The following is a 576,716-nucleotide window of genomic DNA, read 5'->3' as shown; positions in this document are numbered from 1 at the left end:
GGGCTGCGGCAACAGGCCAACGCCCAGGCAGCAGGAAACATTGAAGGGAGTTACCGGATTTACTGGGAGGATGGACTCCTCTACAGTGAGCCCAAGGCACCTGGCCATGGTTCAGCCAGAGCCTTGGTGGTCCCTCAATGCTTTAGAGCCTTTCTACTGGAACTGGCTCATGAGATACCATTGGCAGGGCATCTAGGACAGGACAAGACCTTTGCCCGGCTTGTCCCCCACTTCTATTGGCCTCGAATGAAAGTGGCGTCTGACACATACTGTCGGACGTGTGTGTCCTGCCAAGCTAGTGGGAAAACAGGAGTGAAGCTTAAAGCTCCCCTGGAACCACTACCGGTCGTTAGCACCCCCTTTGAGAGGGTGGGCATCGACATTGTGGGGCCATTGGATCCACCAACTTCAGCTGGTCACCGGTTCATACTGGTTTTGGTGGATCATGCCACACGGTACCCAGAGGCCATACCTCTGAGGACCATCACTGCACCTGTGGTGGCAAGGGCCCTGATGGGGATCTTTACCCGAGTGGGTTTCCCCAAGGAGGTTGTGTCCGACAGGGGGACTAACTTCCTTTCAGCGTACATGCGGGCTATGTGGAAGGAGTGCGGAGTTACCTATCGGTTTACCACTCCTTATCACCCACAAACCAATGGTCTTGTGGAAAGGTTTAACAAAACCTTGAAAGGTATGATACGGAGTCTACCTGAGAGCCTGCGGAGGAAATGGGACATCCTCCTACCCTGTCTCTTGTTTTCTTACAGGGAAGTGCCACAAAAGGGAGTGGGCTTCAGCCCCTTCGAACTTTTGTACGGGCACCCTGTACGGGGACCTCTCAGCCTGGTGAAAGACGGATGGGAACGGACTCCCAGAAAGCTTCCCCAGGACGTGGTGAGCTACATGCTGGCCTTCCGGAGCCAAATGGCTAAGTTGTGGAAGCAAGCTTCAGACAACTTGGAGGCCAGCCAAGCAGTGATGAAAGAGTGGTATGACCACAACGCTCACCCAGTGGAACTGGAGCCTGGACAGAAGGTGTGGGTGATGGAACCTGGAGAGCTAAATGCCCTACAGGACCGTTGGACAGGCCCCTTTGAGGTGTTGGAGAAGAAGGGGAAGTCCACCTACTTGGTGGATCTTAAGGCCCCGAGGCAGCCCCACAGGGTGCTGCATGCCAATCGCCTCAAGCCACATCATGAGAGGCCCGCGGTTGTCTTGATGATGGTAACCGATGGAGCAGAGGAAGAAGAAAGCGAACCTCTCCCTGATCTTCTCTCGTCCCAAGAAAAGGATGGGTCGGTGGAGGGAGTAATTCTCTCGCCATCCCTAACTCCTGAACAGCAGAGTGATTGCCGCCAGATACTGGAGCAATTCTCTTCTCTGTTCTCCCTTGTCCCGGGTAGGACCCACTTGTGTACCCATGACGTGGACACAGGAGACAGCCCACCTGTGAAGTCTAAAATCTACCGGCTGTCGGAGAAGGTGAAGGCTAGCATCAAGAGTGAAGTCGCCAAGATGCTGGAGCTGGGAGTGATTGAACCTTCTGGAAGCCCTTGGTCTAGCCCGGTGGTTTTGGTACCAAAGGCTGCCCCACCAGGCACCACACCTGAATTGAGATTCTGTGTGGACTACCGAGGCTTGAACTCAGTGACCAAAACTGATGCACATCCTATCCCACGGGCGGATGAGCTTATTGACCGGCTGGGAGCTGCTCAATACTTAAGTACCTTTGACCTAACTTCAGGGTACTGGCAGATTTCCCTTACCGAGGAGGCGAAGGAAAGGTCAGCCTTCTCTACACCTGAGGGACACTACCAATTTCGTGTGATGCCCTTTGGGCTCAAGAATGCCCCTGCCACTTTTCAGCGGCTGGTGAACAGGGTCCTTTCTGGAATGGAAGCTTTTTCTGCTGCATACCTGGACGACATTGCTGTCTTCAGTAGCAGCTGGGAGGACCATTTGCAGCATCTGCAAGCTGTTCTTCATGCCCTGCAACAGGCTGGATTGACAATCAAGGCCAGCAAGTGTCAGATCGGACAGGGGTCGGTGGTGTACCTAGGTCACTTGGTGGGCAGAGGGACGGTGCAGCCCCTCCAGGCAAAGATTGAGGCTATCATCGCCTGGGAGCCCCCCAAGACTCAAACAGAGGTCCGAGCCTTCCTGGGCCTCACTGGATACTACCGTCGCTTCGTGAAGGGGTATGGCACTATCGTGGCCCCCCTCACTGAGCTTACTTCCAAGAAGCAACCCCGACGGGTAGTCTGGACGGAGGCTTGCCAGCGAGCCTTCATGACCTTGAAACAAGCATTGTGTTCCGCTCCCATTCTCAAGGCCCCTGATTTTGCTAGACAATTCATTGTCCAAACAGATGCGTCAGAACATGGCATTGGGGCAGTGTTATCGCAGCTAAATGAAGAGGGCTTGGATCAACCCGTGGTCTTCCTGTCCAGGAGACTACTCCCCAGGGAAAGGAGGTGGAGTACAATTGAGAGAGAAGCCTTTGCGGTGGTCTGGGCTCTGAAGAAGCTGCGACCATACCTGTTTGGTTCGCACTTCCTAGTTCAGACTGACCATCGCCCCCTTCGTTGGCTGATGCAAATGAAGGGGGAGAATCCCAAGTTGCTAAGGTGGTCCATCTCCCTACAGGGAATGGACTTTAGGGTGGAACACCGACCTGGGGCAGACCATGCCAACGCAGACGGTCTATCCAGGTATTTCCGCCTTAGTGATGAGGACTCCCAAGGGGTTGGGTAGTTCTCCCCACTTTCAGCTGGGGGGGACGCGTGTTAGACCTGTCTGCTTCTGGGAAGACTCTAACCACCATGATTTATTTTTGTCCCCCTTAGCCTCCCTGAGTTTCTATTTTTATTTTTACATATGTCCATCAGGAATCTTTTTTTAATGCTGTCAGGGGGCTAGGTGTTCCTTGGCGATGACGCCATTTTTCCCTCATAACTTGTGAGGCCTAGTCACCCCCCTTGAAAATCTAGGGATCTCCAGAGATCTAAAATGGTGTCCACCAACTGCCATAACGGACACTACTGGAGGACAGGTCCATAGGATAACATTAGGGAACTTTCTGGAATTAACTAGAGACTTCTGCAGGTCTCAGGCCACCCTATATAAGGCCAGTGACCAGCAGCCATTTTGTGCTGACCCCAGAGTAGAGGAGTGAGGCAGTGGTGAGAGGAGGTGGACACACTGAGAGCAGCTAGTTTGTCACTGAGGCTGACAGTTACTTCAGAGGATTGTTCCCCCTTCAGCCTTTGACCGATCCCTCTCTCAAGACAACAACTATTGATAAAGAAATCGAGCTACGTGAGAAGGAAGACCCTTCTTAATCAGCATTCCCGTAAAAACTGACAGGACCTTCCTTCTGAAACTTATTCCCACATCCCCTGCCCAGCGCTGCACCTACCAGGGTGTCGAATCAGTTGTGGACCCCTTGAGGCGCCTTGGTGAGATTGGGGGACTGTGGAGCCTGTAGCAATCGGAGGAGCGAGCGCCCGATCAGGAGGATACCCTCCCTGGAGCCAAGTGAGGGAAGTGACAGCGTGTGGAGAGCGGCGCTGTGTGAACTGTCTGTGGGACCCCGGGGGCACCGGACGCGTCAGTGGAAGCCAGGAAAGGCTTCCGCGCATGACAGAAGCGCGACCGCTATTTGGAGCAGGAGGGGCCTAGGGTCGAGCAGGCCCGGAGGTGCAGCGTTTCCGGTGAGGCGAGGTCCGGCGAGGAACGCGCAGGCGCCGAGGAGCAGCGCGACTCGAGAGGCGGAGCCGTCGAGGAGCGACGCGCATGCTCAAGAGATCAGCGCGTCCATCGGGTTGCCTGAGGTGACGCCGGAAGATTCCCCTGAGCGCCGCGTCAGCGGTGGTAATTCCCCCCTCACGAGCACTATCGGGAGGAACCAGCGTTAAAGCAGAAGACTGCCCAGCCAGCCCCTAGTGACCCACGGCAGCGGGGAATCATCGCGCTGAGTCTGAAACGAGGCCCCCTAGCCCAGCGCTGACAGGTGGGAGCGCGCTTGGGCTGAGGAAGTCGGCAAGGTTTCCCCCACGCCAGCAACAGGAAAGCAGCTGGTCGGGGAAGCCCAAGAGGCAGGTGCCAACTGAAGGCCTGTGGACTGTGGCATATCTGCCACCAAGACAGTAAGGAGAGTGGGGGTGTGGAAAGGAAGTGTTGGGCACCTAAGGGGTAAAATTTAACAGATACCATAACAGTTCTATAAACAAACAAGGTGCCTTGACCATTTTAGTCTCCTTGGAATTCATTCTGTGCCATAGAAGATAAGGGGTTAGAGAGCATAACCCTGAATGTGATAGCATAACCCGTGAATTGGCAGGTTTTATTAGTGAAGTATTGGTGTCATTGTGCATTAATGTAAAGTAACCCTGCATAGTGTGAAACTAAGAAGATTCACTTAATTATCCAAAGAGTTACCTTGATGTATTATTGAATCCTTGACAATAGTATGTGATTTACTGCCCTTTTTCCACAGCTGGAAGAGTGAAAAGTAATTTCCCTAGTAAAAGTGTAATATTTATTCCTAAAAGAAATTGATGTTATAACCTGTATGATTTAAAATCCAAAGAGCCATATTATTTTTATAAAAGGTAACGGTATTTTTCCAAACAGAGGTGTTGTGTCTTTATTTTAGTGGTTCATCACTGTGTTACTGTGGGTGAGACTTGTAAGTACTTAGCCAACGCCTTGAGTTAGCTGTAGACCACTACTGTGCCAAGCTACCATATGTAGGCTTGGGTAATCTAGGTCCAACACAGGTGGTTTACATGGATAACCCTTTTCTTTCTAGGATAGGGTAGGGACCTGTCCCGCAGGGCGCTTGGTGCCACCGGCTCCAAAAACCATACCTTCTGCCCTAGCTGAAACTCAGCTGGTACAGCTTTTTGATCCAACCATTGCTTCTGTAGATCTTGGCTGGCCTCAAGATTTTTATTTGCTTTCTAGGTGTTCTCAGTCATCCTGGAACGTAACCCAAGCACATAACCCACAATGTCAAGCGTGGGCTGTTTGAGAGTCTTCTCCAAGCCTTCCCTCACTAGACGCAATGGTCCCCTAACAGGATGGCCAAACAGAAGCTCAAAGGGAGACTAAGGCCCACTCCTTTCTGTTGCATCTCTCTGTAGGAAAAAAGCAGGCATGACAAAAGGACATCCGATCTCCTTCGGAGTTTGTCAGATAGTCTCATGATCATACCTTTCATGGTCTTGTTGAATTTCTTAACCAGACCATTAGGTTTGTGGATGATATGGGGTAGCGAATTTATAGGTCACACCACATTCATTCAACATTGCTTTAAGGTAAGCAGACATTAACTTTCTACCTCTGTCTGAAACCACCTCCTTAGGGAAACCCACTCTAGTAAAATACTTAAGAGGGTCCTGGCAACTGGAAGAGCAGTGACGGTCCTAAGGGGGAATTGCTTCAGGATACCTGGTTGCATGATCCATGACCACAAGTATAAATCTGCTTCCTGATGTTGTTTGAGGATCAAGGGGGTCAACCATGTCAATCCATACCCATTAAATTTGAACCCCAACCATTGTTAGTGGAATTAAAGGGGGCCTTTGATTTGCTACCTGTCTTGCCACTGGCTTGACAAGTAACAAAGGAGATGCAAAACTCTTTCACTTTCTGGGACATACCTAGAAAGTAGAGGTTGGCGATTAACCTACTCCAAGTTTTAGTCAGGCCAAGATGCCCAGCTAGGTGGATGTCATGTGCTAAGGTGAGTAAGAACTCTCTGTAATACCGAGGCACTACCACTGTCTCAGTGGCAGCAGGTTTGGGGTCTCTGGCATCAGTATACAGGAGTCCCTTCTCCCAATAGGTTCGGTAGGAGCCACTGACATCTCCCTTCTCCTGATCAGCAGCTTGCTGTATCAGGGTCTACAAAGTGAGACATGTCCTTCGTCCCTGGCAAAGCTCTTCCCTAGAGGGTCCCCTGGGTCCAGGAGCTCTACCATGTAAGGCCTAAGTTCCTGGTACTCAGTTCCCGCAAGGCTGGCAGGTCTTCACCATGGGGAGAGGAGACCTGAGCTTGTGTCTCACTAGACGTTGGTTTCCCAGCCTTCTTCCCTTTTTTCTTGGAGAATTGGCACATTATTCCAGGCTCCAATACCTCTTTTTCACCCTGGGCTTTGCTTTGTGCTCTTGTTTCTACACACACCCATTCAGGTATTCCCAGCATGGCTGCACGGGTTCTCGTCTCTACCTCAGCCCATCCTGAGGTACCTAGCTGACTTCAACTGGCATTGCAGCGAATACGACCAATACTTTTGGCCAGTATCCACTCTCCATCCCAAGGTCACGATAGCCATGGGATGAATCTTGGCAATGGTATCAGCATTGATAACTGAATATATGTCTGTCCAGTTATGTACTAGGATACAGTGGGCATCTCTACGATACCCTCTGTGTGCAAGTCAAAATAAATCTAGCACTGGCATCAGTACTGATTTATTAAGATGAGGTGTTTTATACTAGTAGATAAAACAGGAGTGAGGTACCCTTCAACTGTGTTGGGATTGGGGCGCAATAGTATAAAAAACAACATTGTCCCAACTGGTATTAGTTAAAGACAATTAATGAAGTTATGCAAATACATTATCTGAAAGGAAAACAAGGAGTCTCTATGTAATTCTAACAGGTGCTAAAAGCATCATTTTATGTATAAAAGATATTTTGAAAAAGGACAAAAAATTATAATTAACAGTTATAGCAGCACTGCAGTATATAAATGACAACAATTGGAGAAACAACTCAAATTGTATGAGGTGCTCTAGGTGTGACAGTGAAAACCAAAATAGCAACACAGGTGACAATGTGCAACAGCGTGAGTGGCGCAAGGTGACTGGTGAATAAATATACAATGTATTCTTGAGCATACGGCGGTTCCAGATGGATTTGAAATTCATTTTACAGATACTCAAATGTTCAACCGCTTCGTATTTCGCGCCAATATTCGCGCTGAAAGGTCGATGGCGTTTCGATCCAGATGACTATAGGATCTTCATCAGGACTGGGTCGTGGGCAGTGCTGGTTGTCGATTTACGGTGATCAATCGCCGGATTACATTGACAGCAGGTTCTTTAGATCCGAGCTGTACTTGGACTGCTTGGCCCGGGTGAAAATGATTGAGTCCCGTGGCAATCCCAGGGGTAGGATTGGCAGTAATGTCGCCCAGACACGTATTAAATTAGTGGTGAAGACCGGGGTCCGAAGTTTTGAAGTGACTCCCGATCGTGGTGCCAGATGGTTACCAGGGCGCCGATCCCTAACGTGGACGGCTAGTTGAGAATTAATCTCTATCAAAGACAGCCTCACGGTCTATCCGGGGGAAGAGCAATACTAAACATCTTTATTTACAGTGAAGCCTTTATGTAGCTGGGCATCTCGTAATGACCAGTTCCCAGTACATATGATCACTTCCAATGTCATGGCAAAGTGACCAGACATCACAGGGGCATATCTGCTCATGCAGATATGTCCTCACATATAATATAATGCACCCTGCCATAGGGCTCGAAGGCCTGCTGTAGGGAGGAATTATATATAGTATATGCAGTGCACAGTGCATGGCACCCAGTGAGTGTGCCATATTATATTTTTAAAAATGGTTAGCACCAATTCACATATCCTGCAATGGCAGGCTGTATGTCATTTTTGTGTGGGTCCCTTTGGGTGGCAGAATATATGCTGCAGCCAATAGAGACCCTCTTTATTACCAATGCCATGGGTACTAGAGGTACCATTTACTAGAGGCTTACAGTTCATGACAATTGGATTGCAATTAGACATTTACCTGTTTTAAGGGAAAGGGCACTGGCACTGGGGGCCTGGGTAGCAGGGGCCCACTGCACTTTCAGTCAAAAAGCATCAGTACTAGAGCAAAGAGTGGGGGTGACCATGTTATAAAGGGGCACTTTCCCATGCAACCTCTCCCCAATGAAAGGGAAGCAGACTAACTGTTTCCTGTGTAAGTGGAAGACCTTGGAAAGGCCATCTACACTGGCATGGTCATTCCCCTGTCTTTGCTCCATTGTAAAGTCCTTTCTCTGTTTGCATCAGCCATCTGAGAGGCCTGTAGTCAGTTTTTACAAGGAATTGAGTACCAAAGAGGTATGGTCTCAGCTTCTCCAGGGACCAAACCACAGCAAAGGCAATGGCACTCCAATTTGGTTCTCTGGGGAGTAACCTCTCGCACATAAAAGCAACAGGCTGGTCCTGGCTATCATCTTTGTTCTGTGATAGGACTGCTACTATCCCATGCTAGGAGGCATCTGTCTACACAGTAAACTGCTTTGTATAATCTGGAGGTTTTAGAATGGATGCTGAACACATTTACTCCTTCAGAGTGTAAAAAGCCTTGTAACAGGTTTACTTTCTTGGGTGGTTTCTTGGAGCTCAGTTCTGTGAGGAGTGCTACAATAGTGACATACCCCTTCAAATACTTCCTGTAGTAACCCGTCAAGCCAAGGAATGCCCTGACTTGGGTCTGGGTTGATAGAGTCTCCCAGTCCAGAATAGTCTGGATCTTGGGTTGTAAAGGTTGAACTTGGCCTCCACCTACAAGGTGGCCCAAGGATACAACGGGGCCATGTCCAATCTGACACATTCTTTTTAAATTTTTATTAAAGCCTTTAATGGTACTTAAATCAGTTACAGTCACAAGCCAACCAACCATCACGGTCGGCCATCAAGACAGGGGCGGTCAAATCAAATCAATTAAGCCATAAAGATGTAGAAATCCGCCTCCCAAACACTCTGTTGTAACTCAGGAGAACACTTATACCATATTGGTAACAGGAATAAAGAAGGTTTCTTTTTCTTTTTTTTGTAAATTAAAGAAAGAACAGGATCTGATGCCGTACAATTAAGTCATAACAAACCAAGGGATATACATAGAACAGGATAATCACAGTCAGGACCACTGTAGGCAAGATATTAGCGCTAGTGTACATAATCAGGATAAACAATAAACATTACATTCCTCCCACCGAAACAGTGTCTGCCCCCTGTAAAGTACAGCATTGAAAGACATCCACCCTTGTTATTTGAACAAGCAAAATGCACGGAGAGTTACCTCTAATCAGCTCCCGGAAAAAGAAGAAGAGAAAGAAGAAAGTTAAGGAAAGCCAAGTATGACAAAAATAGAAAAAAGGCCATAGGAACAGAAAAGGAGAAGAAAAAACAATAACACCCCTCCCCCATCCCCCCACCCTGCACCCCTGCATACGGCTACGGCCTACCCCCCTAGCAGCGTGCCTGTCGCCCAGTATCTAAACCCGAAATATAGAAGGAAGAGAAATAGAAAGGAGAAAGACACAATAAACTACACGAAAGTAAAAGGAAGGGAAAAAGTAAATCAATTACTACTACTAATATAATAAGGAACTTTGAGGGGATCCCAGGACAGGCCCCCGGCTCACCTCCACCCACCGCTAAATAACTCCCCAATTACGTTCAAAAGGTTACATGAAATTTCAAAGTCTTTAAATTGGGAAGATGGTGTTTTGCCCTGTCTGCCACTCGCATCCATATGAAAAGTGAGAAACCCAAGCAGCCACCGATTAATACTTAAATGTCCGGATACTCAAAGAATGGGAACGTCATTGTTCAGCAGTCCAGCCATCCACACCCAAATAATATAAGTGGCAATCATACCCAACCACCTAACGAGACAGCAGCTCGCTATTCAGCCCAGACCCACCCGATCTAGTGGGTGAATGTGTCCCAGCTCCTCCGTCTTGATCACAGGCAAGTCAAAGTACCACCCCTGTTTGTAGACAGCGATCCGGGAGCCGGGAGGAGACGTCAAGTCACCCCAGCACCCGCTGACTCCAAAACGTCGAGAAACCAACCGGAAACACAGCCGCTGCGGTGCGGTCATTGGTATAGAATACGTTAGGGAAATGAGAGTCACTTCGGCACACAACGGCAACATCTTGCAAGAGGCTGCTGCAGGGTATACACAGGAGGAGGTTCCCAACAGCATTACCGGTCGTGGCCTCTCTGCCCACTCCATGCTTCCCGGGCTCCGATCGTTATCAAAGCGTGTCTGTCCATCATGAGCTACTGAATCAGTTCCCCTTAACACACTCTCTTTCAGCTCAATGGGAAGTGCGCCTACCATCAGCCGATCTTCAGCACGCACCACAGCCGCATTATCCACCTCCAATATGGTGAGGTCCGCGTCTCTCGACCCCACCCCCAGAACTACAGCATCCAAGGTAGACCCCATGGCCGTCATTCTCTGGGTTAAGGAGGAGTGGAGTCCCTCAATTAAAGCCAAAATGTCACTTAGGGTAGGGTCCGTTTCTTCTTCCGCATCAGAAGCCACACATACGCCTGCCGGGGTCATTTCAGTCCCTTCATAGGAGCGAGCCGTGAGGGTACCTGAGTACCGTCGAGGCACAGTAGCTTGCATTATGCGCAGCCCTCGGTTGCAACTCGGTAAAGCAGAAGCCACTCCGACACTATTTTCCGGTCGGCCACTGAACTCGCAGAGGTCCGGAAGAAAGTCGGCAGATTTCTGGCCGTCTCCACCGCAGTCGGGAAGATCAGAGCAGCTTCCCGGACCTCCACACGGCCAGCAGTAAGCAAAGATGCGCTGGAACAGGTCAGCGATAGCTGCTATTAAGCTGTGCGGTTCATCCTTGAAATCGGGTGAATCGAGGTCCGCGTCTCAGGTGACCGGCACTTCTGGAGTCCACTCGGCCAGTGTTGTTCACTTTACAGCCGGCCATATTAACACTCCAGGTCCCGGCTCCAGAGACAGCAAGGCCACAATCTTCAAGACAACATATCTCTCGTCTCGACACTCGGAGAGCCCTCGGGGTCACTCATACCGGAACAGTGCCATCTCAGACGTGCGGAGGCAGAGCTAAGGCGCAGGATCAATAACAGGATCTTTTAGTAGGAGGAGGCGATCGACTGAGTCGGGAGCCTAGGCGACCATCTTGGTCTCCAGCCTGGCTCCTCCCTCAATCTGACACATTCTTGCCTTGATAGTGAGTCCTCCTTTCTGAAGCGCCTCAAGGACCTTTCCAAGGTAGATCCGCTGATCCTGCCAAGTGGAGCTGCAGACAGCAATATCATCAAGATATGCTGTACTAAAAGACGCCAACCCAGCCAGGACTTTGTTCACAGCCTTTAGAAGGTGGCAGGGGCATTCTTTAAAGCAAAGGGCATCACAGTAAATTGGTAATGTCTGCCTAAGGTCGAGAGTGCTGAATTTTCGTTGACTGCTGGGTGAGACAAATCTGCCAGTACCCTGATGTCAAATAAAAAATGCTGACAATCTTGGCTGCACCCAACCTGTCAATAAGTTAATCTGCCCTTGGAAAAGGGTGGGCATATGTCTTAGTGACAGCATTGAGACCTCTATAGTCCACACAGAACCTCAACTCTGGATTACCTCCCTTGGAATGAGGTTTAGGGACAAGGGGCCAGATGTACGGACTCACGAATTGCAAAGAATTGTGAGTCGCAATTTGCGAGTCACAAAAGCCAATGTACAGCAGTGTCAGAGACACTGTTAGCGACTCCCATTGGGGTTGCAAAATGCAAGGCTCATGAATATTAATGAGCCAATTCCAATTTGTAACCCCATTGGGAAAGGCTAGCCCTCCCAGGGATGATGGCCTGCTGTAACTGCTTTTCAATAAAGCAGTTTTTTTTTAATGCAGCCCGATTTCCTTAAAGAAAAATGGGATGCATTTAAAAAAGAAGAAAAGAAATGTTTTTGTTTCATTTTTTAAATGCATGTAGTGTTCCCTGGGGCCACTGCCTGCCCTTAAAAAATATTTTCAGAGACAGTCACAAAGGGGCATGGGTCCCATGGGGACCCCTTCCCATTTGCAACTCTATTACCACCCTCTTGAAGAGGGCAGTACATTTCGAGTGTTTTACAACTGCAATTGCGGTTGCAAAACATTCATACATGGCTTGTGAGTCACTATTAGGAAGGGAACACTATTTTGCGAGTTGCAATTTGTTGTGACTCGCAAAATAGTGTTAGTCTATTGGCCATATAGGTTTTTGCATGCACAAGCGGGTCGCAAACCCATTTGTGCATGCAAAAACTGGTCGTACACCTGGCCCTAAGACCACTGGGTTGGCCTAGGTTCTTTAAGAAGGAGAAATCACCTCTAACTCCAGCATCTTGCTGAATTCAACGCTGATGCTTTCTTTGACTTGCTCATACTGCCTGCACATTTTATTTTTGACAGGATGGCTGTTCCTAGTGTCCACATCATAAGAACACTAGGTTGTCTGACCAGGGACTATAGAAAATAACTCAGCACTCTGCCCCAGGACTTGCATGCAGTCAGTTTGCTGTTGGGCAGTGAGGGTGTCTGAAAAGACAACTCCATCAACTGACCCATCTTTAGGGTTGTTTGAGAGGAGGTCAAGGAGAGATTCACTCTCTTTTTCCTGAGCCTCATCAGTGACTATCAGCATGGTCACATCAGCCCTGTCATGAAAAGGTTTCAGGGACACACATCTGAATAACTGCATTTCAAGAACAATGACAAGGAAAGGATTCCCCCAAAATTAAAAAGATGGACTGATGCCCTTTTTGAATGTATTTTTATAAGACAAATTGACTAATGTCTCAGATGTGTTTTTTGTTTTGTGTTGTTTTGTTTAGTTTTGTGAACATATTTGCACAGTATGAGAGCCAGTATGTCTGAGAGGAATGAATGGTAAGAAAGGCTGTATGAGAGAATGAGTTAGATCACATTTTTGCTATGTTCTTTATTTGTGGGGGCTATTAACTTATTCAAACATTTAGGATTGGAGAAATAATCGAATGAGCTTTCTCTTTTTTGTATGACATAGTAAACAATTGTATGTTTTGTATTCTGTGAGAAAAAAATATGTTTATATACTAAAGAAGAAATATATATATACAAAAAAGGAGAAAAATAATGTTTTTTGATAACTAAAATAAAGTTCAAAAAGAAAAAGTTAATTCCTCTTTTTCTCGTGCATCTGTGCTGTATACCATATTATCATAAGCAGAGCTATAGCCAATAGTTAAACTAGATAGGTTTGACAAGAGATTGTCTCAGTTTGTATTTTCCTTATTCCCCCTCCTCTTGGACCTCATATAATCAAGGAGGCACCTTAGCTTCATAGCAAGGTTTGAGGTGGTTTACATGGATACCCCTTTTCTTTCTAGGATAGGGTAGGGACCTGTCCCGCAGGGCGCTTGGTGCCACCGGCTCCAAAAACCATACCTTCTGCCCTAGCTGAAACTCAGCTGGTACAGCTTTTTGATCCAACCATTGCTTCTGTAGATCTTGGCTGGCCTCAAGATTTTTATTTGCTTTCTAGGTGTTTTCAGTCATCCTGGAACGTAACCCAAGCACATAACCCACAATGTCAAGCGTGGGCTGTTTGAGAGTCTTCTCCAAGCCTTCCCTCACTAGACGCAATGGTCCCCTAACAGGATGGCCAAACAGAAGCTCAAAGGGAGACTAAGGCTCACTCCTTTCTGTTGCATCTCTCTGTAGGAAAAAAGCAGGCATGACAAAAGGACATCCGATCTCCTTCGGAGTTTGTCAGATAGTCTCATGATCATACCTTTCATGGTCTTGTTGAATTTCTTAACCAGACCATTAGGTTTGTGGATGATATGGGGTAGCGAATTTATAGGTCACACCACATTCATTCAACATTGCTTTAAGGTAAGCAGACATTAACTTTCTACCTCTGTCTGAAACCACCTCCTTAGGGAAACCCACTCTAGTAAAATACTTAAGAGGGTCCTGGCAACTGGAAGAGCAGTGACGGTCCTAAGGGGGAATTGCTTCAGGATACCTGGTTGCATGATCCATGACCACAAGTATAAATCTGCTTCCTGATGTTGTTTGAGGATCAAGGGGGTCAACCATGTCAATCCATACCCATTAAATTTGAACCCCAACCATTGTTAGTGGAATTAAAGGGGGCCTTTGATTTGCTACCTGTCTTGCCACTGGCTTGACAAGTAACAAAGGAGATGCAAAACTCTTTCACTTTCTGGGACATACCTAGAAAGTAGAGGTTGGCGATTAACCTACTCCAAGTTTTAGTCAGGCCAAGATGCCCAGCTAGGTGGATGTCATGTGCTAAGGTGAGTAAGAACTCTCTGTAATACCGAGGCACTACCACTGTCTCAGTGGCAGCAGGTTTGGGGTCTCTGGCATCAGTATACAGGAGTCCCTTCTCCCAATAGGTTCGGTAGGAGCCACTGACATCTCCCTTCTCCTGATCAGCAGCTTGCTGTATCAGGGTCTACAGAGTGAGACATGTCCTTTGTCCCTGGCAAAGCTCTTCCCTAGAGGGTCCCCTGGGTCCAGGAGCTCTACCATGTAAGGCCTAAGTTCCTGGTACTCAGTTCCCGCAAGGCTGGCAGGTCTTCACCATGGGGGGAGGGGACCTGAGCTTGTGTCTCACTAGACGTTGGTTTCCCAGCCTTCTTCCCTTTTTTCTTGGAGAATTGGCACATTATTCCAGGCTCCAATACCTCTTTCTTTTTCACCCTGGGCTTTGCTTTGTGCTCTTGTTTCTACACACACACATTCAGGTATTCCCAGCATGGCTGCACGGGTTCTCGTCTCTACCTCAGCCCATCCTGAGGTCTCCAGATCATTACCTAGCAGACTTCAACTGGCATTGCAGCGAATACGACCAATACTTTTGGCCAGTATCCACTCTCCATCCCAAGGTCACGATAGCCATGGGATGAATCTTGGCAATGGTATCAGCATTGATAACTGAATATATGTCTGTCCAGTTATGTACTGTTCTTTTTTTTTTGTCAAATCTGTTTATTGGCATTTTTGAATAAAGACATCATGTTTCATGAGACATTTCAACATCGAATGTACAGTAAGCGGGCATAACAGGCCGTTTTCACATGTCTATACGCCTTACACGTAGGCAGTCTAGCCATTGGTTTGAACAAGAGAGAAATTGTCCCACACATTACTGGCAGATCAACAATTGTCAGGCATCCGTCTCAGGTCCAGTCTGCGCCTGTCCTCAGGCTAAGCTGGTGTATCTTTAGTACAATAGAAGGGGGATCTTCCCTACACCAGGGCTAAGTACATAATTGACAGTTATATAACAGCTTTAACTCAACAAGAAAGAGAGCACAATTGAAACAACAGCGGCATGTGTAATGGCATCGATGCCACGTAGTACAGTTCAACCTCCCCACCAATAGCCCCCCGCGCAAGTGCACCCACCACAGCCGCTGCTAAACCCACTCTCTGAGCCAGTGTATCCATGGTGAAGAGTGACAAAGGTCATTGGAATGGCTAAATAGGAGTTTACTGCGCTGCACACCCCATCCTCAGAGGTCGCCAATTAGACATCCACCCCTTCCGCGCCCTCAACCTCGCCCGCTGGCCTCTAAGCATGCCTTCCCATTGCTCCGCCATGGGCTCCAAGCGAAGCCCCACCGTTTCCTCCCTGCGCAAGGCTGTCCACTCCGCCCGGGCCCACACCTGAAAGGAGGAGGTCCACGCCTGCATACTTGGCGGATCGCTCGCCTTCCAGCGCTTCGTGAGTAGTCGCGTAGCCACCACCATCCCTAGGTCCAGAAATCTGAACGTCACCTTATCTTTAGGCGGCCTCTGAAATAAATGTAGAATGTACTCTGACCAGTCGAGGGGTATAGCGCGCCCCGTACACTCACAGAGCCGCGCACCGATTACGCTCCAGTAGGAGCCCAGCTTGGGGCAGCTCCACAAAATATGAAGGATCCCCGCATCTAGCTCCCCGCATCTAGGGCAGGACGCATCCGCACGGTGGAAATATCTGTTTATGAGCGCAGGTGTGAGGTAGGCTCTGTGGACAACATAGAGTTGTATCTGGCGGAAGCGCAGGTTTCTGGGGATGCCTGTCGGGTTCTTAAGAACGCGCTCCCACTCCTTATCTGACAGTTGCCTGCCCAGGTCACGCTCCCATTTATCCCGTAACGGGGCTAAGCTAATCTCCGTGTGCACCCTTAGCGACACCGCAAACCAGCGCACCAGATGCCTACCCCTGCCCATGATGTATAAGTATTGCATTGTTAAATGCTGCGCAGGTTCCGAAGATATGTCTCCCCAGCGGTCCATCATCTTTGCCACCATGGCTCGGTGTACCCGGAACCCCCTGGGTGGGAGCCCATCGTCCGCAACCAGTGTCTCATGCTCCACCAACTTCCCATCCCTAAAGAGGTCTCCCACTGTCTGAATGTCTGCCTCTTTCCAGTGCTCCAGCATCGGCCTCGTGAGGACTCCCTATCCGCCCATAAAAGCCTCCAGAGGCACCGCGGGTGCATATGTGGGAACCCGTCGGGTGAGAAAGAGGGTCCTACGGTAACATTTGTACGCCACTGCCAGCAGCAGCGGGGTGGGTCTTACGGGCGTCTCCAAGGGGTGAAAGAGCCTAGTGACTCTCTCCAGTGAATACGGCGGCTCCGCTGTAGCGGTGTCCTCCCTACCCCTGTCAGCTAACCAGCGAACGATCCATTGTAGTTGCGCGGCGAGGTAATAGTGCTCAAAGCATGGAGCGACCAGCCCACCACTGTCCGTTGGCAGGTACAGTTTTGCAAGTGCCAACCTGTGCCGTGACCCGCCCCAGATAAAATCTCACAAAATTGCGTGGAGCGGCGAGAAGAATGAGGGAGGCACATAAAGAGGTAGGTTAGCAAAATAGTACAGTAGGCGGGGAAGCATGATCATTTTGGCAAGGGCAACCCAACCCGTTGTGGTCAGAGGGAGAGAGGTCCAAAAACGTTCCTGGGACCTAAGCGCTGTCACTTCTTTGCCCAGATTGCCGTCAAGGAGATCCGCCGGCTGCCTATAGATCTGGATACCCAGATACCTGAAGCTATCAACCTTCCATTGGACCCTCGTGCCGCCCAGACAATACCCCGGGTCTTCGACTTCTGCACTGAAGGCATAGAGGCAGGACTTACTCGCATTCACCTGTAGCCCCAAGACAACTGCGAATTGCTCCAGCAACTGGGCTAAGCGCTCCGGAATGCCCGCCACGTCTTTAACAACACCAGCAGGTCATCCGCGTAAAGCGAGACCTGATGGGTCGCATCTCCCAGGGGCATACCTGCCCCGAGAGTCTGCCGCATGGCCGCCGCCAATGGTTCCACAGCCAGCATGAACAACAGCAGGGACAAGGGACAACCCTGGCGAGTGCCCGGCCCACCGCCACCGACTCGGAAATGTAGGGACCCAGCCGCACCCTGACCACAGGGTTCCTGTAGAGGAGTTGGACCATCTGTAGGAAACCTTCGCCGAGGTCATATCGCGAGGGCACCGCAGCCAAGTACCCCCACTCCAGGCAATCAAAGGCCATTTCCAAGTCTATTATTAGGCACCCTGCCCGGGGCCACTTCGCTGCTGCTTCAGCCGCCACCCTGAAGAACCTTCTAAGGTTTATAGACGTGGATCGCGCCGGCATGAACCCGTTCTGGTCAGGTTGCACGAGATGAGGGACCACCTGCGCAAGGCGCTCCGCGAGTATTTTCGCGAAGATTTTATAGTCCGTATTGAGCATCGCCAGCGGCCGGTAGGAGCCCAGAGCGGTGTGGTCTCTGTCTGGTTTAGGCAGGGAGACCAGGAACGCTTCCCGCATGGATGGGGGAAATGAGCCTGCATCAATGGCGGTGTTGTACAGCTGAAGGAGTTGGGGCGCCAGTATGTCTCGATTCGCTTTGTAGAATTCGGCGGGTAGGTCATCCGGCCCCGGGGTTTTCCCAGTCGCCATGTCTCTAATTGCATCACCCACCTCCTCCAATGTGAGCGAGAAGTTCAATGCATCTCCATGCTCTGCCGACACCACAGACAGGTTAACTGCATCTAGGAACTCCTCTAGCGCTTGCCGCGAGCCAGTGCCTCGAGACTTGTACAGTTGCCTATAATGGTCTGTCAGGGCTCGATGGATCTCCAGTTGCGTGTACACCATTTCCCCACCCATTGTCTGCAGCGCGCCTATGGGGAGCCCGCGCCCCTCCCTCTGTATCAGCCAGACAAGTAGCCGGCCTGCCCTATCCGCCTTGGCGTGGGTCCTGGCCGTTTGCGCCACATAGTTGTGACATCGCAGCTGTTCCATAAGTGTTGCATGTTTATCGCGCAGGGTACTGAGTGTACGTGCATGCTCACCCACCCCTTCACCGTACAGTTCATAGTGGAGGAGTTCCAGCTCCAGCCCTTTCAAGGAGGCCTCCAACCTCCTGCGTATGTTCCATGTGGCCCCCATGCAATGCCCGCGGATGGCTGCCTTATGCGCCTCCCACTCCACCAGTGTGTTGCTCGCCGAATCTGCATTAATTTCAAAATAGTCTAGTATGGCCGTGCCCAGCGAGGATCTAAACTCAGCATCTTCGAGCGCAGCAGGCTGCAGCCTCCACGTGTGCACTGGCGGCCGATCCGCCCCCCAGCTGAGTTGAAACCATAGGGAATTGTGATCTGAGTGCGTCCGCCCGAGGTATTCTGTCTGGCTAGGAGTGGAAGCAGCGACTGGGTGCCTATTATGCGGTCCAAGCGCACATGCAAATCGTGAACTGGGGAATAGTAGGAGTAAATTCTATCCGCGGGGTGCTGCACACGCCAGAGGTCGCAGACCCCCCCAGTGCGCAAGCCAATTTCTGAACGCTTGCGCTGTGGACGCTACTGTAGCGGCTCGAAGAGGTGGGAAAGACCTATTGAGATGGGGGTCTAGCACCATGTTAAAGTCCCCACCAACTAGCCAAGGGAGTCCGCGTATGGGTGCAATAGTTGATTCAAGCTCTCTAAATAGGCCGGTTGATCTGTGTTCGGGGCGTAAAGGAAGTCCAGCAGGAGTTCTTGCCCATTCAATTGCCCCCGCACCAGGGTATACCTGCCCGCAGGGTCTACCAGCGTTTCCATACACTTGAAGGGGACCCGCCCTCACCCAAATCAGTATGCTGCACGCGTGGGCTGAGAAGGGGGTTCCAAATAGCTGTCCCCTCCAATGCCTGCGCAGTTTGTCCAGCTCGAACAATGTCATGTGCGTCTCCTGGAGAAGGGCAACCCCCACCCCATGTCGCTGGAGGTAGGCGAACCCTGAATAACGACGGGACGGGGTGTGCATGCCTCGAATATTCCATGTCACTATGTAAGTGTGCATCGTGAGTCTGTTTTGTGCGCGCAAGGGAGCGCCCCATGTGGGGCCCCAGGGACAGCAATGCAGGGGGGAAAGTCAGTGTGCCGCATTAGAAACATTTGAACTAACTCAACTGATAGAACCAGAAGGGCGCATCCTAAACAAGGCATACGTCCAAACTTTAACTAGATCCACCCCACTTAAATGGGTTAACTCAGCGTGTGTGCTGTTTGGGTATGCGCGCTGCTAAGTAGGCCATTACTCTGCCCCCCTAATGAGGTGCGCCTGACTGCGCAAGAGGCGCTGCTGAGTAGCTAAAGCCCCATGACTGTGCTATGCCGAAGCGGGACGTCTGCGGGGGAGCCTGCTCGGGAGATAATCGCGCAGCGCCTGCCCAGTGCACCCCAGAAGCCGCTTTCCTCATCCGAGCGCCACCCGACACCCCACATCCAGGCCTTTAGAGATGGATTGGAGGCAGCGCAGCGCAGCAGCCCGGGCATCAGTGAAGGAAGCAGCACCCCCCCACCCGGTGCCAAGACCCATGTGCATTTCTTAGCGCGCTCACAGCAGTTCGCGCTACATAAGGAAGTCAGCAGTTTCTGGTGTCACTACAGGCATGCCACATCTTCAGAGTTCACAGTTGCTGGAGACGACGGGTTGCTCTTGTCTGGTTCACTGTGCGTCCGCAAGACCGGTCGGCCAGCTTCCTGTGGTGACCCCAAGTTCATCACTGCGTCAAGAGCTTCTTGTCGCTCACGACGCATGTTCTCCAGGCTGGGTGCCGCTGGGCCCGTGCTCCGAGCTCGACGGGCACCTCGTTTCCTGCGCCTTCTCGACCTCTGCAGGTGCCATTCGCAGTCTCCCTCCACAGTTTCAGGTCGGGTGCCCGTCCATTGTCCTGTTTTCTCCAGCCAGTCCCACACATCCGACGGCGTGTCAAAGAAGCGGGCCCCGTCCTTTGAGATCACTCGGAGCCTGGAGGGGAACAGCAAGGAGTATGGCAGTCCCAGCTCCCGTAGCTGTCTCTTCCCCGCTAGGTACGCGCTCCTCCGCCGCTGCACCGTTGCTGTGTAATCTGGAAAGAACATCACCTTGCTATTCCCCACCGTCAGATTGTCCAGCTTCCTAGTTTCGCGCAGCACCACGACCCGATCTCGATAGTTGAGGAGTTTGAAGAGGAACAGGCGGTGCTGGGCTCCTGGTAGAGGCTTCTGTGCCGGCACCCTGTGTGCTCTTTCTACGACAAAGTGGGAGTACAGCACCTCTCGGGCAGGAGGCTTCGCAGCCAGGATTCGGTGTACCTGTCCGGGTCCTTCCCTTCCTCGCCTTCTGGCAATCCAACCACCCGGACATTGTTGCGCCGAGAGCGCCCTTCCACATTGTCCACGCGGTCCTCCAGCACCTGGACTCTATCTAGGACATCCTGGAGCTCCGCAGTGTGTTGGTACTATAATATATAAACAAATGATGCCTAGGGAAAACAATTAACCTAAAATATTTTCAAAGGACGTGAGAAATTAATTATCCTTTCCTATGTGAAATGTATCACTTCAAAAATAAATTCTTCTTCATTTATAAATCTCCATAGTCCATCTGAACAACACAACACAGATTTCTAATTGATTTTAAATTTTTTCATCAACTAGAGAAATTCAACTAAGGGTTATTTTAATTTTCATACCCTTTAATACAAGAAACAAAGAACAAACAAGTATATGTACATAACTTTACACACACATATATATACACACAATATACATACATTAATACATATTAGACGTGTTATTTAAACTTTTTCAAATATTGTAGCCCAAATTTTTGAAGAAAAGGATGCTTTGTACACAATTAATCAAGCATTTCTATAAACACAAGATCTACCAGAAACTGAAAAAAGGAGCAAAGTGCGGTCTATCTTATGTCAACCTTTTAAATTGTTGTACTCCTTGTGAATTTTATTTATACCACGTATACTTTTTTGAGTGGTGTCTTCTTGTAAATGTACACCACTGGCTGTAGCTTCTTGAATGACTGGCGTTGCTCAGCTACTGACTCCGCCAGCTTGCGATGGTCGGCGTGGAGCAAAGTGAAGTCCGAAGTTACTTTGTCGATGCGAGCCTCAAGGGAGGTTCTTGTCAGCTCCAGCGTGCTACCGATGCGCTCCACCGCCGCCAACATCGTGTCCATCTTAGAAGCAAGGGCCGCCGTCAGGCCTTGACTATCGCCGCTGGACCCATGTGGCGAGCCCAGGCCCTCTGCTAGCTGCTGCTTCTGTTGGGATTTATCCCGAAGTCTGCCCATCGCGAGCTGTTGTGCAGAAGGCATCCACTCCTGTTTATGTCTGCCTGTCACCTGGCGGCAGACCCCCACCAAAGTCCCAACGGACCGGGCACCTCACCAGCTCAATGCCTCCCACTGTAGCCAGGGGGCTCCCAAGTCAGGGCAAATATCAGGGCAGTCCAGGCCCCAGAGCGCGTCAGACCGCGCTCCTCCAGCTCCTTGCAGTCCTGTAGGGTGCACCCGTCAGACCCCCAAAGGCCGTCCCCCTCTGCCTAGGTGTTTCCAGGGGTCCAAGATCCCTACCGGCGGCGGGGCCACAACCACCTGACAGGGTCGTCTGTTTCCCCCTTGACTGCTCCGGGTTCTCAGCGGCGTCCCCTATCAGGCGTCTGGCGTTCTCTAGGTGTGGCTGCCCAGGTAGCACCCCCGGTGAAGATGGTGCCCACGTCAACAACAAAATGGCGCCAGAGTCTCACCGCGCCAGGGTGCGTAGATACAGGCTTGCTTCAGCGGCCGCAACCCAGGGTCCTGATGGGGGCCACCCAGTCTACCACAAGCTCCTCACAGCTCCGCAGTGTGCTCGGGCCAGTGTCTCTCCAGCGCACTGGACCAAGTGTTTCTTAGCCCCTGACTGTCCCTCGCATTCACTGTGCAGGCCCCAGCTCGCCTGACGGGCCTCTAGGCCCCGGATCCGCCTCTAGTCTCCTCCGACCACCCCCGATTCTTCTCTCACCTTGGCGGGGGTGTGTGTCCCGTAGTCGCTCCAGCAGGCACTAGCTCCAGAATGCCACCCTGTGCCCGGCTGCCACCTCTGACCCAGAGGGGAGGAGGAATCTCTCTCTCAGCGCTCAGTGGACGCCACCAAACCCCATCCTGCGCCGACCGCGGCAACCACCGCAGCCCTAAGCCAGTCAACACAGGCCACCTGCCATCTCAGTCTGCTCCAATTAGAACACCTCTGGCAGCGCCTGCCACATTCACTGTCCTCCGGCTTGGTTACTGGCACACACAAAGCGTTTGGCACCCAGAAAGCGCCCAATCAAAGAGGGATGTAAGGGGGAAGAAAAGGCTATATAGGGCAGCCCCCCACTCAACGGATATGAAACAGAAAGCCCTATTCAGCCTGCATGGTTTGGATCTCAAACTCTGTAACTAATGGGGCCACACCTCATATTGGCTCACCAAAGAAAAAAGTTAATTAATTTTAGCCAGTGCTGCGTTACAGGTCCGGGCATGCCTTGGAATATAAAAATATAGATGTGCACAGGATCACCCACATAAAGAAAAAGTGTAAGAAAGCAAGGAAAGTACCTCATGGACGTAACACCCGAGGGGGTTCCCGGTTTGTTTAATCACCGGTATACCCACTTCTCATCATCGGTTACTTTCCTTGCTGGGAGGATGAAACAAGTGCAGAAAGAATGTGCACCGGACAGAATAGAGAAAGAAACAGATAAGGAGTGTACAAATACACTGCCTAGTAGGACAGAGAAAAGTGCTCAAAACAATGACACATACCTCCACCCAACAACCAACAAATAAAAAATGTGAGGTTTGGCTGGCTGAATCGGTTTTATTCTGGTGCTGCCAAACTTCACCATTAAAAAATGGTTAAATTGTTACCATTTATTTCGTGACTGGACCGACATGTTTCATTGCCTTGTCATTGACAATTTCGTCAGGGCAAATGGTTGGGTCTCTATTCATAATCCTCCATTTATCATATAAGGACCTTATGCTCGAGAATGGTAATCGTACCGTCGAGCATCAAAAGACGGCGTGTCAAAGATCACGAACCGTCACGGAAACTCCTAGGTGTGAGTAACCGCTGCCGAGTCCCTCCGGCGCTTCCGACGTCTTTGACACGCCGTCTTTTGATGCTCGACGGTACGATTACCATTCTTTACATTTATAATTTGCCCAAGGAAATGTATCCAAATTGATCATACACTGAAAAGGGAGATAACGAAGTTAACTAAAAGACATTTTGTGTTCTTTTCAGTGTAAAGGGGAAAACTAATTGGCCCCTATTATTCTCATTGGTGGGACAGACACCTAGCCTCACATCGAGATGTGAGTTCCAACTGGTAACAGATGGGTTTAAATACTTAGGGATAAATATTACAAGGGACCCCTAACAGATCTATGAGAGAAAGCTTCTGCCACAATTAGATAGATTTAAAAGGGATGTCAAAAGGTGGAAGACATTGTTGTTATTGTTATTGGTGTTATTGTTAATTGGTATTTATATAGCGCCAAATCACCGTCAGGTCTCTTAGCGCTCAGGGGGGAGTGGGCATAGCTGCTAGACGAAATCAAGAACAATGCGTGAAATGGAATTTAGACCGTATTTAGGGCCTCTCTGAACAGGAGCGTTTTGAGCTGTTTCCTGAACAGGATTAGAGTGGATTCCTTTCGGAGGTGTTCAGGTAACTGGTTCCGAAGCTGGGGGACCAGGACGGATAAGGCTCTGTCCTCTTTTGAGACAGTATCGTACCGTGGGCAGGACAGATGGCAGGCCTCGGAGGACCGCAGTGTACGGCCGGGAAAATAGGTCTCAAGGCGTTCTTTAATATAGGTTGGAGCTTGGCCATAGATCACTTTCTGGGCAATACAGAGGCCCTTGAATTTTGCTCTTTGCCTAATAGGGAGCCAGTGCAACTTGCACAACAACGGAGAGGCATGAGACTTTCTTGGGAGCCTGAAGATCAGCCTGGCTGCATCATTCGATTCAGAAAAGGGGGTGGTGATGAACAGAGTGTCTGAATTAAGCAGACCACTCTTACCCAGTCCAAAGATCAGGGCTTGGTCCATCACCGTTATTTATCTCACTGCACCATCCCAGCTCAGAACCTGGCTATATGCAAATCAGTCTGTCCCTGGCCCAGTGCATCATGGGAACAGGGCAGACTAAACTACCAAGCCAATTCTTCACCAGAAAGGAGACAAGCTGCCGGGAACCGGTTTCTGGCATTTCAGCCGTCTTCGGCCCGGCTTGCTTGAATCCTGATGGTGCAGTGAGAAAGGGACTCATTTCTGAGTATACCCTGCCACACCTATAGTGGCCAAAAACGATTCAGAAAAGGGGGTGGTGATGAACAGAGTGTCTGAATTAAGCAGACCACTCTTACCCAGTCCAAAGATCAGGGCTTGATCCATCACCGTTATTTATCTCACTGCACCATCCCAGCTCAGAACCTGGCTATATGCAAATCAGTCTGTCCCTGGCCCAGTGCATCATGGGAACAGGGCAGACTAAACTACCAAGCCAATTCTTCACCAGAAAGGAGACAAGCTACCGGGGACCGGTTTCTGGCATTTCAGCCGTCTTCGGCCCCGCTTGCTTGAATCCTGATGGTGCAGTGAGAAAGGGACTCATGTCTGAGTATACCCTGCCACACCTATAGTGGTCAAAAACGATTCGGAAAAAGGGGTGGTGATGAACAGAGTGTCTGAATTAAGCAGACCACTCTTACCCAGTCCAAAGATCAGGGCTTGATCCATCACCGTTATTTATCTCACTGCACCATCCCAGCTCAGAACCTGGCTATATGCAAATCAGTCTGTCCCTGGCCCAGTGCATGATGGTAACAGGGCAGACTAAACTACCAAGCCAATTCTTCACCAGAAAGGAGACAAGCTACCGGGGACCGGTTTCTGGCATTTCAGCCGTCTTCGGCCCGGCTTGCTTGAATCCTGATGGTGCAGTGAGAAAAGGACTCATGTCTGAGTATACCCTGCCACACCTATAGTGGCCAAAAACGATTCAGAAAAGGGGTTGGTGATGAACAGAGTGTCTGAATTAAGCAGACCACTCTTACCCAGTCCAAAGATCAGGGCTTGATCCATCACCGTTATTTATCTCACTGCACCATCCCAGCTCAGAACCTGGCTATATGCAAATAAGTCTGTCCCTGGCCCAGTGCATCATGGGAACAGGGCAGATTAAACTACCAAGCCAATTCTTCACCAGAAAGGAGACAAGCTACCGGGGACCGGTTTCTGGCATTTCAGCCATCTTCGGCCCGGCTTGCTTGAATCCTGATGGTGCAGTGAGAAAGGGACTCATGTCTGAGTATACCCTGCCACACCTATAGTGGCCAAAAACGATTCAGAAAAGGGGGTGGTGATGAACAGAGTGTCTGAATTAAGCAGACCACTCTTACCCAGTACAAAGATCAGGGCTTGATCCATCACCGTTATTTATCTCACTACACCATCCCAGCTCAGTACCTGGCTATATGCAAATCAGTCTGTCCCTGGCCCAGTGCATCATGGGAACAGGGCAGACTAAACTACCAAGCCAATTCTTCACCAGACAGGAGACAAGCTACCGGGGACCGGTTTCTGGCATTTCAGCCGTCTTCGGCCCGGCTTGCTTGAATCCTTATGGTGCAGTGAGAAAGGGACTCATGTCTGAGTATACCCTGCCACACCTATAGTGCCCAAAAACGATTCAGAAAAGGGGGTGGTGATGAACAGAGTGTCTGAATTAAGCAGACCACTCTTACCCAGTCCAAAGATCAGGGCTTGATCTATCACCGTTATTTATCTCACTGCACCATCCCAGCTCAGAACCTGGCTATATGCAAATCAGTCTGTCCCTGGCCCAGTGCATCATGGGAACAGGGCAGACTAAACTACCAAGCCAATTCTTCACCAGAAAGGAGACAAGCTACCGGGGACTGGTTTCTGGCATTTCAGCCGTCTTCGGCCCGGCTTGCTTGAATCCTGATGGTGCAGTGAGAAAGGGACTCATGTCTGAGTATACCCTGCCACACCTATAGTGGCCAAAAACGATTCAGAAAAGGGGGTGGTGATGAACAGAGTATCTGAATTAAGCAGACCACTCTTACCCAGTCCAAAGATCAGGGCTTGATCCATCACCGTTATTTATCTCACTGCACCATCCCAGCTCAGAACCTGGCTATATGCAAATCAGTCTGTCCCTGGCCCAGTGCATCATGGGAACAGGGCAGACTAAACTACCAAGCCAATTCTTCACCAGAAAGGAGACAAGCTACCGGGGACCGGTTTCTGGCATTTCAGCCGTCTTCGGCCCGGCTTGCTTGAATCCTGATGGTGCAGTGAGAAAGGGACTCATGTCTGAGTATACCCTGCCACACCTATAGTGGCCAAAAACGATTCAGAAAAGGGGGTGGTGATGAACAGAGTATCTGAATTAAGCAGACCACTCTTACCCAGTCCAAAGATCAGGGCTTGATCCATCACCGTTATTTATCTCACTGCACCATCCCAGCTCAGAACCTGGCTATATGCAAATCAGTCTGTCCATGGCCCAGTGCATCATGGGAACAGGGCAGACTAAACTACCAAGCCAATTCTTCACCAGAAAGGAGACAAGCTACCGGGGACCGGTTTCTGGCAATTCAGTCGTCTTCGGCCCGGCTTGCTTGAATCCTGATGGTGCAGTGAGAAAGGGACTCATGTCTGAGTATACCCTGCCACACCTATAGTGGCCAAAAACGATTCAGAAAAGGGGGTGGTGATGAACAGAGTGTCTGAATTAAGCAGACCACTCTTACCCAGTCCAAACATCAGGGCTTGATCCATCACCGTTATTTATCTCACTGCACCATCCCAGCTCAGAACCTGGCTATATGCAAATCAGTCTGTCCCTAGCCCAGTGCATCATGGGAACAGGGCAGACTAAACTGCCAAGCCAATTCTTCACCAGAAAGGAGACAAGCTACCGGGGACCGGTTTCTGGCATTTCAGCCGTCTTCGGCCCAGCTTGCTTGAATCCTGATGGTGCAGTGAGAAAGGGACTCATGTCTGAGTATACCCTGCCACACCTATAGTGGCCAAAAACGATTCAGAAAAGGGGTTGGTGATGAACAGAGTGTGTGAATTAAGCAGACCACTCTGACCCAGTCCAAAGATCAGGGCTTGATCCATCACCGTTATTTATCTCACTGCACCATCCCAGCTCAGAACCTGGCTATCTGCAAATCAGTCTGTCCCTGGCCCATTGCATCATGGGAACAGGGTAGATTAAACTACCAAGCCAATTCTTCACCAGAAAGGAGACAAGCTACCGGGGACCGGTTTCTGGCATTTCAGCCGTCTTCGGCCCGGCTTTCTTGAATCCTGATGGTGCAGTGAGAAAGGGACTCATGTCTGAGTATACCCTGCCACACCTATAGTGGCCAAAACGATTCAGAAAAGGGGGTGGTGATGAACAGAGTGTCTGAATTAAGCAGACCACTCTTACCCAGTCCAAAGATAAGGGCTTGATCCATCACCGTTATTTATCTCACTGCACCATCCCAGCTCAGAACCTGGCTATATGCAAATCAGTCTGTCCCTGGCCCAGTGCATCATGGGAACAGGGCAGACTAAACTACCAAGCCAATTCTTCACCAGAAAGGAGACAAGCTACCGGGGACCGGTTTCTGGCATTTCAGCCGTCTTCGGCCCGGCTTGCTTGAATCCTTATGGTGCAGTGAGAAAGGGACTCATGTCTGAGTATACCCTGCCACACCTATAGTGGCCAAAAACGATTCAGAAAAGGGGTGGTGATGAACAGAGTGTCTGAATTAAGCAGACCACTCTTACCCAGTCCAAAGATCAGGGCTAGATCCATCACCGTTATTTATCTCACTGCACCATCCCAGCTCAGAACCTGGCTATATGCAAATTAGTCTGTCCCTGGCCCAGTGCATCATGGGAACAGGGCAGACTAAACTACCAAGCCAATTCTTCACCAGAAAGGAGACAAGCTACCGGGGACCGGTTTCTGGCATTTCAGCCGTCTTCGGCCCGGCTTGCTTGAATCCTGATGGTGCAGTGAGAAAGGGACTCATGTCTGAGTATACCCTGCCACACCTATAGTGGCCAAAAACGATTCAGAAAAGGGGGTGGTGATGAACAGAGTGTCTGAATTAAGCAGACCACTCTTACCCAGTCCAAAGATCAGGGCTTGATCCATCACCGTTATTTATCTCACTGCACCATCCCAGCTCAGAACCTGGCTATATCATTCAGCACCACCTGCAGTCTTCTAGCCAGTTTCTGCGGAAGGCCAATGTATAAGTCATTACCATAGTCCAACCTCGAGATGATAGTGGCTGACACTATCATCTGAAGTGAGGTGGTGGAAAGGAGAGGGACAAGTTTCCGCAGCTGCCGTATCAGGCCTGAGCAAGTGCCAACCACAGAGGAGACCTGGTTGGCCATGAAGAGCTCAGAATCTAATTTTATACCAAGGCTCTTCACGACCGGCACAGGTAGAGGGATGGAGCCTAGCTCTTGGGGCCAAAAATGATCGTTCCAAGGGGAGCTTTTCGTGGGGATAACAAGGAATTCTGTCTTGTCCGGGTTGATTTTCGGGAGTTTGCTGTCATCCAACTCACTGTAAATCTGAGAATGTTTTGTGCATGGGGGGGAATTATCGATACTGAGGATGATTTGGGTATCATCCGCATAGTTAAAGATTCTACAATCCAAGTTGGCTAAAGTCGCTACCAGTGGCTGCAAATATATATTAAAAGGGAGTGGGGACAGGGCCGAGCCTTGAGGGACTCCACAGCTAAGCATACCCTTGCCACTAACGCTAATGGGCAGAGCTGCTCTATTTAAAATGATGACGCTACCCTGTTTACTCTATATTGTGCAAAACACCCCATACCTATTACTGCCCATGTTCTTCGGAGCGGTGGAGGTTGAACTCTGATCCCTTCTTTGGACAGGAGGGGAGGCACAGATCGCCCTACACAAATTACAAAGAGGCATCTATGAGGGGGGACTGGCGATACCAGCGATGAAGTTGTGTTTCTGGGCCGCTCAGCTGACCAAAGTGAATGACTGGATGTTTGGGGACAGGACAGAGCCTGCCAATAGAGTGGACAGAGTTTATATGGGGTCCAGAGAATGTGCACATTTGCTATACAGTAAACAAGTGTATAGGGAGATACAGACACACACACACATGGTGGTTAAAGCCTGGTGAGAGGCTGTCAGGGGCTAGTGGTGTACAGAGTATGAGACCAGAGCAATATTAGTCTTCTGTTTAGTTTTATTAAAGGTTCACACTATAAGTAAGGATGATTTTGGAAGTTCCTTCCTCCTCTGGGGTTTGGGGTTTTCTTAGTTCAGGGAGCTTCAGGGAATGGTCCGATGTCCCGGTTCTTGTGGCCTCAGGGAAAAGAAAAACAATCGGGGTTTACTGTTTGGCTCACAGCTACAATTGTTGTGCTACCTTCACCAAAAGAAAGGGGTGTGTCTTGGTGCAAGGGTCACCGCGGGGCCTCCCGCCTCCCTAAACGTGCTACCTCCCTCCTCCCCATACACCCCACCAAAATGCCCCTTTTAGCAACACTTTCCTTGGGCTGTGGCCCGACTCTCGGACCACAGCAGCAGGACCCGTGGCTTCTTCTCCCTTCAGCCCACCGGGTATGGAAGCAGTGTCTGGAGCGCTGCTCTGTGTTGCTCTCAGCACGCTCTCCTCTCTTCGGTTAGCCTCCGCTCTCCCGCTCTCCTCTCTTCGGATCTCCTCCGCTGCCGGGTGCTCCGCAGCCGCCTCCGCTCTCACGCTCTCCACTCTTCGGATCTCCTCCGCTGCCAGGTGGTCCGCAGCCGCCTCCGCTCTCACGCTCTCCACTCTTCGGATCTCCTCCGCTGCCAGGTACTCCGCAGCCGCCTCCGTTCTCACGCTCTCCACTCTTCGGATCTCCTCCGCTGCCAGGTGCTCCGCTACCTCCTCTCCGTCCTTGCACACCGTCCATTCGAAACCACCTCCTCTTATCCTTCCTGTTTCCGCCTGCTGATGGGACTCCTCCCCCTTCCGCTGCTCAACCGCTAGACCGCGGCTGTAGACTTCCTGGTTCTGTAGTCTTGGCAACCAGGAAGCGGGGCTTAGTCCTTCCTCCTCGTCAGCGTCGGAGTGCTCCAGCCGCTCCTGCTCCCCAGACATCCTCCCCCTCAAGAACGGATGGGGTGGCCACTTTGGGTAAGGATGACGAGATAGGTAGTCTGCGCAGACCTGTTTGGAACCAGGAATATGCAGGGTCTGAAACGAAAAAGGTTGCAATGACAGGAACCACCGAAGTATACGTTGGTTGGTGTCTTTGTTCCGAGCCAGCCAAGTGAGGGGTGCATGATCAGTTAGCAAAGTGAATAAACGACCCAAAAGATAATACTGCAGGGCCTCCACCGCCCATTTTATAGCCAGACGCTCTTTTTCAACAGTGGAGTAATGTACTTCCCTAGGAAACAGCTTCCTGCTTATGAATAACACAGGTATCAGTTCACCATTCTGATCGGGTTGTTGAAGAACCGCCCCTAGGCCGACTCCTGAGGCATCTGTCTGTAACACAAAATGTTTCTGGAAATTTGGACACCGGAGGATTGGCGTGGAGCATATTGCTGACTTAAGATTTTGGAAGCTGGTTTCGTGTTTTGGTTCCCATGTCCTGATATGTGTAGGTCGGTTGTTTGCTAACAGGTCAGTAAGAGGTTCTGCGAGAGTGGAAAAGTGCGGTATGAATCGTCTGTAATAGCCGATAAATCCTAGGAACGATCTAGCATCCTTTTTCGTCTTGGGGCTAGGTATCGCTTTTATGGCTTCTACTTTGCTCATCTGTGGTTTTAGATGGCCACCTTGAATGGTATACCCCAAGTAATGAATGGAATCAGTGGCCAACAAGGATTTTTTTTTATTAATTTTCAGGCCGGCGTTCTGGATGGCTGAGAATACCTCGAAGAGGTGTCGTAAGTGTTCCTCCCAGGATGTGCTAAATATGACAATGTCATCGAGATATGCGGCTGCATAATCTCGGTGGGGTTGGAGGAGGCGATCCATAAGCCTTTGAAATGTAGCTGGGGCCCCATGGAGGCCGAAGGGCAATACACGGAAATGGTAGAGACCTGAGGGGGTTGAAAAGGCAGTTTTTTCTTTGGCTAGTGGGGATAAGGGTATCTGCCAATAGCCCTTTGTTAAATCAAGTGTAGTCATGTACGTTGCAGCTTCTAACTTTTCTAGCAACTCATCGACCCTTGGCATTGGGTATGTATCGAACTTGGTGACATTATTAACCTGCCTAAAGTCGATACAAATGTGAGAAAAGAGTAGAACATTTGATAATACAACCAGGGAAGAGACCAATATGTAAAGCACACAAATCAATTAGAAATATAACAATTCAGATTTATTAATAAAATTACATTCTCAAAAGTTTATACAAGAACATATTCATCACAATGTTAAAAAATACACAAAAATCTGTATAGCTAAAATATTTGTAACACAAAATCACAAGAAATTACTTAAAACATAGGTGGCAAACAATACAATTTGTCGACGCGCGTTTCGGCGTTGTCAAAACGCCTTCATCAGGAGCCACATACAATCTGTAAAACATGTTTTTTTTAAAAAGAGACAGTTAGAAACATTTCTTAATAAAAAACTCTTAACCAACAAACAATTGTTAAAAATAACTCTTTGTGCTTACATATCATGGACAGCCCTACACAAGACAGTTACCATATGTAACTGCAACTGATACAAACTAGTTCATTTATATTTATATTTGAGCAGTAATCATCCCCAAACTCTGTTTTATAAACCTACGGGGGGAAAAAAAAGGGGGGGGGGGTTTTGGAATGGGGGGTGAAAAGCGAATGATAAAGTTGAACCTTATATACAAGTTCTCACTTACATTTGGTATTTATGTCGTTTATTCACTAACAAGTAGACAATGCGTACAATTTATCTTTATAGTGATTATTCTAATCGTTAAATGGAGATAGTCTACATATAGCTTCTCCATTTATTCTTTGTATTTGATTCTGGGATCATCTTACCTAGTAAACACGGTATAGGTGATTTCTAATAAATCTGGATACGGTCCAACATCTGATTTCTTGGCCGTAACTGACACTTTGGTTAGTCTTATTCGACTATTATCGTCTGCAAAAAATATACTAATTAATCATGTGTTGTCCTTCTATTTAAACGATAGTTTTATTCATACACCTTAATTTGCAAACTTATTTTTGTGGGTAAGAGATCTATTAAGGATAGTTCCTCTTTTACATTTACCACTAGGTATAATTGCTAGTGAATTTCCGCAAATGGGAGAGCACTCCTTTATTACATTATCAAGGAGGAAGAGGGTGTTCAGATTTACTAAAGGATTCGATATGCTTTCAGCGATAGCACTTAACAAACTAGTTTTGGCGTATATTTAAGAATTCGATATGTTGTTTTTAATTGCACCTAACTATCTACATTTGACATCTACTCACCATATATATTAAAAGGTATTGCTGACGACGCGATCGAAGCCCCAGATGTCGCTGTAGTATCGATATGTTTACAGCATGCTACAAAATAATAATAAGGGGCGTGTATCATTACTGTCGAACGATTCAAGGTTGCTTTCTCATATCAGTGCAACATCACATCATGCTTACCTAAAAAGTAGGGGAGGATGGCCGCTGCGTCAACCTGTCAAGAGCCGATTAGGTCACAGAATGTGCTAGTTTCCGAACGTCTTGCAGCCGTTGGTATTATTTATATTTATCCTACGAGGGTTTAAAAGTATAGATAAATATTGCGCTGCAGGATGTTGAAACGAATCTTGCCTCTAGTCTATCCGCTACATTGTGTCTCGCCCATTTATTCACTTACCTGAGCTAAGAAGAATTATAAGCCGACAATGCAGCCTGTTGGGTTCCGGAAAGGAATCCGTTTCTTGGGGTCTACAGCAGCGTATCGCGGCCGTTGATTTGGGCGTGTTACGTCCTAAGATAGGTACAAGGCGGCACTCGGTTACAAGATGGTACGCCAGTACATCTAATTCAAAGATATTCAAGCGGCAAACCCTATCTACACTGATAACTTACCGAAAAGGATAGAAATCGGTCCGTATCTTCAACCTGCGGGCGCGGCGCACATGTCCTCAGCCAGCGTCCCGCAGCCGTTGGAAAAGAGTAATCGACCGGCCTAATGGGCGGTACCTATTTAAATACCCGGATGTATACGTGAATCTAAATTCTTAAAGGGCAAGAGGCCGATGGCTTGCTCAGGACTACTGATAGCATAACATCTATCTAGGCGGTAATTATTTGGTGATCTTGTCTCATCCGAGGATGCAGGTTACAAATGATGAAATTCTGTAATTATCGATCGACCGGATCAACAATTGTTGGATAGTGTACTGGCTCACAGTACAATTCAGGCAACGTACTTATTGGATACTCATGTTTGCTTATACAGAGTCTAAAGGCTGAATTTAAAGGAGGCGAGTGGGGCATTCAAAAAATGGCATTCTCCCACGGCATCTCATTATTCAGACCCTTCTTAAAAGTATCCAAGACAAATATCCAAAAAACCTCACGTTTTTTGCGAATAGCACACCCACCTTTGCTATCTGCAAGTTTGATTTTTTCTAGCACTCTCCATTGGATATCATCTGGTTTGTGTTGAGCCTCTACGAAATGTTTCACTAGAGGGGCATTAAGCTTCTTAGTGTGGATGGCAGATCTGTGCTCTGTAAGGCGTGTCTGAATTGCTCTACATGTTTCTCCTACATAGCCCATACCGCAGGGGCACTTAATGAAATAGACCACATTCGCGGTCTTGCATTTCCATAAATCATTTGCTGTAAAGGCGGAACCATTATGTGTAAATGATTCCCCTGATATGATGGTTTTGCACAATTTGCAGGTAGAGCAAGGCACTGTGCCCCTAACGGGCAGGTTCGTCAGTATTGCTCTCTGGACACAAGGGGTATTAGATAATTTGTGGGTGAATTTAGAGTGGACGATTTTGTCCTTTAAATTCCGGTTTCTTCTGTGGGCAAACATGGGCTTCGCCAAGGCAGATGTGGAGGAAGGATTACAATTGAGATCTCAATTGTAATCCTTCCTCCACATCTGCCTTGGCGAAGCCCATGTTTGCCCACAGAAGAAACCGGAATTTAAAGGACAAAATCGTCCACTCTAAATTCACCCACAAATTATCTAATACCCCTTGTGTCCATAGAGCAATACTGACGAACCTGCCCGTTAGGGGCACAGTGCCTTGCTCTACCTGCAAATCGTGCAAAACCATCATATCAGGGGAATCATTTACACATAATGGTTCCGCCTTTACAGCAAATGATTTATGGAATTGCAAGACCGCGAATGTGGTCTATTTCATTAAGTGCCCCTGCGGTATGGGCTATGTAGGAGAAACATGTAGAGCAATTCAGACACGCCTTACAGAGCACAGATCTGCCATCCACACTAAGAAGCTTAATGCCCCTCTAGTGAAACATTTCGTAGAGGCTCAACACAAACCAGATGATATCCAATGGAGAGTGCTAGAAAAAATCAAACTTGCATATAGCAAAGGTGGGTGTGCTATTCGCAAAAAACGTGAGGTTTTTTGGATATTTGTCTTGGATACTTTTAAGAAGGGTCTGAATAATGAGATGCCGTGGGAGAATGCCATTTTTTGAATGCCCCACTCGCCTCCTTTAAATTCAGCCTTTAGACTCTGTATAAGCAAACATGAGTATCCAATAAGTACGTTGCCTGAATTGTACTGTGAGCCAGTACACTATCCAACAATTGTTGATCCGGTCGATCGATAATTACAGAATTTCATCATTTGTAACCTGCATCCTCGGATGAGACAAGATCACCAAATAATTACCGCCTAGATAGATGTTATGCTATCAGTAGTCCTGAGCAAGCCATCGGCCTCTTGCCCTTTAAGAATTTAGATTCACGTATACATCCGGGTATTTAAATAGGTACCGCCCATTAGGCCGGTCGATTACTCTTTTCCAACGGCTGCGGGACGCTGGCTGAGGACATGTGCGCCGCGCCCGCAGGTTGAAGATACGGACCGATTTCTATCCTTTTCGGTAAGTTATCAGTGTAGATAGGGTTTGCCGCTTGAATATCTTTGAATTAGATGTACTGGCGTACCATCTTGTAACCGAGTGCCGCCTTGTACCTATCTTAGGACGTAACACGCCCAAATCAACGGCCGCGATACGCTGCTGTAGACCCCAAGAAACGGATTCCTTTCCGGAACCCAACAGGCTGCATTGTCGGCTTATAATTCTTCTTAGCTCAGGTAAGTGAATAAATGGGCGAGACACAATGTAGCGGATAGACTAGAGGCAAGATTCGTTTCAACATCCTGCAGCGCAATATTTATCTATACTTTTAAACCCTCGTAGGATAAATATAAATAATACCAACGGCTGCAAGACGTTCGGAAACTAGCACATTCTGTGACCTAATCGGCTCTTGACAGGTTGACGCAGCGGCCATCCTCCCCTACTTTTTAGGTAAGCATGATGTGATGTTGCACTGATATGAGAAAGCAACCTTGAATCGTTCGACAGTAATGATACACGCCCCTTATTATTATTTTGTAGCATGCTGTAAACATATCGATACTACAGCGACATCTGGGGCTTCGATCGCGTCGTCAGCAATACCTTTTAATATATATGGTGAGTAGATGTCAAATGTAGATAGTTAGGTGCAATTAAAAACAACATATCGAATTCTTAAATATACGCCAAAACTAGTTTGTTAAGTGCTATCGCTGAAAGCATATCGAATCCTTTAGTAAATCTGAACACCCTCTTCCTCCTTGATAATGTAATAAAGGAGTGCTCTCCCATTTGCGGAAATTCACTAGCAATTATACCTAGTGGTAAATGTAAAAGAGGAACTATCCTTAATAGATCTCTTACCCACAAAAATAAGTTTGCAAATTAAGGTGTATGAATAAAACTATCGTTTAAATAGAAGGACAACACATGATTAATTAGTATATTTTTTGCAGACGATAATAGTCGAATAAGACTAACCAAAGTGTCAGTTACGGCCAAGAAATCAGATGTTGGACCGTATCCAGATTTATTAGAAATCACCTATACCGTGTTTACTAGGTAAGATGATCCCAGAATCAAATACAAAGAATAAATGGAGAAGCTATATGTAGACTATCTCCATTTAACGATTAGAATAATCACTATAAAGATAAATTGTACGCATTGTCTACTTGTTAGTGAATAAACGACATAAATACCAAATGTAAGTGAGAACTTGTATATAAGGTTCAACTTTATCATTCGCTTTTCACCCCCCATTCCAAACCCCCCCCCCCCCCTTTTTTTCCCCCCGTAGGTTTATAAAACAGAGTTTGGGGATGATTACTGCTCAAATATAAATATAAATGAACTAGTTTGTATCAGTTGCAGTTACATATGGTAACTGTCTTGTGTAGGGCTGTCCATGATATGTAAGCACAAAGAGTTATTTTTAACAATTGTTTGTTGGTTAAGAGTTTTTTATTAAGAAATGTTTCTAACTGTCTCTTTTTAAAAAAAACATGTTTTACAGATTGTATGTGGCTCCTGATGAAGGCGTTTTGACAACGCCGAAACGCGCGTCGACAAATTGTATTGTTTGCCACCTATGTTTTAAGTAATTTCTTGTGATTTTGTGTTACAAATATTTTAGCTATATAGATTTTTGTGTATTTTTTAACATTGTGATGAATATGTTCTTGTATAAACTTTTGAGAATGTAATTTTATTAATAAATCTGAATTGTTATATTTCTAATTGATTTGTGTGCTTTACATATTGGTCTCTTCCCTGGTTGTATTATCAAATGTTCTACTCTTTTCTCACATTGTTATTTCCCTGCATTACGTACCCAGTAGTTGAACAGGGGGTCCTTGTTGTTCACATTAAAGTCGATACAAAAACGTAGACTTCCATCGGACTTTGGCACTATCACGATGGGAGAGCACCAGTTGCTAGGGGAGGGTTCTATGATATTGGCCTCTAGCATGGCAGTGACTTCCTTTTCTACGGCCTCCCTCCTAGCTTCGGGTATTCTATACGGCTTCTGTTTGACAATGGTGTCGTTTAAGACAACGATGTCATGTTGTACCATTGAAGTTAAACCGGGTCTGGAGGAAAAGAGACCAGGGAACTGTGCGAGAGTGGCCTCGAGTTGGGTTCTTTGGGTTGAGTTTATCACCTCTCCTGTGGGGATTTTCTCCGGGGAGGGGATGTCAGTGGGGATTACAGGTATGCCCAGGGGTGTCTGTGTGATTACCAGCAAGGAAGACTGACCCTTTCCTACCTCTTCAGGGGGTTTTACCCATCTGTTTAGCAAATTAACATGGTATATTTGTTTCCCACCTGGATGTAAGGGTTGAAGTACGCTATACGTGACAGGGGTTATCTGTTTCTCTATAGAGTATGGTCCTTGCCATTTGGACAGCAGTTTATTGTCGGACGAGGGAAGGAGTAGTAACACCTTGTCCCCTGGTTGGAAGGACCTTAACTGGCTATTGAGGTCATATAGGTGTTTCTGGGACAATTGGGCGTCCTCCAAATGGTCATGGACCATACCCCATATATGAGTAACAGAACTTCTCAAATCGGCTGCGTATTGGGGTAGAGGTTTACCCTCCTCTTCTTCCTCCTCCCACTGTTCTGCGGCCATATCAAGCAGGGTTCGGGGTCTCCGGCCGAACAAAATCTCAAAGGGGGAAAACCCTGTAGACTTTTGTTCGTGAGTCCGTATGGCAAACAGTATAAGGGGTAATTGATGGTCCCAGTTCCTTCCTGTGTCTGAGATGACCTTGCGGAGCATGTTCTTTATGGTCTTGTTGTACCGCTCCACAAGGCCATCTGTCTGAGGATGATAGGCTGAAGTCCGTATCTGCCTAATGCCCAGGATCTCACATATGTGTGCCATTAAGCGGGACATAAAGGGGGTCCCTTGATCCGTGAGGATTTCCTCAGGGAAACCCACTCGGGAGAAGAGAGTAATCATAGCTCTGGCTATTACGGGAGTAGACACGGAAGACAAAGGAAAGGCTTCAGGATATCTACTGGCGTAATCAACAATCACCAGCAGATACTTATGGCCTCTTGCTGAGGGAGTTAGGGGTCCAACAATATCCATACCCACCCGTTTGAATGGTACGTCAATAATGGGGAGAGGATATAAGGGAGCCTTTTTGATAGCAGCGGGATTGGAGTACTGGCACCGAGGGCATGCAGCACAATGCTTAGCCACATCTCTATAAACACCGGGCCAATAGAATTTGGTTAGAAGATAAGAAAGAGTCTGTTCTTTGCCATAATGTCCTCTCCCAGTATAATTATGGGCGAGCTCCAACACATGTCTACGGAAGGACAGCGGCACAAGGAGCTGGGTTGTTACCGTGTCACCCTTTCTTGTGGCCCTATACAACAAACCCCGTTGTACAAAAAAATAGGGTCCTACCTGGTTGTTGTCCTGTTCTTGTACATGTTCCCAGGTATGCAATAAGGTATTGTCATCCATCTTGTCATGATTCCACTGTCATGATTCCACCCCCCTCATCTGAACATACATGCACACACATGCAAATGTAGACTTCCCATTCTTGAAACCCACCCCTGTCCCGTGCAGCCAGCACGCCAATATGTAAATGTGTGATTGTGCAAGAACTTAGAAACTGATTATACTTTTATTCAGGTCTTTCTTTCATGTATTTAACTGTAATGTTATTTGTCTTTACCAAAGGTTGTTGGATTCATGGCACGAGTTTTTGTTGTGAGCCTAATACTCGTACTGAAGCGTTATTGCCAGGGTATGTTAGATATCTTTGCAGGAAGGGTTTTGGACTCGCCTCGCAGGAGGAACAGAGAGCTGAGAGTGGAGATGCCGTTTTCAGCGCGCACGCTGAAAAACGGCACGCATGGATTTGGCGCGCGATGCGTCAACCTTCCTTGGGTGTGGCTGGGTGTGGTTCCCCTATAAAAGGCCACACCCAGCGCAAACTGACGCTTTGCCTTCAGTCTCCGTGCATCACAGAAGGATGTTCCTTGGCTCCCTCCACGACGGCCTGCATTCCGGATAGGACAGCGTTCAGCTTGAAGGTCTGCTGTCTTTTTGAAGGTCTTCTTTCACCGTGCACAGCACCTGGAAGAAAGAAGACAACATTTAAAGCTAAGTTACCGTTTTTTCTTTCTGTTTGGATTATTGGCGCCCCACGCAAGCAAGCATCCAGAAAAAGCTAGAGACTTACCTGGAAAGATTTAGAACTTCCAAATCTATAGAAATCTCGAGGATAAGAACAATTACCAGGACTTTGGAAAAGAAATAGAGACTTTGAGAATTATCAAAGAGAGAATGTTGATGATATTTTATACTTAAGTTTGCTTTGCCATTTTCTTGTCTTTTGTTTTAATTTGATTCTTATTAGTGAAGTGAAGGTGAAGAACAGCATGGTGTTAAGTCAGAGTAAGTTAAAGAGAGTTTGAAGGGACGTATGAAGAATGCAAACATTATAGTAAAGCAGTAACTCATCATTCCCTTTTGAATATTCTCCTTACAGAGAACTAACGCAGAACAAGCCATCTTCTACACAACTCGACATCTTGCCCAACCCTCCCTTCACGACGACAACACGGACGCGACGCCAAATCTTAACCAGTCGCAGGTAGGACTCGTTAAAGCCCAAAGTCACTCATAGAAACCAGTTAGGACAAGACAGATTGAGTAATAATCAGTAATTACAAAAGTTCTCCTTATTGCTTCGCAGGTCGACAATCAAGGAAGCAGGTAGCGTCCACGATCCGGCCTACCTCCCTGATTTCTATTTAACTACCTTTGTGTGAATTTACAGTCACTAGGTATTGCCTAGAATTTGGGGAAGTTGGTCCATAACGTCTCTGCGAAATCATCTACAGGCATCCTACAGGTAAGGCTGCTTGTAACCTTGTCAGAAGGCAAAAGCCCACGACGATATTTTCGCCCAGACGTTATGGATCCTTCTATCACAAGTTCTTTGCAAGATATTGCAAACGTGTTAACGGCTATTCAAGCCGAAAACGCTGCCCTCCGTAGAGATATCACAGATATTCAGAGCAATATGCAAGCTGCTTCTAGTCAGTGGGGGTATCCCTCAACTCAAAAACCGGTTCTGAAACCAGCCTCGTTTCAGCCAGGACTTCAGACCTTACATTCAGGCCCCAGTTCTTCCTCTGCTCCAACTCAGATTCAGGTAGTTACTCCTATTACAGTGCCCTTAGCACCTCCTGAACGATTTTTGGGAGATAGTAATAAGTTTTCGATCTTTTTAAATCAATGTCATTTGCATTTCATCGCTAAGCCCGCTGCCTTCCCAGATGATTCCTCTAAGGTAGCCTTTATTTTGTCATATCTAGGGGGGGATGCAGCCCTTTGGTCTGTGCCGATTGTAGAACGCGATGACCCGATTTTATATAACCTTAGACTCTTTAAGAATACTATGAAAAAGTTATTTGCTAAACACGTTTTTGTCCAGTCCGCAGACCATGAATTATTGCATCTTAAACAAGGGTCTTCGGACTTGTTACATTACATTTCCCAGTTCAATAGACTAGTCATTGAAGCTCGCTGGCCAGAGGAAAAAAGAGTTTCCCTTTTTTACAAAGGGCTTAGAGATGAGTTAAAGGATATGGTTACTCAGATCCTAGATCCACCAGACGCCATCGAAGACTTTATAGATTTAGTAGTAAAGCTTAATCATAGACTTTTAGAACGCAGAGGAGAAAAAGGTAAAACAGAAGTCAAGGTCTTCACTTTTAAGGAAAGGTTCAACTCAGTAAGATCTGAAGGTTCATCAAAGGGTGATTCAGGAGTCGAACCAATGCAAATAGGTACTATTAAAGGGCCCTTGAGCAAGGAAGAGAAGGACAAAAGAAGAAAATTGAATCAGTGTTTATATTGTGGCAAACCTGGTCATTTCGTTAAGGAATGTCCAGTACGCCCAAATAAACCTAAAAGCAAGAATTCGGAGGTGGCTTTAGTACAACAGTCGGAAAACTAACCGGCTCGACTAATCAAGAGGTCAGATTGTCGAGTGAGGTATCTAGCTTGGCCTCCACAACTCCTGAGTTAACTTCCCATCATTTTAGTATTACAGTAACCCTACAATCTGAAACTGATAAAGGGAAGGAATGGACAGTTGATGCTTTGATTGATTCTGGAGCTACAGGCAACTTCATAGATACTAAGTTTCTGCAGAAGTTAGAGTTCAAAACTAAAGCCAAACAACATCCTGAAGTGGTTAAGGCTGTAGATGGTAAGGAATTATCATCAGGACTAATTCAATTTCACACAGAAGTACTATCAATGACTTGTTTACAAAAACATAAGGAAAACATCACATTTGACGTCATAGATGCTCCTCAGTTTCGCCTGATTTTAGGGATACCTTGGTTAGTCAAACATAATCCTAAAATAGATTGGGTAGAAAGAACTTTGTTATTTGACTCGGAACATTGTGTATCTTCTTGTCTAACCGCATCAGACTCCCAAGTGATAATTCTGGGAAATAATTTTCCTTTGACTACAAAGAGTATACTCTTATTGGAAGGGATCCCAGAAGAATATTCTGATCTCCATGACGTATTCGACAAGAAGAAGGCTAACACTCTACCCCCTCACCGGGATTTCGATTGCCGGATAGATTTGGTACCGGGGGCTACATTGCCGTGTAGTAGAATTTATGCACTAACCGAAAAAGAGAACGAGCACTTGAGAGAATATTTGGACGAATATCTGGCCAATGGGTTTATCCGACATTCGAAATCTCCTGTATCCTCCCCCCTCTTTTTTATTCCGAAAAAGGGGGGAGAGTTGAGAACATGCATCGACTATAGAGCCCTAAACAATGTCACCATCAAAAACAGATACCCTCTCCCTCTGATTCCGACACTTCTGGATCAATTAAAAGATGCTAAAATATACACTAAGTTAGATTTGCGGGGAGCTTATCATTTGGTTAGAGTCCGCAGTGGCGACGAATGGAAGACAGCATTTCGTACTAAATTTGGTTTATACGAGTACCAGGTCATGCCATTCGGACTGTGTAATGCTCCCGCAGCTTTTCAGTTTTTCATAAATGAGGTTTTGAGGGAATTTTTGGACATCTGTTGCATTGTGTACATAGATGACATACTCATCTATTCTAAAAACACCATAGAACATGTACAACAAGTAAGAGCCATTCTCCGAAAACTACTTGATAACTCCTTGTACATAAAACTGGAAAAAAGCGTCTTCCACACCACCAAAGTGGATTTCTTGGGATATGTCCTGAGCCCTGATGGTATTGAAATGGATCCTAAGAAGATTCAGGCAGTTCTAGATTGGACCAGCCCTTCTTCAGTTAAACAGGTACAAAGTTTCTTGGGGTTTGCAAATTTTTATAGGCGTTTCATACGTAATTTTTCACAATTGGTGACCCCAATTACTAAGTTACTGAGGAAGAACACAAAATTTGATTGGAATACTGATGCTGAAGAAGCTTTTCAAAATCTAAAAAATCAGTTCACTTCAGCACCTGTGTTAATGCACCCTGATCCCTCAAATCCATTTATTGTCGAGGCTGATGCTTCACAGTTTGCTATAGGGGGCATTTTATCTCAAAGGCACAAAGACACTGGTCAAATGCACCCGATCGCATACTACTCTAGAAAGCTAACCCTCACCGAACAAAATTACGCCATAGCTGACAAGGAATTGTTAGCCATAAAAGCAGTCTTCGAAGAATGGCGCCATTACTTGTTAGGGGCGAGACATCCAATAACCATTTACACTGACCACAGGAATTTACAATTTTTACGCTCTGTGAAAGCTCTCACGGCTAGACAGCTTAGATGGACAATGTTTTTTAATGATTACAATTTTGTAATTACTTATCGTCCGGGAAGAGAGAACTTAAAAGCAGATGCATTGTCACGACTGGGAACTATTGAAGAGAAGGAGAGTTCTCTCCAAGAAATTCAACCAGTATTACCTGAGACTTGCTTCAAGGTAGGAGTGGTGGTCACTGATGTTGTAGAAGACATTAAACTAGAAATCCAGGATAAAACCCTTCAAGAATGGAAAACTTTGTATCCTTTAATGCAAAATAGAGAAGGATTATTGTATTTGAATGAGCAAATTGTTGTACCAACGCAAGAATTGCAAAGAAAAGTAATACAATTGCATCATGATCCTCTTATGTGTGCACATCCAGGAGTTGTTAAAACTAGTCAGTTAATCAAAAGAAGGTTTTGGTGGCCAACCTTGTTGAATGATGTAAAGAACTATGTAGAAACTTGTGTGATTTGTATCCAACAAAAACCACAACACCAAGCACCTAGTGGATTCTTGCTACCACTCCCAATCTCGCCTCAACCTTGGCACACGATATCGCTGGACTTTATCGTGGAGCTTCCAGAGACCAAAGAGGGTTTCAACACCATTTTGACTGTGGTGGATCATTTCTCTCGCATGGCTCATTTCATACCATTAAAAGGCATCCCTACCGCTAGAGAATTGACTCACACCTTCTCTAAGGAAATCATTAGGTTACATGGAATCCCCTCTGTAATTATTTCTGATAGAGGTCCACAGTTTATTTCCCATTTCTGGCAAGAATTAGGAAAGACTTTGAACATGGACATTCGCATGTCCTCAGGTTATCATCCTCAGACTGATGGTTTAACCGAAAGGACGAATCAAACTATAGAACAGTTTCTTAGGTGTGCTTTAGCAGAGAACGAAAAAGAGTGGTCAGACATCTTGTGGGTTTTAGAATTCGCTTTCAATAATTTAGACAATTCTTCCACTAGTCTATCACCTTTCTTTTGCATTTATGGTTTCCACCCTAAGAATGTCCCAGAAAACACAAGCATCCCATCAGCCATACCATCACTAGAGGAACACATTACTAAATTGGTCCATGTTCAGAAACAAGCTCAATTTCATTTAGCTCAAGCAAAAGAGAGTCAAAAAGAGTCAGCAGATCTACGTAGAAAACCATCACCAGAATACTCAATCGGAGATAGAGTTTGGTTATCTACAAAAAATTTGAGAATGACTATTTGCAAAAAACTACGTCCCAAATATATCGGGCCTTTTGTAATAGAAAAAATCATAAATCCTGTCAGTGTCAAACTCACCCTGCCTGGTAGGTATAAGTTCCACCCGGTATTTCACGTATCATTGATCAAACCCTGTAATTCTAAGACTAGGTTTCTTAAAAATCCACCACCCATCCTTGTTGATGGTGTTCCTGAATTTGAGGTTCACAAGATCTTAGATGCAAAGAGAATCCGAGGTAAACTATTTTATTTAATACATTGGAAAGGTTATGGCCCCGAAGAGCGGACGTGGGAACCTCTTTCCAACGTTCAAAATTCTGCTCGATTGATCAAGAACTTTCATCTACGTTATCCCAATAAACCAAAACCTGTACCACAAGTTTTGGGAGGGATCTTGAGAGGGGAGTACTGTCATGATTCCACCCCCCTCATCTGAACATACATGCACACACATGCAAATGTAGACTTCCCATTCTTGAAACCCACCCCTGTCCCGTGCAGCCAGCACGCCAATATGTAAATGTGTGATTGTGCAAGAACTTAGAAACTGATTATACTTTTATTCAGGTCTTTCTTTCATGTATTTAACTGTAATGTTATTTGTCTTTACCAAAGGTTGTTGGATTCATGGCACGAGTTTTTGTTGTGAGCCTAATACTCGTACTGAAGCGTTATTGCCAGGGTATGTTAGATATCTTTGCAGGAAGGGTTTTGGACTCGCCTCGCAGGAGGAACAGAGAGCTGAGAGTGGAGATGCCGTTTTCAGCGCGCACGCTGAAAAACGGCACGCATGGATTTGGCGCGCGATGCGTCAACCTTCCTTGGGTGTGGCTGGGTGTGGTTCCCCTATAAAAGGCCACACCCAGCGCAAACTGACGCTTTGCCTTCAGTCTCCGTGCATCACCGAAGGATGTTCCTTGGCTCCCTCCACGACGGCCTGCATTCCGGATAGGACAGCGTTCAGCTTGAAGGTCTGCTGTCTTTTTGAAGGTCTTCTTTCACCGCGCACAGCACCTGGAAGAAAGAAGACAACATTTAAAGCTAAGTTACCGTTTTTTCTTTCTGTTTGGATTATTGGCGCCCCACGCAAGCAAGCATCCAGAAAAAGCTAGAGACTTACCTGGAAAGATTTAGAACTTCCAAATCTATAGAAATCTCGAGGATAAGAACAATTACCAGGACTTTGGAAAAGAAATAGAGACTTTGAGAATTATCAAAGAGAGAATGTTGATGATATTTTATACTTAAGTTTGCTTTGCCATTTTCTTGTCTTTTGTTTTAATTTGATTCTTATTAGTGAAGTGAAGGTGAAGAACAGCATGGTGTTAAGTCAGAGTAAGTTAAAGAGAGTTTGAAGGGACGTATGAAGAATGCAAACATTATAGTAAAGCAGTAACTCATCATTCCCTTTTGAATATTCTCCTTACAGAGAACTAACGCAGAACAAGCCATCTTCTACACAACTCGACATCTTGCCCAACCCTCCCTTCACGACGACAACACGGACGCGACGCCAAATCTTAACCAGTCGCAGGTAGGACTCGTTAAAGCCCAAAGTCACTCATAGAAACCAGTTAGGACAAGACAGATTGAGTAATAATCAGTAATTACAAAAGTTCTCCTTATTGCTTCGCAGGTCGACAATCAAGGAAGCAGGTAGCGTCCACGATCCGGCCTACCTCCCTGATTTCTATTTAACTACCTTTGTGTGAATTTACAGTCACTAGGTATTGCCTAGAATTTGGGGAAGTTGGTCCATAACGTCTCTGCGAAATCATCTACAGGCATCCTACAGGTAAGGCTGCTTGTAACCTTGTCACATCTGGGCTGACCGGAAACTACGAGCAGGTCCCACCGTATCTGCAGGGGTCACAGAAAAAACAGGTGACCGTCCTTTCATCTGAGAAAACTCAATTTTATCCTTTCTCTTTTCCTTTCAGCTTTTACGGTCCCTCCCTGCTGTCCCTTCTACATCACTATTTCCGAAAGGGGCCTCCCTCCACCAATTTGTGGGATCTCTCTTGACTTCATCAATGTAGTGATCGAACTTGGGGTGATCTGTTCCTATAATGACGGCCTTTGGCAGAGAGGGTATAACGCCCACTCGGCGCAACTGGGGATCATTGGAAACCTCAAGCAAGACCTCCGCTACTGGATATCCTTTGGTGTTTCCATGAACACAGGTCACATATACAGTCTCGTCTTTTTGTAGCTGCTGGGGATGTACCAGTGAGGTGTCAACCACAGATACACGACAACCGGTATCCAGTAGGGCTTGTTGTTTTTTTCCATTGAGGAGCACTTCTCTTTTATACTGACAAGGCCCCTTGCCTATGACGTATACACGCCCTTTGGAATACCCTATCTCCATGGGTTCTGCTGGTGGTGCTCTATGGGGGCAGTGTCGGGCTATATGTCCCCACTCAGAACAATGATAACACTGGGGCCCCTGTGGACTGGGCCCAGGTCCGGGGTTGGCCAGCCTAAATGGAACGCGGGGAAGGAGGGGAACTCTGGGTTCTGGTCTGTTTTGGGGTCTGGTGATTAGGGGTCGAGGGTTGGGAACTGGAGCTTTACTAGGGCTTGTGCGGAATTCCGGTGATCTGTGATAAGCACAAGCTAAGTCCACCGCTACAGTTGGGTTAAGATTGGGATGTTGCCTAATCCAGGATCGAGTGGAAGGGGGTAAGGCATCCAGGAATTGTTCTAAGAAGACCTTTGCCATCAGATCTTCCACTGTTGTGTTAAGGGGAGTCAGCCACCGTATGCCTAAATCTTGAATCCGATAGTACAAGGCCCGGGGATTGTCTCCGGGGTTCCATCTTTCTTTCCTGAATTTGGCCCTGTAGTACTCTTGGTCGCACTCAAGTCTCTCGAGGATAGCTTTCTTTACGTCCTCGTATTATGTCCTGCCTGCTGGATTCGCAGCTTGGTACGCCGCCTGTAACTCGCCTGCAAGAAGGGGGGCTACATACTGGCTCCATCTTTCCTTGGGCCAGGACGCAGTTGTCGCTACACGTTCAAAGCTTGTAAAAAAATAGTCTGGATCCTCACCATCCTGGAATTTTTGTAATACAGAACTGGGCACATTGGGATGGATGCGAGCAGTGGCTATAGCATCAGTAAGGCGCAGGATAGCCGTATCCTGTACCTGTTGGTTGGTAGTAAGAAGGGTGGCTTGTTCTTTTAATGCTTCTTGAAGGGTATCCCTTTCTGTTTTGGCTGTTTGAAGCTGCTGTTGGAATACCAGTTGAAGGTGTCTCTGTCCCTCGGCTAACTGAGTGATGATGTTTTCCACCGGGATAGGCACGGGCTGTGTCATGGCGTCACCTGTATAATCCCACTTCTGACACCAATTTGTCTGGGGCTAGTGGTGTACAGAGTATGAGACCAGAGCAATATTAGTCTTCTGTTTAGTTTTATTAAAGGACCACACTATAAGTAAGGATGATTTTGGAAGTTCCTTCCTCCTCTGGGGTTTTCTTAGTTCAGGGAGCTTCAGGGAATGGTCCGATGTCCCGGTTCTTGTGGCCTCAGGGAAAAGAAAAACAATCGGGGTTTACTGTTTGGCTCACAGCTACAATTGTTGTGCTACCTTCACCAAAAGAAAGGGGTGTGTCTTGGTGCAAGGGTCACCGCGGGGAAACCCGCCTCCCTAAACGTGCTACCTCCCTCCTCCCCATACACCCCACCAAAATGCCCCTTTTAGCAACACTTGCCTTGGGCTGTGGCCCGACTCTCGGACCACAGCAGCAGGACCCGTGGCTTCTTCTCCCTTCAGCCCACCGGGTATGGAAGCAGTGTCTGGAGCGCCGCTCTGTGTTGCTCTCAGCACGCTCTCCTCTCTTCGGTTAGCCTCCGCTCTCCCGCTCTCCTCTCTTCGGATCTCCTCCGCTGCCGGGTGCTCCGCAGCCGCCTCCGCTCTCAAGCTCTCCACTCTTCGGATCTCCTCCGCTGCCAGGTGCTCCGCAGCCGCCTCCGCTCTCACGCTCTCCACTCTTCGGATCTCCTCCGCTGCCAGGTACTCCGCAGCCGCCTCCGTTCTCACGCTCTCCACTCTTCGGATCTCCTCCGCTGCCAGGTGCTCCGCTACCTCCTCTCCGTCCTTGCACACCGTCCGTTCGAAACCACCTCCTCTTATCCTTCCTGTTTCCGCCTGCTGACGGGACTCCTCCCCCTTCCGCTGCTCAACCGCTAGACCGCGGCTGTAGACTTCCTGGTTCTGTAGTCTTGGCAACCAGGAAGCGGGGCTTAGTCCTTCCTCCTCGTCAGCGTCGGAGTGCTCCAGCTGCTCCTCTTTCCCACAGAGGCACTGAAATATTTGGGTTGGGGAAACAAGCTGACGGTGATGCATCCACTGTGGGGGAACAACCAACTAGAGGAAGTAGGCAGACTAAAGGGCTTCGGGAATTGTTGGGACTAGAAAAACTCAGCGATATATGGAGGCACCAAGCGTTTGTGCAGTTTATTACCCTCCAAGAAGTGTATGAACTAGGACAGGGGGAATGGCTATGATACCTGCAGTTGGGCCATGCTATATGAGTAGGCTGTCCTGTTTTCAGTTTCTATTTTTGGTAAATTCTGGTGGGGTTTTTTCAGTGTTTTCAATATCTTAAAAAACAGTTGTTATCAGTGGTTACACATTTTCACACCACTAAAAACAACAGAAAAGGTGTTTTTCCGGTGTTTATGGAACGTTTTGCTTTCATCATAGCTTGCTTTCTGCACTGAAAGAACATGGTATATAGACAGTGTACGTATAGTGTATATGAGGTCCAAAGAGATTTTTGCAAATTAATCTTATTGTAGCACACCATACAATACTTCTTCAATGAGTCTTTGGTCATGTGCGCTTGCGCTTTCCTTCCCATGTAAACTTCTGAGAAAAGACCCTCTCAGCATTCATAGCCACTTGGGCTGAGAACCGTCAGCTAAGGGGCACATTTGCGATGACTCTTTCTTTGATGCCACATAAAGCACGAAATGATAAATATTTGCATTTTAGTTCCTGGTCATAAGAAAACAGTGCACCAGAATGGACTAAAAAGTCAATAGCATCCCTCATTAACTCTGAAGATTGTAAAGATGCTTTCAGCATACCATCTAAGAAGTGGCAAGGATCTCCTACAGAGAATCACTTCCGCTCGGGTATCAATTTTGACAAGTCCTCACACACATTTTTTATTTACGTAGCTGAATCACTACAAATACAAACAATATCACTCTAATCTTTGTTGAACTTGGAAAGAACCTTTTTTGCAGAGCATAACAAGTGACACTGCGTTCCATATTTTCCAAACGTCTGGTGTCAGGTTTTCACCACTATCCCAGATGCTTGGTGATATATATACTTGTCACTATACCTTGCATTTAATGTTTAAAGCCTGAGGTGTTGGTAATTACCCTACTATCAATACTGACCCACTAGAAACTATGGTCTGATATATTAAGGATTTTTACCCATTCTCTGTGGGCAAATGTGATGACACATATTAGGAAAGATTTTTACGAAACTAGCCATTTTACCTATTAGTGAAAGAATGAAATGCAGCCAAAATATCAAATGTGAGTTTGATATGTCCTGATTCTCTACAGTTTATATAATATTTAAACTAAACCTAAAACGTGAAACTAAACCCTGCATCTTTAGTCCAAAGGCCATAAAACTGAAAAAAGTAAAAGGAAGAAAAAACAATATTTTTGTGGCATCATTAAAGAACAAAACTCAAGCAGAATAATGTTAGCCAGTCTTTCTTACTGCTAGTTTGTAAAACAAAGTTACATTTTATTGACTCCTTCAGTAAGAACAAAATGACTCTTTCGCTTCCTTTTTCCTTTCTTTGAATGGCATTTAGTTTGTGGTTGTGCAGGTGTTTTTTCAGTGTTTATATGTTTTCACCAGTGAGGGCTATTTTTCCTTCAGTGGGGTTTTATCAGTTAAAATAGGTTTAAACCTAAAACCCCACAGCCTATATATGAGGTTATATCCGGGAGGGTGACGTACTAGCAGAAGCCTCCCCCCTGGAGGATAGACTCTTGACAGAGCCCTTAGAGAAGAAAGCGATTTTTTTGGTATATAAATAACGAGTGAATAATGCGCCGGACCCTTGGTAGCACTGAGAGCCGCGTGGGCGGGAGATGTCAGACTAATAGAAGATGAGAATTGGAGGGCGGCAATGCAAGGGCGGAGAGAAGTGGCAATTAGTTCCCGTTTCAGATTAATCCAGATGAAGGTCTTTCAGCACACTTACTGCTCCAGGGACTCTTGCAGCGATTGGGTAGGCAGAATCATCCCTAGGCCACAGGGGCTGTGGTCAGGAGGGAACGTTCTACCATCTGATATGGGAGTGCCCACAGACACAGATATACTGGGATAAAATATTAAGAATCATGGCACAGGTTGCAGAGGTGGAGGTCCCCCTGGAACCGAAATGGTTCCTGTTACAGAGCCCAGTGGAGGTGGCATGCCCGAGAAATACCGGGATCTGGCTGGCGTTAGCGGCAGTGGTAGCCAATCGTAACTTATCTAGGAGTTGGGTGCCTGCACCCTATCAAAGGTTGCTGACTGGAAGATGGATCTAGACTGGTGCTGGTTAGCTGAACAAACCTTCTACCAAAACTGAGGCTGTCCGAAGAAATGGGAAAAGATTTGGGGACACTGGCAATTCCACTGAGGGTTGTGATAGGATCTTAGACTTACTGTGAGGTCGGTGTCACATAGGGGGGATACTTGCTTCAATAATAGTAAGAGACAGATAAATCGATGGTCGAAATATATGTACAATGGTATCTAACTGATGTACTGCTAATTAAAAAAAAAACTCCCGCAGCACGCTCTGTTGCCTCTGTCAATACCGCAGGGCGAGCCAGCGCCCGAGGCGTTTTCGCTTACGGGGTACGTGTCTGCTTTAAAATGCTATTGCTTACATTTTGAGAATTACCCTTTTCGGGAAGGTGGGGGATCCAGCTGTCTATTGTCTTCACTTATGACCACCCGTCTTTACAACCACATATTCTTCTTTTGTAATAAGTTTTGTTTTGGCTTTGTCAGGAATCATGCAATTACATCTCTGTGATTCAAATAGATAAAAATTCCTGGAAAACGCACTGGTCCCTCTATCACTACTGTGGCGCGAGTAAATGCCTGAGGCAGCCACTTTTATGAGGGACCTATCTGCTTGTAAGTGCCTACATTTGAGCATTATTCCTATAGGAAGTTGGGGAATCGATTCATGACACAGTCCTCGTTTATGACACCTCGCCTTCACAGATAAACATGTACGCTACCTTTGATTTAACTCCTTTTGAGAACTATGGTTTTAGACTATTTTGACAGGACACAAATGTGTCCTCATGCTCTGTTTGACTTTATGCCACGGTCTTTATAAATGCATGCTCCACACTTTAGACACTGTGAATACCATATACCTGGCCATTTTTTAGGTCTCGTAGAGAGAGACCTAATGCCGTCCATCCACAAAGCTGACTTTTACGATCCGGATTTGGCCTCAGGCATTCACCCCAGCAGCATTTCCCCTCCCCTTACCATTTGCTCCTGCCTCCGAGAGCTTCAAAGGGATCTGCTTCACATTTCACGGCCGCCGTGACTCACATTTCTCCTTCCTTCGTGCCTCAGCCCCCCTCCCAGCGCTGCCTTGTTTTCCATAAAGAATGCTTGTTGTTCTTTGCTCGGTATCCTTTTCATCTTTATTTACCCATCCCTTTGAACTCTTGCAGTGCTTGAAGACAGCTCAGAGAAATTGACAGAGAAATTACAGCGATTGACAGGCCCAGTTGAGTCCTCTCTTTAGTGTGGAATGCAGTCCGGTTTCGTTTTTGCCACTCCCAGTGTCGCATGTCCATCTATCTATTCTGTGTACGTAGTTATTTTGACTTCCCTCGTTGCCTTTGATTTCACTCGTTGTGTTAGTGTTTGATGAGCAGTGAAGTGGGGACACCTTAAAAGTGTCTTCCATCAGCGGACCAGGCATTCGGATCGTGGGGCCGAGGTCGGGATCCTTTCTTCCTAATGAAGCCAGGAGGGCCGCCTCTGCGGGACTTGTCAACTACGTTGTTAGGCTTGTTGTTCTAGCCCCCCAGGCGCTCTAGAGTCATTCGGCAAACACAGCTTTCATCAACAGACTTATCTTGTCTTGTGTATCGTATCCAAACATTTGTACCCCGGCGAATTCACGAGAGAGTGATGTGTCCAGCAAAGGACTGTGCACCATTGTTTCGCCCGAAAACCATCTCTTGCAGTTAAACAAATGATTGGGTGGCTGGCTGGCTCCAACCTCAAGTTTGTGCTTTTCAGATAGTAGTTGTCCATTATTTTCTATCCTTGTGCAGTTCTTTAATTATATGTACAATGTAAATTCATTTTATGATTGTGTATGTTTTTTATGTCCGCGCAGTTTGGTAGATTTTACTTTCTCTTATATATTTTAAATTAACCGCTGGACTGCGTTACCGAGACGTTATCTAGGCATCTGACTGGACCGTTTGCCTGACATGGGGTCATACACGTTTCCCTAAACTCAAGAGGGAAATAGCTAAGTAACTTCTCCCAGGGTGCAGATACATCCAGCAATACATTTGCATAGTGACATTTCAGTGGGTAGCCTTCTCCCCCAGTCAGTACGTCCCAGACAACACAGTCACACACTCACATACACACACACTCTCTTTCTCTCAATTTCTACGTTCATCAGCTAACGATTTAGCTGTAAATAGTATGAATACTTTTGTGTTTCCAAAGTGGAATAAACTTTATTGTTCACCTGATGTGACCGTTGTGTTTGTGTCTACTGTACTACTTACCGACTGTAGCATTTGTTTCTGTTTCTTCTAGTAGTTAGTATTTTGGATACAGTGAAATAAAAATAGGCTGTGAAAGCAGAGGATGGATTTGGTGTCTGCCCTGGCGGTTCTGAACCTCACTGGTCAATTGCCCTTTTGTTGTACATCCCATGAGCTCAGAAACCTTTAAGCATTTTTCGAGCAAAAGCTTTGGATACATGCTTTGAACCTTGCATTCCTGTTTAGAATTGCTAATAACGAGCCTACCTCGAGGTGTGAAAGCCTTTACCCATTTTGCTAACCCTGCAATTCACAGAACGGACACCCTTTGAACATAGATCAGGCCTTCCACATCACTGAACCACTGTCATTCTGTGAGGTGTTATAATTTCACATGTTTTTAATGCTGCCCCCCGCCATGTAGGTGTTTGCAGAGATGCTTTTGCTTTCTCCATTTAAAAATAAAAATGGTTGCCATATTCAGTTGCTGTAAATTCCTTATTCGTGTATGCTTCAACTCTGACCCTATTCTCCTCACAACAATCGTGTATAGTTGTTACATACTAGCTAACTGTACCAAAGACCTATGAAATCTAGCCCCAAAAGAGAGAGACAATAACCCCCATATTGAAAGAGTTTGGTTTATAAAGATCCGCTTGCTTGGCTTCGTAACCTACCCACACACCAGTTTTGCCTGTCCCTCTGAACCCTTTTCTCCCACGATATTATAGCGCAACCCTTTACAGTCAATTGCATTGCAAATGCTGTTCAGATTATATTTACAAATGCTGCTTCTATTTCAAACCAGTTATTCTGTTGCATGTTGAAGATGCCAGGTTCTAAATGTTCTATAATCCAGTGCATGCATAAATCAATTCTTCTACGTTTTGTTGCCTTTTAGTATCAAAGTTGGTAGGGCAGTTTCAGATTCCACTGAATTAGTTTTACAGTTTGTGGTGAAACTGGGAACCATGCAGTCTGTTTCATAATTAGTTTCGCACTTATATGTAATGTGTATCATAATCTGTGTGTCAGATTCATTCAGTTTATGTTCAGTTATGTTTACGACCAAGGGGCATCTGTCTCTAGTATGGGTTCTCAAACTGATGCCGCATAGACTTGCCCATTACAACGAAGCTAGTTGGAGTTGCCTTTTCCAGTCCACTCTTATAGTTGTCTCTGCATAGACTGCAGCTCCATCGCAGTAGGCACAATCAAATCTGAGTTGTAGATAAAGGCTTAGGTCAATCGTATTCCGAAAGGGCCATTGAGAACTATAAAGCTGAATATCCAGGCTTTACTTAAAAAGGTTTGGCCACAGATACAAACATAGAGATCAATAATTCCACTGAGGGACATCTCATGCCTAAATAATTGAACACCAACCCTGTTTAAGACCGGGAAATTGAAGCATAGTGATAAAATGCCATTGATATTTTAAAGGGGTACAAAAGGGGGTGGTGATGGACGGAGCATCTGAATCAATCAAACACTCACACCCAGTCAAAAGATCTGGGTTAAATCCATCACCGTTCTTTAGCCCACTTTGCCACCCCAGTTCAGACATGGCTATATGCAAATCAGTCTGAACCTGTGCCTCATGGGAACAGTCCAGCCCGAACTGCCAAGCCATGTCTTCCCTGGACCAGAAACAAGCTTCCGAGGACCGGTTTCTGGCATTCCAGCCGCCTTCAGCCCGGCTTGCTTGAATCCAATGGCAAAGTGAGCAAGGGACTCACGTCTGAGCATACCCTGCCACACTTATGGCGGCCAAAAGCGGTACAAAAGGGGGTGGTGATGGACGGAGCATCAGACTCAATCAAACACTCACACCCAGTCAAAAGATCTGGGTTAAATCCATCACCGTTCTTTAGCCCACTCTGCCACCCCAGTTCAGACATGCCTATATGCAAATCAGTCTGATCCTGTGCCTCATGGGAACAGTCCAGCCCGAACTGCCAAGCCATGTCTTTCCTGGACCGGAAACAAGCTTCCGAGGACCGGTTTCTGGCATTCCAGCCGTCTTCAGCCCGGCTTGCTTGAATCAAGTGGCAAAGTGAGCAAGCGACTCACGTCTGAGCATACCCTGCCACACTTATGCCGGCCAAAAGCGGTACAAAAGGGGGTGGTGATGGACGGAGCATCTGAATCAATCAAACACTCACACCCAGTCCAAAGATCTGGGTTTAATCCATCACCGTTCTTTAGCCCATTCTGCCACCCCAGTTAGGCCCAGATCTTTGTACTGGGGTGAATGTAAGACATTGTTCTGCATTCTGTCCATCAACTGTGTTTTTTTGCAATTTTCACCCCGAGTGGGCTGGGTATGCTCAGACGTGAGTCCCAGGCTCTCCACATCACTGGAGTCAAGCTATCCAGCCTGAAGAAGGCTGATAGCCAGAAACCGGTCCTTGGATGCTTGATTCCGGTCTAGGAAAGACATGGCTTGGTAGTTCGGGCTGGACTGTTCTCATGAGGCACAGGGTCAAGGCTGATTTGCATATAGCCATTGTATGACCTACGGTGGTCTGGAGTGTAAAAAAACGATGGATTTAGGCCCAGATCTTTGTACTGGGGTGAATGTAAGACATTGTTCTGCATCCTGTCCATCAACTGTGTTTTTTGCAGTTTTCACCCCGAGTGGGCTGGGTATGCTCAGACGTGAGTCCCAGGCTCTCCACATCACTGGAGTCAAGCTATCCAGGCTGAAGAAGGCTGATAGCCAGAAACCGGTTCTTGGATGCTTGATTCCAGTCTAGGAAAGACATAGCTTGGCTTAACAAAACATAACAAACATATAATAGCATAGCAAAACACAGCATAGCATACCAACACAACAAAACATAGCATAGCATAACAAAACATAGCATAGCAAAACAAAACATAGCATAATAAAACACAACAAAACATAGCATAGCATAATAAAACATAGCATAACAAAGCATAGCAGAGCAAAACATAGCATAGCATAACAAAACATAGCATAGCATAACAAAACATAGCATAGCATAACAAAACATAGCATAGCATAACATAGCATAGCAAAACATAGCATAACAAAACATAGCATAGCATAGCATAACAAATCAAAGCATAGGACAGCATAGCATAACAAAACATAGCATAGCATTGTCGCGTTCTAATCTAGGACCCCGATCAATACCGTGACCTTATGCCCCTATACGGCTATAATCCATTTATACCCCTATAATGGCATAAACGATCAAGAGTGATATTTCAGAAACTCGTCTCTGGCCTAACACGATCGGAGCCACATTTCAGAATCTCTTCCTCTGCAGCTCATTAGAGCAAATGACAAAGCAGAAGCCACTATCTAAGATTCCTAGATTACACTCCGAGTTCTTCAACAAGATAAAACTCAGCAACCTGGGAAAACCCCGCTTGCTATGTTTTGATTAGCAATAGAACTCTAATGAGCACTGAGAGACGATCACTTCCTAGTGACATCTTTATTGACGTCTTCTGTCCAAAAACTTACGTCAAACAAGGCACCTTTCAGGTATAAATATTACGAACGTTGCCTTAAGCAAACGCTGCCTCAACGACATCGATGATAGCGATGGTGTGGTGAACACAGGAGCAGAACAGCTGTCCCTTGCAGAGCCCAGCAGATGCAAGCTGCCCACGGACGCTGCCCCTCCTCCTCCTCGACGCGCTGAGAGAGACGCTGTCTTTTCTCTTGCCGAGAAAATCCAGCTCCGGCGTTTCCAGCCTACTCTTGCGAGTTACTGGGATATCGAGTCCTGGAAGGAGATACAAGACCTCCAACATTCTATTCCAGAGGTATGGTGTTGACTAAACCCTTAGAGAGAATTCTTGAAGCAAACCTTGGCAAAACCAACTTAACTAAAACTGCTACTTACATACTCCCTCCCAAGTATTAGGCTTAGGTCAGGTACACTGGGGTAGGCGTAGTTAGAAGCACCAGTTGAGTACGTTAGCCTAATGTATATATGAATGTATATATTTTATTCATTTTAACCATTGTATGGCTAAGAAACCATATCAATGCTTTTACAGTATTATTTCGCAATCCTCATTTTACTGTACGCACTTTTTATAATAACTAGTCTTGCAATTGTGGCAATTCATTTCTCTTGTACGAGAAGAAAGACTGTTCAATAAATAATACCTTTTATTGAAAACGCCCGTCTCTCTATTTCTCTGCATCTTGGTGAAAGTAATCTGCACAACTGACTGAGTAAAATAACTGTCTATTGTTTCACACGACTCTAGAGATTGACTCTTATTTTAAGGAGCAAAGTTGTCATGTTTATGCGGTTGTTGGAAAACTGAATCCCTTCTTGTCTGTACCAGGGAAGCTGATCACTTCCTATTCAGTCAAGAAAGTTTCCAGTGACCTCTGAGCTAGTTGGTAACAAACCCAATTAAGTTTAGCATAGTCAGTAGAGACCTGGAAGACCGCACTTCTACGTCCATACTATTGTTTATGTTATTCCAATGCGCAGGGCCTATAGGGAAAATAGGAACTACACTACATGGCGCCCAACATTTGGTAAGGCGATAAAACTAACGCAAGACGTTAGAGTAACTCAGTCGTGCATTTTTCACACAGACCCCTTTCTACCGTAAATACTCCAATAGACGTCTGGAGTGGGTGAAAGGTTAAAATCCGCCCGAACTTAGTAGGAAGAGATTCCTATGTAAAGCTCTGGTTTATTCAACGTTGAAGGATACAGTGTTCCAAAATATTGTGCACCTAATCTTTGTCTTCTTGGAGACCTGCTCTGCAAAACCTTCCTGACAATAAAATGTCAGACGATGATGCCGCAGTAAATGCGACTCAACAGGGTCCCGATAGTACAGGGACTACTGAACCGGGTGCAAATATCATTCCGGTACATTTAAGAAAATCTATAACGTCAAAACTTATAGAAAACGGACTGACCACACAAGGTGGCACAGTCGTCTTCGTGATAGAGGCACACGAATATCGGCAGACAGAGGTATTCTATTCATGGATAAAATTTCCAGCGGCAAACACCGCAACACACGAGTTCCACTATTACAAAATAGGGGATCCACCGGAAGAGTACGCTCCTTTCGAGGAGATTGAAATTCCATTAAAATTCCAAGAGCATCTGCTCTGGTTTAAAGGCGTCCTAAAACATAATGATCATATAACCAGGCTCGGTCCACTAGGTAGACCAGGAGCAACGTGGCCGGTTCTAGCCAGCTACACACCACATCCAGACATTGATAAAATGTCAAGTGAAGAACTCTTAGTGAAAATAAGAGAATTAACAAAGGCATATAGAGAGTTAGTTCAATTGACAATGGAGGATAAAACGATCCGCCAGAAGTTGAAGGAAACAGATATAACAGATCAACCAATTGAGCTTGCCAGAATCATAGAAAAATGCTATGAAGAATTAGGTAGAGACAGCTTGGGTGGAAAACCAGTAAAGCCCCAACTGCTCGAAAATCCTGAAAAATGATTTATTAAAAATAATTCAAACACTCCTAAAAAGAGCTGGGATGGAAATAAACAATCCACTCCCAAGGAAAAAGTTTTCCAGTCCAGAGGAAGGTCTCCTCGACGGAGGGAAAGAACTCCGACTCGAGAACACCAGTCTCCCCAGAGGGAGCCCTCTGAGAAAAGATATAACCTTAAAAATAGGGATAATTTGAAGAAGCCTGATAGATATCAAAGTATTGATACACGTCCCTCTCGATCTTTTTCGCAGAAATCGGAAAGAAGAGGACGGTCAGACCCAGGAGAGCACACCAAGTCCAAAGACAAGGAACCTGCTCAAAGTAAAAAGTTACAATTTCCAAGAAAGAAGGTAGCCAGTATTAGAGTAATCGAACATGCCGAGAATACTGAGGACACAGTTGAAAAACGGGGAGTGGGCACAGACAATGTTAGACAGTGCAGCAGAAATCAGTATAGCTCGCAAGATCCTGATGAGTCATCTGGAGACAGTGGACACGAATGAATACATTCAAGTAGAAACTGCCGACACCAGAGTTAGCGAGCCCCATAAGATATACAAAATACACTGCGTATAGAGGGTGATAAGACTAGGAAAATAAGGGGTCTATTTTGGGATAAATCTCAAACGGCTATGACATCCTGTTAGCAGAAAAAGACTGGCCCCCAGAGTTTGTCAGGGAGTGCCCTCGCGGCGAAGAAATGATTATGCCAGCCTTCTCGAATCACATTCCGATTCACAAAAAATATACTTATGCAAGGAAATGGGCAGTAGCCCAGGCACCAGCATTATACAAAAATCATGTAGGATGGGATGAGGACTCTCCTCCTCACAAAATCCAGTTGAAAAGTCAACCGCTGCACAAAGGCAGTATCCCATTAAGCAAGAAGCTAAAAAACAAGTCAGGGAGATTTTAGACAAACTTGAATACCAGGGGGTGATTGAAACATGCACCTCTCAAATAAACAATCCTTTGTTTCCTGTCTCCAAACCAGACAATTCATATCGTCTAGTTTTGGATTACAGACACCTTAACGCATGTTGCTAAACATTTGCAGTACAAAATTCGCATAGTGCTGCACTAATGAATAACATAGTTAGGAAAAAATATAAAACAACATTAGACATATCAAATGGTTTCTTTTGTCAAAACATTGCACCAGAAAGCAGATACTTGACCGCTTTCTCAGTAATGGGGTCTCAGAAAAATTTCTGTAGGCTCCCACAGGGATTCAAGAACAGCCCAGGACTATTCTCAGCTAGAGTAACAGAGTTACTACAAATGTATGATGATGAGGCATTATCTTACGTAGATGATATCTATCTCACAGACGACGACTTGGAGACTCACTTGAAAAGAGTGAACACCATTATACTTGGGTTCGCAGCAGAGGGTTACAAATTCAACTTTAAAAAGTCTCGAATTGCTCATCTGACAGTATTATTTTTAGGATACGAATTATCAAGTGAGGGAAAAAGCCTAGCGGACAACTTCTTAGAGAAGTGCGCTGTACTCCAAGCACCGAAAATGCTGAAGAACTTACAATTGATTCTAGGCTTCCTGAATTTCGGTAGAACTTACATTCTAAATTACGCAGAGAGGGTTAAACCTCTCTACGAACTAATTAAACCTGATTTTAAACCAATCAACTGGACTCAAAAACACACAGAAATTTTGAGATCACTGCAAACAAACATGTTAGCAAAAACAAAATTAGATACACGTGACAACACACGAAATCTTGTAATCCGAGTCATCCCAGGAAGATGCGGATTCACGTACCTGACCTCTAATGAGGGAGAAAAGGTACCAATAGCTTACAAATCACACTTGTACACACAAGCAGAAGAAACATTCAGTCCAACAGAAAATACTGTGAAAGCAGTAGAAACTACATTAGCGAATGAACAAGAACTAGCACATGGCAAAAGGATCAATATCCTCACAGCGGAATCCGCCTTCGAGGCGCTATTCAGCCCAGTAAACCTGCCTACAGTGTCACTGGATCCGAAATGGATACAGTGTGTAAATTCTCTTGGAGCGGAAGATGTGAAATACTATTTCGCCCCGCAACTCGAAAAACTGAATGATTTGACTTATGAAGAAGAATATCCTCTGCCAATCGAACTTCTGCCTCTCCCACAGTACGCCTGAATAATCTATACAGATAGTTTTGTACAGCATTTCAACGTAGAGAACAAATCCTACGATGCAGCCTGTGCGATTGTTAAAGGTCGTTGGCTGTGCGGTAAATTCAGACTGAAAATAGCAAAAACTGAATCAGTAAGAAACTGTTCGGCTCAGAGAGCTGAAATCAGATCTTTAAAGATGGCGCTTGAAAATGCAGAACGTGAATTCCCGACACTAATCGTGTGCGATTCGCATTTTTGCGTCAACTCTTACAATAATAAGTTGCAGAGCTGGATTGAAAATGATTACAAAGATGACACAGGTGCCACAATCAAGCATAAAATGCTTTGGGAACAAGTAGTTCTTTTACAGAAGGAACTACAAAAGACTCACGTGATACACACTCTGAGTCATCAACGTGATGGCGTTCACGTTGCAGGGAATTCATTGGCTAATACAGCCACAGCGGAAGCAACTAAACCGGCTTCCGTAGCCACAAAAAAGCGTTCAGAAAAATACATTGACGGGGAAACCATGCTGGCAGTAAAAACGTCCTTAAAAGGCGACTGTGCAGCACTACCCGTGAACTATCCACTCAATTATGCATACGTAATTGATGCAAACTCCGTTCCTTTTGCTCCAATCCCTGGAGTGGGGGATAGGGTAATTCCAAACATGAGCAGGAGAGGTTTCCTATTACAGGAAGCACATATGGGGTTAGGTCTGAGACACCAAACAATCAGGGACTCTCTGAAAGAATTACAATCAGAGTACTGGTGGCCGGGAATGAGCGTAGATATTCATGATTTTGCAAAAAATTGTGAAGACTGCAACAGAGATCGCAGTGGAGAACCGGCCAGCGGAGTGTCAGGAACCCTAATAGAAAGCATAAGGCGATCTATTCGCATAATCAAAAAAGAGAAATGCGTCCCATTGTATATTATTCAAGACTAAAAACTCACTTAGAAAATGAGGCCCCAGAGCTCGGCTGACGCCAGAACAGTTATAAAAGATCTGCGAGTCTTTATCGACACATACGCAATTGCCATGTTCCATTCTGACCAGGGTCCTGCTTTCAGCTCTCGAGCTTATAAGGAGGCCATGGCCAGCATGGGCGTTGGCTTGCGGTATTCTTGTCCGTCACACCCCGAAGGGAACAGTGTGGTAAAAAGAAAAAACCGGGACATAAAGCAATTTATAACAGCGAAGTTATTAATTTCGGGTGATGGGTGGGTCAAACATTTAATAAGTGTCCAGTTAAGTCTTAACAATTTGCCAAGAAATTCTCTAAAAGATTTCAGCCCATACGAACTATTGTTCGGAACTAGAATGTACATTCAGGACTTAGGTAGTCAGGTATCAGTGGTAAAAGATAAGAATACAGACTTTGACATGAAAGACCGTTTGGCTGTTTTACAGGACTTGAATGAAACAAGAAAATTCTTAAGCAACATAAAGTTAAAGCAACAGCCAGCTACCACTGACGAGGCACCACCAGCCCCAGCAAGGCCTGTCTGGATTCCAAAGATTGGGGATCTAGTCAGAGAAAAAATAGAGGTGAAGAAGGAATTTGGGCCTTCTTACAGAAAAGCAGTACCTGTCTTAGTAATCAACGGAACAAGATCAGTAGTACTACCGCCCCTTGCTGGTAAAAAGGAGAACAGAGTTGTATCAATCGACCTGGTAAAACCACAAGCATGTGGCCTATAATCAACAGTAGGCCCAGTGGACTCCCGAGAAACAACAGAATACCCAAACTTGCAACAATCCAAGAGGTTCAAACTGAAAGACTAATCACATTTGATAAACCTGCAGTGCACAGAGAGGGACTATGCAATAATGCCATGGAAATCGTGCCTCTTGAAACACAGATTGAAACAGTTCGTCAAGGAATACCAGTCTACAATGATGTGGCATCAGAATGTGCTACCGAAAGACAAATTGAGAGAACAATCCCAGCAATTGACAGAACTGCCTCTGGCTACTTCATCAATTTCGATAACTTTTCTGAAGATCAAAACGACCCTGAAGTGATGCCAAAAACAAAGACTTTTAAAGAAAACGCAACAGAATTCTTTCATCAACTCAAGGAAATGTACCTTATTTCTCCATGGTTAGAGTTCTGGTTTGGTCTAGGTGTATTTTTCCTCCTGCTTTGGCTCATCATGGTACTTTGTTTGGGAAAATTCATTGAGGGAAAATACAGTTCAATGGACACAGCAAGTCAGAACATCAACTTAGTCCTCAAACCACCCAGATCATCCCACGTGAAGAAAAGAGAACTGTCAACAGTAAATGTCACAGCCATTCCAATACCCGGCGGGGTAGTATGGGACAAAACTGACTATGAAGTATATGGCCCGGTTGAAATCCTTAAATATCCTCACCAGTTCAAGGTTTCCTTAAGTGACTTTGTAAAACCAAGTACATTTTCTGATGATTGGGATTTTGAAAGTATTAATAATATGATGTCTGATTTAGTGTTGTTAGCAAGATTTACAGATCATGATTATTTACAAGGTTCGTCTAGTTATGAACAGATGTATTGCTTCTCACATTACAGAGATCATTACTTGCATAAATCTGCACAACCTAGAAATGTTTTTAAATATAACCAATGGGTACATTGTGCTACTCCACCTAAAAGCAGTTCTAAAACATTCTATGAGAAATTTCAGTACTTATCAGGGTTTAACACCAGTGATGCAGAAACGTTTTATTATACACTGTTGGATAAAACAGGGTTGAAAACAATGCTGACAAATACTAAATTGATATATTCAGAAGCATTTTATAAAAAAATGATGAAATTTGGTTTTGATTATTGGAAAAATAACATTGAAACAAAAACCATCTGGGGTACAAAAGATTGGCAGGTACAAGGCATAGAAGCATTATTTCGAGCCTGCATGATCCCAGAACAATTAATGTTCTTAAATGACACAATTCACCAAACAACCTGTCTTGGCCTAGCTAAGATTAAAGACCTTAACAAACCGTCTATTCCAAAGCCAATACCTGATAATGCAACAACAGATATTGAAATAGACGTATCTAAAATTTTACATCTAAACAGAACACATCCTGATTGGAAAACGTGGTTAATCTGGCCTACTGACACAAACAACTGTCAAGATAGATTCCTGAATAAAACACAGGGGTTAGCAATGACCAGACCAGACCCTACATACTCCCAGAGACAACATCCAGAGATAGTAACAACATACAGTGTAGGGAAGCTGTGCCTTGAATGGCACTGGCTGAAATTAAGCAACACTTATCTTTACTTAAAGATGGTGCTGATTTGCGCAATTTCATTCTGGGACCTCGCAAACAGCGTCAAAAACGTTTATAGCGACCAGTATATATGCGGCTTACAACGAGGCTTGGAAAGTCACACAAATTGAAACAGCTGAAAAAATACGAGAAATTGATCGTATTAATTTGGAAAAATCACTTTCTGTTGTGGACAATGGATTAATGACTCTGTCCTCCAGAATATATTCACTGGACAGTATTGTATCATCTGCCATAGATATAATAGACAAAGACTTGCTAATGTTACAGCATGGCCAGTTACAATTGCGTTCTATTGTACAGTTAGGCTGGACGCTGCAAAATCTTCGTTCAGGCTATGTGCCTTGGCGTTTAATCAACACAACGTCATTGTTTTCCATCTTTAACCTTACTGATCAACAAATCAGCTTGGCACAGAAAGGAGCAGACTATACAATCCTGAGCATCGAAAAACTTGAGAGATTACCTTTGACAATGTCAGAAAGTCCTGTCATTGAATGGATAATACACGGGATTATCACAATTCCGATAACAACTTTCCGATTTAAAAATTGCCTTGAATACATACCGACTGGCCAGTATGAACGTTTGGGTAAAGGGTACATTAACACCTTGGCTGCTAGGCGTTTTTCCCCCTCCTGTGCTGAAAATTGCTATTCTTCTTTATTCATGACGAGGTCAGCTCGTCATCAGCACAGCTCAACTGTGCATCATGACGAGCTGAGCTCGTCATGAGCATCGAAAGGGTTAAGTCAGCATGGAAATTACCATACACACACACATGCTATAGTGACAGCAACAAAAATGTATTTCTTAGTGGTGAAAACTGCAAACATTCACTAAGCGATATACTATTGTGCCAAGGTATTAATTTACACGGAGCCTGTGAAGGAAATTCTAACAACCTTTCATGCCACCAATATGTCACACCTGTGACGCAGATAGAGCCTTTCTTTAAGCAACTCTCGAACTGGAGTTACATTCTAATAACGGATCACAGCTGTTGTGGCCTTTTGCCAGGGAAAGCATATCTCGTAAGCGTAACTTCCATGGTCAAATGCTGTATGCAAGCATTGTTTCCAAACGGCCCTGGAGACACGGAGACTCCCATATGGCCTCGTTTGAATGTCTCTTCTATACGAATTGATACTTTAAGCAGAATGAAGTCTGTGCTTTGCAGACAACAGTGCCCATCACGTCATCAAAAGAGACGTATGAACTCCAAGTTGCAAGGACAACATCAGAGATTCATGACCTTTTATCAACAAATTGCCCCGTGCATTTCACAGAAATGCTTAGCCAAATTGTCGAGTGCCATAGGCATCCCAGGTGTATTGAAGACCATTTTTACGGGACTGTTAACACCATTCAAAGCAATTCTGGGAATCATTCCCAATTTTGTCTATTCAGTCTTTGGCGGCATACCCCTACTTTTGGGACTTGTAGCAGGCATTTTATTTTTGACCCTCCTGCTCCGATATGGCAAGTCAAAACTCAGACATGACTCCGGCAGGAATGGAAGAAACGATCCTAGAAATACGCTACCGGGACCGAATAACTAGAGTCCTTGGATTGGCCAGGCTGAGAGATCTGAACATGACCTGGTTTCTTTCATTCAGACCTATATGACAGACCTGCATATTACCTGTGCTTCGATGTATGCTATGCGGAGATGAGTGCGTGTTAGACACCTGTCTTGCGCTTCCATCAGCAGTACCAATGGATATCGATACTTTGCTAAGTCCTGTAACGGCTCACGCATTGTGTTGTCCCCAGCGGCTACCAATCCTGATGACGGCATTCGTTGAGACTCCTGTGCTACGACTAGGTGGTGACAGTGGAGCGAGAAATAAAAGCAACATCACCCAGGTACGACCTTCTGTGAGCATTGCTGATCCAGACTTTGATGATAGCAATCATTCTCACACCTGCCAAGTTACAGCACTATCGAACTTGGTCGAACTATCACCTGATTTTGTAGACCAATTTTTTGAGAGCCTGTCTGATATGATGTTCTCCCCTGAACAGAAACAATAATTTTTGAAAAGCATTCCGACGCACAGCGTTCCCATGAACTCTGAATTCGGCCTTCAGTTTTGATCAACAAAAACTACTGAAAAGCGTTGGAACTCTATTCCCCCGTTCACCAAGATTTTTTTTTTTTTAATTGAACATTTTTTCAAAATATTTACTTTTTTTTCCTGGCACGAAATTCTTTGCTTAAAGTAGACCTATTCATAAAGAACAGAACTTCTATTTTTAGGTACTTCTAGAGACATAATAACTTTACATCAGCCTCTCACACATCTTACAGCAATGCATTTATATGTGATGAAATTATCTCGCACTTCTTTTCTGTATTAAGAGATATTTCATGTGTAATGTTTTCGCAAAATCGTTCATTGATTACATATGCTATAATTTTGAATGATTTCTATGCTTAAAGACGTACAGTACCAATATTACCATGTATTTCAAATACGTCATTTCAAATGCGAATATGTATTTTGGGGTGGGTAATGTTACACATGCATCTTATTGCTATAGTTTTTAGCAATTTGATGGACATAAATTCGTGGAGTGGGTGTCGCGTTCTAATCTAGGACCCCGATCAATACCGTGACCTTATGCCCCTATACGGCTATAATCCATTTATACCCCTATAATGGCATAAACGATCAAGAGTGATATTTCAGAAACTCGTCTCTGGCCTAACACGATCAGAGCCACATTTCAGAATCTCTTCCTCTGCAGTTCATTAGAGCAAATGACACAGCAGAAGCCACTATCTAAGATTCCTAGATTACACTCCGAGTTCTTCAACAAGATAAAACTCAGCAACCTGGGAAAACCCCGCTTGCTATGTTTTGATTAGTAATAGAACTCTAATGAGCACTGAGAGACGATCACTTCCTAGTGACATCTTTATTGACGTCTTCTGTCCAAAAACTTACGTCAAACAAGGCACCTTTCAGGTATAAATATTACCAACGTTGCCTTAAGCAAACGCTGCCTCAACGACATCGATGATAGCGATGGTGTGGTGAACACAGGAGCAGAACAGCTGTCCCTTGCAGAGCCCAGCAGATGCAAGCTGGCCACGGACGCTGCCCCTCCTCCTCCTCGACACGCTGAGAGAGACGCTGTCTTTTCTCTTGCCGAGAAAATCCAGCTCCGGCGTTTCCAGCCTACTCTTGCGAGTGACTGGGATATCGAGTCCTGGAAGTAGATACAAGACCTCCAACATTCTATTCCAGAGATATGGTGTTGACTAAACCCTTAGAGAGAATTCTTTTTTTTTTTTCAAATAATTTTTATTGCAGACGCTCAAATGGGAAGAAATCCACATTAACTTACATGTTTCAAAGTACACATAAGTACACTGCAGAGTAAACCCACAGAGTCCTCCGCTCTGTCCTAGGATGGTCAGCAAAAACAGTCCGGCGATATCAATGTCCAATTCTCCACATACCAATCGCTTAATGAGGGAGGCACTCATGCGAACCATTCAAGCGACTGCTTTTTATTTTTGTTAATACCCCCTCCCCCCTTCCCTTGAACAAACAACATAGTGTGTATGCAGAAATCATCTTAACATCTCTTGTTCAGAACTTAACTGGGCAGTCATAACATTGGCACCATACAGTTCCTTCAGTTTCCAACCTCCCATCCCGCCCGGCAGGCCTTTGTGTAAGAATGCTGAACTCTCAGTGCGGTCCTGTTGCATCAGGTTCAATTCAAGACAAGTACCCCGGTCCCCTTCGCACCCCCTTTCCATCTCTCCAGTCATGAGTCATATGCCCCCCAATCCCAACCCCCCATCCAACCCGTGATAGTGTCTCCATTTCGACCAGACCCTCTTAAACTTGTTTGGGCAGCCCCTGGCCTTGTATGTCACACGCTCTGCTGCCATGTAAGGATCCAACCCTCTCCTCCACAGTAGGGACTGTCTCCGCCCCCCAGTACTTTGCAATATCCCGTTTTGCCACCACTAGCGCCAAGGTCAGGAACACCAGCAAAGGACGTGGGAGATCAACATCGTTTGTCATGCCCAGGATGGCTAGCTTGGGCTCTTGCTCCAGTGGTACTGACAGGACATCTTTAAGTTCTGCAAAGATTAGGGTCCAGTAGGACTGTATTCTATCACATGTCCACAATGTATGGAAAAAAATCCGCTCTCTCGCACTGGCATCGTAGGCATTTGGCGTCCATGGTTCTCCCCATTTTAAACAGTCTCACCCTATCATAGTATGTTCTATGTAGTACATTATATTGAATTAGACGAAGCTGGGATTTAATGGCCACCTCCCTGGGGTGCATTAAAACTGTGTCCCAGTCTATGTCCTCAAGTGTACCCACATCATTCTCCCATGTCGTTCTAAGGCTCGCAAGGTCCCCCAGCATATTATTGGTAAGTGTTTTATATGTAAGCGATACAGCCTTGCTCGGTATCCGTTCTTGTAGCAGTCTACCTTCCAGCGGGGCATACTCGGGGAGGCCTTCTAAAGTCAGGGACTGTGCTCTCCACGCATGCTGCAGTTGGGTGTATTTATAGAACTGTGTTCGGTGTAAACCATATTCTGCCTGTAAGGTCGCAAAGGGTTTCAGGTCACCTCTAGCGATTACGTCGCCTATCGTGGATATCCCTATATCATCCCATCTCCTAAACCCGGTAAGTTTATACAACTCAGGTAGCCACTTGCAATGCCAAAGCGGGGTCTGCCTTGTAGGCCGCTTATCCCAGCCTGTGCGTCTGGTGGCCATTCTCCAGGCTCGGAGTGTGATGTTTGTGGCCGGGAGCAGTGACTTCGTCGCTGTTCTGCCATATAGGTACGTTAGCAAAGCATGGGGGGATAGTTTGGCCCGTTCCAGTGCATACGTGGGGTGATCTGCCGGGGCGTGCAACCAGTCATTAATGGGGGCTACATGTTCTGCCCAATAATAGGCTTCAAGGTTGGGGAGCGAGATTCCACCACTATATTGATGTCGTTGGAAGGTGGTCAACGCTACTCTCGGCTGTCTGTCTAACCATATATAGGCTCGGAGGTCTGCATGGGCTTTACGTATTACGCTGTCTGGGAGCAGATAGTACTCGTTTTGGAGGGCGTAGAGGTACTTAGGTAGTATGATCATCTTGTACATCGCTGCCCTGCCCAGGAGTGCCAAGGGGAGTCGTCGCCAGCGGTCCATGTCCAAGGCAGAGTTCAAGAGTATTCTGTCTACATTTTTGCGACGCGACAGTTGCCTGTCAAGCGTGACGTAGATCCCTAAATATTGAAAGCTCTCCTCAAAGTCTACCAGTCGATCCGGAAGCACCTCCATGCGAGCACCTCCACTAGGGTCGTAGAGGACAGATTTGTGCCAGTTGATGGCATAGCCGGAGTGGCTGCCATAGCGCTCCAACTCTCTGAATAATTCGGGCACTGTAGTCCGCGGGTTGGTGATGTACAGAAGGATATCGTCCGCATATAACGATATTTTTTCCTGCGTGGCGTCCGCGGCAGCGACCCGGAAGCCTGAGATCCTATGGTTTTGCCTAATCTTGGCCGCCAACACTTCAATAGTAAGTGTAAACAGGAGCGGTGATAGGGGACAACCCTGACGGGTGCCCCTTTGGATAGTAATGATGCGGGAGAGCCTCCCATTGACTCTCACTCTGGCACGTGGGCTGGTATATAGAAGTCGTATCCACGCACAGAATTTTGGGCCAAGGCCAAATTTTTGCAACACGGCCTCAAGGAACGGCCAATGCACCGAGTCAAAGGCCTTCTCGGCATCTAGGGAGAGGAACCAATGCGGCAGCTCCCTATCCCGCACCTCCTGCAGCCAGTTATGTGTGCGCCGGAGATTGAATTTTGTAGCTCGGTCCGGCAGGAAACCAGTTTGGTCCAGGTGTATCAGGTCAGGCAGTACCGCCTTTAACCGTCGCGCCAAGACCGTGGCGAGGACCTTCACCTCCGTGTTCAATAGGGAGATAGGCCGGTACGAGGCGCAGTCCTCTCGAGGTTTGCCCTCCTTATGTATAGGTACAATGATTGCCATGGTGAGGTCAGCCGGCAGGCCTCCTTCACGGTAGGCCTCAGTAAAGAGATTTCGCATGTGGGGGGCTAGTATGTCCACTGTACCCTTAAAGAATTCCGGGGGAAATCCATTCGTCCAGGGACCTTACCCGGTTTCAGCTCCAAGATGGCGGTCTTCACCTCCTCCAGGGAGATGTCAGCCTCTAATGCTGGAAGGGCCGCAGCGTCCACCACGGGCAGGGTGACCTGTGTCAGGTAGAGTAGGGCGTTGTCGCATGTGCCCAGTGGTCTGGCTTCATAGAAGCGTTCATAGTAAGCCGCGTATGTGTCTGCAATATGAGGGTCCGTGCACACCATCCTTCCCCTGTCGTCCCTGACTCCCTCCACCCATCTCGCCGCTCGCTCTTTACGGCTAAGCCACGCTAGAAGTTTGCCCGACTTATCCCCTACATCATATAATCTATGGAGTGTTGCCAAGTTTTGTGTTCTTGCCTCTTCTAAGACCAATTCCCGGTATCGCCTCTGAGTGTCTAGAAGTTTACGCAGCACTGTAATGCTTTTAGTACGGAGGTGTTCCCTCTCGAGCTCCACTATTTCTCTCTCGACGTTTCCCACCTCCTCCTGCTGCCTCCTCTTCTCCTCCCCCATTCTCCCATTTATTCTGTCCCTCATTACCGGCTTCAGCGCTTCCCAGAGGGTCACAGCTGAGTCTACCGAGCCGTCATTGTCAGCTAAGTAGACCCGGGCGTCGGCTCTAATGCCTTTAAGTATAGTTTTATTCGTGAGGTCCCAGGCGGCCAGGCGCCACGAGGTCTCTCCTCTATGTCTAGAGCGGCCTAGCGATACTAGTAGAAGCGAGTGATCAGAGAGACCCCTCGCCAGGTATTCTGCTGTGTCCTCCATGGTTAGTTCCTGTCTGTGCATAAATACATAGTCCAGCCTAGAGAATACCTTCTGTGCAGCTGAGTAGAAGGAATATGCAGTGGTGTCCGGGTGTAGCAGTCGCCAGACATCAGTTAAGCCTATGTCAGACATGTTTGAGCGAGGGGGGTCCGCAAGCCATGGGTACTGGGCGTTCCTGACCTATCTACGGTCTTATCCATTACGTCATTAAAATCTCCACCCACCAACTGAATAGAGTCTGAGGTGTCCAGGAGTATGGTCGCTAGCTTCTTCAAAGCCGTAGCCTGCAGCTTCGGGGGTGCATATACTGAGATGAGAGTGTAGGTGCGCCTATGCCACGTTCCCTGTACTCTTACACACATGCCTAGTGGGTTATCCCAGGTACGTGTGACACGGAATGGGAAAGCAGTCTTGACAATAACCGCCACCCCCCTGGAGTCAGTCGTATAGCCCGCGTGTCCCAGCACTTTATATCTACCTCTAGCTATAAATGCACAAGCCGAACCCCTGAGGTGAGTCTCCTGTAGGAAAACTATGTCTGGGCCTACTCTCTTCAGATATTTATTCACCAGACCCCGTTTGATTTTGTTACCCAAACCATTCACGTTCCATGTCAGAACCCGTATTTTCTCTAAGGCCATATCTGATGTCAGCATTGCATTAGCCATCCGGGCGTTAAGGTCGGGAGACCTCCGGTGTGGAAGTACAGCACATAGTACCAATCCATTTGACTGCAAAAAACCAACTTACCCCCCCCAATCCCTCAACCAGAACCCTTCCCCGCAAAAAACTGTAGCAACTGTTCCCCTCCTACCACCCCCCTCCCCACCTTTTCCCCCCATCCAGTCCTTCCAAGAAACCATGCGCTCCTAGGACTTTCAGGCAGTAAAAGGTCTGTCGCCCACCCAATAGGACAGATATCAAACTAGCCCCAGGGCTCAAAACGTGAGTTCCACAAGTGCTGCCAGCTTCGTGGGTGCGTCGTGTTCCGAGTCCTGTCGTATCTGGAGCAAATCAGACCACATGTCCCACAACCGCATCCCAGAAGCACCCAACTGAGTCCATATAGTGAAAAGAAGAGAAAGAATGTATAACTTGCGTGGTGTCAGCAGCGAACCGCCGCCAACACGAATGTAGGTCCCAAACCACTTCACGACTGCGAGTCTTGCGTGTCAATGTCCTGTTCCTGTGTTCCACCTGTCGCCCCCTGCTCCATCTCCCGTATCAGCACCTCCAGAGGGTGTGTTGAGCGGTCCGTCGCTTCCTCCACCTCCGATAATGTCCCGTTGTCCAGTTCTCCCTGGATCCGGTCTCCCGTTGGTTGGTGACAGCAGAGGACGCGTCACAGTCCAGCAATCCTCTGCTATTCAGGCGGGGGTTCACATATGGTGACGGGTGTGAGCCTCTCCACATTCGCGGAATTTGGGATCTCTGGGGTTTCGGTGAGTTCCTCCGAAAGTTGGCTGCCGCGATCTCCGTCCGGATTCTGCGACTCTCTTCCTCAGCCTCTCGAAACAGGGGTCTCTCTTCCAGCCATTGCCAGGCCTCCTCCGGGCGGCTGAAGAAGTGCAATTTCCCTTTAAACATCACCTTCAATTTTGCCGGGAAGAGCAGTATATACGATATATTCAAAGTCCGGAGTTTCGCCTTGACCGAGTCGTACGACCTTCGCAGCTTCTGAACGTCTTGGCTGTAGTCCGGGAAGATCATGATGTGCGTGTTTTCGAAGTCCAGCTCACCCGCCTTCTGGCTTCACGGAGGATGAGATCTCTATCCGCGTAGTTTAGAAAGCGCGCGATGATCGGCCGCGGCCTCGCCCCCTCCGGCGGCCTCGCCAGCAACGCCCGGTGTGCTCTTTCGATCACAAAGCAGGTAGAGAACTGGGCATGCGGGAAGGTGGTACGCAGCCAGTCCTGGAGGAAGGCTGCTGTGTCAGTCCGCTCAATTCCCTCTTTAAAGCCCACGAAGCGGAGGTTATTCCTTCGTGCCCTATTTTCGGCGTCATCTACCCTCCACAGCAGCTGCCTGTGGGACGCCTGTAGCTCCGCCATTTCTTTGCGAAGTGTGGCGACGGAGTCCTCCGTCTCCCCGATTCTGATTTCCGCTGTGGTTACCCTCTCAGTGAGGTTGCGAAAGTCCTGACGCAATAGCAGCACTTCGGATCCTACTTCGCCTATTTAAGTTTCCAACGCCATCCTGGAGTCTTTAATGTTGATTCTAGAGGCCTGGATCGCCTCCAGGAGCGCAGCCATGTCTGTGTGCTTTTCTGGGGGATTCTGGGGTTGCTCCTTCTGCGATTTTGCCATTGTGTAAGTCTCAATGGATTCTTGTCGGGCAGCTCGGGCAGGCGGGTCTCTCTTCCCCATTGTTCCCCACAGGTCAGGTACAAATGCCCAGGAAGTGCAATGCACGGCGGGTGAGGGGGGTCAATCTCAATGGCTTCCCCGCAGCTCGCCCGGTCTCACACAATGTTCACACAAACGGGCACCCCCTTGGTGGCGCACAATGAAAATCAGGGGTGAGATCTCCAAGCAATATACGTTGTCCTCTACCACCCAGGTGACGTGCTGTGGGCCTTAGAGAGAATTCTTGAAGCAAACCTTGGCAAAACCAACTTAACTAAAACTGCTACTTACTTACTCCCTCCCAAGTATTAGGCTTAGGTCAGGTACACTGGGGTAGGCGTAGTTAGAAGCACCAGTTGAGTACGTTAGCCTAATGTATATATGAATGTATATATTTTATTCATTTTAACCATTGTATGGCTAAGAAACTATATCAATGCATTTACAGTATTATTTCGCAATCCTCATTTTACTGTACGCACTTTTTATAATAACTAGTCTTGCAATTGTGGCAATTCATTTCTCTTGTACGAGAAGAAAGACTGTTCAATAAATAATACCTTTTATTGAAAACGCCCGTCTCTCTATTTCTCTGCATCTTGGTGAAAGTAATCTGCACAACTGACTGAGTAAAATAACTGTCTATTGTTTCACACGACTCTAGAGATTGACTCTTATTCTAAGGAGCAAAGTTGTCATGTTTATGCGGTTGTTGGAAAACTGAATCCCTTCTTGTCTGTACCAGGGAAGCTGATCACTTCCTATTCAGTCAAGAAAGTTTCCAGGGACCTCTGAGCTAGTTGGTAACAAACCCAATTAAGTTTAGCATAGTCAGTAGAGACCTGGAAGACCGCACTTCTACGTCCATACTATTGTTTATGTTATTCCAATGCGCAGGGCCTATAGGGAAAATAGGAACTACACTACAGCGTAACAAAAAAAACATAGGATACACACCCCCTCACCCTCACAACCCTCTTGCCCTCACCCTCACTCACCCACCCTCACTCACCCACCCTCATTCACCCACCCTCATGCACCCTCACTCATTCACCCTCACCAGCATAGCATAACAAAACATAGCATAGCATAACAAAACAAAGCATAGCATAACTAAACAAACCCTAGCATAGCAAAATACAACAAAGCATAGCATAACAAAACACAACAAAACATACCATAGCATAACAAAACATAGCATAACAAAACAAAACATAGCATAGTATAACAAAGCATAGCATAACAAAACATAGCATAACAAAACATAGCAAAACACAACAAACCATAGCATAACAAAACATAGCATAACACAACATAGCAAAACACAACAAACCATAGCACACCAAAACATAGCATACATAACAAAACATAACATAGCAAAGCATAGCAAAACATAGCATAGCATAACAAAACACAACAAAGCATAGCATAGCATAACAAAACACAACATAGTATAGCATAACAAAACAAAGCTTGGCATAGCATAACAAAGCATATCATAACAAAACATAGCATAACAAAACAAAGCATAGCATAATAAAACGCAACAAAACAGCATAGAAAAACAAAACATAGTATAGCATAATAAAACACAACAAAACATAGCATAGCATAACAAAGCATAGCAAAACATAGCATAGCATAACAAAACATCGCATAACAAAGCATAGCCTAGCAAAACACAACAAAACAATGCATAACAAAACACAACAAAACATAGCATAGCATAACAAAACAAAGCATAGCATAGCATAACAAAACAAAGCATAGGATAGCAAAACAAAACATAGCATAGCATATCAAAACATAGCATAACATAACAAAACATAGCATAACAAAAAAAACAAAAACACATAGCATAACAAAACACAACAAAACAGCATAGCTTAACAAAACACAACTACACATAGCATGGCTTAACAAAACATATAATAGCATAGCAAAACACAGCATAGCATACCAAACACAGCAAAACATAGCATAACATAGCATAATAAAACACAACAAAACATAGCATAGCATAACAAAACATAGCATAGCATAACAAAACATAGCATAATAAAGCATAGGACAGCATAACAAGGCATAGCAGAGCAAAACATAGCATAGCATAACATAGCATAGCATAACAAAACACAACAAAACATAGCATGGCATAACAAAACAAAGCATAGGATAGCGAAACTAAACATAGCATAGCAAAACTAAACATAGGATAGCATAACAAAACATAGCATAGCAAAACATAGCATAACATAACAAAACATAGCATAACAAAACACAACAACACATAGCATAACAAAACACAACAAAACAGCATAGCTTGACACAACAAAACATAGCTTGGCTTAACAAAACATAACAAAACATATAATAGCATAGCAAAACACAGCATAGCATCCCAACACAACAAAACATAGCATAGCATAACAAAACATAGCATAGCAAAACAAAACATAGCATAACAAAGCATAGCAGAGCAAAACATACCATAGCATAACAAAACATAACAAAACATATAATAGCATAGCAAAACACAGCATAGCATCCCAACACAACAAAACATAGCATAGCATAACAAAACATAGCATAGCAAAACAAAACATAGCATAACAAAGCATAGCAGAGCAAAACATAGCATAGCATAGCATAACAAAGCATAGCATAACAAAACATAGCATAGCATAACATAGCATAGCATAGTATAACAAAAAAACAAAAACACATAGCATAACAAAACACAACAACACATAGCATGGCTTAACAAAACATATAATAACATAGCAAAACACAGCATAGCATACCAAACACAGCAAAACATAGCATAACATAGCATAATAAAACACAACAAAACATAGCATAACAAAACATAGCATAACAAAGCATAGGACAGCATAACAAAGCATAGCAGAGCAAAACATAGCATAGCATAACATAGCATAGCATAACAAAGCATAGCCTAGCAAAACACAACATAGCATAGCATAGCATAACAAAACACAACAAAACATAGCATGGCATAACAAAACAAAGCATAGGATAGCAAAACTAAACATAGCATAGCAAAACTAAACATAGGATAGCATAACAAAACATAGCATAGCAAAACATAGCATAACATAACAAAACATAGCATAACAAAACACAACAACACATAGCATAACAAAACACAACAAAACAGCATACCTTAACACAACAAAACATAGCTTGGCTTAACAAAACATAACAAAACATATAATAGCATAGCAAAACACAGCATAGCATCCCAACACAACAAAACATAGCATAGCATAACAAAACATAGCATAGCAAAACAAAACATAGCATAACAAAGCATAGCAGAGCAAAACATACCATAGCATAACAAAACATAGCATAACATAGCATAGCATAACATAGCATAGCAAAACATAGGATAACAAAACATAGCATAGAATAACAAATCAAAGCATAGGACAGCATAGCATAGCATAACAAAACATCGGATAGCAAAACAAAACATAGCATACAGCATCACTCAGCACCACCTCAGCATCACTCAGTGGCACCACAACATCACTGAGCTCCACCACAGCATCAATCTGTGCAACCATTCAACAACAACTGGTTCAAATATGTTATCTCAATGTTTCAAGCTTTATTACAAATGTAACAAAAAGATGTTATTATTTCACTTCTGTTCTTTGATTTTCGTCACAATAAAATACACTGAACATAATCTTCACAAATGTTATTTACAAAAGTTTAAGCTATTGCCATTATAAATTGCAATAACTTTTATTCAAGTATAAATTATTTAAAAAAATAAAAACCATTGTTATTTGTAATATCAATACATGTAAGTCACGTAAATACAACACATATTGCATTACAAATGCTATAGGTGTTACATTTGCGAAAGTTATAACTTTTGGCATTGTAAATGACAAAGCTATTAATTTCGCTATTATTAAAAACAAAACATAAATAAAAAAATTGTCATTTACAATACCAATAGCTCAAACTTTCCTAATACGAGACCTATTGCATTGCAAATGCTTTCTTTAACCTTTTAAACCATGTCCGGTATTGAGACACTATTCTATTCAATTTTGTCACATTGCTCGTTCCCACCTCTCACGATTATGGAGTCTACTCGTTTTGCACCTTGCATGATTGTCCATTATTTTTGAGTGCTAACTTTAAATGAAGACTACATTTTCAGTTTCACAATTTACTAATGGTTACATTTTGACCTACTCATATGTCCCTTCATTTCTAGGACATTTTGGCTCCCTTGAGTTTGTGCCAAGGTAGAGTTGACATAGACTACCTGACTAAGCGGGTAAGCATTATAATATACATTTCTAATGGTTGAAAATGACCATGAGAGTTTGGATTTTGATACATGTGCTCTTTCAATATTCCTTTGCAGGTTAATCACAACCACCAGTGAAACCCTGTCTGGGCGAAGACTACTTCAAGCCACTGGTGCACTATTGTATGTTCAAACCCTGAGAATTGTGATACGGCATTTGCATCACTACCGTTTTCTCTTTTGTTTTTCACATCATTCACCTACTTTCCTTTTTGGTCCTGATGAAAGCTGCTGCACCTTTACGGAGTGCACTTGGCAGAAAAATGTCGACCAACACTTATCTATGACAGGTTAAATCCCCTCCTTTCAAAGTACTTGTTTTTCAGTCCTGACCTATGGAGGCCCTAATAAAATTATTTGGCCTACTATAGAGTTAGTTTTAGCTCACAGGGCCGGCGACAGGCACCTTTAAGAAGCTCGACTATTGAGGCCCAGGGGGCCCCCAAATGAGTTTATATATTTTTTTTGTTTGAACAATCTTCCCTGCAGGCCTGTCTCTGTGGGCCTAATGGCTGCATCTCCTTGTTGATGGCAGCAATTAGGCCGTTTATTAAAGTGCCCTTGCTGTGAAGGGTGACCTGCCCCTGTATCAATGAAAAGCAGAATATCCTGCTGGGCGCAGAGCAAAAGATTGAATGGCGATGTTTGCGCATCACAATGGAAATGGCTCAGCTAGGACCATTTTTACCCTCACATCAGAGTGAAAAAACAAATCTTAAATCTGCAGCAGTGCCTCCCTTCATTACCTTCAATGAAACTTCAAAGAGACTTGTTATAATTCTTTCACAGTCTCATCATGTCAGATCTGGAGCATTTTCAATGTTATATACAAGGAAGCGGTAGTTGTTGCTTATTCATCTTATGCAACTAATAACCACGACAAAGCCAATAGTACTGGCTTGTTGTAGGTGTAATTTTACTTGTTGTAATATTTATCTGGATGTAATGACAGAGGCAGCAAAATAGCAGTCAGGCGGCAGACTATGCTAAGCACAGATTTATATAGCTTACATGTTTTTAAGCCACACCCTTAATTACATCAACAAATCCCCTTTGAAAGACACCCCAAGTTTTTTTTCATCCTACTAAAAGCCCTGCTGTCAGGTCAATATGTAGGTTGTTTTTTTGGCTGGTTGTTGGCCTGCTGTATGGTCAGGTGATCTGGTTTTTACTATTGATTTTTATAATATTAAAGCAAACATTGCCTGCACCAAACTCAATTCAGTGCAGTCTTCCATACCTTACTACAAACTTTACACAGCATATCATTACAAGTTAAAACTGCCCCGGTTTACAAACATGGGACACTTTTCTAGCTAATTAACTCACTAATGGGGGCCCCTTCTATTTTGGTACTGGGCCAATTTTCTTTCCCAGTCTGATGCTGCATGTTTGGCAGGGCCACTGGCATTATGCGATTGTGCAGCAGTGGTGATTTCTGCAGAATTATGCATTTGACGCATTTGCCACATAATCGATCATCTGCTGCATAAGCTACAGATTTTAACAACAAAATTGTTTTCTATCTCAAACGGTTCAAAAGTTACTAAAAATGCATGTGGGAAGATCCTTTGAAAAGCTGGAATAGTCAACCTTCTGTTTCCCACTGCTAAATTTGGGTGTTACATTGGTACTAATGGGGTGTAACCAGTGCTTAAACAGTATTACCAAGTTTAAAAATGGCAAACAAATGAAGTAATGCTATTTCAAAATGTGCCACATTATGCCGCATAATTTGCCTTTTCTTGCCACATAATTTACTCACCCTTCCACATAATTTAGCCCTCTCCTGCAGCATAATTGCAGTGGTCCTGATGTGAGGGTAATCAATGGCAGTCATTTTGTTCTGTTTATATTTCACATGCTTTACTTAATCTTGCATTCCCCAAGAGTGATAGCTATTTCCAGCATGTGTGTTTCTGTATTTCATTTCACAGCATATTACGCTTGGATGATGAACACTTTGTACTGAGTCCCCTTTAGGTGTTCACAACAGGCTACAATTGAGCACCTTGGAGTTGAGGCTGCAGGCAGTACAACTTTCACACTGTGCCTGTCTGAGGGTCAAAAGGGTGTTCAGATTACATGATCATTCAAGTCAAGTCAAGTTTATTGTATTTGATTTGGTTCTCCACTGAGAACCACAAATATTAAATGTACAAAATTCAATTTTAAAAAGTTTTGTATAAAAGTTTCATTCTAATACAAAGTTAACAAGCATTTACAATGCAATGGTTTCGCCTTTTGAAAAGTTTGAGCTATTGGCATTGTAAATGACAAAATTTGTATTTATGTGTTGGTTTTGAAAACAGATAAATAAATGGTATTGTCATTTACAATGCCAATAGTTTAATCTCTGGCAAATGCCACACACACAGAGACCCACACACACAGACCCACACACACAGAGAGAGCCACACACACACAGAGAGCCACACACACAGAGAGAGCCACACACACAGAGAGAGCCACACACAGAGCCACACACACACACCCAGAGCCACACACACACACACACCCACCTAGAGCCACATACACCCACCCAGAGCCACACACACCCACCCAGAGCCACACACACCCACCCAGAGCCACACACACACTCAGGAGAGCAAGCACAGCCAGGGGGAAGGGAATCAAGCACAGCGAGGGGGCAGGGAAGCAAGTACAGCGAGGGGGCAGGGAAGCAGGTGGCAGGGGAGCAAGCACAGCCAGGGGAAGGGGAACCAGGGGGCGGGGGAGCAAGCACAGCCAGGGGGCAGGGAAGCAAGCACGGGCAGGGAAGCAAGCAATGCCAGGGGGCAGGGAAGCAAGCACAGCCAGGGGGCAGGGAAACAAGCACAGCCAGGGGGCAGGGAAGCAAGCACAGCCAGGGGGCAGGGAAAACGAAAACAACTCCCAGAATACCTTCTATGAGCATTGGTACCCAGGAACCTGCACTAGCCTAACTGACTTGATAAAGTAACAGTGACCAAGTGGTCTCACTAGTGGTGCGACACCTTGAGCCAGTTCGGACCTTTTATACAATCGCACTTTTGACTCTGGAAATAGTGAGTCGTTGACTTGTGACTGCAGTATGCGGCTACTGATCCCTACGCACATCGCAACAGCTGGTAAACGTCAGACAGTATAGTGCTACCTATTGTGTGTGGGAAGAGGGGGTGCACACTGGTTCCAAAATGCTTGGGCATATCTTCAGCCCTTGGATCACTCGCCCTCAGCCGGGAAAGGGGGGTGGGGGGCGGAGGACCTTGTTAGTTCTTCTGCTCCGATCACAAGACCAACAATGTCTGCATGAGCGTTGCATTGTGCTGACCGACAGTCGCAGGAACTGTGGTACGTTGTTCTGCCCAGTCCAGAGAGTATTGTCGTAACTTCACCGCTTAGCGGGGGCATGGTCTCTGAACGCCACCAACGCTATCAAGGACTAATTTTTAATCAGCGTGCTTACATCGGATCCATCATATTGTCAAGCGTTCCGAGTAGATCTCCAGACCACTCTTACAGCATGTTCGACCCCCCTCAGAAAGGCCACTGTCACAATGTGATCGCGACTAGGGCTCTAGCTAGGCTCGAAGGAGCTTTGTCCAATGTCCTCAACCACTTCAAATGGGCATGAACTGCCGCGGGCTCTACACTTCTCAAAGAGGCGCCGCTTGCGTGTTCCCCTGCAGAGCTCGGCTCTCCCATACTTGGGGGGCGGGGCGAGGGCAGAGCACAACAGCTAGATCAACAAAATGGCAGCAGCCGGAGCTGGACGGAGTCATGTTCCAGAGCCAGGCGCGTCCCCCACGGACAGAATGCACCTTTAGGTAAAGCAGAGAGCCTAGGAAGACTTGCTCCCTGGTCCTGTGGTACGGCTCGCGCGCCCTGACGTCTGTTTACCAGCGAACACCGAGTAGAAAATGCCAGCTCCTTTTGGGTGATGCCAGTTGCTGTGACACACCAGAGGCTCGTAGATGCCCATCATCACCCAGTCCACCAGGCGGAAGAGGCCACAGCTGGCAAAACCTGAAGGGAGCGCAGCTTCTTGTACGTAACTGTCTCCTCGGATTGTTTTAGGAACTGGACTATTGCCACCAGATCGCAAGCAGGAGCCTCCCCTCCTTTGGCACGGGGTGTCTGTCCGGGCTCACGGACAGCGGGAGGGGGGACGGGCTCACGGACAGCAGGAGGGGGGTACGGGCACACGGACAGCGGGAGGGGGGTACGGGCACACGGACAGCGGGAGGGGGGTACGGGCACACGAACAATTAAACCAACATGCCGATACGAAAAAAAAAAACAACCACCCACCGCCGCATGACGCACGGAAATGGGCGGATGAGTAAAAATCGCTGGAACGCCCACGAATCTGCTCCGGCAATGACGGACAGATCTCTCTTCCAATGGCTAGCCTCCATTTATGGAGCTAGCCAATGGAAGAGAAGGCGGGACAAAGCCAGTACTGTTCGAACATTAGATTTCGCCTGCGCGAACGCTGCTGCGCAGCGGACGCCAGGCGAAACCTAAAAATAGTACACATTAGAAAAAGCGCTAAGCAGTATGAAAAACACACTTTTGCATTTAAAAAAGACTAACTGTGAATAGATCTTGCTTTATATAATGTGTATCTGCTTTGCATGGTAAACACCTAATGGCAGAACCTCCCTTAAAGGCACTAGTACTATCCATACCGCAATGTCCAAAAGGGAGTTCCATGAGATCAAAGTGAGGAATACCCCAATCAGGACAGGGGCGTGCGTGCCGTGCACTTCCCAGCTGCAGGAGCATTAACCCTTACCCGCTGAGTTATTTTATGCTATTTGTTCGCAACCCTGCCGACGGGGTTCGAAAATGTTACCAACAGGTAACATTTTCGCTGAAGCTCTCTATTTCTAATTGACACCCTCCCCCCCAACTCAACCACCTACCTAATAGATCTTGCACACGAATATGAAGTCTGTGACCACAAATTCTGCACAGATCAGCATAAGCGATCATAAAAACAGAAGGCAAATTTGAGGCGACGAGTAGATAAAAAAGATTCTTTCAATGGAGGCATACCAAAGTAAGCACGGAATTCTACATAGGCGCCGGTCAAAAGGGTATCCTGCAGGTTACATACCAACGTTCAACCGAATATGCGAATTTATCTACGGCCTTTAAAGTAAAACCAGACAATCTCTACATGCTTTCACAATAAAAACAAATGTTACTTCCATGCTCGAGAGGTGGAATAATCTGTAACAATGTTACCCGCACAGGCGTAATTGAAACGTTTGTGTTCCCAAGAGGAGCCCATTTTAGGTATTTTGATGCATTATGGACCTAGCTCCAAGAAGGAGCCGCGGATAGCTACTTAGTGAACGTATATCGCAACAGAAGCGCGCCAAATATGAGCTGTGTGCACAGAATAGCATGGTGTGTGTGTCGTGAGATCAGCCTGCACACTCCAGCATGCAACAGGGATGAGCATGTAATTGTCACAGTAGAATGCACACTGCTGTTTTTGAAAGGACATACATTTACAATTTCAGGCAAAACAAGATACTGACTTCATTTTTGGTGATTTTTCAACCTCCTGGTCCTGATGTCTAAATTCTGCAGATTGGTCCCTAAACCGCAGTTATGACATATTTTATATGTTCCCCAACAAATCAACTGAAAAGCAGACTCGTTATGGGGAAAGCAAGCCGAGGATCTGTCGTGGCTAGAGTAACATATAGTACATCGCTGGCACTTTGTATTCGGAGGGGACCATGGGAATGCGTTAACAGTGTTACGTTTTTAGAGACACCAGTGCTGTTGTCAAGACATCATATGCCAGGGTATTGCATTATGCAGTCCTGTCAATATTTATGTTCCAAGAAACGGTCTTGTGATAAGTATTTCATGTAGTGCCAACATGCCACCCGAAGACCTTCGCAGCGCTCAAGGCAACACAGTGCTGTAAAACCCGACAGAAAGATCAGCGTATGTAAACAGCAGCAGTAAACTCACTGTGTGCTGAAAAGGGAACTGTCACCTTCAGTACTGCGCTACCATGCAAAGCAACAATACCATAGGTAACAATGTCACATATAGAGCCTCCAAATCGAAAATACGTCTTGAGTGACATGGAGTAACTGTAGTTAAGCCAATGTTTTTATCAACGTTGGAAGGGTGATTTTAATCAACCTAGGAAGGTTGAAAGCTGAGGCAGTTCTTCAGGCAACACAAATCTCAGCAGTAGGCGATCGTCCCTCTGAGGTATGTTAAGAATTACAACCTCAAGTGCATTCTCGCCGTGGGACACCACCAGCACTTACAGGCATTTTATGATGCTTCTAAATCCGAAGCAAAGATTAAGAGACGGGAAATGAGAATCGCTCGTTACCCTTTAATCCTTGGCTGCCAGGGGGCTTCCGGCTGCATGGGTCACCCTCCGATGTTCGACGCCCCCCGTTAATCCTCACATTCTGGCGATTAGTATGTGGAGCGATCCCTGCAGACACTGCGCAGCCATAACTGGGACTCCATACTCAGTGCGCGAGCCTGCCTGCTGTCAACACAGTGCAACCCTGGCGAACCGGACTCCGCGGGGTCCTAACGCCGGCGCCTTCCTACCCAGCCAGCCATTAATTGTTTTAATTATGCGGTAACTCAGCGACCCGATGAACTGCTGTAGAGAACATTTTATTTGTTTTATGGTTTCAAGCGCGCAGCTATCATTAGTTGGCAGTGGCACCAGTGCTTTAAATGGGTGGACGGGCACAAGGACAGCGGGAGGGGGGACGGGCACACGGACAGCGGGAGGGGGGACGGGCACACGGACAGCGGGAGGGGGGACGGGCACACGGACAGCGCGAGGGGGAACAGGCTCACGGACAGCGGGAGGGGGATGGGCACATGGACAGCGGGGGGGGACGGGCACACGGACAGCGGGAGGGGGGACGGGCACACGGACAGCGGGAGGGGGGACGGGCTCACGGACAATGAAACCAACATGCCGATACGAAAAAAAAAGAAAAAAAAACAACCGCCCACCGCCGCATGACGCACGAAAATGGGCGGGATGAGTAAAAAAAAAAATCGCCGGAACGCCCATGAATCTGCTCCGGCAATGACTGACAGATCTCTCTTCCAATGGCTAGCCTCCATTTATGGAGCTAGCCAATGGAAGAGAAGGCGGGACAAAGCCAGCACTGTTCTAACATTAGATTTCGCCTGCGCGAACGCTGCTGCGCAGCTGACGCCAGGCGAAACCTAAAAATGGTTTTAAAAATTTGTAAAAATTGTAACATACAAATTCATTTGGCAGAGCTTTACATAAGATAATCAGTTCCTGTACTGAGTTAATTTTACATTTGGAATAAATTGGTTGTAAAAACCTTTTCCTTGCTTTTACCACTATCGCATTTGGGCAGGTAAACAATAAATGCTCCAAGTCCTGCTCTCCACCATTACATAAATTACATACAAGACTTTCTTTTAGGTACCACCTAAATGTAGTGGTTTTTACAAGAAGTATACCGAATCGGAGCAGAACAACCAATCTCCTGACCCCATGGTTTAGGTTAAAATTAAGATACTGTTGGGGTTTCTTATACTCTATAGATTCAGTAATGTTTTTATATAAAGACAATTTAAAACAATGCTGAGAGTCAAGGTCAAAACTGAGTCTTGAAGTAAAGTGCTTTAGAAAAAGTTTCAGCTGGGCAGGAGTCCAAGAAACTAACAGCTTGATGTTAACCTCTGATAACTTAAAAGCAGATAGGACATTTCTTTAAAATACATGCTTCTATGATTCACAATCAAATGTTTCTATTTTTAGTAGGGATCGGAGCGTTCCTTCTTCAGCATGGAGGAGATTATACGCCCACCTGATGATATTGGCGATTCCTCGGGCATAGAAGCTGGTTAATGAAAACTCAAGGCGGAGAGCTTGCACTGGTACCGCCTGGGACAACTTCGTTTGTTTCCGTAGGATCTTTCCTTCTTTTAAGTCTAAAAAGCTCCATTGGGTTATTGGTATATATTCAAGAGCATATGACAGTACTGGTGGAACCTTGGCACTGTATACCTTAAGCATCGCAGAAAAATGTATTTGTCCAGATGCAGCGTATAACCGTGAAAGAGCTCCCACATGCACATCAGATTTCCGGGTCAAATTCAAAGTATGGGGCCTATTTTTCAAAGTCTTGGTGAAGATTCTTCCTAAGTAGGTATATTCATCTACCACTTCCACCATTTTTCGCCCTAGGGACCAGATGAATTGAGTGCTCCTTTTCCTTCCAGAGAATGGTAGTATTTTTGTTTTCGAGATGCTCTGTATTAGATAATTTTCCTCTGTATAGTTGTGAGGTGCCTGAAGGCTTCTTTGCAGACCAAATGGAGTTAGATCTAAAATAATAACATCATCTGCGTACAGCAAAGTATGTATTTTGTGGGAAGCAATTTTTGGTGGAAAGTTGCATATCTGCTGAAAACATTGAGGCAAGTCACTGAGATAAAGAGAAAACAATAGAGGAGCGAGAAGGCATCCCTGCCTAAGGCCGTTTGGGGTCGGGATAGGACTAGTAAGACCCTTTTCCCTCCCCATTTGGACCTGGTATCAGTATGTAATGATGATAATATATGTAGTAGTTTGTCCTGGATACCCATTTTACTGAGTTTTCTCCAAAGTGTTGCTCTGTCGACTCTATCGAATGCGGTGGTAAAGTCGCTAAAAGCTGCATATACAACCTGAGATTTTATTGTAACGTATTTATCTAAGATGGTTTGCAGGACAGCGATATTGTCTGAGACTGAATGCTTTGGTCTAAATCCAGCCTGTAAAGGGGTATTAGTCGAGATGAGAAGGCCCAGTCCTTAAAATGATCTAATACTGTTGCTGTGAAGATCTTTCCTGTAGCGTCCAAAAGGGCTATCTGTCTATAATTGCCAGGATGCAGCCTTGCCCCTTTTTTATGTATGGGTATTATAATGCTCCCCTTCCAAGACTTGGGGATGTCCCCAGTAGTAAGAATATAGTTAAAGGGGGGATAACAACTTTCTCCATTCTTTGGGGTTGCATTGAAGGACCTTAATCGGAATTTGGTCCGGACCTATTGCTCTTGTTGTTCTCGCCTTTCTTATATGTAATTCAATAGAAAACGGACTGAAAACTCCACTGTCTAAAGGTTTTATTTCTGGGTTCCTAGCAAAGTGATGACTCATTTCTGCGATCATTCAAAATATGGCCTCTCTGAGGAGCACAAAGAGCAATGGTAATGTATTCCAGTTGTGATTCTATGCAAATGTGTGTGAAGGAGCTACTTATTGGTCAAAACAAGGGACAAAGGAAAATCATTTATTGTTGTTACTCATTTAGCTTAAACAGCTAACAACCATTGACAAAACCCAGTCGCGGCCCGCATGAGTCACAGGTGTGTGGGTCGAGGGCGGGGTTGGTTTAATTGTAATTATTTAAAAAAAACGTAGTTGCTGCTTAGGGGCCTCACATGTTCCTATTTTGCCCGGGTCCCACATATCCTAGGACCGGCCCTGTTGGCTCACATACCACTTTTTTGTCCCTTCTCACCACACTCTGCCTCCATCATTAGTTTTAAGAAACCTATAGCAGAAACACAGAGAGGGGGTTGTAGCCCACATTGCCACTAGGCTTGCGAGTCGAGGTTTACCTACGATGAAGCATACCACCTATGTGTGCATGGGGGGAAACGTCCTGTAAAAGGGATATCCTATACCTTACATTTCTTAACTCTCCAGGTAGACCCAGGCGGCCTCAGTGTGTTTTGTGGTATTTCTGACCTTCCCCACAACACAAAAGGGTGGAACTTCTGTTATGTTCCTCCCTACTTTGAAATAGCTGCATTTTCTGCTTGCAAAAAAAGTGTTACTCAAAGTGGCACATACAAGGCTTGGAAATGTCACACATAGCAAAATGAAAACGTGTAAATGTCACACATGAGTACACCAAAAACTTAGCAACTCTGCATTACCTGGCTTAACTGTCCTTTAAATGTTTATGATTGTGTAATAAAAAAAAAAAAAAAAAAAAATCGAAAACAGCAATTCTTCCACTAAAACCAGCAAGCTGAAAACCGACAGTGAGAAATATTCCGACACTCCTGTCCAGTAACGTGGCACCCATCACTGGCATATTGTGTAAATAAATTCAGCGCTCTTGTTCATTACCGGAAGCAGTGCTTTTGACACAAGCTGCTGTCCATGGTCTTCATTCCCTCTTCAATATCCGCTTAAAACACTAGACCGCGCGACCGAATAAAGCCCAGTGGCAATTTTAGATTTGGTTATATTTCGCGCTTCCGTAGCAACTTGCATGGGTTTCTATGCTTAAAACACTAGACCGCGTGTTTGTATTTGCCTAGTGGCCATTTTAGGTGTGAGTACGAATCGCGCTTTCCGTACGACTTGCATGTATTTATCTACACTTCCTGACTACAGAGCAGTCTAGTGTTGGACGAGTTCATGCCATGGCAGGCTAGCCAGCTTGCGAACATTGACGACGTCTGGAGTGCCAAGTGCATCTGTCAGATCTTGGTCAGGCGGTCTCCAATCTGAGGTCCAGTCCAGTGTGGGAGTGGCAGCAGGTAATGAATGGTGCGTGGGGTCTAGAACAATGTGCCTGATTTGGAGTTTTTTTTTACTGAACAGGATTTTATGAGCTATTTACAGTATGGGGTTACTATTCGCAGTTCTCTCACCAATGCCTAGCACTGTGGCACAGCCTTCCCTTCTGGTCGCAATGCCAACCGCGGAAGTCAAGTGTTGTCACTGATGCATCTATAGAGTGTTTTATGTAGTCTGTAAACAAAGCTCCTTCCTCCATCAGGACGTCGGGGGCAAGTTGCACGAGTACTATTGACATGCACAGCACAATCTGGGAAGGGATAAATGTCAAGAAGGTTCAGTAGGGAGTGTTGAAATTGGTAGAGAGTGGGTCGGTACGAGTGCAGAGAAAAGCCAGATTTTAAGGTTGTTATGGGGCCCCATGACACAAATGACTCAGGGGTACACGGTAAACTTTTGTAGGAATTTGGAACTATCAAGCCTGTGGAGGAAGTTTCGGGATAAAGGACACTGCTTGGTAGGACAACGTCTGCGGTTCGGGATGGTCATGACCTGAGGGTGAGGGTGGAAGGGAAGTCCCCCTGCAGCTACATGCTCGTGGTAGACAGATTTACTGAGTTTGAGGTTTTCCTAGTTGTAGGCCATTCAGTTCAGGTTGTTTTCTTTGCATTCTGAATTTTGTTTACTCACTTACAAAACCAGAACTACAAGTCACAAAATGCAAACTAAAAACTTAGACTTGAAGAACTGGGCACGCATGGCCTCAGGAAACTCGAGCTGTCTGTATGATTACTTGTTGGAGAGATCGAGATGGGATACATCTTGAGAATTGATTAAGATTAAATCTCTTGAAACTTCGACTCTACATGTTCACTAACACTGAACTTGTGCAATTTATAAAAGACGATTAACCTAGGCCCTTTGATCCACTAACCCCATGAGAGCAACTGAAAGGTCATCATCCTTTGCAGAGGCTTTGCCATTGTGGCCAGGCATGTTCTGGCGCTTTCTTTTCAGTAGCTTTTGATCTGTTGTGCTCAAAATAGGATGAAATCTGCAAATTGTGAGACAGATGGTGGATTATGTTGGTAGGCGGCTCATCCCCATGTCAAAAAGGAAGATCATCCTGGAGTCATTCTGGACTCATCTGATGATTACAGTCAGGCTATTCCTGCAATTATCTGGGGAAGTCATCCCAAGCCATCCTGAAGTATGCCTGTAGGACGAAAAATGTAAATGTGATGACAAACCTAGACTCATCACAAAAACTACAGTAGGATGGTGTTCTGATGACTTCTACTGGCAGGGAGTGATTACCTTTTACAACTCCACGAATACTAATTGACAACTTCAGGATGAGTGAGAATTACTCCAGGATGGGTTCTCGCTAATGTTAATGTTAGGTGGTGTTTTATATAGCGCTCGGCTACTCCGGGGAGGGTCCCGGCGCTTTAAGACCTACAACAGAAGCAACAGGGGCAGGCAAAAAAAGGGAGCATGGCCTACTGAATAAATAGCCAGGATTTCAGGTCCTTTCTGAAAGCCAACAAGTTGGAATTCCTGCGAAGAACAATTGGCAGGGTATTCCAGAGCTGAGGCGCCAGGCGCTTGAAAGACCGGCCCCCAATCCGTGCTCGTCTTATGGCTGGGACCACAGCAAGAGACTGCGACGCTGACCTCAGAGATTTGGCAGGAAGATAGAGAGCCAGACGTTTTTGAATATATTTGGCCCCGGAGACATGAAAGACCTTGTGGGCCAGAGTAAGTGCCTTAAAAACTATCCATTTACGGATAGGCAGCGAATGTAGAGACTGCAAGAGGTCAGATGCTTTGGCTCGGCTATGTAGACCAAAGATGGCCCGTGCAGCAGAGTTTTAGACCACCTGCAGCCGTTGAAGAAGGTACTCCGGCAGACCCAGGTACAGAACATTGGCATAGTCAAGCCGTGACCGAATGAGGGCTTGCACCGTGATTTTCCTATGCGCCAACGGGAGCAGAGGAAGAAACTTACGGAGCATTTTAAGGAGGCCAAAACATATTCCTGCTAAGCCCAGAATCTGGGGCTTCAGTGTCAAGCCGTTATCGACTTTAACACCGAGGTTCTTGGCTATCGTGGTTGCGGCCGATGGAGGGAACATATTTACAGGCCACCAGTCCTGCCAGCTCGGATCAGACCGACAGCCGAAGAAGAGCACCTCAGATTTATCAGAGTTGCACTTTTTTTTTTTTTTTAAATTTGTTTTTATTGCAGAATTAGAAACCATAGCTTACAATTGCTCAACCAGTCCACTCATGGTGTCCCCCCGCATCAATCGTAAGAGCGTATATCATACACAGCCATTCAGCCCGCATCCCGGAGGCCGGGCGGCATAGTGTCTCAAGTAGTAGTAAGACATCATGGTGAGCGTCCCTGTGGGACAATGGTCGAAAAACTTTTTACGTATCCGCATTTTACCCCCCCAACCACAACCTATCCCCAACATCAGCCATCCTACGTGTACAGTTCAGTGCTACAGAGCCGCTGCCGTTCCTCCCCCGTGCCCTGTGAGGCCTTATCATGTCCGTCCCGTGCCCCCCTGCCGCTTCCCGCTATCCACCTACGCCCCACAGGCCCAGTCTCAGTCCCAGAATCGCTACTGCAGCCAATCTGCCTCCCGGCTCCTAGCCCACCCCGAACAACCTCTAAACAACCCCCTAGTGCCCCCTCCCCAGCAACCGCTAATGGCGTGTGCCATGTTCCTGACTATTGTATGGGTTCCGCTACAGTGTCAATGATATCTCCGCACTAGTATGCCTCGCGGCGTCCTCAAGTCCCAACCATTCAGTCCTCATCCTCCACTAATGAATCACGCAAGGCCTGCACTACCAATTCCCACGCACGCGCTGAGTCCAAGGCCTTCTCATTATCAAGCTTGACAGCCTGCTTCATTCGAAGCACACTCTCGCACTCGGACAACCTCAGCAAGTCATTCATCCACCTCCTTACAGACGGTCCTCCCTTAGATTTCCAATGCCATGTAATCTCTCTCTGTGCTAGTATCAAACCCAGGTCAATGAACTTGCTTGTCACCTTAGTGTGTTTGGTGTGTGGGAACCAGAGCAACAGACACGCCGCCATATCAAACTCCACCTACTGCATTGAGAAGTTCCCCTACCTCTGCCCAGTAGGCCTCCAAATTCGGGCATCCCCAGAACAGGTGATCCATATCCGCCTCCGGCGTCAAGCACCTCGGGCACCGTGCGTCCTGCACCTGGAAGTACCGTCTGATCTTTTCCGGAGTCAAGTAGGCCCTATGTAACACAAAGAAGTGCACCTGCAGGAAGCGCTCGTTCCTCGTGCCCTTCCACGTACACTGCAGTATATGGCTCCATGCCGTGTCCGGAATGGGCCTACCTATGCTCTCCTCCCATTTCGCCTTGAGCCCCAGGAGCGGTTCCAGTCCCTCGTTCAGCATCCTATTATGGAGGCAGGTCACCGCCTTAAAGGTGCCTGCTGCCATCACTACGTACTGGCATGCCATAGTCGTGTCCGGTTCGATGAGCCCTCCCCTCCAATGTTTCTGAATGGCCGCCACCATCGCCGCGTGCAAGAGGAAGCCCCCTTCTGGTAACCCGAACTGTTCCTGTAGTACTCCGAGGGGCACCAAGGTCCCATCGACATATAGGTCCCCTACCACTTGCAGTCCCGCCTCCTCCCATTCCGACAACGGGGACCAATCGCCCCCATGTGGTAGGGCTGTCAGCATGCCGATCGGTATCTCCGGCGCATACGGTCGAGTCGCCTTCGCCCTCCTGAGACTCCTCTGCCAGCATAACCTGAGCGTCCGCTCCTCCATAGTGAGGCCTCGCAACTCCAGTTTCTGCTGCATAACGATATAGGCCAGTACATGGCGCTGTATCCCCAACTCTCGATCGCACTCCGGTCCCCTGAACACCCTAGCCACATGCTGTGTAAGAACCTGAAGCTGCGCCGCCAAGTAGTACAGCTCAAAGTCGGGGACGGCCATCCCCCCCTCAATCTTAGGGCGTAGCAACGTGTTCAGTGCCACTCTACGGCGGCCATGCCCCCACAGGAAACCGATAACCATCGTCCTCAGGTCCCTAAAGATCCTCTGAGGAATCCAAATGGGCAGCGTCCGGAAATAATACAGGAGCCGGGGAAGCGCCACCATTTTCAAAAGAGCAATCCTACCCAGCACCGTCAGTGGAAGGGTTGCCCAAAATGACATACTACCTCTCAGCGCCCGTACGCACCGTCCAATATTGCCCTCTAATAGGTCCGCGGTCACGTGGTAGATGCGGACTCCCAGATAAGTAAAGCAAGATGGCTCCCAAACCACCCCCAAGTCACGTGCGGGGCAGGGTGACTCCGCTCGAAGCGGAAAAACACAGGTCTTCGTCCGGTTAACCCTGAGGCCCGATAACCGGCCAAACTCCGACAACAGTTCCATCGCCCCTTCCAACGCCCGCTCCGTGTCTTCCAGATAAAGCAGCAGATCATCCGCATACCGCTTACAATCCCCGCGTATCTGTCTCCCGACCTAGCATGCACCGCCAAGGGTTCCATCGCCAGGGCGAACAGAAGGGGGGGAAAGGGAGCACCCCTGCCGCGTGCCCCTACCGACCGGATAAGCCGCGGACACCAAACCGCCCAGGCGTACTCGCGCCGTTGCCGAAGAATACAGCACCTTCGTCCACCTGCGGAACCCTTCGCCAATACCAAACCTCGCTAGCACTCCATCCAGAAAGACCCATTCCAAACTATCGAAAGCTTTCTCAATGTCTACTGACAGCACCGCCTGGGCACCGTTCTCATCCATTGCAGCATCCATTATCCCAACCAGGCGACGAATATTTAACGCCGTGCTCCTCGTGGGGATAAACCCCGCCTGATCCCTATGTACCAGGCCAGTCATATGTGGGGCCAATCTGGTGGCCAAGATCCGGCTCAATATCTTGTAGTCCGCCGTCAGCATGGACAACGGTCGATAGGACCTCACATCCGTCGCATCCCTGCCGGGTTTTAGCAGCGGCACTATCAATGCTTCCCTCATGGATCCGGGCAAACCCCCTGACCTGTAAGCCTCCGTGTACACCACCAGCAGTCTGGGTGCCAAACTATCTACAAACTTCTGGTAGAACTCTATCGGCAATCCATCCACCCCGGGCGTTTTATTCCGCGCCATGTGCTTAATGGCCGTCCTGATTTCAGCAAGCGTGATCGGCCCGCCTAAATCTTTCGCGTCACCATCATCAAGGACCGGAAGCTGCCTCGCCTCCAGGTACGCTGCGATTTCGTGGGCTTCCACTCCCAACTGACTCTGGTACAGTTCCTCATAATACGCTCGAAAGCACTCCAGCACCGCCGATTGGGAATACACCGTTTCCCCCAGTGCGTTGTTGATGCTAAGGACCGGGCAGCCCCTAAGTTCAGGATTAGCAAGTCTGGCCAGGAGCGTGCCCACCTTATCCCCGTCAGCATGCGCCCTAATGGCGTATTGTCTATAGTCATAGCTCCGTAACCGTTCCGTTTCGGTGGCTACCACCTCCTTTGCCTCCAGCAACCGGGCCTGCAAGTCCGGTCGGGCCGGCCTGCGCCGCTCCAGGTCCCTCAGTTTCTCCTCCGCACTGGCAAGTGCATTCAACACAGACGTACGAGCATTCGAAAACCTACCCAGGCATACCCCTCTCACCACTACTTTCATCGCATCCCACTCAGTGGACCTACATGTAGCTGTACCCTCATTCTCACTGAAATACTGATCGATGCCCTGCTGGACCGCTTCACTGAACACTGAGTACTCCAACGTGTCGGGCCGGAGCCGCCATGTTGGAATCGCGGAACGCTCCCGCTGCCATTGGACATGTACCAACAGAGGATTATGGTCCGATATGGTTCTGGCCAAATACTCCGTATGAGAGATCAGTGGGGCCAGGGACCCGCCACACAGCACCGAGTCAATTCTCACATGTAGGGCATGGAGGGCTGAGAAAAAGGAATAATCCCTAACATCCCTGTGTTGTTCCCGCCATACATCCAGCAGCCCCCACCTATCCTGCCAATCCTTCCTATGCATGGCTAACTTGCGTACCGGGGAGTCAACAAGGGGAGGGTGAGACCTGTCTAAGACCACATCCGTAATCGAATTAAAGTCCCCCCCCCAGTATCACCGGGCCCGCTAGGAACGAGGCCAAAGACCCGGATAAACCATCGAAAAATCGGGCCTGATCAACATTTGGAGCATACACACAGCAGAGAACCACATCCCGACCATATAACCTCCCCTCCACTGCCACAAATCTGCCCTCAGGATCCACCACTTGATTCAGTACCTGAAACGGTATCCCCGCCCTCACCCATATCAGTACCCCCCTGGCAAACGCTGAGTAAGTGGTGCCAAACACCTGACCCCGCCACCTCTTTTGCAGTGCGGTACATTCCTTTTTCGTCAAATGAGTCTCCTGCAACATGGCAACCTGAACCCCCCTCCTTACCAGATACGCATGTACTTTGTGGCGCTTGACCATAGTTCGCAGGCCTCGGACATTCCACGTCAGGCATTTTAAATTAGGCAACGTCCCCATACCAGCAGTGAACAATCCAATTCAAACGTAGCCAGCCAGTGCCCACACCATAGCAGTTGCCCCCCCCCAAAACAAACTTTAGAAAAGAAAACACCCCGAACCCCACTCCCCAGGACAGAGCCCACAAACCCAGTGTCAGCCCCAATCCAAACCTCAAACCAAACACACATCCGACTAACCTGTGGTCGCCACCACAGGAGGCCTTAAGGGCCCTGGGGGGGGGGTGAGTTATCGCCGACCCCAGCAAGCGGAGCCCGCGCCCCGCGCTCTCCATCCTGTCATGCCAATGCGGCACCCTACCGGGCGACCCACCCAGCTCCAACAGGATACCACCCTACCAAGAGCAGTGTCCAAGTCCCAGTCAAGCATCAGCCATGAAAAATCCCGTCGGATGTCTGGGGGGTGACCACCGGCCCCTTCGAACTCTCCGCCTCCGAAAGTTCCTCTCAGGTCCTGCCGCCTTCGTCACCAGAGTCCGTCTCTGCCAGTTCACTCTCCGGCTGCGATCTCGTAATGGCCGCCGTCGCTGCAAGCGCCTCTCTCTTGTTCGCAGCCATTTGGGCCTCCCGTTTCTCCCGCTGGCGCCTATTGCGGGATCGGATCCGTTGTGATTTTCTGACCTGAGGTGGTTTAGGCCGATCTCGCCTACTTTTGTGAGACCTATCCGTCCCAGCTCTGTACGATTCCAGCCACTGCCATGCTTCATCCGGGGTCTGAAAAAAGTGCGTGGTCTCATCCAGGATTACCCGCAGCTTGGCCGAGAAGAGCAAGGAGTACTGGATGCCCTCCTCCCTCAGTTCTTTTTTCACCGCCAGAAACGATGCCCTATTCTTCTGGACCGCCTGAGTGTAGTCCGGAAAGATCGTAACCCTGCTGTTCTCCACCTCATACGGGCCCGAAGCCCGAGCTCTCTGGATTAGGAGGTCCCGGTCCTTATAATGGAGGAGCTGCATCACCATCGGTCGGGGAGGGCGGCCAAGCGCTGGTGCGCGAGCCGGCACCCTGTGGGCCCGTTCCAGAGTAAAGAAAGGAGTAAGTCCCTCCGGTGCTACCACAGTTCGGAACCAGTCCTCCATGTAGGCCACCGCATCCTCCCCCTCAATTCGTTCCGGCAGGCCTACGACCCGCACGCTGTTCCGCCTGTTGCGACTTTCGGCATCCTCCGCTCGCCGTTCCAACGTATCCAACCGGGTCAGGATGTCCGTTATCTTATGCTCCGCGGTCACCACCGCCGGTTTCAGGTCCAATAGGAGCTGTTCATGGTCCTTGACCTTATCCGCCAGCTTTGCATGATCCGCTCGCAAGAGCCCCAGCCCCGTGGCGACCTGCGCAATATCCTGCTGCAATGCCTCCTTGGTCGAGGTGATAGCGTCCAGTATGGCATCCAAGCGCCGATGCAGTCTCTGCTCCTGGTCCAACATCGGCGGGGGGGCCTCGCCCACCTGGGACAGTGCAGCCAAGTCCTCCTGCCCCTGCTCCATGGCCGCCGCTCCCCCTGCACCCGCCATCTTAGGTTACTGCGTCACAGGCAAAGGGTCTCGCCAAGTCCCGGCAGCCGCCGTGTGACGGGGCGTGCGTCTCAGTAATGTACAGGATCAAGTGCCACCACTATGCCCGCAACTCCAAGGATCAAATGGGCCAGCACCGTCCACCTTGTCCCCTCCAGGTCCGGGGGGAGGGGGAGAGGGAGGAGGAATAGAGGCGAGCAATCGTCCCCAATGTCCGATCAGCGCCGGGTTCCAAGCCCCCCAGCCATCAGGACCGTAGCCACAGCTCCCACAACGCCGATCTCACAGCAGCGGGCCCCCCCGCCAGTCGGTGCCAAGTCCGCTCAGTGTCGCTGTCCGGAGCCGTCGGCCCGCTCCGCCGCCATTTTCTTCGCACTCTCAGCAACACCTCGGCCGTCTTTTGTCGAGGTCTCCACGGGGCCAGCGGACCTCCAGTCGCTTTCCACCGCTGCCCAGTGGTTCCCCAACACTTCGTAGGCCAGGGGTACCGACCAGGGGTCGCTCCGGGTGCAGGAATCAGGAGAATTAGCGGGACTCCGCGCGGAGCTGCAAGCTCACGCCGCCATCCCGATCGGCGTCCAAGCCACGCCCCCTATCAGAGTTGCACTTGAGGCTGTTTTGCTGGAACCATTTATAAAAACAACAAGTGATGGACCGAATGTGGATCAATGTCACACATTCCCCCAGTCAAAAGATCTGGGCCCAAATCCATCGTTTTTTTGCACTCTACACCACCCTGGGTTAGACAATGGCGATATGCAAATCAGCTCTGACCCTGTAGCCCCATGGGAACAGTCCAGTCCGAACTACAAAAGCCATGTCCTTCCCAGAACGGAATCAAGCATCCGAGGACCGGACCGGTTTCGAGGTAACACCTCTCATCAGCCCGGCTAGCTTGACTCCAAGTGGTGTGGAGTGCCTGGGACCCACGTCTGTTTATAAACAGCCCCAAGGCACCCTCGGATGCTCTCTCCGTCAAACTCCGACCCCTTCCCACAAGTGAAGAGGAGCTGGGTATCGTCAGCATATGAAACGATCTGGGCCCCATACGACTCCGCCAGTGTCGCCAGAGGGGTCATAAAGATGTTAAAAAGAGTCGGGCTCAAAACAGAGCCCTGAGAAACTCCGACCTCCAATGGCGGCACTACAGCGGAAAAAGGGGGGGCCCAGACCATTTGGCAGCCGCCCGCTAGAAAAGATCTAAACCAGCTGAGCACCGTTCCCCTCAGACCCACCTCACTGAGTCTGGTGAGGAGACCCTCATGGGGGACGGTGTCAAAGGCCGCCGTCAGATCGAGCATCACCAGCATGGCCTTGCCTCCTACATCCAGTACCTCCTTGATTGCCTCCGTCACTTCCAATAGCGCCGTCTCGGTGCTCAAGTTGGTACGGAAGCCAGATTGCGTAGAATGTAACAGGTTGTGGGTTTCAAGGAAGATGGAGAGGGATGTGTGAACATGTTTCTCCACAATTTTGGCCAAGGCAGGCAGGAGGGAGATAGGCCTGTAGTTGGCATGAACCTCAGGATCCAGTTTTGGCTTTTTTAGTAAAGGAATAACCATCGCCTGCTTCCAGACTGAAGGGACCACTCCGGTGCGGAGAGAAAGGTTCAGCAAGGGATTGACAAAGGGATTTATTACCTCCGCCATTCTAGACAAAAACTTGGCTGGGCAGGGATCAAGAGGGGAACCCGACTTTAATTTAGCTAAGAGCTTCAAAGATGTACCTACGGGTAAAGATGGGAATTCCGAGAAAGAGGGCTCAAAGCTAACTCCAGACCCTGCCAGGACACTAGCGCCTACGACTGCCACTGCCCCAGCCAATACAAAAGAGTCTTGAATGGTCTTAATTTTTAGTGGTAAAAAAATTAGCCAATGAGGTCACCCAAGGTTCCGAGTGCTCACGTAACGGCGTACTCATTTTAGGGGCAGTAAATTCCCTCACAACAGTAGATATCTCCTTGCAGGAATTGGTGGCCGCCTCAATTGTCTTAGAGAAATAGATTTTCTTTGCAAGCAGAATATCTTGATGGTAAGCTTTGATAGAGGCTCTGTACGCCAGCTTGGCCGAGGCATCATACTGATGACACCAGGCCCTCTCCGCAACCTTACACTGCCGCCGTTTAAGGATGACCGTCAATTATTCCAGGATGAACCTATAACCGCTCCAGGATGGAAGTGGATTACTCTGGAATGATCCCGTGACAATTTCTGGATGAGTGTGGATTATTCCTGGATGATCCTAATACAGCTTCAGGATGGATATTGATTACATCAGAATGGCCCCATTATATTTTCAGAATGAGTGTTGATTACTCTAGGATGACGGTGAAAGGGAGGCATGTTTTTGTCCTTGGTTTTTTGATTTAAGCAGGGACTCCAAGACAAGTTCATTTTCACGGTCTGATGCGTCATTTTTAGTTGTGGATTTTTGATGAAGGACACTAGCCATCCCTGCTAAAAGGGCCAGGTTTTCAAGTTACTGCAAACTCATCCGCGAATTTGCATCACCAGGCTGAGAAGTTGTGCTTTCAGCATGAGCTTTGTTACCAATTCTTATATAATCCAGTCCACTCTGCTTGGCTTTATTGTCCTTGCATCTTTTCTCTGCAATTTCTTCCTCTTGTAGTTCGCGTAACCCCCTCTTAAGTCTACCAGCGCTTCCCCGATTGCCATAGTCCATTAACATCTGCTTTTCCTCCAGTGCCCTTTGAAGTAACACCTGTTTTAGACCCTCTGTTGTGCCAGAATAGCTTGCAATTATCTCTTGGAAAATATCCTGAATCATTAGACACTGTTTCTTCACTAAAAAAAGCAAGAGAAAAAAATATATATATTTACATATAAACTTCAAAACAGATAAGAACACATTGACCACTTGCAATATATCTTCACGCTCTAGCCATAATATATAAATAGAGAGGCATTGATAATAAAGGGCAAATGTACAGTCTTTCCATAACCAAGTAAGTACGTTTTCCTTAATAGACAGTACACATTGTAAGCCTGAACTTGAACCTCCTGAAAAAAATTGCCTAAATAAAATAGTTTATCCAAAAATGGCTGCCTTACAGTAGTGACACAAGCTAAACGTTTCAGTCCTTTTCATAAGTGTTACATTTGTCTCTGGAGAGCAATCCAAGGCATATGTGGGGACATGCATGTTCATTTTTACTGTCCATTATTGGATTAATTAATCAGAAATGTAGGTTTTTAGCGAAACAGGTTGGTAATTTGTACCGTTATCCTGCATTTGCAAACTTATTATAAAGGTTTACTTATTGTGCTTACCAGATGATTGGAACAGAATCATAGCTTTAAAATCTTTCTCTTCGGTGATTGGCCGACCAGCTTCATCTAGATTTTCGACCAGACATTTACAAAGAACTTCCCCGGGATTGTCCAAAAGCACGAAGTCACCATCTTTTGGAACACACACAGAATGATAGCAAGTGAAAAACAGGACGTTGAATGAAACCATGATTATGTCCTGCTAGATATAAAAATCAGGAATTAGTTTGTGTGTGGTTTAAGTTTCAGAGGTAAAATACAAAGCATATCAAACTGATTAAGAACTGAGAAGGAGAGAGAGAGAGAGAGAGAGAGGGAGGGAGGGAGAAAAGGAGAGAGAAGGGAGAAAAGGAGAGAGAAGGGAGAAAAGGAGAGAGGAGGGAGAAAAGGAGAGAGGAGAGAGAAGGGAGAAGGGAGAAAAGGAGAGAGGAGAGAGAAGGGAGAAAAGGAGAGAGAAGGGAGAAAAGGAGAGAGAAGAGAGAAAAGGAGAGAGCAGAGGGAAGAGAGAAAAGGAGAGAGAGGAGAGAGAGGAGAGAGAGGAGAGAAGAGAGAGAAGAGAGAAGAGAGAGAGGAGAGAAGAGAGAGAAGAGAGAAGAGAGAGAAGAGAGAGAGGAGAGAGAGAAGAGAGAGAGAAGAGAGAGAGGAGAGAGAGAAGAGAGAAGAGAGAGAAGAGAGAGAGGAGAGAGAAGAGAGGAGAGAGAAGAGAGAGAAGAGAGAGAGGAGAGAGAAGAGAGAGAGAGGAGAGAGAAGAGAGAGAAGAGAGGGAAGAGAGAGAAGAGAGAGAAGAGAGAGAAGAGAGAGAAGAGAGAGGAGAGGAGAGAGAGGAGAGAGAGAAGAGAGAGAGAAAAGGGAGAGAGAAAAGGGAGAGAGAAAAGGGAGTGAGAGAAAATGAGAGAGAAGAGAGAGAGAGGAGAGAGAGAGAGGAGAGAGAGAGAGGAGAGAGAGAGAAGAGAGAAGAGAGAAGAGAGAGAGAGAGAGAGGAGAGAGAGAGAGAGGAGAGAGAGAGAGAGGAGAGAGAGAGGAGAGAGAGAGAGAGAGAAGAGAGGAGAGAGAGAGAGAGAGGAGAGAGAGAGAGAGGAGAGAGAGAGAGAAGAGAGAAGAGAGAAGAGAGAAGAGAGAGAGAGAGAGAGAGAGAGAGAGAGAGAAGGAGAGAGAGAGAGAGAGAGAGAGAGAGAGAGAGAACCTCATTATGACTAATGAACCTGACATTATCATCCTGACGGAAACTTGGCTAAACGAATCATCCTCACCCATCTTAGACATTTTAGTTCCCCCAAACTATTACATTACAAGACTTGATCGACCTAGGGGTTGGCATTGCCTGCATTCATAGGAACAACCTCTCTGTGAACCACTCCAACACCCCGGTATTCTCTTCATGTGAATACCTCTGCCTAGTCATCTCCAGCAATAACAAACCAATATGCTCACTCCACTCTTTCTACCACCCTCCCGGTAACAACCTGACCTTCATCGAGCACATCATGGATATTTTAGCAACAAATGTCGGTCATCAGATTACCCAGATCTTCCTGGGGGACTTCAACTTCCATTGGATCGATCTAAACGACCCAGAGGTCAATAGCCTCAAAGCTTTTCTGTCTGACCTCACCCTGTCCCAAATTTGTGATAGTTCCACCCACGATAAGGGCTCAACCCTTGATCTAGTGATCTCTAAAGCAGACTTTATTCAGCTTGAATCAATTCTTCCTTGCGACTGGTCTAACCACCACATAATCACTTTCCATATCAAGGAAGTAGTGAAATTACTCTATCCAACCTAGGAGAACAAAAATCGGGAGGAGGAACCTAGATAACCTCAATCCTTCCACACTCGCAACCACCAGCCACATCTTCACGCCACCACTGGACGGATTAAATAATGTACAGGACTTGACCGATCACTACTTCATCTCTATGAACATGGTACTCTACAAAATAGCACCCCTACAATTGAAAAGAGTCAGCACAAAAGACTCAAACCCTTGGTACGACGGTAGGCTAAATGAAGACAGAAGATCACTGAGAGCAATTGCAAGACAATGGAGATCCGCTCCATCAGCTGCCCACCTCAAACTACTAAGGAGCACCAGCAACTCCTATTACAGAAAGATTAGACGCTCAAAAGCTGACTTCATATGTAAACAATTAGACCAAGCTAAGAATCGCTCCAGAAAACTATTTAAAATAATCAAAACTCAAAGGGTGTCTCCCACGTCCCCAAGCTAGTCCGGAAACACTCCCCAATTGCGAGGAGCTTGCCGCCTTTTTCACTACAAAGACCGAGAATTTAAAGACAGACCTATGTAACGACCCACTATCCCACACACACACACACACTATTACCACGCTGACTACACCAGTGACCCCGCCTAACTGTTCTTCAAAGCTCGACCTCAAGAACAACTCTTCCTGGACCACCTTCAACTTCTACAGTGAAGAAGTGATCTTAAATACGCTCATGGCTTTGAATCCCTCTAACCATTTCACAGATCCACTCCCAGCAACCCACTTAAAATCCTTCATGCCACAACTAGTTCCTCTATGGACTAGGATTATAAATACCTCTCTTTTGCAAGGAACCATCCCCAACATCCTCAAAGCGGGTCAGGTAACCCCCATTCTAAAGAAAGTTTCAGCTGACCAGTCAGACCTGAACAATTATCGCCCTATATCCAACATTTCGACCCTGGCGAAACTGCTCGAAAAGTGTGTCCACATGCAGCTTAGTAATCATATCGACCACTTCAATCTGCTGGATCAATTCCAATCAGGCTTTCGATCTGGGCATAGTACTGAATCAGCCATGACCCACATCATAGATGACGCCCTACAAATACTGGATCAAAATAAAGCCTGTTTGTTAATCCTCCTTTACTTATCCTCAGCCTTGGACACAGTCAAACACAGCAACCTACTAGAACTCCTAAAACATAGAATGGGTTTATCTGGAACTATGTTAAACTGGTTCACTTCCTTCCTCCAAGACAGAACGCAAAGATTCAAGATCAACCAATCTTTATCTAACCCCACCCCAGTCACCTTGGGAGTACCCCAGGGATCTTCCCTCTCCCCGACACTCTTTAATCTGTTTATGGAACCACTCACTGAGCTTCTCAGCTCCTCAAACACCCAATATCACATGTACGCTGACGACACACAGCTCTACATTAAGGTAGACTCTCTTGAAGACATCAAGTCCCTTAACTCAACGCTACAAAAAACACAGATCTGGCTGGCAAACAACCTTCTAAAACTTAACACACTAAAAACAGAATTTCATCGCTCCCCCCAAACAGACACGATCCGTGAATGGATGTAGCACCTAACTGCACTCGATGGTCAACCTCGCATTATTGATTCTGCGAAATCCCTAGGAATAACTCTGGACAATAATCTAAACATGCAGAAACACATAGGCGCTGCAACTAAAGGAGCCAATCTTCAGATGAACACCCCGAGAAGACTGAAACCATTCTTACCCGCATGACCTTAAATGGGCAGTCCAAGCCCTAGTAATTCCCAGAGTGGATTATGGGAGTGTCGCTCTCTGCGGCCTTCCCAAATCAACAACCGCTCCGCTAAGAGCCTCAATCAATACAGCCGCCAGACTCATCACAGGCTCCAGAAGGAACTGCCACATTTCCCCGACCTTCGTGCCCTTGTGGAGAAGTGTGGCTCACTGGTTAGAGCAGGCAGACCCTGAAGCAGAGGTCAGACCCGGGACCAGGGTTCAATTCCCGACGCGGCAGGATCTTGAGCTCAAAATGTCCATGGACTCGATAATTCTCGCTTCGGTGCCTGACCTAATCATGGGTTCACACTCTGCAACTCTGGGCATTAAGCTTGCTTAATCTCCACAATGGCCCCCCGCGGCGGAATGCCTGGCTTTCATCTTGGGGATGCCCTGTAGGGGCTATCTCACAGGGAAAAACCAGGACGGGTTCCCGAGGCAAGCGCGGAGATACCCCTTCGGGGGTCGATTCTGGCGCTATATAAGAAATATAATAATAATAATAATAATAATAACTTGTTACCTTTTGAGGCCAGAATCCATTTGAAAATCGCCTGTATGACTCATAAGGCATTGCACCAAAAAACACTGAGATACCTTGCGGATAAACTAGTACTATCGGGTGGTAGCAGAACAACTAGGAGTTCTGACAATCTTCTTCTTAAACCACAACGTTTCTCGAAGAAAGAAACGTATAATCGTACATTCTCAGGAATGGCCCCCAGAATTTGGAACGCCTTACCCACAGAAACAAGACTGAATCAGTCTGCTGCTCTCTTCAAAAAAGAAGTCAAAGCGATCCTCTTCACCTGAACTTTCATATATACTTGTGGATATGTACTATTTGCTAACTTTTACCAGGAATGCATTTGCTTAATTCTTTATATTCTTATGTATTTGTCAATCACCTTTATGTGCCTGTAAAGCGCTCTGATACCTGCAAGGGTCTTTTTCGCGCTATACAAAACTGTAAAAAAAATAAATGAAAAAGGAGCGGGAGAGAGAGAAAAGGAGAGAGAGAGAGAGAGAGAATGAAAAGGAGAGAGAGAGAGAGAGAGAGAAAAGGAGAGAGAGAAGGAGAGAGAGAGAGAGAGAAAGAAAGAGAGGGAGAGAGAGAGGGGAGAGAGGGAGAGAGAGAGAAGAGAGGGGAGAGAGAGAGAGGAGAGGGAAAGGAGAGAGAGAAAAAAGGAGAGAGACAGAAGGAGAGAGAGGAAAGGAGAGAGAGAGGAGAGAGAGAGAGAGAGAAAGAGAAGGAGAGAGAGGAGAGAGAGGGAAAGAGAGAGAGGGAATGAGAGAGAGAGGGAAAGAGAGAGAGGGAAAGAGAGAGAGGGGAGAGAGTGTGAGAGGGAGAGAGAGAAGGAGAGAGCGAGAGAGGGAGAGAGAAGGAGAGAGAGAGGGAGAGAGAAGGATAGAGAGAGGGAGAGAGAGAAAAGGAGAGAGAGAGAGAGAGAGAGAAAAGGAGAGAGGGAGAGAGAGGGAGAGAGAGGGGAGAGAGAAGAGAGAGAAAAGGAGAGAGAGAGAGGAGAGAGAGAGGAGAGAGAGAGAAGGAGAGAGAGGGAGAGGAGAGAGAAGGAGAGAGAGGGGGGGAGAGAAGGGGAGAGAGGAGGAGAAAGAAGAGAGAGGAGAAAGAAAGAAGAGAGAGGAGAAATAAGAGAGAGGAGAAAGAAAGAAGAGAGAGGAGAAAAAAGAGAGAAAAGGAGAGAGAGAAAAGGAGAGAGAGAGGAGAGAGGGAGAGAGAGAAGAGAGAAAGAAGAGAGAGAAGAGAGAAAGAAGAGAGAAAGAAGAGAGAGGAGAAAGAAGAGAGAGGAGAGAGAAAAGGAGAGAGGAGAGACAGAAAAGGAGAGAGAGAGATTAGAGAGAGAGAGAAAAGGAGAGAGAGAGAGAAGAGGAGAGAAAATGAGAGAGAGAAAAGGAGAGGGAGAGAGAGAAAAGGAGAGAGAGAGAGAAAAGGAGAGAGGGAGAGAGAGGGGAGAGAGAGGGGAGAGAGGGGAGAGAGAGAGAGGAGAGAGAGAGGAGAGAAGGAGGAGAGAAGGAGAGAGAGGGGGAGAGAAGGAGAGAGGGAGGGAGAGAGAGGAGAAAGAAAGAAGAGAGAGGAGAAAGAAGAGAGAGGAGAAAGAAAGAAGAGAGAGGAGAAAGAAGAGAGAAAATGAGAGAGAGGAAAAAAGAGAGAGAGAAGGAGAGAGGGAGAGAGAGAGGAGAGAAAGAAGAGAGAAAGAGAGAAAGAAGAGAGAGGAGAAAGAAGAGAGGAGAAAGAAGAGAGAGGAGAAAGAAGAGAGAGGAGAGAGAGAGAGAAGGAGAGAGAGGGAGAAGGAGAGAGAGGGAGAGAGAGAAGGAGAGAGAGGGAGAGAGAGAAGGAGAGAGAGGGAGAGAGAGAAGGAGAGAGGGAGAGAGAGAAGGAGAGAGGGAGAGGGAGAAGGAGAGAGGGAGAGAGAGAGAGAAGGAGAGTGAAAGAGAGAGAGGAGAGTGAAAGAGAGAGGAGAGAGAGGGAGGGGGAGGGAGGGGGAGAGAGAGGGAGAGAGAGAGAGAGAGAAAATGAGAGAGGGAGAGAGGGGAGAGAGAAGAGAAAAGGAGAGAGATGGAGGAGAGAGAGAGTAGAGAAAAGGAGAGAGAGAAAAGGAGAGAGAGAGAGAAGGAGAGAGGGGAGAGAGAGAGGAGAGGGGGAGAGAGAGGAGAGAGAGAGAAAGAAGAGAGAGGAGAAAGAAGAGAGGAGAAAGAAAGAAGAGAGGAGAAAGAAGAGAGGAGAAAGAAGAGAGAGAGAGAGAAGGAGAGAGAGAGAGAGGAGGGAGGGAGAGAGGAGAGAGAAAAGGAGAAAGAGAGAGAGAAGGAGAGAGAGAAAAGGAGAGAGAGAGAGAAGGAGAGGAGAGAGAGAAAGAGAAGGAGAGAGAGGGAGAGGAGAGAGAAAGAGAGGAGAGAGAACGAGGGAGAGATCGAGGAGAGAGAGAAGGAGAGCGAGAGAAAAGGAGAGAGAGAGAGAAAAGGAGAAAGAGAAGGAGATAGAAAAGGAGAGAGAGAAGAGAGAGAAAAGGAGAGAGAGAGAAAGAGAAGGAGAGAGAAAGAGAGGAGAGAGAGCGAGGGAGAGAGCGAGGAGGAGAGAGAGAAGGAGAACGAGAGGAGAGAGAGAAGGAGAGAGAGAAAAGGAGAGAGGGAGAGAGAAAAGACAGAAAAGGAGAGAGAGAGGAGAGAGCGAGGGAGAGAGAAAAGGAGAGAGGAGAAAGAAAGAAGAGAGATGAGAAAGAAGAGAAAGAAAGAAGAGAGAGGAGAAAGGAGAGAAAGAAAGAAGAGAGGAGAGAGAAAGAAGAGAGGAGAGAGAAAGAAGAGAGGAGAAAGAAGAGAGAGAAAAGGAGAGAGAAAAGGAGAGAGAGAAAAGGAGAGGAGAGAGAGAAAGAGAAGGAGAAAGAGAAGGAGAGAGAGGGAGAGGAGAGAGAAAGAGAGGAGAGAGAGCGAGGGAGAGAGAGAGCGAGGAGGAGAGAGAGAAGGAGAGCGAGAGGAGAGAGAGAAGGAGAGCGAGAGGAGAGAAAGAAGGAGAGAGAGAAGAGAGACAAGCATTGGAAATGCAATAGGTCTCGCATCATTAGAGTTAGTGCTTTTAGAATTGTTTATGGGTTTTTTTTGTAACTCTTTAGCATTTTTGTTTCCTGTAGCCAATGCTAAAGAATTACAAATAAAAAAAGCCATAAACATTTCTAAAAGCTCTAACTCATACTGCAAAGGTGGGAAATAAGAGTTGGCACTTAAATATCACTTTAAAAAAACATTCCTTGCATGCAAAGTTGTGAAACGCGCCGATGGAAACAACGATTTTACTCATCAGAAGCAGCTAATAAATATTCACTGCTACTCAGTCTCCAGGGCACAAAAGCAAACCTCAGTCACCAAGAAAACTCATTTCTGCCCAAAGATGAACGATATGGCTGCTCCTCAATGTTCACAATCTCCCACTACAATACACAAAGAAAGCTGCAGTTTTTGCTCTGTGCGTTTTGATCACAATTAAAATGTAATTCTAACAAAATCTACTACATTTTTTTTAAATAACGTAACAGACTTAAAATAAGTTTACAGTGTGCCTCGATGTGCAGTGTGCCTCGAGGAGTGTAGAGCGGCCTCAAGGAGTGTAGAGTGCCTCAATGTACACAGCGCCTCAGTTTTCCCGTAGTGCTCACTTCGATTGGCCGAAGTCCCTCTCTGAAGCTACTACTATTATTACTGCTCAGGCAGCATGCACCCCTTCAAGAGAAAGGAGGGTTGTCCTAGAAAATGCGACCACCAAGTAGCAACGGTTTCTTTTACTCGTTTTTAAAGGCGGAACAGATCATCGGTTCCTGTAGATCGGTTGCACGGGTGTTCCTTGGGGGGATAGAAATACTCGACACACCCAGACAGCAACTGCGTATGAGTCACAAACATGCTTCAGCGAACTCAGGACGAGCCGAACAGCCTTGTGGATTTTCAAAGCTGCATCTCGGTTTACACAGAGCGGCTTACAAGTTTCCATTCACTCTGCGAGTCTATGGAGTGTTTAATGATACAGAGAAAACGAAAACATTCTCTACTTAACAATCACGTGAAATTCAAATACTCTACATTAGTTTGTAATTTGTCCGTGAAGTTGTTCAAATCACAGGTCAGGGAGTATGCAAAGAGGCTAAATGCTTCTTAGTCGGGCTCGCCAAAAAGACACAGAAAAGCGTGCGAGAGTTCACGGATGTGAGCGTTTGTGTGTACACAGATAGCAGTGACTTCCACACACAGCTGCTAACTATCAAGGTGCTGCCAACCCTTCCGAAACTCACCCAACTGATAACGTGCCACTTGCCAACTCAAGTAGCCTCTAAGGGTGTTCAGGGTCAAACATTCTCTACCTCCACTGTGGGGCGTGTCTTTTCGGATACATTACGACAGGCCAAAGTAACAAGGACTCAAGTTAGTAACAAGGAGGAGGCAGCGAGTCAAAATGGAGGGCATTGCTGTGGGGAGGGGGGAGGAGAAATGCGACGCGACATGGCAGGCAGGGGAGGGGGCGGAGCGGGGGTGTGGGAGGAGTGCGGGAACAGACGGCGAGGGGAGGAGAGTAGGAGGAGGAGAGTAGGGGAGCTGTGGGGAGGGGGGAGGAGAAATGCGACGCGACATGGCAGGCAGGGGAGGGGGCGGAGCGGGGGTGTGGGAGGAGTGCGGGAACAGACGGCGAAGGGAGGAGAGTAGGAGGAGGAGAGTAGGGGAGGCACGGCCTAGCGGCCGTGCAATCAAGAAGTGAGGGGGCGGGAGAATAGGCAAGGCAGGCGGCTGGGGGCATGTGCACGCGCTTTTAAGCTCAATGCGCATGCGCATTGAGCTTAAAAGTCACGGGCACTGCAAGGAATCGCCACGATTCCTTGCAAGTTGGATAAAGAGTGGATAAGCCCCCATAGTCTCGCTTGCTCGATGCGCATGCGCATCGACAGGCGAGACCTAAAAAGGAGAGAGAGAGGGGAGAGAGAGAGGGGAGAAAGAGAGCGAGAGAGAGAGAGAGGAGAGAGAAGGAGGGAGAGAAGGAGGGAGAGAAGGAGAGAGAGGAGAGAGGGAGAAGAAAGAAGAGAGAGGAGAAAGAAGAGAGGAGAGAGAAAGAAGAGAGGAGAGAGAAAGAAGTGAGAGGAGAAAGAAGATAGAGAAGAGAGAGAAGGAGAGAGAGAGAAGGAGAGAGAGAAAAGGAGAGAGAGAGAAGGAGAGAGAGAAAAGGAGAGAGAGGAGAGAGAGCGAGAGAAAAGGAGAGAGAAACGGAGAGGAGAGAGAGCGAGAGAAAAGGAGAGAGAGAGAGAGAAAAGGAGAGGAGAGAGAGAAAGAGAAGGAGAGAGAGAGGGAGAGGAGAGAGAAAGAGGAGAGAGAGAGAGAGCGAGGAGGAGAGAGAGGGAGAGGGCGAGGAGCGAGAGAGAAGAGAAAGAAGAGAAGAGAAAGAGAGGAGAAAGAAGAGAGAAAAGGAGAGAGAAAAGGAGAGCGAGAGAAAAGGAGAGAGAGAGAAAAGGAGAGAGAGAGAAAAGGAGAGAGAGAGAAAAGGAGAGGAGAGAGAGAAAAGGAGAGGAGAGAGAGAAAAGGAGAGGAGAGAGAAAAGAGAAGAAGGAGAGAGAGAGCGAGCGAGGAGGAGAGAGAGAGGAGAGGAGAGAGGGAGAGAGAAGGAGAGAAGGGGAGAGAGAGAGAGAGAAAGAGAGAGAAAAAAAAGCTTGGGGGAACGTGACCAGGATTCAACACTAGAGCACACATTCATTTAGTAATGAAAGAGTAATGAAAGCTCACTACAAGTTGCATGGACACAAGTAATGCTCAACAATATACAGTATTCACATAAATAAATGTGTTTAGCCTTCTTTGATTGACAACTTTTCAGTAGATCGAAAACTGTTCCATTTGGTCGAGAATCTTGAATACACGCAGGTGCACTTGGAAGAAACATGGGACCTACAATACAGGGGCAGTACTTTATTTTTCCTTACGGCGAAGAACTTGCTGTAAAACACATTTTTTAGGCTTTTTGCAATTTTCCACAATTTACACAGGCACGCACTACGTCACACATATACAAAAATACACATGCTCAAAAACAAAAGGTGCATATTAAACAAGCAGGTAGGCTGATACAGACAAATATCAAACACACATAATGCACACACATTGCAACGCAGGCATTCATTAAAACACGTACGAAGCACACACATGCAGGGAGCTGCGTCTGAATTTGGCCCCTTAATGAAAACTCGTTCTTTCCGAAAAATGAGGAAGCTGGTCTGGGACGGAAATTGAGGAGCTGGGACCGAGAGCGGAGGATCGATACGCTGGAATCGATAAAGGAAGTGGAGTTGGAAAAATAAACAGACCGATGCCAATCCATCTGTCCATTTTATGGCCATTGCACTCACGGCGGTCTTCGTTCTTGCCGCAGAACAATGACGTCACTTTCGGCGCTCCCGGAAGTGCGTATGCTTTTGCAAGAGGAATCCTCTGGCTTCAGGTATATGCAAAGGTGAGAGAGCTGCAGTTCGAGTCCCAGCCAGCCGGCAGACTGATGGTTTACAGTAGGTGATTTTGGCATTGTGTTCGAGGCAGATGTGCTTTTTAAAAATGTATTTTAGTATTGTGATGGAGTGAATTCTGCAGTCACCATGACGACAAAGCTTGTTTTCCTTTGCAAGACCTATTCCTCGGGCCATGAGCAGGTCTGTCCGCCACTGTTTAATGAGTCTAACAATAAAATGACCTAGCAAGCTCTTGCTTTACTTGATGCACGAAACATGTGCGCTGTGTATATATTGTGTTACCTTAAAGGGCAATTCTAGCATATGCACTTTATTTTTTTGATAATGCCAAAGAAAAAGACATGAATTGGAGGATCCGGATAATATTGACACCTTGCACTTTTATGCGGTTACCGTTTTAATAAGGAAATATTCAGCAATAGTACCTCATGTTAATGTGATTTTTCTTTTATCTTGACCATGTATGTAACTATGTGTGTACTTTTATGGATAATGTAATATCCGAATAAAGTTTATTGACTTGACTATTGACTTGATCCTAACAATCGGATTCCACTAAACTATGTGTTTATGGAAATACTCTATGAAGGAAGTGCAGCCTGGGGGTACAGAAAGTATAATTTGCAATCACAGCAGCGCCTCCCGCATTCATAAACAGTTTGGGGGTTTGTAGGGCTTTTTGATTTTAGGGCGTGCATGGTCATTTTAGGGTTGAGGGTGGGTTTGTGTTGTGGGGGGGGCCAGGTGTAATTTAAGGGTTTAGAGCATGTTTGGGTTTGGGGTGCGAGGGTTAATTTTAGGGTTTAGGGTGTGTTTGGGATTTAGGGTACAAGGGTTAATATTAGGGTTTAGGGTGTGTTTGTGTTTGGTGTGCAAGGGTTAATTTGGGGGTGCAAGGGTTAATTTGGGGTACAGGTTGTGTTTGGATTTTGAGGTGCCAGGGTTAATTTTAGGGTTTAGGGTGTGTTTGGGATTTAGGGTACAAGGGTTAATATTAGGGTTTAGGGTGTGTTTGGGTTTGGTGTGCAAGGGTTAATTTGGGGGTTCAGGGTGTGTTTGGGTTTTGGGGTGCCAGGGTTAATTTTCGGGTTTAGGGTGTGTTTAGGTTTGGGGTGCAAGGGTTAATTTGGGGGTTCAGGGTGTGTTTGGGTTTTGGGGTGCCAGGGTTAATTTTAGGGTTTATGGTGTGTTTGGGTTTGGGGTGCAAGGGTTAATTTGGGGGTTCAGGGTGTGTTTGGGTTTTGGGGTGCCAGGGTTAATTTTATATTGGGGATCAGGGTGTGTTTGGGTTTTGGGGCGCAAGGGTTAATTTGGGGGCTCAGGGTGTGTTTGGGTTTTGGGGTGCAAGGGTTAATTTGGGGGTTCAGGGTGTGTTTGTGTTTTGGGGTGCCAGGGTTAATTTTAGGGTTTAGGTGTGTGTTTGGGTTTGGAGTGCAAGGGTTAATTTGGAGGTTCAGGGTGTGTTTGGGTTTTGGGGTGCAAGGGTTAATTTGGGGGTTCAGGGTGTGTTTGGGTTTTGGGGTGCCAGGGTTAATTTTAGGGTTTAGGGTGTGTTTGGGTTTGGGGTGCAAGGGTTAATTTGGGGGTTCAGGGTGTGTTTGGGTTTTGGGGTGCAAGGGGTAATTTGGGGGTTCAGGGTGTGTTTGGGTTTTGGGGTGCCATGGTTAATTTTAGGGTTTAGGTGTGTTTGGGGTGCAAGGGTTAATTTGGGGGTTCAGGGTGTGTTTTGGTTTTGGGGTGTTAGGGTTACTTTTAGGGTTTAGGGTGTGTTTGGGTTTTGGGATGCCAGGGTTAATTTTAGGGTTTAGGGTGTGTTTGGGTTTTGGGGTGCAAGGGTTAATTTGGGGGTTCAGGGTGTGTTTGGGTTTTGGGGTGCCAGGGTTAATTTTAGGGTTTAGGGTGAGTTTTGGTTTTGGGGTGCAAGGGTTAATATTGGGGTTCAGGGTGTGTTTGGGTTTTGGGGTGCAAGGGTTAATTTGGGGGTTCAGGGTGTGTTTGGGTTTTGGGGTGCCAGGGTTAATTTTAGGGTTTAGGCTGTGTTTGGATTTTGGGGTGCAAGGGTTAATATTGAGGTTCAGGGTGTGTTTGGGTTTTTCGGTGCAAGGGTTAATTTGGGAGTTCAGGGTGTGTTTGGGTTTCGGGGCTCCCAGCTGCAGGAGGTCAGACGTTTATCTGCAATTCATTGTGCAATTATCCAACAGTTTGCATTTTTCTGGAAAACTGAAACCAAAGTGGTGGACGTGCTCTTTAAATAGACAAGCAATTCCTGTTAAAATCACCAGACGCAAAAACATCTTATTGAAAACACAATAGTACCTTTGAAGTATTCAGATGCTTATTTTCAAATCACCCCAAAGTCATCAGGAACAATGTCATCTTGTAAAGTTATCGGAGAGTCATTTACAAGTCAGCCTCAGATCATCAGGAATAATGACAAGGTAGTTGGATGATCATCCAATGACTCTGGGATGGCTTCTAAAGTAATCTTGTTTAACCTGGGTCCATACTTTTGAAGAAAACAACGTGACAGACAAAATCACGTAATTTCAGTGGTCCTATCTTATAAGCAGCAGTTCCAAAGAGTGGGCCTACACCTGAAGACAGGGAGGCACTTCTAATTTTTAGGAAGGGCTTGTGGAGTAGTGAGTTTAAAAACCAATTAAGTATCCCAGATTACATTTATTCGTCTAACACATTACTTAATATTAAAAGTTTGAAATGTGGGGATTAGGGGAACTTTTACCCCATCACCACTGTTACCGTCATCAACATGTTTCTGCCTATGTCTCTACTGAGTCCGCAGCATTCTTCAGGACGAACAAATGGGCTCCTGGTGAGGCAATGTTGTGCTAAGAATTGCCTTGCTGTTCGGGTGACCTGTGTCTACCTGTAACCTAACAATTGGTTCATAGATACCCGTGGATACATAAATGATTGTTTAAGGTGCCTTAATTGAAAGATTCTTCCAAAGAAATATCACTCTAGACCAATAAAAGGCCATTATTGCTTTAAGAAAGGATAGCACTGTGGTGATCAAACAGGCAGATAAAGCGGGAGCCTTTGTGAACTGGCCTAGAGAAATGTACATGAAAGAAGGAACATCTCAAGTGGAAAATAAAGAGTGCTATAGAGTGATCAATGAAGATCCCACTAAAGCCATACAAGAACAAATGTTGGTACTTTTGAAAGAAGGTTTGGAAAAAGGGATGCTGGACCCGAAGGAATTTGAATTTCTATCTAAAAAGTTTCCTAGGGTCCCAGTCATATACTTCCTCCCTAAAATCCACAAGAGGCTGAATGACCCGCCGAGGCGTCCAATAGTCTCCGGCTGCGATTCGGTGTTAGGAACAATATCAAAATATGTGGATGTATTTTTAAAACCTTGTCTCGCTGATGTACAATCTTATCTTAGAGATACAACTGATTTTATCCCAAAAATTGAGGGTGTGGAATTTGATAATCAGGAGCAATGGATGGTGACATTTGATGTCACCTCCTTATATACACAAATATCACAGGATGAGGCCCTGGAGGTCATCGAGCTTTCCTTAGAGAAAAGAGAAAGACCGCACAGGGTCACTACCAAATTCATTCTCTGTGTGTCCACAATCCCAAGTAGTCCCTTTTTAGGGCTCGCCTGGCGTTGCAGCGCCTGAATGAATCAAGGCGGCCGGCGCTGCCCCTCCTAACCTACCCTCGGCTGCGCCAAATCATTTGCAGACTGTTTATCCGCTGCCTCCGCCCTGGGACCCAGGAACCACGCGATTTTGCAGCGTGTGCACAACACTGCCTGAACCCGACAACCCTGTCCTGAAGACGATCCCGACTCACGGGGATCGAAACGCCGGCGACATCACAGCGCAACTTTATGGCGCATTTAACGTTTTTGGGTCTTTTAAAATTGTTTGATACCATGATTTAAGTGACTAAAACTTAATCCTGCAGAGCCATCACTGTATATTTCCTTTCTCACCTTGCGCCGTTCACGCTGTTCACGTTCAGCACTTGCATCATCACCTTTCACCAATTGTATATATCACCACTCACCAAGTGCCTTCGGGTTGTCACATGATTTCCTCTGTACAGTGCTGCCTAACTGTATTCCCATGTGAAACACCCTCCTCTGAATTGGTGAATAACAAGCTCTTAAACCATATGAGCCTCCTTGTTTCTTTTTTATGTAATGCTGACTGCATACATCATTTAACTGCCTTAAATTGATACCTGTTGGGAATTGTTGTTTTATATATACTCTACACCCATCCCAACGTGTTTTATGGGTTTTACTCCTGTTGTTCTTGCACAGGGGTACAATGAAAGCAGGACAAATCACGAGAGGAACAAGAGGCCCGCCCCGCGAGGGGAGCCATGCTCATTCTCACCACGATTATATCATCCCCGTGACTTACCACATTGCTTTTGTACGTCTGGCACGGAGTGAATGAACTTGAACTGAATGCAAAAAGTGTTCTTTCACTATTGTTCACGATTGCATATCTTCTAAATGCTTGACATGACAATATGGGCTATTTGTACATACAGTAAGTAGCTAACGTACATAAATTAGTTACTTCTGTCATTGTACTGAAAAATAGTACCAAAGTTAAACCTTTGATTATCTAATTGACCTGGCCTCAATTGAGCCATTTTTTGTACACTTACCATTATCTTTCCTTGCCGTTTTCATGCGTTTTACACATTTTCTTTTATTTAAGGCAAAAGATAAAACCTGCCCTAAGTCACGTTTCTATTGATGCTATTCATGATGTTTCTTTTTGGAAAACAATCTTTTACTGGAGGAGAAACTTATTTCACTGCAAATTTTATTAATAATCTTTTACATTTTGGTATGGGTTATTAGGGTCAATAAAGGTAAACTAATGACGTCAACTTGTAGCTACTATGCTTTGACAATTTCTCCTACTTTAAATGGCTCATCGGATTAAACTAAGATCAGGGCACAAGTCCTAAAAATAAGAAGCGGGGTATGCTGTCACCCGAAGCGACGTCACAACAGGAAGTGACGTCACGAAAGGTGGCTTGCACCATCCGGCTCATTGCCTCCCCTTGCTCACCCCTTAGATGCGATTGCATCTGAGAAGCCAGCGAGTGAGCAGCGTGCTGAGTGAGCTCCGATCTTGTCCCAGAGAGGCCAAAGAGTGAAGTCCAGCTGTTTGGCAGGGGGGACGCGTCCATCTGGTAAAAACCCGGTAAAATAAGTGGGAGGACGCCTTCCACCCGCGTGGTACCCCGACTCGAGCCCTGACTAAGATGCTAGGCCATGGGTCGAAGAGGCGAGTGCAACAGGATCGACCAGGCTTCTAAGGAAGCTGATTAACAGCATTTGAAGATGCCAGCCCTGCCAAGTTCCATGCATCAAGCGTTAGGCTACCGCATTTCAGTGTGATGGGGTTTAAGTTGCTCATTTAACATCCTGACTAGGGCCCGGGCGGGGCCACGTTTGCAGCTAGCACATCCAGGAGCCTGCAGCTGTAGCTGAGCTCATACCGTGTGGCCGTCGGCTGGTGCATAAAAGATTTGGTACGAGTGGACCTGCGTGGCTGCTGCGGGAGAGTGGTGGTGCAGCCATGAGTGGAATCGCAGCCCTGTGCCGCGGAGCTACTCGTACCAGCGGACAGGACGTAGCGGTGCGCACTAAAAGTAAGTGTCATAGCATTATAGTAACCAGGCTGAGATGCCAGTGTCTCGGCTTTTCCCTGCGCAGAATGTCAAGCGTGTGGTGCGAGTGCAAAGATTTGAAGGCAGTGAGTTAAACTGTATCCACGGTGCCTGAAAAACAGGGAGCATGGTTGCATGGTCTGAACATGGAAATTTCCAGAATTAGCAAATAGTGGCTTCATTAACCTTTGGATGAGTGTGAGGCAGACAAACTGTGTGCTGAGCTTTGTAATTCAATTTTGATTTTTGAATGGAGCAGGTTGAAACCAGTAAGGGCTGAGGTAAGGTGGTCAAATTTTCAGGTGCCTGCTAGAAGGTAAAAGTGCATGAGCAGTACCGCTCTTTTTTTACCTAGGTTTTTTTAACCAAAATCATACATCACATGCAGACAAATACAATAGTTATTAAAGAAAATCCAAATTTGTTCAAGTGGGGCCTGTTTCAGCTTTCATTCTCTCTAGCTCCGGGGTCTCCAACCTTTTCTGTAGTGAGAGCTAATTCTGCTAAAGGAAAGTCCTGCCGAGCTACTAGCCTATTTTAGCACTGTAAAATGCTGATGATATGTATTAACATTACACTATGACCACCCTAAGAACGATTTATCAGTAGTCACCACCCACACATTCCAGATGAAGTTATCAGCACAATGCTAGGAAAACGTTTTTCAATATTAAATGCTTGTAATCAAGTAAAATTCAAATCATCACATGCTGTGTGCCACAAGGGGTACTACCACAGCAGTAAGTCTCCCCAACTCAAATTGAACTATCATCAGCTTACAACTTTAAATGTGTTTTAGAATTGTTATATTTTGACTTCATTAGCATATTCGTTTTTAAAAATATACATATTTTTCTATCAAATCCACTTTCCAATTTGAGCAATCAAACTCAATTTTCCAAAAGAAAAACCTTTTCAGAAAAAGCATAATTTTTTTCTTTAAAAATCAAATTAGTTTTCATGGTTAGAAAGTACACAGTCCCTAAACATCAGCTTTTCGTTTTCATTGAGTACCACCATGTAAAAATGCCTCTGATGGACAAATTCTGTTTCAAATACCCAGGAATTGGAATCATAGGCCATGCTTGCTCACCATAACAGTATTAATGCATCTGTTATGCTAATAATGCCCACCGTTAAACCGGGGCTACCACTGTGCCACAGCTGTATGCCCAACATATATCAGTTATGGACATTATTATGGAAGAAGCGGTTGCCACTCTGTCAGGAATGGCTAAAAGCAGGCCATTTATGTTCTTAATATGTCAGTAATGGCAGCATGTATGTAATTACTAGGCTTGCATGCCCAAAATAGTCAATGATGAAAATATTATGGCAATGGCACAATAATACCATGAACTGGCACAATTGCATCAGAGATAATACTCTTATGATGGGGACCATCATACATATTTGGCAGCCCTTGACAGTAGGAGTAGTATGTGATGCTTCTAATTTTCTCTGCCCTGGATGCACACTCTCTTCCCTAAGCTCTTTGGTTGATCATGATCCCAACCAACACATTTTCACTTTAGTTCTTGCAGTCACACACTTTGGTGGGACGGCCCTGGTTACTGCTGCCACTATTCTTTGATGTCACAAACGGTGTGACTGATAGAGCAGGGCATAGAACATGGCCAATCTCCTTCTTAGGTAGATTTAAAGTGGATAAAGATGGTTCATGTGGCAGACCCATAGGCCAACGCTGCAGCTTCCACATGCTTCAACACCCTCCGCATACTTCACAAGACCTTTAAGTGGATCCCACGTGAATCTAGGAAGACCCTCACCCATGCACTCCTCACCAGCAGGCTGGACTACCCGAATGCCCTCTATGCTGGAATCAACAAATCTCTGCTCCACAAACTCCAGACCGTCCAGAACGCCACAGCTAGACTCGTCCTCAGCATCCCACGTCAAGACCACATCACCCAGAACCAACAAGACCTCCACTGGCTCTCCATGGAACAAAAGAGTAACCTTCAAGCTTCTCACACACACCTACAAAGCCCTCCACAACACCGGACCCCAATACCTCAACAAAAGAATCTCCTTCTACGTCTCCAAGAGAAACTTCCGCTCTGCTGGCCAGGCCTTGGCCGAAATCACCTGCATCCACAGAGCCAGAACAGGAGTCAGATCCTTCTTCTACATCGCGGTCAAGACCTAGAACAAACTCCCCCTCAGCATCAGACGAAGCCCCACACTGAAAGCATTCAGGAAGAACCTCAAGACCTGGCTTTTCGAATGAAAGGAGCTACCCAAATGGGGCCCCAGCGCTTTCAGACCCTCATGGGCGAGTAGTGCACTCTATAAATCCCTGATTGATTGATAGGCCAACAGAGTGTGTGTTTGGCTGTCTGTAACTCTTACGGATAAGAAACGAGAAGTGCTGCCTTCTTTAATATACACAGAATCCCTGCGATCAGATTGGTTTGGCTTCACCTCTGAGAGCTACTTTGAGGGTGCTGGTGAGCTACCAGTAGCTCCCGAGCTACTGGTTGGAGATGCCTGCACTAGCTAATAGTGTCTTAACGGGTCCCATCATTAGGTCTGGCTATAATCTGTTGCACTATTGCGTGTGTTGGTATATCACTGCAAGTGGTTGCATGTCTCAGCCATTCTTGAACTTTTTGGGGGAGAACCCTATATCTATATTTTATCTGGCATACGCTACACTAATAAAATTAGCTGCACAACACATCCACCACATACCCGAGCTGTCTTGTCTGTTTCCGCAGAAACTCTCTCTCCTCTTTTCTGAGCAATTGTTGTCCAGTGTCATGATCGGGACAGTTATAAACTACGTAAATGAAACTGGCTTCATCGTGCATACTCTGTACACAGCCCTACCAAGTGCTACGTGTTGGTTTTTGAAAAATAACACCTTAGAGCTCTGGCTGCCTGCTATGACCTGTGTGGGACTGTGTTCTCTTCAGCCTAAGGCTTGCCCGATGCCCGTAGCTTGTCCGATAGTCAGCTGACTGTGTTGATTCTTAATTAGGTGGCTGAGAAGAGATGTTAATGTTGGGGCCTGACATCTTTCTGTTGTGAGCCGGGTCCCACTTGTGACAGAAAGGCCCTGGAGCCCACACTGATGCTCTGCATCCTGATCTGCTTGTTTGACTGCCGGCATAAGGGAGGATCCAGGGGACCCAGCGTGGGAAAAGGCTGGCTAAGGCATCTGTGTTTTAGTAGTTCAGCTAACTTACTATGTCTGTTATTAACCAATAAAATGAATGCTTCAATCATTCTGAGCTGCCTTCACCCTCAGCCAGTAGTATACGGAGTCTGAGAACTGTGCAGTCATGTCGTCTGACTCTGCCCTGTTTTCAGCTGCCTGCTGTTACCGCACTTTAGTTCAATGACAAAGAGTGCCTCGTTGCTCAAATGGGTGTATTTTCCGATATTTATATGTTTTCCTCATCTTCATCACTTGATTTTGCTCACGAGAAAATGTCACTCATAGTTTTTAAAATTCACTCATAATTACACTGAAATTATGAAAATGTGACACATAGCATTCTGAAACCTTTGGAGGTATGAGATGCTGTCAGAGGCGCAACTAGAGCCAAATTTCGGTGGGTGGGACTAATACAAATTTCGGGGGGGGCTACTTCTTACATCAATAGGCAGAGTGGAGCCGCAGGGGCTCTAAGAAGGGGTGAAAACACAACAAAGCCTCCTTAGCAAGTAAATGGTCTTTTAAAGACCTGTGAAGTACTCTGGTGAGGCTGGGTGTGTGCCCGGGAAGCTGTCTCAGCCCGGGCTGGCACCCACCACAGTGGTGGGGGGTAGGCTGAAGCCCTTTGAGCCAAATGGGCGTTGCGCGCCTGGATGCCATGCCAAGATGGATGCTCTTGAATCTTCGAAAGTCGGACCAAGCCACATTGCCTCCTTCTGCCTCCCAGTCGATGAGAGAATGAAATTCAGGATACTGAGCACTATCCGTAGGCATACTGGAGCAAAGGGCAGATATATCTACAAAACTGGACCACATTGTATTCCTATCAGGAGCCTTTGTTCTGCCTCCTAACATCCGATCCCGGGACATCAATACAAGCATCTGAAACATGAGTGCCAGTGCCTGGGAGGGCCGGGCCCTAAACCTAAACCAGTAAAACACCTGCACCCCCCAGATAGGGCAGAACAGAACTACCTTTGATTCTGAAAACTTCTTGAAACTGAACTCTTCAAATAATCTTTTGCCGACTTTTCTGTATTGTGACTGGAGGAAAACTGGCAGCTTTACCTCATATTGCTGCTGGACTCTAACCACCAACATACAGTCCTTAGCCCTCACCTTGATAGGCTGGTCTTAACTTCCGTTTTGTACAAAACTGTGGTAGGCAGCAGGCAGACTGTGCAAAACACCTTGATAAATAACAATAACTAAATACATAAAAAAGATGTTTCTTGTGCACTGCCAGTGAGACCTTACAGAGATCTGCAGTAAGGTGGTGTTATGTGAGTACGTGTGCATGCATGCGTTCTTTCATGCGTGTTATGTACGAGCAAGAAAACGAAACAAATGCCAGTACTGAGACTCACTTAATAATCTCTATAAAGTAGTTTCATGAAAGAAAACATGAAAAAATGCTTTAGGAATTGCAATAACAGTTATCACACCACACAATTGACCAACTCGGTCCCCACACACAAGAAAAAAAGCATTGTGTACTTTGTTAATATTTTTTCTCAAAAACTTGAATTTAAAAAAAAGCAGTTTATTAGTAACACTTTGATTGTTCAACCATATTTGTCATTGTGTTAATGGGACCCTGTTTTACAATTTTTTCCTTTAGGGTGAATGTTCGTATGAATGTGATATGTATGTTGGACTGGCCAATTGTGTGGTGTGATAACTGTTATAGCGTGTCATCGCATTTCATTTTCCTTTCAAATATGTGTTCTTTGTATTGTATATGTACGGTAATGCACAACTAAAAATGTTGCTCTTTGACTAAACTATTGAATAATTAAACGTTTGATGATTAATATACTTTGAAGTCATATTGCAATTCCTAAAGCATTTTTTCATGTTTTCTTTCATGAAACTACTTTATAGAGATTATTAAGTGAGTCTCAGTACTGGCATTTGTTTCGTTTTCTTACTATATTGGCTCAGCCGTGCTGAGTGTGAGCCAGGACCCAGTATTGGTTTGATGTTATGTACGAGCAGCCCTAGAAGTGCAGCAATGCGCCGTTCGCTTTGAAGTAGGCATCTGCCACAATGACAAACCTGTAACAACTGGCTCTGAAGTGGGAGGATGTCACTTGTTACACACGTCACGGCAGGTCTCACTATGGCATTATGTGTATGCACTAGCACAAGCTCATGCTTTTTCTGCAGATGAACTTCCGCTCTTCATGCCACACAGTTTGCCATGTTGTTCTGCCATTTGTACTCACATGTGCCGATCATATGCTCAGCACCGATGCTCCACTGCAGGCAGTACTGCAGGAATGCTTGGAAGGTCACACCGGGTAAGGCTAAAGTGTCTCCTTCCTGGCCCATGGGAGAACTCTTCTCTTTCCACACAACTTCTTCCTCTCCATGGAGGCCCACCCATTCCGCTCTGCCAGGAGGGATGCTTTCTTAGGAACTTACCTTCAACACTGGGCTGCACTTGGGTACAGTGATGCTATAACAAAGCTCCCCCCCCCTCTTTTACTATCTTCCCCAACCAATTTCGAGTCGATACAAGGAAGACCTTCTAGCGATAGTACTGGAGAGTTCGGCTTAAGTCGTCGTTCTCTTACCACATACATCTTGTTTTAATTGCCAAAGATCTCTTATAATACGTTGTGATTCTAAGCCCAGGGTTCTCAGTTCACAAAGCCATTTGTGCACCAAAGTCGGATTAGATGCGCAATTCGAGGATTCTACGATTTAAAATTCATCTTTTGTATTAATAAAACATTTTGTCCTTGATAAACCATTTGGTTTTATAATACTGCACCTATATGGTGTAATAATATATGTTATGTATTATGTGTTTGCAAATCTGCTCACAGAGAGGAGTGAGCATTCTGGGGACTGGAAGCCAATGCCACAGTTTCCAAGAATCACTCCTGGAATCCTCCGGTATTTCCCAAAAAGTAAAAAATGCATTGCAAATGTACGAATAAGCCAGGAGGAGTAAAGGTCTGACCTTTTTTGGCCCCTTAAGTCATGTCTGTTTCCATTTTCACCCACCTTGTGTTTTCTAAAGTTTGAGCCTTTAATGGCTTTTGTGCGATGGCATTTGTTTCAAATTTCAAGCTTTATTCGACTTTTAGTCATAAAAGCAAACCTCCTAACCATAATACAATAAATACTAAGCAGCAAAATAATTCAGTAAAAACATATTAAACAACAGAAGTCGAATGCTGATAAATACTAAGAAGTATATACATACATTTTAAAATTCATTAAGATAAGTTTAAAAACGAGAAAGTTTAGACAGGCAGTTCATAGTTCATATTAACCGATAGACTTTAAAGTGCGTGATCTTATTACCCAGGCCCAGGCCAAGAATTTTGCTACGCCTATTACTAATGGTGTTGAGCAATCAGATACTAAAATTCTTATGGCTTGTGCACAACAGCGAGTACCCATATTTTTGCAAACTGGTTTTAGCCACTTTCTACGGGGAATAATATACAAGGGGCAGGAAAAAAGCAGGTGCGCAATGTCTTCAATTTGATTTTTACAACGGCTGCAGTAAGCATCCTGCGATGTGGACCAGTGTTGTCTAAAAGCGTTCACTGGGAGTGTTCCCACACGGAATTGAAAGTATAGTTTCCTGTCAAATGGACGTTCAATTACATCCCAATATTTTTCATAAAGTGGAAGTTGTTTACTGTCCAAGAAGCATGATGACAGGGTTGATTGCAAGCCTTTACGATACACTGATACATGTACCGACTCCCAATAGATATCCTTCAGTTGCTTTTTCGATGGGAATGAGGCAACATCCTTGTTACCCCACAAGTGGTCAAGGCCCAACTCCACCAATGTTCCCCGAAGTTCCTTTACCATGTAATGCAATGAAAACGGTCACAATTTACAACATCAAGAAGAGCTGATACATAATGGCTTAACTCTGGGGTTACCATTAAACGCCTCCAATAAAGCACAGGACGTAGGCGGGCAATGTCTTCGATATTTTTCCTACCTAGGTCCATCTTTAGTGGGATTATGGGTGTACTTTGTGGGGCCCTTATGAGCCCTCGCAGAAATTTATTTTCCGCCCGCCCCAAGTCTCCTAAATTTGAAAAGCCCCAGAGCTCAGACCCATATAAACATGCGCTCAATACCTTCATACTATAAACTTCGAGTGCACAATTTATAGGTCTTGTCAGAGATGTGTTATGTTTGATGGTGACTGCGCCTGCTAGCTGACTACATTTTAAGGATGCCATGTTAATGTGTGATTTCCATTTCATATCATGTTGTAGGATAATTCCTAAATAGGAAAAGGCATCTACTTTTTCCAGTGGTTCACCCTTGTATTTTATCACCCCCTTGAAAGCTGAATGGGAACCCAGGCACATGAATTTGGTTTTGCTGGTGTTTAGTTCCAGACCCCGGCTATCACAAAAATCCCCAAAGGCGTCAACCGCTTTCTGCAGTCCACTAGGCGTACGCGATAGTAAAAGCGTGTCGTCCGCGAACATTAGTACGGGGACGTGTACACCTGCTATAATTGGAGCATCATTTGGGGATTTTTTCAAATACTCTACGATTCCATTTATATAGATTGAAAAAAGCGTTGGGGCCAGGACACACCCTTGCCTCACCCCTCGTTCCACTGGGAAAGGGGCCGTCACTACCCCCTGTTTGCCCCACCTTATTTTTGCAAAATTGTCTTCATGGAGGCGCACCAGCAAGGTAAGGAGTTCATGGCTTATTCCCACATCAGCTAGGGTTTCCCATAGTTTTTCTCTTGGGACCAGATCAAATGCGGCTTTTAAGTCCACAAAAACTGCATACAATGTGCCATTTCACAGCGTAACATTTCTCCAATAAATGGCTAAGAAGTAAAACACTTGGTCAACACTACTAGTCAAGGGGCGAAAACCCGCTTGATATGGCTACAATATATTTTGATCTTCAATCCACTGCTGTAGCTTGTTCTGGACTAATCGACCCATTATTTTCTGCGCAGTGTCAATTAAACTAATGGGTCTATAATTTTTTGCCTGGGTTTTATCACCCTTTTGAAATATAGGGATGATTTCTGCCCCTTTCCACGAGGCTGGGACTTCTCCACCCATAGCTATTGCATTTGCCAACCATGTGAAATATGTGCACCAGGAAATCCGGTCTGATAGAAAAACATCTGCTGGAATGCCATCCATTCCCGGCGCTTTTCCCCCTGACACACAATCCAGTGCCAAACTGACATCTTTTTCAGTAAATATTTGGTCATTATAAAAGACAGTTTTGGGGGGAGAAATGGATGCATAAATCGGACATCTGGCATACTGGGGTTGGAAAAAATCATTCCAGCCGTCTTTTGACACATGGTTTTGTGGTTGGGCGGCTGCCCCACCCCTGTTCCATTTAACTAAGGCCCAAAACCGCTTGGAATCTTTGTTGGTACAAGCCTGTTTTAGCTCACTCCAGCCCTCTTCATGCCAACGCCTCTTTGATTGCTTTTGTGTCAACCTATAGATATCTCTTGCCCTTTTAACAGCTAATGGGTTTCCTGTTTTCAATTCTACACTTAGATTTTGTCTTGCCAATCTGCAGCTTTTATCATACCAGCCTTTAACGGCTTGGTGTTTTTTGGCTGTGGTTGAATCTACTGTTTTCATAAAAAAGCTTTGCAGTTTACTAAATAAACTTTTATGGGCCTCCATCATATATTCCTGGAAATTAGGGTTCCCCTGGTGGGCCTTGATAATACTCACTTCCTCCTTTACTATTTTTTTCAGATATTCTAGTTTCCTTTCATCCCCTAGCAACCTTCCCCATTTCAGATGTCTTTCATTATTAGAGCACACAACATCTTGTGTTACCATCTGATTATTATTTAAAAGTGCTCTAGGTTCTTGATAAGGGTGAAATGTCATATATAGGGGATGGTGGTCACTCTCTAATCGTGATACAACTGCCATGTCTAATAACTTAGACCATGCTCTTACATCAATTAAGAAATAGTCAATCCTGCTTGTTGCTCGACCATTGTCAAAGGTAAAATTTCCGTTTAAGTCTGATGGGGTCCTCCCATTCGTGGCTCTCAACCCTCTAGAGAGGCAGAGACTCTTTATCTTAATGGCCGTAGCACTCCATCTTTTTATGGGAGGAATCTCCAATTGCGGTATTCCCCGTTTGCTATCTTCCTCTTCCGTTAGACTCCTATCCTCTTCTCCTAGGGGCTCAAAAGTTGAATTAAAATCGCCTCCCACAATGATATGAGGAATGGGTGGAAGGGTATCAAGATCTTGTTCTAGAGTGGTAAATACTTCAGATGGGGTACCTGTACCAACCACCCTAGCGTAGATATTGTACAAAGTTACTTCTTGGCCATTAGGCCATCTGATGTTCAGTGCTAGAATGTCATTAGATATTATTTGCCTTTGTGATATAGTGCAAGTCATTGCTTGGCGAACCCATATCAAAAGTCCTCCAGAGGGGCGTCCTTTTTCACCTCTGGATGCCGGTTTATAATAGTTCAGATACCCCATGCGGAATACTGGATTGATTGACCATGTTTCTTGCATCATAACTATATCATGCCTGTCAATATAATCAGCCCATTCTGGAGTGTCTAACTTACTCGCTATGCCTGCTATATTCCAAGATATAAAAGTCAATGATTGTTCTCCTCGAGTTGGGCCTAATGTGCATGACACCTCCAAATTTTTCCTAGAGTCCACACTTAACCTTCCCTCCGGGACAGCTCTTAACTCACCCCCAACTATTATTCTAGGATTAGAGGAGCCATCTGACCCTATTATAGGTGCATTGCAGTTTATACTTGGAGGGACCTTATAGTGTGGTGCTAATTTTTTTGTGTGTTGGTCTAATAGATAGTCTATTTTGCATGTGGGATGACTCGACTGTTGTTCCATTAATAGTCCTTTATCTATTGTAAGTCAATCGCACTCGTTTAAATTAGACAATGGTGTAAATCTATTTTCTAGGTCTAGCCCCCAGGCATTAGATGGACCCTCCCTTGCACTTCTACTAGCCACTGTAGACCATTTGGTTCTCAGAACACTCACATTTGACACTGGGCCCTTCCTTTTATAGAAGAAGTCCAGGGTAAGTGGGATTAGTTCTGCCGTTCTACGTTGGGGAGGGAAAAGATTGTCCAGGATTTCTGGCAAAACTTCAGGACTTTTAAGGTTCAGAACCACACAGTCCCCAGGGAATTTCTTGATCCTGTTCCCTATCCATTTTACCCGTCTTGCCGTTAGCAAATCTTCTGCCAGCTTATATTTACCCCCAGGACACATATGCATATTATTACTTAACCATTGGAGTGCCTTATTTAGTAGAGATTCAGGGTGTTCTATCTGGCCTATTTTTAAAGGGGGAACATTGGCAAGTACCAGAATAAGAGGTGAAGCTTCTACAATTAACTCCACAGGGTTATTGTCTATATTAGATCTCTGTGGTGTACAATTCCCTTCACGATCTATAGGAAGAGCACCAGCAAGGTTAGTTCGCTCTGGACCAAGATCGAGTCCAGCCTGCTGGTTATGTAATAGCTCTACTACCCCTGGATCTACACTTTCAGATGAGGTTTTTTCAGCCAGTTTTTCTACAACCGTATTCGGCAATTCCTCCACTCTATCATTAGTTATTTTTATGTGGGCCTCCAGTTTGTTTATTTTTGCCGTGAGGTGATCAATTTTTGACAGTAGGGGTTTTACTATCTGATTTAACTTGATGTCCAACATACCCATGAGTCTTTGTAATATGTCATCATCCCAGCCTTGGCTCACATCACCTTCACCCGTGTTCCCAACTGCAATTTTCTTATTGGGCGGGGTGGCGGGCCTTTTCCTGCTAGACCTTAACCCTCCCCTTTTAGCAAGAATCTTTGTGGTCACTTTTTTGGCTCTTGGGGCAGGGACAGGGGGTGAGGGAGAGCCGGGATCTACTACCTCTAAGTCTGGGTCTAGGTTATGCAAGGAGCCATCTAAATCCCCCAATAACATTTCAGCATTAGTGGCTAGATTTGCCGAGGACGGAACATTTTGAGTCGGCCCCTTATCCAGCTCATGTGGGGCAGGGGATAAGTCAATTGGAACAGACGGAGAAATTGGGTCAGTACTTAAGTTCTCGTATTCGGGCAATGTCAATGGGCTACCAAGACCCAGCGAAGACCTCCGCTCGTGATTAATTTGTTCCACAATGTGTACCATGTAATTGTCCATGGTATTACCAGGGGCAATCTGATTTCTTTTCTTAGACATTTCAGTAACTCACAAAATTCTTAATAAACCTTTGCCCCAATACAGCCGATATAGTCAATAGAATTCACAGAGGCCTCATTACCTTCCGGCGTAGGTTCCTCAATGTTTCAAGATCCGGAGCAGGCTAGAGTAGATAGACATGGGAGAGGAAAACCTTTGTGGGCTGTAAGTAGAAGAAAATCCAGGATGTTCAGGTGATGGAGAATCTATGATATGAACGAAAGAGCGGTGGCCCGTCCCGTCACCTTAGGTCCCCGGAGGGCCACAGAGGGCCCGCCCTTTGCCCGGGCTTAGCCCGGTGCCGACCCGCGTGCGATCCTGCGACGCGGTGGCTGTGTTGTTTTTGAAGCGCCTTCGGGCGCGAAGCAGGGTGAGTCACTTCCGATGTTTGCGCGCTGGGGAGCCTGGGAATTGTAGTCTCCCTCCGCTCGGCGGCCACAAGATGACAAGCTGCGGCGGCGGGAGGGAGACTCTGCAGGAACAGACCGGGTTCGTAGATTCAGGCACCAGCACAGCAGGCAAGGACTGAATGGCCCCAAACAGGATGTCAGCAACACCCGCTCACCGTGGCTGTGTTGTTTTTGAAGCGCCTTCGGGCGCAAAGCAGGGTGAGTCACTTCCGATGTTTGCGCGCTGGGGAGCCTGGGAATTGTAGTCTCCCTCCGCTCGGCAGCCACAAGATGACAAGCTGCGGCGGCGGGAGGGAGACTCCGCAGGAACAGACCGGGTTCGTAGATTCAGGCACCAGCACAGCAGGCAAGGACTGAATGGCCCCAAACAGGATGTCAGCAACGCCCGCTCACCGTGGCTGTGTTGTTTTTGAAGCGCCTTCGGGCGCGAAGCAGGGTGAGTCACTTCCGATGTTTGCGCACTGGGGAGCCTGGGAATTGTAGTCTCCCTCCGCTCGGCGGCCACAAGATGACAAGCTGCGGCGGCGGGAGGGAGACTCTGCAGGAACAGTCCGGGTTCGTAGATTCAGGCACCAGCACAGCAGGCAAGGACTGAATGGCCCCAAACAGGATGTCAGCAACGCCCGCTCACCGTGGCTGTGTTGTTTTTGAAGCGCCTTCGGGCGCGAAGCAGGGTGAGTCACTTCCGATGTTTGCGCGCTGGGGAGCCTGGGAATTGTAGTCTCCCTCCGCTCGGCGGCCACAAGATGACAAGCAACGGCGGCGGGAGGGAGACTCTGCAGGAACAGACCGGGTTCGTAGATTCAGGCACCAGCACAGCAGGCAAGGACTGAATGGCCCCAAACAGGATGTCAGCAACGCCCGCTCACCGTGGCTGTGTTGTTTTTGAAGCGCCTTCGGGCGCGAAGCAGGGTGAGTCACTTCCGATGTTTGCGCGCTGGGGAGCCTGGGAATTGTAGTCTCCCTCCGCTCGGCGGCCACAAGATGACAAGCTGCGGCGGCGGGAGGGAGACTCTGCAGGAACAGACCGGGCTCGTAGATTCAGGCACCAGCACAGCAGGCAAGGACTGAATGGCCCCAAACAGGATGTCAGCAATTGTGGCATTTGTGCAACTCTTTATTATATGCAACAAATAACTACTTTTTTCCTCGTCGGTCTCACCTTAAAGTATGTTTAGCTAATTTAGTGAACTCATGCAGTTGAGTTTCCTCCTGTTATATATCCTAAATTACTGAGGCAAACATATAGGTTATTATTATGGCTCCCAGTTTTCCGTTGTTACTGATTTTTACAGATATATACAGACAGAAAACAATCTGTTCTCTTGTCTGTATTTATTTTTAAAGATGGAAAAATACTGAAAATAGGTTTTGTTTTGGATGATTCTCACTACTGTTAATCATGCGTGCTTTGTCAATAGCTGTGTGGACTGACCGGCAGTGGAGTTTAAAAAAGAAAAATGGTTTCCTAGTGAAGTTTAAATAATGACAGTAGTTCAGCTGTTTAAGCTGTTCTAAAATGCAAATGACTTCAGGTGGCTGTATTGTACTGTAAATGGCTGTAACTCATTGGACATTAAACAAGCATTTGCAATGCAATAGGTCTTGCGTTTGCAAGAGTTTAAGCTACTAGCATTTTAAATAACAATGCCTTTTATTTGTTTTAAAAACCAAAACATAAAAAAAAGACATTGTAACTTACAATGCGAATAGCTCAAACTCACGTAAATGTGAGACCTATTGCATTGCAAATGCTTGTTATGTGTGGCATCTTTAGCAAGTCTACTTTTAAGGCGGCAGAAATTTGGATTTGGATTTTTGCTCTTTCCATTACAGTATTTTCTCCCAGGATGCTTGGTTCTGTTGCCACTAGGACTAGCTGAGAATTCAACACAGGACAGGTAGCCCATGACTGCGATTGTCCGCTGCAGCACATTATGAAATAATGTGTCCAAAAACACCTCTGATTTCAGGCAAACTTTGTCAAGACTTTTTATTTCTCAGCAAACAATATTACGTCCTAAGATGTAGGGCTCTGGGTAACTTGTATGCCTTTGTCAATGTCCTGTCTTGGGATGGAGTTTAGGGAATCTGGTCTCACTCTATCCCACGTACCCTGTGCTCAGTACATGTTGCACATGGCCCTGATGACCGGATCGGCACTGCCATTTTGTTCACTTAACGTTCCAAGATGGCACACACCATTTGGAGCAGCAAACAATAATAATAATAATATTAAAACATAAACATACTTGAGCAAATGTCAGTGGCTCTCCAAAACCTAAAAAATGATGTACTTGTAGAAGACTGCGAGGGCAGCAGTGGGAGTGAAAGTAACACAGGAGAGCAACCAAGGAGCTGGAGGCATGTGTAAATAAATAAAAGAAAAAAAGTTGCCCTGGTGGAAGCACTGGATGCAGAGCGCATGGGGTAGAGGTAGTATGAAGCAATGCAGGGCATGCGGAGGAGGGGTAGTATTTGAGGGGGAAGCAGCACTCAAGGGAGAGAGTAAGAAAATGCTTGTGCTCAAGGAGAGCTAAAGAAATAAGCATTGGAAATGCAATAGGTCTCGCATTAGGAAAGTTTGAGCTATTGGTATTGTAAATGACACTTTTTTTATTTATGTGTTGGTTTTGAAAGTAGCAAAATTAATAGCTTTGTCAGTTACAATGTCAATAGTTTTAACTTTTGCAAATGTGACACCTATAGCATTTGTAATGCAATGTGTGTTGTATTTACGTGACTTAGATGTATTGATATTACAAATAACAATGGCTTTTAATTTTGTAAATAATTAATACTTAAATAAAAGTTATTGTAATTTATAATGGCAATAGCTTAAACGTTTGTAAATAACTTTTGTGAAGATTATGTTCAATGTATTTTATTGTGACGACAATCCAAGAACATTGCATTTGCACCTACACACACAGAGCCACACACATGTGGATGTGGTGGTGGTGGTGGGGGTGGATGTGGTGGTGGATGTGGGGGTGGTGGTGGTGGTGGAGGTGGTGGAGGTGGTGGATGTGGTGGTGGTGGATGTGGTGGTTGTGGATGTGGTGAAAGTGGTGGTGGAAGTGATGGTGGTGGGTGTGGTGGATGCGGTGGTGGATGTGGTGGTGGTGGATGCGGTGGTGGTGGATGCGGTGGTGGATGAGGTGGTGGTGGATGCGGTGATGGAAGTGGTGGTGGTGGTGGTGGATGTGGTGGTGGTGGTGGTGGTGGATGTGGTGGTGGTGGTGGATGCAGTGGAAGTGGTGTATGTGGTGGTGGATGTGGTGGTGGATGTCATGGTGGATGTGAAGGTGATGGATGTGGTGGTGGATGTGATGGTGGATGTGGTGGTGGATGTGATGGTGGATGTGGTGGTGTTGTGGATGTGGTGGTGGTGGATGTGGTGGTTGTGGATGTGGTGGTTGTGGTGGATGCGTTGGTGGATGAGGTGGTGGATGAGGTGGTGGATGCGGTGGTGGATGTGGTGGTGGTGGATGTGGTGGTGGTGGATGTGGTGGTGGTGGATGTGGTGGTGGATGTGGTGGTGGTGGTGGTGGTGGATGCGGTGGTGAAGTGGTGGTGGATGTGGTGGTGGTGGTGGATTTGGTGGTGGTGGATGTGGTGGTGGATGTGGCGGTGGATGTCATGGTGGATGTGATGGTGGATGTGATGGTGGTGGTGGTGGATGTGGTGGTGGATGTGATGGTGGTGGATGTGGTGGATGCGGCGGTGGTGGATGCGGTGGTGGCTGTGGATGTCATGGTGGATGTGGAGGTGATGGTGGATGTATTGGTGGATGTGTTGGTGGATGTGGTGGTGGATGTGGTGGTGGTGGATGCGGTGGTGGTGGTGGATGCGGTGGTGGTGGTGGATGCGGTGGTGGTGGTGGTGGATGCGGTGGTGGTGGTGGTGGTGGATGTGGTGGATGTGGTGGTGGTGGATGTGGTGGTGGTGGTGGTGGTGGTGGTGGTGGTGGATGTGGTGGTGGTGGATGTGATGGTGGATGTGGTGGCTGATGTCTGATGGCAGCCTTTAGTGTCTATGACCTAAAGAACTGCGCTGATGTCTGAAGGAAGCCTTTAGTGTCTATGACCTAAAGAGCTGCGCTGATAACTGATGGGAGCCTTTAGTGTCTATGACCTAAAGAGCTGCGCTGATAACTGATGGGAGCCTTTAGTGTCTATGACCTAAAGAGCTGTGCTGATAACTGATGGGAGCCTTTAGTGTCTATGACCTAAAGAGCTGTGCTGATAACTGATGGGAGCCTAGAGTGTCTAAGTAACCTGGATGACCGTTCTGCTGTCTTTATTGGACCTAAGGAACTGTGCTGATGTCTGATGGGGCCTATAGTGTCTTGGTAACCCAAGGAACAGTTCGGTGGTCTGCTGTCCATAATGCGAGCGGGCTGGTGCAACCCGAGGGTAGCTCTTTGTATCTTGAGGGGCAGCTCTAGTATTTATGATATTCAGGTGTGCTTTTCTTACTTAAGAAATATCTATACTTTTTATGATGCGAGTGCATGTTTATGTAACCAGAAATATTACTCCACTGAAATTTACAAGCCTGGAAAACAGCGAAAAGTTACTAACACCCTTCTTCAATGACTGAGTCAACCTTCCACTTTTGATGTATTAGCTTGTAGGTGATTTAAAGGTAAAACAAACCCTTGAAACATAGCTAGGAAGGAGTAGATGCTCCCCAGTCTCCTGACGTGGTTCTCACAAAGTTCCCTGCTCCACAATGAGGCTTTGCATTTATGTTTCTATGGCAACAAAGGAGTTTTGCATTAACTTGTTTACAGGCCAGGTTAAAGACAAGGTGGAAAAACACGCTGTTCGATAAAGCATTAATCAAGTTTCCTAAACTTGCTGCCATATCGTTGGCTTTCGAAATGCAACTGAAAGTATACTCATTTTCATACATAACTACATTTTAGAAGATTAAAGTGGGAGATTAAAAAAAAGAATCGAGAGCCCGTATTTCTCCCATTGATTTCTACTCGGGCCTGAATCGGGTCCATGTCATGTATGTGACTGTAAACTGCTGCGGCAGGATCAGATATCAGAAGTGCAAAAAATACTGTTTTTCCTTATTAGTCGGAGCAGGGAGGACGCGCTGTGCGAGGCAGGAAGAGCATGACAAATGCTGTGCACCGGCAGTGCATACTCGGAGGCAGACAAGACCAGTCACTGTCCGCAGAAGCACACCAAGGAATTGGGCTTCTGCATTCAGGAATCGAGAGAGTGGAAAATCATAACTCTCCCGCCGGAATCAGAAGGGTGGGCATTTATGCGTTTAGAAAATGTAACGCATTCTTTTCTCATTAACAACGACTATCAACGGTCTTGAAAGATGCACTTGCCCTTGCTTAACACCTCAATCGGAAAATCTTTGGGGGCGAATTCTAAACAATAAGTTACCGAGTGGGTCAATATTCATCGTGTGACTTCACGAAGCTACGTTTAATAAGCTAAAACACCAGAACAGCGCTCATTGCGTCCAAAATCCTCTCAAAAGAAGAACAATTGCACCATTAAATACAAAACGAGCACAATCAAATCCAACATGTAATTGCCTGCATATATCAAATAACATAAGGCGATCATGCGAATGTGGAGGCAAGACGTCACCAGCAGCTAACTACCGGCAAAGATGAGAGATCTGTAAATTAAATAGCAGAGGGGCCGTGACTCAATTTTAAGTGATAGAAATTAGCCTTTCCCATTCATCCTGCCCCTCCCCCATCCATGTCAAGTTACTTTATCAACCTCCGCTTCCGGTCCAGCGGTTAAAATTCTGTTCACAAAATGGTAATGTGACGTTCCAAACTAGGCTCAGCCTTTTATCAGCAGGGGCAGCTTCTTAGCAGAGGGTGGATTAGGTGAATGAAACAAAGTGCTGCTGCTGCCGTCTGTGCCTGGGGGGCGGAGTCTGGGCTCTCGGAGGGGCTTCCCGGGGACGGAGGGTCACAGCAGGGAGGTGGAGTCCGTGAATGGGAGAAGGCACCCGGGGGAGGAAGCGGAAAGGTGACCGGTGCCGCATGAGACTGCTGCTGCGTCTCCTCCTCCGCCGCTGTGTGCAAGATGGGTTTGAAGTGACGGGAAGACGGTCTTCTAAATAAGAAGGGAGCAAAAGAAGTATGAGGGACAGAGCAAAACAAGGATAAACACGAGAGACGGCCTGCGGCCGTCAAAGTGAAAGTACGGCGGAGGGCATTGCTGTGGGGAGGAGAAATGCGACACGGCGGGCAGGGGAGGGGGCGGAGCGGGGAGAGCGGCATGAGGGTGTGAAGCAGCAGGGGCCTGAGACGCGGCTGAAACAAGACGGAGGGAGAGAAGGGGAGGGGGAGGAGAAATGCGACACGGCGGGCAGGGGAGGGGGCGGAGCGGGGAGAGGGTGTGAAAGCAGCAGGGGCCTGGAGTGCGGCTGAGGGAACTGATGTGCACGCGCTTTTAAGCTCAATGCGCATGCGCATTGAGCTTGAATTTCACGGGCACTGCAAGGAATCGCCACGATTCCTTGCAAGTTAGTTAAAGACTGTTTAAGCCCCCATAGTCTCGCAAGCTCGATGCGCATGCGCATCGAATAGCGAGACCTAAAAAGTAGTTCTTTGAATGTGAGCATTGGAAGGATACAAGACAACCAAACACAAAGATGGTAAAGAAAATATGCACCAAGGGAGGGACACACAAATGAAGAAAGAACAAAAACAACAATTGGTAGGTGATGGTTAGGTCAAAAGGTATTACGAGTTTTTATACTTTGGTTGTGTTTTTTGCTTTGTGAACCGAGTGTGCGGTCAAACGGTGAGATGGCAAAGGCTGCTGGCTTCATGACTGCCATTGTTGTAACATCGCTCGTCTCAGTGTCATGAGTAAACAATGAAAGTTCTCGTAACAATTACATCCGCATCATTAATCCCTGGACCATGTGCACTACGGACTTGCAGCATGTACATTGAAACTGCAAGCAGTATTTACAATACTATGTGGAGGTGCCCACCTTCCAACACAGCCACTTCAAGTATGTTGAAGACGTTGGCATCTGCCTAGGCATTGCAGTGCTGCTTTTTTGGACCATCATTTTGTACCATTCGGCCTGCTACTTGTAAATGTTCTACACATTATAGTACCAATGCCAATTAGCTGTACCTCATAAAGTAATACTGTCCCAGCCTTCTTAGTCATTTGGCCTACAAGTTATGTCCTGTAAATATTTAAATGTCTGGTTGCATATGAGTAGTATGTTACATCAGCCAGTTCTTTGGTCTTGTCCCATCATGATTGATGTGGCTAAATCCCTTCCCTGAGGTACCAAACCTAATACTTATGAAGGGAAGGTAGGAAAGTACCTCTTTTTGGCATGGTTACCCCCACACTTTTTGCCTGACTCTGATGCATCTTTGACTGAGTGTGCACTGGGTTCCTGCTAGCCAGGTTCCAAGTGCCTGTGCTCTTTCCCTAAGCTGTACCTTTGTTTCCACAGTTGGCACACCTTTGGCTCACATATAAGTCCCTTGTAAAAGGTGTCAGTGGTACGAAGGGTCTTGTGACCAAGGAGGGTCTTTAAGGGCTGCAGCATGTATTATGCCACCCTAAATGACCCCTCCCCATGCACATTCATACTGCCACAATAATGCAAAGAGTGCTAGGGCTACTTCAAAAAAAGACAACCTCTTATGTCATGATTAAAGAGAAAACACAATAGTGACACACAAGAACAGACTGTTGATTTAAGAAAGTGCAAAACTTATTTATTTGTCTAATGATATTATTTCATTAGTTAGTGTTTTATAAACAGACACATGTAAAATAGAAAAGTTATTACTGTGAAAGCATAAAATATCAGCACAACTCTCACAGGCGCACAACAATCTTACCTCTATCATGCAAAACCGCACACACTGAAATCACACAAAATATACATAGATTGTCATAATTCATATGTTACAATTAATTAACATTATTAGAAATGAGGGGGATCGAGGAAACTAATAATTATATTGGGATGGGTTATCCGATCCTCTGGATTTGAGCAGATGTAAGGCTGACTCTACGCGCGTTTCGACAGATCCACTGTCTTCATCAGGAGTTTCACCTTTACATGTTGTGCTCATGTGCCTGTAATCTGATGTCCCCAGGATAGAAGACTCAAGGGTATAAAAATGCTGCCGCTCGATGGAAGGTTCTAAAACTGCTTCACAAGTTTTCCAAATAAAAGAACGCTGTTATGAAGGAGGTCTTTAAATGTGCGAACACGATATGGTGATGAAGGATATTTCACTGCCTACGGACTCTGATGCCAAATCTTTTAGGCAATACACCTATCTCGAGCCTGAGAAAAAGTGTCCAATTTGAAAACCAGGGTGAGTAAGTTGCTGACGTCGTTCAAGGTAGTAGTGATTTTGGTAGCGATAAACAGAAGTTGCTGGAGCTACAGCTTACTTAGGGGATATCTCAAACCTCCAACAGTGTGCGAGCCGATGAGCCAGGTGATACTGCCACACCAGTTTGTGTGTTTTGGTGCAGATAAAATTGAAGATTCAATGTAGCACACCTCCCTTTGTGCCAGGCTTACTAGAACTGCAAGAGGCATAGGTAAGTCACCCCTACAGCAGGCCTTACATCCCTAAGGCAAGGTGCGCTATACCTCATATGAGGGCATAACTGCATGAGCAGTTATGCCCCTATAGTGTCTAAGTCCATTCTTAGACATTATACGTGCACAGTGAAGCCATACTGAGTACATGGGCTGGGAGCTTGTCACTCCGAGTTCCACAGTTCCATGATGGCTTCACCAAATTCCAAGAAGTTTAGTACCAAACATCGCAGCTTAATAAACCCACACTGATGCCAGTGTTGGATTTAGTAGGAAATGCACCCAGAGGGCGCCTCAGTGGTTCCCTCTGAAATCCTACCAATTTGCTAGCGTGTGCCTGACTGGTCCCCTCTAGCCTGCTGTCTCTAGACATGTTTCTGACCCTATTATGTGGGAGACCTTTGCTCTTGTGGGTCAGAAACAAAGCCTGTTCTGGGTGGAGGTGCTTCAAACCTACCCCAAGCAGGATCAGTATAGAAAGGCAGTGAGCCTCAAAGGCTTCCAGTTCTTTGTTATGCTGGCCAGCTCCTCTCCAGCTAGTGGAGATGCCCTCCCCTGACTAAACTCCATTTTTGGGGTCAATGTCGGCAGGAAAATTAGTAAGCAAGTGAGGTGTGTCCCCTTCCAGCCAGGGCCACTCCTAAGGTGCCCTGAGCTCAAGGGACCTCCTCTCTTCCATATTGCTATGGAGGACTCTAGCCAGTAGGGTTTGTGATATGCCCACTCCCCAGAGGGAGTAGACCTACAAAGGGTGTAGGCACCCTAAAGGTAAGTAGCCCACTGGCTACTACCTTCTGACCCCTGTAATGCCCCATAAATTCGTATTTAAGGGCACCCCTTAACCTAAAGCCTCAGACTACTGACAACCTACAAAGAAGAGGACAAAGAAAAGCCAACTTCTGCATGACCAGAAACTCCAGCCACTGACTTGGTCCCAGCCCTACCAGCCAGTCTGCCAACTTCGACCTTTGCAAGCTTCCACGACTCGTCCTGCAGACCAGTGATCTCCAAAACCCTGGGAGGACTGCCTGTCTTCCAAAAAGACTCCTGATCGCCTGTGGCTAGCAGACCTGTCCAAAGGAAAACCAAGTTTCAAAGACCAAAGCTCTGTTTTTGGAACAGCGATACTGCCGCCTCTGCACCCGTCGCCCACGACCCGAGTTCCAGTAGCCCACCGGTCCAGCAAAGGTTCCTGAGAGAACCTGAGCAAAAGTCCTTTGTGGGTTGACCCTTGCCGCACTCCACGTTGACGCCTGCATCCTCTGCATGATGACCACCCAACCACAACCTGCACCGGTAAGCTGATTACCGATGTAAAAGGACACTCTAGCACCTGGGCCTTGGGTAGATCTACTGACGTTGTCCAGACACTCCAGCATATCCCAAATTACCTGTGCAGCTGTAGGTTTCCTTAGATATGCCTCCTTGCCTGATCCTGCAGCCTGTTTCCGACTTTGAGATTCCCCATTGGTTTGTATTAGGTGCCCAACACTGTTTTGGCACTCTGCACCTGGCCGCCCCTGTACTGCTGGAGTTGTAAATTTGGTCCTGCCTTGTTGCCTCCCTGTGCTTACCTTTCTCTCCGGAGACTGGGTAACAAAACCAGGCTGCTTACCTGTATGTCGCACCACTTTGATTGCCTCTTTTCTCCATTGGATAACCTTGGCACCAGATTCTGAGTATGAACTCCTCACCCAGCTGCCCCAGTGTTTCTGGTGGTGCAATTATGTAACTTCCCTGAACCGTACCTGGTACTGATTTTTTTAAACCAGTGACTTAATATCGTAAATCGTTTATTTTCATGCATATTGCTGATGGCGTTTCCTCCTTAGGCTAACATTGTGTGTTTGAAAAATGCAGTGTCCACTTTCTTTACATTGAAAAGCATTGATATTGCAAAACGTATTTACTTGCATCACAGTATTTTTGGGTCTATGAAGAAAAAATACTAAAAGTAATATTTTTAGAAACTATTGGTCTCAGATTTAGTCAGCTAGTGTGTGTAATCATTTCTTGCTTGTGTGTGTACAACAAATGCTTATCACTTCCTTCCGATATGCCTAACTGTACACCCACACTACCCCAAAAGAGAGGATAAGTATTATCTACTTGAGCCTCTGTAAAGCCACTGGGGAACCACTGGACGCTGTACACACTTTTCCTCATTTTAGTATAGTACATACAGATCCAGCTTCCTACAGGGAGAAGAAGCGCTACGACAGACTTTGCAGCTGTAATAGGTGCTGAAATATTCCTTACATACGTTCACTTGCACTAGTTCTTCTTTTTTCTATGCCTGCCTGAATATGAATGTATTAAGATGATTTACATGTTTGCCTTGGCAGCATCATACCTTGACCTACAGTATGCCAGAGTTTACTACTGTTATGCCAAGGCCAGTATTTTACCACAAATTATCATCATTGTGCCTGGGCCAGCATGTGACCTGGGATTGCTTCAGTCATTTCAGGTTCAGCATTTTACTTAGAATTGCCAGAATTCTGCCTTGATGACAGCAGTTGCCATGGATTACAGCAAATGTGCCCGGGCCCGTACTTTACCAGAGATTGCCACGATTATGTAAAGACCAATATTGGATACCTTGAACCATTTTATGACGTATTTCGGGCTGGCTTACCTTGGTATTGATTATTCTTTTTTCTGACTCAGCATTTTACACTTGAGCACCTCTACAAGCACCTTTTCATGCACTTTATGGAACAACTGTATAACATTTTATTAAATGTATAAACCATTGATTAAAAAATATATAACTCAATTGATTTCATATATCTTTGAGTAGTGGATTGTTTTTTCTTTCTCTCTCTCTGATTAATCTATTCATGTTGATTTAAATAAGGGCTGTGATATCGTATTTTTGATCCTTTTTAGGTCTCGCCTGAGCCAGCACATGCTCTGCAAGACATTTAGTTAGGGCATTTAAAAATGCTGCCACACGGGCTAGCGATTGCGTTCATGCGCGCTTGCACCCAAGGCGCCATCTGGAGGGTGATTACTTTCACTTTTGCCACTGTTTGCGCACCACTGCTTTAACTTTTGCTATATGGTTAAATCGCGCGTGCACCCCTGCTTTCACTTTTGCCGTCTTGTTAAATCCTGTTTTTTTTCCATTGACACTTAGTTATTTAGGCACCTTCACACCTTAGGCCCAAAGGCATATATCGATCTGCAAGTCGTTAATCCTAAAACCAACTATTTAATCGCACCAACAACAAGCTTCTTGCCTGGGGCATTGTAGAGGAGTAATCATAAGAGGAAAACGTATTTATTAACTGCCTATTTAGTATTTTATGAGTTACCTTGTTGACAGCTGAAAGTATGTGTTCTGACCATGTGCCTATGTCGGGACTGTTAGTGTCAATTGCTCCTTTATCTAACAGCCCAAAGACAAAATTCACTCTCTTTAGAAACCAATGCACCCAAAACACAGTACCACCACATTAAATAATTCTTCACTCAGCACCTAAGCTACAAAGGAATTATCACACATGCTTCTGACAGAAATCCATCTCTCAATCAAGTGCAGCCTTATAATCTAGGCCAGCTACTTATTTCTTTCATACAGCTCATTCAAATAACTAAAAAAATAATGCAGATTAGCAGCTATTCAAAAAGCCTCAATAAACGTGAAAAAACAACTCTCTTTACATGATAGGTAGATGAGTACTGTAGTTTTGCACGGAGCTCAAGCCCTAATGCCACACTAAACTACAGTATCTGCTACTCTCACACCCCTTAAAAGTCCTTCCGATGTCTTATCACAGTTTAATTTGTTTCTAACCCTATAACAAGATAAGTGCTGAAATAAGCACTCTTACTTGCACATAGACATCCACATGGAATTAAATCAAAGCGTTGGAAACACGTAAGTAAACAGAAGCCATGGAAAACCCCTCACACCGAAACAGTACTACACCCACGAGATATCATTATCTGGAAATGTTAAATCGTTAGCACCGTCAACATAATTGGTAAGAGAGATCACATGCTCATTTCCTGCAAAGTGTCACACAAATTACCCACAAAAATGAAACCCCATAGCACTTTGAAACGAATAGAGTGAAGAGAAGTTAACAGCAGAAACCATGGCTTCATTATTATTGCAAGAGACATTATTCTTGAACCCAAGGACAAAACTGCTCCAATATAATGATGTAAGCTTACACACCCCACACCACCACTTAAAACCAAGCGAATAATTCCCCCTTCACCGCAGTTTAGTGCAAACTGACCTTGTGCATACTCGAGGCACATACACCTGATTTGCAGCCAGTAGATCCTATTCTGGCGAAAGTTCTAAAAATGTAACTAACACTATGTCCCTACTCCTACCAATCTATAGCAACCAGACAATCCTGCTCTTTGAAAGACGAGCTGTGTCTCACCTGCAAAAACGTACGGGACATTGTGGACAACTTTATCCAACCAAAACCTCCAAAAATACATCGAGCATAATGCATTGACAATGCAGAACAAGCATTGGCATAGCCAATAGGTCTCGCCTTTGGGACCTTATAAGTGTTTAGTTACCCAGCACAATATCCTTGGTGCAACAGCATCAAGTGTTGCATGGCTAAACACTTGTAAGGTCCCAAAGGCGAGATCTGTTGGCTGTGCCAATGCTTGTTTCTTTTCCAATAGGACCATTTGTTGCTTGTAATTGATTGGCGATGGGCATTAATTAGGTACAGGTGTGGTTCATTCCGGATTCCCCACTGATAAGATGCGTAATTAAGTTCACTGGCTTCTGTTATTTTACGTTTACCTTGGCAAAAGTCCGATTTCTGTGCCCAGTCAGTCTTTTGTGACTATCATGTTAGACCCCACTTTTACCTCCTAAGACGAGGTGTGGTCCTAGCAGTGCCAGTGAGTGTATTCTGCGGGCCCGCTTCTGTTGTGGCAGTTTCCTCGATGTGGAGGCATCAGCTGTGACCTCTTTCCCAATCACAAGCCGCGGGGCGGGGTCAGTGTTGCATTCCTAACTGCAGGTGCTCATCTTGACCCGTTGCAGCCCCCTAGGCCAGATGGATGCTGGTTCTTGCTCAAGTCATTTTCAGCCTCTGGGCCAGGTCTTGAACAGGTGTGCCTCCTTGGCAGTAGAGTGTGATTTTCAGCTTTGGTGTCACAGTCTCTCGATCCCTCTGAAGGATTCCGTACAACACACTGATGCTTTACTCATGAAAGGTCTTGGGACATGAATCTCTTGGGAAATAGGGAGCCCCTTGCAGCGAGGCTTACTCCTAGGTTTGCTTTTGAAAGTCTTGGTTTATTCTACAGTAGGAAACACTCTGCAAACAGGGGACCTTATCACAGCATGGCTTTACTCCCTCTGTCAGCGTACTCTGGGTATTCCTCACACCGGGATCATGTTGGGCTTCTCCTCCTGGACACTTTTTCCTCCTGCAGGGCCAGATACTCTCTTTTCCCTTGCTGAGAAGGCAGACAGGCTTCTAGGCTCTTGTGAGACCCTACCTTCCTACAGCAAGAAGAGCAAACTTCAGGTGATGTCCCCTCACCTCTGAGATCCTCGCTGTCATGCAGACACCAGCCATTGTGTTCCTTGACTGCTGTGTGAAGTGTGAGATTTCTACACCTGTCTGTCTTCAGCCTTCCTGAATCTGCTATCGGGGACAAAGAAAAGAGCAAACCATATCTAGGAACGTCCTCACCTTGAATAAATACCGGAGTTCCATCCCTTACCCGTAACATCTTTTAAATGGCAGTGCTCAGAAAAAAACCTAAATAAAAGCCCTCTGCGAGCAAGAACCACATTTAATTTCTGTTGTCCTGTCGCCATCTTTCCTCTCATCAGTGTCTGTGTCTCCAACCTGCAGCCACCATAATGCCTCAATACCTTTCCACTGTCCACGGAAGATGTATCTATCCTCCAATTGGCTCTAGGCTAGACCAGCAGCCATCTAAAATGGATCCCACTAGTCCTAGTACTCGGACCACATGTAGAGTCCTACTACTATACATGTGCAGCAGTTCTGTTGCACAAACACACGCACTCGACACGCACAAGGAATGTCAGTGAAAGTGTCTGAGGTTCTCATAAAAGTGGAAATTTGCCCAAGAAGGATCATTAAACCGTGCTCTCCTTTGACCCAGAAAAAAAGATCAGGACATACTATGGGTTCACAAAAATTGCCACCACCGCCTTACATGACTTACCCAGAACTTGAACACTTGTCCTATGCCCACTACCATGGCTCACTTGGTGGGCCCTTCCTGGTTAGAGAACAGGTTCTGGCCCTCACATTAGCAGGGATAGGCTTAGACCTCTGCACATGCCCATCCCTCCTAGATTAGCGTAATAGCGAGGTGAAAACAAGTCAGGATACTATTTTCACATACAGCTGGTACTCAGACAGGGGTACATGTGAGTTTAAGGCTGGGGGTATTCTCGTGAGCATGTTTCCAGGGTTACCACCATTGTGTCATAGCCAGCCTTTTACCAGGAATCAGTACCATTCTGCTAGGGCTAGTATGCTGCCAGGGATTACTACAGACACTCCCCGAGAGCAGCATAGGAGAAAACACAATAACGGGATGAAAGCGAAGATGGCAAAATTGTCAACAAGGGAGAAAGCAGGAGCCTGCAAGAGTGAGATAATGGGACATGGGGTGTCCGGCAGTGGATTAAAGAGGCCTGAGGTAGATTCTGGACTACATGGACTTGGTATTCGAAGCAGGGACGTTTAATAGCACTGCCCGCTCTCTTTTGAGCAGTGTTTTGGACACCAGCACTCATTATGTTACACATTAGGCACTAGTCAGGGCTAACATGTTGTCAGGGATTACCACCATTGTGCTACAGTAAGCATTTTACTGGGATTACCTTCACTGTGCCAGACCCAGCATGATTCCCGGTATTACTACAGTTAAGTTCGACTGAACAGGCCAAAGCAAAAACTATAATTATGTCTATTATAAGACTATCCAAGGACGGTGACATAACCTAGTATATGTGATGTTCACATGCTACTTGCAATCACAGTCAGAGTTTTCTAATGAGACTTTTTCGTGGTCTGCAGATCAAAAGTTGACCTAGCCGATGCAACATTCCTCCTTATCAAGGGCTAAGCTCACTTCGACAACATCTCCTGAACTCCCAGAAAGTTTAGGACTCTCATTTCACTGTTGCCTTTCCTTGGCACCTCCAGGGAACGAAGTCCCAAAAACAGGGGTCTACCGTTTACAACCTTTTATGCTGCCTCATTGCTTTGCTGCAACACATGTTGACTTATCTCTGCCCCAGGTCCTAAAGAGACCCTCACGCAGCTCCATCAAGCACAAAATCCTGCGGACTAGCTTATACTTGACTCTGATATTATGTCTGTACTTATGGCACTCCACATGTTACTAATAGAAGAAAAGTCTCAGTTTAAGGCTATTTTTACTTTATAAATCACTGCAAGGTTGCTAGGAATACCTTGCAAAAATCTCCCAGCTCTATAAACGACTCAAAGCTTATGGTCTTCTTCCATCGAAATGTGTTCCATCCGCAGGCCGGTACTCTGTATGTCCATGGCTTAACCCTCTGGGCCTGTGTTTTTAAAGTGATTTGAAAATTGCCTATTATTAGCTGGATATACATTCCTGAAGATGATCATGCCGTTAGCAAAAAGCAGGATACTCTGTATCTCTACCAGTTGGTAAAGCAGATTCGAGTGGTTGCTTATTGGAAGCTGTTACTATGGAACAGACTGTGCTTGAGATGTTCTTTTCTCTCCTTTTTAAACTGACATCACCCACTGGCAGCATGCCTATTCCAAAAATGACACTTGGATTAAGGACAATATCTGTTTATATGACATGCTCTTTTCCTCATATTTTCTTGGCTTGCTGAGTATGCATTGTGGCCACACATTTTTTGTGTAGTTTCTGCTCAACTATTTGTTTTTGACACAACACTTATCCCTAGGACTTTATCACCTGCATCCATTTAGGCCATTAAGCAGCTTTAGATGTTAAGGATTTAAGATTCCAGTTGTTAAGGAAATTGAGGTTACATTTCTAGTAATAAAGACTTGCTTGCACATTTTGCATCCTTGGTCTGCACCAGGGTTTCTGCAGCACCCCAGTCTCATTTTTGTTCTGCAGAAGGCTCGTATGAACACTCTACCTCGGGTTTCCAAAAGAGCAGTGTGATTGCTTAGAAATGTGGGTTGCCTACCCATCTCTTCAGTTGTCCCTCTTCTGTTAGTATATTTGCTGGTCCACAGTGCAGCATCTCCTGCAAGTGCTATCAATTGATGAACACCCATGATAAAGCAGCAGCAGTGGCAACCTCCAGGTGGTCTCTCTGCAACAGTCCAGCCATGGTTAATGCCCTCCCTATTCATTTTGTTCAGTTATGTTGATACCATGAAGCATAAGGATAGGAGGCCGGAAAATAATTAAACAGAGGGCCTAAGACATTAGGTAGTTTATTTTTTTGTGAAGGCCTTGCTTTTATACATTTGGTTCTCTTGATAGAGAGTGTGCAATGTACATCAGGCTTTTACACGTTTGGTTCTATTGATAACTAGAGTGTATTCTCAACAAAAAAACCTAGGGGTCTAAGTATGAGGAAAACAGGGAACCTCAATTCAGGGGTAACGATATCTATCAAGTCTATCGAATACCAGAGCAATCTTGCCACTAAATTAAGCATTAGAATCATACACACAGAAACAATAGTGATTGTGGGTGAAACTTATAAAGCATATTAGATTCCCATCAAAGTCTTGTTGTGATCAATTCTATCATCTGGTCATCCTTCAGGGATGGTGTGTCTCTAGATCATTGAGACGTTTATACCATACCCACGGTCGAAGTTGGGTTCCGACCCACAATCACTCCGGGACCATGTAGACTCGATGTATAATGGGAACTAGTGCAGTGTAAAACCAAGAATAAGTGTTGGAGTGGTGAGTTAAAATAGGATAGAGGACAAAGGAAAAAACTTTAATAGAGATTTGCCTCTTCCTAATTAAAACCAGGAACAGTGCATGAAAAGACAGTTTCAAACAAATAACTGTATAGGGGCCAACATGTTTCAGCCTTCAGGGCAAGACCCTAGGCTTTCTTCATTATGGAAGTTCCTCCTCCAGTATTTCTCCTACCTCCCTCCCTCTAGATTAGGTATGGCCCACCCTAGTTGCACATTCGTAGGAAATGAAGTAATCCATCAACAACTTATGAATCCTGTGTGTTGGGGTGCACATTATCAATCCCAACCCCCACCATCTCCAGGTTATAAAATCTTAGCCAAGGCTACCAAATTTTCTAGAACCTTTTAGGACACCCTCTGGCCGTGTATGTTGTTCCTTGGCCCCTGTATATAAGTCCATACTGTCACGCCATTCCACCATAGTGGGTCGGCCTTTCCCTTCCCAGCGCCTGGCACTGTCTCTTTTTGCAACTATGAGTCCCGGGTTGCACACTAAATGTTTATATCTAGGGATATATACATCGGTAGGGATACCCAGGATGATATATTTGGGGTCCATAGGGATCTGTATGTCTAATATGTAATTTAATTCCTTTACTATTCGTTACCAGAATCTTTGTACTTGGTGGCATTCCCTTAGGGTGTGTATGTAGGTGCCTTGATCGGTTTTACAGTGCAGACAGTTTGGCTTTTCTGCCCTGCCCATTGCGTGGATCCTCGCCTTGTGATAGTACACCCTGTTTAGGACTTTAAATTGTATTGACCTTAAACGGAGCGTGCAATAGTCTTGATAGCGCACTTTGTGATATGCCACTAGCAGCTGATGCCAGTAAGTGAAAGCTACAGAGGACCTACATTGGACCTGTATGTGTGCAGGAATGGCATGGCTTTGTTGCATGTGTCTGCCTGCCATGGGTTGCAGTTCATCTCTCAATTTAAGTATTAGCTTCGACTTCGCATCTTCCTCTTCTTTTTGATCAAAAGGTTACCCTTTGTCTGAAAATCCTTTCTCTCTTTTTTATGAAGTGGGTTTACTCTTAGAAAGTGTTTTGGGGTTTGTGCTTTATCCAGTTCACGTCTGTAGCTGTTTAGGAAATAATCATCAGTACTCATTATAACAAGCATTTGCAATGCAATAGGTCTCACATTTACGCGAGTTTGAGCTATTGGCATTGTAAATTACAATGCCTCTTATTTATGTTTTGGTTTTTAAAACATAAATATAATGCATTATCCTTTACAATGCCAATAACTTAAACTTGTGTAAATGGGAGACCTATTGCATTGCAAATGCTTGTGTCTATGGTTTACACACAGCTCCGCGTGCATACCTTGCTTCTCAAGGTGCCATCTTAAATTCAGGCAAAACGTTTCCTGATTGCTGCAACCGTCCAAACCATAGAACATAACAAACAGATGGCACACTTTCACCTTAAAGGAAGCATAAAGCCCATGCAGGAGAAACAGACTAGTAAAGTCCTGATATATACAAGTATATATATGTGTACCAAAAGGAATCCTTATATCTTATGATTTTTCGAGTAATAGTTTGACTTTCATTGCCGACTATTGTATATATTGTTACTAATTTGTGTAGCCGAATACTGTACAGAGAACAGCCTTGAGATGGCACACCTGTCCCATGAGATTAACCAGATGTAGATGTTTACCAAGGAGCATCTTCTTGAGAAGAGATTAACAACTTTGTAAAGAAAGCAAATTCTTAATATGAAGAGAGACTGCAATCCAGATTCTCAGAGTACTATTAGAGAAAGATCTGCAAGGCATAGATTTCTTAAAATGTAGAGTGGAACATGGTCTTCTGCTTTTGCAGCATAATGATACAGAGATTTCAAGAATGAAAAGATTATGGGAGAGATACTTGGAAGCTTGGACATTCGTAGTTTTGGATGCAAGGCAGGCAGACCATTCTCATGGAGCACCATGCCTGGATCTGGAGCTACTTACAGTAGGCAAGTGCAGGTGGTGATGTGATCCCTTTTTAAGAGTATGAGAAATCTGGTAGCACCATGACGACCAGTCCTAACTGGGGAAAGTCTGTTTTATGGTAGGTCAGTGAGGAGGGCAAAGCCACAGTTGTGTCAGGAGACTAGAAACAGCCTCAGTGCTACCTTAAAATCCTGGCAGAAGATCTGTTTTAAACATCATGTGTTTCGTAACATGGAACCTGACAGATTTCGCCAAGCATGAATGCACCCTTTGAGGTTTAGTTTTCAGTCAAGAAGGAAATCCAGGGTTTAACAGTGGTAGTCAGCTTTGGAGCAATATCTGCCTACTTTCATGATCTAACCCACAGTGGATTGGTTACAGAGTTAGGCTTAGGGAGAAGAAATTCCGATGCCTTTGCCCCATTCATCTGCTTATGCTATGCAAAAAGGATTTTATCATGGATCTGGATTAGGAAGAGTCCAATCTTAGTTAAGCCTGGGTGTCATCAACACAGTCAAGAAAAGACAATAAAAAAATGGTTAGTAATTTTCACTGAAAAGTTTGACAGAGACTAAATAGAATGGGTGCTAAGAATGAACCATAAAAGACACTGCAACTGAAGTCGAATCAGATAACTTTGTTTATCATCGGAAAAGACTGAGGAAAATTGGTTGGAACTGGAACGTATTGCATCAGAAAATTATCTACTTTTCTGAGATTTCATAATTTCAAAATGCATCTTAGATCTGCTTTTTGAGAAGTTGAATTGAAATTTCATATATGCTGCTTGTTTATTTAACCCCTTCCCTGCACATGATGGAACCATGCTGTCATGAGCCTTGGGCGGCGTGGGCTCATGACGGCGTAGTTCCGTCAGGCTGCGCCCGCTCCGCCCACACGGCACTGATTCCCCGCCTGTGTGGGCAAATAAGTGAGTGGGCGGGGTCGTGACGGAACCACATCATCATGAGCACAGCTTACCCGTGAGTCATGACTGCGTTGTTCCATCACGAGCATGGCGGCGCCGCATTCACCCCCCAGCGCCGCGGCTGAATTAGCGCCGCGGCCAAGGGTTTAATGTTTGCCCTTGCACGCCACAACAAGAAAAACAGCAAGTTGCAATAAATGAAACTACCACCGGAGGGCAGCAGAGTGCAACAAACCTTTCAATGAATGTCTAAAACCTTACCGGGAGTGGTGCGTGCGTGCGTGGGCGCGCAGTCTGCTCTTTTTGGAAGCACATACTCGTGTTTGTGGCGCGCCCCTGCGCGCTCCCGCAAGGTGGATGCCGCCACAAGCACAAGTGTGTGCTTTCAAAAAGAGCAGAGTGACGGCTAAAAGTCCTCCTATGCAGCGCATGCGTGCTGCGTAGGCGAGACCTAAAAATTAACTATCGGAAAGCCCAGTTTGACTTTTGCCATCCCAACTTCTAGAGGGAAAAGAAACTAGTGCTTGAGGCTTCATGTTTTAATTGTCTGCACAGTGGAGCTGTGGGAATTGATCTTTGACTAGTTGAAGCAGATGTGTAGGACTAGACTGTGTTTAATTCTGTCAGCCTGTGACTTATGTATTACCATCACTTTCCTTCTGCCTAGTACGGTCGTCAATGAACATTGTATGCAGTTGTCTTTTACGTGGGATAAACCTAATTTGTAAACCAAAAACCGATAGATTCCACAAACATGGAAGTATGCATTTTGAGTGAGGCGAGAAATACCAGCGCTTGTCATTTGCTTCCTCAAAGGAATTCTGAAAACAATGGGACCTGTGAAAAACATCTGCTTGCGTTCTGTTGTTCCTGTACATTCGTTGTAAATTTTTAAGGCGAATTGCACCATTCACTGTAAATTTGTTCTGCGAACAACACATTACTATAGGAAGTGAAATAGTGGCGTTATTGCTGGGTTTTCGCATAACAAGTATGTGAAATTCCCAAAATTATAAAAAATTGCGCCAGTTTAATTAAAATATGATCTGTTCTTCCTAAGTATACCTTATGCACTTGAATTTTCAATGAGGTTGGCCATCCTTCCTTCGTTTTTTCCCTCCATCCATCCTGCTTTATTGTAATCAAACTTTCTTTCTGCATCATCCTTTCTTCTCTCATCCATCTGTCCTTCCTTCTCTCCATCGAACCATCAACCTATCTATCCATTCATCTTTCTTGGCACACTTTTCTCCATCCCTCCATTACTTCCTTTCACGCTCAGTAATTACATTCGTACCTGCCACTCCTGCATTATTACTATTCACTTTCATGGCTAATTATGAGCTCCATATGTGTACCAGTGTCAATACTGACAAGTTGCACACTAGGACCCAACTTCCCTCAGGCTGAACCAGAAAGCAAATTAGAGAGTCTTAGAGACAACATCTTAAAGCTTGAAATCCCTTCCTGGAATATAGCTGGGAATAACTTTGCTGAAAGCCATGCTATTTGTATCTTCCAAGAGACTTAGAGTTTGGTGCCTCACCACAAAGTGGGTTTTGCTTCCTATTACATCCCTGCAGTACCATCAGTAACAGGAAAGGGGCGGCCATCTGGCGGTCTGCTTATATGGGTCAGTATCACATTGGATTGTACGTTCTATCCGATTGAGTGCAATTGTCCGGACCTACTAAGATTGACTCTTAGGGATAATAAAGGAGGGAGGACCTTAGAGATTTTTAACATCTATGTACGTGGAACAAAAGGTGGAGTGCAATCCCATAATCACATGTCTGGAAGAAGAACTCTCCCGCTGCCCATCTGAATCGTATATCCTGGTAGCGGCAGACTTCAATTACACATTTGAACCCCTTGCTGCTGAGGATATGCTAGGCTTAGAAGAGGATGACGCAAAGCAGGGAATTCCCCTGCTGAACATACCCACGATAAAAGGTGGACCCAATTAGCTTTCCAGTTGAACTCCCTAGAGTATGGGCTTAGGGCAACTAACGGAAGGTCACTTTCTGACCACTTACGGTCACACACTTACAACAGGGTGGGCTACTCCTCACGAATTGACTATATCCTGTTAGACTGCAAGCTATGGAGACTTTTAATTGACATGGTGGTAACGCCAACTATCGATAGCGTTCACAATCCATTAAGTCTATCCTTAAAATCTTTATGGCTCCCCAATTTTGGTAACACACGCAGAGCAGACCTAATTTCTACAAGGGAAGTAACTCCCTCAAATTGCGGAAGGCACCTCAAATGGCACAAAGTTGCCATTGACGAAATAAAACTATCTGGCATCAGAGAGACCGTGGCAGAACCCTTAAGCGAGCTGCAAGAGGCTCCCACTGATATAGATGGTATCCAGAAGATATCTTTAATTTATCAGAAAACCTTTAATACTCTGGGGACCTTCTTTTACACAACCTCTGGCAACAGGCCGCATAGCCTGCGTAGGAACACCACTGATACATGGGACACGAAGAATTGTAGACAACAAAAATCTGCTCCGATCATGGCCTTCAAAAGCAAGTCTCCTCTTAGGATTGTGACAGCAAGAAGGAAGTATAAGGTGGCAGTCCTCAAAGCTAAGAGAGTGGGAGGAGCAGCATTGGCAAGCCTTAAAAGCAGCCAGTACGGAGAAGAATGCAAACCTTTTTTGGAATCTGCTTAGGAAGAAGACGCGCCCTGATTGCAAGTTAATTACCAACAACATTCCAAGTAAAACTTGGTATGACCACTTTCTGAGCCTCTACTCTGATGCAGAGGAAGTCACCTTTAGTGGTCCACCCATTGACCCCTGGGCCACCTCTGGGGAACCTAATAGATATCCTTTCTCTGAATTGGAGGTGGAAACCGCCATTCGGCGAATAGTCCCAGCAAAAGCAGCCTGGCCCGACGGACTCCCAGGGAACCTCCTTTGAGCAGACCCTGTTAAATGGTTAAAATTTATTTCATCTTTAATTAATGCCATTGACAACGGCTGCCCCATTCTAGACTCCTGGAAGGGAGCAGAGGTTGTACCTATCTTCAAAAAGGGGGCCAGGGACGACCCCGCTAATTACCGCCCAATAAGTTTGATCGATTCCATCCAAAAAGTTGTTGGCTGGGTATTGCTGGAGAGTATCCTAACATGGGCGGATGAAAATGGGTTCCTTTCGGACTACCAAGCTGGCTTCAGGACAGGAACAGGGACTATTGAACAGGCGTTCAGGCTATTCCTCTTATACTGGAAGGTGGTCAAAATAGGCAAAGGCAGTCTTTATCTCGTATTCATCGACCTAAAGACTGCTTTTGACCTAGTCCCCCGTGGGCACCTGTGGCAGGTCCTGGCAGAGCAGGGGCTCCCTAGGTACATCTTGAACATGCTAATTTGCCTCCATGAAGGCAATTATGCCCAAGTGAGATGGGGTGCACAAGGGCAAAAAACTGCACGAATACCAGTGAACAGGGGAGTCCGCCAGGGCTGCGTATGAGCCCCCACCCTATTCTCTTTGTACGTGAATGGGGTGGTTGAATACTTACAGCGAATACCATCTGATGCTCCAGCCCTGGCGGACGAAAACATTCCCCCCCTCCTGTTCGCTGACGACACCCTCCTCATCTCAAAAACCCCGAAGGGACTGCAGACTCTCCTGGATAGATTCCAACGGTTTTGCAATACTAGAGGGTTGACCATCAATACACTGAAAACAAAGTTCCTAACACTAACTCCATCAAGATTGTTTAGGAACCCTCCCTCATTAAACTGCGTCCCACTAGAGAGGGTCACTACTTTCGACTACTTAGGTATTCATATCTCTGATTCCATGCACTGGGGACCACACACGCAGAAAATGCTTTTGAACCACAAAAGGGTGTTGGGGGCAATACTAAAAGAACATCGCTCTTCATCGAGCAGACCAATCGCCCCGCCCTTACAATATATAAGGCCAGAGCAGTAAGTTCGGCACGCTACGGTGCTGAACTGTGGGGTTTCTCCAATACAGATCAAATTTCTAGACCGGAAAACAAATTCCTAAAAGATCTAATGATGCTCCCTCAGAGGACACCTACCAAGCCCCTACTATACGATTTAGGCTGCCACTCACTTAGAGACACTGCAAGACTTCGCCCACTTTTGCCGTGGGCCCGCTTGTGGCGGACACCTGAATTATCAAAATATGCAGCTGGGCTAAAGGAGGTAATGGATACGGATGGGTGGCACAAGATCTATTGGCTTAAAGGCATAAAAAAACTTTTATACGATCTTGATTTTAAAGATGCCTTGCTAAACAGAACTTCTCCACCCATACTGGCTGTGGGTTAGCAAGAATGATCTCCTTAACCTGAAAGTAGACAGGCTCACAGAGGAGTTTATGCAGCATAAGCACCACATCTGTCTGAACCCTACCTAGACATTATTCAAAAACCATACGATAGAGCTTTGTATTTTGAGTTTAGAGTAGGTACACTCCTTACAAGAGAGCTGACTGCCCAGTGGAAGCCTCCTTATCAAATCCCAGCTTCTTGTCCAAGTTGTGAGGCACCACTGAGTCTATCGCACACTTTATGTTCGCTTGCCTAGCCTACAAAGTTCCAAGGGGGCGCTGGATAAAACCAGTTTGTAAAGAGCTGGGTACCTGCAGCTACCAAGCCGCATTGCGTATCTTAAGATCTGACGCCCGGGATCTTTATGCCTGTGGCCTAGCAAAATTTCTTAAATGGGCATGGAGCATTACAGCGAGAAATTTGAACTCTAATTTCTAAATATTAAAATGCTCATGTGACCTTTGTCTTCCATAACTTGCACTTCCTCCTCCCTTTTATATAAATGAAAAAGCAATTTTTTAACTATTTAATGTTTTCTACTTTTAATTAACTTTGTTACTTTAATGATCTTTTGTTCATTGTATATTTAAAAAAAAAATGTATTCTGGTTTAATTGTATACTTTTTATTCTGGACCGCATAGCTTTCAAGATATCTTTTATCGAAATAAAGCTTATGAAACTAAACAAATGAAATGTACCAGTGCCACAGTCAAAGGAGTCATTAACTGTACTTTAAATGTTGTACTTGCCACTCGTGGCCCTTGGGAACCAATGCTCGCTCAAGTTGCTAAAGTGGGAGAGTCGTGGAAGTAGGACTACTACTTTGTATTGTTCGCGGCCACAGATTGACTTAATTCACAGGGCCCTCTGACAGAAAACTCAGACAATGAGGCTTTTACTCACATTATAATTTTGTTATAATGAAATTGCTTTTTATAGCGACTGCTTACTAAACCTGCATTGGAACATATAAAAATTTGCCCCCCCCCCCCCCCCCCTGTATTCAGTTGACTAGGTGAAAGCTGGAACAGGTGCTAAATTCAGTGGGATGGATTGTGAAAAACCAGGACTATCCTTGCAAATAGAAGGTACCTGGTCACCCTACTTATAGATCGGTAGCAGTTATGGTCTACCATGATCCTGTGCCATGGAAAGAGATTTCTAGTGCGCAACACTCTTATCTACCTTTAGTGAGTTGAGTAATCTTTGTACACTCGGGCTCAATATATTTGAAGATCAGTCATTTGTCACAGTCAATAACTATTTTTAGTTTACACAAAGATTACAGTTCCATAAGAATGATTTATGTTAATCTAAAAAGGTGGACCTTGAAACTTCCTCTTCAGAGACCTAATAGTACTAGGAACTATCAACACTTGATTGCTAATTCAGGTTTTTACTTTTTTGTCAGTAGGAAAGTTTAATGATGGTTGTCGTGCCATTCTCTTTCGTGAAATAGTTTTAGTGCAAATGTGGAGTGTCTTTGTGTTAGCGGGTGCTGCAAGCATAGCAAAGTTCTTATTGTTGGGGACAGTTGCTGCCTTGCCTGCACATTGGTTTTCCAGGTTCCTTTTAATTTTTACAGTGTGCTAAGTTAAAATATATATTCCTCACTGGTTGCACAGTCCACTTCTAGGTGTTTCTAGAACCATTCAAATTGCCTTTGAAGAAACCCCATACAGTTGCCTGTCGCCACCAATTCCTACTGAGGGACGTTTTCATCGATGTAAATATTAGATTTGTACTAATCAAAAATCAAATCTTGATTAGTTAGACTTGTCCTTTCGGGAAGATTTGTTTGCAGCCCTAAGTATGTAGGACTCCACAAAGATTCTATATAGTATTTAATTTTTAAATATAATTTAACATTGTATTTTGTGGTTTATATTTTGGAAAAACTGAGTGAATATGGCTTTGTTTTTACAAATCTTTTTTATTGAATAAACAAAAACAGGGAAGATCAAAACAAAAGGGGACAAAGTGCAGTGCAATTCCAGATTTTTAAACAATTTCGGTGCATTGGTACATAATTCGACGTGATGTTATATTGGATCAATACTTTAAGCAAGTGTTACAAACAGTAATAAATTATATAGACATTATTCCCTCGAATATGGCTTTGTGTTGAACTTTAACTGCGGGTCAACAATTAGATCAAAAAAGTGGTCTGTAAAATGTTTAGTTTGTTTGCATCTAAATGTCATTATTTCATTGTATTGTAGAGTTTACTGTAAGTGGTGTGTTTGAAGCAGCAGATTACCTACTAAAGCTTTGTCGGACTAAACACCACCTTGGAGGTATGAATCACTCATCTGGCAGTAACAAGCTTTCACATGAATTACTGAAAGTGTCTATACCTAAAAACAACTTGAGAGCCTAGTTTATAAACATGGACTGCTCAAGCTGATATGCTTTTCTATGCTTCAAACTTTGTATGTGTATTTTGAGACTTGCGTTCCTGGGCGAAGGTACTGTCTGAAAAGAAGTCGGTGCGAACTACACGCTCCTGTCTGGATGTCAGTTTTCTGATATTGTGAGAGAATTTCGAGACTGAGACAAATGCTTAGTTATGGTGTTTACTGTTTGCATGAGAGCTAAAAAAACAATTTATTAATAGTATTAATTGGCGGTGTAGTGTAGTTCCTAGTTTCCCACTAGGCCCTGCGCATTGGAATAACATAAACAGTAGTATCGACGTGGAACTGCGGATATTCCAGGCCTCCACTGACTATGCTAAACTTAATTGGGTTGTGTTACCAACTAGCTCAGAGGTCACTGGAAACTTTCTTCTCTGCATAGGAAGTGATCAGCTTCCTTGGCACAGACAAGAAGGGATTCAGCTTTCCAACAACCGTGCAACATGACAACTTTGCTCCTCAGATCAAGAGTCGATCTCTAGGGTCGTGTGAAACAATAGACATGTATTTCACTCAGTCAGTCTAGTGCAGTTTACTTTCATGAGATGTAGAGAATAGAGAGACAGGCGTTTGTCAATAAAGGGTTAACATTTATTGAACAGTCTTTCTTCTCGTACAAGAGAAATGTATTGCCACAATTGCAATAATTGTTATTATAAAAAGTACGTACAGTAAGATAAGTATTGCGAAATGGAACTGTAAAAGCATTGATATGGTTTCTTAGCCATACAATGGTTTAAAAGTAATAAAACATATATACAGTCATATATACATTAGGCTAACATACTCAACTGGTGCTTCTAACTAAGCCTACCCCAGTGTGCCTGACCTAAGCCTAACACGTGGAAGGGGAGCAAGTAAGTAGCTTTAAGTTAAGTTGGTTTTGCCAAGGTTTGTTTCAAGAATTCTCGTCTAAGGGTTTAGTCAACACCATACCTCTGAATAGAATGATGGAGGATTGGTATCTCCTTCAGGGGTCTCTCTCGATATCCCAGTCACCTGCGAGGGTAAACCGGAAACGCTGTAGCTGGATTTCTCTGCACGAGAAAGGCAGCGGCTGCTCTTCAGCGCGTCGAGGAAGGAGGGGGGACAGCGTCCGCGGGCAGCTGGAATCTGCTGGATGTCTTCGCAGACGGACGGCTGTTCAGCTCCTTAAGCGTACTGCACCATAGTTCGCGCTGTAGCGGCGATAATGGTATCAGCAGCTTCACCACCACAGGATAGCAGGCTGCAGCGACAGAGTGCTAGATTTACCAACACGGGGTCGTGCAGGCAGCTGGCTTCAGTAGCTCGTACAACAGGCAATTGCTTAAGGCAACGTTGGTAATATTTATACCTGACAGGTGCCGGGTTTGACGCAAGTTTGCTGGACATAAGACGTCAATTAAAGATGTCCCCTAAATAAACCCTCCACCTCTCTCCCCCTCAGTAGGACTCAATGTTAACAGCGCGGGGATGCCCTCGGGTCACCAGGCGCTATACAAATTGCTAAATAAAATAAAATAAAATAGGAAGTGATAGTTATCAGTTGCTCATTAGAGTTCCATTACTAATCAAAACATAGCAAGCGGGGATTTCCAGGTTTGCTAAGTTTTTATCTTGTTGAAGAACTCGGAGTGTTATCTAGGAATATCAGATAGTGACTACTGCTCTGTCATTGCACTAATTGGTCGCAAAGGAAGTGGCAGAGGGAACTATGCTGGAATGTGGCTCTGTTCGTGTGAGGCCAGAGATGACTTTTCAGAAAATCGCACTTGAACGGTTATGCCAATATAGGGAATAAATGGATTTATAGCCGAATAGGGGCATAAGGTCACAGTATCGATCAGGAACCTAGATAAACACGCAACACCCACTCCACGGGTTAATGTCCATCAAAATTACTAAAACTAAGCAATAAGATGCATGTGTAACATTGCCCACCCCAAAATACATAAATGCATTCGAAATAGGCGTACTTGTAATACATGGAATTTAGGTACTGTACGTTTTTTAAAGCATAGAAATCATTCAAAAATTATTGCATATGAAATCAATGAACGATTATGCATAAAGAATTACACATGAAGTATCTCTGACAGAAAAAAGGCGAGATAAATCATCACATAAAAATGCATTGTAATAACATGTGTGTTAGAGGCTGGTGTTATGTTGGTATGTCTCTAGATGTGTTTAGAAATAGAAGTGTGCAGCTTCTGTTCTCTAAGAATAGTTTTTACGTTAAGCAAAGAATTGTTTGTGCCAAAAAGGGTCAATATTAAAAAAAATTGTCCAATTCAAAGAAAATAGATTTCCAAAGCTCCCGCAGTTTTTGTTGATCAAAACTGAAGGCCGAATTCAGAGTTCATGGGAACGCTGTGTGTCGGAAAGCTTCTCAAAAGTTATTGTTTCTCTGTGGGTGAGAACATCGTATCAGACAGGCTCTCAAAGAATTGGTCTACAAAATCAGGTGATAGTTCAACCAAATTAGATAGCGCTGTAACTTGGCAGGTGTGAGAATGATTGCTGTCATCGAAGGCAGGACCAGCAATGCTCACAGAACGTTGTACCTGGATGATGTTGCTTTTGTCACTCGCTCCACTGTTACCACTTGGCTGTAGTACAGGAGTCTCCACGAATGCCGTCATCAGGATTGGTAGCCGCTGGGGACAACACAATGCGTGAGCCGTTATTGGACTGAGCAAAGTATCGACGTCCATTGGTACTGCTGATGGAAGTGAAAGACAGATGTCCAACACGCATTCATCGCCGCAAAGCATACACCGTAGCACAGGTAAAATGCAATTTTGCCATATCGGTCTGAATGAAAGGAACCAGGTCATGTTTAGATCTCTCAGCCTGGCCAATCCGAGGACGTTAGTTATCCTGTCCCGGTAGCGCATTGCTAGGATTGTCTCTTCCATTCCCATGGGAGCTATGTCTGAGCCGAGGCTTGCCATAACGTAGCAGGAGGGTCAAAAATAGAATCCCTGCGACGAGTCCCAAAAATAATGGTATGCCGCCAAAAATGGAGTGCACAAAATTAGGAAAGATTCCCAAAATTGCCTGGAAGGGTGTTAGCAGTCCCGTAAAGACTGTCTTAAATATGCCTGGGATGCTTGTTGCACTAGACATGTTAAGGAGTTGGCTGAACATTTCTACGAAATGCACGGGGCAATTTGTTGATAAAAGGTCATGAACTTCAGTAGCTGTCCTTGCAACTAGAAGATCATACGTCTCTTTAGATGACGTTATAGGCACTGTTGTCTGTAAAAGTACAGATTTCATTTTGCTTAATGTATCAATTCGTATAGAATAGAGATTCAGACGAGGCCAGATGGGAGTCACTATGTCTGGAGGCCCACTCGGGAACAATGCTTGCATACAGCATTTGACCATGGATGTTACTTCTACTAGATAACTTTTCCCTGGCACGAGGCCACAACATCTGTGATCCGTTCAAAGAATGTAACTCCCGTTCGAAAGTTGCATAAAGAAGGGCTCAATCTGAGTTGCAGGTGTGACTAGCTGGTGGCATGAAAGGTTGTTTGAATTTCCATCACATGCTCCGTGTAAATTAATACCCTAACACAAAAGTATACCGCTTAGTGAATGTTTACAGTTCTCACCACTAAGAAATACATTTTTGTCGCTGTCACTATAGCAAGAATGAGTGTATGGTAATTTCCATTCGGATTTTACAAATCCTTTACCCAATTGTTCATATTGGCCAGCAGGTATGTACTCAAGGCACTTTTTAAATCGGAAAGTTGTTATCGGAATTGTGATAATTCCGTGTATTATCCATTCAATGACAGGACTCTCTGACATTGTCAATGGTAATCTCTCGAGTTTTTCGATGCTCAGGATTGTATAGTCTGCTCCTTTCTGTGCCAAACTGATCTGTTTATCAGTAAGGTTAAAACTGGAAAATAATGACGTTGTGTTGATTAAACGCCAAGGCACATAGCCTGAACGGAGATTTTGCAGCGTCCAGCCTAATTCTATAATAGAGTGTAATTGAGACTGGCCATGTTGTAACATGAGCAAATCTCTGTCTATCACATCAAAGGCAGAGGATACAATATTGTCCAACGAATATATTCTGGAAGACAGAGTCATTAACCCATTGTCTACCACAGAAAGTGATTTCTCCAAATTAATACGATCAATTTCTCGTATTTTTTCAGCAGTTTCAATTTGCTTTACTTTCCATGCCTCGTTGTAAGCAGCATAGATACTGGTCGCTATGAAACGCTTTTGACGCTGTTTGCGTGGTCCAAGAATGAAATCGCGCAAATCAGCACCATCTTTTAATAAAGACAAGTGTTGCTTAATTTCAGCCAGTGTGGATGTAGTTAGCCATTCTAGGCAGAGCTTCCCTACACTGTATGTTGTTATAATCCCCGGATGTTGTCTCTGGGAATATCTAGGGTCTAATCTGGTCATTTTTAAACCCTGTGTTTTATTCAGGAATCTATCTTGACAGTTATTTGTGTCTGTAGGCCAGATTAACCACTTTTTCCAATCAGGATGTGTTCTGTTGAAATGTAAAATTTGTGACACGTCTAACTCAATATCTGTGGTTGCATTTTCAGGTATTGGCTTTGGTATAGACGGTGTTTTAAGGTCTTTGTTCTTAGCTAGGCCAAGACAAGATGTTTGGTGTATTGTGTCATTTAAAAATAACATTTGTTCTGGTATCATGCAGGTTCTAAATAGTGCTTCAATGCCTTGCACCTGCCAATCTTTTGTACCCCAAATGGTTTTCGTTTCAATATTATTTTTCCAATAATCAAAACCAAATGTCATCATTTTGTCATAAAATGCTTCTGAATATATCAATTTAGAATTTGTCAGCATTGTTTTCATTCCTGTTTTATCTAACAGTTTATAATAAAACGTTTCTGCATCACTGGTGTTAAACCCTGAGAAGTATTTGAATTTCTCAAAAAATGCTTTAGAACTGCTTTTAGGTGGTGTAGAACAATGTTCCCATTGATTATACATAAAAACATTTCTAGGCTGTGCAGATTTATGCAAGTAATGATCCCCATAGTGGGTGTAACAGAATAACTGCTCATAACTAGATGAACCTTGTAAATAATCATGATCTGTGAATCTAGCTGACATTATTAAATCAGACATCATGTCATTAATACTGTTAAAGTCCCAATCATCAGAGAATGTACTTGGTGTCACAAAGTCACTTAAGGAAACCTTTAGTTGATGAGGATACTTCAGGATTTCGACCGGACCATATATCTCATAGTCTGTTTTCTCCCATACTACCCCACCAGGTATTGGAATTGCTGTGACATTTACTGTTGACAGTTCTCTTTTCTTCACGTGGGATGATCTGTGTGGTTTCAGGACTAGGTTGATGTTCTGACTTGCTGTGTCCATTGTAATATATTTTCCTTCAATGAATTTTCCCAAACATAGTACCATGATGAGCCAAAGCAGGAGGAAAAATACACCTAGACCGAACCAGAACTCTAGCCAAGGGGAAATGAGGTAGATTTCCTTCAGTTGATGAAAGAGTTCCGTTGCTTTTTCTTTCAAAGTCTTTTTTGTTTCTGGCATCACTTCGGGGTCGTTTTGATCTTCAGAGAAGTTGTCGAAGTTGATGAAATAACCAGAGGCAGTTCTGTCAATTGATGGGATTGTTCTTTCAATCTGTCTCTCGGTAGCACTTTCTGATGCCACATCAGTGTAGACTGGTGTTGTTTCTTGACGAACTGTTTCAATCTGTGTTTCAAGAGGCACGAGTTCCATGGCATTATTGCATAGTCCTTCATTGTGCACTGCAGGCTGATCGAATGTGATGAGTCTTTCAGTTTGAACCTCTTGGATTGTTGCAAGTTTGGGTATTCTGTTGTTTCTTGGGAGTCCACTGGGCCTACTGTTGATTATAGGCCACATGCTTGTGGTTTTACCAGATCGATAGACACGACTCTGTTCTCCTTTTTACCAGCAAGGGGCGGTAGCACAACTGATCCTATTCCGGTGACTGCTAAGACGGGTACTGCTTTTCTGTAAGAAGGCCCAAATTCCTTCTTAACCGCGATCTTTTCTCTGACTAGATCCCCAATCTTTGGAATCCAGACAGGCCTTGCTGGGGCTGTTGCGGGTGGTGCCTCGTCAGTGGTACTTGGCTGTTGCTTTAACTTTATGTTGCTTAATGATTTTCTTGTTTCATTCAGTTCCTGTAAAACAGCCAAACGATCCTTTACATCAAAGTGCGTTGTTTCTTCTTGTACCACTGACATCTGACTATCGAGGTCCTCAACTCGCATTCTAATTCCGAACAATAGTTCGTATGGGCTGAAACCTTTTAGAGAATTTCTTGGCATGTTGTTAGGACTAGTCTGGACACTTATTAAATGTTTGACCCACCCAGCGCCTGAACCTAATACCTTCGCTGTTATAGATTGCTTTATGCCCCGGTTTTTTCTTTCTATCACACTATTCCCTTCCGGGGTATGACGGACAAGAATACCGCAACCCAATTCCCATGCTAGCCAAGGCCTCCCTATAAGCTTGAGAGCTGAAAGCAGGACCCTGGTCAGAATGGAACGTGGTAATTGCGTATATGGATATATGGACTCGCAAATCTTTTATAACCGTTCTAGCGTCAGCCGAGCGCTGGTGGCCTCATTTTTTAAGTGCTTTTCGTCTTAACTATTAATAGGACGTAGGATGGGGTGTAGGCAGCGTTACGCTCTTTCTGATTGGTAGCCGGTAGCAAGGTTCGCTACTGCGATCCCTATTACAGTTTTCACAGTTGTTTGCATATATTTGGTGTTCTACACTCATTCCCGGCCACCAGAATACTGATTGTAATTCAGTCAGTGATTCCATGATCTCTCTGTGCCTTAGACCCAAACCCAAGTGTGCGTCTGCTATTAAAAATATTCTCCTGTTCATGTTTGGAATTACTCTGTCCCCCACTCCAGGTATTCGAGCAAAAGGAACGGAGTTTGCATCGATTATGTATGCATAATTGAGTGGATAGTTTACGGGTAGTGCTGCACAGTCGCCTTTTACGGTCGTTTTTACTGCCAGCATGGTTTCCCCGTCTATGTATTTATCTGTACGCTTTTTTGTGGCTACGGAAGCCGGTTTAGTTGCTTCCGCGGTGGCTGTATTAGCCAATGAATTCCCTGCAACGTGAACGCCATCACGTTGAAGACTCTGTGCGTGAATCACGTGAGTCTTTTGTAGTTCTTTGTGTAAAAGAGCTACCTCGTTCCAGAGCAATTTATGCTTTATTGTGGCACCTGTGTCATCTTTGTAGTCGTTTTCGATCCAACTCTGCAGTTTATTGTTGTAAGAATTGACGCAAAAATGAGAATCGCACACTATAAGTGTCGGGAATTCGCGTTCTGCATTTTCGAGCGCCATCTTTAAAGATCTGATTTCAGTTCTCTGAACCGAACAGTACTTTACTGATTCAGTTTTTGTTACTTTCGGTCTGAATTTACCGCACAGCCAACGACCTTTAATGATCGCACATGCTGCATCGTAGGATTTTCTCTCTACGTTGAAATGCTGTACAAAGCTATCTGTATAGATTATACAGGCATATTGTGGGAGAGGCAGAATTTCGATTGGCAGAGGATATTCTTGTTCATATTCTAAATCATTCAGTTCTTCAAATTGCGGGGCGAAATAGTATTTCACATCTTCCGCTCCTAGAGAATCTATACACTGTATCCACTTCGGATCCAGTGACACTGTAGGCAGGTTTACTGGGCTGAATAGCGCTTCGAAGGCGGATTCCGCTGTAAGGATATTAATCCTTTTGCCGTGTGCTAGTTCTCGTTCATTTGCTAATGCGATTTGCACTGCGTTCACAGTTCTTCCTGTGTGACTGAATGCTTTTTCTGCTTGTGTGTACAAGTGAGATTTAATTGAAATAGGTACCTTTTCTCCCTCATTAGAGGTCAGGTACGTGAATCCGTATCTTCCTGGGATGACTCGGATTACAAGATCGATCGTGTTGTCACGTGTATCTAGTTTAGTTTTTGCTAACATGTCTGTTTGCAGTGATCTCAAAATTTCTGTGTGTTTTTGAGTCCAATTGATTTGTTTAAAATCAGGTTTAATTAGTTCGTAGAGAGGTTTAACCCTCTCTGCGTAATTTAGAATGTAAGTTCTTCCGAAATTCAGAAAACCTAGTATGGATTGTAAATTCTTCAGCGTTTTTGGAGCTTGGAGTACAGCGCACTTCTCTAAGAAGTTGTCCGGTAGGCTTTTCCCGTCACTTGATAATTCGTACCCTAAGAACAGTACTGTCAGATGGGCAATTCGGGACTTTTTAAAGTTGAATTTGTAACCCTCTGCTGCGAACCCAAGTATGATGGTGTTCACTCTTTTCAAATGAGTATCCAAGTCGTCATCTGTGAGATAAATATCATCTACGTAAGATAATGCTTCATCATCATAGATTTGTAGTAACTCTGTTACCCTAGCTGAGAATAGTCCTGGGCTGTTCTTGAACCCCTGTGGGAGTCGACAGAATTTTTTCTGCGACCCAAATGCAGAGAAAGCGGTCAAATATCTGCTTTCTGGTGCAATGTTTTGACAAAAGAAACCATTAGAAATGTCTAATGTCGTTTTATATTTTTTCCTAACTATATTATTCATTAGGGCTACACTATGCGAGTTTTGTACTGCAAAAGTTTTGCAACATGTATTAAGGTGTCTGTAGTCCAAAACTAGACGATATGAATTGTCTGGCTTGGAGACAGGAAACAAAGGATTGTTCATTTGAGAGGTGCATGTTTCAATCACCCCCTGGTACTCAAGTTGATCTAAGATCTCCCTGACTTGTTTTTTAGCTTCTTGCGTTATGGGATACTGCCGTTGGGCAGTTGGTTCACTTTTTAGTTGGATTTTGTGAGGAGGTGAATCCTCATCCCATCCTACATGATTTTTATACAATGCAGGTGCCTGGGCTACTGCCCATTTCCTTGCATATGTATATTTGTTGTGAATCGGTATGTGATTCGAGAAGGCAGGCATAATCACTTCTTCGCCACGAGGGCACTCCCTGACAAACTCTGGGGGCCAATCTTTTTCAGCTAACAGAATATCATAGCCTTTTGAGAGCTTATCCCAAAATAGACCCTTAATTTTCCTAGTCTTATCACCCTCTATACGCAATGTTATTTCGTATATTTTATGGGGCTCGCTAAGTCTGGTGTCGGCAGTTTCAACCTGAATGAATTCATTCGTGTCCACTGTCTCCAGATGACTCATCAAGATCTTGCGCGCTATACTGATCTCTGCTGCACTGTCCAACATTGTCAATGCCCACTCCCCGTTTTTCAACTGTGTCCTCAGTATTCTCGGCATGGTTGATTACTCTAATACTGGCTACCTTCTTTTTCTGAAATTGAGATTTTTTACTCTGAGCAGGTTCCTTGTCTTTGGACTTGGTGTGCTCTCCTGGGTCTGACCGTCCTCTTCTTTCCGAATTCTGTGGAAGAGATCGAGAGGGACGTGTATCAATACTTTGATATCTATCAGGTTTTTTTAGATTATCCCTATTTCTAAGGTTATATCTTTTCTCAGAGGGCTCCCGTTGGGGAGACTGGCGTTCTCGAGTCGGAGTTCTTTCGCTCCGTCGAGGAGACCTTCCTCTGGACTGGAAAACTTTTTCCTTGGGAGTGGATCGTTTATTTCCATCCCAGCTCTTTTTAGGAGTGTTTAAATTATTTTTAATAAATAATTTTACTAACTCTCTATAAGCTTTTGTTAATTCTCCTATGTTAACTAAGAGATCTTCTTTTGACATTTTTTCAATGTCCGGATGTGGTGTGTAGCTGGCTAGAACCGGCCACGTGGCTCCTGGTCTACCTAGTGGACCGAGCCTAGTTATGTGATCATTATGTTTTAGGGCGCCATTAAACCAGAGCAGGTGCTCTTGAAATTTAAGTGGAATTTCAATCTCCTCGAAAGGAGCGTACTCTTCCGGAGGTTTCTCTATTTTGTAATAGTGAAACTCTTTTATTGTAGCGTTTACCGCTGGAAAGTTTATCCATGAATAGAATACCTCTGTCTGCCGATATTCGTGAGCCTCTATCACGAAGACTACTGTACCACCCTGAGGTGTCAGTCCGTTTTCTATAAGTTTTAACTTTATAGATCTTCTTAAGTGGACCGGGATGATAATAGCATCCGGGTCTGTGTATTCGGGACCTTGCTGAGTCGCATCTGCTGCGCCCCCAGTGATTCCATTATTTTCTGGCATTGTTAAAATGCAAGGTTTGCAGAGTAGGTCTCCAAGGAGACAAAGATTAGGTGCACAATATTTTGGAACACTGTATCCTTCAACGTTGAATAAACCAAAGCTTTACATAGGAATCTCTTCAACTAAGGTCGGGCGGATTTTAACCTTTCACCCACTCCAGACGTCTATTGGAGTATTTACGGGAGAAAGGGGTGTGAAATATGCACGACTGAGTTACTCTATAAGTCTTGCGTTAGTTTATCGCCTTACCAAACGGTTGGGCGCCATGTAGTGTAGTTCCTAGTTTCCCACTAGGCCCTGCGCATTGGAATAACATAAACAGTAGTATCGACGTGGAACTGCGGATATTCCAGGCCTCCACTGACTATGCTAAACTTAATTGGGTTGTGTTACCAACTAGCTCAGAGGTCACTGGAAACTTTCTTCTCTGCATAGGAAGTGATCAGCTTCCTTGGCACAGACAAGAAGGGATTCAGCTTTCCAACAACCGTGCAACATGACAACTTTGCTCCTCAGATCAAGAGTCGATCTCTAGGGTCGTGTGAAACAATAGACATGTATTTCACTCAGTCAGTCTAGTGCAGTTTACTTTCACGAGATGTAGAGAATAGAGAGACGGGCGTTTGTCAATAAAGGGTTAACATTTATTGAACAGTCTTTCTTCTCGTACAAGAGAAATGTATTGCCACAATTGCAATAATTGTTATTATAAAAAGTACGTACAGTAAGATAAGTATTGTGAAATGGAACTGTAAAAGCATTGATATGGTTTCTTAGCCATACAATGGTTTAAAAGTAATAAAACATATATACAGTCATATATACATTAGGCTAACATACTCAACTGGTGCTTCTAACTAAGCCTACCCCAGTGTGCCTGACCTAAGCCTAACACGTGGAAGGGGAGCAAGTAAGTAGCTTTAAGTTAAGTTGGTTTTGCCAAGGTTTGTTTCAAGAATTCTCGTCTAAGGGTTTAGTCAACACCATACCTCTGAATAGAATGATGGAGGATTGGTATCTCCTTCAGGGGTCTCTCTCGATATCCCAGTCACCTGCGAGGGTAAACCGGAAACGCTGTAGCTGGATTTCTCTGCACGAGAAAGGCAGCGGCTGCTCTTCAGCGCGTCGAGGAAGGAGGGGGGACAGCGTCCGCGGGCAGCTGGAATCTGCTGGATGTCTTCGCAGACGGACGGCTGTTCAGCTCCTTAAGCGTACTGCACCATAGTTCGCGCTGTAGCGGCGATAATGGTATCAGCAGCTTCACCACCACAGGATAGCAGGCTGCAGCGACAGAGTGCTAGATTTACCAACACGGGGTCGTGCAGGCAGCTGGCTTCAGTAGCTCGTACAACAGGCAATTGCTTAAGGCAACGTTGGTAATATTTATACCTGACAGGTGCCGGGTTTGACGCAAGTTTGCTGGACATAAGACGTCAATTAAAGATGTCACTAGGAAGTGATAGTTATCAGTTGCTCATTAGAGTTCCATTACTAATCAAAACATAGCAAGCGGGGATTTCCAGGTTTGCTAAGTTTTTATCTTGTTGAAGAACTCTGAGTGTTATCTAGGAATATCAGATAGTGACTACTGCTCTGTCATTGCACTAATTGGTCGCAAAGGAAGTGGAAGAGGGAACTATGCTGGAATGTGGCTCTGTTCGTGTGAGGCCAGAGATGACTTTTCAGAAAATCGCACTTGAACGGTTATGCCAATATAGGGAATAAATGGATTTATAGCCGAATAGGGGCATAAGGTCACAGTATCGATCAGGAACCTAGATAAACACGCAACAGCGGGAAGAACTTTGTTTTTTTCAGTGAATTTCTAAGGTTTTTTATGTAAAGTAAGATATTATTTAAGTTCCTAACTGTAAAAAAATGGTGTTAGTTAAGGTAGGTGGAAGCTCCCTCTGGCAATAACCACAATCCTCATAACGGTGAACCAAAAACGTCACAAAATTAACCTGTGCTTAACCCTCTCTTAGCTTGGCACAAAAGCAGTCAGGTTTAACTTGGAGGCAAGGTGCAAAGTATTTCTGTAGCACCCAAACAGTAATTACGTGAAAACATAATGCAAGAAAAATCCCAAACCAAGTTAGAAATATAGAGTGCAGTTTAACAAATGAAATGAGACCAGAATGACAGACATCCAATCAGTAGAACCGTAAATATTCAAATTTAAAGTGTTAGTTTGATAAATTGCCTAAAGCACAAAGTGCCACTCACGGTCATCTGGTCATGCTAGACTTGGGGAAAGTCACAACTTCAGGCCAACCGTGATAGACCACTGGCTGAATTCGAGGGCCATGTTAGTCTAGCTGAAAAAGTTGCCTTCCTAAAATCTGGCGCAAAGGGTTCCCTTCGCGGTGGTGGAGTGCGCTGGGAGCAGGAAGAATGTTGATGGTTGTCGCTGCAGCGCAGAGAACAGGCCGGCTGCATGGCCTGTGATCAGTGGAAGCGCAAAGAGTTGGCCGACCATCGCAGACAGTCGTTGCTGGAGCTACGTGTTGGTGATCACTGCGGACTGTCATTGCTGTGCCACCCCCCCACCCCTTCCTTTTTCCAAATATTTTTTTTTTTTAATGGGACTGTTGATCCCCCTCCCACCCCCCAAACTAGAACTAGGGTACTGGGTATAGTTACCCTCCACCTTAATACGTTTTTGTTTATTCCTTTAGTAGGACCAGGGACTGAGTTCCCAAGTCCTAAAGTGTGGCTGCCTCTTTGTTGATGTGGTGACAGCCAATCAGTTCTTATCTTTAGATCTGTTGGATCTGTGGATCCTCTGCTGTGTGATACATACATACATTTTGGACCATCATTTCTCAAAATCTACTGTACAAATTTACACAACATCTCAAAAGCACGTTTTCTAGACCAAGAATCCGCCTTCTGTCAAAGTTGGTGTAAATTCTGTTCAACCGTTTTTGCAGTATCACTGCTCAATTTTTCTATAGGAAACTGCATGGTGAAATGTATTTTTCCTCACCCCCTTTTTCTCTGCCCCCGCTGGATGGATCTCCCCGAAACATTTCAGGAGGAAGTTGAGATGACTGAGATTTTTTGGGGGAATGTGTTGTGAAGATTTGTCAAACGGCTCCAAAGTTGTTATTAAAAAAAAATCTATTTCCTGTTTGAAATGTGGTCCTAGCTAAAACTACAAAGTGGCGACTAACACTGAGTAAAATATATATATATATGCCTAACATGTTTAAACCTGGCTTTTTATGTGTGAGCGCAAATAAGATCTATATATGTCGATATAGGTGTATACACACTCACAAATTCAGATTTAAGCATTTTATTCTAACAGCACTGCTTTGCGTAAATGGTGGTTGGACAATTTAATGTGTGAGGCTAGGTGCAGTGTCTGTTTTTTCTTTGTCGCTTTCATTTGCATACAGCAGCTGTGATAGTGGGGCACAAGCAGGACAAATAGAGCTGGGCATGAGTCCCATGCCTGGCATCCCTTTGTAAACACACCTGCTTTTGCGTTCACAATCACTTTGGAAAATTTGGTAAGCACATATTCCGAAAATTACTTGTACCCCTTCAAATGCGTGTAACACTTCAAGTTTCAGCAAGGTCTTTTCCCTGTCAGGTTCAAGACCATTAAAAAAATGCTTTATTAAGTAACATTTTGCCAGACAACTTTTATCATGTGTTTGAATTGGACATTTTTAGGTTTCATGTACTAAATATTGTAGTCTTGATTTAATTTCTCTAAATCAATAACACCACAGGATGTCTATCTCAAGTGCTTGCGATATTCATATGGTGAAAATGATAACAGGGTGCTGTGAGTTTGATGAGGAACGAAGATGAATGAACGAAAGAGAAGACTGACCCATTTCTGAAGGTAACAGTTACTCCGCTGCGTGTGCCTTTTCAAAGGGAAAAATTATCTAGGTCACTCAAAACAGGAGGGAATGGGTAGGTGCCTCAAAATAAGAGCAACAATTGAAGAGTTTAAGTGGATTCCATGGTTTTCCTCCAACTATACCATTGATGGTTTATTTGAGCTGAGCTGTGTCTACAAGTTCCAATTAGGAGCATAGTAAGAAGTCAAGTGGGCCACATTATACCAAGACAGGTGCATAGTTGTTCCAGCAAGCCATGTGCAGAAGACTTAATAGTTTAAATGTCATGCCGTGAAAGTGCTTCAAAGCCGGGATGATATGGTCTTGAGGGTTACGTGTCTAGGACACTGCCCACACACAAATTCTATTTGTGTGGAGTATTGGATGTGGGGTTGTGCCCAGTTTACACAACTGTACAAAATAGATAAGAATTTCAAACAGGCGATATTTGCACATCTTTCACGTGTAGTATTTCTGCATTGTTGTCATTTTGCCTTTGTTTTTCCCTCCAGCAAAAGGCTGGTGTTAAATCCGAACACGGAGCTCCAGGTAGGAGCAATCTATGCTCTGTATACTCATTGTTTCGCATTTTGTCTTTTTTTCAACTATTATTGATCTCTTTCCTGTTCCTCCTTGGTTCCTGTGCTTGCCACAGTTTTTTTCTTTTTGTAAGTGAACTGCAGATTATCTGGTCTGTATTTCTGATTTGGTTCGCTCCTGGCTCGAACTATCCCTTCAATGTGTTTTTTTTATGCCTGACGTCTTTTTTTTGGGGGACTTTTCTCAGGATCTTGTTAGGCCACATGCATGATCTCTTAAAGGAGGAACCTTTTCCTCCAACTTCCTCCAAATGTCATTAGGGAATAAGGGACACCCTACTTGTGTCCAGCTACTGGAAAGTCCAGTTTTTGTACAATCACCAGTTTATATGTTTCAACACTTGTTAGAGTAACAAGATCAGTGGTTCATAGTGGTCTTACTTTTCAACAGTTTGCTTAGTCCCTGGAAAACACAATAATCTAAAATGCATTAAATGCTTCATGTATACAGCCATAATTTCCAAAAGCAATTAAAAGAGTAGAGCAAAGAAAAATATTTATGTAAATAAATAAATGGAAAATCACTAAAGTTGGTGCGCAAAAGGTTATAACTCCATACGCAATTCACAAAGTCAGAATAGTTATATGCAAGTGAAAATAGGTGACTCCGATAATAAAGGACCTAGTAAAATATGACAAATTACCATTGAACGTTATGATAATCAAAAGCGGGCTGTCTTAGAATCTGTCTGTATGAAAGTTGATGGCATTTCGATCTTGTCATAAGTTAAATTATCATCGTAAAAACTGGGAAAGATGAGAGCACAACTGAGCAGCATAATGGAGCTAGAAAAGTTAAGCCCTGTAAGAGAGGCGAAACATGAGTCCACTATGAACCGCTGTTTTTGCAACGGTTGTAATTTCTTAAGATTCTTTGGTGAAGTATTAGGTAGTCCTTGTTATTAGTAACTTGTTAATGTGCAGTTGTGTGACTGCAAGAGCCTAGTGTCACTAAGACCTTCATATATTAGCATAGATTTCTATGTCTCTTTCCCTTTTTAGGGATCGGCTGGCAAAAGCAGCGCGCATACGCTGCTCTCGTCATACGAGAGCTTCTTTGAATCAATACAGATTCCAAAGCTCTCGGAGGCGGAGTTGAAGCCCGCCCTTCTTTTTGATTGGTTTGCATCATCTTGCATGCAAAACGTTGTCTTCTGAATGTAAAGGAGGCTTCTTCGTCCCTTCTGGTTGCCACCTTGCCTCCTCTTTGCCCCGCCCACCAGAATTGGATTGTTTACTGGTGGCGTGTTACTATCTTCTTTAATTACAGGGTGAGGACTTTTTTGTCATTCCGGTTGGAGCGAGGCGCATGCTGTGAGGCTCGCTGACTTTGCTTGTTTTGGAAGGGGGGGGTTATCATTGAAGACCGTAGAAGGTATATTCTTTTAGGGGCTGTAATGATACTGAGCTATTTGGGGGGCTAAAGTACTTTTGGGGTTATTCGGTTTGTAGGATGTGTGATATGGGGGATTTATAATCCCACGCTGACTGGGGAGTAAACGTTCATTTTGCCTTTACTGTAGGTACAATTATATACCTCAGCTAGCGCCCCACGAGACTTGCACACAAAAGAATGGCGGCACCTCTGGTCTGTACCTCCCGGTATGTAATCGAGGCATTAATGAAAGGCCTGTCACTGCTTCTGGATTGGCACGAGCTCTTTTGGGAATCCTCCTGCAGCCGCAGCCGCCACAGCCACATTCCTCCGTGCAGGTCAGCAGAGCCCCCACCCCCCAGGAGAACCCGCTAAACAGCAATAGAGCACGCAGCTAAGGCACCACCGCAGCATGAGCATCACCAGTGCCTGAGCCGGTACAATAGCGCGTGCACAGGCCCCCGAGAACAACCAGGGCTGACTGACTGCTGCACAGCTCCCCTGTGGCCCCCATAGAGCCTGTGCTGCGGCAGTGCTGCCCGAGCTTCCCCAGCCTCAGCAGCTCTAGGGCCCGAGGGCAGGCCTGAGAGGTAGTAGAGCCCAAACACCAGCAGCCGGGCGGCCCTTGGCGTGCTGCTCCAGTGGCTTAGTCAGAGCATCCCTCAGACAGAACCCACTGCAGCAGACAGCCTGGGGACCTGCAGATATCCCTGCTCCTCCACACTTTACTGCAGCCTCGGGACCCGCAGACGCCTCAGCAGAGTCTGTGGTACCACCATCAGGAGGCCAGCCTTAGCACAAGGGCCCCTGCCCTTAGCACATCCCGAGTATGAAAGAAAGGCGCAGCCCCCAGGCCCCCGCCATTGTGAGGTGTAAGCTGGGCTTCGTGGGAGACGTGCATTGTGGGAAGATGGCCATGCTACAGGTGCTGGCCAAGGACTGCTATCCAGAGGTAAGTGTGCAGGGGCGAGTATGCATGCAGAACATATAACCCATACATCTACCCTCCACCCCGCCTTGTCTCCTTTTAGCCCCTCCCACCGGGATTGGATCGTTTTCTGGCGGCGTGACACTCTCTCCTTCATTAGTCCCTACGCACTTTTTTCTTCTCATTTGGCTTTGGAAAAGTCAGCCGCATGTTTACTTTAGCATCGTGCTTTCACTTAAAGCGAAAGCGTGACGCGAAAATAAACACGCGGCTTCCTTTGCGGTACCGCACTTGTTTTACTTGTTTTTAGGTTTCAGCCTGGCGAGGGGCACAAAAGTGCCCCTCCCAGTTTGAAAACTATTGTCTTCAGTATGGATGTCGGCCCCGCCTCTGCCTCTCATTGGCTAGCTCCATAAATGGAGGCTAGCCATTGGGAGACAGAGGCTGTCAATCGCGCTTTCTCTTGAAAACGCGATTCGGGGGCGTTTCTGGTGCTTTTTTTAAGCCCCGCCCCTTTATCCCGGGCCGCGCTGCGATTGGCTGCCGGCCCGGGACACCCCCGTGACGTCATTCCAGGGCCGCGCTGTGATTGGCTGCCGGCCCGGGACACCCCCGTGACGTCAGCCAATCACAGCGCGGCCCGGGACCTGACTTGTTTTCGTTTCTTTTCACATTCTTCAAACACGCCCCCTAGTCTAAAGGACGGCTTGATGTGATCCGTGGGCGTTGCGTCTGTGTCTGTCTCTCGCCTTCAGCTCTTTCTGAAGCTGCTCGGCTCCGCTCGCCCCCCCTTCCCTTTGCCCGCAGCCCTCCTCTGTCCTGCTCTCGCCCCCTCTGCCCACAGCCCTCCTCCGTCCTGCTCTGGCCCCCCCTTCCCTCTGCCCGCATCCCTCCTCCGTCCCGCTCTCGGCCATAAAAGTTATTATATGACAAGTAGACGTTCGCAGTGTGTTTATAAAATCTCCAACATCCTTGTACAGCACAATGAATTTCCCACGCGCACATAACTGTAGCTATTGCTGTTCCCCAGCCTGCCAAACGGGATATACCAGTCATTCGAGGAATTCGGACATTTAAATTGGAATTTCCCACAAATGCAAACGTGGAACTCGGCGATGACATTTATTTACACACTGAATGGGCAGTCGAAGGGCGTGGCACCGCCTTCTAATGAAACAGGAGGTGATGTGTCTTCAAGGGTGGAAAAATAACAGTAAAGCCAAAATCAGAAGTATACAATGTACCAATAATGCCCTTCTGAGGTTTTTGCACAGAAATGGTGGCATTTATAAAGCGCAGTGTTCACCCAATAAAAGATTTTGGCGCTAGGCGAGTACCTATCCCGGGACAAGTTTCCTATAAAGGTGCGTGATTTAAACATGGAATTTCCAAGAGGCGTGGGTGAAACACAGGGAAATCCCAGCAGATGCAGCGGCACCAAAGGGAATTGCCACTAAACACCCTCTTTTCCCCCCAGTCGCACAATGGTTGGACCCGGGCCTCCCCGGGGCGCTCTGTAAGTGGGTCAGGACGGCGGAGTTTACCACAGGAATGCTCGGAGCAGGTATGCGGTGAGATGTGGCAGGAGTCTCATTCCTGGTGTGGGAGTAGTCGGTGACTCGTCGCGAGCGGCCCGGTTGGCGGGAAGCACCCATTGGGCCTGCAGCTTTCACCGGGTGAGCCCCATCCAACGTGTGCCTGCTGGAAGGCCCCACACATCACACTAAGCAGCAGGTGCGCCCGCACAGGATGGACACCGAAGGAGGATGTGGCCCAAGGGTACGAGCAGGGGCCAGGAGGCAGGGATTCGAGCGGCGGACATACGTCTGCATCAAGGACAGGCAGGCCGGGTGAGTACAACTCTACGCTTTACTCCCTATGTGCGGGACCGGCTCTAAGGCAGCTGCCTGGGCGCCGAGCCATTATTAAGTCAAAGGCGCGTGGCGCACAGCTGGGGACGCGCCAGATGTTTCCTTGTGCAAGGTGGGAGGTGGCTGACCGGCTCTTCCTCCTGGGTAGGGTATGCATCTTTCTACTCAGGTGTGTGTAAATGAAGCAGGACCGTGGTATTTTCTGTCTTCCTCAGTGAAGACGTTGGGTCTGGGATTTCACGAGTTTGAGGCCTGGCTCCTCAGCGGACACTCTGTGTGATCCCGGACCACTGTCCCTGATTGTCATTCCTCGCAAAGATATGAATAGTTGTATCATATCCAAGCAGGGCACAAGTCCCAAAAAAAGAGAAGTGAGAGGATAAACCACGTTAGGCAGTATCCAAGTGACATCATGGTGCGTGATGTCAAAGTGCATGACGTCACAGCGGGTGACATGCAGTGGCTTCACAGGAAGTGACCTCTCAAGAAGTGAGATCATACATTAAGATCTCAGACATATGTTTAGCAGGTCTATCGTGAATACATTTAAACGCATTACATACTTTAACAATTTAGATTTTGTGTCAGGGTTATGCCGAAAAAAGTGGCGCACACCGACACAAAATCTGGGCCTCAACTCATAAATTTTTTTGTAAACACTGCCAAAAATAAACAGGCAACAAGGGGAGACGTGGCATTTAAAATATTTTATGGGGTTACCTGCTGCAGAGATCTTTCTGTGCCCAGTAAATCTCAGAGAATACTAATAATGGAAAGATAACTCAGGGGGTTAATGTATTTGTTGGAGAGATCTGTGTTTTGTCTAGTGCCAGTCTGGAGTCAAAGTAGCACTCATGTGTCTCCTGCTGGGCACATCACGTAACATGCAGATGACAGGTTTGTATTTTATAAAGATCGGTAAGTGCGTTACTGCTTTTAACATAGACATCCTTGTTACTTGCAGTTCATAAATGGCCAAGTTTCTAACATAGCACAATAAGCTCTGGAGGACATGTGACTCCCACACCTTGTAACCCTTATTGCCTTACATAATGCATCTTGTACATTGATTTACACACTGGTTTATTTTCAATGTATAATATTTCCGTGTGATATAAAGCGCTCTGACACCATGTATTGGGGTGAGTAGCGCTATGAAAGGAAAAACAAAATAACGGGATTTAAATTCTTATTTATGTAAATACTGGGGCAGACCAGCACATCTAACATTTTTACAGTGCATGCAGATATCAGACATATGTATGCACTGTAAAAATGTTGGTCTGTTCAGGGGACTGAACAAAGTCAAAAGTATGACTCAAGTATATTCCCTTTTCTTTCTTCTCTTTTTTCTTTTCTTTCTGTCTTCTTTCTCCCCTTTTCTTTCTTCTCTTTTTTCTTTTCTTGCTGTCTTCTTTCTCCCCTTTTCTTTCTTCTCTTTTTTTCTTTTCTTGCTGTCTTCTTTCCCCCCTTTTCTTTCTTCTCTTTTTTCTTTTCTTGCTGTCTTCTTTCTTGTTCTCTTTCCTCTTTCCTTGCTTCTTTTCTCTCTCTCTCTTTTCCTTTCCTTTTATGATGGTGATACTTTTGTTGATCATTTTGGTTCATTGGCATATCCCTCTTGGTATTTTTAGGTTTCGACCTGGCGAGGGGCACGAAGTGCCCCTCCCAGTTTGAAAACTATTGTCTTCAGTATGGATGTCGGCCCCGCTTCTGCCTCTCATTGGCTAGCTCCATAAATGGAGGCTAGCCATTGGGAGACAGAGGCTGTCAATCGCGCTTTCTCTTGAAAACGCGATTCGGGGGCGTTTCTGGTGCTTTTTTTAAGCCCCGCCCCTTTGTCCCTGGCCGCGCTGCGATTGGCTGCCGGCCCGGGACACCCCCGTGACGTCATTCCAGGGCCGCGCTGTGATTGGCTGCCGGCCCGGGACACCCCCGTGACGTCAGCCAATCACAGCGCGGCCCGGGACCTGACTTGTTTTCGTTTCTTTTCACATTCTTCAAACACGCCCCCTAGTCTAAAGGACGGCTTGATGTGATCCGTGGGCGTTGCGTCTGTGTCTGTCTCTCGCCTTCAGCTCTTTCTGAAGCTGCTCGGCTCCGCTCGCCCCCCCTTCCCTTTGCCCGCAGCCCTCCTCTGTCCTGCTCTCGCCCCCTCTGCCCACAGCCCTCCTCCGTCCTGCTCTCGCCCCCCCCTTCCCTCTGCCCGCATCCCTCCTCCGTCCCGCTCTCGGCCAGACCCCCCAAGTGTTATTCTTATAAAGGACATGTGTCTCAGTCCAGGAAAATAATCGGAATAACCATTTCTTATCCGAGTATCCTTGAAGCTACACTGCAATGTGTACTCCTCAGCAGATCGCTCCAATCTGAAGCATAAAATCCCAAGCTGGAACTATAAAGTATAATTGTACACTCAGACTGCAAGCATTCATCATTTTCTGTGCTACAATAATCATTTTAGCGAGTGGGTGATGGGAAAGGCAGAGAGCAAGGAAACGCGCCCCACGCGCTCAGAAGCATTTTGCAATCATTGAAACTGCCGGCGCATTTGCTACATGAAAAGCAGTAATCTCGCCCTGCGATGCCCGAGGATACGGAATGCCGGTAGCTGCTATCGCGTCACCGGCGTAGCTAGGGGGGGGGGGCGAGGGGGGCGGTCCGCCCCAGGCGGCACCATTTTGGAGGCGGCGCCCGTGAGGCACTGCCTGGCGCGCGTCCCATTTGAACAGAAACTGCTGCTTTCAGCGTGCAGCGCACGCCACTCCACCACCACCTAGAATAGGCCCGTCGCATTGATTGCATGCAGCATGACTGGCATAATGGGTGCGGGGAGTCTGCCAACAGTGATGCGGACCTCCGGTGTTTGCGCCTTGAAAAGCTTGAGACGCAGTAAGGTCAGTGCAAGGGATAGTACTGATATTTCTTGGTGAACAAGCATAACACTTCTCTGAAGGGCATTGCGCATTTTCTTTACATTTCTCTTCCCTGTCCGAAGAATGGTTTTCAAGGCGCGCCCCGCCCGTGCAGACATAAATCTCGGTACTGGTGAGGGACGGTATCCTGTGCTCAAGGGCAATAAAGGGGCTGGAGGTTATCAGCACTTTTTGGGGTTCTTTCACTTTCAGAGCTGCTTCCCGGAGCTCGTCTCCCCATCTTGCGCTCGTTTACCCTCGGGTGTGATTTACACGAGCTCTGCTTGGACCAGGGCTGCTGCAGCTAATATATGGGGGAAAAATCTTTAAGACAACCTGCTTATTACTGCTATCGAATATGCTACGCACATTATCTTCATAAATCAGTTCTGAAATGCGCCTACGTGCTTTAGGCCATAAAAATTAAACGAAAGTGAGCAGAAGAAGAAAACAGTGCCAGAAAGAAATGATTGTGCTTACATGAGGGCTCGCATTTCTATAAATACCAGGACAGCTGTGGGAAAATTGTGCCACATTGAGTCTGCACTTGGCTTCAGTTTTGTTGTGCTCTTAACTGCAAACTAATACTTTTTGCATCATCTTCAAATACATTGAAAATGGCTGCACGTGAGGATGTACGTGTCTGTACAATTTTCAGAAGGTCCCATAAAGCAATCCAGGGATTAAATACAACGGGACAGAGCGAATTACTGCTCAAGTTAAACACGTTTTATTTATAATTAGTAAAAATGTGCATCTGGTAAATGACAACAAAATCCTTTATTATACCCAGCTACCCCAACAGAGACCTCGTTCCACGTACCTTTATTTACACACCGCAGCTCTGTGTACATAAAGCTAGCAGGCGAAGCGCTCAGCTTTTGAAACACGCTCCCAAGCGCTAGAATGGTAGCAGTCGGTAAGTTTACTCGTTTCAAGAGTCTGCAAATGCTTAAATATGATACCAAATAGAACTAAAAACAAAATCGGATTTATTAATTTGTAACATGCCATTTCTGTACTTGTTTACTTTTAAGAATTAGCCATGGATCAGCGCTAGAACACATTTAAAAGTGCTTTTTATTTATATTTGTTCTTTGAAGTACGTACAGATAAAAAAAATATATTTAACAGCTTTAGGTGATTTTTTTTTTTTGCACCAACGGGAACAACAAAATATCTACCCTCTGTTCTTTTCATCCCTGTAGCAAATGCTTACTTGCTAGGGTGCAATAAAGTGCAATGGCATGGGGATGTGAGACGTTTTATGATGATTGATTTACTTTTATGTCTTCTGGCCAGATGACAGGTTTATATCAGTATCTTATCCTTCCATTTCAAGGAATTTGAAGCAGTATCAAGATATTTTGGGGCTTCCTTTTGCTCAAATGGGTTTAATTGCTAATGTTTGTTTTCTTCGTCTTCATTGCTTGACTTTGCTCGTGAGAAAGTGTCACTCATAGACGTTAAATGTCACTCATAATTACACAGAAATTATGAAAATGTCATACATAAGCAATCTGAAACCTTGGCAGCTATGCTGTCGTAGGTCTTACCAGTGAAGAGGCCCCACCTCTCTGCAGACACATTTATGCACTACCACACAAAACAAGCATTTACAATGCAACGGTTTCGCCTTTGGAAAAGTTTGAGCTATTGGCATTGTAAATGACAACATTTGTATTTATGTGTTGGTTTTGAAAACAGATAAATAAATGGCATTGTCATTTACATTGCAAATAGCTTTAACATTTCCAAAGGCGAAACCGTTGCATTGTAAATGCTTGTTTATGCAGATTTCTATAGCGCGAACTCTACCTCGGAAACCCTCTGGTGGAGAGGGAGGAGGGCTGGGATATGTAGAGCATTTATCATCAGCGCTTGGCTCCTCTGGGTGCTTGTATCCTGGAATATTCACACTTCCAGCACCTTGAAGCCATGCACCCCCCTGGTTGTCACATGCTATCGAAGACCGTGGTTTCCGTATAGCACCTACTGCTACGACCTTGTGCTTTCGAGGGGGTGTAAATAATTCTTCCTATTGCCCTCGTCATGTGTGCTACTTTTTTAGATGAACGGCTGAGTCGTCCCCAACAGGACTCTTGCATCTGCCGTGCAGGTGCAACCCACTTGGCTAGCTTCTGTCTTCTGATCAGAGCTGAGCCCGCTCGCCTACTTTACCCACTCAGCACTCTTGCATGCGCATTAACCCACTAGCCTCTTGCCCCCATTCATTACCTCCGCTTAGCAACCGTGCTAGTGGGTTCATTAACTGCCTCAATTTGGGACCTTCATGCCACAGCTTTAGATCATCAGCGCGCAACTTAGCCTCCACAAGTTGATGCACTTAAACTTTTTAATATTCATTGCTTCTCTTTTCTATCTCGTTGTTCGCGTCTCACGTTCCTGACTTATATTTGAAAACTAAATTCTGTGTCCCGTATATCGTGTAGAATCTGCGTTCAGGACCTGGACACTGTAACTGTGACCAATAGGTCTCGCCTTTCATTAAGTTAAAGCTGTTTGCTTTTCTATACAATACCATTAGCAAAGCAAATGGCTTGAACTTAATCAAAGGCGAGACCTATTGCATTTTCAATGCTTGTTTTCATATTAGGACTGACATATCACAAATACTTATTTGTTCAGAAGAGTGTATTGCTCAGCTAATTAGTGATCTATCCCTGTTGAACACTACCTAAACTCTTAATACCCAAAAGCTTTCTTTAGCAAAGCTATAAATGTGCAAAAAAGGCATGTTCCTACTGTGCTCAATGCTGCCCTTCAGAGATAGGATCCAACGTGTGGTCAGTTTTTCAGAATCTTCTGCTGACTCCAACATCTCCGGCTCACTTGAAGGTACCAGTTCCGGCATCCTAGTCAGCAGCCCCAAAATACTTTTACTTTTATTTGTTTCAGGGCTGGAGAGGAAAACGGAGGAGGGGGCGATATAGAAAAGGTTTTGCCCCAGAGGAACATAGTGCAAATGGGAAATTTTATCCTTTGGGGCCACATATTTCTTGAACATAACTGGTTTAAGTATTCCAGTAATTAATCTTTCAAAACACTCATTCTCCTGGTCAGAAAATCTCACTTTTGAGCACAGACCTTTCTTTTCTCAGCACTGAGAAGCCTGATGTATTTAATATTCAAGTTGAACTTCTACAAGTTCTAAACGAAAATACGCCGATTTACATTCTTTTCCCAAAATAATATTAACCTCTTTCTGGATGCTATCAGACTCAGTCCTGCATCTATTTTCACCACTTAAAACTCCATGGTACCACCGTAGTGTCTTACATTTGAGAACCTGCTCTTGAAAGATTTTTTGGCTGTAACACACACATTTTTATTATCCCATATCATGTTAGTCCAGCAGAAAGGATGGAGCTTAAGAACGGTGACCTAATTATCATAGAAACCTTCTGATAAAGAGGTTGGGATTGCCATTAAGGCTATTGACCAGTAGAATAGAGATAGAAGTAGTCCACTGAGTTATACAAATCATTATCCACATTTGGATCACACCCCCGCTCCTTTATATTAAAAATTATAATTTATCTCTTACTCAGCCGGCTAAAACAGAAGGTTATATAAATGAGCATGAATTTCTGTTTCGAAATAATAAGAATCTGAGAACGCCTAGTCTGTACATTCTTCCGAAGCTTTTCAAAGATGCCTCTAATCTTCTAGGGAAACTAATACTCTCCAGGTGGACGCTGAGCTTGAACCTCTGGTAAGCTATGCTGGTTTGAAACTTTGAACCTCTGACACGAGATACATTTGACTTTATCAACCTTTATTGAGGATCTAGAATTTGATTGTCTAAATGAGATTTTGGTCACACTTGATATTGAGTCTCTCTATACTATTAATCCACAGGATTGTGGCAAAGCTGTTGTAGAGAGTTTACTTGACAGAAGACCTTCACGAGTCCAAGTCCCTAATATGTTCATAGCTTCTTTACTCTGTAGTGCCCTTCCAATTATGTTTTCATGGTTTGATGGATAATACAATTTCAGCGGTTTTCGCTCCTAACTTTGCCATTCTGTTAATGGATGTCCTGGAGTCATGGTGTCTTGCATGAATCTAATCCTTTAGAAGAAATACACTTGTGTGGAAAAAATTCATAGATGATGCTTTTATGATTTAGTCTGGTAGCACTGACACACTTGTAAAATGTGTTGTTTAGCTGAACAATTACCAACTGGACTTACACTTTACAAATAATAGCCATATTGAAAGCATTAATTACCTTAGCTTGACTATTAAAGTTAACCATAAACATTTATACTCCGCTCTTTATAGGAACCCAACTGAAAATGCATTGTTTGAATACCAGAGTCATCCTCCATGAGTCCTCTAGGAATGTCCTCTCTAAGTTCAGTGACTTAGCAGGAATCAGAGAATGAAAGATTCCTTAAGTAGGAAATCAAACTTCTAAGTGTCAGACTTAGAACAATAGAATATCCAGATAGATTTGTGAAACGCTGTCTGAAATGTGCATGGCAATCTTTGAGGAAGAACCTTCTTGTCCACTTTTATTATTTAAAACCTTGAAAAGCTGACCTATGATAATACATCCTTCTATCATCTCTCCTATAGGATGTTAAATACATTAAAAAACATTGGAACATTCTTTTTCTTTTTTCTTTTTTTGAAAACCTTTATTTATAGTAAACATAGTACACAGCGTCTGCCTACAACCACTGCGGGCCGGCCGCTATGACACTGTAAAACATTCCAAGTTACCTTGCGCTGCAATAGATGACAGAAATACCAACAATACGATGTACTGGCAAGGAACCACAGGAAAAGGATAAAGAGGGTTTCATTTTGTAATTTTGACGAATCGTCCTAAAGTCAGACCGGGTAGCTGAGAGAGCGAGCCACATAGCAGGATATCCACAAATGAAACAACGTTAGCAAAATACTGGCGTAAGTCATTACAAGCAGGATACACAAGCGCGGAAGTGCATGTCGCCCCAGTTAGCGCTCGCCCAATCAATATATCACCTCAGGAGTTGCAATCTAGCTTGTCTATGGTATAATAGGATATAAGAGGGTTCATTCTATAGCAGCAATGAAAGGATCCAACGACCTACAAAAAGGCACATATTACATGGGACAATTTGTGACAGGATATGCGCCCTCAAACAGAAGTGTAAGAGGGAAGGAAAAGCAGGATATGTAATCATTCAGTGACTATGCATTAAAATCGATATCTTAGCCATAGAATCAATAAACCATGCGATAAAGACATAAACGCAAAGCGCAAAAATCGTCCCGGAAAGAACCAAACCCGACCCCCCGTCTGACCCAAGATAAGTGAGAAAGAAGAAGAGAAACAAGAGAAAGAACAAGAAGAAAAGGCCATAGAAACAAAAAGAAACGAAAATCAAGCCCCAACCCCCCCACCCTGCACGTCGAAGAGGCTACGGCCCTCCCCCCCAACTAACGTGCCTGTCGCCCCAGGAATACCCACATAAGGGAAAAGACGGGGGAAAGTCAACACAACCAGACTCCCGCCCCTCCCCACTCGCACAAAGCAGCTCAGGCTCGATCACAAACAGACCAACAGGTCGACAAGCAATGGCGGCGTCGTAGTATAGTTCAGCAAAGCGTCCACATCATAATGGGTGACCGGGCATCCGTCCTGCGATATATAGAGGAAGAGTTCACCCCTGTCCCAACTTGACCCTTCCGTCAATACGTAGCCACTGGAAGTTTGCAATGGAGTACAGCCTCAGACGAATAGGGTGGCCAGGCAGGTAGAAAAAAGTCAATTCCGTGAGAGACCCCAGAAGCAAGGGGCTGAGAAGTGATCTCTTCCAGATATGTAGGCACAAGAACAGGGCTCCGGGCAAATCTCTCAGATGGCGACCCAGTGGGGGCAGCGCAAGATGGCTGTGTGGCGGAACAGGCCCATGGAGGCAATCCGCATGCGTTGCAGCACCAGGCCCCGATGTCACATTCACGCGGCCGGTCGAGTTGGACCTGTGACCAACACCAGCCAGGGCCCTCCACGGAACCACCTGTAGACACGTAGCAGGTGCACTCAGTGGCGGTAGAAATCCGCTTACGACACCACTTCTCCCCGGATCGCCGGAGCCCTCTTCCCTCGGCTGGATGATAATAGCGTCTAGCCGCCGTCCAAGGTCCCTGGCCCCGGCCACCCAGGTAAGACGAAGGGAGCTCCGAGCAGCAATGCGGTCTCGAGCCGTAGGTTCCATCCTGCTTAGCCAATATAAACTCTCTCGCACTCTGTGTATCTTCTCCCCCAGCCAGTGCCAGTAGCCCCCACAGCACCACCCAGCCAAAAGGCTGGTATGAAATCCACCAAACGGGGGCCGGAGCCACATCCAGCTGCTAAGAGCAATCCGCCATTACAACTTGCCAGTACACCGATCACTCAGTCACAGGATGCCCCATAAGAAGCGCGGGCAGTATTAGCTCTGTGTGGCAAAGAGTCTTAGTAGCAGGGACAGACCCACAAACTGTGCGCAGGAGCACCGACCTCCACATCTCCGAGGTCCGAATACGATGTACAGGTCTGCCCCAGATACGCAAATGCCAGCAACGTTGCGCCCGTTCCAAAATGGCGACCCCAGCCCGTCCAGTCGACCCACACAAAGCACAGAGAACAAAGGGACAGTCTTACTATGCGGTGGAATCGAATCTCCAGCGTGTGCATCCGTATCAGGGGCAGCGCTTATTCACCACGTCCGTCTGGGTGGGTACAGTGTGTCTCCCGCAGCTCCAAGCTATGGGCTTCGTGGCCCGCAAAGCCGCGTCCTCGAGTGGCATCCGTGGCCGGCAGCAACACCCAGTCCCTCGGCCAGCAGTCGGACGCCGCCACGGCAACAGGCAAAAAGGATGAAAGAAAGGTCTGCCGGTCACGGCCAAGCACCGGAGTTGCCGCCCGCTAATCCCCGCGACTTCCGACGCCGTGTCAGCTTGGCCCGAGCTTGTGCAAGCCGGGGAAGGCAGGATACGAACAGGATTAATGCCGTGGCGAGCGGAGCTCGCGGACTAGGCGGCCATCTCGCTCCGCGCTCGGCCACGCCCCCCCCCCATTGGAACATTCTTAAAACATATTCTTACTTCATTGTGGCCCAATCTTTGGGACCCTGTTGTATGGGCTTGCGGGATCAATTGCACGGACTGTTCAATCTCGGACATCTAGGGCCTCCCCTGAATAAGTATTTTTTAAGAGTGGTAACTATGTGTTATGTAAAACAGGCAATACAAAGGTGTTCAGGAATGTAATCACAAATCACAGGCTCAAGCAGTTTCCACTTGCAACACCAACTCACATGATTTACTGCTTCTAATACCTGTGTGAACTGGCGTACTTTGGCCAAACCGGGCAGAAAAGTGAGGGACGGATCTGCCAGAACAGTAGCAGGAAAATTTGCAGAGTCACAAATGCTCCTATGGTTGAACATTATATATCTGCTAACCACAATGCTTTATCAACCACATGTTTCATATAGCTCTATAGTTTTGGGCACTCCCATACCATATGGTAAAAGCATGAGTATTCTCTTCTATATGTGAAGCTTTATGCATATGCATTGGGCCAGATTCGAAAACTTATTTTAGGGTGATGTGCAAGTAAGAGTACTGTATCAATTTGAACTCTGCATTACTAGAGCTTTTTTTTGGGTGCTTCTTAAAATTCACCCTACATTCTTTATCCCTGATTGATCTGTTCATGCCCTCTGCCCATCCATCCTTAAGGTATTCCGGCAAGCATTTTGTCTGAGCAATGAGCGATCATTACTGTAAAGTAACAGCTTTGTGTCTACCACCACTGGTGCTGCCGATCACCCTTAATCCTTGATGTGTTGGTGGTTAAGTGTGATCTGTTTTCCCACAGCTTCTGCTTTGCTGTAACGATTTATCATTGGAGAAGAAGATTTGCTTCAGGGATGCCATAATGCCCGCAGTTGTATGAAATCAATGCATGTCCCTCCTTCCTATTTGTGTCGCTCAAGCCTCTGCGATTAACAACCGCAGGGGCTGTCCACAAATCCCGAACCCGGGACAAATGCTAATTATATCAAACAAAAGGCTCAGGGTGTGTGTGTGTGTGTGTGTGTGCAGGGGGGTGGGGGCTGGCTGTGTGTGTGTGCGCCGTTCGTGCATGCGAACCAAGCGAAAGCAGGGGCTGTGTGTGCGTCTGCGCGTCTCAGAAGCGCGCTCACATGGACAAAACTGAGACTGGAAAAGCGCGCGTCCAACTCGTGTCTACATTCCCAGAAACGGACAGCAATAGTTGTCGAGCAGACAGCAAGGAAAAGCTTTTCTGTGGCTTAAGTTATTATAAGGACACAGTATTTATGTTTATGGTGTTCCTTTTTCTGTTTTGTGATATGTATTGTTGTTGCCACTTGTCTGGTTTATATGTATTGCTTTTTTTGTATACCAGCGTTTTTCTTGCATGAGATTATTTTATATGTCTAAACTTAAACTTTTTTCAATTGGTAAAATAAATAAATGTATAATTTTGATACTACTGGGCTTCTCTCACTATCATAATGGATACTCTTCCAATGTTTTAACAATGTTCCTTTTCCCCTGAGCCTTTTGTTTGATATAATTTGCTCAAGCCTCTGCAGCACCCTCTTGTATATTTCACTCCAACTTTCTAAATGTGGTGAATTTAATAATCTATGGGAAACCTTTGTTGGCATGAGTGATTGTGTGTGCTTGTTCTCCGTAGGGCCCTTGCCAGCTATTTGTAACCCCTTTCATTAGAATTTCCGCACCCTCAACACTTCCCTTGGGTATCAGTAAGGTTCGCAAGAGTGACATGATCATAGCCTTGTTTGCGGCTTGCCCGAAAAGTAATATTCTCCTCTCTCAATCTAGCAGCTTGCTGTAATTGAGTCGCAAAATATTAAAGTTTATAGTCTGGGACTGCAAATCCCCCCTTCTGGCACTGGTAGTCATAATTTGTGCATGCACCATCTAGTTCCACAAATGAGATCTAAAATATTGTTTTAGATTTCTTAATTGTTTTGTTATGCTTTATTTATTGCTTTTCTAATAACAAACAGAGCATAAGTGTTAGTCCTGACTTTTTCAGCGGGCTTTATCCACAGACTTTTTGCTTTTTGGCCTCCTGTTTCTGACCTGTTTTGTTGGTTTTATGACTCTGGGCACTTTACCACTGCTGATCACTGCTAAAGTGCATATGTTGTCCATGTAAATTGTGTTTATGGATTGGTGTTTCCATGATTGGCTTATTAGACTTAATACTAAGCCCCTAGTAGAGTGCACTGTGTGTGCCCAGGACCTGTAAGTTGAATGCTGCTAGTGGGCCTGCAGCACTGATTAAGCCACCCATGCAGCAGCCTTTTAAAAGGGTCTCAGACCTGACACTGCATTGTCTGCACGCTGTCTCTACTGCCATGTTGACCTGGCAAGCGCACCCACTTCCTAGACTCTAACTGTCCCTTTTATTACATGTGAGTCACCCCAAAGGTAGGCTCAAGCTACCCCTGTGGGCAGGGCGCAGTGTATGCGAAAGGTAGGACATGCACTGGTGTGTGTGAAATGTCCTGATAGTGAAATAGAGCGTATTTCCTTTTTCACTATTGAAAGGCTATCTGTCCCATAGGATAGAGTGGGAGTATATTTATAACTTCTTCTAATTATAACTTCCCATTGGGACAAGATAGAAAGATGGAGTGGAGTATGCCTGAACTCAGAATATAGAAATGCGTCTTTCAGTAAAGATGATTTTTCGGTCAAGCCCAGACGTGCAAGCAATGCTTGCTGTCTGCTCGACAACTATTGCTGTCCGTTTTTGGGAATGTAGACACAAGTTGGACGTGCGCTTTTCCAGTCTCAGTTTTGTCCGTGTGAGCGCGCTTCTGAGACGCGCTTGCGCAGACGCACACACAGCCCCTGCTTTCGCTTGGTTCGCATGCACTAATGGCGCGCACACACACACACACAGCCAGTCCTCACCCCCCTGCACAAACACACACACATAGGCGCACGCACACATAGACACGTTGCCACCCCCCACCCCCCCTGCACACACACATACAGACACGCACACACACAGACACGCACGCCGCCGCCCCCTACCCCCCCTGCACACACCCCCCCGCCCCCCCTTACAACTAAGCCCCACTCACCGCATCACCGCCACTCCTGACTACTGCAGCCACCGCGGGGCTCTCCCTCAGGCATGGGATCCACGCGTCACCAATGCTGCTCTCTGGCACTCCGTGGATGCGGGCTTCACGCAGAAGGCGGAAGTCCTGCCCCACGACCAGCTTCACGCTGCCGAACTTCCGGTTGCTAGTTTGCCTATGCTGTAGACGGTCTATGCATTGGGGTTCGTGCACTGCTGCTGCAGTGGGTTGTCTGTTCTCAGTGTGAGCGAGTTCTGTTCTGCTGCAGCCTTAAGAGGGTCTATGCATGGGGGTTCTTTCAATGCTGTTGGAGTGTTTAGCTTGTTTCTTGTTTTCCTTTTTTTGCCCACATATGCTGTCCTTTTCTCTCCCGGTGTTAGCTCTGCTCGCCCTTTTTTCCTCGCGTAAACTTATGATCAAAGTTAAAGCTGTCAAGCAAACTGAATCATTCATTTCTTCTGCTCATAAAATTAATAATCAATATCTTTAATGATCAATACCCTAATTAAATGAAACTCTCCTGACCTTGCGGGAGATTCTCAGCTGCCTCTCGCTTCGATTTTTTTAAAATTAAAATGTATTCCTGTGCTAAATCTCCGAGCAAAACGTCCCCCGCAGGAAATCGGCGCCAACCGCCTCTCTCCTCCGCATCCGTGCGGCGGGCGGCGCTAGGCAGGTGCTGGGGGCTGACAGGTGGCGGCTCGGTGCAAGGTTCAAGGGTTCCAGACAGTTATTATTTCGCGATCTCTGTCTTTATTGCCAGAAAAATAAGTCTGACGGCAGCGGGCCTCGCTGGTAATAAGCTGCGCATCTGGCGGCTGTTTAGGATTTCATTTGTTTTCTGGCAGCGGAGGGCTCTCGCCCTCTGAGTGGTGCGCAGTACATTAAACTGCGCTGGTGCTGTGCAGTCTATAACAACTTCTGTGGGCGGGGGATCTACTTGGGTGCGGCTGGAAGCTGGTTATGAAATCGACGAAGGTGTAATAATGGTTTTGGGCGTTATTGATTTTCTTTTTCTTGTGATTTCACCCACATGCAGTATTATTGAAAGATCTTGTGGTGTAGAGGCATTTATGTGTGACATGTGGCAAAGGTTTTGTGGCAGGAGCTGATGGCAGTGCTTAATTTGTAAATAAATAAGTGCCAGGGCCCTCATCAGGAGGCCACTGCAGCTTGCACTAGACATTGCCCCTGCCACAGTGCTTAATTTGATCCAGTGGTTTCCGGTGCTCGGCACCCACCAGCAGTCTATTGTAAACACTGGCCCTTATGACAGCTGCCACATGGTGGGGCTGTTTGTATCATTTAAAGATGAGCAGAACAGCAATTGTTTAAGAAAGACTCCAAACGAGGGCCCTGGCACTTTAAAAAAAAAATTGTTTTCAAACTAAGCACTGCCCTGCCAGAGCTGCCAATGGCAGTACTAACACAATCACTAAACATCACACTTCAACAAGTATGACAATTCAGCCTTTTGAAGGCCCCCAGAGCTATAAGAATGGTTTGGGCGACACCCAATAGTCATTTTTAATGTATTGAATTAACAAACAACTGTTGTGCTCATCTCTAAATTAGACAGAACAGCGCCACTGTGTAGCAGACTGTTACAGGCCCTTTGTTAACATTCATGTGCTGGAGCCGAGCACAGGAAACCACTGGCTCAAATTAAACACTGCCCTGCTGTGATTGTGGATTTCTAATATCTTGATCTGGTCACTCAATTGGTTACAGTTTGCACTTAGTGGTATCTTCGGCTTTTACATCTTGAGACGTGAAATTATCAAATGTATAATTCTACGTGATGGTAGCATAGTGGGTGATTTACACTTTGTAGCATGGTGAGTGGTGATCTGACTTGTTTCAGGAAATGTTGATTGGGACATAATCAGTGCTAGGAATACATTATTTGATAAGGCAGGATAGTGGTGAGATTGCCATTGCTAGGTGCAGGATAAGTGGTGAAATCATCCTTTGAAGCTAAGTGGATAGTGATGGTGTCATAGGTTAAATCAAATTTATTATTTGTTTCTTTAGTTGTAGCTGGGTGGGGAGTGGTGTTATGTTTAATCATAGTGAACCGATGTGCCATAGTTTGGCATAACTTAATTGGCTGTATCATCAGCTATTGAAGGATGGCTGGTGGTATTCCTTGCAGCAATTTGGTGATGTTATTTGTTGGTGAGGACTGGGTTGGGAAATTACTATTTAAAGCAGGGTGGTACTGTGATTTTACTGGTTGGAACGGTATGTAAAGATGAAGCCATTATTTGTGTTAGGGCAGGTTGTCATGCCAATGGTATTACCTTGGTGGCTATTAGTGTCAGGAGTTATAGAATTGTATGTTGTTGTATCTTTGGTTTAAAAAGCTGGGTGGGGGCTGGTGATGTCTGATTCACTGAATGAGGGTATTCTCGCCTGGACCTCACGCCACGCCACACTCGTCAGCATCTTGTATTCCAGCCTGCTGAGCCGCTGCTGCTCGCCGGACCCGCTGCGCGGGTCCTGCTTCGCGGACTCAAGCGGCTGGGGTCAGATTGCAAGGGGCCTCACCTGGACACCGGCAGGGCTGCGAGGACTGAGCGGGTGGACTCCACGTTCCAGGAGTCCCCGCGCGCCCGTTGTCAGCTGGGCTCCTCTCCCTGCCGGCCCCGCCCCCAACACAGCACCTTAAAGACGCTTCCAGCACTATCAGCAGTGGTATTCTCGCCTGGACCTCACGCCACGCCACACTCGTCAGCATCTTGTATTCCAGCCTGCTGAGCCGCTGCTGCTCGCCGGACCCGCTGCGCGGGTCCCGCTTCGCGGACTCAAGCGGCTGGGGTCAGATTGCAAGGGGCCTCACCTGGACACCGGCAGGGCTGCGAGGACTGAGCGGGTGGACTCCACGTTCCAGGAGTCCCCGCGCGCCCGTTGTCAGCTGGGCTCCTCTCCCTGCCGGCCCCTCCCCCAACACAGCACCTTAAAGACGCTTCCAGCACTATCAGCAGTGGTATTCTCGCCTGGACCTCACGCCACGCCACACTCGTCAGCATCTTGTATTCCAGCCTGCTGAGCCGCTGCTGCTCGCCGGACCCGCTGCGCGGGTCCCGCTTCGCGGACTCAAGCGGCTGGGGTCAGATTGCAAGGGGCCTCACCTGGACACCGGCAGGGCTGCGAGGACTGAGCGGGTGGACTCCACGTTCCAGGAGTCCCCGCGCGCCCGTTGTCAGCTGGGCTCCTCTCCCTGCCGGCCCCGCCCCCAACACAGCACCTTAAAGACGCTTCCAGCACTATCAGCAGTGGTATTCTCGCCTGGACCTCACGCCACGCCACACTCGTCAGCATCTTGTATTCCAGCCTGCTGAGCCGCTGCTGCTCGCCGGACCCGCTTCGCGGACTCAAGCGGCTGGGGTCAGATTGCAAGGGGCCTCACCTGGACACCGGCAGGGCTGCGAGGACTGAGCGGGTGGACTCCACGTTCCAGGTGTCCCCGCGCGCCCGTTGTCAGCTGGGCTCCTCTCCCTGCCGGCCCCGCCCCCAACACAGCACCTTAAAGACGCTTCCAGCACTATCAGCAGTGGTATTCTCGCCTGGACCTCACGCCACGCCACAATCGTCAGCATCTTGTATTCCAGCCTGCTGAGCCGCTGCTGCTCGCCGGACCCGCTGCGCGGGTCCCGCTTCGCGGACTCAAGCGGCTGGGGTCAGATTGCAAGGGGCCTCACCTGGACACCGGCAGGGCTGCGAGGACTGAGCGGGTGGACTCCACGTTCCAGGAGTCCCCGCGCGCCCGTTGTCAGCTGGGCTCCTCTCCCTGCCGGCCACGCCCCCTAGGTTCCCTTGTGTATCTTTAAGAGGAGCAGTCTTTCCCGCTGCGCGGGAGCGCGCGGGAGGGCGCCGGGACAAGGGCGGGACCGTCTGTGGCCGTCCGGGGCCGCAGGAGGCCGGGCTGGGCCAGGTCATTTTCATTCTATTTGCAGTAAGCAGTGTCTAAGCACTTTGATAATAGGGATTGCTAGCATTGTTTTCTAGTCACAACTCTAACCCCACTATCCTGGTTTGCTTATTGTCATCATGAGTCATTCTGCCCCACCAGGTGTGAGTGTCTCTGTTTTGGATCCCCTTGACAAATTCTTTAAGAAATCTGCAAAGGAGGTTGATATGGACCTACTTCTTGCCGAAAGGAGAGCCGAGCGTAGACGCTCAATTGAGCAGTTAAAAAATATCCCACTGACAGTCCTTAATATCCCTAAGGATCTCCCCGCCCAAGGTTTGAGTGTTATCGATGCTGACATGACTGACCTTAATCTTACCCCTAGTATTTTCAGGTTCCCTGCTATTTCCCCGCCTTGTAGCAGTGCTACTTGTGGTAGTCAGTTGGTTTGCCCCCCTGTCAATCATTCTAGTATAATCGAAACAAACATTCCCGAGTCACACAGCGGGGAAGTAGACCCATCCCCGTTGTTGTCCAACTTGTCTCTGGTTTGTATTGTCCCAGGAGAGACCATTCCAGAGGCGAGTGGCCTAAAGCCAGGACCCACGTCTAACGCAGCTTTAAGGGTAGTTCACTCCCCACCTAGGAAGAAAAGGCGGAAGGGGGGGTAAAAAGGAAAGGGCGAAGTTGCCAGTCTCCACCACCATCAAAACCCAACAAAAATAGTGCGTTGGGTCCACCTCTTGTAGTTGAGCCCCTCCCCACAGATGCTGATGAACATGCAGCCCCTGAGGTAGTAAGACCAGAGTTAGTTACCTTAGGGGTAGGTGAAGTGACTCTAGACATCTTGGAGAAGCTTATTAAATCTTACATGCTTCCCCTGCTAGAGCGTGTAAGGGTTATGGGTGAAAAATTGGATTGCCTCGTGGCGTCCATTGAATCATCTCATATTACAGGCTTAGATAAAAATAAAGTCCCTTCCTCTAACCATGTAAGTTCACCCCATGTTGCTGGCACATTATCCAAAGTAACTAGTCATCCTACCTCCATTACCACCAAAACGCTAACTTCCAATACCACCAAATCAGTGACCATTTCAAACAATGCACCGTTAGTGGCTGCGAAATCCTCAGTAACACAACCCCCGGCGCCAGCTAATCCAAGTGTGGTAAATAGCAATTCACTGGCTAAGGGAGTAGCATCATCGACAAAGAAAGGGATGGGTAAATCCGCTGATGTAAACTGTAAAAAGAAGAATCTTCCACCGTTAAAAAGAAACGTAGACTTGCCACCCGACTCTTTAAATTTTGTCATTGTTATGACAGGTGTGCCACCAGTTCAGGAAGGGGACTGGGAAAATGACGATAGTTTAAAAAACAAAGTCATTTTTTGGCTAAAAACAAACAGACCCCTTCCCCCGAACCTCAATGGGGATATTGTCACGGCTAGAAGATGTCAGTGGGTTGGGGTGCGGCCTAAGGATATTGAGGGGGACATTGTAATTATTAATTTTAGAGACCATAGGGTTGTATCCCACCTTTCTGATTGGTATGTGGGGAACAACGAGGGAGGGATTTCCACAAAGAATTTAAGTTACTTCTACCCCGAAACTTTGATTAACCCGATCAAGCGTCTTCCTGGTAGAACTAACAAACCTAAAAACCCCCCCAGATGGTCCAACTTCACATCAAGCTTCCATGTTCCCCATTTCAACCCCGAAGCGCTTTATCGTTCGTACACCCAATCCACTTACAACTGTCCTGTACAAACGCCGGGTTGGGCTAAGCCATTCATCCAGCCCTATGGTCCTTCTACAAACCAGGGATTGCCCTTTCCAAATAATCCCCCGTACCCTTTGATTCCCTCAACACCAGTTTTTACACAGTCACTGCAGCCTCCCAGCCTATTTCCAGCTCATTCTCATTCTAATAGGCCCTCCCATCCTAAAGATCTGTGGAACATTCCACTGAGAAATTTGTATGACCCTCTCTCTGGGCTCTCGTCTATTGATTGACAAATAAGTGAGGAAAACACCGTCGCCCAGTTTAATTCTTTTGTGGGAGCGGCCCCGTGTATCCTCACTCGTAATGTTGCAAGTCTTATAGCCCCATACAAGTGTTGTGAGGATGGAAACCCAGTATACCCAAATGAGCGGACCACTTCACCACCGTCTTACGACACAGTGCCGTCTAAAGCTGCTTCTCCTGCAGGCCCTTTTTCAGTACCGGCAACTCGGGTTGGGTTATGTAGCAAGTCAAAGGAAGGGTTGCTTGCTGAGGTACCCCTATCTGAAGCAAGTTCCCCTCATCCTGAAGACCCCTCTCCCGTAGTTGTAAGTGTCCCGGGTGTTCAAGCTTGTCCTAAAGGTACCACTCTGGGAAGTTGGAATGTGGCGGGCATAGATTCCTGTATATGTATACCTGACTGGGCTGACTTCATCAGTCAAGGTGACGTCTGGTCCTTTCAGGAGACGTGGTCAATCCCTCCGGTTTTTTTCCCAGGTTTCCTGAGTTTTAACAAACCCGCAGTTAGAGGTCAAAGAGGCAGGGCCATGGGGGGACTTACTGTTTGGGTGCGCCAAACAGTAGGGGTCTCTGCAAAAGAAATCCACATTGATTGTCCTGACCTCCTCATAGTTAGCTTGAAACTCAATAGTGGGTTGGATATGTTGTTGCTTAATGTCTATGCCAGAGGAACACCGGGTGGTCGTATATCATCTACCCTAACACTCTTAGATGAATTTCTTGGCTCTACCCAACATGGGGGCCATGTGGTGGTTATGGGAGATTTTAATACCTGCTTCGAACCCCTAAGCGGGGAGGATGGGATGCTAACTGAGGGCGAGGACATGACATGGGGCATTCCACAGCTTGAGCTACCTCCGATCACTAAGTGGTCCCAAAGTGCCACCTTTATTAAAGGCCTATGTCTGAATTGGGGACTGCGTGCCCTAAACGGTCGTACGCGATCGGACAGACTGGGCAATCCAACATTCTTTAATGGTAGGCATAGTAGTCGCATCGATTATATTTTAGTCGATGCATCTATGTGGCCCCTAGTCTCGGATATGATAATCAGACCACGGCCCGAAAGTGATCACGAACCCCTCCTAGCTGAACTAAAGGACTTCAGCTTCGCCGGGTCCTCTGTGCGCCACTCCAATGTCGTACAAGAGGCCTTGGTAATAACAAATGATATGAGGAGGGTTCGTTGGCCAAAGGTTGCCGTGGATGAGAATGCGCGTATTAAAATAAGATCCCTGGTTTCTGACTCCTTAAGAGTTGTTGAGGAATGTGACGACCCGAACCAAATATTCCTCAAAACTTCTGACATTCATGCCAGCCTGTTTGTATCCCTAAAGACTTTATTCATTGAAGTAGTAGCCAAAAAGGGCCCAGGAAAGCCGAGGAAGCCTGCGAACTGGTTTGACGATGAGTGTGGTACATCCCATTCAAACCTGTTCATAGCAATAAAATCTAGGAACCCAGCCCTAATCAAATCTTGCAGGAAGGCCTATAATGTAGCTAAACGGCGGGCTAAAGCCGCCTGGGATGAAGAGCGCTGGGCTCTTCTTGTTGAGGCCTGTGGCTCTAGTAATCTCACGAAATTTTGGCATCTCCTTAAATGGGGTAAGTCCTTGGATGATCGTCCCAGCCCTGCTTCTGTCGACCAACAAAAATGGGTGTCCCATTTTGAGGAACAGTTCAGGTGCCTTAGGGTGGGGGAAGCGACTATCGGCTGGCCACTGTCCTTTGAAACCCTTGTGTTTTCGGCCAAAGAGGTTGAAAACGTCCTGAATACCATCCCCAGGGGCAAAGCTCCCGGCCCGGACTGCATTCCAGCAGACATTTTTCAACAGGACCAAGACCTATGGGTACCATACCTTCTGCACCTGACAAATACGTTGGCTAGGGGAGCAAAGGTGCCTGATTCTTGGGCTGGTGCTGAGATTTTGCCCATCTTCAAGAAGGGTGATCGGTCGGTTCCTTCCAACTACCGACCGATCAGCCTGATTGATGCTGTTCAAAAGATAGTGTCTCGCCTAGTCCTTTCCAGGGTCCAGGCTTGGATCGAAGAACATAATATACTTACCCCTCTACAAGCAGGGTTTAGACCCCATGTAAGTACCCTGGACCAGGCTTTCCGGTTTATGTTATTACACTGGAAGACGGTCACTCTGGGCAAGGGCAACTTATTTGCGGCATTCGTAGACCTTCGGTCTGCGTTTGACCTTGTTCCGAGGGTTGGGCTATGGAACTGCCTTTTGGAAATGGGTATGCCTCCCTCTTTGGTCCGCATCATAGTTAATCTTCACGCAGAGACTTATGCCTTTGTAAGATGGGGCAAACCTGGTGAGGTGACTAAGAACTTCCCTGTGTCGAAAGGTGTCAGACAGGGATGTGTTTTGGCACCAACCCTGTTTTCCCTATACATAAATAGTGTCACCAAGTATTTTGAAGGCTGTCCCACAGATGCTCCAAGTCTGGCCGGCATGAAAATCCCTCTGCTCATGTTCGCTGACGACACTCTCCTGATCTCGAGAACCAGACAGGGATTACAGCTAGCACTGTCGAGGTTTGAGAGTTTCTGCAGTGAGCATGAGCTGGAGGTTAACGTTGCCAAGACCAAATTTATGGTTATGAGGGGGCACAAACAGGTCAAGGCCAGGGTTACAATGGGGAATACCCCCCTTGAGCAGACCAAGCATTTTACCTATTTGGGAGTTACTTTCAGTGACACATTAAGCTGGACCCACCAGATTGAGCTCATGACCCTGAAACACCAGCAGCTGGGCGGAGTCCTGATTAAGGAACATAAAAGCTCTTTTACGAAGCCTATGTCACCGCTGATGAAGATCTATGGTGGAAAGGTCTTATCAGCGGTGTTATACGGCGCAGAGCTATGGGGTGTTAACAACTTGGATTCCCTGAAACACGCCCAAAACAAGTTCCTAAGGATGGTAACTGGTCTGCCTCAGTCGACACCTTTAATCCCCCTTTTATTCGACCTAGGGTGTCACTCGGTGGTCGATTATGCCAAATACCGACCGTTATCATTCTGGCGACGCTTGTGGACAACGCCAGCTTTACACCACTATGCTGAAGCGTGTCAGGAGGTAAAAAATATTCCAGGAGCCCTAAAAATAGGATGGTTTAGAGATCTTAAGGCCACTCTTTTATCTATGGGCCTCACTGAGTTGTGGTCATCGCCCGAGACAGCCACATTTCCATCTAAAACAGAGTTAAAAAAAATGTTATTGGGATTGGGTGATGTATAATATCTTCTCAAAAATGAGCCCAAGTAGTCTTTCAGGATTATTTATGGTGCACAAAGATCTACCCAGGTTAGAAAGATACTGGGAAATCATCACCAAACCCTTGGACCGCAAACTCTTCTTTCAATTTAGATGTGGCTCACTCCCTATAGGAGACTTTACCAACAAGTGGGGAAATGCTAGTCAGGGGTTTTGTGCAAACTGTCAGGGTTCTGGGGAAAGTCTGTCTCACTTTTTGTTTGTTTGCCCCTTATATTCTGCCCCCAGATCTAAGTGGCTCAAACCAGTTTGTAGTCAACTTGGCACTCGCTCGTGTGCTGAGGCCTTGAGATTGTTAAAAACTAACCTGGTTCCGCTTATTGTTGTGGGGGTTGCCAAGTTCCTTGGTTGGGCATGGGTGATCAGATGTAGGTTTATTAAACATAATCAGTAGAGATTGCTTTTATCTTGTATTTACTGTGGTAATGTGGTATCTGTGACACCTTTTAAATTATTGCATATTTCTGTATGAAGTCAATTCGATGTTGATGATTTAATATTGATTTTATGTATATTATTGTGTATTTTGTATTTATGTCTTTTATGGTGAAATAACCGAATAAAGACTTCTTGAACTTGAGTGGCGGGCCATTGATTGAAGTAGTATGTTTGCCATCCTTTTTAGGTCTCAACCTCTGCCAATGCGCTTGCGCATTGCAGATGTCGAGACATATAGAGGTGGAACAACCAAACTTACTAAGGGGATTTTTCAATGCGGATTACGTGCAGTTTATGTGCTCCACTCGTGTGAGACGTGCGTGCATGTCAAACCCATCAGCCTGCCTTCAATGGAATGCGCTCCCAAGCTGCTCCCCCGCCGCTCGCCATATCCTCGTTCCCTCCCACTCGCTCGCTCCCCTGCTCCCCCTCCCCCGCCCCCCACACAGCAATGCCAAGAGCTTGTTCCTTCAATCTACTGCCCAATCACATCTTCGACTCCTTCTCATTACTGCCTTGTTCATTCATACCTCCATCTCCCACCTCATGTTCCTTTCATTCCCCTGTCTCAGTCCCCCCTACTTGTATAACCTGCTATGATTATCTGTTTCTTTCAATTTCCCTTCCTTTTATTCTGTGTTCCTCTGCTCTTTCGTGGTGTCACTCTGTTCATCCTGCTCTCATTCAGCACCTTTTGCTCCCTCTGCCTCTTACTTGCATATTCTTTTTAACTATAAAGTTTTACCTTGCAACTGGGTCTATAGTCATTAAAAGAGAGACCGTGGCTGTTATGAGGCGGCCGTGAATCGTCTTTGAGAATGGCTTCCACTTTCCTCCTCGGCATCAAGCAAGACTGGAAAGAGACAGGTCTGCCATCTCATGTTCTTTTCGCACTCTGCCTTTTGTGACTCCAAGGCCTGGGCCTGCTGTTCATGGGAAGTTGTCAGTCTTTGAACTATATCCGTGTGCCCATTCCCAGACACCATGGGAGTTCTGTGAAAAAGTGAGTGCCCCCGTTGATCACAACTGATCTTTGCTGTAAAGAGTAATGCATTCTTCATCCCTATTTTGCATAATCTTTTTTTTGCTTCTATACATGACGCTATGTGGTCCTGGCAGCAGCCATGTAATCCTAGAATATCATAACTTTACAGTGCTCTACCATAAAAATTTCCTTTCATGCATGCTTGTTGCAGTACATAACCTCAGTGCCTATAATGCAGCAATCTGTCCACCACTGGTCTTGTGGAGCCCAAGGAGAAAGTGGTCGGGATCGGACCATGTGGGCTCTTTTCAGGGCGAAAAACTGAATTAGGCCTTGGGATGGTATTTATTTATTTATTTATGGTTTGTTGTATTCATGCCTTGAAGTAGATTTACCACTATTATATTATACCCAGGACCCTCTCCTCTGAGTCTTCTGCCCCATATGCTAGAAACCTTATTTGTTTAGTCAGGTTTTTCATCTGTGTTTGGCTTTCCTTCATGGCCGCTTTTAGTTGAGTTCTGTTGTGGCAGTCTCGGTGGCATGCATGTTTTTGCCATTTTTTCACCTCTGAGTAGGCCAATATCTGCCTAAACTGTGTCAGTCTTTTTCCAGAGAATCTCTAGTGGAGACGATGGCCTCCAGCATCTCATTCAGCTTGCCTCCAGCTTCCACGTTCATCATGTCACACTGTGAGGGCTGATGTTATTCATGCATTTCTAAATTCCAAATGTTGATCTTATTTTTGGTAGCAAAACACACAAGATGATGGACAGAATGTTGCACAATGGCAGAACATTCACGGTCAGTCACAGATCTGGGTTAATCCATCGTCATTGTGCTCACCAAGCCACCCCAGTTCAGACATGGCCATATGCAAATCAGTCTTGACCCTGTGCCTCATGGGAACAGTCCAGCCCGAACTGCCAAGCCATGTCTTTCCTGGACCGAAATCAAGCATCTTAGGACCGGTTTCTGGCTATCAGCCGTCTTCAGTCAGGATAGCTTGACTCCAGTGGCTTAGTGAGCATGGGAACCACGTCTGGGCATACCCTTCCCACATAGGGTGAACAGCTAAACACACAAGATGATGGACGGAATGTTGCACAATGGCAAAACATTCACCCCAGTCACAGATCTGGGTTTAATCCATTGTTATTTTGCTCATCAAGCCACCCCAGTTCAGACATGGCCATATGGTCAGACGTGAGTCCCTTGCTCACTTTGCCACTGGATTCAAGCAAGCCTGGCTGAAGACGGCTGTAATGCCAGAAACCGGTCCTAGGAAGCTTGAATCTGGACCAGGAAAGGCATGGCTTGGCAGTTCGGGCTGGACTGTTCCCATGAGGCACAGGGTTAGACTGATTTGCATATGGCCATGTCTGAACTGGGGTGGCAGAGTGGGCTGAAGAACGGTGATGGATTAAACCCAGATCTATTGACTGGGTGTGAGTGTTTGATTGGTTCAGATGCTCCATCCATCACCACCCCCTTTTGTACCGCCTTAATTTTGGTAGCAGCATAAAACCTACGAACTCAGCAGCAAAGGTTTGCTTAAGCTTTTATTTTAACCTCACTAAAAAACTTATTTGGCTTGGCCCTACTTCAGAGGATCTCATGTCCCAAGCGTGTTACCGAAACAATACCAAGTTTGCTTCCTTATGTCTACAGATGTTTCTCTTGCAATCACAACACTTACTCCATAATTCCACCTCTGTGCTTCCAAATACAAGAAGGTGTCCTGGAATCATGTGAATCTACCCACTCTTAAATATGCTATGCAGGCTCACTAAGAAGGGTAACCTTGGGTCGAAGGAACTTGGCACCCACACTGGAATACACAATTCAATAATGTTTGCACTAAGTCTTCAAGGCCAGCAGAGAATGAATGCTAGGAAATAGAGTATTGGTGGGAATGGGCATAATTTATCCCGAAGAGCTGTATTTTTCTGGTACGTTCAGAAGGGAGAGGGACAAGTGTCATCCTCTTCGACAGTAGGACTGTTTGCGGTGGGTGAAGAGATTGTCAGTGGAGGGGTGGGTAATCAGCTTTCTTCGATGAAGTATTGAAATGTACCGGATAAAGCCCTCCATACTGATGTACACAGCCAAAGACATTGGTTTCGGAAATGTATTTTTAAATTTTTTGATTGCCAGCACCTGTATTTTACAGTGGATGACATAGTCCTGGATGATGATGGGTGAAGGAATGGCTATTCCATAGTGCATGAGTAAAGGGTACAGGAGAGGATGAGCATAGGGTGTTGGGATGAGGCCAAAAGAACTGCCCCTTGGTTTTCTACTGTAGCAAGTATAAAATGAACTTTTTGCCGACTTTGCTCTAGGCAGTGTCTTGACACATTCTGCAAACATGTACTGTGTGGAAATGTGCCTTCCTCATGAGCTAAATTGGTTCCTCTTACTTTTTTAAATATTTGTTTGGAGGCAGTGTGTAAAGGAGAGGTCGAAACGCTAACCTGGAAATACTCATCGGCCTGTCTTAAATATGCCCCTTCTCTTCAGAGACTACTCACAAAGGGCTCTTGTGCATGTCCTAATCATGAAAACTGTTAGACCTGTCATACAAAGTGATCCTTCTATGAGTCTCTTTTAAGCACATAAATGACTATTGCTTCTATCAAGTTTGATTTCCTCAAATAAGCTTTTCTATATTATTGGCCAAAGGGATCTTTGACTGACCTAGCAATTTGTCACTCACCAGAGTTGCTACATTGCATCTTGTAATTATAAAGCTGCGATACCTGGCGCAGCATCTACCTGCAAGATATGCTGCAGTTACATAAAATCAATGAACAACACCCAACTGTAAATCCTGTTGATGTAAATCGTAGGATTCGTTTATGTGAAACGACATAAGGGTTCAATTATATTTTGGTCAGGAGAACTGTTTGATCATTGTGACTGCACATTTATCATTGTGTTTGGTGTGAGTGAGGCCTTCCATTGACACGACATTATTTTGTGAAGTTATTGTTCTGATTCCATGCACACACATTGGCAGGTCACACCTGCTGATGTCTATTGGGACAATATGCCTGGGAAGTACAGAGGATCAAACTTTAGTGATCAGGCAGAGGAAGATCCTACAGGAAAGTACTCTGATTTTCAGAGTATGCTTCAGGGCAAGTTGTGAGTCTAAAGAGATCGGTTTCCTTCGGGACTCGTCTAAACTAATTTTGCTATTGAGGTAGTTGAAAAGCCATCACATCTTCTACACTATGAACTTCAAACTGCCTTTCATGTGACCAAGGGAACAAGAAATATATATATATATATATAACTTTTGCTATAGCGACAGGTTAACCATGTACATGCGCAGGCATTTTAAGCATCTGTTGCTGTCTTCGCCATGGCGGATGATCCCCAACTCGCCTTTATGTCTTAAGCAGTTGTAGTTGCCCAGAAGGCCACGTGCTATGCAGCTAGTTATTTGATGATTTTGTTGCCCCACCTGACAGTTTACGGCTGTCCACCCATCCTTTCTCCTCTGTTCACAGGTCGGTATGCTTCAACATGGCTGCACGTTAGTCTCCTGGGTACAGACAAGAAGTAAGTTTGGTGGATCATAAAGACACAGTTAATATTTAACAATCGTGATCGGACTTCTGCTTTCTGTTCTGCTCTTCTTGGGTAACCTTCTAGGATAACTCAAATAGATATTCTTCCGCAAATTTAGAATCCACATTATTAATCATTAATGCTCTAACAACAACAACATACGGGTGCATTTGTAAACTGGCTAGTAAAATTGTTATGTGAGAAATCTCAACGTTCTCCTGAAAGGACACCTGTGCAAAACGATACATGTTTGAGCTATATCAAAACACCTTCTCGCGACCAGCCTATTAATTGTCATGCAGCTCACTGCCCTAGTTTGAGTGCAAAGTAACCATTACTTGGGAGTATAACACTCCAGAGGTAGCCCCATAATATAGCACAGCATAACATGCAGAGCTGAGGCAACATAGCAGTTTGCCAACCTTTAGAATTAAACATAGCCACATCTTTAACTGGTTGCCAATTTACAGTGCTTTTTTTTAAATGCCTGGTCGTTTTGCACCTCATCTTCATCCACACTTATTTTTACTTTTTATCAATTTTTACTTCTTTGATATTTTATTTTGTATATCATTTATATGTGCTTTTTAAATTTCTCCACCTCTTTTGTCATAAGCCAATGCATGCAAAATGTGTCATTTAGGAGCGTAGCACATCGGATTGTAGATCAACTGCTACTTGATTTTGAGTTCTCAACATTTTGTTTCTTCATTTATGCTGGATGAAGATGGAAAAAGAAAGGAAATCTGCTGGTTGATAGAATTAAAATTGATTGCAGTTTATCTTTTTTTTAAATTTATAATTAATTTTACTGATTTTAATGCATACAATACAGGCACAATAAAGTACTTTTCAACCCACTCCATAGGTTGTGTTATTCGTGTCATCTCAGCCACAACACTAAGAAGCCCATATGCATCTCCATCTGAACATACTAGCAGATTAAGGTCACTTATCCTATCCCGCTGACCCAACCATTTGCCACACACCCTGTCGTACTTCTGTAGGCAGCCCCATGCTATTAATATATGTTTCACTTGAATCGCACACCAGTCTAGCCCTCTAAGTCACTGTAACACCATTCTGTTTCCATTTGGTAGCTATGTCTCTTTTCGCTACAATGAGGGCGTGCCCAGGAATGCTTTATCTGCTCATGATCCTCCCACACTCTCTAGAACTCCCAGTAGAAAGGCCACAGGCATGTAAGCAACCTTCCAGCCCAGCACCTCAGTAAAGTATGCGGCTATAGTGTTCCAGTATCTGTCTATTGCTGGGCATGAATTCAAGATGTGCGTTACACGTGTCCCGTGTAACGTCCCTTTGGCGCACTCGTAAAAAATTATTGCTCTTTTTTCGTCAAATATTGTATCCTAGAAATGGTTCCCATACTCCCGGGCAGAAACAATGACCAATTTCTTTTAAGGAGAGAACTATATTGGATTCACCGCTTATCATCGGTGCAGCCCAAGGGGCTCAATGAATGACTGGAATTTAGCTGTTACTTACAACGACCACCTGGGGGCCCCCAGAATATCACAACGTGTAATGCATTTGATTTATTTTATTGTAATTGTTGAGCTAACCATGTATAGACCAGATAACATTTCATTGGAGAAAGAGTTACCAGACACCATTGAATAGTATCACATGCATGTTGTTACCACATAAGTTAAAAAATACAGATTGTTACCCGCAACACTTTCCCGTTTTTACTCGCGATCACCCGTTTTTAGGCACTTCACGCTCATCCCATCCAACCCTCCACATCCCCCGTCATCTTCCTTGTATGTATACACTCACATGAACAATAAAGTTTTGCATCGAAAATTCCGATGCCCCGGTGTATCCATGACAACTTAGCACCTATCACAAGATGGCTTACGATGTACGCCACCACGTGATCGGTAACACCCTATCAGAAAGAGACATAGTTCCTTCAAGAACTACGGAAGACCCATATGGAAACCACGCGTTTCCAGACACCCAACTACGTGCTTCCGGACGCCACATTGAGACACCGATAACTGTCAGTTACCTGGTAAGGCATTCCCCTACCGGAAAACATCCTTTTTTAACATTCATTTGTTTCTGTTAAGAAGACCGCTAATCTTACGGTTATACCATTACAGAATCAAGATGAAAGTGATCTTCGAAGTTACTAAGTTTTTCAAGCTTCAGGTCAGTGGATACCAATCCACATGCATGTTTTTATAACACTTCTGAACCACCTAACCCCTTCCGTAGAGTGCACTTTTATTAAAAGCATTAGTCATGCATATACCCACGTCTATCCTGTACCGCAATGCCGGACTGTATCTTCCATTGTGCATGGTTACTCACACCGTCTTTGATCACTCACACCTAACGCTCCTCCAATACCATCGTAACACTCAGTAATGATGTATGCACTTACACTAACACTATGAATCGTATAATCATGTTATACTTATGCTTGTGTAATTCTGGATTCATTCGTAGGATTAAGTCCCCTGACGAAGGGCTTCAGCCCGAAATGCATTGGGCAAAAAGGTCGATCTATTATGAAAAGTAAATAATGTATTGAAGAAAAATAAATGAAGAGAAATTTATGAAAATAAACACCAATTGTTGACGAAAAAAGAGCAATAATTTTTTACGAGTGCGCCAAAGGGACGTTACACGGGACACGTGTAACGCACATCTTGAATTCATACGTACCTTGCGCCCAGAGGGTTTACTTCGGCAGCACCAACCACAATATACAAAACTTGCCACTACAGAGAAATCAGAATCACAAAAGTGAGTGCGATTACCACCAACCATTAGCTGGATCTTCTCATTATACCCTATTGCTGGGCATGCCCATACCATGTGATAAAAGTCTGCAGGGGTCATTGTACAGCGGGGGCATTCTGGGCTCGGTAAAAGGCCTGCCTAGTATAGCTTGGCCGAGGTGAGATAAGAGCAGTATAAGTAGTATGTCTGGATTAGTCTCAGCCGGGAAGAAATGGTAATGACCAGGGGGCTATGAGGGTGTCTCTCCAGTCATCGTCCTCTAGTGGGTCCAGTCAATATTCCCAGTTTGTCCTGAGGTAGTTTAGCTTAGGAGAGGCATTGATAACAAGTGTGCAATATATTTGGGAAAAACCTCCTTTCCCCAGTGCTCCCATCAGAAACATGGCCTCCAGTGGGCTACATTCTGGGGTGGGAGTATCAGTGGGAAGAAGGGCAGTGAGCGCATGTGCAGTTTATCTTTAATAAATAACTTCATGCTTTTATGTGAAGATTATTTGTGTCTGTTAAGGAGCATAAACCACAATTAGGCAGTGGGTGCTGATGTTGTATTCTTTTAGTTGTACTCTTACCAGTTTGCCGGACTCCTGTAGGAAACGCACAGATTGCTCCAAGCGGCCTCCTAACTTCTAATTCGTGGCCAGGATCTGCGCTCACCCATTGCTACCCCCTGTGCTCAAGTTTGCTTTCAAGGGTGCTTTAATAAAGAACCTCCTTCATGGGATGCCTACATCCTATCCGCCTTCCATTTTTCTTGCCCCTTGTTTACTCTCAGTCCAAGGTTCTGTTTCACTCTGATTCACACTTCTTTTCCACTACTCCTGCACCCTTACCGCTGGAGGTAGCCAATCGGAGGCAGTGGATGCATAGCATGTTTGGGTGCCACTCTGATTTCCTGACTCCTTCCCTGTTTATATCCTTTACTTCCCCCCTGAAGTCTTGGTAAGCTGAATAGGCTTGATCTCATGTGCCAGCATGGCCAGAAACTAAAAGAGGTGCATCCCGCATGTCCTAGGCGCACCCAGACATTTCTCTGGGTCCACCACAGTGCCAGTGTTATTCCCCTATGCTTTCAAAGTAGCTTTGCTTTACTCCTCTCTCCACTCGCACTTCCTACTTCGCCCTAGGTCAAATTCCTACATCCTCCTATCTGCTCTCCATCCCTGAAACCCATCTAACACGGTGCCAAAGACCACCACATTAACAATGTTTAATTCTCAACTACAGATTTAATTTTTGCTAATCCAGTCCTGGCATGCTCCAGTACATGATTATTCCCTCTGCTTGTTTTTGCACATGCATACCTCAAGCATTGTACGCAGCCACTCATACACCCAACACCAGGTAGCAGACTACCGAAGCCCAGCTGTATCGAACGAGCAAGCCAATGAGGCATAGACATCATGCACCGCACCTACAGAAAATCATAAGCACCCTAACATGCACACATAGGCACATTCGCGCACATGCACTCACACATGCTCACTCAGTCATGTGCTTAAATCCTAAGGTTCTGTTTTTCAGAGCTTTGAAGCGCATGGTACAGGCAATCCAGAACCGTGCAGTCCACTTTAAAAAGTCACACAGGCTGCACACTTGCACTATATCATAACTACAGCAGATACATAAAATACCAATTCTAAACATTGCATATTTTAGGTATTCATGTTAGGAGGTCTTTATATTCTTGTACAATCTTAAAGTTTGTCTATTAAGCTCTGGCTACAGGTAGCCGTTGGTGTCCTCTTGTTATATATTTGCCCCCATAAAAGTGCTGTAAGACGGGAGGGAGGGGGCTTTAAGTCCTCTCACTTCAGGTATTGATTTTCATGTTTTTTTCTCACGGTTAGCCATTGCTTAGATCGCGGTCAAGGCCATAACATTTCAATTGTGGTTACATTGTATCATTTGTCTTTCTTTTATGTTTTGGTGATCAAGTAGACCTTTTGTTAGACTGCAAATTTGATATGTAGCTTGTTTGAAACTCTGTGTATGCTTCGTTGTGTTTTCTTTTCTAATTCAACATTGTATTTGCTATTCTGTGGCTTTTTAGATATTATTTCTAATTCAACATTGTATTTGCTCTTCTGTGGCTTTTTAGTTATTATTTCTAATTCAACATTGTATTTGCTCTTCTGTGGCTTTTTAGTTATTTCTGGAGACAGCTCATTTGCTGCCACTTGCAAGATCTTTTGTAAGCTTAATTGGACTTGAAGCACCCCCATTACTTGCCATTGGTTGGCTTTGTCACTCATTTCGTTGCTTCTCATTGGTCAACGCATGCCGATTTCACTTTTTCTTCGTGTGTTTGTCCCTTCCCTGGAGTATTGAATAATTTTATGTACTGGTGTACTTCTGCTGCTTGCATTGAGGTATTTTATTTTATTTTCTCGTCTTTGGCCATCCCATTGTCATTGCTTTCCCCCTACGCCCTTTATAACTTGCCCTATCCCCGCCACAATCAACAAGAAAAAAGCAATATAACATGGCCACTGCTGGCCATGTCATAACTATTTTTTAGTGTTGCTTGAACACACTTTGTACTTGCAGCCTTTCCACCTCCACAGAGACTCCGTCAGCCCCCTCTTTATACACCAGCCGCAAACCAGATCAATAGGAGCTGCCTTTGCTGGTCGCAAAGTGCCTACCCTTACACCCCAAAGGACTCTAAGGTACTCGATCAGCTCGCTTAAAAAGGCGAGGTCTGTATGTGGCAGGAGGTGCTGGACTACCTTTCAACGGCTTATGGTCACTCCATCACCTGCTCACGCAGCAGAGCCCCATAACACAACTTCCTTTCCCTTGAACTCAGGGGAGATCAGGGCTTTTTCCTTTTTTTTTCAAAATGTTTGGTCTATGACGGGCCCCTCGTTCGGATGAGTAACATAAGGAGAAAGGAAATTGGGAAAAGTGAATAAGTAAAGAGAGAAGAGAGAAAGATTGCATCTTTCTGATAGTGGCAAGATCTCATACATTTATTGTTGGCTCGTTGTCACGCTTGGGTTGTTCATCACTCAAGGAGGGTCAAAAGTTTGCAGGGCGGCGTCCAGTGAATTCCATAAGTCTCTGGATGTGGATATCCAGGGTGAGTATCTTGTTGCTAAGGTGTCGGCTCCCCTTAGGTATGTTATCCAGGAGAGCCATCCGCCAAATGACATTTTAGATGTGTCTTTCCAGTTTGTGAGTATTAGCTTGGTTTTTGCAATAAGGAGAAGGTCCGGGATTTCTCTCTCTCCTTTTGTAGGGAGGTTGGTTCTGACAGACGCTGTGATGATCGAGTGAAATTCCCTTGACATTTTGCATAAGAACATCTTGTCTATGAAATCAAAGACCCTCCCCCAGAATTTGGTGAGAGTCGGGCACAGGAAGATCGGGTGCTCTAGGTCCCCCTTGGCCCTGTCGCAGTTACAGCATGCATCACTATCTCTTAATCCCAGCTTGTGCAGACGCTCTGGGGTCCAGAATGTTTTGTGTAGGAGCCACAGTTTGGTTTACGCAAGTACAGGGGTGATCTTGGACTGTGTGGCTGATGCCCATAGCTTGTCCCATTCCTGGTCCTCTATTGGTGGGTGTATGTGAGAATTCCAGTAATTCTCTGTAGTTTTATAGCTGTTATTTTTTTGCATGGTGAGGGTTTTATATACGCGGGAGACTTGGTGTCCTAGCTTATTTATATTTGTAACGTATTGGAATATGGATGGTTTCGAGTCTGCTATTCTGGACTTTGTTAGGGCTGTTTTGATCTTTAGGAACTTATATAGATCTGAGACTCCTAGATGAAGGGAAGATTTTAGGTTGGCAAAGGTTAGTGGTGTGGAGTTTACTTCGAGCTGGTTTGGGTGTGAAATGCCTTTCATTATCCAGTTGTCGAAATGGAGTTTTTTGCCCCTGTATTTTATGGCGCTATTCGACCATAGGGATTCAGCCTTGGAGCCCTTAATGCTTACCTCTAGTTTACTATCTAGTTTCAGCAGTGCTATCCTGGTGTTTTTCAGTATTGGGTTGCTTGCGAGTGGGTGTGTGGTGGCGGTGAGAAGGGCAAGTGGGTTGAGGTTATTTAGTATTGCTCTTTCCTGCTGTACCCAGGTTGGTGTGTAGTCTTTCGCTTGTTCTACCCAGTGTGTGCCCTGCCTCGCTAGGAAAGCAAGTTGGAAGATCTTAAAGTCCGCAAGGTTCACTCTCCCTTGGTTTTTGGGTCTTCTTAGCCATGGAGCTCTGGCTGCAAGTCTCCATTCTCCTTCCCAGGACATACCCCTCATATGCAAATAATGTCTAGGCCCGCTCCTGTTTGCAGATAGAAAAGAGCTTGAAGTAAGGAACTTGGTGCTTGCTGCCCAGGGCTGGGGTGCTGGTGACAGTATGGGATGCTGTGAAGGACAGGTGCTGCTGTATCATTGCCTTTCCCTCCCTCTTTTCCTTATTCCCTCCCTCTTTTCCTCATTCCCTCCCTCTTTTCCTCATTCCCTCCCTCTTTTCATCATTCCCTTCATCCACCCACTTGCGCCTGTGCAGCAGGGGACAGGCTCAAGGTGGGAGGATTCACACCAGACCTGGCAAGGGTGCAGGCTGAAGGGATTGCTTGAGCATGCCAGCCGAAAGAAACGCCTCTATAAGGCGCACTCTTGCCTGTTTTAGAATGAAGGTTTTCTTCATTTTATTGTGCAGTGTAAACTGGGTTATAGGCCCCAAATAATGGGAAAACTTGTGCTAGTTTTTTTTTTACTTTACAAAAACAAAAAATGTATTTGCAAACCCAGTAGGTTTTGTCTATGCATGAGCCATTAGCTTTGTCAATGTCATTTATCCATGTTCTACAGCAGCTTTGCTGCTATTTAGCATGGCTAAAAGAAAGAAAAAAAACTATGGCGTGGTTACCACTGGCTGCATCCTAATGCTTGCTTTTCATTTTATGTTAACACCTACCAGACAGGAAAGCTGTTTGGTTTGCTCAAGACATCTTGGGGATGTTCATAAAGCTTTGATGGGAAGGCGTTCCACCCATTGCTTACCCTTGGCTTTCTGGTTTGTAACTCCCATTTGCTTGCTTTCTATTTGCTGGTTTAATTTGTTTTATACTGTTCAGCTTGAGTTCAACCCTCCCATGGAGCAAACGCTATTTACTCTATTCTTACACAGTGCTTGCTTTCTGTAAACAGGTCTTTAAATCTTGTTCTTATCTTGTCACAGTTTCTGTGCATTCAAAGACAGAGGTCAAATTTCAGAATCTGTCTTCTGAGGGAGCGTGGTTTTAACTTTTCTTTCTCTGGCTTCAAAGTGAGAGGATTTATGTGGCCAAATTGCTGTGAAAGGTATTACACTTTTTGTAGCACCGAACACAATTAAAATGTCTGATAATAAACTGTGCATATATTTCAGAATATACTAGACTTAGGAAAGCACAAATACACCAATTCTTTTTTTATTCTGACGTGTGGTGGAAACAAATATTTGAATACAATCTAAACAATTCAATACACTAGGTGATGACATTTCAACATGTTATTGTTTGTGCGCTGTATACTTTTAGCAGTAAAACTGTATTTCTTGTTTAAGGGGATGTGGGGAGGAGGGATCTTTTTTCACACTATTTGGGACTGTCCGTTAATGACTAAATATTGGGCCAAGGTCATGAGGACCATGTCACAAGTGGTAAAGGTATCAATGACTCCGGACCCTAGGTGTTGTTTGCTGAATATTTGGGAGCCAAACGACTTAAAGCGCTATACGCAGGATTGGATGACATTGGGCATCGTGTAGGCTAAATGGAACATAGCCAAATTTTGGGTGTCCCCAGTGATGCCAACGCTTAGAGATTGGTGCAAGGATTTAGATTCTGCAATGCTGGCGGAACGGGCTGTGTACTTGCACCGGAAGTGCCCGCGGAAGTGGATCCGAATATGGGGTGCATGGAATGAGTACCGGGGATATTTGTGTGAGCCGCCAGTGTTGGAGGGTGAGGATGAATCGGAGTGAGGGGGTTGATAAGAAACATTGATTAATTAATACGGTGCCCACGTTCCCGTCCTTTTGGATTACTTGTGTAGTCGCCAGCTGTGTTCTCGATTTACATGTCCCGAACGCTGAATGATATAACTGTAATGTATGATCATTGTATGCCCTATGTTCTCTCTATATTATAAAATAATAAGAAGGGTTTAAAAAAAAACTATTTCTGTACAAATGTAATGGTCATTTCAAATAAAAATGTGTTGTCTGTAATGGCATTGTGCTACCCCACCATGCATACTCTACTTGACGCCACTCCGCTCCAGTCTGCATCACTCCACGCCATTGAATTCTACTCTGCACCACTGCATTCTACACCACTCCACTCTGCGTCACTGCACACTAACCCACTCTCTCTGCATCAGTGCACTTTAAGCAACTTCACTCTGCACCACTATACTCTATGCCAATGCACTGTACGTGACTCTACATAACTGCACTATTCGCCACTGCATTCTAGTCTACTGAACTCTACGCCAGTGCATTCTACTCTACACCATTGCAGTCTACTCCACGCCACTGTACTCTAAAACAATCTACTCTATGCCACTGTCTTCTACGCCACTCTACTCCACTCTTCACCAGTCCACTCTCTCCCACTGCACTCTGCGCCACTGCTGTCTATGCTGCCCTACTACACTCTACATCACTCTACTGTACACCTCTCTACGCTGCTGCACTCCTGCTACTCTGCTCTTAACCAGTGCACTTTATGTCGCTGCACTCTATGCCAATGCACTCTACACCATTGTACTAAAAAACAATGCACTCTGCGCCACTCCACTACAGTCTACTCCACTGAACTCTACTCTACTATACTCTACGGTACTCTACTCCACTATAATCTACAACATTCTACGCCACACCATAGCACTGTATGTCACTGCACTCTATGCCTCTTCATTCTACTCTATACGACTGTAATCTACACCACTGCTCTTTAGGCCATTCTACTCTATGCCACTGTACCCCACTGCACTCTGACACTGTACTCCACACCACTCCTTCAATCCCACTGAACTCTACAGTACTGCATTTTAATCTTCATCACTCTACTCAATGCCACTCTAGTACACTCTACGCCACTGCACTCTACCCTACTTTGGCTACTGCACTCTGCGCTTCTGCAGTCTGCACTACTCTAATCTATGCCAGTGCATTGTACGCCGCTGCAGTGTACGCCACTGCACTGTACACCGTTGAGCTCCATGCCCCAGCACTTCATGCCACAACACTCCACTCCGCGTCAACACACTGTGCGGCACTCTAATCTACAACACTCTGTCAGTGCACTGTATCCCAATCCATTCCACTTCATTGTTTACTATCCTATGTGACTCCACTCTATGCCACTCCACTACACAACAGTCTGACACTCCAGTGTATGCCATTGCACTCCCCACATGCCCACTCTAACCCACCCTCTCCATACAATGCTGCTGCACTCCACACAGTGCCACTCTAACCCACCCAACTCCATGCAATGCCCCTTCACTCTGCGCCACTCTGCTCCACTCTGCTCCACTCTACACCACTCTGTTCCACTCTACGCCACTCTGTTCGGCTCTACGCCACTCTGTTCGGCTCTACGCCACTCTGTTCGGCTCTACGCCACTCTGTTCCGCTCTATGCCACTCTGTTCCGCTCTTCGCCACTCTGTTCCGCTCTTCGCCACTCTGTTCCGCTCTTCGCCACTCTGTTCCGCTCTTCGCCACTCTGTTCCGCTCTTCGCCACTCTGTTCTGCTCTTCGCCACTCTGTTCCGCTCTTCGCCACTCTGTTCCGCTCTTCGCCACTCTGATCTGCTCTACGCCACTCTGCGCTGCTCTGCACAGCTCTACACCACTCTGCGTAGCTCTACGCCACTCTGCGCAGCTCTACGCCACTCTATACCACTCTGCCCCACTCTACACCACTCTGTGCTACTCCACACTATGCCACTGTAGACAACTCTATGCCATTTCACTCTGTGCCACTGCTCCCTACAATATTCCAGTATTCGACAGTCTAAAACTCTTTACTCCACTTTACTTCACTCCATGCTAAGCCACTTTACTCTAGGCCACTTTACTCCACTCTGATCTATGCCACTTCACTCTATGCCCGCCACTCTGACACGCTACTACTCCACTCCACTCCACTCCATACCGCACCACTATCCTCCATTCTATGCCACTCTATGCCACTCCACAAAACCCCACTCCACTCTATTCCCCTCCACTCGATGCCCCGCCACTCTACAGCATGCCACTCTACTCTGCGCCTCTCCACTCTACCACACTCCACTCTGCCACACTCCACTCCTCTTTACCACACCCCGCTCATCATAGTTCAATGACATTCTAAGCCACTCCTCTCTACACCACTTTACTCCACTGTACACTATGACACTCGACGACACTGTATGCCACTCCACTCTGACACTTTGCTCCACTTTATGCCCCGACACTGTATGCCCATTATACTCCACTCTGTGCCCCTCCTCTCTACGCGCTTACACTCTGCATCACTCTACACCACTCTTTGCCACTCCACTCTAATACACAACAGTCTCTGACACTCCACTCTATGCCACTCTATGAGACTCTATGCCATGCTATTACATTCTGTGCCACTCTACGCCACCCCGACACTCCAAGACAATTCTTGCCACTCCAAAACACTCCACAGAACTCTCCTCTACGCCAGAGAGTTTTGGCCTTGTTGAACAGCAGCTATGCTGATGTACAACATTGCTAAAACACATTGAGTCTTGCATAGGCTTCAGCTTTTGTCTTTGCCAGTGCTTGTTAATTTTCAGTCCTGATACTTAGCAGCCCCACTGCTATACCACATGCCTAAACTAAACATTGACAAAGGCAGTAGTTCTTGCATAGGTGAGACCTCTTTGCTTTGCAGTGCTTGTTTATTTGCAAAGCGCTTGCTGTTTGTATGCCTCGGTCTCATAAAGAAACAATGCTATTCACGAATCGTCCATGCATGTTCGTTTGTCCCACTATGCGGTCATGATAACCTGTTGTTAAAGGTACCATTTTTTTGCCTACAAGGTAAAAGTGTGCATGAACCTGAACTTTCTAAATGATGAAAAGAAAGTATTGTCCCTTTGTCAAAAGTATCTATTGTGCAGGTTTTTGATGTGCATTCTGATTACGCTCACCACTTAAAATGCAGGCTTCATCTTCTGAATCCTTTTCAAACACTCTTCTTTGAAGGTGTAGCTTAGCTGTTAATGCTGTCTGTTCAGCAAAGGATCTCTACAACCGCTTTCAATGTTGTTTTACCCCAAGATATTACTTTATTGTCGAATGTTATTTCCAGGACCACACACATTCATAGATGCTCAAAGAGGCACAGGGTCAAGACCGATTTGCATATGGCCAGGTCTAAACTGGGGTGGCATGGTGAGCAAAAGAATGATGGATTTAACACAGATCTCTTGACTGGGGGTGAATGTTTTGATTTGTTCTGCATTCCTTCCTTCAATTGTGTGTCTTTTGCTTTCCCTCCCCTAATACTAAGTCAGGGCTTTTGGCTTTGCCAATGCTATTTTAATTCAAACCTTAGTCATATTCTAATGTATTTAAATCCTATGACAATGTGACATGTTCATGTGAAACGAAGCTGGGTTTATCAAGGCTTCTAGCCTTTCAACAGAGTTTTCAGTTAAAACATCCTTGTATTTTGGCTTGAATGCTAGCTTATGATTCAAGAAATACCTGTCAAGCAGCATACAATGTGGTCGCATAAAAAAGTGGGTCCATGTTCCATTAAAGACATTTCTCAGGGAATAGATGATCCAAAAGAAAAGATTTCAAAGTATTTTTTTTCTTTTCTAGAAAGTGGTGTTTCAGCAGGGCATTGGGTTATAAATTATGATGTACAATAGTTTGCATTCCAATACATAGTAATTTTATTATTTTGTTATTCTTTCAGAAGTCTAGTCTGTCCAGAAAGCGCACGTTAGCATGGACAGTAAGGATTTAGATGCCGAAATTCACCCCCTGAAGAACGAGGATGGGAACACTAAGGACAACTGTGAAATCGGCGCAGGAAAAGAAGTCAATAAAACGGGTGCATCAAAGCTTTCCAAATGGCGAACAGCAGCTTTTTTTGCATCTTTGTTTTTGTGCTTGGTCGTGGTGTTTGCTTTTTCGTTTATAATCCCTTGTCCAGTCAGACCTCATTCAGTGCGGACGTGGAGTAGGACCTATGACAATGCAGGTGAGTCTGGCCCTTTCATTGCATCCCACATTATGTTACTGACCGTGTGTTGTTAACCTGTTCCCTCTGCAGTGGCTTTGTGGCCTACTTCTAGCATGGTCCTAACAACCAAAGCTGGCAGTCCTGCTTGCCACATGTTTCCATTGTTCATTGTTGCAAACCGCTAGAATGTGAGCAACCTGCAGGCCACACAAATATTCAAATTGTACTTTACTTTCCTTCGTTTTTTCCCGTAGTTTATTTATTTGCTTAAATTCGATTTTGTGAGAATAATTTTGACTTAGTATGTGGTTTCTCATTCGGGCATTCAGTTAAATGTGGGCATTCTGTCAAGATTTGTAGGCAGAAGCCAAATGCTTCTAATCATACAGTCGAGATGCTTTTTCTACTGTGTAGAGTAACACCAGCATCTCATGTCCCACCTACACAAACAAACATTGGCAAAGCCAACAGGTCTGGCATTGGCTGCCAACCATTTGACTTTCTCAGTGCTTGGTTTGGTGTTGTCATGTTTTTGGCAACACTCAATTGTGAGGGAAGCTGCTGGCCTCTCTTCAATCTAAAACAAGCATTTACGATGCAATGGTTTTGCCTTTGTTAAAGTTAGAGCTATTGGCATTGCTCTTGACATTATTTTTATTTATGTTTTTTTAACATACATAAATGGCATTGTCATTTACAATGCCACTAGCTTTATCTCTCGCAAATGACACAAACAAACACACAGAGCCCCCCCACACACACACAGAGCCCCCCACACACACAGCCACACAGAGCCCCCCACACACACAGCCACACAAAGCCCCCCCACACACAGCCACACAAAGCTTCCTACACACACAGCCACACAAAGCTTCCCACACACACAGCCACACAAAGCTTCCCACACACACAGCCACACAGAGCCCTCCACACACACCCACACAGCACAAGCAGGCAACAGGGGCACACGGAGGCACAAGCAGGCAACAGGGGCACACGGAGGCACAAGCAGGCAACGGGGGCACACGGAGGCACAAGCAGGCAACGGGGCACACGGAGGCACAAGCAGGCAACAGGGGCACACGGAGGCACAAGCAGGCAACAGGGGCACACGGAGGCACAAGCAGGCAACAGGGGCACGAAAACAGAGGCACAAGAAGGCAACAGGGGCACACAGAGGCACAAGCAGACAACAGGGGCACACAGAGGCACAAGCAGGCAACAGGGGCACACGGAGGCACAAGCAGGCAACAGGGGCACACGGAGGCACACGCAGGCAACAGGGGCACACGATTACTGGTGGCTGACATTATTTCATGAAGTCGACCCATCACTTGTTTTGCTTTCCTTAAACAGAACAGGGTAGGAATCGAGTTCCTGCAGGAAACACATTAAAATGCACATGGAGTATTCCAAGCTAGCAGAGAAATGGGGTGGACAGTGATATTATTCTGTGTCTTCTACCGTCAACAGAGGGGTGGCTATCTATTTGTTCTAGAAGTGATAAACATGGACCAGGAAGATTACTTCTGATAGATGTTTCATAAGCAAGAGCCCTATAAAACGGACAAGCAATGGTAACTGTGTAATGACGGGTCAAATGGATATCCTCAATGAACAGGGACAGAGCACATATTTTCGAATGTAGTTGGCTGACTTGATGGATAGCGTAGATATGATGGATGACTGGAGAGAACTGCATTGCACTGAAAGGGCTTATTCCTTTACCCTCTCCACCTACCCCCTACCCCTCCCCATGGCTCAATAAAAGAAAAGACACGAGAAAAAAAGCTAAACCTAGCATCTTCTTTCAGCCAGTAGGGCTCTCCTGCAACTCCGGCAGCCGAGGCAGCGGTAGGGGGGCGGGAACGGGAGCCGAGGCAGCGGTAGGGGGGCGGAAACGGGAGCCGAGGCAGCGGTAGGGGGGCGGGAACGGGGCCGGGGAGACACGGAGAGCGAGGCAGCGGTAGGGGGGAGGGAACGGGAGCCGAGGCAGCGGTAGGGGGGGCGGGAACGGGGCCGGGGAGACACGGAGAGCGAGGCAGCGGTAGGGGGGCGGGAACGGGGTCCGGAGACACGGAGAGCGGGAGAGGGGGTGGGAACGGGCAAAAAAAAAAGCAAAAAAAAAAAGCAAGCACTCACCTGGACTTCTCTTGGCATGTTAACTCGGCTTTTCATCCTTCAGTGGTCGATAAATAGCATGCCGATGGTGTGGGATTAAAACATTTTCCGAGTACATCGCCTTGTGAAAACTCTGGCACAAGTGACTTTTTCAGTACGTGCCCGTTGTAAGAAGAGAGGAAAATAACGCTCGTTCACGATTTTGTGGTGGGGAATTTTCTGCAGGCCCTTTCTGGGGGAAAATACATATTCAGAACTGTGCAATGGAGGTAAAATGTTGGGCGATATTATGCGAAAAACATTTTGCACAATATTATTTACTGTGCACCGCAAACGTAATAATTGAGCACAAAGAACAACTTGATACTTTTCGCAAAATAAATGTATACCGGGATGTATTCGCACGTTACTACAGCGTAGGTGGCCGACAGCGTATAAAAATACTGATTGGAAATAGGGTGACCACAGGTCTCGCTTTTGCCGGGACAGTCCTGGTTTTTGAAGGACTAACCAGGCACTTTCGTCTAAAACAAAAAAAAAAATAAGGGATTGTCGGTGAACCTGTACATTAATCACATTGTTGTGCAGGCTCACATTTCAACAGGCCCTTTCAGAACCCGGGACCGAAGTTCGCTTATATAGACTCTCCTGCTGTGCTACTTCACCTTATTCAAGCAAGCAACACAGCATGATTTGATGCGGTGTGAATCACGGCTGCAGAGGCCATACGTCAAGGCCGGGCCCACCAGCAGCTGGACCCTGTGAGAGAGAGAGAGAGAGAGAGGAGAGAGAGAGGAGAGAGAGAGGAGAGAGAGAGGAGAGAGAGAGGAGAGAGAGAGGAGAGAGAGAGAGGAGAGAGAGAGAGAGGAGAGAGAGAGAGGAGAGAGAGAGAGGAGAGAGAGAGGAGAGAGAGAGAGGAGAGAGAGAGAGGAGAGAGAGAGAGGAGAGAGGAGAGAGGGAGATATATATATATATATATATATATATATATACCCTGAGACCTATAAGGACATTTAGTCCTATGTCTGTGCCCGTCCACGTTTTTCGACTGAAAAGTCTTGTCAGTCACCCTAAGTGGAATAATTCTGGCCTGGCGTCTTAAAACGCGTTTCTTCAGAAAAAAAAAACTCCGCTCAGTGTTGTGAAGGGCCAGTAGTCTATTGCTTTGGTAACCGAACACAGAGAAGACGCTATGTTTTTGGTGTTTGGTTAAACTCTTATAGGAAAGCATGTTATCGAAACTGAAAAGAGCGACAAAGAGACACATACTGCATGTTCCCGGTCATTGTCACGAGTAGCTACTGCATACAGAGAAAAGGGCCTTAAAGTCAACAAAGAGCAAGCTGCTGCATAGCAAACTGTCGACAACTCATGCCCTTGCCACCATGAGTGCAAAATGAGTTGCCACGGATATTCGAGAAAATGCATGTTCACCTACACGGATTCAGACGTCAATGTTAGCCACTTTCGCGTCAGCCGTTTATTTCTCCTTGAATTTAAGGTGTGTTCTTGGCGATGCTCAGCCATTTTAGAGAGTGCCGCGCTGGGTGCCGGGTTGACAAGATACCCGTCCCACGTCATTCATTTCCGTGATAGCTGTCTGGCTCAAAGGCATTATTGGTACTTCCAGCTGTGGCGTCGTTCTTCGGCGTTTTCCTTTTCTTCTTTTTAAAAGGTGCTTCCTTTCTCACTCCAGACCCGCTTTCAACCGTGCGTGCAGTGCGGGAGGGCTCCTGTAGGGGGGCGGGAACTGGGAGCCGAGGCAGCGGTAGGGGGGCGGGAACGGGGCCGGTGAGACACGGAGAGCGAGGCAGCGGTAGGGGGGCGGGAACTGGGAGCCGAGGCAGCGGTAGGGGGGCGGGAATGGGGCCGGGGAGACACAGAGAGCGAGGCAGCGGTAGGGGGGCACGAACGGGAGCCGAGGCAGCGGTAGGGGGGCGGTAACGGGGCCGGGGAGACATGGAGAGCGAGGCAGCGGTAGGGGGGCGGGAACGGGAGCCGAGGCAGCGGTAGGGGGGCGGGAACGGGGCCGGGGAGACACGGAGAGCGAGGCAGCGGTAGGGGGGCGGGAACTGGGAGCCGAGGCAGCGGTAGGGGGGCGGGAATGGGGCCGGGGAGACACAGAGAGCGAGGCAGCGGTAGGGGGGCACGAACGGGAGCCGAGGCAGCGGTAGGGGGGCGGTAACGGGGCCGGGGAGACATGGAGAGCGAGGCAGCGGTAGGGGGGCGGGAACGGGAGCCGAGGCAGCGGTAGGGGGGCGGGAACGGGGCCGGGGAGACACGGAGAGCGAGGCAGCGGTAGGGGGGCGGGAACGGGGTCCGGAGACACGGAGAGCGGGAGAGGGGGTGGGAACGGGCAAAAAAAAAGCAAGCACTCACCTGGACTTCTTCCGGGTGCCTTCAATGCCGGACCAGATTCGGGGGCGTTCCCGAGAACAGGCTTTCGGCTGACGTAGCCAAAAGCCTAAAATTCTCGGGAACGCCCCCGAATCTGGTCCGAGATTGACGGACAGAGCCTTCTCCCAATGGCTAGCCTCCATTTATGGAGCTAGCCAATGGGAGGAGGGGGTGTAGACCCGACCCCACACACAAATTATAAGGTTTTTGGCGCATCGCCAGTCAAAACCTAAAAAGTAATAAACATTGGCTAAAAGTATATCATCTCAGGCCTTCCAAGTGATAAGGCTCCCGGGTCTCATCCCTGCTTTCTATAAACTATACTCATCTCTCCTCGTCCCACACTTAGCCGCCGTGTACGACTCCCTTGAACGAGGTAGCTTTCGCCAACTTTACACTTGGGCCTGCACTCTCTTCTCTTAAAGCCTGACAAACCCCCAGATTGTTGTGATTCATACTGCTGCTTATCCCTCATTTACACAGACAATAAAATCGATGCCAAATTGCTGGCCACTCGCCTCCTCCCCCCTCATGTCCCTAATTGCTCGCCCAGATCAATCCGATTTCATTCCGGGGCGTGCCACCTCTCACAATTTGCGAACGATCTTCTCGGTCCTGCATCAAATTAATCCCTCCCTGCCGGCCTTGGCAGCCTTACTGGACACCACCAAGGCCTTTGATACCGTGGAGTGGCTCTCTCTCTTCTACCTTCTCCCTAGTCTGGGTTCAATCCAACCTTCGTCCGGAAAATTCAGTTATTATACACACAACCCACGGCCCGCATCAGGGTGAATGGGCAGGTACCAATCCTGTTGCCATTTCGAGAGGTACCAGGCAAGGGTGTCCCCTTTCCCTTATGCTTTTTGTTGTTGCCATGGAGCTGCTCGATGCACGCCTGCTCCAGCATCACACTCAACAGGGCATTGGCTTCTCGGCGTGTGCCCTTGTTACATCCATGTACGCCAATGATGTTACCTTGTACGTCCACGATCCCCATGAAAATATCTTTCCCATGACCAGGGAGGTTGTGCGTTTTGGGTGCCTCTCTGGAATCCAGGTCAACTGGAGCAAATCACTCCTGATTATCCCTAATTTTGGTTGGGCATGGCTGGAGACTAAGGTCCGCAAGTTTCAAAAGCTCCCTTTATCGTTTGCTGGACACATTGCCATTGCCAAGATGGTGGTCCTCCCGAAATTTCTATCTCTATTTTTAAATATCCCTATCCCTCTCACATCGCACTTTTTTCGCAAGCTCCACTCCAACATTATCACTCTAATATTGACTGGCATCAACCCAGAATTGCTTATGATATACTTACTCTGCCCTTAGTCCGTGGCGATATGGGAGCTCCAGATTTCAAGCTCTATGCATTATGCTCCCAAGCCAGCTTTCTCCAATTCTGGCTGCACCCCACACCATTTCAGCCCCACACTCCGGTCGCGAATGACCTTGCTGCCCCATGGCCACTTCAAACAGCTCTATTCCTTTCACCTTAGCCCCCGCAAGGTGAGGTAGACACGGTTGAATGCTTGCGCTGGGCCTGGGATGGGCTGCGCAAATACACCAGCGCTATCATACTGCACGCGCCTTCCCTGAGACTCGCTAATATTCCTGCTTTTTCCCCACTGCAGACAACGGGTATGGCCCACCACCCTGCTCAACTGGGCCTCAGCGCTGCAGCGGACATCTACCCCAACAACACTTTCGCCTCCCTACCCAATGGCGCGTATCCCCTTGACAAGTTGTTATACTACCAAAACAGGACAACATGCAGGGAAGCTAACCCCGCGTTCCAGCAGGCCCCACAAGCTAGATCTGCCCTTGAGTTTGTCCACTCATCCAGCTCCTCACAGAAGTTGGTCACTAGATTTTACACCCTCAACTTGGCCGCCTCCTCCATCAACACTGAGCGCGCCCGCACTGCGTGGAGTGAGGACTCTGGAAGAGACCTCTCTCCTGAACTGTGGCTTTATTGCTGCAATCAGACCAAGCGCCTCTCCCCCAATTACCGCCTGAGGCTCATCCATTTTAAGTATTTGCATAGGCTCTACCGCACTCCTGTATCCCAGCACAAGATGGGCTTAATTGACAACGACAGATGTGTGCGCTGCGCGGTTTCAGGTGCAGACTTCGCGCACCTGGTTAGGGTGTGCCCCAGGGTGGCATTGTTCTGGCAGGGGGTGTGCACCGCCATTAGCGACATTACACTTGAGCATATCGCCCCGGACCCGTTGCCCTGCCTCTTGGGTTAAGTTAAGCATGTGGCTAATGCCAACCGCAAGATAATCGGGATGCTGCTGGTGCTTGCTAAGCGAAGGGTGGCCATCCACTGGGGTGGTAACATAGCTCCCACAGTTAAAAATTGGTTGGACGATGCGGCCCACTGCCAGAAACTGCTTGGCGAGTTTTGGGATCTGATGCCTGCACCCAGCAGACCCCCTGATATTTGGGCCCCCCTCATCTCCTATCTCCAGCGCTTGGCCGCCCCTGACGACCCAGCACCAACTTCCCCCATTGCCGACATGCAAAACACTCAGACTGAGAACGCTGATCCCATTCTCGGATTAATTGTGTCTGTGTATATCCTTGCATTCCTCTCCGTGCAACATGTAATTGAAATGGAAATGTAGAATCGACTGCATTGCTGCTGTGATGTCACTCTGTAATGTGCCCTGTGTTCCTTTGTTTAGTTAAGGTTTTTGAAGAAATTAAAAATTTATAAAAACAATAAAAAAAACATTGGTTAAAAGTAAAAATATTTTTTGATGTCAAAAAGCACACATTGCCGCAGTAGTCCCTCACACTGAAGTGAACAACTTGGTGTAGAAGTGCTCATTGTGAAACGGCAGGATGCTCTCTTGACCCACTACCCACGCTCTGTGATGTAGTGGGTGGAAGACAAATGTGAATGGCAAATTTGCACACCAGTGGATGGAGATGTCTGTCTGAAAGCCCATGTAAGTAAGTATATCATCCATATAATTTTAGTAAATCAAAAAGTCTTGGCTAAGACAAGACCTAAAAAGATAATGCAGTTGAAAAGAGAAATAACCATCAAATGTTCATCTGCTAGAAGTAATAGTGATAGAAATCTACCAACATAAAAAATTGATGATAAATGTATGTGTTTGACTATTTCGTAAAATGACTTTATTGATGCATGGAGCGTGGCAAACGCCTCTTAAAGATGAGAGGGACACTATGAGCAATTCAGCTGTCCCCAGTTTATACCTTCATACCAATTAATTCTGTACATTCTTTTCAAAGTTTGCTTGGCTCCAGAATAGCCACTTTTGTTTTTGTAGGTGAGTGATTCAAAACAAACCTACGTAATGGCCACGGTTGTCTTGTGTGAATTTTGAGTAGATAGTTTTATTGTAGCTGTCGGTGGCCAAGGATCACTAATCCATAAAAAACTACTTTTGTCATCGATTAAACAGTAGAGAACAGATACAGAATTGACAAAGCATCTTACATACCTCCCTTAGATGTTGCGATCATGTTGAGGATGTATTCACAGAAACCTGTGCTGTGCTACGCCTTGATATCTTAAAAGGTTCAGATTCCTTTTCCCAACTGCCTCAAGCCGTAAATTGACCAATTTTTTGAGTTATCAATGAATCAAATATAGCAGTTGTAAATGACAGTCCTGATGCTTCATAAACTCATTCAGGGGAGTGTTGCTGTAGAGGCAACTGTGACAATTTACATTACAAACCACAAAAATCATACACCTGAGACCTCTTTCAACCTTCCCACCATTCTATCCCATGAGTAGTCTTCTGAAAAGCACCACATATTTAAGAGTGAAAAATACAAAATACGGGTTGCTTAAAAGTTTTTGGTAACAAAAAGATTATTACATTTTGCTTTTCTCATACCCGAGATAAAAAATGGGTTGCATTGAACGAACACCCGGTCATTCAAGAGAGTACAGAGAGTATGTAAATTATCTCTATTTGATTTTTTTTTATACTTGGAATGATTTTAAAATACATGCAGAATAAACTACCCGTATTCCTGAATATGGTTGGTGGGGAGTATAGAAATGTTTGCCTTCCTTTTTTGGGGCATCTAGCAATTACAACAAGGTACAGTTCATTTAAGTTGTCAAATCCATATGGCAGCTTATGAATTTGCGTTATATTTGCTGATTCCATGTTCATGTCTGAGGGGGTTCCTTCTTTTAAGGTTTGTGGGCCTCAAGAAGTGCTTGTTTGAAATAGTATTTGTTACTGCGTTGTTGTTGCTTCACATTTTATAAGAAGCATTGCTTTTACCCATGACAATGGTGCTCCTTTTCTCAACATCGGAAGGTTAGAAGATTGAGTCCGGCCTGGTAGGACTCAAGCCTTTGACCTCGATGTTGGACACTGATTTTAGTATCGAGTGTTTCATGACACTTGAGCTGTTGTACTGGTGATCTTACTGAATAATGTAATTGAAATCTCCATGTAAGGAATTGCTCCTTTTGGCATGATCACCCCCAAGGTTTTGAACGGATGCTGCTGGTTTTTCTACTCTGAGAGTGCACTAAGACCTGCTAACCAGACCACAGTTCTAGTGTTTTGACCCTTAAAAGTGTATGTTTTATTGGCTTATACCCAGATGACATAAGTAAACGTACTTATAAGTCCCTAGTGTATGGTACTGGGGTACCCAGGGCCTGTAAATTAAAGTGTCCCAACAATGACTGCAGCACTTAATGTGCTACGCTGAGTATGACAGCATGAAAACATGCCTCGCTGCCTGCCACTGCAGACCGGCAGAGCAGTTTAAACTACTAAACTCAACGTTGTCATTTAAAGTGATGACAAAATCCAAACCTCTCTTATAAATTATATGTCACTCTTACAGCCGGCCTATTGAGTCCAGACGCAGGGTGCTGAAAATCAAAAGGCAGGACATGTACTTTTTATATGTCCTAACACTAAAAGCCCCAAATTGTCGTTTTACTGTAGAAAGGCTAGTAGCCCCATTAGCGAGTACATGGTTATACGCTGACATCTCAACTGTGCTAACATCTGAATGGGACTACTAATGTTGGTACTTCAAGGTATCAAATTAATAATTTATTAACTCACACAGACGAGGGTCTGAAGGGAGCATTCTTCACCCATCGTCTACTGTACTGCTCCAATCTAGATAGATAAACGCACACTATGTTCGGGGGTAGAGGGATAAAGAGAAAAATGAAGAGACTGCTTGTAAGACTGGAAGTAGTACTTTAGGTGATGTAGAACACCCCTGGTCCTCTGCCACAGAAGAGTTGTAGCCCACACTGGGTACCTTGCGGCCCCAGTGTGCGGAGGGGACCTTATGATGAAGCTTGTCACCCAAGGGTGAGTGAGGGTTCTCGTCCTAACACAAGCATTTCTCCTCATTTTTCTCTTTATCCCTCTACCCCGTAAATAGTGTGTGTTTATCAAATTAATCATTTCATTAAACCCGACTTGATGGTCGTTGAATTTAATGTAGCTTTTAAGTAACAGCAACTTCTAGGAAGTTGCCACTCTGTTTGTTGGCCAGTTAAAGCTCTCCTACTGGCTATTTTACAGAATAGTATAGTTAAAATCTCTCTATAAAAAGATTAATTACAAGATAGGCGGAAAACAGTCAGTCCTGCCGTGGATACTTACATTTTTACTGTTGTAGTCAAAAAAATAAGTTCACAATCATTTGCAAATTTTTCTGACAGCAAAATTTTAGACTTATTTTTTAATTTACTGTACCAGTTGTCCAGCATCGACACCACCGGCTTATATGCATAAGCAAAAACCCCAACATTAGTTTATTCCCACTGTGTGGATCTAAGAGCAAAGTGTGACATTGAGATAGAGGGCAACTGTGGAGATAAAGCTGTTCGTTGCAAAATGTCTTCATGATGAAACTACAATAAGGCCCTCATTAAAGTGACCTCTTTATTCCGATGATGAGGTTAACAATAGTTACCAACTGCGTTGGAAATTGTAAGTTTTTTTTCCCCAAACAAATATTTTAGTTGCTGAAAACAGCCAAATCCTCCCATTGAATGTCCAGGAAGAATGAGGAATTACCAGGGAATTGTGGCCAGAATTACAGATTTTCCATAGGTAATTAAACTTAATGAAAATGTTAAAAGAGCAACTGTAACCTGAGAGGTATTGTAGCGCTGGATACCAATCCCACATTTCTTAGTGAACCCTCTGGATCCTACTGATAAAGGGCTGGATTTTCTCTGGAATGACCAATACTCTGGTTATTGGTAAGATCAGAAAAAAACCAGACACACGTAACTAGGGCCTATCAAGTGCATTGAAGAATTCTTGTGTGCCAGAGAGTCGTATCATAGGGTCGTTCAAAACATGTGCCATTTTAATAGCATCCTCATAGATAATTTTAAGAATTAATAGCACTCATTACCCGTAATAATTTTGGGACCAGGGTGCGCAAATGGCTAATTTACCAATATAAATTCCCTTAACATATTCTTAAACTGGGAATTTCTACATTTAAATGGATTTATTCACACACTTCTTCGTGTGAATACATCTCCCAGAAGCTGGGGGCGGAGGGAGGCACTTTAGTGTGGACATGCGCCTTGAAGTCTATGCCTACCCAAAAAGTAATGAGTTTGTAGGTATTTACAAATTCATGACCATGTTCTGATATTTACTTCTGCATTGGGAAGGAGTTAATACAGGTCCAGATTGAGAATGGGGATGGAACACTCCACAAAAACTGATGAGGAAGAAAACGGGTTTCTCCTCAGGGAAATCATTTATCCGCGGAAGACAAAAACAAAATTTGAAATTGCATTTGCAGTACTACATTGAACTTACGGTGTTAAATTTGCACAAGGGGAGATGTACATTATGTACAATTATGCATGCACAGCTATAAATCGGAATGCTAATCAATGGTGCTGGTTGCAGGGGTTGTCTTGGTCCATCCAGGTTAAAGGAGTGAACAGACAAAAATGCTGCTCTCTTTAGCCAGCCCTGCATGTCTAACCATCACTAGAAATTGACATTCCAGAATGTTCCTTTGTTCGGTGACTTTTCCTTATGTTTTGAAGTCTATTGCAACATCGTTCACCCCTTTCCCCTTTGACGCAGTCTGTGAAGCTCGGCAAGTACAGAGTTCTTTTTATTCACAGACAATGACAGTACATTTTATCTAGTGTTTACGTCAAGGTGTGATTCCTTGACCTCCGGTCAAGTTGCACTCTCCCCAGCAGCGCCGCCACTCACAGCCGGTTCCTATCTTGATTCTCTCGCACCAGGATTCGAGGCTGCTGCGGTACCTGTGATTTCATTGTAATTTCTGTGCCCATCTGCTGCCTGCGTATTTTCCTCTGTGTTTTCACCCGCTAGTTGTATTTTCATTTGTGCCTCTTCCTGCCGCTACTGCCCCTGTGGCCCCGCCCCCCGGTCAGTCCAGCTCCCACCTCCCACTCTCCTGCCCCCGCGACCCTCTCCTACTAAATGGCAACCACCGCGCGATCGCACGCAGTGGGCGCGTCGCTGGCGTGCCAGGGGCAAGCCAATCTGCAGCCGGTCGCGACCCGACCACGACCAGAGACAGGATTCCTGGGTCTCCCTACTCCCACCGGTACGACTCAGCCTGCCCACTCGCCCTCAACCCCGGAGTCCACGCCGATTGTGTAAGATCCTCGCCCAACAAGACCCATGGGCAGTTCTCGTGCGGACACTACCGAAGATCCTTTACCATCGACATGACGCCCACAGCCACCGAAGGACCTCCCACTGGACGACCCACTGAAACCCTTAACTGCATCCTTCTCAACGTGCGCTCCCTACACAGTCACTCCGTGGAGATCTGGGACCTGATCAGCACCCTCTCACCCGACGTCTCATTCTTCACGGAAACCTGGACCAACGCCACCTCTGGCCCCGACATTGCCACAGCTATCCCTGACAGCTACAAGATCCAGAGAAAGGACCGCCCACACCGCCTGGGAGGAGGACTCTCCATCGCACACAAGACCCCCCTCCGGCTCGCCACATCCAGCACCAGCGACCCACACTCCAACACGGAACACCTCCACTTCCAGATCCAGACCAACCCCAGGACCAAGCTACGCGGCACCCTCATCTATAGACCACCGGGACCCCGTACCCAGCCCACGCCATTACCTCCACCGACTACATCCTGCTCGGGGACCTGAACTTCCACCTCGAGAACAGCCAGGACCCGGACTCCGCCACTGTCCTCGAGAACCTCGCCAACCTAGGGCTGAAACAGCTTGTCAACACACCCACCCACAGAGCTGGACACACCCTCGACCCCATCTTCACAGAAGGATCTAACATCCACTATCGCCTCGACGGAACTGGAGCAGGGTCACCGAGGAACACCTCAACTCCACCCTCCTCCAAGACCCCCCCCCCCCATCAGGGCTACCACGGACACCAACTCCGCAGCCAAGGAATTCCAATGCTGGGTCTCCTGCTGCGCCGAAAAGCTGGCACCTCCAAACAACGCCCGCTAAAGGCCACCTGGTTCACCACCGAACTCCAAGAAGCCAGGCGCACCTGCAGACGTTTGGAGAAAACCTGGCGGAACCTGATACCACGGAAGCGCAAAACCTTCACAAGATCGCCATGAAGGACTACCCCAGTGTATAAGGGACACCAAAAGAACCTTCATCAGAGAGAAAGTCAAGACAAACGCATCCAACACCAAGGAACTGTTCAACGTCATTCAGCAGTTCGCAAAATCACCCTGCAAAGCCATTGACCTTGCACCCTCCCAGGAACTAGGCGACAAACTCAGCTCCTACTTCAACCTGAAGATCAAGGCCATATACTACAGTTTCAGCGAGCCTGCAGAAGAAATCACCACACCACCCACCACCGCCGAGAAGCCGACCAGCACCTCCTGGGCCACCGCATCTGCCAAGCTCATCTCCTCAACCATAAAGAAGACACACTCAGGAGCCCCCACGGACCCCTGCCCCCTCACATCTTCCACGGGGCTGCCGCTGCCATCGCTCCTGAACTAGGACACACTATCCACTCCTCCCTCACATCCGGCACCTGCCCTAAAGACTGGAAACGCTCAGAAGTGAAACCCCTCCTCAAGAAGCTAACGGCCAACCCAACAGACCTGAAGAACTAACGGCCTATATCTCTCCTCCCGTTTGCTGCCAAAGTCATCGAACGACTCGTGAACGCCCAGCTGACCGCCTTCATCGAACATTCTAGACGCTTCCCAGTCTAGTTTCCGCAGTAACCACAGCACCGAGACCACCCATCTTGCTGCCACCGACGACATCCGCATGCTGCTCGACCAGGGACACACCGCAGCCCTTATCCTCTTAGACCTCTTTTCAGCCTTCAACACCGTCTCGCATCGCACACTAGCCACCAGACTCCACAACGCAGGAATTCAAGAATCCGCCCTCAACTGGATCCAATCCTTCCTCTCATGGCAGAACCCAGAGGATCAGACTCCCCCCTTTCCTCTCCGCCCCCACCGACATCGTCTGCGGAGTACCCCAGGGATTTTCACTAAGCCCAACGCTCTTCAACATCTACATGGCCCCCATCGTCAGACAGCACTGGCTTAGCATCTTATCCTACGCCTACGATACCCAACTCATCCTCTTCCTCACCAAGAACCCAGAAATCACCAGACTCAGCTTCCAAGAAGGAATGAGAAGTGTAGCAGCTTGTATGAAGGACAGCTGCCTAAAGCTCAACTCCGAGAAGACTGAGGTCCTCATCCTCTGACCCTGCACCTCCGCATGGGACAACACCTGGTGGCCCTCCGCAGCCCACCTACCCTGACTGACAACGCTTGGAACCTCAGCATTATCCTTGACTCCTCCCTCTCCATGAACCGCCAGATCAATGCCGTCTCCTCCACCAGTTTCAACTGCCTCTGCATCCTACGCAAGACTTTCAAATGAATCCCCCCCGACTGCAGAAAGGCCGTCATCCACGCACTCATCACCAGCAGACTTGACAACGGCAACGCCCTCTACACCGGAATCAACAAAACTCTTCTAAGCAAGCTCCAGACCATCCATAAAGCTGCTGCGAGACTCGTCCTAGAGACACTGCGCCACAAACATATGACCCAACACCTCCGTATCCTTCACTGGCTCCCCGTTGAGAAAAGGATCACCTACAAACTCCTCACCCACGCCTACAAATCCCTCAACAACATAGGACCCAAATACCTCAACGACCGAGTATTTTTCCACGTCCCCAAGAGAAACCTCGGCTCCGCTGACCTCGCCCTGGCGGAGGTCTTCCGCATCCGCAGAACGGACGGGAGAGCTTTCTCCCACATCGCGGCCAAAACCTGGAACCTGCTCCCGGTCAACATCAGACGCTCCCCAACCTTTCACTCGTTCAGGAAGGACCTCAAGACCTGGCTTTTCGACTGACCCGGAGCTGCACCGCCCCTCCCGAGCGCCTTGAGACCCTCACGGGTGAGTAGAGCGCTTTATAAATCACTTATTTATTGATTGATTGAAGGCTGTCAACTCTGGTGTAGGCTCCAACAAATGAACGTTTTTTTTTTTTTTAAATGGATCTTTAATTTTGAGTCAAGGTCTTTGCAGTGGAAAGAGAAAGGCAGAGGTTTATGTACATGAGTGGACGGTAATGTCTGTTCTCACACTTTCCGTTTGTTCCTCACACAATAATATACTGACTGGACGTTGGTGATGTGGCTCGTAGGGACTGTGAGCCTGTTGAATCGGATTTCGATTGTTAAATCATTTTTAAGGCTCCGTATGGCTATGCTCAAAAGAGACGCTGCTGATAGCAAGAAAGATCTTCACGTGACGTTAAAGATAATAGTTTGAATCATAAATTAGTACAGCAGATTTAGTGCATGAATAGCTGTAAAAGTGAAGAACCCCCATTTCTTGATGTGTCATTGCATGTGAGAAAACGTTAGTAAATCAGCCCTCTGTCGCTGAAAGCAAACTAATTTCACTAACTATATTCAGAAATGTGCTTTTCATTATTTCATCTTATGCAAAGTCAAATGGTCAGCGAAGCGTTAAGCGAAGTGTGCCAGGAACGTCCCATGAGTAGATGGTTGAAAACGTTTAGTGCTGTACTGCAAGTTCTGGCTTCTAAGAGAGCTTCAGTCAGTAACGGCCGAAAGCCAAAAGTCGAGACAGTCCAGATCTTTATGAGAATGTGTTAAAATTCTTGGCTGACATTTTTACATTTCTTTCTGAGAGAAAAGTTACATTTTGGGGGGGAAAAACCATCGAAACTGGTAAAAAATGTACATTAATATTTCTCAATGTATTACCAAAAATAATTAAAGTATATTAAACCAAACTCTTAGTATTTATCAACTTTATCAAATGTTCAACATTCTCGATTGCTCACAAAGTAAACTAATTGAAATATATATATGCATATATAGTGTCTTGGTCACCATGGCACACATCTCTCTTCAGACCATGGTTGTACCTTGTGGTTATAGAATAATAGTCCACACTGGCTGCAGTCAAGTTGCCTACCTGGAGCGATGCTGAGTGATAATGTGGTAGTGCTGAGTGATAATGTGGTGGTGCGGAGTGATAATGTGGTGGTGCGGAGTGATAATGTGGTGGTGCGGAGTGATAATGTGGTGGTGCGGAGTGATAATGTGGTGGTGCTGAGTGGTAATGTGGTGGTGCTGAGTGGTGCTGTGGTGGTGCTGAGTGGTGCTGTGGTGGTGCTGAGTGATCCCGTGGTGGTGCTGAGTGGTGCTGTGGTGGTGCTGAGTGATGCTGTGGTAGTGCTGTGGTGGTGCTGAGTGATGCTGTGGTGGTGCTGAGTGATGCTGTGGTGGTGCTGAGTGGTGCTGTGGTGGTGCTGAGTGGTGCTGAGTGGTGCTGTGTTGGTGCTGAGTGATAATGTGGTGGTGCTGAGTGGTGCTGTGGTGGTGCGGAGTGATGCTGTGGTGGTGCTGTGGTGGTGGTGTGATGGTGCTGAGTGGTGCTGAGTGATAATGTGGTGGTGCTGAGTGGTGTTGAGTGATAATGTGGTGGTGCTGAGTGGTGCTGTGGTGGTGCTGAGTGGTGCTGGGTGATAATGTGATGGTACTGAGTGATAATGTGGCAATAATGGCAATATCTTAAACTTTAATAAAAAACATTTGTGAAGGTTATGTTCAGTGTATTGTGGTGGTGTCCCTGAGTGATGTGGTGGTGTCCCTGAGTGGTGTGGTGGTGTTCCTGAGTGATGTGCTGGTGTCCCTGAGTGGTGTGGTGGTGTCCCTGAGTGGTGTGGTGGTGTCCCTGAGTGGTGCAGTGGTGTCCCTGAGTGATGCGGTGGTGTCCCTGAGTGGTGTGGTGGTGTCCCTGAGTGGTGTGGTGGTGTCCCTGAGTGGTGCAGTGGTGTCCCTGAGTGATGCGGTGGTGTCCCTGAGTGGTGCGGTGGTGTCCCTGAGTGATGCGGTGGTGTCCCTGAGGGATGCGGTGGTGTCCCTGAGTGATGCAGTGGTGTCCTCGAGTGATGAGTGGTGGTGTCCCCGAGTGATGAGTGGTGGTGTCCCCGAGTGATGAGTGGTGGTGTCCCCGAGTGATGAGTGGTGGTGTCCCCAAGTGATGAGTGGTGGTGTCCCCGAGTGATGAGTGGTGGTGTCCCCGAGTGATGAGTGGTGGTGTCCCCGAGTGACGAGTGGTGGTGTCCCTGAGTGGTGTGGTGGTGTCCCTGAGTGATGTGGTGGTGTCCCTGAGTGATGTGGTGGTGTCCCTGAGTGATGTGGTGGTGTCCCTGAGTGATGTGGTGGTGTCCCTGAGTGATGTGGTGGTGTCCCTGAGTGATGCGGTGATTTCCCTTATTGATGCTTGGGTGTGTCCGTAAGTAGTGTGCCGGTGTCCATGAGTGAGGTTAGGGTGTCCCCAAGTAATGCGGTGTGATTTTGGAGCTTGACTTTTCCAAATGTTGCCATCTTTCGTAAAAAACTCTTTTAAAAGAGCACTCCGCAAGCAGCATTTCAGTGAGCTGGTCTCTGCATGGGAGCCAAAAGGAGCAGGGGAGTGAGCGAGTGGGAGGGAAGCCTGGCGACAGAGGGCTGGGGAGGTGATCCCTTTGAAGGCATTGCGCAGAGGGGGGCGGGCGAGAGGAGGCGGGGGAGAGCTCCTTTGAAATGCGGCTGGGGAGCAAATGGCAAGCTCGTGCACCAAAATGGCTTTTCTGATCCCAGCTTTGATTAACCTGATGCCTCTGCGGGAGGTGTTGATTTGAATCCCTGGATACGGTTTAAACAGGCGAGCCAACAGAGTCTCGGGACTCCGGGGAGTTTATGGTGGAGGCTCACTCCCGTCCCATGCCAACAGATCCACCGAGCTCTACCCTCTGCGCTTGGCATGTCCGGGTACCCGTTGGCATATCCGGCTATGACGACACCATCTGCCTTTCACTGGGTTCTGCCTGCTCTTGGAAACTTGCTTCAGTGCCGCAGGGCACTACAACACGGGTCAGTTTCGGAATCATGCTCTTCGGTACTGAGGTAGACCCAGAAGTTTTAAAACCGCAGCATCTGCCATCATGTTTTTATTGGCCTGACTGAAGAAGCCGCTTTCGAATCTCGATGCAGAGGATCACACGGGGGCAGTGTGCATGCTTGGTGCTTTGCGAGGCTGGTGTTACAACACTTTCCAGGGATGCGTTTGCTTCCAGTCCCAGCCTAGCTCTGATCCAACCATACATGTCATTAAGTGCCATGTTAGGGACTGGCACGTGCTGGGATGGTTTCTGAAATGATGAGCAGATTCTCAGGACTTTGAACTTCACCCCTCACCCCCAGGAGCGTCTGTAAACTTCTGCTTACAGCTCCCGCTGATAGCATATCTTCTAGGCGCTATTAATGATGCCATACTATTTGCAGGATGTGTCAAATGATAGTATACGACTTTAAATGGAAATATGGAGGTGCGTGTTCTCTCAACTTAAGGTTGAGTACCTGTTTGCCCCTGAAAAGTGCCAGCACTCTCCCGTTAAAAGTATTGGAGCATACAGTGCTGAGAAGTGCAGGTACTCTCCCTTTCAAAGTAAGAAGTACCGGACAGTATCTGTCCATTGAAAGCACTGGCACCGCCGCTTTCAGTAGTTTGGTGACACCCAGTGCTTAATTTGTGCCGGTGGTTGCTTGCAGGTTGTTGGGACTCAGACTTACTTTTCCTGATCGGACTTTGACCCACAGCAGGAGAGAGCACCTCAGAAGGAGGTAGGTAGGATGGAGAGAAAGGCGGGAACGCTGCAACGAAGGTTAAACTCAGGGTTGAGAGGAACCTGCACGAGTGAAATATAGACAGGAGCTGTCGGGCGATGGAAGAAAGAGGCACGGCTGGAATACAAAACTAGGCTCCCTCCTTAGTCGGCAGCACTGCATTCCTTGTTAAAAATTAACCTGTGGTGATAACCCGTCGCCGGGTGGGAACCGCCCTTTCAACTAGCAGCAGATAGAACTGCTTGTTAAAATACTGAGCTATAGGCATTTGTACGGGAATGTATTCGGAATGCGAATCTTTTCCAAACTGTTTGGTTAATCACCATCAGTCTAATGTGTTGTGACGTCACACGACTCTGACGTAGGCGGCGATGCTTTACCAATATGTCAAAGCTTTTGTTTAGTTTGCTGCTGTTCTCCCCGGTGCGGCGAGAATTGGTGCAAACACAGCGGGTGCCTGGAGTGTGTCCGCCCCGTGCGTTGAATGAACGATGCGCAGACGCCTCAGACGTGAAAATAAATCAATGTCCCTTAAGAAATGATATTAGCTTTTTCTCACTGTGGAAAGATCACGGCTTTTAGCGAAGATGTGATGATGCGGGTAGAAGAATGTTGAGCGGGCGGGGCAGTAAAGTACGGGGTGTGAGGAGTTGATGTACAAGAGGAAAAAGAAGTGAGTGCGACAGGCATCCATGCAAACGCCAAAGTTACAACGCAAATAAGTACCGGCTCAACAACCTTTCATCCAAGAGTGCCTCCACAGTGTAGCGTCAGATAATGCGCTTTAATGCGCTTAGATGCGATGCCCGGCACTGTGAATTAAAGCTATACGAATGAAGCAACAATACAGTACGAAAGCATCAAAGCGAACGCCCTCCAGTGAGGCAATTAAGGGGGAGGAGAAGTGAGGCCAGCGCGCAATGCGCACGATGGGGAAGCCTGTTGGAGGGAGGCTGATTGCTTTGATGTGGAGAGCATCAAGAAAGCTAAACCAGCAGGCGGATGGGACTCCGTTCACTAGACCACATGCACTTGTGGAAAATCCGCCGGCTGGTTTAGCTTTCCTGATGCAACCCTATAATTCTCGCTATTCATTCCTTGCGGAATGTAATAGCGAGACCTAATCATTCCTTGCTGAATGTAATAGCGAGACCTAAAAAGGCATGTTCAACCCACTAATCTCTATTACATAAACAGTATGCTGCCCCCATTGTGCTCACACTATTCAAGGCTTGGTATGGGCAGTAACCCTTTACCGCTAATAGGATAGTACTTTTTGTGCCCCTGCAGGTCCAACAAGACCACGATCCATGAGACAGGCTTATGTCATGGTGCAAATACATGATCTGTTTTCAAACATGACCAAAAATCCGTACCAAGGATCCAGATATTGTTGCACCTGGGGCGCTCGGGGCAGAGGCGCATATTGGTCACCATGCAGTCCCAATATAATATTAAAGTTTATCATAAAATTTCGTTATTTAAAAGGGTCATTATTTTCAACAGGTAGAACCTAAGATCACATGAACCATATGTTGGTTCTCCAAAATGGTCACAAGCCAACACATTGGCCTTATCCAAAATAACAAAAAAATTAATACGTAAAAGGAAGAAATCATGGTTTAATGAGGGAGTTTTAAGTTCAATAACATTAAAAAATTTCAGTGGGTAGGCCCTTGGCCACTGCTATGCTTTATGCTGGTCAGCTAGCATCCTACATGCATCTTGGGAGAAAATCGCTCTCTTGTAACACAGGTTCTTATCCTAATATTCAAATATGATTCCTGTGCTTCTTTAATTAGGAATGTAACCCAGCTGACTGGCACTCTCAAATTGTGAAAGCAATCTACTATTCATACTTTGCAGCGTCGGGTCCATTTAAACCAAGGCCTTCGTCTTCAAAAGCCTCTATGCTAATATACCACATCATCATTGTCTTCTGTTATTGGTCCAGTAAAGTTCATGTTTACCTATACATAGGGCTCATTTACTATGGTTTACTAAATCAAGTGTTTCATGAAAATGTAAAGATGAGCATGATAGAAAGGCTGTCTTGCCCAGTGCATTACTGAAGATGAGACTCTGGATAAGGTCTGCGCTTAAGCTCCTCTAGTTGCTAGAAGCTAGTCATCTTAAAAGTTAAAATGGTATTTTTCCTGCAGCTGAGGGCCACTTTCCCTTATGAGGTTCCTGGTATCCCTGTGAGTGACTGAGCAAGAGCTCACACTTCATCTCTGGCTATCATTTTCCCCCAAATAGTAGCAGTGATGCTTCTAGAAAACCGCACTTTTTCAGGCGTTTCTCCCACCATGGCCTTGTGGGAGGAAGATCCCGTCAAGTGTATTCTGCAGGTTCACCTATAACCTGAGACTCTGGATTCTTGAGCTAATGGGAAATGAATGTTCCATTCGGCTTATAAAGAGAATTTGCTTGTTTCCCTACTTGAAAAAAGGGTAATTATTCACAGATGACTGTTAAGAAAGGACGAAAGAATTAGTCCTGTACTTATATCAGAGATTTCAGCAAATCACAAAACTGAGGATTGGTAAGGCGATGATCTCTTGAACTGAATTTGTGTACTCCCATAAGAAACTAAAAACGCTCTTAGGAATTGTGGTGAAAAATTACTCTACAAATAGAGGAATAGAAGAATTTCACTTTTGGCTTCAACACAGCTACATGCTCTTAATTAAATCAAATAACACAAATCTGCATATTTCATGACCCTGTATGTGAAACTGCTATTTAAAGTTTTACCTATAGTACGCACAAATTGTAGAGATTTGTATCCTATTGGATTTTTTATGGTGAAGTTTGTTGTGGCTTTGTATCTGGCGATCAGAGACAATCACGCATTCCTATACTGGGCCAATTGATTAATAAAAGCTCCAAATCTAGAACCATTTTGCAAGTCTTTCCCGACTTCTCTATCTGTTACACGCTTTCGAGCTCAATCGGACTCCAGTGACCCCATCCCACTCTACAACTCAAATGAAAGTATCAACACATTTAGTCGAAGATAGTTAACTTGTGTTTAATCAAATGTTTAAGATGCGATATGTGATTTTACAAAACCCAAGCAGATTGTAATTTCCATGAAGTAGATGCATACAGTATGCTTAACATAACAGTGGTGCTTCCATGGCACAATGCACATGCATCACAAAATATTGCAGAAGGCTACCATCCCTTTTTCTGGCGGGTGCCCCAAACAAACAGTGTAGTTCTAGACACCGTAACATAGTTAGGTGCTTATCTGGGTTTATTTGCACAGAAAGAACTTAGTTTCATTCAGTTAAGCCAAAACCCTTTGAGATTTAAGTACTGCCTCAAAGGAAGCAAATCAAACTTAATCAGCACTTTTTTTTACAGTCAAATGACTAGCTTTAAGGGTTTTTCTTAGCGAAAGAGATTGTGGAACCTTGTATCCAAACATTGCCTAATGTTTAGACTGCGGAAAGGGTTAATCCATTCTTTCTCAAATGGCAGTACTCTAAAAAATCTGAAAGAGGGCCAGAATTTCTTCCCAACTGATTACATTTCTGTCATAGGAGACTCTGCCTAAATATCTCAGGTCAGAGTCCATTCATCATGGTGGTACTGACTGGAATGCCTCTATTTTTTGCATGAAAAAATATCTGAGTTTTTCCTAGTTTGATATCCATTTCGACTGCTTTAGTCCTCGAAATGAGACCAACGTATTGAAGCTAAGTGAATCAACAATAATTAATTGAGCCAGATAAGATAAATAAATCTAGTGAGACTTTTTTAATGGACTTGCCACACTTGTTCGAACAAACAGGCTGCATTTCCTAAAATTCTTTTGATTTGGTAAACTATAGTAAATTAGATATATTGCTACTGTTGTTTGTTATGAAAAACGGTAAGTGGAAAAACAGCACATTGTAGTGAAAAAATGTGGGGTTTGCATCGCTTTTCTTTCTCCTCCTGTAACTATTAATGGGGATCTTGACTATGCCATTGCCATTCTCCGTCTGCTGAGTATTTAGGTAATAAGGAACTCACTCAGAGTCTGGCTGAACAGGAGCCTGACAACCTTATTTTTGAGCCATCATATTTATATATGTGCAGAAGAACAAGGCGTCTGGAGGCGGAGCCTCAGGTGTCTCCGCCAATAAACATTGGCCTGGAGGGCTGTCAGTCAATGTATGTCAGAAGAACCCGCCTTCTGACGTTCATTGTTCCTGTTCAGGACAGCCAGGAAAAGCCTGGCTGGTCGATCAGAAAACAACACAGATGACATCCATTATGTTGGGAGGTAACTCCCAGCACTTCCACACAATTTGGGTGATATGTGTTTTAGGAGATAACACCCGCTTCCGGGGTTTGTTTCTGCAAAGAAATAGTTTGCAGAGTAGGACCAAACAACATGATGCCCACTCAGAAAGCTTCTCTACCTTTTGTGCAGGAGCTGCACTGCAAAAGCATGGATGATTGTGAGAAGCCTGTTGGTCTGGTGAGGAGCTCGGAATATGACTGGTAGTCCCCCAGCAGGAGAGTGGAGGCCATGGCCTCCGCTGACCTTGTGGCTGGGGCATCGCCCACCAAGGTTGAAATGACCATCAGGGCTTGAGCTAAAAGCTTATGGAATCAATCAAGAAAAAGGTTTAATTAATGACTTTTAATACTGATTATTTACATACAGGTTGATTTATCTTGAAACTATAACTTTATTGTGCGGTCATTAGGCCCACTCTCATTAATATATGTAAATGTAAATGTTTACCGTCCTTTTTTTAAAGCAAATCTTATATTGAAATCTGCCACTTGCCTATGTTTTTTAGAACTTGATTTCTAATTCTGCTTTCTATTTTAACAGTTACTTACCCATTTCTATCAACCAATGATGCTAACAAAGACAAAGTCCTGGACGTGCTTTTCATTTACAAGTCTACCAACGGCAGCAACCCAAACATATCATGTTCAGATGAAGGTATCCAGGATTTTATGGTGTATTCTGACTAAATAGTCAGTACAGATTGTTTTTATCCACCTTGTGCTCCTTTTGTTTCGTATTCTTTTTACTATTTCTTGTTAATTCATTCTTCAACCTTTGTGTTCTTTCTCTATTAACCCCTTCCACGCTCATGACGAGCTGGGCTCGTCATGGCGTAGCCTCCTCGCACGCTGATGACGAGCCCAGCTCGTCACGTAAAGTGCGTTTTGTAAAATATCAGCGTGCGAGCAGAATAACGCTAGCGCACATGGTGTTAAGTAACATTAAGCTTACAGTTTTATCTAGCTGCCCGATAAAGCAACCATAGCATGCCTTGCATGTTTACTGAAATATTTACTCGAAATCAGAAATGCGTGAACGGACATGCACGCTGCTGGCCATGTCTGATTATATTGTATGTCAGTTAAAGTAATTTGTTGGTGCCCAATAGGATTGCATTGAAAGGACTGTGCAAGGTCTTAATGTTTTCTAGTTCATGTGTAAGGCTCCCGGTTTTCAGTTTTTACTGATTTTCACAGATAAATATAGTCAGAAACCTATCTTTTTTTCTGTTCTGTAATTATTTTTAAATAGGGAAAATAGGTTTTCTTTTTAACAATACTCACTACTGTCAATTATGAGTGCTCGGTCAATAACCCTGCAGATTGACAAGCAGGGAAGCTAAAAATAAATGTAAAAGATTTTAGAATGAAGCTGACTAACTGCAGCATTGAAGCTGTCTAAGCTGTGCTACAATGCACATGATTTCCAAGGACTGTAGGGTACTGTAAACCGCTAAAATCCATTGGACATTCAAGCATGAGTAAATATTTGTGGAAATATATACTTGTCATTTTTTTACATTAGGCGCAAAATAAATATGGATAAATACAGAAAGAAATGTCGAACAAATTAGTAACATAAAACCGGGAGCTCTAAAATTTACAAATGTCACTTAAAAAGGTAAAAAAGCATCATAATTTGTTTAAACACAGTATCATATGTCAGTTGTTTTAGCCTAGATGTAACAGCTTGCTCTGCACTCTTTAAATTCATATGAGGACATTTTAATGCTAGTATTTGGTTATGTATTTCCATCAACTCTGTCACATTAAAGCCATCCCAAAAAAGCATATAAAATAAGCACTAAGACGCAGAGTAGTTATTTAGAGCCAGGCAGTTAGAAAGATAGTTCTAGAAATCACATGCGCAGAGATGAAGATCACATCCTGGTGGTGGGCTCTTGCCAAATTCCTTCTCCTGACCTTATGTAAGCACCCACAATCTCCTGGAGGCAGCTGCCAGCCACCATCTGGGTGGTAGACCAGGAGAGACCAAGTGAGAACTACTTCGCGGACAAGTACATCATGACTTCTCAATCTCGGTAATAAGAGCAGGCACAGTGGGGGTGCAAAACAAAAGCCTGGGATATAGTCCACGTCATATTTTCCACAAACTCGAATCGTTGCAACTGAAGAGTTGAATGATTACAGAGGTGAGGAACATGGAAGTCTTCAATTTTAAAAATAGATCAGAGCTGTCATATACACAGGAGAGAAGCAAGGTGCTCCTCATCCTCTTTGGGCCTCGTTGGATGGACCGTTGCACGTGAGTTCCACATTAAGGTCCTATAGCTGCATACCAGGGGGTTACTGCCATCCATATACCCTGAAGCCTGCAGGGGACTTCAAGCTCCATCTACCCTAACATCAGGAGGCGCTCCTGCCATATTGTTTCCGGATGAGGGCATGATGTCTCGCAACGCGCTATAAAACGCACTCTGCTGTCCTGCTGTGTGGGACGCGCACGGGCAGTGCCCGGACAAAGCCAGGCCATGGGCAGGCCTATCCGCGCCCATCAGTGCCCGAAGGAGGCTGGGCCCCCTTCCCTGTTTATGTGCTCGAGCATAGACGTTGGGTAAAGTTTACTGTGAGCATTCCAGTCTGCATCAGCCTGTTGGTAGGAGGTTTACTTTACCCTTTATAGTGGTGACTCTACTGTATACATTTCAGCTGTCGCAGTGAGTAGAGTCTTAAAACACTCCCGCTTTGTTCTTGCATCCTCTTGACCCTGGGAATTCTCTTGAACATTGTACTGCTGCCAAGTGGCTGCTCTTACTGTACTTCTGCACTACAGGGATGCGTCAGAGCACCAGTCAATTGTCTACTTTGAACCAAAGAGGATCCTTAAATTTAGTCGCTTCATCTGTTTTCAAGGCTGTTTGCACAAATCAGTCTGGATGTTTTCTACAGGTTAGGCTTGTATTATGGAGAAACGCAAGTTACCTGTCACGCTAAAGCCCTCCTCTAATGCCTTATGATTCTTTTTTACAACATGCACAAGGGGTCATTGACAAGGAGATAGCGCTTACTGAGTGCTGTTTCTCCCTCTCCTCTATTACCCCGTCATCTTCTGGCTCCATTGGCGCTGCCCCATCTGTTTCCTTAGACTTTGGGGTCTGAGCCAGTGATCTCGCCCATGTCAAGTGGGGTTCGGGTGGGTCAGTCTTCTGTCCCCCTCCGCCCCCTCCAAAAGCTCTCCCATTACCAAGTTATTCAAACTTGACCACACCTTTGGTGCCTGAGGCTCAGGTAGATTCTAGCGAGTTCTGTGGAGTGGGAAGAAAGAGGAAGGAGCCAGTTGTGTTTACTGTTTCGAACAAGACCCATGGTGGGGTTGGGAAGAGGAAGCGACCTGAAGCCAATAACAAATCTAAGCGCCTTGGGGTCAGTGTTAATCAAACACCCAGGGGTAATGATTCCATCTCTAGTTCAGAGTATTTTATAATGTGGGGAGGTGATTTCAATTGTAGATAATGTCCAGTGTCAGATTCAGCGGTCTGTGGGCAGACCGGGTCTGATATTGAGGACCTCTTTCACTTTGAGCACACTCCCTGTGGGAACATATTCAATTTAACACTGAATAAGATGTCTCTGTATTTAATGCTTGAGCTTAGCAGCCACCCTAATATAGAACATATTTCCTTCCCGGGCAGAGGCAAAGGTAGCTTTATTGACTTTATTACACTCTTACAGTCTACTGATCACTACCGTATCTTGATATAGGCAAGGCTAATCATTACCAGTTGGCTGCTCCTAATAATTCACCAACATTCAATCCAAACAAGGTGATCTTACGTAAGTGGGCCACATTAGATTCTGGTCTCCTTTTAGAGGAACTTTTAAAAATAAATAAGGACAGACTGGGTATTGAGGACCCTTTCACTTTGAGCACACTCCCTGAGGGGATATATTCAATTTAATACTGAATAAGATATCTCTGTATTTAACGCTTGAGCTTAGCAGCAGAGGCAAAGGTAGCCTTATTGACGTTATTGCACTCTCTGCCTTATAGGCTCAAGATTTTGCTACTCTTTATGTTTGTGTCTTTATACAGGCAAGGCTAATCATTACTAGTTGACTGCTCCTAATATTTCACTAGCATACAATACAAACAGGGGTGCTAATGTTTATGTTTGTAATTTAGTATAGCGCACGACACGCCCTTGAAAGGGCATCTCAGCGCTTTATAGCCAAACAGCCTTTCTGTGCCATTAAAAGAGCCAGGTCAAGTGGGCTACTATAGATTCTTGCCACCTTTCAGAGGAACTGTTAAAAATAAATGAGGGCCAGGTATTAGCTTGTTTAAAGGATGAGCACAATCCTAAGATCATGTTAAATGAATTTGAGGGAATTCTGCCAGGCAACCACCAATCTCTTGACCACTCATATTAGGAAGGAGGGGAAAAGGAGGTTGCACAGGTGGTTTGACAGAAACTGCTCTAAGTCACATAGAAAGCTTATGTATGTTCTAAAACATGTTCCCTGAGACCAGGGGCTGCTGAAATTGTGCAGACACAAGTATACACATGCTATTGCCCAGAGATAAAATGATCTCAGAGCTGAAGCTTGAGAAAAATTACACGCAGCTAGTTTAAATAAGGATTCCGGTCTGTTCTCGAAAACTGTAAATTACCCTTTTCTCAAAGATGGACCATAACACTGAGTTGAGCACTTTATGAAGATATATCATTGTAATGATGGAACTGTTAGTCTGACCAGTGATTTCCAATATCGATAGGTAACAGTTTGGAGATGGATCCGCCTAGTTACGGTGAGGTCTGTGAATCACACTCTGAGAAACAAGGCCTCCGGCCCTGATGGTGTACCAGCTAACCTCTTCTTAGATAACCTTGACTTGTGGGCCCCGCTCGTGACAAATATCTTGAGGAGTGTGCCCATAATGGTTCCAGCTAAATCATGACTAGGTTCAAACATAATACCCACCAATAGATCTGACCCCCGATGTTACCACCAATCTCTTTAATCGACACCACTAACAAACTCTGGAGCTGAATTCTACTGGAACGCTCGGAAGTGTGAGTCAACGATAAGGGGTGTTTTTCCAAAATACAATATGGGTTCAGACAGGGACTGGGTACCTCAGGCAGTGCCTCATTGTCCATCTGGTTACCTCTAAATATACCATGGCCAAGTGTGGTTCCATGTACTTTGGCTTTATAGACTTAACATCCGCATTTGACTAGGTGGACAGAGGGGAAATTATGGGCTAAGATGTTGAATATGGGTATCGATTCCGCTCTGGTCCACTTTCTCACCTGTATAAGTCATAATGGAGTGATGTGGCCATGTGAGGTATGGGGAGAAAGGTGAACTCCGTGACCCAGTCGAAATAAAACCGGACGTAAGGCAAGGATGTGTATTGGCCCATTTTATTTTTCTTATACGTCAACAACCTAGAGGAATTTCTCAATGTAGAAGAGGCTGATGTCCTGAAGGTAGGCCCTAGGAAACTACCCTCTCTCCTGTACACGGATGATTGTATCCTAAGCGCAAGAACAGGAATAAGTCTCTAAAAGCTATTGAATAGGTTCCATTGCTTCATGAGTGGTCTGGGTTTAAAGACAAGCACTACTGAATGTATTTTTTTAAATAATTTGTTGTCCTCAGCAGAGGACTGAATCAAATCAAATAAAAAATCTTGATAAGCACTACTAAATCCCATGTTTTGGTAATTGGGAAGAAATGTAGTGCCTTAAAGACACAATACATTAGCGATGAGAAACTCATATGTGCCCACCTTCTCATATTTAGGAGTTCTTGTTGATTATAAATGTACATGGTCTCGCTTGACTAAGACCAGGAAGCAAAGGCTCGAACAATCCACTGAGGCCATTTTTAGATATGCGATGGAGCTTGGGCAATAAACTTTTTCATGCCATGAATAATATCTTCTCCACACGATATCTCTCCATGGCCACTCATGTTGCAGGGGTTTGGGGTTACAGTGATGTTGGCGCCTTACAGGTGTCCAAAAATAGTTTCCTAAGAAGACTTTTGCCAGTCCCAAATAGTCTCCCTATATACCCTTGTCACGCAGATTTGGGACTCGTCCCGCTAGAGGACTACATTAAATTAGCACCTCTAATGCTCTGGAGAGCAATATGGGTCAAATAAGGAACCTTGCTTAACCAAGCTTTAATTAATCATTGCAAGTCTCTAGAGAGACATGGCTACGATATGTAAAGCAGCCTCTTGACTAGATGGGGAGAAAGGATTGTTACCACAACCCACTCTTAATGGCTTCCATTCCAAAAAAGCAACTAAAACTTGATTTGTCTGCTGCATGTGCATGAATCAAAAAAGGGTGCACCCCGTCTCCTGTGTAAATCTTTCCTATCTGTGTTTAAAGTTGCACCAAGCACTTTTTTAGTTTTCAACATTTCAGTGCAGGTGGAAACTCCTGTTTCTAAAAGCATCCAAATTGCATTAAAGTCATTAATGCAGGCCTACAAAGAATTTTTATAGAGATAATTATATATTTGATAATTCTGAGCAGCTTTATTACCTAAACGACTAGAAGAGGAAGATATAGAAGTCTTTGGCTGTAGGGTTACCATGAATCACCTGATACAGAATCAGAAGGTGCTACCATTCAACAAAGCTGTCACCCTTCAACAAAGCTGCCACCCCAGACGTGATTCAATTGGAGTTATTGTATTGAGAGTACTTTTACAACACATATTATTACAATAGAAGTGCCTTTTTCTACTTCGCAGATAAGTTTGTAAGTAATGTCATTAGTTTATTTAATTTACGTTTGAGTAAATCTTTTACAAATTATAATATTTGTTTTATACTAAATTAATTTATTTTTTTAACTTTAATTTCATTTTGATTTCATACTTTAAAGTACCATTCACTTTACTCTAAAAACTCCTCACTACCCCTATACACAACCTTTTCCTGAACCCTAAAAACTTTTCACAACCTCTATGAAAACCCATCCCTGAATTCTAAAAACTCCTTGCTTACACCTATACGGTCCCATTACTATCCTTATATAAATTGTAAAAAATTAAACCATTAACCTATATTTTAATGTTAATTTTATAAAGTAATTACTTATGTATTATTTAAGTTTAAATTCTTAAAAATAAAGTATTTTTTATCTACTTGATTATTTAAATGTAAATTACTATTACAATTTTATATAGCAGAACCTTAACGATGTATATGTATGTTAGTACATATGCACACACATATATACTATTAAGGTTCGGATACATGCATGTTTGCCTTCCTCCTTATATTTGTATTTCTACAACCTTATTTCAAAAGTTACAACCTTTCCTTCAAAAAGGCATACCTCTACAACTTAACAATAACTAATCTCCTGTTGCTCACCTATTAATACTGCCAACCATGTGCCTGAATGGATATACCCTCTTTCCACTAAAGACAACGCCTAACTCCTCTTAATTCAATCTACCACATGGAAACTGTAGAAAACACATGGGATGGTTTCCTTGAGAGCATACAATAAATCTCATTAACCAACTATAACCACAGTGAGATAAAAAAAAAACTAACCTTTGGTTCTGGAGAAGCATGCTGCCCAGAATAAAGAACTTGAATGCCTTGTTATGGGTAGTGACCGCTATACGACAGCAACACAATACATAAACTCCTGGCACACACTAATACTAATGCCATAACACTCAGCAGTCGGTAGTCGATTGCAGTTCATACAGCCTGCATAATAATTCCTTTACGCTACTTGACAGTCTTATACCCACATAAGATAACATTGTTATGGATCCTGCCCATTGCCCAGTGCACTACCAGTCCACAGCATAAGCCCACCTATCACCAACTGAACAGAAATGGAATAACTGAAGAGATCTGTCACATGCCTCAAGTCAACGTAGGACTTTAATTTAGCCCATCACTGCAAGTCCCGACAAGCTACACATTACAGCTGCTTCTTAACACCTCACAATGGCAATCGGATACGGGATGATTTTAACAAAGTGTATTCCAGAAGAGCTCTCCACATTTTCTCCCTCCAACCTATGCCTACTCAAAGCATCTTCAACAAGTAGCTTGTGCGCTTTTGGTAGGTCTCCATATACCTGTAAGTAGCTCTCCTGTATACAGTCCAGACTATTAAATTAGAAGCTTTTGCTTGGCTGAATAAATGTATGTATACCAAAATTTAAGTGTGTATTCGAGAGGAAAATGTGTGTATTTTCAGAACTTGTAAGCTGGTGTTTGAGAAGATCTATTACTAATAACTTGGTACTAGGGGCATTGCAGTTATGGTTGTTATCCGTTACCCATGTTAGAGGCATTCCCCATTGATAAGGCATTTTTTAAATTAGTGCTGGAAACCGTGCCTCATGCACAGAGGTGAAAACTGCAGATAATATTGCATATGGTGGACACTAATGTAATCTTCTCTGATATGGTCAGTATTTTTTTTTTTTAAGTCCTCATTTCACCATGACTGCTGCATTCTGAACCGTTTACGTATGCCCTCGATCCATCCATGGTCCATGCAGGTTTAGTCTCCCGGCCACACTGGCACTAGTCTTATAAAGAGCGAGCGGGATCAACCTCCACAAAGCCTATGGCATGATGTAATCATTGGACCATGTATCGGAATTGATAACCAAACCAACAAACTTTAAGTTGAATTCCTATTCTAACCTTGTCAAATAATCCTTCCATAACTCTTTTGGCCTATGTGGGTTGCATTTGATATCTAGTTTACAAGTCCCATTTATTGTGTTTAACCAGGCAACATCCGCATCCTGTCAGGGGAGCCTTCGAGTAGCACATGGGGGTTAATACTGAGTGAAATTGTTAAGGATTTAAGTCCAAAAGCATTCTTATACAAATTCGGAGCCCAATTTATTTTTTAAAAGTTAGACTAAAAGTCTTAAAATCGGCATTAAAATTATGGCATACAGTGAGACGACTTTTAAAGATCAGCTACTTCTCTGACTTTTACCCAATCTGGGAATCCTCGGGAACACCAGAATATATGAAAGACCCTCTGAGTTTGCCATTAAAACAGGCAGGAATAGCAAATTAGGGGGGATTTTCTATCAGCAGAAGGAATGACTTCGTGGGACGTATTGAATAATAGGACAGGCAATAAGTTATCTAGGTTTAAATACCTGCAGCTTACCCTATGGTCCGCCACTATTGCAGAGGAGGTGGGGGGCAATTGGGACTTCGAAGCCAAATTACACGACATAAGTCCAGGCACTACATAAGTGGCAAAATGGTATGGACAGTTCTTAGAGGCTGCGGAGGGCATAATGAAGGCTCTCTCGGATGTTTGGGAAAGCATATTGCAAGAACACTGTATGCAATCTTTATGGACAGAATCTTTGAACACTTTATATGCCTTTGTATCGCCTGCCAATCTTAAACGCCATCACTTCTTTGTCATCCATAGGATATATTGGACTCCTCAAAGATTAGCTAAACTTGTATTGCAACCGGTCCCCAGTTGCAGGATGTGTCATATTTTAAGGGCCAGCGATGTCCATGTCTTCTTCACTTGCCCAGAAGTCCGAGAATTCTGGAAGAATGTCGAAACCACTTTAAGGGCTATATTTATCAAGAATATTGTTCAGACTGAAACTTTGGTGTTCTTTGCGGTTGATAATGCATCCCGGCAGGTACTGAACAGCAAGCAAAGGGGCCTATTATTCTATTTGCTGTTTCTGGCAAGAAGAGAGATATGTAAAAGATGATTGGACCCTTTGCCCTCACATCCTGTTGCCTGGATGTGGTCAGTATTAAGACCTTAAAAATAATAGCAGCTTGGGTCACACGAGTACCTCTTATTGTACAAAAGATTGGCGACTCCTACTTGAAACGAAGTATCGCAGAATGAGCAACCTAGTGAAGTAACCAGCTAAGTAGATTATGATCATAAGAAATATAAATGGACTTGCAGAACTGGTAAAAGCTGCCAGCTCAATGAAAACCATAAACCGTGTGCCTCTCTCTCTTACACTTTTTAGTTAATCAAACTGCTAGCTTCTTATAACACGATAACCGTACCTTGAAGGTCATCACACACGACATCGAAACACTTCCCCTCACAGGATCTGAACAAAGACCACACACTCCCAACCTCCGCCCCCCTCATAGAGGTTGCAAGCGCTATATAAATGTTTTAATGCAATACTAAACTTAAAATTAAAGTACCTGTGAAGAAAATGTAGGAAAACTTACCTGCAATGAAAAGACTCATCCATGCAAATCCTGCTGTGGACATTAATAGTAATAACTTCCAATATAAAAAAAAGCTTGGTCGATTTGATTGTCAATTCAAACACCTTTATTCAATCATCATCATGATAATAAAGAAGTAGTCAAATGCATAAAAACAAACAAATTAAAACATTCCATCACAGCATATATATATTTTTTTTAAATAACATCACATTGCCGAATAACGGAAGTGAGCAGAACTAGAGATCATATTATTACACAATTATAGCACTGCCTGATTGCCCTCTGAATATAGGTTGCAGTTCAATGAGCAATCCGCGAATTCGATAATGACAATAAATAAATAAAAGCTCCTCCTGTAAGGCAAATCTTTGCTTGTTTTAAAAACGGCACAAGATAAAACTTTCTCAGAAAGACATAAAATTAACAAAAAACTAAGTACAGCATGCTTTGGGACGAACAGCCATCACTGAGGCAGACAAGTAAGTTCTTAAAAAGGAGCTCTGGGTTGGAAAGGCCACCAAAAGTGAACAGTGTCAAACCTAAGCCTCACCAGCAAAAACAGATGACTGGAGTTTGCCACCCACTTGAAGTATGGAGCCATACTTGGGTGAATCGGGATCTCAGTGTATGCCTGGACCTCCTTTTGTAACCTATGGTCTCCACAATGCTTTGTTGCATTAAAACTAGCATTGAGGCTGCTCGGGGTCCTAAACAATTTGTAGAGCTCCAGGCTCTGGAAAGCATGATGGATATACTTTAGCTAAGGAATGTCCATGCAGGGGTCCAGTTTCAGACAATCTAGCAGGAATGCCTGTTAAGAACTGTCTGCTCCTGAGTCCAAATTCGGAGCCACAGAGGTTGCATTTTTATAAAATCTTCAGTATATCCCAGCCCACTTCATGGTGACAAATACTTGAGGTAATTTTACCATACCATTTAGTGGATATTATTCGTGGCATTCTTTTGGACAACATATGTCATGCTCAACAGAGTAACTTGTTCCCATTTCATGGCATTTTTCTCTTCGTTTTCCTAAAAAAAATAAAGCTCATCTCCCTGCTTAATGCAGAAGGTGTAATATTTGCCAAAATTCTCACAAACCGACTGACCGCAAATTGAGCTGTGGTTTGTTCCTAATTGGAACCCACTGGCCCAATACTTGTGCATGGCTTTAATGAATCATTCAAATTTTTTTACCCCAGCAACTTTTCTGCTAGATGGTGTGAAGGAAAGGCATTCTGTACGGTGTGATGGAGATGCATCTGGTCTGTAAATGTTAAAAGCTGGTACGCTGGGTCAGTGGGTGATGTGGTTCTGACTCATACCCTGTCAGCAAGTGTTCATATGCCAAGAGGAACTAGGCAATGGTGTCCCCTTTCCACGGCCTTCTTTGTGCTTTACATTGAGCCCTTGCTTTACTCTCCTCTGCTCTTTAGGAGGTACATTATATCAAGTCAATCTTTTTTCTTGCCCTTTTGCAGAGCTTCCCAGTGGTATTTCGGTTACAACAGAGATTCAGTAATACCAAATATTTTTGATGCAGCTCCTAAATAAGTTTCAGAATGCTATAAACATGCAGTTACTGACTAAAATTTTAGCTATCAACTAAAGGAATCTACTGAGTTCCGGATAACAAAAGGAGAAGACCTGGATGTCAAACCTCAGGGAAACATTGATCAAAAAAACTTAAAGAACTATCGACAAGTTTCCCTGTTGCCATTTCAAGCTAAAATACTGGAGCGGCATGTAAATAAGATCCTTACAAAAGTCATGGAAGATCAACAAGTGCTCCATCATCGCCTATCAGGCTTTCGAGCCACTCATAGTACTGAGTTAGTGATGCTCTCGGGTCCGGATGAACTTAGAGTGGCTTCTGATATGAGCAGGGCCTCTGTGTTGATCTTGCTGGACCTTACGGCAGGATTTGATACGGTTGACCATCAAGTGCTCCTGTACTGGTTAATGGTGGGCGGTATTACAGTGTCCACACTCCTGTGGATTTAATTGTTTCTGAATGGCCGGTCACAGAGGGTGCAGATTGGTGGGCCTGTCTCTAGAGAGAAGGTGATCTCTTGTGGCATTCCACAGAGATCTGCACTATTCCCACTGCTGTCTAATATTTATACGTACCTTCTGATTGCAACATCAACCACGCAGATGGCACTCAGTTGGTCTTACGGATCAAAAGTTCCATGCAGTCACAGTTGAACATTCAGAATATTCTGCGGTTCACTATGAACGGGATGACCGATAACTCGCTGAAAGTGAATCCTGATAAAACAGAGGTTCTAGCGATCACTATGAAAGGGAAATCATGGAGGGATGTATTTTGGCCCTGGGAGTTAGGTCCTGCCCCAGACTCTGTCAGTAGTGAAAAATCTTGGTAGTAAGCTGGATAGTAACCTGTTAATGGCTAAGCAAGTGGCGACAGTGTGTGCTACCTGCACAGGTCTCTTGAGGCAGCTCCGGAAACTGGTTCCTATTCTCTCGTTTGCTCCTATGCCAACAGTTGTGTCTGCATTGATTATGTCACTGCTAGATTATGGTAATGCCCTGTACATAGGCCTCCCCAATAAATGTTCGGTTAGCTTCAGGTGGTTATGAATGATGCAGCAAGAGTACTGTTCAGACTACCAAGATGGACACATGCTAAGCCACTGTTGCAAAAACTGCATTGGCTGCCAGTCAAAGAGAGGGCCATGTTTAAAGGCATGCGCATTGCACATAAGACGTTGCATTAGACAGTTCCATCTGATATTAAGGAACGGCTAAGGCAATATGTGCCTGGATGCCGTCTACTCTCTTCTGAGGTGTTTTTGCTAATCACAGATCTGGAATGGACTTCTGGAATGTTTGAGGAAAGAAACTGCTCTCCTTTGCTTTCGGAAGAGATTGAAAACTTTCCTATTCAAGCAAGCTTTTGGAAGAGATTAATACTTCTCATCTCATCAATCGCTGTAGTAACATGTTCTAATAAACCCTTGGGTAAGGCCTAGAGATCAGTGGTATTCCAGTGGTATTTGTGCGCTATATAAGTGTTATTAACATAACAACCATTTGGCAAATGAACATTGAACGAGTCATGAAACGTGTAAGGATTTTTTTTAAATGGTCTAATTTTTCTTTTTCGATCCTCTTTATAATTAGTGTTATGAAAATGTCTATACTTTGACTTCCTGTATCTTCTCGGAGTACCTTAATGTTATTTGCCCCCATGATTGTGCTGGAAAAACCTTGTTGGAGAGACCAGATATGTGGGTGTTAATAATGTGCCCTTTATTTGGGTACATAGTAATTGTCGATGTTACCCTCTACCACACTGGCAGAACACTCTAAATATGACATTATTAAGTGCTTAATTTGTATAAAACATAAGTGCCAGGGCTCTGGTCAGGAGGCCATTGCAGCTTGCATCACACATTGCCCCTGCCAGCGATAGTAACACCACTACTAACCATGACACTACTACAAGTGTGACAGTTCTGGTTATTTCAGCCCCCCCCCCCCCCCCCCCCCCCCACCCAAAGCTTATAGGAATGGTTTGGGGGCAGGTAATCGTCATTTTTAATGTATTATTGAATTAATAATTAACTGTTGTTGTGCTCATCTGGAATTTAGCCAGACAGTGCCACCTTATGCAGATTATCACAAGCGCCATTGTTGACAAATAAGTTCCGGTCACCGGAAACCACTGGCTCAAACTAAGTAACCTCTACCGCTGCCTTGGAGAGGGTAGAATTTGTTCCTCACTGGCAGACTGAACAACAGACCAGTAACACTCCTAAGACCAGCACCTTGTCACCTCAGATCAAGCACCATCACTCAATGTACTACAAGATTTTGAGATCTGCTATCTACACTTATGGAGCAAAGTTGATTCCATTCTGTTGCAGGGTTATTGATTGTTTCCTGTGCTTGTTTGATTGTGGTGAGGTCCGTGCTATAGAAACCCTTAAAATAAATTATTCTGCTATTACGTTCCTCACTTTAGTCCCACCTGAAGGTCTTATGGATGGGTTCTGCTGTAGGTATAGGTTTTTCAGAAATTAATTCTGTATTACAATTAACAATTTTAGTTCCAATAGTTCTGTCTGATCGAAACAAGTTTACCAATTGCATTTAATAATTTAACAATATTGAACTCATCAAAGGACTTTGCATTGGTCCTGTACATTAAAACATTTTGGTGTTTATATCATTTTTTATTATAATATTACTATTTTTATGTACTTTTTCAGGACTTTCCTCACCTTGTGCCTTCATGACTGCTGTCTCCGGAACCAATAGTACCACCTTGTGGGAAAGGCCAGTAACTGAAGATATCCTGCTAGTGGAGTGTGGTATCGAACAGTTGGGCGGGGTCGTGCCCTCAGGATGCCTCATTGTTGGCAAACCCGAATTCTTAACTGCAATCGATTTTCACACTGGTAGGAATGTGTACTTAAAAAGCGGGTTCATAGTGTTGTACTTGCATGTACATAGGAATCTTAAGTGCGTAGGGAGAAAACCTGTGTTCATACGCCTCATTCCTGCATACCTGGAGAAATTGCACAATTTATGGGAACATGTTCACTGTTGGAGATTAAATATGTGTGGGGAAGGTCCATGTCCTATGACGTAAATTGATTGGGTGGCAGAGTCGGCTAAAGAACGGTGATGGATTAAACCCAGATCTTTTGACTGGGTGTGAGTGTTTGATTGATTCAGATGCTCCGTCCATCACCACCCCCTTTTGTACCGCTTTTGGCCGCCATAAGTGTGGCAGGGTATGCTCAGACGTAAGTCCCTTGCTCACTTTGCCACTGGATTCAAGCAAGCCGGGCTGAAGACGGCTGGAATGCCAGAAATCGGTCCTCGGAAGCTTGTTTCCGGTCCAGGGAAGACATGGCTTGGCAGTTTGGGCTGGACTGTTCCCATGAGGCACAGGGTCAGACTGATTTGCATATAGCCATGTCTGAACTGGGGTGGCAGAGTGGGCTAAAGAACCGTGATGGATTAAACCCAGATCTTTTGACTGGGTGTGAGTGTTTGAATGATTCAGATGCTCCGTCCATCACCACCCCCTTTTGTACCGTAAATTGATTGGGGCACAAATAGGCAGTTTAGATTGGGCATACGTACTGAAATGTGGATGGCAATGTCTCATGAGGTAGGCACAGGAAGGGCTTAATCAGGGATCATCGTGACAGTTGTGTAACACAGATCACTGCTCATAGCAGGAGCAGCATCAGTCTTCTCTCTTTCTTAAACCCTGCTAGAACAGAACATGCATTCCCCTTCTCTTACCCAGTGCCCATTATGGGAGATTTATGGTCGTAGGGCTGAACTAGTCCAAGGGGTCGATTAGGAGTGTCCAAGAGAGGTAGATGATAGCTACCACACCCAATAAGTACTCATAGCCCCAGAGATTGGAGGCGATAATTATCGCCAATTTGAAGTTAAGTCCTGCAATATGGGGCCTAATATACAGATTTGGGTGCTTTCAGGATCCAAATTTTCATGGCCCCATATTTACTGAGCCTCCTCTTCCATCACATTTAATAACAGAGGGTCAAGGGAAGGAGAAATTAAAGAGCGTCTTCTTAATCGCTCTTGGTGAGTAGTGGATGCAGTTAACATCTTCTCACTTATTATTGCACAAGGATCATAATTTACAGAGGCCAACGTAATTGAAGCAGAGGTATTTGCTGTTTCTTCGGTAGAGTGCAGATGAGAGGATTGTGCTTCTCCTTTCCTTTGTCCTCTGTCCTTTGACATGTTCATCCTTGCTTTTACTTCAACTACACCTTTCATTCATCTGCTTTTCCTGAGTTACACCATCACTGTCTCAAGGCAACAGGAAATGGTACTTTATAGTAATAATAAATTAACATTAGGGTTTTTAAAACATAGTACATTATTTATGATTTCGGATGATTTACATGTATTTACCTCATGGCTAGTATTTATCTAAACATTTGACCCTCTGTTTAACTAATAAGTTTTAGCCTTAGAATAAAATTCAAATCACATTAAAACCCTTTACTGTTAAATGTGAATGTGATTAATACAACATAAGACTATGATTGGCAATACTTGTATAGTAAAGTTTAGATTAATTTCAATTTAGGTTTACTAATTGGATTGAAATTAAGACCATTTATTTTTTGTTTTATTAAAATATTGAAAAATAAATAATTATGGTGTTATGGTTGGAATTGGAATTTAAATAAGTTTTTCTAAACTGTAAATTACATTTATAAATATAGGTTTTTGAGTTGGTATGAATGCAATATTAAAATGTAACTTAGATTATTAATTAAAACTAAATTACAGTTAGGTCAATACCAGGTGGTGGCTGGGCTCATTTGGGGCACACAACACAATCAGTACAAGGTTATTCTAATATAAAGTCCATAAGGCTAATGTCCATGTGTCCTTTGCTGCTCAGGAGGAGGGAGAGCCACTCGATCTTCCTCCGTTGGAAAAAGTTATTTTTCACAATAAATTGAAAAGAATTGTCTGAGCACTCAATAAATCACTTCTGATGTTGAGGTTGGGGTATCCTTTGTCCTTTATTAGAACATCCAAACAGTCATTGCCATTACTGCTTCTCTCTTTTTTCCTTGCCAACACGTGTTTGTCTGTTGCTGTGATAACAGCAGACTTCATCAGGGCTGGAATATAAAGATGATGATGTAGTAAAAAAAAGAAAGAGTCTTGAAGTATATCTAATCCCATCACCAGGGTCAGTCACCCAAAATACGCCCATTATGTGTTCACATTCAATTGTCCATAAGCTGGTAATTTGAAAGTAAATATAGAAAGTAGGGAACAAGTGAAATAAAAGAAAAGTGGAAACATTTATGTAAATACTATATTCTCTTAGTCTGTGAGTATTATTTGTGTCCATACTGTAAATATAAGTAAGGGGTGCCACATCAAAGAGCAAAGCAGGTAACTGGTGTTCTTACTCCCAAATAACACAGTGCAATAGTCTAATTCCGATTGTTACAAAATCCATCAAGTCACTAAGTGGTCTATTGGTTATGGCTGCCACATAATGGAACGAAATCAGATTCCCCATGAGAGAGTAGTCAAAACCTATGTTATAACCTAAATATAAAAACAACAGTTGATGGACAGAATGCAGAACAATGTCGTACATTCACCCCAGTACAGAGATCTGGGCCTATATCCATTGTTTCTTTTGCACTCCACACCACCCCAGTTCAGACATGGCCATATGCAAATCAGCCTTGACCCTGTTCCTCATGGGAACAGTCCAGCCCGAACTGCCAAGCCATGTCTTCCCTGGACCGGAATCAAGCATCCTAGGACCGGTTTCTGGCTATCGGCCGTCATCAGCCAGGATAGCTTAACTCCAGTGGTGTGGAGAGCACGGGACTCACGTCTGAGCATACCCGTCCCACTCGGGGTGACAAATGCAAAAACAACAGTTGATGGACAGAATGCAGAACAATGTCGTACATTCACCCCAGTACAGAGATCTGGGCCAAAATCCATCGGGTTTTTTTGCATTCCACATTACCCCTATTCAGAGTTGGCCATATGCAAATCAGCCTTGACCCTGTGCCTCATCGGAACAGTCCAGTCTGCTTAACTCCAGTGGTGTGGAGAGCACAGGACTCACGTCCATCAACTGTTTTTGCATTTGTCACCCCGAGTGGGACGGGTATGCTCAGACGTGAGTCCCATGCTCATCACGCCGCTGGAGTCAAGGTATCCAGGCTGATGACGGCTGATAGCCAGAAACCGGTCCTAGGATGCTTGATTCCGGTCCAGGGAAGGCATGACTTGGCAGTTCGGGCTGGACTGTTCCCATGAGGCACAGGGTCAAGGCTGATTTGCATATGGCCATGTCTGAACTGGGGTGGCTTGGTGAGCAAAAAAAACAATGGTTTTAGGCCCAGATCTCTGCACAGGGGTGAATGTATGACATTGTTCTGCATTCTGTCCATCAACTGTTGTTTTTGCATAACCCAAATATGGCAGTGTAGAAGGTACCAAGCAAGGTAACCAGAAAAAGATTTCAATAGATTGTGTAAATGCTACCAAACTCCTCTTACTACACAAGGAACAGTTCTTATTGTCTAATATCTTGGAGATATAACATCTCATGTGAATGTCTTGCCTTTTGTTCAGAAAGTCAATACTAAAGACTTGGTGTAGATTATCGTAGCGTCAGTTAATCTGTAATAAAATAACGGGTATTAATCTGATTTTATATTCATGTCAGTAATACCCCACTCAAATTAAAATAACTTGCATGGTCTCAAATATTTACGATGGATTGGTAAACATAGCTCGCAATATGCGTCAATCGAGCAAAGTATAGGACCCCTAAAGAGCTAAATTCATATTGTCTGGGAGAAAGAGGGGGAAATAGACCAACATCAGTGAACGACTTCCCACGTGACCTAAATTGCTTTAATGCTTGCTACTGTATAATATAGAAACTTGTTATTTCTCCACACGCGTTACATTTTTATAAAAATACTTTTATTTATCTTTTATTTCATTATTCGCTTATAAACAGACTGTCAAGTAACAATTCTGATTCACATTGTCATTATTTCTTTCAACAATGTTGTTTCCTGACCATGTATAAACACATTTCAATAATACATTTCTTAAATAATCATCTCAATCCGTGTAGAGAGAAAACATTTATACTAGAGACACAGATTTTTTTTGGGGGGGGATAAATCCTTTTCTCTTAGGCAACATATACCAATAAATACTCACCCCACATTCATACCTCCTTCACATAATCCACTCTCGTATCACTGACGCATACTGTACACATTCATCCTCCCCAGTCCAACATCGCAAACATAGATGAACAGAAATTCGTGTTTAGGGTAAAACCAATAAACCTTGAATGCTATGCTGATATCTGGGACATCATAGTCGGAGGCCAACGTACGTTTCAATGGATTTATAGCATGATCTCCAACTTCATCAGAACCTATCAGTTCTTTCGTTGTTTCTTTTTTCTTTTAGAGGTAAGCCTTGGGGAATCTAAAAACAAAAGTATTAACTGTTACTTATAGATGTCACGTCAATGCACTCCGATACAAAAGGGGATGATGGACGGAGCGTTTGAGCAAATCAAACACTCACCCCCAGTCAACTGATCTGAGTTTAATCCATCACCATTCTTTAGCTCACTCTGCCACCCCAGTTCAGACATGGCCATATGCAAATCAGTCTGACCCTGTGCCTCATGGGAACAGTCCAGCCCGAACTGCCAAGCCATGTCTTCCCTGGACCGGAAACAAGCATCCTGGGACCGGTTTCGAATTCATAATCCTCATCAGCCAGGCTATCTTGAATCCAGTGGCAAAGTGAGCAAGGGACTCGCGTCTGAGCATACTCTGCCAATTTAGGGCGAACAAAGCGATACAAAAGGGGATGATGGACGGAGCGTTTGAGCAAATCAAACACTCACCCCCAGTCAACTGATCTGGGTTTAATCCATCACTATTCTTTAGCTCACTCTGCCACCCCAGTTCAGACATGGCCATATGCAAATCAGTCCGACCCTGTGCCTCATGGACACAGTCTAGCCCGAACTGCCAAGCCAGGTCTTCCCTGGACTGGAAACAAGCATCCTGGGACCGGTTTCAGATTCATAATCCGCATCAGCCAGGCTATCTTGAATCCAGTGGCAAAGTGAGCAAGGGTCTCGCGTCTGAGCATACCCTGCCAACATAGGGCGAACAAAGCGATACAAAAGGGGATGATGGACGGAGCGTTTGAGCAAATCAAACACTCACCCTCAGTCAACTGATCTGGGTTTAATCCATCACCGTTCTTTAGCTCACTCTGCCACCCCAGTTCAGACATGGCCATATGCAAATCAGTCTGACCCTGTGCCTCATGGGAACAGTCCAGCCCAAAGTGCCAAGCCATGTCTTCCCTGGACCGGAAAAAAGCATCCTGGGACCGGTTTCGGATTCATAATCCTCATCAGCCAGGCTATCTTGAATCCAGTGGCAAAGTGAGAATGGGATTCACGTCTGAGCATACCCTGCCAACGTAGGGCGAACAAAGCAATAAAAAAGGGGATGATGGACGGAGCGTTTGAGCAAATCAAACACTCACCCCCAGTCAACTGATCTGGGTTTAATCCATCACCATTCTTTAGCTCACTCTGCCACCCCAGTTCAGACATGGCCATATGCAAATCAGTCTGACCCTGTGCCTCATGGGAACAGTCCAGCCCGACCTGCCAAGCCATGTCTTCCCTGGACTGGAAACAAGCATCCTGGGAGCCGGAGTGTCGATAACCCTTGTAACTTGAACAGTCGTTCAGGGTATAAGCTGTCAATAGCTAATTTTATCTAATTCAAGACTCTGGGCGCCTCCTGCTCATGTACCTTCTATTGAAAAAAACTTTGATGTATTGCACACGCGGGCTAAACTCTATTTTTTCCAATGCAGGGACCGGCATTGCTCGCGCTATTTTTTGTTTCCCTTTTCTTTTTCTTTTGACTGGATAAATCTCCTAATCAATTAGATATATTATCACAGCCATGAATTCCAGACTGGGTGTCGCAGAGATTACCATTCTACATGAGCACGGTTCCAATGCATTTACAGAAAGGACTGCACCCCTAAAGGGATTTGTGACTGTGATAATATAGCGAATTGATCAGGAGAGTCATCCGGTCAAAAGAAAAAGGTAACAAAACAATAGAGCGAGCGACGTCGGTCCTGGCATTGGAAAGAATAGAGTTTGGCCCGTGTGTGCAATACATCGAAGATGGAGATAATGCTATAAATTCATTGAAACGTACATCGTCCTGAGAGTATGATGTCCCAGATATCGGCATAGCATTCAAGGGTTATTGGTTTTACCCTAAACACGAATTTCTGTTCATCTGTGTTTGCGATGTTGGACTGGGGAGGATGAATGTGTGCAGTATGAGTCAGTGATACGAGTGTGGATTATGTGAAGGAGGTATCAATGTGGGGCGAGTATTTATTGGTATATGTTTCCTAAGAGAAAAGGATTTATCCCCCCAAACAAATTCTGTGTCTCTATTATAAATGTTTTCTCTCTACACGGATTGAGATGATTATTTAATAATGTATTATTGAAATTTGTTTATACATGATTAGGAAACAACATTGTTGAAAGAAATTATGACAATGTGAACTAGAATTGTTACTTCAGTCTTTTTATAAGCGAATAATGAAACAAAAGATAAATAAAAGTATTTTTATAAAAATGATACTCTTGTGTATAGAAATCATAAGTTAATGACCCGCTTCTATGCTATACAGTAGCACGCATTAAAGCAATTTAGGTCACGTGGGAGGTCGTTCACGGATTATTATCCCATCCACCCAGTTGGGAGTGTCAAGCAAATCAGGTTACCACGAGTGGTGTAAATAGCAAAAAAGCAGTTATTGTGACAGATAGTCACGAGAAATGCACCAAGTGCCATAATCTGTGTATTATCATCCGGTCAGACATGTCTGGCAACCAAAATTACCTCCATAAAAATACACAGCAAAACAATTATTGTGACAAGTGAAGTGAAGCGGAAACACAGAGTAGACTCAGTGCTTGGTGCTAGAAATAATACTCAATAACCCAATTCCTATCATTGAGCCAGAATTGTGCCACAGAGATTCCATGCTTACCTCGTAAAGATTAGGCGTCCTGGCGTGTCTCGGGTCCTTGGCGTTCAGCACATGCCCCATATTGTAACTCCTACTTATCCCTGCATGAGCTACCAAGCAACTTCTTAATGCAGTGCTCACAATCTACCATTAAAACACTGCGGCCATCTTGTAATGTGTAGTATCCACGGTGTAGGAAATTAGAATCTGCTTTTTGTGGTTACCTCCACTTTTTGTTAGACGTAATGCTGTTTTTGACTAGTCTGACTGGAATTCTGCTAATCAAGACCCCAGTCTATCTGTTTTCTCCCTAAACTGTTATGCTATGTACTTAGGTACACCCCAGATTCGATACTGGGGTACCCTTGTTAGTCCTTAGTATATGTTACCCATGTACCCAGAGCATAGGTACCCTGGAAGTCTCCCATGGGCTGCAGCATATATTGTGCCACCCATGAGAAACAGTTCAAAATGGACCTACAAGCCTGCCATGGCAGCCTGGGTAAGTTGGTGCATGCACCACTTACGAAAGATATAGGTTTACTATATCAAAGGGTCACCTCACTTAAAAACGATAAGTCACCCCTCTAGCAGGCCTTTACAATCCTGAGGGCAGGGTGCTTGGTTCTAAGTGAGAAGGTGCCCCTGCACGAGGAGGACACCCCTGTAGCCTATGGAGTCCATTCTCCCAGGTTGTCAGTGAAGCAGACATATACTAATATAGAGAGGCATTACGTTACCACGCAATGACCATCTCGAAAACAGCTGCAACAAACCCTTTCGTGTTTGGTGTCTAACATGTTGGAATCGTACTCCCACACCGTTACCGGTGTGGGAGCTATGATTACACCCACCGAGAGAACCCTCCGTTAGGCTCAGTGTTCCCCGGTACCAGACTTCTAGTCCCGGACAGCACAAAATGGTTGCTGCCGACCAGAGACAGATTTCTGCCCTCCTGCTGCTGAGCCAAGCTCGAGCAGGAGTAGGCAGGACAATAGACATCCTGTCATAGAGAGGTGTGACCACCTCTCAGCTAGGTTTTAGTGTGTTTGGGCTTGGTGGGTGCTTATGCCAGTGCCTAAATGTCTGCATGAGGGGCACATTTGATGTCCCTGTGCATAGTCCAGTTCAAACTAGTCCTGGGAGCAGTTGGCTCCCGATCTGGCGCGAAGCTGGATGAAGGACATGGGAGCATCCTCCTCCATGTCCAGACCCTCCCCTGTGTCCAGACCCTCCCCTGGGAGGATCCCCTGAATCTTCTCAACCATTTCCATAGGGTACTAAAGGACTTACCTGGGTGTAGGTCCCTAGATTCGTCGTGGACAAGATTCAGAATTAAAACCACTGTACTTCTACCCTCTGGGCACTCTGAACTTCGCTGGACTTCGTTTGGGCCTGACTTCATCTCCCCAAAAATGATATTTTGCAGAAGTCAAATTGTATGGATTGGTATCCTGTGAGTAAAAACATTGTTTGTGAATTGTAATTGTGTCACACTATGTGACAATTGTAATATATTTTCGAAGTGCCGAGGTACAGTGGTTTTGTGAAATCTTTTCCTAGGGGTCAACCCTGGCTGCCTACAGATTTTTGTTGATCACTTCTGGTTGGAACAATTGTGGGCCAGTGAAGGTTTGGGACTGCCTGGTCCCAGGCTTTCCTTTGTCTTCCAAAGTCCATCTGGGGAATGTTCTTGTCTAAGGGTAAGAGGGTTATCTACCTGTTTAGTATTACTAGGCTGGGGGGTCCCTAATCTGTGGAGGAGAGGTGGATTCCTCCTGGCAGTTGGCCCTTAAGGGTCCACTGACATCCCTGACCTCTACAGTCCTTGGCTGACTGAGGCTCGGTAGAGAGGGGCAAGATACATGCTCCAGACTGGGTACCTCCTTGGAAGGTTCACCTGACCTCAGTTGCTCTGCCAGGACAGGCCTGACCACCTCTGGGACAGTTCCTTCACAAGGGGTAATCATTTTCTTGAGAAGGCTAACCCTTACCTATAGTCTGGGAGGAAAAATACTTTTGTTTGTCCCCTGTGCTCTCTGGTGTAGCAGAGTGGGCCATTCTTTCAGGCTCCACTGCTCCTTAACTTCCCTGGGGTTGGGCTGGGGCCCTAGGGGTCCTACCAACTTTCTCAGGGAAGCCTAACATTTCTAGATGGGCCTTCAGTTGTACTTCAGCCCAGGCTGAAGTTTCCAGATCATTGCCCAAGAGGCAATCTACAGGCACGTTTGGGGACACTGCAACTCTTTTGGGACCAGTGACCCCTCCCCAGCTGAGATTGACTGTGGCCATGGAATGATCTGTCCTAACACCATCAATGGTGCTGACCTGGTACTTGTACTTGGGTAAAAGCTGAAGTTGGACACTAGGTTTCCTGTCCCCATGGTGACACTAGCTCCTGTGCCCCTATAGGCTACAGATTTCTGACCATTGATCAGAGGCTCCTGTCTGTACCTGCCCAAAGTACTGGGACTTTCAGTAAAAGTGGCAACCCCCATGCCACCATCACAGACTAAGGGAGCCTGTGTGGGGGATCTGGCTAGGCCAGTATCCACCTCAGTACCCCATGAGAACCCAACTACATTTTTGGGTGTGCTACAACTACCTGGGAGAGTACTGCCAGGAGCACTAGGGGGTGCTGTAGTAGTAGGAGAAACATTTTCCTTATTGCTGGCCTTGAGGAAATAAGAATCCTATTTCTTGTAGCCTTGCTTTTTACAAACAAATCAATAGGGTTTCTTTCCAGGGGAAGCAGGAGTTTGGGACCCACTCCCAGAGGTGGACTTTTGGGGACCTTCAGAGGGCTTCTATATAGACTTATCCCACCTTTTTCTTGTGTTTTAGAAGTATCTTTCTTCCGGTCACCACCATCTTGATTCGAAGTCAGATCCGAGCCCACCAGGTATTTATGCAAAAGCTGTTTTTGACCATTATTAAGGATCTGCTCCCTCATAATCAAACTGTACACTCCTAAGCAGTCAAGCACTTTGCTGCCAAGCAACAAACCTTCCAGAGCTTTTGTAGCACTATCCACAAAGTCTACCCAGTCCTGATTCTGTGTCTTGTGGGTGTCTCTGAACTTAATCCTGTACTGTTAAGGGGTTAAGCCTAACTCATCAATGAGAGCACTCTTCAGTACTGAGTAATTGCCAGCATCATTTTCTCTAACAGTGAGGAGCGTATCTAACTTTATCAGCAAAGGATAGCCACAAAATAGCTGCCCACTGCTTTTGAGGGACCCTCTGAACTTTGAAGGTGTCCTCTCTAAAGCAGTTATCCATTCATGGATGTCACCCCAAAATGGTAGGGAGGGACAATCTTGCTCTGGTTCCTATTATCAAAGGAATGTTCCTTAACTCTAGAGACACTGTTGCTGCCACCATGAAACTCTAGTCCCGATTCCTTCTGCGCCTTCTGGACTTCTAGGGACTCTCTGTCAAGGGCCAACTGCTCTTTCCTGAGTCTAAGCCTAGCTTTCTCTAGTTGAAGCATTTGGTACTCCCTATCAAAAGAGTTCCCTGCTTTACTAGAAATAGAGGTCCCTACTGACTGTCTTGAAGTATTGGACTCTGCAGAGGAGGATCTAGACCTCCTTGGTCTACTCTGCACCTTCCCAGTAAGATCAAAGAGGACATCCTCTTGTCCCTCTGTGTTTGCCTTTGGGAGGTCTGAATTGTCCAGGTGGGAGCCATTAGGCTCCCCCTGGTCAGGGTTTGATTCTAGGTCAAAGAGGGTTTTGCCTCCTGCCCTATCTCCATTCCCAGGCCCACTCACTCTGTCCTGTTCATCTGACCCAGAGGCTTTCCTCAGGTCATCCGACAGTAACACCTCTACAAGGCGTTGAGTGTTGGCACTTCTCCCTGTCTTCAGCTTTCTAGAGGCACACAGTGCTTTCAGTTCTTGGAACGAAAGTTCACTGTATCTAGAAGGCAGAGATCCACTTAAATCTCCTTTAGTGGACGTACTAAGTGGGGTGTGGTGTTTCACCTACCTAACCTAGTGGGAGCTAAACTCTCATAGGTTGGAGAAAGGGTGTACTAGACCCTTAACTTACCCAATCCCAAGTTCAGCAGAACTTACTATTCTAAGCTTGTATTTATATGTGCCTAGTACTAGTGTTTTTTCAGTTAATCAATGCACTGATTTATCTGGTAAAACAATGCAGGCTTGAATCCCAACCGCTGCACACCAATGTGAGAGGCTGGCCTGGTATATGATGTCCACTAATATAAGTGAACACCTTGCACCAGTCCAGACAACCCTTATGGTGATTTAAGAGTTCTCACACAGCCTTAGAAAGCTAATTAAGTGGTAGCTGTGGAAAGCAGCTTTCAGGCATAATCTTGAAGGAGTGTAAAGCAGCTTGTTTTACCAGAATGGAATCTTATAGTTATAGATTAAATGAAAAAGAAACACACAAGGTATTTATAAAAATAAGTATTTATTATATAAGACTCTCTAGTACGTTCCAGTATCTCCCACGAAGGGATATAAACACATCACACAATAGTATAGCAAAGAAATCACAGTAAATATCACTAATACACAGTGGGCCCCAGGGAGGGACCAAACCATATACTAAGAAAGTGGTATAAGAACCACAACTCGAGTCAGGACAATGTCGAGAGGTTGTAGAATCACTGAGGACCTAAGGTACCACCCAAGTTGTGTAGATAGGGACCCCACGGAGGTCGCGTGCAGTATGAGAACATGGCCGTGGGCTCCGTACAACTCTACTTGTAAGTCGCAGTTGGATTTTTAGGTCTCGCCTGCCGATGCGCATGCGCATCGAGCAAGCGAGACTATGGGGGCTCATCGACTCTTTATCTAACTTGCAAGGAATCGTGGCGATTCCTTGCAGTGCCCGTGACTTTTAAGCTCAATGCGCATGCGCATTGAGCTTAAAAGCGCGTGCACGTCCGTCTTGGTTTACCCGCTCCGCCCCCTCCCCTTCCCGCCGTGTCGCATTTCTCCTCCCCCCTCCCCTCTCCTCCGTCCGTTCACTTCATGAATTAGCATTCAAACACACAAACTTCCAGGAACTTTTTAAATAAGCAACGAGTATATTGTTCCTGACGTTTACATTTCATTATGAATTTAAATCACAGTATCTAGCGGATAGTCCAGGCACTTTTTAAACTGCTCAAACCACCAAATTTCATAAGCATTTCGCCTTGTTGTGGAGATCTGGGCACCCTCTAGCTGGATTCTTTTTACATTCAGACCATTGCATTGAGTTGTTTAATTGTGTCTCGGCTGTATGCACAGTTCAAGCACCCTCGCGCAGGATTTCGACAATACCGGAGCGGATAGATCGAGTTGGTCAATCAGACAGCAGATATCCCATCGAGATAGTTAGTTTGTGAGAACAGATCTCATGTTGCCAAGCAGTAATCTACATGTCTAGTTCTGTCATTAACACTAAAGCTTTGCGGAAACATCACTCTATAGAGCCAAGTATTTTTACTTTTTAAACTTAATGCGACGGATAAGTATAGTCAGTTTTCTTATATGGACCGCTTTTTAGCGTAGATTACGGTCTAGTTACCCATTCAATATGGCGCATAAGCTTAGTCCTCTTTTCATGCGCATGCAGGAAGCGCATTCAGGAGGTACAGGCTAATTAAATTCAGTCACCCGCTGATTTTCGTTTCCGTGCTTTTCGCGTTTTTCGTGTTCAGGAGACAACACCACAGGCTGCTTTCGAATGGTGAGTAGAGGATTCTAGAAGTGCTTACTCTTGACTGGGAACTCGGGCAGGCATCTCCAAGTTTTAGTGCGGGTAAACTTATCGCATTTACGGTCTTTTTACAGAGCGTGTTACTCAATGAATAAAGATCGTGTTGAAAGGAACCCCACGCTACCTTTCATCTTTGGTGAGTCGGTTTTACGATTTTTGGTAACTCTAATTGAGAAACGCATTCGAGAACAGATGTTGATATCACCAAGTCTTACAGCAGACACACTCACAGTATTACGGTCTTTTTACGGAACTGGTTTAAGAATGAACATACAGCGTTTTTAAAGGGATTCGCCTGTGCCCTACACCTTCGATGAGTTGTGTACTGAAATTTCACGTAGATGCAAGTGAGAAACGCGTTGTGTACAACATGCAACAGCATTTTACATTTAGAGTGCTCTGTTCTATGATTGCAGATTTGAACAAACTTTTCGCCTTCATACTATTTTGAACAGTATCGTGACATCAGAATCTAAATTTTCAAATGTGGTTCAACTACAATATCTTCTTAAACAGCATGTGCATTTATAAAGATCTAACTACAAAAACAGATGCTCACAATATTGGCCAGTCAAGCATGTTATTTGACTGCAAGCTCTAGTCTTAGAATCTTCAAAAAAAAAGTTGGTTGTCAAAAAATGCTGAAGCCCATCAGCTACCACAGGAGTGTTTTAGCGAGAATGAAGGCACCACAACCATATAGCACACCCCCGCTCCGCCCCCTCACTCTCTCTGCCCGCCCTCAACGCCTCACCCTCACTCACCCTCACCCTCACTCACCCTCACTCACCCTCACCCTCACCCTCACTCACCCTCACTCACCCTCACCCTCACTCTCACTCACCCTCACCCTCACTCACCCTCACCCTCACTCTCACTCACCCTCACTCACCCTCACTCACCCTCACTCACCCTCACTCACCCTCACTCACCCTCACCCTCACTCTCACTCACCCTCACTCTCACTCTCACTCTCACTCTCACTCACCCTCACTCTCACTCACCCTCACTCACCCTCACTCTCACCCTCACCCTCACTCTCACTCTCACTCACCCTCACTCTCACTCACCCTCAACACCTCACCCTCAACACCTCACCCTCAACGCCTCACCCTCACTCACCCTCACCCTCACCCTCACTCACCCTCACCCACCCTCACCCTCACTCACCCTCACCCTCACCCACCCTCACTCACCCTCTCACTCTCACTCTCACTCTCACTCACCCTCACTCACCCTCACTCACCCTCAACACCTCACCCTCAACACCTCACCCTCACTCACCCTCACGCTCACCCTCACTCACCCTCAACACCTCACCCTCACACAGTGCAATAGGTCTCAGACCATTTCAGTTAGAGCTTTTAGAAATGTTTATGGCTTTTTTTCTTTGTAATTCTTTAGCATTGGCTACAGGAAACAAAAATGCTAAACATTTACCAAAAAAACCCATAAACAATTCTAAAAGCACTAACTCTAATGCTGCGAGACCTATTGCATTTCCAATGCTTGTTAAAGGTTAGAGACCCTTCCTAGTGCACCCTGAGGAAGCCCCGTGGAAGACAAAAGGTTGGAGAGCCAACCCACCTGTCGATACCGTAGTACCCAAGTTACCTATCCCAGGGGAGCCGGGGGAACATAGGTGTGAAGTGGTGTCGGAAACCGCTGAACCCAATGGAGGACTTCAGGAAAGTGCTGCTGCTAGAAGACCAGAAAGTGTCAGTGGGAATCCAAAACTGGATTCTTGTTGAGGAGTACCTGAAAGCAGAGGGGACAGAGTCTGGGTCACATGAGAGTGACCAGGGGCTCGGTAGACGAATGCCCACCGATGTCGGGTGCTTCAGGATAGATGTCGATTACCTTGACTCTGCAGCTTTAGGGTCAAGGTAAGGCTGAGGATGACCAGGAGACGGATACGAGTTGTCCCACGAAGGATGTCGAGTGATCAGGGGTCGATGTCCGGCAGGAGCACCAACAAGCCTTGGCAAAAGCAACCCACGCAGGAGGTCAAGAAGTTGCAGGAAGAGGACCAGCAAGGTCCAGGAGACTCTCTACACGCAGGGGAGTCGGGCATGCCCAGAGCAATCGGGGAAGCCCAAAGAAGACGTTGTTGACCCTCCAAAGGACGAAGACACTGGAGTCGCAGGAGGATCTGGTGCAGCTTTACAAAACATGCCACTGAGCACATGGTGCGATGTGGATGAAGATCTTTGCAGGAGAAGTTGCCAGAGGTTGGGGTTACTTGGAGCCCAATGCACTTGCTGCAGAATTGACAACAAGCATTTGCACTTGCAAAAGTACTCTGCCCCCACGAGGGATTCTGGCCTCAAACTGGGTGAAAGGGCAGCTCGGGCCTCGAGGGACTTCGAAACACACCTCCTGTGCTGTTCAACCCTTCAGAGTCCGTAGGAGCTCAGGATCACCAGACTGGTCAGCAGTGTTGTGGTGCCTGCGATCGGAGGGGAGTGACTCCTTCACTCCAATTGAGATTATCTTCAGGTGTCTTTGATGCTCCACAGGCCCTGCACAGATCCTGTATGGTGCACAGGCACAGGCAAAGCAGAAGACCAAAGGGGGAGACGAAGTCCGGCCCAAACGAAGTCCAGCGAAGTCTAGAGCTCCCAGATGGTAGAAGTATAGTGGTTTCAGTTCTGAATCTTGTCCATGACGAATCTAGGGACCTACACCCAGTAAGCCCTTAAGTAACCTAAAGAAAGGGTTGGGAAGATTTAGGAGACCCTCTCAGGGGAGGGCTGGACAGGGGGGAGGTTACTCCCATGTTACTTGTCCAGTTTCGTGCCGCAGCGGAGCTAACTGCTCCCAGGACTGGTTTGAACTGGACTATGCACAGGGACAACAAATGTGCTCCTCATGCAAACTTTCAGGCGCTGGCAAGCGCACCCACCCAGCCCTAATACACTAAATCCTGTCTGGGAGGTGGTCACACCTCCCTGTGACAGTATGCATATTGTCCTGACTTCCCCTGCTCGAGCTTGGCTCAGCAGCAGGACAGCAGAAATGTGTCTCTGGTCGGCAGCATCCATTTTGTGCTGTCTTGGACTAGAAGGCTGGTACCAGGAACACTGAGCCTAACTGAGGCTTCTCCCGGTGGGAGGAAGCATACCTCCCACTCCGGTAACAGAGGTATGCTTCCCCCCACGGGAGATTCCAACATGATTGACACCAAACACTATAGGGTTCATTGCAGCCGTTTTCGAGATGGTCATTGCGCGGTCACGTAATGCCTCTCTTTATTAGTATATGGCCTCTTCAGTGGCAACCGAGGCAAATAGACTCCCTGAGCTGCAGGGGTGTCCTGCTCATGCAGGGCCACCCTCTCACTTAGAACCAAGCACCCTGCCCTCGGGATTGTAAAGCCTTGCTATAGGGGTGACTTATAGTTTTTAAGTGCAGTGACTCTTAGATATAGTAAACCTATATCTTTCGTAAGGCTTGTAGTTCCATTTTGAATGGTCTCTCATGGGTGGCATAATACCTGCTGAGGCATGGAGACCTCTGGGGTACCTATGCCCTGGGTACATGGGTACGATATACTAGGGACTGACAAGGGTACCCCAGTATCCTATCTGGGATGTACCTGAGTACTGAACACAACAATTTAGGGAGAAAGCAGATAGACTGGGGTCCTGATTAGCAGGATCCCAGTCAGACTAGTCACAAACCAGCTTAGCACTAGGCAAAAAGTGGGGGCACACATGCAGAAGGATTAGTAGTATTTACAGTTCTCTTGAAATCTTTGTCTTGTTACATTGCTTGTTACCTTGCTTGCTACCTTCTACACTGCCATATTTGGGCATTAAGATAGGTCTTGACTACACTCTCATGGTGAGTCTGATTTCGTTCCATTATGTGGTGGCCATAACAAAGAGACCACTTAGTGACTTGATGGATGTTGTAACCATCAATACGAGAATATTGTACTATGTTATTTGGGAGTAAGAACACCACTTGCTTGGTCTACGATTTTGATGTGGCCCCCTTCCTTTTATTTACTGTATGGACACAAATAATTCTCACAGACTATGAGGTTATAGTATTTACATCATTTGTTCGACTTTTCTTTGATTTCACTTGTCCCCTACTTTCTATATTCACTTTCAAATGATCAGCTTATGTACAATTCAATGTGAACACATAACCGGCGTATTTGGGGTGACTGACCCTGGTGACGGGATTAGATATACTCCAAGACTTTTTCTTTTTCTACATCATCATCTTTAACCCCTTAAGTGCGGGGAACGTTCAGCGGTCGTCGCGTGCACTACCTCGCTAGTGCTGCGCACGTCCGCTGAACGTTCCAATCTCATTCGCTCAATGGAACGTTCTGCACTAGCGCGGAATATTTTCAGCGCTGGCAACAGGTTAAATTCCAGACCTGATGAAGTCTGCTTCTAACATCATAGCAACAGACAAAACGCGTGTTGACAAGGAATTTAGAGAGAAGCAGTAATGGCAATGATTATTTGGAGGATCTAATAAAAAACAGTTGATACCACGACCTCAACATCAGAAGCGATTTATTGAGTTCTTAAAGAACTCTTTTCAAATTACATTTAGGGCCAGGAAAAGGAGCTACTATGAAATTGAATGTACTTAAATTAAATTGAAATTAAAATTTGTGAAACAGCTTTATTGTAAAGTTTAAGGTTGGGGGAGGGTACATTTGAAAGGAGGTAGAAGTAAACAGAACAAAGTAAAAATCATTTCAATATTACAATTAAACATGGGTGTATGAAGTATAAGGTATGATGAAATAAATGCAAAGGGAACTAAAGGTCTTCAAAATAAAGTCTATCACTAGTAGGAGATTGAAGTTGGGGTTTGACAGTCTGCAGTGGACAGTATTGAACATTGAAAAGAGAGAATAGTTCTTTAGTTGAGATCTTCCTAAGTAAAGTAAGAATGCGAAACAGTTGAGGAATTATTATTGGGGAAATAGGTAGATTTGCAATACAATATTCATGTAACACATCAGCTAGACACAAACTAAACCTATACAATAACCCTACATTTGTTATTGATATTTTAGGCGAAACACTGTGGCAGAAGCCTAGTTCTTTTGGTGCTACTTACACTGTTATGAAGCCGTTAATAAAAATACCGGATGTGAATAATGATAAAATCCCTGACTTGATGGTGTTGATTTCATCGGAAAATAAGGTAAGAAACTGAACGGGATGTCTTGTCAAATAGAAATATATGGTGCTGCTGGACAGTCTCAGATTGTGCCCTCTGTGTTTTTTTGTTTGAAATTAACTTGCAAGAATGTATAATAATAATGTACAGTGCCAGAGGTGGTTAACATTTAAATTGTAAGATGTTCTTTCTTTATTTTACTGATAATTTACGTGGGTGTAGTTACCATGGCAGAAATGTATGGAAGATTGCTTTGTGTATAAAATGTCGAATACAGTTGCTAAAGATTTTCTTTTTACTATTATGCCTCTTAATGTTTTTTTTAGAAACATATTTTATTATGTCAATTGTTGCATAGCATTCGGCGCTCTCTATCTCATGCCTCTTAATATTTAGTTAGAAGGAAACAGAAAAAGGTAAAACGTCTTGCTATTATAGGAGCACTCTTTCAACGTTAAAGATACATGTCCAGCTCGTCTGGAAAAACTGTTGATTAGCTGATGAAGTATTTACTTTCTGCTGCTTTTTGTAAATAAACAAAAACAATATCTTTAATTTTAGTACTTCTGATGCACTGAATTGATTAGATTGGCGCATCTTAAATAATGCCACCTTCAGAACACCGTAAAAAAACTATTGACCACTATCTATCATGCAAATTTGTTTGTGGTATTATTGTTAGACAAACACATTTCAGTGAGGTAATCCGCATCACCGCACTGAAATGCAATGTCACGCATTATAAGAGCGCCTCCTTAGCTGTCACCTGGAGCGCTGCTATAAGCAATGCACTGTCGAAGCTGCAGATGCGAATATTTCTAAATACATTCACTGCAGACTCCAAAAGTTGTGCTGGGCCATGTGCGTACTTGCAGTACTGCTGTTCTAAATTGCAGACCGATTCTGTTTCCGCCTCCAGATCCACGTGACCAGAGACTGAGGCCGGTCCTCCGGCCCTGGGCCCATAGCAGGGGCAAATGTCTATAAAGGAAAATAAGGGCAGGTGCGTGCTGAGCCGAGCCCCATGCTGTGGTTCCTCATTTGCCAGTGTGATGTACCAGCAGCACAGTGATCAATTGCAACAAGCCCGCGAGGCCGGGTCCATTGCAGGATCATACCGCAGCCAGCCGCCCACCGTGCGAGTGGCGAGATGAGCTGCCATTTGTCTAGCAGCATCTGCACTGTGTAAGTCTTTAAAAAAAATTAACATTGCAACCGTCCAGATGTGATTGGTAACGTCGCGCCCGGTGCATAGTGCTGTTAGATGATTAAACCGCTGTGCAGGCTGACCTAGCTGACGCCAGCAGCACCCACCTCAAGTGCATCCTGCTCAACACCCGCTCCGTCCACAGACACGCCATCGAACTCTGGAACCTTCTAGACGCCACAGCCCCTGACGTCGCCTTCCTCACGGAGACCTGGATGAACGCCTCTTCAGCTCCCGACACCGCCATCGCTATCCCAGAGGGCTACAAGATCGTCCGGAGGGACCGCAACGCCAACCAGATGGGAGGAGGCATCGCCATCATCCACAGGAACACCATCCGTCTCACGACCAGCACCGACAACACCCTGAACACCGCCGAACACCTGCATTTCCAGATCCACACCAGCCCGAACACCACCCTCAGAGGCACCCTGATCTACCGACCCCCGGGACCACGCACACAATTCAGCGAGGACATCGCCGACTTCGTCAGCCCGCATGCCCTCCCCTCCGCTGACTACATCCTCCTAGGCGACCTCAACTTCCATCTGGAGAACAACAACGACCGCAACACCAGCACTCTGCTCGACAACCTCGCCAATCTTGGACTTAAGCAACTGGTGTCCACCCCCACCCACCTCGCCGGACACACACTGGACGCAGTCTTCTCCTCCAGCCCAGACATCGACTTCAGCCACGCCACAGAGCTTCAATGGACGGACCACAGCTGCGTCCACTTCACTTTCAAGAGAACGACAACCCACCGCCACCAGCAACAGGCCGCCCGCAGAAGCTGGAACAAGATCACAGCAGACCAGCTCGCCACCTCCCTGAGCCAGCACCCTCCTGCCAGCTCAGCGAACCCCAGCCAGGCCGCCGACAACCTCATGAAGTGGATCAGCAACTGCGCGGACGAGCTCGCCCCGCTGAGGACCCCGCCCAGCAGACCCGGCAGCAAGAAAGCCCCGTGGTTCACCGACGAACTCAAGAGCTCCAAGAAGAACTGCCGAGCCCTCGAGAAAGTCTGGAGAAGGGAACCTACACTGGACAACAGGACCTCCCTCAAGCTTGCCACCCGGAAGCACCACCAGCTGATCCGCGCCGCCAAGAAAACAGCATTCAAGGACCGGTTGGACAACAACGCACACAACTGCAAGGAGCTCTTCAACATCGTGAAAGAGCTCTCCAACCCCAGCGCAGGAAACAACGACATCACCCCATCGCAAGACCTCTGCAACTCCCTCGCTTCATACTTCCACAACAAGATCGCGGACATACACAACAGCTTCAACAACCAACCAACGCACACCATGACCGAACAACCACCCCCCACCACCACCCTCCACGCCTGGACCCCGATCAGCACCGAAGATACCATACGCACAGTGAACTCCATCCACTCCGGATCACCGACCGACCCCTGCCCGCACCACGTCTTCAACAAGGCCGACGCTGTCATCGCACCCCACCTGCGGGACATCATCAACACCTCCTTCGACACCGCCACCTTCCCTGAGAGCTGGAAACACACCGAACTCAGCGCTCTCCTCAAGAAACCAACAGCGGACCCCACTGAACTCAAGAACTACCGCCCCATCTCGCTCCTCCCGTTTCCAGCCAAAGTCATTGAGAAGACCGTCAACAAGCAGATGGCCGCCTTCCTCGAGACGAACGGATCCCTCGACCCCTCACAGTCAGGCTTCCGAGCCAATCACAGCACCGAGACCGCCCTCATCGCCGCCACCGATGACATCCGAGCCCTGATGGACAATGGAGAAACAGCGGCCCTCATCCTCCTAGACCTCTCCGCGGCATTCGACACTGTCTGCCACCGCACCCTAGTACAGCGCCTCAGCAACGTCGGAATCCAGGACAAGGCGCTGGAATGGATCATCTCCTTCCTCGACGGAAGAACACAGAGAGTCCGCCTACCACCGTACAAGTCAGAGGCCTCCGAAGTCATCTGCGGCGTCCCTCAAGGGTCACCTCTGAGCCCCACCCTCTTCAACGTCTACATGAGCCCCCTCGCGGCCATCGTACGCAAACACAACCTCAGCATAATCTCCTTCGCCGACGACACCCAGCTGATCCTCTCCCTGACCAACGACCCCGCCTCCGCCAGAGCCAACCTGCACGAAGGGATGAAAGAGGTAGTCGAGTGGATGACGACCAGCCGCCTGAAACTGAACTCTGACAAGACGGAGGTCCTCATCCTGGGCTCTTCACCCTCCGCCTGGGACGACTCCTGGTGGCCTCCCGCCCTGGGCACCGCACCCAAACCGACAGACCATGCACGCAACCTGGGCTTCATCCTGGACTCCTCCCTCTCCATGACCAGGCAAGTCAACAACGTCTCCTCGGCGTGCTTCAACATCCTACGCATGCTACGAAAGATCTTCTGGTGGATCCCCTCCGAGACCAGGAAGACCGTCACCCAGGCCCTCGTCACCAGCCGACTGGACTACGGCAACGCCCTCTACGCCGGTACCACCGCCAAGCTCCAGAAGAGACTCCAGCGGATCCAGAACGCCTCAGCCAGACTCATCCTCGACATCCCACGAACCAGCCACATCACCGGACATCTGAGAGTCCTCCACTGGCTCCCCGTCAACAAAAGAATCACCTTCCGCCTCCTCACCCACGCACACAAAGCCCTACACGACCAGGGTCCGAGCTACCTCAACAGCCGAATCAACTTCTACGCTCCCAATCGCCACCTCCGATCAGCCAACCACGCCCTCGCCGCCGTCCCCCGCATCCGAAGAGCGACTACGGGAGGAAGGTCCTTCTCCTACCTGGCCGCCAAGACCTGGAACTCCCTCCCTCCCGACCTGCGCCTGACCCAAGACCACCTCGCCTTCAGGAAGAAGCTGAAGACCTGGCTGTTCGAGCAGTAGCGGCACCCCCCCCCCCCCCAGCGCCTTGAGACCCTACGGGTAGTTAGCGTGCTATATAAGTGTCACTGATTGATTGATTGATTGATTGACCTGATCTAGCATCCCAAGCCTGCTGACAGCAGCGCGCACGAGCTACCACTGCAGCTTCGATAGTGCATTACTTATAGCAGGGCTCCAGGTGACAGCTAAGGAGGCGCTCTTATAATGCGTGACTTTGCATTTCAGTGCGGTGATGCGGATCACCTCACTGAAATGCGTTTGTCTAACGCGTGATGCGTGATACTTGGCAGGACTGCACTCTACATCTTATGGTCTATACCTCAGACTCCTGCCGGGCCACCCGCCCTGAGGCCCAGGAGCTAAGTTATTGGCCTCGCTGCCTGCCGTGAAATATTTCCGAGCAGCCGGCCGTCTCAAGGCCACTGGGAGAGGGAGACTGCACTGCTGCATCAGGGGCGGCCTTAGGCATGTGCAAGCTGTGCACCTGCACAGGGCCACCAAACCCCAGGGGCCACCATGCCAATATATATCCTTACTATAATAATCCTCTGAGGATGGATAGCTATTTGCGTGGCGGCCCCTGGCAGGGATTTGGCGGCTCTGTTCCACTTCCAAACACCCTGACCCCTCCCCCCTCTTCACTGGCCTCTGCGCTCCGCCCCGCCCGGACCCCCTCTTACGGGGCCCCCTACCTACGCTCCCTACCCAGGGCCGCCATGAGCCTAGAGCCGCCCCTGGCTGCATAATGCAGCCAGGACACCGCAGAGAGATGGCCGCTCGTCAATGGTGGAGAGTCATGCTGTTATCAACTTGGGTGCAAAAGAAAGAACAAAGTTTGTAAATCATGACAGCTGAATTGGTGAGGTGGAGCTGCGCTTGCAAAGGTCGCTGTGTTCACTGTTGTGCGCTTTCGGCTGTTATGAAGTAGGTGTTCGCTTTCCCGTTAAATAGCATGTGTTACAATTTCATATTTTATCCCTACGTACGATTTTGCTGTTCGTGGGCATGTGATTAAAAAAGCTTCATGCTTCAAGTCATTCTGTTCATCGAGTTAAACACAGTGTTGTACAAATTACGATGATATAAGTGGTAGAACTTTAAAATATGTACGTTTCAATGAATTAATATATAATATATTGCATACTTTGGTTGTACACACTGCTCACAGATAAACAGACACAATACCATGCTGTTAAAATTGAAAGGCACTCAGGGCCGTCATGAAAATGCACAGTATATCTTTCAGCCTGCGACCCATCCTGGGCCACGAGTAATTGTTGCTATGGCCTGGTAACACTACAACTCCAAATGAACATGTGCCATAAGTCCGGGAGAGGCTGAGCAGGCGGTGTTTAGGGTAGACTCGCTTCTCACATTTGCCGAGCGGTGCCAGTTAAGAATTGAGAGCACTTGGGGGCTCCTCACGATGCATGTGACTTGGGACAGACTGACTTTGCTACTGTACAGCAGCGAGTGTATGCAGTGGGCTGAGCCAGTGAGTGTGACACAGACAGACTGACATGGACACTTCTCAAAGGCATCAGCAGCTGCATTTTTTTTATTGTTCCCCACCTCGGTGCAACAGTGTAGTGTTGTGACTTTATTAGAGACAAGGCATTATCAAATTAAGGCTACTCCAGTAATTTTTCACTGAGGATGGGTTAAATATCCATGTTGAAAGCACTTGACTGTCCAATGATGCATTGCATATTCCCAAAACTACAAACAGTTTACAAAAGCACTAGGTTATTGCCCTTCCACTTCTGGTGATTTGCAGCAGTTTTAAGATTTTCTTAGAGTTTCTTGTTGCTCAAATGGGTGTAATTGCTGATATTTATATGTTTTCCTCGTCTTTATTGCTTTATACTGCTTGCAGGATAGTGTCCCTCATAGTGGTTGAATTGGCACTCATAATTACACTGAAATTATGAAAATGTCACACATAGCAATCTGACACCTTGGCAGCTATGTAGCTGCTTAGGGCACAAAGTGGCACATGAATATGCCGCATGCCAAATTCTCCTCAGCCACTGAGGGTGCATACTTGCCTTGTCTTTTCCATGCTTGCGTCACCCTTTCGTATTGCACTGTGCTCTTTACCCATTGTTGATCTTTTTTTAGGTCGAGCCTAGAGCAGCACATGCGCTGCTTGCTCGACTCTTAGTAAGTGGGTGTTTTAAAAGTGCTACCCACCGACTTTTTCTGGCCTAATGCTTGCGTTCACGCAAGCGTGAACATGCACAGCTGCCAGCTTTCAGCGCCCGAGGCGCCATTTGGAGCGTGATTACTTTCACTTTTGGTGCTGCTGCGTGCGCACCACTCGTGTGTTCGCCGCGTGCACTCTCACCCCTCCCACTTGTTTTTTCCTTTGATGACACGCAATATGCCACAAGATGAACTCCAAGGCAGACCATATGGGGGTTGTTTTCGTTCCAGTTGTGCCTTCCTATCAGACACAGACACACACACATGCGCGGACGGCCTACTTTGTGTTCCCATCCAAAAATGCCTGAAATTCTTTCTTTCCACAGCCACAACCTATACCATTCCTTGCTTATCTGACGGGGTGTTATAATGAGCGTTGGGGACAGTGTCTTCTGTTCTACTGCAGCACACATCTAAATTCCTACATGAAGGGTCTTTGGATTTACAAAAAACTTGCATCTTATTTTTGAAGCAATGATGAATACAGCATGTTGCAATGAGCAAAAAGACGTGTGGTAGCTGACATTGCAGTGGACTCACTGGGCACTTTATCTGCCATCACACACTGCACTGAGTCAGGTGTGCCTTACTTCTCTTGGCTCTATATTGGGCAGCGCCACTAACTGCTAGTCACAGTACTAAAAGCAAAAATGAAAAGCTGAAAGCAAAATTAAAAATTTTCAGGCCTACCGTAGTTTTTGGCCTGTATCTACTCACTAACATAAAAAAAACGCACAAAAAACCTGCAAGCCAACAACATACAGATGATGTTTGCCCCGCCTGTTCATATGACTGCTTATTATATTGGCTATATGTCAGCATATCGTTAGCAAAAATATCTCCAGGAAGAAACTTCTTGCTCTAAATATCGTCTACAAAAATATTTGTTAATGAGTGAAGATTTGGTCTTATTAAATCCAATGGCGCAACTGAGTGAAGATTTTCTCACATTAACTCCAACTTAAACAATATTTAGGACACCTTATTTCAGTCATGGGATACTTCGGTTGCAATATTCTGGTTCCATACCATTGCATTTATTTTGTTCATATAATTTGTCTTCTGTTAGTTCAGGATCTGCCCTTCGTATGGCATTGTAGCTCTTTCCGTGATCCTTGAGTCACTTTCCAGGCAATTCAGAGTTTTCCGTATGAGAAATAAACATCCTCCAGTGTTTGTGGATTCATTATGGGGAAGGGTTCATTCAACTATTTTTACTTATATAATAACCTTGATGCTAGAAGGTCGGGTGATATGTGAGGCAACCATGGTGAGCAGAAGAACCCTGAAACTTGTTGCGAACACTTATTCACTTAAAATTCCCCATTTTACTGAAACCTTTCCTTTTTTGAACACAGGGTATAATTAAGGTATATCTCCTTTAAATCATTTAATTGTATGAAATATTAATTTCTGTTTGTTGACGGAATCATTTCAGTTTGAAATGAAGCTGAGAAATGAAAAGTACAGTCTTGGTAAAGTGGCGCTCGCGTCGCATTACTCATTTATGGTTTATAGTTAGTCGTTGAACGATTGAGATGCAAAAAATCCTCAATACATGAGAAGTCCCAGCTGAGCTCCTCAGTTTAATGGTTTATAAAAGGGGGCAGAGTCTGCAAATTTCTTTTAAAATGGCTCACACCAGCAGGGACAATGCAAAGTAGAGAGCTGGAGAAATCATTACAGATGATAACAGGACTTTAGAGAAATTTTCTAAATTACATACAGTGTATTTTGATTTTCTGCAAGAAAACCTTCCTATAAATCGCTTCCTTGGCCCAGCACTTCGAACCAGGCTGTCATGTCTTTGTGGGTATGTGAGATGTAAATTGAGGATTGTACATTTCTCTTGTGACAGGATACATACCAAAAGATCCTAACAATGCCACTCCAAGGAATTTGCATGGAAGAGAAAAGGCTGTCAATAAAATATAAATGTTTCATATATACTAATCTAATGTTTAAAAGGTGTACCGCACATCAACTTTTAGCGTAGACCAGTAACTTAGTCATGGGAAGTTCCTTATTTAATAAACCCACACCATTTTCGCAGTTGCAATGAGAGGTTTGGCAAAATTCCTCAGCCATGTTCCTGTGGATGCTTTTTAGGTCTCGCTTGGCATCGCATGTGATGTAGGCTTGCCCATTGCTTACAATTCATTGGCTTCATTGTCACTCTTATTTGCTGTCTCCCACACCTTTTTAGGTCTCTCCTACGCAGCGCACATGCGCTGATAGGAAGACCTTTAGCCGTCACTCTGCTCTTTTTGGAAGCATATACTTGTGCTTGTGGCGGCATCCACGTTGCGGGAGCGAGCCACACGCATGAGTATGTGCTTCCAAAAAGAGCAGACTGCACCCGTAAGCTCATTGTTGTCGAGGTCTCTACAGTGCCATATTTGAGAATGTCTTGGCTTTAGCAGTGTTTCTCATCGCGTTGGCCTCCAAAACATTGCAACTGCGTTTTCCGGCTGTTATTTTCGGGGGCCTATCAGAGATGGCGCGCTGTTTAACATGTCCGGCGGCTATGCATAGACAATTACGTATTTATTTGTGCCGCTTTATGTTAATTGTTTTTCATCACAGCTTTAATTATTGATCATTTTTTATAGATATAAATGTAAAGAGTAACTTTCTGTTTACACAGATTACATAATTTATCAGCTATTGGTCATTTGACGTGATTCAAGCATACCAAGTGTCCTCTTGTCCCTACTTGCCCCTCTCCCCTGATGTTGGTTGCTCCATCCACAGATTCCCCCCCACCCCCTTCCCTGAACCCCTCACTGCTCTGCTTTTCCCATTTGGTGCTTGCTCCCCATAACTAACCCCCATCCGTTTCTTATCCCTTCTACCCACCCACTCCTATCCGTTTCTTCTCCACACGAACCACCCACCACCCACACCCATCCTCAGAGTCATGCAATTGTGAGTGTAGCGGGCATACTGTGTGCTCTTGTTCAATTTGGCATCTTAAAGTTTAACAAGCATTGGCATAGCCAATAGGTCTTGCCCTTGGGACCTTATAAGTATTTAATTATGCCGCACAATATCATTGTTGCAACATCAACTGTTGCATGGCTAAACACTTGTAAAGTCCCAAAGGCGAGACCTATTGGCTATGCCAATGCTTGTTCTTCTTTCTTTGAGTGGACCATTACGGGGAGATTAGCGCGCTAGTTTTACATGTGCCAGTTCGCCATGGACTATTAAAATGGGCTGATGCATGAGTGTTTCTGATGAGTCACCAGTTTGATGAGAAAAACTAATAAAAAGCTTTGTTACGTTTATGATGCAAAACTGCGGACACTTTATTAAAAAACATACACACTTATTTTCAAGTAGGTTTTCTATTTTGGGGCCTTAATATTGGGGGAATTTTAAAGAATATATTTGTTACGCACCACCGTGTTTGTGTTTACTCATTTTCTTATTGCGCTCTACTCTTTAACCCTTGTTAGCCATTTTTCTTCTTTAATTGTGGTAGCCATTTAGGGGGGAGAAAGCTACAAGTGCCGGTCGGTGCAGTATTTTTCCATGTTCCAGGCCAACATGGACTATAACAAAAGGGCTGATGCATTCCCTTTAAGCAGGCTCACCAAAGGCAAGCCCCTCTCGGCACCCTAACTCTGCCCACTCCACATGATGCTGCTTGTTTCACACTAGACTTTGAAATGGAAGACAATTTTTTTTTATAAGCAATTTTCTTGAAATTTAACAGCTAGACACATAGCATCCAAATACAGAAATCCCACACATATAGTGGTGGTTTCATGGATTGCATCTTTTTTACATTAATGTCATAGAGTTTCAGAGATGGCCCATAATCGTTGCACCATTTCCCACATATGGGGCTGTGCTTCTGAGGGCAACCACGTGCTACACAAAAAAGGAAGTCACTGTTATGACAAAAAAAATCCAGCAATGAGCATAGCAATTTATGGCCACATTTCCTATTCCAATCTGTTATGTGATGTATTTATTTAAACCGCTGTCCTTCTTTCAACAGGCGTCTAGGAAGCTACTGACCCCACCTTTATCCAAAAGTAAAACCCCTATATTGTTTGGTACATGAACCTTGAATGCCTTGTTGTGTAATGTTTGTTTAACCTCAGCACATCAGTCCAATATGTATTCACTGTTTTGGCAATTTGATTTGCAATTACTTATTTTAGTGGCTTGTCCCGCTCTGCAATCCTATAGTAGAAGAACTAGTTATACTCTTGAAATAAAAGCAAACAGTTCATTGATCTGTTCCCTCATGAAACCTTTGTATGTAGCTTGGATATTAATCGGATACAATTGCTATTTCCTTTTATTTACAGACCTCCACATCTCACCTTCATTTGAGTTTGTGTTGAAGGAATTGGGATCTCTCTGCCTTCCTAGAAAGATCTTTGTTGTTTTAGGAGACATTAGTCTTTGGTTCAAGTCCTCATCTGGTCCTGCACAGAAATTCAAAGAAACTTTTGACTCATTTGATCTAGAACTCATCTCTACCTCTTCCTCCCATTCAGCGAACATTTGCTCCACCAACTGTTTTCACATTTGGACAAGTTAACAAGCCTGTTTCTATTTCATGTACTGCTCATTAGTCTATTACGTTTAGTTGACCAGACCATACCCCTTAAACTAAGAAGGTACATATAAAAAACTTTAACGGCCATTCATGGAAGACTTTATGTCAATAACATGATTAATCAGGCAATTCGTACAAGCTTGGGAAATTTAATCAACTGATAAAAGCCGTGCTACTGCGATTTACTTAGCAGTCTAAATATTGATATCAAAACATTGGATGAACTGGTAAAAATTATTTGAAAAAATCATTCCTTAAAAATGAGTGTCTTGTTTACAGATGACCTCACAAGCAGTAAGTTACACCTTCTTAGAGTAGAAAGACTTAGGCGTAGCTCCTACAACCCACAGTTAAAAAATAAAAAAAATTATCTTTAGCGAAAGAACACTATCACAGAATGAAGCAGATACAGAACCTGGAACAATTAGCTGCCCCACCTGCCTGAATAAGATGAGACAGTTTTTTTAAACACTACAGAACAGACCACTTCTACGTTAGTTAAATTCCTTCAGGCATCTGCCGAACCAGATATTTTCAGCAGTTAGCCTGTTCATTATTGCAGACACTCGGTCTTTCTCTTTTCTTACTCACTGTCCAACTGTTTCATACCATAATGTTGGAAAGAAGCAGTTATGTGACCATTTTTAAAAAAAACCTTCTTTGGATCTGTTTGTTCCAAGTAACTTTCTTTTTGTTGCCTTTTTTGTCAAATATTGTTGAAAAATGTGTCTTCTTGTAGTTACAGCAGCATATGAAGTCAATGACTCTTCTTGACTGTCAACAATCCGGCTTTTGTCCAGGTAGACGCACAGAGCTGGTTGTGGTATCGTCTCTACACGATCTTCGAAGGATGGTCGATGTTAAAGGTCCAGGAGCCTGGGTGTTTCTGGACCTCATGGCACATTTCCTAACTATAGATCAAATGATTCCATTGAATAGCCTGACATGGGTATTGGTGGACTTAAGATTTCCTTGTTAAAATAATTTCTTTCAAATAGGAAACAAACGATGTTTACTCATCCCTTTCTTGTCAAATTCCAAAGACATTGGGGTTGGTGTTCCTATATGAGGTCATTGGCACGTCGGTTTCACCAGCTAATAATAAACTTAATGAACGCAGATGATATACAACTCCTCTTTGGTGTATCTCCCAACTAAGGCACAGATCCATATTCCTCCTCTCTCCTAGCAGACGGTTTAACAGTAACTCTTTGATGGATGTCGGAAAAACTACTTAAAATTCAATCCAGACAAACCCGAGCTTCTGCTCATCTTCCTTAAATTAGTGTGCCTGACCTCTGTAGGCCCTCATGCAAGCCCCCTCAATTCTCCACAGAATCTTTGCAAAATCATTTTGCAACCTGGGGATTCACGCGGAGTCCAAATTTGGTTGCAGGCCCCAAATGGTTAACATTTCCAAATCAAGCTTCTGTCATTTGAAAATATTATGCCACGCATTTCCAATTCTTGAATTTCACCTTAAGATTACAGTAGTTTATGCCACTATTCAGTCCTCTCAGCAGCTCCTAAGATTGGTTACGGTACAAGAAGCTCAGCTGCACGGTTTGAAAAAACTCAGCTGCACAGTTTGAAAAAAATGTGCTCCAATATCAGGAGCCAGAAAAGCCCTGCACTGGCTTCCAGTTCATGCCAGAGGTATTTTCAAGTCTATGACCACAGTGCTGAAGCAATCTATTCTCAATCACCTGAGTTTGTTTAACATCTTTTGTTGGCTTAAATTCTCAAGGAGGATTTGAGATCCAGCCAACAATATCTTATATAAGTTCCCAAGTCGCGTACAACCAGTTATGGGCACTTTGTTCCCATACCAGGTAAATTTGGAACAATGCACCTCTTACAATTGTATGGAACAGAATTCAACTCCGATTCCACTCTGAAAACTTCCCTTTCAGGGCTAAGTTCTTTTATGTGCACCTTGCAAGTGGGCTGATTAGGCAGAGAGCTCTCAACAACATGAAGCATGTGAAGCAATGAAAAAAAAAGTCTCCTTTACCTGTAAAAGGCATCTGAATGACATTAGTGGTTGAAGTGGGCGTGATCTATGCAAAATGACTTTCCTGGTCATTTCTAATTACAATAACAGGTTGTGACAGGTTGTGAGAAAGTGCCATCTTTCTTGCATGGTGTGCCCCCACTTTTTGCTTAATTGCTGATGTACTTTGACTGAGTGTGCCCTGGGCTCATGCCAATCAGGTGCCCAGGGCCCGTGTTCCTTCCCTAAAACTGTGTTGAAGCTAACCCCCAATTGGCATCTCTGGCCACATGTCAGCCCCTGGTAAATGGTACCATAGGTACCCAGGGCATTGTGACCAGAGAAGACCCCTAAGGGCTGCATCACTTATTGTGCCACCCTTAGGGACCCTGCACCCTGACCCATAAACACTGACTTTGCAGGCTGAGTGTCCTGGTGCAGAACTAAACAAAGAGTCGACATGACACGCATCCCTGTGTACCATGCCCACAAACCCACTGCCCTGGCATACATCAGTAACCCCTCTAGCTGGGTGCCCTATGCCAGTGGTGTGGGCACAGGTGCATGAGCCCTGTGCCCTTACAGTACCCAGGGCCATTCCTGGGCACTGTAAGTGCAGTGAAGCCATTAAGAGTATTTGGTGCTGGGAGGTTGTCATTACGAACTCTACAGCACCATAATGGCTATACTGAAGACTGGCAAGTTTGATATCAAACTTCTTAGCACATTAAATCCACACTGATGCCAGTGTGGGATTTAATGTAAAATGCACTACAGAGGGCATCTTAGAGATGCCCCCTGAAACCTAACCTACAATCCACATCTTGTCTGAGAGGCTGCCTAGGCTGACACACAGCAGACCTATTGCTGGACCCCTGGGTGGAGAGCCCCCGCTCTCCTGGGCCTGCTACAATGCACATCCTGGGTGAGGTGCTAGGTCTCCTACCCCAGGATGGGCCGGGGGAAGCTTCAAAGGCATACCGCCTTTGTGAGCTTCTCCAGGTCATTTGCTGTACTCAGCAACTGGCCCCCACCGGTTCTGACCCCCACTCTGGCAGGAAGACTGGTGGGAAACCCTACGTGAGGAAAGGGGGTGTGCCAGCCTGTGCCAACTCCACCCCTCAGGTGGGAGAGGCGATGTGAAGCACAACTCCAGGCTCATTCCACCTTGAGGATGGGGAGCCCTACCCAATCAGAGATAGGCTCCTGCCCCCCTCCCACAGGAGAGGAGCAGAATAGGGGTTGTACTCACCACAGGACAGGGACCTATTGGTCCCTGCCCTTCCCCTACCTGTAATGCCCCTAAATTTAGTATTTAGGGGCACCTTGAACTTTCCTTCAGGAGATCCCGATTTCGAAACAAGAAAGAAGACCAAGAGGAAGAACACCTGCCGTGCCGCTGCTAACAAGAGGACAACACCAACTGACTTGGCCCCAGCCCTACAGGCCTGTTGATCCTTGAACCTGCTCCTGCTAAATCCTGGCATCTCCTGCAGACAGCAACCTCGAGAACCCCCGGAGGACCTGCCTGCCTTGATACTCTTAGAGACTGGGACTTCCACAAGCAGTGGTTCTGCTCAGACAGAAATACCCCTGGTGTAAGCCAGGAACCGCGAGTCCAGCCCACTCTGCACCTGCCAAGCCCGGCGTGTGCCCGAGTGGGCAAAGACCCTGAGGACGCCCCCGGCGATTCTAACCTGGAATCCAGTGCCCAAGGACCCTCCTCAACCACCCAGACGACGCCTGCAGACTCAGACCCAGGGACCCCTCCAACCGCGACCAGACTTCCCGACGTCCAAAGACAACTGTGCACCCGGTGCCCGTGGCCTCCTGTCCCCAACTCCGGGGTGCCTACCTATCCTCCAAGATCCCAACTTACCCCTCGAAGTGTTGGCCGCTCCAGAAGATCCTACGTCCCCGAGCCTGCAGCCTTTGTTCCCTTTTCAAAATCTCTATTGAATAACATTGAGCGCCCAATGGCTCAAAAGCACCCTGCACCCAGCTGCCCGAGTGCCCCTGGCAGGCCAACCTTTGTCCTATCCTACTTTCCCCAATTGCCCTGAGCGAGTGACCAGGAACCCAGCTCCCACAGCCGCGTGGCCTGCTAGCCAGCAGCCTCCAACCGAAGGCCCCCTGCCTCTCATTGGATAACATTAGGCCTAACTACCTCTGCACCCGGCTGCCCCTGTGCCGCTGAGGGTGTACCAACTGTACCTACCTCACCCTGGGAGACCCCTGAGTCTATACCCAGAACCTGCCAGTCGAGTACTTACCTAAAAGCTGATAACTCACTTTTCTTCCATAGGCTAACATTGACTGGTTTCACTTGGATATTCTTCTCAGTGTGGAGTTTTGGAACTTCGAAATCCGATTTACTCACCTGTTATCAGGAGAGACCTCAGTGCTGCATCTTTGAGCCCAGTGCTGACCTTGAAAAGTAATTCTAACCGTATTTACCAGTAACTTGAATTTCCTTCCATAGGATATCATTGCCCGCTTTTTGCTGAAAAAGTTTCAATTTTTTATATTTACAAATATTCTCTGAAAAAGGTGCCAACGATTAAAACATAATTACTTACCTGTTTTAGATAGAGGTCCCAGTGCTGAACCTAGGAGTCCAGCGCTGGATTACAAAGGTAACATGAATATACTCTACCTGAAAATTGAATTTCCTTCCATAGAATAACATTGGTGATTTCAACTGAAAAAGTTTTTAAGTGTCAACTTTTAAAATACAATAATATTCCTTAAAAATCACTACTGTAACCAAAACGTTTTAACTTAACTTTTTACAGCTCATGTCCCAGGACTGAATCTAGGATCCAGTCCTGTGATTAGAAAAATATTCTACAAAGTAACTAATTGCATTTAACTAGAAATTCCCATTGAGCTCAGTGTTGCTTTGTGTTTGTAATTGTGTTGCCTATTGCAACAAACTGTAACTATTGCATTCAAAAAGTCTATTGGCTATTTGAAAAGTATTTAACTAAAGTAACTCATTCTGAGAAAGTATATTTTGATACCTTGTTAGTTCTAAAATAAAACAACTATATCTTTTGATACAAAACAATTGGCCTAGAGTTCAGTTCTTGAGTGTGTGAGACAATTTGCTGACTGAGTGTGTACAACAAATGCTTTACACTGTCCTCTGATACTGCCTTACTGCTCGACCAAGCTACCACTTTAGAGAGTAAGGTTATATCTAACTTTAGCCTCTGCCAAAGCTCTGGGGACTCTATACACACTGTACCTTACTTTGGTCCAGTATATATAGAGCCACTTTCTTACACAGGTCCCATATGTTTTGTTAAAAAAAAAAGCAACTGTTGTAGAATAGATAATGCTAGCCATCAGGTGCCTCTGACTGAAAGAGGCGGTAGGAGGTCTCCTTTTCTTGAAGGTGGGCGAGCCACTGAAAGCCCCTGCCTGGCTCTAGCCAAATTTTGGACTACCTCAGTTCGAGGTCCTCTTGGACCCTCGTGCCTAACGTGCGCTGAGACTCCATTTGTCTTCTGTATGCTACACAGGCTTTAGCTATGTGCACCAAGAAATAATAAAAACAAATCTGTGACATTTGATGTAAAATAGGAGAAAGAAAGAAATACCCATCTAGTTACTGAATTGCACAATGTGGAGCTAGAAAACCTGGTATCAATCACAGCTTCCCTACTTGACCAAACTATGCTGTCCAACCTCTTTTTTTAGGTTTCGCCTAGCAGCGCGAAACGCTGATAGGAGGGGACCTCTTGCAATCGATCAGCACTTTGCCTAAAAGCGTGCACATTTTGCATTGCTTTCTATTGCAACGTGTGCACTTTGGCGTTTCCCTTGCGGGAGCGAGCAACTGCGCCATCTATTAGTAATTATCTTGAAAACAGATTGTGCCCCTGCTCGCTCCCGCAAGGGAAATGCTGTGTGTGTCTGGTCCCCATATATGTCCCCTCCACTCCCACCTCCTCACTTCAGCTCCCCGCCTGCCCATTTTTCTCAACCCCGTGGGTACAGTTAGCACCACCCCGCTCCAGCTGACGAAGCGTGTTGCTGACGACGCCAATGTAACACTAACCTCCTCTCTGCCCTTGTGGTCACAGCATGCTGGGTTTCCATATGGAGTTTCTCTGCCCTGTTGCGTTAGTGCTGCTCGCACCCACGGCTGGTTTCATTTGGTCATGTAGCAGCACTTTGATCTGCTCCTTATAGTAGCTTTCCTGCTTTGTAAATCTATTTTAAGCCTTTATGCGGCTACGAGCCTCGAATTTGCATTTGCATCTTTGCCCTTTCATGGCCTCTAGGACGCTAGTGCAGGCACCACTTGGCAGCGAGAGGCCCTGGGCGGCTATGAGAGCAGAGAGGCCATTATGCCTAAACAGGAAGTGTCTCTGTGCGCTGGGCCCTTCTTTGTGTCTGCCCAGGGGAAGACAACAGGCCACTTATTCTGTGCTGATAAAAGACACGCATGTTCGGTTTCTGTCTCCTGGGAGAGAGGGATAGGACCATTGGATGAAAGGCCTGCTGCGTGCTGCTGTCCACAAACAGACAGACCTTGTCTTGAGTTGTTGTCGGGGTTTGTTTCATGACGACTGATGCCCAGGCCGCAGGACTGATTGTTTATTGTTTACATCAACGAAGCATGTGTCGGTCAGTCCTGACGTGTAACCACCAACCAGACGCAGGACTTCCCGATACATTGTTTCAACTCCCTGACAACCTCCTCAATGTCTCCTTGGCTTCACAAAAAAGTAGACTGAAGTGCAAACCATACACCAGTCTAGGGGTTGAGCCACTGTATTTTTTTATTCCCCCCAAGGCGCTCTTGCCATCGGAAAAGGATTTGTCCTCCGTGAGTGTTTTTTGCCCTGGCCCAACAAAAAACTTCCAACAGGCTCATTCGGAAGAAGAACGTCAGGGCACATTTTAACTCATCCATTGTCGCTCTTTCCAAAAAAAAAAACAATGGACGGACTTCATAAACATTGTGCTATAAAATCTATTGATCCTTACAGAGCTACTGTATCTTTCTCATTTTGATTTGAGGATTCACAGAACAAGGTTTCAAATCTAGTATTTTTAAGGCGATTAGAAGTCAGCTGGGAGTTCTATGCATCAGTGGCGTAGCAACTGCGGCATGGGCCCTAATGAGAGCAGGGGAAATTGGTCCATATTTGACCTGTTTTCTGAAGAAATAAAATAACTATATCTGGTGTGTAGAGGGCCCCTTAATCTTCCGGGCTCCGGTGCCACTGCATCTGCTGCTCTATCTATCTATCTATCTATCTATCTATCTATCTATCTATCTATCTATCTATCTATCTATCTATCTATCTATCTATCTATCTATCCATCCATCTGTCTCTCTGTCTATCTGTCTGTGCGTGTCATAGTTCATTCAGCACGGAACTCCTCTGGGATTTCTTACATCTTTATTTTAAAAGACATTATTCGATATATAAAACCATATTTAATAAGTCATTAATCAGATTATGAATCTATGCCTTCACCATCGTGGAATGGCTTTATGCTCCCATTATCATTAACTTCTACAAAATAAATGTCTACAAATTGAAATGCAATACACATATGTACTACAAGATGGCAGTGTCCACCACTGTCAAGTCCAGAAACCGATTCCTAACTTTACTGAAATCCAGATTTCAAACCTTTTCAGAGGCGTGGTGGGTAAATAAAACGTTAGATGAAACCAGCCAGGGTAGCGTGCAGTGAAAAACAGATGTTGATTAACCCCTTCCATGCTCATGACGAGCTCAGCTCGTCATGAGGCACAGTTGAGCTGTGCTGATGACGAGCTGAGCTCGTCATGACACCAGCAAAATGGCAATTTCCAGCACAGGGGAAAAATAACCACAGCAGCGATGTGGTTAATCACAGAGCCAACATTCCGTCACTGATGCTGTAAACATATAATTAAAGGACCTCTTTGAAATACTGAGTAACTACAAGATCCCATACTGTACCCAACCAACATTCCATTAAACCCTTTTTTTTACATCGATTTCTATTTTTTCGTCTATTGTTAAGAATGCTGCCCATTATAAGGAACAACACAGCGAGAATCGACAAAATGAAGAGGTAAAGAAAGGATCAACTGGAAAAAGCAAGAATGTTCCCTGTACTTTACCATAGGGAAATCAACAACCCGACTGTGGAGTCCCCCTATGGTCAAGTACAGAGAAAAGTACAAAAAAAAGTTTATTTAACAAAAAAAAAAAGTACAAATATTTTTATTTCAAATATGAATGTACATGCTCCTATCCTCTCTCCCCTGAATCTCTCCCCTTGCCTGCTTTTTCCCTTACGTATATGTTTGTAACACTTGTAACTACGCTCCACAAACTTGTAACTGCTCTGTAACTCGTAACTTTGTAACTGGTAACTATGATCTGTAACAATTGCTCTTCCTCATGTAAAGCGCTCTGATACCTCCGGGTCTAGCCAGCGCTATATAAAACTTTCCTTCGCCACGACAGATGCTCCTTGTTTGCGGCAGTATCGGGGAGGGGGGTCGGGGTATTCTGGAAGCTTCACGTTATTACTGTTATAGTTATCACACGTGCACAGATGTTATGCCATGACTCCATCACATCAGCCAGAAAGACCGCGAACATAGACGGTAGATGACCACACAGACACGCTCATCCCCCACTCGGGGAATTGACTGTAGTATCCTGGAATGTCAGAGGGCTGCTAAACAAAATTTAGAGCGAATCTGCCCTTCGCCAAGCTAAGTGATATGAGGCTGACATCCTTCTCCTACAGAAGACTCAACTTCTGGGTAATAAAACTCCCTGCCTCGCCAGATTCGGATACCACACAATACACCAGTCTGAGTTCACTAGGGGGTCTCGGGGCACTGCCATCCTTGTACACTGTTGCACCTCGTTTGTCCACATCAAGCACTGGCTAGATCCCGGAGGACGATACATTATTATATCGGGCACACTTCAAGGGGAACAAGTCAACATAGGTAGCATATTTGCCCCCCCCCCCCCCCCCCCCCCCCCCACTTGAAACTACTTTTATTAACAAAATTATATGACTTTGGGGGGGGGGTAACGCCTGAGGGACTGATGCTACTGGGTGGGGGCTGGAACAATGTCATGATGCCCATGGACAGGAGGCTCGACCCTGTACGGGAACCCCGGACCGGTAGATCCAAATTACACCTCCTGGCCACTACACTGGGATGGTCCGACACATGGCGCGAGTATCATCCCTCTGAGCTGGAATACACATATATGTCCTCCATATATGTCCGCCGTCCACGGGTCGCTGTCCCAACTAGACTGTGTATTCACACAATATAGGTACATCCATCGGATCTCCCACATCTCTCTCCTACCCAGGGGACTATCTGACCATTCCCCAGTCCTATTCAAAATCTGTATCAGCTCTCTTAAACCCCCTTTCAGGTGGCTTATGTCCCCATGACACCTTCGCGATCCAGACTGTCAGGAGACCCTGGCCCAGGCAGTATCGGACTACCTTGCGTCCAACACGGCCTTCTACCCCATCCAAGACTATTCTGTGGGAATCCTTGGGCAGATATAGGTTTTTGTGCGTTTGAAAAGTGTAAAAGCATTACACAATTGGTCGAATTGGAAAGTCAACCAAGGACCTTAGACACAGACTTTAGCTCATCCCTCCAGCGCAATTTACTCCTGGCGCAACTACACATACAACAATACCCTACTGATAAAGAGAAGGAAATCTGGTTAGCATCGCAACATCGGATTTACCAATGGGGGGACAAATCCAGCAAAATGCTCCACAGACTGAGTCAGGCTGCGAAGTCTCCTGCGAACGTCACAACACGGACGGAACCCTGTGCCCGTCTCCTGAGGCGGTAGCCAGGGAATATGCACAATACTTTTCTTCACTCTACCGGAACAGCTATCTGAGGCCCTGATCGCCAAATTTCTAAGACACATTCCCCCTCGTACAATCACAGATCATATGCAAGATCAGCTTGATGCCCCCATTACAGTAGATGAGCTCAGTGCAACACTGGCCAATATACCCCCAGGCCGGGCCCGCGGACTTAACGGATTCCCTGCTGAATTCCTCAGGCCCCACATGAGCTCGTTAGGCCCGCAATCACTGAAGGCGATACATGACGCCATAGACCAACGCATATTGCCCCAGGATTGGCGAAATGCTGAAATTGTCCTGTTTCTGAAGCCAGGCCGTCCACCAGAGATCCATCATTGTATCGACCCATCTCTTTTATCAATTTTGAGCCCAAACCTTTGGGCAAAGTCCTTGCAGACCGTCTCCATGCCTGTATTCAAGACCTGATCTACTCGAATCAGTCTGACTTAATGCCACACTGCTCCATACGTCGCAACATCCGGAGGGTCCATAATGCCATGGCGAGGGCCCTGGAGCCGGGACACCCTGCGACTATCTTATTGGCCAATATAGATAAGGCTTTTGACTCCCTCATTTGGACGTACCTATTCCAACTCCTTGAAGCCATTAACTTTGGCCCGCGCTTCTTAGCCTACATACGTCTCCTCTACACGGACCTAACAACTATAGTCCGGATAGTGGGACACCGGTCAGCCCCCTTCCCTATCGGCCATGACATGAAACAGGGTTGCCCCCTGTCTCTACTTCTGTTTGCCTTGGCTGTGGAGCCCTTGAAGGCCTGGGTGTGAGGAGACCCCCTGATCCGAAGCTTCCAGTGGTCTCAGACTCAATCCGACCGCATTGCATTATACGCAGATGCCGTGTTGTTTTTTATGACTGACCCTTGGTTCTCGGGACCCCGAATCCTACAGATCCTCACGGTGTTCGGAGAGCCCTCCGGGCTCAATACTAATCTCTCAAAATCTGTACTCTTTCCGGTATGCGGGGGTCAGAGACACGGAGTTTGGGCGGCACAGCTGTCGCATGCGACCACAGGTTTTAAATATTTGGGCATCTACTTTTCGCCCTGTCCGAAGACATCGTGGGCACACAACATTAATCCACACATTACCAGTCTACGAGATAAGACAGCAATATGGTCTCATATTCCTCTTTCGCTATATGGGCGCTCCGTGATCTTTAAAATTGTCCCTCTGCCTAGAATATCATACAGACTACAGAACTTCCCAAATAACATACCACGTACATGGTTTGCGCAAGTTAAGGCTATACACAATAAATTTCTCTGGCACGGAGGGGTGTTCAAGGCGGCGCTAAGTACATGCATGCAGTCAATATACTGCGGAGGAATTGCAGCAGTAGATCTATGCGCCTACTATGCAGCATCCCATCTATTATTCATCAACCAATGGTGGCATAACTTGTCTACCGACCCTGCTTTTGCTCTCGAGCAGATAGCAACGGAGGGTACCCCCCTTCTACAGCTCCTATACAGCAATGGGAACCTGGAACTCTACCCCGAGCCAGCAGAACCGTGGCTCGGCTCTGGAGGTATACGGTCAGACATATGGGGTGGCAGGGCTACCTGACACATGCGACTCTGCTGTGGCACAGCACTTATCTACGTCCTGTTGTGGCTTTATCAGGGTTCCGTAAAAGGGATCTGTTGGGTGTCACTACTCTGGGAGATGTTATGCAGAGTACTATCCTAAAATCATTTCAACAATTGCAAACTGAATTCCAGTTGCACAGGACGCAATTTTATAAATACCTCCAGCTGAAGCATGCACTTGCTCCCCTAATTCACTCACTTGATACATTGCCTGAATTTCATCCTCTTAAAGACTGCTTACTGATGGGGTACTTAGAAGCACACAAGATTAGTCAGATCTACCAGACACTGACCACCCATGCCCATACAACACTGCACAACACTAAAGGAGCATGGCTTGAGGACTTACCTGACTTGACTGACGACGGTTGGACTGAAGCCCTGGCCAGCCCTCAGGGCACGGCGGTTTCTACACGATATCGCCTCATCCAATTCAAGTATTTGCATTGCATATATTTCACATGATCCCGCCTATTAAAAATCGATGCCATCCAAGCCCCCATTTGCCTTAGATGCGAGAGGGAGGAAGGGACCTTCCTGCACACAGTCTGAAGCTGTAGCATACTCTAACCATTCTGACGTAAGATTGCGTCCTGCCTAGGCCGAGTCCTATCGTGAGATCTCTCATTTGACCCACGGTTGTTCCTACTCCATAGTACCGATGGGATTGGCGGGAACCAGTATAAGCAACACCTGCTCTTTCTAGATCTCACCCTCGCCAAACGAGACATTGCCCAGTTGTGGAAAGAAACGTCCCCTCCGACAATAGGTGGGTGGAAGAAGGCCCTAGATAGATGCATGGGAGTGCAGATTGCAGTCTTCCAGGCCTGGGGCTGTCCCCAGAAGCAAAAAATAATATGGTCCAAGTGGGCGATCTACCTGGGCATATTCTACCCTCCTATCTTCCACAGATCCCTCATAAGACTATCCTCCTACATACGATTGACTTTTGAGCAGCCTAGACTATGTTACACTACCATCCGAACTTACCTACATTCAGATTTGCTGAGCTGCCTGGGGTCTGGGATTATCTGTGCCATGTTTTTCTTGTTTTGCCTTCGGGTTCTGCAGGTGTTAATGTTCTATGTATTTACCAGTATTCCTGATAATATATGCTTTCAAAATGTATACAGAGGGCCACAGCCCATTATGTACCATGACAATTCAATAACATTTGTTTAAAAAAACACAATCACTTTTTATAAGTGCTTCCACATAAAAAAAAAAATACTTTTTTTGAGTTTTTCATCGATTGATTTACATGCCAAAAATGTTCATGGCTTGGCTAAACGGATGCCTAGAGCCAAGACAAACTGTTGGCTTGAGACTGTCTCAAGTGTCCCTGATAATATGTTGGTTAACGCACCTCCCTGTTGTGTGAAGCCAAGGGGCAGGCAGAAAGTAAAATAAGAAACAAGTCTTTTTTTTTTTTTAAACATATTTTATTAGTTGCAAGTAACAAAGTACATGTAACAGTGCTGGACATTGATATAATACTTCGAGTCAATATCTGGAACTTTACACTACGACACTTTCAAGGTACTCAACAGTAGCATCAGATCTCCAAACAATAGCGTCACTGTAATCTACCCCTGGTCTCCATCCCATCCTATACATATATAAACAATCAACTATCAAATCTACTCCGAACCTCATCTAAATCCCTCCCCCTCCCCCCGCCACTGATGTGTATCACATAGAGTGTCAAAATAAATCATATCCCTAGGATCAGCCGCAATCCAATCATTCCCATAATTGCAATGTGCAGAGCCCCCTCAGCAACTACGCTCCCCATTCATTCTTCCTCTGTTTGTTGATCATTCAGCGATTGCACTAGTATCTCCCAGGCCGTCGCTGTTTCCAGAGCTTTTTTATTGTTCAAGCATCGTGCCTGTTGGAATCTAATGGCACTCTCACTACTGGCCCATTTACTAAACTCTGCTCTCCATCTTCTACCATTGGGACCTTCCTTCGACTTCCAGTGCATTGTTATTTCCCTTTTCGCCAATAGCAATCCCATGTCTACAAATTTACTGGTCACCTTTGTCTTGGACGTGTGGGGAAACCAATGCAGTAAACATGTGGCTATATCGAAATCCAATCGCCTGTCGGTAATTGTATTTAAAAGGTCTCCCATTTCTTCCCAATATCCCCCCTAATTTTGGGCATTCCCATAGCATGTGCTCCAGCTCTACTCCATCTCTTGCACATCTAGGACACGCCGCATCCTCCTCCTGAAAGTATTTCCTGATCTTGCCAGGAGTTGAATATGCCCTGTGCAGTATGAAGAAATGCACCAGTTGGAACCGTGCATTCCTAGTCCCCTTCCAGGCCCTACGAAATCACCTGTCCCCGCGTGGTCTCTGGTATGGGCTTCCCAATGCCAGTCTCCCATTTCTGTTGCAGCGTGTCCAGTGGTTTTAGCCCCTCACTTAGCATTCTGGAATAAAGGCAAGTAACCGCTTTGAAGGTCCCCGCTGCCATCACCACATACTGACATGGCATCGTTATTTTGGGCTCTTCCGATCCCTCCTTCCAGTGTGTCTTAATTGCAGCCACTATAGCTGCATGTAGTAGGAATTCACCCCTCGGAAGGTCATATCTCTCACATAACATCTGATAAGGCAATAATTCCCCCTCTTCATACAAGTCACCTAGCACCTGTATTCCTGCCTACTCCCACCCCATCAAGAGCGTCCAGTCTCCGCCATGGGGTAACGCTGTGATCATTTCCAACGGGATTTCTGGGGCATATGGGTGCAACACCTAAGCCTTACGCTGGCTACGATTCCAACACAGTCTTAGCCTTTTCTCCTCCTGTGTAAGATCTCTCAGGTCAAGCTTTTGCAGCAAAACCATAAAGGACAATACGTGTCTCTGGATTCCCCTCGCTCTCAAGTTCTCTGGACCCCTAAATTCCACTGCAATTGCTTGCGTCAAAACCTGAAGTTGGGCTGCTAAGTAATAGAGCTCGAAGTCTGGAACCGCTAGTCCACCCTCAGCCTTTGGTCTCATTAATGTCGCTTGTGCCACCCTCCTTCTTCCAGTTCCCCAGAGGAACCCAACAACCATAGACTGCAATAATTTAAAAACCGAGGCCAGGACCCATACCGGTAAAGTTCTTAAGAAATACAGCAACCTAGGTAAAGCCACCATTTTCAATAGTGCTATCCGTCCGATCAGCGACAATGGGAGCGTCGACCAAAATGCCATACTACCCTTCAGAGATCTTACACATCTCCCTATATTTTCTTCCAGCGTATCTACGGTGTCATGGTAAATGCAAACCCCCAAGTATGTCAGGCATGTCGCCTCCCAACGCACCTCCCAAGAGAGCACCGTTATCACTACGCTAGGCCTCGCCGGGAACAGACTCGTCTTGTTCCAATTCACTCTCAGCCTGAGATGTCTCCAAACTGCTACAATAAATCTACCGCCCCCCGCAGCACTCCCTCGGTGTCCGCCAAAAATAGCAGTAGGTCATCGACATAGTGATATATACTGTGGTTCTCTTCTAAATCTTAGACCTTCAAAACACTCCCCCAGTCGAGCTCTTGCCGCTAAGGGTTCTATTGCTAGAGCGAATAAAAGCGGAGAAAGCGAGCATCCCTGTCTCGTGCCCCTTGCCACCTGATATTGGGGCGATATCAGCGCGCCCACTCGCACCCTTGCCACTGCCGACGCGTACAGCACCCTAGTCCAGCCTACAAACTCATCCCCCAGTCCAAACTGCCCCAATGTTTTGTATAGGTATCGCCATTCCAGACTATCAAAAGCTTTTTCTATGTCTACTGACAATATCGCAGGTATACCAGAGCCCCGTTGATCCTCCCCCATAATCCTCAGCAATCGACGTATATTTGTAGCTGTATTTCTGGTTGGGATGAGCCCAGCTTGGTCCCCATGTATCAAGGTTGTCATGTGCTGTAGGAGACGAGTCGCCAATATCAGACTCAGGATTTTATAATCTGTGGTTAGCATCGACAGTGGCCTGTAAGCGGTCACATCTGTACCCTCTCTTCCTTGTTTTAATAAAGGGATAATAAGCGCCTCCCTCATGGACATGGGAAGACCACCTAGTTCTCTGGCTTCCCAGTGGTTAATTTGTAAAATAAAACGTGCCGGGACTCTCCTCAGGAGGCAGCGCTAACTGGACAAATGTGCTGCTACAAACTGCCTCCTGACAAGAGCCCCAGCACTTATTGACCTAGGGAGGAGTTGTCCTAATGGGTAGAGCTGCCGATTTCGGAGCTTGGGAACCCAGTTCGATTCTTGGCGTGGCTCAACATCCTGAGAGTCTGGGGAAAATCATGTGCCTTATAAATAAGTGTGTCTTTAACTTATGCTATAAGCACCGGTGCTGAGGATTAGGTGCCGGTGCTGAGCACCGGAAAGCACACCCTTAAATTAAGCACTGGCACTTCCTTATAAACCTTCAACAAACGCGGGGCTAGCGTATCCCCATACCGCGAATAGAATTCTAGGGGCAATCCACCCACCCCTGGAGTTTTGTTCCAAGCCATTTGTTTAATTGCGCCCCTAATCTCCTCAAGCGTAATGTCTCGGCCTAATGAAGCCGCCTGTTCTTCCTCCAGCTGCGGGAGTGGGACACACCCCTAATAGGCTTCGAGATCTATTTCTCCCACAGCCAGAGCACTTTTATATAGTGTCTCATAATAACCCATGAATTGTGCTAGAATCACGCGCTGGGTATATATGGCACTACCATCTTGTGCTTTAAGAGCCATGATTGGGGTACCTCTTGATTCGGGGGTAGCCAGCCATGCCAACAATGTACCCGATTTACAAAAGGGGGTGGTGATGAACAGAGTGTCTGAGTTAAACAGACCACTCTTACCCAGTCCAAAGATCAGGGCTTGATCCATCACCGTTATTTATCTCACTGCCCCATCCCAGCTCAGAACCTGGCTATATGCAAATCAGTCTGTCCCTGGCCCAGTGCATCATGGGAACAGGGCAGACTAAACTACCAAGCCAATTCTTCACCAGAAAGGAGACAAGCTACCGGGGACCGGTTTCTGGCATTTCAGCCTTCTTCGGCCCGGCTTGCTTGAATCCTGATGGAGCAGTGAGAAAGGGACTCATGTCTGAGTATACCCTGCCACACCTATAGTGGCCAAAAACGATTTACAAAAGGGGGTGGTGATGAACAGAGTGTCTGAGTTAAACAGACCACTCTTACCCAGTCCAAAGATCAGGGCTTGATCCATCACCGTTATTTATCTCACTGCCCCATCCCAGCTCAGAACCTGGCTATATGCAAATCAGTCTGTCCCTGGCCCAGTGCATCATGGAAACAGGGCAGACTAAACTACCAAGCCAATTCTTCACCAGAAAGGAGACAAGCTACCGGGGACCGGTTTCTGGCATTTCAGCCTTCTTCGGCCCGGCTTGCTTGAATCCTGATGGAGCAGTGAGAAAGGGACTCATGTCTGAGTATACCCTGCCACACCTATAGTGGCCAAAAACGATTTACAAAAGGGGGTGGTGATGAACAGAGTGTCTGAGTTAAACAGACCACTCTTACCCAGTCCAAAGATCAGGGCTTGATCCATCACCGTTATTTATCTCACTGCCCCATCCCAGCTCAGAACCTGGCTATATGCAAATCAGTCTGTCCCTGGCCCAGTGCATCATGGGAACAGGGCAGACTAAACTACCAAGCCAATTCTTCACCAGAAAGGAGACAAGCTACCGGGGACCGGTTTCTGGCATTTCAGCCTTCTTCGGCCCGGCTTGCTTGAATCCTGATGGAGCAGTGAGAAAGGGACTCATGTCTGAGTATACCCTGCCACACCTGTAGTGGCCAAAAACGATTTACAAAAGGGGGTGGTGATGAACAGAGTGTCTGAGTTAAACAGACCACTCTTACCCAGTCCAAAGATCAGGGCTTGATCCATCACCGTTATTTATCTCACTGCCCCATCCCAGCTCAGAACCTGGCTATATGCAAATCAGTCTGTCCCTGGCCCAGTGCATCATGGGAACAGGGCAGACTAAACTACCAAGCCAATTCTTCACCAGAAAGGAGACAAGCTACCGGGGACCGGTTTCTGGCATTTCAGCCTTCTTCGGCCCGGCTTGCTTGAATCCTGATGGAGCAGTGAGAAAGGGACTCATGTCTGAGTATACCCTGCCACACCTATAGTGGCCAAAAACGATTTACAAAAGGGGGTGGTGATGAACAGAGTGTCTGAGTTAAACAGACCACTCTTACCCAGTCCAAAGATCAGGGCTTGATCCATCACCGTTATTTATCTCACTGCCCCATCCCAGCTCAGAACCTGGCTATATGCAAATCAGTCTGTCCCTGGCCCAGTGCATCATGGGAACAGGGCAGACTAAACTACCAAGCCAATTCTTCACCAGAAAGGAGACAAGCTACCGGGAACCGGTTTCTGGCATTTCAGCCTTCTTCGGCCCGGCTTGCTTGAATCCTGATGGAGCAGTGAGAAAGGGACTCATGTCTGAGTATACCCTGCCACACCTATAGTGGCCAAAAACGATTTACAAAAGGGGGTGGTGATGAACAGAGTGTCTGAGTTAAACAGACCACTCTTACCCAGTCCAAAGATCAGGGCTTGATCCATCACCGTTATTTATCTCACTGCCCCATCCCAGCTCAGAACCTGGCTATATGCAAATCAGTCTGTCCCTGGCCCAGTGCATCATGGGAACAGGGCAGACTAAACTACCAAGCCAATTCTTCACCAGAAAGGAGACAAGCTACCGGGGACCGGTTTCTGGCATTTCAGCCTTCTTCGGCCCGGCTTGCTTGAATCCTGATGGAGCAGTGAGAAAGGGACTCATGTCTGAGTATACCCTGCCACACCTATAGTGGCCAAAAACGATTTACAAAAGGGGGTGGTGATGAACAGAGTGTCTGAGTTAAACAGACCACTCTTACCCAGTCCAAAGATCAGGGCTTGATCCATCACCGTTATTTATCTCACTGCCCCATCCCAGCTCAGAACCTGGCTATATGCAAATCAGTCTGTCCCTGGCCCAGTGCATCATGGGAACAGGGCAGACTAAACTACCAAGCCAATTCTTCACCAGAAAGGAGACAAGCTACCGGGGACCGGTTTCTGGCATTTCAGCCTTCTTCGGCCCGGCTTGCTTGAATCCTGATGGAGCAGTGAGAAAGGGACTCATGTCTGAGTATACCCTGCCACACCTATAGTGGCCAAAAACGATTTACAAAAGGGGGTGGTGATGAACAGAGTGTCTGAGTTAAACAGACCACTCTTACCCAGTCCAAAGATCAGGGCTTGATCCATCACCGTTATTTATCTCACTGCCCCATCCCAGCTCAGAACCTGGCTATATGCAAATCAGTCTGTCCCTGGCCCAGTGCATCATGGGAACAGGGCAGACTAAACTACCAAGCCAATTCTTCACCAGAAAGGAGACAAGCTACCGGGGACCGGTTTCTGGCATTTCAGCCTTCTTCGGCCCGGCTTGCTTGAATCCTGATGGAGCAGTGAGAAAGGGACTCATGTCTGAGTATACCCTGCCACACCTATAGTGGCCAAAAACGATTTACAAAAGGGGGTGGTGATGAACAGAGTGTCTGAGTTAAACAGACCACTCTTACCCAGTCCAAAGATCAGGGCTTGATCCATCACCGTTATTTATCTCACTGCCCCATCCCAGCTCAGAACCTGGCTATATGCAAATCAGTCTGTCCCTGGCCCAGTGCATCATGGGAACAGGGCAGACTAAACTACCAAGCCAATTCTTCACCAGAAAGGAGACAAGCTACCGGGGACCGGTTTCTGGCATTTCAGCCTTCTTCGGCCCGGCTTGCTTGAATCCTGATGGAGCAGTGAGAAAGGGACTCATGTCTGAGTATACCCTGCCACACCTATAGTGGCCAAAAACGATTTACAAAAGGGGGTGGTGATGAACAGAGTGTCTGAGTTAAACAGACCACTCTTACCCAGTCCAAAGATCAGGGCTTGATCCATCACCGTTATTTATCTCACTGCCCCATCCCAGCTCAGAACCTGGCTATATGCAAATCAGTCTGTCCCTGGCCCAGTGCATCATGGGAACAGGGCAGACTAAACTACCAAGCCAATTCTTCACCAGAAAGGAGACAAGCTACCGGGGACCGGTTTCTGGCATTTCAGCCTTCTTCGGCCCGGCTTGCTTGAATCCTGATGGAGCAGTGAGAAAGGGACTCATGTCTGAGTATACCCTGCCACACCTATAGTGGCCAAAAACGATTTACAAAAGGGGGTGGTGATGAACAGAGTGTCTGAGCCGGGCCGAAGAGGCTGAAATGCCAGAAACCGGTCCCCGGTAGCTTGTTTCCTTCCCAGTGTAAGAATTGGCTTTTGTAGTTTGGTTTGCCCTGTTCCCATCATGCACTGGGACAGGAACAGACTAATTTGCATACAGCCAGGTTCTGAAACTGGGATGGTGCAGTGAGCTAAAAAACGGTGTTGGATCTAGCCCTGATCTCTTGACTGGGTGAGAGTATTCTGTTTAATTCAGAGACTCTGTCCCTCACCACCCCTTGTTGTAAATATTTTTGTCCACCCTAAGCGTGGAAGGGTATACTCAGATGTGAGTCCCTTGCTCATTGCACCATCAGGATTCAAGCAAGCCGGGCCGAAGAGGCTGAAATGCCAGAAACCGGTCCCCGGTAGCTTGTTTCCTTCCCAGTGTAAGAATTGGCTTTTGTAGTTTGGTTTGCCCTGTTCCCATCATGCACTGGGACAGGAACAGACTAATTTGCATACAGCCAGGTTCTGAAACTGGGATGGTGCAGTGAGCTAAAAAACGGTGTTGGATCTAGCCCTGATCTCTTGACTGGGTGAGAGTATTCTGTTTAATTCAGAGACTCTGTCCCTCACCACCCCTTGTTGTAAATATGTACCCGCGGCATGCGCTTTCGTGATATTCAACTTATAATCAAAACATCGTAGCTTCTCTATTTCCTTTGTACCGCCTCCTTTGCCTTCACTACCTCCGCCTGCACCTCTGGATGTTCTGGTCTGGCCTGTTCCGCCTCTCTCCACTTAGGTTCTGCCTCTTCCATGTCACGTAGCAGCACCTTCCGTACTCCCACATGCTTGCTAATACATAGCCCCCTTATCACGACTTTAAAGGTGTCCCACTCTACTGCCCTGGTAGTGTCCGTTCCTTCATTTTCAGCAAAGTAACGCTCTATACCCTCCCCAATTTCCCTCTGGAAGACCGGATCCTCTAACGTCTCTGGTCGCAGTCGCCAAGTGGGAATGGTAGACTTCACCTTCACCCAGTGCATGGTAAGTAACAGCGGATTGTGGTCAGATAGTGTCCTAGCCAAATATTCTGAATGTACGACGGCGGGCACTATTAATGATGAGCACAAAACGACATCCAACCGAACATGTAGTTCATGCATCGCCGAGAAGAACGAGTAATCCCGGTCATGCGGGTGTTGACTTCGCCATACATTTACCAGACTCCACCTATCTTGCCAATCCAACCTACTCTTGGCCAACCTACGGACGGGCGACTCTGCCAACCGGGGGTGTGATCTGTCCAGTGCTATATCCACGATAGAGTTAAAGTCCCCTCCCAATACCACTGTGCCCATTAGATAGTGTGCCAATGGGCCCGATAGTCGCTCTAGAATGCGCACTTGGTCTGTGTTTGGTGCATATATACACTGCAAAACGCTATGTCCCTGCCGTGTAAGCGCCCCTCTACTGCTACATACCGTCCTTCCGGGTCTATTGCCTGTTTCGTGGCCTGAAAAGAGACTCCCGCTCTCACCCAAATTAATGCCACCGCGCAAATGCCGAATATGATATACTGAATACCTGCACCCTCCACCTGCGCTGCAGTGCCTGACCTTCAGTTTTGGTAAGATGAGTTTCCTGTAAGAGCGCTATGTGTACACCCCTCCTGACTAAATATGCATGAACTTTATGTCGCCTCGTCATAGTATGTAGGCCCCGCACATTCCAGGTAATACAACTTAATTCAGGTAACGTCCCCATTGCAGCTGAGCCAAGTCCATCCTTCGCCTTGCCTCTGCCCACACAACCCAGTGGCCACTAGTCCCCAAACAGAACCCCAACATCCCCTTCCCCCCACCCTCTCAAGAACAGGACCTAGAGCGAAACTGCCAGCAGCCATCCAAGCCATATCAACTGTTAACACACCTCTAAGCCCACCAGTAGTCACTGCGTGTACGCCTTATGGGCAATCTGGGGTGCTCAGTGCCCACAGGCGACCGCGTAAACTCCTGGACCCGTCCCGCTTTGATCCCCTATAAAATCACACAATCTGCTCCCCTCCATCCTCTTTTCCTAACCCACATGGAGCTCCCATGCTTGTTCAGGTCCGCATTGCTGTATTATTTCCAAGAGCCCTCCTCCTTCGGGTTACCCGATCACCCACATCTCGCAGTCACAACAGTACTCCCAAACCCGTCAGTGACCTCCAACTCCCCCACAGCCACCCCGTAATGTATTTGCCACTACTCATCTAAAAGTCCATCCGCTGTAGCCGGTGTCACTTTTGGCCCCAGTAGGCTGTCCATGTCCGATATCTCAGTGTCAGAGTGTGCCTTGTCCTTTTCTGAATCCGTGCCCTCTTGCGAATTGGCCATCTGGTCTCCCGACAATGCCGATACCGCTTCCAGCACCCCTCGTCGCTCCACCGCATTCTGTGACGTCGATGGTTTTTGCAGTCCTCGCCGTCTGTGGCGCAGTCGTTGGGACTTGTGGAGTTGTTGGTCCCTTGGTGGGTCGGAGGCCTGACTCCCTATCCGATCTGTCCCAGCCCTATAAGTTTCCAGCCACTCCCATGCTTCATCTGGGGTATCATAGAACTGTCTTTTGCCATCCACAATTATTCTCAGCTTGGCGGGAAACAAAAGGGAGTACTGGATTCCTTCTGTCCTCAGTTCCTTCTTAACCGAAAGGAAGGACGCACGGCGGCGCTGTATTTCCAGGGTGTAATCCGGTAATAGTGTTACTCTGCCGTTTCCGACTTGATATGGGCCCTCAGTGCGTGCCTTCTGGAGCAAGAGATCTCTGTCTTTGTAGTGGAGCAGTCGAGCCACCACCGGGCGGGGCGGGCGACCCGGGACCGGCGCTTTCGCAGGCACCTTATTTCCAACGTGTAGAAGGAGGATAGTCCCTCCGGAGCTACTACTGTCTTCAGCCAATTCTCTAGATACCGCACCATATCTGTTCTTTCTTCTTTTTCCGGCAAGCCCACCACTCGCATGTTATTCCGACAATTTCTACTTTCGGCATCCTCGGCTCCCTTTTCCAATGCCCGAATACGGTCTAGTGCCTCTTTCACTCTACTCTCCAACGCAGTCAGGGCCGGCGCCACTTCTTGGAGCACTCCCTGCACCTGTTTTACTCTGTCTACTAGTTTCGAGTGGTCCGCCCGCAAAAAAAGACCCAGGCCCGTCGCTATCTGTGCGATGTCCTGCTGTAGAGCGTTGCGAGAGTCCGCAATGGCCGCCAAAATGCGGTCAAACTGTTGCTGCATCCCCGGATCCTGAGGCGTTTCCAGGGTTCCCTGCTCCATCTGGGTGGAAGTCTCTGTATCTGATAATGGAGGAGCACCATCTTTCTTTCCCTTGGGTTTCACCATTTTGTGGTCCTCCAGGCTGCCACCGGTATATCTAGGTTCCCCACCTCGCCGCAGTCTCTGCTGGGAGATACAAGCGACACTCAACGCGGCCCGCCCAACCCCTTTGTTCAGTATCTTGATTGTGAAACTTTGCGCTAGGCAGCCCCTGTGCTCCTCCAGTGGTCGCAAGTCGCAGTAAGGCACCAGGTCACTCCCAGCCGCTGATAATCCCAGAGACTTCTATTTACCTCCTTATCTGTCCTTGGGTAGCTCACTGCCAAGCCTCAGCCTTCTAGCATGGTCCGATTTTTTTTATTCGCTCCACTATTCACCACGCACAGAGCTCATTTCTCCGCTCGGGCCCATTCCTGTATCAAACTCATCATATGTTCTGGGCGGGTCCTCTACTGGCTGCCTCACCTCTGCAGTCCATCTAGGTGCTTCAGACCTCCACAGTTCTGCTGAGCTCTCGCCCTCTGGAGCTGCATCCTCTCCCGCTGGTCTCTCTATCTTCTGGCCACGCTCTCGCACTCCACCAAGTGCTGACCAAAGTGCCCCCAAGCCGACTCCACCCCGGTATTTACTCGCTGCTCAGCTCCCTGGGTCTGTTATGTCAGTGTGCACCCGTGTCCGCTGTTGGTCGCTCAATTCCAGGTCCCAGTCCCTGAATCTGTCCCGCTCTGCGCTCACTTCTTCCCCCGGGCTTAATCCAATATCAGGCACTCTGCCTGCTACCTATATATCTTGGGCAGGTCTGCTGCTTGTCATCGCGCCACTGCAGTCCGTCCAGACACCTGAGGTCCCACAACCCTGTCGAGCCCCTGTCCCCCGAAGCTGTTCCTTCTGCCGCTGTCTCTCGGTCGTTCACCTTCACTCCGCTGAGCGCTGACCAAATTGCCCCCAAGCTGACCAAACCACGTCCCTCTGTTTGTCTGCTTCTCAGGGCCTTGGTACAGTTACACCAGTGTTCATGCAGATTGTGACTCTTCCACTGCCTATGCCTTTCCCTGCAACGCCCTACTGCTTTCCCCCAGGGAGCACCGCCACCTTTTCTGTTCACTAGCCTTCAGGGTTTACCTCTCAGCGCTCACCCTGGTCTGGTCGGAAGCCGCTGCTCCTTTCCTCTGCCCCTTGACTGTACAGCACAGCCCTGCGTCGGATGCTGCGTTCCCGGGCCTCCACCTCCTACACTGCTCTCCCCGCTGGCGTACCGCAGTCCAGATCGCCCCCGGCCGGGCGGCACCGGTCTCTCCGCACCTGCCGCCTCAGATCAGGCCGCCGTCAGGATTCCTTCGCTCCGGTCACAGGTGCCTGCCCGCAGCTGCACTCCCACCTCGATTGCTGCTGATCTCAGCGCCCCGATTCAGGCTGTCGGACTCTGCGCCATCTTATTTCGTCCGTCGGTGGACCTCCCCGCTCCCTCGAGCGGTCAAAACTCCTGTTCAGGGCTCGCCCAAGCTTCGCTTCCGCTCCAGCCCGGTTCCAGGTCGCCCCCAGCACGCCCGGTGTCGCCAGTATGGTCGGGGAAGTGCAGTAGACAGGATAATTACGGAGATCGAGCACGGAGCTCAGTGCTCACGCAGCCGGTCCCATCGGCTCCCAAGCCACGCCCCCATAAGAAACAAGTCTTCTCGCCAGAATGACTGCTACCTGAAAGAAATATAAATGTGTGAAATTGGTTAATTAGTAAATATAAAGGCTTCTTAGGAGACTGTATTGTGGTTAAACTGATAGGCTGTTGAGGTTTCATAGTACAAAGATGTATTGTTTTTGAGAGCTAATGTAAGCGTTTTAACATCTAAGCTCTGGAGGATGTCGTTCTAATAAACTTAGTAGAAAAGGGCTTGCACTATGTACAGTCTGTGCGTTACTAAAAATATACATTTTTATTACACTTGTTTTATCTTAACACTAAGCTGTAGATTTACAAAAAAAGCCTCCTGCAGCAGAGAGACTAAACTTCTTGTACTGTGTTCCTTGGGAGGGAAAGAGTGGGACTGTGCCATATCTATTAAGATACAAATCAAATTCAAAAAGCTTTATTCGACAGCTTGTCATGAAAGCATTAAACACCCTATCTTTACATCAATAAATACTAAGCTTAAAATACAATCAGATATTAAAACTCACATTAAACTAATTGTGCTGTCACTTCATGTTTGAGAAGAAAAACATTAATACTAAAAAACTTTACATCCAAAGTTCATAATTAATTGACATGGGGCACATAAAATCACATTACATTGTCTGCATCTCCGCAAACTAAAGTACGAGTGCGTATGATCCATGCCCACCCTAAAAATTTTGCTACTGCAATCGCTAAATGAGGGGTACAGTCTGTTTCCAATATTCTAAGCGCCATAAGGCACCTACATGTCCCTAAATTCTGGCACGCTGGTTTTAGCCACCTTTTTCTTGGGCAGTCGTAGAGGGGGCAAACAAACAAAAAGTGCGAAACATCCTCAACTGTGACTTTGCAATGGTGGCATTTATTGTCCTAGTTCGGCAACCACTTTTGTGTAAAAGCATTAAGGGTCAGAGTTCCAGTTCTGAGTTGAAAATACAGTTTTCTGTCCATGGGTCTTGTAATGAGGTCCCAGTATGCTTCGCAGGATGGAGCAGATTTAATCTCCAAGAATCGGCAGGTTAACTTGGAGTTTGGTTTGGAGCAAAAGACAGATTGCCAGATCATATCCCAGTACATTTTTTTCAGGATCTCCTTAGGTGGAAAAGCAGTTATATCAGTGTTGGCCCAGAGATGATCAAGATGAAGTTTTGCTAACAGGCTCCGGATTTATTTGAGCCATACAATTGTGTGAAATCGGTCCGTCTTGATGATGTCCATAAGTGCAGAGGTGTAATGGCCGAGCTCCGGCATTGACATGATCCGTCTCCAGAATAGTAACGGGCGCAGCCGAGCCAGGTCCTCAATCTTTTTCCTTCCCAGATCAAACAATAGGGGAACAATTGGTGTACTCTGCAGGACACCAACCAGGCGCCGCAGGAACTTGTTCTCGGCTAAAGACAACTCCCTTAGGTTGGCAAAACCCCACAATTCTGAGCCATATAGGCAAGCACTTAACATCTTCATGCTATAAATCTCTAGAGCTGGAGATATAGGTTTAGTTCATGAAGTTTTATGTTTAAGTGCTACAACACCTGCTAGTTGGTAAAACTTTAAAACTGCAGTGTCTATATGGGTCTTCCATTTCATGTTGCCCTGCAGGGAGATGCCTAAGTATGTGAAAGCGTCAACCTGTTCTAAAGCAATCCCATTGAAGGTGATTATGCCCTTAAATGCTTTAGCTGAGTTCATACACATAAACTTAGTCTTGGAAGTGTTTAACTCTAAGCCCCAAATCTGGCAGAAATCCCCAAATGCAATAATTGCCTTCTGGAGGCCACTAGGGGTTCGCGAAACCAACAGCGTATCATCAGCAAACATAAGTACAGGCACACGAACCCCGTCTAATATTGGGGCATCAGTAGGGGATTTCCTTAAATAGTCCACTATGCCATTAATGTATATTGAAAACAAGGTGGGGGCCAGGACGCATCCCTGTCTAACCCCACACTCTACGGGGAATGGATCAGTTACTTCGCCCTGGGCCCCCCACCTGATCCTGGCATAGTTATTTTCATGCATGCGGACTAACAATGTCAGTAATTCGGGACTGATACCAACTTCCGCAAGGACACTCCACAGTTTTTGCCGCGGGACTAAGTCAAATGCTGACTTCAGTTCAACAAATACAGCATACAATGGACCATCATTCAAGGTTACGTTTCTCCAATATAAAGCTAAAAAATAAAAGACCTGATCGATGGAGCTTGTTAGTGGGCGGAAACCAGCCTGAAAAGGAGACAAAATGTTCTTCTCGGTTATCCATGCTTGTAATTTGTTTTGCACTAAACGCCCCATCAGCTTTTGAGCAGAATCAATGAGACTGATGGGTCTGTAATTGCTAGGTAGTGCCTTATCACCTTTTTTGAAAACAGGGATAATTTCCCCTCCCTTCCAAGAATTTGGTATTGAAGCACCCTGGGCGACCGAATTGGCTAGCCAAACAAAGTATTGGCACCATGAATCCCGGTCGCTTAGAAATACATCGGCCGGAATTCCGTCCATACCTGGCGCTCTCCCCCCGGTCACCCCATCTAATGCTATATTCACATCACCTAGGGTAAACAATTCCCCTTTAAAAAAGACCATGGGGGGTGGTGCATAATGGCATAGGTGTAGTTTACATGCGTACTGTGGCTTAAAAAAGTCTACCCATAGATTCTTTGCGACATTGTTTTGGGGACGCTCTGCTACCCCCCCTCTGTCCCATTTAACGATTGCCCAGAATTCTTTTTGATTCTTGGCTGCACATGCAAGCTTTAAGTCAAGCCAATGGTTTTCGTCCCATTCCCTTTTCGCTTTAATTTGGGCTTTTCTATATACATCCCTGGCCTTCCTCACTCCTTCAATGTTTCTACTCCTAAGTTCAAAATTAAGTTTCAGTCGTGCACTTCTGCAGGATTGATCATACCACCCCTGCCTGGGAGGTGATTTTACCGCCTTCCTTTGGCCTACTGGTTTTAAAAAGAACCCTTGAAGTTTGGAAAAGAACTCAGTGTGAACCACTTCCATAAATTTGATAAAATTAAGTTTGGTACAATGTTGTTTTATCGTGGCTACCTCAGTGACTACTACTTTCTTTAGGTCCTCTAATATCTCTGGCCTTTCAACCAATCTGCCCCACCTTACGTGCCGCTGATTATTAGTAGAAACTATATCCAGGGTCACTGCGCCCCTCCCCAGGCTTGGAGCTTGCGACCCCTTGTTAAATTGTAAAACAATACATAGTGGATTGTGGTCACTTTCCATTCTAGGTTTAATGCTCATGTCTAGCAGCCTATGCCAATCCCTCACATCCACCAGAATGTAATCAATGCAGCTTTTAGCCCTTCCATTATCAAATGTGCAGCTCCCCTGTTGGTCCGACGGGGTACGCCCGTTTGCTGCTCTAAGTCCCCTTGCTAAACACATGCTCTTAACTTGGATTGCTACATCCGTCCATCTCCTGACCAACGGCAGTTCCAGTTGGGGCACTCCCCATTTGCTATCCTCTTCTGAGGACAAAGCACAATCCTCCTGTCCCAGAGGTTCGAAGGTGGTGTTCATGTCACCTCCCACCATGATGGATAGATGCGGTGGGAGATGCTCAAGATCACTGTCGAGTGCTGTTATCACCTCAGAAGTGTTCCCCCCTGCATCTCCCCTGGCATATATATTAAAAAGGGCCGTCCCTTGGCTATTTGCCCAGGTGATCGTAATTGACAATATATCACTGGATTTAAGAGATCTTTCCTGGATTTTACAATGCAGTGATTGTCGTACCCAGATTATCAATCCTCCTGATGGCCGCCCTTTGAGGTTTTTTTTTGCCGGGACATAAAAATTTAGAAATCCAAGCCGGTGAACTGGGTTCAGTGCCCAAGATTCCTGGAACAAGATTATATCATAGTGTTCGATAAACTCACACCATTCTGGGGAGGCCTGTTTATTTGCTATTCCAGCAAGGTTCCATGAAAGGAGGGTTAAACTTCCATTATCTAAATCTGGATTGGCTAGATCCTGGGTTGACATTATATCATAGCTAGAGGGCTCCACCCCTGTATTTAATAATAAACTATGTGTCCTGTTGCCACTAAATTTGCTGGGGTTGGGCTTGGGCATCCCACCGGGATCCCCCACCACTATGTTCGCAATCCGCTTTACCAAGGCGTCCTGGTCAATCCCTCGCTCATTTACATAGTGTTCTACCCTGCTGCCGGACAAGGCTACATTATCTGTCCTTCTCTCGTCGCTACTTAAACTTTTGTTGTCGAGCCTGGCTATATTTGGGAGTTCGACAACTTCTGCACCATGAAGTCAGTCGCATTCATTTAGTTTTGATAGCGCCGAGAACCTATTTTCAAGAGTCACGCCCCAGCTACTGTTAGAATAACTCCTATTCCCCTTGTTGGCCACAGTGTTCCATTTTGTTCTTAGTATGGTGGGATTCAAAATGTTACTCGTCTAGTATAGACGAAGTCCAATGTTAATGGAATATTCCCAGCTGTTCTACGTTGGGGGGGTATATGTTAGACAAAATGTTCGGGAGAACGTCCGGGCCTGAAAGGTGCAACACCACACAATCTCCTCTAAATTTTTTGTGGCTGCCCCCTATCCATTCAACTCTCCTTGCCTTAACTATCTCCTCTGCCAACTGTTGCATGCCCCCAGGTGAGAACGCCATATTTTGAGTTAGCCAATGCAGTGCCTTACTTATCAGGGAAGGTGTAGTTTCTATTTGCCCGGGCTTCAAATGAGGAACATTAGACAAAACCAAGACCAGGGGGGAGGCCTCAACAATAAGCTCTACTGGGCCTTTCTCTGGGCTAGATGCGATGTGCTTATCCCTTGGTCTCGATGGATCCCCTTCAGCTAGATTCTGTCCCCCTTCCCCCTGGTGATTTGTCATGGGTGGAAGGGAAGTTACATTCTCTCTGCCCCCTGGCCAAAGAGCTGTTGGGGCCATTTTAGGCTCTACTCTGGATACTACTTGGTTTGGAATGTCTCCCACCTCTTCTAAGGTCTTCTTTAATAGCCCCCTAATCTATGCACCTCCTCTGTTAATTGATCAAGTTTCACCAGCAATGGTTTTGTGATGGCCTTTATCTTAATATCCAACATGTTTACTATTCTCTTGAGATGATCTTCGTCCAAAAGTGATTTTCCCTCGTTTGACCCCCGACCATCTACTATATCGCTCTTAGTGGGTGGGGTGTCTGGTCTTTTTTTACTTGAGCGCAGCCCACCACGCTTGGGTGACCCTTGTCCTGCCCTCTGGTTGCTCTTGGTGCAGGTACAGGTACCGGGGGCTCATCCTCTATTAATACTGGCTCTTCTTCGAGCATATTCTCCGTGTCAGTCTCAGCTATTGCCACTATAAGTTGTATTAGTGTGTTGTTATCAGGCTGATCCTGTAACGAGGCGTCATTGCTAATATCTGGCTCAAATGTATCTACAGGCATGTCTTCCACCACGGTAGAGGTAGGGGATAAACTCAGGCCCAAAGAGGACCTTCTGTCATTATTAATTTTAGTAACCACCTGGACCAGATAATTGTCCATGGTGTTTGATGCTAGGGGGTCTTTGTCTTTGACATGGCGCCTAAACGCAGAGAATAGCCCTCTACCCGATATTCAGAATAAGTGGCAAGAAAAATAGAAAAGTGTAACAACAATCGTGTTACGATTTTAGCTCCAACACTCCACTTTAACTACAGCAGCGAATATTGACAAAGGCAACTCACAATGATGTTACAGGCAGAGGTCTTGGCCCAGTCCAGTCACGGCCAGTCTCGGACTGTCTTAGACTGTCCGCCCTTTGTCTGGGCTTCGTCCGGGCGTCCCGCTCGCGTCCCGGTGATGCTTTTGAGCGCCTCCTGGCGCTCTCACGGTGACGCGGACCTCAAGGGCTCATGGACTATGTAGTCCTCCCCTCGCCACGCTCCACTCTGCGGCCCCCGCTCTGGATGTTGATAGAGACGGCGGGGCGGCGGGAGGCAGGCGGAAGGTCCGCGAGTGTAGGGTGATGAAAGCGCTGGCAGATTATGCTTGGAGAAGCTCCGTGGCAATATCCCTTCTGGCACAGGTATGGAAAGGAAATGAGTCCCCCGCTCAGTGAGGCCGGTGATGCTTTTGAGCGCCTCCTGGCGCTCTCACGGTGACGCGGACCTAAAGGGCTCATGGACTATGTAGTCCTCCCCTCGCCACGCTTCACTCTGCGGCCCCCGCTCTGGATGTTGATAGAGGCGGCGGGAGGCAGGCGGAAGGTCCGCGAGTGTAGGGTGATGAAAGCGCTGGCAAATTATGCTTGGAGAAGCTCCGTGGCAATATCCCTTCTGGCACAGGTATGGAAAGGAAATAAGATACACCAATGGCTGCTCCACTCCCGAGCGCTGGCGCACAATCAAGCTGCCTAGCCGCACACAGACATCTTTGCACCATAGCTCAAAGGTGTCTGCGTCACGTCAGGCATAAGTTTTGTACTGTAAGGATAACTTTCCAGTAGAAAATGCTATCCCTAGACAACCTTTAAAAAATTTCCCATTTTGGATGTGCACTATACACTTCAACACATATGGAACGTCAGAAACATTTGGAGAAATAGAAACATGTCTCCTTTTATCACATGTCTCAAAGAGACATTATTTCTTGGGTCAAAACCCTGTGTTCTTTTGTTAGTAAATAACACTTTGCGTCATAAACCGTGGATAGTTGAATGGGAACGCCCATGTATCACTCATGGAACTCCCTTTGACGCAAAGTAGGGCTTTGCACTGCTTTGTTTTGCTTTCACACAACTTGGAAAGTAAATTCAAAATAAACATTTTGCATCGGTTTGCGTCACTTTTGGAATGTTTGCAAATATGCCCCTACATCTATGCCCATTTTTCTGCATGCAATTTTATACGGTGTGCAATAGTCACAGCACTTTCCTTCGCAGGCTGGGACCTCATAATACTGTAAATCCACATCACTATTCTGCAGCACAACAAGTAGTAGTTATTTCTGTGAATGTCTAGTTACACACTGTAGCGGGCTCTGAAGGAATGCGCAACAAGCTGCGTCGGGGCAAAGAAGGTTTTAATTTTAAATAATCATGTCTCCTGTGAGTTGCCAGTTTTGCACAACAAACATCAGGGGTTAAGAGGCTTGGGGAAGAAAGCAACATAAATGAAACAGGTAAACAACGAAGAGTCCTCCTCTTCTTCGGGGCTGGTAGCAGCCCTCTAGGTTAGATTCCTCTGTTCTCCCTTAATCGTCAGGCTGAGACGGAGAAAGGTGCTCCGGAGTCCCCAAAAGAAAACAACAGCAAAAAGGCACGGCTCACTGTAACCTCCCCATGGTCCAATCACACGAGGGAAAGGGGTGAGGAAAACACTCCGGTGCACAGGTGATTGAAGCAAAGAAAGCGGCAGGCGGTGAGGAGTGACAGTGAGGAGAGGGTTATTTACACTATACAATGAGGAGGTGTGAGCGGCAATACTGTTAGCCCTCAAGCTTCTCCTGCCTCCCGACCCAGCGATTCTTGCCTGTACCGGAGTCAGCCACTCTCCTCCAGGGGCGTGGCTCGGCGTAGCGTGTTCCCGGTGGCCTCCTGGCTTCATCTCCCAGTCTCCGCACTTGTTCTTTCCCTCTGGGCTGGATGTCTTCTCCGGGCGTCTGATGTTGTCTTCCGCGTCTCTGTTCCTTGATCCTCCCGTCTCCTTCCACTCGAGCCTCTCTCCGGTGTCCATGCACACCTCGTTGATGTCTGTCTTGTTTTCGTCTGTCAGATTCCTTCTGACAGTGATGAGTTTTTGGATACCGAGGCAGTAGCCTCAGTTTGAGGCATGTGGGCTGCTGAATTCATATCTGTGCATAGATCGCCGCCTAGTGTTGGGTCCGGATGATTGCACATTGTTGTCCTGGAAGAGTCTTCGAAGTATCACAAGATAGGTGGCTCCTCCCCTGGACTACAGTGCGCATGGGCATCGACTCCATCCCCAGATTGTTTTTTTCCGCCATTGGGTTCGGATGTGTTTCGGTTCCCTCTGTCGGGATCGATATTTGTTTAACTTACTTTGCTTGAGACCAGAAGGTCTTTAGGACTCGCGTCGGTATTGTCTATCGTTCGGGTTCGTTTGTTTCATCGACTACGACCCAACTCTGCCCTTTCGCGTGTTTCGGCGCGGACGGGCCTACACGACGCTCCAACCTACTTTCATCATGGAACGAAGTCCATTTAAGAGGTGCCCGGTGTGTGCCTCGAAGTACCCACATATCGACGTGCACCCAGTGTGCAATAAATGCTTGTCGCCGGACCACGACGAGGCCAAGTGTATGGCCTGCTCCAAGTTCCGGTCGAAAAAGACACTCAAGCTCCGCCGAGCTGCAAGACTGCAGGCCCAGCGATCGGCACCCCCTCCGACGGACGTCTTCGACACGGAGGATGTCGGCGATGACACTATCCAGGATATCACAGAATCTAACCCGGCGTCGGAGGTCGAGGAAGACTACGACGCGGAAGACGAGGATTTCGAGGAAGTCGTCGAGGAGGTAGGGGACGACGACGGGGCCATTGCCACCGTAGAGGATAGCTCGGAAGAGGAGCTTCCTCACACTGACTCCGGGGCCAGCCACTATTCTAAGGCCCAGGCCGAGGGATCACCTTCGGGCCTTACCCAAAGCCTTGATTCCCGTCCCACGGCTCCGCCTTCCGGCCCGGCCACGGACATTGATACGGCACCACTCACGGTACAGAAACCGAAAGTGAAACCATCGGTCTCGACGCCAGACGTATCGAAACCGAAAGCGCAAGTCGCACTGGTCGGGTCGAAGACTTCGGAGGCCTCGACGCCGAAGAAATCCAAGATGGCCGTCGAGCTCAAGAGCCACGCCAAAATGGCCGACCCGAAGACTACGGTGTCGAAGCCGAAGGTAAAAACGGCCGACGCGGCTGCGTCGGCGCCGAAGTTGGTCGACGCACTTAAGAGTCGCATTGATACCAAGAAGGTCGACGACCATAAGAAGGCCACGAAGAAGCGGCAGGACGACCCCAAGTCTCTCACTGCCCCGCTTCCACTCGACAAGGCCAAGGGGGCAGCTGCGTCGGCTCCGAAGACTGCGTCATTGGTCGCCGTCCCAAAACCAGCTTCAGAAGACTCTCTCGAGCCGGTGCGTCCCTCCGCCTCGTTCACTAAAAAGGTCACGGAGTCCCTTCAGCGTATTAGGGAGGGGCCGCAGCAGTCGAGCCGAATGACTCTGTGCCGCCCAAGCCTCTCCAAAAACCGGTGAAGACGCCAACGCCGATTCTGTTCACGTTGCCGCCAAAGACGGCGCCGAAGATTTCACGGCAAAACCTGGGGCCGGAGTGCCCTTGAAGTTATCTTCGACGCCGAAGGCATCGTTGGTGGTTCCAAGCCCGCGCCACCAACCACTGGCAGAAGAAGAGCGTCGAGAAGTGATCATCGACGCCAACACAGGCAAGCTCTCTCTCCTTAAAAGGAAGATCACCCCTGAACCAGCATTGGAGCATTTCCAAATCCCACTTAAGAAAAAGATGGACTCTGCTGGTGCCTCTGCCCCTATGGAGCCTGCATCACCACAAGGCCATGAACTTTCACCCACTCATTCTAATGTTGAGGAGGGTGATGGAAACGACGAGGATGAGTATGCCTATCCAGTCTACTCAGACCCAGAGGATGTGACTGAGCCTTGGTCTGCTGGTGGCGACCCTGGGGACCCGCATTCGGGACAGGAGCCTCAGCTTTTTTCAGCAAAGACTTCCCCAACAGAGGACTCTGCAGCTTTCAATGCTCTAATTGAAAGGGCGGCAGCCAATCATGACGTCGATCTCCATGCTGACCCAGTAGACGTCGATTTTCTTTTTGACACCTTTTCAGTCGCTGAAAAAACTGTAAAAACTTTGCCAATGCTAAAAGGGGTGTTAAAACATGCGCATGAAGTTTTCAAGGAGCCCACCCGAGCAAGAGTCATCAACCCACGTATCGACAAGAAGTATAAGGCAGCGCCCACTGACCCAACGTACATCAAAGGACAGTTGCCTCTGGATTCCTTGGTTGTCTCCAATGCACGCAAAAGAGCCAACTCACAAACTACGGGTGATGCTCCTCCCCCAGACAAGGAATCAAAAGTATTTGAGGCTTCGGAGAAACGTGTTGCTGCGCAGGCAGCCAACATATGGCGCATATCCAACACACAGGCGCTACTTGCGCGTTACGACAGGGCACACTATGACACTCTAGAGACCCTTCTACAGCACTTACCAGATCAATATAAAGAAGCAGCAGAAATGTTGATACAGGAGGGGAAGCTTATCACCAATGCTTCAATTAAGTGCGCTCTGGATGTGGCTGACACCGCCTCAAGAGCAACTAGCGTTCTACTGCGTAGACATGCATGGCTCAGAATATCTGGTTTCAAACCAGACATTCAGACTACCATCTTGAACCCAACTGTCAACCCAGACCACCTGTTTGGCCCAGAACTTGATACCACCCTCGAGAAAACGAAGAAGGACACCAACACTGCGAAGTCTATGGGTGCCTTGCAGTCCCAGCAGTTTCGGGGTGGTTCCTTTCGTCGCTCCAATAATAGAGGCACCTCGAGGGGTCAACTGTCACAGTCGACGCAATTCTATAAGAGTAACACCCAACCGTCCTATACCAACAAAAGTCGGGGTGGATACCGTGGCAACAACGTCAAAGGCAGAGGACGTGGTAATAACAGCTCCAGGTCCTCCACCGCCAACAAACAGTGACGCCTTGTCACTGCCCCCCGACCACGCAACACCGGTCGGGGGGAGACTCCAGCAGTTCCTGCCCGTGTGGAAGTCCATCACCATGGACAGGTGGGTCAGATCTCTTATCCAATATGGTTATTGTCTGGAGCTCACATCCACTCCACCCAACATACCCCCAAAGAGCCGTCCTATGTCCGGCGAGCACTTGCACTTGTTGCAGCAGGAAGTCAACGTGATGCTGCAAAAAGGAGCAATAGAGCTCGTACCCCCGCAGGAAAGAGGTACAGGAGTTTACTCCCTGTACTTTCTGATTCCAAAAAAGGACGGATCCCTCAGGCCATCCTAGATCTCAGACCTCTCAACTTTTACATTCTGTCAGAACATTTCCATATGCTCACGCTGCAGCAGGTTCTCCCACTGCTTCGGCAAGGGGACTTCCTGGCAACTCTGGACCTCAAGGATGCGTACTTTCACATTCCACTGCATCCTTCACACAGAAAGTACCTCAGGTTCACCATTCAAAACCAGCACTACCAGTTCAAGGTTTTGCCTTTTGGGGTCACCACAGCGCCCAGGGTCTTCACGAAGTGCCTAGCGACGGTGGCGGCGCATCTGAGACGTCAAAACATCCACGTCTACCCCTATCTGGACGACTGGCTCATTCAAGCGAAGTCGGCCCAGCAGTGCGCCGACCACGTGTCCCACACCATTCACCTTCTGCACGATCTGGGGTTCTCACTGAATTATCCAAAATCACATCTCCAGCCCGCCCACATACGGCAGTATCTGGGTGCGACCATAAACACTCTGGCGGCCACTGCGCAGCCGAATTCAGTGAGAGTCAACAGCATTCAGTCGCTGATCCAAAGATTCAGACCTCAACACTCGCTTCCAGCAAGAGTGTTCATGCAGTTGATAGGCATGATGGCCTCCTGCATCTCCATAGTCCCACACGCGAGACTACATATGCGTCCGCTTCAGGAGTGCTTAGCACGTCAGTGGACTCAGGCTCACGGGCAGTTAAAAAACCTAGTGTTGGTGAGCGGTCGGGCATACAACTCTCTGCATTGGTGGAATCCACGAAACCTTTGCAATGGCCGACCGTTTCAAGAGCCTGTGCCGCAGATCATCCTGACGACGGACGCTTCTCTCCAGGGATGGGGAGCTCATGTACTCCACTACACGGTGCAGGGACTATGGACACTACAGCAAAGGAAGATGCACATCAATGTACTGGAACTGATGGCGATCTTCATGGCCTTAAAGGCATTCAAAGTACATCTGTGCAACAAGGTCGTGTTGATCCGGACGGACAACATGACGGCCATGTACTACATTCAGAAACAGGGGGGCACACACTCTCCGCAGCTGTCTCATCTGGCTCAGAGCATGTGGAAGTGGGCCATTCAAAGGAACATTTTCCTCATGGCAGAACATCTCCCAGGCAAGGACAATCAGATGGCGGACCTGCTCAGCAGGCACAGCCACCAAATGCAAGAGTGGGAGATACATCCATCAGTACTCCAACGGTACTTCCAAAGGTGGGGTCATCCAGAGATCGACCTGTTCGCCACAAGGGAGAACGCAAAATGCCAAAGCTTCGTCGCCAGGTTCCCACACCCGCAATCGCAGGGCAATGCGATATGGATGAACTGGTCATGCAGATTGGCGTACGCTTTTCCCCCAGCACCTCTGATTCCGCTGGTGGCGCGCAAGCTCAGGCAGCACTCGATGACTCTCATCCTAGTTGCTCCAACGTGGGCTCGCCAACCATGGTACACCACGTTTCTGGAACTTTCCGTGGTACCGCATCAAAGGCTTCATCTCACACCCAGCCTTCTGACGCAGAGCCATGGTGACATTCAGCACCCAGATCCGCAACAGCTCAACCTGGCGATCTGGCTCCTGAAGTCCTAGAGTTTGGCTACCTTAACCTTCCTCCCAATTGCATGGACATCATTCGGAAGGGCGAGAAAGCCCACTACTAGAGCATGTTACGCGGCAAAATGGAAACAGTTTGTCATCTATTGCGCAAACCACAACATTGATCCACTAGATGCTTCTATTCAGAACATCATCTGTTACCTGTTCCATCTATACAAGTGTAATCTGGCATATACTTCCATTCGCATTCACCTGTCTGCGATGGCCGCATGCCTCCAAAATAGACAGCACCTTTCACTTTTCAAAGTGCCTGCCATCAAGGCATTTCTGGAAGGCCTCAAAAGAGTCATTCCGCCCCGGACTCCACCAGCTCCGGAATGGAACCTCAATGTGGTTCTTACAAGACTGATGGGTCCTCCCTTTGAGCCACTACATTCTTGCGAACTTCAGTTCTTGACATGAAAAGTGGCTTTCCTGGTAGCAATTACATCGCTACGGAGGGTTAGTGAGCTGCAGGCCCTCACAATCCAAGAGCCTTTCTTCCAAGTTCATTCAAACAGGGTAGTGCTACGCACTAACCCTAAATTTCTACCCAAGGTTCTGTCTCAGTTCCACATCAACCAAACCATTGAGTTGCCGGTGTTTTTTCAAAATCCAGAGTCACTGGCGGAGCGGATGCTCCACACCCTTGACGTTAAGCGGGCCCTAATGTATTACATTGATAGGACCAAGGATTTTAGAAAGACTAAGCAGCTTTTTGTTGCCTTTGCGCCACATCACAAAGGTAACCCTATTTCCAAGGCTGGTATTGCTAGGTGGATCGTGAAATGTATTCAAATCTGCTATGCAAAGGCAAAACGCACTCTTACAATTCCACCAAGAGCCCACTCCACCAGAAAGTTGGGGGCCTCTATGGCTTTCCTTGGAAACATTCCCTTAGAGGACATATGTAGAGCAGCCACATGGTCTACCACACATACATTTACTAAGCATTACTGTGTAGACGTGCACTCCAAACAGCAGGCAGCTGTAGGGCAGGCTGTTCGCAAGACAATTTTCCAAACTGCTGCAGCTGGCACGGGCGGCCGCCGCTAATGGAGGGACTGCTATGTATTCTATGCACAGATATGAATTCAGCAGCCCACATGCCTCGAACTGCAAATGCTACTTACCAGTATGCATCTGTTCTTGGCATGTAGGGCTGCTGACATTCATATCGCCCGCCCTCCTCCCCGGCGCCTGTAGCAGCTGCAGTGTTCACATATCATTTCATGGCATGGTCATCATTCACTGAGTTTCACTCCATCTTGGCCACAATGGCTAAAAACAATCTGGGGATGGAGTCGATGCCCATGCGCACTGTAGTCCAGGGGAGGAGCCACCTATCTCGTGATACTTCGAAGACTCTTCCAGGACAACAATGTGCAATCATCCGGACCCAACACTAGGCGGCGATCTATGCACAGATATGAATGTCAGCAGCCCTACATGCCAAGAACAGATGCATACTGGTAAGTAGCATTTGCATTACTCCACATTCATTTAGAATTTTTTAGTCGCTGTTTAGGTTGTCTTATTGATGTGTGACTCTGTCACAGTTGAGGTTGTATCACATGGTCAGCTCAGTGATGGGCCGGGGGTAGCGGTCAATTGAGTTTGCAGCACACCTCGTTCCGCTGTCTGAGGCTCCTTATTGGGCGCCATTCCACGACGTCATTAGAGGGGGCGGGGCCTTCCCAGTTAAAGGGACCTACATCGGAATCGGGTAGGTCCGTTTGTGATGACTGCCACGAATCCTCCTGGCCAGAAGAAAGCATAGGGGTTGAGAGTTCATGGGCTTCCCACCAGTCACCCCAAAATCCGCTGTTTCCCCGCTGACCTCGTGACACACACACAGACATCTGCAGTGATTGCATTAAGCAATTGAGATTTCATAACTTAAACAAATGCATTTCCCACTAACTGCTTTAACTGGCATTTTTATTTCATTTAAGATGTGTGCATTATATTTTATATGTATTTACCAAAGGTGTAAGACTAACAAAATAGTTGCAGAATATTTTGTTGTCTTTGGCCCCTTATGGGGCCTTTCCCCAAACTTCCTCACCCTGCCCACATTGCTCTTAGGTTCACAGTCCCCATACGTTTTGTTTAATGTACTTCAGCCTCTGGATGAACTGTGAAATATATTGTAAGAGGCTGTCATTGAGGGCCCATCTCCAACCCGTCCCAGCCCACATCAGCTAAAGAATTGTTTGTGTCCTGGAAGCTGCAGCAGTCTGAGCTAAGACACAAGGCGGGGAGGAAATGAGTTTGGGGTTGAAGCTCTTTTTGTTCATTGGGCATTGCCTGTTTGCACTGCACCCACCAGGCCTAGGCACTGCACACACGGCTCTGCAGAGAGGAAGAACAAGCCAAACGAGACCAGTTGCATTGACCTGTTCTAGATGCCCTGAAAGTACTCGTCATCCTTTCTATCCCATATAAGGGAAGCAAGTCCAATTCAGGACTTTAAGGGAGGTGGTGGTGATGGCCTGGGACCTGCTATTGTTGAGTGCTAACTGTAATAAAAACAAACATTGGGAAAGCTTGTAAGCCTTGTTTGTGAGCAGGATTTGTGTTGCAATGTTTTTCGCCATGCTGTACAGCAGCCCGGCTGCTGTGCAGCATGGCTGAAAGTAAAATGAAATAAATTACAAATAATGCCCAGTGATCCTGCCAGCACAGGCCCCTTCACAGTGCCATTGTTTTTTATTGGTAGGGGTGGGAGGAAGCGTGGCCTTGTGGTGGGACAACACGGACAGTTCTGGGTCTGGGGAAAAAAGGGCTGTGACGTGGCTAGTAGTGTCCATGTCAGAGCTTTCTTTTTTATGCGGGGTGGTGCACAACACAGACAATGGAGAGAGGATAGGTTGGGTGCAACATGGACAACAGAGAGAGAGCAGGTGGGGCAACATGAACAACGATTGGGTTCCGGGCTAGTAGACCTACAACCGAGGGTTAGAGGAGGGAGAGCTGGGAGCCAGCTCATGGACAATGGAGGGTAGGAGAAGGCGCTAGTGGAAAGAGGATGGATAGCGGAAGGGTCAGTGGATGAGAGGGGGAGGAAGTACACACAGGAGACAGCTGAAAAACACACACTCTCGTATAGTGCTTAAACACAAAGAAAAAAAGTAATGTGCCAATGCTCCTGAAGAGATACAAACACACAGAGAGAAAGGATGGGTCCGGCAGCTGACTAATAAGAAGCAAGCAAAGAAGCTAGCAAATGAGTGGCCAAGAAGCCAACAATGGTAAGCACTGGGATGTCTCTAATCCCACTGTTAGGATACAAAAGGTCTTGTCAAGAGAAAAGATCTAAAAACAGACATTTCAGCTGGTTCCTGTGCCTTTCAATGTCCCTTTTTAGGTCTAGCCTACGCAGCGGGAATGTGCTTCATAGACAAAAAGACCTTTTGCAATCGCTTTGGCTTTTCAGCCAAAAACGTGCACGTGTTCCATTGCCTTCAATGGCAACGCGTGCGGCGATTCACTTGCGGGAGCACGCGGCGCCATATGGTAGCAATTTTCGCTCCTGGAGCTGCTCGCTCTCGCAAGTGAAGCGCTTTCACTCGCCCCCACCTCTCGCCCCTTGTAGCAAATCCAGAAAGTAGCCCTGTCGATCTTGCTTGTTTCTAATACTCACAATACTCAGATGAAATGCAAACAGCGTGCCGGCTTCTGCCTTTGCTTCTTGTACTCTGTGGATCAGATCAAAGTAACCTGTGGAGAAGAAAGGAACTTTTCTCTTTCGGCGTCTGGTTCTCTAAATTGGTATTAAAAAAAAAGACATTCTCTCTTCACCCTTCTGCCACTGCTGAACCTCGGCCCGGTCTTCATCTCTTACGTCCGCCTGCTTTACACTGAGGTTACAGCCTCGGTGCGGGTCTCCGGGGCGGCTTCGGCTCGATTCCCGGTGACTCGAGGCACGCGTCAAGGGTGTCCGCTCTCCCCTTACCTTTTTGCGCTGGCCATGGAACCGTTGGCCGCCAGGGTACGCAATGATGCGCTTTATCGTGGTTTTGTCTGGAGCGCGGATCACGCGGACCGCATTGCTTTGTATGCGGACGATGTGCTGTTCTTCATGACTGACCTGCGGCGTACGGGCCCACGGGTCCTAGAATTGATGCAGGGCTTTGGTCAAGCGTCGGGGCTCTTCCTTAACCCTTTGCAAGTCGACCCTATGGGTGCTGGGAGGTGGCGCGGTGGAATATCCATGGGCTGCGTCCCTTCGGATCGCAGTGGAGGGAGTAAAATACCTGGGAGTTTTCCTCTCTGCCTCGCCCACGGAGGCGTGGAGCCGGAACATCCAGCCGGTTTGGGACTGGGTCCAGCTGGACCTCAAGACGTGGACGCGTATGCCTCTTAACATTTACGGTCGATCGGCCATCTTTAAGATGGTGGCCTTGCCCCGTCTCCTTTACCAACTGCAGAATCATCCCTACCCGATTAATCCGCAGTGGTTTCGCAGTGTTGACTCTGTGTTGGGCAGGTTCCTGTGGGCTGGGGGTGCCTCCAGGGTGGCGCTCCGTACATGCTTCCTCTCTACTTACTGCGGCGGCTTGGCAACCGCGGATATATTGTCCTACTACCAGGCCTCCCATCTCCTGGTGCTCAACGAGTGGTGGTATGGGGACCGCTGTGACCCGGCCTATGCTCTGGAGCACTCTCTAATGGGCGACGCCTCCCTCCATACGTTGTTGTATTCGGCCAGGCGGAGGCGACTGCTCCCGCGGGTCACCCAGGTGGTTTTCGCTGTCTGGCGGAGGGCCCTGCACCGCATGGGCTGGTGGGGTAGACTGACGGCAGAGACTCCGTTGTGGCGTAATGGCCTGCTGCCGGCGCTGGCGTCGCTGCAAGGTTTCGACGGCTGGGACGCAATAGGGGTCTCGTCCCTTGGACATGTCCTCTCCGGCACCACTCTTAAATCCTTTCAGGATCTCAGTGCTGAATTCAACATGCCCAGGTCTCAGTTCTTTCGTTACCTTCAATTTCGCCACGCTCTTACTCCTAGCCTGGTGGGGCTGGAACAGCTCCCGGACTTTAGTCCCATAGAGGCGAAACTGTTTATGGGAGATTTGGGTGACAAAAAAGTCTCCCAGATTTACCGCTCCTTGGTCACGCACTGCTCCCCCTCGCTCTCGACACTGAAGGCCCAGTGGGAGGCTGATGTCGGTCCCCTAGATGAAGACGACTGGCGCGAGGCCCTTGAATCCCCCCGTGGTGCTGCTATAGCTGTCCGCCTCCGCTTCATTCAGTTCAAATATCTACATCGAGCTTATTTCACAAGAGACCGTTTGTGGCGGGCGGGCCTAATTGCGACCCCGGAGTGCCTGAGATGTGGTTCGGAGAGAGGCACCCTCTTTCACACTGTGTGGTCTTGTGTGCGGTTGACTCGGTTCTGGGCCGGGGTCTGGGACTGCCTGTCTGAAGTGTTGGGGTGGGACCTGCCCCGTACCCCTAGATTGGGCCTTCTTCATGTCCTAGAAAATGTTGGGGGCAACATCTACAAGCGCCATTTGTTGTTGCTGGGACTGGTGGTGGCGAAGAGGGACTTGGCACAGGCCTGGAAGAGCGAGCGAGCCCCCCCCTCAGTGCCTGGAGGGCGGGCCTGGACTTCATCATGGGTTTGGAACAGCCAGTTTTTGAAGCTCGGGGATGTCCCCGCAAACATTTCAAAATATGGAAACGGTGGGCGGACTACAGGGGTCTGACCCTCGACCCTCCTATGGACATGGACGATGCACTGCCGCAGGATGTTGACCCTGCACCCTAGGCTGTTGGCCGGCTCCACCTTTGTACACTTTCTCTTATGGTTGAACTATGATCACGTGCACTGGGTTAGGGTGGGATAAGGGGTGGGTAGTGGACGGGGTTGGTGGGAGTTTTGGGGTAGGTGGGTGGGAGTAGTTTGGCAAAATTCGCTCTATGCACTGGGTTCAATGCTATGTCAATGCTGTGTCTTTTCATATCTACTGTTGACAGTCTCCTCCTGATTGTGGAGGGCTGTGCTGAAACCTGATTGAACTCCTAATGAAAATGGTTTTGAAAAAAAAAAAAAAAGACATTCTGAAAGCTACAGTTTCAAAATCCTTTGAGATCGCACTGCCTCGGGAGAGAGAATGGCGAGAGCCATGCCCCTGCCGCGGCATCACTTCAGCTGTGAGAGCCAGGGATGCCCACACCTCTCTCTAAGAGATGACCTTTTGGATTGTGTATCAAAGCACGACTTCTGGGAATAACTGCAAAATGCATTGTCCTTTGAAGGCATCCATCAAAGTCTTCTAACACCATTAATTCGTTCCTTCAAAGTGTTTGAGCTCTGAGCTGTTTCTGGTTTCAATTATCAATGCCGCTATTCTCAAAGCAATTAAACAAAAAAAACGTAAGCATACAAATATTTAGAGCTGCGCAAGTAAACTATCACATGACACAAAAGAATTTCTTTGTGTGGTACGTCCCTTTTTTTGCTTTGTGAATTGTCTGTCTCCTGTCAACTTTCCAACAATAAAGTTTAAGTAGGTCATGCAACTGAGATGAAGTTTGCTGCACCACTTGTCCTACTGGTTGTTTTTGGCGTCATCAATCATGTGTACACAAACAATGCAATTTGCGAGCGGAGTTTTTTTATGAGGCACATCAATGAAAATATCTGCGGAGCGCACTGCTCTCCTTTTTCCAGACAGAACTGGTCACACATTATATGAATGTGATTACTCATGATTGCAGTCTTCTTGCTTTCTAGCAGATTTGTCGCAGCCACAGCTGCAGCGCTAATTGCTGTATCTGAAAGAAACAGGTTAGTATTAGATTCCTTACCTTAGAATATCTCCAGGCGTCAGACTGGATCCGGAAACTTTTGCGCAGCAGTACCCCTGCGCGTCGGTAGGCGTCGTCTGCGGCTCCGCGTCTGTCGTCGGCGTCGTTTGTGCCGTGATGACGTCGCCGGAGTACTTAGACGCCGCCCTCGCGCGCTGACGTCAGTTCTTTTTTTTTCCGCGCCAGCTAATCGCAAATCCGGAGAAGTAGTACCCTTTTAGTCATTTTTTGACTAAAACTTTGATCTTTTTGATCTGTTTTTCGAGTCGATTGACTCAGACGGTGCCGGTAAGGATGCCTGGGTTCAAACCCTACTCCATGTGCAGCCGATTGATGCCGGTTACCGACCCCCATCCCCGGTGTCTTCAGTGTCTAGGCCTCGACCACCACGACCGAACCTGCTCCGACTGCCGGGCCCTGGCGTCCAAGGCTAGGCGGGAGCGGTCCCGCAAGCGGCTTGAGCTCCGGCAGTCGGCCCGTGCCGTTCAGGGTCCCGGTCCCACAGGAGGTCGAGGGACTGGTCGTGGGGTCGGAGCCCTCGTAGTTCCGAGAGTCGGCATCGGTCTTCGGGATCAAGATCCTCAGGTAAGAGGCATGAGAGGTCAGAAAAGCATCATCGCTCTTCCGACCCGCCCCGACGCTCGCGCAACGCGAACGGGGGTTCGGGTGACACCACCCACACGGCTCTGACGGAGTCGCGGGCGTCGCAGCCTTTTCTGCGACAAGGCAGACCATGCGCTTGAGCGCTTTAAGGACTCCAGGGCTACGGCCAAGTCCTTTGGCCTCTCGGCCCGCGCCAGTAAATGGGTGCCGTTCGCTCCTTTCGTGGCCAAGGAAGGGGCACTCCCACAAGTGCTGCCAGCCACGCACCGCAGACTAACATTCAACGCGGTGGCGGCCGTGGAAACCGCTGTGGCGGCGGTCAGGGACAACGGCGAGGCCAGTCCACACCTTCCCCCGCAGCATCCGCTTCTAAAGCCTCCTAGTCCATGCTTTCAGGCACATGTGATGCCAGTGGGGGGTAGGGTTCGCCATCACCACTTGCACTGTCACTTCGGACAGGTGGGTGTTGCAAATCGTCCGAAGGGGTTACTCCCTCCCCTTCGAGACAAACCCTCCAGCCATGCCACCGCAATACCACCGCGTGTCGGGGGACCACTTGCAACTTCTGCAAGAGGAAGTTACGGCCCTCTTGGCCAAGGGGGCCATCGAGCACGTTCCTGGGTCGGAAGTAGGATGTGGTTGTCACTCCCACTACTTTCTGGTACCCAAGAAGGGCAAAGGGGGTCTACGCCCTATCTTGGACCTACAGAACGTCAACGGCTTCCTCCGGAAAGAGAAGTTCAAGATGCTGACACTGGCTCAGGTCTTAGCTGTCCTGGACCCAGGAGACTGGATGGTAGCGTTGGAATTGCAGGACGCTTCATTCCCGTCCTGCCAGCCCACCGGCGCTACCTGCGGTTCACGGTAGGCCACGAGCACTTTCAGTTTACCGTGCTCCCCTTCGGCCTTACCAGCGCCCCACGGGTGTTCACGAAGGTGATGGCGGTGGTCGCAGCTCATCTGCGCAGGTTAGAGGTTTCAGTCTTCCCCTACCTCGACGACTGGTTCTTGAAGGCGGGCTCGCCCCGAACAGTCGTCAGCCCCCTCCAGACAAAGGCAGACCTCCTGCACCAGCTGGGGTTTTCCATCAATGTGCCGAAGTCACACCTGTGCCCCTCTCAGAAGCTCCTCTTCATCGGAGCGGTTCTCGACTCGGCACAGTTTCGGGTTTATCCTCCCAAACAGCGGGTTCGGGATATTCAGTCTCTGATTCCAATCTTTCAGCCTTTATCCCGGGTCTCGGTCAGGTTGACGCTGCGGCTTCTGGGGCTGATGGCATCCTGCATCCTTCTGGTGCATCACGCCAGGTGGCTGATGCGGGCTCTCCAGTGGGACCTGAAGTTTCAGTGGGCCCAGCGTCAGGGCAACCTGTCCGACCATGTCCTGATTTCGGAGGGCACTGCAAGACAGCTGCATACGTGGCTCACGGACCGCGATTGGGTCAGCGGCAGGTCCCTCTCCTTACCCCAACCGGAGCACGTAGTTGTGACGGACGCGTCCCTCCTAGGTTGGGGAGGCCACATGGGAGAGGCGGAGATCAGAGGCCTCTGGTCTCCGGCTGAGTCCCGGCTCCATATCAACCTTCTGGAGCTGAGGGCGATTCGTCTAGCACTGAAGGCATTCCTCCCCTCTGTCCGGGGGAGCGTAGTGCAGGTGTTCACAACACCACCGCCATGTGGTACTCCAACAAACAGGGCGGGGTGGGGTCGTGGACGCTCGGCCAGGATGCTCTGCGCCTCTGGCAGTGGCTGAAACATCAGGGCGTGACCCTGGTGGTTCAACACCTGGCGGGTTCTCAGAACGCCAGGGCGGACGAACTCAGCCGTCGTTGCATGATGGATCACGAATGGCATCTGAACTCGGATGTGGCACAAGGACTCTTTCTGCAGTGGGGAGAGCCTTGGTTAGATCTATTCGCCACAGAAGAGAACGCGCAATGCCCTCAGTTCTGCGCGTTGGAATTTCCAAGGCGGCACTCGCTCGGAGACGCTTTTCGTCGCGAGTGGAGTTGCGGTCTGTTGTACGCCTTTCCGCCTATACCACTTCTGCCCAGAGTGCTGAAGAAGATCAAGCGCGACCGGGCCCAAGTTATCCTTGTGGCTCCGGACTGGGCACGAAGGTACTGGTATCCCGAGCTACTCAGTATGTCTGTCGGTCCCCCGGTTCGTCTGCCTCTTCAGGAGGACCTTCTGTCGCAGCAGCAGGGGACGGTCCTCCACCCGAACCTGTCCAGTCTCTACCTACATGATTGGAGATTGAGCGGCTACATTTGAAGCCATTTGACTTGCCTCCTGAAGTCTATACTGTGATTCTGGCAGCCAGGCGTCCCTCCACAAAGTCGACGCCTGCAGGTGGAACAGATTTGTGGCATGGTGCACAGCAAAGGCTGTGGACCCTCTCTCTGCCCCTCTTTCTGAGGTTCTTTTCTTCCTTCTTTCTCTTGCCCAGCAAGGCTCTGCTCTGGGCACTCTAAAGGGCTACCTTTCTGCCTTTTTAAGGCTGCCTGATCAGCCATCTTTGTTCAAGTCCCCAATTGTAAATAGGTTTTTGAAGGGCATCACACACATGTTCCCCCCCCCTTTTCCTTTCGTGATGCCTCAGTGGGACTTGAACCTTGTTCTTACCTATCTAATGTGCGCTCCCTTTGAGCCACTTCATAACTGTCCTCTTCGCCTTCTTACTCTGAAGACTGCTTTCCTGGTCGCCGTCACCTCTGCCAGGAGAGTGAGTGAGCTCCAGGCTCTTTCTTCCAAACCTCCTTTCCTTTCTGTCCATCCGGATAAGGTTGTGTTGCGGAGAAGACCCTCTTTCCTGCCCAAGGTTGTCACAGCCTTCCACATCGGGCAGTCCATCACCTTGCCCTCCTTCTTTCAGCCTCCACATCCCTCAAAGGAGAAAGAGCGGCTCTACCGTCTGGACCCAAAACATGCGTTCTCGTTTTATCTGGATCGTACACGACAGTTCCGGGTGGATGACCAACTCTTTGTTGGTTACGTGGGCGCTAAGAAGGGACGGGCGGTACACAAGCGGACCATCTCTCGGTGGGTCGTGCTGTGTATCAAGGCATGCTACTCCTTGGCTAAGAAGGAACATCCTGTTTGGCTGAGGGCCCATTCCACTCGGGCCACGGCGGCTACTAGTGCCCTGTGTCGGGGAGTCCCCTTGCAGGACATTTGTCAGGCAGCTAGTCAAGTCAAGTCAAGTCAGAGAATTTATATAGCGCACTACCTACCCAGAGGGTCTCAAGGCGCTTAGAAAGGGGAGGAGGATTACTTGTCAAATATCCACGTTTTAAGTTGCTTTCTGAATGCTAGGTGGTTCTGGGTGAGGCGAAGGTACGCGGGGAGTGAGTTCCATGTTTTAGCAGCCAGGTATGAGAAGGATCTGCCTCCCATGGTGGTCTTGTTGATGCGAGGTACAGTGGCGAGGGCTTGGCTGGAAGAACGTAGTTGGCGGGGGGGGGTGTAGAAGGACAGTCGTGAGTTGAGGCATTCTGGTCCGATATCGTAGAGTGATTTGTGTGCGTGGGTTAGCAGTCGGAAAGTGATTCTCTTATTGACGGGTAGCCAGTGGAGGTCTTTCAGGTGACCAGAGATGTGTTCGTTGCGCGGGATGTCTAATATGATTCTGGCTGAGGCGTTTTGGATTCGTTGGAGTTTCTTCTGGAGTTTAGCGGTAGTACCTGCGTAGAGGGTGTTTCCGTAGTCCAGTCGGCTCTTGACTAAAGCATGGGTGACTGTTTTCCTTGTTTCGGTGGGGATCCAGCGAAATGTTTTCCTGAGCATGCGAAGAATGTTGAAGCAGGATGAGGATACGGCGCTGACTTGTCTGTTCATTGAAAGTGAAGAATCAAGGATCACGCCTAGGTTCCGTGCGTGGTCTGTCGGGATGAGTGCTTTTTCAAGGGCTTCCGGCCACCAAGAGTCGTCCCATGCAGAGGGGGATGTACCTAAGATGAGGACTTCTGTTTTGAGTGAGGATCCTTGTGGTACGCCACAGATGACTTCAGTGGCCTCGGACTTGAATGGTGGGAGGCGGACTCTCTGGGTTCTTCCGGTGAGGAACGAGGTGATCCATTCAAGTGCTTTTCCTTGTATTCCGATGTTATTGAGGCGTTGTAACAGGGTGCTGTGGCAGACTGTGTCGAATGCTGCAGAGAGGTCGAGGAGGATGAGGGCGACTGTGTCTCCATTGTCCAGTAGAGTTCGAATGTCGTCTGTTGCTGCGATGAGGGCGGTCTCAGTGCTGTGTTTTGCTTGGAAGCCAGATTGTGAGGAGTCGAGGGATTTGTTGGCTTCGAGGAAAGCGGCGAGCTGGTTGTTGACGGCTTTCTCGATGACTTTGGCCGGGAATGGAAGGAGCGAAATGGGGCGGTAATTTTTGAGTTCGGTGGGGTCCGCTGTGGGTTTTTTCAGTAGGGCGGTGAGTTCAGCGTGTTTCCAGTCTTCCGGGAAGGTGGCGGAGTTGAAGGAGCAGTTGATGACGTCTCGGAGGTGCGGTGCTATGACGGAGTCTGCTTTGTTGAAGATGTGGTGAGGACATGGATCTGTGGGGGATCCTGAGGGAATGGAGTTCATCAGGCGGATGGTGTCCTCAGTGGAGATTGGGTTCCAGTCGTTAAGGGTGTTCACGGGGGGAGAGTGTTCAGCAGATGGTTGGGTGGGTTGGTCTCCGGGTTGGTTGTCGAAGCTTTTGTGGATGTCTGCAATCTTGTTGTGGAAGAATGAGGCTAGGGAGTTGTAGAGGGCTTGGGAAGGGGTGATGTCGTTGGAGTTGGCCGAGGGGTTGAAAAATTCCTTGACGATGTTGAAAAGTTCCTTGCTGTTGTGGGCGTTGTTGTCAAGTCGATCCTTGAATGCTGTTTTCTTGGCCTTTCGGATTAGTTGGTGGTGAGTGCGGGTGGCGTTTTTGAAGGCGTCTTTGGTGCTAGAGGTTGGGTCTTTTTTCCAGGCCTTTTCAAGGGAGCGGCAGAGTTTCTTGGACTTCTTAAGGTCATCGTTGAACCATGAGGCCTTCTTGCTGCCAGGTTTGCTTTGACGTTTTTTCAGTGGTGCTAAGGTGTCGGCAGTGTTGGATAACCATAGGGTGAGGTTGGCGGCGGCTTGGTTTGGGTTAGAAGAGTGGGCTGGGGTGTTTAGAAGGAGCGATGCGGAGATCTGGTCGGTGGTGATTTTGTTCCAGTTTCTTTGCAGAGTTGGTTGGAGGTGGTTGGTGGGTTTCGGCTTGTTGTAGGTGAAGTGAACGCAGCTGTGGTCAGTCCAGAGGAGGTCCGTGGTGTGGCTGAAGGAGACATGATTGCTGGAGGTGAAGATGGGGTCGAGTGTGTGACCTGCCATGTGGGTGGGGGAAGTGACTAGTTGTTTAAGTCCGAGGTTGGCGAGGTTGTCCAAGAGGGTGGTGGTGTTGCGGTCGTTGATCTTTTCAAGGTGAAAGTTGAGGTCTCCCAGAAGGATGTAGTCTTTGGAGGGGAGCGCGTGTGGAGTGACGAAGTCCGCGATGTCTTCACTGAATTTTGCGCTGGGTCCTGGTGGTCTGTAGAGGAGGGTGCCTCTGAGTGTGGTCTTGGGGTCGATGTGGATTTGGAAGTGAAGGTATTCGGAGTTGGCGAGGTTGGCGTCAGAGCTGGTTGAGATGCGGATAGATTTTTTATGGACGATAGCGATTCCTCCTCCTGTGTGGCCGGTACGGTCCTTGCGTGTGATCTTATAGTCTTCAGGGATGGCAATGGTGATGTCTGGGGCGGAGGAAGCGTTCATCCATGTTTCCGTTAGGAAGGCGACTTCTGGAGAGATGGTGTCTAGTAGATTCCATAGGTCAATGGCGTGTCTGTGGACCGAGCGGGTGTTGAGAAGGATGCATTGTAGGTGGTTGGGGTCGTGAATCTGTGGTGTGGTCGTAGCGGAGATGCAGTTGGTGACGCTGAATTTGCAGGAGTAGCAAGAGAAAGGTCCATGGGTGTGTCCAGGAGCGGCTTGGACGCAGGTGGGGGCGCGACCGGGGTTAAGGGCTAGGAGGGTTGCGGCATCGTAGGTGATGCGGGAGGGCAGCGCAGCGCGAGGTCCAGGGGGTATGGCGCTGGGCGCGGTCCAGGCGCGGACGGGCGTAGACGGGCTTACCTTTGGCGCACCTTCGGCGCGGATTGGGCGCGATCGCTGCGCGTAAATGCTGCGCGCGGGAACTCCTGTCATATAGGGAGAGTGGAGGGGGAGGGGCGAGGGCGGCTCAGCTGGGAGGCGGGTCGGGCACACGAGGACGACAACAAACAAACAAAATGGAGGCGGGGGGAGGAGCAGAGCGGAGCGCTATTGGTAAATGCGCAAACAATGTAAGGAAATTACAAAATTGAAAGCTAGAGCGCTAATTACACAAAGCGCTAAACAAAGCACACAGCAGGCGAAAAACAAATGCAACTTTGAAAGTGATTATTAAGCAGAGCAGCGCTACGATACCAGGCGTCAGCCAGGGACACAGGGAGCGACCACTCAGTCCGTGAGGAGGAGCGAGTCACAGCGTCTACAGGGCGAGGAGCGCTATAATAAGTCAGTGGGAGGGCGGCTCAGCTGGGAGGCGGGTCGGGCACACGAGGACGACAACAAACAAACAAAATGGAGGCGGGGGGAGGAGCAGAGCGGAGCGCTATTGGTAAATGCGCAAACAATGTAAGGAAATTACAAAATTGAAAGCTAGAGCGCTAATTACACAAAGCGCTAAACAAAGCACACAGCAGGCGAAAAACAAATGCAACTTTGAAAGTGATTATTAAGCAGAGCAGCGCTACGATACCAGGCGTCAGCCAGGGACACAGGGAGCGACCACTCAGTCCGTGAGGAGGAGCGAGTCACCTACGTGGGCCTCGCTGCACATGTTCGCAAGACACTACTGCCTGGACAGTTAAGTCCGGAGGGATGGCTTCTTTGGCCGTTCCGTCCTCCAGGACTTTCTGGTGTGATTATTGGTTCGCAGACCCACCACCGGGATTGGTATTGCTGGGGTATCTATTCTAAGGTAAGGAATCTAATACTAACCGGTTTCTTTCAGATGAACAAGTTACTTACCTTCGGTAGCGATATATCTGGAAGAAACAGTAGTTAGTATTAGATTCCTTACCGCCCCACCCATCCTCCCCGTTCTGCGAACCGATATTTAGGGTTAAGGTCATCCCCTTTCAGGGCCCTAGTTTCTTGGCTCCAGTGTTGGTTTTTATCATGGATCTGCGTTTCTGGCACGGAAAAGCTGTGTATAAGAACTGACGTCATCCCGGCGCAAACGACGCCGACGACGGACGCGGAGCCGCATACGACGCCTACCGACGCGCAGGGGTACTGCTACTCAAAAGTCTGACGCCTGGGGATATTCTAAGGTAAGGAATCTAATACTAACTAATGTTTCTTCCAGATATATCGTTACAGAAGGTAAGTAACTTGTTCATAATGCACTCTTCTCAAGAGGGCTGCACATTTAGAAATTCCTCTTCTTTATTGGATTGATTTTGTGCAATCCTCAGAGCATGCGCACCTGCCGATGAATATCGAATATGCATTTGCTACGGATTGATTTTCACTCCGGAAGAGACCCTTGATGTCCCCCCAAAATACTGGTCCTTTCGCTCCGGAAGAGGTAGCACAGCATAACTAACAAGCCACTAACCCAGGCAAAACGTGTCGTCCCTGATTGCTCGGCAGTTTCATTGTAGCATCTGCAGAATTCCGTGGCCTTTATTAATCAGTAGGACACACTCGAAAGCATGAAGACGCAGTGAAAGCAAGTGCGCAGAGAAGACTTCCACTTACAAAAAATGCATGTTTGCACAGAAAGGGACTTGCGTGCACATTGAGGTCTAAATGAAGCTGCAGCAGGATGAATGCATTTCTACATTAGAGAGAGAGAAAGCACATACAAATATCAAAGCTTAGAACTAGAAGCAACATCTGCCTCCCGGCCTGGACAGTGGGTGGCAGCAGACATGCGGCATTAGGGTGGGAGGCGGCACCAGTAAACTGTGCTCCGTGGAGATTGGCAGAGTTCTTTTTGCGCCCTAAAACTCTGTGTACTCCTCCAAGGGAGCACAGTTAAACGCCCACCCCTAGACAAAAAGGCCCTGGGTAGAAGCTCGGCAATGACACTCGACGACCTTTTAGTACACTGGATACTTTGCACAATACAAGACAGTGAAGACGAGCATTAGTTGGACCGGGTCAATTCATCATATAAAATGTCCTAATACATGCATTGGGCCAGAACTGGGAGAACCATTGGCCATCTTGCAGCCCTTGATCACCCACAGACAAGCAAGAAGGTTTTTGATCTGGCTTTGGTCCTGGTTGAATGCAGCATTGCGACGTCATGTAAGTCACCCAAGCATTCACAACTGAGCTTGTGGCATAAAGACGCGAGTCTGACACTCGACCACCTTGAGGTAAAAGTCAGAAGAAAACAGGTATCGTTGGCTGTGGCGGTTTCGGAGGTGGTACAGAATGGGCACTCCATTAATGGAATTTGTTTAGTACATCTATGTTAGACGGACCGGGAGGGTCGGCCGAGGATAAGGGGAGAGGTCTCCGGGGAGAGCCATCTCCAGCGATCGTACAGACAAGTAACTTCCCCCCCACAGACGGACACCACACAAGGGTAAAGTTCAACGAGACTTTATAGGCAATTCTTTAAGGGTACGATGGAATGGTACAAGGAGGTCTGGACTCAGGGGTCCCCTCGGTTCTGGTCTCTGGCTTGGGAAAAGGGTAGCGGGACAGTCTTGTTACCAAAAGATGAAACTAGCTCTCAATCCTCGAGCTCGGCGTTCTAGATGATCGGGCCGCGGCGGAGCCAGCAGGTCCCGAGATGGACGAAGGAAACGACGGTCCGCGGCGGAGCCAGCAGGTCCCGATGAAGATGGTGAATGCAAACGGTCCGCGGCCACGCCAGCAGGTCCCGACGACGATGAAGGATATGAAGGTTACGAAGGTTGCGGCAGCGCCAGCAGGCAAGACGATGGTGCACGAGACAGAGCTATGGCAGCGCCAGTAGTCCGTCAAGGATGAGTTCTTCTCTGCGTCTCTCGACTCCAAGATACAACTGCCTTCCTGCTCTGGAGCTGCCCCAGTTATAGGGCTGGTGCCCTTTGATGTCCGGACCCTCGCACTTGGAGGTCGGGAGGTCCGGGATGAGGGAGTCCAGACACCCAGCAGGGGGGTGGAGCCAGCGCCCGGGGAGGCGATGGGCGAGCGGCACCTGGCGGGGGAGAGCCATCGACACCTCTTTCCCCCAGTGACTTGCCAAGTAGCCCGCTCACCTCCTGGGTGGATGGTGGTGCCGGGATGTCTGAGACCTGGCCAGGCCCAGGGTTGAGGTCGATCTGGGGCCAGGCGGCCTCGTGGTGGAGTGTCCAAGATGGCGCCCAGGATGGGCGCGCAGGCCGGCAGTGGATCAGGCCCACGAGGTCGACATGTTCGAGGGTAGGGGTCCCGGAGGGGACGGAGGACGTGTAATGGTGGTGTGTGGTACCTGCGTGACCGGGCTCGGGCCTGGTCGGGCCGGGGGAGAGTGGCCCTTCATGTGGCCTGTCCAACATGCGTCCCCCCCAGCTGAAGGCGGGGAGAGTTACCCATCCTCTTGGGGACTCTCCTCGTCGAGGCGGAAGAACCGGGACAGGCCATCCGCGTTGGCGTGATCTGGCCCAGGCCGATGTTCAACTGTGAAGTCCATCCCTTGGAGGGAGATGGACCAACGTAGTAACTTCGGGTTTTCTCCCCGCATCTGCATCAGCCACTGCAGGGGTCGGTGGACGGTCTGCACCCGAAAGTGTGTGCCAAAGAGGTAGGGCCGGAGTTTCTTGAGGGCCCATACCACGGCGAAGGCCTCCCTCTCAATGGTGCTCCAGCGTTGTTCTCGTGGTAGGAGTCGCCTGCTGATGAAGGCCACTGGCTGATCAAGGCCTTCGGTGTTCACTTGAGACAGGACTGCCCCGATGCCATGGTCGGAGGCATCCGTCTGGACGACGAACTCCCGGCTGTAGTCGGGGGCCTGGAGCACAGGGGCGGAACACATGGCGGCTTTCAATTGTTCGAATGCTGTTTGACACTCTGGGGTCCAGTTGACTGCCTTGGGTTGATTTTTTGACGTGAGTTCCGTGAGGGGACCCACTATAGTACCATAGTCTTTCACGAACCTTCGGTAGTAGCCCGTGAGGCCCAGGAAGGCTCGTACCTCGGTCTGGGTGATGGGGGGCTGCCAGGACTGGATGGCGGCAATTTTGAGCTGCAGAGGGGCCACCAGGCCGCTTCCCACCTGGTGTCCGAGGTAGGTTACAGACCCTTGACCAATTTGACATTTGCTGGCCTTGATCGTGAGGCCAGCTCGCTGAAGGGCTTGTAGCACGGCTCGGAGGTGGCGGAGGTGCTCGGTCCAATGGTGGCTGTATACAGCGATGTCATCTAGGTAGGCGGCGCTGAACCCTTCGAGCCCCGCCAGGACTTGATTGACGAGCCGCTGAAAGGTTGCTGGGGCATTCTTCATGCCAAAGGGCATGACCTTGAAATGGTAATGGCCATCGGGGGTGGAAAAGGCAGAACGTTCTTGGGCCCGGGGTGTGAGGCCGATTTGCCAGTAGCCCGCCGTCAGGTCGAAAATACTGAGGTAGCGGGCAGCTCCCATGCGGTCGATTAGTTCATCTGCCCGGGGGATGGGATGTGCGTCTGTTCTGGTGACCGCATTTAAGCCCCGGTAGTCGACGCAGAACCGGAGTTCCGGCGTGGTGCCAGGGGCGGCTGCTTTGGGGACCAGTACTACAGGACTGGCCCAGGGGCTATCTGAGGGCTCGATGACCCCGAGCGTGAGCATTCTTGCTACCTCTTCCTGGATGCAGGCCCGTACCCGATCTGGCACGCGGTAGGCCCGGTGGCGGATAGGGGGGCTGTCCCCTGTGTCCACATCGTGCACACACCAGGAAGTGACACCTGGGGCGAGGGAGAACAGGCTGGCGAACTGTGACAGGAGGACTCGACACTCCTGGTGTTGCTCTCGGGTGAGGGCCTCCGAGAGTCGGACCCCATCCACGGAGCCGTCTTTCTCCTGAGTCCGTAGGAGGTCAGGGAGGGGCTCGGAGTCCTCTTCAGCCCCATTGTCTGTGGCCATCAGGAGGCTGAGTTCTGAACGCACAAAGTGGGGTTTCAGTCTGTTAGCGTGGAGGACCCGGAGGGGGTTCCGGGGAGATTCCATGTCGATGAGATAGGTGGCAGGACCCTTGCGCTCGACTACTTTGAAGGGCCCTGTCCACTTGTCTTGCAGGGCGCAGGGTTCGGTGGGGGACATCACCCATACCTGTTGCCCAGGTTCAAATTCGATGGAGGAGGCATTCCGGTCATACCACTTTTTCATGTCCTCTTGACTGGCCTCTAGGTTGGCTTTTGCCAGCTCTCTGAACCGCCGGGTCTGGTTGCGGAGGGTTAGGAGGTATCGGAAAACATCTGGTGGGTTCTTTAGAGGGGGCATCTCCCAGCCTTCCTTGACTAGGCTGAGCGGCCCCCGCACTGGGTGTCCATATAGTAGTTCAAACGGGCTGAAGCCCAGGGACTTCTGGGGAACCTCTCGATAGGCGAAGAGGAGGCACGGCAGCAGCACGTCCCACTGGCGACGGAGGGGCTCTTCCAACCCCCCGATCATCCCTTTGAGTGTGCGGTTGAACCGCTCAACGAGTCCGTTTCCTTGAGGGTGATAGGGGGTCGTGAATCGGTAGGTAACCCCGCACTGTTGCCAGAGGGACTTCATATATTTAGAAATAAAGTTCGTGCCTCTGTCGCTGACGACTTCTCGGGGGAAGCCCACACGGGAGAAGATCCCCAACAGAGCCCGGCCGACTACCGGGGCTGTCACAGTTCGCAGGGGAACAGCCTCGGGGTAGCGGGTGGCGTGGTCCACTAGCACCAGGATGAATCGATGGCCTTGTTTGGTGCGCGGGTCCAGGGGTCCCACGATGTCTATCCCGACCCTCTCGAACGGGGTGGTGACCACGGGAAAAGGTTGCAGGGGGGCTTTTAGTTTGCGGCCGCTCTTTCCACTGGCTTGGCACGTGGGGCAAGATCGGCAATGCTGGTGTACATCGTTCCTCATTTTGGGCCAGAAGAAGTGGGTCACCAGACGACTATAGGTTTTATCTTGACCCAGGTGTCCCGCCAGGGGGACATCGTGGGCCAGGTTTAGCAGAAAGTCTCTAAAACGGAGGGGCACCACCAGTACTCGGCTAGCCCCCAGCTCCGCGATTCTTTGCTCACTGTACAGCAGTTCATTGTCCCAGTAGACCCAGTGCGTTCCGGAGGTATCCCCTGCACTTTGGGCGAGCGCTTGTTGGCGGAGTCCCTCGAGGGAGGGACAGGTCTTCTGTTCTTGGCGAAATTGTTCTTGCGTGGGCCCCCCCTCTTGAGGCCACTGGCCGATGTTAGCGAGGTCTGGAGGTTGAGCTGGTTCTGGGGGGACGTCACGGTCGGTGGTTTCGGCTGGGGCGACCGGAGGCGGTGGCGCCGGCCATTCGGGTTCCTCTGGGCGGGGGTTGGCACGGGCGGCCATGGACCGGGTGGTGACGCACGCCCAGTCCGGGACGCCTAACATCCCCAGGTGTTCTCTTCGTTCTACGGCTGCCCACGGAGAGCTTTCAAGGTCATTCCCCAGGAGGCAGTCTACGGGGGCATCGTCTCGGACCGTTACCTTTAACATGCCGGAGACCCCTCCCCATTCGAAGGGGACGCAGGCCATCCGACACAGACTTTCCGAGTTATCGGCTGAACGTACAGGGCAGAGAATGTTCGGTAGATATTGTTCTGGGGTCACCAGGTGACAGCGGACGGCTGTTACACTGGCCCCAGTGTCACGAAGGGCTTCGGCCCGGCGTCCATTGATGCTCACCCATTGGCTGTACTTCTGGGTGTTAGCGGGTAGGGGGACCCGCGGAACCATGTCTCTCCCCCCTAAGCAGGCTAGAGCCATGGCGGCTGGCTCCCATTCTTGGTGTTCCTGTTCATATTCCTCCTGTTCCTCTGAGATCTGTTCTTCCCCCAGAGCAGCAGCGGCTACTTGGCGGGATCTTGGGCTCTGGTACTGGGGGCAGTTTGGGTCGTTTGCATAGTGTCCGATTCGTTGGCATCGATGGCACGTAACATTGGCTCGATATCCCGGTCGCGCCGGGGTGCTGCCCCGGTTGGCCGGGGGGGTGGTGCTGGTAGCGGGGGCGACCGGAACGTTGTCTCTTCCGCGCCCTTGGCCTCCTCCTCCTCCTCGGGGACGGTGTTGACCACTGTTGTTCCGGTTTTGTTCGTAGGACCCATTTCGACCCACTCTGGTGATTTCCCACCGGTCAGCTTCGGCTGCGAGCTGCCGGGGATCCGTTAACTTGCTGTCGAGGAGGTGCTGGCGGAGTTCAATGAAGCAATTGTTCGACAGATGCTCCCAGACCATAAGATTGAACAGTTGTTCGTAGGTTGTGACCTTGCTTCCTTTGATCCAGCCTTCGAAGGCTCGGCTAAAGTAGTTTACATAGTCCACCCAAGTTGTACCCGGGATGCGGGTGCAGTCTCGGAACCTCTGACGGTACATCTCGGGTGTGAGGCCATAGCGGGTGAGGAGTGCAGCTTTCATATGGTCATAGGAGGTCATCTGGTGGTCCGGGAGTTGCAGCAGGGCGTCGCGGCCCTCATTGAGGAATCTCCCCCATAGACCGGCTCCCCAATCGCTTCTATCGATCCGGTGTGCAGTCATAGCGATTTCATAGGCCTTAAACCATTGCTGGATGTCGTCCTCTCGGAAGTACTCTCGGACGACATCCTTGGGGATGTGTACCTTTTTCTCTGTTGCCCCTGGGGTGTGGGGTTGCTCGGACACCCCTACTTCTTTATTCTGCTTGCGTAGGTCGATCTCCGCTAATTTCCGCTCATGCTCATATGCCAGTTTCTTTTCCTCGAGCTCCCTTTGTCTCTGTTTCTCCTCTCTTTCTTCTCGGAGACGCAGGTGCTCTAAGTTGATTTTTTGTTCGGCCAATTTAAGTTCAATGTCCATTTTGAGCCGGGCCATTTCCAGCTCGTGTAGTCGGGTTTTCTCTCGTTCCTGGATCTCGTCTTGCGAGAGACCCTTTCTTTGCTCCTCGGGGGCCGTGGTGGTTTTTGCTGCGATGCTTTGATCCGAGGTTCCGGCAGCCCCGGTTTCTGCCCAAGATTCTAGGGCCTGCTTAAAATCGTCTTTGGTACTTAGTCCGGTGGTAGCGATACCTAGTTCGATGCAGAACTGTTTTAGTTCACGATGGCTGTACTCGTCCAATTTCTCCATCTGGAATTTCTCCGTTGATCCGCTTTCTTTAGTTGACATCGTGATTCGCCGTGGGGTGAGCTACTCTCTGTACGGTTATGCGGTGATTCGGATCGCGCCGCTGGCCACCAATGTTAGACGGACCGGGAGGGTCGGCCGAGGATAAGGGGAGAGGTCTCCGGGGAGAGCCGTCTCCAGCGATCGTACAGACAAGTAACTTCCCCCCCACAGACGGACACCACACAAGGGTAAAGTTCAACGAGACTTTATAGGCAATTCTTTAAGGGTACGATGGAATGGTACAAGGAGGTCTGGACTCAGGGGTCCCCTCGGTTCTGGTCTCTGGCTTGGGAAAAGGGTAGCGGGACAGTCTTGTTACCAAAAGATGAAACTAGCTCTCAATCCTCGAGCTCGGCGTTCTAGATGATCGGGCCGCGGCGGAGCCAGCAGGCCCCGAGATGGACGAAGGAAACGACGGTCCGCGGCGGAGCCAGCAGGTCCCGATGAAGATGGTGAATGCAAACGGTCCGCGGCCACGCCAGCAGGTCCCGACGACGATGAAGGATATGAAGGTTACGAAGGTTGCGGCAGCGCCAGCAGGCAAGACGATGGTGCACGAGACAGAGCTATGGCAGCGCCAGTAGTCCGTCAAGGATGAGTTCTTCTCTGCGTCTCTCGACTCCAAGATACAACTGCCTTCCTGCTCTGGAGCTGCCCCAGTTATAGGGCTGGTGCCCTTTGATGTCCGGACCCTCGCACTTGGAGGTCGGGAGGTCCGGGATGAGGGAGTCCAGACACCCAGCAGGGGGGTGGAGCCAGCGCCCGGGGAGGCGATGGGCGAGCGGCACCTGGCGGGGGAGAGCCATCGACACCTCTTTCCCCCAGTGACTTGCCAAGTAGCCCGCTCACCTCCTGGGTGGATGGTGGTGCCGGGATGTCTGAGACCTGGCCAGGCCCAGGGTTGAGGTCGATCTGGGGCCAGGCGGCCTCGTGGTGGAGTGTCCAAGATGGCGCCCAGGATGGGCGCGCAGGCCGGCAGTGGATCAGGCCCACGAGGTCGACATGTTCGAGGGTAGGGGTCCCGGAGGGGACGGAGGACGTGTAATGGTGGTGTGTGGTACCTGCGTGACCGGGCTCGGGCCTGGTCGGGCCGGGGGAGAGTGGCCCTTCATGTGGCCTGTCCAACAATCTATTTGTAAAGCTGCACCATAAATGTATTATGAATCAAAAGTTAGGGCTACCAGCAGACCAGGAAGGCCTTGGATGAAAGATGTGACAACCTTGTTACATGCTTAAGTTAAAAAGAGAATGCGAGAGGTGAGAACTGATGAAACAAGCTTTGGTATAGCCAATAGGTCTCGCCTTTGGGACCTTATAAGTATTTAGCCATGCAACAGTTGATGTTGTTGCACCAAGGATATTGTCCTGGATAACTAAACACTTATAAGGTCCCAAAGGCGAGACCTATTGGCTATGCCAATGCTTGTTTATTACTGCTACATCTGGCCCAGAAAGGGTATTTATTAACAAGCAAACAAATTAATAGCGTGAGACAAGCCAGAGCCGAGCCATGGGTCTGGTTTTGCTTCAGGATACACCGCAGAAGAGAAGCCATCTGAATATCTGGCAGGTAAATCATGCAACAAACGTCATGTACAAATATGAAACAGACACTTCAAAATTCAAAAAAGTATATTGCTTTAACATTTGGAATCGGTTCATTTCAATAAATGGTGTCACTGCAACGAGTAAGCTTTAATAAAATTGATCATTTCTAAACATGACCTTCAAAACATTCTTGAAAGCCCTGTTTCTTTCCTGATGATGATGCCATTAGAGAGCCAAGCGTGTCTTGTGCTCTTTTAATATATGGCTTATATTGTTGTTGTAAATGGAAGAACGTCCATCCTGGACAAGAGATGGCATTTGGACAGCATGCATCATAAACTGAATTATTAGAAGGTGCTTTCAAATATGATGATCCAGGAAAAGGAGGTACAATGAAATTAAGTAATAGTCCATGATCACACAAGTTGGTCAAGCAGGGAAGAGGAATGAAAGTGCTGCATTATTTCATGAGCTCCCTTTCAGAACTTATTGCTTTTCATGAGCTCCCTTTCAGAGCTTATTGCTTTTTAACAAATTCAAGTTTGCTTTCCTCGCTTACTGTACTTCAAATTTGGGCATGTTACAAGTAGACAACAGTTCAGGACATATGAAGTCGATGGCTAATTGGTTAAGTGTGCGGATATTTATCATTTTTTATTCATGTATTTAAGAATTAAGCATGAAGTAGTGACTGAACAAAACTACATGCTTGAGCCACAAACAATTTGGCCTTGTTCAAGTTGAAGATATAGGAAGTATTACAAATGCAGCTCGAATAGTGTGTGTTTCTGTCAACAAAACTTTAATACAGTTGTTTTTTTTTTCTTTCAGATGCAAATCTTTGTACATTCAGGAAAGAATGGTGATCAAATAAGTCACAATGCGAGTGTGAACTTAGACATACCAACTGGATATTTAATTCATGTTACCAAGTCTCAGTCTCCCTACATCATCTTTTACAACGGTAAATGTTAGTCTTTCTTTAACAAGATTTCCAAAGAACTCCTGATGTTAATAATGTATGTGTTTTCAAATTGTAAAGATAACTAAGTATTAGAGTGCTTTAAGGAGGGCATGAACATTTTTCCAGTAGCTTTCAATTGGTTCAGACTTCCCTTAAAAACTCTCTGGCAACTCTCTAGTATCTTTAACCGGATCTGATGAAGTAGGTAATGTGAGGTAATATTAAAGCTAGTTGTACAAACTTTGATTATAGGACTATATGTTGCTGACCACAGCTGCCTAACTCCACTGACCTAATTGTGGCTGGAGAAAAGAATACCACTAGACCACAGTCCCTCCTCATTTAACCTGTGTTAGAAATTGGGTTTCTGATTAGCAGAGCTATGCAGCTGTCCAAGCAGGAACCACAATCCCTAGTCATGGTAAGCCAGATACACACTAAAAGTTAACCTTTACTCACCCTTGCTTGTCACAGAGCAGTCTAGCTTATCTTAAGAGGAAATAACCTTTACTCACCCTTGCTTGTCACAGAGCAGTCCAGCTTATCTTAAGAGGCAATGTGTAAAGTATTTGTGCAACACACACACAACAACACAATGAATATACTACAAAAAGGCTCCACACAGAGGTTTAGAAAAATAGACAATGATTTTCCTCCATTTTAATTATTTGACAATATTCTGAGGGTGTGTTTACCATGCTCAAACCACTGACATTCTCAAAACTGGCTAATAAAAAAGGTTCAAGTGAATTTTCCTGGGGCTTACTCATGAAATTAGTAGTCCACAACTTACCCTGGGTTTAGCATCTAGCTATCCATTTGGTAAAACTTTGATCAGTCAATCAATCAGGCTTTATAAAGCATTGCTAATCTCCCGATAAGGTATCCTGGAGGCTTATTTAAACAGCCAGGTCTTGAGGACCATTTGGAATTCTGGAAGTGAGGTGATGGTCCGGAGGATTGTGGAGAGGGTGTTCGAGGTATTTTCTGCGATGTGGGAGAAGGAGTGCCGGATACTTCTGCTTGATAGATGCAGGGATTATGGGCAATTGAAAGGGAGGCGGAGCATATTCTTCTTGATGGTTGGTGAAAGTTGAGGCAGTGGTTTATGTAGATGGGTCCTTGGTTGTGTAGAGCATTGTTTGCGTGGGTCAGCAGCTTGAATTGGCATCTCTTCATTAACGAGCTAGTGGAGTTTCCTGAGGTGGGGTGTTATGTGGGTTTGTCGGGGAGGCAGAGGATGAGCCTTGCTGTGGCGTTCTGTATGGTCTGAAGTCTCTGTAGAAGGTGTGCAGGGATTCCTATGTAGAGGGTATTGCCGTAGTTCACTTAGCTGGTTATGTCACGGTGCATCTCGTGTGTAGGGGTAGCCACTTAAAGATGTTGCGTAGCATGCGCAGAGTAAGCAGGCAGAGGATACAGCGTTGATCTGTGATTTCATGTTGAGCTTGTTGTCAATGTGGATTCCAAGGTTTCTGGCGAGGTTGGAGGGAGTGGGTGCAGGTGCTAGGTCTGATGGCCACCATGTGTTGTTGCATTTTCCAAAGATCAGTACTTCATTCTTGTCTGTGTTCAGCTGCAGGCACTTTTTCATACAGTTGGCGACGTTTGTCATGCATCTGTGGAAGTTGTTTCTGGTGGTGGTGGTGGGGTCGTCGGTGAATGAGAGGATGAGTTAGGTGTTGTCTGCATAGGAAATTATGTTGAGACCATGGGATCTGACGATGTTGGCCAGTGTGTCATATGTGCGTTGAAGAGCATGGGACTGAGGGATGAACCCTGGGGGACACCACAGGTGATCTCCTTGGGTTCAGAGATAAAATGTGAGAGGTGGATCTTCTCTGTTCTTCTGGTGAGGAAGGAGGTGATCCATCTGAGCCCGTCCCCTTGGATGCTGATGTGGTGGAGTCTTTCGATCAGTGTGTGGGGGGATACGGTATAGAAGGCTGCCGAAAGGTTGAGTAGGATCAAAACTGTTGTTGCTCCTTGGTCGAGTAGGGTCTGGATGTCATTGGTGTCTGCTCCACGTAGGATGATCGAATACTCTTAGGCTACCATGCCTTTATTGTCTCTTCAGGATACAAATCTGAATTGACAGATTCTCTAAAATTGTATCTGAACTGAGGGATCTTCCATTTATACCACATTTCTTTTAAACACTTCTATGAGCCCTGAAGAAGTCTCTTTCATGAGACGAAACGCATTGGCTAAAAAAGAGACAAACTTGCTGTAACATTGGAACGTTTTTATCTATTGTTGAAAACTAAAATAAAGAACTGAAAATAAACCACACTCAAGTACGGACCTGTTCATTTGGAAACAACTTTATTCTTGATTGAGGAACAACAGAGATTATGGAAGATACTTTTTGATGGGTGCTGATTCCACATCATTTCTTTGTATTTTGGGCTTTGCCCTGAAAGGAACAGACAGGGTTGTTTTTCTTGAGCACCATCACAATACTTCAAAGTCACAGACTGTAACAGGTGCAGGTCTATGTATAAGTGTATTCGACTGTTGAGATGTAGTGATGATCTGTTCAAGCGTGGACCTGTGAAACAAAAGAGTTCAGTGTATTGCAACAGAGATATTTGAACTAATTGGATGAGGAGATGGACTTTTTTCTAATCATCTTTCTTATGTAAGCAATGTGAAGGGAGCTCCAGGAGCTGTGGGAGGGGGTGGGGGGGTGGGGGGGGGGGGGGGGGGCTGCACCTCCTGGGACAGAGAGACCAAGAGTTTCTCTTGGGTGCAAGGAAAAGTGGATGGACTGGGGATCATTGCGGGTGACAGTACCAGGAAGCACCGCAAAGGGATGATGTAATGCTGGCATGAACTTAACAGCTCACAAATTGTGCTGTGTGGGCAATTAAAAAGATATTGAAAAGTGTAAATACTTCTTAGACAAACATATAAAGGAAGCTGAACAAGCCACGGAATGAGTCTCGTTTGCAGGATTGGCAATCAGCTGTGAGGAAATCACATAGCTAGGTAAAGGTTAACCTCCATCAGTTTTGCCAGAATCTGGTGGATAGCCGGCGCTCCAGGTAATATGCTCTGTTGTTAAGCAATAGCTGGCAAATTAATTTGTAACACTTCCATCAGACATCGTTTTCATTGTTCCACACAAGTACCCAAACAGCCTTGAGAGGCCATATTGGGAAGGCGACGAGAAGTTGTGAAACTTGTGCAGGAAATTCGTACTTATTAAAAACTCGCATCCAAAGGTTTCAGAGACTAATTTGATGATGGAGGGTTTGAGGTTCTAAGACCAATGAAACCTGTTCTGGGACGCAAAAAACACACTGCCTTTGACTTGAGGTGATGGTGAGAGGGGTTTCAGCACTATTAACTTGATAATGTCTCCCATCTGAAAATGGTTTGGTGTTGCATGTCTTGCCTCACTGATGTTCATTAGCCTCATGGGCCTCCTCTGCTTCTTTTGAATACATTGCCATGTGTTTATAGGTGCCTGGCTTCTCAGTGCCATTCAGATTTGTAACCATTCACGGAAATTAGATCCTACCGCCCCTTACAGCTTGGAGATTTACCCTTCAATGTCATGCTCGGAATAACAAATTTAAAGTGTACAACCTGTATTTTCTTGATAATAGTCAATGTGTGCTAAAATTGTGAATATATACATTTGTGGTATGTTACATTGGGTAGGGTATCTTTAGTTATAATGTTAAAATTTGAAGCTTCAAGTATTTTAATGTAATATATTAACTGTGCTTTGTTCTCACTGTCAGGTTTGTTTAGAGGTGTGTTTACTGTGGCACCAAACTTCATCCTTATCAGGGCTGTTTCTGTTCAGATGGGGATCTCAAGGCACAGACACAGATTAAATACGAAAGAGCTTTCACTTGTTGAATCTCATAATGCATTCATATGTAGTTAAAAGTATTTACACCTGCTAATCCTAAAAGAAAGAGTCTTAAGATCTTTAGATAGATGAATGCATTGGAATTTGGTGAGCTAGTCTTGACGATCTGGTGAAATTTGGAAAAATATTGTTGGATGAAAACTCATATTAACAATTGATTCACTGCAAGTAGAATCCCTCAATACAGTAAATATACCAATGGTATCTTTATCACAGGTGTGGTAATCTGAGAAAAAAACTGCGGTAATACAGATTTTCATTTCCAGACTCATTCATGTTTTTAAAAACCCCCATCAAAAAGCGTACAAGAAAAAATCAAATAGAGGGAGATTTTAACAGCTGTAAAAACAGCAAGGTAGGCCTAACTTGGGTAAAATTCAAAGGTCTTAAAATTGGGCGTAGGAACTTATGTTGCAAATTATTGTATTTTGGACATAGTTTAACAACATGTAATGTATTGTTGATAGATGTATTGTCACAATTGCATAGGGGCAAGTCCGAATACGTAAAACAACCATGATTAAAAGGGACTAGGCGGGAAAATAAGTTTAACTTGAAATGAGTCAGCAAGCGGCGTTGATGGCGAGTCATATTCCAGGTCAAATAAGGTTCAATATTGCTGACCGTTTTCACTAATATTGCATGTTGCATAGAGTGGTTTGATTAGTCCTCTCATTCTGACGCCAACTTGTCCCTAAAGGCGGTTTCAACCCATTTGCCATCAGTACAAGTAATCTTAGAAGGATTATCATACATGCCTGACTTCCGTAAAGCCTGCAAATTACGCGCCACATATGCCACGGCGATCAGGGAGTATTTTTCTAGTTTTAAGCAATCCTGCAAGATAAGTCTGCTGAAACTAAATTCCTCCTTTACCCAAATCGAGTTCCAAAGTTTTAAAGGGCAAAGGCGGAGCTCGTCAGTTAAAAAATAAACACCAAGTTCTTCGTGAATAATTTTGTAAGGTTAATTTTGTGGAACTCCCAAGAGGCCCCATAAAAAAAAAATTTCGGCTACTTGAAGTGGAGCAACCCGACCATATCCCCATATTCCACTTCCATAGCTCGCTGAAGGGATATACTTAGCCCTGTACATTTCCAGGGCCGATTGAATATGAGTGCGCCTGAGCCTGCAGGAAAAATCTCCATTGCTGAATATTGCTCTATTAAAAGACAAAACATTAAGAGATATGAGTGAGTACCAATTAAACTCGGAATCCAGTTACACCCCCAAATACCTGAACTTGTCTACCTGTCTGATGTGTTGGCTATCTATTACGTATTTTATGGTTTTCGTGTTTGATGGACCATACTTCATAACATGTGACTTTGAGAAGTTCGTCGTCAAGACTACTCATAAAACTAACTAAAAAGGTAAGAAGTTTTTACAAGCCTTTAGCTGTACTAGCAATTAAAACTGTATCATCTGCGTAAAGCAAGGCAGGTATAGAACAATCTCCTAATTTAGGGACGTTAGTATCTGGAGCTGCCGTGGCTTGCTCAATGTGGTTAATATACTGGCTGAGAGATTGTAGTGCAAATCACGCAAAAAGTTTATTAAAACTAAGTCGACATCCATCTGTTCCATCATGGACCAAATCTCAGACCGATTGACTCTGTCAAAGGCAGAGCTAAGGTCCATGAAGGCCACATGGACTGCCCCCTTCTTAGCCTTATTGTATTTACAAGTTAATAAATAGTGGTTCAAGGTTTGCTCTATAGTGCTCCGGCTGGGATGAAACCCATGCTGGAGGTCAGATAAAAAGCCTCTCTCTTCGGCCCACTCCTTGAGGTGGTTTAGTAAGATCTGGCCAATGATTTCCACTTTTGAGTCTCTAAGGGAGATGGGCCTGCAGCATTCCGGGTCTGACCTATTGCCCTTTTTAAAAACCGGGACTATCACTTATTGAGACCAGGTTGGTGGGAGAGAACCAGAGACTGCAGAGTTTAAGTGCAGTGTCAATAAGCCCATAAGGTTATGCATGTGTTTTTTTTATTATAATGAATTGACTTTCATGATATTATCTGCAAAATCGAATAAAGACAATTAAGTCATTGACTCAAAGATACAACATAATGTTGAAGAATATTCACTATCTATTTATACCAGGAAAATGTATGACAATTGTTGATGTAGTCAAAAGGTGAAAAACAAAAAGAGCAATGTAGAATGTGTATTCATGTAAAAGGTGCTGTTCCATGTTTAAGTGGTTTAAAACAATAACACATCCAAAAACAGGAAAAGGAGAGCTCCATCAGGGGTTAATAAACTTTTTGTTTAAAAGGAGTGGAGCACCTTCTAAATTGTCCACGTATTGCAACGTTTTACATACTCTGGTCATACAGAAGCTCAGTCAAGATGTCAAAGTTGCGATATAGCGAAACCTTAATTGAGAAGGGATAAGTTCACAGAAAGACCTTTGCGACAAGAGGCATGTTGGATATTTAGACAATTTATCCATGTGGAGTAAATAGGTTAAGTTCTAATTGTTTCTTTAAAAAAAATTAGATACAATTTGTTAGAAGGGGACCCGGAGGGTCGGCGGAGTGCAGGGGGGAGAGGCCTCCGGCGAGGTCCCTCTCCGGTAATCGTACAGACAAGTAACTTCCCCCCCACAGATAGACACCACACAAAGATAAGTTCTGCACACTTTTATATAGATCTTTAGGCAAGGTGATGAGCGGTACAGTAGGACCAGGATACGAGGATCCCGTCAATTCTAGTCTCTTTGGGGTAAAGGGTAGCGGGACAGTCTGAATACCGGTCTGATACAGGAGCAGCAAAAGGTGGAGCTCACAATCCTCGAGCTGGAGGGTTCGCAAGGAGGGGCCGCGGCAGCGCCAGCAGGCCTTGACGATGGTTCACGATGAGGAGGGCCGCGGCAGCGCCAGCAGGCTTCGAAGATGGTTCACGACGAGGAGGGCCGCGGCAGCGCCAGCAGGCCTTGCAGATGATTTACGACGAGGGTGAGCCGCGGCAGCGCCAGCAGGCCTTCAGAGGTGGTTCGCGAAGAGGAGCCGCGGCAGCGCCAGCAGGCCTCCAAGGATGAGTTTGTCTCGGTGTCTCTCGACTCCAGGAAACAACTGCCTTCCTGCTCTGGAGCTGCCCCAGTTATAGGTCTGGCGCCCTTTGATGTCCGGACCCTCGCACTTGGAGGTCTGGAGGTCCGGGATGAGGGAGTCCAGACACCCAGCAGGGGGGTGGAGCCAGCGCCCGGGGAGGCTGGGGGCGATCGACACCTGGCGGAGGGGAGCCATCCACTCTCATTCTCCCATTGACCTGCCAAGTGGTCTCTTCACCCCCTGGGTGGGTGGTGGTGCCTCGATGTCGGGGCCTGGCTGGGCCCGAGGCCGAGGTCGACCCGAGGCCACGAGTCCGGGTCGTGTAGTGTCCAAAATGGCGGCTGGGCCGGAGACCAGGGTTCTGGAAGGGACCCGGGCCAGCCGATGCGGTGGTGTGCAGGAGCCAGGGTTCCGTCGGGGAAGGGCGGGGGGTTGCCCCGGTGGGTTGCAAGGGTGGTTCCTGTCCGGGGAACAGGAGGAGCAGGGGTCCGTGACCCGCCATGCTGGGAGGGAACGGGCCTACCACGAGGCCTGTCCAACACAATTGGTAAAACATCAAGTGATATGTACGAAGCACTATAACATGGGTTTCAGGGAGTAGAAATACTGATAGGAAGTTAGGAAGTGATCACACTTTAAGACCCTCTAATGAAACCTTCAAACCATATTACCCATCTGAAGTGGATGTCAACCATCTATCTCAATGGACTTACTGAACCTTTGAATTACTTTTCTCAAAGAGAGAGAATAATCACAGGATCATTTTAAAAACAGAATCAATGGTGTCTTCTAGATGTGGCACATTTGATCATAGAATTCAACATGTTCATAGATACTTGCAAACAGTCTCTGCTTGATGGCATTGGGAGCCAGGCTGATCCATGGGAGACATCCTCACTTCTGCTGCCTCACATAACCATCTATAAAATTTGGCAAACTCTTTCAGTTCAGGAGTCACTACTTGCAGTTCCTGTTCTATTTCTTCTGGACTATTCTGTGGAAGTCACCTTATTGAGATCCAAGAGTTCAATTGCAAGTACTTAAACCTGAATAGGGTTCCCCTAGTTAAGGTACTGGGAGTGTGCCATGACGTAACCTAATCCATTTTTAAAAAGGTTGCCCCAAATGCTAATCCACGCTTCTAGAAACTGTAGATTATCCCAAAATCTTGATCAAATCCGAACCTTTTAATTAATCAATTTCTCGTTCATTTGTATTGTTGTTTTTATCTTGGCATTTTAAAAGTTCATTCCTTGTTAATATCTGTGTTTTCCCCTCTATTCTTCTCAACATGAATTCCTTACAGTCTCTTAGAATTTATTTCTTAAATGTTTCATTTTGTTTAAATCATTCAGATTCTTCTGTAATAATTTGTTTAAGGCTTACACTGGGCCATATGGCAAATGTTATTTCAAATGTCAAAGATACAGATGCATTGCTAAAATAGATTATTCCTACTTGTGGGTTTGGTGGAAGTATTTACAACCCATTCTCTGTTGTTCTGTTACTTTCACACTGAAGAAATGTAAATCCTTCTACTTGTATATTGGATAACAATCACATTGGTTAAACAAGCATTTACAATGCAACGGTTTCGCCTTTGGAAAAGTTTGAGCTATTGGCATTGTGAATGACAAACTTTTTATTTATGTGTTTGTTTTGAAAGCAGATAAATAAATGGCATGGTCATTTACAATGGCAATAGCTTAATCTCTCGCAAATGCGATTTGTATTGCAACTATTTCAGTTATCATTTTGCACTACGATGAAAACTGGCTTGTGCATTTACTCCTGCAGAAGTGTATCAAGAGGAGAGTCAGCAGGCGTCCCTGTAGGAGGTAGTGTATTCAAGACTGTGCAATACAATACATGCTCCCTTCCCAACTCACTTGGTCTTGAACGCCCAGTCATACACTGCACCACCATACATTGAGACACAAATCTGGACATACATGAAAACGAAAAACCGCCTGTTTGTCTATAGTGGATTGTACTCGGTGGCCTTGAGAGCATAAGAAATACTATAGAGATGTCCAGATCTGTTCAAAGCTACCAGCATACTGAACTATAAAACGGCGCATCTGTCTCTCACACTTCATAATACACCACACTGCTATATGCTGCGTCCATAACACAATAACCGTACCCCTGTGGTTAATAAAGGGAATGGAAATACTTCGCACAAAAGATCAAAACAAAGTTAACATCCTTCCAACCACACACACACACACACTGCTGTGTAGCGATATAAATGCTGCAGTACAATCACTAACCAACCCCTAACTGTGCGCCTCCATTTGAAGACCAAAGGGAAAAACCATCTTCAAACTAGTTCACAGTATCACAAGAGATCATGCGTCACCCCATCACTAGCACCATTTTACTACAATACATAGGTAAGGGTATTCATGGCCTACCACCTTACGCTGTTCATCACTTTACCTTCAAAAATGTGGATTCTGGGTAAATACTCCCCTCCCCCATCAAATGCAAATAAGACTTGCGAGTACGAGAGCTGCAACCCAAGACCTATATTATAATGTTCACTTTACAGAACACTTGGTCCGTCAGAAATAGAACTAATCACATTAGTCAAATTCACAAACTCACAACCATAGTGACCTCAACCTACTGACATGCAGAGAAATACATTTGACTCCTCGACTTCGGCACTAGAACTCCCGCGACATTAAAGCACTGAAAAACAGTTTCACTCATCCTTAAGTCGAAGGAAAAACCCAACCATGAGTTATCTTGAGAACTACAAACATGCCCTTCAGCAACCAAATCATCATGCCTCGACCCATCATGTTAACATATCCTTTTATACTTTCCACACAGACATTTAACGTCCACTACTACACATCTGCACCCTGTTGTTTCCTCTCGAAAATGCTTAGTTAGTCTTAAACATTTCCTCTCCATTTAAACTGCATCACTCAAATGAAACTGGATCCAGGGTGCCACACTCTACAGAAATCACGCTCTCTCTCTCAGACGCCTACTCCATAGACTTTGCACACCACAGTCACCAGTCTTCCATTCACATTCCCTGACTGCACATTTCCTCCATTCCCTGTTTATGGACATTTACCCAAAATAGTTCAAATATTGAGGGACGGTAACTACTTTAAAAACAGACCAATTGTGATGAAGTGATACACAGATTGAACAAGCACTCGCACCCCCGAAAATGACGGTGCTCGCGTAAACTTTTCTCTTTTACCCCAGTCTTTTTCAGACTGGGCTCCCAGACTTCTTGCTGACTTAAAAGGTTTCTTATCTTCTTTAGTTGGCCATCTGGACCCATAAAGAAGATAAGAAAGCTTTTATCACAAACGGAAGTCAAGGAACCCAGTCTGAAAAGGACGGGGTTTAAAGAGAAAGAAGAGCGTCACTAGGACCTCTTCTCAAATGGCTGGCCACCGTTTAGGACGCCAGCCAATGGAGAAGAGGGGCAGGGCTTAACCTCGCTAGTAGAAAATACCCTATATCATGAAATATCGCCAGCTCGACTGCGCATGTCTGTGCAGTCTTTCGCAGGCCGAGACCTAAAAACTGTAGGTGCTCAGCAATGGTGAGACCCGGTCCACTTCAAGCCCTGCTCAGAGGTCACCTGGGACTAGCAGAGTTCCTTAAGCACCAAAAGGCTGCGCTCCTTGGTAATCTATAGGGAAATTCAGCTGCCTTGGGCAAAATGCAACCATACCCAACAATGGGCATTGAACACAAGATCAGAACAATTATGTGTCTCCTAAGGTCGGAGCGACTACCGGTAGCTGCTGTCACAGGGCTCCCTTAGAAGAGTGCATGCTTTCATGCCATTGTGGGGTACAAGAATTGGAACATATTTTCAATAAATGTCAGGCACTTGTGCAATACCGATCTAAATATTTAGATTCGTATATTAGTTCGTCCGACGTGTATACTGTTAAGACATTTTGCCTCTATTGTCAGCTATGGTAAATGAAAGGCTATGCTATAATATTCGTTCATTTTTTTTAATATATTTATTAGGATTGGGAGTTTTTTCTTTCGTGTTGGGTGGGTCATGCAGTTGTATATAGCAGGAGATCTCTCTGAATGATGTCATTTTTACTGTGAACGCATTGTTTCGTTTGCGGGGGACTACTAAGCAGCTGCACTCCTACACAGTTAGCCTGACGCACAAATCCCTCTTTCTATAACGAGCGGGGCATACGTTGACCTGCAATCACCTGGTAAAAGCCCAACTCTGGCGCCCAGGACGTGCACTCCTGCACCAAGGTTTCCCAGTTAACAATCGGCTCCATTCGCGGAAAGAGAAGGCAGATTGGTGCATACATATTAAATAGCCATCCGCACAGAGTGCATTCCAGCGGACTGTTTACTGGTTCCGGTCCGGAACTCTAACAAAACTTGAAGGGGGCAGCAGGACACATACACTACCACACAGTCCTGCTGTGAAATGCAGTCATCGCTTGGCAGCTGTTTACGGAATCATAGTCAGGCCAAAGCATGCAATCTTGGTGTAAGAGCGTGCGTAGTGAGACGGAGGGAGGGGGAGGGTGCATTACGATTCGTGTTACCCATGTGGAATCTCTCAGGCCTTCGGGGAGGGGGGAGCGGGGGGTGGGCACACGCAGTCCCAATCAGATAAGTTGGCTCTTAATGGACGTCACGAGCTGTTCAGTGCACAATGCGCCAGATCAGGAATCTGCTGTGGAACTAGTACTACACACAGCGAGACGGAGAGGCCGCCGAAAGGGGAGTGCTTAATTGTAAAGTTTCATTTCAATATGTTTTTCCAGTAATCTGGCTCCGGAATCCTATGAGTTTTTGGGAAGATTTTAATAAACCTATTTGCAGTGACAAAAGTTAGTGTTTTACCTCGAGGGGGAGGAGAGACGCTGACTCTGGGAACGGGCACACGGACAGCGGGAGGGGGGGGCGGGGAAGGGGAGGGGAGACGCTGACGACGGGCACACGGACAGCGGGGGGGAAAGGGGGAGGAGGGACGCTGACGGCAGGAACGGGAACGGCACACGGACAGCGGGAAGGGGGGGGGGGCGCAGGAACGGGCACTCACCTGGACTTCTTCCGGCGGCGTTTGGCCTGGAATGAAGAAAGAAACATAAAAAAAAACCAACACGCCCACCGCCGAGATGACGAGCACAGATGCAGGAACGCCCACGAATCTGGTCCGTGAATGACGGACAGATCTCTGTTCCAATGGCTAGCCTCCATTTATGGAGCTAGCCAATGGAACAGAGGGCGGGACTAAGAGTACACTGTAAGAGACATAAGATTTCTCTGGGGGCGGAGCTAAAGCTTCGTGCCCCAAGCGAAACCTAAAAAAGGAAATTATAAGAAAGCGGCTTTAAGGAATCCATACTGAGAAAGGTGGCTGAAAATTTGGAGAAATTGTGTTTTACAGAATGGAAATATATTTTTCTTGGGATATAATTGTAGACTCTTTCTTATGTTTTGCAGATTTGTATAGCTCACTATTACCTGGGTGGGTATCCTGGCACTGTGAGTGATATAGGAGAAGGTTAGACCGCTGGATCTGGTTTTCTGTATGTGTGGATTGTGTGCAAGTTGGAGTCAGAATGAGTGGAGGTGTCTGGAAGGTTTGTGAAAGCTGATGCGGTTATTGAGATAGGCTGGGCCAATGTTATATGATGCCTTGAACGTGTGTGTGGGGAGCTTGAATTGTGCTGCTTTGTGCATAGAGAGTCAGTAGAGCTCCTTCAGATGTAGTGTGATATGAATCGGGTGTGGGAGGTTGGGAGTGACTCTGGCTGGCTACCAATTTCTGAATGGTCTGCAGGCTTCTGATGAGTTTTTTGTTGATCCGACAGAGGGAGTTCTCGTAGTTGTTACTTGTGACGAGGGTGAGTGACAGTTTTCTGGGTGCTGATTGGGAGCCATTTTAAAATCCCTATCTTCAGCCTATGGAAGCATGAGATGGTGACAGCGTTGACTTGGGCGGTTGTTAGACGGAGACCCGGAGGGTCGGCCGAGTACAGGGGGAGAGGCCTCCGGTGAGGGCCCTCTCTGGTAATCGTACAGACAGGTAACGTCCCCCCACACACATGGACACCACACAGAGATGAGTTCTGCACACTTTTTATATATATCTTGAGGCAAGGTGATAAGCGATACAGCTGGACCAGGATACGAGGATCCCGTCAATTCTAGTCTCTTTGGGGAAAAGGGGTAGCGGGACAGTCTGAGTACCGGTCCGGTACAGAAGCAGCAAGAGATGGAGCTCACAATCCTCGAGCTGGAGGGTTCGCAAGGATGGGCCGCGGCAGCGCCAGCAGGCTTCGAAGATGGTTCACGATGAAGAGGGCCGCGGCAGCGCCAGCAGGCTTCGTATATGGTTCACGATGAGGAGGGCCGCGGCAGCGCCAGCAGGCTTCGAAGATGGTTTACGAGGAGGAGCCGCGGCAGCGCCAGCAGGCTTCGGAGATGGTTTACGAGGAGGAGCCGCGGCAGCGCCAGCAGGCCTCGAAGATAGTTCACGATGAGGAGGGCCGCGGCAGCGCCAGCAGGCTTCGAAGATGGTTTACGAGGAGGAGCCGCGGCAGCGCCAGCAGGCTTCGAAGATGGTGGACGAGCAGGAGCCGCAGCAGCGCCAGCAGGCTTCGAAGATGGTGGACGAGCAGGAGCCGCGGCAGCGCCAGCAGGCTTCGAAGATGGTTTCACGAGAAGGAGCTGCGGCAGCGCCAGCAGGCCTCCAAGGATGAGTTTGTCTCGGTGTCTCTCGACTCCAGGATACAACTGCCTTCCTGTTCTGGAGCTGCCCCAGTTATAGGTCTGGCGCCCTTTGATGTCCGGACCCTCGCACTTGGGGGTCGGGAGGTCCGGGCTGAGGGAGTCCAGACACCCAGCAGGGGGGTGGAGCCAGCGCCCGGGGAGGCTGGGGGCGATCGGCACCTCTTGGAGGGGAGCCATCGACACTCCTTCTCCCATTGACCTGCCAAGTGGTCTCTTCACCCCCTGGGTGGATGGTGGTGCCTCGATGTCGGGGCCTGGCCAGGCTCGGGGTTGGGGTCGATCCGCGGCCACGCGGCCTTGTTGTGTAGGGTCCAAAATGGCGGCTGGGCCGGGGGCAGTGGTCCTGGAAGGAGCCCGGGCCAGCCGATACCGGGGGATTCAGGAGCTGGAGTCCCGTCGGGGACGGGCCGTGGGTGGTTCTGGTGGGTTGCCGGGATGGTTCTTGTTGAGGACATAGGAGGAGCAGGGGTCCGGGCCTCGCCAGGCGGGGAGGGACCGGGCCTTCCTCGAGGCCTGTCCAACAGCGGTCATGTCGAGTTTATTGTTGATGATGATCTCAAGGTTCTTGGTCTTGGTGTCGGTTCTAGCTCTGTTGGCCACAAGGTGGATTCCATGTGAAGTACTCTTCTCAAAGATCACAATTTCAGTCTTGTCAGTGTCCAGCTTCAGATAGTTGGTCCTCATCCTGTGGGCAATGTCAGTCATGGAGGCATTGAACATGACCCAGGTACTGGGCGTCTTGTCCGTGAGGAAGAGAATGGCTCCTTTCAGTCAGGAAGGAGCAAATCTATTCAAGTGCATGTTCCTGGATTCCGTTTCGTGTAGGTCTTTAAAAAGGATGGGGTTATAAACCTAGTCAAATCCTGCGGATACGTCTAGGAGAATGAGGACCACTGTGTCATCTCTGTCCAGAGTCATACGGATGATAGCGGTGTTGAGGACAGTTACCGTGCTGTGGTAGGGTCTGAAACCCGACAGGTGTTTCAAGGAGTTAGTAGCCATTGAGATATTCAGAGAGGTGTCTGTTGATGCTTTTCTCTAAAACGTTGGCAGAGAATGGTAGCAGTGAGATAAGTCCGTAGTTGGCAAGCGTTGAAGGGTCCGAAGAGGATTTTTTTCATCAATGGGGTGGAATGTTGTGTGTTTCCAAGCGTGTGGGAAGGTCACAAAATTTATTTATTTATTTTGAGATTTGTAAAGCGCCTGGTGACCCGAAGGCATCCCCGCGCTATAATACTGCAAAATCCAGGACAGGCGAGAACCAGGTACTATTTGGGGAAAAGAAGGGTTTTGAGTCTTTTGCGGAACAGCGTGTGGTTAGGTTCCAGACGCAGCAGACGAGGGAGTGCGTTCCATGTGGAGGAGGCCTTAACCGAGAAGCGGCGTCCACCGGTGCGCGCTTTCTTGAATCTTGGGACTGTGGCCAGATGTTCGTTGTCCGAGCGGAGGTTTCTGTGGGCTTTATAAGGTGTAATCATATCTTTGAGGGTGGCAGGTCCAACCCCATTAATGAGTTTGTGCGTGATGCACATGGCCTTAAACTCCACTCGCTGTCGGACCGGAAGCCAGTGCAGAGATTTGAGGGCCGGTGTGGTATGGGCTCTGTGGGGAAGTTTGAGAATTAGTCTCGCCGCGGCATTTTGTACGCGCTGAAGTTTGGTCAGGGTGGTTTCAGGAGCACCGAGGTATGCGGCGTTGCCGTAGTCCAGGCGTGCTAATATGAGCCCTTGCACCAGAAGTTTCCTGGACAGGGGGGGCAGGAGGGGGAGGATCTTCCGAATTGAGCGGAGAAGACCAAAACATGTGCCCGCGGTCTTAACTGCCTGGGTCTTCAAGGAAAGGTCCTGCTCCAACCAGAAGCCCAGTGTTTTAATTTCTGTCTTGGGCGTGGGGATGTCACCTAAGGAGTCTGGCCAGGCTGAGGGAGGGACAGAAGACCATTTGTTGCCCAGCAGCATGATTTCTGTTTTTGTCCCGTTCAGTTTCAGCGCGGATTCACACATCCAGGTATGTATGTCTTGCAGGCAGTTAAGTAAGATTTCAGGGTTCTTGTCCAACTGGGACAGGGAGACGACAAGTTGTGTGTCGTCGGCATAATTGACTATTTTAATCCCATAGCGGGTAACCACGTCCTCCAGCGGGGCCATATAGACATTAAACAGGGTGGGACTGAGCGAGGACCCCTGGGGCACACCACGCGTGAGCGGGAGGGGGTCTGATCGGGAGTTACCGTCCCACACCTGAAATGAGCGTCCCGTGAAGGCGTTCAGAATAGGTGAGTGCATGGCGCTGATGGTTTGCAGTCCTCTGGATTAGGTGTGGTGGGGGCAGGGGTCCGATGGGCACTCCAAGTGGATGAACTTCATAGTGGAGGCAGTATCCTTTGCAGTGATGACAGGCCATGTGGTTAGCATTGGTTCTTTGGATAAGATCCCGGGGGCATTTGGCGAAGCCTGTTGGGTCCAGTCGCAGGTTGAAGTTGCTGTAAATAGCTGTGAATTTGTTCCTGAAGAATAGAGAGAGTTTGTTGCAGAGGTCTTCTGAGGGTTTGATCTAGTTGGAGATTGCCGGTGGTGAGGTGAAAGATTTCTTTGCTTTTGTTGGTGTGGGCATCAATTCGATCTGCCAGAGAGATTCGATTGGTGGTTCGGATCATTTGATGGTAGCGTCTCAAGGCAGATTTGAATGAGCTCATGTCTGCATGTCTTGGCTCACTCTCCATTTAGGCTCCAGTTGTTTGCAGTGTGGTTTCATCTGTCTAAAAATTACTCTGTGTACCAACATGCCTGGGGTCTAGATCTTGTTGTACTGCTATTTTTGAGTTGAGCTAGGGAGTCGGCGCAGGAGGTGTAGAGTTGTTGAAATTCTTGATGGCTTGAGAGAAGCTGTTGCTGTGTTCGAGACAGTAGGTGTTGAGAATGGTGTTCCAGTCATTGCAGTGATGCCTTTGCAGTTTTGAGCTGGTCTGGCAGTGGTGTGTGTGCGCATTGGACCAGTACAGAGTTGCTGAACTTGACATGGCCATGGTCTGTACAGGAGTCTGGTGTGGCTTGCTGCTCATTTGCTTCGGAATCCTTAGCCTTATAGATGTTAAAATTGGTGGGTTAGATAATAATATGAATGGGCTTCGATCACTAATAAGACTGAAATGTGATTTCACAGCAATTTAGTTGTTTTAGAATTTTATTACATATGTTCCTTTTATAATTGGATTGAAAATGGTTGAACTTTAAGTTACACAACAGTTCATGTATTGACTGTCAAATAAGTAATATGTATATCCAGATGCATAATGCATTATGTTTTAAATCGGTTTAAACCAGAAAAAAATGAACACTTGTATTTATGTATTGAAATGTGTACATTTTTGATACAGAGAACTCCATTCACGGATACTCCTTAAGCAACTTGTATTCAATGACAACTGGAGAAAAGAACAAACCAGTAACGCTTAAGCAAGACCAGGAGTGGGAAAAAAAGATAAACATAACCACTGGAAGAATCCCAATACCAGTTTCTAGGTACGTGTGGTTAATCTGCAGAAATGTGTGTTTTATATATTTTTATTAAAGCAGCATGCGTCTCTTGTGGAAAAAGCAGCACAGGTTTCTTTTTTACTAGTGATTTTTGTTAAAATGCTCGCATCTTAGGATGTGTTTTGCTTTTATGCACTTTCTGTAACAATGGGAGTCATTCTGGAATTCTGGCTGTGTAAGGCATGCTGCAGGAAGCTGGCTTTTTAGGTCGTGCGTGGCGTACTGCGCACATGCGCAGTCGAGCTTGCTAGATTTTATGTTTTAAGGAGAACTTCACTAGCGAGGGTTAAGCCCTGCCCCTCTTCTCCATTGGCTGGCCTCCTAAACGGTGGCCAGCCATTGGAGAAAAGGTCCTAGTGAGGTTCTCCTTTTAGCCCCATCCTTTTCAGATTGGGTTCCTTGACTTACTGCTGAAGTAAAATGTTTCTTATGCTCCTTATGGGTCCAGATGGCCCCATAAAGAAGATAAGGAACCTTTTACCCCAGCAGGAAGTCGGGACGCCCAGTTTGAAAGGGACGGGGCTAAAAGATTAAAGGCAGCGCTTTCCCTCTCTACGCCGTCCTCTTCCCTTTCCCCCTCCTGTCTTCTCGACTGCCCCCCCCACCTTCCCTCGGTGCACAGTTACTGCAGTCCAGTTTCCCCTTTCCTGTGGGTGCTGGCTCTAATCACACACAGCGCTGCCTCTCTTGTCTTTCTGAACCTAGATGTGTCCTTATCTCTGCCCCTTCGCATCAACCACACCCGGTGTGTTACCTATGGGCCTGTTTCTGCGCGGTTTTACATACGTACGCTGTGTTGAAGCACTGTGTTCCGAACCGGGTCGGTTTCACTGTCAAATTTTAAGAGAAACGCACAAGGCCTCCCCTGGGACAAGGCACGCCTCATTCATTCCAAAACTGTGATCCATCACCTGGTGAAGGGAAGCGCATTGACCACCTGAACCCCGTTACCATATGCTTATTTTATTTTGGAAAATCGAAACACAAAAATGGTAATGCAGTGTTTCAAACCGAGTATGTAACTGACGAAAGACCCGGGGCCTCCCCAAGGGAACCGTGAAGCATGTGGACATCACAGCACACGAGCCCTACAACCCTATGCTCCTTTACCTTTGAAAAATCGAAATTAACAACTAATTTAAAACCACTGGATTCCCACAGCGCAAACTTCACTCTAAACTGCGGAAAGAAACACAAGGGCTCCCCAAGGGTCCCTCACACACCCTCACCCTAACACACCCTCTCACCCTCACACCCCCTCACCCTCACACACCCTCACCCTAACATCCCCTCCCCCTCACACCTCCTCACACCCCCTCACTCACCCTCACACCCCCTCACCCCCCTCACACACCCTCACTCTCACACACACATCCCCTAACCCTCACACACCCTCGCCCTCACACACCCTCACACAACCTCACCCCCTCACTGTCACACACCCTCACACCCCCTCACCCTCACACACCCTCACTCACCCTCACACCCCCTCACCCCCCTCACACCCTCCCTCACCCTCACACCCCCTCACACCCCCTCACTCACCCTCACACCTCCTCACCCTCACACCCCCTCACCCTCACACCCCTCACTCTCACACACCCTCACGCTCACACACCCTCCCTCACCCTCACAGCCCCTCATCCTCACAACCCTCTCACCCTCACTCACCCTCACTCACACCCTCACCCACACACCCTCACCCACCCTCTCACCCACACCCTCACCCACCCTCTCACCCTCAAACACCCTCACTCACCCTCAAACCCCTCACCCCTTCACCCTCACACCCCCTCCCCCTCACCCTCCCACCCTCCCACACCCCCTCACCCTCACACACCCTCTCACACTCCCTCAGCCCCCTCTCACCCTCACCCCTCACACCCTCACACACCCTCTCACCCTCACACCCTCACACCATCACCCTCACACACCCTCTCACCCACCTTCTCACCCTCACTCACGCTCTCACCCTCACTCACCCACTCACCCTCCCTCACCCACTCACCCTCCCTCAAGTTCTCACCCTCCCTCACCCTCACACCCTCTCACCCTCACACCCCCTCACCCTCACACCCCCTCACCCTCACACACTCACATCCCCTCACTCACCCTCATACCCCCTCACCCCCCTCAACACCCTCACTCACCCTCACACACCCTCACACACCCTCACACAACCTCACCCCCTCACCCTCATACCCCCTCACTCACCCTCACACCCTCTCACCCTCACCCACCCTCACACCCCCTCACTCACACCCCCTCACTCTCATACACCCTCACGCTCACACACCCTCACGCTCACACACCCTCACGCTCACACACCCTCACTCACCCTCACACACCCTCACTCACCCTCACCCACCCTCTCACCCTCAAACACCCTCACTCACCCTCATACACCCTCTCACCCTCAAACCCCTCACCCCTTCACCCTCACACCCCTCCCCCTTACACCCCCTCATCCTCCCACACCCCCTCACCCTCACACCCTCTCACACTCCCTCAGCCCCCCTCTCACCCTCACCCCCTCACACACCCTCTCACCCTCACACCATCACCCTCACACACCCTCTCACCCACCCACCCTCACTCACCTTCTCACCCTCACTCACCTTCTCACCCTCAGTCACGCTCTCACCCTCACTCACGCTCTCACCCTCACTCACGCTCTCACCCTCACTCACGCTCTCACCCTCACTCACGCTCTCACCCTCACTCACCCTCTCACCCTCACTCACCCTCTCACCCTCACTCACCCTCTCACCCTCACTCACCCTCTCACCCTCACTCACCCTCTCACCCTCACTCACCCGCTCACCCTCACTCACCCTCTCACCCTCACTCACCCTCACACCCACACCCCCCTCACATTCACAGCCCCTCACCCTCACACCGTTACACACCCTCTCACCCCTTCACCCTCACACACCCTCACCCTCACACACTCACACCCCCTCAACCTCACACACTCACACCCCCTCAACCTCACACACTCACCCTAACACACCCTCACCCCATCACCCTCACACCTGCGCACCCTCACACCCTCTCACCCTCATATCCCCTCACCATCACATCTCCTCACCCTCACACCGCTCCACCCTCACACACCCTCACACATCCTCACCCTCACACCCCAAACCCCTCACCCTCACTCATGCTCTCACCCTCACTCACGCTCTCACCCTCACTCACCCTCTCACCCTCACTCACCCTCTCACCCTCACTCACCCTCTCACCCACCCTCACTCACCCTCTCACCCTCACTCACCCTCTCACCCTCACTCACCCTCACACCCACACCCCCTCACATTCACAGCCCCTCACCCTCACACCGTTACACACCCTCTCACCCCTTCACCCTCACACCCCCTCACCCTCACACACTCACACCCCTCAACCTCACACACTCACACCCCCTCAACCTCACACACTCACCCTAACACACCCTCACCCTCACACCTGCGCACCCTCACACCCTCTCACCCTCATATCCCCTCACCATCACATCTCCTCACCCTCACACCGCTCCACCCTCACACACCCTCACACATCCTCACCCTCACACCCCAAAACCCTCACCCTCACACCCCTCACCCTAACACCCCTCACCCTCATACCCCTCACCCTCATACCCCCTCACCCTCACACACCCTCACCCATCCTCACCCCCTCACCCTCACACCCCTAACCCTCACACCCCTCTCCCTCACACCCCTCTCCCTCATACCCCCTCACCCTCACCCTCAAACCCCTCACCCCTTCTCCCTCACCCTCAAACCCCTCACCCCTTCACCCTCACACCCCCTCACCCCCTCACCCACCCTCTCACACTCCCTCAGCCCCCCACTCACCCTCACCCCTCACACCCCCTCACACACCCTCTCACCATCACCCTCACACACCCTCTCACCCACCCACCTTCTCACCCTCACTCACCTTCTCACCCTCACACACCCTCACTCACGCTCTCACCCTCATTCACGCTCTCACCCTCACTCACGCTCTCACCCTCACTCACGCTCTCACCCTCACTCACGCTCTCACCCTCCCTTACCCTCACACCCCCTCACCCTCACACACCCTCACCCTAACATCCCCTCACACCCTCACTCACATCCCCTCACACCCCCTCACTCACCCTCACACCCCCTCACTCACCCTCACACCCCCTCACTCACCCTCACACCCCCCCACTCACCCTCACACACACATCCCCTAACCCTCACACACCCTCACCCTCACACAACCTCACCCCCTCACTGTCACACCCCCTCACCCTCACACCCCCTCACCCTCACACCCCCTCACTCACCCTCACACCCCCTCACCCTCACACCCCTCACCCTCACACCCTCACCCTCACACCCCTCACACCCCCCTCACCCTCACACCCCCCCACTCTCACACACCCTCACTCTCACACACCCTCACGCTCACACACCCTCACACTCACACACCCTCACACACCCTCACTCACCCTCACACACCCTCACCCATCCTCTCACGCTCAAACACCCTCACTCACCCTCATACACCCTCTCACCCTCACCCTCAAACCCCTTCACCCCCTCCCCCTCGCATCCCTCACACCCTCACCCTCCCACACCCCCTCACCCTCACACACCCTCTCACACTCCCTCAGCCCCCCTCTCACCCTCACACCCTCACACACCCTCTCACACCCTCTCACCCTCACACCATCACCCTCACACACCCTCTCACCCACCCACCCACCTTCTCACCCTCACTCACCTTCTCACCCTCACACATCCTCTCACCCTCTCACCCTCACTCACGCTCTCACCCTCACTCACGCTCTCACCCTCACTCACGCTCTCACCCTCACTCACGCTCTCACCCTCACTCACACCCCCTCACCCCCTCACATTCACAGCCCCTCACCCTCTCACCCTCACACCGTTACACACCCTCTCACTCCTTCACCCTCACACCCCCTCATACCCCCTCAACCTCACACACTCACCCTAACACACCCTCACCCCCATCACCCTCACACCCGCGCACCCTCACACCCCCTCACCCTCATATCTCCTCACCCTCACATCGCCCCACTCTCACACACCCCCACTCTCACACACCCCCACTCTCACACACCCTCACACCCCTCACCCTCACACCCCTCACCCTCACACCCCTCACCCTCATACCCCCTCACCCTCACACCCCTCACCCTCAAACTTCTCACCCTCACACCCCTAAGCCTCACACCCCTAACCCTCACACCCCTCACCCTCATACCCCCTCACCCTCACACCCCCTCACCCACCCTCACCGTCACACACCCTCACCCTCACACACCCTCATCCCTCACCCCCTCACCCTCACACCCCCTCACCCTCACACCCCCTCACCGTCACACCCTCTCACCCTCACACCCCCTCACCCTCACACCCCCTCACTCTCACACCCTTACCCACCCTCACGCCTCCTCACCCTCCCTTACCCTCACGCACCCTCACAGCCCCTCATCATCACAACCCTCCCACCCTCACACACTCTCACTGACACTCACCCACACACCTGCTCACCCTCACACCCCTTCACCCTCACACACCCTCACCCTCACACACCCTCTCACACACACACCCTCTCACACACACCCTCCCTCACCCTCACAGCCCCTCATCCTCACAACCCTCTCACCCTCACACACCCTCACTCACACCCTCACCCACACACCCTCACACACCCACCCTCTCACCCACACCCACCCTCACTCACCCTCTCACATACACTCACCCTCACACCCTCTCACACACACACCCTCACACACCCTCTCACACACACCCCCTCACCCCTCTCCCCCTCTCACCCCCTCACCCCCCTCACCCCCCCCTCACCCTCACACCCCCTCACCCCCCTCTCACCCTCACTCACCCTCAAACCCTCACCCACCCTCTCACACCCTCACACACCCTCACCCCCTCACACCCCCTCACCCTCACACCCCCTCACCCTCACACCCCCTCACCCTCACACCCCCACACTCTCGTACCCCCTCACCCTCACCCCCCTGACCCCCCTCACCCCCTCACACCTCCTCACCCTCACACCCTCACACCCCTCACCCTCACACCCCCTCACCCCCTCACATCCCCTCACCCTCATACCCCCACACCCTCACACCCCCACACCCTCACCCCTACACCCTCACCCCCCTCCCCCTCACACACCCCCACCCTCACCCCTTCAACCTCACCCTCACACACCCTCACACCCCCTCACCCTCACCCTCTCAGCCTCCCACCCCCTCACTCTCACATCCCCTCACATCCCCTCACCCTCACACACCCTCACCCTCACACACCCTGACCCTCACACAACCTCACCCTCACAACCCCTCACAACCCGCCACCCCCTCACCCTCACACCCCCTTACCCTCACACCCCCTTACCCTCTCACCCCCTCTCACTTCCTCACCCTCACACCCTCTCACTTCCTCACCCTCACACCCTCTCACTTCCTCACCCTCACACCCCCACACCCGCACACCCCCTCACTCTCACCCCTACACCCCCTCCACGTCACCCCCTAAACCCCCTCACACACCCCCACCCCCTCACACACCCTCACCCTCACACACCCTTACCCTCACACCCCCTCACCCTCACCCCCTCAACCTCACATCCCCTCACTCTCACATCCCCTTACTCTCACATCCCCTCACCCTCACATCTCCTCACCCTCACATCCTCACACCCCTTCACACACCCTCACCCTCACACACCCTCACCCTCACACATCCTGACCCTCACACAACCTCACCCTCACAACCCCTCACAACCTGCCACCCCCCTCACCCCTCACCCCTCACCCTCACACCCCCTCACCCTCACACCCCCTCACCCTCACACCCCCTTACCCTCTCACCCCCACTCACTTCCTCACCCTCACACCCTCTCACTTCCTCACCCTCACACCCTCTCACCCTCACACCGCCTCACCCTCACACCGCCTCACCCTCACACTGCCTCACCCACCCTCATTCACCCTCACCCCCCTCACCCTCACCCTCCCTCACCGTGACACCCTCTCACCCTCCCTCACCGTGACACCCTCTCACCCTTACACACCCTCTCACCCTCACACACCCTCTCACCCCCTCACTCATCCTCCTCACATCCTCACCCACACCCCCTTCACCCTCACATCCTCACCCTCTCACCCCCGCACCCTTGCAACCCCGCACCCTTGCACCCCCTCACCCTCGCACCCCCTCACCCTCACACCGCCTCACCCTCACTCACCCTCACTCCCCCTCACCCTCACACCCCCTCACCCTCACACACCCTCTCACCCCCTCACTCACTGTTAGACGGGGACCCTGAGGGTCGGCCGAGCAAGGGGGAGAGGCCTCCTGGCGAGGGCCCTCTCCTTAGATCGTACAGACGAGAAACTACCCCCCCACAGATGGACGCCACACCAAGATAGGTTCTGCACACTTTTATAGGTATTCTTAAGCAGGTTATACTTGACGATACAGCAGGAGCAGGATACGGTGATCCCTTCAATTCTAGTCTCTGGGGGAAAAAGGGGTAGCGGGACAGTCTCGGTACCGGTCTGGTACAGAGGTATCTGGTGTACAGCTCTCAATCCTCGAGCTGGAGGGTTCTCAGGTAGGGGCCGGGGCAGCGCCAGCAGGCCTTCAAGGATAGTTCACGAGGATGAGCCGCAGCAGCGCCAGCAGGCCTTCAAGGATGGTTCACGAGGATGAGCCGCGCCAGCGCCAGCGCCAGCAGGCCTTCAAGGATGGTTCACGAAGATGAGCCGCGGCAGCGCCAGCAGGCCTTCAAAGATGGTTCACGAAGATGAGCCGCTGCAGCGCCAGCAGGCCTTCAAGGATGGTTCACGAAGATGAGCCGCGCCAGCAGGCCTTCAAGGATGGTTCACGAAGAGGAGCCGCGGCAGCGCCAGCAGGCCTCCAAGGATGAGTTCGTCTAGGTGTCTCTCGCCAGCAGGCCTTCAAGGATGGTTCACGAGGATGAGCCGCGGCAGCGCCAGCAGGCCTTCAAGGATGGTTCATGAAGATGAGCCGCGGCAGCGCCAGCAGGCCTTCAAGGAGGGTTCACGAAGATGAGCAGCAGCAGCGCCAGCAGGCCTTCAAAGATGGTTCACGAAGATGAGCCGCTGCAGCGCCAGCAGGCCTTCAAGGATGGTTCACGAAGATGAGCCGCGGCAGCGCCAGCAGGCCTTCAAGGATGGTTCACGAAGAGGAGCCGGGGCAGCGCCAGCAGGCCTCCAAGGATGAGTTCGTCTAGGTGTCTCTCGACTCCAGGATACAACTGCCTTCCTGCTCTGGAGCTACCCCAGTTATAGGTCTGGCGCCCTTTGATGTCCGGACCCTCCCACTTGGAGGTCGGGGGGTCCGGGATGAGGGAGCCCAGACACCCAGCAGGGGGGTGGAGCCAGCGCCCAGGGAGGCTGGGGGCGGTCGAAACCAGGCGGAGGGGAGCCATCGACACTCCTTCTCCCATTGACTCGCCAAGTGGTCTCCTTACCTCCTGGGTGGATGGTGGTGCCTCGATGTCAGGGCTTGGCTGGGCCTGAGGCGGAGGTCGACCCGAGGCCACGAGGCCTGGTCGTGGAGGGTCCAAGATGGCGGCTGGGCCGGGGACGGTGGTTCGGGAAAGGGCCCGGGCCAGCCGAGAAGGTTGCGGATGCGAGTCTGAGTTCCGTCAGGGAAGAGCTGGGGGTGACCCGGAGGGCTGAAGGTGCGGCTCTTGTCCGGGGAACAGGGGTAGCAGAAGTCCGGGACCCGCCCTGCGGGGAGGGGTCGGGCCACGCCACGAGGCCGGTCCAACATGCATCCCCCCCAGCTGAAGGCAGGGAGAGTCACCCATCCTCTTGGGTAGTCTCCTTGCCGAGGCGGAAGAAGCGGGACAGGCCGTCTGCGTTGGCGTGGTCGTGGCCTGGGCGATGCTCCACAGTGAAGTCCATCCCTTGCAGGGAGATGGACCAACGCAACAGCTTCGGATTCTCTCCCCGCATCTGCATCAGCCATTGCAGAGGTCTGTGGTCTGTTTGCACCCGGAAGTGGGTACCGAAGAGATAGGGCCGGAGCTTCTTGAGGGCCCACACCACGGCGAAGGCCTCTCGCTCTATGGTGCTCCAACGCTGTTCTCGGGCCAGCAGGCGTCGGCTGATGAAGGCCACTGGCTGGTCAACTCCCTCTGCATTGATTTGGGAGAGAACGGCCCCAACGCCGTGATCGGAGGCATCGGTCTGTACTATAAATTCCCGGCTGTAGGCGGGGGCTTGGAGCACTGGGGCGGTGCACATTGCTGTCTTGGGGGTCTCAAAGGCAGCCTGACACTCAGGGGTCCAGTGTACCTTTGGTGGGTTCTTCTTGGACGTGAGTTCTGTGAGGGGCACCACAATGCTGCCATAGTCCTTCACGAAGCGCCGGTAGTATCCGGTGAGCCCCAGGAAGGCTTGGACCTCTGTTTGGGTGGCCGGAGGCTCCCAGGCCCGGATGGCGGCGATCTTGGGTTGGAGAGGGGCCACCTGGCCACTTCCCACCTGGTGCCCCAGGTAGGTCACGGACCCTTGGCCGATTTGGCACTTGCTGGCCTTGATTGTTAGTCCTGCCCGCCGGAGGGCGGTCAAGACCTCCCGGAGGTGTTGGAGGTGTTCCGCCCAGTGGAGACTGTACACGGCAATATCGTCCAGATAGGCGGCGCTGAACTCCTCAAGCCCCGCCAATACCTTGTTCACGAGTCTCTGGAAGGTGGCGGGGACGTTTTTCATTCCGAAGGGCATTACTTTGAAGTGGTAGTGGCCATCCGGGGTGGAGAAGGCGGATCGCTCCTGGGCGCCCGGGGTGAGGCCGATCTGCCAATAGCCCGCAGTCAGGTCAAAGGTGCTCAGGTAGCGGGCGGCCCCCAGGCGGTCGATCAGCTCATCCGCTCGGGGATTGGGTGAGCGTCTGTTCGGGTGACGGCGTTCAAGCCCCGGTAGTCCACACAAAATCTGAGTTCGGGGGCGACGCCAGGGGCAGCAGCCTTGGGGACCAGCACGACCGGACTGGCCCAGGAACTGTCGGAGGGCTCGATTACTCCTAGAGCCAGCATCTTGGATACCTCCGACTGGATGCAGGCGCGTACCCGATCGGGAACTCTGTAGGCCTTGTGCCGGATAGGGGGACTATCCCCGGTGTCGACATCGTGGAGGCACCAGGGGGTGACCCCGGGTGTGAGGGAGAATAGATCGGCGAATTGCTGCAACAAGTCTTGGCAGTTGTGGCGTTGTGCTGGGGTCAGGGTGGAAGAGAGGTTGACTCCTTCCACGGAGCCGTCTTGTTCTAGGGTCTTCAGGAGGTCGGGGAGGGGCTCGGAGTCCTCTCCAGCCCCACTGTCGGTAGCCATCAGGAGGCTAAGTTCTGAGCGCACAAAGTGCGGCTTTAGTCTATTGGCATGGAGGACCCGGAGGGGGTTCCTGGGGGACTCCAGGTCCACCAGGTAGGTGACGGGCCCTTGCGTTCCACTACCTTGAAGGGTGCGGTCCATCTGTCCTGGAGGGCACAAGGTTCGACCGGGGACATGACCCAGACCTGTTGTCCCGGCTCAAACTCAACGGACGAGGCGTTTTGATCGTACCAGCGTTTCATGTCCTCTTGGCTGGCTTAGAGGTTGGCCTTGGCGAGTTCCCTGAACCTCTGAGTCTGGTTCCGGAGGGTCAAGAGGTACCTGTACACCTCGGGGGGAGCCTTTTGGGGGGTCACCTCCCATCCTTCCTTGACCAGGCTGAGGGGACCCCGGACGGGGTGCCCATACAGGAACTCGAAGGGGCTGAATCCCAGGGACTTCTGTGGGACCTCGCGGTAGGCAAACAGGAGGCAGGGTAGCAGCACGTCCCATTGGTGGCGTAGGGGCTCTTCCAGGCCCATGATCATACCCTTAAGGGTGCAATTGAATCGTTCCACTAGTCCATTTCCTTGCGGGTGGTAGGGGGTCGTAAATTTGTAGGTGACCCCACACTGTTGCCATAGGGACTTCATATATCGGGAGATGAAGTTCGTGCCCCGATCACTGACGACCTCTCGGGAGAAGCCCACCCGCGAGAAGATCCCCATCAGGGCTCGGCCCACCACGGGCGCTGTCACGGTCCGGAGAGGTATGGCCTCGGATAGCGGGTGGCATGGTCCACCAGGACGAGTATGAACCGTGACCTTGCGCTGTCCGGGGCTCCAGGGGCCCCACAATGTCGATCCCCACCCGCTCGCTCAAAGGGAGTGGTGACGATTGGAAAGGGTTGCAGGGGGACTTTTAGTTTCCGGCCGCTCTTCCCGCTGGCCTGGCAGGTGGGGCAGGCCCGGCAGTGGTTTATCACATCGTTCCTCATCTTGGGCCAGTAGAAATGGGTCACCAGGCGGCTGTAAGTTTTGTCCTGCCCCAGGTGCCCGGCGAGAGGCACATCGTGAGCCAGGTTCAGGAGGAAGTCTCTGAATTGGAGGGGGACTACCAGCACCCGGCTGGCCCCCAGTTCGGCAATCTTCTGCTCACTGTAGAGGAGCTCATTGTCTCAATAGATCCAGTGGGCCCCCGAGGCATCCCCTGCACTCTGGGCTGCGGCTTGCTGTCGGAGCCCCTCGAGGGAGGGACACGTTTTTTGTTCTTGGCGGAACTGTTCCTGAGTGGGGCCACCTTCTTGGCGCCACTGGGCCAGCTCTGGGAGGTCTCGGAGTGGGTCAGGCTCTTCGTTGTTGGGCCCCGGTGGACCGGGTTCAGGGGTTGTGTCTTCAGTGACGACAGGCGGTGGAGGTTCGGGCCACTCGGGTTCTTCAGTGGAGGGGATGGCGCGGGCGGCCATGGATCGGGTCGTCGCACAGACCCATTCAGGAAGGCCAAGCATCCCCAGGTGCTCTCTTCGTTCAACGGCTGCCCAGGGGGAGCTCTCGAGATCGTTCCCTAGGAGGCAGTCCACGGGGGCATCGTCTCGGACGGTCACTTTCAGCATGCCCCCCACTCGAAGGGGACGCGGGCCATCTGGCACAGGCTTTCGGAGTTGTCCGCAGACCGCACTGGACACAGTACGTTGGGCAAGATTTGATCGGGGGTCACCAGATGGCAACGGACGGCGGTCACACTGGCCCCTGTGTCGCGGAGGGCTTCGGCCCGGTGTCCATTAATGGTGACCCACTGGCTGTACTTTTGCGTGTTGGCTGGGATGGGGGCCCGCGGGACCATGTCCCTTTCCCCTAGACATACCAGGGACATGGCTGCAGGTTCCCACTCTGTCTGGTATTGTTCGCAATCTTCGGCTTCTTCTTCGCCTTGTTCTTCTCCGAGGGCGATGGCGGTGATCTGGCGGTTCATTGGACCCGGGGCATTGACTGACTGGTTTCTCGGACAGTTGGGGTCATTGGCGTAATGGCCGGGCCGCTGGCATTTGTGGCAGACAACGTTGGAGCGGAATCCCGGTCGCGTCGGAGGACTACCTTTTCCGGCCAGGGACGGGGGGTTGCGAGTGGGGGGCACCGTGGCGGTGTCCCTGCCCCGACCCTGGCCTCCTCCTCCTCCTCGCGGACGGTGGGACCCCTGGGAGGCTCTGTTTTGTTCGCCCGGCCAATTCCGGGGGACCCGGGTGCTCTCCCATCGATCCGCTTCGATGGCGAGTTTCCGGGGCTCGGTTAGCTTGCTGTCGAGGAGATGCTGCCTTAGTTCAACGAAACAATTATTGGAGAGGTGCTCCCACACGATGAGATCGACCAATTGTTCGTAGGTGGTGACCTGGCTGCCTTTGATCCACCCCTCTAAGGCTCGGCTAAAAAAGTTCACATATTCCACCCAGGTGGTACCGGGGATTCTTTTACAGTCTCGGAATCGCTGCCGGTACATCTCGGGGGTGAGCCCATAGCGAGTGAGAAGGGCGGCTTTCATGTGCTCGTAGGAGGTCATCTCGGCGTCGGGGAGTTGTAGCAGGGTATCTCTTCCTTCGTTGACGAATCTCCCCCACAGCCCGGCTCCCCAGTCTTTTCGCGGGATACCGTGGGAGATCATGGCTACCTCGTAGGCCTTGAACCATTGCTGGATGTCGTCGTTCCGGTAGTACTCTCGGACGACGTCTTTGGGAATGTGGACCTTGGTGTCCGTAGGGGGAGCGGAGCTCTGGCTCTCGGGGACGCCGAGGTCCTTGTTTTGTCTTCGAATCTCTAGTTCTTTTAAACTGCGCTCGTGTTCGTACGCTAGCTTCTTCTCCTCCAGCTCCCTCTGGCTTTTTTTCTCTTCTCGTTCTCCCTGTAGCCGTAAGTGTTCGAGGGCTATCTTTTTTTCCGCTAGTTTCAGTTCCCCATCTAAGCGGAGTCGAGCCAGTTCCAACTCGTGGAGCCGGCTCCTCTCCCGTTCCCAGGCCTCCTCGGGAGAGAGGCCCGCTCTTCTTTCTTCTTCGGGGGTTGCAATTGTTTCTGTGGTCTCAATGTTTTCGTTTTGGGGTGGGGACGCTCCCGTCTCCACCCAAGACTCCAAGGCGTGCTTGAGGTCGTCTTTGCTGCTCAGTCCCGTGGTAGCGATACCCAAGTCTATGCAGAATTGCTTCAATTCCTTGTGGCTGTATTCTTCCAGCCGTTCCATTTGGAATGTTGCGGTTGTTCTGGTTTCTTTCGTTGACATGGTTGCTGTGTGTAGTGGGGCGAGTTACTCCGCGTACGATTATGCGTCGGCTCGAATCGCTCCGCTGGCCACCAATGTGAGACGGGGACCCTGAGGGTCGGCCGAGCAAGGGGGAGAGGCCTCCTGGTGAGGGCCCTCTCCTTAGATCGTACGGACGAGCAACTACCCCCCCACAGATGGACGCCACACCAAGATAGGTTCTGCACACTTTTATAGGTATTCTTAAGCAGGTTATACTTGACGATACAGCAGGAGCAGGATACGGTGATCCCTTCAATTCTAGTCTCTGGGGGAAAAGGGGTAGCGGGACAGTCTCGGTACCGGTCTGGTACAGGGGTATCTGGTGTACAGCTCTCAATCCTCGAGCTGGAGGGTTCTCAGGCAGGGGCTGCGGCAGCGCCAGCAGGCCTTCAAGGATAGTTCACGAGGATGAGCCGCGGCAGCGCCAGCAGGCCTTCAAGGATGGTTCACGAAGATGAGCCGCGGCAGCGCCAGCAGGCCTTCAAGGAGAGTTCACGAAGATGAGCCGCGGCAGCGCCAGCAGGCCTTCAAAGATGGTTCACGAAGATGACGAAGGACGGTGGTTCGGGAAAGGGCCCGGGCCAGCTGAGAAGGTTGCGGATGCGCGTCTGAGTTCCGTCGGGGAAGAGCTGGGGGTGACCCGGAGGGCTGAAGGTGCGGCTCTTGTCCGGGGAACAGGGGTAGCAGTAGTCCGGGACCCGCCCTGCGGGGAGGGGTCGGGCCACGCCACAAGGCCGGTCCAACACTCACCCTCACATCCTCACCCACACCCCCTCACCCTCACATCCTCACGCTCTCACCCCCTCACCTCCACACCCTCACATCCCCGCACCCTTGCACCCCCTCACCCTTGCACCCCCTCACCCTCAAACACCTTCACTCACTGTTAGAAATGGGGATTTCTGGTTGGTTAAGGCTTGCTCTTCTAATCAAGGGTGAGGGAGGTGGATTCTGGATCCATTCACTTTCCAAAATAGCATGAGATCATCAAAGGGGAATGGATCACTTGTCCTGCTCAACCATTGGGTATACAGGAAATGAGGATGTCCCAGTTGAAAAAAGGTATATAAGTGAAACCAGAGAACCTCTGGTATCATCCCTTATCGGCACTCACTGATATCGTGTCTCCTTGGTGGAAGAAAACACTTTCAAACCATTTTCGTTGTATACTTCATTTATTTCATAATTTTCATTTTTGTTTATGCAGTTTCTTGTCACATCTCATCATGATTGTAATCATTCATAAATCAGGCATTATCAAAAAGCATATCCAATGCATTTCGGGCATTGAGGTGGCATGCCCTTCATCAGGGAATTGACAAAGCCTGTCGTGAACCTTGTCGAGGTAATCTGAGGGTTATGTGACTCGCGTCTTGTCCGGAGCTCGTCTTTTGAATTCGCCGGGAGAAACCCAGGTTTGCTAATAAAAGGAGCCGAAACCTCAAAGACATACTGGTACATACGAGACCACCACCGAAACCACCTAGACAACATACTAATTTATGGGGGAATCCACAAGTACAAGGACATTACCCCTGTGGATCGTGCTCGGTCTGCGGACTGACAAAACCCACTAAAGAGCTCCAACTACTCCCCAACTTCAGATGGACTCTTAACAGCCATACTAACTGTAACACCACACATGTGGTTTATATGATCACATGTCCATGCAACCTAAAATACATAGGCATGACCTGTAGCAAAACAAAGACTGTGCGAACACAGAAGCAATGTGAAGTGCAAAAAGAGTACGACGAAGATGGCGACTCACTATCTAGAAAAAGGCCACACCATCCAAGATTTACAGTGGGTCATCCTTGAAACCTTGCCAAACAAGGATCACAATGCCGAAAAAATCCTTTTCGAAAAGGAACAACGATGGGTACATAGGCTCAAAACTGACAGCGATGGCCTGAATGATAATATACCCTGGTTGGCGCTGGCGAATAAATAAAATCCTACACCGCTTCCCGAGGTTTCCATAGAAACAGTGAACAACCAATAGGTATTTACAGACAGGGCCTAGCGTTCAGTATAAAAGTGACCCGGAAACAGTACCTATCGTTTCCGGATCAACAAGGGCAATACAGCGCATTGACGAAGCAAGTCGAGGATCGGGTGCAACAGGTAGCAAGACCGGGGAAAGTGCCTCCAGGAATCGCAAGTATCACACCCCACCCATACTAACCTCCCATTCTTTACCCTTTAGCCCCTTCCAAGAGCTCTACAATCCGACAGGAGCGTGTTAATTAAATGCGCGAGGTAACAATTGCTGAGCACTCACATTGTATCGCATAGCTGACCACTATTGACTCACCACCCCCACTACCGTAGTCAATAAATAGCGTTCTTGATTGACACAAACACCATGCAACCACTGTCGAATAAGCACGCTAAGAACCCGCTGCATGAGTATGGAGAGAAAAAGAGAGAGTAGACATTGCCATGTTTGTTAACCGGTTTTAAAGTATTGCCATTTTTTAGTTGTTTACATTATCGTGTGTGAATAGATATCAGCAGCAACGTTCTGCTCGGTATGAATGTCCCCCTTCCCTGAACCCTGCATGTATGCCGAAACCTTGTGCTTACTCTTTACAGGTACCGTAAGACCTCCATTCTGAAGAAACAGGTTAATACCTTTTTCCGTTCACATTTGAGCACCTTTTTTTGTTTAAACCCTCACGTTTCCCAACCACTGGTCCTGATGAATGCCCGTAAGCCCTATACCAAGGCAGACCAAGGCAGAAACATGTCAACCGTTTTGTAGATTCCCCTCTTTCCCCCCGAATTTTTTAACAATTATAACCACTCTGAGTGCATCCTGTACTCGTAACTCAGTCCATGTTGAAGCACTTTTGAAGAGTCCATTAGACCTACAACCAAGTCCGAATAAAGTTTGTAACACTTAGGTTGAGATCTTTTTAACTAATCCCTTTTTTATCACTGGCTCACTACTGTGTCAACCTTTGGTTAATAACCTCCTGGTGGAGGCTGCATAAAACGAAATCAGACCCAATGATTATGCACTGACGTGATTTATAAGCGGAGAACCAACATATACCGCTTCAGATACCAACATACCCATCACGTACATGAGGGCCTTTTTTCAACTGGGACATCCTCATTTCCTGTATACCCAATGGTTGAGCAGGACAAGTGATCCATTCCCCTTTGATGATCTCATGGTTAAGGCTTGCGCCAAAGCCAGGCAGAAACCACCATTCTAAGTCAGGGCAAGGAAGTCACCCGCCAAAATAACTCCTGCTCACCCTCTTGGTAGCTTGGCACGAGCAGTCAGGCTTATCTCAGAGGCGATGTGTAAAGCATTTGCGCACGCACCCACCAGCAACAACATCCCAGGCCCCACACAAAAGGAACTCCACACAAGGTATATGGAAAAAATAGCCTTTGTATTACAAAACACATTAGATAGTAAACACACACTTTACAATGTGCCAGAGGCACGGGCAGAATTTATAGGGGATTATATACATGGACAGGGCCACCTGGACAACTGTCAGGAATAAGCACTTTTAGAACCGGCTTTTGGAAGAATTAGCACTTTGTAGAAGTAACACTTTTAGAACATAGAACATATAATAACTGGCGGCGATACGGACCGTACCTTCCGTTCTGGTTGCGCGGCATAATGCGAGTGATCTCCTCAGTAAGCCTGAGCGGGCAGCCGGCGTGCTACAAGCGTTTGACTGTGGCGACCAAGGTGCGTGGCTCAGAGGAGGAGGGGGGCAGGGTGCGGGCGGCCCAGCGAAGCGGACGCGGCTCAGAGGAGAGCGGCGCGGCTCGAGGCATGAGGGCGGCCAGGCACGAGCTGCCGAGGTGCAGGATCCGGGCGGCCCAGAGCACGGCTTCACAAGGAGCGGTGCGGCTCTAGGCGGGGGCGGCCAGGCAAGAGCTGCAGAGTCGAGTGAGCGAGGCACACTTCAGGCGAGGCCCCAGCGGCCCAAGGAGATCAGGCAAGTCCCAGCAATTTGTCAGGGAAGGCACAACAGAGTCCACTGGTCCTGGGACTCTGGTCAGGGGGCAAGCTCAGTATCAAGCCCTTGGAGATAGTTTTAAGCACCAAATAGCAAATGTAGCACTCAACCAGTAACCACTAGTAAAAGGTAAGTACCACTTACGCAAACCTTACCACCTTAGGAAAATATTACGCAGGGAACCATGAACTCACTAGCATAACTATACTCGGAAACAGAACCACCTAAGCATAGAAATACATTTAGGGGTATAGGTCAGGAGCATTACACATGATGCATAGAAACACATTCAGAGGTGTCAGAACACAGGGTGCTCAAAACATCCTACACACAGTACATTTCCTAACACCCAAAGCATTAGCGCAGGAATCACATTTAGCACATAACTCACATCAAGGTCCAGGTTGCGCCATTGCGCTAAAACCTAAACGTAGCAGCTGCCCACTACTTGCTGGGCAGCTGAGGACAAGAACAGGGGGCCTAAACGCTACAGCTGGCACTAAGTGCTGCGCAGCTGTGGAAGGCCAAGATAGGGATGAAGGAGTGCGACTCACTCCTAGATGCAAAGTACATGTCCCCTAAGAAGAAAGAACCTAAACGGTGCAGCTGCCCACTACTTGCTGGGCAGCTGAGGACAAGAACAGAGGGCCTAAACTCTGCAGCTGGCACTAAGTGCTGCGCAGCTGTGGATGGCCAAAATAGGGATGAAGAAGTGCGACTCACTCCTAGATGCAAAGTACATGTCCCCTAAGAAGAAAGAACCTAAACGGTGCAGCTGCCCACTACTTGCTGGGCAGCTGGAAAGGATCACTGCAACATGGGCTTTCACAAGCCCTTAGGAGCCAAACTCTCAAAACGGAGCCATCTGGCTCTAGAATTCAGATTGCGCAAACGGTGGAGCCCTCTAGGCTCTGCAACGGTGGAGCCCTCTAGGCTCTGCACACACATGTGCATTTTTGGGAGCCCTCCAGGCTCTAAACAAATCATGCCAAACCGCTGCCAGCTCTACCTCCTGAAATGCCCTCGAGGCGTGGGAGCCCGCACGTTTGAAAAAATCATTCCCCAAGCCCCTCACAGGGACTCTTAAACAAACATGCCCCCAACAACGTGGCAGCTGCCCTCTAGCCAGCGGGGCAGCTGAGGAAGGAGATCGGGACCCGGCCCTACGGAGCTCTCTAGCCCCCACGGGGCTTGGAAATCAACTGGGGGCCGCTCATTGAGCCACACGGAGATCTTCGACGTCAGGCCTTGTACATGGGGGAGCCGCGGCAGCGCCAGCAGGCCTCCAAGGATGAGTTTGTCTCGGTGTCTCTCGACTCCAGGATACAACTGCCTTCCTGCTCTGGAGCTTCCCCAGTTATAGGTCTGGCGCCCTTTGATGTCCGGACCCTCGCACTTGGAGGTCGGGAGGTCCGGGATGAGGGAGTCCAGACACCCAGCAGGGGGCTGGAGCCAGCGCCCAGGGAGGCTGGGGGCGATCGAAACCTGGCGGAGGGGAGCCATCGACACTCCTTCTCCCATTGACTCGCCAAGTGGTCTCTTTACCCCCTGGGTGGATGGTGGTGCCTCGATGTCGGGGCTTGGCTGGGCCTGAGGCTGAGGTCGATCCGAGGCCACGAGGCCTTGTCGTGGAGGGTCCAAGATGGCGGCTGGGCCGGAGACGGTGGTTCGGGAAGGGACCGGGGCCAGCCGAGAATGTTATGGTCATGAGCCAATGTTCCGTCGGGGAAGAGCTGGGTGTTGACCCGGCGGGCTGCAGGTGTGGTTCTTGTCCGGAGAACAGGGGTACCATGCGGGGAGGGGTCGGGCCCGCCACGAGGCCTGTCCAACAACGTCGCTATGAAGAAAGCACAGAGATTCATTAGCCCAGCATTCGTCAGTCTTTTCAGAGTTAAGGGGCATCTTCAGTAGACAGTAATGGGATAGTAGACCCAATGATCTGAGGCGACTCGGACATGTAAGATCCCTATTTCTTTGACTTAGGTACTTTAATATTGGTCCCACTTGGCTGTGAATTTATCAGAGGCGTCCTGCATGTCATGCTATCTTCATATGCCAGGAGCTGCAGTACTCTCAGTAGCCACATGGAGATGTTAGGGGTGAGGTATTTCCCCAAGAGGTCCAAGATTGTCGGTTTAGCTGCCAAGAGAAGGTGCCAGATCCTCTTCCCTTTGGGGGAAGGGAAGTTGATAAGTGGTCTTTAGGGGTAGTCCCAGTTAGATCATTCTCTTAGGGGTATCCCTCGATTGAGGCAATGACCTGCAGAACGTCCTCCTAAAACCAGTTCTAATTAGGGCAGGTCCATAGAATGTGGTAGAGGGTTCCCGTCCCTCCATAACCCCTCCAGCAGTCCCCTGATTGAGTACTGTCCCACATCTGTAGGTGTGCTGGTGTATAGTGCCACCTATAAAGGATCTTGTACAGGGTTTCCCTTTCAAGTGGGTGTCTTGCAAAGTTGGTCATGGCACCCCATAGTTTATCATCAAGGGTGACATCCAAGACCTCGCCCTACCTAGTCTTGTATTTCAGGTGTGTCTGTGGTGTTTTCATAAGTATAGTGGCATATATTTGGGAGCTCAATTGTCGCGATGTTGAGAAGGACTTTAGGAACTGCTTAAAGTATCTGATGGGTCGCGTAGCTGCGATCTTTACCACAGGCTGTAGCACCCAGTGCCTGAATTGTAAATAGTACAATCTCTCTGTCCTGGGGATCTGGTAAGTCAATTAGATGCCTTCAAACGACCTTATGGTGCTATTATGGAACATATCTTGAGCCGATAACAACCTCTGTCAATTCATGTGCAGGACCACACTCTTTCCAAACTGGGACAAAATATCTGTTCCCATATATTGGTGTTAAGGGGGATGGTACTCAGTAGTTTCCCCTGTAATGTTAAAGATAGTCCAAGCATCCAGTGTATCCCTCATTGCAGGAGAAATGTAGAGGTTGCAGCCACACTATCATCTAGGCAACCAAAGGACCTCTGCCAGCGGTCCAGCTGTCATATTCTGGTCTATGAAACACCAGGGCGTGTCAGTCTCCCTTTAGAGCCACTCTACCATGTATCTCACTTGCGCCTCTAGATACTAGAGGAAGATATGGGGGGCGCCCAACCCTCCTTGTTTTGGATGGAGTGTACTGGTTAGGTGCTAAAATCTGGGGCATCTGTTGGCCCATATGAATACAGATATCTGCTAGCCATCTTGTGTTGTGGTAAGGGGAGTGCCTGAAGCATGTACAGACTCACGGTGAAGGCAGCTATTTTAAAGGAGGCTCTCCTCTCGACCCAAGAGATAGTTTCAAGGTGCCAGGAGGCAGTAAGCATCTTATGGGAGTGTGCTAGGAGCTGGAAGTTCATCCTCGCCTGTAGATAGGCATGCTTAGCTCATTCCTCCATATGGCCATGTCTGAACTGGGTTGGCAGAGTGGGCTAAAGAACGGTGATGGATTAAACCCAGATCTGTTGACTGGGTGTGAGTGTTTGAGTGATTCAGATGCTCCTTTCATCACCGCCCCCTTTTGTACTGCTTTGTTCGCCATAAGTTGGCAGGGTATGCTCAGACGTGAGTCCCTTGCTCACTTTGCCACTGGATTCAAGCAAGCCAAGCTGAAGACGGCTGGAATGCCAGAAACCGGTCTTAGGAAGCTTGTTTACGGTCCAGGGAAGGCATGGCTTGGCAGTTAGGGCTGGACTGTTCCCATGAGGCACAGGGTCAGACTGATTTGCATATGGCCATGTCTGAACTGGGGTGGCAGAGTGGGCTAAAGAACGGTGATGGATAAAACCCAGATCTGTTGATTGGGTATGAGTGTTTGATTGGTTCAGATGCTCCGTCCATCACCACCCCCTTTTGTACTGCTTAGCTCATTCCTCCGGCATGTCAGCCATGTACAAGGGGCTATAGAACATATGGAATGCCTTGGCCTTGCGGTCGCCTGAGGGGCCCAATTCCCCAGCGGAGTTCTTTACCTCCCAAATGTATCCTCTGGTACGTTGGGCCCAGAGTTTGTTGGCGAGGAGGGAGACCGCTTTGTTACACCCCCTCATAGAATCTAGCCCTGCACAGGCCAGTATAGAGTTAGCTCTATCATAATCCACATTACAGATTTGGCCACTGAGGGCTGTAAGGCTCCTCCAGAGTTTCTTAGAGGGGCAAGCCTTATGTTCCTTTTCTGTTTTTGGCATAGTTTACTGCTTAGGTTGGATATTTTTTCACCCAACTGTTGGTGGAAAAGCGGCATATTATAAGGAGGTTTATAGATCAGTAGGCAAATCAGGGGAGTGTGAGGGGAATCAAGTTTAATGATTAAACTGTCAATTGAAATAATATCCAAAGCAGCGAGAGAACTGAACTAGTTTCTGATGAACTATAGCCACGACCCCTCCCCCTGTCTTCCCGGGGGCCCTGTTGGCTTGAAGAATGTAATAATTACTAGGGAGTGCCCCCCAATGTCTGGGTGGACTTTGCAAAGAGCCAAGTTTCGGTAAGAGGAAGTATGTCCGGTTTGTCGGAGTCCGGAAGCTGAAATATATCTAATTTGTGTTTAACCGTGAGTGAGTATTCAAGTAGGTAACTGTTAGTTCAGTCATCCTGTGACTGTGGTGTTTAAGAATGGTGTCTTCACCTAGATAATTGCCTTGCCTGTTGAGGGTATCTGGACAGGGAGGTCAGTTGATAAGTTCATGATGGAGCTCTCTGTATTTCATGATTCCTAGATTGACTAGTTTAGAGTGAGTAGTAGGTTTTAGTATATAATCATCAGTGTAAAATTGCTTCAAGTCGTGTGGGGAATAGCTTATAATTTGAGCATAGTGTATGGCCCCTGGACGTGAACGGGCGCAGACGGGCTTGCCTTTGGCGTGACTGCTGCGCTCCCGCACTGCGGCCGGCATTTAGTAGACGAGTACAGGAGCTGGCTCTACCCCCTCCCACAGTGATTAGTTCCCCGTAGGGGTGAGAGGGAGAGAGTATACAGTGTTTTCAACCCTATACCGGTAGACAGTGATGCTAAGCTCGATGCGTTAAAAGTAAGTCAAATATACAGGGGGTACGGGCTTTCAAGTTGAAAGTTCACAGCTACACTGTTTGCTGGGACATGTTAGAAAATTTAAGGGGCGCAAGATGGGTAACAAATGATTGCAGCTGCTTTTGCTGGCAGCAAAACGCATAGAAGGAAAGAGGTGTGGTGACGTGGCCAGGTCGACTGACTCTGGAATCTGGGGATCACGGTTCGATCCCCGGTGGCGGCGGCAGATTAGCCCAGCACCATGTGACTCTTGGCAATAGCTTGCTTAATCTTCCCGACGGCCCCAGTGCCTAGAGACCCTCACGGGTGATTAAAAATCCAATTGGTCGCACACTGCTCGTCCTACCAGCGTGTTACCCCAAAGCATTGTGGTCCATGAAGTAAGCATCAGCAGGTGCGCCTCTGCCAGAGTCTTGAGCAAAAATCACTGTCGCGTTGGCCATTCCTGGACACGTGTATCAAGGTTGTTACCTCTCATCAGCAGGGAATAGGCATGTATGTAGGGTCACTGCGTAGGCTGCCGAAAAATGTTCTCAGGTCCGGTACCGCTCGTGGCATGCAGGTGCGTAACCATGAGCTTGTCGGCCCCACCGGCTCAAGGGAGCCTGAATATAAACAAAAGTCCAATTGGTCGCACACTGCTCGTCGTACAAGCGTGTTACCCCAAAGCATTGTGGTCCATGAAGTAAGCATCAGCGGGTGCGCCTCTGCCAGAGACTTAATCAAAAATCACTGTCGCGTTGGCCATCCCTGGACATGTGTTTCGAGGTTGTTACCTCTCATCAGCAGGGAATAGGCATGTATGTAGGGTCGCTACGTAGGCTGCCGAAAGTTTTTCTCAGGTCCGGTACCGCTCGTGGCACGCAGGTGCGTAACCATGAGCTAGTCAGCCCCACCGGCTCAAGGGAGCCTGAATATAAACAAAAGTCCAATTGGTCGTACACCGCTCGTCGTGCAAGCGTGTTACCCCAAAGCACTGTGGTCCATGAAGTAAGCATCAGCGGGTGCGCCTCTGCCAGAGTCTTGAGCAAAAATCACTGTTGCGTTGGCCATCCCTGGACACGTGTTTCGAGGTTGTTACCTCTCATCAGCAGGGAATAGGCATGTATGTAGGGTCGCTGCGTAGGCTGCCGAAAAATGTTCTCAGGTCCGGTACCGCTCGTGGCACGCAGGTGCGTAACCATAATCACGGGTGATTGTTTGCGCTTTACAAATGTGGATTATTATTATTATTAGTCCCCATAACATGGATGAGTCAACGCGCCCCCATAGTTGACACATAGCACTGGGATGAGTGGAATCTAGCCAAAGAGGCCCATATGAAATTAAATAGAAGGGATGAGAAACTGGAAGATTACCATAGGGAACGGAGGGAGTTGTGTGATGCATTTATGAACCCCAACTTGGATGGGAGTTACCCGCGTGACTCTGGCACACTAGTGCAAGCACATATGCAGGGAAGAATTTAAAATAATGAATGGGGTGAAAAACCTAGTATAATAGTGAACACTGAATTGACCTGTACCCCAATTGTTGGTTTACCAATGTATGCTCTGCCGATCACTGCTGATTCTGTCACCTGTAACTGTATAACTGCTGCAACTTTGGTATGAAGAAAAAAATCATAATTTCATTTTTCAGATCAGCAATTTCAAACTATAATTTCTCCCATTTCCTCTGCAGTGTCATCAGGAAAGAGGAATAAAGTAGCATGCAAACCTTTAGCAATCATTTTTATTTCTAAATATTGTTTGACTGTTTGTACTTCCCACCATTTCAGTGTTTGTATTTCCAACCATTTTGAACTTTTTCCTCTTTTAATCTGTAATCATTTTAGTCTAAAAATTAACTGTTTCAAACTTTTAGGGTTATCAATGGAGCCAAATTTATAGGGATCAGTCATAGGTCTCTTAAAGAGTGAGTCCACCAACGGCTCGCTTCTAGTTAGATGTTTGGGTAGCATTTGAATTTGAATTTAAAAACATTTATTGAGCGCTCTTATACCAAGCGGTTTCATGGCGCTTTGAGATTACGACCAGCAAACAGCAGCAGGAGAGGACATACTAGGTGGCAAAAGCACTAGAAAAAAGAAAAGTTTTCAAGTTTTTCCGGAACTCTAAATAAGAGGATGAAGTTCGGAGCGCCAGGGGGAGGGAGTTCCAGAACACAGGTGCAAGGGCCGCGAATTTCGCCCCGCCAGCTTTCTTTTTCTTAGAACGGGGTATGGCCAGGAGTGCCATGTGAGTAGAGCGGAGTTCTCTGCCCGGTAAATAGGGCCTGACAGCTGAGCAAATAAACTCAGGAGCAGTGCCCATCCTGGCCTGGAAGGTGAGGCAGCCTAGTTTGAATAAGGACCGTTCTCTCACGGGCAGCCAGTGCAGTGCCTTCAGCAATGGGGTGGCTCGATGGAATTTGGGCAGTCCATGAATCAGGCGGGCAGCCTGATTCTGCACTAGCTGCAAGCGGTGTATGGCGTAGGCAGGCGCGCCGTTGTAGATTATGTTTCCATAATCAAGGCGCGAGAGCACCATAGCCATTACAATAACCTTTAGCGCCGGAAGGGAGAAAAAACAGGATATTTTCCTGATTATCCTGAGAGAGAAGAAGCAGGAGGATACCACCAAACTGACTTGGGAGTGCACAGAAAGTTGAGAGTTAAGCAGAATCCCAAGGGTTTTGACTTTAGGGACCGGGAGTGGGGGGGCACCAAGTGATGAGGGCCAAAAAGATGGGGACCATGGACTGCAACCACCTCCAGTCAAGACCAGCTCAGTCTTGTCTGGATTAAGCTTGAGGTGGTTGCAGTTCATCCAGTCCTGAATGAATAACATAACAGTTTGAACATTCTGAGCGGACGAGGGGGAGTGGGAAAGATTGAAGATTAGCTGGAGGTCATCGGCGTAATTGAACACCGTGACCTCCAGCTGCTGTAACATAAAAATGAGGGCATCATTCCTCAAAGAGTTTTAAGCTTGGTCTCAGAGCCAGAACACAAACTAAAATCAAGGGAAAGAGGGAAATGCCTCAGTTTGGGACCAGCGAATGACTTTAGTGTAAACTAAAAGAGTGAATATGCACTTTCTTCTAGTGAGGTAAGATTTAAGTATAGATATTACATTGAATCAGCAATCTGAACTATTAAATCAGAACTATTTTTAAAAGTACATTTCACAATGTGCTTCCTAACATCTACCACAATTCAGTGTACTTGACTAAATCCTTTTGGAATTGTATTGGAAATATTTGGAAGAAATATCTTTTCCTATGAACCAAAAGTAATATTCATAGGATTAGTTATTTAGAAGTTAATTCAGATTTTTCTTTTTACTATCGCTTTTATGTAGTACCTAGTGGCAATCATGATGGCTTCTCAATCACATGCCTGTGTGGCTTTTTAAAGAGCGGAGGAGATTAAATAAAACATTATGATTATTTTTGCTCATTTACTACAGTTGTTAATACTTTCAGGAACACCTTAACCTACTAGAAAAATAATTCTTACGTTTTTTACTTAAAAATGATTGTAAATAGATCGGATTATGTGCGAACTTTGGTACAAATGTGGAATATTCACAGAACGGAAATCAATGTCACTTTGATATTGTTTTTTAGCTTGTCAGTGTGACGTGAGTCTGACAATTTTTTAATATATAATCTTTTAACCACAGTTCTTTTGATGAACAAACATAATGTTGTATTTATTTACCGTTGTTATGAATTGTACACTAGTGAAATAATTGGGAACTCACTTTTATTAAATATTAATAACAATTTGTAATTAATTTCAAAAGTGTGCTCTTGTGAATGTACTGTATATAGTGTGATCTGTTGATATGTTCTCTTTTCTCCCTTTTTTTGCTTTATTGTTTTTGGGTTTGATCGAGAAACACATGCCTGCAGTTTTTTGTTCGGATTCTTTTTTTGTGATTGGAGTTCTGTTACTAAAATAAGGAGTTTCCTCTTTTTTATAACCACTATCAAAAGTATCAGTATATTTCTATTCTTATGACCTGCTCCATTTAACTTTTTTTGACCTCAGAACTGCCTCTTTTTACATTTTCTAGATTGCTTGGGGAATACAGACTACAAAATGAGGTCTTATGCCGGTCCCAACTGAGTTAATTTCACTCCTTCTTTAGATTTCAGTTCAGTGCTTCTTACTTCTACTCCTAGTTTTTGTTTCTTAGTCGCGATGATGTTAGCATAGTCTTAATTTCTGGAAGAAGATTATTCAGATTCCGCTGCCCATTGTAGAAGAGAGCGTACAGTTATAAGAAGTTGGAGACATAGCTACACAGGCCGGATCTGTGAAGAGCTCTATCAGATCCAGTTCTAACAAAAGAAAGCTGGCAAAATGGACATTGGACATTGTGTGCATCACCTTTTTGTTTTTACCTGATTCCATTAAGATCTTTGCAGGAGAATTCTTTACCTTGTTTTATACCACTTGCTGCAAAAATGTCAGGAATTAAGAAGTACAGGAATGAGGGGAGGAGCCAAGCTCGACAACGAGATGGCCGCACGTTAGCTCGGCTCCGCCGTCCTACCTGCCTAAATTCGAATATCCTGTCGCTTATCCTGCCCAAAACAGACAACAACCTATATGCAGAGCTTTGCAGTCACTTACCATCCATCCTGGTGGGTCCGGTGTTCGGTGGATCCACAGCGGCGTCCTCCCGGAAATTGCGGCCTCCCCGGGGTTGAGACCGGGGCCTCGCCCTTAGCGAGTTGCCGACGAGAAGGTGTCGGCGGCGGCCTCGGGTGGAGGTTTAGGGCCGTCCGAAATGCCGATGTGCGAAGAGCCCGGAGGCAAATGAACAAGCCTGGGACAACCGTCCAGTGCTCCAGAGGTGGTGTGCGGCGAGTTGTGGGTTGGGGACGCCGAGTTTAGTAGCGCCCCCCTTTGTTGCCGTCTGGCCGTACCAGGCTCCTTTGCTCGGTGGCGAAGAGGGATTTTGGCGGAGTGGTGTCACCGGCGGGTCCCCCTCTTTTGTGGTCACCATTTCAGTGCTTTGGGTGCTGTTTGTGCGCTTGAGGGGGGTCCCGCCGGGGTTCTGCTGTTGAGCTCACCCCTGGAGATGAGTCCGGAGAGACGGCGCAATTGTCGCAAAATGGCGGCTGTTGCCATGTCCTGTGCGGAGTCCTGGGATGCCGATTTCTTGCCCTTGTGCCCCGCTTGGGCCTATACTGGTGAGCTCGAACCCACGATTGGCGACGTCCTGCAAGCTTTGACGACCTGGAGGTCGACCATGGTCCGGGACTCCTGTGCGCAGGGGGATGTGATGACCGCCATTGCTCCCGGGGCCGCTCTTGAGGATACGGATGGGCCCGGTGAGGTCGTTGATTGTTCCCCGATTTCTGGTCGGGATAGCGATGATCCGATACCAGAACGGGTGGAACCGCTGGTGTTCATTGACACTGGTATACATGGATGCTGTGAACAGTTTCTGCATTGCCCTCGGGAGAGGGGGTTCTATTGGCTGCTTCCGTTGAAGGTCCAGCAACTTCTCCACGGCCTTTCTTCATCGCCATGTTCTATGCCCACTGGATCTATGGACATTGCGACGTTGGCGAAGAAAGGACTGGGATGAACCCGTTTCTTACTTCGGAGGACTACTAGTCGGTGAATGGAGTTGTGGACTGCCCTACATTGTGATGCTTTGTTGATTCTTTAGTATTTACGTATAACTGAACACTTGCTAGTTTCGTTTTGGACCACGCTCATGGCGTGTGTGGGCAGGGGGCGGGGGCCGTACCATTGGCTAAATGGTTCCTCTCCCCAGGCTTTTCCTTTTTTTTTCTCTTCTTTTTCCGTTTCTCTATATTATCTTTCCTATATTTCGGGTTCATAATTAGGGCAACAGGCACGCTGCTGGGGGGGGTAGGCCATATCCTTCTGCAGGAGTGCAGGGTGGGATGGGTGGTTTAGGGTCTATTAGGTAGTTCTTTGTTTCTATGGCTCTTTTGTGTCCTTTTCTTGGATCTCCACGACTGTGCGTAACCATGCGGGGTGAGTTACTGTGAGGGGAGGGATAGGTATTTTGGGTAGTATGGTGCCCGTGGTACTGTTTCTCCTGAATTGCTCGATCCGCCCCCAAGCACGTTCGCTAGTTGTACTGTTGCTCGCTATTACCACTGGGGGGCCGGTACAGTAACGTGGAGTCCCCCTACTTCCCTTTCTCTTTAGTATTCTTGTTTTCTTATTTCTTGGGTTGGGATGTATAATGATAGCAACTTATCAGTTTCCCTGATGGTTTTTATTACTACGAAATCGCTGTTCAGTCTGTTTCTGGGTACATGTGGTCGGGTGTGGATACTACCACTGAGGAACTATAAGCGAACCTATGTTTTGCATGCTATGGACCTTTCTGATTATTGTTTTTTGACTGTACTGCAATGAACCAGTTGGATTATTCCCCACCACGTACACCATGTTGCTACCTATACAACCGATCCTTTCTTCTTTAATATATAAAATTAACCTCCTTTTATCCTATGTCGAGTGGTTCCAGTTAGTTAATAACATTGACTTACAGCGATAAGTAATATCATCTAACCACTCCGTGCCTTTAATTGATGATGGTGCCTTCCAGTTTTGTTTCGTGGCCGGCCCCCGGGTTGTAGGCCCGTATTTGTATGCATCCATTTCCTCAAATAAAGGTTTTCAAAAATAAAAAAAAAAAAAAAGAAGTACAGTACATGTCAGTAATTGGTTGTTTCTGACATGCTGTTGCAACCTTTGAAGTGAAGATTTTTGATGAACTGTTTTGTGAGTCTGAAGATGGTAATACATGTTCGATATGGTAACTTAAGTTGAGTATGGTAACAAATGTTGGGTTAAAGCATTTGATCAGACTGCCAACTCTACTGAATCCTTTTGCAGGATTTGCTGCCAGGGTCATTCAGTGCTAGTGCTAGATTCAAACATGATAATCAATCTGCATTACTAAAATGTCAATGGTATAAGACTGAAAACTCACCTCTTTTAAAATATTTTTTACAGTCCTGGACAAATTCGATATGTAGTGAGGGTGCCTGGATACTATTATGAAAATCTGCTTGTGGTAAAATCGGATTTTTCTGAATTACTTGATGGCCAAAACCTTCGTACTCTGTGGTCTGTCAACACATCAACTGTCTTAAGGTAAGAAATTACAGTGATGCAAAGAGAACGCATGCTAAATCGTGATCAAAACAGCAAATATATTTCTATCTTTAAATAGGAGTTTTACAAAATTGTGTAAAAAACATGGAAAGTAAAGTTGAGGAGCCTTCTGCTTGCAAGGTATTTTGATAACTGCTGCTACAGTGACAGAACTTGTTTTTCGAGCGTTGAGGATAGGAGTCGGGTAAGAAGGTACAACAGGCGAGATTATGGTGAAATGACTTACTATGTACATTTATAAAATGGTGTTATAGTGTTTATAATTAACAGGAAATCGTTTTTAGTTCATGCTAAGATGGATGAAAAATTTCAAGAGGTTTATTTTGCTTATTGTCTTAAACTTACTCTTTCATAAAAACTATATTTTGTGGAAACATTGTGTTAATTTGAAAGTCATAGCTGGCGAATTCACTAGGAATGTAAAGTGTCTTCAACAAAAAAAACAGACATTGAATAGCATGGGAGGGGCAGGTGCATTGTCTTCTGTCAGAAAAAACACCAGTTCCACACCAAACATGATAAACTGTAGTCTGAACAAACTGCTCATCTGCTGCTTCTCTGTCAATTTAAGGTTTGCCTTACGGTCACATGGCAGTATATTATCATCCTTACTTCCGCAGATGACACAGAAAGACTTCATTCCCAAATGTTTACAGTACTGAGGTCTGGCCTAGCTAGTGATTGTATGTACACATTTGCCATCTTTCTAATCATTGCCTCTTAGGACCCAGCACTCAACCTGCCCCTGCATACTGGTTTAGATTCATCATCAAGAACCTTCATACAATCAGGCAGAATGACCTTATTCCAAGATTATTTTCTCCTGCATCTGAATGGGTAATCTACTTCCCTTAAAGCCAGCCATAGGCCAAGAAAAAGGGAGTAGGAAATGATCAGACCAAGCCATCGGGTCAGGGGTTTCCCAAAGTACCGTTGTAGGAGGCTGGCTTAGTATATGGGTCACACTTATTTAAGTGAAGCACCTTGCTCTCATCCAGGCAACCCTTATGGTGATTTTAGAGGTCTTAGACAACCATAGAAAGCTCTCTAAGTGGTAGCTGTGGAGAGCAGCCTTGAGGCTCATCTTGAAGGAGTGTTAAGCAGCTTATTTTACCAGCTGTAATCATGTAGTGTAGATTAGATGAAAAAAAGAACAACACAGTGTATATATAAACAAATTGTTCATTTATTACACAACACTCACTGACACACTGGTATATCTCCTACCCGGAGATATAAACACAAATACATAATAATACTTCAATTGCAATAAGTAAGTAAGTACAAAATACAGTGGTTTCCGAAGTCAGCACTTGGAATAGAAGACTCAGGGGAGCTGAGGACACAAGGAACCACCCAAGTTAAGTACCCAGGAACCCCACGGAGGCTGTGTACAGAGTGGAAACACAGCCGCTTGTCCAAGTCAAAAGGAAAGTCGCAGTTGGGGAAGAATGACCCTTCCCAGTGGACCCTGAAGAAACCTAGTAGAAGACAGAAGGTTGGAGAGTCACTCCACATGTGCATACCCCAGCAACCAGGATACCTACACCAGGAAAGCTGGGTGCATAGGTGCGAAGTGACATCGGAAACTGCTGTAGACCACAATGGAGTACTTCAGGAAAGACGCCACTTGAGAAGACTGTACAAGAATCTGGTGGAATCCAAGGGTAGATTCTTGAAGTGAAGAACCTGCAAGCAGGGGGGAAAGAGTCTATGCCACTTGGAGGTGACCTGGAGGCACAGAAGAGCAAAGCCCACTGATGTCGGATGGTTAAGGAGAGCTGATGGTGACCTTGTCGCTGCAGCTGTGGGGACCAGTCAATGCTGAAGAAGACCAGGAGCCATGCACGTGCTGTCCTACATTGCAAGTCAAGAACCAGGCAGTTGGTGTCCGGCGGGAGCAACAGCAAGCCTTGGCAGCTGCAACAAGCGTGGAAAGCGAAGGAGCAATGTTGGGACCAGCATGGACCAAGGGATCACCACAAGAAGGCGAGTGAGAGCATGGCACCGAGCAAGTAGGGGAGCGCCCTGGAGCAGGAGAAGACTCTCAAAAGGACCCACAGTCCGAAGGCACAGGAGTCGCAAGAGGACCTCGGGCAGCTCACCAAGATGAAGGCCCACAGTGCAGAGGATGCAGTGAGGATGCTGTTCTTGACAGGAAGAGTTGCTGGAGATTGGAGCTTCTTGTAGCCCAAAGATCTCTGGAGGGCAGTCAACAAGCCTTGGCAATGGCAAGTTGACACAGTGCATAGGTGTTTGGTCCCAGCAGTTCCGAAAGGGATACTGGCCCCAAATTGCAGAGAGGACAGGTCAGGCCTCAAGGGAGTTGCAGAACCGTCACTTGTGTTGCTAAGCCTTTTGAAGTCCGTTGGGCATCGGGAGCTTTGTTGCAGGGCCTGCAGATGTAGGGGAGTGACTCCTTCACTCCAAGAGAAATTACTTTGGGTGTCCTTGAAGCCCACAGGTCTGTTGAAGATCCTGGCAGATGCACAGACGATGAAGAAGACTTGCAGAACAGTGAGACCAGTAGCATTAGGAGTCTTCTGGGATGCAGTTCCAGGCGAAGTCCAAGTGTCAAGATGGTCGAAGATACATGGGGGTTATTATATGTGCAAACTATTTTCATTGCACTATATTCTGCATGTATCAGTTTTTTGCCACATTTTTCCCCCAAATACATTTTCCCTGGTTTAACCTCCCAACGTGTTTGATGCAAAATATTGATTTTGTGGTGTTTACCACAAAATTCACTTTTCTGATCCCTGTGCAAACTCCTGTTATTCTTGACCCCGTAAACCTCATTCAAATTTGTGAGGTTGTTTTTATTTATTTAAATGTATTTTAAACTGTTGTTGAGCTTTTTTTAGCGGAAACAATAAGTATAGTTGTAATTTTCTGTTTACACCGAGATTTGAGTTTCCCCTTATATGGTGTTTGCCTTTGTTGTCTTCTCAAATAGGATTTCCACATTATCCCTAGTATATGTGGCATCTGAGGTGAACTTAAAAATAAAAACTTAGACGAGGCCATACAACATACCATTAAAGATGTTTGCCCCATCATAACTCAGAAAGTAGGTGTCCCGATCCCAGTACAATAAGTAGCTGAAATCCTTCAAAGATACCCGGGCAAGCTCAAATAAATGCATGAGGGTGGAAACCATTGTTATCAACAAGGTCCAAAACAAAACAAATATTCTACTGATCCAACATCATCGAAATAAAAGCCATCTACAACAAAATGATCAAGCTGACAAAAAATGTGCCCTTTATTTTCAATATTATTGTCACTTGCTTTTTTCCTTTTACTTGTAATTCTAAGAATAATACATAGTGCATACAGTAAAGACATTGAGATTAAGACCCAAGAATAAAAAACTTCCTAGCTAATTTAAATGAAAGTTTCAATTCAACTAAGGACACCTATGCAAGGATTATGCAATACTTTCATCTTTATTTTCTCCTGCAGCATGTTAAAATTCACCACTTCAACAAATACAAACTGTATATCCCAAGAAACACTGAGATGATGCAATAGTTGTTTAATACAGTGTCCTACTACTCCTTGAGAAAAGAGTCTCTCCAACTTCCTGTGCCTCCTTTTTCTCTGCACAGCCTTAAATCCAAAACATCCTGAATTTGCCCCTCTATCGGGCTTCTGTTACTGGGTGCCATCCGGCAGTCGGAGCACCGTCAGAGACGGGACAAAAACGTGCAAGATGGGTGACGCACATCAGACGCCCCTGGTGGCTGGATTACCACTCCTGGTGTAGGCGCAACCAGTCAGTAGGAGATCAGTTGGAGAGAACTGCACAGTGTCAATTGAGTCAACCCTGCGGTCTCTTGAGGTAGTACAGTTCCTCCGTTCCGGACATAGAATCTTACTTTTGAAGGAGATGCTTTCACCAGAGACAATTCATCCTGTGGCTTGAAACCTTACCTGAAGATGCAAATCTTTTCCTAAGGCAAGGATTCTTTTATTTGATGTTCAGAAGATGTTTTCAACCATTCATGCATCGTTATAATGCAATAAGAACTTAGTCAGTTTTGCAAGTTTGTGTTGGTATTCTGCTATTGGCAACATATTTCGTAAAGTGCAGATATTTGAATGCGTTTTACTGTGGTTTCACTGAGTAACTATCTGCCAAGTGGACCTAAAATCCTTCTTTTGTTTAATTAATGACTTCCATGCTAATTCATTGACGATTATGTTTTACGGGTAGAATAATATTAAGCTCACTCTGGTATAGGTGTTGTAGAAACATTAAACTAGACAAAGCATACCTCAGTTTATGTTCTGTCTACAGCCAACAAACCGGGTCCAATTACTGAATTATTTGACAATGGGTCTAAGAAGGACAATTCATTGTTACTTTCTTCTTTACAGCGAGCCAACATTAGGATACTATAAAAAAGATGTGTTGGATATAGTAATGGAAGTCGGAATTGGAGTCAACAGAAAAAAGGTACAGTTGTCAGTGCTTTCGCATTTATGTTGCTCTTGTAACAAAGTACTGTCAGATGCTCACCCTGTACAAAACACTTTAGTCCTGGTTCTGCTGTCCCTCATCACAGTCCTTGTTACAGTGAAGGGGTGGCTGTGCGCTCCAGCTAGTGACCTTGTGGCCTGTGAATTTATTTTTCTATATTATACTTCTAAACCTTTTCTAAGCTGGTAGCCTCCAGCTACACTCGTGACCTGCTTACCCAGCCCTGATGCTGAGGTGAGCAGGATCATCCCTTGCGGATATGGTGAGCTTTGTTGTTCTGCTACTCGCAGGTTTCCTGTTAGACATTAAGATCATGCTAGGAGTAATGAATCTTGATATATAAACCAAAATCACTGCAGCCTTTGATGTGTTTCCTGTTGGTAGTAATAACTTCAACAGGACACTTTTTTCCATCAGAGTCTAAACATTAGTCGACTGAGGCTCCAGCTAGCACACACCATCCTTTTAATGTCGAATAAGCAACAGATGGCATCAGTCACTCCCAGTTGTCCTCTGTACCTTATTCCAGGTGATCATAGAGCTTTTGTGTCTGAATTCTCCAGTTGATCCAGGTTATCAAATGTGCCCTAGGTCTCTGGAAACCGTATGTCCTTTGGACAGGGCTGGCTTCAGTGCTGGTGGCACCCAGTCTGACAATCTGTGTTAGTGCCCCCACTCATTAAAAACATCCATCTCCACTAATTCCCTCCCCACCAAGCTCCACCAACCCCTCTCTCATATGATATAATTTGTTTTATTTGAATCAATAAAGGGTTCTGACCTGTAATCAGCAAGGCTAGGCCAATGCAATAATCTACACAACAGCACAAATGCCACTACTGATAATGAATTATCAGTAGTGGCATTTAGATAATTTGTTTTATAGCACTACTCATATCAGTGTAGGGTGTCAGAGTATATTACATCACACACAATTGATACAGAAACAATGAATCATACATGTGTAAATCAGTCTATAGGAAATGTTACAAAAGACAAAGAGGATTATAAATTGGAGGACTCGCATGCCATCTATATTAGTAGTCTGGATATTTTAAGAGTATTTGATCTGGAGCAGCACAAACACATGATTTAAAACATCAACATCAACATCAAAACATCATTGACGCAAGCCTCTACTCCAAACCCCAGTGCCTAGCACCCACTGAACCAAAAAACAATGCTACATGGTCAACCTTTGGCACATACTCGGAAGAAGAAATTGGCAAACTGCTCAGCACCCTGAAACCATCCAATCACCTCACGGACCCCCTTCCTGCTGCCGCAGTAAAAGACTTTACCCCTTTGCTTCTCCCTCTCTGGACTAAAATTATCAACAGCTCTCTCCAACAAGGAAGCATACCTGACTCCCTCAAAGTTGGTCAGGTCACACCTCTACTAAAGAAACCTACAGCCGACCCCTCTGATCTCAACAATTACCGTCCCATTACCAATATTCCCACTCTCGCCAAACTGCTGGAAAAATGCGCACAACTACAATTGACTAAACACATTGAACAATTTGATCTCCTCAACCCTCACCAGTCAGGCTTCCGAGCAGGACACAGTACAGAAACTGCTATGACTCACATAATTGACGACGCACTCCAAATGCTAGACCAAAACGACACCTGCCTCCTCATCCTCCTTGATCTCTCTTCAGCATTCGACACCGTTAAACATGAGAATTTACTAGAACTACTAAACACAAGAATGGGTTTATCTGGAACTGTTCTCAAGTGGTTCACTTCCTTTCTTCACAACAGGTCGCAGAAATTCAAGAGCAACAACCTGATGTCCTCGCCAATACCCGTAACTCTAGGTGTCACCCAAGAATCCTCTCTATCCCCAACTCTGTTCAACCTAGTCATGGAACCTCTCACCACCTTGCTACAACCATCCAATGTACACTTTCACATGTACGCCGATGACACCCAACTTTATCTCAAATTACAGTCCCCCAAAGACATCTTACTCCTGAACTCTACGATCAGATGCACCCAATCCTGGCTTGCCGATAATCATCTCAAACTCAATGCCCTGAAAACAGAGTTCCTTCTGATCTGACCTCCAGCGAAGATCTCCACCACTCAAATTTGGCTTAAACACCTAACCGCACTCAATGTCCAACCCACCATCGTGGACTCAGCAAAATCTTTAGGCATAACACTCGACACCAATCTCAACATGCAGCAACATATCAGCAAGGCAACAAAGGAAGCGAACTTCCAGATAAATATTCTGAGGAAACTTAAACCCTTCCTCCCAGCCAAAGACTTCCAAACCGCAGTACAAGCACTAGTCATCCCTCGAATTGAATACGGCAGCATCTCCCTCTGTGGACTTCCCCTAACTACAACCGCACCCCTAAGAGCTTCTCTAAACGCTGCAGCGAGACTCCTCACTGGGTCAAAAAAGCACTCCCATATTACCCCTGACTTGAAATCCCTGAACTGGCTGCCTTTTGAAGCCAGAATACATCTGAAAATCGCCTGCATGACACACAAGGCGGTACACCTAAACTCACCCGGCTACCTCGCTCAGAAACTGACAATCTCTGGCGGAGCTAGAAACACTAGAGGCACAAACAATCTTCTGCTGATACCTCGAAGATTCCGAAAGGAAAAAACATATAAGCGCTCCTTCTCAGGAATGGCGCCTAGGATCTGGAACTCACTCCCGCCCGAAACCAGGCTTATCTCTTCCACTATACTCTTTAAAAATGAAGTAAAAGCTATCCTCCTGGCTAAATACACTTGAATTATTTTCTCGAACTCTGTTAATACTCTGCACCGATCTGTACTACATGTTTGACCCCTTTGCTTATTTGTATTAGTTATCTTATTACTCACATGATTGGCTTTGCAGCCACCTATTTGTACTGTTTGACCTATTGATTTATCTGTCTGACTATGCTCCCTCATGTACTACTCTTTGTAAAGCGCTCTGATATCTGCGAAGATCTTGTCCGCGCTATATAAAACTTTCAAAATAAATAAAATAAAATAAAAATATCACAGTGGTTGGAGTTAGCTTTACTAATAAGAATATATTTTTCTCAAATTAACTCTTTTTAGCAACATTAGGATAATGAAAGACTGGGGATAATATATAACATTTAACCTATACCATGCAGTTTGTATGCAGTTCTTAGATGACCCTTAACACCATCAGTGCTGCAGCAATTCCCCCTCTGTGCTGCAGATCCTTTACTCCCATTGTTCATGACGAGCTCAGCTCGTCATGAGCACACGAGCAGTGTACTGCATGACGAGCTGAGCTAGTCATGAGCATCAAAGGGGTTAATAGCTTACCGTGCTATATTAGGGTTGTAACTTCTGAACTGCAAGTAACAAAAGGATTTCTGTGACAAAAGTAGTATCGAACTGACCAATCCCTATGAAATATTTCTTTCGGATTAGAGTGGTACTCGTTCTTTGCATCAAGCATATTAACCCTCCCTGCTACTTTATCATGGGTGTATACTGCCACTAGACAAAACTCTGGTCTCCCTCAAGCGGGAACATTTAATCACCAGATTTATCTTGACATTTTTATTTTTGCCTAAAAACTGCTGGACATACAAGGAACTCTACAGCAGGTGCTTTTTAAACTCATGTTTCTAAATAGGGCATCCCCGAGGTAAGTGCCAAGAGCAGGTGCACCTGTTGCAGTGCTCTTGAGACAGCCCTGCCATTGGATTCTAGAAGGTCAGCGTTGATCGATGTGTTGTTCTTCTAGACAAGCAACACAGATTCACCCATATAAAAATGACCAACAAAGGTCCAAGATATAGTTGGAGATAGTTATTCACCAGATATGACAGATCCTTCTCATTCAAAATTGTTCCTTTGATCACTTATTAACCTTTTCAGGTATAATGACAGCCCCTCTTCCTCACTGTCAAAACACATCAGTGAGCTACACTGCAGTCCTCTGATGGTCAAAACCTCTTATCCGAACAGTTGGGTTTCCTAGAATTTACCATGAGGACCTTTGTAGGACCTCTTCAGTAATACATCACAAGCCAAAGCAGTAAAGACAACTACACAGCTTTGGAGTCAGACCCTCTCTTCTGTGAAGTGGAGCTTTTCATATTCCTAATGGGACTGCTTTTAGAAAAGGAACGCATTCTAATTTTTTTCGCTATTCTTTCAGTCAGGCAAAGAATGTATTTGCTTGGATTTAATGTAAAGAAAGACATTAGATGTTTTCTTCACTATCATTAAAGCCTATAGTGCTATTACCCAACCGAAATGATGGTAGAATGTAGGTCAGTTTATGAAAAACTTTAGTTGAGGAGCACGCAGTTAAAACTAATACTATTTACTTGTGGAAGAGGTGTGGCGCAGCGGCCAGGGTGCCTGCCTCCGGACCACGTGGCTCACGGTTCTATCCCTGGCACCAGCGTCAGGTCAGCCCAGCACCATGTGACTCTTGGCAATAGCTCGCTTAATCTTCCTGAGGGCCCCCAGCGCCGGGAAACCACTTCGGAGGTAGCTGTGCGCTTTACAAACTCAAGGTTATTATTATTAATATTACTTATATTTGACCACTTAAGCATGCTACCAGGAAGGACCTCTAGCCCAGTACTTTGTAAAATGCCTGATTGAAGTCCCCAGCAATTGATTGAAGCTCAGTGCACTGCTACGTTGCCTATGGGGCTAAAAAGCTTTGAATAATTTTCATCTACAAGTAGATCAATGTGATTAAATTTTTACTTTATTTGCTATTCATTATAATGCAGTACTGAGTTTATTCATTCAGTGTCCAAGATGTTACACATGAATGTTTAAAAACGTACCTAATTTCATTGCGGGTGACCAGTTACCTTCATCAGAAGACCAGGATAATCTAGTGGAGTGATCCACATCTACAGAGAAAAACAATATAAGGGAGTAACATTTAAGAGAAAAGCTACGGGAAAAACAAGCAAAAGAATAAATACTTGGGAAAAATTATAATTGGCTTTTCCCCAGTCTTTGTGCATTCACCCTCCATTTTTGCTGAACTAATTTTTGTTGGCATTAGGACTTTCTGATCTTCCCCTTTGCCAGTGGCAAAGTGCTTGTGCGCTCTCCTTTAGATTTGGAACATTAGCCTACACCCCCCAACTGGCACATTCAAATTACTAATGTGTCCCTAGTATATAGTACTACATTTACCCAGGGCCTTTACATTATATGCTACCAATGGTCCTGCTGCACTCTTTGTGCCACTAACTAAAGTAGCACTTCAAAGCATGTCTTAGGAATGACAGTACAGCTTGTAGTGCAGTTTAACTGCAATTTTGACCTTGCAAAATAAACTTTTTGTCAGACTTAAACCTTCCTTTTTACTACTTCTAAGTCATCCCATATATAGGCCTTGAAGGCTCATAGGGCAGGATGCATGGTATTTAAAAGGTGGAATATGTGTTGACACTGAAAAGTCATTTTTCATTGTTTTAAGACTATCTCTCCAGCACTAGCTTACCTTATCACACTTTATACTTGATAGCTTGAGTTTTGGAACAGATAGAGAAATGATTCTTCTTAAGTTACTATTCTGAAAGTGCCACTTGCAACTCACACCTAGGCCTACCTGCCCTTTGCTACCCTATACGATTTAAAGCCAAACTCAGGAAAGGGAGATGGTTAGACAAAGGGGGTCTCCCACACCTATAGGCTGGCACTAGGCATAAAAGTGGCACATTCAGAACCTCTCATCAGAACACTCCTGGACCTGTGGAAGATTGACAAGATTGCCTGCCCTGGTGTCTGAAGAAGCAAGTTTGGACCTTCTTGACTTGAAACCAGGCCCCCCAGAAGTGACTCCAAGGGTCAGTTGGTTGACCTGTTTGAACTACAGGGACACAAAATGCTTCCAGATGCCTCCCTTCATCTGCCCAGCTGACCAGCACCGACTGAACCTACCTGAACTTGCCTAAAGCCCTCCTGCTAGCCTGTGCTGTCCTGATCCCCATGACGTGCTTCACCAGGTTCTGTACCTTTGGCTGGCATCATAGCGCACTCCTCCTAACTCAAATATCAAGTCCTGCGTACCAGGTGAACATCCAGAAGTTTTACGGCTTTTCGCTACACCAAACGGACTCTTTGTGCCACACGCCGACCATCCACAACGCCCAGTGACACAGATCTCCAGTGATGACTAGTTCATTGTGTCCGCTGCAAAAACCAGCGCCGAGAGTCCGCATCGACCACTAACGCGAAGCTCCAGTAACTACTGACTCTTCACAATGAACAGCGCAGTCTGCAAAGCCATACCTTCTACTCAAGCCCACACTGGTCTCTTGACGCTAACCGCCAATGTGAAGCTCCGCTGCAGTTCTCCATTTGTGGACTTGGGCTCAGAGAAGGCAAAATCTTCAGCAGGACGAAACTGGTCCCTGTATCCGATGCATGCTCCATTGTGGTCTGCCTGAAATTGCAACTTTGACCTGTACCAGCGTGACCTAATAACCGGAATTAAATCTTTGTACTTTTTGACTCTATTTTCACTAGAAGCTTTAACAATCCATAACTCCGGTTCTACTGATTGTATTTTTAAACTTTAGTGTCATTTTATGTTTTAAAATAAAAAAAATCTAAATTGGTTGGGGATTTGTCTTGTGCTGTTTGTTCACTTTATTACTGTTTCAGTGGTGGATAAATACTTTACACATCTTGCCAAGTTACCAGAGGATTACGTTCAAGTGTATTAAGTGACTTTTGGAGTTCACTGTGACATGGATTTTGTTTATTATTTGAGTGGGGATACAACACCTATCCACTAATAACCCAATTTATTCCATTTGTTCATTGAAACCATTGAGTGACATCATGTATTTTCAGTTTGTGATCATTTCAAAAAGTGTGAATGTCTTTTATGAGCGAATGACATAGCTCAGGGATTTTAAGATTTTATACACAGTTAAAAAACAGTGCCTTTGTAATAAAGTGTTGTGTGTCAGAATATAGAGGTAAAAAATATTGACCTACAAGAATATCAACACTTGAATATCGACCACTATACCGTCTATGTATGTATGTATATGTATGTATATGTATGTATGTATGTGTGTGTGTGTGTGTGTGTAATTGTGGGGTGGTGGAGAAGCAGACCAGGAGTTAAGGTATCTGGTTCAGTGGGTTTATTAACAAACAAGGGTTTCAAGGGGAAACAGTTCGTATTTAATGTCTTTACAGTCTATTCAACCAAGATATAGCACTTTCCGGTGCAAAGCCTTCTGGGACTTGTAGTCGGGTTCGACCTCCTCTCTATTGCGGTTTCTTGTGTCAGGATTGATGGCCGTCTATCACCGATACCCAAAAGGAAAGAAAAACAAAAGAATCCTGTAAGGGGTTGGTTCGGAGAACATAGGTTTGACGCGGGACGAGGGATGTGGGGAGCTGTCTCCTTAACCGTAACCAGTGAGTCACGTGTGCGCTAAGACTGGCCCGTTACTCTGAAGCTTCCCCTCCCTTCACTCCCTCCAGTGCGCGGCCCCAGACAGAGGAAATGCGTCCCCGTACCTTGTGGAGCCACGTCCCTCCAGGGCCGTGGCTCGAGTTGTCGCGTTGCCAGCTAGGGTCTGACTGCCCGTCTGTTCCGTCCTCGGGTTCTTCACCGCTCCGGCTCTCTTTCTCCCTCGCGTCAGCTTCTTCCGGGTGTAGGCTTCCAGGGCTGTCCTGCAGTAAAACCGAGTAGGTTCTAGCAAGCATCCTCTCCTGGCGTTCTTCGTCGGTTGGTCCTGTAGAACGACTTCCTCCTTCGGCGGCATCCCATTTGAAGGACTCCGCCCCACGTGACTTGTACGACTCCTCCGGGAAGCCTGACGCCTTAAAGGGCAAGCGGTCCCCGGTCCAGCTCTGAAAAAACATGAGAGAAGACGGGGAAAGGTAATGGGGAAACCATTCCAATGTGTCCAATGTAGGTGTTTCTGACTGTACATCCAGCTCCTCCTCACAGTAATGTATATATATTTGTTTGTGTGTGTGTATATATATATATATATATATATATATATATATATATATATATATATATATATATATATATATATGTGTGTGTGTGTGTGTATATATATATATATATATATACACAATGTAATAATGGCGACAAATGGTCTACTGAAATTGATACATGTTTGCGACATGAAGCTCATAATGTAATTCAGTACTGTGTTATTTCATTTTATTTCACATTTTTAAGTTGCACTATTCAAAATAATTTTTTCTTTGCACAAAACCTAGGGGTTGCGTATATGGTTATCATTGTTGCATTCCTATGAAAAAACAGACATATCATAGAGGATATATTATCAACAGCATTAATTGTAAAGTATATTTTCAAATAAGATCTTCATAAAATGTTTTTTAAATCAAACATAACTAAATTATGTGGAAACGGTTTACATGAATTGCTGTTTTATCCAATGCAGTATCTAATTTGAAAGAAAGATTAAATGTAATGCAATGAATTTTTGGCCGAATGCAACATACCTTTTCCATGTCAATGAAAATGAGGAGGGGTACCATAGCAACCGATGTACGTCACTAGTAAGCTCCAAAAACCTTGTATATATTCCCGTAGCACCCACTGTGAAGTTGTTGTGAACAAGGCAGGTTTCCCGCCGAAACGCGTAAAGCCATTTTCGTTGATAGAATAAAATAATTCCTCTTTGTTAAGAATCCCACGGTGCCAGCGCCTTTTTTTGCATAAAGAAACGAAGGATTGGATGATATATATAACTCCGCATGGCATGCGGAGTTCCCTCCTGTGCAATTAGGATGTGACCGCCACCCTGGCGGTCACATCCTCTATTTTTAACATTGCGGCGGGTGCAGCTTCAAGCTGCACCCGCGGCAATGTTAAAAATGCACGCATTGCATTTGCATGCAGAAAGAGGCAGGCACCGCGCGGTGCCTGCCGCTTTCTGCATGCAAATGCAGGGGGGTACCATAGGTACCCCCCCATGTGCACCCCCCAGCCCCCTTCACCTAGGGGGCCCGCAACGGGCCCCCGCAGTGAAGTTCCGTATGCTTTTCCACGGCGGAAAACCCGTCGCGGAAAAGCATAACTCACTGGCCATCCTAATATGGTGGACGGTGTCTGGAAGACACCATCACCATATTAGAGCTTTTCCGCCGCGGTTGTAATCCGACCACGGCGGAAAAGCTGCGGACGGAAACCAGGACCCACCAGCCATCCTAATGTGGCGGTGGGTCTTTGGTCAGTCCACTGCGGTTTTTCCGCATCCTCGGGGCCGGCGGTGGCTTCCGCCGGACCCGAGGATGCGGAAAAACCGCAATCGTAATGACCCCCAAAATGTAGCTTGAGGCAGTGTTAAAAATAGTGGACCTACACTCACTTTATATATGTACATTGACAATATATTGGAGGCAGTTTTTTTGTACGTTGTTATTAAAAACTAGGAATTATTTGGACCCGTAGTGTCCTACCGGTGTGGGAACGGGTCCAGACGGATGTTAAAACGTGGTCCAGGATGCCGCTTACGATCTTTGGGAGGTCGGCCATCTTTAAGATGGTGGCGCTACCGAGACTGCTGTACCAACTCCAACATTTCCCGCACCCTATAGGCATGGAGTGGTTTCGCCAGGTGAACTCTGTGCTGGGCCGCTTCCTGTGGGAGGGCGGAGCAGCCAGGGTGGCCTTAAAGACATGTTTTCTATCCACCTACTGTGGTGGCTTGGCCACGTCTGATCTCCTCTCCTACTACCAAGCATCGCATCTGCTTGTTCTTAACGATTGGTGGTATGGGGATAGGAGTGATCCGGCATATGCCCTGGAAAGGCATCTTATGGGTGACCATACGCTCCACACCGTTCTATACTCGGCACGTATACGCCGTGGGTTGCCATCGGTGACAAGGGTGGTCTTTGCAGTGTGGCGGCAGTCCTTGCGCCGCATGGGATGGTGGGGCAAGTTGACGGCGGAAACGCCGCTGTGGCACAACGGTCTGCTTCCAGAGCTGGCGACTCTGGCTGGGTTCGGGGGTTGGGAGACTATTGGGATTACTCAACTGGGCCACGTCGTGTCCGGCGCAACCCTCAAGTCCTTTGCAGACCTCCGAGTGGAATTCCAAATGCCTCAGTCCCAGTTTTTCCGTTACTTACAGCTGCGACATGCCCTCGCCCCAAGCATTGCCGGCCTTGACTCCCTTCCGGAATTTAGCCCAATTGAGGCGAAAGTCTTTATGGGCGACCTGGGAGACAAGAAGGTTTCCAGGATCTACCAGACTCTGGTTATTCACTGCTCGTCTACTCTCAGCTCCCTCCGGGAAGCCTGGGAGGTGGACGTGGGCACTCTGGACGAGGACGACTGGAGAGAGGCCCTGGAGTCTCCTCGTGGCACCGCTATCGCGGTTCGGCTCCGTCTCATACAATTCAAGTATCTACATCGTGCCTATTACACACGTGAACGACTGTGGAGGGCTGGTTTGATTGAGTCATCGGAGTGCCTGCGATGTGGTGAAGTGCCTGGCACCTTGTTGCACACAGTATGGTCATGTGGTCGCCTGGCTGGCTTCTGGAGGGGTGTATGGAATTGCCTGGCTGAGGTCCTGGGCTGGGATCTTCCCCGTACCCACCGGCTGGGCCTGCTGCACGTCATGGACGGGGTTGGGGGCAACATCTATAAACGTCACCTATTGCTTCTGGGCCTGGTGGTGGCTAAGCGCGACTTGGCTCGGGCCTGGAAATCTGTGAGGACCCCCCCCCTGTCGGCATGGAAGGCGGGACTGGACTATTTTATGGGTCTTGAGAAACCGATTTTTGAGGCGCGGGGCTGCCCGCGCAAGCACTTCAAGATCTGGAAGCGGTGGGCTGACTATCGTGGCCTTTCCTTGGAACCCCCGGCGGAACCGGAGGAGGACATTTGATCGTAGCGCTGTCTCTGGCCCTAAAGGCACATCCCAGGTTGCTTCATGCTTGCTTCTCTTATATGAACCATCTCTGTATTGCCTCTGTACATGTGTGGAAGGGGGGGGGGGATAGTGGGTACGGGTGGGGGTGTAGTTGGGGTTGGGATGGGTAGTTGGGATTTTAAAGCTGAGCTTCATTGATACTTGCTTAAGTATTTCTTGTGTATGTGATCCTTGCATTGATCTTGATGTGGTGACCTTGGTGTGGGAAGGTGCCTCATGCTTGTCATTCTTTTGCTCAATAAACTTGGTTGTGAAAAAAAAAAACTAGGAATTATGATAGATAATTGTGAGGAAGTGACAGAATGCAAAAAATTGAAGAAGGATTTCATCACACAAGGGCGGGAACTTTGAAGTGAAGCAAAAAAGCAACTTCAGGATACCCTTTCAAGGTGCAAAAATGCTGTGCACTAAATCTGTTCATAATATCAAGGGACTTCTCCTACCAACAAGACTAAATCAATAGGAAATGTAGTGGCTGGGAAAATCACATAATGCAGAGTGAGCAGTAGATTAAATTGTATTATTTGAGATTTTTTACAGTTCGTTGCCACTTTTGGAATTTTGCTCTCGGTAGGCCTAGATATAACAATTCGAGCTGTCATTTTATTGGTTTAAACTATAACAAATACATAACAACAGAAGCCATCATGCAAAGGAAAGTGTCTTATTCACAGTGGGTATATTAAAAAGCTGTGCACTATGATGATTAGCATCCAAATGACATTGTAAGAGATTGTAAAATGAGAGAGGAAAATAAAACCATCAGACTTTTATTTTCATGTACATATTTCATTCACAGGGACACATTTGGTAAGTTTGAGGTAAATATTCACCAGGTGACCCTGTAATTAGATTTAAACTCTTTAGGTTAAAAGATAGGAGTAATGGCATGTGATTTTATTTAAACCATTGTATCAAACCTAATGACCTCAGCTTACTTGACTTGTCATCAGACTTCAAGGCCAGCTTCTATAGCACTGTGTCCAGGCTAGTAACGCCTACAGGACCTCCCAGTTTGGAATTGATGCAGCGTAATGCAGTGTCTTCCACTTGTGCCCACTTTGCTCTAGTTGCCATGCAGAGACCGAATGGACATGGGGCGAGTTTTCCACTGGATTGCTATGGCCCTTCTAGCTATTACCAGAGTTAAATCAATGCCAAGACTTGTATTTTTTCAGCCTTGGTTCTCAGTACAATACCCAGGATATTTGCTTGGGGTGTTCCCTGATACTGCCTCCCCATGTACGATAGGACCAGTTCTTCAACCTTCATTCAAAAGACATTCACATGAGGACATGACCATACCATTTAGTAGAAGGTTAGCTTCACTGTGGCACACATGGAACAATGGCTGGGATACTTTGGGAACATGTTATGTAACTTAAATGGTGTAAGTTAGGACTGATGCACATAATGACGCTGGATAAGTTTCAGTCTGGTATTTCAGAAGACTTTATGTATATGTGCGAGTGTAGATGCTCCCTCTATCTGAAAATTCCTCAACCAAATGTGACACTTTGCTTTGTTTGAAAAAGCCCATACCCACACGCTCCTTGTTTCTCGGGGAATTATACAAACGAATAATCATTAATCGCAATCCTTCGCAAGTCAGCAGTATCTGCAGTGTTAGGTCTATTTCAGGTTTGCTTGTGGTTTACTTCTATGTTGTCCCGACCTCTGTGCACAGTGCTGCAGGCATTAAATAAAAGATTCTCAAGATGTCAACCAATACCTATCCCTAATCTCAATCTGTCAAAGGACATGAGGGAGTCCGCATCAAAAAGTTGTTCTACCTATGTGATGTTTATTCTATTCAATATAGATAAGGTTATTACTTCCTTCACACAAACAATTTTGGGTCCGGAGCAGATCAACATCTCTGGGACATCCAAGGTATGTGCTTTCTGATCTTCTGCAGATATCTGCAAAGGCAATATCTGGCTGCACCCACAAGAAGAGGGATTCCATCTGAGAAACGTTGGCCCTCAAAAAAGAGGAACCTCTATGCCACCTTCAGTAATTGAGAGGTACAGTTTGGATAATGCGACTCTGCACCTCCCAGAAACCCTTATCTATTCCATCAACATGGAGTTGAGGTCCTGGAAGAAGTTTGCAGGTATAACAAGTGGAATGGTGGAGAAATTTTTAAAAATGCATAGCAGAAGCAATGTCTTGGTCATAGCCACCCATCAAGATGTAAAAAGAGGCACTTTTATCCAAACTTCAACCAATTTCCTTGATGCCCTTAGGCGACAGAGCTGTCTGCATTCGCAACTACTTGCTTTCTAGAAACAGTCACGCCATGGTAATTCAATATATGAGATATCAATTTCAACCTGTGAGCGTGCTGTGCGGTGAGGGAGTATTGGGTTTTTCTTGTCATTGAGTACTGCCAGAGGGTAAATGCAGGACTTAGTCAGATTCATTTTTAGTCCTGAGATAGCAAAAATACCTCTTGTTTCTACAGAGATACAGCCACCTAGAGCAGACATCCTGTAAATATAATAAAACATCTTCTGCATATAATGTGACAATTGGAAATTACCGTCCTTGGCATGATTTCCTTCAGTATTTGCCCTATTTGTTTTACTGGATTTAGAACTGGTGCACTTTACCAAAGCTAAACTGGAGTAAAGTAGCTATGCTCTCCCTTTAAACATAGTTACATTGACTTACCCCCTGATGGATATAATTAAAGTCCCTGGTATAAGGTGCGCAAAATGCACCCAGGGCCTAGAAGTTACATGCTACCTGTGGACTGCAGCATCTGTTGTGCCATCTGCAGAGCTGTTATAGACAGAGGGGTCCCCAACAAATATGGAGTAAGTAAAAAAAGGGAAAATCAAGAAATCTTTCAAAAGATTGAAAAGAGAAAAAGTCAAACTTACTCTAGAAATGCAGTGTTTTATTCACCATGCATTTATATCATCATAGTCAAGTAGTACACATTACACAATAGAATTATAATTGGTTTCTGGTGCCCATAGAGAGAGGAAGAAAGAGGGGGGACGATAGTAAAGTTAACAGAAAAGTTGTGACTCACTTTACATTTAATCAACACCGAAAACATACGTTAAAATTCAAGTGTAGATTCTAGATGATCCCTGTCCCAACAGGGTCATATACAAAATACCAAATGTCCGGGATTTTTTCAAATAAAGTCAAACTCCTATGAGGCCGTACAAATCACGCTGGTAATAGGAGTTGAGATGGGGTAGATAGCAGTCTACGTTTCGACCCAAGGTGGTGTAGGATAGTTGATCCTTACAATGCGGGTCTTCTTCAGGACATGTGGGGGCGGGGGGGGTAGTGTGGGCAAACCTCCTAGGGTTGAAAACAAATTAAAAAAAAATTGTGAATTACTGGTTTCAGGGTTATAGGTCCCTATTAAAGCCGTAGCGGTGAGACGCCGCCCGGGAACAACATTAAAAAACACTGAGGGCTAACCATGAGGACATATTGTGTGAGACATTTACCTGCTGTGAAATGCAGGTCTACGTGTGACACGAATGATCACAAATGTCCGTGGTGGAAATTCGGTCGATCGTTTGTAACAAGTAAAAGGTTCAGAAGGGAACTGCCTTATTTTCAAAAGCGGCTGGACTATTTCAATCAGTCCATGTCTGGAAAGAAAAATGAAAAATGAAGGGCTAATCAATTAAACGTCCCCAGAGTGAGTGCAACTCTGGCGTAGGTTCTCTAGGCGAGCTTACCCGTGGGCATTAGTCCTGCCTTGTTACGGAGGGTGTCTTAGTGCAGATGGCGTCTCCTATGATCAGGAAATCTGCCGGTGAAAGGGCGGGCTGGACAAATTCAACAGTCCGTGTCTGAAAAAGCGGGAAAATAGGAGGGCCAGTGAGCTGGAAGTCCAAAAGTGGCCACACACAAGGAATTGGGTGTGCTGACAGGCTTACCCGTAAGCGCAAGGCTTTCCGAGTCGACAGGGGTGTCTCAAAAGTCGATGGCGTCTCCCGTAACCAGGAAGTAACCTGGGAGGGGGCGTGGTAACCCTTAAATACGCGGCTGGTGAAAATGAATGAAAGACTATGCCGCGGTTGCTAGGCAACCATACTAGTGTAGAAGTAAACCGGTGGGTGAAATCGTCAATAAAATACCGCCCTATATTCAAAAACTTGGCCGCATTAATCAAATAGTGGGGTGAGATGAATAGTTCCCTTTCCAGACAATATAATAAATGTGGGCAAATATATTATGTTAAGTTCAATACAGTGGTTCAGACGCATAAACCAATATGCATATATAAAACAGTCAAAAGATAAGACTAGATCGTCTAGCTGCAATGAGAACACAACAGTTCAACAAGTGCTGGCACATTATGCTACAGTTCCAAAAAGCTAAATGCACGATAAACAGTAAAAAGTGGTATCGATTGTCGTCATTAGTCATATAATGCGTGTGGGCAAATATACTTAGTTCAAAACAGCGGTTCAAACGCATAAACCAAAATGCATGTAGAAAACAGTCAAAGGATAAAACTAGAACGTCTGGTTGTAATGAGAAATCAACAGTTCAACAGATACTGGCACATGCTACTACAGGGTTAAAAGTAGTATCAAATGTCGGCATGAACCTACCGACAGGGCGGTTTAATGCATGACATCTCCATAAATTACACCGGTGTACGCTGTAATAGTCAGAATTAAAGATAAGATAAACAGTTAGAAAAAAGGTTACTTATCAGCATGAACCTGCCAACAAGGCGGTTGGATGCATTACACAGATATATGGTCAATGCTAAAAAACAGATATTCGTAAGTAGGTTGAGAATGATATTCAAGAGACTCAGAGATTGGCCAGTTGGGCAAAGGTATTCTCAGACTCATTTAACCCATTCTTTACAGAGTCGAAAAAATTAATCCATTTAAGTTCCCTGACATTCAGAACAGGGGTTATACTGCCGCCCCTGGGGCCAAGTTTAACCTGCTCTAAGATGACCCACTTCAGGCTTTCCGGTGAGTGATTTTGTTAAGTGCAATGCTCTACCATTGGAGCCCCTTGTACCTTACATTTGATCCTGCTGCAATGTTGGAGAAACCTAACTTTGGCCCGTTGCTGTGTCTGTCCCACGTAGGGTAAATCGCATGGACATATAATGCAGTATACCACGTTGGTGGTGTTGCAATTGGTGTGCGATTTGAGTGTAACTCGTAGTTGTTTATAAATGAATTCTTTAGTCTGTATGGTTGCAGGGCATGCTTTGCAAGAGCCACATCTGAAGTGCCCCACAATCGGTGGGAGATTCCACATTGAGGTGATAGTAGGTTCATTCATGGTGTCAAGGAGTGAGCAGACCACATGGTCACGGATGTTTTTGGCCTTTTTGAAGGAGTGTAATGGTAGATCTTTAATGTCAAGGTCCTCTGAAATGAGATTCCAATGTTTGTTGATGACTTTTTTTATTGAGTTGCTTCGAGTTGCACGGTGTGACTAATGACGACAATCGATACCACTTTTTACTGTTTATCGTGCATTTAGCTTTTTGGAACTGTAGCATAATGTGCCAGCACTTGTTGAACTGTTGTGTTCTCATTGCAGCTAGACGATCTAGTCTTATCTTTTGACTGTTTTATATATGCATATTGGTTTATGCGTCTGAACCACTGTATTGAACTTAACATAATATATTTGCCCACATTTATTATATTGTCTGGAAAGGGAACTATTCATCTCACCCCACTATTTGATTAATGCGGCCAAGTTTTTGAATATAGGGCGGTATTTTACTGACGATTTCACCCACCGGTTTACTTCTACACTAGTATGGTTGCCTAGCAACCGCGGCATAGTCTTTCATTCATTTTCACCAGCCGCGTATTTAAGGGTTACCACGCCCCCTCCCAGGTTACTTCCTGGTTACGGGAGACGCCATCGACTTTTGAGACACCCCTGTCGACTCAGAAAGCCTTGCGCTTACGGGTAAGCCTGTCAGCACACCCAATTCCTTGTGTGTGGCAACTTTTGGACTTCCAGCTCACTGGCCCTCCTATTTTCCCGCTTTTTCAGACACGGACTGTTGAATTTGTCCAGCCCGCCCTTTCACCGGCAGATTTCCTGATCATAGGAGACGCCATCTGCACTAAGACACCCTCCGTAACAAGGCAGGACTAATGCCCACGGGTAAGCTCGCCTAGAGAACCTACGCCAGAGTTGCACTCACTCTGGGGACGTTTAATTGATTAGCCCTTCATTTTTCATTTTTCTTTCCAGACATGGACTGATTGAAATAGTCCAGCCGCTTTTGAAAATAAGGCAGTTCCCTTCTGAACCTTTTACTTGTTACAAACGATCGACCGAATTTCCACAACGGACATTTGTGATCATTCGTGTCACACGTAGACCTGCATTTCACAGCAGGTAAATGTCTCACACAATATGTCCTCATGGTTAGCCCTCAGTGTTTTTTAATGTTGTTCCCGGGCGGCGTCTCACCGCTACGGCTTTGATAGGGACCTATAGCCCTGAAACCAGTAATTCACAATTTTTTTTAAATTTGTTTTCAACCCTAGGAGGTTTGCCCACACTACCCCCCCGCCCCCACATGTCCTGAAGAAGACCCGCATTGTAAGGATCAACTATCCTACACCACCTTGGGTCGAAACGTAGACTGCTATCTACCCCATCTCAACTCCTATTACCAGCGTGATTTGTACGGCCTCATAGGAGTTTGACTTTATTTGAAAAAATCCCGGACATTTGGTATTTTGTATATGACCCTGTTGGGACAGGGATCATCTAGAATCTACACTTGAATTTTAACGTATGTTTTCGGTGTTGATTAAATGTAAAGTGAGTCACAACTTTTCTGTTAACTTTACTATTGTCCATCCTCTTTCTTCCTCTCTCTATGGGCACCAGAAACCAATTATAATTCTATTGTGTAATGTGTACTACTTGACTATGATGATATAAATGCATGGTGAATAAAACACTGCATTTCTAGAGTAAGTTTGACTTTTTCTCTTTTCAATCTTTTGAAAGATTTCTTGATTTTCCCTTTTTTTACTTACTCCATATTTGTTGGGGACCCCTCTGTCTATAACAATTCAATACCCAGGTCCCTTTGACTCTTTGTGTCCAACCCTGTTTTATAATATATCTGCAGAGCTGGCCTGTAAATATGGCTTCAGGTCTACCATGTATAGATTGACTGCAGGAGCCTACAAACCTGCTATCAAACCTGTCAATATAACCCCTTTCGAAAGGCAGAAAACCCTGCTTTAAAATATTAACAAGCCACCCATAATAATGCCTTGTTGCCTACAAGATAGAATGCCTGATATTTAGAACTAGAACATGTGAAAAATTAAAGTTGGCAAGTTCCTGCAGTGACTTGCCCCCAAAAGCTGTTTTCGCTGGCACAGCTGTAGTTTTAGCCTAGAAAATCTCTAACTAAACAAGACCGCTAGAATAGACAGTCGATTTTTCATATTTATTAAAAATCCAATTCCTTTGTGAAATCGAGTTTTTATTAACTGTATGTAAAAATAACTTTCAGAAAGTTATACTTTTTCTGTCTGAGCCTCAGTTAGGCTGATTAGCTTTACTCTAAAACAGCTGACCTGCCAGTGCCTCCTTCACAGTGAGGTGTGAGAAATGCTCCCACGACAGAGACCGCAGCCTGGGTGTGCGATTGTGTTTTTCTTCCCCTTTCTGAAAGCCTTTCACAAGCAGATGTAAATTGAGTCCTGAAGGAAGGTAATCCTTTGTTCCCACACTAGCCAGGCTGACTCCAAACCTAGGGGCCGATTATGATGGCGGACGGACCTGAGTCCGTCCGCCACCATAGAGTAGGAGGGACCGTCCGCAGGGGCTGCGGCGGTCCCTCCGTGCAGATTAGGATGTGACCGCCAGGGTGGTGGTCACATCCACAATCTTTAACATTGCGGCGGGTGCAGCTTCAAGCTGCACCCGCCGCAATGTTAAAAAGGCATGCACAGCATTTGCATGCACAAAGCAGCAGGCACCGCGCGGTGCCTGCCGCTTTGTCCACGCAAATGCAGGGGGGTACCATAGGTACCCCCATGTGCACCCACCACCCCTCCTTCACCCAGGGGGCCCGCAACGGGCCCCCGAAGTGAAGGTCCGTATGCTTTTCCACGGCGGAAAAGCCGCCGTGGTAAAGCATACTTTTTACTCCATCCTAATGTGGCTGGCGGTGTCTGATAGACACCACCAGCCATGTTAATGCTTTTCCGCCGCGGTCGGAAGGCGACCGTGGCGGAAAAGCGGAGGACAGATTCTCAGACCCACCAGCCATCCTAATTTGGCAGTGGGTCTTTGTAGCCTCCGCGGCGGATTTCCCGCATCCTCCGGGCCGGCGGTGGCTTCCGGGAAATCCGCCATCATAATCAGCCCCATAGTGTGTGGAATGTTGTCCACAAACCTCTTTTAGAGGAGAGAAAGGGAAGGGCACTACTCCTTTACCTAGTCACACCTCTTCGTGGACATAAAGTGCACAAGAGAGGAAGAAAACCCTCATCCTGGATTTTAAGAGTAAAGTGCACAGAGACGATCTGGTAAAGTCTCAACTTCTCTGTGCTGAAAAAGCATGTTTGTCCCACTTAAAGCTTCTCCACAGGAAGCAAATCAGTTTCAGCTGGCCCTCAGCAACAGGTTATCATACCTCATGGAGCCCTCATCGGACACAGCTTCCTGCCTTGCTCCTCTGGAGGAAAAGGACTTCCATTTCAGATAAAAACTTGTCCTGTTAAAGCCCTGAAAAATATCTAGGTGACGTTTGGACCTCAGCGGGCAGGACATTCAAATTTCCTTGGCTCTGAGCTATTCCCACCTAAACCAACAGCTTCTGAAGGACCTCCCCCAACGTCTATCAGATTTTTTATCCTCCTTGCCAGACACAGCCTACTGCCTTGCCCCGCTGGAAGACTTTTTCTTTTATTTTGTAGACAAAGTGCGAGTGTAAAATCCTTGATTGGGCCATCCTGCTTGATATATCCAACCTCAGGATCCTTTGCTGCAGCCTCACAATGCACCTAGGTAAGGGTCTACCAGGGCTTAGTTTTTTTCTGGCGTCATTTTCTCTTAAAACATTAGAAACTCATATCTCTGGTGCGTCTTAGTGGATTTTTGTCCTTTTGGAGTTATTATGTTGATTACATTTTACTCTATTTTTTTCTAAATTAGAGTGATTTTTATTGTTTGGGGTCTTGACTTAATTAATGTTTTGGTACTGGTTAAATACTTTACATATTGCCCTATATTAATCCTGTCTTCTCTGTGCCATAGCAACTTGGGTGTTGAGCTCAGGTTAATTTAGTGATTTTGTGGCTTCACCTAAACACATTAGTGTTATTATTCCTTAACGTGAGTAACCGCCCGCCTCAAATAATAACCAACTTTCTTACAGAGACTATGGGAATTTCGCCATGTAAACTCAATCCATAATGATGCCCTCCTTTAACACATGACTTACAAAGGGCTCCATTGCTAGGATGAACATGAGTGATGAGAGATTATAGCCTTGCCTCGTCCGTCTAAACATGGACACGTAGGCAGATATCACTTTGGCTGTTTTGAACCTCTCAGTTGGGTGAGAATGTAACATTTGTATTTATGTCAGGAACTATTCCCCCAATATACACTGAAGGAGATTGAACAGATATTGCCAGTTGTGCAAATTAAGCGATTTTGTTTTCCCTGTCGATGGAGACCACTACTGCGTACGTATCATCAGCGGGCAGGCTGTCCATCACATGGAGATGAATGTATATGTTGGGGCAGTGCTCCTTTTCAGAACAAATCTACTTTCGTCTGTATGGACCAGCTGAGGGAGGATTTTTCAGAGCCTAATACCAATACCCTTCAGAGTATTTTATAATCTAGATTTACATTTGATAATGGTTGATAAACATTGCATCCAGCAAGTCACAACTAGCTTTTAGAAGCAGAGTGATTATAGTGTCATTTTTTATAGAGGGAAGCAAGTTCCTCTCTCGGGTGGACACATACATTTTTTCCTAGACATTTCACCAATAGTATTTGGGCCCAAATTTTAAATGAGGAGCAAGAATGCAACATGATGTATGGCAATCAGTAATACAGTCTGCCTTAAAATAACAAATTCCCTCAGTGAATAGGATGTTAACCAACCCATATGAAGTGTTTGCTCCAACCTACATGTAAAAGCTAATGTTTCATGGCTAAGTGTGTCTGTAATTAATGGCGATTCAGCACAGGAGATTGCCTCAATGTAACAGAGAAACTGATTTCCGGTAAGCCAATCCAGCACTCAGTATACCTACAAAATCGGCTTTCCAAAGCCCCTTTGAAATACAAGCAAATTACCTCTTAAGCAACCCCTAACAACTAGCAAACCTCGTAACAGTTATCATTCATCCATCTATGTACTGTCCACTCATAGGATGTCATCTGCTGTTTGTTGAGTGACTCTGGGTAAGACTACTACTTTGGAAGCTAGGGAGGAGCTGGTCCAGTCTTCTTCACCACTGGTTTCTGCTATATCAAATGTTTTGTCCTCAAACTGCAGTCTGAAGGCTGCTGTAGTGACAAGTGCATCCTTCTTGGTTTCCTTTGCTTCTTGTTGAATAAGTGTCGATCATTATTTAGCTGGCTCATTGCCTATGCATTATTGCTGTCTGCTCCTCTAACTTTCCTCTTCTGCTCCCATTGATTAGCAATGCTTGCATTTTGTTTAATCCATGCCCAGCTGGTGCAGGCCTAATCCCCTCTGTTTCTGCTTCATCGCGATTAATGATGACCTGGGATGCAGCACTGCCAGGCTATAATCAGAGAAGAGAAAAACCTTTTGGTCTTCCATCCTGTAAGGACTAGCTTTCCATGCTGACTACAGAATGGCATACAAGCTCCTATATGAAGTCACATTGCCACAGTGGTTCTGGTTGATGCGCTGGTTGGAGGACGCTGGGCCAGCATACTGTGTGTCATTTTGAGCAAGAAGAATCCAAACCAGCCCTTTGAGGCTATAGTGTCAGAGAGATATTTTTTCAGGAATGCAAGCACATTTTTTCCCTCAAGTCCTTTTTGCATGCCCACAATTCTAACATTACTCCACCTTAGACTCGTCTTACATGTCATCTGCCCTCGCATCAAGATATCAAACTCACGCTGTTAAATCAAGAGTCTGCTCCTGCATCTCAACAGTTTGAGATTGAATTGTTTGTAGTGTGTCTTCTCTCAAAAGACCACTCATCAAATTTGGTTTCCAACAGATCATGTATTGTAATAGAATCCAAATTGTCTGCTGACTTTTGACTGTTTGCAACTTTGATGATCTAATGATCCATTACAAGAGTCTTTAAGTCTGCAGCTGTGGGTGAAAGATGTTTATATTTTACTGTTGCACCTCCCAGCTTACTGGCTCTTGGCAGACTTGGTTGGGGCCGGGTAGAGTAGAGTAGGAGGGCCACCTCAGTCTGCAATCTGCATACTAACCTCCTGGCCACGTACTCCGGTGCAACTGGTCTAACTCCGGCAGACTCCAGTGTGACTCCGACTGACTGCAAAGCTTCACCCACAGAGGGCCCTTTGCCTACCACCACCAGGACGACTGAGATCCAGAGGCCCAGTCACCTCGTTGCCTTCTGCACCAGGGACCCCAGTGCACAGCCCACTCTCTTCCGAAGTGCCTGGAGGAACAGCAAGGGCATGCCTCAGTTCCGGTCTGGATCTCCTGGTTTCGGCACAGGAACACAGCAGTTGCTAATGGTCTCAAGGATGGGAGCGCCTCGCTACTTTGACTCCATGCTGCATCAGGCCTTTCATTGGCTGCTCCCATATAACACAACAACAGTCCATAGAAGATTATTAAAAACTCCTTAGCACGAAAGGAAGGTACACCATTGTTTCATGGCTATTTTGGATCGCAGCTGTTGAATGACTGTCACGATATTTAGGGGATTTCAGATTCTTGGGCCAGAAATAATTGAGTTAACGTTAGCCACCTTCACCGACAAGACCACGCTCATAGGATGAGCTGTTTATTTTTAGAAAAGATAGGTCTTTAAAGAGCTGTAAATGCTTAATGATCTGTTATAGTCAAATTTCTTGAAGTGATAGCCATTCGAACTGAAGAAGATATGTTTGATACTAGTTTACAGAATAGTGGGACATCTAGCAAGAGTGTCATAGATGTTCTATGCTGCTGGCATGGGACGAAGACTTAAAACCCACCACAAAGTGGGACTCTTGTTGTTGACCACTCTATGGACCATTCAGATGGGCTTAAAGACAGGCTTGTGCTGTACCCATACCCGCAGAGGAGTCACTATAATCCATTTGTATTATGGGCTTGCCAGTTGGTCTGTTAAGTCAAGTCTGCTATGACATTCTATACCTTTTCAGAAGTTTTAGTAAATAATGTGACAGACCAATTACATACTGCCTGTGTATTCCATGTGAAATGGCACCAAGGTCAGTGTAGCATTGACTTAATTGTCGCAAAGGAAAATATTTTTCTTAGCAGCTCGGTTAAAATAGATCTTATTTTGTGCCATTGTTAGATCGGTCAGCCATAGGGGTTTTTTCCCCCCTTGCCTTACTTCTCCATTTTTGCTGGTCTAATTTTTGTTGGCCTTGGGACTCTGTGCACTTTACTACTGCTAACAAGTGCATGTGCTCTCTCCTTTAAATATGATAAAATTGGCTTGCACTCAATTGGCACATTTAATTTACTTTTACTTCCTAGTAAAGTGGTACTATATGTACCCAGGGCCTGTAAATTAATTTGTGTTCAGTAGCCTTTGAAGCATGTCCCAGGTTGGACATTAACTTTTAACTTTTACATGGCCTGGTAGTGAAAAACTCTTACATTAATTTTTCATTTTTGCAAGGCCTGCCTCATACGATAAGATTGGGTTAACTTATTACATTTAATAAGGGATAACTTTCAAATAGGAGCAGGTAGGAATATTGAGTTTGCTGTCTAAAGAATTGTAATTTAAAACCTTAGTTCGTGGTACAGTCAGATTTTAAGTCACAATTCTGAAAATGCCACTTTTAGAAAGTTCCACAAAGGGGGGGCTTCGTCCTTAGCAAACCAGGGATGGACGAGTAACAATACTAGTTTATGAAAACGAGGGTACCTGGTTTGTTTGCTTACCACTTTATTTTATGCAGAAATCAAAACAATGACCCAAAGGTTTATATGTTCAGTGGCAAACATTTACGTTTCGTTTGGAGAGACATGTACAGAACACATTTGCAGTTTTTATCTGAGAAACAATACATCTTACATTTACCAAAACCAATTTTTTATACATCCTAAATAAATAAGGCAAAGTGACAATAATTGTACAATGAAAAATAATAACAATGAAATAACAACAATAACATCCAGAATTCATCCAAAGGGATACACCAGCTGTTAATTCGCCTAAAAATAGGTGATTGTCACGGAGTTGCTTAAAGCTGCATGGGCAATTATTTTTAACCCCTTCAGGATACTTAAGTCATTATACACCCTACTTTTTGGGGCTTAAAGTTAATTACTCGCCCTATGCAGTGATTATATTGAAAAGGCTGACTCGTTTCTAATCCCTGCTGTGTCTTGCGGGATTATCAGGACACTGGGGCACGGTGTAACCTGGAACAATGCTTCATCGCGATTAATGATGACCTGGGATGCAGCACTGCCAGGCTATAATCAGAGAAGAGAAAAACCTTTTGGTCTTCCATCCTGTAAGGACTAGCTTTCCATGCTGACTACAGAATGGCATACAAGCTCCTATATGAAGTCACATTGCCACAGTGGTTCTGGTTGATGCGCTGGTTGGAGGACGCTGGGCCAGCATACCGTGTGTCATTTTGAGCAAGAAGAATCCAAACCAGCCCTTTGAGGCTATAGTGTCAGAGAGATATTTTTTCAGGAATGCAAGCACATTTTTTCCCTCAAGTCCTTTTTGCATGCCCACAATTCTAACATTACTCCACCTTAGACCCGTCTTACATGTCATCTGCCCTCCCATCAAGATATCAAGCTCACGCTGTTAAATCAAAAGTCTGCTCCTGCATCTCAACAGTTTGAGATTGAATTGTTTGTAGTGTGTCTTCTCTTAAAAGACCACTCATCAAATTTGGTTTCCAACAGATCATGTATTGTAATAGAATCCAAATTGTCTGCTGACTTTTGACTGTTTGCAACTTTGATGATCTAATGATCCATTACAAGAGTCTTTAAGTCTGCAGCTGTGGGTGAAAGATGTTTATATTTTACTGTTGCACCCCCCAGCTTACTATCTCTTGGCAGACTTGGTTGGGGCTGGGTAGAGTAGAGTACGAGGGCCACCTCAGTCTGCAATCTGCATACTAACCTCCTGGCCACGTACTCCGGTGCAGCTGGTCTAACTCCGGCAGACTCCAGTGTGACTCCGACTGACTGCAAAGCTTCACCCACAGAGGGCCCATTGCCTACCACCACCAGGACGACTGAGATCCAGAGGCCCAGTCACCTCGTTGCCTTCTGCACCAGGGACCCCAGTGCACAGCCCACTCTCTTCCGAAGTGCCTGGAGGAACAGCAAGGGCATGCCTCAGTTCCGGTCTGGATCTCCTGGTTTCGGCACAGGAACACAGCAGTTGCTAATGGTCTCAAGGATGGGAGCGCCTCGCTACTTTGACTCCATGCTGCATCAGGCCTTTCATTGGCTGCTCCCATATAACACAACAACAGTCCATAGAAGATTATTAAAAACTCCTTAGCACGAAAGGAAGGTACACCATTGTTTCATGGCTATTTTGGATCGCAGCTGTTGAATGACTGTCACGATATTTAGGGGATTTCAGATTCCTGGGCCAGAAATAATTGAGTTAACGTTAGCCACCTTCACCGACAAGACCACACTCATAGGATGAGCTGTTTATTTTCAGAAAAGATAGGTCTTTAAAGAGCTGTAAATGCTTAATGAACTGTTATAGTCAAATTTCTTGAAGTGATAGCCATTCGAACTGAAGAAGATATGTTTGATACTAGTTTACAGAATAGTGGGACATCTAGCAAGAGTGTCATAGATGTTCTATGCTGCTGGCATGGGACGAAGACTTAAAACCCACCACAAAGTGGGACTCTTGTTGTTGACCACTCTATGGACCATTCAGATGGGCTTAAAGACAGGCTTGTGCTGTACCCATACCCGCAGAGGAGTCACTATAATCCATTTGTATTATGGGCTTGCCAGTTGGTCTGTTAAGTCAAGTCTGCTATGACATTCTATACCTTTTCAGAAGTTTTAGTAAATAATGTGACAGACCAATTACATACTGCCTGTGTATTCCATGTGAAATGGCACCAAGGTCAGTGTAGCATTGACTTAATTGTCGCAAAGGAAAATATTTTTCTTAGCAGCTCGGTTAAAATAGATCTTATTTTGTGCCATTGTTAGATCGGTCAGCCATAGGGTTTTTTTCCCCCCTTGCCTTACTTCTCCATTTTTGCTGGTCTAATTTTTGTTGGCCTTGGGACTCTGTGCACTTTACTACTGCTAACAAGTGCATGTGCTCTCTCCTTTAAATATGATAAAATTGGCTTGCACTCAATTGGCACATTTAATTTACTTTTACTTCCTAGTAATGTGGTACTATATGTACCCAGGGCCTGTAAATTAATTTGTGTTCAGTAGCCTTTGAAGCATGTCCCAGGTTGGACATTAACTTTTAACTTTTACATGGCCTGGTAGTGAAAAACTCTTACATTCATTTTTCATTTTTGCAAGGCCTGCCTCATACGATAAGATTGGGTTAACTTATTACATTTAATAAGGGATAACTTTCAAATAGGAGCAGGTAGGAATATTGAGTTTGCTGTCTAAAGAATTGTAATTTAAAACCTTAGTTCATGGTAAAGTCAGATTTTAAGTCACAATTCTGAAAATGCCACTTTTAGAAAGTTCCACAAAGGGGGGGCTTCGTCCTTAGCAAACCAGGGATGGACGAGTAACAATACTAGTTTATGAAAACGAGGGTACCTGGTTTGTTTGCTTACCACTTTATTTTATGCAGAAATCAAAACAATGACCCAAAGGTTCATATGTTCAGTGGCAAACATTTACGTTTCGTTTGGAGAGACATGTACAGAACACATTTGCAGTTTTTATCTGAGAAACAATACACCTTACATTTACCAAAACCAATTTTTTATACATCCTAAATAAATAAGGCAAAGTAACAATAATTGTACAATGAAAAATAATAACAATGAAATAACAACAATAACATCCAGAATTCATCCAAAGGGATACACCAGCTGTTAATTCGCCTAAAAATAGGTGATTGTCACGGAGTTGCTTAAAGCTGCATGGGCAATTATTTTTAACCCCTTCAGGATACTTAAGTCATTATATACCCAAATTTTTGGGGCTTAAAGTTAATTACTCGCCCTATGCAGTGATTATATTGAAAAGGCCGACTCGTTTCTAATCCCTGCTGTGTCTTGCGGGATTATCAGGACACTGGGGCACGGTGTAACCTGGAACATGAGATTAAAAAGACTAATTACAACTTGACCCTACTCCTCTATCTCTTTTTTGCTGATTTTTACTTCAATGAAATTAGACTGTCATGTACCTGAAATTCGTGAGATCCCCTCACATTGGTGAATGTTGGTGGTATCTCTTCCAAGTAGGATCTGAAAACTGTTAACCTATTAATTTACAGAGCATTATTTCAGATGGAATTTTATGTAAGCTGCTTTAGGTTCTAATATAAAAGCACTTACTTTAGACTGATAGTTTTGGAGGTCGCCTGGGACTCACATTCACTTATTTTGCAAGCATAACTCTCAGCTGCTCCCTTCACTTTGACCTCGAGCTGCCAATGGTAAACAATGCCCCCTAATTAGAACCTTATTTAAAATTGTGACACTTAAATAACCCAAACATTTCACACAGAACACGATAACGTACTTGTGTGCGATAGCACGTATATTTAAATGCTCGGGAACTTCTATTTGTTGAAATCCTACTTTTATAGATTTTGCTGCCTGCACTGGGAGCGGACCGGAGGAGGAAGCAGAAAAGAACGAGTGAAACGACATTCTCGTTATTAATTTGACACAATGCGCGTGTCATGCTTATCATTTGCTGTTATGCTGCTTAAATAACCAAAAATACTCTTACCGCCAGCAGCACGGTATTCATTTCAAAAGGCAATTCATCCGCACAGTAAACAGCCAGCCCTCGCGTTATGGGCTGCTGATGTAGAAATCGCGGCCGGAAGTTGGGCCTTATTTATCTATCACGGTGTGTTGTGGGGCATGTAGTCATATTTGCAGATCATCACCAGAGCTTTCGACACGGAAACGTGTCTTGAAGCATTATAAATGGGTCATAATTCATAGCCTTCGAGCCAGCTAAATGTCAGCGCATTATAGAAGTAGGTGCACAATGTATTTTTGTATGTGTAGAATTTCACGAGGTATATATTAGGGCCCCTTGTGGTTAAGCAGTGGAACAACCTTTTTTGGCTGGTAGCCACAGGTAGGGTGCATTCTCTATCAATGGCAGCTGGAGGAACTTCCCATATTTTTAATGCCCACATTACTTAATGAAAACATGGGCTGCATTTCGTTTTATTGGTACCCATTATTTGAGCGTTGGATGTGTAATAGTTGTTAAAATTTACACATGAGTGAATGTTCTAGTGAGCATACATTGTTGTTAAAAAATGCTGGTGGCGACCACCTATAGTAAGAATTTTAATGGTGATTATTGTCTCTATTCTGAGCGATTTGTAGCTTCTGTGATTTTTGAACAGAGAGTACCCAGAGCTTCCAATTGGTGGGCTTATGACCACTCATTGAGACCATCTTTTAGAAAGTTGGAATTTTTTTGGCCCAACCGTGTAATTCCTGCACTCTGTATCTTGGGTCACACAACATGGGAAATGACATGGCTATTCCTGAATACACTCGCTGAGTCTTTTGTGAACCAAGACAAGCTGGTTCAGGGCAGAGATGCATACAATTTCAAGCACCCCTTGGGGTGGAAACTCCAAAACTTACTCCTACTTCATAGTGGACACCAGGTATAAATAATGGACCCTTAGACCCATCTCTTCAGTACACCTCCGAACCTGTAGAAGTCTGCAGTGCTGCCCTGCAAGAAGGCCTGCTACTCTGTTGCACTGCTGCCTGAGTGAAAAGGACTGGACTTACGTACATCTTGAACTCTGGACCATCATAGTGACTAAAAGGGCTAGTTGGCTGGCCTCCTGATCAGAGCTCAGGGACAGAAAAGGATCCAACCACCTTGAACCGAGCACCTGGACTCTGTCTGCTGTGAGGCTTGCCCCCCAGCTGGTGCCACCCTAGTCCTGGACCCTTGTAAGTGGGCTGAAAGTGCGCTGCCTGCCCAGCTGTGGTCCTGTGAGCAGAACTGGCTAAGTGAAACCCATCTCCTAGCAGCCATTTTAGAACCACTGCAGCGCAAGGCATCCCCAATACAGGACCTCCCATCACAGCAAGCAGCTTCCTTGGGACTACCATTGCACAATGCATCCCTGACACAGGCCTTCCCATTGCAAGTCCCTCATAGACTGCATCTTCGATGACACAGAACTCCCCTTCACAGCCCTGCAGCTCCTTGGAACCGCACCTGCTCATCGCATCCTTGATGAGGGATACCTGAAACCAAGATTTAGGGAGCTTAGTTCAGTGGGCCTCCCTTGGTCCCTGTATCCGGCCCTCGCTCTATCGCATTGTCCTGGTGCGACACACAGGATAACCACAGCTGGCGTTTTGTGCTTCTATGCTCTATTTTGACTTGAAGCTGTGAAATTGCATACCTCTGATTCTACAGATTGGATTTTTGGCATTTTGTTCTTAAATATTTTATAAAATTTTACTCTATTTTTTTTAATTGGTGTGGGAGTTTTTTTGCAGTGTGTTTTCACTTCATTACTGTTTGAAGTGCTGCATACATACTGTACACATTGCCTCTAAGTTAAGCCAAACTACTTTGTACCAAGCTACCAGAGTTTTAAGCACAGGTTAATTTGGGGGTTTATTGTGACCTCCTCCTGACAAAAATTGCGACTACTGCTTAAATAGGGATTCACACCCTCTTAACGAGTAACTCAATTTCCAACATCAATTATCAATTTTTCAAATTTCATAGAGCTCTGAATCCTTATATCCCTCAAAATGTTTGACTTGAAAGTAGTAGGCCATATTTAAAGGTTCAGATTTTTGAATCTCCAGCCACCACTATAGCTCTATTTTCGTGCCATTAAGTGACAGCTTATTAAGTAATATCTGTCTATAAATGAATAAAAGGCATTTGGAGAAAATTTTCCAAGAGCCCGCTGGCATAAGGCACATGTTAACTAGTAGCTGAATATTAACCGTGCAGTTGTAACAACTCTGAATGATTCAATAAGCTGCATGAAGATTGATAAAAGCTCAGACGAAGAAGACAGTGCATTTACTGATGGCAGAGGGAAATGTGAACGAAGGAATTGCCACTCCTTGGTGTCTCTTTGTTGAGAAGATTACCCAGCTCAATGCAATTGTCTTAATTGCAACTTGTTTTCAACCAAAGTACCAGGGTAGAGTGGTTGACTACCTTCAAAGTATCACTTACATTTAACACAATCCGCCTGCTTTGGTCCCCTTTTTTCCTCATAAAAACAAACAAAATCATCAAGCCGAGATACGATCACTGAATCCGTCCTTCTCCAGGGTCTAACCCCAGGGTGTGTGGCTTAAAGATTATTATTTGGCTATATGAAAGTTTTGTTGCAACAGCTTTGTTGGATAAGGTGGACTTGTTTGTTTTAATAATTCAAAAGTGAAATAAATTTAGTATGCGGTTTGTTTGAAACTATATACAATATTATATGATATGTAATATACACTAATAATTAACACTGTTAATCAAAACAAGGAGTAAAAGGAATACTTAACCAGAATTTAAGTAAGCAGAATAAAAATAAAATAAAAAGTCGAAACTCTTAACTTATGACTTTAGGCAGGAATTGGAAGATGCAGAATTAAAAAAAAGTTAGTCACAAGTTTTCATCATTAACCTCATATATACATTTACCAAATATTTTTTTTAATTTCTTTTTATTGAACAGCTCTAACGACAGTATAATAACATTTACCATTGCATTGACATTGGGTAATCATTTACATTGGTCAGAAGCACAAGTGACAGGGTGAAGCAGGAATCGGCATACAAACCAGGAGGAATCCACATCGGACCAACCACACTCCCTAGGCAATCAGATCATCTCTGGCTTCTTCAGAGTCTTCCAATAGCCCCCTGAACTCCCTCCATAGCGCCCACACTTTTCCCCATTTCTTTATGGACCCTCTACTTTTATAGACTGTTTCCTCTTTTCTTTGGCACCAAACCAAGTCTTTTTACCGGTCCATTACTGAAGGGTGGAGTGTCGCCCCCCATCTCCTGGCAATATTGTGTTTCGCGACCCCGGCCGCCAGGGTAAGCCAAATGGTGGCATACTTGGGCCAAACTATCTCTCCCTCAATGATAAGCAAGCCCCACTTTGCGTCAAGCGGCACTTCAGTACCCACCACTCTGGCCATAATAGCTGTGACCATCCGCCAAAATTGTGCGATTTTAGGACACTCCCATATCATGTGGAGAAAAGTACCCTCGCCCCGGCAGCCGCGGATACGCTGCGCTGATGGAGCCCTGCCAATCTTATACAGGAGTGTTGAAGGGTAGTAGGAGCGATGCAGGATCCGCAGCTGGATCAATCGGAAACTCATTCGTATTGCTATCTCCCTTGGACCATGGAGCCACTCCTCATCCTCCAGACTACCAAGGTCATCTTTCCAGGCAGCCCTCAAGGCCGTCAACCGGTCCGGCAGATTATTGATGAGTTTTCGATATATTGTTGAAGTGGCTTTCTCGGGGATAGGATCTATTAAAAACCGGTCCTCTAGGGGAGAATAGTCAGAGGGGAAGGTGTTGTTCTTCATCTTCGCCAACAGTGCATACCTCAACCTCAAGTAATTGAACCTCAGGGACTCAGCCAGGTCAAATTCCTGCTGCAGGTCCTCAAATTAAAGTGGGGCTCCCTCTCTATAGAAGTCCCAAAGTCTGTTTAATCCAATCGTCTTCCAGCCCGCGAACCCCTGGAGTGAGTCTAGCACTGTCAACTCTACGCTAGCCCATGGAGGCGTTCTATTGGTCAGCCTATTTTGCCACCCCAGGGCCCGATTAGCCTCCCTCCAGCACGTCTCAACAACTGCCAAATGTTGGGGCCAGCTAGGAGCATTCTTTTGTGAGTACAACAGAGGCTCACAATTTCCCCGCAGGCATCACATCTCGGTCTACTCTATATGTTGGCTCATCTCTGTCCGAGTATACCCAATCATTTACTACTAGTAATTACGATGCCCAATAGTAGAGACATATGTCTGGCCTCCATCATGTACTCCTCTCTGCAGCTTGGGTAATGCTATTCTAGGCTTACCTACCTGCAACAGCAATTTCCGAGTAGCTTGGGCGATCTTCTTATCCTGTTAACCGCGGCGGTAATTCCGCCTCGGTGCGGGCGTTTCCGTGCGCGGGTGGGGCTGTGTCGGGCGTTGGACATTCGCAGCACTACGAAGGTAGTGCTCACAATGGCCGACGGCAGCACGCAACGGGTTGAGAACCGTTGGTGGGACGGGACAGGGGGTATTCTGAAGGATACACAGCAAGCGCGGCAGAGCCGTCATCTTAAAGAGGACCGCCCTGCCTGCCAAAGACAACAACAGGGTCCGCCAAGGTAAATCATTATGGAGTCGGTCCAGCTGGGGGCCGAGATTCTTGTCCAAAAACAACCTCTGGTTCCTCACCACTTGAATCACCAAATATTTAAAACCCTCCGTAACCACCGGTGACGTACATCGGGTGGGTGCGGGGGGGAAGCTGCCAGCGGAAACACCACAGACTTTTCCCAGTCCAGAGTAGCTCCCAAACAAGTCCAAGAGATGGAGGACCCTGACAATTGAATGTTTGGGCCTTGCGAGATATAATAAAATATCCTCAGCGTAGAATGATATATGCTCTTCCCACCCTCCCGGTGCCTCAATACCCCATATCATAGGGTCCCTCCTGATCCAATAAGCCAAGGGCTTCAATGCAAACGCAAATAATAAGGGAGACAGAGGGCACCTCTGTTGCATGCCCCTCCGTAGATGGAATTGTGTGGACAACACACCGTTAACTCGCACTTGAGCCATTGGGTCCTGATAGAGGAGGCTCACCCACTTACAAAAATTAGGGCCAAACCCCAACTTTGTTAGCACAGCAAATAGGTATGGCCATCCAATGCTATCGAAGGCCATGGATGCATCTAATGCCATGGATGCGTCAAATGCCATCAGCGCAGTTTGCGGGCCATCAGGATCTTGTTTCGTGTTGAGCACCTCATATAGCTGGAGTAGATTATGACTGGTACTTCTATGAAGCATGAACCCCGATTGATCTCTGTGGACCAACCCAGTGATAATCGGTATTAATCTATTGGCTTAGGGTCATGGCCAGAACCTTGATGTTAAGAGAAATCTTCCTGTATGAGCTACAGCGGTCTGAGGTCCTCCAAGGCTTGTGAAGTACTACAGTAGTGGCCACCCGCTGATCAATTAGTAGGTGTCCTTCCTCTCATTTATTAAATATCTGATCATCGAATAGGATACATCTCCTTAACAAGAGGTCAATCATCGAATAGGATACATCTCCTTAACAAAAGATCAAGTGTATCAAGCCTCCTAAAACCCTGTACAGTTGAAATAATAAAAATTTAGCAAGCTTAACTCTCCAAAAATTAAATCTTCCACAAATCGATAAAATATGCGGGACATAAACTTTTCCTCTCTAGCCCCCCATTCAGAATTAGTAACATTAGTGGAAGCTAGTTACCAGATGCTTTGTAAACAACAGAACTATGCCTGGTATAATGTTAGACCCTGTATGTTTTCCTAACAACCGGATCTAGCTTAGATTTGAGATCACTTTCCTGCTTAACATCAAAATTTAGCTTGTTATTTGCCCCAGCCATTAGTTGACGTATTGGACCAAAACATGCTGAAATATGAATTCCTTAGAAGCTTTTTATACCGTGGACCTAAGCACCGTGAACAAACATTGTTACAAGCACATTTTCCTAATAAGGTATTTAGAAACTCTTGCCCTAACCCCTGCTCAAGAACTTGTTGGTGTAATGATCCAGTGCTGTCAAGGTGTCAAGATTATCCTCATCTCAAGATCTGCTGGCTAAACTTTATGTATCTAGAACAGAGGTTCCGTAATTTTGAGCAGATAGCAGAATATGACCTTTCTGATAAAAAACAAATACTGTGTGCAACAATGTGCCCTCAGAATTTTTGTTCTATCCAGATAGAGGCCCTTGCCTTTACTCCTTATATCAATTAAACTACTACCTCTGTTTCAAATGCATGAATAACCACAGCTGATGAACTAGGCTGTGCTAGACCCCTAGACACATCTGCTGCCTATTTTACCCTGGAACATTCTCAAGTTAACACCTTGGCTGCTGTGACTTTTCCCCTCCTGTGCTGAAATTCCTTGAACTCTATAGTTTCAAGACGAGCTTAGCTCGTCATAAGCACAGCTCAACTGTGCCTCATGACGAGCTGAGCTCGTCATGAGCATCGAAAGGGTTAAGTAACTAACAGGTAATCGTGTCAGAACTTCCTCAAGGGCTTGGTAGTGTAATTGTTGTCCCTTTACAATTTTTAGGTCTTGTCTAGCAACGCAGCGCATGTTCTGCTCGCTTGTTAGGTCTCGCCTAGCAATGCAGCGCATGCGCTGCACACTTGCAAGATCTATTGTCGTCGGTTTTGCCTCGGAAGCGGGGTGGAAACTCCACCCATGCTTTGCATTGGTGGGCGTCAAAAATGCGCGCTTTTGATTGGAAGGGAGGCATGTTTGTTGCCTCCCTGCCTCCTGTGCCATGCCTGACCGGACAGGAGATGTGCACACGTACAGCTCGCAGCGTTTCAGCACAACGTGCGCATGGCGCGCTTTCACTTTCCCTCCCTCCCCCCGTCGGGCCCCTCCTTCTCCCATTGTGTGCCAGTGCTGGTTAGAGCCCAAAGCGCTGTGCCTGCCCGGACAGGAGATTGGGCTCACGTTGGTCGTCTCGCGTCTTTCTCACTTTCTCCAGATCATCTCTGAAGCTCCGGGGGACCATGCACGGCGTCTCACGTAGATTATTACTAGCACGCTGGCCGCGAGCTGCTGACTTTAGAGCTAGGGAGAAGCAGGCAGGAGTCTCGGAGTCGGCTCCCCGTTCTGTGATTCTGGGCAAGTCCCTAATCCCCGTCTCTTCCACCTTGTTTATCCCACTTAAAGCCCTGGCTGAAATAATGTGACAAGGTACATTGCTTCTCAGCAGCAGTCTACTTGTGAAGCTTCCGCACCTTGGCCAGTCGCCTCTGATAGGTGCCGCCCCCGTCGCCGTTCAACTGTCATCATTAATCAGCGCCCACTTCCCCGAGAGACATGCAATCAGCAGCCCTCTCAGCAGCACTAATGGCGCTTCAAGGAGGTGACGCACCGATCTCCAGCCAAGTCTGTCTGCTTGTAATGCACTCATAAATGATTCGCGCTCATTTCATGTACGCTCTCTGCATGTTAAGCGAGCAGGCTAATATTAGCTGAGAATCCCAATGCCTTGGTTTTTGGGGTTAGTCAAGGTTCGGAGCGCACCGAATGTCATCAACCCCGCCTGTTTTTTGAGCGCCATTTAGTGGTATTCCAGTCTCCAGGCTGGGCGCAGCAGTGAAAAACCCGTTCCCCACTGTGCACAATTTCATCATCCACACCGAGAATAACCCACAGCACTCAATCTCCACACGAAGTCCTTTTCCAGTATAGTGAACAGTCCCTTCGCCCATGACCCCTCACCCAGTGTTCAAAGGCCGATCACCCCTTCCCCACTGTGCACAATCTTCACACAAACAGCACAACAGTTCTAAATAAACACCCCGAGCACAATGCACAATCTCTGCACGCACACCCCTCATCCCAGTGCACAACCATCGCACCTGCACAACATCCTGCACAGCGCATTGTTTCCACTTCACACTGGCTCCAAGTCAGCACCCACTCCCTCCACCCTTTACTCATCTCTAGATGTCTCTACTATTGACAAATCTTTCAGTGCTATGAGCTCATTCCATCTTTTAATCCAGGAGCTCGCTGTGTATCACAGTCTGATGGGTGGGAGGGAACCTTCATAATATTATGGGGACCTTAAATTCCCTCCCACTGCACTCCACTGTCAGTGAACACACAACAAAGCTACACTAAAAATGTACAGAGACCCTGAGCTGACAACTTTGCTGACCTATGTAGGTCAGCAAAGTGGTCGGCTCAGGGTCTCTGTGCATTTTTATTGTAGCGTTGTTGTGTGTTCACTGACAGTGGAGTGCAGTGGGAGTGAATGCGAGGCCTAAGTGTTTCGAGTTTCTTGTAGTGGGCATTTGGGCGATCCCTACACCAACCTTTATTAGCCGTCTCAAATGAGCTGATTTTATATTCAAGAGAGAACTGCTAAATATAATCCTTTATTAACACCAATACGGCTAATATTCCATTCCTTCACATGAGTTGTCCTACTAGAAATCTTAATAGGCAGGTAATGATTTCTGTCTGCAGTGGATCCCGGAATTAGGTTTCTCGATTTAATCTTGGATTTATAGACATGAACAACTGAATAAATAAGGCTCATGGACAAGCACAGAGGAAGGAAGGACAAAGGGCAAACATTTTTTATATACCTTTAAATACATTCACATGCTAGTTTACACTAAAGGGTTTGGGGATGTGGCTATTTGTCTTATACTCTACAATAAAATATATGCATATTTTCTTGTAAGCTAGTTGGGTTGCTATGTGAAATATTCCAGTTTCTGGATGCAATGCTAAAAGAGAAAGAAAAATCTACAAGTGAGTTTTTTTCCACCTTAGAGAGGCTGAAGGAGTAAATGCGGGCAGTGGAAGTTCCTTTAGATTTAACATTTCCTTCAGAGATTGGAGGAGAATTTGTTACCACAATACCTTTTATTTATGTTTTGATTTTTAAAACATAAATAGAAGGCATTGTTATTTACAATATATATGTGAAAAGTAGATTCCGAGGCCACTGAAAAGATAATTCTCACTCTATAGTGTTAAACTCTGTGAAACAAACCATAATATATGCAATCTTATTTCAAAATAGTAATCAATTTTATTATTAAAAGGCCCAACAGTGTTCAATACATTCAAAATATCATATCATTTCGTAAAAATACATAAAAATATACATAAAACACAATATGTGTGGCAGTAGTTATATCTTCGCGCTTTTCGCCGTAAAGGACGGCTTCGTCAGGAATTGCCTCAAAATTCCATGATATGCATGCTACTTTTATTCTTTTCTGTTGACTAATCACAAATGTGGGTTTGGCACATTTATTCTGATAAAAATGCAGCCATAAGTAGTGTTCAGGTAAAATCACAATCTCGAATAGGAAAGTGCCGTATTTATCGTATTGGCAGGGTTGCTTGAAGATTTTACTGAATGAACTGGTTTCCCAGAGGGGAAATTAGTAGCAGTTCGTATCAATGGCGAAATCTAATGATTAAAAAAGTGCAGCTTCTGTATCATGATGTTGGTTTACTGCAGGGTGCCGTGCTAATCAGTCTCCGGCGTCTTTTCACTAAATGTCCCGGTATTGTTATTTACAATGCCAATAGCTCAAGCTTGCATAAATGCGAGAGCAATTGCATTGCAAATGCTTGTGAGTTTGATGTCTTGGTCTTGGATTTGCCAGTGACTGATAGTGTTTGATTGAGTAGTTGGGTACCTCACTAAATCAGCTTTGTGCAATCTTTGTTAAATGTCATTCATATTTACATAACATAGGCAACATCGCCAAGAGTAGAGTGTGCTCTTGATAGTCGTTCTAGCCAAATATTGGCCTGGCTGTGAAGTTTTAAGTAAGTGTTAGGAATCAATATGTTCAGTTGGTTCAATGGTGTGTTGCTTGTCATTAAGGAGAGGCGGTTATGAGTGATGTGATATTGCACTGTACATTATACCCAATCTGTTTATAATGTATAAACATCATCCTTCCTAATGTTTTTTGTTGGATGTTGTGTGTTGTTTCTTAGTGATTGGTGGCGAGAGTGCAGTGATTCTCAACTATATGTATGCTTTGTTTCGGTGTATCTACAGTGATTTGTCTAGATGACTAGGATCTGTGTTATTTCCCTTTACGTTTAGCGCTATTGTGAGTGCACTGAATGAAGCCCAACTATATGTATCTGAAAGAAACACGTTTAGTTATAGATTCCTTACCTTAGAATTACCCCCAGGCATCAGACTGGATCCGGAAAGTTTTTCGTCAGCAGTACCTCTGTGCGTTGGAAGGTGTCGTCGGTCAGCTACGCGTCCATCGTTGGCGTTGTGTCGACGGAATGACGTTGCGGTAGCTACTTAGATGCTGCCCTCACGCGCTGGCTTCAGTTCTTTCTTTTTCCGCGCCAGCCAGAGCAGATCCGGAAAGAGCGGAACCTCAGTCATATTTTTACTAACTTTTTCTTGACTTTTGTCAATGTTTATGTTTATGTTTTGGCAATTTGTATAGCACGCAATTACCTGGGGTGTCTCGGCGCTTAAAGATTCGGAAGATAGACAAGTGGAGTACACATTAGTGTGTAAACAGCCAGGTTTTTAGTTGCTTCCTGAAGCTGAGGAGGGTGGACAGGTTTTGATGATGAGGGCGAGAGAGTTCCACAATCTAGCTGTGGTGATCACAAAGCACCTGTCTCCCCAGTTAGCTTTTTTTGTTCGTTGAACGTTAAGGAGGTGGGCTGAAGCTAAGCGAAGTGTCTTAGATGGTACAAGTAGACTGAATGTCTTTTTCGAGTCTTGGACTCCTAAGGTGCACAAGGGATGCCCGGCTTCAAGCCCTGTGGTTCCTGTCATTGTATGATGTCGGTGACGGATCCGCACCGCATGTGTCTTTTGTGCCTGGAGCGCGACTACGACCCCAAGTTGTGCTCCGACTGCTGGTCGATGGCGCCGAAGGCTTTTTACGAGGGTGGTCCCGAAAGCTGATTGAGCACCGGCAGTCGGCTCTGTGCCGCTGAAGGTCCCGGTCACGAGGGAGGTCGAGGGAACGTTGCGGAGCCACCATCATTCCGGTTCTAAGTATTTAAAGTCTTCGCACTCCGGGTCGGGAAGTCAAAGCATAAGAAGAAGTCAAAGAAGCATTGTCGCTCTTCAACTTCTCCTCAGCGGTCGGCCGACCCGACGAGGAACGCGGGTGGTGCCTTACCTCCTGCTCCACGCGCGGAGCCAGAAGAGATGACTCCGCGCTTCCCTCCCTTTATGGGACCCGGAGCGTCTCCCAACCAGCTACGTACGTTCTACGAAGTGATGCATGCCATCTTTGGGTGGCCCGAACCTGCCGGCGCACCTTCAGGTCCCGCAGATTTGGTTGGGGGGCCAAGGCCTTCTCTGCTGGCGGCCCTGGTGCCGCAGGCCCCCTTGGATCCAGGCATGGATCCAGATCAGTGCCAGTTTACCTTATTATGCCTCCACCGATGCCGCTTCCTCCGGTACCCCTACCGCGTCCGATGCCGGTTGGCCCCCCGTCTCGCGTCAACCCCAGCCTCCATCCTGACGTGGACCCGGACCGGTGTCGTCTAATGCCGGATCCGGCGCAGAGAGGGGTTTTCATGGCCCTGTTCACTCCTGGGGTCCCTTTTCAACCAGAATGGCACCCAGACACGGAGGATGAGGACTGGGAGGGGTCAGGTGATCTTCTAGCTGACCAGGAGAGTGTACAGGACTAGAGAGAAGAACTGGGGATGCCAGTGGTTTGGACATCTCGCCATGGCATGTTGTCTCCTACCGTGGCTACGGAGGAGGGAGCGTCGTACGCAGTGGTGTTGCGCAGGGTGGCCGAGGCTCTCAACCTCGAGCTTCCTACGGTGGTGGTCAGGACTAACCACCTGACAGAGGTGCGTCATCTGCCTTGCTTCCATTTATTGAGGCCCTCACCAACGTCCTTTTGGGAACTTGCTCCAGGCCCAACACGGTGGCTCCAGTGGACAGGATGATTGCCCGACACCACCGCCCGGCTCCAGGCGACACCACTTTCCTTTCCCATCACCCCACCCTGGGAGCTTGGTGGTCCAATAGCACCTTCCCTACCGCTCCACCGGAAAGGGAATCCAAGAAGCTGGACCACCTTGGTAAGAAAATGTTCTCTTCCGCCAGCTTAGGACTGCGGTCCGTAAACACTGCATGTCTCTTGGGATGTTATTCCCACTCTGTGTGGGATACGGTGGCACAGGTGCTGCCTCAGTGTCTGGAGGAGGCTCGGACAGTGCTCTCCCAGGCTGTTGCCACCAGGAGGGATGCAGCAAAGTTTGCGATACGTTGTGGGCTGGACACTGCCGACTCTGGGCAGGACCATTTAAACGTCAGTAGCGCTTCATCCCTACGCCTGGATGCTGTCGACTGCATTTTCAGGGGATGTCCAGAACATCTTGATGGACATGCCCTTTGATGGCCGTCGCCTTTATGGCGACAAAGCTGACAACACTCTAGAGCATTTCAAGGACTTATGTGTTACGGCCAGGTCCTTGGGCCTCTCCGCCCGCCCTGCACAGTCTGATTTTTGCCTTTTTTGTGGCTACAGAAGGGGTGCCTGCTATGTTCCACCCAGAGCCACAGGCCGCAGCAAGTTCCTCCAACCTTCTCACTGCCAGGGACGTGGAAACAACTGTTGTGGTTCCGGGGGCCAGCGGGCGGGCCCGTCCAGCCACCTCCCCTCTGCAGCAGTCTCCAAACCCTCCTAGTTCCACCTTTCAGGCCCATCAAACATCAGTGGACAGCAGGATTTGCCATCACCTCCTCCCACTCGTGCACCATCATGTCGGACAGGTGAGTTTTGAAGATAGTCCGAATGGGGCTACTCCCTCCTCTTCGAGACTACCCCTCCAGCCATGCCACCAAGATACCACCGCATGTCGGAGTATCATCTTTCCCTTCTCCAGCAGGGAGTTACGGCTCTCTTGGCCAATGGAGCCATTGAGCGCGTTCCGGTTCAAGAAGTAGGTTGTGGTTGTTATTCCCACTACGTTCTGGTCCCCAAGAAGGACAAGGGCCTGCGTCCTATCTTGGATCTCAGGGACGTCAACCGCTTCCTCTGAAAGGAGAAGTTCAAAATGTTGATGCTTGCTCAGGTCTTGTCTACTCTCGACCCAGAAGACTGGTTGGTAGCGTTGGAGTTGCAGGACGTTTATTTTCATATCCTCGTCCTGCTGGTCCACCGGCGTTACCTGCAGTTTACGGTAAGCCACAAGCATTTCCAGTTTACTGTGCTCCCTCTGGCCTTACCAGCACCCCTCCTGTGTTCACGAAGGTGATGGCGGTGGTCGCAGCTAATCTGCGCAGATCAGGGGTATCAGTCTTCCCATATTTCGATGACTGGCTGTTAAAGGCGGGCTTGCCCAGGCAGTTGTCTCCCACCTCCAGACTATGGCCGACCTCCTGCATTCGCTGGGGTTCTCCATCAATGTGCCGGTCACACCTGATTCCCTCTCAGAAGCTCCTCTTCATGGGAGCGGTTCTGGACACAACGCGGTTTCTTGTCTATCCTCCCGAACAACGCATCCAGGGCATTCAGGCTATGGTTCCGATCTTTCAGCTTCTGCCCCGGGTTTCGGTCAGAATGACCCTGAGGCTGCTGGGTCTCATGGCCTCGTGCATCCTGCTGATCGATCATGCCAGGTGGCATATGTGGGCTATGCAGTGGGTCTTGACGTTCCAGTGGGCGCAGCATCAGGTGAATCTGTCAGATTGCGTCCAGATCCTGGAGGGCACTGCACGGCAATTGCAGTGGTGGCCCACAAACCAGTATTGGGTCAACAGCAGATCCCTCTCCCTTCCCCAACCAGAGTTCACAGGGGTGACAGATGCTTCACTCCTAGGATGGGGCGGCCACATGGGAGAAGCGGAGATCAGAGGCATCGGAGGTCAGAACATCTAGTCCGGACCAATGCCCTCGACCCCACACAAAATGGCTTCCGTGCTGGGCACAGCACGGAGACCGTTCTACTTGTGATGGTGGAACATCTCCGTGCGAGGCTGGATGCTGGTCAAATGGCGGCGCTGATATTGTTAGACCTTAGCGCCGCCTTTGACACGGTATCTCACAGCATCCTCCTGCATCGGCTTGAGGAGAACGGCATTGGTGGCCAGGCGTTGCAATGGTTCCGCTCCTTCCTCGACGATCGTTCCTTCTGTGTCGCCATTCCTCCCTTCAAGTCCAATTTCCAACCTCTGGCCATGGGGGTTCCGCAGGGGTCCTCGCTGAGTCCCACGTTGTTCAATCTTTACGTGAGACCGCTGGCTGATGTCGCTAGGCAGTGGGGCCTAACTTTGGTCTCATATGCCGACGACACACAGCTGGCGGTTACTCTCAGCGGGGACGCGGAGCAAGACGCCCCCAGGTTTTAGTCTGGACTGAAGGCAGTGGCTAGCTAGTTGACAGGAAACTGTCTCCAGCTCAACGCCACTAAAACCGAGGTGATGGTTGTCGGCAGGGGAGTGGAGCTGTGGGGTGACCAATGGTGGCCTCCAGAGTTGGGACCCACTCCGACCCCGGTGTCGGAGGTGAAAAATCTGGGAGTCTGGCTGGATGCAGGCCTCACCTTTGTAGGGCACACCAAAAAAACAGCTTCCTGTTGTTTCGGTTTGCTGAGAGGTTTAAGACCTGTACTTAAATTCTTTGATGCCCCGACCAGGCAGTTGGTGATCCAGGCAACTATCATCTCTCGCCTGGACTACGCTAGCTCTCTCCTGTCTGGGGCCAACCAGGCTGAGTTAACTCGCCTGCAGCGGGTCCAGAATGCTGCGGCTAGAGCCATTGTTGGCTTGCCCAGATTCTGTTCGGTGGCAAATGTCCTTCGCTCCCTACACTGGCTTCCAGTAAGGAAGCGTATTCTCTTTAAGGTCCTTTGTCTTACCTTAAGATCTTGAGAGGTATAGGCCCTGAAATCTTGTCTAGCTGTCTCTCGTTCTATGTTCCCACCCGTACCCTCCGCTCCCAGAGCCAAGCCCCTTGCTGTAGTCCCCAGATTCAGACTCAGCCGCATGGGAGGTCGTTCTTTCAGCGTAAAAGCTGCATCAGCTTGGAATTCCCTTCCTGTTGAAATTCGGCTGCTAGAGGATCTCCTGACCTTCCGGAGGGCAATAAAAACATTCTTGTTTTAGCTGTCTCTTTTACATCTTCTTTTCCTGTTGTGTTATGTTTCTCCTTGTCTCTGTGCCGGGACGCTCCTTGGCTGGAGTATCTGTGCGCATAATAAATTAATATAACATAACATAATATAACCTGGTTGGCAGGGACCCTGTGCACTAAATTTGAAATCACATCAAAACAAGGCAAACATGGGGGGCTAACCATGCAAAAGAGGCACTTTCTCGGTGTGATATACATAAAAGGCAATAGAATAATCAGGACAGTAATTAATATATATCATTTTAGCAAACACCGATTGGAACGAAACACAAACTGAGTGAAAGCATTAAACTATGTAATGCCATTCCAAACCATAATTTCATCACCCAGAATAAGGTGTTATTCAATAAACCACAACTCTGAAGCCCAGGCATACAGATCTGTCTCACAGATCATACTACCAGTTGCTATGGAATCTAAGAACCACAACCCATACCTCACACAAACGTCCCTCAAAAACTGAATCATAGCACTGTCACTGTCAACCAGAAAACCACCTGATATCAGTTCAAAAGTAACTCAAGATCTCTGCCATCCCTTCAAAAATGATGCACACGCTATAAGGCAAGAAAGAATGAATGATCAATCCAACAACAAACATGCAACAACAGAGAAAGATACACAAATCTAGACCGATGGCACGCAAGAACAGCAAGGCACAACAAGGAAAGCGAGACACAACAATGAATGAGAGGCACAACAATGAAAGCGAGGCACAACAATGAAAGCGAGGCACAACAATGAAAGCGAGGCACAACAATGAAAGCGAGGCAAGGCTGCCAGCCTAAAGCCCTCCTGACTAAATCATTTTTGCAGTGAGTCTGTAGAAACGTAAACCACCTTTGTGACTACCACATAGCACCCACTCTAAACACTATTCGAATAAAAAAACAAGAATACTGTGTCTTCAAAACTGGAAGTCAAGGCAGACACCCCACAATGATGCCTAACCACAGAATCTCAAACTCTTCTGCATCATACATGTCAGCCCACTCACTGCCAAAATGAATTTCGCACACTTTAAGAAAAATTTAAGAAAAAGAAATAACATTAGAAACAAGCTACCATACTATGCATTTCATTTAAGAACGACTGCAAAAATGAAGTAGATACCCGTATAATGGGAAATTTCAATAACTTCCATGAAGTTCGGCTGAGAAGAATCTCAGTTATCTCAGAGTTGTTTCAAACCCATTACGCTGGCAACACTTGTAGCATCGTTGGAATTATGTAGGTTCTTCATTTGGGTTAATGAGTATGGTAATTGATATGGAGAATGCCAGGTGCCCCTGCCAAGCTTTAAAAAAGTCGGGGGGAAGTTATTTAGAAGAATGCAAACATTTGTGTGGCAATTATTTCAACAAATCATGAATTCCTGATTAGAAAGGCTAAAAACTGGCCAGTGTCTCACCCTGAAAACTAGAACTGATATATATGCACAAGTACATATTTGATCTCCATTGAATTCCTTCCTGCAAATCCACCTTTAAACACCGTGATGCATCTGACATCCTACAACTAGCGTACAGTCTCAAAACACCTACAGCCCATGTCTCCTCATATGATTAGCAAAGGACTTTCACCACACTTCAAGCTAATTTCCTTTCACCCCAAAACCTGTAAAGGGGAATCGCAAACACCTGTTATGCCATCTCATGTCCCTTGAGGGAGTTTAATGCATGCATCAAGTCACTCCAACTTACCCCTTTCTTCTCTGTTTTAATCCTAAATCAGGACCGTGAGAAGAAACACCTACTTCCCCAAACGTACGTGACCCTGGACTGGACCTTAAAGAGCTGAGAACCAGAAGACACCAACCGAAAACAAAGCTGGAGGACACCAAACAACTGACAACAATTACAAAGCCTTCCTTTGCAAACCACTCCAGAACTACAGAAGCCAAAAGGTTGAATTTCACTGTACCTACCTATGGAACACAAAGCAATGTGCTGTTCCTCACAGCGCAACTTCTATTCCTGCATTCAGCAAAACATCAAAAACAACAGGTCTCATTCATCCAATATATGCAAATACCCTTGAACGTCATGTATGACTAAACCCTCCCACAGAGGAAACGACACACATGACAAATTACTACTACACTCATTAGAGATAAAGGACAAGTTACTTACCTTCGGTATTGATATATCTGTAAGTAACATTAGTTAGTTATAGATTCCTTACCTTAGAATTACACCCAGGCGTCAGAATGGATCCGGAAAGTTTTTCATCAGCAGTACCTCTGTGCGTCAGAAGGTGGTGTTGGTCAGCTCCACATTCGACGTTGGCATCGTGTCGCCGGAATGACGTCGCGGTAGCTACTTAGACGCCGCCCTCGCTCGCTGACGTAAGTTCTGTACACGACTTTCCGCGCCAGAAACGCAGAGCCATGCAAGACAATGACCATTGGGGCATAAAAGTAGGGCCCTGAAAGGATATCCTTAACCCTAAAAATCAGTTTGCATAACGGGGGTGGGGGCGTAAGGAATCTATAACTAACTAATGTTTCTTACAGATATATCGTTACCGAAGATAAGTAAATTGTTCATCTGAAAGAAACACGTTAGTTAAAGATTCATTACCTTAAATAGATACCCACCACCGGGGTTGGTATTGCTGGGTCTGCGAACCAATATTACACCAGAAAGTCCTGGAGAACAGAGCAGCCAAAGAAGCCGTCTCTCCGGACTCGACTGTCCAGGCAGTAGTGTCTCGTAAAGGTGTGCAACGATGCCCACGTAGCTGCCTGACCGATATCGTGCAGAGGAACTCCTCATCCTAAAGCAGTAGAGGCTACCGTCGCCCTGGAATGGGCGTGCAACCCCACTGGAGTTTTCTTTTTCGCCAGGCAATAACAGGCCTTGATACACAAAACGACCCACCGAGAGATAGTCCGTTTGTGTATAGCCTGACCTTTTTTGGTACCCTCGTAGCCAATAAAGAGCTGCTCATCTACCCGGAACTATTTTGTGCAGTCTAGATAAAAAGACAGCACACGTTTTGGGTCCAGACGGTGGAGTGTCCTCTTTGGAAGGATGCAGTGGCAGAAAGAAGGTGGGCAAAGTGATGGTCTGCCCAATGCGAAAGGCAGTAACAACCTTTGGCAGAAAGGATGGACGGGTTCTGAGGACAACTTTGTCTGGATGCACAGAGAGAAAAGGGGGCTTTGAAGAAACAGCCTGGAGCTTACTCACTCGTCTGGCAGAAGTTATGGCCACCAGGAATGCAGTTTTGAGAGTTAAAAGCCTCAAAGGACAGTTGTAAAGTGACTCAAAGGGAGCGCACATTAAATAAGTTAAGACTAGATTCAAATCCCACTGAGGCATAACGAAAGGACTAGGAGGAAAGAAAGGAGTTATGCCTTTCAAGAATCGGTTAACAACTGGGGACTTGAAAAGAGATGGCTGATTTGGAAGCCGAAGGAAGGCAGAAATGGCTGGGAGATAGCACTTGATAGTGCCCAGAGAAGATCCCTGCCTCTGCTGGGCACCATGCCATACATTTGTTCTACAGACAGGTGTATACCCTTTTTGTGGAGGGACGCCTGGCTGCCAAGATTACATCGCAAACTTCGGGAGGCAGATCAAACGACGTCAACTGCCGCCGCTCAATCTCCATGCAAGGAGTTGGAGGCTAGACAGGTTCAGGTGGAGGACCGTCTCCTGCTGCTGCAACAGAAGATCCTCCTGAAGAGGCAGCCTGATCGGAAGATCGATGGCCATGTTGAGAAGCTCGGGATACCAGACTCTTTGAGCCCAGTCCGGAGCCACAAGAATGACTTGGGCCCGGTCGCGCCTGATCTTCTTCAGCACTCTGGGCAGAAGTGGTATAAGTGTACAACAGACTGCAACTCCACTCACAACGAAAAGCCTTGGAAATTCCAACGCGCAGAATTGCTGACATTGGGCATTCTCTTCAGTGGCAAATAGATCTAACCAAGGCTCTCCCCACTGTCAAAAGAGACCTTGCACCCCCTTCGAGTGAAGACGCCATTCGTGATCAATCATGCACCTGCGGCTGAGTTTGTCCGCCCTGGCGTTCAGGGAACCTGCCAGGTGTTGAACCACCAGGGATATGCCCTGATGTTCCAGCCATGTCCAGAGGCGCAGAGCCTCCTGACATAGGGTCCACAACCCCACCCCGCTCTGTTTGTTGCAGTACCACATGGCGGGGTGCTGTCCGTGAACATCTGGACCACTTTTCCCTGGACACAAGGAAGGAATGCCTTCAGTGCAAGACGAAGCGCCGGGAGCTCAAGAAGGTTGATGTGGAGCCCGGACTCCTCCTGCATCCCTCCTGGTGCCCTGTGCCAGTGCTCCTTCCCTAAAAACAAACTCCCAATTGGTACTTCTGCTCCCTGTAAGACTCTAGTAACTGGTACCCTGGGTACCAGGGGCCTAAGAGCTGAAGAGGGTCCCTTGAGACCCCCCCTCCCCCGGGACCATGCCATTGCCCTTGCAACCTGCATGCCCCTGTGAGGGAGAAAATGACAAAGTCGACATGGCACCCTGTCTGGGTGCTATGCCAGCTAACACTGCCTGGCAGCATAGGTAAGTCACCCCTCTAGCAGGCCCCACAGCCCTAAGGCAGGGTGCACCATACTACAGGTGGGGCATATCTGCATGAGCAGATATGCCCCTACAATATTGGGCACCATTTCCCAATATTGTAAGTTCCAGTGAAGCCATAGAGAGTACATGGGCTGGGAACCTGAACACTCGAGTTCCAAAGCACCATGATGGCTTTACTGAATATAGGAGTGTTTAGTTCCAAACTACTCCTTTCAATAAATCCACACTGATGCCAGTGTGGGATTTATTGTACCGTGTACCTTGGAGAACACCTCAAAGGTGCCCCCTGAATCCCTACCAACCCTGGTGTGGTCTCTGACCTGCTGTGGGCAGCCAGCCACCATCAGGCATGTTTCTGGACCCCTGGGTGGAGAGCCCTTGCTCTCTAGGACCAGAAACAATGCACATCCTAGGCGAAGGTGTCATGCCTCCTCCCTCAGGAAGGGTCAGTGCTCGAAGAGGGAAGATCAAAGGCCTGCCACCTTTGTAATATAACCTCCAGCCTCTTCTGCCAGCAGCAGATGTCAGCCCCTGGTTTATACCCCCACTTTGGGAGCTAAAACCGGCGTTAAAATTGAAAAAGACAGGTGTGCCCACCTCTGCCAATCCCACCCCTAAGGTGGGGGGAAGTGAGGTGAACCACATTTTTCAGCCCCGCCATCTTGAGGATGGGGGACCCCTACAATCAGGGCTAGGTCTGTGCCCCCTCCCACAGGAGGGGGGCATCATAGAGGGTGTAGTCACCCCAGGTGAAATGCCCATTGGCCCTACTTGCTATTCCGCTAAAACACCTTAATTTGGTATATTGGTGGCTCTTCCGACCGCAGATCTGCGACGACCTAAGAAGAAAGAAGAAACCCTGCAGCAGAAGATGACAACTGCCTTGACACCAGCCCTACCAGTCTGTCTCCAGCTTTGACAAAACCTGTGACCTGTCTTGCAGCACAACCTACAAAACCCCTGAGAGGACTGTTGCCTTCAATAAAGATTCCAGTCTCCCAAGGACAGCGGACCTGTCCAGAAGAAACTGACTCCAAAGACTCCAGATCCAGACGGATCCTTGTCTCCAGCCCACTCTGCAGCCGACGCCCACTGCCTGAGTCTGTGTGACTCACCTGTGCAGTTCATTCTCCCCGCCGGTCCCGACCTAGTGTCCAGCATTGGCGGACCTCTCCTGTCTTCCACGATGGCACCTGCAGTGTGAATCCAGAGGCTCCTTCCGACCAGCACCAGTTAAGAGTCCAACGTACAAAGGCACCCCTGCACCTGAAGCCCTGGGCCTTAGTGTGCTGAACTGATGGTGCCCCTATGACCCCCCTACATCCCAGGTTACCTCTGCTGTCATTGGTCTTCCTTCTGCCACCTCTGGTGCCACACCTGCAGCCTATTTGCCATCAGGGAAATCCTAATTGAAAAGCATTGGGCCCAGATGTCAAATTTGCACCCAGCTGCCCCTGTGCCGCTGGTGGTGTATGGTTAGTGCTGCTTTGTGGCTCCCCCTGTGCTTGTGCTAACCTCCAAAGCATGTCTCCTGCAACCAATTTACTTACCTGTAAGCAGTGTGGCTCCAGGCACCTCCTGTCTCCATTTAAAAGCATTGGATAAAACTCCGATTTTGACCTCTGCACCCGGCTGCCCCTGTACTGCTGGTGGTACAGTTTTGATACCAACCTGACCCCCGGCCCTTGCTGACCTTTGGCTCAGAAGACTGAAATTGTAAGTTCGATGCTTACCTGTTTAACCGCAATATTGTTTTCTCCGTAGCATTACTTTGAACAGTGTGAAAAAGTTTCTAAGTGCCGATTTTTTAATGTGAAAAATATTTTTCATTAAGAACATTCTTACATTATTACGCAGACCTGGGTCTTAAAATAAAGTACTAAGTATAATTTTATAAAATTGGTCTGGATCTCCTGGAGTCGTGTGTCTTTTGTTGATCATGTGTGTGCAACAGATCCCTTGCACTCCTCTGTGTTAGGCTTAAGGCTGCTCGCCCACACTACTACTGATAGAGCACTTTGGGTTTTGCTTTGAGCCCTGTAAACCTTTGGGGAACTCCTGGACTCTGTGCACGTTATTACAACCTAGTGATATATCATATACAGAGCCGGCTCCCCACATACACATAGAAATTTAAAAATCAGCCCTGTCGCTTCTTGGCCTTTTTCCCCCAGAATGCTAAAACGTTTTTGGGCTATTTGGTGTAGTTTGTGCATAGGCTACGGTAACTTTTTTCCTCATAAGGTATCCACGCCAAATAGGCGTTTTCTTTCTTCCAACATCCTGGGAATTCAAAAGATACCCAGAGTTTGTGGATTCCCTGGAGGGGGACGGACTAAATTGGCACAATATAGCCAATCCTTGTTTGTTTGTTTTTGGTATAAATAGCAAAAAAGTACACCAAAAATAAGTGTCGTTTTTTTCTCCTAAAAATGGCATAAACAAAAGGTTTACTGTGATAAAGTCATCATCTTCCCAGCTTTCAGGAACATGCAGAGCTGAATGAAAAAAAATATTTTTTGTAATCACAGTTTTGTCATTTTTCAAAAAAATAGCAAATTTTTCCTAATTTTTGTGCTTTCAGCCTACTTCCAATTTGCGGTGGAAACCAGGGTGAAACCCATGGGTGCTTCCGGAAAGCTAAAGATTTCTGGAATCTAGACCAAATTCTAAGTTCAGCAAGGAGTCATTTGTGTAGATTCTTCAACGTTTTCCCCCAAAAGAAATAAACTGTTGAAATAAAAAAAAATATTGAAAATGAGTAGAAAAAAAGTCAATTTGTTACAACATTTTCCTTTGTAACTTCTTGTCACAATGGCTGATTTACAAAAAGATACTGTTATGTTCGCTAGACCCTCCTGGTTGCTGGGATATTTAGGGTTTGTAGATTTTATAAGAATCTGGATTAGCAAGAGCCAACAACTGAACTGCACCTAACAATGTTTTTTCATTGTGCACCGTGTATAGAGCAATTCTTATGGTAAAATATAGAGTAAAAAATGGGTATCAAGGAAGCCTATGTATTTCTGAATTAGATACCAGATACGGAGTTTAGGAGCAGTGATTATTCGTACATCTCTATATTTGTGAGCACCCATATGTAACATGGACACCACATCATATTTTTCCCATCAAAACTGACCCTTTTATTTTGTTGCAATGTGGCTAGCTGTGGATTTTGGGCCCTAGCTCATCCAGCAACTAGGGAAACGTAGCAAACCTGTATATTTAATACTTTGAGGACTCCAGGGTGGAGTGACTTTCTTGGCTCTCACAAGGTTTTCTTACCCAGAATCATACAGGCATAGTGCCTACAACAGGCATGCATCAAACCAAGGTCCATGGGAGTCTCATTAAGCCCAGCCACCCATGTAGGGCAATAGTTGTATCAGGACAAGTGGGGGAAGACAGAGTGGTAGGCATTTTGTGGATCCTGGTGGTTTCCAGATGTTTACATCACAGAAATATAAGGGAAATGTGCAGTTTTAGTTTCAGAAAGACTGATCCTCGTATTTTGTGGTGGGAGAACGATGTGATGGCTTTCCATCCCCCGGAGGAAGATTATGGGTAGACACCCTCAACCCACCCCATGGGGACAGAAATACTGTTAGGGGTCATATGGGAGAGGCTAAGCCTGATGCCAGGAGGGGCCACCCCCACCCATTTATGTACCTATAAAGAAATCCCTGGATTCTAGTAGAAAGACTTTTGGTCCTGGGGAGAACTAACCCATTGCACAGTGGTCTACCCCCGACCCTCAAATCCTCTCCCTGGTGGTTTAGTAGGTTTTTTGTCCAAATCTGCCCTCAATGCGGGGGCTGAAAGACTGATGGGGATATTTGGGAGCAGCGGGCTAGGCCTGATTACCTTGGTGAGCCTCTCACTAAAATCCCTGGTGTCTAATGGTTGCCCCCTGGGGCAGATTGGAGGTACTAATCTTCGATCTGCCTCCAGGGGGCAGCAGAAACCCTTTTCAGTATGGGGAGAGCGGGGTGGAACTCTAGCCCCCACCCCGCTCAAAATTCAATACCTGATGGTCTAGTGGGCTTCTGCAAAAAGACTGCTTAAGGTTATTTTGGAGGGATGGGGGCTAGGCACAATGCGTTGATGGTCCCCTGCCCATTAACATCCCTAGTGTTTATTGGGCTTTCTAACCCCAGGGTGCAGATTGGAGTTAGCACTTTCCAGTCTGTCCCAGGGCGGGCAAAAAGACTTTTGGGCTTGAGGAGAAGGGAGAGCACTAGCTCATTGCAGGGGATATTAGCCTCAAAATGCACTCCCTGGTGGTCTAGTCTTTCTGCTCTCTGCCAGGGCCGTAGATAGGAGGAAAACCCCTCCAATCTATCTCAGACGGGGACAGAAAGACTGCTTGGAGTTTTTTTTTTACTTTATTCGATTTGATCAAAACCAACAAAATATACCTAATGAATAAATAAAAATCATTGGCTTTAATAATCTTGCCCAATTTCCAGATGTGAAAACAGCATATTAAAAACCTCCATAAAAAACTATCAGTAACCTCCTCTCATATAGTTAAAGTGCTTTGTGGCTGGTGAATTGATTAGTCGTAATAGAATGTCTCTTATAACAAACACCCAAGCTGTCTTACACATAATTACATCCCTAATAATACTCATGAACCAGCCTAGGTCACAAACTTATGCTGTCTGTCTAAACCAAACATTCAGTAAAAACCTGCTTACAGCAAAAACAATAGGGTTTGATGTATCAGTATTAAAAATCCTCAAAGCAATCCAGTAGTCTCTAATTTGCCAAATAACAACAAATTGGTTGGGTCCACTTTCTTCGAGGAAAGCAGTGTTCAGTGCAAAATATCAAAATATGTTCATCAGTTTCTAGGGCATGACCACATGCAGGGTAAGTAACTGGGTCTGGTTCAGAAGCTCAGGTGTTAAAGGACCTTAAAGGTAAACAGCCCAGGCGGAATCGCACATAGAGACATTTCGCTACGGGTGGTGTTATCAAATAAACACAAGGATTTGCAATGCATTAGGTCTCGCATTTAGGCGAGTTTAAACTATTGGCATTGTAAATAACAATGCCTTTTTTTATGTTTTAAAAATAAAAGGCATTGTCATTTGCTGCGTGCCCATTCGACCAGGGCAACTGCAGCCACTGCTGCCTTGGGACGCGGCGTTCCCATGCAGGATATTTGTAAGGCAGCTACGTGGGCCTCGCTGCACACGTTTACAAAGCACTACTGCCTTGACGGTCAAGTCCGGAGAGACAGCTTCTTTGGCCGTTCTGTTCTCTGTGATTTCCTGGTGTCATTTTGTTCGCAGACCCACCACCGGATTGGTATTGCTGGGGTATCTATTCTAAGGTAAGGAATCTTTCACTAACGTGTCTCTTTCAGATGCACAAGTTACTACTTGTGTAACAATATATCTGTAAGAGACATTAGTTAGTGATAGATTCATTACCGCCCAGCCTATCCTCCCCGTTCTGCGAACTGATTACTAGGGTTAAGGTCATGCCCTTTCAGGGTCTTAGTCTTATGCACCAACGGTCAGTATCTTGCATGGCTCTGCGTTCCCGGCGCGGAAAGTCGTGTACAGAACTGATGTCAGCGCGCATGGGTGGCGCCTAAGTACTCTCTGTGACGTCATCTCGGCGCTGACGACGCCAGTGACGGACGCGGATCTGCAGGACGCCACCTACTGACGCGCAAGGGTACTGCTAAACAAAATTTTCCGGATACAGTCTGATGCCTGGGGATATTCTAAGGTAAGGAATCTATCACCAACTAATGTCTCTTACAGATATATTGTTACACAAGTAGTAACTTGTGCATTAGGCAGGTCACAATTTGGCTGCAAACACAAGGACAGCCGGCCACCATCACTGTGCGCTCCAAACTGGAAACCTTTTTTTTCTTTTTGAGAAGCACAAGATCATTAAAGAAACCTGTGCTGCTTTTAAATAAAAAATTCAGTCACCCGTTTATGAAAACATTAAAAGTGCAGGCAGGAGTTCCATGGACCACTACTTACTCCACCTGAGGCTGACATCACAATTCCAAACGGGAAGGGGTTACAGGGAGTTCAGGACTAGATGTACGAAGCCTTTATATGGTTGTAAAGAGTTCTATTCACAGAATCGGACATTTGCAACCGCAAAAAAGGCTTTTCCATATGTATGAAACTAAATTGAGATTTGGTAACATGTTAACAAATCATAATTAAGGTTTGTGGCCTAACACTGATGCAGTATTTGAAAGGGGTGTGTTTAGGGCATCCCTTCCAAATACCGAATTGCATTGGTATGTATTAATAATGATTTGCGACCAAATTCCAGTTGCAAAACAATCTTTTACCACATTATTAAAGGAGATGGTAAGCCCTTCACAAACTGGAGTGGTTTCCAAGGGATTCCTTCCCCTTTGTGAATGTTGACAAAAACTTTTTTTAAGATACATCCTGTTGTCCTTAGGAAAAAAAAGGAATTGCATTAAAAAACTGTCTATTTAACGCCGCCGCGTTGCAAGCGTTCTATTACGTGGCTCCGTCGGCCCATTGGCCGACGGCAGCACTAACGAGGTAGAGCTCCCGTCGGACAGCCGCCGACGGGAGCACACAAGGGGTTAAACAACATGGCGGTCTGCTGGCCTCAGTAGGCCACTATCCTTGTGATGACTGTAATTCCTAGTGGGTAGCAATTCAGAAGATTCCTCATTAATATTCACGAGCTAGGTCAAATTGCAATCCACTAGGAATCAGTCATTTGGAACTGACCTATTAATTAGTACATAGGTCGCTTTGCAAATTACCACAGTGGTCGCAAAAACACTGGTAATAAGTTGCGACCAGTATTTTGCTACCAGTTCTTAGTACATCTGGCCTTTAGTTATCATCTGTTTTGAGGAATCAATAACTAATCAGTAGTTTGCTAGTGGGATTGCTGCTGAAACCATTAACACTTAGTATACAAATCACAATGTGGAAGAAACGCTTCTGCCAAATTGTGATTCAATTTAACTTTTTCTGACTCAAAAAATGTGTTTTGTACATCACAAAAAGGACCTCTGTGGTTGTAAACCCAGTGATTTTATGAATGTCAGAGTTCGTAACCTCATAATCAATCCTTTTGTAGTACTGACCAATAGTTTGTACTATATTGCTTTTGACTAGATTTGTTTTGATTTAACATATCCTTTTGTCTGTTGAAATGTTTGGCTATTACGTGTTGCACTCATTAAAGCCTTTTAGGTAAGTGTCCCAGAAGGTTAAAGTATTTTCTATTGGCATTGTCTAATTTAGACATTACTGTAGTTAGGACTGCAGTGGTTTAGAGGAACAAAAGAAAGGTAGAATTCTTGTATTGGTTTTCATGTGCTAGAGGGGAGGCTTTGATCATTTTGGATTTGGAGAATAAGAGAGATTTGATCAATAAGAATACCTGGATTGTTTACTATTAGGGAAGGGAGCTGCATATTACGGAAGGTGCTCAAAACTCTGGTACAGAAGATCAAGGGACCTTCCGAACCTGGAAGGTTGGGGCGGTCCTTTCGTATCTGAAAGGATGAGTTGATACGTACTCCCTATAAACAATACATTAGCCTGCAAGGTGTCCCTCTGCTTGAAGAGGAATTTCTCACAAAGAGGGGAAAAGTGTGTGGTAATGTGCCACGCCATACGCCACCTCAATAAAAGGTGGGGAAAAAGGAAAAATCCCTTTTTATAAGTAACCTTCACCCACTGTAGTAGTGGCATGCTTCATCATCGGGTTTACCATGACTCCTAAAGTCAGGGTGGGATTGAATGTATTCCAAGGAGCTCTTGATAATTAATTTGATTGTTTTTTTAAACAATAACAGCAGTATTACGGCAGTTATAAGACGTTTCCATATTACATATACAGGAAAGGATGAACTTGCGATATTTTATAGAATCCCACATAGTACACACAGTTCCTGAAATGAGATGCGTTTATTCTATCTGCCCCAAACTTTGCGGTGTTTAGCTGGACACCCTCTGGCTTCAAACATCTGGTTCTCGTTTGTGCTACGCACCAGTCCACCCCTCTACGCCATTAAGCTATACTAGGAAGCACAGGGTTTATCCAACTAGCAGCAATGTCTCTCTTAGCCACCATCCTGGCTGTAGTAAGGAATTGTTTGTCAGCTCTGGATCCATTAAATCCATCTGTGATTCCCAGTAGCGAATTTAGTGGATTGTGTGGCACCTCCCAGCTCAGGACCTCTGTGAGCTCCTCTTCTATGGAGTCCCAATATTGCACAATGACAGGGCAGGCCCATACCATGTGAAAGAAGTCTGCTTGGTCGTGTTTGTAGCGTGTACATGATGCAGTTGTTTTCAGACCTGCACTATAAAGGAGTTTTGGTGTTAGGTAGGCAGCATGTAGATAATACAGTTGGACCAGAATGAGTCTGGCTGAGGTGGTGACTGTTTTAGGTGCCATCAGTGCGTCTCTCCAGTCTTCCTATTCAAGAGGGCTGAACCATACCACCCATTGGCCTCTAAGCCGGTCTAGTGTGTTTGGAGTGTTGTTTAGGGAGCGGTATATACGAGAGATTCCTCCTTTTCCCAGGTTGCCTGTCATAGGTTGCGTCTCAGGGGGGACTATACCCTGGTAGCGAGGTGTCATTTGGTACATGTATGTGGCGGGCATGGCGTAGCTGCAGATACCTATAGAATTGTGAGGAGTGTAGGGAATATCGGGTTTGCAGATCCTGAAAGTTGGACATATGGTCACCTGTCCACACCTCCCCAAGCTGTGAGATACCAATGAGGTCCCAGGCCCGGAATCCCTCCAGTGTGCTGACCTCCCGGAGCCAGACCACCTGCCAAAGCGGTGTGTATTGGGTCAACTTGTTTGTCTATTGGTTATGGTGCAGGGAGGCTCGCCAAGCCAGGAGAACCACCTGTGTCACAATTAGTAAAGTTCTGGGGATAGGTCCCCCGTACAACATCTCCTGGATCTTGGGCAAGCACAGGTCGCACAGCTCTATTCTGTATGCTGGGTCAGACCAGCCTCCATTAAACCAGTCATGTAGCGTGAGCAGGCAGGTATAGATTGGTCATGCCCATACCTCCGTCGAAGGATGGAATCCGGCATTGGGACAAGGCCATGCAAAGTCTCCGCCCACCCCAAAGGAATTTAGTGGCCAGACATTTTAGCTCTTTGAACCAGGTCCTAGGAAAATGAAATGGGGTATTTTGAAACCTGGGGAGTATCATCATTTTAAAGAGAGCGACTCTTCCCAGGGGATTAAGCAGTAACGTCTTCCACCTGTGGAGGTCATCTCGTGCTCTCTACACCAGCGGGGTAACATTGAGTGACCAGGAGAGATCAGGGAGCAAGGCTTCCCAGATTTCCAGATATTTGAATGATTGCCTTGTGATAGGTATTGTGGATTGCCAGTCAAAGCAATCTCTAGATATGTGGAGAGGGACCAGAACAGACTTGCTGGAGTTTAGTTTCAGACCAGATATTTGTCCTAAGAAGTGCAATGGCCGAAAGCAGTGGGGACCGGTCTGAGCCGGTTCGGCTAGAAAGAGCATGACAATATTTGCATATGAAGCGATTTTGTCCTCTGCCGAGCTTAGCCATCTCCAGCCTCAAACACGGTCATCTGACCGTATAAGGCTTGCCAAGGGCTCCATCGACAGGGCGAACAGGAGCGGTGAGAGGGTCCAGGGGCAATCTTGCCTCATTCCCCTTTTAATGGGAAATAGCTCAGAAAGCGCCCCACTGACTAGCACTCGCGCTTGTGACTGAGAGTATAACACAATAACCAAATTGCGGAAGTGGCCCATGCCATCTCGACCAGTACCTTTTCCAGATACTGCCAGTCCACGTAATCAAAGGCCTTTTCAAAATCAATGAGAATTGTTAAGTAGGGGGCTAGTGACTGGCGATTTGCTACAGATAGATGGAGACGACTAAGGCAGTGTCTAGTCCCACGAGATGGTATGAATCCACATTGGTCAGGTTGGACCAGTTTAGTAAGATAGGGCCACAATCGGTGGGCTAGGACCGTTGCAAATATTTTTACCTCTGTGTTGATGAGGGAGAATGGGCGATACTCTGCGCTGTTTGATGAGGGAGGCTGTGTTGTAGGGATCACCACAATGGTGACGGCATCTGTCTCTGGTGGAAACGAGACGTTCACCACCGCTTCCGAGTATACGTCCGAGAGGTGCAGAACAAGTATCTCTCTAGAGCCAGCGTAGTATTCCTGCCGGAGACCATTGGGCCCGGGTTTTTACCTGATGCGGTGCGTGATATGACGTAGTTGATTTCTTCTTGGGTAATAGGAAGATCAAGGTCAGCTCTTTCAGCTTGGCTGAGGCGAGGGAGATGGAGATGGAGTTGTTCCTGGCTGAGTAGCTTTGAGAGGGAGAGTTTGGGGCGTTGTTTTGAATAGAGTTTAGAATGATAAGCAGTGAAGATCTGGGCCATTGCTGCAGTCAACCGATTAACAGTACCCTCCAGGTCCTTGATCTCTGGGATTATGCACATCGGTTATGTGGCCAGTCGGTGTAGGATTTTCCCATTCTAGTCCCCCAACCATACACCCTGGTTACAGAGGATCTCCATAGTAGCTTAGCGGCCTCCATGGAAATTTGCTTGATTTAGTCTAGTAAATGCGCGAGTTGCCTCTCCTGTGTGTCTCCCGGTTGTTCAGGCACTCGGATCTCAAGGAGTGTTGCTTGGGCCTCCAAGAGAGTGATTTGAGTGTCTTAGGCTAGGTGATTTATTTTGAGTCGACCCTTGGCAAAGCCACAAATAGTGGCTTTGCCTGCTTCCCCTAAGGTACCCGAGGAGGAGGCAGAGTCACGATTAGTGGAAAAATATTGTTGAAGCTTTGTTACCACAGTTTTCTTGAAGTCCTTGTCCTGGAGGAACCATGCATTTATCCTTCATACCGGACGAAATATGTCAGGGGGGTCTCCCACTCTCAGATGTATGGGTGAAAAGTCAGATATACCTCTGGGAGTGATGGCAATATTTCAGATTTTTTGACAATCAAGTGCAGGCATAAAGACATGATCGATTCGCACATGTGTATGATTTGTTGCAGAGGTGTGGGTGGATTGTTTGTTCTGGGGATGCCAGATTCTCCAGGAGTCGCAGATACCGAGCATGCTTACCCAGTTTGTGAGGAGTCTAGCCTGAGTGGATCTCATGCAGGTTTGGGCGCTTGTGAAGTCGAGGTCTAGGTGCATAACCACGTTGAAATCGCCTCCAACTACTGTCAATCCAGGGGGTAATGAGACAATAAAGTCTGTGCTGCCCTTTAGGGTCGAAGTGAGCTGTGATGGAGGGGAATATATGGAGATTAAGTCGAGAGCATTTCCTCCTATAGACCCTCTTGGGGCCATGAAGCCTCCCTGGGAGTCGCTAGTGGTCATTGTGAGTATGAAGGCAAGATTGCGTCACATGAGGATTGCCACGCCCCTCGATCCCCGGGTAAACCGTGAGTGCCAAGCCTTGTTGTAGCCGTATCGTGCCAGAAAGAGACTGTTGCTGCCCATCAGTTGAGTTTCTTGAAGTAATGTTATATTGGCTGCTTGGCGCTGGGCATATTGCAGGACTGCTGTCCATTTAACTCTGTGTAGTAATTCATTGACATTCCATGATAGTATGCGGAGTGGATCCCCGCTATTGCAGGTGTTTGCCATGATGGATAAGGGTGCAGATGGAGGTCTGTAAGACATGGGCTGGGCGAGGAGCTTACTACGCTATGCACAAGTTGGGTACCTTCCCATATTGCAGGTGATGTGCGAGACTGTCCTGCTGCTGAGTGGAATTGCCGGTGGGGTGAACATAGTACATTAACTGAAACTTATGACAGCGAGCCAGAGAGCAGTGGGCCCGTTTGATTGCAAACCATGTGGAGAGAGAGTCCCTAGGCAGCCAGGATTTTATCCATTGATCAATAAAGTTGCTAATTAGGCGTTGTTCTGAACGCTCCAGGAATCCCACGAGGCAAAGGTTATTACGCCTTGATCTGTTTTACGCATCTTCTGCTCTTTCGTGCAGTTCCTTGGTGTGGGTTTACAGACGTGAAACCTGGTCCTTTAGCTGGTGAACATCGTCCTCAACTGTGGAAATGCAGGATCCAGTCTCTGTAATTCAAGCCGTCGCATTGCAGAGGCCTTGTCAAAGGAGAGCAATATCAACCCGGACTTCGCCAATTTTGTTTTCGACGAGGTTTGTGAGGCATGGACTGCTTGCAGAATTGTATTGAGGTAAGCCACAGAGGGGGTTGATTTTTTTCTCTTGGCCCGCTCGCTACCCCCAACTCATTAGTCATAAATTGGTCCATCTTGGTCTGCGTTGGGGAGGATGAGGTCCTTGGTCTTTCCCCATGGCAGTGACTGGGTGTCCACCCCGCTTATGCCCAATACCTCAGGGTGCGGCACGGTGCTTCCAGAGAGGAGAAGAGAAACGCCCCTCCACCCCTGGACTTTGGACGGGAGAGGAGAGTGTCGGGTGTGCCGGCCAGGGGTCTGTCACACTGCGTTCATTGGTTGGCGGTGCAGAGATATGGAGGTACCCGTGTTACTAGGCACCAGCAGCCCAACCAACCGTGCTGTAACAGGGGGCACCGGTGACCTACCAGAGCGCTGGGTCTCGGTTCAACCTAGGGTCAAGCTCCACTGAGGACCCCTCCTGGGCTTTGTCTGCCCAGCCGGGCCGCTTGATCAGGTACAGGACACTACAGTGGCATGAAGGGGTTGAGTTCGGGGTGAGCCCATTATGGGATCCTGTGTGGACGTGTAATGAGGCCTCCAGTTGGTGGCCTGCACTCCCGGGTCACAAAGGCCCCACCACGTTACTTCTTCCAACTGCCAGACTTTCCAGTGGAGGTCAAACAACAGGGAGGGAGGCCCCACAGGAGGCGACCACAGCCACAGCAAGTTGGAGGACGTCAGGAGTTACAACTTTTGAAGGGTCCCCTTGGGTGATCTGTCTAGCTGATGGGCAGCGCAGGGGGGTTCGCGTTCCTTCTGGGCACCAACCCTTGCCTGAACGCTTACTGGAGTGGTTGGGGGTTGAAGGGAGATCAGCCACCAGCTGCTGGTTCACCGTAGTGGCCTCTTCCTTTCTTTATAATGTGGTCCAGGCCGCCGTCTGCTGGAACACCCTCAGTTCCTCGACCTCTTCTAGACCCCGGGCCCGCCTCCAGTAGGCCACCGCTCAGTCCCTCTCCGGGCTCCCGATCAGCATGCAGTCTGGTGGAGCTCGCAGGGCCCGCTGGATCATCGCAGGTCCGTCGGCCTCGCCTCAACACAGAGTGCAGGGCCCGCGCATCGGACCCCCCAGAGCTGTCGCCGCTCCGGTCGGATCTTCAGCTCGGCACACAGCTGTCTTCAGGGTGCCCCCGGTGCTCTGAAGCACCCCCTGTATCTTTGCTGCAGTCTGGGCCCACACCACCTGTTCCATTTAGGCCATTGGTGCGGCGTGCACGACCTCTGGAAGCAGAAAATTGGCCTCACCTGGTCATCCGCATTGGTCCTGGCCTCGGCTCCACCCGCACCCCTGGGCCCGGGGCGGCTCCTATTCGATCCACGTTCGAGCCTCGCCGCAGTCAGCCGATGAACTCCGACCTGGGCCACAGCTGGGGCTCCACTCCAAGGAGCTCTTTGAATATTTCTATCTAGAATCAAACAATTTTATTCAGCAGGCACGTAGCAGTGAACACAGCTGAGCTGCCTACATCCACAGGCCGGCAGAGCAGAGTCAAATTGCACAGAACACCGTAACACAGCCATAGGGTCTACAACCCGGAGGGCGACCCGGCGAAGGTGGGCTAACAGCCAGGCGGTGAGTTCATGTAGGGAGGCGAGGCTGCTTTTTGTCAAAACCAGAAAAGAAAACAACCCGAAGGAAACCGAACCCTCCCGCCCCCCCGTACCCAACCAACTCTAACTTCCCCCCCCCCATCCCCTCCCACCCTCTCCGCATCAGCATAGTTCAGAAAACCCCAGAATCCCAGGGTCAGAGTCCCCGTTGCCGTCCTAAGACGACCTAGCAGCAATCATGCCATCATGCCACAGCCCCGGGCGGTTCCAAGGGAATAAGTTGTAAAATCTGGAGGAACTTGGGGCACGTGACCTCCCGCAAGTCCCGGGACAACAGGTGTATGAAGGGTGCCCAAAGTTTAGCATATTTGTCCCCTTTACCATCCACACACAGGGAAAGCCTCTCCATCCCCAGAAGCAGCCATAGGCGCCTAATCCAGTCCCTGGGGTCAGGGGCGTCCAGTGAGGGCCACTTCGAAAGGATCACCAGGCGCGCCGCCAGGAGCGCCAGCGCAATCTGTCTACCTCGAGGGGAGCGCAAGGGAAACGCCTTAGGGTGAGGGAGGCCCAGTAGTACATATTCCGGAGCCCTGGGAAAGATGATACCGAAAGCATTGTCTATGTCATCTAAAACTGCTTGCCAGTAGCGCACCAGCTTGGGACAGTGCCAGAGCAAATGGGAAAGAGTGCCTGTAGCGCCGCAGCCCCTCCAGCAAAGCTTCGAGCACTTGGGGTCCCACCCATGGAGCCTCGCCGGTGTGTGGTACCAATAAGTTACGATTTTGAAGGCCGCTTCCGCTCCCGCCACGTTCGCCGCTGTGTGGTGCGCGCAATAGAACATTTTACCCCATTCCTTACTCGTCAGGGGGCGGCCCAACTCCGTCTCCCAACGAACCTGTGCCTTGGAGCGCTGCGGGTGGTGGCGTTTCATAATAAAGGCGTACAGCTCGGAGATAAGCTTGCAATCATCTTTCTTGAAGGCCACCCAGCGTTCCAGAGGTGTCATTGGACGAGACATGTCCGCAATGTTATCAGGAAGCGTCACCCAATGCGCTACCTGCGAGTAGTGGAAGGCGTCAGCCACGGTCAGCTCAAAGTACTCCCGGCGCAGAGTGGTGAACGGTATCAGCCCCTCCGGCTGAAAGAGGTGACCCACTCTCTTACAGCCCAACTCCCTCCAACGCTGGAAGACCGGCGAGTCGCACCAGGGGGGGGAAGTCCGGGTTGTCAACGATAGGCGTCAGTGGGGATGGGAAAGTGGTCCAGCCACGCCTGAGAGCTAGATGATCCCACACCGCCAGCGTCGGGGAGGTCACCGGGGAGGAGTAAAGGCCCCAGGATCTGTGCTTGCGTGGGAGCCATAGCTCGCGCCAGATGTTGCGCCCGGCCACAGTCTGGTCCATGAAGAGCCAGTGCTTGCTGGACAGCGGCCTATTCCATTCCAGAATGAAACATAGGCACGCCGCCTGGTAGTACGCCTCCACGCACGGGAAGTTAAGGCCGCCGTCATTGCGCGGCGCCATGAGGCGGTCAATAGCAATGCGAGGGCACTTATGGTTCCACAAAAAGGTGGTCAGCAACCGCTGGAGCTTTCGTAGAGTTCCCGGGGGGGGGCGCAAAGGCAGCATCTGGAAGAGATAGAGGATGCGGGGAAGGATCGTCATTTTGATCGCCGCGAGGCGGCCAAACCAGGCCAGCTGCAGCCGGGACCAGTCCGAGACGGACTTAGCCGTTTGGTCAATGAGGAGCCTGTAGTTGAGAGCAACCGTTTGCGTGAGCGTGGGCGCCAGCTGGATCCCGAGGTACGGGATGGCCGACTGGACCCATTGGAACGCGAAATCGGCATCGAGGTCCCGGACCTCCTCTTCCGGCACCGAGAGGTTCAGGATTTGGGACTTGGAGAAATTGACCTTGAAGCCGGCCACCTGGCCGAAGTCTTCTAGCTCCCGGGAGAGATGTCTCAGTGAGGAGCGCGGGTGTGTGAGGGATAGGATGACATCATCCGCATAGAGGCTCACCTTGTGCTCCTCTGCCCCAAAGCGCACCCCCTGTACGTCCGCATAGTCCCGGAGGCGTTGCGCAAAAGGCTCCATATAGAGCGCGAATAACAGGGGCGAGAGAGGGCACCCCTGCCTCGTCCCCCGGGTAATCGGAAAATAATCAGACCGACAGCCGTTCACTCGAACAGCGGCTCGGGGGGAGGCGTAGAGGCAGCGGACCCAGCTAACAAACGAGTCCCCCAGCCCGAACTTACGCAGGACCGCAAACATGTACGACCAGTCAACACGGTCGAAAGCCTTCTCGGCGTCGATGGAGAGGAAGCATGCCTGCGTACGCGACCGGCGAACCAAGTCCATCAGATGCAGGAGGCGTTTGGTGTTCTCTCCGCCCTGACGCGTCGGTACAAAGCCCACCTGGTCGGGTTCAATGATACCGTCCATAAACGGGCTGAGGCGAGCGGCCAGGATGCCCGAAAATAACTTCATGTCTATATTCAGAAGCGAAATGGGGCGGTAGGAGCCACACTCCTGGGCGTCCTTGCCTGCCTTATGAATAACAGTGACCACGGCCTCGGCCATGGACGGCGTCACGTTCCCCGACTCTCGGAAGGAGTAGAAGAGACGCGTCAGGAAGGGGGCCAGCGCGGGACAAAACTTCTTGTAGAAGGCGGCCGGAAAGCCGTCAGGGCCAGGCGATTTCGCCACCTTCAGGCGCGCAATCGCTGAGATGACCTCCTCAATGCGTATCTCGGCGTCTAGTGACGCAGCCGAGGTCTGCGACAGGGGAGTGATGTCACAAGACTCCAAGTATGCTTGTACCTTGTCTGGGTCTGGGGGGTCAGCAGAGTAGAGAGCTTGGTAGAAGCGCTGGAAGCTGTTCGCCACGCGTGCGTCAGCCACCTGTACCACCCCATGTTCGTCCTTGACGGATGACACCATCAATTGTTGCGTTTGCGCCCTCAGACGGTGCGCCAGCATCTTACCCCCTTTGTCGCCACTAAGATAAAATTTATGCCGCAGTCGGAGGAGCGCGTATTCGGCCCTGTCAAGGTCAAGGTGTTTCAGCATGCGCCGTTTCGTCTCCAGTTCCCTCCAGACCCTTTGCGCCCCGGTCCGTTTATGTATCGCTTCCAGCCCGTGGACGTCCCTCTCGAGCTCCTCGCGCTTCTCTTTGCGCGCCTTCGCCAACGAGGCCGAAATCGCGATGCATTCCCCCCGCACCACCAGTTTAAGCGCTTCCCAAACCGAACTAAGCGACATCCCGTCGGTCTCGTTGGTGTCAAAGTAATGTTTGATCGTGTCCTGCAAACGATCCACTACCGAGGCGGCGTTAAGCAGAGATTCGCGCAACCGCCAGCTCCCGCGCGCCCGCGTCCCGGACCCTCCCGACAGCATAACCGAGATAAGCGCATGGTCAGAGAGGGAGCGCGGCGCTATCTCCGCAGAAGAGAGCTGGGAAAGCAGGGAAGAGGAGGCAAGGAAGTGATCCAGGCGCGCATAGGACTTGTGCGCAGCAGAGTAATAGGTGAAATCGCGCTCAGCCGGGTGCAAATGCCGCCACACATCATGGAGTCCCCCCTCTTGCAACCAAAGCAGACCCCCTTTGGAAAGCGCGCCAGACGCGTGAGAGCGCGCCTCAGACCTATCAAGCGCCGGATCCATCACCACATTCAAATCACCACCCACCAGGATCCCGGGATCAGGAGAAGCCAACACATCCGCGAGCGCTGAGGTCAAAAAGGCCTCCTGTTGCACATTGGGGGCATAGATGGAGCCTACCGTGAGTTGGGAGTCCCCCCATTGGATCCTAACCGCCAGAAAGCGCCCTCTAATATCAACCACCTGGGATAGCACTTTACAATGGGCTTTCGCACTGATCAATATCGCCACCCCCTGTCTCTTTGTGCCACAGGAGGACCATATCTGGGTGGGGAAGCGCCTGTCCTTCATCCGCCTCGTGTCTTTGGCGAGTAGGTGTGTCTCTTGCAGGAGACAGATGTCGCCACCTGACCCCTCCAACAGGGAGAGGATCGCCGCTCTCTTGACAGGGCTGTTGAGACCTCTCACATTTAAGCTAACAACCTTCAAATCTCTCCCCATCTAGCAAGCAAGAGAAGCACTCTGCTGAGAGAAACTAGCGGCTGATGCGGAGAACCCTCCCTCCCCCTCCCTCCCCTCCCCTGACCCTCAACCACCCCAAAACCTTTCAAGTCAAACCCCCCAAAACATACCCACCCCAACAACAACAAACCCCGACATGGACCCCAGGAGCGAACTACCAAGGGGGAACAAGAGTCTGTCAGTGAAGTCCCAAGGGCTGGGGGCATGGACTTACTCCCACCAGCCACCCAGATCCTGATACAGGACAATATACACGGGGAACGTGTCAGTACATTACCCATCAGTGTCCAGTAGTTCGGTCCCTCCACTGCCAGCCAGCCAAGATGCACAGGGGAAGAAGTTCAGCCAAACCATTCAGAGCCCTTCGGGCGAGACCGTCACCTTTGACACCGAGGCCACTGCGGCGTCACGCTCCTGCAGGCTGACGGACAAGTCCGGGCCCACTGGCTTGGACGACCTGCCCACGGTGTGCCATTCCTCGGAGCGGCGGCGAGACCTCGAAGTGGGCGATGGATGCTCAGCGGCCGGGTCAGCCTGCTCCATTCCCAACAGGTCACGGGCCACCTCCACTGAGCGCACCTGTATCAGCTTCCCCTTCCATCGGAAGACTAGCCTGAAGGGGTGCCCCCAGGAGTAGGGGACACCCTGTTCCTTCAGAAAAGCTGTGACCTCCCGGAAGCCCCGTCGCTTGGCCAGGGTGGTGGCCGCTAAGTCCTGGTAGAGCACAGGGCGATGGTCACGAAACAGGAGGGGGTCATGCTCACGGGCTTTCTTCAGGATCCTCTCTTTGAGTTGGAAGTTGTGGACGCACACCAGGATGTCCGGGGGGGGTGCGTTGGAGCCTCGGGGTAAGCCGACTCTATGGGCCCTGTCCAGTTGGATCTCGCCGAGCTCCTCGTCTTGTAAGATGTGGCGGAACAAGCCGTTGATGTACTCGCGCAGGTCCGGCCCCTCACCTTTCCAAGGGACCGCACGAATACGAATGTTATTGCGCCTGGATCTGTTCTCCAGATCCTCCGTATGTGATTGCAGGTCGAGGTGCTGAGTGTTAAGGCGAAGGATCTCCTGCTGGAGCCTATGGATGTCCCCCGCCGTGTCCACGTCGTGCTCCTCGAGGGTCGCTACCCTCTCCCCGATGGCGTCGACGTCTCGGCGTACTTCCCGGAGGTCCGAGGCTAGCTGCGTCCGGAGTTCCTGTATGTCCTCCTTGATGGCCGCAAAGAGGTCACGCATAAAGGCCTTGGTGGCCGGCGCCTCACCCTCCTCTGGCGCCGCCGCTTTGTCAGGCGCCGTCGACGACCGCAGTGGAGAGCTTTTCAGCGAGGCCTCCTTCAGGGCTTTCTCCCTTTCCTTGTCCTTTTTGGTTCTGTTGGCCGTCATGGCGGCGGCGGACCCCCAGACGCCAAAAGCGCGCCTCCGTGCAGTCGCCGGGCGTGTAGCAGGTTCCGCAAGCGTAGTGCGCCCGGGCAACAGTGCAGTCCAGGGGCCAGCGAGCGTCAATTCCGCTGTCCTCGGTAGGGGCTCACCACCCGGAGGCTCTGACCAGGCCGATGGAGCCGGGGGTGAGAGGAGGGACTACCGCCCCCACGTGCTGTGTTTGCGCCTCTTCCACCGCCGGCCCAGGCAGGAGGGGGGAGGGGATGCTGAATGGCGCCACGCGGGCCTCTTCTCCCCGGTCAGGGCCCAGGCACATGAGCGTCTCCACAGTGCTAGCTCTGTTTCATCAGGTGCAGCACGGTGCACCACGCTGGGTGTCCTCGCCAGGCGTTCACCACCGCCGGCCCAGGCGGGAGGGGGGAGGGGATGCTGGACGGTGTCACGCGGGCCTCTCCTCACCGGCCAGGCCCCAGGCACGTCAATGCCCTCTTAGTGCCGCTGCTGTCTCGCCGGGTCCAGCGCTGTGCCCCCTGCTGGGTGTCTCCTTCGGGTGCCTTCCACCGCTGGCCCAGGCGGGAGGGGGGAGGGGATGCTGGACGGCGCCACGCGGGCCTCTCCGCAACGGCCAGGACCCAGGCACGCCAATGTCCCCTTAGTGCCGCTACTGTCTCGCCGGGTCCAGCGCTGTGCCCCCTGCTGGGTGTCTCCGTCGGTTGCCTTCCCCCGCTGTCCTAGGCGGGAGGGGGGAGGGGATGCAGGACGGAGCCAGGCGGGCCTTCCCACTCTGGCCGGGCCTCAGGCACACACACGCTCTCTCCTTGTCGGGTCCGCCCCACCAGCTGCAGCGCGGAGTACCTCGGCGGGTGTCTCTGGCGGCCTCCGACGAACCTCCGTTGCGGTGCGGCGCCACAGCAATGGCGGCCCGCGCGATGCGGCACCAGTGCAGGCCGCTGAGCCGGGGCCCACAGTGGACAGTGCGCCGGCCGCGCGAACCACGGTCTCCAGGCGCCGCGCCGGCTCCACCGCCACCCAGCGTCGCGTCCGCCTCTCCGGGGCTGGAGCGCCAGGAACCGCACCCGCGGCTACCGGATCGTCACTTAGGCTGCCGGTGACGCTTTGGAGACAGCAGCAAGGTCCCCTGCAGGGCTAATTCAACGCTTTGTAGAAGCGGCAGCGGAGGGACCGAGAAAGACGTCCTACGCTGCCGCCATCTTGGCCACGCCTCCGAATATTTCTATCTAAAGGGATGTTGCAACTGAATAAAATTCCTCATCCAATCCCCAGTATCCGTTAATTAACTGGGAGGATTGGGAAAGATTGAAAATTATGGAAGGGGCATTCAGAATGTTGTGGTCCTATGACCCTTAAAAAGCCAACATGTTTCTGCCATACACTATTGGCCTTAACAGGTCCTGGACATTTATCAAGCCAGTTTTTCTTTAATACCCCCCCCCCCTCCCCAGATGACGTAAATCGATGTTTCCGATGGTAGGAACCTGTGACAATGGTTTGACTAAAGGGCCTACCCCCAATCCCCCAATGCTGCCTGAAGAGTAACATGTAGGGCACTTTTAGAGAGGCAAGAATATACTGCCTTTGCAAGCACAAAAATTTGTATGCATGCCACATACAATTTGTGTAGGACATAATTTACGTCATTGGGGTAGTCCCCAGCTAATGGGTGTAAGTGTTTAAAAAAGGCATGTGCTGCTAATGCATCGTATGTGTGTAGAGTTATTGAACACTTTATAAATCTTTGTATTAAAGAGTAACTCTTTATGCAGGTGACAACTTATGTCCAGTATATTCCTCACAAGTTTTTTGTTCTGCAGAAAGTTTCTAACAGGACAAAGAATCTACGTAATACATGCTAAATATTGTAAGCAGCCTGGCGTTATTACACAGATTTGTTTCAGCATGACAATTTCTTCATAACATAGAAGGCTGTGTGCAGCAGGTATTAACCCATGTACATGTGCTTGGTTTGCTTCAGAAGATAGTCTATCTGTAATGTTTTCACCTCTCTATGAAGGCTGAGGGTAGTATGATCTTTAGCACCTTCAGAACTTGGTTATTTTAAGTGAATAGTATCTCTTTAGACACGTTTTGCATTGACTGTACGCTGTTCTTAGTAGATACTTTTTAATACTCTGTGGTGTATTTCTCATGAAAATGTCACTGTCTGCAAACAGTATGGTACATAGTAAACTCTCATGAGAGAAACAAGGACCCCCTGGGTAGTGATTATGGAAACTCCCAGGGCAGGGTAAATGAAATATATGTAAAAAATTCCTAGGCAGTCTCAATAGTAGACAACAAATTATATGGACCCAGTAGTAATAGGAACAGGCAGTACAATCATATTATTATATTGTTCTTTATATGATTTTTATCAATTATATTAAAACATGTTTATTATTTTTCAATGTTTCTTTGTTTATTCTTAAATTGTACTGCCTGTTCCTATTACTACTGGGTCCATATAATTTGTTGTCTACTATTGAGACTGCCTAGGAATTTTTTACATATATTACATAGTAAACTCTCGCCATAGAGTAAACCCTGTTGACTGTACCCACTTTTCTAATCATATCAACTTAATTTCTCAATGGATGTTTGTTGACTGTGAGAAGTTTTATGCATATAAAGGCTGTTCGTAGTAGGGTATTAGTTCAATCAATCAATCAATCAAAAACATTTATATAGCGCGCTACTCACCCGGAGGGTCTCAAGGCGCTTGGGGAGGGGGGGTCCGTTACTGCTCGAACAGCCAGGTCTTGAGCTGCTTCCTGAAGGCAAGATGGTCTTGGGTCAGGCGGAGGTGGATCGGGAGGGAGTTCCAAGTCTTGGCGGCCAGGTAGGAGAAGGACCTTCCTCCTGCTGTGGCTCTTCGGATGCAGGGGACGGCGGCGAGGGCGTGGCTGGTCGATCGAAGCTGGCGGGTAGGAGTGTAGAAGTTGAGGCGGCTGTTGAGGTATCTTGGGCCTTGGTTATGTAGGGCTTTGTGTGCGTGGGTGAGGAGACGGAAGGTGATTCTCTTGTTGACCGGGAGCCAGTGCAGGTCTCTCAGGTGTCCGGAGATGCGGCTGTGTCGGGGGATGTCGAGGATGAGTCTTGCTGAGGCGTTCTGGATCAGTTGAAGTCTCTTCTGGAGCTTGGCGGTGGTTCCGGCGTAGAGGGCATTGCCGTAGTCCAGTCGGCTGGTGAAGAGGGCCTGGGTGACCGTCTTCCTGGTCTCGGTGGGGATCCACCGGAAGATCTTACGATATGTAAGAGAAGTTGAGTATATGGAGATACTTGGTTTTCTCTGAACACTTTTATACAGATTGAATGCCATGTGCAGTAGGATTTACCCTTCTATCTGTGGTTGATAGTCACAGTGAACTTGGCTAGTCTTGAAGTGTATTGTTTAGGGTCAATGTTGCATGTAACACAAGCTTGGTTCACCTAAGGCGGTTGTGTATATGATGGCATTATTAATGCTTCATAATATTATGATCTATTTTGTACTTAGTTTCAGACCTCTGATGCCATACTAGTTTTAAAAGCAGCGTGCGCAAAAGAAGCTTGTATGATGGTATCACTGATGTCATTTGATATGGTATAAATCCGTTTAGTAGTTTTTTGGGATATTAAGGATCAAAAATACTTGTATAGCTGGACCGTTGGGCTCGAGGGACTCAATTGAAAAAATTAAGGGGTTCACTCCAAGCCCCAGGGATTGCATCTCCCAGGGGCCGATATTTTAGAATAAGGGAAAGAGGCACATGGACCTCCTTCATGAGCCTCTGTTGGTCCCCGGGGACACAATCCCCCAGAGCCAAAAATCTATAAAAAAGGGTAGGGGGGAGCCATGCCCCTTCTCCATGTTGGTATCTGCCCCATCGCCCACTACTCTTGGGGTGCGATGCTACACAGTGTGCCAGGGAACCCACACTCGGAACTTTGTGGTTCCTTACCCGAGACAGTGCAGGCATACCCTACCCGCACTCTCCCGAGCAGGGAATTCCACTTTTTTCTCGTCCAGCGGGAGCAGTAAAAAAGAAAAAGAAAATGCTGCTCGCGTACCAGCTGGAGCAAAGGAAAGGTGCCCTAGCATCCGACAAGGTACTGGCTAGGGATGCTGGCTGGGGCTGTGGGAGGCTCCCCCCCCATAGCCTCCAAACGAATATTTTGTGGGTGGCCCAGATGAGTACCAAGGCACCACCTAACAGAGGACCTTGGGGATTGGGTCTCCAGGACCGGCAACGCCCGGGAGGAGGGCTGCGCACCCTCTCTGCTTTAATATAAAATAAGAAAAAGACCCCGGGATTAGGTCCTAGGTGCGCAGGCCATGCATGGCATGGGGTAGCTTGCTTGCGAGGGGTTGGCCGCAGAGCCTGGCTGCAGGCTAGGCTCTGCTGCCAAACCCTTGTAACACGCGGCTGAAGGACATGCGCAGCGGGGGTTGTCTATACATATGGTATTAAAATATTACTTTGTTAAAGTGAGATTATAGTTTAATGGAAATTTCAGTGACAATGTAACATTTTAAAATTATTAAAAAATGTGCACCCTCGACATGAACAGCTAAATACCCCTTAATATTACATCTTTCAGGAAATGTTCTATAACATCATTGATAACATGACTGCAACATTTGAAATTACAATATTGATGATGAGACTTGCATGGTGGGTGTGCGAGTTATAGTTGAGTGAGTAATTGCTGCCATCTGGTGTTTATTTACGAGGATTGTCCTGGTTGCATGCTAAGCATTCAGCTTGAAAATCACTATTAGTTTTGAGTGAAGACTTATTTTATGTGTGCTGGAGCAATTTTTTTGAACTTTTATAAAAGTGCATTTCTGAGGATTATTTCTTTCCAGATGCCATTAGTGGTATGGTGTATCATACCACCTAAAGTACTTTTGTTGCAATGCCTGGAGCATAGTTTGATCAATCTGGCCCTGGTTGACCAAACCACTGAATTCACTCCGATATGATAGGGAATGATCCATGGCATATGCTGCAACTTGGATCTGAGCCTCTCATCTGGATCTGTACCATCTCCATTGCCTTTTACCTGGCAACCTACGTAATAGCTGCTCTTATAGCCCATAACAAAAGAACTGTTTTACATCTTTGTACTCTCCACAACGTATTCAGTTGGTACCCACCTATCAAAAGTCTTCCGCTGTTCCATATCCATCCATTTTCTTTATCTTAGTCTTTCCCCAATCACATTTACAGCCAGTATCTACTGTATCAGCTGAGAACTCCCTTAAAGTTTTCTCACTTCATTTCCTGTCCTCTATCAGCCCCCTCACATTCATTGACCCCAAATGAGGGCATCAGCCTCCCCATGTGAAGTGACCCCCCATAGAGAAGGAACACAGGAAAAACCATAGTGTCAGTATGAGCAATAACTGAGTCATGGAAGATGGTGCAGACAGGAGAAAGGCATGTTGGGAAATGAGCACGAAGAAAGATGAAAGGAGACAAAGCCACTAACTTCCACTTATAACTAACATATACCATGTAAGAGTTCCCCCAGGATTGTCCTACTCCTTATTGAAATGCAGCACACAACCAGTCCTAGCAAACCACACCCTACCAGCCATAGACAAATGGGGGCAGTCCATAGAGTCTCCCCAACTCCACCTAAAGGCTGAGATGTTATGGCTACACTCAGCCGACACATGTTTAGCCCTTCTAAATTTATATCTGGCCTCCACACTTTTCCTAAAATGCATCAAATTCTTACTTACTTTCCACCCCATCCTGAGCGTTGCAGACTACTGACACTATTTCTAAGTTTCACTAACATCCGTCATATACCATTAACTCTCTGCATGCCGACTATAACCCCTTGTTATGTAGATTTGTAGGACGCACTATTACCTGTGAGGGTGTCCTAGCACTAAGCAGAGGTGAGTCTAGGCCCACCTAGGGCCTAAACGGACTGGCCGAAAAAGCAGGTCTTCAGCGTCTTGCGGAATTCAAGAAATGAGGAGGAGACTCTTAAGTGTAGTGGCAGGTCCTTCCATGCTTTAGGAGTGATGAGAAGAAGGCTCGACTGCCAGATCTGTTTATCTGCATGCGTGGGATTTGTGCAAGTAGGAGTCTGGATGAGTGGAGGTGTCTGAAAGGCTTGTGAAAGCAGATGAGATTGTTGAGGTATGCTGGGCCAGTGTTATGTAGTACCTTGAAAATGGATCGGAAGGATTTGATGTGTGCTAGTTTGTGAATGGGGAGCTAGTGGTGCTCCTTCATGTGCGGTGTGTTGTGAGTGAGGAGTGGGATGTTGAGAGTGATTCTGCCCACTGAGTCCTGAATGGTCTACATCCTTTTGGTGAGTCTTTTGTTGAACCCAGCATAGAGGGTGTTCCCATAGTTCAGTTTGCTTGTGACTAAGGTATGCATGACAGTTTTCCAGATGCTGGTTGAGACCACTTTGAGAATCTTCCTCAACATCTTCAGGTTATGGAAGCATGAGACAGATACAGCATTGACTTGAACAATCATGTTGAGCTTCTTGTCGATGATGATCCCGAGGTACTTGGATTTGTCGGACCTAGCTCTGTTGGCCACAAGGTGAAGTCCCATGGCGATGTGCTCGTCTTAAAGATCATGAGTTTGATCTACTCAGTGTTCAGCTTTAGAAAGCTGGTCTTCATCCAGTGCACAATTTCAGTTTTAAAGGCATTGAACTTGACCAGGGGACTTGGCATCTTGTCCGGGAGGGAAAGAAGGAGTGGAGTGTCATCGGCATAGGGGAGGATGTTGATATTGCGAGAGGCAGTTATGCTAGCTAAAGGGATCAAGTTTGCATTGACGAAAGTCAGGCTTAGGGAGAATCCTTGCGGAATTCCACAGCTGAGATCTAGGGCGTCTGAGGTGCATAATGGCAGACTGACTGACTGGGTCCTTTAAGTCAGGAAGTAGCAGATTGATAGGAATGTATGTCCTTGGATTTCAATGTTTTGTAGGCATTGGACGAGCATGGGGTGGGGGACTGTGCCAAATACCGCTGAGACATCCAGAAGGATGAGGACTGCTGTGTCTCCTCTGTCTAGAGTCAATGCAACATTATCTGTGGCAGCAATGAGGGCAGTTTCCATGCTGTGGTTGGATCTGAAACCAGACTGAGTGGTGTCAAATAATTGGTGGTCCTTAAGGTATTTTGTTTGGTGTTTTTTAATGATTTTCTCTGTTCTTTACCTGATCCCCTGAACATGCCCTCAAAACTTCTACTTGGTGTGCCACTAGCCTCTACTCCATTGGCTGCCCCTGATTTCTGATCTCCATGTCCATCTTCAACCAACATCACTTGGTGGTCACTCTTCTCTCTATTGACATCCACCCTTCACATAGAGGCCCTCAATGCGTTCCCAAAAGGCTTTCGATTCTGTCTGTAGTTATAGCATTTTGAGTCGAGAAATTGCTGTTGCCTTCAGCTTCTTTTTTGCAAAGGACCTGGGAACAGCTCTGTATCCCCGGAAACCGATGGGCAGCAGAAGTGGAGGCACACAGTTTACATATGAAAATGATGGGGGAAAGATGAATGCAGGCAACAGAACCTCAACTTCTTATTTGCCTTAAATGCAACCTACAGTTCTCGCCTATAGCCACAAACCTTTAACAGGGTCTGGGTAATTGATATTTCAAATATGTCACAGCGGTGTTACAATAGGGGCCCCATTAATCATAAAAAGGTTATAAATTAGGAGGATTTTTCTGGCAGTGAAATATTTTACACCCTTTCAAGCATCTTCAAAAAAAGGAACAACAATTAATGTTTAAAACAGAATGGGTAAACCGTTTTAGGTTTTTTCACTATTTAGACAAATCCTAGACCTCTCTGAAATGTCGCCAGTAATTTACCATTCTGACAGATTTTATTGCAAGTGTAACCGCAATAAGTCTGGATCAGATTTTTGTCTTAAGCTGTTAAAATGTATGGGAGTTGGGTTATAGGTTTACGTGCAAGTACTGATTTAATGAACTATGTTATAAAAAAGGTGTGAGGATATTAAACAATGATGTGTAACAACCACACATTTGTACACAATTCTGTGTGCTGTGTACTGCTTCTTTGGGCTTTTGTGTGGCAGTAAGTATATTTATACAAATTAATAACAGTTTTCCTTTGCTTGTTAGGTCATGATTCTTGAGAGCACCTCGGGATCCGTGCATTGGGAATTGGAACTCAATTACAAACCGGGGAGCCCAAAGCCAGCCACACTCCGGACTGGAGATCACAGGTCCACGTTCTTGTTCTGGGGAGACTATCAAATAGAGACCAACAGTACAGTATGTCTTGTTTCATTTCTACAATTTCTTTGTTTTGAAATAGTGGAATCAGTAATTTAAATCATTTTTGGATATTGTGCATTTTACTAGTCTACAGATGTTTTTGATGTGTTAAAATTCCCTTAAACTAAACATAGTCTAAAAGGATCATCAACCAGATAATAATTTTGAGAACTATAATAAGTCTCGCTGAAATTTCCATATCATTTGGTTGGTATGAACACAAAGTAAACTATTACTTTTTATTTATCTTCAGATTTTTAAAATCATTTGTGTTTAGTTATGCTCTGGGTGGTGGAAGGAAAATTGAAATTGAGCTCTATAAAAGGCATATGTAATGTAAAATGTAATGTAAAAATTATTTGTAGAGCGCTCGGACACCACTGGTTTCATGGCGCTATGGGGCAGGTAAACTCAGGAGGGGACAGGGGGCCGGTGTTCAGTCATCATATGTATATATATCATACGTCGGAACAGGTGGGTTTTTAGTAGTTTCCTGAAGGACATGTAGCAGGAGGTTGACTGGAGTTCGTAGGGGAGAGAATTCCATGTTTTGGGTGCCAGAAAACAGAACCCAAGGCCGCCGTGTTTCTTCCGCTTGAAGGAAGGGACAGAAAGAAGGTTGTGGTGCAAGGAGCGCAGGTTACTGGAGGGGACGTAACGATGGATCCTAGATGTTACAAAGGTAGGGCCATGGCCAGTCAAAGATTTGAAGACGGTACAGCCAAGTTTGAAAATACCACCTTTCGCCACTGGCAGCCAATGAAGCTTTTTCAATATGGGGGAGACATGTTGATGTCTAGGTTGACGAAATACAAGTCTCGCCGCTTGATTCTGCACCAGTTGTAATTGGCGAAGTTGGTAGGCTGGAATGCCAACGTAGAGAACGCTGGCATAATCAAGGCGGGAGATAACCAATGCCATAATGACCAGTACAAGGGCCTCAGTGGTCAGAAACCTGGAGATTTTTCGAATTCGTCGTAGTTGGAAAAAAGATGACGAAGTAACTGCCTTGATCTGGGGTGCCAATGAAAGATCTTTGCTGATGGTGACCCCTAAACTCTTTACAGAATCAGAAGGGGAAGGAGCGGAGCCCCAAGATGATGGCCAAAAATTGGGGTTCCAGGGATTAAGGGGGCCTCCTTTTAGAACCAGCTCCGTTTTGTTGGGATTAAATTTCAATTGGCTTTGGGACATCCATTCTCCAATGAAGGTCATAGTAGACTGAAAGTCAGCGATGGATGTGGGTGTGGAGTTAAGATTAAAGACCATTTGAATGTTATCAGCGTAATTGAAGATGGTAACAGGATAGTTGTGTAGGGATTGAATCAGGGGTTGCATATATAGGTTGAATAAAAGTGTTGATAGGGCCGATCCTTGTGGAACCCCACAGGTTAGTTTCTCAGGGGTGGCTGAGAAGGGGGATAGGCGAACAGCCTGGGAGCGATGGAATAAGAAGGATCTGATCCACTCTAGCGCTGTGCCCCGGATGCCGGCGCTGCCGACACTGTTGATCAAAAGGGTGTGATCGACCGTGTCGAAAGCAGCCGACAAATCCAGAAGCACAAGGGCCTGGGGAATGTTGTTATCAGCTCCCTTCCTGAGCTCGTTCATCACAGCCACAATAACAGCCTCAGTAGAGTGTCCCGGCCGAAAACCCGCCTGCTGGGGATCCAGAAATTGGAAAGACTCAATGAAGGCACTGAGACAATTAGTCACATGGGCCTCTAGAATTTTACTAAGAAAAGGGAGTAGGGAAATGGGGCGGAAATTACTCAGTACTAGGGGATCCGCATTGGGTTTTTTAATAATAGGCACCACTGCGGCACATTTAAAAAAGTCAGGAACAGTGCCAGTGGTCAGAGAGCTATTGAGTAATGAAAGTGGAGGATCGGGGCAGGCTCGAAAGGCTTTTTTTAAGACCTCAGGGGGGCAACTGTCATTTGGGGAGCCAGAGTTTACTCTATTTAGGAGGGCCAAAAACTCTGGCTTTGAAATTAAGGGGATATGGTCTAGCACCAGTGGATTTCCACAAGTGTTAGCAGGAATCAAACATGGGATTGAGGGCAGAATATTGTTTTTGATGAGAGCAATTTTTTCAATGAAAAAGGCGTTTAATGAGTCACACAGTACCTGAGAGGGGGCCGGCTTATGCTAGTACCCGGTCTGGTAGAGTGAGCTCATTAACAATGGAGAAAACATCTTTGGATTTGGACGAGGAATTAATGATTTTTTGAGAGAAATATGTGGATTTGGTTTGTAAGATAGAATTTTGATATTGTTTTAATAGGGAGATGTAGATAGTTTTCTCCTCAGGGGTGTAGTGGCGCCGCCAACGGCGTTCAGCCTGCCGCAGGGCTAGTTTCTCCATTTTTAGATCCTCGGAAAACCAGCGCTGAGCGTCGTGAGGGCGCTTAGTTTTAATTTTTTTCATTGGGGCGACTTTATCACATGCTGATTCCAGCCAGTTAACAATGCTAGAAGCTTGGGCGGAGGAGGAAGACAGTTCCTTAGGGGCCGAGGAAGTCATATATTGGGACTTTAACAAGGGAGAAACCTTGTGAGCTTCTTTGGCTCCCTCCTGAACAATACTTAAAGCTTTCTTGATATTTTTTTTTTTAAATGGATCATACCCTGTGGGGAATTGCTTAGAATGTAGAGATTGTGCTCGAGGGGTAGTGACATTACCATCATATATTAGAGATTCATCTGACTTTCTGATGATTATTCAGAATATCCCTTGAAAGAGTAGTTATCTGATAGTCAACCCTGACGTTATATCATTATACATGTCAATACAACAGAAATGGAAAATTAAATCCATTCATCAGCCTTCTCTAACACATCCATATGCTCTTGGAGATGTTAGGCTATTGCATGGAATATAATGTCTTTGTTTACAATTCACTTTACCTATGGAGGCAAGGCGCAGCCATGGGCACCTCCTTCATCCGAAAATACACAAATCTTTTCATGGGGTGGTGGGAGAGGAACGTGGTGTGGGCTGAGTATAACCAGACAAGATGAAACATTGGTGTTTTGGTCTTGATTCATCAATTACCTTTTTCCTTATTTGAGACAACACTGAATCTTCACGCTGCCTATATTGAGAGGTTGAACAACAATGACTATAAGATCATATTAACCCCTTCTGTGCTGCGCGAATTTTTCTGCGGTGTTGAACATTCCATTGGGCCTATGGAACCATGACGGAACGGTTCCGTCATAAGCACAGGCCAACTTACGCTCATGACGGAACCGTTCCGTCATGAGCATGGAAGGGGTTAACGAGCAGCATGAGCAGGAAGACCATTGACGTCTTGGATGCCATACTGTTTGGTAAGATACGGAACTATGCACAAAGGTTCATCAGAATACGACAGCTAACAATTGTATTTTTCGTACGAGCAGTGGGCATTCCAAAGGCTTTTAAATGGATCATACCCTATGGGGAATTGCTTAGAACGTAGAGAGTGTGCTCCAGGGGTGAAGACTTTGAAACTCAGTCCAAACATTTGAGAGATTGCTTCAAATTTAGGGGCCAGCCCATGGTTCTTGAGGATGCACTAGCCAGAGACTGAACAAAAACAGAGAAATCCTACTGCTATCAACAATGGAAAAAGCAGCAAGGGAAAGTGTGACAGCCAAAAGTGTGCAGGGTCATAACAGACTTTTCAGTGAATCTTCTGAGAGTCAGAAACCTTTTAACAAAGAGATGTAACCTGCTCGGAAATAATGAACATATGATGTATACCTTAAATCACTTATTGGTCAAGTTGACAAAGTTGTATGTAAAATTTGACAGACCCCTTTTATGAATCAATTTATATATTCTCCCAGATCCAGGAAATCAATGTCATTTAAATTGTCAAACAGCCTACTAGACAGTTTACAAGACCCAACATCAACAGAAATTCTTGTCACAGGAGATTTTAATATGAACCTGCTGCAGCCTTTCCCCCGTGATAACCATATTATACAGCAGGACCATCTCTGGCTTGCCCCCAAACAATCTCCTTTCTGGTGAAGAATTGGCTTGGTAGTTTGGTCTGCCCTGTTCCCATGATGCACTGGGCCAGGGACAGACTAATTTGCATATAGCCAGGTTCTGAGCTGGGATGGTGCAGTGAGCTAAATAACGGTGATGGATCAAGCCCTGATCTTTGGACTGGGTAAGAGTGGTCTGCTTAATTCAGACACTCTGTTCATCACCACCCCCTTTTCTGAATCGTTTTTGGCCACTATAGGTGTGGCAGGGTATACTCAGACATGAGTCCCTTGCTCACTGCACCATCAGGATCCAAGCAAGCCGGGCCGACGACGGCTGAAATGCCAGAAACTGGTCCCCGGAAGCTTGTCTCCTTTCTGGTGAAGAATTGGCTTGGTAGTTTGGTCTGCCCTGTTCCCATGATGCACTGGGCCAGGGACAGACTAATTTGCATATAGCCAGGTTCTGAGCTGGGATGGTGCAGTGAGCTAAATAACGGTGATGGATCAAGCCCTGATCTTTGGACTGGGTAAGAGTGGTCTGCTTAATTCAGACACTCTGTTCATCACCACCCCCTTTTCTGAATCGTTTTTGGCCACTATAGGTGTGGCAGGGTATACTCAGACATGAGTCCCTTGCTCACTGCACCATCAAGATTCAAGCAAGCCGGGCCGACGACGGCTGAAATGCCAGAAACCGGTCCCGGGAAGCTTGTCTCCTTTCTGGTGAAGAATTGGCTTGGTAGTTTGGTCTGCCCTGTTCCCATGATGCACTGGGCCAGGGACAGACTAATTTGCATATAGCCAGGTTCTGAGCTGGGATGGTGCAGTGAGCTAAATAACGGTGATGGATCAAGCCCTGATCTTTGGACTGGGTAAGAGTGGTCTGCTTAATTCAGACACTCTGTTCATCACCACCCCCTTTTCTGAATCGTTTTTGGCCACTATAGGTGTGGCAGGGTATACTCAGACATGAGTCCCTTGCTCACTGCACCATCAGGATTCAAGCAAGCCGGGTCGACGACGGCTGAAATGCCAGAAACCGGTCCCCGGAAGCTTGTCTCCTTTCTGGTGAAGAATTGGCTTGGTAGTTTGGTCTGCCCTGTTCCCATGATTCACTGGGCCAGGGACAGACTAATTTGCATATAGCCAGGTTCTGAGCTGGGATGGTGCAGTGAGCTAAATAACGGTGATGGATCAAGCCCTGATCTTTGGACTGGGTAAGAGTGGTCTGCTTAATTCAGACACTCTGTTCATCACCACCCCCTTTTCTGAATCCCAAACAATCTGCAGCAACAACTAACGATAGGTTAAGGAATTCAAAGGCGGTGACACTGGTAAAAGATATTCAATCCTTTGGGCTAAGAGTATTAAATGGCAGATATCAACAAGATCCCCTCCAGCTTGGACCCATTACTCATCTGACTCACACTCTAAAATTGATTTCACAGCAGCAACTCTCCCTCTACTTCACATAATTACATCATTCCAGATCAAAAAATCAGACAAAAATGACCATGGACAAAAAATTATAGGCCTTGATGTTAAATGTATCCTCCACCAACAGGCAAATACACTGCTGGGGGAATTATAAATGAGAAATTATTAGACACTGCAGTTGTCTAATGACACTACAGGTACTATCGGGGAGGCCCAAGCAGCCCTTATCAGGTATTCTTTAGTAAGGAACACCTTACCCCGATCTCCAAATGGGCAGTCTTTACAAAAAATGTAAATAACAGCTACTCATCAAAAAACCGCCCAAGCACACATCGGGTTACAAAGTGCTCGCAAGACTTAACAACCATTTGCAATGCAATAGGTCTCACATTAGGAAAGTTTGAGCTATTGGTCTTGTAAATGACAAATTTTGTATTTATGTGTTGGTTTTGAAAATAGCGAAATTAATAGCTTTGTTATTTACAATGCCAATTGTTAAAACTTTCGCAAATGTGACACCTATAGCATTTGTAATGCAATATGTGTTGTATTTATGTGACTTAGATGTATTGATATTACAAATAATAATGGCTTTTAATTTTTTTAAATAATTAATACTTTAATAAAAGTTATTGTAATTTATAATGGCAATAGCTTAAACTTTTGTAAATAACTTTTGTGAAGATTTTGTTCAGTGTATTTTATTGTGACGAAAATCAAATAACAGAAGTGAAATACTAACATCTTTTTGTGACATTTGTAATAAAGCTTGAAACATTGAGAGAACATATTTGAACTAGTTGTTGTTGAATGGTTGCACAGATTGATATTGTGGTGGCACCGAGTGATGCTGTGGCGTTCAGTAGTGCCCCTCAAAGATGATCGGTACGACCATCGAAGAGCAATTATTTGCAAATTTACTGAATTACATTTTTGTCTCTAAAGTCAGTGTAGGAATGTAACTCTGTGCTCCACTGCTCGTGGCATACCAGAGCAGCGAAGTGCATGGGGCTTGCAATACGAGCAGTGGATGTTTCTCTCTCCTCTCGTATGTGATTTCTCGGAGCCAGCCTACACTAGGCAGGCGCACAGGTGGTGGTTGTGTGGCAGGCCAAATCTTGCTGCGTTCCTTTGTGAAAAAGGAATGCAGCAAGATGTGCACCAGCCACACTGCTTGACATGCATCTGAGCTCACATTTTACACCAGGGTCTTAAATCTGTTAAAAATGCAAACGGCACTCACACTGCTCGTTTTGCGAATTTTGGGCACCCATGCTGGACACAATATGCACATATAGACACCATCTGTTATGGCACAGGAGGAGAAACTATTTTTGGGAATATATTATAGGCCACACTTTGTAAGTACTGTGCAAAAAGTTATTTTGTTTAAGTTGTAGGTAAAGTTGCCAAATATGGATAGAAAATGGTTCGGCATTAATTGTCTTGAGAATTATAAATCCCAGTGACAGAATGACCACCAAATTGAGGAAGGCCCCTGTTGCAATGAATTTTCTGTTGTGGTGTGACTTTAAACAACCGAATGGGGCATTTAATGTTCTCTGAAGGAAGCCTTTCGCTCAACATAGCTCTTTTATATGTAAGCTGGACAAGTCACCAGGTTTTTTCCCCACATAGTGGAAATTATAACTTTAAGGCTGGCGTTATTACCATACCAAACATGGCAGTGAAATGAAGGGGCGGTTCACATTACATATGTTCTTCCGTGTGTTTACTTTTCCACACTGCTGTAACCTCACTGTATATTTTAAGAATAAACATCTGAATTTAAAGGCACGTGCATGTCAGGTCACTGTGTTGTTCACTTCTGTGCTGTTTAAAGGATGGTAACAATCTGTCAGGGTCTTTTTTAAATGGGAACGGGCATAATTACACTATCTTTTATAAGACTGAAAAGCACTCTACCTCGACTTCACCAAGGCTGCAACATTATCCCTTTTGTTTTGAGCACTGGTAGTTGCCTAATTGAGTGGTGCGGATTACCATGTTTTTTCCATTTGCGCGTTTTAGACCTACCATGTAATTTAAAGTATGTATCGTCAAATGTGGAATAAAAAGACAACTTCGCTTAAATTACTACAGTTGCTACCGTCAGCACCCTGCTTTTTTTCTTCAAAACGATAATTACTTCATCTCCTCTACAAGCTGCAGGGGCTTCCAGGACATTCTCTGTCGGTTTGTCTGCTTTACAAACTGCTGGGTGGGAGACGTGGTATGATGCTACCCGTAAGCCAGCCATCACTGTGACTGCCAGACTACACTGCACAGCCGGTGTAATAACCTGGGGAAAATAACACGTCTTGTTTGTGTGACAGGCTTAAAACATGTGGAAACAGGACTGAGCACGTCACTTCACGGCTCCTTGCAAATGAAACATGGCACGGACGCTCCCAGGAAGAGCGCACACCTCCCTGCATCGCAAAAATCTTGTACCCCCACCAGCCCGCTCGTTCTACCTGCCCCATGCTATACATATTAATGGACAGTTCGGAAAACCCAACACCCACGTAAGTGTAATTCTTCTAGCAACACATAAGAACTCAAAGTCACTGAAGTAAACTTTGCACAAAAAACACGTCGGAAAGCAAGATCTGTGTTATGATTTGCCCGCAGCTGTCCAATATCGATCATCATTCTTACTCACCACAATTTAAAAATAAAACAGAAAGACAAATGTTGTTGGCTTCACAAAAACACCTGCATGCTTCACCCCGACACCGGAAACTATAACAACACTGACATTTTAAAAAGTCCCTTGGCCCAGAATTCCTATTTTTCACCTCACAACGGCTTCAGTTATGCTTCAACTATGCACAAGGCTGTGATCCCGGCACTACACGTTACAGAATCCACGTGGCCTCACAGCACAGCAGCGTACCTTTCTCGTGCCCGGCGCTCGGCGGTGCAGCACAGGGCCGAAAAGCTCTTCGGTGTTTTCGTCTCCTCGCCTGAGAGGAGATCTTTCAGCTTCATTGCAGCGTTTTAGTTTGGTAAACAGAGTTCAGCTCTGTAAAACCTGCAGCACGAGTGCGCATAACATCAAACATTATAACAGTCAGATTTTCGACTGGTGGCAGTCTACAGTCTGAGCACAGCAGCTGCCTCTTTTTATAAACGTGCACGCAACTGCGCACAGATGGGCTCACCAGGTTGACATTTGTGTGCGTCGGAAGACGAAAACACGGCAAGTAACGGTTCTACAAAGTGAAAACAGGCTGAATTTAAAGCACAATGCTTACCTGATCAAAAGTAAATCTGTTAGCATCTTGTAACACCTTGAGAGGTAAACAACAGTATGTGGACATTCTGGTGCATATAAGTCACTGCAGCACAGGCCCGCATCCCGAAACCGGAAGTTCGGGAGCGTCACGCCTGTAGTGAGGCGGGACTTCCGTCTTCCGCGAAGCCCGCGCCCACGGAGTGGATGGGCCAGGAGCAGTCGTGACGCATCGGTCCTTCCCCTGAAGCTGGGCCCGCCTTTCCACCACTGCCTCCTCCACCCGGAGCCTCCGGAGATGCAGAGGAGCCTAACTCTCTAGACGGCCGAAGTACGAGGAGGCGCCTAACCAGTAAGTACCGATTCGGGGGTATGGCAGATCTCCCGGTGCATGGGGCAGGGGTAGGGGGCGGCTGCATGTGTATGCGTGCGTGTCTGTGTGTGTGCGTGTCTGTATGTGTGTGTGTGCAGGGAGGGTGGGGGGGCGGCAGCGTGTGTATGTGTGCGCGCAGGGGTGTGGGGGCTGGCTGTGTGTGTGTGTGTGTGTGTGTGTGTGTGCCCCATTAGTGCATGCGATCGAAGCGAAAGCAGGGGCTGGGAGTTCGTCTGCGCAAGCGCGGCTCAGACGCGCGCTCCCGTGGTCAAAACTGAGACTGCAAAAGCGCGCGTCTGAGTCGTGTCCACATTCCCAAATACGGATCACAATAGTTGTCGAAGCTGACTGCAATCAATGCTTCGCATTGAATGCAGGTCGTGCTTCGACCTAAAAAGGACTTAAATACCTGCCTCATGTCGCATTGTAAAGAGGAAGCATAGGAGCCCTTTGATTCAAGCGGACCGGAAGTTTATTTATAAAATATACCGAAAGATAGTTTGGGAGGAAAAAATAACAGTGCTAAATTTTGGGCAAAAGCATTGTATCTTCAATAAAAAGAAAAACTCAACAGACTTCTGGAAGATGGTGAAAAACGGAAACAGGGCCCCTATCGCTGATTATAGTTCAAATTTAACAGGAACAGGTTGGGTCAACTTTTTAACCAAACACGTCAATCAATCCACAGAGGACACAACACTCTTCAACGATGAGACATAAAGCACAAACTCCATAAGCATCATAAATCTAGACAACAGTATGCTTAGCTTTTTTGAAGATCAAGTATGCACATCAATGCAGACGTGATGGAATGCTGGGACCGGACGGAATACCACAAACATTGTATAAAACAAATCCCACCCTCTGACTTTAGTTTTCAACAATGCGCTGCAGCTGGTAACTATCCCAGATTCATGCAAAGGCTCTATAATTAATCTGATGTTCAAAGGGAGTGACTGCCATTAGCCTGAAAATGATCACCTCATTACACTATTAGATACCGAGGTAAAGCAATTTGCAGGCCTTTTCTCTACTAAACTATTGATTGGGCGGAAAGAAAATATATAAACCCCCTCTAACAATCTGGATTTACCCAAGGGGCGGCACAGCAATTAGCATCTCACAGCCACATTTGACAGTGCAACATAATCTCCTCTGGCAGAAATTGACACTCTGGGACATCCCTGAACCTCTTTTAAAAGCAATACAATTGCTATACACGGACACTTGGGCAAGAGTAAAAATTGAGAATGGTTCTTTCGTGTCCAGGAAAACAGACATCTCCCAGGGTTTAAAGCAAGGATGCATATTGGAGCCATATTTGTTCAATCTATTTTTAGAAGACCTTACCCCAGCACTGGAAGGGGTAAAGGCTCACCCCCCAAAGGTAGGAGATATGCTTATTTCAAATCATCTGTATACAGATGATACGATTCTCCTTAGTGAAACAAAAATCGGTCTACAAAGCCTCATTGACAGACTAGCTAATTACTCCATAACCAATGCCGTGTTAATTTATCAAAAGAAAACCAAGGCCATGGAAGTTAGTAACAGTATACAGAAAAGGCAGAAATGGTATCTACAAAGACAAAAACTGAAGTCTGTGAAAACCTACAGATACCTTGGGCTATTATTCTATGGCAAAGGCGCCTTCCAACAACATAGGCTGGAGCTACAAAGGAAGCACTTCTGTCATTTCTAACACTACAGAGTCCTTAGATGGTCCAAGCGTCCTAACATTTCTAAAGGTAATAGCACCAATATTAACTCCGAGCCTAACATATGGGAGTGAGGCAGAGACAAAATAGCCTTAAACTCCATTATTACAAAAATATTCAGATCACTTTTCCGTCTTCCATCTAATGCCTCTCCGGCCCAGATAAGACTTGAGTTTGGCGTAGTAAATCAGTGAATCACTTGAAAGGGGGTGTACTCTAAAGTATGGAAAAGAGTTCAGTCCTGGTCGGCCAAACAATAGTGAAAAACCTTCTGGGATGAAGTCCAAACAAGAAACAATGTGTCCTCTTGTCGGTATCTAGACTTGTCCATTGACGATTTGGGTGTTCGACCATTATTGGGTATGACCCTTCCCCAAGGGTAATTGAAGAAAACGATATGGCGTAATGAAAAAAATCTCTGTGGCTAAAGACGAAGAGGCGCTCTCAACTAGATCTCATCCCTGGATGGTTCTAAGCTACAAGCGGACACTGAAGAATCTGTGTAGTAAGTAAGTAAACTTTATTGTATTAGGTTGATTAAAACCATTACAAAAATACATTGGAATCACATATCCACAGGTAAAAGTTTTAAGACATTTTTTTAAAACAGGAGACTTATTATAAAAGTAGTTGTGCTATAAACAGTGATATATGGGAGGTGAGCGTTGTTCATTGCATTAAGTCTTGACCATAGTTCCTATAGTCAGGTCTGGGCCGAATTCATGGCTTGTTAGTTTCTTCTCGGCTAGTTTCAAGAATTTCACCAACTTCCCATTTAATCGCGGAAGACCTGGATCGAAACAAGCGAGAACTGCTTGTCTGCATGTGCGGATTCTTTGTTCATTGAAGGCAGTTTTTAGCAGGGCTACTCTTTCCTCTTTCAGCCTCGGGCAGGTACATAGCAGGTGTTCAAAGTCCTCATTCTCTGCGCCGCACAGCCTACATTTTGTCCCACAGTTCCTTCTCAGCCAAGGTTGGAGATGTGGTATAGATGGTAGGATACCTAGCCTATATTTTAAAAAGGCTTCTTTAGTTTTCCTGCCATACCCCAAACCAAAGTATGCTTGTCGGCCGGATGTTTTATATGTGGACAGAGTCATCCAGGCATGGCGCTTGTGGGAAAAGGTTGCTTTATCTACCACATGCGAGAGTCTTTTTATGCACTTGTTTACTACATGCTTGAATTGTGCATGCGGTAGTGAAGTTTCCCATAGTTCTTTCAGGCTTGTGACAGTCAGGGACTCCTCTAAATATGTTTTGGCCAGCCATTTGGAGTAGCTGGTTAAGTCTTCCCAGAGCTGATGGTTTAAAGTATTTTCTCGTGAGTTCTTTATTTTGTGCCAGCACTTTATATATGACCCCCTTCTTGCAAGCATTTGGCAGGTCAGTCCAAGTTCTAACCGGATCTGGGCTTGTGAGGTGTAGGTTGGCAGGTTAAAGATAAGTCAGTAGGCCTTTGCAATGGTTGTATCCAGCAGTTTTGCGTCCGTACCTCTTAAAGCCTCACTGCCATACGTGATAGATGACTCTATTTTGACTTGCGCCACGCGGAGCAGTGGAAAAAGGGTGGGACCGTTCAGGGTTGACTTTAGCTGTTTAAGTGTCGTAGCTATCAGCATACTTCTCCTCTTGACGGCCTCCAATTGGTTTGAGAAGCGACCTCCTTTGTCGACCAAGATTCCAAGATATTTGTATTCTGAGCAGTTTGCGACAACCTTTGTTCCGAGGAACCAAGTGTGCAGCTTTTTATTCCCAGTTATAGACAAAACTTTGGTCTTGTTGATGTTCGCTTCTAGAAGGTTTGCTTCGGCGTATCTGTGCTGCGTGTTGATAAGGTTTTGGAGACCTACTTTCGTGTGGCTAACCAGGACCACGTAGTCTGCATAGGATATGCTGGGCAGCGCTTTACCCCCCAGGCGTGGTGCATGCGCGTTGCAGGCTTCTAGTGCAGGTGGCAGGTCAGCTGTAAATAAATTGCGCTAAAACACACCCTTACTTTAGGCCTTTTTTAGTCGCAATATGCCTAGATAGGTGTGTGCCATTCCTGAGCTTTACCTGGACCCACGTGTCGGTGTGCAGTTCAATTAAAAGGTTTAGTAGAGGAGCCGGGATGCCTAAGAGGCCAGTTTTCTCCAAAGGTTCCCCCGGTTGACATTGTCAAATGCCGCCTTGAAGTCCACAAGCAAAGGAGAAGAGCCTGTTTAGTCACCCTTGCCTTGTCGATAAGTAATGAAATTGCTAGCAGATTTTTTTGTTGTCCCCGTGTCTCTACAGAATCCCGTTTGGCTAGATGGAATCAGGTTGTGGTTTGTTGCCCATTCACGGAGCTAGATCAGTAGGAGCCCTGCGAAGTATTTAGCCTCAATATCCAAAAGTGCTATCAGGCGGTAGTTTTTTGGCAATGTTCTGTCCCCCGCCTTATATATTGGTGATATGGTCGAGCCCCTCCATAAGGCAGGAAGGCGCCCAGATCAGCTGACAGACATGTAGAGGGGGGTCAGCGTTTCTGCCCAGTATTCAGGCTCAGATTTGAACAGATTGAATTCCGTTCAGCCCTGCTGCGCCGTCTTATCTTCCTTTCGAGATAATTTTCCTGAGTAAAACCGCAGTGGTTCCAAAATTGGCTTCTTCCTGGGATGTTATTGTCTGTGGGGGTTGGCTCTCTCGAGCGACCTGAAGTTTACTTGTTATGGCGACCTGTTGGTTAAAATGTGTTCCTAAGAAAGATTCCCACGAGGATTTAGTTTTGTGGGATGATATTCCACTGTTCTTCGGATTTAGCATTTTGTTTATTGTGGACCAGAACTGGGCACTGTTGTTTCCCTTAGAATCGTGGTGAAGTTTGGCCCAGAAGTCATCTTAGTTAGATCTTTTGACTGCCCATTTCAGTTTATTGAGGTCTGCCCGGTGCTTGTGAAACTGTGCAAGAAGAGTCCCCTCCCCGGGCTTTTTCTCAACAGTCTTAGAGATTTATTGATCGCCTTTTTGTGGATTTTTAAGGCTGATTTCTGGGTGCTGAGATCTTCATTTGAGCACCCGAGCCAGAAGATGGAAAATGTCATACAGTTGTTGAGTATTTGTTTGCAAAATCAGCCGTGAATTTTTCCCAACCTGCCACAGGGTTGCCTAAAGGATAGTTTAGGCTGTTTAATTGAATTTTGCTGCTTGAAGTACCTCCACCGTGTTTGCGACCGAGGTTTTGATTTGTTTGAGGTTTATAGTATAGCTTGCGTGTGGTCCTGTTGGGTTGGAAAGAATTAAGTCCGAAAGGGCACAAAAGGAGACTTCTTGAGGGCGGTGGTCACTGTCTCCCATGTCCCCGAATTTGAAGCCCATCACATGGTGAAAAAGGGGGAGAGAGACCAACGTGTAGTCGATTGTAGAGGTTGCGTTGCCTGAGTTGAACAAGGCCACGGAGGGAGAATCTTCAGGAAATCTTCCATTTAGAGCCCTTAGGCCCATGTGTTCCAGGTCTTCCAGCAGCTCCTTTGCAGGCTTGGGGATTTTGCCCTGACTGCTGAATGATTGGATTGGAATGTTCCAGTGGTAAGACTGGGCCTGAATGTCACTGTTCAAGGATGACCCTAAGATGCATTGATTGAAGTCTCCGGAAAGGATTAAATTGGCTGAGGTTTGCGTGGTCATGACATGGTATAGATGGTCCATTAGACGTTTTACCTCTTGTTTCTTCTTTTTAGGGTTAACGTATGTGTTAATCAACTGGACCTCCTTCTTCTTTCCCCCAAAGTTTAATGTAATCCCAACTGTGTTTATGGCCGGAGAGTTGGTGGTGAGTTCCTGAGCATTACCAACTGTTGAAATTTTGATGTAGGTTGCTAGGCCGCCTGACAGCCGTCTGAACTTGCTTTTCCTTGTAGCTCGAGAATGGTAGCAGATGTAGCCTTCTATGTGAACCGGCTCCTCCAGCCATGTTTACTGGAGGAGAAGGATATCAAATGATTTCACATAATGTAGGAAATCAGTGTCAGCTACTTTGTTGTTAAGGCCGTTTAGGTTCCATGAGCAAAGTTCCAGGTGTGGTACGGCCGAGTGCGGGCCTGACTCCGTTAGATTTCCTTGTCATTGAGGGTGGCTTGATGTATTGCTTATTCTGAAGAGCCAGTGTTCAACCGCGCTGTACGGGTTGGCGAACATTGAGCTATTTTTAATCACTGTCGTTTGAACGGTTGTCGGAGATCGACCCAGTGCGCCTCTCAGCACCGACTTTGTCTTCAGAGTTGTTGTAAGTAGTTGCTGCTTAGGTCTCTCGAGCAGGGGCAGCAGGTATCCTGTGTTGTGGTATACGGCAGATTTAATCCCCCAAGTTTTAAGGAGATTTTGCTCTTCTAAGATTTTGTTTGCAATTTCGGGCGAAATCCATGTTGCTTTTGTCACTTTGTTGCCGTTTGTCCTATCAGATTTTATGAATTCTATAGAAAGAAGGTCAGCTGAGGATATGTCATTTAACTCTGGTATGGTGGTAAGTAGCCGTAGTAAGTTGCCTCTATTCAGTATATCGAATGGGCCCTTTGATTCGTATTCTGGAGTAAAAAGAATGATGGTAGGAATCTTATTTGGATCATTCGGCTGAGCTGTTGGCACTTGGGTAAGAACTTGGGGCCTGAAGTTGCTGTTGTCAGACTGAGATACGTTTACTGTGAGAGTGTCCCCGGAGGAGAGATTGTTGGAAACGGGTACAGATGGAACTACAGGGACACGCGCTACGGTGGAGTATAGCTGAGTTTGGGTGCACAGGAACCCTATTTCTCTCTGTTCTTGAGCTCGGGATTTTTCACAGTGAGTGAAAATAGTACCTTCTCGTGCCAAGACCGTACTGTACTTTGGCTGTACCCCTTTTGGATCAAATGTTGAAAGTGGTTTAACGGGGCTGGCATAGTTTTCATTGTCAGGGCCACGAGTTTCCATCATGTTTTGATTTCCAGTGACACTGCCAGACGGATCCCTCCCATCCTCCTGCCTAGATGTCTATATGGGAGCTACTGCGTGTGCTCCGTTTGGGGTGGATCTGTGCCCCGTGGAGATTGATTCTTCGCTGGCGTTGTTTTCTAGGATTAGGTTCCACGTCTTGCTGCTCCTGTCTTTTTCCTGGCTTAAAAAGTGGGTAAACTTCTGACTTGCTTACGGTTATTAGTTTTTTGCAGCCTTTCCTCTTTTGCTGCCGCCGCCCTTTCGCGTTGAGGAGCGGCGTGTTGACCTTCGAAGGCGGAGAGGAGCATGATGTCAGTCGACCCGCTAACGGCACCTCACAACCCAATGGCGGCATCCACACGCCCTTGTCTGCCGTGCTGGCTATAGTAGGCCCTCCCATTGGTGGTACGAAGAAGGCTATTTCGCCGGGGTTAGTATGGTGGGGCCTTCCCTTGAGCTCATTTGGCAACCCTTCTATCAGAGAGGATACTATTTCTGGAAGAGCTGACAGTTTGTCGATGATGGGACCGCAGCTACATACCAGCTTTGCCTCTTGCTGAGCTCTGTCAATTAATGAGTTTAATTGGCCAAGTTTCTCATCTATTCGCCCAACAAAGACAGCCAGGGGGTCAAGTAAAGTCAGCTGTAGGTCCATTTTGTCAGATTGGAAGTGGAGAGTATCTACAGTTCGTTGCATGGTATTTAGATGAATGTCCCACGTGTTTGCCACGTCTGACGCTTGAGTCCTGGGTAAGGACCTTTTTTGGGTTGTCAATTTGTTGGATGTTGATGACAGAGAAGAATTTGGTAGGTGGTTGAGTTTAAGAAAGTGCCCTCCCGGTCGGGGCCCCTTTTAGTTGGCTTGGTTTTGTTGGTTGATTTCTCCGTTGGCAGGGACGGTCTAACCAGCGTTGTCGAAATGTATGAGGCAACTAGTTCAGCCCACTCCTGTGAGCCCAAGTAGGTTAAGTTGGCAGGGCCATCGCTCACAAGATTTGGTATATTTACCACGTCCTCCTGGACTTTTGCTGCATCTTCGGTTGACTGTAGATGAGAATTTAAGCTGTCCAGTTGGTCCAGAAGGCTTTTATCGGTGATCAGCGAGTTGTTTGGGTTGTCCAGGTTGTCACTACTTAGGGCTTCTTGCCTTTGAGAGAAATCCTTGTCGCTACAGGTCGTGAGGTTGTGCGAAGAATGCTTTGGATTCTGACTAATTATAAGTAAAGGTAAAGTAGTTGGTGTCGGTGAAAAGTCGGTGTACGTAACAGAGGAAGATAAGTGTGGATCAGACGTAACCCCCCTGTCGCCTGTCCGCAGGGCTGGTGGGCTACCGGTGGCTGTGTTTGTAAGCTCGCCCTCGGGCCCTGTTGTCCCCTCTTCAAGTTGACATGATGCAGGAAGGTCGACTGGTGTGGAAGAGCGGTTCTCAATGCCTCTTACTTGACTCAAGGATTGGTCTTTTTTCAACTCACAAGGGGATAGTGGAAGAAGAGAGTCCTGGAGGCCCAGGATTTTTCCACTATATGAAAAGATAGTGGAGAGTGGATCCTTCAAAAAGTTAAATGATGTAATTTTTGGTTGTCGAAGGTTGGGGCGCGAATTTGCAGCTGGTGGGACTTGATCGCTTGCCGCTCTGATTTCTCCTAAAGAAGAACCCCAACTCTCGCTTACTTCATTTGCACTGTCCTTTTTGTTAGCGATTGCTGCAGCGTTCTGCTTTGCCTTTGCCTTTGTTTTAGGCTTGTTCTCGAGGTGAACCCTTTTCTTGCCTGACCTCATGCTGAAATTAGGCCAAGGATGAGCCAGTAAGATCAGGAATCCGCTTGGTTATGCAGGTTTCGTTCCCAAAAACTTTTTTCAGTGGCTAATATCGCTGGGGTGAGCAAGGTACAGGGGAAGGGACGCAGTCACAAAATGCACCCGTCTCTGGGTGTCTCCTCTCCCCACTGTCCTCACGCCTCGCGCCTCAAGCTTTAACACAGTTAGAACAGCAGCTTTTGGGATTTAGATGGATTTTGAATACATTTTGGCGGAGTTGTTCCGGGTGCTGTTCACAGCGAAAATGCAGTGGTCACAGTCTTTGTGGTGCTTCTTTTCTTTCCTGTCAATCGTTTGCCTTTCCCTCTCTTCCTTCTCCTCTTCCCGATTCCTTGTGGTGCTGCCGGACCCTGCCGGACCCTGCCCCCAGTCACTCTGCTCTCGGCTCGTCACGGGGCTGCAGACAAGCTGACTCAGCTTCGACTGCTACGTCTGCAGCTTGCTAGCTATACGGCAGGCAGTACGGCAGGCTGGCTGGCTGTTTAATTTATTGTATGATGGCGCTGTTGTGGTAGTTATAGCTCTTGTGGCTCTTGGCCGTTGACTTTGAGCAGGCAAAAGGGCAGTGATGCGGCTGTGATGCGGTAATGCGGTGAGGGGCGGTGAGGGGCAGGGAGAAGCCTTTAGTCCACGGGCCTAAGCTTTGCCGGTGGCGGCCATGTCTGAACTGGGGTGAATTGTAAAAAACACAGTTGATGGACAGAATGTAGAACAATGTCATACATTCACCCCAGTACAAGGATCTGGGCCTAAATCCATCGTTTTTTTGCACTCCACACCACCCTGAGTTAGACAATGGCTATATGCAAATCAGCTCTGACCCTGTGCCTCATGGGAACAGTCCAGTCCGAACTACCAAGCCATGTCTTTCCCAGACCGGAATCAAGTTTCCAAGAACCGGTTTCTGGCTATCAGCCTTCATCAGCCTGGATAGCTTGACTCCAATGGTGTGGAGAGCCTGGGACTCACGTCTGAGTATACCCAGCACACTCGGGGGGAAAATAGCAAAAAACACAGTTGATGGACAGAATGTAGAACAATGTCATACATTCACCCCAGTACAAGGATCTGGGCCTAAATCCATCGTTTTTTTGCACTCCACACCACCCTGGGTTAGACAATGGCTATATGCAAATCAGCTCTGACCCTGTGCCTCATGGGAACAGTCCAGTCCGAACTACCAAGCCATGTCTTTCCCAGACCGGAATCAAGCATCCAAGAACCGGTTTCTGGCTATCAGCCCTCATCAGCCTGGATAGCTTGACTCCAGTGGTGTGGAGAGCCTGGGACTCACGTCTGAGTATACCCAGCACACTCGGGGGAAAATTGCAAAAAACACAGTTGATGGACAGAATGTAGAACAATGTCATACATTCACCCCAGTACAAGGATCTGGGCCTAAATTCATCGTTTCTTTGCACTCCACACCACCCTGGGTTAGACAATGGCTATATGCAAATCAGCTCTGACTCTGTGCCTCATGTGAACAGTCCAGTCCGATCTACCAAGCCATGTCTTTCCCAGACCGGAATCAAGCATCCAAGAACCGGTTTCTGGCTATCAGCCTTCCTCAGCCTGGATAGCTTGACTCCAGTGGTGTGGAGAGCCTGGGACTCACGTCTGAGTATACCCAGCACACTCGGGGGAAAATTGCAAAAAACACAGTTGATAGACAGAATGTAGAACAATGTCATACATTCACCCCAGTACAAGGATCTGGGCCTGAATCCATCGTTTTTTTGCACTCTACACCACCCTGGGTTAGACAATGGCTATATGCAAATCAGCTCTGACCCTGTGCCTCATGGGAACAGTCCAGTCCGAGGGCCCTCTGCTGTAATCGTACGGACGAGCAACTCCCCCCCCCCCCCCTCCCCCACCCCCCCACAGATGGACACCACACCAAGATAGGTTATGTATACTTTTTATAGGTATTCTTAGGCAGGGTAACTTGACGATACAGCAGGATCAGGATACGAGGATCCCGTCAAGTCTAGTCTCTTTGAGGAAGGGGGTAGCGGGACAGTCTCAGTACCGGTCTGGTACAGGGGTAGCGGGTGTGGAGCTCACAATCCTCGAGCTGGAGGGTTCGCAAGGAGGGGCCGCTGAAGCGCCAGCAGGCCTTCAAGAGGATTCACGAAGAGGACGAGCCGCGGCAGCGCCAGCAGGCCTTCACGGATAGTTCACGACGATGATGAGCCGCGGCAGCGCCAGCAGGCCTTCAAGATGGTTCACGCAGGGGATGAGCCGCTGCAGCGCCAGCAGGCTTTCGAAGATGGTTCACGCAGTGGATGAGCCGCGGCAGCGCCAGCAGGCCTTCAAGATGGTTCACGAAGAGGATGAGCAGCGGCAGCGCCAGCAGGCCTCCAAGGATGAGTTCGTCTCGGTGTCTCTCGACTCCAGGATACAACTGCCTTCCTGCTCTGGAGCTTCCCCAGTTATAGGTCTGGCGCCCTTTGATGTCCGGACCCTCGCACTTGGAGGTCGGGGGTCCGGGATGAGGGAGTCCAGACACCCAGCAGGGGGGTGGAGCCAGCGCCCAGGGAGGCTGGGGGCGATCGAAACCTGGCGGAGGGGAGCCATCGACACTCCTTCTCCCATTGACCCGCCAAGTGGTCTCTTTACCCCCTGGGTGGATGGTGGTGCCTCGATGTCGGGCTTGGCTGGGCCTGAGGCTGAGGTCGACCCGAGGCCACGAGGCCTGGTCGTGGAGGGTCCAAGATGGCGGCTGGGCCGGAGACGGGGGTTCGGGAAGGGACCCGGGCCAGCCGAGAATGTTGTGATCATGAGCCAATGTTCCGTCGGGGAAGAGCTGGGTGTTGACCCGGCGGGCTGCATGTGGGGTTCTTGTCCGGGGAACAGGGGTAGCAGGGGTCCGCGACCCGCCATGCGGGGAGGGGTCGGGCATGCCACGAGGCCTGTCCAACATGCGTCCCCCCCAGCTGAAGGCAGGGAGAGTCACCCATCCTCTTGGGTAATCTCCTCGCCGAGGAGGAAGAAGCGGGACAGGCCGTCTGCGTTGGCGTGGTCTTGGCCTGGGCGATGCTCTACAGTGAAGTCCATCCCTTGCAGGGAGATGGACCAACCTAACAGCTTCGGATTCTCTCCCCGCATCTGCATCAGCCATTGCAGCGGTCGGTGGTCTGTTTGCACCCGGAAGTGGGTACCGAAGAGATAGGGCCTGAGCTTCTTGAGGGCCCACACCACGGCGAAGGCCTCTCGCTCTATGGTGCTCCAGCGCTGTTCTCGGGCCAGCAGGCGTCGGCTGATGAAGGCCACTGGTTGGTCAACTCCCTCGGTGTTGAGTTGGGAGAGGACGTCCCCAACGCCATGATCGGAGGCATCCCTCTGTACTATGAATTCCCGGCTGTAGTCGGGGGCTTGGAGCACGGGGCGGTGCACATGGCGGATTTGAGTTTCTCAAAGGCAGCCTGACATTCAGGAGTCCAGTGTACCTTCTGGGGGTTCTTTTTGGACGTGAGTTCTGTGAGGGGCCCCACAATGCTGCCATAGTCTTTTACGAAGCGCTGGTAGTATCCGGTGAGCCCCAGGAAGGCTCGGACCTCTGTTTGGGTTACCGGGGGCTCCCAAGCCTGAATGGCGGCGATCTTGAGTTGGAGGGGGGCCACCAGGCCACTTCCCACCTGGTGCCCCAGGTAGGTCACGGACCCTTGGCCGATTTGGCAATTGCTGGCCTTGATTGTTAGCCCTGCCCGCCGGAGGGCGTTCAGGACCTCCTGGAGGTGTTGGAGGTGGTCTGCCCATTGGCGGCTGTACACGGCAATATCGTCCAGATAGGCGGCGCTGAACTCCTCCAGTCCCGCCAAGACTTTGTTCACGAGCCTCTGGAAGGTGGCGGGTGCGTTTTTCATTCCGAAGGGCATCACTTTAAAGTGGTAGTGGCCATCCGGGGTGGAGAAGGCGGATCGCTCCTGGGCACCGGGGGTGAGTCCGATCTGCCAATAGCCCGCTGTCAAATCAAAGATGCTCAAGTAGCGGGCGGCCCCCATGCGGTCGATCAGTTCATCCGCTCGGCGAATGGGGTGAGCGTCTGTCCTGGTGACGGCGTTCAGACCCCGGTAGTCTACACAAAACCTGAGCTCTGGGGCGACGCCAGGGGCGGCGGCCTTGGGGACCAGCACGACTGGGCTGGCCCAGGGACTGTCGGAGGGCTCGATTACTCCTAGAGCCAGCATCTTGGATACCTCAGACTGAATGCAGGCGCGTACTCGATCAGGTACCCTGTACGCCCTGTGCCGGATAGGGGGGCTATCTCCGGTGTCGACATCGTGGAGGCACCAGGGGGTGACCCCAGGGATGAAGGAGAATAGGTCGGCAAATTGTTGTAGCAAGTCTTGGCAATCTTGGCGTTGCGCTGGGGACAAGGCATCGGAGAGGTGGACTCCTTCCACGGAGCCGTCCTTTTCGAGGTTCCGCAGGAGGTCGGGGAGAGGCTTGGAGTCTTCTTCAGCCCCACTGTCGGTAGCCATTAGGAGGCTAAGTTCAGAGCGTACAAAGTGTGGCTTAAGTCTGTTGGCGTGGAGGACACGGAGAGGGTTCCGGGGGGACTCCAGGTCCACCAGGTAGGTGACGGGGCCCTTGTGCTCCACCACCTTGAAGGGTCCCGTCCATTTGTCCTGGAGGGCGCAAGGTTCGACCGGGGACATGACCCATACCTGTTGTCCTGGCTCGAACTCGATGGACGAGGCATTTTGATCATACCAGCGCTTCATGTCTTCTTGGCTGGCTTCGAGGTTGGCTTTGGCGAGTTCTCTGAACCGCCGGGTCTGGTTCCGGAGGGTCAAGAGGTACTTGTACACATCAGGGGGAGTCTTCTGGGGGGTCACCTCCCACCCTTCTTTGACCAGGCTGAGGGGGCCCCGGACGGGGTGCCCATACAGGAGCTCGAAAGGGCTGAAACCCAGGGATTTCTGGGGGACCTCCCTGTAGGCAAACGGGAGGCATGGGAGCAGCACGTCCCATTGGCGGCGTAGGGGCTCTTCCAGGCCCATGATCATCCCCTTGAGGGTGCGATTGAATCATTCTACTAGTCCGTTTCCTTGCGGGTGATAGGGGGTCGTAAATTTGTAGGTGACCCCGCACTGTTGCCATAGGGACTTCATGTATCTGGAGATAAAGTTCGTGCCCCGATCACTGACGACCTCTCGGGGGAAGCCCACCCGCGAGAAGATCCCCATCAAAGCTCGGCCCACCACGGGCGCTGTCACGGTCCGGAGAGGGATGGCTTCAGGATAGCAGGTGGCATGGTCCACCAGGACAAGTATGAATCGGTGACCTTGCGCTGTCCGGGGCTCCAGGGGCCCCACAATGTCGATTCCCACCCGCTCAAAGGGAGTGGTGACGATGGGAAAGGGTTGCAGGGGGACTTTTAGTTTCCGGCCGCTCTTCCCGCTGGCCTGGCAGGTGGGGCAGGCCCGGCAGTGGTTCATTACATCGTTCCGCATTTTCGGCCAGTAGAAATGGGTCACCAGGCGGCTGTACGTCTTGTCCTGCCCCAGGTGCCCGGCAAGAGGCACATCGTGTGCCAGGTTCAAGAGGAAGTCTCTGAATCGGAGGGGGACCACCAGCACCCGTCTGGCTCCTAGTTCGGCAATCTTTTGCTCACTGTAGAGCAGCCCGTTGTCCCAGTAGATCCAGTGGGCCCCCGAGGCATCCCCTGCGCTCTGGGCTATGGCTTGCTGTCGGATCCCCTCGAGGGAGGGACACGCTCTTTGTTCTTGGCGGAACTGTTCCTGAGTGGGGCCACCTTCTTGGCGCCACTGGGCCAGCTCCGGGAGGTCTTGGAGTGGGTCAGGTTCTTCGTTGTTAAGTTCCGGAGGACCAGGCTCAGGTGTGGTCTCTTCTGCGACGATCGGCGGAGGAGATTCGGGCCACTCTGGTTCCTCCGTGACGGGGATGGCGCGGGCGGCCATGGATCGGGTCGTTGCACAGACCCATTCAGGGAGGCCCAGCATCCCCAGGTGCTCTCTTCGCTCAACGCCTGCCCAGGGGGAGCTCTCGAGATCGTTCCCCAGGAGGCAGTCCACGGGGGCGTCGTCTCGGACGGTCACTTTCAGCATGCCCTTCACCCCCCCCCCCATTCGAAGGGGACGCGGGCCATCTGGCACAGGCTTTCGGAGTTGTCCGCCGACCTCACTGGACAAAGTACATTGGGTAGGATTTGATCGGGGGTCACCAGATGGCAGCGGACTGCGGTCACACTGGCCCCTGTGTCACGGAGGGCTTCAGCCCGGCGTCCATTGATGGTGACCCACTGGCTGTATTTCTGCGTTTTGGCGGGGATGGGGGCCCGCGGGACCATGTCCCTTTCCCCTAGACAAACCAGGGACATGGCGGCAGGTTCCCACTCGGGCTGGTATGGTTGGCACTCTTCGGCTCCCTCGTCGCCCGGCTCTTCTCCTAGGGCGACAGCGGTGATCTGGCGGTTCACTGGACTCTGGTTTCTTGGGCAGTTTGGATCATTGGCGTAGTGGCCGGGTCGCTGGCATTTGTGGCAGACGACGTTGGAGCGGAATCCTGGTCGTGTTGGAGGGCTTCCTCTTCCGGCCGGGGGCGGGGTGTTGCTAGTGGGGGGCACCGTGACGGTGTCCCGGCCCCGACCCTGGCCTCCTCCTCCCCCCCGTGGGCGGTGGGGCCCTTGGGAAGCTCTGTTCTGTTCGCCTGGCCAACTCCGCGGGACCCGTGTGCTTTCCCATCGATCTGCTTCGATGGCGAGTTTCCGAGGTTCGGTCAGCTTGCTATCGAGGAGATGCTGCCTTAGTTCCACGAAACAATTATTGGAGAGGTGCTCCCACACAATAAGGTCGAATAACTGCTCGTAGGTGGTGATCTGGCTGCCTTTGATCCATCCCTCGAAGGCTCGGCTAAAAAAGTTCACGTACTCCACCCAGGTGGTACCGGGGATTCTCTTACAGTCTCGAAATCGCTGCCGGTACATCTCGGACGTGAGCCCATAGCGAGTGAGAAGGGCGACCTTCATGTGTTCGTAGGATGTCATCTCGTGGTCGGGGAGTTGTAGCAGGGCATCTCTTCCTTCATTGACGAATCTGCCCCATAACCCGGCTCCCCAGTCTCTTCGCGGAATTCGGTGGGAGATCATGGCTACCTCGTAGGCCTTAAACCATTGCTGGATATCGTCGTCCCGGTAGTATTCTCGGACGACGTCCTTGGGAATGTGGACCTTGGGGTCCGTAGGGGGAGCGGAGCTCTGGTTCTCGGGGACGCCAAGGTCTTTGTTTTGTCGTCGAATTTCTAGCTCTTTTAAATTGCGCTCATGCTCGTACGCTAGTCTCTTTTCTTCCAGCTCCCTCTGGCTCTTTTTCTCTTCTCGTTCTTCCCGGAGCCGTAAGTGTTCGAGGGTTATCTTTTGTTCTGCCAGTTTTAGTTCTCCATCTAAGCGGAGTCGAGCCAGTTCTAACTCGTGGAGCCGGCTTTTCTCCCGTTCTCGGGCCTCTTCGGACGAGTGGCCCGCTCTTCTTTCTTCTACGGGGGTGGTAATTGTTTCTGTGGTCTCAATGCTTTCATCTTGGGGTGGGGACGTTTCCGTCTCCACCCAAGACTCCAAGGCGTGCTTGAGGTCATCTTTGGTGCTCAGTCCCGTGGTAGCGATGCCCAAATCTATGCAGAATTGTTTCAGTTCTTTGTGGCTGTAGTCTTCCAGCCGTTCCATCTGAAATTTTGCGGTTGTTCCACTTTCTTTTGTCGTCATTGCTACTGTGTGTCGTGGGGCGAGTTACTCTCTGTACTATTATGCGTCGGCTCGGATCGCGCCGCTGGCCACCAATGTTAGACGGGGACCGGAGGGTCGGCCGAGCAAGGGGGAGAGGCCTCCTGGCGAGGGCCCCCTCCTGTAATCGTACCGACGAGCAACTTCCCCCCCCCACAGATGGACACCACACCAAGATAGGTTATGTATACTTTTTATAGGTATTCTTAGGCAGGGTAACTTGACGATACAGCAGGATCAGGATAGGAGGATCCCGTCAATTCTAGTCTCTTTGAGGAAGGGGGTAGCGGGACAGTCTCAGTACCGGTCCGGTACAGGGGTAGCGGGTGTGGAGCTCACAATCCTCGAGCTGGAGGGTTCGCAAGGAGGGGCCGCGGCAGCTCCAGCAGGCCTTCAAGAGGGTTCACGAAGAGGACGAGCCGCGGCAGCGCCAGCAGGCCTTCACGGATAGTTCACGGCGAGGATGAGCCGCGGCAGCGCCAGCAGGCCTTCACGGATAGTTCAAGATGAGGGTGAGCCGCGGCAGCGCCAGCAGGCCTTCAAGATGGTTCACTAAGAGGATGAGCCGCGGCAGCGCCAGCAGGCCTTCAAGATGGTTCACGCAGGGGATGAGCCGCGGCAGCGCCAGCAGGCTTTCGAAGATGGTCCACGCAGTGGATGAGCCGCGGCAGCGCCAGCAGGCCTCCTAGGATGAGTTCGTCTCGGTGTCTCTTGACTCCAGGATACTACTGCCTTCCTGCTCTGGAGCTTCCCCAGTTATAGGTCTGGCGCCCTTTGATGTCCGGACCCTCGCACTTGGAGGTCGGGGGTCCTGGATGAGGGAGTCCAGACACCCAGCAGGGGGGTGGAGCCAGCGCCCAGGGAGGCTGGGGGCGATCGAAACCTGGCGGAGGGGAGCCATTGACACTCCTTCTCCCATTGACCCGCCAAGTGGTCTCTTTACCCCCTGGGTGGATGGTGGTTCCTCGATGTCGGGGCTTGGCTGGGCCTGAGGCTGAGGTCGACCCGAGGCCACGAGGCCTGGTCGTGGAGGGTCCAAGATGGCGGCTGGGCCGGAGACGGGGGTTCGGGAAGGGACCCGGGCCAGCCGAGAATGTTGTGATCATGAGCCAATGTTCCATCGGGGAAGAGCTGGGTGTTGACCCGGCGGGCTGCAGGTGGGGTTCTTGTCCGGGGAACAGGGGTAGCAGGGGTCCGCGACCCGCCATGCGGGGAGGGGTCGGGCATGCCACGAGGCCTGTCCAACAAACCGGTTTCTGGCTATCAGCCTTCATCAGCCTGGATAGCTTGACTCCAGTGGTGTGGAGAGCCTGGGACTCACGTCTGAGTATACCCAGCACACTCGGGGGAAAATTGCAAAAAACACAGTTGATGGACAGAATGTAGAACAATGTCATACATTCACCCCAGTACAAGGATCTGGGCCTAAATCCATCGTTTTTTTGCACTCCACACCACCCTGGGTTAGACAATGGCTGTATGCAAATCAGCTCTGACCCTGTGCCTCATGGGAACAGTCCAGTCCGAACTACCAAGCCATGTCTTTCCCAGACCGGAATCAAGCATCCAAGAACCGGTTTCTGGCTATCAGCCTTCATCAGCCTGGATAGCTTGACTCCAGTGGTGTGGAGAGCCTGGGACTCACGTCTGAGTATACCCAACACACTCGGGGGAAAATTGCAAAAAACACAGTTGATGGACAGAATGTAGAACAATGTCATACATTCACCCCAGTACAAGGATCTGGGCCTAAATCCATCGGTTTTTTTGCGCTTCACACCACCCTGGGTTAGACAATGGCTATTTGCAAATCAGCTCTGACCCTGTGCCTCATGGGAACAGTCCAGTCCGAACTATCAAGCCATGTATTTCCCAGACCGGAATCAAGCATCCAAGAACCGGTTTCTGGCTATCAGCCTTCATCAGCCTGGATAGCCTGACTCCAGTGGTGTGGAGAGCCTGGGACTCACGTCTGAGTATACCCAGCACACTCGGGGGAAAATTGCAAAAAACACAGTTGATGGACAGAATGTAGAACAATGTCATACATTCACCCCAGTACAAGGATCTGGGCCTAAATCCATCGTTTTTTTGCACTCCACACCACCCTGGGGTGGCAGAGTGGGCTAAAGAACGGTGATGGATTAAACCCAGATCTTTTGACTGGGTGTGAGTGTTTGATTGATTCAGATGCTCCGTCCATCACCACCCCCTTTTGTACCGCTTTTGGCCCCCATAAGTGTGGCAGGGTATGCTCAGACGTGAGTCCCTTGCTCACTTTGCCACTGGATTCTTGCAAGCCGGGCTGAAGACGGCTGGAATGCCAGAAACCAGTCCTCGGAAGCTTGTTTCCGGTCCAGGGAAGACATGGCTTGGCAGTTCGGGCTGGACTGTTCCCATGAGGCACAGGGTCAGACTGATATGCATATAGCCATGTCTGAACTGGGGTGGCAGAGTGGGGTAAAGAACGGTGATGGATTAAACCCAGATCTTTTGACTGGGTGTGAGTGTTTGATTGATTCAGATGCTCCGTCCATCACCACCCCCTTTTGTACCGGCGTTTTGGTGGCACTGCTGCTCAAGACACTCTTGTCTCACTCGTCACTCTGGTTGTCACTCTGGTCACAAGTCACAAGGCAGGGGGTCACGGGGGGACACGGGCGGGACATGGCGGCTCACCTTCCCTTCCCACGCATTGCCAACCTCTGCTTCCTCTCCTCTACCTCCTCTACCTCCGCTCCACACTGGTGACCCTCTGGTGTATCTGGTAGGTCTGGGGGCTCTGCTGCTGGGGGCTGTGCTTCTGCTTCTGCTGCTTCACTGTGGCCTTGAGTCGGGGATCACGGCAGGGGTCCCGGTGGCTCACCTTTCATGCCACTTTGCCTCGCCAAAGCCGCCGCTACTCCACCTCTACTCGCCCCTCTGACCCCTTAAGCTGAGTGCGTGCGGGTTCCCGGAGCCCCGGATCAGCTGATAAGGCTCCTGCCGGACCGCAGCCGCCGAGGGACACACAAGCAGCACGGCACGGCTCAGCAGTTGTTCCCCGCAGCCGTTGTTCCCCGCAGCCTGGAATTCACCGGAGCCTCAGATCACCCGGGTCGCTGGGGCCGCTGGGGCTGCCACAGATATTGCGACTTCGCGAAGCTCAGAGCTGAAGCCGGGTGCTTCACAGCTACAGGTGCTCGACTCAGACACAGGCACAGGCAACGCTCGAGGCTCCAGGGACTCTCCAGCAGACCACCGCTGGAAAATCCTCTACTCTCGTGGCTCCTCTCGTGGCTAGCGGTCAGCGGCTTGTGGCGACTGCAGCTCTCTGCTCAATGCTGCACAGTGCTGCTCTCTGCTGACCTGCTGCTCTCTGCTGACTCAGCAACTTTGCATGACGATAAGAATCTGTGTAGGTTTTAACAGGGTCTTTCTTTGTTCTAATTGTGTATCAACGACTAAAGTGTCTGGGGTTTTCATAATGTATTGGGCTATTTACTTGATGTTGGAAGTGATTCATGTTTACATCGACAATTTGCGAATTTTGCACATGCTGTAATGCTGTCAATAAGTGATCCTGTTGCTGATGGTGTCTCTTTTATAGCTGCAACCAATGCCGAATAAAGATTGTTAATATTATTAGTATTATAGTCCTAAAGGACTTTAAAGCCCTCACTTTTGAGCCCTATCTTGAGCCTCGGTGGTCCAAGCAACTAAAAGAGCACTTTATTAGGTTTCGCCTGGGGCCGGAGCTCCTAGCTCCGCCCAGGACAAATCTAATGTCCCTACAGTGTGGGGCTTAGTCCCGCCCTCTGTTCCATTGGCTAGCTCCATAAATGGAGGCTAGCCATTGGAACAGAGATCTGTCCGTCATGGCCGGACCAGATTCGTGGGCGTTCCCGAGATTTTTTCCCTCTCCACCCCTCTGTGCTCGTTATCTCGGCGGTGGGCGTGTTGTTTTTTTTTTTATGTTTCTTTTCTTCATTCCAGGCCGACCGCCACCGGAAGAAGTCCAGGTGAGTGCCCGTTCTCGCGCCCCCCCTCCCGCTGTCCGTGTGCCATTCCCGCCCCCCCCTCCCGCTGTCCGTGTGCCCGCCCTCCCCCATCCCGCTGTCCGTGTAAAGCGCTCTGACATTTAGATACAATCAAAAATCCGATATTGTTTCCCCTTCTCATGCCGTCCCGCTGCTCGTGTTCCCGCCCCCCTCCCGCTGTCCGTTCCCCACCCGCAGCTCTCCTTCCCCAGTTCCAAAGCCCAGAGCTCTGCCCGTAATCACATCTCCTTACAGGCCGGTAAAAAATGCAAATACCTGGTAAAGTCAATCAACCGTTTTTTATTACAGTCATATTGCGAGATACAAACACTGCCACTTACAATAATTTCAGATCAATGATAACAATCCAAAACACTGCACAGCTACGTTCACACTAAATTGTAAAAGAAGGATGTTGTCTTCTCATGCCGTCCCGCTGTTCGTGTTCCCGCCCCCCTCCCACTGTCCGTTCCCCGCCCGCAGCTCTCCTTCCCCAGTTCCAAAGCCCAGAGCTCTGCCCGTAATCACATCTCCTTACAGGCCGGTAAAAAAGGCAAATATCTGGTAAAGTCAATCAACCGCTTTTTATTACAGTCATATTGCGAGATACAAACACTGCCACTTACAATAATTTCAGATCAATGATAACAATCCAAAACACGGCACAGCTACGTTCACACTAAATTGTAAAAGAAGGATGTTGTCTTCTCATGCCGTCCCGCTGTTCGTGTTCCCGCCCCCCTCCCGCTGTCCGTTCCCCGCCTGCAGCTCTCCTTCCCCAGTTCCAAAGCCCAGAGCTCTGCTCGTAATCACATCTCCTTGCTTCATCCTCAGAGTAAAAAACCCTCGGACAGTTTTACAGCAAGCAACAAATGTTTTATGTCCTCTTTGAAGCCAAATTCACACAAGTAATGCAGGGAACACCGTAATAGCACTTCGCAGGCAGCTCCCAGTCACACCTCGCACGGTTTAATCACCAGACCGGGGCTCAGGGGGCTGGAGGAAGCCGATCAACGTGCCTCCCGTCAGAGGAGGCAGGAAAAGGCAGAGACGCGCTGCTGGCGCTGCATTCAGACGGGCTGCACTGGCAGGGAAGGTAGTGCGAGGCTGGATCGAACCCAGAGTGTGAGCCGGGGTGCGGGGACAGCAGCGCACATGCCGGCAGCACTCAGAAGTGACATCCACAGGACTTATACTCAAAATACTGACGAGCACTGGCTGAGCAGTGGACCCCCGAGGCAGATGTGTCCCAAAAGCCGGTGCCTCCTTCCTTGTCTTGTGCGCACCGCACTGACACTGCAGGGTGTGTCCTTGCTAAGGTGCAGTGCAGCTAAACTGTGAAGAGCCTGCTGCCAATCTCGCCTCTGCAGCAGAGCCTCGGCTTGCAGTGTGTGTGTGTGAGGCCAGTGTGGGAGCTCAAGGTATGTGCGGATGGACCACACACCCCGCAGCAAGTGTTGGCAGTGTGCGTCATTGTGGAGAGAAAGGAATTGCACAGGAGCTGGTGGTGTTCGTATGGGACGTACCCCTACTGCCTGAGTGTGTAGAAGGGAGAGTGTGAGGGCGGACAGTGTGTGATGAGACCGCACAGCTGCAGGCGCTGGACGTCTGTGTGTGGATGTTCGTGGAGTACGGTGTGTGGGGGCAGGCAGGGCACGTGCTGAGACACTTCTGTAGGAGGTGCGGTTTCTGGTGGGGGTGGTAGCGGTGCGTGGATGGTGGAGTACGGGGAAGGCAGTGAGTGCGCGCAGAAGGAACAGCAGGGGCTAAAGATACGTTTGGGTTGAAGGATGTCAGCTGGTGTATGGCTTGCTGCAGGAGGTGGCGGTGTGTGACTGTGTAGGGGGAGGGTGGTGGGGGCTGGCAGTGTGTATGACTTGGTGCTGGAGGTGGAGGTGCGTGACTGTGCAGTGGGAGGGGAGGGCTGCCAGTGTGCGTGACGTTGCGAGGGAGGTGCGTGACAGAGTGGTGAGAGCGGGCAGGGTGCGTGCTGACTGTCCAGCGGACACCTCCTCAGTCTCCACAGACACCCCCTCAGATTCTGCAGACACCTCCTCAGTCTCTGCAGAGCCTCCTTAGTGACATTTCTGGTGGCTTAGGCCGTTGTTTTAACAAACTAGGAAAAAACTGTTTGACAGAAATGCATCTTCTCCGTTATGAATTCCAGGACCAACACTTGGGTGTGTGTGGGTGAATCCCCGTGTTGCCATTCTCTTGCTAAGCGTGGTGGTTGTGTACTGCTTTAAGCTTGGCGCATGCAGGAAGTAAGGCACTTTGTGGTGTGTATGTAGTTTGAGGGCAGAGAGTTGTAATATACCTCGCGTGCAACATCTAACTGGCTCCAGAATGCTCTCTCCCCTGACCTTCGGTGTACCGTGAAGGGCCGGCGCGAACTGGACCTCTAAGTTCCCCTCTAGTCACGCTCCCGCCATTGCTTGTTTCGACCTTTTAAAATGTGGCATCGATGATGCACTTAGCACGATCGCCGTGAGCAGCAGCGCCTGGGGCCTCAGTTCTTATGACGTTTATTTGTCGAGGTGAATATAAAAATATTGTCTTAGGAGTTTTTTGCTTTCGGCGCGAGTTACCTCCATCAGTCAGGCGGTACATGAAAGACCCAGGCATATTTGCCATGGTGTGGACAGGGTTGCCCAAAAGCTTAGCGATGCTGGACGCCCCTCCCCTTTACGATTTCCCGGCTTGTAGTTAAAACGTTGTTGGCGGCCGACCCTCCCCTACTTAATGCTGGACATACCATGCGTTCTGGCCAGATCCCTTCACTGTTGCTCCTTTTTACTTCAAAAACAGACTTTTCCTTAGATTTTTGCTGACTGTGTTGGTATCCGTGCAATAAAACGCTATACCACAAACCATTATTAGCACAAAATGCAACTTTAAAAAGGTTTGTAACATCATATGCCAAGTAATTCCTATGGAAATACACTAACCTAATTAATCAAACTAATGCATGAAAAATTCTGATCTCCGCTGTCCTTAAACTACCCCAAAGTATAAATATTATTTATTATATTATACTCTGGGTGTGCGTGTGGCTCTGGGTGTGCGTGTGGCTCTGGGTGTGTGTGTGGCTCTGGGTGTGTGGCTCTGGGTGTGTGTGTGTGGCTCTGGGTGTGTGTGTGTGTGTGTGTGGCTCTGGGTGTGTGTGTGTGTGTGTGGCTCTGGGTGTGTGTGTGTGGGTCTGGGGGGTGTGTGTGTGGCTCTGGGTGTGTGTGTGTGGGGCTCTGGGTGTGTGTGGCTCTGTGTGTGTGTGTGTGGCTCTGGGTGTGTGTGTTTGGGGGGGGCTCTGGGTGTGTGTGTGTGGGGCTCTGTGTGTGTGTGTGGCTCTGGGTGTGTGTATGTGTGTGTGGGGCTCTGGGTGTGTGTGTGGGGCTCTGGGTGTGTGTGTGGGGCTCTGGGTGTGTGTGTGTGGGGCTCTGGGTGTGTGTGTGTGGGGCTCTGGGTGTGTGTGTGGGGGGCTCTGGGTGGGTGTGTGTGTGTGGGGCTCTGGGTGGGTGTGTGTGGGGCTCTGGGTGTGTGTGTGTGGGGCTCTGGGTGTGTGTGTGTGGCTCTGGGTGTGGCTGGCTCTGGGGGTGTGTGTGGCTGGCTCTGGGTGTGTGTAGCTGGCTCTGGGTGTGTGTGTGGCTCTGGGTGTGTGTGTGTGGTAGTAATTGCTGTCTGCTGAGCTCGTCTGTAGGGTACAATAGGTCTCACATTTGCGAGAGATTAAGCTATTGGCAATGTAAATGACAATGCCATTTATTTATCTGTTTTCAAAACCAACACATAAATACAAATTTTGTCATTTACAATGCCAATAGCTCTAACATTTCCAAAGGCGAAACCGTTGCATTGTAAATGCTTGTTAGATACTGCTTCGACTTTCTTCCTGGACTTGCCCACATTGCGCCCTGGCTCTGGGAAGGAAAAACAGCATGATGCAGACTGGGCAAATCTGTGGAGGAAAATATTGTTCATTTAACTTGTTTGTCCTGTTCTTATAAACTAAAGGAGGGCGACGCTGAGAGCACTTTTCATCAAACATTGTATTCGAACTTACAGACAGGCCATGATTGTGTGCTTTCAGGCAACGGATATCATTTTGAATTGTTGTTATAGTAAATTTTCAAAGCACGCTGCAAAAAAACTGAAGGACTGTGAAATCATGTTGCCTTAAGCTCACGGATACCACTTTGAATTACCTTGTTAAACCATGCTGCAGAAATTTGAAATATTGTGAATTTTAGTATTTATGCCTTTTAATATCAAGTCCTCTAGACCTATGTTTTAGGAATGTCTCTGTGGCAGTTGCAAAAATATGCTAATGTATGCTACTCTTCATTACGCTGTCCATTGTATTTCTGACAATCTTTACCCTTCACCTGCTACCATAGGTTCAGAAATTACGGTGTAGCATGCACCCCGAATTGTTACACTTGCCAGGTTTTAGAATGACAGTGCACTCTCAGCTACCTGGTTATAGGCATTACACTTACAGTTCCCCCTGACTCTGGATTGACCTGCCTCCCAATCCATGATAAAACCCTGCAATCCCGTTGCTCTCCATTAAACTGCAATCTTTAAATTGTTTTACTCAATCATCAATCAGGTATTTGTTAAGCGCGACTACACACCTGTAAGTGTCTCAAGGCACTCTGCCATACTAAAGGAAAATGTATCAATTTAAACTTGAATGCACCTGCTCCATAAACCTCTTAAGATATACCAAGTATCCCTCTCATATGTCTATTCCTGTCCTATAACTCATCAACCATGCAAACATTTTCTCATGTTACTGTGTTTGCCCTAATGTACCACAATGACTGTTTTGTACAGAGTTTCATGCAGATTTATTTTCTTTGTGCTTAAATAAATAGCTCTTTGTGACTAGGTTTTGAGCAACTTCCTTTGTTGAATGAGAACCTTCATAACATGGGTATGGATGGATTAGATTGATCTGAACATAGTGCTTAGTTACTAAGATATTGACTTTAAAATAGGCACCTAAAGAGAAACCATAAATAACTAAAATCTAGCACTCATATTGAGCCAAAATGTATTTTTTTTCTTTTAAGGATTCCCCAGTGAAACAGAATTTGTATATGTTCCATCCTTCGCGCCCCAAGGTTATCCTGGAGTTGAAAAACAACACAGAAAAAATAACAGCTTTTGATGGTATGTGTTTTACAATTGTGCAGCATGAGACATTGCAGATATTTAATTTTGTTATTTCATTGGGGATATTTATGATTCCATAATTTATTTTTGAGTTTTCAGAGACTTCTCAGACATTGACATTTAAAATTGAGAATTAAAAATACTGATCTGCTGCTAATCGGCTATGTGGCTGATATAGAGCCTATGCCTCTCCACCAGTAGTTTATATATCTTGAAGAGATTTTAAGTGTTTCTTTCTCTAACGTCTGCAAAAAAAAATCAAAGGTAGTGAGAGGCCTAATGGAATTAGTTCTAATATTTGGGCTTGCAGTCCAATGGCTCACCTGTGAATATCTAAATCGTTCTACTGCTCACAGCTTGGTTTAATCTGCTCACATGTCCAAATCGATCCTCACGCACAAACCACCTATCGTTGCGCACCCTGCCTGTTTCCATCCAAAAAATGCCTCCCTGCTGCTGACTAAAAGATAGATTTCTTTGAAAAGGGATGTATGGTGAGGGAAAGCTTGCTTACTCAGTTCAACCCTGTTTGATCCGTCACCCTCCGGTCAGATGTTAAATCATATTAAGAGGGTGTATTCAGTATCCATCAATGATGTGTGTCAAAGTTATAATGGAGAATCTTTACAGCTGTACTCCTTTCATTTTTACATCAAAGATATCACAGCTGTATGAAATGTGTCTAGAGCACATGGTCCTTACCGACCTTTGATAGATTTGTTGAAATTTGACTAAAACTGTTAACCTTCTTTAATATATAATAAGGTACACTTCTCATGGAATGGGACGATCCTTGCTGCTGACTATTGGCCAATATCTCTATTAGACTCTAGTGTTATCTTTGCTATGTTACTTTACAGTGAACGACCTGCAAAGATTGGTGCATATGTTGAGAAACAAACATCCTCTAAACTTGTAAAACTGGGTTTAGGTAGGGTAGTGAAGGCAGGGATCATGTTCTTGCATATACTAACTGAACAAAAGCAGGGGACTATGGCAACTCCTGTTGTTTGCTATGTAGATCATTCTGCTGTATTTAATCAACCTAAATAAGGTCCTCTTTTTTTTTTTTTTAAAGAATTTTTATTGCAGCACGAATATGCATATATACAAGTCATCAATGCAGGTGGTATCGTACAGTCATGGTATAACAGTTCTGATAAGGAAAATTCAGTCTAACACGGCCATTCAGCTCACACCCCGGAGGTCGAGCGGCAGTATACAGTAGGTCAGCAGTCGCTAAAGCCTACCAGGGTACTCATAGAGAGCTATTTCTCAGGTGGCGCACATGGCTGTGTTTCTAATCTTCCTATTCTCCTCGCCCCTGTTCCAGAGAGCAGTCAAACAATAACAAACAACTTCCCCCCCCTCGCCCGAACCCCCCCTAAACCCTATTATCCCTTACCCCCCTAACCCCCAATCCCACTCCCCTCCCCCACCCCTCTTCCACCCCTCTTCCCATGCGTGTCAGAGGTCCACAGGAGCAAGCCCGATTACTTCGCGGGCACAGCAGGTACGAGTCCGACAATCAGGACTAAGTCGAAGGAAAGTGCAGTCAGCACGTGGGGCGCGGGGCGATCTCAGGAGGGGTCTGGACTGAGTACCTAACCAAGTCACAGTGTCTAAGGCCCAGGGCTACCTGCAGGGGAGTCCTCGCTGTCGGAAGACGGTAGCGTGAGCTCCAGCACCAGTCGCTCCCAGGCCCGGGCCCGCTCCATAGCAGTATCAGCGCCTGCTTTAAGCGCCAGTTGCAGACGTACCTCCCCTTCACAGTTGGCCCATTTAATGAGCTCCACTCGCCACCTCTCCACCGTGGGCTCCCTATTTGCCTTCCATTGGGACGTTATGGTTCGCTTCGCTAACAGCAGACCGAGGTCTAGGAATTTACTGGTGAATTTGTTTTTCGATGTGTGTGGGAACCAGTGTAGGACGCAGTGTGCCATTGTGGGTTGCAAATCCCTCTCAGTGACCTCCCGCAGAATCTCCACCACCCCTCGCCAAAAGGAGTCCAGTGCTGGGCAGGTCCAGAACATGTGCTGGAAATCAGCCAACTCCACCGGGCAACGTGGGCAGGTTGCTGAATGTGTTGGGAAGTATCTATGGAGCTTGTCAGGGGTCAGGTACGCTCTGTGTAGGATGTAAAAATAGACCAACTGAAACCTTGCATTGCGCGTCCCTTTCCAGGCCCGTTCAACTATGCCAGACCACGCCGTGTCAGGGATCTCCGTAGTTAAGTTCGCCACCCATTTCGCCTTCAGTACCGCTAGCGGGGTCTGAGTTTCCGCAGACATGCGTTTATAGAGGCACGTTATAGCCTTATCCGTCCCTGCGGCCATTACTACGTATTGACAGCCCGTGGATAGCGGAGGCTCCGCCAGGCCTGCCTTCCAGTGTTTACGGATTGCCGCAGTCAGCGCCGCATGAAGGAGGAAGTCTCCCCCCGGCAGTTCGAAGCGTTCCGGCAGGAGGTCGAAGGGCATGAGCGCCCCGTTGTCATAGAGGTCCCTGGTCTTCCCAGTCCTCCAGGCGGTGTCATGAGCCCCCGTGCGGGAGCGCCCGACATAGTTGGAGCGGGATTTCCGGTGCATACGGCACCGTAATGTGGCCTCTCCGCAGATATCTATTCCAGCACCTCCGAACCGTCGCAAATTCTTGGGTAAGATGGAGGTCTCCCAACGGTAGACCCAGCACGATCCGGGAGATCACCTGCACTGGGTCCACCGGCTCCTCAGAACCGCTTTCCTCCCTCGTGGCTCTCGCCGCCCATTGTGTCAAAAATAGAGCAGCCGAGGCAGCGTCACCATCTTAAGGAGTGCCACCCTTCCCGCCATGGAAAGGGGAAGCGTGCCCCAGAAGTCAAAGTTTGTTTTGGTAAGTCGGATAGCCGATCCCAGATTGCCCTCTAAAATGTCTATGGTAGATTGAAGTGCCCAGGTATCGAAGGCTCCTCTCCTCCCAAGTCACCCCTTCTGAAGAGTGTGGACCGGGCTCACGCGCCCTAGTTGGGAACAGGTACGATTTCGTCCAGTTCACTTTGAGGCCGGACACTCTGCTCAATGCTTGAAGTAGAGCCTTAGCTCCCCGCAGGGAGGCCGCTGTGTCAGCCAGAAACAGCAGGAGGTCATCAGCATATAGTGCGTTCTCCAGTATTAGGGGTGTCTTTCATAGATTCACATGCCTGAATCATTCCCCGTCGTCGGAGTGGGAGCCCACGGTACATAAAAAAGTAGTAAAATATACCCTTAGTACATAAGAAATAACAATATACCCAACCAGGAAGTAAAGTAGCCCCAGCTACAGTAAATAAAACTTCCACATTAGAACCTGTCCAGGTCATTATGTATGGACCAAACTGCAGCCAATCAGGCCACAGCTCCCACCAGAATGCTCTCCCCAGAGACCCAGGCTCTCAGATTTTTTACCGCACGTCGTGTGATAGGGAGTCCCTCTGAGCTCTGCTCATTTCTTCTCTTGGATCGAGTTTATTTCTTCTACAATGTCTACTTCTAAGTCCCTTTTCAGGGCCTGTGACTCGTGTGGAAAAGCGAGACTGTTTAAAGAAGATCCACACACTCGCTGCATCTACTGTTTGTACCCTGACCATCAGGTTAAGGAGTGTAGCATCTGTCGTAAATTTTCTCCTAAAACCCTCAGGGACAGAGAGGGTCGCCTGCTGCTGTGGCTGCAGAGGATAAAGAACAAGGATGAGCCACTTTCTGAGGTAGGAAGTTTTGCCTCAGGGTCTACTAAGGGGTCTAAGTAAAGGAGAGCTGAGAGTGCTGTGCCTACTCCGAAAGCTAAGGTGGCGAAACACCAGATCGCCTCACAGACTGGGGAGCCTTCTACTTCGAAAGCTCAGAAATCCTCTGAGAAGTCTGTTAAGCTTCCAAGCTCAAAAAGAACGGAGTCTTTAGTGTCTCCTGTGAGACCTGTGACTAAGGCACCAACAACGTTGCCGATTTCCAGTCAGGCTGCCTCTGCCATGACTTCTACATTGACTTTCTCCTCACCAAAATCGACTATGGTGATGTCCTCAGCCTCCTCTCCAACTTTTGTTCATGTTCAGATTCGTCCCATCTCGTCGACGAAGGTTATCACACCTCTCGTCGACGATCAGACATCGACGACACTGAAACAGTCGACAAAGAAATCCTCGTTGTCGTCGACGGCTGCTCCGTCGACGAAGAAGACCTTGCTGTCGTCGACACCATCGTCGACGAAGATATCGTCGACGGACCCATCGACGACGAAAAAGACCCCGTCGACGGACGTGTCGACGAGAGCGTCGTCGACGAAGGTGAAGATTGTCTCGTCGACGGCCCCGTCGACGGCCCCGTCGACGATGAAAACTGCTCCGTCGACGGTTCCCTCGTCGACGGCGGGATCCAACACGTCGACGAAGGTAACACCACCTCTGAAATCGAGAGAGCCATCGTCTTCAACGTCCAAGGCGACGACACAGAGCTCGGATTTGCCAGACAATCCACCTACACCAAAATTGTCGTCTTGTACAGACCTGCAAGTATGGTCAGCAAAAAGCACTGCCATACCTCTTCCATCTCCAGCCACAACTGCAGCTTTATTGCAAAAAAGGTCATCTCAATCCACGCCATTGTCGCCACTCCAAATGCCAGACAGGCTATTGGATTCTGAAGCAGAATCTGGTGATGACATGTTCCAAGCGGCTGAAAGTCCTTCTGACTTACTGATACAGGTTAAGGATCAAGAGGAAGAGGAACAGCAAATTCAGGCACCTACATTGGTGAACACTTCTGCGCCAGGAATGCAGATGCCAATGGAACTTTACGAGAATCTGCAATATATGCTGAGCGATTATTATCGCCGATTCCCGCCTTCGGAGTCGGGCGACTCTCATATTACCTCCCCACAACCTCAAGTGAGTAAAGGTCCAAGGGCTAGTAGGTCGGAAGAGGCACAGAATACCCGACCTACCACGCCATTATCTCCCCACCAACAGGATGATGACAATTCTGATGAGGACACCCATGAAGAAGGGGAATTGAATAGGTCGGACTCGTCGGAGTATGAAGACTATCAGGCAGAGACGCCATCCCCAGAGGAACAACCAAAGGCTGAGTCACCGCCGGTGGATATAGCGAACTTCCATAGAATTATGGACAAGGCCACTAAGAGATTTCTAGTTTCAATGGAAGCAAAGCAAGATGAGTGCTTTCTTTATGATTTTAAGACTTTATCTCAGAAGCAAAGTTGGTCTATTCCCATTATAGACTTTATCTGGAAGGAGGAGCTTAAGATAATGGCCACGCCAAATTCTTCTCCCGCGGTATTGCCGCGAGTCGACAAGAAATATAGGGCGCCAGCCTCTTCACCTGCTTGTCTCATCGGCCAGGCAAAGACGGACTCAGTCATTGTGCAAGCAGCACAAAAGAGGGCTAGGAACCCCTCAACTCAGATCTCCATTCCAACGGACAGAGACGGAAGACGCCTCGATACCATTGGTAAAAAGGTATCTACTATCGCGGCCACCACTGTTAGAGCTGCTAATTCGTTAGCAATTCTCGGTAGATATGACAGACAAATGTGGTCTGACATATCCCCATACATCCAGAAATTGCCTGAGCCAGACCGCTCTGAAGCCACCAAGATTCTACAAGAAGGCGAATGTGCTTCGTCTGAAATTATCGACGCAGCAGTGGACGTAGCGGCCACAGGTTTTAGACAATTGGCAGGAGCTGCAGTGCTCAGAAGAGAGGGATGGTTAAAATCTACGTCCTTTCGACAAGAAGTACAAGCCAAAGTTTTAAATATGGCTTATGACGGCGAGTTCCTTTTTGGCACACATGTGGACGAAGCCTTACAGTCCATTAAGAAGGATACAGAAACCGCACGTTCATTAGGTACTCTGCAGTACCGTAAATCTTCCTTTCGTGGTGCAAAAGGAAGGGGTAACTTCTCCAGCAGAGGAGGTTATTACCAGCAACGCCCATATTCGAACAACCAAAGCAACCAAAGGTACCAGCCTTACAAACAACAACCTTATGGCCAAAGACGGAGTAATTATACACAGTCCCGAGGTAAAACTACCTATCGGGGTAGAGACAACGCCAACAAGAAGTGAAAAAAGCGTCCTGCCGCCACTTTGCCTACGCCAGCCACAAATTGGAGGAAGAATATCCCTGCATTACTCTCAATGGTCCAATATTACAACAGACAGATGGGTCTTGGATGTAATCTCAAAAGGTCACATATTGGAATTTGTAAAGACCCCTCCAAATTCACCCCCAAAAGGACCACCCCCAGCACATCTCAAAGAGCTGTTCGTCCAAATCAATGCAATGATTCGGAAAGGGGCAATCGAGAAAGTACCTCAACATCAGAGAGGAAAAGGGTTTTACTCTCGTTTTTTCTTGATACGCAAAAAATCGGGGGAGTGGCGCCCCATCCTCGATTTGCGTGCCCTCAACAAATTTATCAAGCAGTTGACTTTCAGAATGTTGTCACTCCAAGAGATCCTCCAGTTTCTGACGGAAGGCGACCACATGGCAACCCTGGACCTTCAGGATGCTTACTTCCACGTACCCATCTTCCCCAGGCACAGGAAGTTCCTAAGATTCAGAGTGGCTGGCAGGGACTTTCAGTTCAAGGTCCTTCCCTTCGGGCTACGTTCAGCCCCGAGGGTATTCACAAAGATGTTGGCACCGGTGGCGGCCCACTTACGGTTGCAGGGTGTCCAGATTTACCCATATCTGGACGACTGCCTTATCAAGGCCAATTCCTATGCCACCGCAAGCAGTCATATCCAGACATGCCTGTCCCTATTTCAAAAGTTGGGTTTTTCAATAAACTTCAAAAAATCGGACCTAACACCGTCTCAGAGGACGTCTTTCCTGGGAGCGACTCTGGATTCCAAAAAAGCTCAAGTCTTCATTTCAAACGAAAGACAATCAAAGATCCAGGAACTGGCGAGGGCACTCCTCAGAAAAAAGTGCGTTTCAGTTCGAAGATTCAAGTCTTTCCTAGGGATGTTGTCATCATGCATCCTCCTATCTCCGAACTGTCGTCTGAGGATGAGACCACTACAAGAAGAACTCGGCCACCAATGGGTGCAAATATCCGGTTCCTTCGAAGATGTCATCGTCTTAACGCCTCGAATGAAACAAGCAATTCTGTGGTGGACTCAAGCACGCAACCTGCAAGTAGGCTGCGCCTTTCTAGCAGAAGTCCCCAGTTTCATCGTAACCACGGATGCCTCGCTGGAAGGTTGGGGCGCTCACCTTCAAGGGATGACAATCAGTGGCAAATGGAACACACAGCAAAAGACATGGCACATCAATTTATTGGAGTTGAGGGCCATTTTCCTCGCACTCAAATCATTTCAAGCGACTCTGTCAAACTCGTCCGTGTTGATCCGAACAGACAACACGACGAGCATGCATTACCTGAACAAACAGGGGGGCACAAGATCAGCCCGTTTGTCTCAGCAAGCTCAAGAAATCTGGAATTGGGCCCTGGCACACAACATCAACCTGACAGCAGTTCATGTCCCGGGAGTAGCCAATGTACTAGCAGATTCCCTAAGCAGATCCAAATGCAGCACTCACGAGTGGGAACTGCATCAGCCGGCACTGGATCAAATTTTTCAGAGATGGGGTCGCCCCGATCTAGATCTATTCGCGACCTACCACAACAAGAAATGCATCCATTTCGCGAGCTGGATTCCTCACAAGGAATCTTGTGGGGACGCTCTCTCTATGAACTGGGAACAAATATTTGCCTACGCCTTCCCTCCGATTCCTCTAATTCCCAAGGTCATCAAGAAAATGAGGAGACAACCGTGTCGTCTGATTCTAATTGCTCCACGGTGGCCCAGACAATACTGGTTCACACAGCTTCTTCTCCTCTCAGAGTGCGAACCAGTTCAGCTGCCTCAAATTCCGGATCTTCTGACAATTCAGGACGGCAAAATATATCATCCAGACCCTCATTCTCTAAAATTGTCAGCTTGGCTCCTCAACACCATGAGTTCGCACATTTGAACATTCCTCAGGACTGTCAGGAAGTCCTGAACAATGCTAGGGCACCTTCTACGAATAGAACTTACAGGCTTAAATGGAAGCGTTTTTGTGCTTGGTGCAAGACTATGGGTTTACATCCTATACATGCTGAACCAGACAAGATTTTGCCCTTCTTTTTACATCTTGCTAAATCGGGCCAGGCGCACTCTACACTCAAAGTGTTTTTAGCAGCAATATCCAGATACCGACAGGACGGTAAAAATTCACTATATTCCGCAAGAATTATCCAGCAATTCTTTAAAGGTTTATTCCGCATGTTTCCACCAGTCCGTAGGCCACCTCCATCCTGGCACTTGAATATTGTATTAGCTCAACTCATGCGCCATCCTTTTGAGCCAATTCATAAAGTTGATCTAAAATTCATCACCTGGAAAGTTGCTTTACTACTGGCATTGACATCTGCCAGAAGGGTCAGTGACATACAGGCGTTTACATCTAAACCACCTTTCTTGCAATTCACAAATGATTCGGTGATACTGCGCACCAACCCGAAGTACATACCCAAAGTACCATCGGATTTCCACCTGAATGAGCCAGTCATACTTAAAACGTTTTTTCCAAATCCGCAGACACCAGCGGAACGAACTCTACACTCGCTGGATATCAAGCGGTGTCTCAAATTCTATCTCTCCAGGACAGCTGCCATCAGGAAGACTGATCAATTATTTGTTGCACATGGCAAACCACGTCAAGGCAGTGCAGTGACAAAACAAACTATCGCTAGATGGGTCTCTTCAGCGATAGGGCTCTGCCATCAACAGGCAGGTAAACCCTTACAGACCTTGCCCAGAGCACATTCTACGAGAGCAGTTGCTTCTTCGACTGCTTTGTTTGCTGGTGTGCCTCTCCTGCATATCTGCAGAGCTGCAACTTGGTCCAGCAGGCACACATTCACGAGGCATTACTGTCTGGAATCTTCGAGCGATACCGATGCCTCGGTGGGAAGAGCAGTCCTGCGTAATCTTTTCCAATAAGGTGAGCCTCTGCTATTTCTCTCCCACCTCCTCTTGCTCTTTTGACGCCTATTGTGTTATTGCTTTGCATTGTGTTTTTCTTGCATTACTGCTATGTGCCTTGGCGTCCAAGAGCTATGTATATGTTATTGCTATTACTGCTCACTACTCTGATTCAGGCATGTGAATCTATGAAAGACACCCCTAATACTGGAGAAGAACAATAGTTACTTACCTGTAATCTGTGGTTCTCCAGTATTGGTGTCTTTCATAGATTCACATGCACCCACCCACCTCCCCTCAGAGGCTCACTCAGGCTGTTTTATCTATACTTTACTCCGGTACACTCCGGTGCTACAAAATCTGAGAGCCTGGGTCTCTGGGGAGAGCATTCTGGTGGGAGCTGTGGCCTGATTGGCTGCAGTTTGGTCCATACATAATGACCTGGACAGGTTCTAATGTGGAAGTTTTATTTACTGTAGCTGGGGCTACTTTACTTCCTGGTTGGGTATATTGTTATTTCTTATGTACTAAGGGTATATTCTACTACTTTTTTATGTACCGTGGGCTCCCACTCCGACGACGGGGAATGATTCAGGCATGTGAATCTATGAAAGACACCAATACTGGAGAACCACAGATTACAGGTAAGTAACTATTGTTCATATGATGCACCTGCCCATATACGTCCAACCCCTGATATGCTCGTCCCATGCGGCCATGTGCCGCCAACGGCTCGATCGCTATGGCAAACAACAGGGGCGAGAGTGGGCAACCCTGCGCGTGCCTCTCCCAACCATGCAAGCCTCGGATATTACGCCTCCCGTTTTGACCCTCGCCGTAGCGTTCTTGTTTAAGAGTGCTGTCCAGTCCACAAAATCCGCCCCCAATCCCATGGCGCTCATAACATGGAAAAGATACGGCCATTCCAGGCTGTCAAAAGCCTTTTCCATATCAACTGCAAATACCGCTGCCTCGTCCACCTCATAGGTGTCAGCCTCCAGAACGTGGAGAAGCTGTCGTATATTAAGCGCAGTGTTACGGGTCGGGATAAAGCCCGACTGGTCCACGTGGATCAGGGTGGTCATGTGGGGGAGTAGGCGCGTCGCCAAGATCTTGCTCAAGATCTTGTAGTCCAGGTTAAGCATGGACAGCGGGCGGTACGCCGATCTGTCCCAAGGTGGTTTGCCAGGTTTCAATAGGGGGACAATGAGCGCCTTGCCAGTGGTCTTCGGCAGACTGCCCAAACGTTTGGCCTCATTGTACAGCTGTGTTAGTCGGGGTGCCAGGAGGTCGGCGTAGGTGTGGTAGAACTCCGTCGGCAGGCCATCAGCGCCCGGTGTTTTGTTCCGCGCCATACTCTTGATGGCAACTTTCACCTCCCTTTCATCAATCTTAGCCCCTAGAGGTTTTGCAGCCTCCTCCTCCAATTTCGGTAGCTCCAGTCCCTCCAGGAAGCTCTGGAATTCAGCCTCCCGCGGATGCACCCGACTGCGATAGAGCTCCGTGTAATAGTCATGGAACAACTCATTTATCCCCCGTTGGTCGTATCGCGCCACTCCCGCTTGATCATTGAGTTCATGGAGGGGGCGTGGCTAAGCACGCAATGGCGACGGACGCTCTTGGGTAGAGCTCCGCTACCGGCTCCCCTTCCCTGAGCCAATTATCCGGCAATTTTGAACGTGGCCGCCCGAAACCTCGAGCGGACCCCCCCCGGAACCCGCCTCGGCACATTTGGCGAATTTTTGCTCCCGAGCTCCGACGGGGCCGACCCCGACCTCTCCCACAGCCCTCTTGCGGGACAGGGCGCTCCCGGGCCGGCGGCACATCCAGGAAAGACCGAGGCTTGGGCCCAGAAGACAGGCCCGACAGCCCACCCTCACCAAGCTGCCCGGGCCTCACGGGCTGCCCACTGCCTTGCCGGGTGGACCCGCTGGTGGTCCGGAAGACACCCTAAACTGCTGCAGACCGCCAGGGACGAGCCCGGGCGACGGGGAGAGCAGGCGCCCCCCGTTCGCGCCGCGGCCCCTACACACGACCGACCCCGGACCAAGGTGAGGCGCGGCGGGGCAGTGGTCGACCCGGGGGGGACGCGGGAGACGGCGGTTGCCCCAACGGCAGACTACCCCCCCCCGGAGGGACCACAAAGCAACCGGCGCCACCCGGGGTGCCCACCACGCTGAAGCGGACACCGAGGGGCCGGCAGGAGGCAGCAGCCCCCGAGCTAGGCACTGAGGGCCTGGAACCCTGACCGGGGGGCTGCGTACCACCGGGGACAGAACGGCCATCCCCCCCCCCCACACTGTAGACGCACGGAGGGGCGCTCCTGCGGACCCCCCCCCATGGAGGTGAAGGCTGCCAGAGAGACAGTGGGGCATGAGTGAAGAGAGGACCAGGCCCAGACCGACCTGCCCAGACCACACGGGCACACGTGTCACACACGCCCCCTCGGCCACTGCAACATTCGGGCCGGTGAGGCGCAACCATGGGGCGATAGGGCGAAGCACCCCCTGGTGGACCCCCTCCCCCCCCCCTCGGGGGCAACAACGACGGCCTAACCTGAGGAAATAGTTGGCACACGCAGAGTCCCCCACCCGGGAGCGAAGCGCATCAGGGGACACCATCACTGGAGCAGCACCGGGGACGACCCTGCCGGACAGGCGCCACCCGCACATGTCCGGGGGAGTGCGGACCCGCACCGGGACTGGTGGGGCCCCGCCGAAGGGGAAGACGGGCGGACCGATACACAAAATGGCCGCCGAGCAACTGGCTGCGAGGCTCGACAGCGTGCTGGCAGCGATGGAACGAATGGAGCAGTCCCTCCAGCAAACTAGAACCTCCCTGGAGTCCAAAATAGATGGGGTCGCAGTGGACCTGACCCTCCTGCGCGACGACCACAGGAAACTGTCCGACCGAACCAAGACCCTGGAAGGCGCAGTGAAGGAGATCGAGCCCAAGGTCACTCAGACAGACAGGCAAATGCAGGACCTCCTGAACAGAGTGGAGTTCCTGGAGGACAGGGCCGAGGATGCGGAAGTGAGGGCGAGGCGCAACAACATCAGACTTGTGGGGGTTCCTGAAAAATGGGAGGGGGCCCGCCCGGCCCAACATGTGGAAGACTGGCTGCGGACACTTTTGCCCGAAGGCTCGCTGTCACCACACTTCGTTGTGGAGCGCGCACATCGAGTGCCAACGAGGCCCTATACCACCGGCGCCAACCCGAGGCCGCTGCTCTTCAGGATACTGAACTATAGAGACAGAGACACGGTGCTGCGAGAGGCGCGGCGACTGGGCGAGGTACGCATAGACAATATAATAATAATAAAAGAGTTTATAAAGCGCCTGGTGACGCCATCCAGGCGTGTCCCCGCGCTGTGGAGAGAGTAGCAGGACGAAAGGCAGATATTATAGGGTGTACAGGTGGGTTTTTAAGAATTGTCTTGAAAATAGTTTCTGTTTCAGCTAGTCTGATATTCATGGGAAGGGCATTCCAGTTTTTAGCCACCAGCACGCGGAAGGAGCGTCCTCCCATCCTGGCCTTCTTTATCCGAGGAATTTTAAGGAGACCAGTTCCCATAGAGCGAAGTGCTCTATTTGGCTCATAGGGTATAGCTAAGTCTTTGAGGTATTCAGGGGCTTTCATGGAGTTAATCCTGTAGCATATGAGCAGTGCTTTGAAGAGGATCCTTTTTATTATAGGAAGCCAATGAAGAGCATCCAAGGTGGATTTAGAGGGAGCTCTTTTGGGTAACTTAAGGACTAACCGTGCTGCCGTATTTTGTAGGACTTGAAGCTTTTTCATATTCTTTTCAGTTGTCCCTAAAAGAAGCACATTTCCGTAATCAATACGGGAGGTGACTAGTGCTTGGGTCAGGGTGCGTTTGGCCTCTAGCGGAAGAAGATCTAGAGTTGGATTTAAGGTTTTTAGCACCCCAAAGCACTTCCCTACCACTTTGTGGACGTGACTGTCAAAGGAGAGTTTGGGATCAACCCAAACCCCCAGGTTCTTGGCTTCCTTGCCAGGGGTAGGTAAAGGTCCTAGACAGGAGGGCCACCAATCCTGAGTCCAGCTGGTATCGCTACCACCTATCACAAGAACCTCTGTTTTGGAGCCATTAAGTTTTAGGCAGTGTTGGTTCATCCAACCTGCCAGCTCCTGCATGCAGTTTTTGAAGTTGGTTGCAGCTACGGTAGGGGCTTGGGATAGCGAGATGAGCAGTTGGGTATCGTCGGCGTAGGATACTAATTTTATGCCATACGATTGTACCACATCTGCCAGAGGGGCCATATACAGATTGAACAGGGTAGGGCTCAGGGCAGAGCCCTGAGGCACCCCCTGTTCAAGTGCAATGCTGTCTGAGAGGAATGAACCTCTTTGGACCTAAAAGCTGCGGCCCAAAAGGAAAGCTTTAAGCCAACCTAGTGCTGTCTTAGTGACCCCAGCTTTGTTTAGACACTGTAGCAAGATGGAATGTGCTACAGTGTCAAACGCAGCGCTGAGGTCCAGCATGATGAGTGCCATTGTGTGACCCTCGTCCGCTCCTGCCCGAAGAGTTTCAGTCGCTCTTAGGAGAGCTGTCTCCGTAGAGTAGTTCGTTCTGAAACCAGATTGGGATCCATGTAGGGAGTTGTTGGATTCTAGGTGTGCCATAAGTTGTTTGTTTGCAATTTTCTCGGCCACTTTCGCGAGATAGGGAAGGAGGGAGATAGGTCGGAGATTTTCTAAAGTATCCTGACTGATGTTAGGTTTCTTTTTAATGGGCAATACTATCGCTTTTTTCCAATCTTCCGGAAGACAAGCCAAAGAAAAGGATACTTGAATGACATGCCTGAAATGGGGTTCCAGTACTTGTAGGCCAGTGGTTAGAACTTTTGGAGGGGCTGGGTCCCGGGGGGATCCTGATTTAACGCTTTTGCATATATTTATAAGCGTTTCCGTGGGAGGTACCGAAAAGTGTTGAAGACTCTGCACCATAGGATCAGTTTCTAAGCTTTCCTTGAAATCATGACCAGAGGTCATCTGTTCAGAGAAGTTGGCATAAATGGTGGTGATTTTCCTGGAGAAATGCTGAGCTATTTTATTGCAGGTTTCAGCCGAGTCGTTATAGGATTGATTGTCGTTGGTAAGCACCGAAATTTCTTTAAAAATTTTGAAGAGCTCTTTAGAGGAGTTCTCCGCTTCCCCTATGCGAATTTTATAGTGGAGAGCTTTGGAGGAGCGGATTTTTTTGTTATATTGTTTTTGTGCATTTTTGTACTGTGTTTTAGTTGCAGGACAGAAATTGGTGCGCCATTCTCGCTCCAATTTCTCACAAGCCGATTTGATAGCCTGAAGTTCAGGCGTGTACCAAGGATTAGATTTCCTCACCTTGTTAGGGTTTATCATTTTCCGAATGGGAGCGGTGGTGTCTAGGGCCTTTAAAATGTGATTTTGCAAAAGACTGTAGGCTGTTTCGCAGTCTGTGCCTCCCAGGGGACCTCCTGTTTCAAGTAGCTTATTAAAAGTCTCATGGGAAAAAAATTTCCAGTTCCGCCGTAAATAACGGTGATTGCAGGCTGGTTTAGGATCAGAATCGGATAGTTGGATGATGAATGGGATAATAAAGTGATCTGTCCAAGGGACCGGAATAGGGGAAGTGGCTTGTACTCCGGAACCATTCATAAAGATTGGGTCTAGGAGGTGGCCCAGTCTGTGAGTGGGATCACTGTTGATAAGGTCGAGCTGTAGAGAATGAAGTTCAGACCTGATGTCCTTAGCTTCTGTATCGAGGGGATCGTCAAAGTGGACGTTCATATCACCAAGCACGATCAGTCTGCTTTGCCTAATTGCTAAGTGTGCTGTGGCTTCTATCAGGCTGGTTGTGAAATCATCCAAACCACACACACCTCCCCAGACGGCACAGATGCCGCTAGGAAGTACCGACGGATAGAGCGGTGCTTCACCAGTCCTGAGCCGTAGCCAGGCGGGGTGAGGTATATACTTCTTACTAACCAGCCCACTGCTGATTATATGAGAAGATCCGGAACAGACACACCTGGAGGTTCAGGTGACTTTTCTGTGTCGTTCCTTCATTTTAACTTTTTCACTCATTTGTCACATTTGGTGTCTTGTTTGCAGTAGCCGTATATTTGTTGTCCTGAAGAAAGCAAGGCTATTGGCCAGTATTTGCTGAAACATGTCGACCACGTTACACCACTAGACAGGTCATAGCTTTACCCTGTCTTGGCTATTTTTTAATATTGGTGCTAGGAGCTACACCCTATTAAATTATCTTTTTGCTCCTTAAAACCAATTTTACTCACTCCCTCTTACTCTTCCTGGTTTTCCTTGCACTGCACACCACACTTTTTTATCCCTGTCAGTTACTTCACCAACACATATGGTCTCTACCAGAACACCAACACTTACTTATCAACAGGAAGGTTTATCCCTTTCTGTTGTAAAACCAAGATCCAGTATAGTGTTGGTCCTCGGAGCCCCAAATGATGAAGGGCGGTTCCGAGTGGTGACTGATGGGAGCCAGAGACCAGACACCGTTCTTGATCTGGCATGTTTTTCATCACTCCTCTCTGTCATATGGCTAGTGGGAGCGCTACACCGTCTCTGTCTCTGCTAATTAGCCTGTCTCACTTTTGACCCTCTGGTACCCTTTTGTGATTAATGGTTGTGAAATCATACAGTCTACCAGGAGACCTGTATACAAGAATGCCTGACAGAGAAAGTTGAGGTCCAAAGACTATAGTAAAAGAGCCGGCTTCACAGTGGTCAATTGTGATGGGGGAAAGAGAGCAGACTATAGGAGATCTGATGGCTATAGCAATTCCTCCTCCCCTTCCATCCTTTCTGTCTATTCTGGTGAGGGAGTAGCCAGGAGGCATAGCCTCTATAATGGCAGGGTCAGAAAATTCACCTAACCAAGTCTCGGTTAAAAACAGGATATCAAGTCCATCATCCTCAAGTAGATGATATATTTGAGTGCTGTGTTTACTAAGTGAGCGGCAATTGATTAGGCCAGCCTTAATCTGCCTAGTGATGGGAGTCTTAGTAGGTGACATAGTCGGCGTAAATGTGCACGAGGGGCAGTTATGCAGGGAAAGCGCCTCCATAGTATGATTGCATGGGAGAGGGACATCAGGGCATAAATCCAGCAGTATCTGCCTATCATATCGCAGCGGTAAGGGGTGAGGGTGGCAAGGAGTCCTGGCCCCGCGCCCCGTCCTGGCGCGGACGGGCGCAGACGGGCTGGACTTTGGCTCGACTTCGGCGCGCTTCCGGCGCGCCCGCTGCACGCGTCCGCTGCGCGGACGCGGACCTACGCACATTTTATAGGCGACCTAGGGGCGACTAGAGCGCTGAACTAGCAAACCTTCGCCCGGAAGTGCTGGGCTCCTCCTCCACCCTCCGCAACAAACGCCCAAGCTGGACGCGGCGGACCGGGGCGGGAGTGTTAGAAGTAAACAGAGTGATTTCAGGTGAGGCGCAGTTTAAAAGCTTACACAGTATTACAAAGGCATAAAATTTAGCAGCATTCGCCAAAGTTTTAAAACGCTATTGAAAATCAGCGCTCGCAGTGTAGCACACACAAGACACAATGCGTCGATCATGTTCTTCCCCGATTACACCATCCAGGTACAGCGCCAGAGGCACGACTTCATGGAAGTGAAGAGGAGGCTACGCACCGCGGGCCTCAAGTACTCCCTACTATTCCCTACCAAGCTGAGAGTAGTGGCGGGAGACAACACTTACTTCTTTAGCACACCCGTGGAGGCCAGTGAGTGGCTGGACGGGGGCACGGACACGGCACCCAAGCACTCTCGCGGGGGCGAGACGAGTACCAGGCCACGAGGACCGCGACGACGACGCAGACACAGGACCCAACAGTCCCAGCACGCGGAGGAGGGGGCGAGACACTCTCCCACACTAGACCAGATGCTCCAAGAACAACGCGATGCATTACAGAAGGTTTCTCAAATGAGCAACTCGCCCTCCCAAGGGACAGCCCAGGAGGACGGCCAACAGCCGGTACCAAGCGACGACGACGAGGCCATATATGGGATCCCGAACTCACAGATCTCGGTGGAACTGCCTATCGTCACGCCGCAAACCTCTGACCTGATCCACTGATTCTATAGGCGATGTTTGCATTGGCCTTGCCGCAACGAGGGGGGGCTGGCAGTGGTCGACTGGACAATGATGCGCGACTGGCGCCCGCCACTGCTGGGGACATCTCCCTCCCCCCCCCCCCCCCCCCCCTGCCAGCTGACCGAACAGTGGACACCTGGAACAGTGAGTAATGCCCTTATGGCACTAGTGGTGAGTAGGGAGGGCACTAAAGGGGTGGTCTTTCAGCACACATCCGCACCTGGCCGCACACAGGATGGGTCACTCGGAGCGTTGGACCGTAGTAGGTGGCCACTAACGCCCTGTATTGAGTGGCTCAGGGAAGTGACCTGCTTCCCCTAACTGACTATATATCCTTCTTGCCGAACTTGTGCTTAGCACGCACTGCCCCTTAGACAAGTAAGAATGTTCCTCTCCCTTGAGAGCATGGACGGTGGCCCGTTCCGCCACTGCCCTTTTGGTATTTTAGTGGGGATAGCCCGCTGTTGGTTGTTGTTATTCATTGTTTTTTTTCCCTGTCCTAATGGGTATGCACCTGTTACAACGCATTTTTTACTCCGCACTACCACTACAACGCAGGCATTACAACGCATACCATTACAACGCATTGCGCTGGGGGGCGCTCTAGGATAAGAGGTAAGTTTAATTTACTATCCAACACCTTCCCTAGGGTCCACGGGGACTGGAGTTAGAATAGTAAATTATACTTACCACTATCCAGCACCCCAAAGCGCTATGCGTTGTAACGGTATGCGTTGTAAATACCGCGTTGTAATGGTATGCGGAGTAAAAGTATGCGTTGTAACATCATATATCCGTCCTAATGTCTTCCCGAACTTTGCTGAGTGTACTGTGGGGGGTGGGAACGGGAGAGCTGGGAGAGCCACTGCTGGGGCCTTTGGTGGAGCCGCTGCTGTTGGGAATGTCAGGGAGGACTGTGTATTGCCAAAATGTCTGCCATAAAAATATGTACATGGAACATTAGAGGTATGCACACACCCGCGCGCAGGTATCAAATATACTCCTACTTGAAGAGGCAAAACGTGCAGGTCGCGCTATTGCAGGAAACACACCTGAGTGGGGCGGAGGTGACAGCGCTGAGGCGAAGATGGAGGGGACAACTGTATGCCACAGACTACTCCTCGTATGCCCGCGGAGCGCTGCTGTGGGTAAAGCCGGGAACTCCCTTTGTAATGTTAGAAGTTCACACAGATACGGAGGGGAGGTATGTCCTGGTGAAGGGTCGCTTAGACGGGCAACCAGTGGTCCTGGCGTCCATTTACACTCCAAACACGGATCAGGGCACCTTCCTGGCGCGCATCTCAGAGAAATTGGCGCCCTGGCACGGCGTCCCATGGATACTGGGAGGCGACTATAACACGGTACTAGACCCAGTGCTGGACCGCTCGGTCCCGCCAATGCCAGAGGCAACATCCCAGGGGGCCACGAGGGCACTCACACAGTGGGCGGCACAGTGGGATCTGAAGGATGCATGGCGTGCGCACAATCCTGATGCTAGGGTGTACTCTTATTTCTCGGGAGCACATACGTTACACGTTCGCCTTGACAGGTACATGGTATCAACGGAAATGTTGCCGCATATCACTGACTCTCAATACCTGGGTCGGACACATTCGGACCACAACCCCCACACACTACACATGGCTTGGGAACGCCCGCGCCCACCAATCCCCACATGGCGACTGCAACCTGCGTTACTGCTAGATGGCCCCTTTAGAGACTCCCTGCAGGCCTGCGTAGCACAATACTTCACTGACAACTCAGATACAGCATCCTCCCCGAGAGTAGAGTGGGACGCATTCAAGGTGGTGGTAAGGGGACATTGCTTGAGCACTCAGGGGAGCATACGGCGGAAGCTGGAGGAGGACTTGCGCAGGGTGGAAGCGGACTTACTCGGCAGGGAACAGGAGGCGGTGGGAGGCGCAGGAGACCGGCTGCAGGCGGCCCGGGCGGAGCACGAAATGCTACTGGAACGGCTGCGACACGTCAACTTTGCGGCCCATTCGGCGCGGGTGCACCAACACAGTGACAAGCCCGGTAGGCTATTGGCCTGGTTAGTCAGGCAGGAGGAACTCACGGAGCCAGTATCCGTCATCCGCACGGCTGAGGGAGAGCTAGTGTACACCCAAAGCAGGATACATCAAGCGTTTGTGGGGCACTATCAGGCCCTATACAAATCGCAACTGAGAGTCTCCGCGGCCTACATAGCAGAATACCTGGCGGACATCCCACTGCCCTCCCTTATAGGCTCGCAGCAGGACGCCCTGGGGGCGCCATTCTCCCCGGAAGAAATGCGCGAGGCCATTTTCGCACTGTCCAACGGCAAATCACCTGGCCCGGATGGACTACCCGCCGAATTCTTTAAGGCGTGTTCGGACACGCTGGTTCCGGAGCTGCTCAAATTGTACCATACTGCGATGGAAGAATCAGCACTCCCAGACTCGCTCAACGAGGCAAACCTGGTCTCGCTGTTGAAACCGGGCAGGGATGGCGCACTCATGGGGTCCTATAGGCCGTTGGCCATGCTGAATACCGATTATAAAATCTTCACCTCCCTCCTGGCCCGCCTCTTAGCCCTGGAGGCACCAACTCTGGTGCATGCGGATCAAAACGGCTTCATGCCGGCGCGGAGCACGTCTCGTAACCTTCGCCGCCTCTTCCGGATTCAGGAAGCGGCTTTGACGCATTGGCCTGGATCGGGATGTCTGGTCTTAGACCTGGAGAAGGCCTTCGATTCAGTAGAATGGCCATACCTGGGAGCAGTGTTAGACAGATTCGAGGTGGGAGATGCCTTTGCTGACATGGTCGGACTGCTCTACCAGAGACCCAGTGTCCGAGTGAGGACGGGTGGGCTGTTGTCGGAGAAGATCAGGGTGCGCAGAGGCACCAGGCAAGGCTGCCCCCTGTCGCCCCTCCTCTTCTCTTTAGCCATTGAACCACTGGCGGCTCTGCTACGGGACAGAGGAGCGGAATGGGGGATCCCATTGGCTGACGGAACGCACACAGTCTCACTCTATGCATGACCTGCTGCTTTATGTGCGGGACCTCACCGCGGTACCAGCCGAGCTATCGGACATCTTCCAGACCTTCGCGGAGGTCTCGGGCCTCAGGGTCAACTGGGCCAAGTCCGGAGTATACTCGTTCAGCCGAGACCAGGAGGAATGCGATGTGCACCTTGGAGGAGCCCGGCTCGCTTGGTACCCGACCACGTTTAAATACCTAGGGCTGCACATCTATAGAGACCCACAGGACATACTGGAGGGCAACCTGGTGCGCGCCATTTCCTCCCTGCGAGCCCAGATGTCCTTCTGGAAAACTCTGCCGCTGAACGTGCCCAGCCGAATAGCTCTTTCCAAAATGATAGCGCTCCCTAGGCTACTCTATCACTTCGCGAATATCCCCACGTATGTCCCCACGCGGATATTCCGCGACCTGGAATCAATGCTTTCGCGGCTTGATCTGGAACGCGGGACGACCACGAGTGGCGCTGGCTAAACTGTACTCCCCGACTGCGGAGGGAGGATTGGCTGTCCCCAACATGGAGCTGTATTACCTAGCTGCACAGCTCCAATGGGTGACGTACTGGCTCAGCGATACGCATCTAGACGATACGACCACTGCGGACTACCAATGGACCCACCCCCAGGTTTGCGCCCTGTTTCACCCATTGACCAAAGGACCCCGTCCTCTACCCTTGCATATGGCCGTGGCCCGCAAATGCTTTCTCCGTAGCCTGAAGCTGACACAAAATGACAGACCGTATGCTCCTGCCCTCCCCCTGCTGGGCACCCCCAGGAGGAGCGGGATGGTTACGCCGCGCAATCTGGACCACTGGATCACAGCCGGAGTAGAGACCATGGGTGACCTGTATGCAGACGGGGCCCTGCTCCCATTTGCGGAACTATCGGAAAACACGGGACTCCCGGCTGGGCAATTCCTACTCCATGCGTCGGTACTGCGGGCATACACTGACTCCTGGGGTGACATCCAGGATGAGCCGCCGATACACCACCTGATCCAATATCTACATGTAATGGGCAGAGGCTCGCACATCACGCATTGGTTAGCACAGACGCTTCTCATCCACACGCAAAAACCCACACAGCAGATTAGGGCTAAATGGGCGGCGCACCGAGGAAGGGATTGGACAGATAAGGAGTGGAACCTAGTCCTAGCTAGTCCCGTGAACGTCCCCCGCAATTCCCGCTTCCGTGTCATTCAACTGTACATATTGCACCAGGCATACCTAACGCCAGATAGAATAAACAGATACTTCGCGATCGACACTGCCGTTTGTCCCAGATGTGACCTGCCGGGTGCAGATATCCTGCACATGCTTTGGCACTGCCCAACCCTGACCGCGTACTGGGGAGAGGTGACTTCACTCCTGAATCACAGCATGGGCCCGGGTCTGCCGGACACGTGGGAGGCGTGCATTCTCGGACTCTATAAAAGAACCAAACTGAACAAAACACAGGCACGGTTCTGGGATCTGGGCTTCATCACGGCCAAACGGCTGCTCACACGACATTGGAAACGGCGGGAACCGCCCACCCCGAAACACTGGTTCACATCCTTTACTAACTGGGCCAGGGCGGAAGGCACGGCGCTTCACCGAGAAGAAATAGCGGGTCTGAGGCAGTTCCCGATAGCACAGCTCTGGGATGGCATCCTGGGGTCCCTGCAGGGGGAGGGCGCTGTCAGGGGGCTCACGTAGAATAAGCGACACCGGAGGTGGGCCACAGAGGTCAAAGCTCTATTGCAGGAACCACCGCATGCGGCGCCGCCCCCCCCCCCCCCCGACACCGACACGGATCACCCAGCGCGCAGACCTCAGACACGGCTCGACGCCCACGCGGGCGCCCACCAGCAGTCATTGCCCAGCAATACGCCCCCAGCACAGGGTTGCCGACATCGCCCCCGCAAGTACACTCCACCCCCCCCACCCCCTTCCTCATATATGTTCACTTGTTTGTAGTATCGGACCCCTGCTCACCGGCGGTGGCCTCTCCAACCCCCCATGCTACGGTGGGTAGAAGCCGTCAGCGGCGCTCCGGGCGGCGTCTGCAGGCGTAGACGCCGCTTGATAGTTGATGCACCGACAGCGAGGCTACTCCACCTGACTGATACATGCTCCACTAACGAGGCCGGCGACCGGCGAAAAACCATGGCCCAAAGGTGCTGTCCCACTTTAAGTCCGAGAACACTTGCGCATGCACACCACTGACCTCCTGATGTACTGTAACATCATCGACATATATCACACTGTTCAGAGGTGTCTCCTACCAACACCGTGCAAATGGGACAGACTTTAAGTGGAGAAGCCACGATAGGAACATTGGGACATACCGATACGAACTGTTTTGTTTGGTTTGCTGATTTCATGGCTTAGTTCTAGAAAAAATGAAAAATAAGACGTCATTTATGGACCTTTTCTTTTCTTGATTCAAGGTAATGTGACTATACTATCTATGACCTAGTGTACCGGGGACACAAGGGGCGCAATGACACGCCCTCTTATGCAGACTTGCACCCTCACGATTTACCGTTCCTTTGCAGCCGGCCCGCAGGGTTGTAGGCTTTGCTATATGTACTGCACCTTTGAACATTAATAAACGTCTTAAAAAAAAAAAAAACAAATTGAGTTCATGGATGATCGAACTCCGGCGAGCCGGATTGGCTAGCCATGCCAAGAGCGCCCCGCATTTGTTCCGTTCCAAATGCGCACGTCTACGGTAGGCTTTGTGATCGAAGCATCTGAGGCGCTCTACCGTCGCCGCCACCGGCTCCCTCGCCTCAAGAAGTACCTCCTGAGCGTCTGGGCGCTCAGGTCGGTCCCTCTCCAGCCGGCGTAGCTTCGCGTCCTCCTGGTCAATTGCGCCGAGCAGGGCCTTCCGCACCCCCGACCCCGCCGCAATGCAACATCCGCGCACCACCGATTTAAAGGCATCCATTCGATTGTCGCCGATCCCGCAGTCCCCGCTTTCTCTCGAAAATACGACTCTATATCCGTGGCTATCGTGGCCCGGAAGACCTGATCGTCTAGCGTCTCTGGGCGAAGTTTCCAGGTGGGAATACGCGGGCGGCATCGCGACCATCGCTGGTGCAACAGCAGCGGGTTATGGTCGGAAATCGTGCGCGTAAGGTATTCGCTATGGGTCATTTCACCGTGCACTACCGGGGAGCACAGGAAGGCGTCTATGCGGACGTGAAGTTTGTGAAGCGAGGAAAAGAAGGAGTAGTCCCTGTCTGCCGGGTGGTGGGCCCACCAAGTATCAATTAGCCCCCATCGCCGCTGCCAGTTGGAACGCGCAAGCGCCAGTCTGCTCGCTGGTGCATTTAGTAAAGGGGGATGTGACCGGTCCAGTGCAGTATCAGATACACAATTGATGTCCCCCCCAAGGAGCAGAGGGCCCATCAAGAACGGTGTTAATGTGTGGGACAGCAAGGAGAAGAAGGCAGGTTGGTCCACGTTTGGTGCATATATGCATCCCAGCGTGATGTCCCTCCCATCTAGTCTGCCCCTCACTATTACATACCTTCCCTCCGGGTCAATAAGCTGTTGCGCGCAGTGAAAGGGTACCCCCGCCCTTATCCATATGGCCACTCCTCTGGCATAGGCCGAGTAATCCGTGTGGTATACCTGTCCCCGCCATCTACGCTGCAATGCTTTCCCTTCCTGCGCTAAGAGATGCGTTTCCTGGAGGAAGGCCATGTGTATGCCTCGCCGAATTAAGAATGAGTGGATCTTGTGGCGTCTATGCATGGTGTGCATCCCCCTTACATTCCACGTGAGGCAATTGTATCCTAAGTCAGGTCCCATGGTAGTACACATTGTGGTCCATACAGTCCCCTATGGGAGCCTCTGACACGTCCAGAACCCACCCCCCACCCCTCAGACCCAATTGCAAATAGTTCTACGCAACTCCCTCTCCCCAGGACAGACAACCAACGTGGCAACCCCATCCAAACCCTGCAAAACAAGCGTCAATCAACAAGTGTAGGCTAGGCTATGTGGAACGTCAATGACAGTCAGGTCTGGAACTCCCCCCCGCCCCCCTCAAATATTCAAATACCCCACCCAGTCTACCCTCCTCTGCAACAGTACAATGTTGAGCAATAGAAGCCAGGTGACCCCTACCACCCCCCCCCCCCCCCCCCCCCCCAATAACAAGCAGTACTCCCCTCGTGGCCCAATACCTTGTGACAGTGCGTCTCATGTCCTCACAGCCGCTTCAGCCTAAGATGCCGTCCGCCGTCTGCGGGGTAACCACCGGGAGCTCCGTCTCGGAGAGGCCATGTGAGCTGCTGGAGCCCGGGCTCAGTTCAGCATTCTGTGAGTGCTCCGAGCCGTTACCGGAGGGGCTGACCTCCCCCTGGCTGATGGCCGCCACCACCGCCTTGTTTCTCTCCCGTCGCCAGCCAGTGGGGGAGCCAGGTCGTCTCGATGGTGTCGATGCAGGAGATCCGCGTCGAGGCGTGTTCGCAGCGGGGGTGTCTCTGTGAGAAGTTGGCCTGATATTCAGTGTTCACTATGTATCAGTCCAAACAACCCTTATGGTGATTGGTTGTAAGTCAACCGATAGACCAGCTATCCTAGTAGCATGGATACGAGCAGTCTTCGGGCTAAACCCTAGAGGGCGTGTTAAGCCAAGCGCCGGGCTCATCAGATAAGAATCACTATCGCCACCGTCTGGGGGCCCTGGCGGTTCGGGTGTCCCTGCCTCGGCGGCGTCGGGTGCTCTGGCCCCGGCGCCGCCGACGGCTCCGACCCCGGCGCCGCAAGGGCCTTCGGGATCGGCGCCTGCTGGTCTTCCGGCCTCTCCGGCGCCGTTGCCATCGGGGTTACCCCCGACGCCGTCCCCGCGCGGCGCCGGTTCTCCGGTGCCGGCTCCGGCCGGCAACGGGGCTCCGACGCCGGCTCCAGGCGGCGCCGTCCCCTTACCTTCCCCGACGCCGGACGCGGAGTCGGACCGGCGTCGCTCGACGCCGGGCTCGGCGCCGGTGGGGCCCATGAACCCCGAGGAGCCGGTCTACATCGTTGACTCCGAATACGGAGAAGATGAAGAGTTCGGTGAAGGTTGAGAGGGGTCCGAGGACCCTCTGTCACGCGAGTGCCAGTATGACCCGGACTGGACAGGTGACTTGGGGGATGCCAGTGGTCTGGACGACTCTCCTAACCCTGGTTTGATCTCTCCTCCTTCCGTGGCATCGGTGGAGGGAGCTGCATATTCAGTGGTGCTGATGAGGGCTGCCAAGGCCTTACACCTTGAGCTCCCCGTCGCGGCCGTGAGGCCTAACATCCTCACTGAGGTCTTCAAACCGCAGTCATGCCCACAGGAGCCACTGCTGCCGTTTAATGAAGCCTTGTCGGACGTTCTGTTGGGCACGTGGTCCAGGCCCGCTTCAGGTGCGCCTGTTGATCGGAACGTGGCCAGGCGCCACCGTCCTTGTCCGGACGACCCCAAGTTCCTGTCTACCCACCCCACTCCTGAGAGTCTGGTGATCCAGGCCTCGACCTCCCAGTCCGCATTCCCGTCGGCCCCGCCCGACCGGGAATCCAAGAGGTATGACCAGTTTGGCAAGAAGGTCTTCTCGTCCATTAGTTTGGGCCTGCGGTCTTGCAACACCGCTTGCCTCTTGGGCCGCTACGCCCACTCTGTGTGGGATACGGTCGCGGAACTGCTGCCAGAATGCCCCATGGAGGTGCGGGCAAAACTCGGTCAGGCTGTGGCTGAGGGCCGAGATGCAGCGAAATATTCGATACGGTGTGGTCTTGATACGACCGACTCGCTGGGCAGAGCTATGTCAACGACGGTGGCGATTCGTCGCCACGCCTGGCTGAGATCCGCCAACTTTTCGGCAGATGTCCAGAATACATTGATGGACATGCCGTTCGATGGCTGTCACCTGTTCGGTGACAAGGCGGACCACGCGCTGGAACGCTTCAAGGACTCCAGGGTCACGGCCAAGTCCTTGGGTCTCTCGACCCAGCGTCAGCAACCGGGTTCGTTTCGTCCCTTTCGTGGCCAAGGAAGGGGCGCCCCCACACGTGCTGCCAGCCACGCGCCGCAACAATCCTTTCAACGCGGTGGCGGCCGTGGAAACCGCCGTGGTGGCGGTCGGGGACAACGGCGGGGTCAGACCACACCTCCCCCCGCAGCATCTGCCTCAAAATCCTCCTAGTCCGTGCTTTCGGCCCCATGTGACGCCAGTGGGTGGCAGGGTTCGCCATCACCACGCTCACTGGCGCACGATCACTTCGGACAGGTGGGTGCTGCAAATCGTCCGAAGGGGCTACTCCCTCCCCTTCGAGACCACTCCTCCAGCCATGCCACCGCAGAACCACCGTGTGTCGGGGGACCACTTGACACTTCTGCAGGAGGAAGTTACGGCCCTCTTGGCCAAGGGGGCCATCGAGCGCGTTCCTGGGCCAGAAGTAGGGCGTGGTTGCTATTCCCACTACTTTCTGGTACCCAAGAAGGACAAGGGGGGCCTACGTCCTTTCTTGGATCTAAGGAACGTCAACGGCTTCCTCCGGAAGGAGAAGTTCAAGATGTTGACGTTAGCTCAGGTCTTGGCTGCTCTAGACCCACAAGACTGGATGGTAGCGTTGGACTTGCAGGATGCCTATTTTCACATCCCGTCCTGCCGGCCCACCGGCGTTACCTGCGGTTCACGGTAGGCCTGGAGCACTTTCAGTTTATCGTGCTTCCCTTCGGCCTTACCAGCGCCCCACGGGTGTTCACAAAGGTGATGGCGGTGGTCGCAGCCCATCTGCGCAGGTTGGGGGTTTCAGTCTTCCCCTACCTAGACGACTGGTTGTTGAAGGCGGGCTCGCCCCAGACAGTCGTCCACCACCTTCAGATGACGGCAGACCTCTTGCACGACCTGGGGTTCTCCATCAATGTGCCGAAATCACACCTGTGTCCCTCTCAAAAGCTCCTTTTCATCGGAGCTGTTCTGGACTCGGCGCAGTTTCGGGTTTATCCTCCGGAAGGGCGGGTCCGGGATATACAGGCTTTGATTCCCATCTTTCAGCCGCTATCCCGGGTTTCGGTCAGGTTGACGCTGCGGCTGCTGGGACTGATGGCTTCCTGCATCCTTCTGGTGCATCACGCCCGGTGGCGGATGCGGGCTCTGCAGTGGTACCTGAAGTTTCAGTGGGCCCAGCATCAGGGCAACTTGTCCGACCACGTCTTGATCTCGGAAGCTCTGCGCCTCTGGCAATGGCTGGAACGTCAGGGCGTGACTCTGACGGTTCAACACCTGGCAGGTTCTCTGAACGCCAGGGCGGACGAACTCAGCCGTCGGTGCTCGATGGATCACGAATGGCGTCTGAACTCGGACGTGGCGCGAGGCATCTTTCTGCAATGGGGAGAGCCTTGGTTAGATCTATTCGCCACAGAAGAGAACGCGCAATGTCATCAGTTCTGCGCGTTGGAGTTTCCAAGACGGCACTCGCACGGCGACGCCTTTCGGCGCGAGTGGAGTTGCGGTCTGTTATACGCCTTTCCGCCTATACCACTTCTGCCCAGAGTGCTGAAGAAGATCAGGCGCGACCGGGCCCAAGTTATCCTTGTGGCTCCGGACTGGGCTCGAAGGTACTGGTATCCCGAGCTACTCAGCATGTCAGTCGGTCCCCCGATCCGCCTGCCCCTTCAGGAGGACCTTCTGTCGCAGCAGCAGGGGACGGTCCTCCACCCGAACCTGTCCAGTCTCCACCTCCATGCTTGGAGATTGAGCGGCAGCAGTTGAGGCCATTTGACTTGCCTCCTGAAGTCTGTGATGTTATTCTGGCAGCCAGGCGTCCCTCCACTAAGTCGGTATACGCCTGTCGGTGGAACAGATTTGTGGCATGGTGCACAGCAAAGGCTGTGGATCCTCTTTCTGCCCCTCTTTCGGAGGTTCTTCTGTTTCTTCTTTCTCTTGCCCAGCAGGGCTCTGCTCTGGGCACTATCAAGGGCTACCTTTCTGCCCTTTCAGCCTTTTTAAGGCTTCCTGATCAGCCTTCTTTGTTCAAATCCCCGATTGTAACTCGATTCTTGAAGGGCATCACTCACATGTTTCCACCTGTTCCGTTTGTGATGCCTCAGTGGGATTTGAACCTGGTTCTGACCTTTCTGATGTGTGCTCCCTTTGAGCCCCTTCATTCTTGCCCTCTCCGTCTCCTGACTTTAAAGACGGCTTTCCTGGTTGCCATCACCTCTGCCAGGAGGGTGAGTGAGCTCCAGGCTCTTTCTGTCAAACCTCCTTTCTTGTCCATTCATCCTGACAAGGTGGTTCTGAGGACTAGACCTTCTTTCCTGCCCAAGGTTGTTTCGGCCTTTCACATCGGGCAGTCCATCACCCTCCCTTCCTTCTTCCCGCCTCCGCATCCTTCAAAGGATGAAGAGCGTCTCCATCGTCTGGACCCAAAACGTGCGCTTTCATTTTATATGGATCGCACACGCCAGTTCCGGGTGGATGACCAACTGTTTGTTGGCTACGTGGGTGCGAAGAAGGGACGGGCGGTCCATAAACGGACCATCTCTCGATGGGTCGTTCTCTGCATCAAAGCGTGCTACTCTTTGGCTCGAAAGGAGCCTCCTGTTGGGCTGAGGGCCCATTCCACTCGGGCCACGGCGGCTACTACTGCCTTGGGCCGGGGAGTCCCTTTGCAGGACATTTGCCAGGCGGCTACGTGGGCCTCGCTGCACACTTTCGCGAGGCACTACTGCCTGGACAGTCAAGTCCGGAGGGATGGCTTCTTTGGCCGTTCTGTCCTCCAGGACTTTCTGGTGTAGGAATGTATTGGTTCGCAGACCCACCACCGGGGTTGGTATTGCTGGGGTATCTATTCTAAGGTAAGGATTCTAACACTAACGTGTTTCTTTCAGATGAACAAGTTACTTATCTTCGGTAACGATATATCTGTAAGAAACATTAGTTAGTGTTAGATTCCTTACCGAACCTACCCATCCTCCCCGTTCTGCGAACTGATACCTAGGGTTAAGGACATCCCTTTCAGGGCCCTAGTTTTACATGGCACCAGTGTTGTTTCTCTCATGGCTCTGCGTCTCCTGGCGCGGAAAAGCTGTGTACAAAGAACTGACGTCAGCGCGCGGAGGCGGCGTCTATATACTCCAGCGACGTCATCACGGCGCACGACGCCGACGACGGACGCGGAGCCGCAGGGGACGCCTGCAGACGACGCCTACCGACGCGCAGGGGTACTGCTACGCAAAAGTTTCCGGATCCAGACTGACGCCTGGGGATATTCTAAGGTAAGGAATCTAACACTAACTAATGTTTCTTACAGATATATCGTTACCGAAGGTAAGTAACTTGTTCGTTAGTGTTCTCGGGCGAACCCGATAAGGTAGGTCGAAAACGACAGTGGTTCTGGACCCTTGGATAGTGAGGCTATGCTGGGGCACCGAAATGCCGAAGTTACCTAGCCCAGGGGCTGCGGCTGCATAGGTCTGAAAATACGTCGGGAATCCTCGTTGACGAACCAGGAGCCTGAAGAAAGAGTTGCTGGCAGGCGACCAGTGAAGATTGTTCGAAGTGATCCAAGCCTGGATCGAAGATGGATGACACCTGAAAGCAGAGGGGACCAAGTTCTTAATCACTAGCCAGTGATCAGATGGCACCAGGCGGGCACCGGATGGTAGTCACCTCGACCAGGTGAGTGGGCGACGCTGGGCTCTGCAGTCTCACGGACCAGGAGGCGTTGTCGGCGACCAGGATGGAGGTGCGAGCTGTCCCACGATGGTTGATGCTGTCGACGTCGCTGGACCCAGGATTGGGGCAACAAGTCTTGGCAAATTCAAGCCCACACGGTGGACTCAAAATGGCGTCTGGAGTGGACCAGGAGGGTCCGGGGTGCTCCTCTTTTGGAAGGGAGCCAGCGCCAGTCTGGAGCAACCAGACCAGCAGTGGTGATGTCGTCGGGCGTCGTCGGGAAGGCCACAAGCCAGCGGGCTAGTAGCCAGACAACGCGGTGAGCAGCAAAAAGCAGAAGGGCCCCACGCAGATCTCGTGGATGCTGGGGGGCTGGACTTCGGTGCTGGAGCTGCTCAGGGTCGGGGCTTCTCGGACCCCAAAGCACTCACCAGAGGATCCCTCGGCGGTCGTGCTGGATAGAAGTTGTGCAGTTCTGATGATGGCCGGTCCCTCGAGGTCTCGTCGCACCTACGGTTCTCAGCTTAGCTGTAGAGGTAGGTAGAGGTCAGAGGTGCCAGGGAAGCCGGGTCTCGTCGAGCTGGTCAGTCGGATTCTGGAGGAAGGACGTGCAGCAAACCGCAGAGTTCTTAGATGGTGCCTGCGGATGCAGGGCGACTACTCCTTAGCCACAAGGGAGAAATCTTGAGAAGAAGTCGAGAGTTCCTTTCGTAGAAAGTAGTTTCTTGATTCAAAGATGATCTAATTTGGAAGGGGGCCCGCTCCTATCTTTATACTAGAAAAAGGGGCTGGCACGCGACTAGGTGCTGCCCATGGGTGGGACCAGGAAGGGGGGTGGTTACACCCCTCTCCCATGCCGGACTTTCCCCAGGCCAGGGAACTGGTTCTAGCCGGCAGATGCGTAGTGGGCACCGGGGTGCCACTTGCAGTCACCTTCCTGAAAAGCCCTGCCTACCCAGGATACACAAAACCCTGTCTGGGATGGTGCTAGCACCGCCCCTGACAGGAAACCCTTTGTCCAAGCTCCCCTCGCTGGAAGGACTCCCAGCTGCAGGGGGTCAGACTCGTGTCTGTGGTGGCAGCATCGATTTTGTGATGTTGAGGCTTGAGTTAACTTTAACCGGGGTTCACAGTTACATACATGTTGTGTCCCTCTAGAAGGGTGGAATGCTAACCCCGTCACCAGAATTGGCGAGGGGTTAGTATTCCAATTCGTATGACACCTTACTCGACATGTTTGGATAAAGCGATACCAAAGATAGCATTTAACCGCGAGGATTATAATGCATTTAGGAGTATATGGTATGCGTTATCATGGAACAGCTATTAGGACTTGGTTCCGCAAGCTGCAAACGGGCTCAGCTCATGCCAGAGCACCATTTTACACGATTCCAAGCACTCTGCCTTCAGGATTGTCAAGGCCTGCCATAGGAGTGACTGATAGGAATCTGTGTGTCCATTTTTAGGGTTAGATATAGGTATACTATATCTAAAGCAAAGGGTGATTACACCACCTTGCCCCAGCTGTCGTGCAGCCAGTTGTCAGATTTAGATGGCCATCCAGGGGTGGCATAATACATGCTTCAGCCCCTGGTAGGCCCTGGGTACACCTATGCCCTGAGTTACAGGGTCTGATAAGGTGGCCCAGTACCAATTGGAAATGTACCTAAGGTACATGGAATCCATTTTAGAGAGAGAGCAGTAGGCCTGGGGTCCTGATTGGCAGGGCCCCAGGTCAACTAAGTCGGAAAACCAGCAAAACACCAGGCAAAAAGTTGAGGGCAACCATAGTCAGGTATCCACCTTCCTACACAACCCCCTTCCCCCCCAAACGAAAGGAGATAAGGCTATCCTTGACCAGGTAAGCCTATATTGCCTGAGTGGCCATATGAGGTGGTACATGCACTGGCATGGTTACCCCCTGTATCAGGGTCCACTAAGCAACCCCTCACCCTAAGGGTATCTGAGGGTCTCCACCATAGGGAATCACTACCTGTGGTGTGCTTTGGCAAAGTAAAAGGCTGGTGTGGGAATGGAGTACTGAGTGAGACTCCACTACTGTTGGGCTCAACTTCCTCCAATCACTATCCACCATATGTGCCTTTCTTTCCAGTACTGAGTTGCTAGGAGCTCTCAGGGTCAACCTCTGGCTACCTAAAGCTGGAGGCTGAGTCCCTCTGTTTGGCTTACTGGAGGGACAGGTCAGGTTTGGGGTTTTTATGCCCCAGGTTTGCCTGTGCCCAGCAGTGTCCAGCTGTGGGAGTTCCCTAACTAAGTTTAAGGGGGATCCCTCAGGAGTGTGTCTTATTTTCACTTGGCTAGGACTACTAGCTTCAGTGATCCTAATCTGCTGATTGGGAAGTTCTTTTGGACAGGGGGCCCTTTGGGGTCCACCACTGGCCTCCCTGACCTTTACAGCCCTGGGCTGATTGAGGCAGGGTAGAGAGGGGCAGGTTACCTGCTCCAGACTGGGTCACACCTGGGAAGGTTCCACTGCCATCAGGGGCTCTGCCAGGCTAGGTCTGACTACCTCTGGGGCAGTTCCTTCACCAGGGGTAGAGTCAGTTCCCTGAGGAGGCTGGCTCTCACCTAGTGTCTGGGAGGGGGAAGACTTGTCTTCCTCCTCAATGCTCTCAGTTTGGGTGGAGTGATCCATTGTTTCAGGCTTCACAACCCCACTATCTGTCTGAGTAGAGGCTGAGACCATTCCAACCTTGCCAACCTTTTCAGGAGGGCACTCAGTCTGTGTTTGGGCTGTGACTGTCACAGCCCTCCTATCCTGTTCTGGAAAGTCTGTCTGAGCCTGGGCAGTGGCTACCACTGCCCTTCCAACCTTTCCAGGGAGGACTGGTGCTTGGGCTGGGGCTGTAGCTATTACTGCCCCACTAACCTTTCTGGGTAGGCCTATCATCCTGGAGTGGGTTTCTTGTTCCACCTCAGCCCATGCTGAGAGTTCCAGGTCATTCCCCAGTAAGCAATCTACAGGTAGGGTGTCTGTCACTGCCACTCTCATGGGCCCTGTGACATTACCCCAGCTGAGCTCGACTACTGCCATGGGATGCCTTCTCTTCACTCCATGAACGTCTGTCACCTGATAAAGGAAACCAGGGGTCAGTTGAGCAGAGGGGACCAGATGGTCAATCACCATGGTGATGCTGGCTCCTGTGTCTCTGTATGCCTCAACTTTCTGACCATTGATAAAGGGCTCTTGTCTATACTTTCCCAAAATGTGGGAACCAGTAGTGAAGTTGGCAAACCCCATGCCAGTCTCACAGACAAGAGTGTTGTTAGGGGACCTGGCTAGGCCATAATCCACCTGGTTTCCCAAAGTAATGCCCACCACATTCTTGGGGGCACTCCCACCACCTGGGGGATTACCACTAGTGGTAACAGGAGGTCTGGGAGTATTACTTGGGGGTATGTTCTCCTTATTGTTGTTGGCCTTGGGACAACTGCTGTCACTTTTGTAATGGCCTACCTGTTTGCAGGTATGACAATAAGGTTTCTTTTGGGAGAAGTTTGGGACCCACCCTTTTCAGAGGAATTTTGGGGCCCTGTGGTTTGATCAGAAGATTTATTCCCACCCTTCTCCTGAGGCTTGGTTGATTCCTTCTTTTGGTCACCACCCTGGTTCTTAGGCCTGACCCTGGTTCTGACCCATTTGTCTGCCCTCTTACCCAATTCTTGTGGAGAGGTCAGATCAGAGTCTATCAGGTGTTGGTGTAATAACTGGTTCTGACAATTACTTAAGATTTGCTCTCTCATAATTAGATTGTACAATCCTTTAAAATCAGTAACCTTACTTCCCAGTAGCCAGCCTTCAAAAGCCTTAGTGGCACAATCAACAAAGTCAGTCCAATCCTGAGACTGAGTTTTCTGGGTGTCTCTGAACATCAACCTGTACTGTTCAGTGGTTAAACCAAACCCATCAACCAGTGTATTCTTCAGGACTTGGTAATTGTTAGCATCCTCAACTCTAGTAGTGAGGAGCTTATCTCTACCTTTGCCTTCAAAGGGGAGCCACAAGACAGCTGCCCACTGACTCTGGGGGACACACTGTACAGTGCAAGCCCCCTCCAAAGCAGTCATCCATTTGTGGATATCATCCCTTGTTTAAAGGGGGGCACTATCTTACTCAGGTGTCTAGTGTCTAAACTCCTGTCTTTTTCTCTTGGGAGAATGCTGCCACCAGTGGGGTCTGCCCCACACAATTTCTGCTCTCTAGCAGAGGCAAGCCTCTCTTTGGCCAGGGCAAGTTCTTCCCTTTCAATCCTCAGATTGGCTTCCCTCATCTTAGCTTCATGCTCCCTTCTCTTAGGGGATAACATCCCTCTATGAGAAGAGGTCTGAGAGCCATTGGTTCGAATGGATCTGTTAGAGCCTCTGGACAGAGACCTAACTCGTCCACTCCCAATGTTAAGTCTGCCTGAGAGTGGCCCTGGGGGTCCCCCAAATCCAATCTCATGCCTACTTAAGTTGGACCTGGTGAGTCTCCTGACTTCTACCTGTCCTTTGTCTGCCTCCTCCCCTGACAACTCATCCTCATCCTCGTCCTCAGCATCATCTGCCTCTTGGAGGGGGTGATCATGGTTATCAAAGGGACCCTGTAAGGGGTGCATATTCCCATCTGGATGAGAAGGATCTGTGTTAGCAGCCCTCCTAGCATCATAAGTCTCTAAGAGACCAATCAGAAAAGGAATGGTAGGGTTGGAACCCTGTTTTAGTTTCCTGGAGGTACACACTTGTCTCATCTCCTGGAAACTAAGAGCAGCATATCTGGAGGTGACCTGTGGAGGGTCCACAAGCACAAGAGGGGTCTCTGAAGACTCTCCGTGGTTAGACATGCTTCTAGTGTGGTGTAAGTGATGCACCTACCTACACTATCTGTTTGCCTACTGATCCCTTGCTAAGAGTTGTAGTCGAGGTGTGCTAAGCCTTGTTAAACTACAACAGCTGGTTCAGTAGAACTCAGAGTATTCTAAGCTAAGTTATATGTACCTTAACTTATGTGATCTTTCACAATGATATTCTTAGGATACGTGTGGTAAAACAACAGCAAGCTCAAATCCCAACCGCTGCTCACCAATGTGAGAAGTTGGCCTGAAATTCAGTGTTCACTATGTATCAGTCCAAACAACCCTTATGGTGATTGGTTGTAAGTCAACCGATAGACCAGCTATCCTAGTAGCATGGATACGAGCAGTCTTCGGGCTAAACTCTAGAGGGCGTGTTAAGCCAGCTGTTATACCATCACATATACCCCTTGAACACCAAGTGAAAGGACACCACACAAGTGTTATGAAAATAAACAGTGTATTTATTTAGATCACAACAGCCCTGTACTCTTTATGAGGACAGGGTACTAAGCACACAACAAAACTCTTACAAAAATACTTTAAGTTGCACAATTTACACAAATGCCCGAGGGGCACCGAAAACCATATACTATGGAAGTGGAATGCGAAATTACTAGCAGGTAAGTACTGGACTAATAGGCTTTGGAATCGCTAGGACTACGTTACTGAACCTTCAGATTACTAGTAGGAGGCCTAGGGGACTCGGGTGCAGAGTGTGCACTCTCACGCGGGATGCGGGACAAAGTCTATGGGAGCTAGTAAAAGCAAAGTTAGTGTTCTCGGGCGAACCCGATAAGGTAGGTCGAAAACGACAGTGGATCTGGACCCTTGGATAGTGAGGCTATGCTGGGGCACCGAAATGCCGAAGTTACCTAGCCCAGGGGCTGCGGCTGCATAGGTCTGAAAAGACGTCGGGAATCCTCGTTGACGAACCAGGAGCCTGAAGAAAGAGTTGCTGGCAGGCGACCAGTGAAGATTATTCGAAGTGATCCAAGCCTGGATCAAAGATGGATGACACCTGAAAGCAGAGGGGACCAAGTTCTTAATCACTAGCCAGTGATCAGATGGTACCAGGAGGGCACCGAATGGTAGTCACCTCGACCAGGTGAGTGGGCGACGCTGGGCTCTGCAGTCTCACGGACCAGGAGGCGTTGTCGGCGACCAGGATGGAGGTGCGAGCTGCCCCACGATGGTTGATGCTGTCGACGTCGCTGGACCCAGGATTGAGGCAACAAGTCTTGGCAAATTCAAGCCCACGCGGTGGACTCAAAATGGCGTCTGGAGTGGACCAGGAGGGTCCGGGGTGTTCCTCTTTTGGAAGGGAGCAAGGGCCAGTCTGGAGCAACCAGACCAGCAGTGGTGATGTCGTCGGGCGTCGTCGGGAAGGCCATAAGCGAGCAGGCTAGTAGCCAGACAACGCGGTGAGCAGCAAAAAGCAGAAGGGCCCCACGCAGATCTCATGGATGCTGGGGGGCTGGACTTCGGTGCTGGAGCTGCTCAGGGTCAGGGCTTCTCGGACCCCAAAGCACTCACCAGAGGATCCCTCGGCGGTCGTGCTGGATAGAAGTCGTGCAGTTCTGATGATGGCCGGTCCCTCGAGGTCTTGTCGCACCTACGGTTCTCAGCTTAGCTGTAGAGGTAGGTAGAGGTCAGAGGTGCCAGGGAAGCCGGGTCTCGTCGAGCTGGTCAGTCGGATTCCGGAGGAAGGACGTGCAGCAAACCGCAGAGTTCTTAGATGGTGCCTGCGGATGCAGGGTGACTACTCCTTAGCCACAAGGGAGAAATCTTGAGAAGAAGTCGAGAGTTCCTTTCGTAGAAAGTAGTTTCTTGATTCAAAGATGATCTAATTTGGAAGGGGGCCCGCTCCTATCTTTATACTAGAAATAGGGGCTGGCACGCGACTAGGTCCTGCCCATGGGTGGGACCAGGAAGGGGGGTGGTTACACCCCTCTCCCATGCCGGACTTTCCCCAGGCCAGGGGCTGGTGTGCCCCTGGAACTGGTTCTAGCCGGCATATGCGTAGTGAGCACCGGGGTGCCACTTGCAGTCACCTTCCTGAAAAGCCCTGCCTACCCAGGATACACAAAACCCTGTCTGGGATGGTGCTAGCACCGCCCCTGACAGGAATCCCTTTGTCCAAGCTCCCCTCGCTGGAAGGACTCCCAGCTGCAGGGGGTCAGACTCTTGTCTGTGGTGGCAGCATCCATTTTGTGATGCTGAGGCTTTAGTTAACTTTAACCGGGGTACACAGTTACATGCATGTCGTGTCCCTCTAGAAGGGTGGAATGCTAACCCCGTCGCCAGAATTGGCGAGGGGTTAGTATTCCAATTCTTATGACACCTTACTCGACATGTTTTGATAAAGCGATACCAAAGATAGCATTTAACCGCGAGGATTATAATGCACTTAAGAGTATATGGTATGCGTTATCATGGAACAGCTATTAGGACTTGGTTCCGCAAGCTGCAAACGGGCTCAGCTCATGCCAGAGCACCATCTCACACGATTCCAAGCACTCTGCCTTCAGGATTGTCAAGGCCTGCCATAGGAGTGACTGATAGGAATCTGTGTGTCCATTTTTAGGGTTAGATATAGGTATACTATATCTAAAGCATAGGGTGATTACACCACCTTGCCCCAGCTGTCACCACCTTGCCCCAGCTGTCGTGCAGCCAGTTGTGTCAGATTTAGATGGCCATCCAGGGGTGGCATAATACATGCTTCAGCCCCTGGTAGACCCTGGGTACACCTATGCCCTGAGTTACAGGGTCTGATAAGGTGGCCCAGTACCAATTGGAAATGTACCTAAGGTACATGGAATCCATTTTAGAGAGAGAGCAGTAGGCCTGGGGTCCTGATTGGCAGGGCCCCAGGTCAACTAAGTCGGAAAACCAGCAAAACACCAGGCAAAAAGTTGGGGGCAACCATAGTCAGGTATTCACCTTCCTACAGTCTCCATCCGTCGTCCCCCTGGTCTCTATCCAGTCCCAAGCCTCCTGCGGCGTGAGGAAGAAATGAGTGCTCCAGCCAGCCATGACCTTGAGGCGGGCCGGAAACAGCATAGCATAGGGCTCTCAGCTTCCGCTTGACCGCCAGGAAGGACGAACGCTGATGCTGAACGTCCCTGGTGAAGTCCGGGAAAATCATGACCTTACTGTTACCAATGCGTAGATCTGGCAGGGCCCTAGCCGCTTGGAGAATGTGATCCTGATCTCGGTAGTGTAGAAGGCGCGCCAACATCGGGCGAGGGGAACCCCCGGTCCTAGGTGGGCGCGACGGGACTCTGTGGGCGCGCTCCAGAGCAAAAAATGGGGAGAGCCCCTCCGGTGCCACCTCCGTCCGCAACCAGCGTTCCAAGAAGGTCACTGCGTCTCGGCCTTCTTCCTTCTCCGGGACTCCCACAAGGCGGAGGTTATTGCGTCTGGAGCGCCCCTCGCTGTCCTCAGCCCTGAGCTCCAGCACACGAACCCTCTGCGCCATCTCTGGTACTGAGGCCTTCAGGGTCGCCACTTCACCTGGAATGTCCTTTATATTCGCCTCCGTGGACGCAACCCGCTCCTTCAGTTTCCTGTGGTCGTCCCTCAAAAGGGACAGGTCAGTGCCAATGGTGTCCATTCGCTTTTCCAGGGCCTCCCGCGACTCCACAATGGCCTGCATAATGTCACTCAGTGAGGGGTCCCGTGGTGGGGCCGTGCCCCCAGCGCCAGATGTCTCCTCGTCCTCCGGCGTCGTGTGACCCGGGTCATCGAGCCTCAGCACCCCGAATCCCTTTTTTCGGGCCCCCCGGACCATTTTGCGGGGAGTGTCCGGAATGCGCCACCAGTCCCTCCACTCAGCACACTGGGCCCGTCAGATCTCGGTCGCCTCCCCAGGGGAGCCCCCGGCACCAGATCCGCCTCCCCTCGCCTCTCGCGGCCAAGAGCACCTCCACTCCTCCGAATACAGGGGCAAAGTTAGCGCATGGAGAACTTTCCAGCCAGGCTCTTTAGGGGGGGGCTCCAGGGTCACCCGCCTCAGCAAACGGCCAGAAAGCGGGGAATCCGATTCATGGGTAATAGCAGGTGTATGTCGCCCCAAGGGACAGCCCCCGGAGGTCCAGGCCACTCACCACCAGTCCAGTGTGGGCCCCGCCAAAAGTGGGGAACAAGAGGAGGTCCCCCGGGTCTTCTCCCGCCCAGGAGCACTCAGCGGAGTAGGCGATGTCGGCCCGGGACACCAGAGAACCCAGGGGGGTGGCCCGTGACAGCCTCCCGTGAAGGCGTCCCCCTGGCCCTCCGATGCCGCCTCGCTATAGGCCCTCCGTCCCAGGCAGCTCTCCGCCGTCGCGTCCCCCATGGCCCAGGGACCGCCGGTGCTCCCGCTGCAGTGACCGGGAGCCCCCTCCACGGGAGGGGGGAGGGGGAAACCTCAGGCCTCTAATGCAGTGGGTCAGAAGTACGGGTCCCGGGGCACTCACGTGGGCGCCGCCATCTTGGGATCAGGCGGCCCGCAAATCTTTCAGTCCAGGGGGCCGTTGATCCTCTCCGTCAGCCCGCTTTCCTCACCTCGGATCGCGCGCAGGGTGCTCCATTTTGCGCCAGCAGCGCGCCAACCCTCCCGGGGGGGGGAAGAAACGGTCGATCTCGGGGGTCACCGGGCCACCTGGCTCCTCCAGTGTTCGTCCCCTAAGCTCCCCAGACCCTCCGAAGCCAGGTGGGGGCCAGGGGTCCAGCGACGGGGGTCAGGATGTATGGTTGAGAGGGGCGGTTACGGAGGAGCCCCGGAGTCCCCTTGCTGACTACATCGGCATCCAAGCCACGCCCCCCCTAAATAAGGTCCTCTTTGCAAGAAACTTGATTCCTGGGGTATTAATGCTTGATCCCAGGGTGTTGATTGGTAGAAGGCTCCCAAATATCAGCCCTCATATTCGTGGACTTCACTCGTCTGATTTCTCAAACGCCGATGGGATTGCAGAATTTGTTAAATAAATTCACTGACTTCTGCCGTCTACAGGGTTTGGAGAAGAATACCTTCAAAACCAGATGCATGACTTTCAACCTCCATAAGGCTTTCAGAGGTGGTTTCAGAATGAGGGACACACTGCTGCACACGAGTGATAGATTTGACTAGCTTGAATCAGATTTGACAATATGCACCCCTGGAAATCACACATACAAAAGAGTGGTGCAACAATGCTTCATAGATCCTTGTCAGTAGTCAAAACGTATTAAGTCACTAGACCTAGATGTGTCTCACCAGCAATCGTGAGCCAGGGTGCAAAATGCATCACTCTAAGGGTCAGACATTGGGGGATCAGGCAGCACTAAATATCTGATATTTAAGGAGAACAATTTACTGAGTTATTTATTTAACTTACATCAAAGCACTTCTATCTTACCAGTATTCTTTTAATACAGGGCTCAACAAGATGAGGATCTAGCTGCTTTAAAGCCCCTTCTCTTTTGGATCAGATTATGATCAACCCCTGACCCGCCATATAAAATCCTGGTTTTAAGTCCTAGGGCTGGAAATCCTTTGTAACTATCTTTCAACTATTAACAGAGGAACTCAGGACATTGGAAAATCTACCTATTCCTGTCATTTGGCAAAACAGTGCCATTGAAACACAAAACCCAGTAGCCTGACAGATAGCTTTTTTGATTATAAAGCTATTCCTGCGTTTGAACCTTGTATAGATGACATTATTCCACATCAGGCTCGAACATGGCGCACTAAATTCAGATTGTGAATATTTTTAACTAATAGAAGTGGAAGCATAGCCCCGATAATCAAAGCATCTGTAAATCTTGCAACAACACAATTTAGAATATAGAACATGTATTATTATACTTCCCGGTGTACAAAAGGGCTGGAAGGAAGTGGTTCAGACACATGTTTGAGTCTGCGTTTTAGGCACCATCATACTGCTTCTAGAGAACTTCAATCAGACATGAGGCCACTTACCGTTTTTGCTATGAGTAATTTTTCTATACTGTTTGGCTTAGAAGGAAGCGGTTGGGGCTTTCAGTGTGATATTTGGTACAATTAAGATCTTGCACATGGCGCTTTCCATTCAATATAACATAGGACTAGCCAGGAACATTTCCACTATTCACACTTTGTGATCCATGCAGATATTTAGTTTTATAGGAATAACAAAGCCGTGGATGGTGTCTCAAGTTGTAATTTACTGATACAGTTATAAACCAACACCTGAGTGTGAGTGAAATAGTCTTTGGTGGGGAAATTACAAATCAAAGAGACCTTAAACAAGGAAGCATTCTTGCCCCACTTTTATTCAACTTAGATCATGCTGATTTATTCATTTATAGTATTTATAGAGTGATACTTGTGTGTCTGTTTCGTATCAGTTCAAGTGCTATCTGAAAGGGAAGACTTTGAGTCCAGCAGATAAACAGGAGACCCCAGTCCAATATTCTTCAGACAGCGGCATCAGATGCGTGGAATTATGTTGAATACACACGGGAAAAGTTTTTGTTTAAGGCCTATCTTGGAAAGGCCGTAGTTTGGTTATGCCCTGAGACTTCAGATCACTGGTAATTGAGAGATATATCAGCATGCTTATTCTCTCTGAAGGTTTACCAATGGTGACCAAACTTACAGCAATGTTGTGACTGATAACGCAGCTTTCTGTATGTTTTCAGACTAATTCCTTTTACAATCATATATGTAGTGTCAACATATTTTCAATGGGGGCAGTTGGTACTAGACTGTTCCAAATGAAGCAGTATCAAGACTAATTTGTATATGGTTGTGTCCGTTGTGCAGAGCCGCAATAAGCAAAAAACGATGCAATGAAACATTACCCAAGCTCAAAGTCAGTGGATGAGACTTTAACACACATTATATCTATGCCCATTTCTGTTGCTTTAGTGTTGTAAACTCTGCCCCAAGATATTTAATTACTAGTGAAATAAATATATTTACTTCACTAATTTACTACTAAATATATTAACTTTGTTGTAAAGAATGTAGATTAAAGGAAAGTCATGGATCAGTATCCTATCATTGGAATACTCGTAGAAAAGGCCCTCTGGAACTACGCCATAGAGAGCAACCCCTTCACACACCACAAGAAACCCTGAGGCAGGGTTTATTTTTACAGTATTATTTCTGCACCTCATCCATTATGTTGTTTATTAGTTTTGGTTAAACGTGGACAAGAGATATACTGGTTTTAAACTCTTTACCATGGTCAAGAAACAGATTTAAAAAAGAAACTTATTTAAGAACAAGTATAAAGTAAGTATGGAAAAACAATGTTCAAATAGAATAAAACATATTAAATGAAAAGAAAGTTTTTAAAATCAATTTGTTGAAGGAAAATATAAAATCAACAAGGTGCCTGATGCTACTAAGCAATTTTTCAGTTACTGACCCTGGGATGCAAAAAGTCAAAGGGTTTGGTACCGCAAAATGGCTATTTCCAAAATACAAAACCCATTGTACAAATAGGAAAAGTTATTACGACTCATAAAATGGGTTTTGCAACCCCTACTGAATCACAATTTGGAAAGGGGTGTGAGGAGGCGTTGTTTCCAAATTAGGATTTGATATGGTGCCAATTGTTTGTAACTGAGATTACGGTTGCAAAACATTGACCAGATACTGCCTCGTCATAGGAGATGGTAACTTATTCGCAGAGGGAATTGTGTTGGCAGCCTCAGTAGGCCAGGGGACCACTCTATGCTATCCTGATGTTTTCCCAGTCACAAACCTTTTATTTTTTGTAAAGCATCACTGGTTCCGTTAAACTTGCAGGCCACCATCCTTGTGTTTGTAGACATTCACAGGGAGGTGGCAAATTGCTATCTGCCTAGTTAATATTCGTTAGGCAGGTTGTTCTCCAACTCGGTGTGACTGGTGATTTTGCAATACGACCTAACAGTACATATCATAGTACATAGTAGATTTTGGTGGACAGGTTACTCCGTCACAACGGTGACGGATATCCAGTCTGCTGAAATATAAATCCCATATGAATTTATAGGATTTATATTTCGGCAGCTGCAGCTGTGCGACAGAGTAACCCAGCTGCCGAAATCTAAATCAGGCTCAAAGTCATTTAACGAAGTTGGCGCGCACTTTGCAACCAGTTTTTGCAAATTGACTCTTAATACATCAGGCCCTATGTATTCTTTATTTAACAAGATTTCTACATTTTACAGGTCCTTACAAAGGGCTGACATGCTGTGGGAAGCAAATGCTATTGTATAGAAAACAAAGTTACATGAACACACACTCATGAAAAATGTTCTGAAAACCACCTTCAAGCTGCCGAAATTTGATTCACTTGTGGCCTAAAGCTCTTAATAACAGATGTTACCACGCACAGGTGTTTTCGTTTTCTGCAGGGCAGTTACTGGGGCACATAGTGTTGTTGTCATACATGCATATTTTAGGAGATCATCCCAAGTTCAGCAGAAAGCAGTTTCCATATATTTCCACTTGTCAGGATTTCTGTTCTTATGGGGAACTGATTAAAGTTGAAGCAAAACTGATGGCGGTTCCATGTGAGGCAGTGACAAGGTTGACCAACGTTTGGAATTTGCGAACGATGATCAGCTAGTTTGGGCATTAGATTAGGAGCTAGGTCTCAAGCTCAAATTCCTAGTGAGGCATATAATGCATTGTACAACTCTGACTCCATCACTCTGGGCCTTCTTTAATTGGCTGTAAACTGGGGTGCCTAGAAGTAGTTACTGATGGAGTATCTGCAAGGCAGTTCAGAGGAGGGTAGGTCGAGCAGCAATGTCCTGGACCCCGCTAAGTGTCCCGTAGTTTCACCGGAACCCTCCGCCTGGCCTATTAAGCTATTTCCTGCTCACCTTGGGGTGAAATCATTGTGCTGCAACTGTTCAGGTGCAGTATTGTACTCACTGAGTGGCCACCCTTTACTAGAAATGGGGTCCTCTGCCCCTCAGGGGGCAATATTCTACTGTTATTCTTTGGGCGACTAAGGCATGAAACATATCGACCTCACTTTATTGATAGCACCACTGTTTTTAGTTAATCCTGGTACCCCTACCCCATAAAGGATTGTTTTGAGGTACCGGAGGCCATTTTAGACACACTTCACTTTTCACCAGAAACACATCTGCACTGTCCCCTCTCATGCATTCACCTAAACGGCGTATTTCGATCAAAAGATCTCTGACAAAGAGACCCCAGGTCTGTCAGGCATTGCAGTGCCGGCCAGACAAGGAGCATCAAATGAGGAAGCATGACACCCCAACAGGTGTGTGAGAGCATTAAGATCTGACCTTCTGGTCCCTTTGTGACAATATTGGCCAGCCTTGTGGCTTCACCACCTTGTGATCTTTTTGCTTACGAGGAAGTACTCCTACTTTGATGGTTACTCAGTATCTGCAATAAAGTCATTTTCCTTCTCCTTTTTCATCCCACTTGCACTGTACTTTGTATAGGGTTTTTTTTATTAGGGGTCAGAATAACATTGCCTCATATTAGAGTGTCACTTCCCCTTCCCACTTTAAGTTTGCCTCATCTTACCTTTAAGCAGTGCTCAGTTTGTAAAACAAAGAGTGCCAGAGCCCAAAGCTCTGCTCAGAAGACAGCAGCTGACACTATTACATGTCAGTGCACCGAATACCATGGCTGCCCAGTGTTCATTCCACTTCCTGCCTCTTTAGTCCACTACCAGTCACTCCCTGCCATTCCAGTTTTGCAGGTTCCTGCTTTTTCCCTTTGTGACAGTTTTTCCGTCTTTCTCTTCCTCCTTTCCCCTATATATATTTTTCCCTTCTACCCTCTTGGGTAGTGTCTGGTAAGGAAAAATAAGTATCATCCCAAAAATGGGAGTGCTGATGGCACCCACCGGCTCAATTTAACCACTGCCTTTAAGTTATAAATCACTAAAGTCTTTGCAATCCATGTATTTACTTTGTCAATGTCAAAAACAGTGCCAATTACAACAGTTGCCCCTCCCCCTATCTTTTTTTGTAGAATGTTTAATTGCATTACTCTTTCCTATCCTTAGCACCCATTGGTTGCAGTCTCTATTCTGTGTTAAAAAAATTATCTTGTATGAAATCCTCCCCTGATTTCTTAACATTTTTCCTTTTGACTGTGCAGCTTATAAATAGTTTTTAGGGTCGACCCTGCGAGAGCATGCACTTTCGAGACACTATTATTTACAAAAATGGCTTAAAGCCCACCCATTGCTTACCATTTGTCTGCTTCAGCCTCACTCTTCTTTGCAGCTGCCTTAATTGGCCAGTGCAGCTGAAATGTCACTTCTGATGCTTGCTGTGGAGCAGGGACCCAGCACTGATTGATTCAACTTAATCCATGCCCATCCGCTGCTCCCAATATGTGTCGGGTACTATTACTTCCCCCTCTCCCTGCCTGTTGCTCTACTAATAGTCCTTTGTATTCTTGTTATTATTGCGGTGCTTTACATAAGCACCATTTACATTAAATAAACAAGTTCACTTTCTACTTTTTTAAATCAAAGGAGATTAAGCGATATTCCCAAAATCACAGGATGTTGAAGTGACGCCAAAACTTGGTTCCTCAGTTCAGAAGTCGACAACTTTGCCGTAGTATCACATCCTTCTTCGCCCTCCCACCTACTCATCCATGCAGGTTTTGTGTGGTAAGGTCAAGTCCGAATTCTGCACAAGTAATCGTTAGTTGGTGCAACAGTGTGATTCATTGTGTTGCAGCCAGCCAGAAGAACACACTTGTCGAAGCTCCCCCCAGTCCCCTAAAGCCTGCTGCCATTTTGAATTGCATGCGGGTGGCAGTGGAGTCCTAGTCCTTTACCCCAGATGGCCCTCAGGGGGTATAAGGTAACCAGTGCTATGGACCTTGGAGAAACCATCCTAGTTTTGGGGGTCAGCTGGAGTCAAAGTCCTTCTCCTTCCATCTGGACATCCTTTTGCTGTTTTTGCGTCAAGGTCTAGAGTCTTCTCAACTGTTGCTCCCTTATGCAGGGGTTTTAAACTTGGGGTGGAAAGTTTTAGGGGCCAGGCACCCCTGGCCAATCCTAGGATGCCACATCATCCGTCCACCTTTGCTCCAATCTCTTGTTTAACATTTTGGGGCAATCTAAGATGGCGATCACATTTTCTCTGGTAAGAGCTCTTCTAAGGGTCTCACTTCTGCTCCTAGTTGGCTGATCCATTCCCACCAAAACTTGCCTCAACTGTGTTGGCTCCAGAGGGCTTGGCTCCCTCCCTTGTTCCAGTAGACCTGGGCTGTCACAGACCAAGTGCAGTGCGACAAGCTAATTATCAGATGCAGATTTCTCCTCCCCACCCTTTCTTTTCCCAGGAACTGAGTCAATCATGGATGAATGCCCTTGTCAGGAGACCTTTGATTGCTCTGCTGGGGAGCCCAGTAACATGGCCCAGTGTGGGGTACATAGGCCTAGAATCTGATTGAGATGAGCCAGAGAAATATGACAAATCCTGAAGCCCCATAAAATGTGGATGTGCGTTGTTGTGGACTGCAAATTCAGTGTGCATGTTTTACCCCAGTTTGTGCCATGCTGGACCCTGTAGGCGTAAGTGAAGTGAAACCCTACTATAGGGAAGATTTCTTCTACAAGTGTAAAACACCACAGATTATCCAGTAAGCACTATGACCTACACTGTGAATTCCTACTATTATCATAAGACCTACCATGGGTCAATACCAATCCTTGCAGAGACCCTTCTGGGATAGACTGCCTGTACGCAGATACCGGACTACACACCACAGTATTCTCACATATGCAGTTTGCACACGTTAGTGCTCATGTCTAACCAGCCCAGTGCCTCTTACTCTAGCTGTGCAGCACTAGTGTTTTCCTTAGAAGGCAGATACTGGCACTTAGCATGCTTAGTCTAATTAAAGAGAATTTACTGCGTGTGAGACTCGGGTGGTGAGACTCACTCACTGTAAATGTCCAAAAAATGGATAGTCAAAATCAAACAATCCTGGTGGATGTAATAGGCGTAACTCATTTGCTACAAGTATGAATGAAACATATGCATTTTTGAAGTGTGCCGTAAATTCGGAGATTAGGAATGATGATCATTTGTACTACTTCGAATTTGGGGTTACACCTACTATTGTGATTTATCATTTGATTCAGACGATATTTTGCAAAAGGTGTCATTTCTTACACTGGCTTACATTTGGAGGCCAAAAATGGTGAGAGATTCAATTGATATTAACAATTGATAAACTATTCTGTCCCCCACAATTCTCCCAATAATAATGGTACTCCACTTGTGAGGATGGGCTTAGCCCCATGACAAGAAAAGCCCCAAAACACAACTTGTAGATTTCATACTTTGATTATCTAAATCAACCCATTTTGGCGAAGTGGGCAGCATATCTGAAAGAAACACGTTAGTGTTAGATTCGTTACATTAGAATATCCCCAGGCGGCAAACTGGATCCGGAAAGTTTTCATCAGCAGTACCCTTGCGCGTCGGTAGGCGTCGTCTGCGGCTCCACGTCCGTCGTCGGCGTTGTGATTGCCGGGATGACGTAGTCAGAGTACTTAGACGCCGCGCTGACGCCAGTTCTTCTTTTTTCCGCGCCAGCAAGCGCAGATCCGGGAAGAGCAGTACTCTAGTAATTTTTGACCACCCTTTTTTGATCTATTTGGATCACCTTTCGAGCCGATTATGGACTCACGGTGCTGATAGGGATGCCTGGTTTTAAACCTTGCGAGACCTGTCACCGCCTGATGTCGGTGACCGAGCCCCACCGTCGGTGCCTTTACTGCCTCAGGGCCGACCACGACAACAAGTCGTGCCCCGACTGCCGGGCCTTGATGTCGAAGGCTAGGCGGGAGTGGTCCCGCTAGCTACTCGAGCTCCAGCAGTCGGTTCCGCGCCGCTCAAGGTCCCGGTCGAGGAGGAAGTCGAGGGACCGGTCGCGGAGCCGCAGTCGTCGCTCGACGAATCTGAAAGAGACACGTTAGTGATAGATTCCTTACCTTAGAATATCCCCAGGCGTCAGACTGGATCCGGAAAGTTTTGCGTAGCAGTACCCTTGCGCGTCGGTAGGCGTCGTCTGCGGCTCCGCGTCCGTCGTCGGCGTCGTGGGCGCCGTGATGACGTCGTCGGAGTACTTAGACGCCGCCTCCTCGTGCTGACGTCAGTTCTTCTTTTTTCCGCGCCAGCCAGCGCAGATCTGGAAAGAGCAGGTCCCTAGTCACTTTTTGACTAAACTTTTGTGATCTTTTGATCCATTTCGAAGTCTTTACGACTCCGACGGTGCCGTTAGGGATGCCCGGCTTCAAGCATTGCGACGAGTGCGACCGTACCATGTCGGTCACGGATCCCCACCGCTTGTGCCTGATGTGTTTGGGCGTCGACCATGACGACGAGGCCTGCCCTGACTGTCGGGCCCTTTCGAGGAAGGCCAGGCGGGAGCGGTCCCGCAGGCGACTCGAGATCCGCCTGTCGGCCCCGCGCCGTGTGAGGTCCCGGTCCCGGTCCTACAGGAGGTCGAGGGACAGGTCGCGGGGACGGAGCCGTGTGGTGTCCCCTCCGGCGCCGTCCTCGGGCGGCGCCGTCCCCGATGCCTCCTCTCAATGGGTTCCGACGTCGGGACGACGCCTATCGGCGCCGCTCTCAACGCCGTTCGGAGATTTTCATTTCTATGAACCGACCCCATTGACTTATGACCCTGAATCTCAGGAGATGGGGGACGAGGAGAATTGGGAGGGGTCTGAGGACCCTCTGACCAGGGAGTGTCAGTCTAACATGGACTGGACAGGAGACCTTGGGGAGGCCAGTGGCCTGGACACCTCTCCAGACACTGGATTTGTCTCTCCTCCTACCGTGGCTTCGGAGGAGGGCGCTACTTATAGTGTGGTGTTGATGAGGGCTGCTAAGGCCTTGGGCCTTGAGCTCCCCGTCGCGGCCGTGAGGACTAACCTCCTCACTGAGGTCCTTAAGCTGAAGTCATGCTCCATGGAGCCTCTGCTGACGTTTAATGAGGCCTTGACGGACGTTCTTTTGGGCACTTGGTCCAGGCCCGCTACAGGTTCGCCTGTGGATAGGAACGTGGCCAGACGCCACCGCCCGGCCCCGGGCGACCCATGTTTCCTGTCCACCCACCCCACCCCGAGAGTCTGGTTATCCAGGCCTCTAACTCCCAGACCGCATTCCCGACGGCTCCCGCCGATCGGGAATCCAAGAGGTACGAGGCCTATGGCAAGAAGGTATTCTCGTCCCTTAGCTTGGGACTGCGGTCTTCCAACACCGCATGCCTCTTGGGCCGTTACACCCACTCTCTGTGGGAAACGGTGGCGGAAGTGCTGCCAGAGTGTCCATTGGAGGTACGGGCCAAACTCGGCCAAGCCCTAGTGGAGGGCCGGGACGCAGCAAAGTATTCAATCAGGTGCAGACTGGATACTACTGACTCGCTGGGCAGAGTGATGGCTACGACGGTGGCGATACGACGCCACGCCTGGCTGAGATCCGCCAACTTCTCGGCAGACGTCCAAAATACACTCATGGACATGCCGTTCGATGGCCGTCGCCTCTTTGGCGACAAGGCGGACCACGCGCTTGAGCGCTTTAAGGACTCCAGGGCTACGGCCAAGTCCTTGGGCCTCTCGGCCCCGCGCCAGCAAATGGGTGCCTTTCACTCCTTTCGTGGCCAAGGAAGGGGCGCCCCCACACGTGCCGCCAGCCACTCGCCGCAAACTGTCGTCCAGCGCGGCGGCGGCCGTGGAAACCGCCGTGGAGGCGGTCGGGGAAACAAGCGGAGCCAGTCCACACCTGCCCCCGCAGCATCCGCCTCTAAACCCTCCTAGTCCGTGCTTTTCGGCCCATGTGACGCCAGTGGGAGGCAGGGTTCGCCATCACCACTCACTGGCGCACAGTCACTTCGGACAGGTGGGTGCTGCAGATCGTCCGAAGGGGCTACTCCCTCCCCTTCGAGACGACCCCTCAAGCCATGCCACCGCAACACCACCGCGTATCGGGGGATCACTTGCGGCTCCTGCAGGAGGAAGTTTCGGCCCTCTTGGCCAAGGGGGCCATCGAGCGCGTTCCTGGGGCAGAAGTAGGTCGTGGTTGCTACTCCCACTACTTCCTGGTACCCAAGAAGGGCAAAGGGGGCCTACGCCCTATCTTGGATCTGAGGAACGTCAACGGCTTCCTCCGAAAGGAGAAGTTCAAAATGCTGACACTGGCTCAGGTCTTGGCTGCCCTAGACCCAGGAGACTGGATGGTAGCGTTGGACTTGCAGGACGCGTATTTCCACATCCCCGTCCTGCCGGCCCACCGGCGTTACCTGCGGGTCACGGTAGGCCTCGAGCACTTTCAGTTTACCGTGCTCCCCTTCGGCCTTACCAGCGCCCCACGGGTGTTCACGAAGGTGATGGCGGTGGTCGCAGCTCACCTGCGCAGGTTAGGGGTATCAGTCTTCCCCTACCTAGACGACTGGTTGTTGAAGGCGGGCTCGCCCCAGGCAGTCGTCAGCCACCTCCAGACTACGGCGGATCTCCTGCACCTGCTGGGATTTTCCATCAATGTGCCGAAGTCACACCTGTGCCCCTATCAGAAGCTCCTTTTCATCGGAGCGGTTCTCAACTCGGCGCAGTTTCGGGTTTACCCGCCCGAACAGCGGGTCCGGGATATACAGGCTCTGATTCCAATCTTCCGGCCGTTATCCCGGGTTTCGGTCAGGTTGACGCTGCGGCTTCTGGGGCTGATGGCCTCCTGCATCCTTCTGGTGCATCACGCACGGTGGCGGATGCGGGCTCTGCAGTGGGACCTGAAGTTTCAGTGGGCCCAGCACCGGGGCAACCTGTCCGACCATGTCCTGATCTCGGAGGGCACTGCGAGACAGCTGCAGTGGTGGCTCACGGACCGCAATTGGGTCAACGGCAGATCCCTCTCCCTTCCCCAACCGGAGCACGTAGTTGTGACAGACGCGTCCCTCCAAGGCTGGGGAGGCCACTTGGGAGAGGCGGAGATCAGAGGACTCTGGTCTCCGGCGGAGTCCCGGCTCCATATCAATCTGTTGGAGCTGCGGGTGATTCGTCTGGCACTGAAAGCATTCCTCCCGTCTGTCCGAGGGAGTGCAGTGCAGGTGCTCACGGACAACACCACCGCCATGTGGTACTGCAACAAACAGGGCGGAGTGGGGTCGTGGACCCTTTGCCAGGAGGCTCTGCGTCTCTGGCAATGGCTGGAACATCAGGGCGTGACTCTGGTGGTTCAACACCTGGCAGGTTCTCTGAACGCCAGGGCGGACGAACTCAGCCGTCGGTGCTCGATGGATCACGAATGGCGTCTGAACTCGGACGTGGCGCAAGGCCTCTTTCTGCGATGGGGAGAGCCTTGGTTAGATCTATTCGCCACCGAAGAGAACGCGCAATGTCATCAGTTCTGCGCGTTGGAATTTCCAAGGCGGCACTCGCTCGGAGACGCTTTTAGTCGCGAGTGGAGCTGCGGTCTGTTGTACGCCTTTCCGCCTATACCTCTTCTGCCCAGAGTGCTGAAGAAGATCAAGCGCGACCGGGCACAAGTCATCCTTGTGGCTCCGGACTGGGCACGAAGGTACTGGTATCCCGAGCTACTCAGTATGTCAGTCGATCCCCCGGTTCGTCTGCCTCTTCAGGAGGACCTTCTGTCGCAACAGCAGGGGACGGTCCTCCACCCGAACCTGTCCAGTCTCCACCTCCATGCTTGGAGATTGAGCGGCGACAGTTGAGGCCATTTGACTTGCCTCCTGAGGTTTGCAACATCATTCTGGCAGCCAGGCGTCCCTCCACAAAGACGGTATACGCCTGCAGGTGGAACAGATTTGTGGCATGGTGCACAGCAAAGGCTGTGGATCCCCTCAATGCCCCTCTCTCTGAGGTTCTTCTCTTCCTTCTTTCTCTTGCCCAGCAGGGCTCTGCTCTGGGCACTATCAAGGGCTATCTTTCGGCTCTTTCAGCCTTTCTGAGGCTGCCTGGCCAACCTTCTTTGTTCAAGCCCCCTATCGTAAATCGATTCCTGAAGGGCATCACTCATACCTTTCCTCCTGTTCCCTTCGTGATGCCTCAGTGGGACTTGAACCTGGTTCTAACATTTCTGATGTGCGCTCCCTTTGAGCCACTTCACAACTGCCCTCTTCGCCTTCTTTCTTTGAAGACTGCCTTCCTGGTAGCCATCACCTCTGCCAGGAGAGTGAGTGAGCTCCAGGCTCTCTCTTGTAAGCCTCCTTTCCTTTCAGTCCATCCGGACAAGGTTGTTTTGAGGACTAGGCCCTCCTTCTTGCCTAAGGTGGTCACGGCCTTCCACATCGGGCAGTCCATCACATTGCCCACCTTCTTTCCGCCTCCGCACCCCTCGAAAGAGGAGGAGAGGCTCCACCGTCTGGACCCAAAACGTGCGCTCTCGTTCTATTTAGATCGCACACGTCAGTTCTGGGTGGATGACCAGCTCTTTGTTGGTTGGTTACATGGGAGCTAAGAAGGGACGGGCGGTGCACAAGGGGACCATCTCTCGGTGGGTCGTTTTTGCTACTCCTTGGCGATAAAGGAGCCTTCTGTGGGGCTACACGCCCATTCCACTCGAGCCACTGTGGCTACTACTGCCCTGGGTTGGGGAGTCCCCTTGCAGGACATCTGTCAGGCAGCTACGTGGGCCTCGCTGCACACATTTGCTAGGCACTACTGCCTGGACAGCCAAGTCCGGAGAGATTGCTTTTTCTGCCGTTCCGTTCTCCAGGACTTTCTGGTGTGATCTTGGTTCGCAGACCCACCACCGGGGGTTGGTGTTGCTGGGGTATCGATTCTAAGGTAAGGAATCGCACACTAACCCGTTTCTTTCAGATGCACAAGTGACTTAACTTTGGTAACGATATATCTGCAAGAAACATTAGTTAGTATTAGATTCCTTACTGCCCCACACATCCTCCCGTTCTGCGAACCGATATATAGGGTTAAGGACATCCCTTTCAGGGCCCTAGTTTCATGGCACCAGTGTCGGTTTCTATCATGGCTCTGCGTTCCTAGCGCGGAAAGCTATGTACAGAACTGACGTCAGAGCGCAAGGGCGGCGTCTAAGTACTCCGACGACGTCATCCCGGTGATCACGACGCCAACGACGGACGCCGAGCCGCAGACGACGCCTACCGACGCGCAAGGGTATTGCTGACGAAAACTTTCCGGATCCAGTCTGACGCCTGGGGATATTCTAAGGTAAGAAATCTAACACTAACTATTGTTTCTTACAGATATATCGTTACCGAAGGTATGTAACTTATACTTCTGTGACTAAAAGTTCGGGAATCTGCTGGATCTACAAAATTCCTACTACCCTGTGTTCCCAAACATTTAACAAAATCGGTACCCCACTTGTGTGGCTGGACCTAGCATCAGTGATAGGAATGGAACAAAACTATGACCATTTGAAGTTAATGAGGTCTTTGGATGGTACCTGGTTTAGCCAATTCCTGTGGTGGGCGATACTGCAGAAGTGTGGAAATGCTAGGTAGTAGGAATTCTGTGGATCCCAACAACTTCTGGAACTGTTGCTCAACTAAATGGGAGGAAGATGTGTAATATTAACCAGTGTTTGAGGTTTGTAAGGTATTCTGGGTACAAAAACAAAGTTTGTTCCTCCTAAATCACACCACCTTGGATTTTCCTGGGATTTTCCTGGCTAACGGCTAGGGTGGTCGACCTCGAAGCTGGGGAACCGGGTTCGAGTCTGAGCAGGGTCGCTCAACATTTTGGGCAAAATGAATGTGTCTATTTGTAACGTAAATGGCGCTCATATAAAGCTCTCTGATACCTTCGGGTCTGGTTCACGCTATATAAAACTCCACAAAACAAAAAAGAAATTGGTCCCTCAGAGCTAGCTGACACAGGATTAAAATACCATAACCATCAAAGTGCAATGTGGTATGGAAATTTCCAGGTATTCTAGGGGAAACGGAAATTTCATTGCCCTGGAGGCATCTACAGCTGAGCTGGGAGTCTAGTTTTCAGAATTTTATGGGTTTAATAGGATCCCATTGGGTGATTGCTGAACCTGGGCCCAAAAAAACACTGTTCCCCACATCACATAAATGGATTGATTTTGATGGCAAAAACTATCTCCACATTGAGCTTTGAAGCCTTTCTGGTCACATGCGCTAGGTCCAGCCACACAAGTGGGGTACCTTTTTTATTGGGACAAGTGTTGGAGCGCTGGGTGGTAGGAATTTTGTGGATCCTGCTGAACTTTTCCTCTCAGAAATGTGTGGAAAATGTATGACTTTATCCAAAGTTTGATGTTTGCATTCAGGGTAGGGTAAAAAAAATAGTAGTAGAATCTAAGCAGGTAACACCACCATGGACTCCCCAATGATTTTAGTTTTAAAAAACATCAGAGATTGTTAATGTTCCCTCAAAGCTGGCTGACACCGGGCCAAAATACCATAGCCATTACAGAGAGTCATTTTGTATGGAAATGTGCAGGCATTCTAGAAGAAGCTGAATTTTCATTAACCTGAACTCAGTCAGTTAAAGAACTGTATTCGCAATATTTCTTTGCATACAGTACAATTCATTATTAGGTTATCTAAAAACATCACAATAAAACCATATACATTATAAAAATGGAACAACTTGACTCATTGACTACAAATTAAATAAACAATTAATTACACCTCCTATTAAATTGATATACATTCAAAAAGTTCGAATCGGTACCCAATAAACCAGACACTACTACTTTTAACCAAGAAGAATGTTTTCCCATATCTATGCGTTCTGCTTTCTCAAATCTTAAGTGTTTTCCTGCGTTTTACTGTTGCCCACAAATAGGTGGCCAAAACCGAACAAACTAAGGGGTTCTCTAGCCTTAGAAAGTTGTCCAATGCTTGCTTATATTGTCTATAATTCAGTGCTATGCAGAAACGGTACCCGTATTCTTTTTCTTTGCTGTGAGTAAAATGAATAAAAAAACAGTAAACGATAAGCTGTCTGTTCAGAAACACCATCACCTGGACATCAGGACAAATTTTTATGTGCACAATTATTTGCCTGAAACCCGAGCATAAGTGGGATAAAATGTAACCGAAATCTGGCTATGGGCAAAGGTCAGGTAAATTTGAAAATCACACCCCTTGTAAGTAACCTGTGATAAACATCAACTCTAAATTTGTTTTTATTTGTCTCCCATCTGATAGCAGCAGCATTTTCTAGGACTATCTGCTTCAGTTTGTCTTTAGGAAAAGTGGAGCAAGGTGATGGGAGTCAAATACCTCACGCAGGCCCAATCGTGCGAGTGTGGAACTCGCATATCTCAGCCACGGAAGTCTCTTTGGCATGATCCAACTTAAGGCAATCCCTTCATACTGCTTGATTTAGGGCCATTATCTCTCTCTTCCAGATAGAATGCCATAGTGTCAATGGGGCCAATTTAACTGCATCTCTAATATACAGGAATCCCAACTCACTAAAGTAATCTCCAGCTTAGCTTTTGAGAAAATATCTGCAGGACAATATTCATAGGCCAGACTGGCATCAACGTGAGAACCTATTTTAGTATGGCGCCTTAAATGCCTTTTTTTACTGTTGATTTATCCTTTTCTAGAATATGACATGCACATCAGTCTCTGAAAACAAAACTAAGATGTCAGGGCAATTGCCTGGCCTATTTTCCACAATGGAATGGGATGCCAGAGGTGATGCTTTCTCCACCTCAGCAATGTGTAGTACAACTGAACATGATGTTAAGTACCTTTATAATCTCATGTGTATGGCATTTGGAATACACAAGTATGGAAAACATCATGTAGCACACTTACTAGAAACAAAATTGAATTTTTTTATGATTCATTTCTGAAAACTGCTGTTTGTGCACGTACTGCGATGCATACTGTATAAATTGCATTTTAATTTGTTTTGCATTGTATTTGGATTTTACAACAGTCTCTTCTTATGAATATAATGAATTTGTGATTTTTTGATGTATTATTGTATGAGTCTGTCCTTCTATGTATATGTTTTTATCCGAATAAAGTAATTGATCCTGATCCTGAATCATTTCTATTTAACATTGTACACCCATACACTACTCAAATATAAACGCATTCCTGTTGGATTTAGCACAAGTACTGGTACAAGGTACAAAGAGCAAATGCTATTAACAAATGATCTTACATAAATCAATACTCAGAGTACACTGTTAATAAGATTATTTGAGTATCAGAATACTGCACCCATGACATTGATTGTTAGCTGTAACCCCACATAAACGCATCACTACATACATACCGCCAGCCACTTAGTGGTTGGTGCAGAGGTCTGTGTGTTACTCCTACCTTGACAATCTGCCTTCTACCTACAAACCTGGCTAAACGTTGAGTTATTCCTCATGTCTCTATCTCACCCAGAGTCCTCAGTAATACTGTGTGGGTGGCAGGTGAACCTTTACAAACTCCTGCCAAGGCAGCAGTCTTAGGCTCAGGAAGACCTGTCTTTCAAGAGTCTTTAGCATACTCTCTACACTCAATCTCACCATTTCCAGTTTATTGTAGCATGTTGGTAGGTGTCCATAAATGCCTTGAGGATCATTCATCAGACATTATGAGCATATCTACATTTGAAAAGTGGGGTACACGTGCTGGAGCAGATCTCCTAAGTTACCGAAAGAACCCTTCTAAGAAGATGAAGGTCCTTCAGGTTTGGTGGGCAGGGTACTCTTTAAAAACGTGGTGCGTGTCCCGTCCACAATTCGGTGCAGTGCATGGACTGTAATGTATTTGTAATACTTTGGACAGGACATCAGCCATATATATGACGGAGGATGAATGCGGCAAGGAGTCTGCAAGTATAACCTGTGTGAGCAGTGTTGGGTGCAATGATCAGTGAGTCACCCCTACCTAGAACATCTGCCGACAAAAAAATCCCAATGAATACAAACCTAGTCTGATTTTTGAATGCCTCTTCATATTTCTGTCTCACTCAGAGTCTTGACTAATACTGTGCGTATACCATGTACACCTTTAATAACATCTCACAGTGACAGCATGCTTAGGCTCATAATGATGTGTCTTTTGTGCACCTTCAGCATACTCACTGCACAATTTCCAACTTCTTTCAGTGTGTGGGAGTATGTTGGGTGTGTGTCCAAGAATGGCTGGAGGCCCATTCATCAGATAATATTAGCAACTCTGCATTTGAAAAGTGGGTAAAATTTGCTGGGGCAAACTCTCCTAAGTTCCCTAATGAACACTTCTAGAAAGACTGACGGCCTTAGGGTTTGGAAGACAGGGTATTATGTTTCACCCACTGTTATGTTACTGTATGGCATTTGTAATAAGGTGGATAGATTATCCAGTATTTGGGTGTCTTTCATAGATTCACATGCCTGAATCATTCCCCGTCGCCGAGACGGGAGCCTCCGGTACATGAAAAAAGTAATGTCCTAAGGACATACATAGAGAATATAGGCCGAAGGGCCTCCCCTTATGGGGCCTTTCCACGTCCTTATGTAAAAGGACCGAACTCTCATCGTTAGCCAATCAGCTCCGACCTCCTTCTAGAACCTTCCCGGGAGGAGCCTCCGTCCCTCAGATTTTTCTACCGCACGTTGTGCTAGGGAGTCTCCAACCTGAGCTCTTCAGGTTTCCAAAATTCGAAGTCTCAAACTTCGCCGAAATTCACTTGTACGAAAAGGATTTCATCCTAGCATCGACTACATGTCGGAATCTAATAAGAAAACTTCGTCCATGGCGGACTCACAGAAGAAAGCCCTCCTAAGGGCCTGCTCCTCCTGCGGCAAGCAGCGGATTCAAGCGGAGGACAAGCACGACCTGTGCATATATTGCCTGTACCCTGACCACGTCACTGACAAGTGTAGGGTGTGTAGAGCCTTCCCAAAGAAGACGGTTAAGGAACGGGAAACTCGCCTTCGCGAATGGCTCGACAGGCTTAAGGTCCGAGACACTCTGGAATCTTCCGAGGGTAGTGTCTCCGCGACCTCCAAAGTCTCCAAGAAGAGACCCAGGGTGCAGTCCCCTGGAGAGACAGACACTCCTCCTAAGAAGGCGCACAGGAAGCCTTCGGAGGCAGGCTCCACCACCTCCTCCGTGTCTGTTCAGGATGGCCAGAGGTTCAAGAAGCCCGCTCCATCTACTAAGCGGACCACCTCAGTCACGACCACTGTGTCGACTACTACGGCCTCATCGCCCTCCGCGGCGACCACGACGACCACCACTGCGTCCTCGGGCGCACCGGTCTCCTCGGCCATTCCTCTGAAACCCTCGAAGGCCGCCTCTTCGTCACCTAAGAGGTCTAAATCTTCAGGTACGCCTTCGCCGAAAACACCTCATACCGAAGGCTCGTCACCCAAGACATCGAAGTCAAGTTCGTCTCCTAAACAGTCGAAGTCAAGTTCAAAAACCACACCTTCGACAAAGGCATCTCAAGTCCACGACCCTACCATCAGTAAGGCGGCGAAACCCTTATCCCCGCAAAAATTGGTACCATTAACCCTGACGGAGGTGCCCAAATCACCAACACACATGGCGGGAGCGCCATCTTCACGCACGTCGTCGGAAGAGACCCCGGCGCCATCTTGGAAGGAATCGAGATTGGTCGAAGTCTCTATTCACTCGAGTCCTACACCCTCGGTTCGCCCAACGGTGGAATTGGCACCAGAAGAAGAACAAGACACACTACAAAGTGAAGAGTCGGACGAAGAACAGGAGGTTCACGACGAACACCAGGACGTCCAAGAGATCCGGGACGGAGTGACGTATCAAGGCAGCTCCCTGACCGAAGACACGGTGAAAACCCCGATGATCTGTTTGCCACTGTCTCTGGTCAACGATTTGAAATCCCTGGTGCAGGACTATAAACGAAGGTTCCCGGACGCAGACAGCGGTGCCCAGGTACCGGTCACCCAACCGCAACCGTCTGCCTCGCACCCTTCCGCTCCCCCGGCCCGTCCTCGGAGCCAACTCCGACCGCAAACACAGGCGGAGGACTCATCGGAAAGCGAGGAGGATGACACGGACTTAGAGGAAGGCGAGGTGCAAGACGTCGCCTCGGACCACAGAGACGACGATGCCGATGCTGCGTCATCACACCATTCGTCTGCCCCGGCATCCCCGAGACCGCGCCACTCTGAAGCGGCGGACGTGGGAGGTTTCCACAAACTGGTGGACAGGGCTGCAAAGCGGTTTCACATGGCGGTGGAATCCGCGGAAACGGAATGCTTCCTCCATGATTTCAAGGAGCACACACAGAAATCGACCAAGTCTATTCCTCTGATAGACTTTCTATGGGAACAGGGCAAGAAGCTGATGCTCACGCCTGCCTCGGTGCCGGCGGTGGTTCCGCGCCTGGACAAAAAATATAAGGCCCCGAACTCCGCACCTGCCTGCCTGAACGGCCACCCCAAACCGGACTCGGTTGTCACTCAGGCGGCCCAAAAACAATCCCGAAACCCCTCCTCGCCGCTGTCCGCGCCCCCGGACAAGGAAGGAAGGAAGCTGGACACCATAGGCAAGAGGTTCTCCACCACATCCGCCATGTCCATCAAGGTGGCAAACTCCATCGCCCTCCTGGGCCGCTACAACCGCCAGCTGTGGGAAGACATAGCTCCCTACCTGCAAGGCCTGCCGGCCACGGTCCAGGACGAGGTGAAAGCTCTTCTGGCGGAAGGACAAAACTCCGCGGCTGAAATTATCGACTGCGCCATCGACGCAGCCATGACGGGATTCCGCCAGTTGGCCGGGGCTGCCGTGCTCCGCCGCCAGGGCTGGCTGAAGGCGACGTCTTTTCGGCAGGAGGTCCAATCTAAGGTGCTGGATATGCCGTTCGATGGACAATTCCTCTTTGGGGAGAAGATAGACGAGGCACTCCAGGCCATCAAAAAAGACACCGACACGGCGAGGGCTCTGGGCTCCCTCCAGTCCCGGAACCAATCCTTTCGGGGAGGCCGCTCCAGAGGTCAGTACTCCTACAGAGGTTCCTACCAGAATCGGTCGTCCTATTCCTATGGCAACAGGAACCAACCCCAGCAGAAACAACAGTCCCGACAGTCATCATATGGGAGATCGTCCTTCAGAGGCAAATCCGCCAAGAAGGGCGCTGGCGGCCGCCAGTGACCACTTACTCCAGCCAGTCCCACCACCGTCTCAATCCTTTCAAATTGGGGGAAAACTGACCCACTTCCTCCACAATTGGCGAAAAATCACTACGGATCGGTGGGTACTACAAATAATTCAATTTGGACATTCCCTCGAACTGGTCAACACCCCTCCCAACACCCCTCCGCTGAAGCGTGCTCACAGGCACCTGCACCTCCTTCTCCAGGAAGTCTCTGCCATGTTGGTCAAAGGAGCCATCGAAAAGGTCCCGGACTCCCAGAAAGGGAAGGGTTTTTATTCCCACTTCTTCCTGGTCCAACAGAAAGGGGACAAGTGGAGGCCGATCTTAGACCTCCGGGCGCTCAACGCCTTCCTAAGGAGTCAATCCTTCCGGATGGTCACAATCCAGGAGATCCTAGGAGCACTGGAAAGAGGCGACTCGATGGTCTCCCTGGACTTACAGGACGCCTACTACCATGTCCCCATCCTCGTCAGGCACAGGAAATACCTAAGGTTCGAAATAGCGGGCAGACATTACCAGTTCAAGGTCTTGCCGTTTGGCCTCAAATCTGCCCCACGGATCTTCACAAAGTGCTTGGCGCCCGTGGCTGCCTTCCTGCGACAAAGGGGTCACCAGGTGTTCCCCTACCTGGACGACTGGCTGGTGAAGGCTCCTTCCCCGGAGGACGCGCTGGCTTCCTTCAACGCCTGCAGCGCTCTTTTCCAACAGCTGGGTCTGACGATCAACCTCAAAAAATCATGCACTACTCCGTCAACGAGGATCACCTTCCTGGGGGCAACCCTGGACACGGAGCGTGCGAAGGCTTTCCCCTCAGAGGACAGGATCTGCAAAGTACTGGCTCTGGCCGCGGCGGTGGCCAAGAAGCCTCGCATCAAGGTCCGGACGTTCACCTCCTTGCTAGGGATGATGTCCTCATGCATTCTCCTCGTACCGCACTGCAGGCTCCGCATGCGCCCCCTACAGGAAGCGTTGGCGAGACAATGGAAACAGTGTTCAGGCTCATTCGACGACATTCTCACAATCACGCCGGCCATCATAAAGGCCCTGCTGTGGTGGAGAAACAGGACTCACCTGACGGCCGGGTTGCCGTTCCTCCTGCCGCCGGCACCACTGGTCATCACGACCGATGCCTCACTGGAAGGCTGGGGCGCAGTACTGTTAGACCTTCGAGTCAGTGGCAAATGGGACGCCCAGGAGACACAACTACACATCAACCTCCTGGAGCTGAGGGCAGTGTACCTGGCTCTACAGGCCTTCCTGCCACGCATCGGCTCTTCCCCTGTGCTCGTCAAAACAGACAACACCACGACGATGCACTACCTGAACAAACAAGGGGGAACGCGATCTCTCTCTCTCTCACGAGAATCGCAAAAAAATCTGGAACTGGTTGGTGGCGCACGGCCTCTCCCTCAAGGCGGAGTACGTTCCAGGGAAGGAGAACACTATCGCGGACGCCCTCAGCAGGCAGACCTCTCTCTCCCACGAATGGGAGCTCAACGGCGACACGGTGGCCCACGTCTTCTCACAATGGGGCACCCCGAGGATCGATCTCTTCGCGACGGCAGAGAACACCAAATGCCGAAGCTACGCAAGCTGGCATCCCCAACGGGGGTCGCTGGGAAATGCTTTTTCCATCGGCTGGTCCAGCGTGTTTGCGTACGCTTTTCCGCCGTTCCCGATGATACCGAGGCTCCTCCGGAAGATGAGGACGGAACCGTGCACGCTGATACTGATTGCTCCGTACTGGCCGAGACAACATTGGTTCTCGGATCTTCTTCGCCTATCCATCAGGCCACCGATTCACCTGCGACAACTCCCGAACCTCTTGACAATGTCCGGAGGCCAGGTACACCACCCGAACCTCCGTTCGCTCAACTTATCGGCTTGGCTCCTGAGCACCGTGAGTTCGGGGAGCTAGACATACCGCAGGACTGCAGGGCGGTACTGGCCAAAGCGAGAGCGAGCAGCACGACCAAGACCTACTCGCTGAAGTGGAAGAGGTTCTGCGTGTGGTGTTCGGAACACGACTTACACCCGCTCCGGGTCACCCCAGTACAGCTGCTACCGTACCTACTGCACCTGGCTCAATCGGGACTGGCTCACGCCTCCATTAAGGTTCATCTGGCTGCGATTTCTAGGTTCACCAGGACCCCATCGGGACCCTCCCTCTGGTCCAGTCGACTGGTGAAGCAATTTCTAAAAGGACTTTACAGATCCTTTCCGAGGCCTCGGAAAGTTCCTCCAACCTGGCAGTTGAACTTGGTGCTAAACCAATTAATGAAACACCCATTCGAGCCCATACACCGGGCATCGCTCAAGCATCTCTCCTGGAAAACGGCTCTCCTGCTAGCCCTGACGTCGGCCAGAAGGGTCAGCGAACTTCAGGCGCTGTCCATTCAGGAACCGTATCTCCAATTCAGGCACGACCGAGTGATACTCAGGCCCAACCCTAAATTCATTCCTAAAGTGCCGTCAGACTTTCATCTGAACGAACCAATTGTCCTCAAGTCGTTCTTTCCGGACCCTTCCACGGCAGCGGAAAGGGCGCTGCATTCCCTGGACATTAAAAGGTGTCTCAAATTCTACTTGGACAGGACCAAAGACGTCAGGAAGTCTTCTCAACTCTTTGTAGCCTACAGCAACCCGCGCATGGGGTTGCCCTTGACAAAACAGAGCATCTCACGCTGGATTTCTTCAGCAATTGCTTTCTGCCATGATCAGGCCGGACGGCCTTTGACAGACCGAGTGGCTGCCCACTCGACCAGAGCGATGTCAACGTCAGCGGCGCTCTTCGCTGGAGTGACGATCCTGGACATCTGCCGAGCGGCGACATGGAAGTCCCCGCATACCTTTTCCAGGCACTACTGCCTGGACATCGAACTGCAGAAGGACGCTGCAGTGGGACAAGCGGTGCTGCGCCATCTCTTCCAATAAGGTGAGCCTTACCTCGTCCCGCCATCCAGGTATGCACATTCTTAATGGTTTTCTCTGCTATATGCATGAATATATATTACCATGTTTTCTCTCAGGTTGCCTGTATTTTCTAAAGGCCTACTGTATGTGAGAATGTGCCTTACCACTATGCATGTATAACTGCTGGCTACTCTGATTCAGGCATGTGAATCTATGAAAGACACCCAAATACTGGATAAGAAATGCGTTACTTACCTGTAACAGCAGTTATCCAGTATTGGTGTCTTTCATAGATTCACATGCAACCCTCCCGCCTCCCCGGTAAGGACTCACGTACCTCTAGGTCTACATTGCGACACCCTAGCTGGGTGCGTACGAAAATCTGAGGGACGGAGGCTCCTCCCGGGAAGGTTCTAGAAGGAGGTCGGAGCTGATTGGCTAACGATGAGAGTTCGGTCCTTTTACATAAGGACGTGGAAAGGCCCCATAAGGGGAGGCCCTTCGGCCTATATTCTCTATGTATGTCCTTAGGACATTACTTTTTTCATGTACCGGAGGCTCCCGTCTCGGCGACGGGGAATGATTCAGGCATGTGAATCTATGAAAGACACCAATACTGGATAACTGCTGTTACAGGTAAGTAACGCATTTCATATCTGCTATGTTTTGACAAAGGATGAAGGTAGCAAGTACACCTCAAGTGTGAGCAATGTGTTCCTATTCACTGGAATCAGTTAAGACAGTCAGTACCTTATTTCCAATTTAGGGAAAAAAATAGGGGTAGATTATGGATCTTCTGTGGTTTCGTACTATTAGAAAGATTTCCAGATTAAATGAACAATTTGAAAGTCTGCATAACTAATCACATAATGGCCCATGGAAGCTATGTACCCATGAACATCATTTAAATTCACACACTTGGTAGAAATCTAACTGCTCCTCCTCTGTCAGATTCCCAGAACTTTACTTTTGTGTGATACAGAGTGAAGCAAGTTGAAAATACCAAGCCTTGCGGGGATGGGGACTGGACATTAATAAAGACTCCACTGCCACTTTTCTTGGCGAGCACAAACTCTGCATTGATGATATGGAGTGCTCTTTTTTTCTCTCTTTTAGAAATGTGTTGTGCAAAGTGCTGATCATGCAGCATTTCACCGTACTCCATAGCAGATGAATTTGAGGCTACTGCTTCTGCAGCAGTAAAAATCTCATTAACGGCCAACTGAAAGTCAAGGAAGTACATCAGTCTTCCTTTGGCTGTCTGACGATAGACAACATATGCATTGTATGTTGCCAACCAGATCAGCGGACAGCCAATTTCTTAAACAATGTCTTTTACAACTTGCATTATATGGGTGAAGTAGCTAGTAATTGTTATTGCCTTCGCCAATATACTGTTGGTAATCAAGTATACAGTTAGGCTTGTTGACTTCTACCAACTGACCTCAAACTGAGACCGGAGAAGTAGTCTCATATTCAGTTGAAGTGAGCATATATACTTGCTGCCTTTCTGAAAATGTTATATCTGTCAGTTTGTTGCAGTGCTTTTATCTTTTTGAAGCTTCTAACAAACTCCTGAAGGAATCCTTTTGTTGTGATTTTGAATGGTAATGCAAGCTGCAGTGCTGGCATTGTACCGCTCACTGAACAGCGGGACGCCTGTAAAGAAGTTGTCCACATAAAGGTGATTGCACAAGCTCATTTACAATCTTCTTAATAATTCCTAACCTAGAAAGGTACTTTGCAAGGTTTAAACTTGAGTCCTTCCCAGTATATAATCTTAAGCTGTATCTATAACCAGGGGAGCTCTTGCACAACATGTACAGCTTGATGCCATAAGAAGCTGTTTTGCTTGGAAGCTGCTGTTTAAACAGTGCTCACCTTTGTGTGAATATAGTGGTCTTGTCAACCACTGTATTCTTCCCAAGAGTATAAACCTCTGGAAACATAACAAATGTAACACGAAGGCCCAATTTTGACCAACCTGTGATGGTCTGGATGATCCCAAGGTGATGCTGCAGACTCCTATTTGAAATGCAGCATACACTTCAGAATCAAAAAACTATCTCTGGTCATGACCGATGCAAGCATGAATGTTGCCCAAAACACATCACTCTACCACTAAGGCTGTACAGCTGTTCTGTGCACTATTCCTATGAGGAGTGTAAGGGCCGGAAATATTTTCAATTCTCCAAGTGAATTGGGAGCACTGACGTGTGCTGTAGAATGAGGCTCCAGAGTGCCCCATGCACTCTCAGACATAGTTTAGCACACACATTAATTTAGTGCACAATTTTGTCAAGGAAGACATTATTCAGAAAAAGATGGAACAAGTCAATAGACAAAAATTGCAGTATTGACTTTACATCCAGCGACTGTCATAAATGGAGGAACTTTATTCCTCAAATACTATGTCATGGTTGTATTTTGTGGGACCCATAGACATTAATGTCCAGTCATCCCCAAAGGGAAGGGAAAAATGTTACATATGCCTACCTGGGAGGGTGGTGGAGCCATGCCTGGGATGGGCAAACCCCCATCCCCAAACACAAGCTTTCCCTAGTTTCTATTGGAATTTGCAATGTGTCTGTGATCTATGAGCTGGAATCTTTTTGAGAGAGGCATCGCTGTAAAGGGTAAACTAAGACTGACTGTCCTATTTCCAGAAATGCCTTTCTCAAAAATGTCAGGGCTGCTGTTGGGAAAAATCCCACAGAACATGTGTGAAGCTCAGCTCAACTGCTCCTGTTTGCGGTATCTGGTTGTGCCATTTTATGGATGGCTGGGTGGGGCTGAAATGGAACAGATTCCGTGTAGGCCTCCGTAAATATTGCCATTGGGGAGAAACCTCCTGTGCAAGCACCAGAGGTTCCCCTGCAGTGTGATGGGCGAACTGTTCACGTTGAACTATTTCATGCAGTGACCTCGGCTTTCTACAGTTAATGACGTTTTAGACCTGTATGAAGATGCCATTGGATGAAAAAGCTATGTTCAACTTACTTAAATGTAAGCATGTCTCTAATAGTTGACTAGAGGCAGAAACTTCACCTTTACTGGCATAACTGCTTGAAGAAGCCATTCCTGTATAAAAACTAGATTTGTAGAGTGGCTATTTGCATTTCAAAATCATAGCAACACAGTTTAATGTTTCTGTGATTCTTGTACTTAATCAGCAAGCCATTCTTGGTATCTTTTATATTCACAATTTAGATATTTACACAGTGATTGATTTCAATTATCTGACATGTTCATGTAATTATGAAACTATTATTTTGCAGCTGTTTTGTTTGAGAGAAGTCGTCATGCCTGCTACATGCTGCTGAATGGCCCATTGGCATCTGATGCACCAGGTCCAGTGTCTCTTACTAAGCGGAAGCTGAAGGAAGACATCACTAATGGTAAAGTCATCTGGCTGAGCGACGACCACGAGGACAGCGAGAAGGACATCAGGGATTTCTTCTTCAGAATGAGATACAGCAGTGAAATTGCATGATGGTTCTAAACATTGCATTTTTTTCATCTATATGAGGTGACAATACTGTAAGCCTGTACACTTTCTTTCCATACTTGTTTAGTTCAATCTCTCTGTAATCGATAAGATATCAAGCAGTGCCTCAGGACATATTCTAAAGATCTGTTGTACATTTTTTGATCATTGTCAAAAATCTCGAGCATGGTTTAGCTGTATAAAAAAAGGCACAGTGAACACTATTTAAAATGGAAGCATATTTGCACTTTTTTACGAAACAGGTTTTGGAAGGTAGATGCCCACAATAGGTTTGTTGGCCCTTGCACACAAAGGCTTTTTTTTAATGTATTGTCCCTGACCCTCAAGGGATCATTATTCATGTCCTGAAATTCAATTCCAATTTTTGGGAGGTTAAGGTGGGTACTGCAGTTATTCATCCTAATTGGTATGAGGATAATGCTTTTACAGGGACTGATTGCACTATTTTAATTTTTCTTTGCTCCATGAAGTAATTAAGGAAGGCAACCTGTTGCCTTTATCCTTAAGGCAACTTATAATTGAATTTTTGAAATTGTGAGGCCACTAATGATAGATAAATATAACATCAAAATATGTTTTTTTTCCAATAACAAACTTGTAAAGGTTCTATTCATCTAATCAAATGTTGTCATTAGATACATTGTGTTTATTGATATTTGGGCTTTCAATCTCATAATTTACTAAAACTAAAGATTAACTGCTCTGGAGATGCAGGGGTTTCTGGCTGGATATTAATGTACACCCATTTAGCATGTTTGGTTTCCAAAGACCTGCCAGGATAACATAGTTTTTTTTCGGGATCTGAAATGACACTTCTTCCATACCAATGGCTCTAGTAATCCTGAGCGACTTCCCCTATATAAAGTTTCCGTTAAACGTGGCCAGTGTAATGTTACAGTTTCTTGTAGAACTATGGATTCCGGAAGAATATGTAAAACTGTTAGTTTTCTTAACTATGTGAGGTCCTGACTTAGAAGGCTTATCAACTTATGTGGAACAGTTTGAAGAATATACTATTATCATACATCTTTCATATTTACTCACTCTCTAAATCTCATTTGGACTAAAAAGATTCTAATACTCCAGAAAAACATTATTGCTTTGTTGTAGAAAAAACCTCAGCATGATATAAATGTCTGTACCCCACACTCAAAACATACAACATTAAAAAACATAAACACAGCAGACTAAAAAAGAACGGAATGGCTACAAAATCCAAAAATTAATAAAACTCCCTTTCTACAGTTAGATGACTGAGCCAAAAACATAGTCATCCTTCTTTATCAAAACGACAATCTTACAAGTTAGATTGGGTCAAAAGTTCCAAACTAAATGAAGTATTCATTGGGATCAAAACACATTCACAGGCCATCTCCTATTTTGGACACAAGACATATGATATTGAAACGAGGTTGGGAAAACATGGCGGCAGTCGGCTGATCTGCCGCAGCGCTCCATGACTGTGCTCCTGACTCAAGCTGCTTTTGCCCGTTGAAACAGGGTGACTTCTCTAGTTTCCAGCCGCTGTGAGGGGATGTTGGCTTCGTTTGAGGAGTAAGAGGTGGTGAGCTCCCGCCATAACCCACCCGAGTGAAGTTTGGGCTTACCAGGTGTTTCGGCGTTTTCGGCTGCCTCCGTGTGCGGGTGGTGTGCGGACGGACTTTTTTTTTTTGCTCCTTGCTTGCTGCTGGGAGGTGGAGTGTTTGGGTGCCCCCGCGGACGGAGTGGTCTTGGGGGCCCGGGAAAGTGGGACCCGATGCTGTTCTGTTTTTGTGCAAGAAATACGGGGACCTTGTCCTTAACAACAACGCGAAGTCTTTTTTTTAACTCTGTATGCCTGATTTAATCAGCGGAGTCTTAGGCATGCCTGCCATCAGTCTAACATTGTTCGCTTGTTTCCTGCCCTGCTCCGGGCTTCACAGGGGCTGCGATTTTGGTCATCTGCCGCCCTGGAGCTGAGAAGGGGGAGGTAGGCACGTAGCCTTGTGCAAGCCCCTGGAGGTAGAGCTCACAAAAACATCATAATTGTAATTGTGGAGGGGGATGGTGGAGCAGTTTATGTAGATAGAGGCAAGGAGGAGGAGATAGACAATTTACAGACTAATTCTCAGCCCAAGTCTATTTCTCCATCTCTGCACCCCCAGCAGTTTGAGGTATCGCAACCTACCCTGCATCAATCTAAAGCAAAGGGCAAACGAGGGAGGAAGAAGAAGGAGGCTTTGTTGAAGGCGGCCCCTGCGATTAAGGAGCGAGTCAGAGACCCTGAACATTTGGAGGTTGAAAAGGGAAAGCCCTCATCCTATGTATCTAACGAGGTGAAGGCGAAGAAGCTGAGCTTATCTAAACCTGCAAGGAATCTTAAAGCGGTTCTGGGAGTGGGGTCAAAAATAACCCCTTCTCTTCGTTCCTATTTTAAAGCCATCCCACAGGTGTTGGATCTTGTAGAGGATAGGGCAATGTCGGTTACAGCTCCAGCCTCTTCCGCTACCTCTCTTTCTTTTGAGCAGAACATCATCAGCGTTGAGGGCTCTCTAGTCCCTGTTTCGTCTTTAAGTGCAGAGAAAGTAGGTTTACTGCAAGATGTTCCTGTATCGGCAGACATGGGGGGGTCAGAAGGGGCTAATGTGCTAGATCAGCGGTTCCCAAACTTTTGACTCCTGAGGACCCCCATTGAGTTACCAATGGAAACCGGGGACCCCCAAGCAATTTGTATGAGTTAAATTTCAAACATTAAAACAGTAATTCGAAAAAAATACACACGTGTGCACACAAAACACATACTCAAAGTACTTAGGATTTTGTGGCCAGATGTACGACCATTTCATTTAGCGCCTCGCAATTGGAGACACATTGCGAGTGGCAAATTGTGAGTAGCTAAATGAAATGTACAACAGTGTGTTTAACTGTTTGGGATTCCCAATGGGGTCGCAAATTGTGAGGTTCATGAATATTAATGAGCCTCTCACAATTTGCAAGCCCATTGGGAATGCCAGCCCTCCCAGTGATGGTGGCCTGCTGGGCTCTGCAGGCCACCATGTCTCAGGCTGCTTTTAAATAAAGCAGTTTAAAAAAAATGCAGCCTGTTTACCATGCATAAAAAAAAAAGAACATGAAACGTTTTGGTATCTTTTTCTAAGGGCAGGCAGAGGTCCCTGGGCCCACTGCCTGCCCTTAAAAATGTTTTGGGAATGCATTTGCAAAGGGGAAGGGGTCCCCTGGGCACCCCTTCCCATTTGTGAATGCATTACCATCTACTTGAAGTAGGTGGTAATTGTGACTGTTTTGCGACCGCAAACATATGTACATGGTTTTGAGACTCGCTATTTGGAAGGGAATGCTCCTTCCAAATAGCAAGTTGCAAAACCCATTTAGAGAGTCGCAAACAAATTGCGACTTGAGAAATGGGCTATGTAAATGGCCCAAAAGGTTTTTGCATGCGCAAACGGGTTCGCAAACCCGTTCGCGCATATAAAAACAGATCGTACATCTGGCCCTTAGTATTTTATATTAAAGTAATAGCCCCTCTGTCACATGTATTTCATTTGTTTTATAGCATCTCTCATACCATTGTAGGATGTCAGAGCACTTTACATAACACACATATAGAGACATTGAATCATACATGTAAATCAGTGTGTATATAAAATGTTTAAAGAGTGCTTGGTCTGGAAAAGCACAATATCAGGATTCAGAACATAACACAGTGGCTAGCATTGCCTTTAACATTAAAAATTTATTTCCACCCAAATATATCTTTTTAGCAGAATCAGGATAATTAATAACTGGGGCAAAATATAAGTTACTAACTGGTACCATGCAGTTTGCAAGCAGCTCTTTGATGACAGTTTATAGGTCCCTCTGCTAGATTACGATTGTCACTTATAAAGTGCACAGTAACAAAAGAATCTCTGTGACAAAAGCAGTAACCACGAACCTAGGCACATAAAATACTGCTTTTTAAGATGCATGTTACACATTCTTTGCAGTAGGCACATTAACCCTCTGTGCTACATTAGTTAAATCAAAGCTGCCACTGAACAAAACTCTCCTCACTCTCCAGCAGGTACATTTATCACTGGCATTCTCTTGACACTTTTATTGTTGCTGGAAAGCTGCTAATTATACAAGAAACATTTCTGTGCTTTTAAAACTGTTGCCTACGGACCCCCTGGGAATGTGTCAAGGACCCCTGGGTGTCCGCGGACCACAGTTTGGGAAACACTGTGCTAGATGATCCACAACGGCTCCCACGGGGGTCACCTACTACACCCTCGAGCTCAGCTTTTATGCCTTCTCAGATTGGTGTCTCGGGGGTCTCTTTGGAAGCAATGTTTTCCTCCCTGTCACTTGACATAAGAAAGGGGTTTGATGAATCTTTGGCAAACCAACTGGAAATCAGGAATTACTGTGAATCCCTGGATAGTAAAATCGATGGTCTCACTTTAAGAACAGGAAAACTGGAAGAGACAGTAAATGTGCTATCTTTGCATCTGGATCAGGCTAAAGAGGACATCACTAAACTCCAAAGGACGGATAATGATTTGGCTGATAGGATGGAAACTTTAGAAAATAATGCAAGGCGGAGTAACATCCGAGTTCTTAATGTTCCCGAGGGATCAAAGGGATCGGACATTAAGCAATTTGTTATTCATCTCCTGAAGGAGTCTCTGTGCCTAGACTAATCAGTGGAAGGTCTAGCTCTTGACATTCAGCGCATCCATAGGGACCCTTTTAGGCGTAATCCTGAAAGGTCAAAACCACGTAAAATATTAGTGAATTTTCACACCTATACACTTAAAGAACATATCCTCAACCTGGCTTTGACACAAAAATCTTTGGTGGGGAAAGGTTACACCTTTCAAATAAGATCAGATCTCTCAAGGGTCACGTTGGAAAAGCAATGGGAGTTCGGGAGGTGTCTAGATGCCTTTAGGGCTTTAGGTGCTACAGCACAGCTGAGGTTCCCAGACGCCCTTAGAGTTATGCATAATAATAAGACGTTTAATCTGAGATCAGTACAGGCAGCTGCCGAATTGTTGTTACAGATTGGCAACACGGGCGCCTCGAGATAAGAAATTGAAATAAATAAAAGAATATGATGACACATACTTTCAGGAAAAAAGGGAAATTATAAAAAAGAAAAAAAACACATATTTAAAAGGAAAGGGGAAGAAGAAAAGATGAGGTGAAGAAAGGGGAAGATGGGGGAAAAAAAGAGGTATGAAAGTTACAATTCTTTTTGTATGTTTAGATGCAAAATAAGATTTAATGCTGCCCCCAGAATTATCTTACCCTTTTTTTTTCTTTTTTTTCTTGGCCTTCAACTTTGTGGGAGATTAGGTTGGATCCTCGATATACTCCCTTAAGTATATTTGTCATCAAGCTATATACTCAGAGTTATAGGCAGAGTAGTTTCTTGCGGGAGCACGGGGAGGGGTGCTATCTACTGGGCTTGTTCCGGTTATATATAGCAAGGGTTTTCCAAGGGATGGGTGGGGGGTGGAGGGGGGGCACGGGGCAAGGAGGAGGGGAGGGTGGAGGTTGAAAAATAAATAATTTCCTCATTTTCCATCTGTATAATGTTGGATTTCCTAACTTAGTAATCTGGTTTGTGATAGTATTTTCCCAGGTAGTGTATGAATTGGTGATATTCCTTGTGCAGGGGCCTCTAGCTAATGTCTGGGACATAATATATGGGGTGTTTTAAGGTTATCTCCTGGAATGTAAACGGCCTGCGCACCAAACCTAGGGCAAAAAAAATCCTGCAGTATTTGCGGGATTCAGATGCTCAGGTGGTTATACTTCAGGAGACCCATTTGACACACACTGAATCCCTCGCATTAGTAAAGGAGAATAGATGGATCGACTTTGCAGTATCCTCATCACAAAATATGAACATCAGAGGGGTGTCTATTATTTTTAAATAACAACTTAAAGCTTGGTTAATCACTCAGTTGGTGGACCCAGGTGGCAGATGGGCCATCACTACAGTTATTATCTCGGGTAAACAGTTCACCTTTGTTGGGTACTATGGGCCTAATATTGATGAACCCTCTTCTTTAGAGTCCATAGTGGCACATCTTCTGGATTTCCCTGAGCCAATCATTTGGGCGGGGGATTTTAATATAGTTTTGGACCCTTATTTAGACAAATCACCAAGCAGTCGTCCTCTTGTCCTTTCTAAATCTAGGACTTCACTACTTAATTCAATGAAGCAATACGGACACGTGGACATATGGAGAGTAAGGTCAGGACAGCAACAAGGTATTTCTTTTAGGAATTATAAATACCATCATCAGTCCAGAATAGATTTTGTTCTGATTAGTCAAAGACTGATTGATTCTGTTAAAGATATAAGGTATCTCCCTCTTCATCTGTCCGATCACTATGCAATATTCATGGAGCTTGAGGGATCCCCTACTATTTCTACCAGAGGATGGTCATTTGATCGATCGCTCCTATCACATCCTGATGATGTTTCCTTTCTTAGGGGTGAAGCTCAAACTTTTATGAATATAAACATTGGCTCAGCAGCATTGGGTGTGGTATGGGACTCTTTTAAAGCTTTTTTGAGGGAGCTTATAACAGGCAAAGTATCTTTCCGCCTAAAGCAATATAAGGAGGAAGTTGTGTCTATTGAGGCAGACATTGCTAGGGTACAATCAGATATTGATACTAACGTAACTTCTAGTGATGCAGTCTTGAAACCACTCCAAGATAAGTTGCTTTCCCTTAAAGTGCAGCTGGGTTCTTTCTTGGGCAAAAGAGTTCAGCAGAGATGGGAGACCAGCAAGCTAGCTCACTTTCAGTATGGGGAAGGAGCCTGGAAGCTGTTGGCTTGGAAGGCGAAAACAGACCAGGCCTGCAACAATATTGTGTC

General features: G+C 47.6%; 1 protein-coding gene across 4 annotated transcripts; it reads left to right on the top strand.

Annotated features, from left to right (window-relative positions):
* The first annotated feature begins 109,976 nt into the window (after nucleotides 1–109,976).
* Nucleotides 109,977–570,716, top strand: FAM234A (family with sequence similarity 234 member A). Of its 4 annotated transcripts, none has more exons than XM_086941371.1 (12): nucleotides 109,977–110,101; nucleotides 213,670–213,957; nucleotides 237,495–237,608; nucleotides 251,410–251,598; nucleotides 269,599–269,729; nucleotides 342,112–342,244; nucleotides 359,334–359,478; nucleotides 389,180–389,320; nucleotides 393,728–393,806; nucleotides 469,062–469,214; nucleotides 503,556–503,655; nucleotides 569,607–570,716. In XM_086941371.1, the coding sequence occupies exons 2-12, from the start codon at nucleotides 213,702–213,704 to the stop codon at nucleotides 569,819–569,821; spliced, it is 1,656 nt and encodes a 551-aa protein (XP_086797497.1). In that variant the 5' UTR covers nucleotides 109,977–110,101; nucleotides 213,670–213,701; the 3' UTR covers nucleotides 569,822–570,716. The 4 variants fall into 4 exon arrangements, 3 of the variants coding, with proteins under 3 accessions (XP_086797497.1, XP_086797496.1, XP_086797498.1); XR_015300694.1 differs by lacking the exon at nucleotides 569,607–570,716 and adding an exon at nucleotides 543,149–545,227 and having other exon boundaries at nucleotides 110,048–110,153; nucleotides 503,556–504,712; XM_086941370.1 differs by having other exon boundaries at nucleotides 110,070–110,153.
* The last annotated feature ends 6,000 nt before the right edge of the window (nucleotides 570,717–576,716 follow it).

This window comes from Lissotriton vulgaris, chromosome 10 (assembly GCF_964263255.1).
Source record: "Lissotriton vulgaris chromosome 10, aLisVul1.2, whole genome shotgun sequence".
Lineage (NCBI taxonomy): Eukaryota > Metazoa > Chordata > Amphibia > Caudata > Salamandridae > Lissotriton > Lissotriton vulgaris.
Note: the sequence above shows the minus strand (reverse complement) of the source record. Positions and strands in the feature narration are given on the sequence as shown.

What these genes read in the sequence shown, in the direction of transcription:
- FAM234A (XM_086941371.1), top strand. Translation starts at nt 213,702, where the DNA reads ATGGACAGTAAGGATTTAGATGCCGAAATTCACCCCCTGAAGAACGAG. An exon ending in AACACATCAACTGTCTTAAG is followed by an intron (nt 389,321 to 393,727) that starts GTAAGAAATTAC and finishes TCTTCTTTACAG; the next exon opens with CGAGCCAACATTAGGATACT. An exon ending in TTGGAGTCAACAGAAAAAAG is followed by an intron (nt 393,807 to 469,061) that starts GTACAGTTGTCA and finishes TTTGCTTGTTAG; the next exon opens with GTCATGATTCTTGAGAGCAC.